The sequence below is a fragment of the Zalophus californianus genome, chromosome 6, assembly GCF_009762305.2.
Source record: "Zalophus californianus isolate mZalCal1 chromosome 6, mZalCal1.pri.v2, whole genome shotgun sequence".
In the NCBI taxonomy this organism is placed as follows: domain Eukaryota; kingdom Metazoa; phylum Chordata; class Mammalia; order Carnivora; family Otariidae; genus Zalophus; species Zalophus californianus.
The window spans coordinates 90513637-91090352 of NC_045600.1; the positions used below are offsets into that span (position 1 = coordinate 90513637).

Sequence of the window (576716 nt, forward strand, 5' to 3'; positions counted from 1 at the left end):
TTGGAGATGCCGCTGTGAAGAAATTAAATCATTCCTGCCTTTGTGGACATTAATGCAGACATTAAACCAACATGATTATGCGATCTTTCATTTATTTACCATTTAAGAAATGCTATGGAGCACAGAGTCTTCCCTGAGAAAGTACAACTTAAGGTGATAACCTGAAATTGGGGAGGAGTGAACGCAACCAAAAGGCTATTCAAAGGGCCTAAGGATCAAAATGAATAGCATGTTCCAGGACCATGAGGCAGAGAGTAGGTACAGGCAGGTCAGACCAGCTGGAGCATGGTGAGCTAAGGAGATGAGACTGAGGAGGTGAGTGGGGGGCAGACCATAGAGGGCTTAAAGCCATCACTAGGGTTGGGAGCTGTGTCCTAAGAGCAGTGGGAAGCCATCAAAAGACTTTAAATAGGAGAGTGATATGGTCAGATTGGAATTTAAGAAAAAAAAAATCTCTCTGGCTTCTTCGTAAGAGAATGGATCAGAAGAGATAATCTAAAAGTGACTGGACCAGAAAGGAAAGTACTGTCGTAGTCCAAGTGAGGATGACCCTATAGCAAATGTGACCCACTTAGTTCCTTGCAGTCATGCTCCGGGTGGCCGTGAGGGGCATGGATATTGGGGAAAGGCAGTGGAGAAGAGGAAAAGCATGTGGAAAAGAAGGAAATGTAAGCAGGGAGTTAACAGAATGACAAAGCTGAATACACTGACATAGATCATGAAATAGAATGCTTTTAAATAGTATTGCTTTCATATCAATGATAAGTGATAAGAGCATAATGACCTATAGCTGGTATTTATTGAGTAATTACTATGTGCCAGGCAACTGGTGCTTTACACACATATTAATTCATTTCATCTTCTTTCTAGTTATCTTTTGCTTAGTAAAAAATCAGCCTAAAACTTAGTGCTTGAAACAACTACCATATATATATTTTGCTTCCACACCTGCGGACTGGGCAGGGCTTGCAGGCTGGGGGAAGCCTCTCACTCCTCCACTGGGGCCGCAGAGTGCGAGAGCCAGAATCTCTGAAGCCTGCCCCCTCCCGCGCCTGTGGTGGCTCCCACCTGTGTGCTGCAATTCTATGTCTACTCTTCTGTTGTTGCACTCAGCCTGCTATCTTGCGGTGCATCTGCTCACACGTCCGATTCTCTGCTAGACTCGGAGCTCCTTCCAAACATAAAACATGTCTTATTTTTCTTTGTATCACCTCTTTTTGGGGTGCCATTCCCATGGTGCATGCTCCATAAAAGTTTATCGATAAAGGAACAATCGGGGCGCCAGGGTGGCTCAGTCGGTTAAGGGTCTGCCGTTGGCTCAGGTCATGATCCCGGGGTCCTGCGATCGAGCTCCGCATCGGGCTCCCTGCTCCGTGGGGAGTCTGCTTCTAACCTCTGCCCCTCCTCTCGCTCACACGCTCTCTCTTGCAAAAATAAGTAAATTTTTAAAATCTTTTAAAAAAAATGGAAAAGGAACGAATGAATGAATTCTGATCCTCACTAATGGAATATTTTCCTTTACCAAATCCTAGTAGGAAACTATCCATTCCCCCTTTGAAGACTCCTAGCGGCTGGATTTTTATAGCTTTGCATGGCTACAACTTTATTAGGAAGTTTTTCTGTATCTGCAGCCCACATCTACTTTTGTATGACTTTTACTCAGTATTTCCAGTTTGGACTTGTAGAACTCCACACAATGAGTCTAAGCTAACTTCCCCACGACTTCCATCCCCTCAGTGATAACTATCAAATCACATGTAAATCCTCTCTGAGCTCAATACCTCATTTCCTATCATTGTTCTTCACGGATATGGTTTCAGTGGTGACCTCACTCTTAGGTAGTTCCTGCGGTCCATAGAGATCCAGGACAAAATGCCTGGACAAATAATAATGGTGAGCCTGTGGACACAAAGGAGTGAATGGGATAGAGAACCATTCGGAGACCATCATAAGCAAGTGGGCCGGCCACAAAAGAAAGTGCAGGATTGGACAGAGAGGTGAGGACACGGATGGGATGTGGGGACAACGTCCCTTCATGGTCCTTCCTCGGATACGCTGATCCTGGTGAAAAGCAGATGGAGAATGTCTGGGAAGGTAATCTGAGATACTGATTGAAAACGGGGAAGGAAAAACAGGAAGAGTGGGGAGCTTTGAAACCCAGTTGCCCACTTCTCTCCTAAAATACTGTTTCTCGAAGCATACTTTATTGAACGTCTTCATAAGAATCCCATAACCTGTGGTGAATATGCTGTCCTCAAGCTCAGCCCTACACCTGCTGAATGTCCATCCTTCACAAACTCCAAGGTAATTCTTAAGTACACAGAGAACCTTGTTTTGTTTTTTTAAGATTTTATTTATTTATTTGACAGAGAGAGAGACACAGCGAGAGAGGGAACACAAGCAGGGGGAGCGGGAGAGGGAGAAGCAGGCTTCCCGTTGAGCAGAGCAGGGAGCCCGATGCAGGACTCGATCCCAGGACCCTGGGATCATGACCTGAGCCGAAGGTAGACGCTTAACGACTGAGCCGCCCAGGTGCCCCCAGAGAATCTTGTTTTAAGGGCTGGGGTAAGATGAGAACTGCTCATATTCAGATTTAGGAGTGTTTTTCAAACTGGTTCACCAATCTTCAGAAATTTCTTTGAAATATAAAAAGTCCCAGCTCATGTGTTTAGTCTGTGTACGTTCCATCCCTAAGGTCCTCCTCCCAAGCCATAAGGGCCTGAAAAACAATAAAAAAGAGCTGCTTTTGTCAAAAGATCCTATCACAGTAACTCTTAGAGAAAGGCCTCCCACCCCTCGGCCCCCCACCTCCAGGAAAAGAGCAGTTGAAGAATTCGACCCATGATACATTCTTTCTATTCTCTGTCCCCAGCTTCATTAAATTCTTCCCTTTTTTCTACCGATAGATTTTAAGATAGATTCTCCAATGAATTTTTAGTTAAATAATGAGTGAAAAGTGTCAAGTATAGTGTAGCAAGCATAGATTTTATGCTTAGAATAAGAGAGAAGCTAAATGGAATTTATCTAAAATATGTTTTTTGCTCTTTTAGGAAAATATTTTAAGAACACTTACTGAATGTCCTGAGGAAATATTAGTGCACATTTTTTCCCTCCCTCCCCCTGTCCATGCACATTTTTTATGAAATTGTAACAGGTGAAAATCTAACATTACTACACAAAAATATAAGGGCCAATTTTTCACATGTCAAAAAATTCTTACTCTAATACAATGATTTTACAATAGCCTTTCTTCAAATAGAAGCCTTTGCCTTTTAGACTATTTCCTGCAACTCTTAAAGCGTTTATTTATAGATGAGAATTCTTTTAATATTTTTTATTTTTTATTCTTTTTTTAAAAAAAGATTTTATTTATTTATTTGAGAGAGAGTGAGAGAGAGAGAGAGAGAGAGAGAGAGCATACGATGGGGGAGGGTCAGAGGGAGAAGCAGACTCCCCGCCGAGCAGGGAACCTGATGTGGGGCTCGATCCCAGGGCCCCGGGATCATGACCTGAGCCGAAGGGTAGTTGCTTAACCAACTGAACCACCCAGGCGCCCAAAAAACGGATTCTTTTAATGAGATAGTGCCAAGTGATGAGCAGTCTGAAATGGGGAGAAAGCATTAGTGATAATTTCATCATAGGTCTTCAGAAAAAGAAAAAAGTGGATTGAAAGTGGATTCACCAAAGCCTTTCAGAAGCACTGCTTTAAAAGTAACAGGCTGTCGGGGCTCCTGGGTGGCTCCGTCGGTTAAGCCTCTGCCTTCAGCTCAGGTCAGGTCGTGGTCTTTGCGTCCTGGGATGGAGCCCCCAGTAGACAGGGAGTCTGCTTTTCCCTCTCTTTCCCACTCATGCATGCGCGCACTCTCTCTCTCTCTCTCAACTAAATAAACAAAATCTTAAAAAAAAAATTTTTTTAAAAAGAAGGAACACAAACTATGATGCTCACTCATTGACTCCTGAAATATTTATTGAAATCACCTACAATGTGACCACTAGGGTAAAGAGGTAGCCAAGACAGACACAATTCCTCTCTTCAAGACTGAGCTCCAAAGCAACCAGGGCCCAAGGCATTTAATTACAATCGCAATGAATACTAGAAAGGAGAAAAGCAAAATGCTTTAAGAATAAATTTATCATCCTTTGAATGTTAAGTTGAGGTTAACCTTAAAGGAGGGGACAAATTTAAAACTTTTTTCCCAGCTTCAATTTGGACTTCAGTTCTTTGCTTCAAAATTTTGAGTTGTTTGGGAGAGTGACCTTCTAAAACACGCATTGTGTGCCAATATGTGTTTGTAGTTTCCTACGCGCTCCTTTCTGGAGAGCAAGGAAATTCACATTTATTGAGCACTGACTCTGTAGGAGGAATTGGACCCATTTTGCCCAACAACCCAAAATGTGTGTGTCACCGTGCTCTTTTTGCTAAGGAGAAAACTGAGACTCAAAGAGGTGAAATAATTTGTTTCAAGTCACCAGAACCGGTCTTTGCCATCATACTTCGCTAGAAAGTGGAGGAGGGGAGAGGGTGATAGATAAAAGGCTAATTTCACTGACAATCAGGCTATTGTTAGTGCAGCTAATGGGTTGAGCCAAAGCAATTAGAGCCTACAGAATGCGGCCTTTTTATCAAAAGTAAGCGGGCTGGGTCTGTAGATGAAAGAAGTACTGGAGGTTCTTGAGAAAGGAGTAGCAGTTGAGATTTTATGTGAAATACAGTTGGTAATAATAATAAAATTAGATTGTACTAAAATGCATGAAAGAGACTGAGCATTGCTTTTCAAGCACTTTGTTGAGATGTTTGTTTTACCTTTAGCAAATTTTGTAATAGATAACAAGGTAAGATAACAGAATTTATTTTGTGAAGTGGAAAAAAAATTGCACAACGTCAATTTACACAAGGATTTAGAGCTTTTGATTTTAAGCAAGAAGTGCAGGAAAGAGTAATTGGATCAGAGAAATCATAGAAAACCTGAGTCAAGATCTGTCAACGAACAGTAATGTGGGAAATCAAGATTTGCTTCCTTCAGAAGAATAATCGGTTATAATAACAGAAAACAACAAACACTGAGATTAGTAAAATTCTAGTCTGGGCTCTGCTACATCCGCCCAATAAAGTCCAGATGCCAAAGAGTTAGAAGATGTTAGTAAGTCCCAAAGCAGCTGGTGATAATCAACATTTAATTCATTCTAAATTCAAACCCATCAGGCCTCATCATCCTAGGTGGCCAGCAAGAAGGTGGAAGGTAGGAGCAGAGAGCTAGGGTCTGAGGTGGAAAGAGATTGAGATTCGCCTTGAGTTTCTATTCTCCACCTAACTGTCATCCTATTTATTTAATTTGCAGCTCACTTATCAATGTAAGTAAGGACTGGCTAAGGATACATTTGTGTGCAAGGCAATATTTATAGATTTTAAATAATATTATAGATGATATTCAATAATGCTATTCTGTTCATCTGGTTATAAAATATTCTCTTCAATGATATTTTTGTAGTAAATTATCTTTCAAAAACATTCCTTTTCTGTTATAAAAATGTCTGATTTTGATGAACTCTTCATCATCAAAACAGCAATGCCTGGTTTCTCTTCCCCTTTGTCCACTAAATTATCTCAGTCACCTCCTAACGCAAAGGAAATCTAAACTCTTAAACCACTCACCAAACAAAATAACATTCTAAAAGTCCAGACAATTAAAGGAGATCCAGACAATTAAAAGAGAAAATTACTTGAGATTACTTGGTATATAGGACATAGCCTACTTTCCTCTGTGCATTAAAGATATTTTAATACTTTTAATTTATTTACTAGATAGCGGGTCAAGTCTATTTAGCATCTAGTTCCTATCAACTTGAGTAAGAATTCTAGAAATTTACCCAGAATAATAGAATCCTAGTTTAATAAAATAACATGTATATTCTTTTAAATATACACAGCTTATATTTATAAATAAATTAAATGAATTTGAGTTTGTATGTCTACTGTTCTTTTTTCTTTTAATGCAGACTCTCTCTGCCTTTTCTATCGACAATCCAACTTCTACAAAAAAAACACAGAAGGGGTAGCAGGGGGAGATCATTCATGATGGATTTTCAAAGATTGTCAGCTCCCAGAAAGCAGCAGCGTATATATTTTTAAAATAAATGCCCATGAATAAGAATGCTTCTCTGAGATTAGTCAGAACTCTTACTATTTTGTATGTAATGACAAATCAATTTAAAATTATCTATTGACTTATACCTCCAGAAAGAATTTTAGGCAACTGACAAAAACATAAAATACCCATGATAGGGGGCCTGGGTGGCTCAGTCGGTTGGAGGATCTGCCTTCGGCTTGGGTCATGATCCCAGGGTCCTGGGATAGAGTCCTGTGTTGGGCTCCTTGCTTAGGCGGGGAGTCTGCTTCTCCCTCTCCCTCTGACTGCTGCTCCCCCTGCTTGTGGTCTCTCTCTCTCTCTCTCAGTCAAATAATTAAATAAAATCATAAAAAAAAAATACCCATGATAGAGTTGTAACAAAGACATAGAAAAAAAAAACCAAACCAAAAAAAAACCAAGCTACCCGTGAGGTTAATGCACATGTCTTCAAGTTCTACATACTTGCTAAAGGTGGGCCCCAAACATGCTTCTGATCTTTCTGGCAGTGAAGAGATATGGTCAGTAACATGATTCACTGAATCTGTGAGAAACTGGCTTTTCATTCAGGTGAAGCACAGCCACTCAGACCTGCCTGAGAGGTTGACACCTCACTTCAAGACACATGTGACAGGTTGACCAACGGGATCACACTCAGTCAGCCCTGGGACAAACTGACAGTCCAAGGCCTAACATTCTGTATCATGGCGGTGCAGTTGGACATGAGGTGGAATGTGAGGCCATGGTAGCACAACTGGGGAACGTATTTCAAGCATGTTTCACCAAAACTACAAAAACAAACACAAAAAACAACTTTCTGTAAACCCCCACACGAAGTCTAACTTGGAGCAATCCCTTCTGGATTAAGTTTTTTACCAAAGGTGTACCTGGGTGGGTATCTAAATGAAGTCATTTGATGAATGTAGCTACGTTTAAGCCAGTTATGTCTTGAGAGTTTGTTACCAACGTGGATGACTTTGGCTACAGAGTAGTTGGCAGTTACCGGCTCTACGGCCCTCTCATTTCTTCTCACAACAAAACCAGTTGGTATGGGATTAGAGAAGACTTAATCTTCTGCTTTCATAGTTGGGTGCTGAAGGAACAATGCTCCCATACTTTGAAATGGGTACCGGAAAATGTGTGGTTCCTGGGTATGTTAGTGTTAAACCCGCACTCAGAAGAGAGAACGTGTACAAACTGCAGGCCTGAAGAATGGGGAGAGACAAGAAACTGAGGAGAATTACAATCACAGGCATTGTGTTGGGCTCAATGCTCTGTGACTGTGTGGTGCTTGGTGTAACAGATTTTGTGGGGGTGCTGTGAAAAAGCTTTTCTTCCTCCAAAATAATTAAATAAAAAGGAGGATGCTCTGGAACGCTGCATAACTCTGGGGAATTTGTCTGCTCTGGGAAAAAAAAAAGGCTGAAAATAAGACATTGAATAGGATATGACTTATGAAATGTTGAAGATTTTCTTAAATTCCACTTTAAGGAATTTGCAAAATCCTGTCTGTGATTTTAAGCAATGCATTCAAGTAGGATGGACACATGCCTTTAAGGTTTTGTTGTTTAAAGTGGTGGCCCATGGGAATGAAGTCAGGAATGCCCTAATACCATAGGGTAAAGACCAAAAGGAACAGGAAAGAATTTTTCTTTTTACAAGATGTCAAAGGCCTAACCAGAATATAACATTATGTATGTATAAAAAATGATATATAATCATTATATATATATATCACATTAAGTAAAAAGAGAATAATTGAATATACAACAGAATTTCTATACTGTTTGCTTGTTTTGAGTACACAAATATGTGGTGATGACCTCTGATTGCTCTAGATGGAAGGATTCCAGAATTTCACTTCTTTATGTCTTTTATTTTAATTAACTTTTCCTTCATTTATGTATGTGTGTAGGTAAGTATGTACACAAGTATAGATGGATGGATGTATTAGGAAAACTGTATTACTTTTTCCTTCCTGTATGTTCAGGAGGGAAAGCATTGTTTTTAAAGAATTCAAACAGATAATGTACATGGTTATGTTTTTCCAGCAGTAAAAATACCATCCCTAGTACAAAGTATTTTAAACCGTGTCATGTGCTGTTCTGGGTTGATTGGTTTTTTACATGGGTTTCTTAGATTCAGAAAACTGAATATGGCTTTGCTGTGAAACAAATATTCTTTTGCAGTCCAGCAGGCATTCCCTGTATATAAGCTTTTACTTAATAATCCCACACAGCCTCAAGTTCAAAGCACTGTGGATAAATAGAAATCAGATTTTTTCAACATTAAAAGAAATGCTTAAAACCTTAAAAAGGATTATAAATGCTTGGCCAGGATTTTGGCCAAGACTTTTATCAGATTAACTATATAATTTGATTTTAGTTTGTTGTATTTTAGTGATATGTTAGCAATAAGCCTTAGACCATTTTCAGGAGTTTGCTGACTCAAAAATATTTTGAGGCAGCTATTACTTGGCTTTCAGTTATAATTGAAAGAAATTATTTTTCATCATAGCCCCCATGTCTACCTCCCACTGGTCTAGTTCTAACTTTTGGAACAAGGCCAATCCCTCTTTCTCTGAATAGGTGTTAAATTATTTGAAAACAGCTATTTCCTCCTCCCTAAGTCTTATCTTGTCTAAGCTAAGAATTCCAAGTGATACAATTTTTTTTAACTCAAATGTAAGATTTTATATCAATCCCTGTTAAATTTCACTGGATTACTCTCATCAATTAGTTCACTCTGTGAGGATATCCAAATATTTATTCTGGGATCCAGGACATTAGATGTCTCTCCCAAGTTTATGTCTTCCTGCCTTTCAAATACACTGGAAAACATTTAAGAATTATAAAAGCAGAAGTCATCTTTACTTTCCAGTTTACGAATAATCAAAAGAGGTTGGTAAAGATAAAATTACTGAATCTGTCTTTAAAATTTCTCATGTGGACCCATTAGAAGTGTTTAACTTTTATTTTTAATATCACATAAAATAGTCAAATATACTTGCATATACAGGTTTTCAAAATACCTGAAACATATTTTTTCATTCTAATAATATAATTTACACAGTGACAGATGTTATACTGTACAGAAATATTTTTGAATAATCAGATGAAGCTCATGAATTAGAAATGATTTCTTTTCTTGAAACTTTATAAACACTACTTTGGTTAGTCAAAATAATGAAAGAAATTCAGTTTTCCAGTGATACACATTTAATTCTAAATAGTCAGGCTGTATCATGACTTTAATATTAGACCTTCATCTTTCTTTAAGTTGTGAAGAGTATTTTTTAGGGTTTTACCAAACAATACTAATGTACTCTTTGCAGGAATGGTTTAGGCTAAATCTTCTTATTTTAAAAAAGCATTTTTTAAATAAGTGGGCTAGCATGCATGGCTGACTCAGTCGGAAGAGCCCTTGAGACCCTTGAGTTGTGAGTTCAAACTCCACGTTGAGTGTAGAGATTACTAAAAAATAAATATAATAAAATACGGGGGTTAGCTTAAGTAATTTCTAAGGTTACTTCTAGTTTTTTTTTTTTTTAATCCAGTAGAGAAATATTCTCTTATCCCCTGAACTATACCTTCGGTAGAGATTTCGTGTCCGCCCTTTAAAAAAATACTTTTCAATGATAACTCTTCAATTTTCAATGTCTGTTTAGACATGCATAATTCAACAGTTATCTATGAATAGTTAGTTACACCTTAGCAAAAGATTGGAAGAATCTGCAAAACTCTTCAGTGGAATAATACAACCTTTCTGATTCTTAGAACGAAAACATTTGTTTTTGTGTTGTGGCTGTGGTCAGAATTTGGTTTTGATTATGTTCTGTAAGACGTGCTTCAAATGTGCTGGAAAGCATACCGCTGGAGCTGTAGAACACTTAGCAGCTCTGAGCTTGATGAATACAGGAAGTAGAGCGAGGACACTCCTAATGCACTAGCCACCTTCTCTTTTGAAGGCTCTTCCGCTAGCGTACCCCTGGCCACACCTTCCAGCCTGGCTCTCAGAAGGCTTTCTGGTCTTCCTCAGGCACACCGCCACCCTACTTCCAGCTATCACATGGGCCGTCTTTGTCTTCCCTGGACTAATGCTTCCTTCTTTGGATCACACCCTGACACAAAGCTGTCAGAGAGTGGGCCAGGGTCTTCCCCATCCCCAACTTTGAAATAAACAGTCTGTGTATATTAATAAACCTGACAAGGATCCTTGGAACATCTAGTGTTATGCTTACCACCTAGCATTTTGTATTTGCTACTTTTGAGGAGAATTGGTGGTATTGTCTCCTGAAGACTAAAATGAAGAGTGAACCAGTGACTACTTAACTAGCCAGATCTGCCTGAGCACTGACTCCACCAGCACTTAGCATCCAACCCCAAGTGCTCAGATCTGGCCTGGCTCCAGAGGAGCAGGCCTGGAACTGTCTCTTCTCTGAATCCAGGCAGCCCTAGGAAGAGAAATCCAGATTAGGATCAGGTTTGTTTCAAAGGAATCATAAAGGGGAGATAAAGACAGGGTACTGTAAAGCCTTCTTTAGAGAGGCCTGGCACTGGGTCACAAGGTAGGAGATATGACATCTGATCCCAGATCTGCTACTGACCTGCCCTTGGATAGGTTATTGTTTCTCTGGGCATTAGTTTTCTTGTTTGAGAAATAACAGGTCAACTAGGTAATTTTCTAGACCCCTTCCATTGCATCACCTCTTCTTTTTAAGTAGACCTGAAACTACCTGTCAGCCTGAGAACCAAATAAACCACCTTGCACCATACCATACCTTTCCCAGTGTGGATCAAATGGCCGACAAGATGGAGCATAAGATGACGCTCCACGCCAGCACCCTGAGATCATGACCTGAACTGAAGTCAGATGCTTAACAGACTGGGCCACCCAGGCGCCCCTGTATTCCTTTTATAATCAGAAAAAGGGTACATAAACTTTTTTTTAAAAATAACTTTACTGAAGTGTAAAATTTATTCATTGCAAGTGTATGATTCAATGATTTTTAGTAACTTTACCAAGTGGCACAGTCATCACCACAAATCAGTTTTAGATCCAATAAGATCCTTCATGCCATGACAGTTAATAATCATTTCTACCCTCTGCCCCAAGCATCCACTAATCTTTTTCTCTCTATAAATTTGCCTTTCCTGGGCTTTTCATGTAAATAGGATTATACAAGATGCTGTTTCTCATGTCTGGCTTCTTTCATTAAGCAGAATGTTTTGGAGGCTCATTCATGTAGCATGCATCAGTTTGTTCCCTTTTATTACTCAGTATTTTATTATGTAAATATGTTATATTATGTTTACTTATTCATCAACTGATGGACATTTAGGTTGTTTCCAGTTTGAGGCTATTATAAATAATGCTGCTATGAGCATTCATGTGCAAGTCTTTATGTGGGCATATGTTTTCATTTCTCCAGATACCTTGGAGTGAAATGTTGGGTCACATGGTAGCTTTATGTTTAACTTTTTGAGAAACTGCTAAAGTGTTTTCCAAAGTGGCTACATTGACTCTTATAAACTCCACCCCAGGATTTAAAGTCCATCTCTCAGCATTTAGATGTGCCCCTAGATTTGGCTCTTCCATCCTCTCCTCAGCAGATCTAGCTGGTGACTTGAGGGGGTAGTATTATAAAAGTTATAACCATATTGCCCCATGATTTATTTTATTTTATTTTATTTTATTTTATTTTATTTTTTTAAAGATTTTATTTATTCATTTGAGACACAGAGATACAGAGAGAGAGAGAGAAAGAGAGAGAGAGAGCATGAGCAGGGAGAGAGGCAGAGGGAGAGGGAGAAGCAGGCTCTCTGCTGAGCCAGGAGCCAGATTTGGAGCTCGAACCCAGGACCCTGGGATCATGACCTGAGCCGAAGGCAGACGCTTAACCATCTGAGCCACCCAGGTGTCCCCCTCCCATGATACAGTGTAGAAATTACTGAAGATTCTCATGTAGCCTTCATATTTCCTTAAGCTCTCAATAAACAATGAACTTTCTACTTGGCTTTTCTGAACTGTGGAAATTTCGAGCATAAAGAATTTGTGTATTCAAGAAGGAAGTATAACTTTTTCCCAGTTGCATGGCCAATTTGCAAATTTTTTTATGGTTGTCCAATAGGCAGCCTCACCTTGAAAGACTCTGTTTCACTCTAGATAGAATCTAATCATCAAGAATGTGCAAATGTTGAGTACATGCCCAACACTCCGCTAGGTTCTGTGGATTATAAAAAAGAAATACTAGGTTGTCTTTCCCCTCAAAAAACAACTTGGCTGTGAAGATAAAACTAAACAGCTATTGGAGAAAGGGGAATCCTCTTGCACTGTTGGTGGGAATGAAACTGGTGCAGCCTTGCTGGAAAATAATACGGAGTTTCCTCAAAAAGTGAAAAATAGAGCTACTATATATATATATATACATATAGAGTATATAAATATACTACATATATATATAAAAGAATGAATAAAAAGAATGAAATCTTGCCATTTTCAATGACATGGATGGATCTAGAGGGTATAATGCTAAGTGAAATAAGTCAGAGAAAGACAAATACCATATGATCTCACTCATATGTGGAATTTAAACAAATGGGCAAAGGGAAAACAAAGAGAGAGAGAGAGAGACAAACCAAGAAACAGACTCTTACCTATAGAGAACACACTGATGGTTACTGGAGGGAAGGGGGGTGGGAGGATGGGTTAAGTAGATGATGGGGATTAAGGAGTGCACTTGTGATGAGCACACGGTGTTGTATGAAAGCGTTGAATCCCTATATTGTATGCCTGGAGCTAATATTATACTGTATGTTAACTACCTGGAATTTAAATAAAAACTTAAAAAACACTAAATACATATTAGAGAATAATTGAGGACTCAACAAATTGGGTTGGGATAATGAACTAGAAAGAGCAAACCATACAAGAAAAGGAAGGCAGAGGCTCTGGGATTTATTTTCCTGTTGAGGGCTTACTATGTGTCAGGCATTCTTCTAGTTCCTGGGTATGTAACAAGAAGAAAGTCGACAAAATTCCTACGCTCTAGAGCGCTTACATTCTGGGAGGACATGACAATAAATGGGATAGGGAGTTGGGTATATGTGTACAAATTAAAATAGGGTGGTCAGGGTGGTGCCTGGGTGGCTCAGCGGGTTAAGCGTCTGCCTTCAGCTCAGGTCATGATCCTGGGGTCCTGGGATTGAGCCCTGCATCAGGCTCCATGCTCAGTGGAGAGTCTTCTTCTCTCTCCCTCTGCTCCCCACCCTTGCTCATGCTCTGCTCTCTCTCTCTTTATATAAATAAATAAAATCTTTAAAAAAATAAAATGGGGTGGTCAGGGACCATACATCTTAGAAGGGAGTATACACAGGTACTCCCACTTTCCAAAAGTTTGCATCCTACCACTTTGCTTTTACAAAAAACCTACATTAGTGCCTGTTTTCACTAACCAAAAGAAATCCAAAGAGAATTTTTTAAAAAAGATTTTATTTATTCACTTAAGGGAGAGAGAGAGAGAGAGCATGAGCAGCGGGGAGAGGGAGAAGCAGGCTTACTGCTGAGCAGGAAGCCTGACGTGGGGCTCGATCCCAGGACCCTGGGATCATGACCTGAGCCAAAGGCAGATGCTTAACCACTGAGCCACCCAGGCGCCCCCCAAAGAGAAGTTTTGCTTTTACAAAGAAGAGCCATTACCTTACTAATTGTCTTTCTTGAAAACAAAGTGGCATAAAACGAAGTTTCGGGAAGTGGGGATACTCTTCACATTATGCCATTTCAGCTTGTGAAAAATTTCACGGGAACACTATTCTCAGATGGCAGGAGGAACCTGTATCTATGAGAAAAGAGCTGAGGAGATGAAGGCATCAGTCGTGTGGCTTTCCAGAGGGAAGAATGTTTCAGGTACAGGAAACAGCAGGCACAGTGACCTGAGGAGGAATGTGCCTGGCAAGTTGGAGAAACTGCAAAGAGACCAGTGTAGCTGGAGTGAAGTGAGCAAGGAAGTGAATACAGGTGATCAGGTCAGAAAGGTAATGGGGGGACAGTCTGGGCAGGGCCTGGCAGACCATTTTAAGAATGTGTCTTCTGCCCTGAGTGAGATGGGAATCCAATGAATGGCTTTGAGCAGAGGAGTAAGATAATGGACGTGCTTTCACAGAATCACTGTGGCAGTGTGCTAGGAGTAGACTGGGGATAAATTGAAAGCATGGAGATCAGTTAGGAGGCTGCTGAAATAATCTCTCAGGAGACAATGCGGATTTGAACCAGGATGGTTGCAGTGGAGGTGGTGAGCTGTGGTTGGTTGGCATGGTTGTATTTTTTTTTTTAATATATTTTATTGGATTGTAAATGGATACTCTCTGGTTTTATCTTATTTAAAAAAAATTTTTTTTTAAGTAAGCTCTATGCCTAGTGTGGGGCTTGACCTCGTGACCCTGAGACCAAGAGTTCTGTGTTCTACCAACTGAGCCAGCCAGGTGCCCCTGGTATTTTTTTTTTTTTAAGATTTTATTTATTTATTTGACAGAGAGACAGCAAGAGAGGAAGACAGAGGTGTTCAGGGAACACTGAAGAACCATATTTGACTAGTACAGAGAATGCTAAATGGGGAGAGGTTGGAGATGAGGCTGAGTAATTATGGTAGGATTGAATTTGGTAGGGTATGTAAAGGAGACTGGAGTCAGAAAAATAGGGACTGGGCGCCTGGGTGGCTCAGTTGTTAAGCGTCTGCCTTCAGCTCAGGTCATGATCCCAGGGTCCTGGGATCGAGTTCCGCGTCGCTTCTCTCTCTGCCACTCCCCCTGCTTGTGTTCCCGCTCTCACTGTCTCTCTCTCTGTCAAATAAATAAATAAAATCTTAAAAAAAAATAAAATAAAGAAAAATAGGGACTTGCCCTATGTATTAGTCAGCTTGGGCTGCCAATAACTAAATACCATAGACTAGGTGACTTAAACAACAGAAATTTATTTTCTCATATTTCTGGAGGAAAGAAGTGCCATATCAAAGTGCTGGCCAATTGGGTTCTTGGTGAGAAATCTCTTTCTGGCTTATAGGCAGCCATCTTCTTACTATGGCCTCACATGACCTTTCCTCTGTGCTGGCTGGAGAGAAAAAGCTCAGGTCTCTCTTCCTCTTCTAATAGGACACCAATACTATTGGATTAGGGCCCCACCTTTATAATCTCATTTTACTTTAATTACCTCCTTAAAGGTCCTGTCTCCAAATACAGTAACGTTAGGGATTAGGACTTCAGCTTGTGAATTTGCGAGGGACACCATCCAGTCCATAGTAATGTGGTTCTCGAGTAGAGAGTTTTAGGGAGACAAATCTGATATTGGCTATCAGGATGAACAGAAAGAGAAAAGTCTAGGGGACTAATATAGAAGCTATACTGTGAGAATCAAAACAAGGGATATTGCATGCCTTGACTAAGAGGTAGAGAGGTTAGCTGCCAGTAGGAGAGAGTCTGAGTGGAATTTCCTAGTTCTACTGCCACATTTTTTTTATAGAAAAGGAATTTTGCATCTTTATTCCCATTTATTTTATTATTGAACATATACCAGAGCACATACCAAAGAGTATACTGGGCATACAGATACTCCATTTACCCATCCATATACATACACCCAGACATTCAACTATATGTATTCTCACTCACCCACACCCACTTGTACATACCTGTATTCATCTACGAAACAGTAATTCAAGGATGCAAATGAAGAAGAAAAAGAATGAGTGCAAAATATGAGTTTGTGAGAGAAAAGACTGGTAGGTAGGAGGGAGAGTCAAGAGTGTGACAGTTAAAAGAGAGGGTAATGTCAAGATTGCTGAAGCCCAGGGGAAGATCCATGACTATATGCGATGAAATTCTCTTCATCCTGTTGTGGATACCAAGTTACATACATTTTCCACTACCTCCATGGATATGTATCATACTAAAAACCAGTGTTGCATAAACAGGCATATGTGGCATACAAAGTAGAGGTTATCATCTTTGTTCAGGTTTACATGAAGAGGTCATCCGGCCAAGGGGAACTCCTGGCCCTTACTTTGATGGACAATGTCTGCTGACCCCGTTCTATTAGAGTAGCCTGGGTTGAATGTGGATAGGACTTTTCCAGAAGGGAGACTTAAAGGAAACAAATAAAAAGTAAAACAGGCAATATGCTGTTTAAGCTAATACTGCGGATATGCTGACTGGGGTGTACCAATAGTTCAAGGGCAATGTGTGGAAAGAGAAGTGACAGGTGTTGCACAGGAGTAGAAGTCAGGTAGTATAAAGGTTAACTTCTGGCCTCTGGAGTCAGACTGACCTAGGTCTAAATCTAGGCGGTGTGACTTTGAACACATTATTTAGCCTTCATGTGCCTATGTTTCGCTAAGTGAAAGGAACCTGGAGGTTCACAGGTTGCTGTGAAGATTAAATGTAATAATGTACACAAAGCATTCAGCATAGCGTGGCACACAGTAAGCATTAAAATAATTAAGTGGTGGAAGTTTTCCCTTAATATCCAAAAAAGAAAACCTGCACAGTGCTAAAAATAATAAACATTAAGCTTTCTGTGGAGCTTTTTTTAAAAAAAAATCTAACCAGCTTATAGGTCTTTAGAATGGTGGGAGTATCTCTGTCAAAAAAATTTTCATCAAACATCCCACTGGTAGAATGAGTTTTCTCACAATCCCGTTCTTTGTGAAACTGAATATGGAATGCAGTAGAACTAGACAGGAATCCCACTCCGAGTTTGCTGACCACCAGATGCATGATGACATTTTCACAAGATATTTATTTGCTCGATTTTTTTTTCTTCAAATAATGAGTCATTATTGTGAGATATTGTTTATTGTAAAACTCCTGTGTTCCTGCCATACATACCAAAACAAAAGGTCACTTTACAGACACTTTATGTTACAGTCAAGAACAAAAGAAAATAATATAATGCTGTGAAATGTCATACCGTAGCATGGTGGACACTGTCTTGCTGTGCCTTTTATATAATCAGCTTGAAATTACATATTAGGAACAAAGCAAGTGGAACATTATTGGGACCCCACTTATGTAAAAATGATATGCCTTTGTATGCACAGATAATTTCTGGAAGGACAGAACATAATCTGTTGATAGCAATTATATCTAAGGTCAGGATCTTCTTGCTTTTCATCACATACCCCTATGTACTCCTGAGTTTAATTTTTAAATAAACATATAGTATTTGCTGAATAATTTCCCAAGCCATGTGAAAATGCATACAGAAAAAACTTTACACTGCCAGACTAAGAGTAGGCTTCAATGCTTTAGGTATAATTTAGGGAGAAGGGATAAAATATTGTCATCTGAAATTATTTGTCTTTCAAAATAAAAGACAAACATGAAGATAAATAAATAAATGTACATGTGTGCATGTGTACACGTAACCTTTCTATTATGGCAATTGCTTACAGCCTAATTCATACTGAGAACGAGGAGTTCCCATTAAGAATTAGCTTCAAGCACTCCCATGATTACTCTTTAAACATGGGAGGCTGAGCTGCAGCATTTTCAGTAAAATGAGGCAACCCAACGTAGTTCAGTCCAGAAGAAACTCTTCTGACACAGATTCCAGCCATACTTCTCAGTGATAGGGATCACCATCTGGTTGTCTCAACCTGGTTGTCCATCTGGTTATATCCTGGTTGCCTTGCTCAACATTCTTCCTTCATTGAGTCAGAATAATAATTCTAAGGGCTGTAGCTGTATCATAAGGGGAATGGATTCCCTGTCCCTACATTTCCTGGGTATTTTGCTTTTTATCCTGCACCCACACCCAATCTCTTAACTATCATGACAGAAAAGCCAAATGACTTCTATAACCTAATTTGTCTACATTTTTATATAAAGATGGATATTGAACTAATGAAAAATTTTAAATTTCTTGGTAAGAAATTGATATGGGAGGGTATATGGGGGGGCAAACCAGAGAATGAAATCACAAGCTCCCTCCTAAAAGTCCCCAAACTGAATGGCAAACAAAGTCCAAATTAGGATAAGAATAAGCTTTCTTAAAGCTTAGGGAAAAACCTTCCAAAAAGCAGGAGTCTTAGCTAAGACATGACAAAATGCCAGTTTTTTGGTAGAATCCTTCTCAGGTAAGCAGATAGCTATGATCTTCTCTGCAAATGTCTTCAGTAAGTATACAAAATAAAATGAAGCAGAAACTTGTAGCTGCTCTACCCACACAGTGATCATTTTTAACTGCTCTATGGATAGTGAGCCTATATATGGGTAGTGTGAGAAGAGTTTATGAGGAAAAAGCCTTGCTTTGTTCAGATTAATGGAAAGAGACCACATGGCCAACATGAACTCCCTGCTTTCACTTCACAGGACAGTCTGTTAAACCCTCTCCTATAAGGATGGTTTGGGATGAATGAGGACAAGACTTCCTGTAAAAGAGATTCAAAAGAAAATAGCAAAAAAATCTCTCTTCTTTCTGTCATTGTGAACCTGTAACTCTCATCTGACCCTTTCTGTATTTTATTTACAGAATCATCTTACAATCTATTCCTCTATGCCTGATTTCCCAGAATAGTGGCACTATAAACACCAAACCCTTAAATATATTAATTCAGAGTCAACAACACAGAGGAAACTGGCTGGATTTTGCTCATAGCACGAGTACAAAGTATACATTATCAATAAGTACCTGGAGAAAAAAACAAGAGAGAAGACTCACAGTAAATTGACTGAACTGTTTGGATTAGTTTCCATTTTTGACTATTCTGATAATAGGTGTTCCAACATTAGTTTAAGCCAGGTTATCTGCTCAGCTTTTTTCTTTTTTCCCCATATTATAAGCAGACAAGCAAAAATGGTGGTGGGGCTGGCAGGCTCCAAGTCTGTACCACTGGAGAGTCAGAACGCTAGGAACAGCTGGTGACCCTGCATAAAAAAAGGGGGAGGGAAGAGGTAAGGGAGTAACCTACCAGGGAAGGGAGAAAAACAAACAGAGGAAGAACGAGAGATGTCCTTTTACTTGGGTCTAGACGGCATAATGTGGAAGACACATTACAGTGGGAGCTTTAGGCAGCTGGTACCAGTTGGCTATGAGGAACCACAGAAAGTTCAGTCAGTTTGATGAGAATGTTAGACCATTATCTGCAATGACTAATATTCAAACCCTGTATAGTACTGTAGTTTCACGTTTGAAGTTATATGAAATCCCTCCTTACCTTGAGTTCCCTAATGGAAGGTTAAAGCATACATGGATTTAGTTCTAAAGTTGATTCTCATTGTTTGCAGAGTCCATCCATATTTGTGAATTCATCTGCTTGCTAAAATTTATCTGTAGCTTTCATGGTCATTCATAGACACGCACATGCACAGAGAGGTGAAAAATTTGAGTCATGAGATGCACATTTCCAACTGAGGTTAAACAAAGTGATATTCTGCATTCTTGTTTTTACTCTTACCCTGACAATGTGTCCTTTTTGAGATGTATTTAGTCCTGTGTTTTTTGTCTTTTGGTGCCTTTGGTCGGAGACTTCCCTATTTAAAATGATCCCGAAGCACAGTGCTGAAGTATTCTCTTGTGTTCCTAAGTGCAAGAAGGCTGTAATGTGCCTTGCAAGGAAATATGTATGTTAGGTAAGCATTGTTCAGGCATGAATTAGTGCTGTTGGCCATGAGTTCAATGCTAATGAACTAATATGAATTAAATAAGGTGTCTTTAAACAAAATACACATAAAACAAGATAATGCATTGATCAGTTAATTAATTGGCTCACAGGAACCTAGCCCTATATTTCTTCCAATTTCTTCTTAGAGAATAACTTAATGGACGGGTGTATTAATTTCCTAGAACAGCTATAACAAATTATCATAAAGTTGGCAGCTTACAACAGAAATTTATTCTCTCATAGTTCTGGAGCCAGAAGTCCAAAATCAAAGTATTAGCAAGGCCACACATTTTCTATAGGCTTTAGGGGAAAATTCTTCCTTGCCTTTCTCCTAGCCTTTGGTGGCTCTTGGCATTCTTTGGCATGTGGCAGCCTAATTCCAATGTCTGCCTCTGTCTTCATATTGCCTTCTTATTTGTGTGTCTGTTGTCCAGATGTCCTTCCCCATTCTCTTATAAAGACCCCAGTTATTAGGTTTAGGGCCTATCCTAAATCCAGGATATTTTCATGTTGAGATCATTAATTAATTACATCCTGCTTCCAAATAGGTCACATTCTGCAGTCTATGTGTACCTGAGTTTTAGAAGGATACTGTTCAACTCACTACATTAGTTTTAATAACAGATTACATACAGTTAAAGAGAGAATAAAAACCTTGGAGAATGGGCAAAAGAATATCCAAAATAAAGTGTAGGAAGGCAAAAAAAGGGGAACAAATAAAAATTAGGGTAAGAGATATAGATGAGAAGGTCTAACATAGTTTTTTTGTTTTGTTTTTTGTGGGTTTTTTTGAGTCTTGGAAGGAAAGGAGAGGGAAAACAGGGCACAAGAAATACTTGAAAAGACAATGGTTAATATTCTGCTAAAACTGGTGAAAGATGTCAATGCACAGATACAAGAGACCTGATAAAAGCTAATTGCAATAATTTTTTTTAGAAGTCTACATCTAGAAACATCATAGTAAAACTGTAGAAATTCAAAGACAAAGACAATAGTATAAAAGCAGCCAAAGGAAAAATGACTGATAATCTTCAAAGGCAAAACAATTAAATTGACAGTTGGCTCCTCTGTAGAAACACTAAACATGGATGAAGGTGGTCAAAAGATACAAATTTCCAGTGATATGATGATTAAGTTCTGGGAATTAACATACATAGTGACTATGTTAATATAGTGACTATAGTGACTATAGTTAATAATACTGTATTGTATATTTGAAAGTTGCTAAGAGAGTGGATCTTAAAATTCTCATCACAAAAAAAATTGTAACTAAGCAAGGTGACAGATGTTAACTAAAGTTATTGTGGTAATCATTTTGCAATATATATATGTATCAAATAATTATGTTGTACACCTTAAATTAATGTAATGGTATATGTCAATTTTATGTGATAAAACTTGGAAGAGAAGAAATAACAAAAAGCACAAAACAGTATGATCAATGCAATGAAAGGAAAATAAGAAAATAACAGCAAACTTAGATTTCTATACCCAGTGAAAATATCCTTCAAAAATGAAGATGAAATAAAGACATTTTCAGATAAACAAAAACCAAGAGAATTCATCATCAGCAGTTCTAGTTAGTATTAGACCTATTTCTTTAGTAAGAAAATACCAATTAGTGCTGTGCAGACAAGGAAAAATGATCCCAGATGGAAAGTCAGAAATGCAAGAAGGAATAAAGAGCAAGACTATTGGTAAATATGCAGGAAAATAAAAATACTGACTATATAAAGGACAACAAAGTTCTTTGCAATGTAGAGAGACATTAAAATTTGATAAATCAAGAATCCATGCTGTAATCTCTAGAATAACCACTAAAAGAATGATAAAAGCGTATATAACTTCCAAAGAGATAAAAGGAAAACAATACACTAAAGAGAAGTAATAAGTCCAAAACATTTAGTGAATGGGCTACATAATAGAATAAATATACCTGAAGAACAAATTAGTTAACTGAATATAGGTCATAAAGGCAGATAGATCAGAAAGGGGAAAAAGTTGGAAAGAATGGAAAGTAAGTTAAATGCATGAGGGTGCCTGGCTCAATGTGGCATACAAAGTAGAGGTCTGAGTCTTGGATTTGGCTCAGATCATGATCTCTGGGTTGTGAGACAGGACTCTGCACTCAGTGCAGTGTCTACTTGAGATTCTCTCTCTCCCTCTGCCCCTTCCTTCTGCTTGCATACACACGCGTGTGATCTCTCTCTCAAATAAATAATGAGTCTTAAAAAAAAAGTTAAATATATGAAAGACAAGAGTGTAAGTGTCAACACACATTTAATATGTTTCCAGGGATGAAAGAAAGGAGTAATGCTAGGGAAGAGATCTTTCAAGAAGCAATGACAATTTTCTAGAATTAAATACAGATATAATCTTTATATTGAAAGAATACCAAACAGAATGGATAATAAAAACACAACAGACAAAAACCTCTCAACTAAAAATATTGAAATGAAATAAAATAACATTAAAGAAACTTCAAGAAGGTATAACCAGATTACTTGTGAAGTAATAAAAGTCAGACCATATCAAATTTCTCTATTGGCAATACTAGATGCAAAAAGACAACAGGATAATGTGGTTAAAGTTTTGAGGGGGAAAAAAATTGAACCTCGTTTTAGCTAAATTATCATTTATATATAAAAATGAGTCAAGATATCCACAGGCATATCAGGGACTCGGAATAATTATCACACAAGATCCTCTCTGAATGTACTCAGCAAGAAATGAATGAAGGCTTTTTATTGTTGTTGTTGTTGTCTAAGCAATGATCAATGTGTTCAAATGTATTCTGAAACTAAAATTCTAAAGGATTCCAACATGATGGTTGGGCAGAAGGGGATAAACCAGAGGGACATGGGGAAAATGTGAAGGTACTTTATTTTGTTGATGAAAAGACATAAAAGAAATAGATATTGAGATAAGTTTTTAAAATTCATAAATGTACCATGATAATATAAGATGTTAATATTAGAGGAAGCTGGGTGAAGAGTACATAGGAATTCTCCATACTATATTTGCAACTCTTCTATAAATCTAAAATCATTTCAAAATAAAACTACTGAAGAAAAAATACAAAAAAATAGATGACAGAAACAAGTCTAAAATAACTGTAATTTAAAAATTTTTAAACATCAAAAGACAGAGACCCTCAATCCAATTTTAAGATATTAAAATCCAGTAATATGTTAATATGTTGTCTACAAGAACACCTGTCCAAAGGAAAAAAAAAAAAGAATATGAAAATGTTGAAGATGAAAGAGAGAAAAATATACCAGGCAAATATAGGCAACAACAGCAAAAGCCAAAGGAGTGATTGTAATACAGGACAAAACAGACCATAAGGAAAAAAATTGTAAGTGACAAAGAGAAAAATATTTACCGGTGAAAGCAACAAGATATCACTATATGAACATATATACAGCTAACAGTTATGCATTAAAATATATAAAGCAACAAGTGACAGAATTACAGGAAGAAATAATCAACAGTTATCATTGAAGATTTTAATAAATTCCTCTGTGAAATGGATACATCAAAGAAATAACAACACACTTGACCAAACAGTTTGAGAAGAATGTTACAGAATATACATTATTTATTTTTTTAAAGTAGCCTATACCCATGCCCAGCATGGACCCCAAGTTGGGGCTCAAACCCATGATTGTGAGATCAAGACCTGAGCCGAGATCGAGTCGGATGCTCAACTGAGACACGGAGGCGCCCCCAGAATATACATTATTTTAAAGCATAAATGGAAAAATCACAAAAGGTGTCTTTACCAAGCTACAAAGTAAATTTCAGTATTTCAGAAAAACAATATCACCAGATTATATTCTCTAAATAGAATGTATTAAAATGGTAGTTGGAAATATTCCATGTTTGGGAACTAAAAACAAAGCCTACACTGATGAATGGGGTGTGGCTTAAAATTTCTTGGCTTAAAAAAGGAAATGAATAGCAACTAAAACTTTATATGTTAACAGTTTTGAGCAAATTTTAACAAAGTTTAAAAATGATTCAACTCAAGAAGCTATAAAAGAGAATCATAATAGATATTTAAAGAAATGAAAATAAAGGAAGTAATACATACTGGGGCAGACATCAAAGAGAGAACAATAAAAACAGTAATAAAGATGAACCAAAAGCTGGTACTTTGGAAAGGCTAATAAGATAGACAAAAGAAACATATATTAGAATAAAAAGGAGAAAATAAGCTAAATATAATGGATATTTTAAAAAGAAAATTACAACCTACAGTTGACCCTTGAACCATATGGGAGTTAGGGGTGCCAAGCCTGACCCACCACAGTCAAAAATCTGCATATATCTTTTGACTCCCTAAAAACTTAACTACTAATACCCTACTCTTGACTGGAAGCCTTTTTGATAACATAAACAATCAATTAACACATATCATGTATGTTATATGTATTATATACTGTATTCTTACAGTATAGAAAGCTAAAGAAGGGAATGTTATTAAGAAAAGCATAAGGAAGAGAAGATATATTTACAATACTGTACTGGATTTATAAACAAAAAATCTGCACATAGGTGGGCCCATGTAGTTCAAACTCATGTTGTTCAAGGATCACTGTATATCCTAATAAATGTGAAGATATAGACAAAATAGATGTATTTCTGAAAACAAATGAAATGCTAAAATAGCATAAGATAAAACAGAACCCTTGATTAGATGAATCATCATATTTGAAAAGACGAATAATCATTAAAGAGATTGAAAAAGTAATTTAGAAATCTTACTATTTCTAAAAAGTCTCAGTCCAAACAGCATTGCAAGTGAGTTCTTCCAAAGAATAGATTATCCTATTATATATATTGTTTTAAAAAAACAGAAATAAAGTGAAATATGTCTATTCATTTTATGATATAAAATAACCTTGATAACTAAACTGATTAAAGATATCCTAAGAAGAGAAAATTATAGGCTAATTTCACTTCAGAACATAGATGGAAAACCTCTAAATAAAATATTGGCTAGGGGCACCTGGGTGGCTCAGTCGTTAAGCGTCTGCCTTTGGCTTGGGTCATGATCCCAGGGTTCTGGGATCGAGCCCTGCGTGGCGCTCCCAGCTTGGCAGGCAGCCTGCTTCTCCCTCTCCCACCCCCCTTGCTTGTGTTCCCTCTCTCCCCGTGTCTCTCTCTGTCAAATAAATAAATAAAATCTTAAAAAAAATGTTGGCTAGAAAATCCAACACTGTACTGAGAAAGAATATACAATTTACAGTTGGCATCTATCCTAGAATGTAGGGATGAGTTAATGTTAGAAAACCTATGAGTGTAATTCACTCCGTGAATGGACTAAAAGAGAAAAATTCTGGATTCAGGTACATCTTACTAGGTACAGAAACATTTAATAAAGCTCAAAATCTATTTATGATTTAAAAAAATACACATGCCTCTTAGGAGACTAGAAATAGAAGGAAACTTTAGTTAATGAAAGCTGACTCCCCAAAACTGAACCTAAACCTCATACCTAATGGAGAAACTCAAGATGCTTTTTCTTTGAGATGAGAAGGTTAGCTGTCATCCCTTCTGTTCCATATATTTTTGGAGAGCCTGAGCAATGCAGTAAGATAAGACAGAAATAAGAGGTATAGGGATAGGGGCGCCTGGGTGGCTCAGTTGGTTAAGCGGCTGCCTTCGGCTCAGGTCATGATCCTGGGGTCCTGGGATCGAGCCCCACGTCGGGCTCCCTGCTCAGCGGAGAGCCTGCTTCTCCCTCTCTGCCTGCCTCACCGCTTACTTGTGCTCTCTCTCTATCTCTCTGTCAAATAAATAAAATAAAATCTTTAAAAAAAAAAAAAGAGGTATAGGGATAGAAGGAAATGCACAAAAATATAATTATTTTCTTGATAATATAATTATCTACATTAAAAAACACAGGTGAATCAGCGGACCAACCATCGATAGAATAAGGCTGGCAGATTAAAAAAAATCAGTATGCAAATATTAATATCATTCTCCTACCCCAACAATAACCAACTAGAAAATATTTTAGTAAATAAAATAGCATTAAACTATAAAGATTCGGAAGTTGATATAGCAAAGAATGCTCAAGATCTTTATAGGGAAACTGAAGACATTCTTAAATGACATAAAAGGAGACTTATATTAATCTCCAAATCCAGGCAATTCCAATTAAAATTCTACAGGGCTTTAAGGGACTCAGCAAAGGTATTCCAAAATTGATATAGAAAAACGAAGGTCTACAAAGACTAATTTCAAAGTGAGCAGCAAATTGGTTGGGGATTCTCCTGTAATTAAGACATTTACTCAATTCAGTGATAAAAACACAAGGTGACGCTGTTGAAGAAACAAATAGAACAGTTGGCAGATTGGAGAATCCAGAAATATACCCTTGTGTATGTAAAAATTTGGTAGCTGAAAAAGGTGGCATCACAAATTAATACTGAATAATGATTTAGTAGATGGTACTGAGAAAATCAGCTCATTACATAGAAAAGATAAAGCTTGATTCCTATCTCAAATTATGCCCGAAAATAAGCTCCATAAAGAGGACTAAATATAAAGGAGGAAACTATAAAACTATAAAAGAATTTTTGTGATACTAGTGTAAGAAAGGACTTAAGATCCAAAAAATTATGGTTGATGGGGGGGGAATGAATAGATGTAACATCAGAATGAAAGATTTCTATTCAGTGAAGGAAACCAGAGACAGAGCTTCAGAATATATTTGCAAGTCTAAAATAAAACAAATAAAGAGTTAATATCTAGAATATACAGTGATGTCCAAAATCATTAAAAAATAGGAAGCCAATAACAGATTGTGAAGAGCAAATAGTCCTTAGAAAGGAAAACCTGAATGGCTAATAAGTGTATGAAGAGATGTTCAAGCTTATTCATAATTTAAAAAATGTAAGTTAAAATCAAGAGATTTTTAAAATGTCATTCTAGAAAGTCAGATATTATCAAGGGCTGTCAAGAAGAAAACCAGAACTCTCACGTACTACTGGTTAGAACATAAGTGGTACAGCCATTTTGATGAATAATCCAGCAGTACCTGGCAAAATTAAGTATTAAGCCCGAAGACCCAGTATTTCCAGAAATACACCCCAGAGTAATTTTTGCACAAGTCCATAATGAGATAGGTATAAAATATCCATCATAGAATTATCTATGTAGTAAGGATTTGGAAGGAATACAGATGTCTATCACTGGAGAAATGAGTAGGTAAATTGTGACATTTGAGATAGAAGAGACAAAACAGTAGCAATGAACTAGATTTGAAAACATAGATAAAAGAGAATGAAATTTATATCATTTATGGATATTAAAAATAGACATGCAAATTATTTTTAAGATACATGCATATCTAAATACATGGAAAATAGACCGAAAAGACATGATAGTGTACCATATACCAAGAATTATGATTTTCTCAATTCTGAAAACCCGAGGTTAAAAAGACTCGTTGAACTAAGTAAACTGGGAATTCAGAAAGGTTAAGTGAGAAGGTCTCAATTCAAGGCCAACTGAAGAATGCAGATCCCCTGTTCAAGATCTTTCAACTTGATCATACTCCTCTCTGCTAAGAAGCTGCAAAAGACATCTTTAAGATGGCAACCTCTGTCCTAGAGTTCAGGTATTTATCCTCAGAAGTAGAATCCTACGTGCCAATTGTTTCCTGGTTTTTATTTATTAAAAGTTTTTTTTTTTTTTAAATTGGCTCCATGCCCAGTGTGGGGCTTGAACTCATGACCCTGAGATCAAGAGTTGCATGCTCTACCAACTAAGCCAACCAGGTTTTTAATTGTGGAAGATGACTACCATAATTCTGAGATATGATAATCTGTAAATGTAATTATTCTACTTGCTTTATGGGCATTCAAGTATATAAGCAAATGTGAACTTTCAGATAAAATAATTTCTGGATAAGGTATATTGTTCCATTGACAATGGTTTGAGATTACTCAAATACCAACCCTTGTCACAGTGTTGTTTATATTTGAACAAGTTCTTTGGAGACAAATCCAAACATTTCAAGAATTCATGATTTTGGTGACATTAACATCCAGCTATACTCCTATCCCAAGATATAATGAAAATTGATACGCTGAAAGGGCTTTTTTTTTTTTTACATATATTACCAATACATTCTTCATAAACACTAGAAAGGTTTGACAGCTTTTGTAGGGACATAATTTGAGACAATTTCATAGATAATAGGTATCAAAGAGAAAATTTAAATTAAATGCTTATATAGTGATGGAAAGGGGAAAATGGGTTTTAAATATCTTATAAGGAAGAGACATTTTGTAAGAAGTCTGCTTGTTCTTTTCAAAATTTCCTAAGTTCTCCTGCTTAACATTCAGAAGATGTAAAAAATAGACTTTTTCTAAACCTTCAATTTATAAAAAATAAAGGACAGTGATTGTTTAAAGAAGTTCCTCACAGTTCCTCCAGAAGAGCTGGAACATGGCCATCACACATTAGCCTCTCCAAAGACCATCTTGCTAAATCCTAGGGCCTTCTCACCCCTTATATTTAACCTCTCAGCAACATTCACAGTTGATCAGTTTTAAAATAACCTAGCTTCTGTGATACTATTTATTTCCAAGTTTCTAGTCCACTCTAGTGTCTTTGGCTCACTCTGCCTCTTTTGCTAATTCAAAATTAGGCTTTCCTAGTTTTCCCATTTTATTTAATAATACACCTGTCTACCAGTTGCTCAGTAAGAAACTAGGAACCTTGTTCTCTTTCCTTTACAAATCTCAATTCCAATTCAGAAGCAAGTCTTGTTGGCCTGTCCTGATTCTGTGTACTTCTTTCCAAGTCCTAATCTAAAAGCCTCTAGTACCTATCATAGACTTCTGCAATGGGTTCTTACTTCTGCCTGGTCACACTATTATCTCATATTAATAATTTCTCCACACAATAGCCAGAATCATCTTTTAAAATACTTTATCAGAATTTAAATTTCCAATGGTTTCCAATTGTCTTTAGAAATCTCAACCTAGGGCGCCTGGGTGGCTCAGTTGGTTAAGCGACTGCCTTCGGCTCATGTCATGATCCCGGAGTCCTAGGATTGAGTCCCACATCAGGCTTCCGGCTCGGCGGGGAGCCTGCTTCTCCCTCTGACCCTCTCCCCTCTCGTGCTGTTTCTCTCTCTCTCTCAAATAAATAAAATCTTAAAAAAAAATCAAATAAAAAAATCTTAAAAAAAAAAAGAAATCTCAACCCATTATTGAAAAACATAAGGCTACCCATAATCTAGTCCCTGACCACCTTTCCCATCTGAACAGCATACTCTACCTTGCCTGAATTTGATATACCCATTCTACCTCAGATGGACTTAATGTCTGACTGGACTACTCTTTCTTTAGCTCCTTTTCCTCATTCATGTGTGAAGTCAACTGTCACATACTCAGAGGTGCCTCTCCCACCTTCATTTATTGTTTGACAGAATTTTTCTCTATCAAAAATTATCTTATCTACCTCTTCCCATAGCACTAAGCTCTTTTAGCACAGGGATAATTTGTGCCTTATGGTATTCTTCAATTTTAGGACATAGCACATAGTCCCTAGGACTTGGCAGGCATACAATACCTGTTAAATAAAGATAAAGGGGTTAGGGAAAGTCTTTTAGTATTCTAGCACTTTCAGATTTCTTTCCTAACTGCCTCTTGGTGAAGACAACAATAAGGGGGAAAGACCAGGTTTTAAATATCAATCCTACCCTATCCAATAAAGTACATCTGTCTGTATTTCTATGTTTGTTCAGAAGTCACTTTTGACAGGTCCAAGATAGGTAACCCTTCTTTGGTTGAAGGCCAGTAACCTACAGTGGATTAATTATACAAAAAAACTTAAAAGAGGTTTCTACAGGCACGCCTGGGTGGCTCAGTCAGTTAAGTGTCTACCTTCAGCTCAGAATCGAGCCTGGCATCAGGCTCCCCGTTCAGCAGGGAGTCTGCTCTCCCTCTGCCCCTCCCCCTGCTCATGCTCTCTCTCTCTCAAATAAATAAAATCTTCAAAAAAATAGGTTTCTAGAAAGAAAACTATAAGCCTCCATTCATTACTCTAAAAATTGAGCTGGAACCATAAAACCTTTTTTTTTTTTTTTTTTAAAGTAGGTTCCACTCTGGGTGGGGGTTTGAACTCATGACCCTGAGATCAAGACCTGAGCTGAGATCAAGAGTCAGACTCTTAACCAACTGAGCCACCCAGGCGCCCTGGACCATAAAACTATTAAGTAAACAAAAATACAACTCAGGATGTTTGATGTATATATTGCTTAGGTAGTTCCTTCCTGGGCTAATTCTATCAACATACCAACTACCACTGCTGTTGGAAATGTAGCCCAAAGAGAAGTACTTCATGGGCCTAACTCCTTTCCTCGACTCCCACAACTTAGAAGGCCAAAGGACATTGGTTTTATAAATTTACATTGGAACCTTGGCCACAAGTCTTAGCCTGGAAGTTCTTTTGACTTTCAAAAGCTGTCTGATTTCCTTATCATATTTTGAGATTAGGGTTGGCCCATTCCCCCAGGTTGAAGATTACACCCTGAGACCATTATTTTTTCGATACATAATAAATTCACAAGTTTTTTTTTTTTTTTTGAAGATTTTATTTATTTGACAGACTCAGCGAGAGAGGGAACACAGGCAGGGGGAGTGGTAGAGGGAGAAGCAGGCTTCCCGCCGAGCAGGGAGCCCAATGCGGGGCTACATCCCAGGACCCTGGGATCACGATCTGAGCTGAAGTCAGAGGCTTAACAACTGAGCCACCCAAGCGCCCCTCACAAGTGTATTCTTAGATGTTGCAGGCCTAAAGGGTTCATTTTAAAGCACCACAACAAGGATTTGGGAGAGTACATTTTTCCTCCACTTCCTTCCTGGCTTAATTTCCTGCTTCGAAATGTTTAATTTTATACTGAAGGAGTAATTCCTGAGACATTTGTTTGCAACATGAATTGTTCCAGGATAGATCATTAAACAGGGTTCAGGAGAGGTCAGCTCCTCCATGACTGCTTCAAAGAACAAGAAGGTAATCTTAAAAGTGGAAAATATTTAAACCCTGAATTTCAGACAAAGTGAGCAAGATTTTCAGTACTATTTTCGGAGAAATATTCTTAAAACACTTAGAGATTTCAGAGAAGTATACATTATTTACTCAAATATATATATTGTTTGAAGCCACTGTGTCTTGTGCTGAGACTGATATTTACACAGTAAATATTTAAGAGGTAGAATATGTAACTTTTATTACCAATAAAGAATGTGTATTTCCAGTCAAAAATCCTTGAGTACTTAGTCTTAAAGCATCTTGCGACCCATCCTGCACATAATAGTCGATTCTCAGTATTAACTTGTGGGACTTCTAATTACAGCTAGACATCCTCTGGCACACTTCTAGTAACTTGTTTTCTACCACCTAGTTAGTATGAGCTCAAGGAATTTGTCATTTATAATGCTAGTTAAGAACTAGTTAAAACACGGGCACCTGGATGGCTCAGTTAAGTGTCTGCCTTTGGCTCAGGTTATGATCCCAGGGTCCTGGGATGGAGCCCCACATTAGGCTCTCTGCTCAGCGGGAAGCCTGTTTCTCCCTCTCCACCCCCAACCCCAATCCCTGCTCATGCTCGCTTTCTCTCAAATAAAATCTTAAAAAAAAAGAACAGAGAAGACTTGTAATGCAACCAACTATGTAATGTGTCAAAACCAAACGATTTTGCATTTTCCATAACATGTAAGCATGTAAGAACTTTTGACAACCTTAATGGGATGATTAAAACTTCCAGATTACTTTTATAATGTCTAAATTCATGTTAAGGTAATGTCCAATAAAACCTTTATCAATTGATTTTAAAATGCCCTTTTTCAGAAATTAAAAAAAAAAAACCCAACTACCTAATTCTTCTAGATTATTTTGTAACCTTGGACACTGACTTCCATGAGAAACATTCATGACAAAGAAGTTATTGGTACAGTGGCAATTCTTTTCATGGTGTATGTTTGGGTAAGAAATGATAAAGTAATGGAAACTGGAAAAAAAATCATCGTGATGGATTGGGAGATTTTGTATTCCCACTTACATATACACTCACAAGTGTAAGCGTACACACACACACACACACATACTGGCCAGCCATTAATGTGGATATCATGACCAAGGTTTAAATTTAAAAACCTGACCAAGAGGGGGCGCCTGGGTGGCTGTTGGTTGAGCGACTGCCTTCGGCTCAGGTCATGATCCTGGAGTCCCGGGATTGAGTCCTGCATCGGGCTCCCTGCTCAGCGGGGAGTCTGCTTCTCCCTCTGACCCTTCCCCCTCTCATGTGCTCTCTTTCTCGCTCTCAAATAAATAAAATCTTAAAAAAAAACTGATGAATCAGACCTCTACCTCTGAAACTATAATACATTATACGTTAATTGAATTTAAATAAAAAATTAAAAAAAAAACCTGACCAAGAGGAAATAAAGTTGTCTCCAGTAGAAAGTATCTAAGAAATTATTCTTTTCTTGCCTATCACAGGGTTTTATTGTACAGCTGGCATCTACCTTTGATGCCATACGATTTGACAGCATTTTTAATTATTCCAGGTTTAAAAGAACATGACCCTAAAAGAAGCAAAACTTTAGAGGACCACACATTTGTTTCTTTTGAGACATTACCTAAATTAATCTTCTCAAGATTCAAAAGCAGATTGATACTGAATTTTAGCTTTTTGAGAAATACTCAGAATCAATGATTTAGAACCACTGACAGTTTTGTGGTGCTTAGCTTCAGAAACCTTAAATTCTCCAAATGACATTACTGTTCTAACTTACCTTGAAATTCCCAAAGTGAAACCTTTTCAAATCTCATTGAATGATTAAAAGAGAAGTAAACACAATTTTTAAATCATTGGTTAATCCATTCTATTAAGGGCACATGCTAGCTAGAAGATACAGTAAAATCTAATAATCTTGAATTAATAGAACCTGATATACTTGCATTCAAAAAGTTAAGAATCTCTGATGTCTACATTAAGGAAGTTCTTAGGATTCCTACTTGTAATTCTATCAAAATATAAGATGCTCTTGTTATATGTGTGCAGAGGAACCTAATGCAAACACAAGTAAAACCTCCAAAAAAATAAAGGTTTGGTTTTGGTCACACAAATGAAGACCAAAGTCCTTGAGCTTCAAGTTCTGAGACCTGACACCCAGTGTCTTATTCTAAGTACTTGGACAATATTCACTAACTCTTTGAAACCAAATAGCTAAAAGTCAATTCCTTCTGTATTTTGCTAAAGTATCTCAGTTTTTCAAAAGGGTATTTTGTAAATCCCATATAAAGAATGAAACTCCTAGCTTTACTAGTTTTTTAAGCACAAGTTTCAATTTAAAGACCTGAATCAAATGAAAACTTTTCAGATTTAATTAAATATAAATAATTAAAATATTTTAAAAACAAGTTATTTTTAAAAAGGTATCTTGGTAAGTAAATAAAAGTGGTTATCTCTGAGTCCCTTAAAAAAGGTTAAGACGGACTCCACTAGGCAAATATATTTTTATCTTATGACTAAACTTCATGTACTGATTAGATACCCTCACCCCCATCCCCACCCCAAAAGTTTACTTACCTGTATTTACTGAAGAATTATAAAGACTACTGATTAAAAAATTTAAAAAAATTAGATATTTTAAATATCAAGAAAAGTTGTTTTTTGTCTGTCACAAACCATTATCTTATAAGGTAATAAAAAAGTACTATGCCCCCCACAGTGTAGCCCATTTAAAACAAGCTTCACTAAAACTATTCCCCAATGGGAAATCAGATCCTCCATAGTCTTGAAGGACACATTATCAATCTTTAAAGGGACTCATGTAATGAAAACAATTCTTAGCACATACATACTCATCTCATCTTAAAAAAAAAAAAAAAAGTTATGTTAGGGGTGCCTGGCTGGTTCAGTTGGTAGAGCATGCAAATCTTGATCTCAAAGGTCATGATTTCTAGCCCCACAATGGGCCTAGAGATTACTTAAAAAAAAAATAAAATAAAATAAAAATAACGTTAAGAGCTAGAATGAGTAGTGGAAATCCAACTCTTATAGCAGACATTTATCTATTACCCTCAAATAGCAGCTGAGTTTGCTGTGGAGTGAGTTTTTCCAGGTTTGGGGTAAAAGAAAAAAGAGATAAAACACATCACAATATGATGTACACTATTTGGTACTATAGTTTTCACAGAAGGAAAGATTTAATCAGTAATTCAAAATGCTAAGAATTTGCCAATTATCTTTTTACTTCCCTTAAATTTAGTTATATTTTGATAAGCATTCTCAAAAAAGGATTTCAACTCTGTAAGATGCACAGGAACACAGAACATGTTTAATGGGAAAAAATAAAAATAGCTTTAAGTTAACCAGACTGTTAAGATGTATCAAAAACCTGTGTCCTAAAACAAATGTGGCAAATAACTTTAAAAAAAGAACTTATATTTAGGGAATAGTAAACAAAGCCTATATGATACATACAATTACATTAAATTAAAGATTATGGTATAACTTTGGATATTGTTATATGCTTAGCCCAGTTTCCTAAAGAATAGTAAGTGCACGCTTTCCCTCTAGAAACTGCAAGATGCACTACTTCCATGGGGCAAAGATATCACAGGTGAACTGGACATTGTGAAGGTTGGAATGTAAAGGTTAAATCACATCATCCAAATCCTTTAAATTCTAATTCCATCAACTCAGAGTTAAGCAGGGCCTTTTCCCACAGTTATCACATGCATACATATTTGAATACAGGCACAGAAACTTGTCATTTTTATTTGGGTAACAAAGGGTCTCCAATTTATACTGAAAAATAAGTCCTAATTATTATCACTCCTGTAAAAAAAATGTAGCACATTTTTCACAAATGATTTATGTAAAAGAGAAGAAAATACACATAATTATATAATATCTTAAACTTTTTTATTCCCTACCAGAGACATTTTGTCTTCCGTTTTCTTTCAGTTTTCTACAATTTCCAAGTTGCACCTGTATTTAATACTGCTTTAATCTGCTAAAGACATTAACTGATTGCTTTCCTAAATCTAAGGATTATATAGTTTTAGTATAAATATATATCACATATTTTTGTAAAATTTTGACAAAACCGAATAAGCATGCCTTGTTTTAAGTCCATGCTCCTTCCACTGTTTATAAAATCTGATTTAATGATCAAAAATTCTTGGTTGTCATTCTTCAGTTACAACAGTCTTCCTTCTGAACTGCCACTCACTTCTTTTTACATAATAACAAGCAATAGAAAAACCAAAGAAATTATCTTAATCTTAGTTCTTCCTTTTGACACTATAAAATAATGTGATTTTTTTTTTTTTAAAATGAAACAAATACATCCAAAACTCAATACATTCAAATGAGCTGTGTCTCCTTTAAGGTGGTCACCTTGGAAGGCCACAGTTCATTATCCTAACTATGCTACCACTGCTCAAAATACCTTTCAAACTCTTTTGGGATCGCCTTCAAAGCCAGCTGCATATTTTCTACTATTACCTCAAAGATAGATTAATTTTTGGAAACTGTCCAAAGTCATTTGGTGCCAAGTGATGGTAACCATAAAAAAAAAAAAAAATCAAGCTTGATATCATTTGGTGCCAAGTGATGGTAACCATAAAAAAAAATCAAGCTTGATAATACTTTCTTAAACAATGTGTGTCATAAACTTAATCGTGTGTATGACTTAAATTAGCTTTGGATGCAATTCTAAAAGAGCAAAACCCAAGAGGTTTTGAGCAATGGTAGATTGCTGGAATTAGGAAATAATTTTCCAGCATGATCACTATACAGGGTAACATTCATTTAGCTGTCTATGTTCTGGCATATTTGTTTAAAGTGAACATTCTGAGAGTTAGTATTTTTAAAAAGGAATTATCATTCTTAGAAAAAAAAACTTTATTCCTTTAAAGCATCACGTTAAAGTACGTACTATGCAAGTGTTTTGTTAGAAACTAGTTCTCCTTACTTTATCAATAAAGACTACTTTAAAAAACTTGAAAGCAAATAACCAACTTATTTGCTCCCATGCTTTTTAAAATCATTAACCGAAGATAAAATAATTTGAAATTTCTAAGGTACTAAAAAACAAAACGAAAACCCCAAATGTAATAAAAACACATCAAGAACCAAACTACAATTTCTGAGCTGCACTGTTTATTTTGCTGCTTGAAACCTAAGTGACAGTATGCCACTATAATTATGGGGTTTCATCTAAACCTTTACTACACTGCAGGTACAGAAATATACGGACACATTTTTGGAGAATTGACATTTTGCAAAATGCAGCAAACATTTCAATTTATACATGAGAAAAGGAAGTGTTCAAAAGGGTATGCATTTCAAGTTATTGCAGGTTATTTGTGAGAGAATTTCTGCAGGTAAAACATGTTTAAATTTAACCAACAGTAACATGTCAGTGTATTTAAAATCATGACAAAAATCTTCTCTCTGGTCATGTTGCCCATGACAAATTACTATGATGTTGTATGTTTAGGGCAAGATGTCAATACAGCATAAATCCCATGGCATTTTGGTTTTCTTCTGGAGATTAAAGCTGTTTTTCTTGGGATAAATGCAGCAGCAAAACACAAACCAGTTGATCAAAAAAAGCACTTCTGCCATAACTCCAATAATTTTCAGGACACATCAACCGACAGTAGTTTTGCCATTCCCAGTTCTTTTAAGGATTACATCTCTGCACTGTTGCATTAAGTACGTCTGTGAAAGCTTGTTCTCCGTTAAGCCAGTTTGCTGACTACAGCCTGGTTGAGAGAATTTAATTGGTTGGTCCATTTATCTAGTGCAGTATATCGGGCACCACCCCTCTTCTGATGATCCAATTCAAGGAGTTGGTTGACTTGATCAATTCGGCCATGAATAGTGCTAGAAATAAATAAATAAAAGACACGTCTACAAACCATTTTCACTGAGTGTAACTTTTAGACTAATGTTTCAAAAAATATTTACAGTATCAATAAATGCAAAAGAAGAAACTGCTGCCTCCACTAAGCGACCAAATTCAGGATTACTTATTTCATTCATTGCCTTATTAAAACTCTACACAGAAACTGGATTTCAGCTACCTTTTATCAGTTTCACTAAAAGAATCAACAGGCACAGACTTACCTGATTAATCAAGAGCAAATAAGCTTGTGAAGCTTTAAATACCATACTGCTTTTAAGAAAAATGTAATTTCAAAACTATTATATATCATGCCTTATACTTTAAAAACATAAAAAAATACTATTCATTAAATAATTCTCTAGCTGGATAGGTCACATACAGAATGAGAAATCTTTCTGAAAACCATTTACAACTTTTTCAGAAATCAAGGGCTTAATATGTTCACTCATTCACAAAAAGCCACCATGCATATATATATGTATCTCTTTTAATAGAAAATTATAGCCAGAGGATGCTTTTTGTGAAAAATCAAGAATTCCACTGCTACCTTTGTTCCCATTATTCAAACGTTATGGTCCTAAACATTTTGTGATGAACGGTCAAGTACTTACTTATCCAATATGCACTGCACCAGCAAGCTCTCCACATCAGCTACATCTATGTTTAACTCCTAAGACAAAAGACTCATTATAATTCTAGTAATTAACTTCTTTAAAGACTTTATGATAATGAGTAATTATTCTGATTTTAAATTCATTCCCACCACTTAAATTTAGTGAAAAGAAAATTTAATACAAACTTCATTATCACTTCAAAATATTTCTGAGAACATAGGTCTGACCAAATTTAACTTCGTAATTTTTAAAGTATATTCTTTTTTTCTTTTTAAGATTTTATTTATTTATTTGACACAGAGAGAGAGAGAGAGAGAGAGAGAGACAGTGAGAGCGGGAACACAAGCAGGGTGAGTGGGAGAGGGAGAAGTGGGCTTCCCGCTGAGCAGGGAGCCCGATGCGTGGCTCGATCCCAGGACCCTAGGACCATGACCTGAGCTGAAGGCAGACACACTTAACGACTGAGCCATCCAGGTGCCCCTTTAAAGTATATTCCTACCACAATTTTATTGTGGTTGGGTTAAAAACTACATCAATTATATATTTTAGCCACTACTCTGTCCTCTATAATGTTCTTTGAGGCTGAAGGAATCTTTAAAAAGAAATGTAACGAATCCTTATTTCTCTTTACTGTTAATTTATGCGAAGAAAACACAGAATAATTTGCATTAAAAGGAAAGCCCTAACGTATGCTGTATTTTGAAAAGGTAGTATAAAAATGTTACCAAAATAATTTTTAAATACACTGCATTTATAACTACAAATTATAAATACTAAGATCTATGAATATAAGTACCTTAGAAATAAAAGGAATATGTATTCTTGTGTAAGGCTTAATTAATTTTATGAGCACTTGTGTTCTGATGTTTCGCAAAAGCTCTGAAAGAAAAGATAAAAATGAAAATAAATTTAACAGTTTGTATATCTGCATGAAACGTTATGCACTTCTAAATCACATTAATTAACTATATCAATTATTTTCTCACAATCTTTCTGCCTGGCAAGGACATAACATATTTGGTTTTTTTGGTTTGTTTTTAAGTAAGCTCTATGCCCAACATGGGGCTCGAACTCATCACCCCAAGATCAAGAGTAACATGCTCTACTGACTGAGCTAGCCAGGTGCCCCAGACATGAGGTATCTGGATCTAAAAATGTTTGGGTCCAACAGACGCACAGTAAGATTAGAGGCTGCTGATCATAATTTTTTCTTGTTCCCACCTCCCTGATTTTGCTTATGTTGTGATGCTACCTAAAATATCCTCTTGCCTTCTCAATAATACTCCACACTGCTCACCATCTCCTCTATAGCTAACATCTTTCAAGAAGCTCTGAATCATGCCAGTCAAGTCCCTTATTTTATGCTCTCAAAATCTAGAGTATTATATTTTATACATTGATCTTGCAATTTTCTCCAATTTCTTCACAGACAAGCGTCTTATAAAAAACAACAACAAAAAAAACTAGACTGGAGTTCATGCATAAGGCTTCTAAATTTTTCTATATCCATCATTCTAGCTTCATACAAGAACTTTTAAAATGTCTGCTGAATGAAAGAGAAAGGAAGGCGGGGAAAGAAGAACATTACTTCCAAAGTATTCTTCAGATATTCCTGATGCATCTGGAATTTAAGTATTTGAATGAGTTGTTCCAAATGGTCATTTAAAAACCCTCAAATAGTTCCATAAACAGGTGGGAACACTGGAGGTACAAAAGAGGCCCCAGAAAAAGGAATGATTTTTGTCTTTGTTAATCCAACAGAACTTATTAAAAATCTCATACACTCACTGGTACAACATTAGCCACCCTTCAACGTAATGCATCTCTGCATCATCTAGAGCAGACTATTTTTAAAGTTTTTGTTACTTGTCCAAAATCCTAAAAATTAACTTTGAACCAAAGTATCAATAATAAACACACAATATCAAAATTAGAATAAAAAGGTAAAAGAGATAGACAGCCACCTTAAATGAAATGGACATCATATAAGAATTCATGATAATAAATAGCAGGAAACTGGTGAATGATTTCTTTAAAACAGCTTTATAGTCTCAAATAATATCCTACTCCATGAAAGCATTTAGAAACATTTCTATACTTGGCAATACACAGAGGAAAACTGATTTAATTCCACGCAGCTCCATTCAGAAGCACTGCTTGAGGTAGCACAGAAGGTAACTGAATTCAGTCAGCAGAAAGAGTATACCTTCAATGTGTTCCCTAATGAAAGGGTCATCCATGATGTTGCTGTGATTTGTTTTCAGAATCTTTTCAAATTCAGTGATGTCATTATTCTGATAGGCACTAAAAGAAAAAGTATAAATCTTGTCAAACATGAAGAAGTCATGTATTAACTCAGATAATCCAAAATGCCTGTTTCTCAATTTTTATATGCAATAATCTAAGTTACATTATAGTTTCTGTTGTAGAAATCAGAGTTAAACACACACATCCTTCTGCAAATAAAATTAATTTCTTTTTTAATGCTTGTGGTTTTACAAAGATTAAATAAATCTTCCATTGGGGTCATATACTTTATTTATATATATATAGTTCATTAAAATCTTCTCAAAATCTTAACATTGTTAAAAACTGACAAATATAAAAACTGTTTATTGCTTGCTACTTTCAAATTAAATTGGGCATTTATCATTTAATCCCTAAGAAATGAGGTTTCATGCATACTACTATATGGAGGAGTATGGCCTTGTCTTTGAAATAAGACACTACATTCTCTCTGATGATTATTCAGAAATGCAGCTTCCTAATTTTTATCTTCTAGAAAGCTACCAGCAACTGCTAAAACTCTGCAAAGGAACATCTGATTCTAAATTTTCTCTAGCCTTAAAATTCCACTGAGTTATATAGCAAAAATATCAGTGGCACGTAATTAGTGCCAAATGGGACACACACACAAAGGAGAGAGTGATGGACCCTGCTGCAGAAGGCCAAAGGCTGATTTATGTTCGTAATTCTCTGAGGTGTCTAGTATCTACTCTTAAAATAACTCTGTAGGGCACTATGGGGATTGCTAAAGGTGCTGAGAAGGAAGAAGCCAACCTTCTGGATATGGCACCACTGTCTGCTTTATATGTAAGACATATCATCAGCCATTCTGCACGCCCTCTGCTGTGCTTCCATCTGTTGGGTCGCAATGTAACTTCATGTTAGGGGCAGGTGATTCAAGTGCTTCAACAGGAATTATTTTCCTCTAGTCTGCTGGCAACTGACTAGGAAGATAAAATTAGGAAGCATTACTTTCTCACCTACCCCAAATACATCACTGCAAAATATACTACAGGAGGATATATTCAAGTAGTGAAACACATGCACATGTGTATATTTTAACCAAGAGACATTCTTCCACTATTTAAGTGACTTAAAAAAAATCTTATACAAAATGTGGGACAGCACAGGCCACTTGCCTGGATCAAAATTTATCATTAAAATAAACTGAGTTCCAATATACACTTGATCTTAGCCAAAAGGCCGAGAAGCGATAAAACTGAGTTCCAATATAGAGGTTTCACTGGACTAAATTGTATGAAATAGTAAATATATAAATATAGCTATTACCTTTTTACAGGTCTGATAAATCAGCCCTTTAATCCATTTTAATGTATTTAACCAATTTAATTTAGATGAAATATTAATGTCTAGGGCAAACTCTCCCTCAATTTTTAAGAGTTTTAAAAGTTTAAACTGTTGCTTAACAATTTAACTTTATAAACATTTTTCTAAAGTATTATGAAGTGAATCTCTAGCTAAATCATCTTTCAGTTAATGCGGCCAAATGCTGAGTAATAAACCATTTGAAATAAAGATGGAGAAATCTCCTTTCATAACTAAAATCAACTTAATTCAACAAATACATACTAGAATAAAGAAATAAATAAAAGAAAATGATATTGTTTTAAAAGTAGGTTCCATGCCTAGCATGGAGCCCAACACAAGGCCTGAACTTGACCCTGAGATCAAGACCTGAGCCAAAATCAGGAACTGGACCTTTAACCAACTGAGCCACCCAAGTGCACGAAAGAAATTGATTTTTTCATGTTGCAATTTAGAGTTCTTATCTCCTAACTAGTCCTAGTCCCTTTAAAATAAATTTATTTTTACAGCTAAAATTGAAGTTTCCTTAAACAAACCTAGTAATTTGTAAAACCTATAGCCAGATAAAAACAAAGTAAATGAGGACATTTTTCATAGGAACCCAAACAATATCATGTAATAAGCTATTTTCTCCAAGTACATAAAAGACTATTAAAAGAATGTCTTACCACTTCCATTATCTACATACATATGCAAAAAACCCCACCCTACTCTATGTCCCTAATATTCTTCCTGCCTTGGTAAACTCAGCTGCACAATCTAAAACAAAAGACTTTTAGAAACCTAGGCTCCAATAATTCCCAGCCCAGAGAAAAATTTTTCTTGCTCACTGATTTCTTTTGCAAAAGTAGGCCTCCTTTACTAGGCTTTTCGCTTTATCTTCTACATTTTATTTAATATTAATTGATCATAGCAGGTTTTTCAGTTGCTAACAATCATACTGTGGAAGTCATCAATATATCCTTGGGTTTCTTACCAGTATGACCCCTCTGCTCCTCACCCCAGAAAATTTATCTGAGGTAAACCTTTTTTAAATGATTTTTTAAATCTTGTCAATTGAGAAAATATGTGAGGACATTGTCTTGTTGAAAATTTTTGATTTATGTGGACCAATTCATAATTTCTTTTTGGATTAAGGCAGGTAGAAACAGCAAACACTGTGAAATTGTTTTAAAATATCTACAATCAGTTTTCTACTGAAAAATAACACAGACACAAACATGTAGATAGTAAGAAAAAAAAAAAGCCAATACTATACTATATAAAACAATACTATATAAAATCTTGTGATTAACAGAAACAGAATAAATGACTTCAAAAGATAAAAATTTCACAAACTTTGGAATATTTCAAAATGAAATGTAAGAGAGTAAATTTGGAATATTAACTAAATTCTCAAAATTTCTCTCTCTTTCCCCTCTAATTCACTGCTTTAAGGAAATTTACCTTAACTGAAATATAAAATCTTACCTTACTAAATTCGTCATTGCTAGAATTTCTGGATCATTTTTGTATGGTTTGGCCTAAGCACAGTAAGAAAAAAAGAAAGAAAGAAAGAAAAATTATGCTATATGTACAAATAAAGAATAACATTTACTTCCAGAAAAGATAGCTGACAGAAATGAACACACACATACCTCCTGTGAGTCAAATGGATTTATTCCCGATTTCATTAGCATATTTGCTAAAACCAAATATTTTAAGCAAGTGGTTCGTCTTGGACTTCCCGATTCATCATAATTCTTGAAGGCTTCAAAAAAATCAGTGTGTGCCTTTTCAAATTCACCTTCTCTCAAGTGCATTTTACCACCACATTCTATAAAGAATAAAACAGGATAAAAGGGCATTTGCAGTTCTGTAGTAAGATTGAGCACTTTGTAAAAATCAAATGAAAACTATGATAGTGGCTTTCCAGTCTTTTAATTCTACAGCCTGAATAGTACTAGCCCCAAGGTACTCGATTTAATTCTTTTTGGGGGGCGGCGGGGTGGAGAGGAGAAAGGGGGAGGGGAGAGGGAAAGGGAGAGAGAGAATCTCAAGCAGGCTCCACGCTCAGCATGGATCCAGATGCAGGGCTTAATCTCACAACCCTGAGATCATGACCTGAGCTGAAATCAAAGAGTCAGACGCTTAACCAACTAAGCCACACAGGTGCCTCAGTACTCACTTTAATTCTAAAAAGCAAGTTCTTCATTATAAACATCAAACAAGCATTTGCAAATCTTTATTCTCAGTTGAGGCAGGAAAGAATTTTATGTATATCATCATAATTCAAGAACAGAAGTTCTTTTTCCCCCCTCTCAACTCCCCCAGTCTTGAGAGTAGAACTTCTGATGGTAAATTTTCTATTGAAGTATAGTTCACTGATGTAAAATTTTACAAGACAAAAAATTCAATTTCTAATTCTAATTTCTTTCTAAGACTAGATCATTTCACTGATTTTACTACTTTACCATTTGTTTTCACTAAAACAGAAACAACCTTCAGAGTCATTCAATCATATACAATGACACCCTGGTATCTTCCCATGACACTGCCCACACTTCTCCTAACAAAACTTGCCTCTGATGACTCCCATGATCAGTGGATGAGGGATGGCAGACTTGATGTGAAGTGACTGTTCATAGAGTGCTTTAAGTTTTTTGTTATTCTTCTGTGCTGTGTACATTTGAATTTCCAAAGCGTATATTTCTAATAACTGTGTACCTTTTTTCAGGTCATCTTCTCCATCATCAGTCTAAGAAAGCAAAGAACTTTAGTTAAAATAGAATTCACAGTCAACCTACTAATTTTTATTTGAATTAGCCTGAGATCCTTATGTTTATAATACTAATTCTGTGTGAAAATGTACTACAAATTTTAATTAAGATCTAGAACATTAAGAACACTACCTTTAATAGCCAAAAAGGAATACACACATCCTTTGTACTTTCTAGTCATTCAATAAGGAAAAAGTGACTAGAAGTATTTTATAATGTATAAAATGTTATAATGTTTGTTTCTATCTAGGAGATTCTTTATGGGCTTCCCCAAATCTTCACAACCACTTTATATCCACTGATTTGATCAAAAAGCACTTCCAGGTGCCTTCCTAGTGCCAGGCACTGGGTCTACCTTGGAGAAATACACAGTTAAATAAGCTAATGTTCCTGGCCCCCAAAAGTTCACAGTTTAGAAGATTAATCTGTCAATAGATAAATTACAACATAAATAATGATTCTATTTGAAGCATGAACCAAGTGCCCAAAGAATGGAAGAGAGAGTGACTAACTTTGCTGATGGATGTAAAAGGAATAACAAAGGTGGTAAGGTTTGAGTTCAACTTTGAAAAATAACCAATAGCCTACAAAATACAGGTCGTGAAAAAGAGCATACGGGCAACAGTCAGATAATCATAAATATCAAGTCCTTACACAAAGCCAAAATTTATTACTTATTTGGTCTTCCAACAGAATTGTTTAGTCATTCACTAATCAATCACAACCACAGTAAAATATGATATGTAAGACACAATTTGTACACCTAGATTATCATATGTCTCTGCTATAAGGTTATTTGCAATCAGATAGAATTTTCTTATGTTCCAAAATAAACTGAGCAAAACCTTCACCAGAGGGCTTTTTCGTATTCCGTATATAAACGCTTAAAGACCCTCTTCCATTCAGAAATGGCTTCTCTATCATTTCCACTTCACATGGAACTGAGCTCACAGTTGTTTACACATCAGACTAAGCTCTTCTAAGAATGTTTAGATAAGAAACAAATCATAACTAATGTGCTTTATGAAGCAAAACTATTATGAGTTTTTTTTAAGATTTTATTTATTTATTTGAGACAGAGAGAGAACATGAGTGGGGGGGGGAGAGGAAGAGGGAGAAATAAGACTCCCCACTGAGCAGGAGTCTGATGCCGGGCTCGATCCCAGGACCCCAGGATCATGACCTGAGCCAAAGGCAGAAGCTTAACCAACTGAGTCACCCAGGTGCCCCGAAGCAAAACTATTATGAAATAAAAACATTTTCTTTCGTAAAAAACCTAAAAAAAAAAAAAAAAACCCTAAAAAAAAGTTAAATGTAAATACATGCAGGTAATTAATTTATTTTTTTACTTTTTAAAGATTTTTTTATTTATTCATTTGAGACACAGAGATAGAGAGAGAGAGAAGGAGAGAGAGAGAGCATGAGCAGGGGAGAGGCAGAGGCAGAGGGAGAAGCAAGCTCCCCAATGAGCCAGGAGCCCAATGTGGGGCTCGATCCCAGCACCCTGGGATCATGACCTGAGCTAAAGGCAGACGCTTAACCATCTGAGCCACCCAGGTGCCCCGAAGCAAAACTACTATGAAATAAAAACATTTTCTTTTGTAAAAAACCTAAAAAAACAAAACAAAACAAAAACACCTTAAAAAAAAGTTAAATGAAAATACATGCAGGTGATTAATTTAAAACTTTCCTGATCAACTTTTCTCCCATTCACAGAAATAACATATATAATTAAGATAATAGCACACAGCACAGGAAGAGGTTAAAAACATTTAAAATAGTATTTCCACATAAATTTTAAACTAATATGAAATAACTTATTCATCAAGACAAAAAAGCAAACACAAAATTATAACCACAGTTAAAAACTTATAGAGGTGCACTGTGTAAATCATGTGGCCATTCAAATTTAAATTAAGTAAAATTAAAAACTCAGGCACATTTCAACTGCCTGATGACATGTAGCTGGTGCTATGATATTAGTGCAGATACAGAATATTTCTAGTTTCTAGCATCATATGAAGTTCTAATGGACAGTACTGTTAACATAATGTATTATAAACTAGATATGAAATATCTTTATTTCATGTCTCTAATGTTCTTTCTGATTCTCACAGGGTTTATAACTAAATATGAAAGGCTTATTCTTAATAGGCATTAATGACTAGCCTATTTGTTTATGGATACCTGTGCCTCACTCCACAAAACTAATGATTTAAACAGGAAGAAATGTAATACTCAGAAAAAATGAGTATTGGTTATCTTACCGGTATCTTATTTACCAAATCTGATTTGGGAAATGATTCTTGAACAAAACATCCATAAGTAAGTTTCAAATATAATTTTTTCTTATGTTTTTATTATGAAGAAATATTAAGAAAAAATAAGAGAATGCTACCTGGCAGGATTGATGTAACTGACGTAAAATTTTTTGAAGCTTTCCATATTCTTCTCGTTCTAAATATAATTTCCCAAGCTGTAAAAGAACACACTTATTAAAATTAAAAGATTTCAACAGGAAAAGGCATGAATCTTTAGGAGAGTTTATTAAGGACACCCTCCCACTCTTCAAAAAAAAAAGTAATTGTAATTGTTACCTTTGTGTTTGTCTTAAACCACAGTCTATCATTCTTAGCATCTTTCAAAGCTTCCAGTGTTGTTTCATAGAATTCCTGCAGTAAATCCATCTGACATAAAAAATCAGAATTCTATAATTGTAAACAGCAAATTTGTACCTGTTAATAAAGTTAATTTGAACAAACTAAAAGTGCATCTTTGAACTTTAATACACATAAGATACACGATCTGTTTCTGAATGTGTCAGTCTGTAATTTAACAAAACCTTAGCAAAACAAGAGACCAAATTTACAAAAAGTGCCTAGCTCTGTTTTTATGTGAGTTTTTAAAAAGTAAAACCCAGAAAATACCTAATGCTCTAAAAGTATGATTTGTCCTTTCTAATCTAACGACTCACTTTATATTGATGGAAGTGAATGGCATACACATTGAACTAGTTGTACTGTTATTAATAGTGTGTATCCTATTCATTCAACTCTCATTTGGTACCTGCCACGTGACAAACACTAGGCAAGCAGCTAAAGAAACAAAGAATAAGCTTCCCTCAAAAATTCTTCCATAGATATAATTAATCAAGTAACCAAACTACACAGCTCTTAAGTTATTGGTAAACTGCTGGACTTAGGTAGAGGGTAAAGTCTAGCACAATTTTAGCTATGTCTAAACACCATCAATTCACCAATCTGAGTGTGACATTTTTTCATGGAAATCATTCTATTTTGCATTATGATAAGCTCCCCTACCTACCCTCCTCCCCCCATCGGGCTCTGCCTTTGAACACCTGATTCTCTAGGATCTCTACTCAACAGGATCAAGAGGAAAGAGGGCCATGACAACAGGAAAGTTAACTTTCAGAAAAGGCTGCCTATCTATTCATGACTGCTGATGGCATACTGAATAAGTTGAGTACCTCCCACCCAGTATCTGTTCTTACTTTCAAAGACAAAAAGTGTACATATAAGAGGACGAAGCAACACCCAATCTGAAAGTTTGAAATTAATTCCCCCCACCAACATCTGGTATATACCATTTATAAATAGTGTACCAAAAATGTTTTGATGACACTTGTTTGTAAAACTCAATATATTTCCCCACATAAGAAAAGCCCCCCCTATATGTAACAATTCTATAATTAGTGCCATTAAATACTAATGTTTTAACAAAACATACACAGTTGACCCTTGAATAACATGTCTGAACTGCGTGGGTTTACTTATACGTGGATTTTTTCTGATAAATACAGTACAGTACTATAAATATATTTTGTCTTCCTTATGATTTTCTCCATAACATTTTCTTTTCTTTAGTTTACTGTAAAGATACAGTATACACATAACATACAAAATATGTTGATCAACTGTTTATGTTATAGGTAAAGCTTCTGGTCAACAGCAGGCTATTAGTAGTTAAGTTTTTGAGGAGTCAATAATCATGCCACAGATTTTTAACTGCATCGCAGCGGGGCAAAGGGGAGGGGCTTGGCACCCTAACCCCCATGTTGTTCAAGGGTCAGTTTTAAGTTTATTTTTCACTATTTTCTTTACATATATTTTAGATATAAAGAGTAAAATAAACTACCTTAAGAAATAAGAAATGACATCTAGCAGAAAAGACAGAATGAGATTCTGAGATGAACATTTTTTATTATGAATATTTAAAGTATTAAACGTTTTAAGAAATCCTAAATGACATGGAGAATAAATGACATAGAGAATACTTCTTGTGATAAAATATGGTGTTTAAGTTATGTTGCTTAAAAGAATATGAACAGCAATCCAATTAAAAATTATCTTAGCAATACAATAAAATCATCATTGCTTTTCTTAATAACCAAAATCTAGAACAAAAGCTCTATCCTTCCCAAGGCCCACTGTAGTTTCTTCATCATTAGCCCTTTCTTTCATCATCCATCATCCACCCATGCTTTGTAAAAGCATTTACTAAACACCTATTAAGTAATGCCAAGTACTAATATGAGTATAGGGTCTCCTCTCAAGGATCTTTAATCAAATCTACACAAATCTAAAGGAAGTGGTGATGGAGTTTATTGGAAGGAACTATGTTAGTAACTACGTGGGAGTTTAAACCTGCAAAAGTTGTGTGCAGATTATGTACCTCAAGATATTATTTGAAGAGATTTAGCTAGTTACTGCCTTTTATTTTTGTATGATTAGTACTATAATTAAGAAAATAGTATATATTATTTCTAAAGCACATTAATGCCTGGTATAACTGCTTGACTAGAAATCTCCAGGCCTTAAAAAAAAAAAAAAAAAAAAAAGAAGAAAGCCTTTAGTATAAATAATTATAAAAAGTTGGAAGGGTTTACAGTATAATAATATAAATAATAACACATTGGTTAAGTACCAAGAGCAAAAACCAGAATCTAACCTGTTTAGAAGTGGAGATATAATCAAGAATAGAATTAATGGATTTTTCAGAATAATTTCTTGTGACTGCACTCCGAATATAGGTCAATAGTTGTTTATATCTGTTCATCATTTCTGGAAAGTTTGTCTGTCAGGGAAGAAAAATGTGTTATTAGATATGGATTTATGTGCTAAAATAGCTACATGATTAAGACTACAGCACATACTACTATGAAAAACAAAGTTTTATGATAAAGTATGTATGACAGATACACTATAAACATTTTAGCTTATATTTGGAATTTCTAGATTACTGAATGCATGACCCAAATTTATGAAGTTACCCTATGAAAAAGTACATTTTACAGATTCTCAAAATTTCAGGTATTGTTCTCATTGCACAACATACATTTACTGAAATCATAAGAACTACTAAAATATTCACAGACCAAAAAATACAAATAAATCCAACTTTTCAAATGCCTTGGGTACCAACTATGCAGGTATCAGCCATATCCTCTCCTGAAGATTTACCCCTTGATGAGAAAGCTCTCTAGCAATAGTGGTATGTTTCTTTTCTCCCTGTATTATTGGTTGGCTCAATGATACAATGTGAAGTGAAAGAATCTTTTCAAGCCCAGGTACTCATCCCACTATCAAGAAAAGTCCTCCCACGCAAGGCTCTACTCAATAGTAAATGTAGGTAATGTTGCTATTCCTTGCAGGACTATTTGCACTACTTTGGTTATTTGAGGAAACAGGAGAGATCTGAGGAAATAAAGAAACACCAGTCAAATTTCTAACACTTAAGTATTTTGGTGGATGGTCTACCCCCCCTCAAAGTAGATCATGTAAGTCAATTTATGAGTCTAACCTGATAATCTGCATCCACAGTCCCCACAATCTCCAACTGCTATTAATCCTTCTTTTCACTAGGTTCTACTCTACTTTTAATCAGGGAGGGGGAGCACTGGCAGATATAGTGTTTTTCTTGACTAACAGACCATGTGTGTTTATGAACATGAGAAGACTTCCTGAAATCTAAGCAAGAACTGAGTTACAAAAAAGGAAACACCAGTTGGCATACCTGGTGAAAAGGTAGTTGGATATATACCACTAAGGCTTTTCCCACTCTTCTGTCCACTTCTTCCCACCCATGCCAGTACCATGTATGGGTAAATAATAGGTAATATCCTATCAGTGAGCTGTCAAAATCCAAGGTACAGAACATATCTCATGGCAAAAGGCAAATCAGAAATAGGACTATCCTAACTTGGAGATTGTATCTGGATACTGAAATAGGATTTTAGCAAAAAGTTAGTTTTGAATTCATTTTCTTATGCTCTTGTAATTTTAAAGCATTTTTTCAATAATTATGTTACTGTATTTAAAGACTAAGGGAAAATTAGGTAAATTACAGTGGTAAACACAGAGCAGTTGATAACAAACCCTTCCAACTTTTTATTGCTCAAAACCTTCACACAGCATCATGAGTCCTATTCTGAATCCAACCAGAAAATGAGGGATGGAACCTGAAACTACTATTCACAGATGCTGTTTGAGCAAATACAAGGTAGAGAAGGAAGGTAGGTAAAGTAACACAAACTACAAATAATCCTTTCTCTTACTTCCCATCTTGGCTCAAGGTAAAACGGTAAAATAAGCCTTATGGGTAGCATATATTTAAATGGGCTCAAAAACTGAACCACTGCTAGTATGTTAAGATAGCAGTTTTCTAGTCTCTTGGTATTATTTCAAATCACAGAATCTTAAGAGTTAACATTGGGCTTCTAATGTCACTAAAATTGTTTAGTCAAAACCTCTGTCCCTGACACCTGATGCTTCTTCCACATATCCTTCTAAGCTATTAATTTAAATACAGTATGTGTGTTTAATATTTTCACAAATAATAAATGGAAAGAAAGCACGAGGGCTTTCTTTGTGCAACAGAGAGATATTTTTGAGAATATCAGAGCAGAACTAGAAAGGGTAAATTCAAGAGAGATATTTTCCCTTAACTATATTTAAATGCAACATGCAATATACTTATTAATGTTTAACATGTTTTGAATAGTCTTGATATTTTGGGAGGAAGAATGAGCTAAAATATTTTGTGGATAGTTTTTGTAGATGTCATGGAGGGCCCCTCCTTTGGAAGGTAGGTGAGGATGCCAGAGTGAGTATATCAAGAACAGGATGAAAGATTAGTGGAAGTTAACTGGACAAAGGTAATAGTCAATTCAGGGAGTTCAATTTCAAATAGATGGGATAGAGAGGTTAATAGGAAGAGGGAAGAAACATATGAGAAATATAGAGATAGGACGAAAAAAAGTGGTAATAGATTGCCAGCTATCCTTACATTTGACATAGAAGCAAGTGCTTACCTCTGCTATCTAAACTCCACTTTATCTTTTTCTCAAAAATTCCTCTATTCTTAGTGATTTTAAGGTTCATATCTGTCCCTAGTCCTCTCATCTAACCATTTATTTTCCCCTCCATCTCTACCTTGCACTCTTGAAGACTAGCAATTCTCTGAGAGTACAATGTTATGACAATCCCAACTTATCTATGACTTCATTCAACAACATATTTGAGCACCTACTGAATACCAGCCACTATTACAATGATAGGAATGTAATAGTGAATAAGACAAAGTTCTGCTCTCATGGAGCTTACAACCTATGAGGATGAGGGCAGCAGAAAGGCAGTAAGTAAGTAAACAGATCAAGTTGGTGATATAGTCAAAAGAAGAAAATCAACAGGGTAAGATGAATGTTAAGTGATGGTGGGAAGGATGCGATTTTATATAAGGTAGTCAGAGGAAGGCCATCCTGATATATGGTGACCCTTAACAGGGAAAAGAGCCATATGGCTATTTGAGAGGAGAGTTTGGGACAGAGGAAACAGCAAATACAAGGGTTTACAAGTAGGAGCATGCTTAGGATGACAAGAGGACAGCAAGGAACCCAGTAAAGGAGAGGACAGAAAATAGTATCAGAAAGGTTGCAAAGGGTAAGTTGACATAGGGCCTCCCAGGCCATGGTAAGGATCTGGATTTTATTAAGGAGAGTAGGAACCATTAGAAGATTCAGAGCAGGGGCGCCTGGGTGGCTCAGTTGGTTAAGCGACTGCTTTTGGCTCAGGTCATGATCCTGGAGTCCCGGGATCGAGTCCCACATTGGGCTCCCTGCTCGGCGGAGAGTCTGCTTCTCCCTCTGACCCTCTTCCCTCTCAGGGTCTCTGTCTCTCATTCTCTCTCTCTCTCTCTCTAATAAATAAATAAAATCTTTAAAAAAAAAAAGAAGATTCAGAGCAACTGTTAGAAAATTTAGAGCAAAAGAATGACATAATCTGACTTATATTTTAAAAGGATCACTCTAAAAACAAAAACAAAAGGATCACTCTGCTGCTTGTGGAGAAAAGACTATTGTAAGGCAAGGACAGAAGTAAGGATGTGAATTAAGAAGCTACTGAAATAATCCGGGTAAGAGATGAATGTTGGCTTGGATCAGAGTAGCAGACATAAAAATGGTTAAGTATTATCTGGTTAAGTATCTGACAAAAAGTTACTAGATATATTTTAAAAGATATAGATCTAGATATATTTTAAAACTAAAGACACGTGGATTTACTAACAGATTATTTGAGGGGAGAGAGACAAAGAGAGGAATCAAGAATGATGTTAGCTTTGGTTCTTATCAGTGCAAATGGAAATCCTTGTAATACAAAGTAGAATTTTTAAACTCCAAAATAAACACTAACAGTTTGTGGAAAAATTATTCTGTTAATAATGCAGCCAGATACTGTCTACGTATCTATAGGATAAGTTTTCTTAAACAGAAAAGTTTGACTCCTATGCAGAATTTTTTTTACTTAGTATTACTGAAGTCACAAATCAAAAGTAAGCTAAGTATAGAAATGCATCAACAGAATTATTTTATTTTTTTTATTTATTTTTTTTAAACATTTTATTTATTTATTTGACAGAGAGAGACACAGCGAGAGAGGGAACACAAGCAGGGGTAGAGGGAGAGGGAGAAGCAGACTTCCCGCGGAGCAGGGAGCCCGATATGGGGCTCGATCCCAGGACCCTGGGATCATGACCTGAGCCGAAGGCAGACGCTTAACGACTGAGCCACCCAGGCGCCCCAACAGAATTATTTTAAAGAGGTAGAAAAAAATGGCATTTTGTTGCCATGAGGTTTTTACCCACAGAATTTATTTCATTATTAGTTTAATTCCCCTCAAAACAAATCTTACCAACTTGAAGTTAATCTTAATCATTTGCTTCAGTGCTTTAAATCCCCATTCTCCTTTTTCACCTTCAAGTTCCAAAACCTAAAAAATAGAAGACATTTTTAGTCTAATTTAATGCTAATGCTATTTTCTAATGACACCAATGTCTGTTTTGAATTAATTTTACATCATATGCATGACGAACATTTCCCCAAGAATTCCACCATTTCTCAATGCCATTTTTAAAAGGCTTTAAAAAAGAAACACGTCTTAAAATGCTTAAGGATAAATGAGCTTATTTAATCAAGAGATTAAATAAGAACTGCTCAATTATTCTATAGTCCCAGAAGTCCTTTTTTCTCCTCTGAATAATTGGTAAGAATAACCCAAAAGTTTATCAGTTGTCAAAAAATCACATTAATAGAACCACACCTGTGTGATCTGTCCTCCAAAGAAGGAACAAAATTGCAGGGATAATACTTATTGATCATCATGTTGGTTTCCTTCCACCAGAACCATACTAGCTTTTCAGGACAATGGCCCTGCTTTATAGATAGCTAAAAAACAATAGGCTATTCCTTTTAAAATATCTGCTTGTACTGCAATGCAAATTTATTTACAGGATTATCACTCAGTATCCGAAACACATTTCTGAGATAAAATTTTGAGACATCATTTGAAAAAATAAACTTTTTTTTTTTTAAAGATTTTATTTATTTGACAGAGAGAGACACAGCAAGAGAGGGAACATAAGCAGGGGGAGTGGCAGAGGGAGAAGCAGGCTTCCCGCAGAGCAGGGAGCCCGATGTGGGGCTCGATTCCAGGACCCCGGGATCAAGACCTGAGCTGAAGGCAGACACTTAATGACTGAGCCACCCAGGCGCCCCTGAAAAAATAAACTTTAAGACATAAATCAATCAGAAAAAAATATGAACCTTTTGAAAACTGCTTAATGCTGCTTTGGGGTCATCTTCTTTTAGTGCTTTGGAATTATAGTACTGATTTTCCAAATCCACATTTGGCTCAGAGTTACTATCTTCAGAGTATTCCTGTGTGTTAGAAAGAGATACTAAAATGAAAAAGAATTCCACATGCTGCCTTGTAAAAAGTGAATACTGTTAAGATGGAAAAACCATACATTTATACAAAACAACCTTGCAAACATAGGTAAAATGCCACTGATACTTAATCATTATTTAAAAAACAAGTGAAAAAGCCAAAATCAAGTGGGGAGAATAGAATAATTTCTTTCTTTCAGATCAAAACCACAATTTCCATAGAATTAACAGAAAAGCAAAATGCAAAAAAATAATATGGGTTAATGACCCCCAATTCTGCAGTGGTTAACCTTTTGTTGGTCACAGAACCCAAGAAAAATCACCGTAAATGCTAATTACTACATAAATGCTAATTATTCATCTTAAGTTCTGTAATTTAAATTTCTCTACTCCTTAAGTCTAAATTTCCTTGTTCTAATATGGCCTGACTATCTAGGATGGTAATCTGTATATGGCAGAGTAGTTTATTGCTAAATATAATTATATGTTAATAAGAATATCTGCTTTATGTGCATTCCACATTACCCAATAGCTATTAACGCACTTTAACTAGCTTTATAACAAATCAAACTAAGAGCAACTGAATTTATATTTTATTTGACTTTTACCACATAAATTCAGTTCTTAGTACTGAAACAGTAAGTAGAAAGGAAAACTGGAATAAAACAACTATTTTGTGGAGCAGTATAAACAAGAGTTTAAAATAGTTCCAAGATATTCAATTTAATGATGAGGATTATAAAATATACATAGGTTAGTATAATGAAAATCATTATTTTAGGAAGACACAAAATTCTTTCCATCAGCTACCAGTCATTACAAAAGGCAAGCTTACGTCAAATCAAGAACAGTACCTGGAAGTACAAAAAGACAAGAACAGTATTACAGAGTTATTTCTAAATCCAAATACTTCGTAATTCTTTTGAGATACTCATGAAAAATCTGTAATATTTCATAAAGGCTGAAGGATGAAAGAAAGCATAGTGAGTGTAGTGCTAGAGAGCTCAAAAATACATGAATACAAGATGAATTTTTCCTGTGACCAGCAGATGGAGGGGGATGTTTATGTTAGTATAAAACCAGTTTTATCTGACCACAGAGGCTTTGTAATGTGCACCCTCTAGAGGACAATTACTTCCTTGTGTAAGGACAGGAAACATGGAGGCAGTCTTCCAGACCTGATTGGGAATTGTTATGTTTAACATGAAAATGCTTTACAACACTTCTCTTCAGGATGAGATCAAATTCTGGGTAATGAATAAATGTCATAATCAATCATTCACTTCTTGACCATGTAAAGCTAGGTTTGACTACAACTGATCAAACCAGAAAAGCAATTAATAAAGACTTAATAAACAAGCTAACTATATATCAAATAATACTGTGATAGTGAAGAATTCTGAGCTAGATTTTGAAAGATAAATGGGGGTTTACCTGCTAGGGAAAATAGGAGAGGGGAAAGAGAACAGTAGATACAAAACAGCATCATAGGAGGTAACTAAAGAACTAAAAGCAGTCACATTGTTGGAACATAAAGAGTACTTACTGATTCTAACTTCAACATAAATCTCAAATTCATGCACTTTCCTCTCTCTCCTTTGCCACCACCCTAGTCTACCAAGCCACTTCCATCTCTCCACAGACTTCCCTTTATCATTTTTAACCTTCAAATTCTAACTTTCTCGTGGTAAGCAGCCAAGATAATCTTCATAAAATGCAAATTAGCACATTCCTTTGCTCAAAAATGGTTTCATATTGCTCTTAAAATTAATTTCAAAAATAATCAAAACCTAATTCCTGACTATACATCCAACCGTATCTCTTAATAAAGCTCTCCCTGAGTCATTCTGCTGCACCTGGCCTTACCACACAAGTGGCCAAAACTCTTCCCCCTCTCTTCGTTTGGTTAAGGACTACATAGTGTCACCTCCTCAGAGAAGACTTGGGAGTAAAGCATCACAGCAATAAAAACTCTACACCTTTGGAAATCAGTTCTTCTCTAGCTAACCGTTCAGTACAATTTAGGACTAGCTAACTAAACCAGAAAATGATTTTCCTGCAACTCAAATCTTCAGAATACACTCCTGAACCTGGAAATAATTTTTTTAAATTTGTATCTATCACAAAGTCTAAGAATTTGGACTCTCACTCAAAGTCCACTTATTTTTGGTTTCTTAGCCTGTAACAGATTACAGTAAAACAAGTAGGCCAGGATATGAGTAGAGGGAAGTAAAGTAATATTTTAAAAATTAAAAATTTCAATTACCCAGAAATTACTGAACTCATTATAACGTTGAAGACAGGAACCTTTACATTTTCTACCATGTCTAACATGGTTCCTTATTATTCACAATCACTGAATGCTTCTTATAGTACAAGACTGGCTACCTACAACTTCTGATTGGCTCCAGACTAATATTTCTAAACTTTAGATGTTATAACTCCCCCAAATCACAATCAGCAAGATAAGACTTAATTGAGTACTCAACATTTTGTGAATATATTCTTTTGGTTTTTCATATTACAGCTGACCCTTGAGCAACATGAGTTTGAACTGCATGGGTCCACTTACATGTGGACTTTTTCCCTGATAAATACAGTACAGTACTGTAAATCTATTTTCTCATTATGATTTTCTTAATAACAATTTTTCTTTCCTTACTTTTTCTAAGAATACAGAATTTAATACAACGTATGAAATATGTGTTAATTGGCTGTTTTGTTATCAGTGAGACTTCTGGTCAACAGTAGGCTATTTTTTTTTTAAAGATTTTATTTATTTATTTGAGAGAGAGAGAATGAGAGACAGAGAGCACGAGAGGGAAGAGGGTCAGAGGGAGAAGCAGACTCCCTGCTGAGCAGGGAGCCCGATGTGGGACTCGATCCCGGGACTCCAGGATCATGACCCGAGCCGAAGGCAGTCGCTTAACCAACTGAGCCACCCAGGCGCCTGACAGTAGGCTATTAGTATAAATTTTGGGGAATAAATACAAATAAAGAATAGTTTAAATTTTGGGAATAAAAAGCTATACATGGATTTTCAACTGGGGGGTGGTGGTGCCCTTAACCTCTGTGTTGTTCAAAGGTCAACTGCATATGGATGAAGAAGTGGAATGTATAACATTTTTTGCATAACTGCAATTCAATTCTTAAAGAGTATTGCCAAAATGTATAAATACATAAGAACTGATGTTACTGACTGGCATTCTTATAATTAGGCAGTCCCTTGTTAGGATCTGCAACAGCATATTCAGAGGGTTTGAACCAGCCTCTGTGCCATCACTAACCTATCATATGCAGTTCAATGAATCACTACAAGCTGTGAACTACAGTAAACTATTCTTCAGTTATTACTCGGATATTTTGAGAAGTCTTTAGAATAATTCTGTTATTTAGATATCTACTGTTAGATACCTATTTAGATACTCAGTGATAATGATCTTTAGCATATTCCAGCAATGAAGTGTTGCTCACACAAATGCAAATTAAATCTTTCCCCTCAAGCTATTCATGGTCAGAGAAAAGAGAGAGAGAGAGAAAGAGAGAGAGAGAGAGATGCAAATGAAACAGGAATGCTCTAACAAAATAAAGACACATTATTAGGTACACTGGCAGCTTAAAAAAAGGAGTGAGTTAGAAGAAGTAAAAGTTACCTGAAGCAGGTCTAAAAATATGAATAGGAGTTGCCTGGGGATAAGGAAAGGCATCTGAAACAAAGCAGTTAACGTGTGCAAAGGCATGGAAGCTTGTAATGGTACTGCATAATTTAAAGAAGCATGAATAGTCAGACTGGGCTGAAGCACAGGATGTGTATAAAGAACTGATGAGAGATAAACTAGTACCAGACAGAGGAACAGGACAATAGAAGTCTAGCAAGGAGCTTAGATCAAGTGGAGCCACTAAATAATTTTACGGGGAATAATCAGAATGTTTTTCGGAAGACTACTCTGGTAGTAATGAAGCAGCCTGCTGGATAATCTTGTAACAAACAGTCTGGCTAAAAGATGATGGAAGTTTGATTACAAGTAGTAGAATAGGGAGAAAAGGAAGGAAACAGAATACGTATAGAAGATGTCAATACGTATAGAAGATGTCAAGTGATGTTCGGGATATAAAATAAAAAGGACCCACCACAGGGGCACAGGATAAAAGCAAAATAAAAGTTATCTCTAGTGACTGGGGTGCCTGGGTGGCTCGGTTGGTTGAGTGACTGGACTCTTGGTTTCGACTCAGGTCATGAGTCCTGCATCGGCTCCGCACTCAGTACCAAGTCGGCTTGAGAGTCTCTCTCTCCCTTCCCCTCTGCTCCTCCCCCTGCTCATGCTCCCTCTCCCTCTCTCAAATAAATAAATAAATAAAATCTTAAAAAAAAGTTATCTCTATGACTTTCGATGACTTGGTTACACACAGTGTTGTTAGTCAGAATATATTATACAAAAAGTATTAAATAGGGGTGTCTGGGTGGCTCAGTTGGTTGGGCAACCGCCTTCGGCTCAGGTCATGATCCTGGAGTCCCGGGATCGAGTCCCGTGTTGGGCTCCCTGCTCAGCGAGGAGCCTGCTTCTCCCTCTAACCCTCCCCCCTCTCATGTGCTCTCTCTCTCTCTCATTCTCGCTCTCTCAAATAAATAAATCTTAAGAAAAAAGTATTAAATAAATATTGTTGAACTCAATTCCCTTATGTCAGATGAGGACAGAACTATAATTTGTAAAAGTTTAAAGAAAATGCTTTTAAAAAGAGAAACTGATATTTCAATATATTAAGAATGCTTTAAAAAATAAAAACAATTAAGCAATATATGAAATGAAAGCACATGAACATTGTTAAAAGGATTAAAAAAACCTAAGTTTAGAAGTTCCACCTACTTATATAATAACTCATGTCCTAACACTCCCCAAAGCAATCTGTGATCCATGCACACACCCAAATCTATTCTTCCTTCCCCAAATGTTCCACACAATTCAAAATCTCTGTCTTGGCATTAACTGTTCTCTCTGCTAGGAATTCTAAATTACCTCCCCTCTTAACAAACTTCCCACTTTTCTCCTATGCTGCTTCCCAGCCCTAAAAGTCCTGGAAAACGTATTCATCACAGCTTACCCTCCTCCAACTAGCAAAAGAAATTTTCTCCTTAGTCATGTTTCTTTCTATGTGACATGCATCTCTCTAACATGGAGCCTTGTTGAGTGTTTTGTTCCCACCTCCCCTTACCTCAGTACTATGAGCTTCTCAAAAAGCAGAACTTTCTCTTCCTCATTTTGGCATCCCCAGAGTCTAGTATAATACAAACTGCTCAATAAATGTTTGCTTAATTGAAATGAAAAGTGGATGAACATTCCAAAATAACATACAACAGCCAGGGGCAATACTGACTCTATGTTGGAATGCACCTACTGCTAAACAGGGTCAGTTTCATAGTTCCTACTTATTCCCAAGTCCCTTGTCAACAGAGGTCTTTGAAATGTGCTCTAGAACACAGGACTCACTATTAACAATGCTTACCAAGCCTTGACCAGGTCTTGACAGCTGAACTAGATGTCGGGCACAGAGAGGCAAAGGGCAAGGTCTCACTATCCTTAAGGACTAGATACAATTCAAGTCCTAGGTAGTCATTTGTGGTTTGGCCATTCATAAAGTTGTCCTAAGTTTTTAAAATTTCACCTAAGTTAATGGGTCCTAATTCGTCTACAGTGTAAATCAGAACATTCTTTTATTTGTCCTAAACTTGCAGTCTTCAAATTAAATCTTCCAAAGAGAGAAATCATAAATGTCATTTGACCTGGGATATACTTTTGACTCTCCCACTAGTCTGTCCTGTAAATTTAAGTAAGACATTCAGACATGATGCTTCAGTTTCTCTCTTATCAAATGTGGGGGGTTAAATCCTAGGAACTTTCTTTTTCTTAAAGATTTTATTTATTTTTTGACAGAGTGAGAGAGGGAACACAAGCGGGGGAGTGGGAGAGGGAGAAAGCAGGCTTCCCGCCGAGCAGGGAGCCCGATGTGGGGTCCATCCCAGTACCCTGGGATCATGACCTGAGCCAAAGGCAAACGCTAATGACTGAGCCACCCAGGCGCGCTCAACACTTATTTTTGAAGCAGTAATTTCAAGAGGTAGTATAATGTTTCTGAAATTCTGAAGAAAAACTTCACTAGATGTTTCTAACCTAAAAGAAAGAGTATCACCCAGTTTGATGGTCCAACTTATTTATCAAACCCGGCTCAGAATATAGTTTTCGACATCTACAAAAAAAGACAAAACCTATCACTGAAGTTAAAAAAAAAAGGGGGGCACATTGTTTATAACAGCAAAGGGAAACAGGTCAAATGCTTATCAAGAGAGAACTGGTTATATAAAGTATGGCACATCTGTACAATCAATGCAGCTGTAAAAAGAAATGAGCTTTTTGCATACTTGCATGGAATAATCTCTAAGGCACATTAAATAACAAAGTATAGAACAATATATATAATAGGCTATATCCTGGATTAAAAACAAAGAGGGGGATAAAAACGTGTATTTGATTACATATGGGGAGGAATTGGAACTGGACAAATGGGGAACGAGAATGGAAAGAAAACTTTTTGTCTTGTCTTTGAACTATGTGCCTGTATCACCTATTTTATTTTTTTAAAGAATTTTTATTTATTTGACAGAGAGAGAGCACAAGCAAGTGGAGTAGTAGGTAGAGGGAGAGGGAGGAGGCTCCCTGCTGAGCAAGAAACCAGGTCTGGGATCATGACCTGAGCCAAAGGCAGTCGCTTAACCAACTGAGCCACCCAGGCACCCCGATGTATCACCTATTTTAAAGATTTTATTTATTTATTTGACAGAGAGAGACACAGCGAGAGAGGGAGCACAAGCAGGGGGAATGGGAGAGGGAGAAGCAGGCTTCCGGCAGAGCAGGGAGCCCGATGCGGGGCTCGATCCCAGGACCCCGGGATCATGACCTGAGCCAAAAGCAGACTCTTAACGACTGAGCCACCCAGGTGCCCCTGTATCACTTATTTTATTTTTATTATTATTATTTTTTAAAGATTTTATTTATTTATTCATGAAAGACAGAGAGAGAGAGAGAGAGAGGCAGAGGGAGAAGCAGGCTCCCAAGGAGCAGGGAGCCCGATGCGGGACTCGATCCCAGGACCTTGGGATCATGACCTGAGCCGAAGGGAGACGCTTAACCATCTGAGCCACCCAGGCGCCCTGTATCATTTATTTTAAAAAACTACATGCTTCAGGTTCTTTGAAGACCATTTGTAAGAAGAACTCTTAAAAAATTGTGAGCCATGACAAACTTTTTGGCCTCTCATGACCAAAGTAAGATTTTGTTCATTTGTACCCTAGAACCTGCCCCTTCTCACCTCAGCAATAAAACTAATACAGGTTCACTATGAAAGGTTTGCAAGAAATAAATTTTAATTTTCCTGACACACTTCAGATCTTCCATTTTTTCTATATTTTCCCACTTAACAAAATAAATTTTATTCCCACCCACTAAAATTGTAATAGATTACATATTTATAATGTATATGTGTTCACTGTGTGCATAGCATTGGTGATCAACCCTTCTCCCATGTGAGGGTTTTCAATTATAGTGCCCTACCCACAGAGGAAGGCAAGCAATCTATCTCCCTCTCTACAGCTGTTCACAGAAGGCTACACAAACCTTAGCTGGGTCAATAAAAGTCCTTCCTAGGGCTTTGCTGTTAGAGCTAGCAAAGAACACCCTTTTGCCTCTGGGTTATAATACCAGGAAGATGCTGCATTACATCTTGTGATGTACTGTGAAGGCAATTATGCCAATACAGTGAGGAAAGCAAACCAGGAAGAGAGAGAGAAACAAGAAAAATACCCACCACCATTATCTGAACCATGAATCCAGCCATACTGATACTTCCTGGTGATGTGTGCCAACACACGCTCTTCTTAGTTTAAGCTAGTTTGACAATATTTCTGTCTCTTATGCCCAAGAGTCCTGGCCAATACAATTTATCAAGTTTTTCATGTCACTGAATATTGTTGAGAGCATGGTTTGAATTGCTGACACAGCATTCCATCACATGGATATACCGTAATTTATCTGTCATTACCTTATTAGTACTCATAGTATTAGTATTCTCCTACTATGGATAATTTGGAGTTGTTTCCAATTATTTATGATTAAACATGTAAGTTTCTTTTCTTTCTTTTTTAATAATGGGAAATCACTTTGTTGGCTATAATTTTTTTTTTAAGATTTTATTTATTTATTTGACAGAGAGAGACACAGCAAGAGAGGGAACACAAGCAGAGAAAGTGGGAGAGGGAGAAGCAGGCCCCCGGCAAAGCAGGGAGCCCAATGCGGGGCTCGATTCCCAGACCCTGGGATCATGACCTGAGCCAAAGGCAGACGCTTAACGACTGAGCCACCCAGGCGCCCCTAAGTTTCTTTTAAAAGCCTCAGCTGTAGAATCAACTTTCATCTTCATGAAGAATACATGCAGAATTCCAAATTCAAATATACAATGCCATACCTATCACAGGATCTACTAAATAATTTTTGGAATGAAGTGAGTCTATCTTAAGTCCTTTCTAAAACGATTATTAGAAGTACTAAGCAACTTTATGCTAGAATGGCTGGACTGTGGAACTACAATACAGTTAACATAACAATAGCCTTATTAACTTAACGAATGGTAGTATAGTTATTACTTAGTATTATTAGACCAGCAAATAATCAAGACATTTACCAGTACCATCTCCTACCTCTCCATTTACTGCTACATAAACTCCTATACCTACAAAATGCCTGCTTCTGGGGCACCTGGGTGGCTCAGTCAGCTGGGCAGCCGACTCTTCATCTCAGCTCAGGTCTGGGTCTCAGAGTTGTGAGTTCAAGCCCCACGTGAGGCTCCATAGCATGGAGCCTACTTAAAAAAAAAATTAAGAAAAGAAAAGAAAAGAAAATGCCTGCTTCTGCTTCTAATAAAAAAATAAAATAGGTCTTAGAAATAAGAGCTCAAGCAAATTAAATTTCTTTCACATTTGTTTCTTCTCTTTTAAACCAAGTTGGGTCTCTTTTTCTTCTAGATCTTGGGCACAAACCATTAATTATCTTCTTATATAAAAACACTATAGTTTTAGAAACAGATTTTTACTTTTCCTGGTGGTATCCTAACTACCTACTTCCACTAGATTGGGGAAGTACAAAAAGTGATTTAGGGTATTAAAATTTATCAACAGACAACCTACAAAAGATATACTGAATATATCTGTGGTCAGAAATACTCATGGCTTGGGCGCCTGGGTGGCTCAGTTGGTTAAGCGACTGCCTTCGGCTCAGGTCATGATCCTGGAGTCCCGGGATCGAGTCCCGCATCGGGCTCCCTGCCCAGCAGGGAGTCTGCTTCTCCCTCTGACCCTCTTCCCTCTCATGCTCTCTATCTCTCATTCTCTCTCTCTCAAATAAATAAATAAAATCTAAAAAAAAAAAAAAAGAAATACTCATGGCTTTAGTTAATATTTTGACTAAAACGAAATTGCAAATTTTCCAGGAAACGTTTTTTTAATAAAAAAAATTTCCCTAGAACAGCAAGTCAATTCTTTTGACTCTTCAAATCCCAAGAAACAAGTCCCAGGCAAATAACTATAAAAAAACCCCAACTTTTCTTTTGACAACATGTAAGCAACCAGCTCTCTTAATCCTTTTTTTTAAGATTTTATTTACTTGATAGTAAATAAGATTTTTTTTACTTGATATCTGATTGGGAATCGGAATGGTGACTACATAGGACAGCTATGGGGGGGGTAGGGAGGACTTTTTAACAAAATGCTGGGGGGAAGATTTCATTTAATTATGTGGTAGTGTAAAATCTTACCTTTTCTGGTTAAGAAAAAAAAGTCAAAACGACCATATATTCAACTTTATTGTATTTATATCATATATGTAGTGTAGGCTCTTCGAAGGCTGGAAAAACCTAGCCAAGTTAAACAATGCATGTTTAATTAAAGTTCTTGTAAAAATTGAGTATTTTATGGGACAACAAAATTCTGCTATTCTTACATTATATTCTCAGTGATGATCTTCAAGTGTATCACAGTGCTAATAAGTCATGTACTCAATAAATTACTGCTTAGGAAAGATAAGCAGAAACATTTAAAAACAAAAATCAAAAATATGTAATTTTTAAAAGAGACACTTCCACAGTTATGAAAATACCTGTTAATATAAATAAACATGTGATAAATAAAAATGCACATGATATCGCAATACATTCTTAATGAACTGCCTACAACTGGTTTGATCTGCACAAACTAAATGTAAAGCAGAAATCATTACTACTAGCAGAACTCTACATTCAACTTTAAGAATTATCAAAACCTCTACTATGATTTTCAGGTAAGAGCAGGCATTTCCCTCTACCTTTTGCAAATGTGCCTTCATTTAAGATAGGTTAATTGTAAATGACTATACAAAGAAGTTTACACGAATTCAAGACAATATATTAATGTCTCGGGAATATCTAGCACTTAAAATATAAGATGAGCCAGATATCCCTAAGCATCTACCTCATAAGACGATAATGCAGCATCACTATAATATACAAGAAACACGCACAAAAACGCCCCCAAAATAAAAAACAAAGTTGACGCTAATTCCTGGCCCGGGTAATTTTTCTTAGTACGCACAGTTATTGTTTCTGAATAGCAACCTGAAATCGTAGTGAATTTTTTTTGAAAACCTGTAAATCCGTTTAAGTTAAACCTTGAATCTTTATATATTACCGTTCAGCTACATAAATTCGTTCATTTTTATATTGTTGATATTTTTTTAAAAGGTTTTATTTATTTTGAGAGAGAGAGAATGGTAGAGAGAGAGCATGAGAGGCGGGAGGGTCAGAGGGAGAAGCAGGCTCCCCGCCGAGCAGGGAGCCCGATGCGGGACTCGATCCCAGGACCCTGGGATCATGACCTGAGCCGAAGGCAGACGCTTAACCAACTGAGCCACCCAGGCGCCCCTATATTGTTGATATTTTTAACTTTGAATACTGGGAAATCTCTAAGTCAAAAAAGAAACCCACTGGGTCAATCCCCTTATCCTCACCCCCCCACACCAAAACAAACACAAAAGCAAAACCTCCTCCCCAGCTTTTCTCGAAACAAGTAGTTTTACTACTTTTTTTTTTTTAACAGCTATCCTTGCCCTGAATGCTCTGCTGCACCTTTATCTTAAACCAAAACGGACCCTGGACAAGACTTATTATTATTAAGCTCTGTTTCCAGGAGACCAACAAGCGACGTTTCGCGGTCAGGCCTGGGAGCAGTAAGGCCCCCTAGTTTTCAGACCCTTCTCTCAGCATTTCGCACTCGCTCAGTTCCAGGGTGAAGAAGAGGGGCCCGGAAAACTGGGCCCGAAAGGGCAGAGTCAGGGCCTAGACCGCTGCACGATCCCCGAGGCGGCTCGCGCGATGGTGAGGAGGTAGGAGGCACCGAAAACCGGACGCCGGAGGCCAGCGGTGTCTATGTAAACGGAGGAGGCGCTCAGACTTGGAGCAAAGCTCGGGACCCCCTTCGCTGCCTCCTTTACCCTCCCCTCCCCCATGCTGGAGAAGCAGGGCCCCGGCCCGGTGCGGGAAGGGGGAGGAGGTAAACCCGTCCTGTCACTGCACCGGGAGAGACTGGAAGAAGCACATGTTCTACGGGGAGAGACCGCGGCCGCCCCTACCCCAGCCCCTAAAGCCAGACACCACCCTTAACCCCAGAGTTCCGTCCCCTCCGTCTCACCAGGTCGTAGTCCTCCTCATCATCGCACATGAAATCATCCTCCATGTCAGACATCTTGGCCGGGAGGGGGGGAGAGGGAGGAGAAATTGGAGACAACCTCCTCCCACAATCCTCCACGGCTCAGAGGCGTCACTCCCAGCTTCTCCTCGCCTTCCCGTCGCTCTTAGAGGAGCTGAATGTTTCCTACCGGAACCAATGAGCTCGGTATCGAGAGGATTCGCTACGACGCCAAAAGGGAGTGCACTGCCACCTCTTCCTGCGAGACGGTTGGTGGCTTAGCAACTAAACCTAGCAACTGGGGAATCGTCTAGTGCGGAGGATCTCTGCTGAAGGGCCTTGGAAACCTTGCGCTCACACTGAGCAGTTTCCAGCCTCCTGGGCAAGGGAACAGTCTCTTCCCTTGCCTGGGACTCTGGAACCATTTCATTCTGGTGAAAGTAAGAGGCACCGTAGAATCAGAAGCCTTTCGCGGAGAAAAGGCTGACATGTCCGTCCTATTTGACAGGTAGTGGTATTTCTGCCTTGATTATCTCTGTGCATTTTGCCCACACATTGTGGTGGGTGTTCCTGTGATGTTTGGAGACCTTTTAAGCAAAACGGTTTACACATAATGTTTGTTATATCTGTAGTCGGCAAAACGATGCTGTGGCTATCCCAAACCAGTTAAGCATCAATCGAGGCGCCTAAAATCTTACTCAGTTTTTCAACCAATTATAAACTGACCTTTACTGCCCTTAAGCAAAATTAAGATAACAGATAACGACTGGTTTTTAAAATATGCATTATTGTTGCACAAAATCATTAGCAGAATTCAAAATGAAATGAAATACAGGGGGGAACTGCGTTTTAAACAGCATTTCCATATACACTTAGTTCTGTCCACTTGAATCAAATTTTATATAATTATAGCACAGATATAATTTCGGATTATTTTTGCACCTACTTAAGTAACAGCATAGGACAATATATGCAATATGTTCTTGACAATGATTATTTTAATGGTTGCATAATAATCCCTCCATTGAATGTACCAATGCACCATGATTTACCTAAGCATGCCATTAATATTATACATTTAGAATATTGCAAAAACAGTACTATTTTAAACAATTTTGCAGCGAGTATCTTTGCCACTTTATTTTTTCTTAGGAAAAAAACCCAAGAGGAGGAATTACAGGCTGGACTTTTTAGTAATCAATTGAATTGCTTACTAAAGACCTTACTTAAAAAGACCAATCTTTTTGGTCATAGTTCTTAAAAGTTATATTTATAACAACAACACTGCCTACCTATAAACAAGGCTTTTTCCTAATAGTCTTTTCCTGCCAACTTTTTATCATGAGAATTTCAAACATACAGAAAAATTGAAATAGTCCAGTGAACACTATCAGCTTCGTGTTTGTGTGTGTATTCCCTCAATCAATTGAAAGTAAAATGCAGATACTGTGATACATCACTCTTAGATGCAGCTATGTATATTTCTTAAGAACAAGGACATTTTCTTATGTTTTCAGATCATTATTACATCAAGAAGATTAAAAATTCCCTAATATCCTCTAATATGAAGCTCATGTTTAAAATTCCCCTATAAGGCATAGGATTTTAGAATTGGAAGAGCCTTTAATGATATCATTTTAGGGTCCAAGGCTTTCCAAGCATGGCAGTTCATTAGATTATAAACTTCCCAAATCCCACACCAGAGATTCTGACTTAATAGGTCTGGGGTAGAGCTCAGGAATCTATACTTGCAAACCTTAAAACAAACCAAAATCTCCCTATAACTGGGGTGACTATACATCCCAGTTTGCCTGGCATAGCCCTGATTTAGTACTGTTGTCCCAGAATAATAATTATCAGCATTAATTACTCTCAGAAGTTTGGACAATAAATCACATGGTTACTCTGCCTGAAATCCATAGTTCTTCAAAAGACAAAATAGAATTCCAAGGTGGTTAAGAGGTTTATTTGCTCAAAGTAACCAGAACTACATAGTTTTGCATTCTAATCAGTATAGCAATTTTGCAATTACCTATTAACCATGTGGATAGTGATCACATGAATAAACCTGCATGTTGATTTATATTGAATTTATTGATATAATTTTCTGCTTTTTAGTGTAATTCTTTACTCCTAAAAAGGGGAAAGAATTCAAGTAAGTTAGTGACTAGGAGCCCTAGAAAAACTGCAGCTGAATGTTGAGCATAATATTCTTAATCATTCCCAAATTTAATCAACCCAGTCTGGAAATTTGCTAAGACAGGCAAAGAGATCTTCACAGTGTTTAGCACACTGCTTGGGTACACAAGTGCTAATACATGTTTGTTGAATGAATAAACATGTTAATTTTTCTGTGCAAAGAATGCCCTTATAGCTATCACTATGCATCAAAATCTTTTCTGTCCTTAAAAATCCATTTAAATGTCACCTTACTCACATGACCTATCCTGAATACTTTGTGCAATTATGATATTCTCTTTTTCTGGACATCAGTTTTATTCAATGGTAAATAATAATTTTTTTTTATTCTAACAGGGAGCATTGATGTGATGTGGTATCCTTGTAGAAAGTGGATCCCATGTTTTAAAAAAATATGTAGAAAGCTTTATTGAGGTAAATTAAGCTGCACATCCTTAAAGTGTACAATTTGATGAATTTTGATATATCTATACACCTGTGAAACCATTACCACAACCAAGGTAATGAACATATTTATCACTACAGAAGCTTCCTCATTACCTCTTGGTAATCCTTCTTTTTCAGCCCCCTTCACTTTTCCCAGGTAACCACTAATCTACTTTTTGTCATATAGATTATTTTTTGTTTTCTGGAATTTTATATAAATGAATCATACAGTATGTACTCTCTTTTGCCTGGCTTCTTTCACTCAGTATAACTACTTTGAGATTTATCAATGTTGTTTCAATTGGTTTCAATTGATTGTTTCTTTTTATTGCTGAGTGTTCCCATTGTATGGATATCTCACAAGATATCTATTCACCTGTTGATGGATATTTGAGTTTTTTCAGTATTTGTCTAATACAAACAGAGCAGCTAGGAACATATGTGTACAAGTTTTTGTGTGGACATATGTTTCATTTCTCTTGAGTAATGTGGTGGACAGAGGTGGTCTCCTTATTAACCATGCTCTTGGATAATCCTTTCCCCCTTGAATGTGGGTGGGATCTGTGACTTGCTCCTTTTTTTGTTTGTTTCAGCTTTAGTGAGATGTAATTAACAAATAGATGTGACTTGCTTCCAACCAATAAGATACAGCAAAGGTGATATATGTGATTATGTGAACATAATTACCTTGCACAAGATTATATTACATTTATACTACATTTTACTGGGAGAGACACTATCTCCCTTGCTGTTTTGAGAAAGCGAGTGGCCATGTTATGAAGGATCATGTGGCAATGAGCTGAGGGTCACATCTGGCCAATAGCCAGCAAGAAACTGGCCTTCACTCTGACAACCCACGAAGAACTGAATACTGCTAACAGTCAGGTGATCTTAGGAATGAATCCTTCCCCAGTTGAACCTCAGATAAGACTTTGTGAGACCCTAAAACAGAGGATCCAGCTATACCCTGACTCCTGAATCATAGAAACTGAGGTAATCAATGTGTATTGTTTTATACTGCTATGTTTGTGGTAATATTGTTATGTAGTAATACAATTGAATATGGATAAATACCTAGCAATAGAATGGTTGGTAGGTGTATGCTTAACTTTTAAAGACACTTTCAAATTGTTTCTTTAAGTGGTTTTGCCATTTTGCATATCTTTCAGTAGTGTATAAGAGTTCTAGTTGCTCAACTCACAGTGTCAACACACAGTGTGTGGTGTTGTTTCAATTGTAACCACTCTAGCAGGAGTATAGTGGTATATCATTGTGTTTTCAATTTGCATTTCCTTAATGACTAATTTTGAACATCTTTTCATGTGCTTGCTTGTCATCCATGTATCTTTTTTGGTGAAGTATCTTTTCAATTCTTGTGCCCATTTTTAAATTGGGTTATTTGTCTTATTACCACTGAGTTGTAAGATTTTTGTGCTTTTTATGTTGTATTTAAGGAATATTTGCCAAAACCAAGGACACTAAGATTTTTTTATGTTTTCATCTAGAAGTTTTATATAGTTTTAACTCTTACATTTAAGAGTTTAATTTCAAGTTTAATTTTTGTATATAGCATGAGGTAAATGTGGAGGTTTATTCTTTTCTGCATATGGATATCAAATTGTCCTAGCTTTGTCTGTTGAAAAGATGATCCATTCTGTGTTGAATTGTCTTGGCACCTTTGTCAAAAATAATTGACCTATAATTCCCAACATAATTTGACCCTTTAAAGGTCTATTTTTGATAGCTTTGTTACTGTGTATTATGATTATTTTATTCTTTATTAAGCTGAAAGCTCCTTGAGGACACAACTATCTTACTTACCCCTGAATCCCCTGAAACTAAGCATGTGCTTTGCCTATAGAAAATGCTCAATAAAAATGTGTTGTGTTTCAGTAAACTCTAGAATTCATGATCCCTTACTTCTCTGGATTGAGACATACAGTTACCCCAAATAGGCTTATGATTTGACATCCCTTCAGATTGATCATCTTAAATTTTTTAAAACTACATTTATTTAGAGAGGCTGAACACCATATGTTAGAAAGCAAGAAAGGAGGACTCCTTTTATTAGTTAAAATCTGGACAGGAAACTCATGGTGTATTCAGGGGGGTTAATTAAAAATTTAATGAAGGGACTGGCATGCCTGGCTGGCTCAGTTGGTAGAGGATGAGACTCTTTAATTCTCAGGGTTGTGAGTTCAAGCCTCACATTAGGCATAATGTTTACTTAAAATACATCAACTGGATTTAGTAAAAGTTAAGATGGACTTCCCAACAGCAGCCGTGGTTGTAGAGAAACAAGAAATGCAGCTACTGCCACAACTGTAGCGAAGGTGTGGTGTGGGGATGGGGTGGGGGGGGTTGGTGATAAATACCTCAACTTTGGCTGTAGCCTAAATTATATACTTTACTCAGGGAAGGAATTTTCTCTCCTTCAAAGGCAAATTGATGACTATCTGTTGTTGGAGCATATCCCTTGATCTTACCAACCAACCTAAGTGGCCTATCAAAATGTTATTTCCACCAACATTTAATACCCACTCCTTCTTGAGAGGAGTTCTGATAAATATGGTTTGCATGATCTCATTACATTCCCACTTTATAGACTAATGGCCTCATCTAGTTACTGCTCCTTTTAATCTGCCTCAGTCTCTTCAGATTAAATAAAATGATGTATGTAAATGCATGGTGCTTACAAAATACTTAATAAACATATCATCTTTAACTCAATCAGCTACTCATATTAACCCTTCAGAATGGTCTATACTACAGTTACATCTTTTATCTCTAAAATTGCCATAGGAGGAATGTGCAAAAAAAAAAAAAAAAAGATGATTAGGTATGCTGGGAGTTTTCATTCCTTATACTGACATTGACCCTGTAAAAATGTCTCTTGTAAAAATGCAATTACGCACTTTTAGCAGTATTATTGTTTTTGGCATTTTGGTATCTCTAATGCTCATTTGTTTTTATTCCCATCCAAAATGGTGACCGTACATCCCTAGGTTTATGAAATGAAACACCTACTTTTCAGAATGATGTATGGTGTGGAGGCAAAGCAGGGAACAGACACAATTATATTGTAATTCCAAATTTGTCTTTGTTTCCTTTACTGAAATCTGTAAATTCTTTATGTTCTGCATTAGTCCTCCCATGATTCCCCTGTGAACTAAAGGAGCACTGAGTGCTCAATTGACAATTCAAGTTTTACTACTAATTAACGGTGTGACCTTAGGAAGTCACTTCATCTTTCATTTGTTCATTCAGTTCATCTTACCTATTAAGAATCTGCCAGATGCTGCCTAGATACACAGTTCCTACCCTCAACTTGCTTACTTTGTAGTGGTAGTGATTGTGGAGATGGTGAGACAGACAATATGAAAGAAAAGAAATGTGCAGAACTTATGAGAACTGTGAAGGAAAGACAACAAATATACTAGAATGATGTGCTTTTTTTTGTAATCCCAAATGGGATTTCTCTAGGTAGCTGTAAAATGAAGGGATTGAACTGGATGCGAAGAGTTCTTGCAGTTTGAAAGACATGTATTTTCTTCTTTTCACTATTGTGTTCTGGGAAGGCCCACTGATGCCTCCATTCTGGAAATAAGCAAATATGTTTAAATCATATGCATCAATTTTATACTGCCTTAAAGCAATAACTAAACAATTTAGGGTTATTGGGGGTGTAGCTCCCCGTCACGAAAGAAAACAAGAAACACCCTAACTAAAAAAAAAAAAAAAAGAAAGGAAAAAACCAACCTGAGGCGCCAGGTTATGATTGTTCTCAGACTTATGCCCCAGGGCGCAGAAAATAAACTTCTTTAGCTGCTTCGCTCGCGCTCAGCGCAGGGGCCCCAGCGAGTCCCAGGTCCCAGTGCTTCGCGCTCAGAGCAGCACGGTGGCTGTACCTGACAGCTGCTGGGAGGGCACCAGGCCCTGGAGCTCAGGGAGGAGGAGCCATAGGCGGGGCCGACTGGAAGCAGCCACCTCAGCAAAGCGGCAGGATATCCGCAGGGTGAGGGCCGCTACCGCCCGGAAGAAAAGGCTCCTGCGGCAGATGTCTCGTGATTACCTTGGGAACCCTGTTTCGCCGGTTGAAACTGCGGAGGAAAGAAGGATCTAGCGAAATATGGCTACGGAGGGCCCTGCAATGCGTCGAGTCCAAGTGGCAGAACATCCCAGGTGGGGGAGAGGAGATGCCGCGCTTTGGGATCGCCTGGGTAGGCTAGGTGCAGAGTGTCCTGGATTTCTGGCTCTTCGCTGGTTGTTTCTTTTGTTCCCGGGAGTGGACAGAATCCTTGGGATTTTATAAGGCCGAATGACTGGGCTTGCGAGAAAGACCACGCCACAAACACTTTACACCTTGATTCCCACCAAGGGTTGAGTATTTTTCTTTATCCGTGAAGATCCTTCTTTTCCCTTTGGTGGTTAAGGTGGTACACTGTTTCTGCTGGGCTTTAGCAGAAGTGCCCAAATTAACTTTGAACTCCTTTTTTCTTCGTCTTGCCTGCCGGCTGATAGTGCTTTTTAAAGTCCCCTTTCTAAAATACTCACTGAAAACGAACACGCGAAAACCCAAACAAAACCCCCTTGGTCTCTGCAACCCTTTAAACAAACCATAAAATCTATGCATTGTCACTTAGGGAATTAATCTGCTGCCAGTACCTAGCTATAGAATAACTTTAGTGATACCTAGTGGAGGATCTTTTCATTTGAGGGTATCTTGCAGATACTTTGTAGAAATACTTAGTTCTGACATAGGAGGGAAATCTCATAGAATGAAGTCTCTAACCTGCTACGTTTTAGCGGGGCAGCTTTTCTAAGGTTGATTTCTCTTCCCCTTTGTTGTTTCTTTTTCTTTTTCTTTTTTTTTTTTTTTTTTAAAGATTTTACTTATTTATTTGACAGAGAGACACAGCGAGAGAGGGAACACAAGCAGGGGGAATGGGAGAGGGAGAGGCAGGCTTCCCGCCGAGCAGGCAGCCCGATGTGGGGCTCCATCCCAGGACCCTGGGACTATGACCCCGTCCGAAGGCAGACGCCTAACGGCTGAGCCACCCAGGCGCCCCCCACTACCTTTGCTGTTTCTAATTTTTACTTTTTCCCTGTTAATTTTTTTCTCTAACATTAAGTCTTTAAGCTCTCCCTACTTCCTGGTTTTTCATAGTCATGTGACAGTTGATAATATTATAACTTACTAAAACTTGCAAATGCTTTTTTCACCGTTAAGAAATCAAACAATGGGTCTTTAGTTACCTGGAAGAAACATGATTTTTGGATATGGAGACAAGCAGGGTTTAGACTACTTGTGTATGTCTCTGGATATCAGTATACTCTCTGGAGGTCCTTGGGAGGTACTGTTGCCCTTACATACTTGAATGAATTAGGACACGTCGTGAAAGACATGCTTCAAATAAAATTCATGAGGAATTCGTTATGTGAAAATAATCTGGCCACTTGGAGTTTAGTTTTTTTACATAAAACATATCCATGTATAAATTTCTTCTGTGTTTCTATTTGTTATGATTTAATTATAATGCTTAATATTTCTATAATTACTGTGTGGGGGAAGGGGAATAGTAACAGGTACTAAAAGTGAAGAATTGTTTACTAGGTTTCCTTAGAGTTGTTTCTCGCCTTTTATGAATTTCCCAGTATTCATTCATGCAACAGGTATTTATTGTTATTATTTATCATTCTGTGCTAGCCGCAGAAGAGATCTTAATAGTAGTCAGATAATTGTGTTCTGCCATTTTCTTCTTCTTCTTTTTTTTTTTTAAAGGTTTTATTTATTTATTTGTCAGAGAGAGAGAAAGAGCACAAGCAGGGGGAATGGCAGGCAGAGGGAGAGGGAGAAGCAGGCTCCCCACTGAGCAGGGAGCCCGATGTGGGACTCCATCCCAGGACTCTGGGATTGTGACCTGAGCCAAAGGAAGGTTCTTAACTGACTAAGCCGCCCAGGCGCCCTGCCATTTTCTTGTTTTTCACTTGTACATGAAATACAGTAATAAGTTTCAAGCAATGTTTTAGCCACTTACTCATTTTAGCAGGGATGAGTTCAGTTAAATCTAAATAGTATATCTGTAAGCCCACCTAATTGGTCATATGTTGCAATATGTTGAAGGGAAAAATAATGCATAAGGGCCCCACGGCCAGACTGTCTTCTTTGGAATTCCTACTGTTTCTTTAGAATGCCTCTTCGACTTCACAGGGCACATGATCATCTGAGTAAAGGCAGTAGTCAATTGCATTAAACATTTCAGCAAAATTAATTTCTTTTTCCTTCTTTTTATATAAATGTCAAATAGAAATAGAAGCTCTATTTTTTTTTCTGCATTTCAATCTCCCTATACCGTTAAGACTACTTCAAATTCCACTGTTCTAGCTTTCTTTGCATTCTTAGGAGTGGTGTGTCTTCTCTTTGGAATGAACTTTTAAATTGTTGGATTATTGGTTTTTTGGTAACAGCTTTATTGATATATAATTCACATATCATACAGTTCACCTGTTTAAAGTTTACAATTAAGTGGTTTTTTAGTATATTCACAGGATTGTACAGCCATTGCCATAGTCAAAGTCAGAACATTTTCATCATCCCCCAAAGAACTCTGTATCCTTTAAACTATCACCACCACTCCCACCCCACCCTCCCGTACCCTGCCCTAAGCAACCACTAATGTACTTTCTGTCTCTATAGATTTCCTTATTCTGGACATTTCAAATAAGTGGTATCATATGTGTTTTTTTGTGACTGGCTTCTTTCACTTAATGTAATGTTTTCAAGGTTCTATGTTGTAACAAGTTAGCAGTATGTCGTTCCTTTTTATGCTTGAATAGTATTCCATTGTATGATATGCTGCATTTTGTTTATCTGTTCACTGGTTGATGGACATTTGGGTTGTTTCCACCTTTTGGGTCTATGAATAATGATGCTGCATGAATTGCATTCTTAATATGAAAGATTTGGATTACTTAAAAATATATTCATTAGAGCTTGAGAATTCCACAGTTCCGTTCCTCACTATAGTCTCTGATTGCTATCTTATGCTGCCAATTCTTACTCCCTTCTTAGAAGTTATCTATTTGGTTCACATTCTTGTACTATTATTTTATCTTTATAGTATCACTGTATCTTTATATCATTATTACCATTTTTTATAAAAATGGTGTTATAGTCATAAAAGTGAAATCATATTTATTTTTCTGTTAATTACTTTTTTTTGCTCAACAGTATTTCTCAGAGATCCTGGCATATCAGTCCATATAGATTTATATCATTGTTTTTTAGGGCTGAGAGTATTTCATAGTATGAATACCATTGTTTATTTAACCACTCAACTACACTGTACATTTAAGTTTCTAAATTTTTCACTCTCATAAACAGTGCTTCAGTAAACATCTTTGTACATGTATCTTTGAGCATTTTTGATGATATTTCTTTAAGCTCATTGATGGAAGTGGAATCAGGGTCAAAATTAATCAATATTTAAAATTTTGATAGTTCCTGCCAAATGGCTCTGCAAAAAAAAAAAAAAGATGTATTAGATTGTCTATTTCTTGCTGGTTTTTAGGAACTCTTTATGTATGTATGTATTTTTTGTATGAATGGATGTAGTTTTGGATATAAACCATTTGTTGTTTTGTATATATTATATATTGTTCCCAGTCTAACACTTTCCTTTTAACTTGATGATGTCTTTTGTTGTGTAGACATTTTGTACTTTATTCATTATAGCACAGTGTTGAATGATATCATCCTTGTCCTTATTCTGATTTCAGTGGGGAAGCTTCTAGTATTTTCTCATCATTTAAGATGTTTACTATTTCTGATAAATAGCCTTTATTAAATTTAGGACATTTCTTTTCTAGCATGTCCATGACTTTTTTTTATTATTTTAAATTTTATTTAAAAAATTAGTCATGGTTATTGAATCTTTTTTTTTGCATATTTTGAGAGGATCATGGAATTATAGTTTCCCCCTTTTATTCTGTTGGAATAATGCATTTAATGAAGAGATTCCTGGTACTATCTTTATATTCCTGGAATAAACTCTGTTTGATCACAAATATTAAATAATATGTGTTGGATTAAAATTACCAATATTTTATTTAGTTTTTCTCTTTTCACAAGTGATAATAGCCTGTATTTTGCTTTTGGGGGCTTTTGTTGTTTTAGCATCTGGGTTATTCTGGCCTCCTAAAATGAGATGGAAAGTGATATAGGAAAGATGTTACGGTTCAAAGCTGATGGCCAAGAAAGAATTCTTGAGGCATCTTTGGTGCAAAAAGGTGGTTTTATTAAAGCATGGGGACAGGACCCGTGGGCAGAAAGAGCTGCACTGGGGGCGTGAGGGGTGGCGATTATATACCTTCAGGTTGGGAGGGGGTTAGGGATAGTGTAAGTCTCTAAGGAATTGGAAGCAAGGTTTCCAGGACCTTGATGGGGCGTAGCTATTGTTGGGAAAAGTCATTTATTACTGTCCAATAAAACCTTAGTCATGAGACCCTTCAGATGTATATCAGTGGGTCATAAGCTTGGGAGATGATTGCTAACAAATATCTTGGGGGGTTTAGAGATAAAGGAAATTTCCAAAGGAATTTTTATATATTAAAGTGGCTTATAGGATCCTGGGGGGTCAGGCTAGGATTGCCTTTTGCCCTTAGCAAAGTGTCAACATCGAGGCAGCTGAGTCCCTAGAGGAATGTCACTCTGCCTGTTTCAAGGACTTGTCATTGGGCTGTAAGGAGTAAGGAAATTTAATTTTTCTTTTGCCTCTGTTTCCCACATCAGAAAGGCTTTCCACAGCTTGTACTGTTAGAACCATTTATAAAAGCAAAGGATCATCTTTCTTTAAGGTCTGTCAGAACTAACTCATAACATTTTCTGAGGCTTGTTAAGGAGATTATTTCTGATTACATTTTCTGTTTCTCTTCTGTCAATTTTTAGAAGTTTATATTTTTTTAGAAAAATCACCCCTTTGTCTATATTAAAATTTTTTTAAATCTTTATGAATCTGTAGTCGTCTCTTATTTCTCATACTGATTTTACATGACACTCAAAATTCTTTCTGTATTATTGTTTTTATCAAAGAACCAGTTTGTAATTTTTTTTGACTATGTCTGCTATTTTCCCCCAGTTCAGTAAATTCTACTTTTATCTTTTAATTCATTTCTTCTAATTTCTCTTTTTCTAGCTTCTTGTGCTATATGCATACTTCATTTATTTTCATTATTTTTGTTTTTTTTTATATCCATTGAAGGTTAGAAAATGTTTTCTGAGTATCATTATGGTTGTATCTTATAAGTTTTGATATATAAATCCCTCATTTTTGTTATATTCTAAATAATTGTAATCTTGGCCTTATCTACTTTCCCTCAGCTTTATCTTCCTCACTAATTTGTTCTTCAATTCTTCTACTATTCAGGCCATCTACTATTTTTATTGTCACCATCATGATTTTATTTTCCAAGATCTCTAATATAATTATTGTTTCACTTTTACATTTGAATTTCTGATTAGGAGAAATTTATTTTGATGGAAGGATCAAAGTAGGATTAAAATTTCCCCCCTCCCTCAATGACAAATTATCTATACTTTGAAATGCTATTTTTAACATTTATTAAATTTTCAAAATAACAGTTATAATAATGACTCATAATTATTGCATGCTTATAAAACCCTCAAAACAAATCTTTCCAGTGAGTTCCGTTATTATCCTCAATTTGTAGTTGAGGAAAGTGAGGCATAGAACTCACATAAATTACTGTTGTAAGGGAGAAAAGACTTTTTCTCTGCCCTCTTAGGTTTAGTAGCTTGGACCCTCAAGGTTAAACCGGCGAAAGATGGATTAACAGAAGAAAAAGTTTATTTCACATGCACAAGGGGGCTTTACAGAAAAACAGTAAAATCCTAAGAAGTGGTTTGGTCTGGGAACTTAATGCCTTCTTAACGAAGGATGATAGATTGTGAGAAATGACTAGACAAAGGAAAGTGGTTTGGGCTTCTCGGAGTGGTAAGTAGTGGGAACATGACTATACGGGGGAAACTAATGGAAGGTAAGGGTTATTTTAGTAAGTTTTGTTTATGCAGACTCCAATCAGTGAGGTCTCTAGTGATGAGTCATCTCTTGGTGTGGGAGAGGGGAGGAGAGACACCTTCACAAAGGGAAGGGAAAAATGTATGCCCTGCTTTTAGGCAGACGGAGGGAGGTTAGAGAGCTCCTGCTGTGTCTGCTGTTTCTTGATTGCCTTCACCTCAAAATAATCCTATGTCAAATGGCATATTTTGGAGTGACATTATTCTGATTCCCTTCACCATAAAAATACATATTAACCAATTATTAAATTAGTAGTAAAAATTAATATTTTCTGTAATGCCATGACTAGGTATCCTGATACTGAAGAGAAAACAAAGCACAGACAGGATAGGAGACTTGCCTAAGGTCACAATGGCAAACTAAAGATACATGTCTTGTCTGCTGAGATGTTAATTCCTTCATCTCTGCAGTTAGCCATATGGTCACCCTAGTATCCTCTGAGAATCAATCCTTAGACTAAAATCCACTTCATTTACTGCAGTCATAATTTTTTTTCAAGTTGTGTTACTAAAACTGCTATTAAAAAATATCTATGTATGTATGTATGTATCTATCTGTCTATCTATATATCTATCTTAAGTCAAAAGCATTCAGAGTACCAGATTCAGCAATTTGTGTGGTGATGTTTTGGCCAACTCTGCCTTTAACAGTATAATCTTTGTATGAGCTATTTTTTAAAATTCTTTTTATTGTGGTAAAATAAATATAACATAAAAATTGTTATTTTAACCATTTTAAGTGTAAAATTCAGTGACATTAATTACATTCACATTGTGGTACCATCACCACTGCTACGTATTTCTGACATTTTTCATTATCCCAAATAAGCTCTATACCTATTAAGCAATAACTCCCTATTTTCTCCACCCCTCAGCCCCTGGTAGCCTCTAATCTACTTTTTGTCTCTATGAATCTGCCTATTTTAGGTATTTTATATAAGTGAAATCATACAGTATTTGTCCTTTGGTGTCTGGTTTATTTCACTTAGCATAATGTTTTTAAGTTTCATCCATATAGAAGCATGTATCAGACCTTGATTCTTTTCTATGGATCAATAAAATATTCATACACACACACACACACACTACATTTTGTGTATTCATTCATCTGTTGTTGCATGCTTGGCTTGTTTCCACCTTTTGACTATTGTGAGTAATGCTGCTATGAACATTCTTGTGCAAGTATCTGTTTGAGTCCCTGATTTCAATTCTTTGGGGCATATACATAGAAGTGGAAATGTTGGGTCATGTAATGTTTAACCTTTTGAGGAAACACCAAACTATTTTCTATTTTGCTCTTTTTAATGCTATTGTAAATGGAATTGTTTCCTTAATTTCACTAGATCTTTTGTTTTGTATCCTGCTTTTTTTAAAATTAACATATAATGTATTATTTGTTTCAGGGGTACAGGTCTTTGATTAGGAGCTATTATTTTCATATTGAAAATGTTCATTTTCCTCTTGGGGGGGGACATAAATGACTACATTTTAAGAGATGGAGTCTTGCTGGTGACACCCAGAGCTGTGAAGTATAGCTACTCCCCCAATTACAGCCATACTGCTTCATTATTAGAGGATTAGGTATGAAGTTCAGAAAAACACTGTACACTTCAGTTCTTTCTATTCTTAGAAATACTTTTCTTGTTTCCTTTTATAGCCTCCATGCATTTGAATTTCAAAGGGAGGAATGTTGAATTGCAAGCCTCCGGTGCTGAGCACTTACAAAAAAGCATGGACAGACTGCCTTCCTGAGGTAGTCTGGGAAAATGGCACATTTGAGAACCCCCAAATCATTTCATTAACACACATTTTAGGAGGCTCATTCTAACTCTGCTGTTAGCACTTCACCTTATTTGTGTTTGCAATGCTTATAAAAGCAAATTAATAAGGATTCAAATTCAGCAGACCTCGAATCGTGTCTTCATATGATTTTCACAAGCAGAAACAACATGAACCTCTTTTGAGGCTATTGGAGTTATGGAAGCCAGAAAACTAGGAGTTATATGCTTCTCCCTCTTTCTCAATTTTTCTCACTTTTAATTGGTCACTAATTCCTATGGATTTGACTTTTTCAAATATCACCTTAATTTAATTTTCACCCTTTTCTATCCCCATCACTAATATACCCTTAGCGTTTCTCTATGGGTTGGCTACAAATGGCCATCTATTGGATTTCTTTGTTTTTGCTTTGTCTTCCTACAACCCATCTTTCATACACTTCTCAGTGAGCTTTTTCAAGTGTGAAATTGACTAATATCACTCCATCCATAAATGTGTGTTCACATCCATTGCCTATGGGTTAAAAGCCAGGTTCCTCAACATGGTACACCAGGCCCTTTAAGATCTGGGGCTTGATTACCACCAGCCTCCTCTTCTGCTGTATTTAAACCCTACTTACAATTTTCTGAATGCGGCTGGGCCTTTTCATTCCATTTGCCTGGAAGGCATCACCCCATCCCACTTGTCTGACATTATCCTTTAAAATTCATTTTAACTATTGTCTCTTGGGGGAGCCTTCTCTAACTTACCCTCCCCCTTCTGGATTTATCTTACCACCCACATTTTCCTACAGTAAGGATGAAATATCTTTTCTCTGTGCTCCCAAAGGACTGTATTTGTCTGGCTTATCACTCTATTGTCTCTCTGTATTGTACTTTTTAGCTTAACTATCTTTTTTTCTGCCAAATTTTTCCTAGAGGCCAAGGACTATTATTAATTTACTTTCTAAGTAGAGTACTAAGTAAAGCACCAATAAATGCTTCTTTAAAAACAAACAAACAAACAAACAAGCACGCTCTTTTTTTTTTTTTTTTTTTTTTTAAGTAGGCTCCATGCTGGGCATGGAGACCGGCAAGGGGCTTGAACTCAATGACCCTGAGATCAAGACCTGAGCTGATCAAGAGTCATATGCTTAACCAACTGAGTCACCCAGGCACCCCTTAAAATTTTTTGGTTATTTTGAAATAACTTCACACTTACATAAAAGTCAAATATAATAAAAAAAATTACTGTGTACTCTTATCCCAGATTCTTCAACTGGTAACATTTTAGCATATTTGCTTTATCACTTTCTCTATGTTTTATATATATATATAACTTTACAGATGTGTTCTTTATGATTTAATATATGATCAATATTTGTGACTATTCCATGCATTCTTAAGTTATATTTCCCATTAACAGAGTATAATGTTAAATATATGTACATACCCATAATCTACTTTATCAGTTTTGTTGTTTGAGTCTTTCTTTTCTTCCCTTTGTCTACCTGATCTGTTTTTATACTGAGAAAGGTATCTTATAGTCTCTTATTGTTAGTGTATTCCTATGTATTTCCTTACATTGCCTATAGTTTTTGCCTTATAAAAGTGGTGGTAGTTTCATTTGGGGGCATTTCTTAAACTATTACCTTCATTTTGTTTTTTGTTTTTTTTTTTTTTAAAGATTTTATTTATTTATTTGAGAGAGAGAATGAGAGATAGCACGAGAGGGAAGAGGGTCAGAGGGAGAAGCAGACTCCCTGCTGAGCAGGGAGCCCGATGCGGGACTCGATCCTGGGACTCCAGGATCATGACCTGAGCCGAAGGCAGTCGCTTAACCAACTGAGCCACCCAGGCGCCCTATTACCTTCATTTTGAATTGCAGCCCTCAGCATTAAGAATTTTCCTTGTATGCTCTTTGGCACACATTCTACGATTTCTGATATCAGGATTACTACCTCTGTTTTCTTATTGTTTCCTAAACTCTGCCACCCAGATTATCTTTTTTTGAGAATTTGCATTAATGGACACAGAGACTTATTCAGATAGTATGGGACATTGGAGCTGTTAAATCTTGTAGAGTTGAGGCCAGAGTGTCATGAAAACCAAAGGTATGGAGGAACAGAAACCAAGATGCTCACAGAGGCAACTGAAATGTGAACAGCATTGAGCAAAGAGAAGTAGAGATGGTGTCTTTGGGGGGAATGACAGAATGAGACATGAAAAGAGAACCAAAGATACTAATATACACAGTTTCTGATGACTGTCCAATTCTTAGGAGACCATCTTGAAAAACTTCCAAAGATATTCAATGTATCTTTCTATCGTAATAAATTTCCTTTTTTCCTTGAGCTATTTTTGGTGTGATTTTCTGTTTCTTACAATGAATTAATCTTTAAGATCAGTCAATTAATGAGTGTCTTGAATATAGTAGGCTTTAAAAGATATTTATTGTCCTGATGTTATTATTCAGATACACTATGATGTGGGACTATAAAGTGGGGGGTATTCATAGAAGTGCCTTGAGATGATTTAACAGTATGAAATTATTAAATCTATTTTAAGAATTTTGGATCCAGAAGGGTCCTATAAGGAGTATCTAGTCAAATTCTCTAATTTCACAGAAGAGAGGCTAAGGGAAAATGATTTGCCCCATTGAAATTAGAACTGTGGTCTCCTGATACCCACTCTAGTTTTCATTTGACTACTTGTACTGGGTTGAATAGTGCCTCCCCACCCACACCCCATTCATGTCCACCTGGAACCTCAGAATGTGACCTTATTTGGACCAGCATCTTTATGTACTTATGTAATCAAGTTAAGATGAGTCATAGTGAATGACGGTGGGCTCTAATCTGATAAGACTGGTGTCCTTATAAGAAAGAAAAACAGAGACACAGAGACACATGGGGAGAATTCTGTGTGGTAATAGAGGCAAAATTTGGATTGATGCAGTGGTAATCCAAGGAATGCCAAGGACTGATGGCTACGACCCAAAACTAAAAAGAGGCAGGGAGGGATTCTCCCCTCCAGGTCTCAGAGGTGCATGGCCCTACCAACACTCTGCTTTTGGACTTCTAGCCTCTAGAACGGTGAGAATTTCTATTATTTTAAGCCACCCAGTTTATAGTATTTTATTATGGTAGGCCTAGGAAACTGAAATACTACCACATACTATTTCTTTTGGTATAAAGAGATTCTTCTCTGAATATCATTGAGAATTATACAGAAAGTTGTATTCTTTACAATTGAAAGAGTTTTTCCTGTTGAGTACAGTGGTCTTTTTTACTCTTCTGTGTGCTTAGATATACTCTTATGTCACCTAGGAAGTTACTGTATTGTCATATCCTAGGATTTTCAAAGAAATATGTCAGTAAAAAATTTTTGCTTTTCTTTTTAGAGATAGTTAATGGTAGTAGGTATATGAAATATGTTTGTGTATGTGTATCTTATGGATTTTTCTGTTATACAGATATTCTTTTTCTTTTTTTTTAATTTTATTTGTTTATTTGACAGAGAGACAGTGAGAGAGGGAACACAAGCAGAGGGAGTGGGAGAGGGAGAAGCAGGCTTCCCGTGGAGCAGGGAGCCCAATGTGGGTCTCGATCCCAGGACCCTGGGATCATGACCTGAGCCAAAGGCAGATGCTTAACAACTGAGCCACCCAGGCACCCCTGTTATACAGATATTCTGAAGTATTCTACTCTTGCTTTCAGATTGCTGAAGCTAAAGGAGATGTTTAACTCTAAGTTTGGATCCATTCCCAAGTTTTATGTTCGAGCACCAGGAAGAGTCAACATAATAGGTATTGCAAAAGTTCCTTCTCTTAATTTTTTCCTCCTTTGGTAAGATCTAAATTTTTACTAATACACTTTTTTTCTTAACATTTACCAAGAGAACTGAAAAAGAGTATTTCACATGTATCTACTATAGCAAGTTAAGCTTTTGCATAAGGAACACGCTATATTTTCATTTTTCCCAATCCATGTGATTGTTAATTTTGTCCATTTATTTAAAAAATTTGTTGAAAACTCGTTGTTAATATTGTTTTCATGAGAGATGAGAAGATTTTTTTTTTGTGCAGCAGATTACATTTTTAGATTGTGGTGAATAATCTTGATGGTTTTACATTTACTCATTGGATTAGAAGAATACTGGGAAGCCCTTTTAAAAGTGTGGTGACCTGAAGAATGAGTAGGTTCTATCAAGAGGAAATGGTATGGGGAACTGAGGAAAAACTAGGAGTCAAGGGAGAATTAAAAAGAAAACTTTCTATAATGGAAAATGTAAACATACAAAAAAGTTGTTGGAATAATATAATGAAGTCCCATGTACCCAACATCTAGCTTCAGTTTTTATCGACTCAGGCAACTTATTTTATTTTGAAACAAATAATGGAGGATTTAAAAAAAAAAGAGATGTTTGAGCATGGTTAAATGACAGAAGGAGGGGGAATGGAGTAAAGATAGTGGAGAGAGAGATTATACATAACTGAGAAGAGAGGAACTGATGGAGCAGATTTCCTGAGAAGTCAAGAGAGGCTGGTATCTAGGGCATCAGAAGAGGGCCACTTTGACTCTTTTCAACAGCCGGCAAGGAAAAAAAAGTGATGCAGGTTCATGTAGATAAATGTATAACTTTCTACCTGTGAACCACTGTTTTACTTTTTTTATTGTTATGTTAATCACCATACATTACATCATTAATGAACCACTGTTTTATATTAGTGTCTTTTTTGAAAGAAGTTGGTGAGAAAGACAGCTTTGAAAACCATTTCTCCATCTGTCATTGTCAATCCATAAAACCCCTTATCATTTCATTTTAAAGGACACATCAGCATAGAAGAAAAGACTTACTACCTGTAATAATATGTAGAATAATAATCATTTAAAGACATAATCGTAATTATGCAGCTGAGTTGTCTCCCATTCATTTTGTGTTTCTTAGCTGGGCAGTGTTTGCCATAGGAACAATCAGGCATGAAAACCTGTCCTGGGGAAATATAAATGAGCTTGCTTATTGTGCTTATTTCTTTCTTGAATTGTTATTTTGTATTTAAATCTTATGAATAGCAACCTTGAGTTTAAATAGCAACTTGGAGAAAGTATTATGGTATAATAGGAAATAAAATTCCTGCTGATGATTCATAGAGGAATTAGAATGCATAGAAGGGAATAGTTTGCTTCCCATATTTGCTTATTACATATAAAATAGTGCAGATTAGAATTTTTTCTTTCTAGCTTCTTTTTCTTTATCCTAGCTATGTCTAGCACACTCAGCACAACTTATCAATGCCAGTCTAATTTGTTAGGCATTTAGTTAGGCCACAAATATAAATGAAGTCCTCAACTTCGTGGGCACATTGGCTTAATAAGGAAGAGAGTGAGGTTCACATAATGTTAATAGGCAGAGTGTGCTAAAGGCTTCAATTGTTCATATTTAAGAAGGTAATATGAAAGAGCAAGAGAGAAAGGAGATATTACTTTTTTGATACTTCATATAACTAGTCACAAAAAATATTTGAAGATCACTATGAATTAGAAAGTAGAAAAAAACTTGTGAAGATTTAAAGAAATCTAAAAATTAACAGAAACTAATTAATATACTTATTCTAGCAGAAGTTTCTGGCTCAGATGTCTGGGAGAATAAGAGAACTGAATCATTTCCTGTGCAGAGTATTTTTATTTTCTGCTAAAACCTGGCTTGTGGTCAAGTTCTTCCTGTATGTCAACCTACTTGAGTTTCTCTTGTTTCATATGCTAGCAATATTAAAAATTCTTTCTCTTTTTCTCTAGGAGAACATATAGATTATTGTGGATATTCTGTTCTTCCTATGGCTGTAGAACAAGATATGTTAATAGCTGTGGAACCTGTGAAAACACAAACTCTTCAACTAGCCAACACAAATCCCTTGTACCCGTGAGTATTTAGGATTGCTACTGTGTGTAATGGTGTGTATATGTGTATGGTGTGTGTGTGTGTGTATGTGTGTATGACTATTCTTATCCAAATGAACTCTTTAGAAGAAATCAAATTTGTAATAAATCACTGAATTTATTGAAAATCTATATCTGACTTCCAAAAGAGTCTAAGGCTACTTTTTAATATTTGTTCCTTTTTGTTCTTGCACTCATTCATTTAAGAAACATTTCCTGAAGACTTACCATGTGTCTGACATTATTTTAGATACTGGGCCATACAAAAATGAAGATAACTCTGTCCTTGTCCAGAAGGTATTTATCATCTGTTCAGGTAGCTGTCTTCAGCAAAGTCAGCGGTGGCGCCTTTCTTATCTTACTAGGGCACCCTCTAATTCTCTCGTCATAACATCTTATCACGCTGTGTTACAATTACTTGCTTACTTGCCTGTATTGCCCCAGTAGATTGTAAACTCTGTACCTTCAGGTACTGTAGCCTCTCCAATGCTGTGAGGCTCAGTGTCAAACTTCGAGTCTGGTGCATAATAGATACCAGTTTCTAGTAACGTATGCTTTATCAAGTCAAGGACATACTTTTTTGTTTCCTGTTGTTTTTGAATTCTTAGTTTGCTAAGATTAAAAGAAATTTATTAATCTGTTAATTAAATTTTATTTTATGTCTATTCAATTTTGAAGAACAGTTTAAAAAATATGAATTACACGGATGGATTTTCTAATGTTGAACTGTTTTTGCATTCCTGGGATGAGTCCTACTTGCTTATAGTATAGTATGATAGACTTCATTTGCTAATTACAAAAAGAGATTTGGGCATATGATTGGCACCTTTTATTTTTGGCTTATTGTTCATTGGCTAGTTTGCCTGCAGTAATGTTTGTTCATTCAGGATATATTTTTTGTGTGCCTTTAATAAGGTACAATACCAGGCTGTGCAAAATACAGAAATTTCTGACTTCTATATTGAATCCTTTAAAGAAAACTTTACATTGTCTCAAACACATTTTTTTGTTTGTGGTCAAAACATGTTTTTTTTTAAGTAAATTTTTAAAAAATTCACATATAGGGTGCCTGGGTGGCTCAGATGGTTGAGCGTCTGCCTTCGGCTCAGGTCATGATCCCGGGGTCCTGGGATCGAGTCCCACATTGGGCTCCCTGCTGGGTGGGGAGCCTGCTTCTCCCTCTGCCTCTGCCTCTCTCTCTGACTCTCATGAATAAATAAATAAAACATTTAAAAAAAAACATTAAAAAAAATTCACATATAATGTGTTATTTGTTTCAGGGGTACAAGTCTGTGATTCATCAGTCTTACACAATTCACAGCGCTCACCATACCACATACCCTCCCCAATGTCCATCCCCCAGCCATCCCATCCCTCCCACCCCCCTCCACTCCAGCAACCCTCAGTTTGTTTCCTGAGATTAAGAGTCTCTTATGGTTTGTCACCCTCTCTGGTTTCATCTTGTTTCATTTTTCCCTCCCTTCCCTATGATCCTCTGTCTTGTTTCTCAAATTCCTCATATCAGTGAGATCATATGATACTTGTCTTTCTTGGATTGATTTATTTCGCTTAGCATAATACCCTCTAGTTCATCCACATTGTTGCAAATGGCAAGATTTCATTTTTTTTGATGGGTGCATAATATTCCTGTGTGTGTGTGTGTGTGTGTGTGTGTGTGTGTGTGTGTGTGTGTGTATACCACATCTTCTTTATCCATTCATCTGTTGATGTACATCTAGGCTCTTTCCATAGTTTGGCTATTGTAGACATTGCTGCTATAAACATTGGGATCACTACATTTGTGTCTTTGGGGTAAATACCCAGTAGTGCAATTGCTGGGTCATAGGGTAGCTCTATTTTCAACTTTTTGAGGAACCTCCATAGTGTTTTCCAGAGTGGCTGCACCAGCTTGCATTCCCACCAGCAGTGTAGGAGGGTTCCCCTTTCTCCCCATCCTTGCCAACATCTGTCATCAAACACAATTTTGTGTCATTATTTGTAAAAATTTAAAATTGGCTACATAATAATTTGTCATATTGATTTATTCAAATTCACTTAACCACACCATCATGAATGTATGGTTTCAGTTTCATTTTTTCACAAAAGCAGAGACGGAGACAGACTTGAATGAAGGTAGAGTATTTAGGATATGATCCCCAGCTGTGGTACTGAAACAACATGGAGAATGATTTAGGGAAGCAGAGATGAATTACTAAGGTAGGTAGCGCCTGCTGTAGGTAAGGGGCTTCATTCTACCAGGACTCCTAGGAAGTATGCAGCATGAATTGTCCACATGTAGTGTAGCATTCATTGCATGAGATACTATAATTTATCTACTCACCATTGATGGGCATTTAGATCATTTCTAGCTTTTGGCTATTATGAATAATGGTGTCGTGGATATTTATAGACATATCTATGTATGGACATGTATTTCATTTTTCTTGGGTAAATATCTAGGACTATCTGGTTTACCTTTTTAAGAACTTTCCTGACTGTTTTCCAAAATGGTTGTACCATTTTTCATTCCTGCCACCAGTGTATGAGAGTTCCATTTGCTCTACATTTTTGCTAACATGTCTTTTTAAATTTTAGCCACTCTCATAAATGTGTACTAGTACCACATTGTGGTTTTTTATTTTAATTTCTCTAACTAATGATGTTGAACATCTTTTCATGTATTTGTCACCTAGATATCTTCTTTGTTGAAGGGCCTGTTCAAATCTTTTGCCCATTTTTAAGCAGGGTTTTCATCTATTATTGACCTATAAGATTTTCTTTTATTTTTTTTATTTTTAAGATTTTATTTATTTATTTGAGAGAAAGAGAGAGATAGAGAAACAGCGTGAGAGGGGAGAGGGTCAGAGGGAGAAGCAGGCTCCCCGCCGAGCTGGGACCCTGATGTGGGACTTGATCCCAGGACTCTGGGATCATGACCTGAGCCGAAGGCAGTCGCTTAACCAATTGAGCCACCCAGGCGCCCAAGATTTTCTTTTATGTTGTAGATACAAGTCCTTTGTTAGATTAATGTTTTGCAGATATTTTCATCCAGTCTGTGACTTGGATTTTCATTTTTTTTTACCATGTCTTTTGAAGAAGAATAATTTTTAATTTTGATCAAGTCCAATTTATTGATTTCTTTCATGGTTTTTAGTTTTTTAAAAAAGATTTAGTTAATTTATTTGATATAGAGAGAGTGAGAGAGAGAGCACAAGTAGAGGGGGAGGGGTAAAGGGAGAGGGAGAAGGCTCCCTGCTGAGCAGGGAGCCCCAGTGGAGCTTGATCCCAGGACTCTGGGATCGTGACCTGAGCTGAAGGCAGATGCTTAACCGATTGAGCCACCCAGGTACCCCTTATGGTTTATAGTTTTTGACTTTTTAAGAAACCTTTGCCAAACCCAAGGCACTAAAAGTTTTTCCAGTGTTTTCTTCTAGAAATTTTGTAATTTTAGCACTTATATTTAGGTCTATGATCCAGTTTGAATTAATTTTTATATGTGGCATGAAATAAGGGTTGAGGTTTATTTTTGTTTTTGCTCATAGCTATCCAGTTCTTTCCTACCATTTGTTGGAAAGATCTTTTCCCATTGAATTATCTTGACAAACTTTGTTGAAAAGCAGGTGGCAATAAATGTCTATTTTTGGACTCTGTTTATTGAGGTATTTTATTTGTCTGTCTTTTTAAATAAGATTTATTTCTTTATTAAAGAGAGAACGAGAGCACGTGCATGAGCAGCAGGAGGGTCAGAGGGAGAGGGAGAGAATCTCAAGCAGACTTCCTGCTGAGTGCTGAGCTCCACTCAGGGCTCAGTGTCATGACCCTGTGATCATAACCTGAGCTGAAATCAAGAGTCAGACACTTAACCGACTGAGCCACCCAGGCACCCCATGTATCTGTTTATCTTTATGCCAATATCACACTATCTGAAAACCATAGCTTTTTTAAAATTTTTAATTTTTTTATTTGAGTACAGTTGATATACAATGTTACATTAGTTTTAGGTGTACAACATAGTGATTCCATTTCTCTATACCTTATGTTATGCTCACAAATGTTGCTACTGTCTGTCACCATACAATGCTATTACAGTATCATTGACTATATACCCTATGCTGTGCCTTTTATTCCAGTGACTTATTCATTCCATAACTGGAAGCCTATATCTCCCACTCTCCTTCATCCATTTTGCCCATCCCCCCACTCCCTTCCTTCTGGCAACCATCAGTTTGTTCTCTGTATTTATAGATCTGATTCTGCTTTTTGTTTGTTTGTTTATTCCATTTGTTTTATTTTTTAGATCCCACATATGAGTGAAATCATATGGTCTTTGTCTTTCTCAGTCTGACTTATTTCATTTATCATAATACCTTCTGTGTCTACCCATGTTGCACACATGGCAAGATCTCATCTGTTTTATGGCTGAGTAATATTCTGTTGTAAAAATACTACATTTTCCTTATCCATTGATCTATCATTGGACACTTAGGTCGCTGTCATATCTTGACTATTGTAAATAGTGCTGCAATAAAACATAAGGGTGCATATATCTTTTTGAATTAGTGTTTTCATTTTCTTTGAGTAAATACCTAGTAGTGGAATTTCTGCATTGTATGATGTTTCTATGTTTAATTTTTTGATTTTTTAATTTACTCTTTTCCCCAGCTGTACCAATTTATTTTCCCACCAACAGTGCATGAGCTGTACCAATTTATTTTCCCACCAACAATGCATCCCCAACAGTGGATGGAGATACAAGCAAGGAACTCAGGGCCTAGTGCCTCCAGAGACCTTACTTCAGGGTCCCCCGTCTCCCCACCAGCCTCAGGGAATGGCTCTGTCTAGGCAAGGCCACCAGTGTGGGAGGAGCCAGCAGCCTCAAAGTCGTTCCAGGATTGAGAGATGAGGTTCACTCTATCTATAGGTCTTTTTGTGGCCCCTGGTGGGCTGACCCCAGGCCAGCAGATGTGGATGTGGTCGGGAAGGTGTAAGGAGAAGTGCTATCGTGGTGATATGACAGGGACATCGAGCTAAGCCAAGAAGGAGCAGCAGCAAGTAAGTGGGAAAAAGAGTGTCCTTGGCAGAGTGCACCTGCAAAAGCCCTGATGCAAGAGGGTTCCTTTTTCTCCACATCCCGACCTTTTGATTCTAGCCATTCTGATAGGTGTGAGGTGATACTCCGTTGTGGTTTTGATTTGCATTTCCCTGAGGATTAGTGATGTTGATCATCTTTTCATGTGTTCTGTTGGCCATCTATATGTCTATTCACATCCTCTCCCCATTTTTTAATTGGATTGTTTGGGTTTTTTTGGTGTTGAGTTGTATAATTTCTTTATATATTTTGGATATTAACCCTTTATCAGATACATCATTTGCAGATATCTTTCCCCATTCAGTAGGTTGCCTTTTTGTTTTGTTCATGGTTTCCTTTGCTGTGCAAAAGCTATTTATTTTGATATAGTCCCAATAGTTTATTTTTGTTTTTGTTTCTCTTGCCTGAGGAGACCTATCTAGAAAAATGTTGCTACCGCTGATGTAAAAAAAATTACTGCCTGTGTTCTCTTATGGATTTTGTGGTTTCAGATTTCACATTTAGGTTTTTAATCCATTTTGAATTTATTTTTGTGCATGGTGTTAGAAGTGGTCCAGTTTCATTCTTTTGCATGTAGTTATCCAGTTTCCCCAGCACCATTCATTGATGACACTGTCTTTTCCCCATGGTATATTCTTGCCTCCTTTGTCATAGATCAATTGACAGTATATGTATGGGTTTAATTCTGGGCTCTCTACTCCATTCCATTGATCTATGTGTCTGTCTTTGTGCCAGTACCATACTGTTTTGATTACTACAGATTTGTAGTATATCTTGAAATCTGGAATTGTGATACCTCCAGCTTTGTTTTTCTTTCTCAAGATTGCTTTTGAGTATTTGGGATCTTTTGTGGTTCCATACAAATTTTAGGATTATTTGTTCTAGTTCTGTGAAAAATGCTTTTGGTTTTTTGATAGAGTTTGCATTGAGTTTATAGATTGCTTTGGGTAGTATGGACATTTTATCAGTATTAATTCCTCCAATCCATGAGGATAGGATATCTTTCCATATGTTTGTATTGTCTTCAGTTTCTTTCATCAGTGGTTTATAGTTCAGAGTATAGGTCTTTCACCTCCCTGGTTAAGTTTATTCCTAGGTATTTTATTCTTTTCAGTGCAATTGTAAATGGAATTGTTTTCTTACTTTCTGCTACTTTATTATTAGTGTATAGAAGTGTTACCAATTTCTGTGTATTAATTTTGTATCCTGCAACTTTATTGAATTCATTTATTACTTCTAATAGTTTTTTGATGGAGTCTTTAGGGTTTTCTATATATAGCATCATGTCATCTGCAAATAGTGACAGTTTGACTTCTTCCTTACCAATATGGATGCCTCTTATTTCTTTTTTCTTGTCTGATTGCTGATAGGACTTTCAGTGCTATGTTGAATAAAAGTGGGGATAGTGGACATCCTTGTCTTGTTCCTGATCTTAAAGAGCTCTCAGTTTTTCACTATTGAGTATGGTGTTAGCTATGGGTTTTTCATTTATAGCCTTTATGATGTTGAGGTATGTTCCCTCAAACCCACTTTGTTGAGAGTTGTTATCACGAACAGATGTTGAATTTTGTCAGATGCTTTTTTCTACATCTATTGAGTTGATCATATGATTTTTATCCTTTGATTTGTTGATGTGGTGTATGATGTTGATTTGCAAGTATTGAACCATCCTCCATCCCCAGAATAAATCCTATTTGATTGTGGTGAATGATCCTTTTTTTTTAAATTTAAATTCAATTAGCCAACCTATAGTTCATCATTAGTTTCAGATGTAGAGTTCAACAATTCATCAGTTTCATGTAACACCCAGTGCATAATATCACGTGCCCTCCTTAATGCCCATCACCCAATTACCCCATCCCCCCCCCAAACTCCCCTCCAGCAATCCTTACTTTGTTTCCTATAGTTAAGAGTCTCATGGTTTGTCTCCCTCTGTGATTTCTTTCCATTCTGTTTTCCCTCCCTTCCGCTATGATCCTCTGTGGTGTTTCTTATATTCCACATATGAGTGAAACCATGATAATTGTCTTTCTCTGATTGACTTATTTTCCTCAGCATAATACCCTCCAGTTCCATCCATGTTGATGTAAATGGTAAATATTCATCCTTTCTGATGGCTGAGTAATATTCTATTGTGTACACACACACACACACACACCACATCTTCTTTATCCATCCATCAGTGGACATCTCAGCTCTTTCCATAGTTTGGCTATTGTGGATATCCTTTTAATGTATTGGTGAATGTGGTTTGCTATTGAAAACTGTAGCTTTATAAGAAGTCCTGGAATCAGGTTGTGTAAGTCCTCTAAGATTGTTTGTCTTTTTCAAATTCATTTTGGCTACTCTACTTTGCATTTCCTTATTAATTTTAGAATCAGCTATTCAACTTCTATGAAAGAGCATGCTGGGATTTTTATTGGGGTTGTACTGAGTGTAGGATCGATTTGGGAAGAACTGACATCTTAACAATATTTACTCCTCCAATCCATGAACAGGGTATATCTGTCCATTTATTTAGGTCTTCTTCAGTTTTTCTCAGAAATAGTTTGTTGTTGTAAGATATCTGTCTTGTACATTTTTTCTCCAACTTTTCTCTAAGTATTTATTTTTTAATGATATTGTTATTATAAATGATCTAGCCCAGTGCCTGGCACACACAGGGTTGACCCTGGGCAAATGTTTGTTGGAAGAACAGGTGAATCAATGAATAAAATATGTAGGTGGAAATTACCAATGTAAAAGTCATAATTGCTCATTTTCAGGACTTTTTTCCTAGCATTCTGCAACATGGATGCAAGAGTGGAGAAAGCAGATGGGTGATACAATGTAGGATTTGGTGGGAAAATGTGTGCCTGTTTTTGAATCTTAGAAAATGGTAGGAAGGAGAGGCAAGACAGGGATGCTAGAAAGAACAGACATGAATTAACTAATCAAAGGGAAGTTTTTTCTATGACATATTTAAGCTATGTTTCTAATTTGTAGGAAATAACACTTTTCAGCATTTTCTTTGATATTTCTCATGTAGCTTTCTGCATCTGTACAAATTTCCTCCTCTATTTTGTTCAATATACCACCACCCCTGACTGCTTCCTGGTTTTCTTTTCTTTGTGGTAACTTTCAAGATCTTTTCTTTAGCTAGGAAGAGAACCTGATCAGTTTTGCTAACATAATTTTATCTGCTTTCCAAATTCTGTGACCTCTTGTTGACTGTGAGCAATATATTTTATTTTCTGTAGATGACAGTAAAATGCTTGTGAGCTGGAGTCATACTGTGTGTGTTCTTGGAGAGTCACTAAACCACTCTGAGCCTCTGGGAAAACCTCCCCTCTTCACTCTAATATGCTGATTATAGAGATGATGCCCTCTTGGTCTCATATCCCGTTCCATATTATACACCATCATGTGACAGTAGTGTGTGATCATAATTTGTGTTCATGTTGTCTCAGCTAGCTTATGAAAAGAAAAGCCCTTTGCCTTTTACCTTTTTATTCCTATGAATACCTTGCATACTTAAATATTTTTCTTAGGACATACTGTGTCCATGTTAATTGAATTAAGATAATGCATGGAGGGCACCTACTACAGTGACTGGCATATAATAGGTATTTAGTAAACTATGTGAAGAGCATTCAGTCAATATGGGGAATGTTGCTTATTTCTTCACTTTTTAATTGACCCCCTCCTCCTCCATTTCTCATATTTTGCCCTTTGCCTGATTTAGAAACCTATTTATCTATTTTTCATTTTGAGATAATTTTTGACTTACAAAGAACTCACAAAAATAATACAAAGAATTCCCACACATCAACTGATATGTTCTCAGTTCATGATATCAAGGAGACACATGATGTCCTTTATTGTTAATTTTGATTATTTGGTTAAGGTGATGTCTGCCAGATTTCTTTGCCATAAAGTTACCATTTTTTTCCCTTTGAAATAAGTATCTGATAGGGAAATATTTTGAGTCTATGTAAATATTTTGTTTCTTATCAAAATTTTACTCTCTAACTTTAGTATCCATTGATGATTCTTTCCTGAAACAATTATCATGGAGTTTGCCACATAGTGATTTCCATCATTTCTACTTTTTTTTTTTTAAAGATTTTATTTATTTGACAGAGAGAGACACAGCAAGAGAGGGAACACAAGCAGAGAGAGTGGGAGAGGGAGAGGGAGAAGCAGGCTTCCCGCCGAGCAGGGAACCCAATGTGGGGCTCGATCCCAAGAAGCTGGGATCATGACCTGAGCCGAAGGCAGACGCCTAACCATCTGAGCCACCCAGGCGCCCTCTACTTCTTCTATTATTTGACATTTTACTCTAACTAAGGAAGAGGTTTTCCTTCTCCTTCATTTAGGTAGTTTTTTTGTTTGTTAATTTATATCAGTATAGATTCATGGTATCTTATTCAACGAGTTATGATCCATTAGAATCATCATTATTTGTTTTGTTTTTTCCATCTTCTTAAGCCATGCAGATGGTAAAATTGGATGGGTGGCAAAGAGTGTGGGGAGAGAAGGCTTTGAGTACTGTTACAGTTAGAGGTATGTCAAACAGCAAACCCCAAGGATAAGCATTTATGTGGTTTATATCAGCTTAACAAGGATCATCATGAAATAAAAAGTGGTGTAGATTATGCTGAAATATATTGGTTCCTTTCTATTTCAGGAAATAAAAAGGGTCATTCGGAAGTAGTTTAATTGTTAAGGTCACTACAACTTCCCTTATCTTTTAAGCATGTGGGCATGTTTGTTGTTTTTGGGTAAACTATGAAGTACATTGATGAAAATAAATGGAGAATGAAATTTCAGTATCACTCTCATGGCACAAGGTGGCAGCAGTCAGCCATTGATTTTGCAGCCATGGGTTTTTACAGCCTCTAGACTTAAATTAATAGTGTCTTGTTTTTGCAGGGACTTCAGTACTAGTGCTAATAATATTCAGATTGACAAAACCAAGCCTCTGTGGCACAACTATTTCCTATGTGGATTTAAAGGAATTCAGGTAAATCAGTTTATAAAGCAACTACTAGCTGGTGAACTTATAATGTGTATTATATATCAAGATTTATTTTATTTACAATGTATTTTTTGTCACATTTCAATGCTAACTCATGTTCCTATTCTGTATTGCTAATTTACATATTAGTGGTGTTCAGAGGGGGCAGTAGTGGCTGTTCATAAATCAGTTGCATCTGACGAAAATCTTTCTCTTTTTAAAATCTTTGTTCAAATTTTCTTTTCTTTTTTTTATTTAAAGATTTTATTTATTTATTTGACAGAGAAAGAGATAGCGAGAGAGGGAACACAAGCAGGGGGAGTGGGAGAGGGAGAAGCAGGCTTCCTGTGGAGCAGGGAGCCCGATGCGGGGCTCGATCCCAGGACCCTGGGATCATGACCTGAGCCGAAGGCAGTCGCTTATCTCAATGAGCCACCCAGGTGCCCCTGTTCAAATTTTCTTTTGAAGGATACAGTCTAGTAATATATTTGTTCTAATCATATGTAGGTATATACTGTAATAGGATTTGGTCTGAAGCCCTAGGTTTGAATTCGAGCTCTACTTAGCTGTTAATTCAACCTCTTTGTTAGGTTTGTTATCTGTATCATGATGTTTCCTATCCAGCAAAGAGTTGTTACAAGGATTACACAGTGCTTGACACATAGTAAGCATTCAATAAATAAACAACTAGTATTGTTATTACCACTTCAGATGGGGTTAAAAAAAAGATGTAGTGAAGTTTATTAGAATAAGTAGTTTCCTTAGAAACACTGAATAATTATCGGGAACATCTCTAATGTCATGGGCAAGAATAAGATAATGAAATATTTCTACTTTTTCTCCAGATTAAAAAAGTATAAGGACAAAAAGAAAATTTATTTGCTAAATCAGTTTGATTTGTTAAAATCCATGTTTTAGAGAACTTGTGTTCCTTACTGTCTGGTGATCCTATCTGAAGCTTTGTCACAAGTAGCCTAGGACTCAGTGACCTATCCATTCCAGGAAAGCATCACATTTATTTCTGATGTGTAGTCCTGTACCTCGAATTATGGTGGTTCTGGTCTTAGAGTTCCTGCATTAATTTCTTCTCTCCCTTCCTTCATCTTTTCTTTTCTTTCTTTTTCTTTTCTTTTCCTTTCTTTTCCTTCCTTCCTTCCTTCCTTCCTTCCTCCCTTTCTTTCTTTCTTTCTTTCTTTCTTTCTTTCTTTCTTTCTTTCTTTCTTTCTTTCTTTCTCTTTCTTTCTTTCCTTCCTTCCTTCCTTCCTTCCTTCCTTCCTTCCTTCCTCTCTCTCTCTCTCTTTCCTCCCTCCCTCCCTCCCTTCCTTCCTTCTTTTCCTTTTTCCTTCCTTCTTTCTTTTCTTTCTTTCCTTTTTTATTTTTCTTTCTTCTTCATCAAGACACATGGTAATAACATGGGAAGAGGTATTGGCCTCTTTTAAATCTTCAAGTTATTTGGCTTACCATATGCATTAGTGGGAATTACAGTATTTGGAAGGATTTGCCTGGCAAATGCAATTCGATCTTCCTTATAGCAACATGCCTTTTATAGCAAATGGGTAAAGTGACCTAAATACTGCTTGTTGCTTTGTGTTGTTTTTGAGAATTTGAGGTCTTAAAGCTTTCTTTTTTGGTTTGACAACTTAATGTGCAAAAGTAGATTTGTACAGCGAATTTTTGGCAGAGAAGTAATTTAAATGTTATCCTGTTTAGAAAACTTCAAATTCAAATACTAGAAAATATCATAGGATAATCTGTTTATATTAAATTGAACATGTTATCCTTTTGGGACAGAGCTATTACAGAATTTGGCAAAATCCATTTACGTTTTTGAATCTGTTGTACATTTTAATTTAAACATTGCATGATAAGTTTGTAAGTATGATTCACATTCAAGATACACTGTGGATCAGTTTATGATTAAATATATAGCATTCTCCAAGGATTTTTTTTTTTAAAACAAGCTGTCTGATGTTCTGTATGAAAGGGCATTGGCAGCAGCAGTGTTTCAATTTAAAATTTGTTTGTATTTCTGGAAAGGAAATTTTTAGATGACTTGAAATCAAGAAGAGAAGTACATCCAACAGAATCTCTTTTTTTGTGGTGTGTGAGTTTTGCCAACATAGGAAAAAAGGACAAAAAAATCAAGGAAAAAAAACCCATCCTTTAATTTGCAGAGTTTTGTTGTTACTTTAGTTATTCTAACTAGTTTATTGAAATTTCTCCCTAGAATAATATGTATGATGAAATGCATAATTATGTAATATAATAGTATTTTGTACTTTGGTCTTGAGCTGTTTGAGTAATTTGCAAACATGATGGTATTTTTTCTTGAGGAGGAGGTGGCCTTGAATATATTTTTAATCCTAAACCACAAAGGTTAATTATGATATAATATCATCATAAGTGTCATCCTAGATACTCATCTAAGTATCCTAGAGATTTCCATCTTTAGATCAGAGTCTCATTATTTCTTTGGGTTTTCCTAATTGTAGAAATAAGGGTTTCTCTACTTCTTTTAGAGTCTGTGTTCTCATTTGTGGCTGAATTCTAATTTGGCTGTCTTGAAAGCTACCATATGGCTTAACTGTATCTATAAACTCTAGTAAAAATCTGGATTTTCTCATATAGCTGACTTACATTAAATCATACTGACAGTATGCTGGCCCGTGTTTCTGACTGCAGTGGAGAAGTTCTCAACCAGAAATCAGAGACCTGGGTCCTATCCCCAGCTCCCTATATGTAATGTTGGAAAACATTTTTAATCTTTTGGTGTGTGGGTTTTTCCATAAGTAAAATGGAACTGAAGAGGTTGAGAACACTTTTTCTTCAGAGAAACTTCTGAAGAAATACTCAATAGAAACAAGCCACTGCTTGGTGTTAGACTTTTTTTTTTTTATTTAATTTAATTTTATTATGTTATGTTAGTCACCATACATCATTAGTTGTTTTTTTTTGTTTTTTTTCTAATTCTAACAATAACTTTAGTTTTTTTAAGTTTTTAGTATTCAAATATTTATATACAGAAAAGTAAAGATTACATTATAATGGATGTTTATACCTTGCTTTAACACTTCCTGACATTTTGCTGCATTTACTTTATCCTTTTTTTTAACATTTGCTTAGTATTTTAAAGAATTTTATATTTTAAAGCAAATTACAGACATCATTTACTCTCAAATATTTCAGAATGCAACTGTAAAAAGTGTTAGACTATTATCTTAGATAATAAGAATACAATTATCATACCCATCAAAATTAACAGTAATTTCCTAGTGGCATGTAAGGCCAGCCCAAATTCAAATATCTTCAATTATCTTTCTTTTTTTAAAAGATTAATTAATTATTTTTATTTTATTATGTTATGTTAATCACCATACATTACATCATTAGTTTTTGATGTAATGTTCAATGATTCATTGTTTGTGCATAACACCCAGTGTTCCACGCAGAATGTGCCCTCTTTAATACCCATCACCAGGCTAACCCATCCCCCCACCCCCTCCCCTCTAGAACCCTCAGTTTGTTTCTCAGAGTCCATCGTCTCTGATGGTTCGTTTCCTCCACTGATTCCCCCCATTCATTTCTCCTTTCCTACTATCTTCTTCTTCTTCTTTTTTTTTTTTAACATATAATGTATTATTTGTTTCAGAGGTACAGGTATGTGATTCAACAGTCTTACACAATTCACAGCGCTCACCATAGCACATACCCTCCCCGTTGTCTATCACCCAGCCACCCCCTCCCTCCCACCCCTACATCATTAGTTTTTGATGTAGTGTTCCATGATTCATTGTTTTCATATAACACCCAGTGCTCCATGCAGTACGTGCCCTCTTTAATACCCGTCACCAGGCTAACCCACCCCCCCACCCCCGTCCCCCCTAAAACCCTCAGTTAGTTTCTCGGAGTCCATAGTCTCTCATGGTTCATCTCTCCCTCCAACTCCCCCCCCATTGTTCCCTTCCTTCTCCTAATGTCCTCCATGCTATTCCTTATGTTCCACAAGTAAGTGAAACCATATGATTTTGACTTTCTCTGCTTGACTTATTTCACTGAGCATCATCTCCTCCAGTCCCATCCATGTTGATGTAAAAGTTGGGTATTCATCCTTTCTGATGGCTGAGTAATAGTCCATTGTATATATGGACCACATCTTCTTTATCCATTCGTCTGTTGAAGGGCATCTCAGCTCTTTCCACAGTTTGGTTATTGCGGACATGGCTGCTATGAACATTGGGGTGCATATGGCCCTGCTTTTCACTACATCTGTGTCTTTGGGGTAAATACCCAGTCATGTAATTGCTGGGTCATGGGGTAGCTCTATTTTTAATTTTTTGAGGCACCTCCACACTGTTTTCCAAAGTGGCTGTACCAACTTACATTTCCACCAACAGTGTAAGAGGGTTCCCCTTTCTCCACAACCTCTCCAACATTTGTTGTTTCTTGCCTTGTCAACTTTTGCCATTCTAACTGGTATAAGATGGTATCTCAATGTGGTTTTGGTTTGAATTTCCCTTATGGCTAATGATGATGAACATTTTTTCATGTGTCTGTTAGCCATTTGTATGTTTTCTTTGGAGAAAAGAAGCATTGATTTTGTATCCTTCCACATTACTGAATTGCTGTATGAGTTCTAGTAATTTGGGGGTGGAGTCTTTTGTATTTTCCACATAAAGTATCATGTCACCTGTGAAGAGAGAGAGTTTGACTTCTTTGCCAATTTGAATACCTTTTATTTCTTTTTGTTGTCTGATTGCTGTTGCTAGGACTTCTAGTACTATGTTGAACAATAGTGGCCAGAGTGGGCATCCTTGACGTGTTCCTGATCTTAAGGGAAAGGCTCTCATCTTTTCCCCATTGAGGATGATATTTGCCATGGGTTTTTCATAGATGGATTTTATGAACTTGAGGAATGTTCCCTCTATTCCTATCCTCTGAAGAGTTTTAATCAGGAAAGGATGCTGTATTTTGTCACATGCTTTTTCTGCATCAATTGAGAGGTTCTTCTCTCTCCTCTTATTAATGTGTCCTATCACATTGATTGATTTGTGATTGATTTGTGAATGTTGAACCACCCTTTCATCCTGGGGATAAATCCCACTTGGTTGTGGTGGATGATCCTTTTAATGTATTGTTGGATCCTATTAGCTAGGATTTTGGAATCCATATTCATCAGGGATATTAGTTTGAACTTCTCCTTTTTGATGGGGTCATTGCCTGCTTTGGGGATTAAGGTAATGCTGGCCTCATACAATGAGTCTGGAAGCTTTCCTTCTGTTTCTGTTTTTGGAAACATCTTCAGGAGAATAGGTATTATTTCTTCTTTGAACATTTGGTAGAATTCCCCAGGGAATCTGTCAGGCCCTGGACTCTTGTGTTTGGGAGGTTTTTGATCACTACTTCAATCTTGTTACTGGTTATTGGCCTATTCAGGTTGTCAGTTTCTTCCTGTTTCAGTCTTGGGAGTTTATAGGTTTCCAGGAAGGCATCCGTTTCATCCAGGTTGCTCAGTTTATTGGCATATAGTTGTTGATAATAATTTCTAATAATTGTTTCTATTTCCTTGGTGTTAGTCGTGATTTCTCCCCTTTCTTTCATAATTTTATTAATTTGGGTCCTTTCTCTTTTCTTTTGGATAAGTTTGGCCAGTGGTTTATCGATCTTATTAATTCTTTCAAAGAACCAGCTTCTAGGTTTGTTGATCTGATCTACTGTGTTTCTGGTTTCTAATTCATTGATGTCTGCTCTAATCTTAATTATTTCTCTTCTAATGCGTGGCATAGGCATCGTTTGTTGCTTTTTCTCTAGTTCTTTAAGGCATACAGTTAGTTGGTGAATTCGGGATTTTTCTATTTTTTTGAGTGAGGCTTGGATGGCTATGTATTTCCCCCTTAGGACCGCCTTTGCAGTATCCCATAGTTTTTGGACCGATGTGTTTTCATTCTCATTGGTTTCCATGAAATGTTTAAGTTCTTCTTTGATTTCCTGGTTGACCCAAACATTCTTGAGCAGGGTGGTCTTTAGCTTCCAAGTGTTTGAATTTCTTCCAAAATTTTCTAGTGATTGAGTTCCAGTTTTAAAGCATTAGGGTCTGAGAATATGCAGGGAATAATCTAAGTCTTTTGGTATCAGTTGAGACCTGATTTGTGACCCAGTATGTGGTCTATTCTGGAGAAAGTTCCATGTGTGCTCGAGAAGAAAGAATATTCTGTTGTTTTAGCGTGGAATGTTCTGTATATATTTATGAGGTCCATCTGGTCCAGTGTGTCATTCAAAGCTCTTGTTTCTTTGTTGATTTTCTGCTTAGATGATCTGTCTGTTGCTGAGAGTGGAGTATTGAGGTCTCCTCAATTAACGTATTATTACCAATATGACTCTTTATTATGGTTAACAGTTGGCTTATGTAGAGCAGCATAGGCTGCTCCCATGTTGGGGGCATAGATATTTACAGTTGTTAGATCTTCTTGTTGGATAGACCCTTTAAGAATGATGTAGTGTCCTTCTGTGTCTCTAACTATAGTTTTTAGCTTAAAATCTAATTTGTCTGATATAAGAATTGCTACCCCAGCTTTCTTTTGAGGTCCGTTGGCATGGAAGATGGATCTCATTCCCTTCATTTTCAGTCTGGATGTATCTTTAGGTTCAAAATGAATCTCTTGTAGACAGCATATGGATGGGTCCTGTCTTTTTATCCAATCTGCAATCCTGTGCCGTTTTATGGGAGCATTTAGGCCGTTCATGTTGAGAGTGATTATTGAAAGATATGAATTTTTTGTCATCATGTTGCCTGTGAAGTCCTTGTTTCTGTAGATTGCCCCTGTAAATTTCTGTTGTATATGACTCTTGGGGTCTTTCTTGTTTTATAGAATCCCCCTTAATATTTCTTGCAGGGCCGGCTTAGTGGTCACATATTCTTTCAGTTTCTGCCGGTCTTGGAAGCTCTTCATCTCTCCATCCATTCTAAATGACAGCCTTGCCGGATAAAGTATTCTTGGCTGCATGTTCTTCTCATTAGTACCCTGAATATGCCCTTTCTGGCCTGCCTGGCTTGCCAGGTCTCTGTGGATAGGTCTGACATTATTCTGATGTTCCTCCCTCTGTACGTAAGTAATCTCTTCCCCCTACTGCCCTTATGATGGTTTCCTTGGTTCTAAGATTTGCAAGTTTTACTATTACATGCCAGGGCATTGGCCTGTTTTCCTTGATCTTAGGAGAGTTCTTCTCTGCCTCTAGGACACGAATGTTTGTTTCATTCCCCAGATTAGGGAAGTTCTCAGCTATGATTTGCTCAAATATATCTTTTAGTCCTCTCTCTCTCTCTCTCCATCCCCTCAGGGATCCTTGGTGTTAAGACTTTTACAGTCATATTGTATTGGGCTGTGCTACATGGAGATTTAACTTGCCTCACTAATATTGTGTATTTCTTGTCCTGCTACTTGAGAAATTGAATTATAATTGTTTCATTTGTTCAAATCAATGAGTGTTCAAGAAAAAGATCATTCAAGGCAATTTTAGGAAATGGATCAATAGCTTTTTGTTGAACAAAGTAAAAAATAATCTTCAGATTACCGAACCCTGTGGCCAAGAACCATTAAATGAAATGTCATGTATAGACTCAACTAAATTGAATTGCACAAGTAGTTTCTATAAATAGCATAATAAGTCCATTGATAAATGTTTGCTCTCTGGGGAATGAAAGAATGTTTTGCTACTCCTCGAATCCAGCACCAAAGTTACTAGCACTATTTTTCCTTCTATTCTTAGGAACACTTTGGTCTTAGCAACCTGACTGGAATGAATTGCTTGGTAGATGGAAACATCCCACCGAGTTCTGGACTCTCCAGCTCCAGTGCTCTGGTCTGTTGTGCTGGCTTGGTGACACTCACAGTGCTGGGAATGAACCTATCCAAGGTAACCAAATTGAATGTGTTAGCCTCACAGAACTCTCTCTTTCTAAAGCCATTAGTATCCGAATCTCAAAATTATAACATCTTACTTTGATTAAAAACTTTGTCTTACCTGAAAGGACTCTATACATGGGCAGGCACAGTAACCTAACAAATTAATAAGTCCTGCTTGTGATAAACTGCTATAAAGTATCTGATACTTTGCAAGTAATGAGCAGATCTGTGAATAACTGTATTAAAATGCTCTTATATTCTTACATTAAGTGTGGAGTGTGAGTGCATGGATATCTTTTTGGATCACCTCACTAACAAGTTCAGTTTAGACAAAGAAATTGTAGGCCTCATAGTTGGACCTGCTTATTTTCAACCAAAACCTTAAATTAAACATTTGACAGGCACTGGGTAAAAAGGGTAAAGACCAGGCAATAAAGGAACTGAACAGCGTATCTGTTTATACCAGCAGGTTAGTCACTGAAATAAACTTTAAAAAAAATATTGCATTACAAAGAGGAAATGCTTATTTAAAGGAAACATAAAACCTACAAAAGGTCAGAAAGCCTCAACTTTACAAGTTCACATAAATCTCTGACTTTGCAGTTCAGAGCAGGTGTGCTCAGCTTTAATTAGTGCTTTGGAGTTCTGGTTCAAACAAAATGTTATCATAGGTTCTTTTTTATCCCATGCACATATACTACCACATTTATAGATGGTTTGGGGAGGGCATCAGGCAGATCAAGAGAAAGTCAGCCACATGCTTGGTCTGTCTTCAGCCTGTTTAAACTTTCAGTTTGAAAATTTTATGTGTAAGAGGAAAGAAATAAAGGAGAAAGCAAAGGCTCAGATAGAGTTCTCTTTGGCTGTCATGTGTAAGTATACATTGGTTAGCCCTTTGTAAGCTATGGCTTATTTGATGGGAAGGGCAACTTACTTGTTTTTCATTTATTGGGAGGAAAGAAAGCAAGGGAAAAAAAGTCCATATGTGTAATGTGCTTCCACTGGTACTAGGTTTAATCTAATGCTTTATTTGTTTATTCATTTGGTCATCATTTAGCCATTATTTATTTAGTGGCTACTTTGTACGAGGTAATGTTCAAAGCATTGGAGCTATAATAGATCCAGTTTTAACCCTCATAGTGCTTATGATCTGAAAGGGGAACAGAGATAAGTAACAGGCAACTATAATAGAGTGTGATAAGTGGATAAGTAGTGTGCTATGGGAGCACACTAAATGCAGATTTAGAGAGCATGGGACATCTAAGCTGAGACACAAGGATTTGTAGATGTTTGTCAAGAAATAGTGATAGCATGAAAACACTGGCAACATCAAGAGGCATGTATCAAGTGGAGGGAACCTTATGTGGGAATATCTAGAGTAAGAGTGATCATAGATTGTTGGAGGAACTAAAAGGGGCTTAATTTGGCTGGAGTAATTTGGATGGCAGGGTAGGACACCAGATGCTGGGGCTTGTAAGCCATGTTGAGGAATTTGAGCTTTATCTTGATAGCAGTGTAAAACCATTTCAGGCTTTTAGGAAGAGGGTATCATGATCATACCTATATTTTAGAAAGATCCCTCTGGCTCTATTATAAAATCTAGATATGAGGGTAGTAACAATATTGGTAATAGGGAAATGATTTGGTCTAGGGAAATGGTGGTGAGAATGGAGAGACCTCGATCATAGAATTAAAGTACATCTCAGACAGAATCAATAAGACTTGGTCATTGATTGGGTATGGGGATGAGGGACAGAGATGAGTCAAGGATTTACCCAGGTCTCTGCCTTGGTGTGATTTGTTGAATAAGGAATATAGATGAAACTGAATTGTGGGACTACATCAAAACAAAAAGCTTTTGCACAGAAAAAGAAACCATCAACAAAAGAAAACGGCAACCTACTGAATAGGAAAAAATATTTGCCAATTATTTATTTGCTATGGTGTTAATATCCAAAATATATAAAGAACTCATACAACTCAATAGCATAAAAACAAACAATATGATTAAAAATGGGCAGAGTGTCTGAATAGACATTTTTCCAGAGAAGACATACAGATGGCCAACAGACACATGAAAGGGTGCTCAACATCACTTATCATCAGGGAAATGCAAATCTAAACCACACTGAAATATTACTTCGCACCTGTCAGAATGGCTAGTATCAAAAAGATAAGAAATAAGTAGTTGTTGGTGAAGATGTGGAGAAAAGGGAATCCTTGTGCACTGTTGGTGGGAATGTAAATTGGTGCAGCTATTATGAAAAACAGTATGGATGTTCCTCAAAAAATTAAAAATAGAGCTACCATATGCTCCAGCAATTGCATTTTTGGGCATTTATCTGAAGAAATTGAGCACATTAACTTGAAAAGATATATGCACCCCTATGTACACTGAGTGTTATTTGCAATAGTAAAGGTACAGAAACAATGAAGTATCTGTTGATGGATGAATGGATAAAGAAAATGTGGTATATATGTACGATGGCATATTAGTTAGCCATAAAAAAGAATGAAATCTTGCCAATGGCAACAACATGGAGGGAACTTGAGAGCATTGTGCTAAGTGAAATACATCAGATGTGAAAAGACAAATATGTATGATTTCACTTGTGCAATCTAAAAAAATTTTTTTAATGTTTTATTTTATTGTTATCTCTTTTAGAGAGGGAGAGAGAGGTGGGGGGAGGGGCAGAGGGAGAGAGAGAGAGAGAGAATCTCAAGCAGACTCCATACCCAGTGTGGAGCCTGATGTGAGGTTTGATCTCACAACCCTGAGATCATGACCTGAGCTAAAATCAAGAGTTGGATGCTACCCGACTGAGCCACCCAGGTGCCCCTAAAATTTTTTTTTAAAACCCAAGCTAATACGTGAGAGAACAAATTATTTGTTGCCAGAGTGGTGGTTGGGGGATGGGTGAAATGGGTAGAGGGAGTCAAAAGGTACAAGCTTCCAGTTATAAAATAAATACATCATGGGATATAATGTACAGGATGGTAACTATAGTTAACAACACTGCGTTGCATATTTGAAAGTTGCTAAGAGAGTAAATCTTAAAGGTTCTCATCACAAGATAACTATGTATGGTGATGGATGCTAACTAGACTTATTGTGATGATCATTTCACAATATATACAGATATCAAATCATTATGTTGTATACCTGAAACTAATATAAGTATGTTAGTTATACCTCAATTAAAAAATTGAATAAAAAATAGCAAATATACTTTTATCAGAACTGACTCCACAGCAATTGTGCAAGACTGTTGAATCACAGATCTGTACCTCTGAAACAAATAATACATTATATGTTAAAAAAAAAGAAAAAGAAGATAGCAGGAGGGGAAGAATGAAGGGCAGGAAATCCGAGGGGGAGACGAACCATGAGAGACTATGGACTCTGAGAAACAAGCTGAGGGTTCTAGAGGGGAGGAAGGTGGGGGGATGGGTTGGCCTGGTGATGGGTATTAAAGAGGGCACGTTCTGCGTGGAGCACTGGGTGTTATATGCAAACAATGAATCACAGAACACTACATCAAAAACTAATGATGTAATGTATGGTGATTAACATAACATAAAAAAAAAAAAGAACCGACTCCATTGCCTAAAGGGAACAATATGTATATCCTAGCTTTCTCTGTTAGTCTAAGTTGCACTGACAATGCTTATATTTCCTAGGGGCTTAGCATCATTAATTAGGAGAGTTTCTTTGCTGTAGTGAGATAGAATCTTAATTGAAAGGAAGCCTGATTTGCTCAGAGTCTTTATAGTTAAGTGCCCATTGTTGACAAAGAATGCAACAAGTCAATGTACTTTAGAGAAGAGCTAGTTAAAAAATTTTTTAAAACTGATATATCAGTCAGTGTCCAATAAGAAACAAATGGCACACGGGGTATAAATGAAGACAGTTTAATAAAGAGACTATTTACGGAGATGTGAGTAGAGTCAGGGGAACCAACTAGGAAGAGTTCCCTTGTGAAAGCAGAAGCTATCATACTTTAGGAGCTATGATAGCTATAATGTTGCCAGAGATGCAATGAGGCAGTGAAAGAGGGAAGTGGGTAGGAATGGCAGTGAGAGGGAATGGACAAGGGGAGTTGTCCATAGAAGTCAGTCTTCTGGGGTACAGAAAAGTGTGAGAATTGGGGGCAGAAAGGCAAACAGAGAATAACCAGCCTATTTGATAAGAAAGATAAGTCCCACAAGAGATCGGTGACTAATCTCTCCCAATTGATGAATAATCCCCTTCCAGTTAATATGTACATCCAGTAGTCCCTGTTAAATTGCAGATATTAATTACTGCAAATGAGATATGGTAAGTAGATATGGAATTTGTTAACTTATGAATAAATGAAATGTTATATGTCTGAAACCACTAAAACAAGATGGCTAGTCACCCAGAAATTCTGGAAGACCGAAATTATGAATGAGAAGGAAACTGGCAGAAGAGACTATGGTGTAATAAAAAGACCTATGAAATAGAAAAGGCTAGAGACTTCTGGTTTCAAGATGCCAGAACAAAGAACATATCTACTCTTTCTTTCCCCAGCCTCATTTGTTTTTCTTTTCTCAAAAAAACCATCCCCAAACAATAGGGAAAGCAAGAAAATGGAGGCACAGGTTTCATCTTTGGTAAATCAAGGAGACATAAATAACTCTAAACCACAAGATACAAAGATGGAAGATAGGTGGAAGGATGGTGCTTGACTTAGCAGAGTAAAGAAAGGTCAGAGCCAAGTGCTGTGGAAGGAAGTACAGATGGAAGGCAAGTTGATTCACAGCTGTCTGGAAAGGCTTAGGAATTAGAGGCACCCAGTACCATAGAAAGTAGGGTGACATGGTAGGTGGGAATCTATTTGAAAGCTTTTATGAGGAGAAGATAGACCTTCAGAGCCTACTGTTAACCCCATAAGCAAGGACACCATTTCCCCCCACTTTTGCAGGAATCTCTGGAGAAACAATCAGAGATAGTCTGGCAACACTGAACACTGAGAAAGGCAGGATGAGAATAGAATTGAAAACTGGGGGATTAAAGGACATTCTACATCTGAACAGTGAAATTCCCAACTCCCTTCCTGTTCTCAGCTCTAGTATACTGGCAGCCTTACCATTCCACATCCCACTAGGAATACTGGAAGATCCTCTCAGAAGAAATGGAACCATCCTGGAGAAGAGACGTATAGATATTGACATTTGGTGACTTCCTCCCACAAAAATTCTCCAGCTACTCTATGACCCGATTAGAGGCCCACTTACAAATAACCTTTCTAGTGATTCACTCTTAAATACGATAGGGTATCAAAAGATAATCAGACTTTGGAAGAAAGCCTCCAACATGAAGCACACAAACAACCAAAGAAACAAAAATTAAAAAAGGTACTCAGAGAAAACAGAGACAATGCTGAGAGCAGAAGAATGCTTCAAAGAAGCCATGATATCCTCAGAGAGATAAAATAAAATGTTGAAGAAAGAACAGAGTTTCGTTTTTTGAAAAGGACCAAACAATAAGAGTTTTTGAATATTAAAAATATGATAGCTAAAACAGAAGTTTCAGTAAAAGATTGGAAGAACTCTCTGATAAAGTAGGGAAAAGAAGAGAGGGACAATAAGAGAGAGAAAGATAGGAACATTTGTAGATCAGTTCCAGAAATTCTGTATCCAACTAGTAAGGAGAAAAAAAGGAGTCATTATAAAACTATATTTTAAAAAAAAATATTTCTCTAAAGTGAAGAATGAATTTTCAAATTGAAAGGTGCTCATTGGGTGTTCAGCATAATAAATGAAAATAAACAATTTTTTGTTTTAATTTTTAAATTTTTACAAATTAAAAAAAAATTTTTTTAATTTTTAAAAAAGAAAAGAGAAAAAACAAATCAAAGTACATCATCCAGGAGGCTTGAAACTTGAATGTTAATAGAAAACACACTAACAGCTGATTGAGAAAAGAGGAGAGAAGAGAAAAGAAGGGAATGAAAATTTATCAAAAATAGTTTTAGAAGATAGAAGGCAACAGAGTAATATAATGAATTATAATCTTTTGAGTTATAATCTTCAAAATATAAATGAATTCTAGTTTAGAATAAATGAATTGATTAAGTATAAAGATAGAATAAAACATTCTCAGACATGCAGCATAAAAGTCTATAGAAGGTAAGCCACCAAAACTAGGGAATAAACCAAGAAAGATGACATGGGAACTAGGAAGTGGGAAATCCAATACAGGAGAGAGGAGTTGGGTATTTATAGAACATTGGTTAAGGGAAAACCCAATGTAACACCTATGACACCCAGAGGCTTAGGGCACAGTACAGATAAGAACCAGAAGAGGGAGGGAAAAAATGGAATTGATAAATATTATCAGGAAAACAATAACAACAACAACAAGTGGTAAATCTGACATGTTTGACCATATGGAAAAATGGATTGAGAATGATTTTACAGAGTTATTGTAGGGGATAGGAAGGCTTCGCTGGACATGCAAATACAACTAAGCAAATGAGGAAATTAGGCAATTATTAAATATAGGAAAAACACAAAAAAATGTTCCAGAAAGGAAATCAATAATTTTTCATGACTTGGCTCATAACACTAGTCTCAATAATAAGTACACTGAATATTGATTTAACCAAAAATTTTGGCATACATTTTTATGGAGGAGCCATTTTAACAGAGACTAAGGAGTGAACACAAAAGGGAGGTAGGGAAAGGAGAGTCTAAGAGAGCTAAAATCCTTACTGATCCTAATATGAAGGCTGTAGATAAAGTTTAAAATGGAATAATGAGGAGATAGCATTTTACTCAGCTTTTTTGATAATTTAAAGCAAGAGCTAAGAATGGAAAGTGTTTGACTCTGGGCATGCTGCATTGGGGATGGGGGTGCGAACAGGAGAATTATGGACTGCTTTTGTTTCAAGCCTTGTAGCTCCTTTGATCTTTTAGGTTATATGCATATATCCCTTCTCCAAAAGTAAAAATTAACTGAGAATAAAGAAAAAGATGGTGAGAAGGGGTGAATGGAATGAAAAGGTAAGGGGGAGGAACTGGAGGGTGGACATGAAGATGCAGGAAGGGATTCAAGGCATCATAGTTAGAGAGTAAGAACAGATGAGCTGTTGGGGCAAGACCAAATCACAACAGCTGAGGGAGAAGCTTGCTGATAGGTTTTGGGTGAAGGAATCCAAGAAAATACAGGCAACTTTCACTTAACATGAGGAGTCCATTCCAAAAATCAGTTGTTCTGCAAAAATTCATAGGCCTAATTCTTATTATTTTAAATAGGAGAAATTATAATGCATTACTCCTCAACTCAGAACCTCTACCTAATTTCCTACAATGTTACAAAAACACAGTAAAAATTCCTCTATGTAAGTAACACAGAAATACAATGAAAAATAGGTAAAACAATATTCTAGAACATGAAACAATTAATTTGGTTGTTAAGAAGCAGTTACTTTACACAAAATAAGTTCTTTGAATAATTAAAATAGACTACATTTTGAAAACAAAAAACAAAACAAAAAAAAGAAGCAGTTACTTTACATAGTAGTACATTGTATGTCTTCTCTGAGGACACCTGGTAACCCAGTATTCTGTACACTATTTTGTTAGCAATGTTGTTTTTAAGCTTCAGGGTGTAAATATATATATATATATTTTACATAAACACCTTTCAAAAAGTGTTGTATTGAGAGATATATATAGTCTATGAAGTTTGAGTATCAAAAGCCAAGTGTTCTATCAGGAAAATGTGAGGTGGTGATACATTCTGTAAAGTATGCCTGTACTTTTTTAGCTCAGGATTCAAGTTGCTCTAGACTTGTGTTCAGTTTCTGTCTTTCTTGAATTGTCCTTGGAGGCCAAGAATGGAAAGACCAAGTTCGTTCTAAGGATCTTAGATTAGAGATAGGGGGCTGGCTTGGGAAACAGGTTGCAATTCTGGAGGCTAGCCTTGGATAGTAAGGTGTGTTAGGTGGACTTCTACCCACAAATTCTTCCCTCTGCTGGGGTGGGATGGGGTGGGGTAGGGTGTAGACTCTGAATTCAGGAGATGCCGGACTGAGTAAGTGATGTTCAGAAGACCCACTCTGGAGGAGGGAGGGGTATAATAGGAAGAATATAGGGCTGAACTACATCCTCATGTTAAAATCTGAGGAGAAGAAATCCCCTATGACTGGTTGATGAGGGCTGAAATGATCAGCAGGGAGCTGTGGGGTTGGAGGGCATTCTATGCACAGTTATCTTTTGGCATTTGTCAAAAATACAATTCATGTGATGTAACCTGGAATATGGATTGGGCATAAAACTTTCCCTTGAGAGTTGCTGTCCACTGAGGAAACTGGAGAAGCTCATGGTTAGGCATCAAGAATCCTGTTTGTTATTGGGAAGCTTGGAATGTAAGAGGAATAACACTGGATTTATGAGGGTGTGCTTCCCAGAGAAGATAGGCTTTTCATCCACAGTATAAACTTCCTATCCGAAGTCGTGGAAATAGCATTTGGTGACATTTACTGAACACCTACCAAGTGCCAGGCATTATTCTAGACACCAGGGATACAGCTGTGAATAAAGTCGGTGAAGCCCCTACTTTCATGGAACTTACATGCTGGTGTATGTGGTGATAGTAGAAGATAATGAATAACTAAATAAATATAGAATATCAGCCAGGGCTATGAAGAAAAATAGGCTGTAGTGAGGGGAAGTTTCTATTTTAGGTGAGGAGTCAAAAGTCCTTTTTAAGGAGGAGCCATTTTAACAGAGACTAAGGAGTGAGCACAAAAGGGAAGCAGAAGGAACAGCACATCCAAAAGCCCAAAAGCTAAAGCATGTTTGTCATGTCCCAGGAATAGCAGAGGCCAGTGTGGGGTGGTGTGGTGAATGGGGAGAGGGCAGGGTGGTGGGAGGTAAGCTGAAGAGTGGTGCCCAGAGCCCACATTGCCACATTGTGTAGAGTCTTCTTTGGATTTCATTCCAAGTATAATAGAAGGCCTTTGGAGGGCTGTGAGCTGAGGTGTCGAGATGTGATTCATATTGCTTTGAGTTTCTTGCAGTTGGAAGTAGTATGCTGTACCTTATACTGACCAGGGAGAAAATAATCTAAAAGATAAACAAAAAGAAAAGAAAAGAAATGGTCAATGCCCTTATGGAACTTAAATGCACATAGTGGGGTACTCACAGAAGATTCATTAACTGAGCATTTAGCTCATACAAGGTATGAAGTATTTTATGTGTAAATGGAGAACAGGTTATAAGAATGGCTACTTGGTGTCCTTAAATGGGGAAGTTTTCAAATAAGTGGTAAGTTCTAAAAAAGCAAGGGTAGGCTGTGTCTTGACACAGAGTACTGGGAGGGGCCCAGGGCATTTCAGGCAGAGTGAACCCTTAAGTGTATTATAACAGTTCTCTGAGCCAGACTGACTAAAATGTGTCAGCCAAGGCCTAGAAATTCCTATGCTGCCTCATGACATTCCTTTTCAAAATTTTATGTGAGGACATACAACTCTTCTAGTTGTTTAAGTCCCTCAACAGGCTTAGGTAACTTAATTTCAGGGGCAAGTTAATTGTATAGACATGGATTGATCCTCTTTCAGAGGAGTGTTTTGGTGTTTGAAATCCATACTGTACAAGGGATCTTGGAGGTTCAGAAGCAGAGTCAGTGAAATGCTCAACCTTCTGTGCCAGATATGTCCAAATTTTTATTTCCTGAGTTTCCCTGAGAAAATTTAAGGGTATATTTTTCTCTGTATATAGCTACATTTGAGTTAAATATTTCTTGACCTTCAGAATGAGATCTTGTCCTTAAAAAGTAAAGATAAGGTCTACATGAAAATGAAAAGAATCTCACAATTACACAAAAGTTTAAACTCTGATGAGAATATTTTAGTAGCAGTTTGCTACATGATATAAGAACAATCAGAAAACAGTTGCACTGTCACTAAAATTATGTTTAGAAGTTCATTGAAGGACGTTGTTTCAGTTTGTATAGAATAACAAAAACCTTATCCATATAATGGTTAAGGAAAATAGTAGTTTAAAACATTCCAGCCAGATGTGGGCTGCTAATGAACTGCAGCAGCATGGCCTCTAAGAAGACGGTAAATCCAGAATATAATCTTTTGAAAAGAATCTTAATTAAGTGTTGGACATGGACTAAAGCCATGTGCTCACTAGTACAAAAACCAGGAGGGCTGAGCATTAGCACTGGGTGGCCTGTGTTTAAAAATGTTTGAAATTTTAAGTTAATATTGTTAATATGTAAATATAAAACCATTCACATAGTTTTATCAATAAAAAAGAACCAAGTTTCTTTCAATTAGGTGGCATTGTGTTTGTATCTCTCATTATATTCTTTTTTTAGGAGTAGGATTGGAGACTGAATCATTTATTTAATGATTTTGAGTAATTTGGATTCACTTGGATGCTGTGACTAAGCAATTTGCAGATTAGAAGCCTTGCTTTGCAAAGGTTGTTTAGGTCACCTCTGGTTTTTCTTTTTTTCCATTTCCTTTACTAAGCTAAATACATGTTTACCTTTAGCATAAACTAAGGCAAACAAGACAAATTAGGGAGTAACTGATTGGAGGAATATGGTTCACTGTTTCCAAGTGGCTTCAAATGAAACCACTGTTGCTGAAAATTCATGCATATGCCTTGGTTGTGTTGAACTTTTGCTGTGATCTGTAGATCCTTATCATTATTAGGTCACTATGTTTCAAGGCCTCCAAACTTTGACTTGCACCCGGGAATAAGTTAAATGTTATCTAGTATTTAAAGAATCAACTGGGACAATCCCCATGATATTAAGTATACCACTTATGTGTATAGTCCTTACCTACTACATTACTGTATGCAGAGAAAATAACTAAAAGATGAACATACAAGTTCATTTCTTTTTAACTCTGTATAATATTTCATTGTGTGGATATTACATAGTTTATCCATTTACCTACTGAAGGACATCTTGCTTGCTTTTCAAGTTTTGCCAATTATGAATAAAGCAGCTATAAACATCTGTGTGCAGGTTTTTGTGTGGACATAAGTTTCAACTCCTTTGGGTAAATTACAAGGAGTGTGATTGCTTAAATGTATGAAAAGAATATGTTAAAATTTTGAAAGAAACTGTCAAACTGTCTTTCAAAGTGGCTGTATCATTTTGCGTTCCCACTAGCAATGAATGAGAGTTCCTGTTGCTCCACATTCTTACCAGCATTTGGAGTTCTGGATTTTGGCCATTTTAATAGGTGTGTACTAATCTCATTGTTGTTTTAATTTGCATTTTCCCAATGACATTGATGTGGAGCATTGTTTCATATGCTTATTTGCCATTTGTATATCTTCTTTGGTGAAGTGTCTCTTGAGGTCTTTTGTCTCATTTTTTAAACAGGTTGTTTATTTCATATTGTTGAGTTTTAAGAGTTCTTTGTATATTTTGGTTAACAGTCCCTTATCAAATATGTCTTTTGCAAATATTTTCTTCCAGATGGTGGCTTCTCTTTTTATTCTCTTGATATCATCTTTTGCGGAGCAGAAATGTTTAATTTTTTTTTAAAATATTTTATTTATTTATTTGACAGAGAGAGAGATAGCGAGAGAGGGAACACAAGCAGGGGGAGTGGGAGAGGGAGAAGCAGGCTTCCTGCTGAGCAGGGAGCCCGATGCGGGGCTCGATCCCAGGACCCTGGGACCATGACCTGAGCCGAAGGCAGACAGCTTATGAGTTTAGCGACTGAGCCACCCAGGCACCCGGGAAATGTTTAATTTTAATGAAATCCAGATTATTAATTCTTTCTTTTATGGACTGTGCCTTATCTCAGAAGTCATTGCCAAACCCTAAGTCACCTAGGTTTTCTTCTATGTCATCTTCTAGGAGTTTTATAGTTTTGTTTTACATTTAGGTCTGTGATCCATTTTGGTTTAATTTTTGTAAAGGTGTAAGGTCTGTGTTTAGATTCATTTTTTTTTTTTTTTTGCATATGGATGCCCAGTTGTTCCAGTACTGTTTCTTGAAAAGACTGTCTTTGCTCCATTGTATTGCTTTTGCTCCTTTGTCAAAGATCAGGCTATATTTATATGGATTTCTGGACTCTCTGTTCTGTCCCGTTGACCTAATTGTCTGTTCTTTTCTGAATACCACACGGTCCTGATTACTGTAGCCATATAGTAAGTCTTGAAATTGGAAAGTATCAGTCCTCCAACTTTATTCTTTTTAAAAAATTTTTTTTAAATTAACGTATAATGTATTATTTGTTTCAGGGGTACAGGTCTGTGATTCAACAGTCTTACACAATTCACAGCGCTCACCGTAGCACATACCCTCCCCAATGTCCATCACCCAGCACCCCCATCCCTCCCACCCCCCTCCACTCCAGCAACCCTCAGTTTGTTTCCTGAGATTAAGAGTCTCTTATGGTTTGTCTCCCTCTCTGGTTTCGTCTTGTTTCATTTTTCCTTCCCTTCCCCTATGATCCTCTGTCTTGTTTCTCAAACTCCTCCTATCAGTGAGATCATATGATACTTGTCTTTCTCTGATTGACTTATTTCTTCTCCTTTCATATTGTGTTGCTATTCTGGGTGTTTTGCCATATAAACTTTAGAATCCAATGATAATCACAAGATAACTTGCTGGAATTTTGGTTGGGATTGCATTGAATCTATAGATCAAGTTGGGAAAAATTAACACCTTAACAATATTGAGTCTTCCTATCCATGAACATAGGATATCTCTCCATTTAGTTCTTTGATTTCATTTGAGTTTTATAGCTTTCCTTGTATAAATCTTGTACATATTTAATTTATACTTAAGTATTTCATTTTTTTAGGTGCTAATATAAATGATACTGTATTTTAAATTTCAAATTCCACTTGTTTATTGCTAGTATATAAGGAAGTGATTGATTTTGTATATTAATCTAGTATGTTACAACCTTGTTATAATTGCTTGCTAGTTCATTTTTGTTAATTCCTTTGGATTTTCTACATAGATAATTATGTCATCTGCAAACAAAGACAGTTTTATTTCTTCTTTTCCAATCTGTATGTCTTTTATCTCTTTCTCTTGTTTTATTGCACTAACTAGGACTTCCACAATGATGTTGAAAAGCAGTGGTGATGGGGGACATTCTTGCCTTGTTCCTGATCATTTTACCTTTTGAAATTCATTGTCAAATTGTCATCTAGAAAGATTTTATCAATTAATATACAACAACATTACATGAGAGTCCATTTCCCCACAGCCTTGCCAACACTTTATCAATCTTTAAAATAATTTCCAATCTGATAGATTCTTTCTTGGGCATATCTTTGATGATTAGACAGTTTAAACGTCTTTTCCATGTTTTTTATTGGTCATTTGCATTTTTTGGACTTTGTTATATATCTACTCAGTTTATATTACTCCATAAGAACTCTATATATTAAGTATTCATGTATTATATGTTGCAAACATCCACCCCTTTACTAACCAATTTTCTATTTGACTTTTTTTTTTTTAAGTAAGCTTGATGCCCAGTGTGGGGCTTGAACACATGACCCTAAGATCAAGAGTTGCATGCTCCACTGACTGAGCCAACCAGGTGTCCCAAACTAATAATTTTGTATTTGCTTTTTTAAAAAATGTTTTATTTATTAGAGAGAGAGAGAGAGAAAATGAGCAGGGGGGAGGGGCAGAGGGACAAGGACAACCAGACTCTCTCACTGAGCAGGGAGCCCAGGCAGGACTCGATCCCAGGACCCTTGGATCATGACCTGAGCCAAAGGCAGACACTCAACCGACTGAGCCACCCAGGCGCCCTAAACTAATAATTTTGAAGGAAAAGTCACATTGGTCATATTTAAGTAAACACATAGGATGGGATCATTGCATATACATTTACTTTTATCTTCCTTGAGGTGAAAATACTGTACACCCTTTCATTTCATTTTGAAGTGAAGTACTTGGACACAAGTAGCCTGACAGACTCAGGGATTTTTTTTTTTTTTTAAATTAGGATTTCTCAGGAATAAGCCACCTGCTTCATTAAATGGACCCCAGCGCTCTCAGATTTACCACATGTTTGACATAGTATCTTTAGAAACTTACTCAGAGGAACTTAAATTGAAATTGATTTGTATTGTAAGCAGGAGTATTTTCCGAATAGCATTTGTGCAGTGAGATATATACTTTTGAATTGTGCATAATGCAATTCACATCTGTTTAGCACTTGGAAAAAAGCAAAGAACTTTACACTCATCCTTTTGCCAGGCCACTTAACTCTGTAAAGTAAGGTGCAACTGCCAGCTTCATGAAACAGAGTCTTGCCTCTCAGACTTCTCAGAGCCTCGCTCCAGGATTATGTATTTGTACTTTATGTTATATCAAAGGGATATGGCCGGTTTTACTTTTAGATCATGTTAATGTTACTTCTGCTTCCCCTTAAGGTCTAAAAACACTCAACAACAACAACAACAACAACAATAGCAGCACCAACACAACAAAACTGTTTGGAGGGCACAGTCATTATGTGGATGGGCCCAGATTCATTCAGCCCTTTTAGGGCTTAGGCGAGGTACTGGTAATTGACAATGGAGAGTCCTTTTTTTTAAAGATTTTTTATTTATCTATTTGACAGATAGAGAGCACAAGTAGGCAGAGTGGCAGGCAGAGGGAGAGGGAGAAGCAGACTCTCTGCTGAGCAGGGAGCCGGACTTGGGGCTTGATCCCAGGACCCCAGGATCATGACCTGAGCCGAAGGCAGCTGTTTAACCAACTGAGCCACCCAGGCACCTCTGGAGATTCCTTTTTAATTTTAAAGGACATATAAATCCATTGAGAATAAAAGAAGGGCAGCCAGTCTGGCAAATGGTAACCTTAAAACCTTTTCTCTCTCTCTGGAGAAAGAGATGATTGTATCATTTTCTTATGAGCAACTTTATACTGCCTGGCATAAAGGAAACAATTAGTTGGATTGGATTAAATTAGTGAGTTATCACCTGCCATCATCTGCATAATAGCCATTTCCCCCTGTTTTTAGTATTGTATTTGGATGAGTTAAAGAAAACCATAAAATGAATGATTTGTTCCAAAGACAGCAGTATCTTCTTCTAGGAAAATACGTTTATTATTATTTTGAGAGTATGGGACTGAAAAACAGACCTGGGTCTGAATTCTGGTACTGCTACTCTCTAGCTTTATGGCTGAGGGGAAGTCTGTCTCTGGGTCTCAGTTTCCTCACTAGTAAAATAAGTGAATTTAGACCACTAAATCTTTGAGGCCTCTTCTAGCACTAAGATTATGTGATCTAAGAGGTAGAGCAATTCTTAAGACCATCAATTTTTGAGGAGTTGTTTAATAATAATTAAACTCTTGCTTATACTATATCTAAATCTTCTAATGTATTTTTCAAGATTCTAGATCCTAGTGACAAGAAAATCACTATTGGAAGTAAAACCGAAATCTTGGGAAAGCTATATCCAAACTGGTATACTGTTGTCTTAGGTACTTATTATAGTGTAATAATGTAATATGACTGTGGTTGTATTGCTGATTGACAGTTTCATCCCCCGGGATGGCGTGGGGCGGCTGGGGGGGGGGGGTGGGGACTGTTGCCTTTCTTTCTTACTTTTTTTTTTTAGTTATGTTTCTCATAATTACTTTGTTTAATAACTGGCAATCAGGAATTTATTGAATAAAATAAACTTTTGTAGTCTCAATGTCCACTAGATGGAGATACTGAGGTAACCAAGGTCTTGAACTGACCACATATATTCTTACTTTGGATAGTTTGCTCTTACTTTTAATTAAAATAAATGAAATAGTAAAAAAAGGAAAAGAAAGAGAAAAGAACAAAAAAGTGAGGGTGAGAACTGAGAGTGAAATTCAGCTTTCCATGGCTACAAGGAAGGATTCAGATACACCATAAATCATTGTGAAGCATTTCAAAGCTGTACTGCATATTTCCTGCCATTAAAACTAAGTGCATTGATCTAATTTGCAAATACCCACACCCCTTGAAATGATTGTGTTTAATTTACTATCTTTGAAAAATCTAATAAAAACTCATAAGAAGTTTCATTTATCAAGTTTTCCTGTTTCTCAAGTTTAATTTCTAGATTTAGTATTTATAGACATAATTTTTATTTTTCTCTTTTGAGTATTTTTTTCCCATTAAATTTTTAGTAGCTCACTCTTAAAAGCATATTGAGCAATTTATAAGTATTACTTTTTCAGAGTTGGGATGCATTTTGGTAAGTATACTGTCACTTTTTCTAACGCAATTGTACTAAGGCCTTTGATGATTATAAAAGCAAGAGGCTGGGCTCAAATCCTAGGTGAAAATGCTAGGAGTGAGGCTATAAAACTAATATATTTATGGAACATTTTAGTGAAGCCAGTAGGCAGTGAATAATACAGGCATATAAAAATAATTTAATGATACTTATCCAGGTGTGCCAGAAATTATCAAGACAAAGAGTATTTTACAAATTAAATTTTCCTTGGTTACTGAGTATACCAGATACTTTATTTTTTCTTCAAGATTTATTTATTCATTTTAGAGAAAGAGAGAAAGAGAGAGTGTGAGAGTGGGGAGAAGGACAGAGAGAGAAGGAAAAGGGAAGCAGATTCCCACTGAGCGCAGAGCCCAGTGCATGGCAGGGCTTAATTCCAAGACCCTAAGATCAGACCCCGAGATCATGATCTGAGCAGAAACCAAGAGTCAGACACCCAGCCAAATGAGCCACCCAGGCACTCCTACCAGACACTTAAGAAGTACTATTGGAGATTATTTAGAATTTGGATGAATGGATGTAATTCCTTATTTTAATAGTATCTGAATTGGTAAGGGAGCAGATGATAGAAAATTAATTTGGCTGATCATAAATACTGAAGGATGTAATTAAAAGATGATTTTAGCTCAGCCTCCTACAGGATGTTATGGTACGAAGAGCATGTCCTTTAGATTCAGCAAGACCTTGGACTCCTAGCTCATATCCTCAAGAGCTGTGTGATTTGGCACATTCTTAATCTCTCTGTTTCATTGCCTGTAAAATTAGGATCATAATATTTACCCAGTACAGTTGTTGTGAAGATTAGAGTAATTATATAAAGTACAACACCTAAGTCATAGTAAGTGGTAAAGATCATTACAGTCATCCTCACTTTATAATAATGATAATGATGATGATGATGATAGTAATCTATAATTCTCATTGAAATTAACAAAATGTAGATTTTCTCTACAGGGGAGAATCTCTGGAAAATGGTTAGGCTAGGGTTACTGGAAGTCTTTTTATTTTCCTTTTAACTCTGAGGTTCAGGGACACCATGAACGCCAAATGGGTTAGGGTAGTAAAAAGAACCTTACTTTTCATTCCTTTATTTAACAGTGTTTTGTTTTTTTTTTAAGATTTTATTTATTTATTCATGAGAGACAGAGAGAGAGAGAGAGAGGCAGAGGGAGAAGCAGGCTTCCAAGGAGCAGGGAGCCCAATGCGGGACCCGATCCCAGGACTCTGGGGTCATGACCTGAGCTGAAGGCAGACTCTTAACCATCTGAGCCACCCAGGCGCCCTATTTAACAGTGTTTATTCAACCAGGCACTCTTCTAGAATTGGGGCTGGAAAAGTAAAGTAGATAAGGAGCTTATATTCTAGAAGGTAGAGACAGATATAAGCACTAAGTAAATGGGCAAGATACTTTCACATAGGGTTAACTTCTATAAGGAGAATGAAGTCTGGCAAAGATGGAGAATGACTTGGAGAAGGGCTACTTTAGGTTATGTGATAGTACAAAGAATCAAAGTAAGAGAGGTGAGGAAGAGAAAAAATTACTAATTAAAACAATTACCAATTGTTGGTAAAATTGAGTATTGTGGGCAGCAATAACATGAGGATGTAGGGATTGACATTTAAGCTGAAGTGTACTATTAAACATTTAACTCTTAGCTATTCTGAACCTTTCTTTTCTGGATAAAGTTCACCTTGCTGGTTTACAAAATTTTCCTTTTAAGGGGATTGGTAATTCTCTTTGGATGCAGTCTTGCTGATTCTGTCATAAAGGAGCCATTTGTAGGTGCAGAGAGCCATGGTAGAGTGGGATACTCCAGGGCCCTGGCAGGTTGCGCCTCTTTCCTTTCTGTGGGATGGCTGAAGTTGGGTAAAAATAGAGTCAGTAGACACCCCTTAAAGGCAACCTTCTGTGTTTCTGGATTAGGGTCTTCTAGTGGATTTCCAGACTTTGCTTTGTATGTTTCCTTACCCATTTTTCATGGGAGTTCCAGTTGGAGCTGAACACGGTGAACAGTTGAGTACCATTTGTCTCACTTTGTCTAGGGAATCTTAGATGGTCAATATTAGACTTAATATTCAGGGAAAAAACAAAATTAGAGAGGAAAAACTGTCTATTGAGTTTTCTAATTAAGTTATTGCTTGGTATTTTAAAGATCCTACCTTTCTATAATACATTGGATTGTGAAGCTACTCTTCTGGAGCTGGCCTAAGAAAGTCTCAGACCTTTGACACTGGTTAGAGTTAGGTATTGCTAATACTGTCAGTTGCCTCAAGTTACCTAATTTTTATTATCAAATCCTATTCTGTTGTCTAAAGTGGTATAATTTATGCTTTTTAACCCTTATTTCACTATGTCATTGTATTCCTGTAGAAGAGAATCCCACAATAAATTACTAAAATGAATAATGTAAGCCAGAGTTCCTGTTGTTTTGCTTTTTACATTTCTTCAAAAATAAGTATTTTAAGGAATTAAAACTTTTCAAAGAAGGAAGGATTTTCTTTCTAGGTATCTCAACAACAAAGGTAACATTTGCTAAAGTTTCATTTCACATATGCAGACTATTCAACTGGGAGGTTGGCAATTTGACTTTTTCAAGTAACATCCCATAATTAAATTATTTCCCATGGAATATCATAACTTCTTTGGAGCAATAGTGGGAGCAGGAGTGGAGAATCCCATTTCATTTTGTTTCTTATAACGAACTGGGGAAGTTCTTTAAATTCATCTTCTAGAAACCCAGGTTGTATGCTGTTAACACTCGGCTGCCTGCTTTCTATTAACACCAATATGCTTTCACTAAGGACAGTATAAGAGGGGGTTGGTTTTTTTGGGTATCAAATGATGGATTTTAATGAGTGCCACCCAGGTTACTCTTTGACTAATATGTTGATTTAATTATTTTAAGCATGCAAATAAAATATAATTGTTTCAGAGATCTTGGGTAACATCCCACATAAGAAGACATGCTAGGCTATTAAACACTTATTAATTTTGACTGTGTTTATTTAAATCAAGTGGAAGCAGGGCTCTGGGGAACTTTATGTGTGGTCATCAAAGCTCATAATCTCCTATAATTTAAGTAAGCTCAGGGAAGGTAAAATTGGTCATGACTTCTGTGATTACAAGAGCATCTGGAGAATATGTGATTAATGTTTCTTCTTTTGATAAAATTTTGGGTGTTTTTATGAAATATATGCAAAAATTCAAGCAATCAGTAAATTTCAAAATTAAAAAAATTAAATATGAATTTATTTTACATGCTGTAAAGACCTCTACCCAGTGAAGAGGTGAAAATACTCCTTTTTATTGTTATAATTTAAGTTGTATTTATGTTTATTTTCATGACAAAATACTTTGTCAGATTTTATAAATTTTTTTTCTTGAAATTGGTGATAAATTTACTGAAAAAGCAAAAAAATTGTCAGCAAAAAGAAAAATGCATTATTCCTTTAGGAATAATTTCCAGAAGCTTGTTTTAACACCGGATGCCTTAATATTTAGAAGTTTTCATTGATTTGCTTCAGTGGTTTTGAATAACGTTGTAAAGTATGATACACTGTTACTTGTTGACAACAGTGTTAAATATCACATATTGAATTTGATCGTTAATGTAACACTTAAAGCTTTTTTCTCGAATTTTTATTATAGGGAAATTTCAAATGTATAGAAAAAGTGCAAGAATAGGCAATGAATATGCATGTGTTTTATCTAGATCCTTGTAAACATTTTGCCACATTTGCTCTTTTTCTCTGCTTTTTTCCTGAACCATTGAGAGTTAATTGCAGACATCACCCTTAAATATTTCAGCATTTGTCTCCTAAGAACAAAGCATTGTTCAATATAACCAAATAAATTATCACATTGATACAATATAATTATCTAATATGCAGCCCATATTCAAATTTCCCAATTGTCCCAATAATAATGTCCTTTTCAGCTTTTCTCTTTTTCTTTCTTTTAAATTTTTTACTGACCCAATCATTACATTTAATTGTCATGTTTCTTTAGTTTCTTTTATTCTAGAACTGTTCCCCAGCTTTTTTGTCTTTCATGACATAAACATTTTTGAAGAGTCCAGACTGATTTTTTGGGGGGGGGTCAAATTTCCTCAATTTGGGTTTGTCAAGATGGTTGTCTTATTATTAGATTGAGATGAACCTTTTTTCCCCAGCAATACTACATGGGTGATGTCCTTCTCAGTGAATCACATCATATGATTTCTGTCTATTCCATTATACTTAATTTTTTTTATTTATTTAGTTTTTTAAAAGATTTTATTTATTTATTTGACAGATAGAGACATAGCGAGAGAGGGAACACAAGCAGGGCGAGTGGGAGAGGGAGAAGCAGGCTTCCTCCCGAGCAGGGAGCCTGAGGTGGGGCTTGATTATACTTAATTTTTTAATACATAGATATAGGTAGAGCTCTGCTGCCTATCCAAAAGAAAGCCTTAGTTTAGGTTTGTAATATAAATTCCCTTTTTATAAAGGTGAGCTTTTTGTTAATAATAGTTTAAACATAGTTTAAAAAGTCCTTTAAGAGCGGAAAAATATACTGTAACATATCAAACTGTCTATTAGGTTTTAATAAACACAACACTCAATGCATATTTGTTGAATGAATGAACATACTGATACTGATGACTTAAAAATCACAAATCCTCAGCTTTGTCAAGGAACTAAGATCCTCTACTGTTCCACTGCTATTTTTATGTTTTCCTTCGTTGTTTTGTTTAGGAAACAAAATGTACTAAGCTTGGAATAAACGGTTTGAAATATCTAACATAAAAATAACCCAAGCAAATGTAATTTTAAACTGTCACGGTGTATATATAGGGTCACATTATTTCACTTGCAGTCACTCAGGGTTTGTATGTATCACATTTCAGTGTAATGACATGGGCTGGCTCCAAAGAAAATACCAGGCAACATGAATTTGGTTTGACTAACAAATATTTACATGTCTCTGTGTCTTTAATTATTGTAGTCTTTTAAAGGGTTTATGGTACACAGGCTTAATTCTTTAAAGCTTTCTGTTAGATTAAAAGAGGTTGGTCAGTAGTATATCTAACTGTAAAAATGATACTGCAGCCTGTCTAGATAAATGTTGGAGTTAAGCCAGAGCTTCTGCAGAGAACAGGTGGACTTAAGAGTGGCCTGACACAAGCAGACAACTGCCTGTCATGTGCATGCTTTCTTACGTGTATTAACTGTTTTTTTTCTTTCTTTTAAACTTACTTTATTTAAATTCAGATGTGGACTTCAGTGATTCATCAGTTGCATACAACACCCAGTGCTCATTATATCACATGCCCTCCTTAATGCCCATCACCCAGTTACCCCATCCCCCCACCCCCCACCCCTCCTGCAACCCTCAATTTGTTTCCTATATGTAAGAGTCTCTAGTGGTTTGTCTCCCTCTCTGATATCGTCTTACTTTATTTTTTCCTCCCTTCCCCTGTGATCCTCTGTTTTGTTTCTTAAATTCCACATATGAGTGAAATCATATGAGCAAGTTATTTGCTTAGCATAATACCCTCCAATTCCATCCACATCAATGTAATGGTAAGATTTCATCCTTTTTGATGCCTGAAATATTCCCTTGTGTATAAATACCACATCTTCTTTATCCATTCATCTGTTAACAGACATCTGTGCTCTTTCCACAGTTTGGCTATTGTGGACATTGCTGCTATAAACATTGGAGTGCAGATGCCCCTTCAGATCACATTTGTGTCCTTTGGGTAAATATCTAGTAGTGCAATTGCTGGGTCATAGGGTAGTTCTATTTTTAACTTCTTGAGGAACCTCCATACTGTTTTCCAGAGTGACTGTACCAGCTTGCATTCCTACCAATAGTGTAAGAGGGTTCCCCTTTCTCCATATCCTTGCCAACATTTGTTGTTTTCTGGCTTGTTAATTTTAGTCATTCTGACCAGTGTGAGGTGGTATCTTGTTGTGGTTTGGATTTGTATTTTCCTGATGATGAGTGATGAACATTTTTTCATGTGTCTGTTGGTAATTTGTATGTTTTCTTTGGAGAAATGTCTGTTCATGTCTTCTGCCCATTTCTTGACTGGATTACTTGTTTTTTGGGTGTTGAGTTTGATAAGTTCTTTATAGATCTTAGATACTAGCCCTTTATCTGATAAGACATTTGCAAATATCTTCTCCCATTCTATAGGTTGTTTTTTGGTTTTGTGGACTCTTTTCTTTGCTGTGCAAAAGCTTTTTACCTTGATGAAGCCCCACTAGTTCATTTTTGCTTTTGTTTCCCTTGCCTTTGGAGATGTGTCTAGTAAGAAGTTGCTGTGGCTGAGGTTGAAGAGGTTGCTACCTGTGTTCTCCTCTAGGATTTTGATGGACTCCTGTCTTACCTTTAGGTCTTTCATCCATTTTGAGTTTATCTTTGTGTATGGTGTAAGAAAGTGGTCCAGTTTCATCTTCTATATGGGGATGTCCAATTTTCCCAACACCATTTATTGAAGAGACTGTCTTTTTTCCATTGCACATTCTTTCCTGCTTTGTCGAAGATTAGTTGACCATAGACTTGAGGGTCCATTTCTGGGTTCTGTTTTTCTTCTTTCCAGGTGGGTAGCGTTGATAGAACTCAGGGTGGTCATTTAATCTTTTAGGGTTTTCTAGTCATCTTGTTGGTACATTATAGGAAAGAAAAGATAAACAGTGCTGTCCTTGGCTTGTGAGATTGGTAGTTGGATAGATGAGTAGTTGTATTGTTGTCTGCAGAACCATTCACATGTGTTTGCCCATTTAGTGCCATCCATGTCAGTGGCATGCTTTTGCTTTTGTGAGATGACCAACTGGAACTGTGGGTTAAATCTGCAAAACCATTTAATGGTTTCCCCTCTTGATTAAAGCTTCCTTGTCAATGTGACCATAATAGAACCTCTCACTTTGCTATAGTACTTCTCACTTTGTATTGCAAAGATGTTTCCATTAGACTGTCTTGAGGTCTTCAAGCGCAGAGACAGACTATTGCTTTTTTAAATCTCTGGATTCCCAGTGTATAGTCTGGTGCCTAACTGAATTAAGAAAAAAGAAATGCTCTCATTTGCAACATGATAATTTGCTGGTGATAATGTAAATAATTACTTAGGCTTTTATTTAGGATCAGCACTTGAGATTCCATTAATTTGACAATTAGGCTTAATCCAGAGGATTTATTCGTTTATCCAAGTTTATTTAAGAGTTATTATATCTAGGTAGGACTGATCCACCGTTTCTCTTTCCTCTCCTATAGCTAATGTCCATTTTGAGTAGTTGGGAGTCTGTGCCATACTGTTGCTAAAAATGTAACTATAATCCCTAGTTTTAGTCATTTGCACCAGGTGCTGGATTCCTCCTACTTGCCAATAGGTTTTGTCTGTCATATACATATATGAAAGCATGTCCCATAAATCCAAGCCTGCATGTTTGTAGAGTTGTCACAGTAATGGGACGTAAACACTGTCCCTCTTGGGCTCCAGTGTGGATTCTCTTACATTTTCAGGTGAAGGAGTTATTACATAGGGAGTTGTTCAAGGAGCAAAAGAGGCGATGAAACTGACATACTTCTATAATACATAATTGGCTACCCAAAATGGTGGTGTTTCTAAAGGTGCAAAGTTCCCTTGATGAATGTGAAAACATCTTTTTTATCTCTCATTGTATTCTTTGTACTTGTTTAAATCTCATGCTGTCTTTGTTTTTTTATTTTCTGCTTCCTAATTTTCTTTCCACTGGAGAAAGGAAGCTGTTGTAAAGTAGTAAAGTGAGAGTTTTTGCTCGTTGTCCAGGAATTTAAGATCAATGAAATATTTTTCTAATTGAAGTGTTATAGTTAAAATTTGTATGTATTGACTAAAGTAATGGCAGTAGGAATACAAATAGTTTTCAAATGTGAGTTTTGGTTTTGAGGCCTGTTTGTGAGCTGCAGATTCCTAGAGTCATGAATAGAAGTGGGAAACACAGCATACCATCTTAAATGGGTGCAAAGATACATAACTTCAGGTTTTTCCTGATTTCATCAGGAATGATTATAGATTCCTTGAAAGTTATTTTTCTTACTATAAAAGCAATGTATTCTCATTATAGAACAACAGGGAATTAAAAAAAATTAAGCAATATTTATTGTGCCTTAACTATGTACTAGGCTTTTAAAATCCTTACAACAACCCAACCAAGTGGGTAATTATTATAACTCCCATTTTGTGGATGAGGAAACTTATATGCTTTAGCCACTGTGTCATACTGATTAAGTGCTATGATAGAGCAGAGAGAGTATGTAACTCAATTCTAGGAGGCCATGAAAGTTTCCCAGAGGAGTTGCTGCTTGATTTTAGTCTCAGTGAAAGAGCAATTAGCCATAGTTATGAAGACAAGAAGACCATAGAATTCTGGTCTCATTTCTTCATCTGCTTTATTTCTAGAACCTATAACAGTGCCTTGCCCACAATTGGCCCTCAGTAAATATCTATTGAATGAATGCAGGTAGATTAGCATTTTCAAAGATATAGATGCATAGGGAGTATATTCAGGAAATTGAAATTAGTTTACTTGTACAGGAGTATGGACTATGTGATAAAAGTAGCAGGAGCTTATGGTAGAAGAAATAAGCAGGGGTCAGACCAGAATTTATTGTTATGAAAATACATTAGGGCACTTATTTTGGTAGTACATATATAATAAAAATTGGTAAGCTATAAAGGAGATGATTTGGAGCCTGGGAAAGGATAAAATGCAATTGTGTAGCTAGTTCCAGATATATATTTTTAACTCAATGGAACAAAATGTTTAAAACTGTTTGAATGTTTGAATATTCTTTGGGCTTCTGTGATGATAAAATATTTTCAAATGCAAATGTAGATATTAAAACTCTTGCTTGCAGGATAAAAAGCGCATTCAAGGGATGTGTGCTGAAATACAAAGGTGGGTTTATCAGTTAGCCTTTGCTGTGTAACCCTCCCCAAACTTAGTGGTTTAAAACAACAACCATTTGAGCTGGATTCAGCTTGACAGTGCTTATGCTTGTCTTGGCTGGGCTCATTCACACATCTGCTCTCAGCTGCTGGAGAGCTAGGAAGGCAGTGCTGCTTCTGGGTTGGCTGGTTGTCAGCTGGGATGATGGGGGCAACTGGGCCACATGTATCTCATCATCCACCAGGCTAGCCCAGGCTTGTTAAAATGGAGATCTCAGGCTTCCAAGGACAGCAAGAGGACAAGCTCCATGTATGAAAGCTTTTCAAAGCTGTTTGTGTCACATTTGCCACATATCCCATTGGTCAAAAGAAGTTACATCCTAGATTCAAAAAATGGAGAAATAGATTCTACCTTTTTATGGGAGGAGCTGCAAAGTCACATCGCAAGGGATTGAAACTAGGGAGGGGAAGGATTTATGGCCATTTTGTCATCTACAATAATGGATTATAGCTGGGTTTCAGGAATGGACAGAAACCTCAATGTTGTTAGATTTGCCTCCGTCACTGCTTTGCTTGTTGCCTGTCTGTCATTCTCTATCTTCAGACGAGCTTCCTCTACTTCTCTCGTCCCTATGGTTAAAAAAAAGAAAAACAAAAGACTGCTGACAGCCTCTAAGATCATATAGAACAGATCTCCGTATCCCTGAACTGACTCTCCCTTTCTCCATTGGGAAGATTCCCTTGGAGAAGGGAATCTAGAATCTAGAAGGGAACCTGGTTAGTTTTCCTTCAGTAAACTGGATCTCTGAACTGTGCTGGTGGTGGTGGGGTGTTTGGGTGTTTATATGGAGGTGGGAGATGGGGGATTACAGTGTGTGAATCTAGCATTCAAGAGTTTTATTACTATAACCTTGTGATAGTTGGGTTGGGGGAATGAGAGGGAGAAGAAAGGGGATGGTGCCCTCCGAAAACAGTAGATACTGGAAGTGGATGGCTAGACATCTCATAGGGGTCCACTACACTGAGTTTTATAATAATATAGAAAATTCAGGGGCCTGAGAATAGTGGCTAAGACCTTGGAGGAAGAGTGTGAGAACTATTTTTATTCACAACACTTCTGACACCAAATGTATGGGTTTTTTCTAACACTAGCCAATTCTCCCAACTCTCTAGACAACAATTGGGTCTCAATTCAATTCAATTCAGTTCAATCCAATCCAATCCAATCCAATCTACCTGGAGTTAGCATCAGATTCTATAAGTTAAGGACTCAGTTTTACAAGACTGCCCCCCCACCCCACTTCAAATGCCAATTGCAACTCCCAATTGTACCTGTACTTCTGACCAACCAGCTGTAAATTCAGGGATTCCACCAACCCTCTCCTCAGTTTCAATAATTTGCTAGAATGACTCACAGAACTCAGGAAAGCCCTTTACTTATTATTACTGGTTTATATAAGTCATATAAGTCAGAAACAGTCAAATGGAAGAAATGCATAGAAGAAACGTGGGATGAGGAGGTGGCACAGAGCATCTGCGCCTTCTTTGGATGTGTACGCGCCAGCACCTTGATGTGTTTACCAAGCTCTCTACACCTAGTCATTTAGGGTTTTTTATGGATGTTTCATTACATAGTACCGATTGATTAACTCATTGGTCATTGGTGATTAACTCAATCTTCAGAAGAATTTTCTAGGTCTTTTATTTCTTCCTTTTCATGTTGTTGACATTGTAGATATTTTGATAATCACTGGCACATTTTCCATGAAATAGATTAGAAAAATGGGAAGAAGTGAAATCCTTCTCTCTTTTATATTATTGTCGAATGTGGAAGGTGGAAATTATTGAAGATAATGAGTTTTCTGGGTTTTTTTTCCCTGTATCTCAGCACATGGAAGTATAAGGAAGAATAAACTCCAAAGGAAGCAAAAGAGAGAAAGTGGTATTCCACTCTACACAATGTGCCAGTGTCATGTGATGGCTGAGTAGTGAGTGGTTCCAGGGTTTTTATTTCATACATATTCATTTACTAGGGGCATATTTTTTTTGTTTATTATTATTATTATTATTATTATTATTATTATTTTTAGAGAGGGACAAAGGGAGGGGGAAGGGTAAGGGGAGGGGGAAGAGAATCTTAAGCAGGCTCCACACCCAGCACAGAGCCCAGCACAGAGGCCAGTGCAGACTTAAATCTCACGACCTTAAGATCTTGACTGGTGCCAAAATCAAGAGTCAGATGCTTAACTGACTGAGCCACCCAGGTGCCCCTGGGCATATTTTTGTTTCTAAATATGATAGATTAGTAGGGGGATGAGAAGTTGACATCGTATATTCATTTGTTAATATATTCATTCAATATTCATTTATCAACAAATAGGTTAGCTATTATAGATACAGGAGTGAACAGACACATGCTCCCTCACCTCATGGAGCTTAGACAAATGGGGGAGACCAGTATTATACAAACATACACAAATATGTCCACACAGGTTGCGATAAATACTATGACAGGAAGAGACTAAAAAAAAGAAAAACAGAAGGACCCAATTTACATGGGGAGTGAGTTTTAGGGAAGGCCTTGTGGAGTAAGTCGAGATGTGGAAGTGGAGTAGGAGAGGACAGGCAAAAATGACCTGATTTTTGTTTTGTTTTGTTTTGTTTTTGTTTTTATTGTTATGTTAATTACCATAACTACACCATTAGTTTTTATTGTTATGTTAATCACCGTACATTACATCATTCGTTTTTGATGTAGTGTTCCATGATTCATTGTTTGTGCATAACACCCAGTGCTCCACACAGAATGTGCCCTCCTTAATACCCATCACCAGGCTAACCCATCCCCCCACCCCCCTCCCCTCTAGAAGCCTCAGTTTGTTTCTCAGAGTCCATCGTCTCTCATGGTTCATCTCCCCCTCCGATTTACTCCCCTTCATTCTTCCCCTCCTGCTATCTTCTTCTTCTTCTTTTTTTTTTCTTAACATATATTGCATTATTTGTTTCAGAGGTACAGATCTGTGATTCAACAGTCTTGCATAAATCACAGTGCTCACCATAGTACATACCCTCCCCAATGTCTATCACCCAGCCACCCCATCCCTCCCACCCCCCACCACTCCAGCAACCCTCCGTTTGTTTCCTGAGATTAAGAATTCCTCATATCAGTGAGGTCATATGATACATGTCTTTCTCTGATTGACTTATTTCACTCAGCATAACACCCTCCAGTTCCATCCACGTCGTTGCAAATGGCAAGATCTCATTCCTTTTGATGGCTGCATAATATTCCATTGTGTATATATACCACATCTTCTTTATCCATTCATCTAAAAATGACCTGTGTTTTAAAGTATATGTCATATGTTGACATAAAGCACAGAACATTCTACCATGCTTTGAAGAGCTAAAAATTTAGTTATAGATCTCACCGATACAAGGAATTTGAGAAACGAGACAGAGTATCATAGGGGAAGGGAAGGAAAATGAAACAAGACAAAACCAGAGAGGGAGACAAACCATGAGACTCAATCTCAGGAAACAAACTGAGGGTTGCTGGAGTGGAGGCAGGTGGAAGGGATGGGGTGGCTGGGTGACGGACATTGGGGAGGGTATGTACTATGGTGAGCGCTGTGAATTGTGTAAGACTGATGAATCACAGACCTGTACCCCTGAAACAAATAATAAATTATATGTTAGTTAAAGAAAGACACATTAGTGGGGTGCCTGGGTGGCTCAGTCGTTAGGCGTCTGCCTTGGGCTCATGTCCTGATCCCAGGGTCCTGGGATCGAGCCCCGCATTGGGCTTTCTGCTCTGGGGGGGTGCCTGCTTCTCCCTCTCCCACTCCCCCCTGCTTGTGTTCCCTCTCTCGCTGTGTCTCTCTCTGTCAAATAAATAAATAAAATCTTAAAAAAAAATCACAAAAGACCACTGAACTTGACAAAGTCGTTTAAAAAGAAAAAGAAAGAAAGACACATTAGTAAACAAACAAAAAACTAGCTATAGAAATAAGTAATGTACATATCCTCCCAAGGAAGTGGAAGGGAAGACTCATGAGCTGAAGAGGGAAAGTGAGCAGAGCTGCCTTCCAAGGCACACGTGGTCAGGACTGTGGCTGATGTTGCAGGTTGCTGTTGGGTCCAGTGGCAGAGAGACTGTTACCCACTTTGCAAAGCAGCCAGGGCCCATCCTTACTGGTATCTCTTGGAAACCCATCTTTGTATTTTTCTCCCCTTCTTTCCTACCCTCCCCCCCTTAGACAACATTAGTATCTCTTGTTCCATGTGTTGGCAGGATGTAAAGTGGATGTATTTTGTAACAAATTACCTTACCAATTGGAAACATCTCCTGTTCTAGGTTAGTTCTTCCATTAGAAATTATTTGCCCTTTCTCTGAAACCTGCTGCCAAGAGTTTGCTAAACCATTATCTGGCATTTCTGTACTTACATTCAGGAGAGTGTTTATGCAGTATCATTTCCAATACTGTTTCTGTTTTCACCTTGGTCTTTTGTTGAACACACTATAACATTTATAATTTAGGGGAGTGTCAGGAATGACTACATATGGGTACCCAACAAGGAGTGAAAATCTAGAGAAAGAGATTGCAATCAGACATTTATTTTCCAAAAGACAAGTTTTTTCAGTCAGTTTTTCTGCCTTTCAGATTAGTCTGTCCTTGGGCTAGTGATTTGTAATAAGACTGTCCATTCATGCAAGCAGATATTGGATGGATTTTGGTACTTCTTTTGGTTTTCCTGCAGTACATGGTAAAGAGCTCTGGATATATGTTCAAAAATGCTGTATAAAAGATCACATCAATCTGTTCCTAGCTGCCCTTACATAGGGTATGATGTGCAGTGCAGAGAGGGGGCCTGGTAGATCACATGGTGGGTAAAGGTAAGCTGTTCTGCTGGCCCCAAGCCAGCATGTGCCTGAAAGGGCCTCATAGAGATAATGGATGACAGACTAGGTGTGTGCCTAAGAATCCACATTTTGGGATATAGGGCAAAATGGAAATACCCTACGGTTTTATGAAGTTTTGTCTTTACTTCCCTCTCCCACCCTACAAAGGGCAGGGAATCTTCTCTTCCCTTGGAAGTACTTTGTGAAGCAAGCAGAAGTTCCTTGACTCACAGCAGAGTCTCTAGGCCTTCTATTTTCATCTTCATCTTTTGTCAAACTAAATAGTTATAATATTTATAGTCTTGGGGAAGGTAAGGAAATATGTAGTTTCCCCAACAGTTGAAGTTAAGGGTTCCTGTGTCTGAACCCCAACTCTCAGGGACCCTCTCTTATGTGTGTAGTTATTCTAGTCACCTGCCAACTGGAGCAAAAATCTGCTTTTCAACATTCACAGGAGGCAATTTTCTAGCCTCTGATTGAATATCCCCAGTGATCTAATTGATTCACGAATTAGTCATTTTCATTTTGGACCACTTTAGTCATTGGAAAGATTTTTCTTATATTTAATCACAGCTTAATCCTTTCTATCTGAATCCCCAATTTTCTCCTTCTTTTTCTTTTTTCCTTCTTTTTTAATGGACTGGCAGAAGATAAGTATCTTCTTTTTTCTTTTTCTCTTTTTGAAATTGATGTATAGTTGACACACAATGTCACAGTAGTTTCGTGTGTACAGCATAGTGATCAACAACTCTATGTGTTATGCTGTGCTCATGACAAGTGTAGTTACCATCTGTCACCATACAACACTATTACGATACCATTGACTATATTCCCTGTGCTGTGCCTTTTATTCCCATGACTTAATCATCTCATAACTGGAAGCTTGTATCTCCCACTCTCCTTCACTCCCTTTTCCCTTCCCACCATCCCCTCCCCTCTGCCAACCACGGTTTGTTCTCTGTATTTATGGGTCTGTTTCTCCTTTTGCTATCAGAGTCTTTCACAGTTTGAAGGAAGTTCCTCTGCTTTCTCTTACTCTTTCTTTAGGTCGCATATCCACTATTTTTTCATGAAAACTGTTTCATTTTTTCATGAAAACTGTTGTTTTCAAACTGTTGTTTCTCTTAACATGACTATTCCACCTGATGCATGTTATGTCTCAATTTTTTCTTTTATTTGTTCCAAGTGCCTATTTATTTTGAAGAAAATCTTAAGAATTATATGACCAAGAATATATATTCAATAAGGTTAATAAATTAGATACAGAAAACTAGGGCAAAGGAAAGAAATGAAAACATACCTTTTAATGACTGCTAATTAATGTAATTGTAAAAACTGTTAGTTACTTAATGTAATTGGGTTTTGTTTAATAGTTTGCTGAGATTTCCAGAAGCCAAATTAACAAGGAAACATAGTAAGTGATGTAGGTCTTGTGACCAGAAGAGAGAAATCATTTCAGTTCTTCAGAAGAGGCTATGGTTTCCCTGGGGGTGTTAAATTCTAAAATGTGTTTCTTACATGGATTCTTTATAGCACACAAAACATAATGAGAGTGATCTCTCCACCAGTCTGAAAAATGCAACAGTGATGTTCACATGACTATTTCTTATACTGACCTTTAGTAGATGCTCTTGGCATAACATCTGAGCACAATTCAGTAAAATCAGTTTACTTCACTTGTAACAACGCTTTTAACGCTCTCCATTTCCTGACCCTAAAGATTCTTCCCACTTCATGTCACAGTCTTTGTGAATTGAATATTGTACACATAGAACCCTTTCTCCAAGGCAGATGTGTATACCGAGTTAGGGATTTGGTTGATTTTGATGATCCATGGCACTTATTTTTCTGTCTTTGGTTTGGGTCCATTTCTGTATAGTTGGAGTCATACTAGGAAAACTAACACGTTTTAATTTTAACAGTTATGATTATGTTGGGGAGTAGGAGGTGTAAATCATACTTAATGCCCCGGCTTCTTCTTTACCTTCTCCCAGAGAGTGCAGGTTGGTTTACAGTCAGAGTTACTGCAGTTAGGACCTTGAAGGTGGGACAGGCCTGTGCTGCTCAAAACTCTGTATGAAGAGCCCTCTCCTGGGGAATGGGAGTGTCCCTTTGACCGTGGGGAAGGGACGTGCAGTTCCAGGAAACACTTGCCAAACCACAGAGATTGCAGGCCTACTGCCCATCCGTTATTATCATCATTATTTAACATCATTCAAAGGTCAGAGCCAAAATAAATGGTCTGTCAGCCAAGTGAGTGACCAGCCTTTACCACAGGCATTGGAGGCCCTTTTGGTATTTAGTAGCAATGACTTGGATCGTATTCTTGTCTGATTCCATCAATCTGGCTGGGCTTCTGCTTTCTGCTGTCTTGCCACAACTTTTTTTTTTTTTTTTGGCAGTGCCCCCCTCCCGTCCCCCTGTAATAGTTACTTGGTATGTGTTTGCTGCTTTATTTTTTTAGAACTTAAACAATGAAAGGGGTTGAATTAATTGTGCTAGTGAGTGATGAAAGCACTCACGGAGGCTTTTTGGGGCTCCTGAATTTTGGGTTCTGGTCCACCTCTGAAATTCTGCTCCCCTTGGGGATAAAGAATAGTTTTGTGGTCAAAAGCATAGAGCTAAGACTCAAGAGTTCAAATCCTGACTCTGTCACTTAGTAGCTGAATAATCTTGGGCAATTTGCTTAGCCTCTCTGTGCTTCAGTTTCTTCATTATAAAATGAATTTAGTAATAAAAATCTCCTTCATGAATTTGAAATTTGATAGTACATGAAAAGTGCTTGGAACAGTGTCTGTCTCAATGTGTTGGCTGCTATTATTATTAGGCTGCAGAAATCATACCAAGATGTCAGCCTTATATTGAGATCACTTTGGGTTGAGGCTGTTTGGGAAGGAGGTGCTTGGGATTCTATTTGGAGATGGATAATGGGAAGTCCCCTTCTCCCCCCCCACCCCCACCCCAAGCCCAGACCATCCAGAGAGATGGAATCCCCCCCAACCCCGGGGATAAAATGGAGTGAAATTATGATCACTCAGAAGTGTCTGCATCCTAGGGCTCATGGCCAACTTCATTCTAACAGAAGGGATGTTCAGTTTGGGTATGCATAAATTTTGCTCCATCTGCTTACCAGCGCCCAGTATTCAGGCACAGCATCTGTTGCCTAGGCAGGGGAACAAGGTATCCTCGTGGACTTTGAACCAGACCTATCTATCTGGCTCTGAATCTTAGGTTAGCTTGTTGACTTCTTTGAGTCTCAATTTCTTTCTCTATAAAATAGCAATTATAATTCTGACATTTCAGGGATGTTTTGGAGACTAAATCATATGGCACATGTAAAATACCCCACATAGTGTTTGGCCTTAGAAGACATTTGCTTTGTTAGCTTCCTTCCCTTTCTTCTGATTCTTCCCTCTCTGCTAAATTTATTAAGAAAGCCTCAATGCAGGAAATAATTGAGAGGAGTGCTTTCAAATTTAATGTGGGGTGGGGGGATCTTGTTAAGTTACAGATTCTGATTCAGCGGGTCTGGGGTGGGGCCTGAGTCCGCCCTTCTCATCAGTCCCCAGGTGAAACTAATGCTGTGTCTGAGACCCTCACAGCAGCACAGCTCTGTATTTCCTCCCTTTGCCTCTCATCATCACCTTTTAGATTCATGTTAGTCTTTTAATGGTCTTACCACACACGTGCACTTCTAGGATCATCATTTGGAGAAATAGCAAGGGCTGTATGTTATCACACCCCTTAGAGCGCTCTCCCTCCAGCATAGGCAGCAATGGTGGAGGTCTAGGAGAAACCTATCTTGGGCATTTTGTCAGAATCCCCATGAGCCTGGAATCCCAAACTGTTTTCCATAAAATACTGTGCTCCTGTCTGTTGACGGCCTCCTTTCTGAATCTGGGTCCCTCCATGATGCAGATTGCAGGTCAGTTAGGTTGGGGAAGTTTTCTTTGTTTCTTTAGAGTTTGGAGGGAGTTGACTTGAAGACTGTGCTTCTGTCCTCACTAAGCACCTTAGATATTTTTAGAGCTATGTGTTCCAACTACTAGCCTTCTCCAGGTTCATTAGATTATGTTCTCTCCAGTGTACACAGATGGAGGAGTCTACTTTTGTTTTTTTTTTCTTTTTGTCATACACACTTGTGAGTGCTGTGGCATATTCTTTGATTGGTTCTGGATTTGATCAGGTTTTTCAGATTTACTTTTGAGAACCCTCCTCACTGTTGTTTCTCTGTAGCATTGGATCTTTTTTAAGATTTTATTTATTTATTTGAGAGAGAGAGAGAGATAGCGAGAGAGCTCAAGCAGTGGGGAGAGGGAGAAGCGGGCTCCCCGCTGAGCAGAGAGCCCGATGCGGGGCTCCATCCCAGGACCCTGGGATCATGACCTGAGCCGAAGGCAGACGCCTTAACAACTGAGCCACCTAGGCATCCCACATTGGATCTTTTAAATATTTTAACTTCTTCTTTTCTCTTCCTTGCATTACTTACTGGAACTTTTTTTAGTCTGAACCATCATCAGGGTCAGATGTATCTGCTGTGTGCATGTTGGGAATAGGCCCTTATTGTCCTCAGGCAACTTTTCTTGAAGTAAAAAATGCAAAGGTGACTAATCTCTTTGGGTTACATCCCTTTGAATTAGAGATATGGAGAAGAAATAATAGCCTCCTTCTTTTTGTTTTGTTTTTTTAAATTGAAGCAACCTTTTTTTTTTTTTTTAGAACACTCCAAAATGTCTACAAGCTAGGGCTTGGTTGCTCATCAGCCATGTTACAAAACAAAGCAAGTCTAATGAGTCTCTTTTAGGCTTTCCTTCATCCTGTTTCATGAAGAGTTTCTCCTATCTGGTGGGGCTCTACCTAATAGGTTTGCCAGTTTGGGGAATAATTTGAAAATAGTCCCAGGTAAGAACCCAGGTATTTTGAAAGTTAAGATGGACAAGTATTGTGGGGGGAGAAAAATAGGGAAAATATTTGATGTAAAGAAAAGTCAGAGGAGCCATTAATATTTTCACCTTATCTAGATATATCAATCAGGGTCATAATAGAAAACAGCACACTCAATAATAAAGGGCAATTTACAAAGGTAGGTGTACGGAAACCCAGGACTATTTGTAGCTGAGTTGTTAGCGCCCTTGGGCCTAAAAGTGACCTTGGCTGGGAGGGACCTGACCTCACTATTCTTCCCCCACACTTTCAATTTCTCATTTCCTGCCAGAGCTCTCTGTTGGAAGAACCCAACGGGAAGCAGAATGCATAGCAACCTCTTGATACAGTTCATGCTGGGCAGCCTCCTGCGGCACATAGCAGAATGAAGGCGGGTGGACCGAAGACCGAGAGGGGTAATCAGAAGCTGACTAGCACACTAGTTTTACACTTTCTTTTGAAGGACTTGTTCACCTGAAGACAATATCAATATTGAGAACTCCTTGAGGGAAGACACTGTCCTTCCCACTTATATGTGGGACACTGTGTAAAGGATTGTCGAGTGAATGAATGGGACTGTTCATTTCCTTCCTTTCTCTTGACTTGCACTTGGGGCGGCCAGTAATAGCTGGATGCTGCTGTCTTGGTTAAGGACTTGTGTTCTGAATTGAAAGGCATCTCATAGTCATGGCTAACTGACTCAAAGAGATTAACACTTCCTGATCATGTAATTATTCTATTTTTAACCATCTCATTAATAAAACTGTTAAACAAAGATAGAACTTACTATGTTAATATCTTGAGTCTTTTTGTTTTATTGTTGTTTTTATAAATATCCAGATTTAGCTAGGCAATACATTCATGAATCTTTAGCCCTTCTCAGTGACTTTTTAAAAAAAGATTTATTTATTCTAGAAAGAGGGAGAGAGAGAGAGAGAGAGAGAGAGAACGGGGCAGGGGAGGGGCAAAGGAAGGGGGAGACAAGCAGACTTCCTGCTGAGCAGGGACCCTGAGATCATGACCTGAACCAAAATCAAGAGTCACAGACGCTTAACTGATTGAGCCACCCAGGCATCCCCTTTCTCAGTGACTATTAAATCTAACCCTGTTATTTCTCCTCTTACCAGTGCCCCACTGGCGAGCAGATGGGTAAGCTGTTTAATTTGGGAACCCATGTGACTTTTGATTCTTTCCCAGGCTGCTTCAAGAGAAGAACACACAAAGGGCTAAATTAGCCTATCTTTGGTAGCTTTAAAAGAAGGTCTATGAATAATGCCAGATTTCTCTTAACTGTCCAGAGAGCAGGAGTTGAAAATAGAAATGAGTTATTAGGTGTAAATTTTGGAAAATTTCCTCATGCAATCAAATTGTCATCCCTAATGATTCTCAGACATTAGTATTTTATAGGAAGAGATAGAGCTAAATGCTACAAGTGACTACTTTGGAGGCACCTGGGGTTCTTGAAGTATTCAGGTGTAAGGGCAGAAGAAAATATATTGGTGGGGAGGGGAATGAGTCCGTTTTCACTTAGAGCTTTGCTATTCTTGCCTGAGGGTTCTCAGGGCGTGTGTGTGTGTGTGTGTGTGTGTGTGTGTGTGTGTGTGTGTGTGTGTGTGGAGATAGGAGAAATGGGGGAGCCTCAGAATCCTTTAAACATCCAGGAAAAAGATAACTTTATCCTTTGTTAAAATGAATTGGGTCCTCAAATTCTATTTGATCTTTGTTTGAAGTTCTGATAGGTTTCTTTGCATACACCATGTTAATGTGTTTTTGACATATCTTCTTACTCTCCTGAAGTCTATTGCTATTTTACATAACTTCAAATCTGAATGGAGTATTGATTTATTTCTTTGCAAGGATTATAACTCTTGGAGGACTTTTTTATAGTTCTATTTCCAGGGTCCGGTCCCCAAAGGCAGAATAGGCATGGCTGGCTCACGTGTATCCCTCACATTATCCAGAATGACAGGCATTCTCTGCTCCCATTTACACCCCCTGCTGTTAAGGTCCCTCTATAAGTGGGTTTCTGAGTTTGGGTCATGACGTCCCTGGCTAAGGCTATGGACCTACAGAAGAATGCAATTTTTTTTTGCTTAATCAGGATTTGAGATTTAAAAAAAACTTTGGTTTCTAGTTTCTTCACATGTCATAACCATTTTGGATTTGACTTTTTGCTTTTGGTATGGGGGTGAAGGGCTAGGGTCACTGGAAAAGCCACTTGCAGGCCTACAGTTGAAGTTTCTACTACAAGCATGTTTTGTTTGGCAGGCGGGGACCACCCCCCACCCATCCCTAGTAAGACTAAACTCCTTCAAATGGAGCACACACTCTCCTGTTTGTCTCAGGCTCTATTACTGCCTGTTGTTAAATTAGTTCTCCTGGGGGCATCCGGAATCTTTTATATTCTGTCTTTTCTGAAACACTTTTAAAAACGGTTCTGTTTTCCAGAATAATTATACCTGTCTGTCTTTACTTTTGGCTTGGAACTTAGCTACTGTGTAAATCAAATGATTCCTTATTCATTATGTACAAATAATAAAATTAACAATTGTATAGTTCTTTAGAATTTATGCGGTATTTTTATGTAATTCATTGGATTATCACAATAATCCCATAGCTAGGGAGGTGGGTATTTTTCTCTGTATTATGGGAGGTTATAATAGCATGGTGATTAAGAGTATAGGCTTTGGAGTTAGACAGTTTGTTGAATTTCACCTTTTGTAATTACTAGTTTAGTCTCAGCTAATAAGCCCGCTCAGTTTCCTCATCTGTAAAATGAGTATATACTACCTATCTTATAGAGTCATTATAAGAAGTAAATAATTAATTCATACAAAGTAATTAGAACAGTGCCTGGCATATAGTAAGTGCTCAATAAATCTTAACTGCTAAAACTATCATTATTATTGTTAACAGTATATGAAGACATGGAAATGGAAAAATTAAGAAATCTACAACAGCTAGTTGGCAGGAGCTTTGAGGCTTTAACCAAGGTTTGGAGGTGTCTGGTACTGGTTTTTTCCTCCCTGTTTACTACTGATTTTCTTATGCGCTTTGGGGGGACTGTAAGATGAATTATCCTTTCTTTTATTTTCTGGCTTCCATACCTTCATTTTCTTTTGTGTCCTCATATTTAGAACTCTTGGCTATTGTCTGTGCAGTCATGGGATCCATCTGTCAGAATTCAGCAAAGTATAGGCATGTCCCTATCCCTGCAGGTGGACTCTCCTTGACACAGAGCTGCTGGGGGCTTCTGGGGTCTCTCTGAAATTTGTCCAGATAGATAGTCTGGAAAAATTAACATCCTGTTTAAAGTAAAAGTATCCTATTGTTGCCACATGGAAGACATTTTTTTAAATAATCAATAAGCATATATTTCTCAGTGCTTTAGTTTCTTTTCTCATAAAAGGGAGGATACTTAACTTTTGGTGATCTCATTTATCATTTCACATCCCTTTGAGGTATTGAGAAAATAGGTTATATTATCCCCAGTGGGGTGGGGCCAGGAGAGGAGTAATGAAGTCCAGTGTGGAAAGAGCACAGGCTATGGAGTCAGGCAGATGAAGTTCAAGTGGCTTTTCCGTTTTCTGTTATATGTCTCCAAGTCCCATTTTCCTCCTCTGTGTAAGGAGGATAACTAGAGAGGATACTGCTCACAGAAGAGATCATGCCAGGTACTTAGCATGTAAATGTGGCTGTTATTAAAGTTGTTGGGGAGGTGACTTTTCACACTGGCTGAGGGTGACAGAGACTCAGGTCTCATCATTCTTAACCGAATGCTATGTGAACTTCTTCACCTGGGTATATTGTTTCTTTACATTTTAAAATCTAGGTGTTTTGACCTTTTATTTGCTACTTTATTTTTTTTTAAAAGATTTTATGTATTTGACAGGGAGAGACACAGCGAGAGAGGAAACACAAGCAGGGGGAGTGGGAGAGGGAGAAGCAGGCCTCCCGCCGAGCAGAGAGCCTGATGCGGAACTCCATCCTAGGACCCTGGGAGCATGACCTGAGCCGAAGGCAGATGCTTAACGACTGAGCCACCCTGGCGCCCTTCTACTTTATTTTTTTTAATTCATTTTTTTATTGTGTTATATGAGTCACCATACAGTACATCATTAGTTTTTGATGCATTTTTAATGTGCCTATTATGGGCAGGTCACTTGGCTGTGTGTTTAGCAAGGCCATGCGCGACACCCATTACATCATAGTCCCAAGTTTACCTCGTGTCACAAGGCGAAGTTAATGTTAGTGAAGCCACATGACCAACAAGGAATATGACACAGAATCTCTCAGATGGTATTGGGGCAGCTATTCTCAGAAAGAGAAAGCAGCAGGTATTTATTATTTACTACGTTGCTCAGCATTGTGTGAGGTTGGGGACACAATAGAAACACCAGAATTTGTCTGTGTCTTATAAGACTGACAATTTTCCAGGGAAAACAGATGTGATTGAAACCTGACACAATTAAAGAATGGTAATAAACACTATGTGATTCAGTCACATTAGTTAAGTGGGCCCTCGTAGACTGGTGGGTAAAAACACAAGTAAATCCACACTTAAAGCATGGCTTGATAAATGAGAATAGAATAATTAATATACAAGGATGTAGAGGAGGCGTTATGTGGTGTGTGTGCATTTAGGTTGGTGGTGTGGGTTCCAGGGAGAGGCAATGCTTGAGTTGAACCTGGTGACTAGTGGGGGATGCCGGAGAGAGGAGTATTGAGTGAGGAGGACCAAAAATCACACTTTGAAAGGCACTGAGAGATGAAAGAGCTTAAGGGTGATAAAGAAAAGTATTTGTTTAGTATTCCTGATGGTCTGAACTTAGGGTTTCCAGGGTTAGTGGTAGGAGAGGAGGCTGGAGAAGTGAGCGAGGGATGTCATTAAAGACATTGTGTCTTTATGGACTAAAGACATGTTGAGCAATATGAGCATCAAGGTGTTGGCAACCAAGCAGGCCAGAGACAATTATCAGATTCAGAATGATCATTCTAGGAGGATCTTCCAGTAAAAACAGGTAAGAAATAGTAAGGGCCTGAATCAAATCTTAGAAGAAAGAAAAAAATGAATGGATGGATGGATGAATAGTAGAGTGAGTAAATGGATGATTGTAGAAGTTCAGAGAAAGGGGATGCCATAGTAGGAACAATATTAGAGGAATACTTTATGATGGAAGAAGATTTGAGTGGTCAGCCCAGTGACTTGTCCATAGTAGGTAATTGGTAAGCTGGGTATTGACTGGCTATGGGATTTATATGAGAGAAGGTAGGGAGTAATACCAGGTTGCACAAATGCCGTGAGATGGTCAAGGAGACAAATCTAATTGGAAAAGAGTGGTAGATAATATGATTTCCTATGCAAATTGTTTGCACATTTTAGAAGGCTTTGAAATGCCAGATTGAGGAGCTTAAACTTATTTCATTAATCAGTAGGAAGCCATTGAAGATTCTTAAACACATATTTTGACATACTCAATTTGGGTTAGAACTGCATTTGTGTGTTGGGCCTCTTCATCATGGTTGGAGGAAGATGTGTCTGGGGAGATGATGCTAGTTCATGATCTTTCTTGGTGGAAGGGATGTGAAATGACAAGAATTTCATGATGATTCTTACATTTAATGGAAATCACACAGACAGCATTAACTTTTTGACTGGAGGATAAAGTTACATGACCCCACTTTGGCTGTGTGGATACTAGAAAAGTCCACTGTGGGGAAACAAAGGAAGACAAAGGAAGGGAGAAATGAGTGAGTACCCATATGAGATTTTTGGTGATACTAGTCTAGAGAGGGATGGAGCAAAGAGAAAGATGGAAGAAACTGCTTGCCCTATAAAGTCTTTTATGGAGAGCAAATACATGGCATGCGCAGCAAGTATCTCATTCCATCCCACTGCAAACGTTAATTCATCATGCTATGTTTTCCTATTGAGCTCAATGGTAGTCTTAGAGTCCTTGTTACACAGTGCTTCAGGCAACTTTTGTCAGCTGATCAGAGTTGGCACTGGAATTCAAACCTATCTGTCATGCCTGGAGTAAGAAATGAATGAGAAATAAATTATGACTGTACTCACAGTGCGAATAAATTTTACTTTTTCAGGTGGAACTTGCGGAAATCTGTGCCAAGAGCGAGCGTTATATTGGCACTGAAGGAGGAGGGATGGACCAGTCCATATCATTTCTTGCAGAAGAAGGAACTGTATGTAACATTGAGCTATTTGGAAATATCAACTGCAACTTCATATGGAGAGGTTCTGGGCAGTCAATTCTATTAGGTTCTATTATAAATGGTATTTATCATCTGCTTTGTAATTCAAGGCTGCTACCAGTTCACCTGTTCTGTTTCATGTTGGTCACCTCTTCCTTAGGCTCCCAGAATAATACCTCAGATCTGTTTTTCTCTTGTGCCTAGTCTTTTCCCCCTTCTATTTCTCTTCATTGTTAAGATGAGATTTCTCAACTCCCTAGTTATTGGGACCGCCTTTCCCGCTCTTGTCCCAAATCACTTCATCTCATGGCATTTTCATAATCTCTTGTTGGTTTTAAACCCAAATGTTAACTTCTCTTACCACATATATTCACAACCCCTCTTTTTATAATTTACTTTTCAGTATCATTTTTCTCTGTCAACATTTTTGGGGCTTCAGTGGTGGGAAAAGAATGTTGACAGTAAGCCAGGGATGAATTCTTTAGCTGGATACCACTTCCCCTTGGCTATCAACTCCCTTAGGCAGAGTAGAGGTTTCGGTTGTTGTCCATAAACTACCCATTTCCAAAATAGAAGTGGACATTTCTTTAAAATCTTTTCTTAGTTTTTCATCAGATTCCTACAAGCTTGGCTATTTTCTAAGAATACCTGGATTTCTTTTTATTAAGAATATTTATTGTTGATTCCTCTAAGCCAAAGACATGAACCATGAGGAAAGGTGGTTGAATGTTAGGAAAATAATCTGGGTGTTTTGGATGAGACCTGACAAGCAGACATGGTGGCAAGAGTGCCGATGTTAATGTCAGTTAGCTATAGAATCTGAACAAAGTCCACATTCTTTGCGCTTGCAAAGCGCTTACTTCACAATCTGGCTCCTGCTTTACCTCTTCATTCTACCCTCTCACCAACCCTCAACCCTCAAACTCTGAGCTCCGGGCAAATTTCAATACCCAAAGCTTTATTAACACCTCATTTTTTTTTTTTTTTTTTTGCCTCTGAACTTGCGTATGCTCTTCCCTCTTTTTGATTTCCTATTTGGGTCAAGAAATCCTCTGTCTGCCCTACTCTTGCTCATCCTTTAAGACTCAGTGTAGATTTCCCTTTTCTCAAAGGAGTCTATACTAGGTGATCAGGTGCTTCAACTCTGTGCCTATAAAGCACCGTGTGGTTTGCTACTGTTGTCACACAACCTAGAAATGTATTTGTCCACTTGATTGTCTTTCCTGCTGGATAGTACACTCTATGAGGGCAGGGTCAGTGTCTGTCTTGTTCACTGTTGTATCTCCAGTACCTAGCACAGTGCCTGGAAGTCAATAAATAATATTTGAATTGAAAGAGTGCATTTTTATGAAGAATTTTTGCTAAGGTAAATAAATAGATAAATGATTAAACATGTTCTGAGTTCTAATACATTATATCTCACCTGTCATTTTTCTTCCAATAGGCCAAGTTGATAGAATTTAGTCCTCTGAGGGCAACTGATGTGAAACTCCCAAGTGGAGCAGTATTTGTGATTGCCAACAGTTGTGTGGAAATGAATAAGGCAGCAACTTCTCACTTCAATATCAGGGTGATGGAGTGTCGGCTCGCCGCAAAGGTAAGAACCGGGCAAACTGGTGAAACCTGGGGTGGGCTTTCTCCTGTCCTCTGTCTCTTTTTTCTTTGCCCCTTTGTCTCTTTCCCTGAAGTTTAGGGCATCATTCTGACTGCAGCAGTATTCTAAATGAAGGTCTTTGGGTGGAGAGTAATTGGATTCCGAACTCTGGAGATAAATAGACCAATAGGTGTGCCCTGCAACGTCGAGGTGTTTGGAAGCTGTAGGGACTTCGCAGCTGAGTCTTCTAGGATGGCACCGGGGAGAAGAGGGTAGTTTATAACTAGGAAGCATAGGCCATGGGCTAGGTAAGGGTGCAGAAGGATAGCTGGAGGTGACTGATGGGAAGTGACCATAACTGATCTTGTTTCTTTGACAAATGTGATGGTAGCCTCCACAGCTGGTCCTCTGAGAAGCACCATTTTTGTAGTGGGCCATCACTGGTCACTTGAAAAATACAGGCTTTATGTAACGCTCCTGTGCCCAAAAGACTGTTACATGTGTGCAAAGGAAACAGAAACCAGGAGGGAGTCTTGGCAATTCTCTGTTGCACAGTTTAGAAGACCCTTGCCAGTCAAACCTTAAATCTACTTAGGAAGTATTCACTGAATACCTGTTATATGCCTAGGACCATGAAGATACACAAAAGGATATAAGACATAAGAATAGAGAGAGCAGAGTGGAGAGTTAAAATTAGAGGATGTGAAATAGGAAATGGTTAGTATGTGATCAGGTGGTATATAAGCAGGTGCTCCAAAAAGTGACACAGAAATGAAATGTTGTGGAGGATCCAGAAGGGTACATGGTATGACCCGAAAGAGAGAGAGCTAAGGCTGGGAGCCGGGGGGTTCTGGCTTAGGAGCTGCACTGTGCTTTCTCCTCGTTAGAATGATGTTTAGAAATTTAAATCTGATCAGATAATTCCCCTGCTTAACACCTTTTAAAACTTTTTGATTTCATTGGAATAAAGTAAAAAGTCCTGTCACTGCTTAGCCTTGCAAGATCTGATGCCTGTTCACCTCATCCTCTTCCTGTCTTAGCGTCGCCTACTCCCATTACACTCCAGCCATAATGCCCATTCCCACCCCAGGGACTTTGCACATGCCCAGAATGCTCTTCCCCTAGCCTTCTTTGAAGTCTCAGCCTAAATGTTCCCTAGGAAGCCTTCCTTGACCTCCTTACTCCCAGACTAAGGTAAGTCTCCCTTCATATTTCGTAGCTCTTGCACTTCTCAGTTACAGAACTTATCACAATTGTTTAATGCCTGTTTCCTCCTTTTGATTCAACTTTATCTGAATATTGTACACATAAGGGTTATCCCTTGTGACTGACTTGCCACTTCATCCTGCTCCCACCCCCCCGAAGTTGTCAAGTTAGGGAGAGTAGAGATAGGATGAGCCAGAAAAATAAAAAAGTTTTTTTTTTCCCCCTGGAAAATTCTGACATTAACATTTTTTAAAAAATCATGATTTAAATGTTTAAAATAGAATTTACTCATTCAAATAATTTCTAAAAATTATGTAAAAGAAATGTTTTAATATTAAGCTCTTCACAGTATATGATCAGTGCATATATGAGAAATAGTGCAGTAAACTTTTTTCAATATCAAGGCTTCAGTGAACTGTTTGTTCCTTTAGGACAAGCTTCCTCTTTCAGGAGATGGAAGAAATTAGTGTCTTATTTGTTTGAGGGCCTTATTCGTGCTGACTTTACTTTGAGATTGATGAGTAAGTGTTGCCTTCCTGAGGAGACTTCAAGCATACACAACATTGTTTTCAAAGTCTTATCATGAAATGAGATATCCTCTACAAGATCTACGGGTGAGCTCAAACAAGTATGAGATGTGAAATGGGTTCACCTTGTGACTACTGTCTTCCTGAAATGCAAGTAGAGAGAGGAATGCAGTTGTGGTGGTGAATCTCTAGTGAAATGTTAGGGTAGGGAAATGGTCTGAGAGTTAACTGGAAAAAAAAGGCATCTCTTTTGGGAGCAGTATCTGGAAACCTTAATCCACTATAGAACTTCCTCAAGAACAGGAGTTGATAGCTCCATATGAGTCTTAGAGGTACTCTGGTCAGCGAAATTGGCATCTGAATTTTGCTTTATGCTGCACACTCCTCTCAGTTGATGCATACTCTGAATTTGTCTTTTAAAATATGGAAGAAAGTAAAGTGAAAGACTTTATCAAGATGGAAAATGTTTTTTAATTCATGTTGCTGCAAACCACTAGTTTATAATAAGTAAAGATAAAACTAAAATAAAGTTAGAACTGCTAATATGATCTTGATGTTAAGAACACACTTTTGCCTAGGTGGGGCACCTGGGTGGCTCAGTCAGTTAAGCATCTGGCTCTTGGTCTCAGCTCAGCTCTTGATCTCAGGGTCGTGAGTTCAAGCCCCACATGGGCTCCATGCTGGGTATGGAGAAAGAAGGAAAGAGAAAGAAAGATTAAAAAAAAAAGAAAGAATATACTTTTGCCTAAGAGCGTAGGCTGGAATTCTGCTAAGCATATTTTCCTTCCAAAGTGGTTCCACTCTTTTCTCTATATATGAATGAATATAATATTTGTTTGGAATTGGTCTCATTAAATTGGGAAATAAACATCCCATGTAAAAAGGTAAGGAACACTGTCTTAATCTGGACAAACTGTCTGTTTTCAGACAGTAAAAATGAAGTATCGGGGCAGAAATGACTAATTAGGATAGTTTTGAAAATGACACTGATCAGATGGAGCTCTACACAGCAAAACTGTATTGAATGACACTAATTTTCCTATTCCTCCTATGAAAATGAGTACCTTTTGTATCTACTTAACACAGGGAAGTACACTAAACCAACGAAGATGGTTTTTCTTTGTTTTGCTTTTATGTTAATAGTTTCGTCTATATCCTCAAATCTCCTTTCTCTCCCTCTTTCTCTTTCTCCCTCCTCCTCTCTTTCTAGTAGCTTCCAAAACTAATTGATGCAGATTCATTGAAAGTCAGTCTTATAAAGCCATTTGAACTAAAATTAAGAACATTTCAAAGCAAACTCAGTAGAGATTTATAATTATTACTTACGTAAGTGATACTTTTAAGTGAAGCACATATTTATGTTCTTAAATTGACAAAGTGGCCAGAAATCTTTAATGAGCAAAAATTTTTCATACTTTACACACATTCAGTGGCTTAAACTTTTCCAGAAATGTTTTATGTCTGTGAAAGAGAGTATCCCTTAATTCTGTTGGGGGATAAAATATGTGATGCTGATAATGAGTATTATGGGAAGTCAAAAAGGGATGAGAAATTATTCCATTGCTTTTGCATACCCTGAGCTCCTTGTGGCAACAAGTGAAGCAATGAAGGAGAGTTTCATGTGGTCCTTTGGCACTTCAAGGAAATTTTATAATGTGATTCTTTACGGAGCCTGTCTACTCAGGGGCCATCATTCACCCAGTTTTTTTGGCTCCTGCCACTTAATGGTCAATATGGAACTTATTCTCTGCTAGTGATAGAACGTGAGAAGTGGGCATAATGTCAGGTCTTTGGCAGTTTCCTTGAATTTAAGTGGAGGAAAACCAAAAACCCAAGAATGTGGCCAGTTTCACTCAGCGCTTTTGATTCAGTAGAGCACATTGTGCCGAGACTGTAGTGCGGAGTATTCCCAGAATGGTGGGTCCAACCTGCAGGGTAGAGGAAGCGCATATTGGGGGATAGGGTCCATGTGTTTGGTAGAACCAGGTTGTGGCAGGGCCGTCAGTGCTGCACTAAGGATCAACCAGGCTTGGTTCCAGAAGCAGTGGGCAGCTGCTTGATGTTGTTAGCAAGGTATTAGACGTATTAACCTGGCAGCAGGAACTTTTGCCTTGGTGGAAGAGAACTGAGGATGTGATAAAAAGGGAGGGATACGAGAGAAGCTGTGACTGAGTCTAGTAAAGCGTCGGGTATAAAACTCTCCACGATTGGGTGTCTCTCTTCCTTTCGCCATGAAGCTTTCCCTGGCTACCCTCCCCGCTCCTGTTATGTTAAATGTCCTTTTATATGCTCTTACCACCTCCTGTATTTTTCCATGAGAGCAGTTGATCACAACTAGATTAAGTTGTTCACTGTGTAATTCTCATTGAACACCTGTCTCCTCTGGTAGGCTGTGAGCTCCCTGTGGTCAGGAGCCGTGTGTGCTTACTCACTGTTTTGTGCCCTGGGCGTGGAGAGTGGTGGGCACTCAGCAAACACTCACTGCACGCAGGCATGCGTCAATGAAGGAAAACCGTTGAGTTGGTAAGCTGCAGTTTCAAGCTGACATGATGGGGTGGAAAGCATAGTGCTGCCACTGGTAGGTTTAGAGAAGGCTGGATGGAAGGTGACTGGATAGTGAGAGGCAGTGATGTTTTCCCATGGAGTTTTCTCCTACCTGGTTAGGAATACATCAAAGGCTCTCCCCTTGACCTTCCCATGTAGCTCTGGGCTTGGGGGACGGCCCTCAGACGTATGTGTTTAGAGACAGTAGTCAAAACCAAAAGCTAAGTTCAGTTTGTTGAGGGAAAAAAATGTGGCAAGAAAAGACCAGAAGGCCAGGGGTTAGCCCTGGAAGGTGACTTCAGTTAGGAAGTAGGTAATGAAAGGGGAAAAATGAGTCATGGAAGGAAATGGTGTAAGGACCAGAGAGGTGAGAGAGAAACCAGGAAAAATCAAGGCTACAGAAGCAATGAAACAGGGAATTGGAAGAAGGTAGGCCCTGAAGAGTGCCAGAAGCCACCGACTTGTTAGGGGCTAAAAGGACTGAGAAAACTCCAGTGGCTTTGGAAGTGGTTTGGGAGGCAAGAAAAAACCTTTGGGAGGCCCCATTCAATAGTGAGAGTGGCTACAAAAAGGCCTAGACTATGGGCCACTGGTAGTTAGTGAAAGAGGGGGAGAAATGAAGAATAGCAGCTTTAGGATTAAGGATTTTAAGACAGCAGACATCTGTATATGTTTGAAAGCACGGAAAAAGGTGTCAGGTGGGTGAGAACTAGCTAGAGAGGCAGGAGAATGTGGAGAGGGAAGAAACTGGACCTTCACAGAAGTGCGTCTTCTAGGCCAGGCAAGGTGCTAGATATTTTTATTGTTATCTTATTGAATCTTCAAACAGTAGCTTGTAAAGTAGCCATTAAGTTTAAGTACGCCATTTTACATACTGGGAGTTTCAGGCCAGGGTAGGTGGTGACCTGTTTTAAGTAAGTGCAGGAGTCCAGGTATGCCTTCACCCCTGCTCTTTCCATTGTGCCCTGTGGGAGTTAGGCGTGGATGAGATCCAGAGCACCATGTTTGGGGATGCCAGGATGTGCTGAGGGTGCAGTGAGAACTATAGTCGATCCATTCTGCACAGTTGTGCAGGTTTCTTCAGATTTATCCTGTAGCCTGCACACTGAGCCCAGACAGTGGGGATTACTAACGTCGGGGAAGGGCAACGTCGTACTGTTTTCATGATGGTTATGGAGTAGAACATGCACATGGAAGTCAGCAGCCATTATGGAATACTGGAGAGCAGCTCTATGTAGTTGGGAGGGGGTATGGGGGTAAGCAAAAAATAAAAAGTCTTCATGATAAAAACAACTTTGTATGATCACATCTATATCAAACTATATGTGTGTAGGTATGCAGAAAGTTTGCATAAATATAGAATAGTATACTTATCAAAATAGTGGTTGGTGGTTATCTTGTCCATTGGAGTAATTACAGATGATTTATTTTACTTTGTATTTTTTTGTGCTCTGAGCTGGTTTGTGCTTTTTGAAATTTTAAAAAAATAAGCATAAGCATGTGTGACTTATATTAACCAGAAACAAAAACAACATAGCCGCTTTTGTTGTGTGGAAAACAGCTTGTTGAATGAATTGTTGTTTTTAGAGGTAACTCGGAGAAGGGATTAGAAATTTTAGCCTTTGCTGACCAGATGAAGAGTAGACTTGGTACTTTTCCCGTTGCTTTTTTAATACTGCTAACTGCAGTGTGGAAGTCAAAGAGAGGTGGATTTTGAGAGTCAGCCTCCTGAGTTAGGGTCTGTATCTTAGCACTCTCCTAGCACATCCCCTTACTGGGAGCTCCCAGACTGAGGGCTTTTTCCGGCAGCTCTGAGTTTGCACCTGAGACAACCTGGAAATGCTTGGGAGCTGATATCCTTGGAAGTAGCCCTCAACAGATGATGGATGAGAGTTAGTGGTAAATATTCCAGCTTGCTTGCCCGCAGGCAGGACACATCCAAGGTTTTTACACACAGGTTCCAGAGGGCCCAGCAGGCCCAACCTCACCTCTCCATGTCACTGCACCTTGCATTGGCTCCTGTTGCTGTCTTACTTTCCACTCCTCTGCCAGCATCTTGGAATCATCCTTCCCCCTAAATCCTTGCCTCAGAGCCTGCTTCTGAGAGACACCAACCTGAGACAGGATCCTAGCACTATTTATCTGCCTTTTTCCATGTCTGTGGACAAAACACTTGTTGCCTGCTTTCTTGCCCACAGGGTACGGAACAGGTTCAGGAACCTCCCAGAAGTGGTATCTGATATGAATACTTAATATTTGCAGTGGTGAATGTCTTTTTTTTTTTAAGATTTTATTTATTTATTTGAGAGAGAGAGAATGAGAGAGAGAGAGCACATGAGAGGGGGGAGGGTCAGAGGGAGAAGCAGACTCCCCGCCGAGCAGGGAGCCCGACGTGGGACTCGATCCCGGGACTCCAGGATCATGACCTGAGCCGAAGGCAGTCGCTTAACCAACTGAGCCACCCAGGCGCCCGAAAGTGGTGAATGTTGACAAAGAACTGCTTTCTCTTATTTCCCCACCCTGCTACAAGTGAGGAACTTGTGGTGAAATGACCCATAGCCCTGACTCATAGTCCTGCTTCGCAAATGTGAAGTAGGCCAGTCACCAAGGCCTCAAGTGGCAAATTCCTTCATGAAGTTCTGTCTTTGAGTGACAGTGATCTTACCCACCCACTTCCCTCATCTGCAAGTCATCCTTCTGTTTCCTGAGCCAGATTTCAAAGGGCTTAAGCAGCTTTCCTATTTTACTCCCACCATGTAGTGCACTCTTATTCAGTGGCTCATGGCCGTGCAGCTGTCGGTGACGGCATGTGGTAGATTTCATCCTCCACTGAAATATAGACCAGTTGGCTTTGTGGCCCCTCCAGCTGGGGGCTAAGCGGACCCGACACAAACTGGGATATTGCTGGAGTGAATGTGAGCTTTTGTATGTTAGTGCCTCTGTCTGTGGAAGGAAAGCACACAGGGAGGCTGCCTCTGAAAAACAACCTTGTAGGCAGCAGGCATCCCTCCCAGACTTTCTCCTCACACATCCCAGGCCCAGTTTCCTTGGATCAAGTGCCTGAGGCACTGTGACTTGTTCAAGTGAGCCACGGGATGGAAACTTGAAGATTGTTGTTGACTAAAAGGTTCTGAGGAAGAGCCCACTCTCATCACTTGGGGCCAGTTCTTTGATGTTTTTCCTTCTTCTTCTTCTTCTTTTTTTTTTAGAGGGAACCCATCTATCAAAGTTTGTTTTTAAATCACTAGAATGTTCATGTCTAACACAAATCTTAGTTTGTGCTTAGAAATCCATTGGTAGGACTTGAATGGCAGTTTGAACTACTGTGAGCAGCACCACATAGATATTAGCCATTACTCACTGAGATTGTGACCTTGAGGAAGCCAGAAAGAGTTAGAGGACCAGGGTTCAATTTCCAGCTCTGTTTCTTACTAGACTTTGGGCAAGTCATCTACTCTTACCTCTTAAATAGAGTAATAATACCCATCTCACAAGATTGGTGAAGTAAAAGAAATAAAAAGCATGTTTTAAATCATACAGCACTATACAGTTGTTAATTACTTCTGTTTGCTTCATTGCTTATTTCAGCTGGATTTGGATCTGTGTTTCAAGAAAGTATCATTCTAGGAGATTATCAACTTCAGCTCTTTTTCTGTATAAAATAAATATATTGCTTTATGTCTTTATAAGTTTTCTCAAATTATTTTTGGAATACATGAGAATATAGACCATGAATGAATGAATTAAATGAATGAGTGAATCTGTGGCGGTATCAGTCTAGCACTGCTTGTAAAAACTAAGTGTGCTAAGCAAAGTCAGAAGAAAGATCTTAGCTTTAGTCCTGGCTTTAAAAATGGTACCATGTTCTGTGAAATAATTGAACAGAAAAATATAATTCTTTTTCTCTTTTCCCAGTTCTGTCTTAAAATCATTAACTCCTTTCAAATGTATGAGCCAGAGTTTTAAAAAGAGGATTAATGAATATAAGAACTTCTGTTATTAAGATTCTTCAGAAATGAGTGGCCCTAATCAAAGTTCAATGGTCTTTTGGTAAGCCCTGCTTCCTGTCTAAAAGAAAGGAAAATCAAATCATCAGCATAATAGAAGAGTAAATCAGATGCACATTTCCTTGAAGACGAGTTTTCCCTTCTTTTGCTTGTTTCTTTTTGCTGTTTGTACTGTCTGCACCTGCCTCACACCCAGGGAATGCATTTTATACACCTCTGGATGAGAGCTATCTTCGGTCACCTGCTCTGAAAGGCTCAGTCAGTGGTTTGGGGAGAATGAGAGAAACATATTCCAGATTGAGGTACCCACAAGTGGACCTGGTTACAAAGGTTTCGTTTGTACTTAACCCTCTCCATCAAACTGAGGGATGCCTCAAGATGCAGTTGGAAGCCAAACTCTTTTCTTGAGGGTGGAGAAACATACAGCTCTAGTTCTACCAGCAACCTAATGAAGTGGTTTTTCATAAGGTCACCAATGAGGTTTTCATTTAAAATCTGGGACTTTACTCCAAATGTCCAGATACTTAAATTCATTAGCCATTTTCAAAGAGGCATGTGGTAAACAGGAAGTGCTCTAATGAAATCAGGCATACAATGTCCACCTCAGGACCCAGGTCACATGAGAATTGGGTAGTTTTCTGTAGACTTTATAGAGAGCGGTGTATTAGGGATGAACTGAAGAGGGATAAAAGAACAAAATCATTCAAAGCAATAGCCCTGAGGGAAAGTGGTGACAGGGAAAAAAAAAAATAGCAGGATATTAGGTTTTTTAAGGAAAAATGTTTAGCCTGTGAGTGTCACACAAGCATGTTTTAATTCCAAACATCTGAACCCAGTGTACATTTTCAAGCAATGATGGGAAATGTGGATAGGTTGAATGGAAAAAAGAAAACAGTTGAATTTGGCTAATTAAAATAGTACATATCAATTTCTGAAATGAAAGCTAACCATTATCTTGGTTTGAACTTGCAGCTCCTGGCTAAATACAGAGGCTTGCAGTGGGATGAAGTACTGCGACTAGAGGAGGTGCAGGCCAAACTTGGAGTCAGTCTGGAAGAAATGCTGTGGATCACAGAGGATGCCCTTCACCCTGAACCCTATAGCCCTGAGGAGGTCTGCAGGTGTCTGGGAATTAGCCTACAGGAGCTTCGAACCCAGATTTTGAGTCCAAACACTCAAGATGGTGAGTCTGCAGAAGAAAGTGAAGAACGTGGGTTGTTCCCCTACTCAGAGCTGGAAAGATTCCAGTTTCCCCATGAATTTTACTGATTTTGAAGCATACTTGAGGGTATTTGGAGAATGTGTATGTTTTGGCAAACTTAATTATCTAGATTCTGGGCTTCATTAAATTCACTGATTGATTCATCACGAAACACTTCCTGATCTGCTATATGTATTCTGGTGAGGCAAAGGTGGATAAAGCATGGCTCCTGCCCTCGAGAAGTTCCTATTTCAAGACGTTTCTCTTTTTTTCCTCTGTGCATTTTTCTGATTATTATATGACATACACAAAAAGGTCTAGGTTGGAGCAGTGCTTATAACTGCTGGGCCCCCTGCCCTGGAACACCAGATAGTTCACTGCTTAGCTTGAAACTTGTGTCTGTTTACCTCCTGCTTTCAAGCAATGTTGTTCTCACACTGGTAACATCAGGTCCCTGAGATGAAGGTAAAGGGCAGAGATGCGCAATGGGGCCCTGGGGTGACTTCTCTTCTTAGAAGGAAAGGTTGTCTGTCTGTGGACAGTCGGCACTGGGGAGCAGGGACATCTAGCTAAGATCCAGTTGCCTCTGGAGGTAGAGTTGGGTTGGGAGCTTGTGAAGGCCAGCTTCAGGGCCCCGTTTCAGTTCAGTGCATTGCCTAAGCTGCTTAAAGTGGGTGTTAACTTTCTGCTCAGTTTGGCCTAACTCTGTGCTGTCCTGGCTCCCTTTTGAGTCCATACATGCCCACTTGGGCAGTGTTGTCTGGGCTGAACCATTCCACTTACCAATTGCATCTTGGTCTTGCCTCTGGACCTTTAATCCTAAACATCACTGCCCTTTTCCTCTTTTCTGAAATGCAGTTCCTATCTATCTTAAAAGCTCAATATAATTCTTATCTTTTCCATATCCTTCTCAATCCACAGCTTGTTCTCTTTCTCTGTATCCATGTTTCTTTTTCTCTGCATCCGCCCGTCTTTCCAACCTCTCATTTTTTTTGTTTAGCATTTTAAAAAACAAGTTAACTTACCAGAAAACCTTGGAAAACACAAAAGATACTTTCCTTATCATAGTACATGCATTGCTGTTTATTTATATATTTAAGGTTTTTCCCCCAAAGAATATTGATTTCATTATTTTTATAAAAACGATGCATGCTTAATCTTACCCCTTCATCTAAAATAACTACCCTACTGGCCCACTTGCAATGCTTTCTATAATTTACTTATGTTTGTTTGTACTCAGTAAATCTGTGTTGAATGAATGAATCCATTTTGTAATTCTGCCATCCTCAAAGGGTTTCTTCCTCTTTTGCTATTGGAATTAGTAAGTTAAAAAAAAAAAAAACCACAACTATGAACATAAATCAGTCTGTGGGGTTCTAGAATCTCCTAGATTAGTGTCACTTGATTTACTTTCTGAATCTAGGCATCTAACTTCCGCCAAATTTCCAGCTGAATTCTCTTGGCACTCAGCTTTCACTTTAGGGATCGAGATCCTATTGTATCCTTATTAAAGGATTATTCACCACGACCAAGTGGGATTTATCCCTGGGCTGCAAGGCTGGTTCAACATCCGCAAATCAATCAACAGGATACAATACATTAACAAAAGAAAGAACAAGAATCATATGATCCTCTCAAAAGATGCAGAAAAAGCATTTGACAAAGTACAGCATCCTTTCTTGATCAAAACTCTTCAGAGTATAGGGATAGAGGGTACATACCTCAATATCATAAAAGCCATCTATGAAAAACCTACAGCGAATATCATTCTCAATGGGGAAAAGCTGAGAGCTTTTCCCCTAAGGTCAGGAAAAGCTGAGAGCTTTTCCCCTAAGGTCAGGAACGCGGCAGGGACGTCCACTCTCACCACTACTCTTCAACATAGTATTAGAAGTCCTAGCCACAGCAATCAGACAACAAAAAGAAATCAAAGGCATCCAAATTGGCAAAGAGGAAGTCAAACTCTCACTTTTTGCAGATGATATGATCCTGTATGTGGAAAACCCAAAAGACTCCACCCCAAAACTGCTAGAACTCATACAGGAATTCAGTCAAGTAGCAGGCTATAAAATCAATGCACAGAAATCAGTGGCATTCCTATACACCAACAACAAGACAGAAGAGAGACAAATGAAGGAGTCGATCCCATTTACAATTGCACCCAAAACCATAAGACACCTAGGAAAAAATCTAACCAAAGAGGCAAAGGATCTGTATTCAGAAAACTATAAAATACTCATGAAAGAAATTGAGGAAGACACAAAGAAATGGAAAAACGTTCCATGCTCATGGATTGGGAGAACCAACATTGTGAAGATGTCAATGCTACCTAGAGCAATCTACACATTCAATGCAATCCCCATCAAAATACCATCCACTTTGTTCAAAGAAATGGAACAAATCATCCTAAAATTTGTAGGGAACCAGAAGAGACCCCGAATAGCCAGAGGAATATTGAAAAAGAAAAGCAAAGCTGGCGGCATCCCAATTCCGGACTTCCAGCTCTATTACAAAGCTGTCATCATCAAGACAGTATGGTACTGGCACAAAAACAGACACATAGATCAATGGAACAGAATCGAGAGTCCAGAAATGGTCCCTCAACTCTATGGTCAACTTATCTTTGACAAAGCAGGAAAGAATGTCCCATGGCAAAAAGACAGTCTCTTCAACAAATGGTGTTGGGAAAATTGGACAGCCACATGCAGAAGAATGAAACTAGACCATTTCCTTACACCACACACAAAAATAGACTCCAAATGGTTGAAAGACCTAAACGTGAGACAGGAGTCCATCCAAATCCTAAAGGAGAACACAGGTAGCAACCTCTTCGACCTCAGCCACAGCAACTTCTTCCTAGAAACATCGCCAAAAGCAAGGGAAGCCAGGGCAAAAATGAACTATTGGGACTTCATCAAGATCAAAAGCTTTTGCACAGCAAAAGAAACAGTCCACAAAACCAAAAGACAACCGACAGAATGGGAGAAAATATTTGCAAATGACATATCAGAGGGCTAGTATCCAAAATCTATAAAGAACTTATCAAACTCAACACCCAAAGAACAAATAATCCAATCAAGAAATGGGCAGAAGACATGAACAGACTGTTTTCCAAAGAAGACATCCAAATGGCCAACAGGCATATGAAAAAGTGCTCAACATCACTCGGCATCAGGGAAATCCAAATCAAAACCTCGATGAGATACCATCTCACACCCGTCAGAATGGCTACAATTAACAAGTCAGGAAACGACAGATGTTGGTGGGGATGTGGAGAAAGGGGAACCCTCCTACACTGTTGGTGGGAATGCAAGCTGGTGCAACCACTCTGGAAAATAGTATGGAGGTTCCTCAAAAGGTTGAAATTAGAGCTACCATTCGATCCAGCAATTGCACTACTGGGTATTTACCACAAAGGTACAAATGTAGGGATCCGAGGGGTACGTGCACCCCAATGTTTATAGCAGCAATGTCCATAATAACCAAATTGTGGAAAGAGCCAAGATGTCCATCGACAGATGAATGGATAAAGCAGAGGTGGTATATATACACAATGGAATATTATGCAGCCATCAAAAGGAATGAGATCTTGCCATTTGCAACGACGTGGATGGAACTGGAGGATGTTATGCTGAGTGGAATAAGTCAATCAGAGAAAGACATGTATCATATGACCTCACTGATATGAGGAATTCTTAATCTCCGGAAACAAACTGAGTGTTGCTGGAGTGTTTGGGGGTGGGAGCCATGGGGTGGCTGAGTGATAGACATTGGGGAGGGTATGTGCTACGGTGAGCGCTGTGAATTGTGCAAGACTGTTGAATCACAGATCTGTACTTCTGAAACAAAGAATGCAACATATTTTAAGAAAAAAGAAAAAGAAGAAGATAGCAGGAGAGGAAGAATGAAGGGGAGTAAGTCAGAGGGGGAGACGAACCATGAGAGATGATGGACTCTGAAAAACAAACTGAGGGTTCTAGAGGGGAGGAGGGTAGGGGGATGGGTTAGCCTGGTGATGGGTTATTAAAGAGGGCACATTCTGCATGGAGCACTGGGTGTTATGAACAAACAATGAATCATGGAACACTACATCAAAAACTAATGATGTAATATATGGTGATTAACATAACAATAAAAAATTAAAAAAAAAGATCCTATTGTATCCTTTCCTTGTTCCTTCTGAGTTTATGCTTTGGTTGGTCCGAGAACTTAAGCAAACGTTTCTCTTAACCCTTTAGAAGATGAGATTCTTACTAAATGTGGTGCTGCACTTAGATTATATGAGGGGACGCAGAGATGTCATTTGCCCCCAGCAGAGGACTCTGGAGGGTGCCTCAGCCTTCAGTTCAGGTGCATACACTTTAACATACTTAGTGTTGACTACAACTAATTTTTCTCATCAGGGAGATCCATTCCTTTCTCAAAGTGGAATCCAGTGTTCTCTTTCAGCCAAAGTTGCTTTCTTTATCTGGTTATGAGTGTGAATTGGGAGATGTGTACCGTGAGGTGACAGTGCAAGGAGAGATGTTTTACAATCAAACTATGGCTCGCAGGCTTTGCTAAGCCAGCCAGACTTCCAAAGGCTCATGTACACGTACAATTGTTGTTTTTCTTTCCAAATTTCTAATAGTTATATTTGGACATGCTCAGAGGCCATTAAAATTAAACACACAAAGGAAAATCCTCAAATCCTTTAAACGTTGTTTAGAATGGCTACAGTCCATCACTAGGAACTGGCTAGGAGTAATTTAAGTATTATTTGTCAGGCCTTGCCCACAGGTAGGAAGAGTCTAAGGGTGTGATATGATGTGTGGGTTTCTAGAGGCTCAGGGACCAGGCTGATTTGAGGTGGGGGGGGTGTCTCCTAAGGGGTGAACCAAGAGGGAAAAGATGAAGCTATGGTCAGAACCAGGGGAGGTGGGCGCATACGGCTGGCACGGGGGTGGCCCTGCTGCTCAGATGCACTGTGCTGGGCTGGAAAACGAATCTCATTGCTTAGATTAGTAATCGCCTGGGACCATATGCTGACAAAGTGCTGGCCAGTTGCCGACTAATTTGTTTGGATCCTGTGATTTCCAAAGTCATGAGCAATAATCAGGCTTTTGAGCAAGCACAGGGCACTGACATGGACTGCTCTTTAGGAAGACATCTAGAGTAAAAAAAACAACAAAAAACTTGTTATTTGCTTTATGGTTTACGTATTACTCTTCACTCACATGATGTAGTTGGAATCTCACAACAACTCTGGGTCACATGGTTATCTTCATTTCATAGGTGAAGAAAGTGAGGTCAGAGAGTTACAGGATTACAGTTACAGTGATATGTGTTATGTACTGACCAGTGACTATGCCACTGATGGGTAGGCTAGAGCTCAGAACCTTCCCCTTATCCCACAAGGCTAATAATGGCTCCTGAGCCACCCTGGAGCCACAAGAGCAGGAGAATTCTGGAATTTTCATTCATCCAGTCTCTTGTGTGAGACTGTTAAAAGAGCTAAAATGAAACAAATCCTGAAGGTACATTTTCAGGAGGAGTTGACCCCTGCAGTAGTCTTAAATACATTTGGCCATCTTGAACTGAGACAGGCCCAGAATGAATCTATGAACTTGACCACCTCTTCATATTCTGTACCTTTAAACCCTTGAGTTCCCCAGGTTTCTCGAGTTACTGTGATTTGGGCACGGCTGGCAGGAGAGGATGTAGTGTGGTAGAGAGTTAGATCAGCGAGACTAAACATTGACCTCTGTCAGATGCTCCGGTCCTCTTTGTTGAAGACGAGTGTTTTCCTCTCTCTAGGAAGGTCATCCTTGCGTACCGAGCCCTTAGCTTCAGGGACACCATACCTGGTGTGGAAAAGGAGGCAGGGGACATCTACCTTCCTGACAACAGTGGACCCATGGACTCTGGTGACCTACAGCTATGAAAGCAAACTGGAAACAGGTTTTCCAGCCTCTGATGAGACTCGCATACAGTAGTTACGATAGTGGCATTTCCCAAAAATAAACCCTGACAGAGTCACAGCAACTAAATATGAGCCACAGGCACCATCTTCCCCCAGGATTTGTATCCTTGCAAAAGGGTCCCTGTTTTGTGCACCTCCGTATTCCTGCAATGGCTCGCACATGTTTACTGAATGAATAAATGAGTTAAATTAATTTTCTTCTATCCATATAGAGAAGTAATGGGTAGGAGGCCAATTCAAGAACGCACTCAAAGTCTAAGTAGAGGGTGGTGGTCAGGGCCGAGTATCTAGCTTTAAAAAAAATCTGTTCATCCTATATTAATAGTAATAATGTTATTAACATCTAACATTGAGTGCTTACTATGCTGTAAGCACTTACACTGTTCTAAGTGTTTTAAAACATTTGCTATACTTGTCCTCATGTTTAGAGTACCTGCATGAAATAGTCCTTTTCCAGGCTGTAAACTGGGGTAAACACCTTCGAACACACACATTCAAATATTGATGCATTCACCGTTCCTTTACGTTGTTCTCCCCACCCTCCTAACCTGTTCCTACTATTGAGATATGACAGTCAAGCTCCCCAAATTAGGCAGCGCCTGGGGAACAAAGAACTTTTTGATAGATGTTGTTTTTGTTTGTTTGAAAATCTGTTTAAAAGAGAGAGGCAAATGTATTTTCCATTACAATACTAATTAGGCTTGTGCTCACTGACACAACTGTTAATAATGCTGAATATTCCTTTTTCATTCTATAAACAAAGAGTGATACCAATGTTCTGCAGCCAACAGAACATTCTGTCTTGCATCTCAGTGTTTTTGACAGTGGTCTTGGAATTCACACACGGACTTTCCTTAAAACATTTGAAATCTCTGTAAGTGAAATAGAGCACAGGCTATGTAGATTTAGTTTAGAGAACAAAAGGGATAAAGACTGGCTTCAGATGATTTTGCTGCTAGGAACATCCATATGGTAGGTTCCAATATTTTGCTGTTTTACAGATGAGGAAATGGAGGCACAGAACAATTAAGTAACTTGCCCAAGGTCACACAGCTTGAAGTGGCAGAGTTGGGATTCAAACGCATGCAGTGACTCCAGAGCCCTCCCTCAAGGTATGCCCTCCCTCTTAACCACTGATGTGGGGCTGTGTTAGGCTTTTATCAGAGGAAGGCATTTATTATTTAGATTTGACCACGTGCAATTGTGTGAAGCTGCGTAAACAGTGCCTACGGCTCTGTCTTGGCCTCCGGTGCTGGAACCTGAAGTCGACGGGAAACAGTTAGGCAGTGATGATTGATGTGAAGTGGGGGGCAGCAAGGACAAGCAGGAACCCCTGAAGACGGCCAGGAACAGGACTCAAATGCCCACCACCTCCGGGCCTGCAGCTTTGATAATACCGGTTTCCTGCAGGGGAAGCTAAACATGTACCTGGCCCAAGAGGCAGAGAAGCTGAAAGAAGGGTCAGTGGGATCGGGGCGGGGGCACTGTGGACCAAGCTGCTCTTCCATGCTGGTGAAGTGAGCTGGCGGAGAAGTGGTAAGGTACCTGAGCTGCAGTGGCACCTGGTGTCCCTGCTTAGACCACTGAGGCATCAAAATAAATGCCTTTCATCTTTCCTAATATATTTTTTAATTTGCTTGTTTCTCCTGTAACTACCTGGTTTCCTGGCCCTGCCAGCTTCCTCCTTCACCCCAGCTGCCTCCTTGGCCTTGGCATTGCTGGTGCCCCTGGGCTGCTCAGCCCTGACCACCACCTTGGCCCCAGCCCTGCCAGCCTCCTTGGCCCTGACCTTCAAGTTCCTGGCTACTTCCTCAGCCCACATGCCTTTTTGACCTTGGTTTTGCTGGCCATGCCGTTCTTGGCTGCCTCAAGGGAAGGGAGAGGAAGGAGGGAGGAGAAAGGAAAAAGACAATTTCTAAACTTTTAAATGTCAGTTTTTTTTAAGTCTAGGATACGTGACTTGACATTACTCAGTATTCCTTTTGCTTGAATTCATCATGGATGTATCTCTACCTTCTGACAGGCGAAATCATCAGAGGGTCAGCCGTGACTTTACCAGACCCTCTGTTTTGAGTAGAATGAGGCTTCTGTGGATGGGAGGACAGCAACCTTCCCACTGTGGACCATGTTACTCCTCTGCCGGTTTGGATTCGGAAAACACCTTCTATAGCCTTCATCGACCTGAGAGGACAGGATCTGGCTGCTCCTCTTTTACTTTTTTGTTCTTTTTCTTTCATTTTCACGGTTTTAAGTTTCCATGAAAGTAAATATTTTCTTCGCATACAAAGCTGCTTTTCTTATAGTTAAATCTGTTTATTTTGGTCAGAGTGATTATCTCCTATATCAATGTGTTCAAGCTGATTATGCTTTAGTAAGAAGACCAAAGTCTCAGCGGCTTGACCCCCAACGAGTATGCCCACTCTGCATATTCAACACAAGGCAGCAGAGGAAGGAGTCTATTCATCTGTGACATACAGGGACCCAGGCTTGGCGGGGAGGGCTCTATCTCAATATATTTGTCCATAATTCCTGTGGCCAGAGGAGGGGAATATTGCTAAGCACTCACTGGCTTTTTAGCATCCTGTATGGAGTGACACCATCACTCCTACTCTCATTTCGTTGGCTCAAGCAAGTCATGTGGACGTGAAGAACTTTAGCGGGGATGGGGAAGTGCAGTCTGTTTTAACATGTGTAAGGAGCACAGGGAACATTTTGGGAACAGTCCTAATGACACCCACACTTCCCTGTGCTGTGTAGCTATGAGTTTCATCCTGTCGAATCTAAGTGATGAGAGCCAATTTACTTTCTCATGTAAAATTATGAAGCTGGCATTTCTTTCCAGACATCTGGAACAATGAATGTTGTTCTTGACCAAATTCCAAGTATTTTCACTTAAAAGTTAGACATACTGTGATCTCTCTTTATGTTGGACATTTCTCTCACACTGGCATTTTATCTGCACTTTGCTGAAATCCTTCCTAGTTCTTGGTTTGTCACTTTCTCCCTTGTCTTGTGGAGCTCACACAGACTCTTTTCAGGAGACTCTTTTTCTAGAGTCTTAGGGTATGGTCCAGGAAAACATCTCTTGTTTGCTATTAGTTGTTCACTTCCTATGCCTTTGTTATTTTTCAAAGCACCTAGCTTCAGGTGGAAGGAAATTTCCTAATAAGAACTTCTAAATTAGAAACTGTATACTTTTCCCTCTCCACATGAATTTGTGTCCAGTTTGTTTCCACACAAGTCAGGAGAAGTAACCAGGTATGATCTAGGGACTTTGAGCAGGTTATTGCCAAATTTTAATAGTAATGACAACAAAACAATGACCCATTGTATCTGACTAGACCTTCACAGTTTTAGCCTCAAGAGATCTCGATCAATCTTCATTCGTGCTGCAGGTTTCCTGATGAAAACATGACATGGCACCACTTTCTGTTCAAAGGCAGAGACATTGCATAGTTTTTTTTTTTTAGAAAACGCTTGAGGAAGATGGTTCTTCATATTGTCTTTAGGCAGGAATGGGGTGGGAGAGACCACAAGAATTAGCACCTGCAGTCCGTTAGCGCCACTGGGAAGTTTTAATTCTATCAAGGGTTACTGATGCAGCAAAAAAGACCAGAGACCAACTCTCTAGGAATAGCAGTAACATTTAGTCTTTTACCGAGAAACTTTAAAATGTTCTAAGAACAAGGAATATAAAATTCTACTCAATTAACACAAAATAGCAAGGTATATACTTCATTTCTGTGTTTTAGTCCAATAGGGGAAAGGGGGCAGAGTGGATGCAAATCAAAAGGGAAAAAGAATCTGATAATGGGAGAGAAACTGATGTGTACACAGAGCTGGTTTATGGACAAGCACATAAACACGAACACAGAGAGACCACAAACCAACTCATGCCTGTGTGCGTTCACAGTCCCCGGGGGGCTACATAAACACATGCGTAATCACGGGCTTCCGTGAAATAGCAGTGTCCTCATCGGTCTCTGCAGGATATGGCCGGTTATGTTGTCAGCACCGTGAGAATAGGAACATCTCATGAGATGTTCCTGACAGTGCGCCCTTTTTCTCTTCCCTAATATCACACTGCATTTTGGAAAGTCTAAATGTAGTGTGGGTCTGTCTACTGTCTTCAGTACTTGCCATGAGGAAATTAAGGGGAGGGTCCCATTTAGCCCGCATCAGAGCTCCCTCACTCTCCCCTCTTGTGCTGTGCCCAGGCCACCTTCCTGGTCTGCGCTAGTGCATCCCTTTCCAAAGCAAACTCTGGCCAGCAGCCCGGGCAAGTGAGGTGGGTCTTGCATGGCAGATGACATAGCTTCTCACTTGCTTAATCTATTGTCGTAATTTGGCAAACTCCTACCTTTTGATCATAATGGCAAATAAATGAGTAATATAAGTAAATAGGAGTCAATTTTTATTCCTTTATTCAATAAGTACTCAGTTGAAGGGCAACTATCCAAGCACTGTGCTAGGGACTGCGTATTAGTGATCAGTAAGGCCAGCACAATCCTTGTCTCCTTTATTCAGCGTTTTGTGGGAAGACAGCAATAAAATAAATACTGAAGTGTTCCAATGAAAATATACTACTTATTTCTCAGATCAGCACTGAGTTTCCCTTTGCCTCTCCTCGTCCTTTTTGCTCCTTTACATTCCCCACCCCACCCCACCCCCATAATTCAATTAATAGAAGAAAGCAAAGACAAGAGCTCATTCCTATTTATGCTAAAATATGAGGACAGGCCAACTCTAGGCAAGTGTGACCCTTGTTTTCCATAGTCCTTCGTTCAGCTCTGCATTGACCAAGACTCTTTCCCAACTCCCTAGGCTCCTTTTCAAATGACCTGAAATTGTCCAGCCCTTTCACTTTTTCTAAGAACAAAGTTTTAGGGAAGTTCTGGGAAGTTCATGGGAAAGTAGTTTCCTCAAGAAAGAGAGGGAAACAAAAATGCGGCTCATCCAGGAGTAGCTTTAGATTCTTCCTTTGCTGATGGGATGGGAGCAAGAAGTTGACATTTATTGAGAATTAGTTGAGAATTATTGAGAATTTATTGTTACATTCAAGGCTCTTTATTAGGTTCTGGGGTCTGGAGAGGAGAAAACGTCACTGCTAATAGAGTCATGGGATTTAAGTGCTGCTGGGGGTGGGTGCCATAGTTTTGGCTACCTAGCATCCAGGCCCGTTTTCTAAGGAAATCTGCTGTGTGCATGTTGATGAGAGAGTGGGCTTTGCTTCCTATGGTAGAAGCTGGAGGGTCAGATTTGCCTCTCCCAAGTCTCTTGTCACCTGGGTGTGAGCAAGGGCCTTAGGTTCCTCCTGGGGCCCTGGCATGTCTTATGTCTGGGGCTTTGAGTCTACTAGGCACAGGGTCTGTTGATAAGGTATCTTGAGTCTGATGTCATATCTAGACTTGTGAAGTAACTGTGACAGTGTTCTTCACTGCTATAAAGATGAAGACAGCACAGCCCTTGCCCTCCTAAAGCAGTGTGTGATAACTGTAATTAGAAGGGAACACAGTGATTAGGGAGTGATGGGCTCTGTCTTGTCATCTGAATGGCCCCAGAGTTAATAGGGGCTTTGTGTGTTGCCAGAGTATAAAGTGCAGGTGAGGGTGACAACAGCGAGTGATACAAAGGTTTCAAGACTAGAGGAGTAGAGTTTATTGTGACACAGACAATGCTGGCTCTCACTGCTCTTGGAAATCTGAGCAAGGGAGGCTATAAACATGTGGGATGCCCTTACTCTCCACAGACAAGATGGCATTATGCTGTGGATTTGAAAATATTCACAAATGACTCTTGGAATGTAGTTTTCCATGGATTAATGTGGTTTGTGTCAAAAGTGCATATATATATATATTTTTTTTTTCATCTGTGGTTTTGCTTTTAAGAGCAGGTAAAGATTTTTTTTCCCTCTTAAATGTAAAATGCTAATTTAATTTAGTGTTTGGGAATGGGATGCTAATGTGGCTGAAAACAGCAGTTCATTTTTTGTGGGTTTGACCATTTCAGAAACGTCACATTTCTGAAAAATATTATTAGGAAAATAAATTTGAAACCACAGTCCAACTTCAGTGAGGAATATATAGTGTTTTTCCATTCTACTGCTTAAACAGTCCCAAGATTCTATGCCTCAGAGCAGGGATTTATTATAACTTTGCTGCATAGGAAAACAGAGGACTCCAGAGTAGATTCTGAAGTGGTTTTCCCCATCTACCTCTGGGTTGCTGTTCTTGGAAAACAGCTCTTGGGTTAGCCCAGTGGAGCCTTTTGTTGTGAAGAGAAATTGGCCAATAGCATGCAGCTTCATGGGGGCAAAGGCCACTAAAGACTTGACTGCTTTTAACCCCTCACCCAAACACCGGGGAAGTATTTTGGGGTATGAGAGTCTCAGAAAGATTAATTATATACATACATGAGAAGGATTTCCAGTTCTCCCGGACCAGAATATTTATTTATTTTGTTTTGATTAATTAGGCTGAGGTGAAGTTTTTACCCAAGCCTGATTCCCCAAATATTTATCATTTTTGAGCTTGTTAGCTGAAGACCAGCGCTTTGTATTCTTCCATATCCACACAACCTTTATGCAGTTTGGTAGTATGAGGCTACACAAAGAAACTCTGTGTATTGAGGATGAGGAAGACAATGGTCTAACTGTACTCTGCACTCCTCAGACAGACTCCTAGGACACACTGGGGGAACCACCCTTGTAGAAGGTGAGGGAGACTTGAAATCCAGGCATGTGGGGAAAGCTGGGTGGTTGGTCTGGAGAGGAGAAAACGTCACTGCTAATAGAGTCACGGGATTTCACTGCTGCTGGGGGTGGGTGCCATAGTTTCGGCTACCTAGAATACAGGCCCCTTTCCTAGGGAAATCTGCTGTGTGCATGTTGATGAGAGGGTGGGCCTTGCTTCCTATGGTAGAAGCTGGAGGGTCAGATTTGCCTCTCCCAGGTTGCTTGTCACCTGGGTGTGAGCAAAGGGCCTTAGGTTCCTCCTGTGCTTATATCTGGGGGTTTGAATCTACTAGGCACAGGGTCTGTTGATAAGGTATCTCGAGTCCGATGTCATATCTAGACTTGTGAAGTGACCATGACAATGTTCTTCGCTGCCCGCTTCCCTTGGCTTCTGACTCATTTGTGCCTGGTCTTCTTGTATTCTAATAGAGAACAGGTATATGGAATTCTTGTAATTCTAATAGATTTTGTGAGCTCCCTAATATCTTTAAAATAAATTCCTTTTTTGATTAAGTTAGTCCATGTCGGTTTCTGTTGTTTACAAAAAAGAATCCTGACTGACATAGTTGCTAAAGCCTGTAATGGTTTCTTGTTTATAGCTAGAATTTTAAACCTGAATCCAAGGATAGCTTTACCGCCTCTTGTGTATATGTTGTACTATATGTAGAATTTTGGATATTTGTGCATTCAGATGGGGGGAGGGTCTCTAGCTTTTATTCGATTCTCAAAAGTTTCTCTAACTCTAAAAAGGCCAAGAACCACTTACCTGCAGGATACCTTTAAACTTAAATACCTTTAATTTAAATACCTTACTTAGGATAATGTACAAAACTTTGATGATCTGGCCTCTGTCTGCTGCTTCAGTTTTCTCTTTCATTGTGTTTCCTGTTGCTTCTGCTCTTTGTCCACGTTCTATGCAAGTCACATCTAAGAATTTAGAATTCTCTAAAAGCACCTCATGTTTTTTAATCTTCATGTCTTTGCTCATGATGTTCCTTCTGCCTTAAGTTCCCAGTGCTTTTCTTTGCTCTTTACCCCACCTTTTAGTTGGTTTTCTGGGCACCTAACTCATCTTTTAAATTCAGCTGGCTTCACCTCTTCTGTGAAGGTCATAACCTCTGTGCTCCATCCCCTTGGCTCACCTGATTCCAGCTTTGTCAGCAGCCCATGTCATGTTAGCAGCCAGTGTGAGCATGTCTTCATCAGCTTGGGGCATTCTCCAAAGTCACTGAAGGTAGCTGCGCTGCCCAGGCACATCTTTATGGAGAAGTTAACCCCATTTGGGGGCCACAGTGGACATGTCTGTGGATAAATGCCTCAGGCTTCCCATCTGCTGATGGGCCTATTCTGAGGCACCTTCATGGTTCTTCAGAGAGGCCTCTGAGCACCTGGGCCCCCAGTTGTCCACAGTGGTGGACACTGTTCTGCACCCTCTATTGGCCTTTCTTCTTTCCTGTCTCCCTTTCCTTACTCCTCTGTTCCTGCTTCCTAGATTTCTGTTACCTGCACCCAAGGCTTTGTGTCAGCCTCTGCTTTCAGGTCAACCCAGATCAGGACAATCTCTTGGTGTCGTGCTTCCATGTTAGCTCTGAGGAGCTGCCTTAGCATCTATTGCCTTTATGGTCTTTATTTAGTGATCTCTCTCTCTAGTAAATAATTATGTCTTTTTAATTTCCATTTTTAAAAAATTTATTTTCATTTATTTTTCACTGTGTTAAGAACAGTTAATGTGAGATTTAGCCTCAACACATTTTGAATGTATATTATTGTTGACCATGAGTACGTTGTTGTACATCTTACTTGATAATCATCTTATTTAGCTGAAACTTTATATCTGTTGATTAGTAAGTCCCCATTTCCCCTTCCCCTTGCCCCTGGTAACTACTGTTCCAGCCTTTGATTTTGTGAATTTAATGACGTTAGCTCTTCCTATAAGTGGAATCATGTAGTACTTGTCTTTCTTTTTTTGGCTTATTTCATTTAGCATAATATCCTCAAGGTGCATTCATGTTGTTGTATATTAGAGAATTTCCTTCATTTTTAAGGCTGAATAATATTCTTTTATATGTATATACTACATTTTTTTAACTACATTCATCCACTGGTGGACGTTTAGTTTGCTTCTACATCTTCGCTATTGTGAATAGGGCTGCAATGAACATAGCAGTGCTAGTATCTCTTTGAGATCCTGATTTCAGTTTTTTTGGACGTATACCCAGGAGTGGGATTGCTGGGTCATACAGTAGTTCTATTTTTAATTTTTTGAGGAACCTCTGTACTGTTTTCCATGGGGCCTGCAATTTTGCATTCCCACCAACAGTGTGCAAGGGCTCCAGTTTCTCCACATCCTCACCAACATTTGTCTTTTGTTAAACTATTACTTCTTGAGGGTAAAGAGCTCATCTTATTCATTAGTGTTCCCTCAGTTTTAACAGAGAAAACTGTATCCTCATCAATGTGTGAAAAAACATAAGACATGAGAGCTTTCTTCAGATCTCTCAAGGGTTGTCTGTGTTTACATATCTCTGGGGAGCAGAACTAACAGTAGAAGTTACTAGAACACAGAGTTTAGTTCAATATGGGGTTAGCAGTGCACATGGGGGGGTGGTATTTGTTAGTAACAGTGGCTCATTATGGCATGATGACCCACTTGGTTTGCCCACTCTTCCCTCTCTAGCCAAGAATTCCTATAATAGAGAGTTTTATGGAAAAAGAGTCCCACATGCAGATGCCTACAGGGACCAGGCAGCCATGCAAACTAGTGAGGTGGGCTGAGTGTCAGATAATTGGGAATGGAGGGAACTTTGTGGAAATAAAGTGTGTGTGTTCTAAAAGGGGTAGCTGCTCCTCAGTTCCAGTCAACAACCTTTGTGCAAGAATATAGGTTCAGTGCTGCCAGATTTCAATTTTTCAAGGGAAAACAGAAATCTGGATTCGTATATAAAAATTTCCAGTTCAGAGGACAATACGTGGGTCAAGAAGGCATCACTGTGGCTGAGTGTGGACCATGGGTTTTTAGTTTGTAACCTTTGTGTAGCATGTGTAGCAAAGGATGTTAAAACTTCAGGTGTGAGGACAGCCTCATCGAGAGACTGCCCCAGGTCCTGGTCAGTTTGCTCTCTTCAGGTCTGTAAACACACTCTGCCTATTCCCAACTCAGGCCTTTGGTCATCCTTTCTTTGCAGCAAGGAAGCTCTGTGGTTCGGGCTCTCCTTTGATCCTTCCCATTACCTGTCTTCTTAGTGCACCTTCAGCATTTCTAGCACTTGGAGGTCTGCTGCAGTTCATCACTTTCCAGTGGTCTGAGAGCTTGTTTTCTCTGTTTAACTGAGTTGTTGAGTTCCTCATATCCAGGGCTTCTATTTCACATGTCTTTCCTATCATTTGGAGCATGGTGTGGGACATGTAGCAGGTGCTCAATAAGAACTATTGGTTGACTGATGCTAGATGGCCATCTTATTCAGGGCTTTTGTCATCACTCTTAGTAGAAGCTGAGTTAATAAAAAGGCTCTTAAGTAAAAAAATAAAATTAGGGCACCTGGGTGGCTCAGTTGGTTAAGCGACTGCCTTCGGCTCAGGTCATGATCCTGGAGTCCCAGGATCAAGTCCTGCATCGGGCTCCCTGCTCAGCAGGGAGTCTGCTTCTCCCTCTGACCCTCCCTCCTCTCATGTGCTCTCTCTCTCTCATTCTCTCTCTCAAATAAATAAATAAAATCTTTAAAAAAAATTAAATTAAATTAAATTAAACCAGTGGGGCTCTTTCAGAAATCGAATAGGCATGTCCCCCATCTCCTATTGACCTGCTGTTGTTAGAACTTTTATGAGGAAAATGGTGCCCAGTGTGTTACTTCTGTCACAGGCATTCTCATCCTTTCTCACTAAAGACACAGCAAAAAACCCAATCATCTGTTACCCTTTTTAGATCCATTGATTAGAGATGGGTTCTGATCAGAAGCTATGTGGCCATCCTTTTAAGGTAAAAGTGAGCAGACACCTTTTTGTTACAAAGGTTGTCTAAAAAAAAGTATTTTAACTGATTATGATGATTTATTTCTCTTCCTTCCCTTTTATTTGAAACACATCTTGTTTGCTTTAGAAATCTCCTTTCTTCTATATCTGTGAAGCAAAACACAATATAAATAATTCTGTCATTGTATATATATATAATGACCTCTGTGATAATGGGTATTAGGTACACTTTGGACACGGGAGCTTACTAATTATCTTTTAAATTTCTTTTAGTCAAGTTTTTCCACTTTTTTGGTGAAGGTGCTAGTAAGCATAAATTGCCAAAATAGTAGGTCTTCTCTATTGCATTTGTCCCATAATTGTTTATTTTGCCAAGTTTCAGTGCAGTTTTGCTACAAAGACAAGGAACTGACCATTCCTTCAGTGGACATTTATTGAGCCTCTATGGTGTGCCAGACCCTATTTTAGCTGCTGAAGATACAGAAGTGAAATTCTGTAGACAAGGAAGGCCCTTTCTTTCCCAGGGCTGACCTTCTAGTGGTGAAAAACAACCACAAACCAATGAACAAATATATACACAAGACATTTGGGATGGTAGTAAGTGTTGGGAGAATAAAATAGGATGGAGAGAATATATATGTGAGGGAGTTACTCTAGATTGGAGTTGAGGAAAGGTCTCCTTGAAGCTGTGACAGCTGAGACTTGAATGACAAGTGGGGGCCAGCCATGTTAAGATCAGGGGGAGGAGCATTCCAGGCCAACAAAACAGCTCCTTTCACGGGGCCTACGGCAGGAACCCATGTGGTGAGTGTGCTGACCCAGGAAATCAGAGGGATGGGGAAGTTTAGAGCTAACAGAATTATTATACAAGTGAATTAATTCAATGGCTTTTGCAGTTTAAATGTTTATGGTTGTGATCATTTAGATCTTAGAATCTGTGTCATGGTTTCAGGATTAGACTCAGTCATTATCCAAGATTCAATCTTTCAAAGTCTATGTGGTATATCCTGCTTTGAAGCCTCAAATTTCCCATGATAGGACACTAATAGAGTCTGGTGTTATATTCTTAAATTAAATTTGCCTTGGAAGTAATCACGCATGTGATGAACATAGTAACAAACAACTTCCTTCATCTTTTACTGTAATAATTGCTCTCAAGGATTGTAAGAGCTTATAGACAGTTGGAGCATTCAGTTTTAAAGTTAACTGGACAGGGAAGAAAGCTATTGTGGATAAAGTTTCAGATTTTCTTGGATTTTTTGGTATCTGCATAACAAGAGACCCAGTGAGTTGCCACCACATAACAAGCCAGAATCCTGGATCCAGAGAGCATTTGTGATGTCCAGCCAACACAGAACTGCTTTTCCTCCCAAAGGGTGGTCTCCAAATCTGTTGTAGCCTTTGGCAAGATTTTTATATCACAATTGGAAACAGATGCCCTTTCTGCCCTCTCCCTTGTTGTCAGAATTACTACCGTTGGCGGGGGGGTGGTGTAAGCCATGGTGGTCCGTCATGCACCTTCAGAATGCCCGGCCAGAGTCCTCAGTAGACATTCCTATTCAGAAGCCTTGTATGAAACACTCTGCAATGGAGAATAGGTATGAGAAGGTGCCAGGTTTGTGAAGTTCTGATCATCTGCTCGGTGCATTCTGAATGTTTCTTGTCACAAAGCAAAACACGAGTCCTAAGGTTTAGTATAAAACATCTTTCTGGGGGCACCTGGGTGGCTCAGTTGGTTGAGCACCTGCTTTCGGCTCAGGTCACGATCCCAGAGTCTTGGGTTTGAGCCCCACATCGGGTTCCCTGCTCAGTGGAGAGTTTGCTTCTCCCTCTCCCTCTGCCCCTCTCCTGCTTGTGCTCTCTCTCTCTCAAATAAATAAATAAAATCTTAAAAAAAAATAGAACACCTTTCTGGATGGTTTCTATTTTAGAATATTTAATCCTAGTGGAAAATATTTCATCCTAAAGGACTATGTAATCCTAAAGAAAAACTAAAACATACTGTCCCTAATGGACTATATTGAGTTTTATCCCAGGATGTGGCCCTAAAATGTGCCTGTATTTTATATACATGACATTGGGAATCCAGACTATCAAAAATCACTGTAAATTCTTGACCAAAAGAGACTTACGAGCTATAACAATGAAATATAATGTGTGGGCTTTGTTTGGATCCTGGTGTAAATCAACTAAAATTTAAACGACAACTGGGAAAATTGAATATGCAAGAGTGGTATAGAGTCAAGAGAGTGTTTCCAGCTGGGGCCATCATGGCTTCTCAGAGCATAAAAAATTTAAACTGAAACAGGTGAAATTCTGAGAGGGAGAGAAACGACAGGAAATGATTTCTGTGTGGCTACCAGTATCCTGAGAAGCGGGGAGCCTTTGAGTAACTCTAAGTAGGGGAGTTTGGCTGGAGGCAAGACCTCCTGCTGGGACCGAGCCTGCTGAGGGCAGGAATCTGGATAATGGGAAACACTGGCGAGGCAGTAAAGGTTTGGGGCAGTAACCTGAGTAGGGCTGTGTTGTTAGGAGCTCAGTCTGGCAGTGTTGTCCTTAAGGGAGGCTGCAGGGAGGAGAGATTAAGACAGCAATATCAATTTAGAAACTACTGCGAAATAGTTCAAGTGGGAAAGGAAGAAAAGTGTAAATTTGGGTGATGACAGTGGCAATATAAGGGAGGGATGATTACAAGACACATTGCCAAAGAACTGACTAGATTTGATGACTGAATTTAGGTCCTCTTTGAAAGAGAACAGGAAAATTCAAATGAATTTTGCATCATTTCATTGATGTAAGTAGTTAACTGTAAGTTTAATATACCTAATGTGACTGAATTGAGACTGTTTTTAATTTTTTATTAATTTATAGAAAGGTAGCCCCACCCTTGTAATTACTGAACTTTACACAAATCCTAAGAATGGCTTCACTTCCTCTAGCCATGGCTGCCTTTTTACCCATCTCCAAGAGTTGGACAGTGCTGTGGAAGGGAAAAAAATGTGACCTGAAACTAATAAAATTTATTGGTTCATTAAGTGAAATGTGACAGCACCTCTGAAAAAATAGTAAAAGTCTAGGGAGAGGAACCTGGAGGCTGACACTGGAGGATCAAGTCATGTAGAAAAGGCTACCTCGAGAGGATGTTCATTGTCCAGTGGAGTGGCAGAACCAGCTGCAAGGAGGGAGCTGGGGAATAAATCCTCTGACCTACTGTCTTCCTTCCCATTTCTCAATGATCTCCCTTTCCCTAGTCTAGACGGCAAGGGAACCCAGGGGTGTCATCATATGGGTCAGCCTCCTGAGAGTAGAACTGGGGGTGCAGACAGAAGGTAATGGTCATAGCATCCTCTTTACAACATCTAACAACATAGGGGAAGGGGGAAGGCTTGGAAGGAGATCTTCATAGAATCATAAAATGTTAGACCTGGAAGTAATTCTCAACCTCGTTTTAGAGATGGGAAAATAGAACCGTGTAGAGGTAGCAGCTGGGTACAGCTAATTGTCACAGAGCTGAGAAGAAATGACAGACGTTGTGATTTACAGCCCTGGCTCTTTCCAGTAGGCTAGGTAGCTTCCATATAATCACAAATTCCCCAGGGCCACAGCACCAGCTCAGCCACTTCAGCAAGGTTGAAAACGGTAAGGAGGTCCCAGTTGTTATTCAAGGGAGTGTGTACGCATTATAGATAAAGCCATTGCAATAGGACATATTTCTGTAACTGAAGTTAGGGTCATTGTGGATAATCTAGAAAGTATAGAAATGTGTTAAGGAGAAAATAAAATCACCCATAATGTAACACAGAGATAATAATTGTTAATGTTTTGGGGCTTTCTTCGAAGTTTTAGAAATTAAAATTTACATAAATTGTGTATATGTGAATGCAAAATTAGTATCAGTTGTACATACAGTTTTGTATCTTGTTTTTTCACTTGATTGTGAATAATTTCCTAAGAGTAAATTGTCTTAGAATCTGAGTTTTAATAGCAGTAACATTTTCAATGGAGGTAGCTTAATTTTTAAAATGTTTTCTGTTATTAGACATTTGTTTCCTATTTTCTGCTAGATAATGCTGCTGTATGTGTGTGTGTGTGTACATGTATAAGTAATTGTGCTGATCTGCAGGATACATTTTTATAAATAGAATTGCCAGCGTAAGCATTTTCAGTGGTCCTTTCTGGTGGGTCACAGTGGAAAGAATGTAGCCCTGGGATCAGACATCCTGATCACTACTCCACTTCTCCAGTTTCTGGATGTGTGACCTTAGGCATGTGAGTTCAGTCTGCTATCTGTTAAACAGGGATCATGCTGCCACTCCCCCAGTGCCCTGAGGAGAACTCTATGAGACAGTGCCTCTAAAGAGCCTGACGCATAGCGAGCGCCCAACACACATTACCTCCCCTCCCTGTGGGATGAGTTAGTTTGCATGCACGTGTGTGCACACGTCTGAGTGTGCAGAATGAAGGGAAGAAAGTGTACTTCTGACACTGTGTCCTGTATCAAAAAAAAAGTAAAACTGACTTGAAAAGAGACAAATGTAGATAGACTATGAAGGTTTCTTTCGGTGAAAGAGAGACCTATTTAAAGTCTAAGGTGCTGATAAGGAAGATAGACACGGAAGTCCTCAGTGACTATTTTTCTTTGCACTGGGTTGTCCAGTAAATATTTCTAACCTTTTTGCCCGTCCCCTTTCTTCCTAAGTGCTCATCTTCAAACTCTACCAGCGGGCAAAGCACGTGTACAGCGAGGCTACGCGGGTGCTCCAGTTTAAGAAGATATGTGAGGAAGCACCTGACAACACGGTCCAGCTGCTGGGGGAGTTAATGAACCAGAGCCACGCGAGCTGCCGGGACCTGTACGAGTGCAGCTGCCCTGAGCTGGACCAGCTGGTGGACATCTGTCGGTGAGGCTGACAGAGCAGCATGGCAGCGGTGGGGCGACGCTGCCCAGGAAACTGTCTAAATGGATGAAAACAATTTTCATAACCCTCTAAGTGCCTCACTTCCTGAGGTGTTGTATACAGAGCTAAACTTATTCCCTCCTCAATATCTGAGGGAGAAAGATTGGAGATCTGACTCCAGAGCTTTATGAGGCTCCAGGTGTGGAATCAGTTCTTCCCATCTTTCCATCTTGGGATGACTCGGTATATTTCGGGGAGCTTTGCTTAGACAGGGACGCTGCTGTTACTTTCTCATCAGGTTTTCATCAGTGGTATCCGCTACAGCGGTGCCCTGCAGCATCTTCTATTTGGTATCCTACGTTTGGTAGCTTTATTCAAAAGAAAGGAGAAAACAGAAAGAGGGCCTCAAACCTGATCAGAGTGTATTCAGGCGCAGGGGAGGTTGATGAAGGAGTTACTCGGAAAGCCGGCATCCTCTGCCACCCAGATTTAGGTTAGGCAAGTTGGAGAAGTAAGGATTTGATGAAACCCTGTTTTATAACTGGTTGGTTGAGACAGAAATGTAAAGAGGAAAACTCTTTCACAAAGCCTGACAACAGCTTCCTTGTAATTGTTAGAGAATGGGGGTAATGGATAGAGTAGCATGGTCACTTTACCCAGAAGGGATTTCACTGACCTTGGGAAAACTGAAGGGGAAATGGGGAGAACTCTCAAATGGCTAGATGTTATTTCCACTGTGAGAAGATGATACAGAACTGCCTGCAATTAGTCATGAAAATATCATTAACCACTTGGCGCCTATGGCTTGCCTCATTCATTGCTACACTCCCAGCTTGAAAAGTATAAATCAACTAGCTCCAGTGATCACAAATGGCATGTATAACCCAACTTGTAGAGAGATTTGAACATAGCATTGATGAGAATCCTTCTGTTGACGTCAGAGTTTGCTCACTAATTGCCAAAAAGCCTTCCAGAGCTTGTTCCATTAGAACTGCTCTTTTCTGAAAGTATCAAGGGCCCAGTAAATGGAAGGAACAAATATTGTTCAGTTTTGGAAATCAGAGGAAGTGGGATGATTTGTGCAGAAATCAGGAAGAAGTGTCTTTGCCTGGAAGGTAGTGGGATTGTTTGAATTCCACATGAAAGGCAGTGAAGGGGCATTTGCCAGCCTCCTGGACTTCCCTAAAGAACTTTCTCTTCCTGGGATGGCCAGTCAGCTCTTGCTCTTTTGGAGTCTACATTCTCATGGGGAAAGAGGGAGGGGACAATTAAAAATAAATCGAGTGGTAGTAATAAGTGCTATGGGAAAAAAAAAAAAAAACAGAGAAGGGATAGAAGGCACCAAGGTTGGGTGGATAATCTTTCTAGGAATTGGTTGAAGAAGGCTTCTCTGAGGAGATGATGTTTGCGCAGAGACCTAAAGGAAGTGAAGAAAGGAGAACAGCAAGTGCATGGGCCCCGAGGTGGGGACATGGCCGCCATGTGTGAGGAACAGCTAGCAAAGCGGTAAGGTTGGAGGGCAGTCAAGGAGGAGAGAGTGGCAGGTGATGAAGGAAGAGAGGTTGTGGGGGACGCATACAACGTGGGCCTCATGGGCCATCGGAAGGACTCTGGCTTTGGGTGGAAAAAGGTGGTAGTGGAAGTGCAGCAGGATGTGGTGCCAGATGTGCCTCGAGGGAAGATGCAAAACATCACCCTGGTGAAAGACAGGAATCGAGAGGACTGCTGGGCTTTTCGCCTGAGAAATTTTCCTCGTTCCTCTAGAAGCCACATTTTGGGAAGCCCGATTTCACAGTTTGGGTTCGAGATTATCTCATAGTACTGTAAGGTGGGAGAGCAGGAAGGAACCTGTGAGATCCAAGAAGGCACTGAGAGGTGAAGTGATTTCAACCATGTGATGGGTCAGTGCGAAGCCGAGCTCCCGACCCAGTGTTTTTGCCACACCTCTTTTCTCTTCCCTTGGGATTACCAAGATATGGAATGTGGGTCATTTTTGTGTGTGTGTGTTTTTTTACCTATTTTTCTCTCCTGGCTTAAAAGCTTTAATAATGGAAACTTTCGTTGTTACAGGGTGCAGTGTTTGAACATTGAACAAAACCATGCTGAGCAGGGGAGGCGGTGTGTGTAGTAGGAGGCCAACTGCGTTGAAGTTAGGAAGGCTGAGTTCTAGTTCTGCCACTTTTCCTTTTGAGCCGTGTGTCTTTTTCTGTTCTAGCAGTCCACAGGGCTGTGTATGTGTATATATTTTAAAGATTTTATTTATTTGAGAGAGAGAGAAAGAAAGAGAGAGAGCACAAGCAGGGGGAGCAGCAGGCAGAGGGAGAGGGAGAAGCAGACTTCCCGCCGAGCAGGGAGCCTGACACAGGGCTTGATCCCAGGACCTTGGGATCATGACCTGAGCCAAAGGAAGACACTTAACGATTGAGCCACCCAGGCGCTCCAGGTCTATATATTTTTAAAAATATGGTTCCAGTGAAAGATTTAGTGGCTATGTCTTAAAAGGGTTTAGAAATGCACCTTTTATTTATTATTTCACTTATTTGTTTTTGGAAGTTCCTTTCTTAATAGCTTAATTAATACTTGAATTTAACACTTAAATACTTTATTTCTTAAAATATTTCTGTCTAGCCCATTTTCATCTGCTATATTTTCTGAGGACAATACAGTTGTGTCTAGTATAAGGAGCGCCCTCTCCTTTTTATGGTTGTTTTTGTTTGGGAAGTCAATTGCTAAGCATCAAAATAAGTTTCTACCTATTCCATAACCATATAGGGACCAGGTTTCCCATATTGAAAGGTTACCTTTGGGCATGTTGTAAATATTGGCCAGAATAGTTGTCGGGTCCTTAAACTTCTTATATAATTATTTTTTTCTTTGCTGTCACTGTGACCAGAAGATATCTTTAAATATGCCTGTTGGTTGCCAGTTACTAAAAGGTCCTAAGTGGCGACGAACCTCAGAGGACAGCCCTCCGGGAACTCTCACTAATGCCATTCCTCCCTTGAGCGAGCAAAAGCTTTTCAATTGGGTATTTGTGTCCTATGTGACACCAAAGTCTAAACCCCACTTTCAAGAGATCTGACACACACTTTTTTTTCACTTTAAATTTTTTTATTGTTATGTTAATCACCATACATTACATCATTAGTTTTTGATGTAGTGTTCCATGATTCATTGTTTGTGCATAACACCCAGTGCTCCACACAGAACGTGCCCTCTTTAATACCCATCACCAGGCTAACCCATCCCCCCACCCCCCTCCCCTCTAGAACCCTCAGTTTGTTTCTCAGAGTCCATCATCTCTCATGGCTCGTCTCCCCCTCCGATTTACTCCCCTTCATTCTTCCCCTCCTGCTATCTTCTTCTTCTTTTTTTTTTCTTAACATATAGAGGTACAGAACTGTGATTCAAGAGTCTTGCACAATTCACAGCGCTCACCATAGCACATACCCTCCCCAATGTCTGTCACCCAGCCACCCCATCCCTCCCACCCCACCACCACTCCAGAAACCCTCCGTTTGTTTCCTGAGATTAAGAATTCCTCATATCAGTGAGGTCACATGATACATGTCTTTCTCTGATTGACTTATTTCTCTCAGCTTAACACCCTCCAGTTCCATCCATGTCGTTGCAAATGGCAAGATCTCATTCCTTTTGATGGCTGCATAATATTCCATTGTGTATATATACCAGCTCTTCTTTATCCATTCATCTGTCGATGGACATCTTAGCTCTTTCCACAGTTTGGTTATTGTGGACATTGCTGCTATAAACATTGGGGTGCATGTACCCCTTCGGATCCCTACATTTGTATCTTTGTGGTAAATACCCAGTAGTGCAATTGCTGGATCGTATGGTAGCTCTATTTGCAACTGTTTGAGGAACCTCCATACTGTTTTCCAAAGTGGTTGCACCAGCTTGCATTCCCACCAACAGTGTAGGAGGGTTCCTCTTTCTCCGCATCCCCGCCAACATCTGTCGTTTCCTGACTTGTTAATTGTAGCCATTCTGACTGGTGTGAGATGGTATCTCATTGAGGTTTTGATTTGGATTTCCCTGATGCCGAGCGATGTTGAGCACTTTTTCATGTGTCTGTTGGCCGTTTGGATGTCTTCTTTGGAAAAATGTCTGTTCATGTCTTCTGCCCATTTCTTGATTGGATTATTTGTTCTTTGGGTGTTGAGTTTGATAAGTTCTTTATAGATTTTGGATACTAGCCCTTTATCTGATGTGTCATTTGCAAATATTTTCTCCCATTCTGTCGGTTGTCTTTTGGTTTTGTGGACTGTTTCTTTGGCTATGCAAAAGCTTTTTATCTTGATGACATCCAAATAGTTCATTTTTGCCCTTGCTTCCCTTGATTTTGGCGATGTTTCTAGGAAGAAGTTGCTGCGGCTGAGGTTGGAAAGGTTGCTGCCTGTATTATCCTTTAGGATTTTGATGGACTCCTGTCTCACATTTAGGTCTTTTAACCATTTGGAGTTTACTTTTGTGTGTGGTGTAAGGAAATGGTCCAGTTTCATTCTTCTGCATGTGGCTGTCCAATTTTCCCAACAGCATTTGTTGAAGAGACTGTCTTTTTTCCATTGGACTATGTTTCCTGCTTTGTCAAAGATTAGTTGACCATAGAGTTGAGGGTCCATTTCTGGGCTCTCGATTCTGTTCCATTGATCTATGTGTCTGTTTTTGTGCCAGTACCATACTGTCTTGATGATGACAGCTTTGTAATAGAGCTGGAAGTCCGGAATTGGGATGCCGCCAGCTTTGCTTTTCTTTTTCAATATTCCTCTGGCTATTCGGGGTCTCTTCTGGTTCCCTACAAATTTTAGGATTATTTGTTCCATTTCTTTGAAAAAAGTGGATGGTATTTTGATGGGGATTGCATTGAATGTGTAGATTGCTCTAGGTAGCATTGACATCTTCACAATGTTTGTTCTTCCAATCCATGAGCATGGAATGTTTTTCCATTTCTTTGTGTCTTCCTCAATATCTTTCATGAGTATTTTATAGTTTTCTGAATACAGATCCTTTGCCTCTTTGGTTAGATTTTTTCCTAGGTATCTTATGGTTTTGGGTGCAATTGTAAATGGGATCGACTCCTTGATTTGTCTCTCTTCTGTCTTGTTGTTGGTGTATAGGAATGCCACTGATTTCTGTGCATTGATTTTATAGCCTGCTACTTGACTGAATTCCTGTATGAGTTCTAGCAGTTTTGGGGTGGAGTCTTTTGGGTTTTCCACATACAGGATCATATCATCTGCAAAGAGTGAGAGTTTGACTTCCTCTTTGCCGATTTGGATGCCTTTGATTTCTTTTTGTTGTCTGATTGCTGTGGCTAGGACTTCTAATACTATGTTGAATAGCAGTGGTGAGAGTGGACGTCCCTGCCGCGTTCCTGACCTTAGGGGGAGAGCTCTCAGCTTTTCTCCATTGAGAATGATATTCGCTGTAGGTTTTTCATAGATGGCTTTTATGATATTGAGGTATGTACCCTCTATCCCTATACTCTGAAGAGTTTTGATCAAGAAAGGATGCTGTACTTTGTCAAATGCGTTTTCTGCATCTATTGAGAGGATCATATGACTCTTGTTCTTTCTTTTGTTAATATGTTGTATCACGTTGTTTGATTTGTGGATGTTGAACCAAACTTGCACCCAGGGATAAATCCCACTTGGTCATGGTGAATAATCCTTTTAATGTACTGTTAGATCCTATTGGCTAGTATTTTGGTGAGAATTTTTGCATCCATGTTCATCAAGGATATTGGTCTGTAATTCTCCTTTTTGATGGGGTCTTTGTCTGGGTTTGGGGTCAAGGTAATGGTGGCCTCATAAAATGAGTTTGGAAGTTTTCCTTCCATTTCTATTTTGTGGAACAGTTTCAGGAGAATAGGTTTTAATTCTTCTTGAAATGTTTGGTAGAATTCCCCTGGGAAGCCATCTGGCCCTGGGCTTTTGTTTGTTGGGAGATTTTTGATGACTGCTTCAATTTCCTTAGTGGTTATAGGTCTGTTCAGGTTTTCTATTTCTTCCTGGTTCAGTTTTGGTGGTTGATACATCTCTAGGAATGCACCCATTTCTTCCAGGTTATCTAATTTGCTGGCATAGAGTTGCTCATAATATGTTCTTATAATTGTTTGTATTTCTTTGGTGTTGGTTGTGATCTCTCCTCTTTCATTCATGATTTTGTTGATTTGGGTCATTTCTCTTTTCTTTTTGATAAGTCTGGCCAGGGGCTTATCAATCTTGTTAATTCTTTCAAAGAACCACCTCCTAGTTTTGTTGATCTCTTCTACTGTTCTTTTGGTTTCTATTTCATTGATTTCTGCTCTGATCTTCATTATTTCTCTTCTCCTGCTGGGTTTAGGCTTTATTTGCTGTTTTTTTCTCTAGCTCCTTTAGAGTAGGGTTAGGTTGTGTGTTTGAGACCTTTCTTGTTTCTTGAGAAAGGCTTGTATTGCTATATACTTTCCTCTTAGGACTGCCTTTGCTGTATCCCAAAGATTTTGAACAGTTGTGTTTTCATTTTCATTGGTTTCCATGAATTTTTTTAATTCTTCTTGAATTTCCTGGTTGACCCATTCTTTAGTAGGATGCTCTTTAGCCTCCATGTATTTGAGTTCTTTCCGACTTTCCTCTCTTGAGTGAGTTCTAGTTTCAAAGCACTGTGGTCTGAAAATATGCAAGGAATAATCCCAATCTTTTGGTACTGGTTGAGACCTGATTTGTGACCTAGGATGTGATCTATTCTAGAGAATGTTCCATGGGCACTAGAGAAGACTGTGTATTCTGTTGCTTTGGGGTGGAATGTTCTAAATATTTCTGTGAAGTCCATTTGGTCCAGTGTGTCATTTAAAGTCTTTATTTCCTTGTTGATCTTTTGCTTAGATGATCTGTCCATTTCAGTCAGGGGGGTGTTAAAGTCCCCCATTATTATTGTATTGTTGTCAATGTGTTTCTTTGCTTTTGTTATTAATTGCCTTATAAAAGTGGCTGCTCCCATGTTAGGGGCATAGATATTTACAATTGTTAGATCATCTCTTTGGATAGACCCTTTAAGTAGGATATAGTGTCCTTCCTCATCTCTTATTACAGTCTTTGTTTTAAAATCTAATTTGTCTGATATAAGGATTGCCACCCCAGCTTTCTTTTGGTGTACATTAGCATGGTAAATGATTTTCCACCCCCTTACTTTCAATCTGGGGGTGTCTTTGGGTCTAAAATGAGTCTCTTGCAGACAGCATATCGATGGGTCTTGTTTTTTAATCCAATCTGATAGCCTGTGACACACACATTTTTGTGTGTGGATGTAAGGAAGAAGAGAGAGGAATGCAGAAGAATGAAAAAAATAGTGGTGATATGGGGTGGTTAAAACTGGGAGAGGAAGACGGGTAATAGAGAGTAATAGATGGTAAATGTGTGGAAAGTTTCAATGAAAAATCAGACACTCTTAAGCTCTGGTTGCTCCTGAAGCTTCGTGACTGTTCACTGGGCCAGGCAATGGAGGCGTGGGTTGTGCTGGGAAGGACCCTGGCAAGGCCTGGGGTGCCGGTACATAAACCCAACTTCTGGGAGGTTAGTATTTTGTTTAAGAATCCTGATCATCTCCACACTTCCCTGTCCCTTTAAAAATGTTAACAACCATAATAATAATAATAATAAATGATAAATAAAATAAAATAAAAATGTTAACACCAATGGGGAAGGTGTGACTAAGAATGGGCAGCCTGAGAAGTTTGGTTGCCTTTTGGGAGACAGAATAGGACAGAGGAAAGCTGAAATGGGTACAAGGAGGAGCAAGGCTAGAGACAATCTTACTTCCTGGTCCACTTTAGAATTCCTTTATTTTTCCTGAAGGCCTGCTTGGAAACTATGTGCATGAAAAGACAACTAACTGATTGAGCTAATGAAGGATTTCAATGCCTAGATACCTAGGGCACTACATACAAGCTAAAATCTTTTTTTAAGTTTAATTTTTAAAAAGTTTATATTAAATTATTGAACATACAGTGTAATATTAGTTTCAGGTGTGCAATATAGTGATTCAACACTCGAATACATCACCCTGTGCTCATCACAGCAGGTGCCCTCCTTCATCCTTATCAACTGTTTAACCCATCTCCCTTGCCCCCCTCCCCTCTGGTAACCATCAGTTCTCTATAGTAAGAGTCTGTTTCTTGGCTTGCCTCTCTCTCTCTCTCTTCCTCTCTCCCTCTCACTTTTTTTCCCTTTGCTCATTTGTTTTGTTCCTTAAATTCCACATAGGAATGAAATCACATGGTATTTGTCTTTCTCTGACTGACTTATTTCACTTAGCATTATACACTCTAGCTCCATCTATGTCCCATTGCAAACGGCAGGATTTCATTCTTTTTTATGGCTGAGTAATAGTCCATTCTGTGTGTGTGTGTGTGTGTGTGTGTGTGTGTGTGTGTGTATACACATACATACTATATCTTCTTTATCCATTCATCAATCGATGGACATGTGGGCTATTTCCATAACTTGGCTATTGTAAATAATAACTATTGTAAATAATTAAAAAATAAATAAATAACTGTTATAAATATTGGGGTGCATGCATCCCTTTGAATTAGTGTTTTTGTATCCTTTGGGTGAATACCTAGTAGTGTGATTGCTGGATTGTAGTTCTATTTTTAACCTCTTGAGGAACCTCCATACTGTTTTCCAGAGTGGATGCACCAGTTTGCATTCCCACCAACAGTGTAGGAGGGTTCCGCTTTCTCCGCATCCTCTCCAACAGCTGTCATACAAGCTGAAATCTTAATGTGATCTGAGCTAGACTATATTCAAAAGGCATCTCTAGGTAGCTAGCCTATAAGGATACTGTGTAAGAAGGTACTAGATGACCCAAGTGGAGAGAAGAGGGGGAAAAAGAAAGGATATTTTTTTTTCAGTTGAGGCTTTTACTGTTCTTTAAGAGAAAATCAGTTTAGCATCCAAAGAAAGGACCAGGTAGGGAGAAGGAAACTACATTTATGCAGTTAGACTGTTTACTATTTTTATTAAATTAATGTTAGAAGACGTCAATTATGTGAAAGTATAATAATGAAAGGAAAAGATGAAGCTTGTCCAATTATAAAATAACTCTATTAAATGAACAAAATGTAAATTTTAAGATACAGCTAAATTGTGAAGTAGGATTCATTGAGAAACGCAGTACAGTTCTGAAACCAAGTCAGTTATATCATTCGTTATCGGTTTTCTTGGTTATACTTAAGAAAAAATAGCTAATGCCTTTTATTTCTGTTTTGACACTTGGTGAAATTAGAGACCTCATTGCTGCATCATTGTCCAAGCTATTAAAGAAGATGAATGACAAATGTTAATAGACTAGCAAAGAATCCAAAAGTTAATTTGCTGTCTTCCTCAGAAATCTTTTCAAGCTTTATTCCACCGCTCTGCTGCTCAGCCTCTTGCACCCATTCTCCTGACCATGTCAGGGAAGAATGAAGTGTAAACCTGTATTTGTATGTTCCCTTTCTCATGATCTTGAGGTTAATCTTCACACTCTGACATATAAAGGGAGAGGCCCATTTCAGCTGCACTTAGGGGCTCACTTCTCTTTGGGCCTGTCTTCTCCTTACTGTCCTCTCCATCACCCACCCCCACCCATATTATGTAGATGCCATCTGTAGGAACCAACTCAACTGGTCTTTCATTGCCTTTAGTGGCTTACATTTCTCAGATAGACTTACATAGTTATATTTTCTTGTACTTTCTCATTTGAACAGTATTTGAAGTTTGTGGTTTCTTGAATCTAAAACAATCTGCAAGTGTTTCCAACTTGGCTGCAAAAATCATAGAAATTGTTCTGGAAGGTCTGTTTCCCTGAGATTGTAGCCAGAAGATTCTAGGCTTTAAAGCACAAGCTAGAAGTCTTTCCACATATAGAATACATTACTAACAGCTTATATTTATATATATTATACATATGTGAGCTGTCTCACATGTAACTTAAAATTGTTTTCTGTGCCTCAGAAAATTCTATTTTAAAATTTAGCTATTTCTTAAAAAATATATTTTGTTCAGGGGTGCCTGGGTGGCTCAGTTGGTTGAGCATCTGCCTTCAGCTCGCATCATGATCCCAGAGTCCTGGGATCGAGTCCCACATTGGGCTCCCTGCTCAGTGGGGAGCCTGCTTCTCCCTCTCCCTCTGCCTGCCGCTCCACCCTGCTTGTGTTCTCTCTTCTCTCTCTTGCAAAAATAAATAAAATCTTTAAAAATATATATATTTTGTTCATTCAAAAGAGATATTTTATAATTGTTTGGACATGGTCTCTTTATTATTATACTTTGTTTCACATAACTGAAGTTTTCTAACCTTAATTTAATAACAAAATAAACGGCTTGAATTTATATTTTGATATTTTAAAACAAATGTAATAATAATCCAACAAGGATTTATTAGAAGCTACCAAATGTTTGGATTTGTGCTGGGCTGGGGTTACAGAGATACCTGTCTCTAAATTCAGAATATTTGGAAATAATTATATAAATATTTTGAAATAAATAAAATTGAATTGAAATACAATACAATACAATCCCTTGCTTCTTTCCTTCTTTGTAGTTTATAGCAGAGCTGGGTCTTACTGGATCTCCCTCCATCCCTGTACCTTTTTCTGTACCTTGTATCTTAGTAAGTGCTTCATGGTCCAATCAGTTCGTTTAGAGTAGAACATTTTCATCAGGCTATATTAGGTGCCTGGAAAATTAGTTATATGGATGTACTTTTCAGTGATAAAAGGATCAAAGGGAACATTCTTTATAATCTTATCTCTCATCTGCCCTAGCCGTTGTTTCGTTTCATAGATCACACTTATGATAAGGCAGAGGCTGCTTTTGTTGTTTTGACTAACCCTTCCACATTATTTCCCATTCAGTCACCACAAAGAAGTGGTTTTTGGGGGATTCTAAGGTTTTGGTTTTCATAAGTCTTGTATTGCTTCTCTGATGTGCAAACCTCAAGGATCTGTATTTTTTTTAATTTTTTTATTGTTATGTTAATCACCATACATCATTAGTTTTTGATGTAGTGTTCCATGATTCATTGTTTGTGCATAACACCCAGTGCTCCACGCAGAACATGCCCTCTTTAATACCCATCACCAGGCTAACCCATCCCCGCAACCCCCTCCCCTCTAGAAACCTCAGTTTGTTTTTCAGAGTCCATCGTCTCTCATGGTTCGTCTCCCCCTCCGATTTACTCCCCTTCATTTTCCCCTCCTGCTATCTTCTTCTTTTTTTTTTCTTAACATATATTGCATTATTTGTTTCAGAAGTACTGAACTGTGATTCAACAGTCTTGCACAATTCACAGCGCTCACCATAATACATACCCTCCCCAATATCTGTCACCCAGCCACCCCATCCCTCCTATCCCCCACCACTCCAGCAACACTCAGTTTGTTTCCTGAGGTTAAAAATTCCTCATATCAGCGAGGTCATATGATACATGTCTTTCTCTGATTGACTTATTTCACTCAGCATAACACCCTCCAGTTCCAACCACGTCGTTGCAAATGGCAAGATCTCATTCCTTTTGATGGCTGCATAATATTCCATTCTGTATATCTACAACATCTGCTTTATCCATTCATCTGTTTATGGACATCTTGGCTCTTTCCACAGTTTGGCTATTGTGGACATTGCTGCTATAAACATTGGGGTGCACGTACCCCTTCGGATCCCTACATTTGTATCTTTGTGGTAAATACCCAGTAGTGCAATTGCTGGATCATATGGTAGCTCTATTTTCAACTGTTTGAGGAACCTCCATACTGTTTTCCAGAGTAGTTGCACCAGCTTGCATTCCGACCAACAGTGTAGGAGGGTTCCCCTTTCTCCGCATCCCCGCCAACATCTGTCATTTCCTGACTTGTTAATTGTAGCCATTCTGACTGGTGTGAGGTGGTATCTCATTGAGGTTTTGATTTGGATTTCCCTGATGCCGAGCGATGTTGAGCACTTTTTCATGTGTCTGTTGGCCGTTTGGATGTCTTCTTTGGAAAAATGTCTGTTCATGTCTTCTGCCCATTTCTTGATTGGATTATTTGTTCTTTGGGTGTTGAGTTTGATAAGTTCTTTATAGATTTTGGATACTAGCCCTTTATCTGATATGTCATTTGCAAATATTTTCTCCCATTCTATCGGTTGTCTTTTGGTTTTGTGGACTGTTTTTTTGCTGTGCAAAAGCTTTTGATCTTGATGAAATGCCAATAGTTCATTTTTGCCCTGGCTTCCCTTGCCTTTGGCGATGTTTCTAGGAAGAAGTTGCTGCGGCTGAGGTCGAAGAGGTTGTGTTCTCCTTTAGGATTTTGATGGACTCCTGTCTCACGTTTAGGTCTTTCAACCATTTGGAGTCTATTTTTGTGTGTGGTGTAAGGAAATGGTCTAGTTTCATTCTTCTGCATGTGGCTGTCCAATTTTCCCAACACCATTTGTTGAAGAGACTGTCTTTTTTTCCATTGGACATTCTTTCCCGCTTTGTCAAAGATTAGTTGACCATAGAGTTGAGGGTCCATTTCTGGGCTCTCTCTTCTGTTCCACTGATCTATGTGTCTGTTTTTGTGCCAGTACCATACTGTCTTGATGATGACAGCTTTGTAATAGAGCTGGAAGTCCGGAATTGGGATGCCGCCAGCTTTGCTTTTCCTTTTCAATATTCCTCTGGCTATTCGGGGTCTCTTCTGGTTCCATACAAATTTTAGGATTATTTGTTCCATTTCTTTGAAAAAAGTGGATGGTATTTTAATGGGGATTGCATTGAATGTGTAGATTGCTCTAGGTAGCATTGACATCTTCACAATGTTTGTTCTTCCAATCCATGAGCATGGAACATTTTTCCATTTCTTTGTGTCTTCTTCAATTTCTTTCATGAGTATTTTATAGTTTTCTGAGTACAGATCCATTGCCTCTTTGGTTAGATTTTTTCCTAGGTATCTTATGGTTTTGGGTGCAATTGTAAATGGGATCGACTCCTTGATTTGTCTCTCTTCTGTCTTGTTGTTGGTGTATAGGATGCCACTGATTTCTGTGCATTGATTTTATAGCCTGCTACTTGACTGAATTCCTGTATGAGTTCTAGGAGTTTTGGGGTGGAGTCTTTTGGGTTTTCCACATACAGGATCATATCATCTGCAAAGACTGAGAGTTTGACTTCCTCTTTGCCGATTTGGATGCCTTTGATTTCTTTTTGTTGCCTGTTTGCTGTGGCTAGGACTTCTAATACTATGTTGAATAGCAGTGGTGAGAGAGGACATCCATGCCGCGTTCCTGACCTTAGGGGGAAAGCTCTCAGCTTTTCTCCATTGAGAATGATATTCACTGTAGGTTTTTCATAGATGGCTTTTATGATATTGAGGTATGTACCCTCTATCCCTATACTCTGAAGAGTTTTGATCAAGAAAGGATGCTGTACTTTGTCAAATGCGTTTTCTGCATCTATTGAGAGGATCATATGACTCTTGTTCTTTTTTTTGTTAATGTATTTAATCACGTTGATTGATTTGCGGATGTTGAACCAAACTTGCACCCAGGGATAAATCCCACTTGGTCATGGTGAATAATCCTTTTAATGTACTGTTGGATCCTATTGGCTTGTATTTTGGTGAGAATTTTTGCATCCATGTTCATCAAGGATATTGGTCTGTAATTCTCCTTTTTGATGGGGTCTTTGTCTGGGTTTGGGGTCAAGGTAATGGTGGCCTCATAAAATGAGTTTGGAAGTTTTCCTTCCATTTCTATTTTGTGGAACAGTTTCAGGAGAATAGGTATTAATTCTTCTTTAAATGTTTGGTAGAAATCCCCTGGGAAGCCATCTGGCCCTGGGCTTTTGTTTGTTGGGAGATTTTTGATGACTGCTTCAAGTTCCTTTGTGGTTATAGGTCTGTTCAGGTTTTCTATTTCTTCCTGGTTCAGTTTTGGTAGTTGATACATCTCTAGGAATGCACCCATTTCTTCCAGGTTATCTAATTTGCTGGCATATAGTTGCTCATAATATGTCTTATAATTGTTTGTATGTCTTTGGTGTTGGTTGTGATCTCTCCTCTTTCCTTCATGATTTTGTTGATTTGGGTCATTTCTCTTTTCTTTTTGATAAGTCTGGCCAGGGGTTTATCAATCTTGTTAATTCTTTCAAAGAACCTGCTCCTAGTTTTGTTGATCTCTTCTACTGTTCTTTTGGTTTCTATTTCATTGATTTCTGCTCTGATCTTCATTATTTCTCTTCTCCTGCTGGGTTTAGGCTTTATTTGCTGTTCTTTCTCTAGCTCCTTTAGGTGTAGGGTTAAATTGTGTATTTGAGACCTTTCTTGTTTGTTGAGAAAGGCTTGTATTGCTATATACTTTCCTCTTAGGACTGCCTTTGCTGTATCCCAAAGATTTTGAACAGTTGTGTTTTCATTTTCATTGGTTTCCATGAATTTTTTTAACTCTTCTTGAATTTCCTGGTTGACCCATTCATTCTTCAGTAGGATGCTCTTTAGCCTCCATGTATTTGAGTTCTTTCCAACTTTCCTCTTGTGATTGAGTTCTAGTTTCAAAGCACTGTGGTCTGAAAATATGCAAGGAATAATCCCAATCTTTTGGTACTGGTTGAGACCTGATTTGTGACCTAGGATGTGATCAATTCTGGAGAATGTTCCATGGGCACTAGAGAAGAATGTGTATTCCATTGCTTTGGGATGGAATGTTCTGAATATGTCTGTGAAGTCCATTTGGTCCAGTGTTTCATTTAAAGTCTTTATTTCCTTGTTGATCTTTTGCTTAGATGATGTGTCCATTTCAGTCAGGGGGGTGTTAAAGTCCCCCACTATTATTGTATTGTTGTCAATGTGTTTCTTTGCTTTTGTTATTAATTGCCTTATAAAAGTGGCTGCTCCCATGTTAGGGGCATAGGTATTTACAATTGTTAGATCATCTTGTTGGATAGACCCTTTAAGTAGAATATAGTGTCCTTCCTCATCTCTTATTACAGTCTTTGTTTTAAAATCTAATTTGTCTGATATAAGGATTGCCACCCCAGCTTTCTTTTGGTGTCCATTAGCATGGTAAATGGTTTTCCACCCCCTCACTTTCAATCTGGGGGTGTCTTTGGGTCTAAAATGAGTCTCTTGCAGACAGCATATCAATGGGTCTTGTTTTTTAATCCAATCTGATAGCCTGTGTCTTTTGATTGGGGCATTTAGCCCATTTACATTCAGGGTAACTATTGAAAGATACGAATTTTGTGCCATTGTATTGCCTGTAAGGTGACTGTTACTGTATATTGTCTGTATTCCTTTCTGGTCTATGCTGCTTTTAGGCTCTCTCTTTGCTTAGAGGACCCCTTTCAATATTTTTTGTAGGGCTCATTTCGTGTTTGCAAATTCCTTCAGTTTTTGTTTGTCCTGGAAGCTTTTTACCTCTCCTTCTATTTTCAGTGACAGCCTTGCTGGATATAGTATTCTTGGCTGCATATTTTTCTTGTTTAGTGCTCTGAAGATATCATGCCAGTCATTTCTGGCCAGCCAGGTCTCTGTGGATAGGTCTGTTGCCAGTCTAATGTTTCTACCATTGTAGGTTACATATCTCTTCTCCCGAGCTGCTTTCAGGATTTTCTTTTTGTCTCTGAGACTTGTAAGTTTTACTATTAGATATCGGGGTGTTGACCTATTTTTATTGATTTTGAAAGGGGTTCTCTGTGCCTCCTGGATTTTGATGCCTGTTTCCTTCCCCACATTAGGGAAGTTCTCTGCTATAATTTGCTCCAATATACCTTCTGCCCCTCTCTCCCTTTCTTCTTCTTCTGGGATCCCAATTATTCTAATGTTGTTTCATCTTATCGTATCGCTTATCTCTCGAATTCTGCCCTCGTGATCCTGTAGTTGTTTATCTCTCTTTTTCTCAGCCTGTTTATTTTCTATCATTTGGTCTTCTATATCGCTGATTCTCTCTTTTGCCTCATTTATCCTAGCAGTTAGTGCCCCCATTTTTTATTGCACCTCATTAATAACCTTTTTGATTTCGACTTGGTTAGATTTTAGTTCTTTTATTTCTCCAGAAAGCGTTTCTCTAATAACTTCCACGCTTTTTTCAAGCCCAGCTAGTATCTTTAAAGTCATGATTCTGAACTCTAGGTCTGACATTGTACTAATGTCAGTATTGAGTAGGTCCCTGGCAGACGGTACTACCTCTTGTTCTTTTTGCTGAGATGATTTTTTTCATCTTGTCATTTTGTCCAGAGGAGAACAGATAAATGAGAGAACAAAATGCTAACAGGTTAACAACGTCCCCAGCAAATATACTGTATACAATTCAGAAAAGACCTGAAACCAGGGGAAAAGAAAGGGAAAGAAAGAAAAAAGAAAAAGAAAAAGATAAAAACAAACAAAAACAGAACAAAACAAAACAAAAACAGAATATGATCAAATATGATCAGGCTAGTGCATAGATCAGTGCCACACACTAGATTTTTGGTGTATTTTGGTCAGTTAGAAGAAAGTGCCTCCTAAACGTTTAAAGGAAGAAAGACAGAATAAGGGTTGATACAATGAAGGGATGGAAGATGACTGTAAAGATGAAACTTATAAAAGGTTTTATATACGGAATTGATAAGAAGTTGTTTGAAAGAAGAAAGATTTAAAAAAAAGAAAAAAAAGAAAAAAAATGGGAGAGACTGTAATCAGGCAGGAGACTAGAACAAAGCCATACACTAGTGATTTAGGGTATATTTTGATCTATTAGAAGAAACTGTATCTCAAAATTTTAAAGAGAGAAGAACTTATATATATATATATATATATATATACATATATATATATATATATATATATATATATGCCAAAAATAAAGGTAACTACTATGAAGGGATAAAATATGACTCCAAAAATGAAAAATAAAAAATGTTTTTTTAAAAAAGGGATTGATAAAATATTGGTTGAAAAAGGGAAAAAGAAAAATTAAAAAAACCCCAAAAAACAGTTAAAAAATTAACTTTGAAAAACTAATGAATCATGGTAAAAAAGTCATGAATTCTATGTGCAGTATTCCCCTAGCGCTGGAGTTCTCCTGTTCTCCTTGATCGGTAAACTTGGTCTTGGCTTGCTGGCTGTTCGTGCTGATCTTCTGGGGGAGGGACCTGTTGGTGTGGGTCCCAAATGTCTTTGCTGGAGGCAGAATTGCCCCGCCCTTGTCGGTCCGGGCTAAGCAAGCTGCTTGGATTTGCTCTCAGGAGCTTTTGTTCCTGCAAGCTCTTGTCACAGCTCTGGAGGACCAGGGTGAAAATGGTGGCCTCCCACTCTCTGCCCGGAGGAGCTGAGAACTCGGGGCCCCGCTCCTCAGTGCGCCCCCAGAGAAAAGCAGTCACTCCCTTGTCCCCGGTCTCCGGCCGCACTCCGTGCTCACCCGGCCTGTGACCAAGCGTTTCTATCTCTGGCACCCGACCCCGTGTGGAGTCTCCAAACCCAGCAGATCCCTGTGGTGCGCTCCTGTGCCGCTTCTCCTGTGGGAGGGAGGGGAGTCTCCCCGGCTCTGTTTGCTGGGTCCCTGCTGGAGGCGCAGTGGCCCGAGTGGGCCGGGATCACAGTTTATGGCAACCCTGAGCTGAGACCCCGTGCCTCGGCTCCATCTCTGCAGCTGGCTTCCTTGCTCCGATACCTGGGAGCTCTGCTGCACTCAGGCACCCCCCGTCTTTCTGTGACCCCGAGGGTCCTGAGTACACACTGTACCGCGAGGTTTCCACCTCCCGCTTAGCCACTGGAGTGACGTTCCTCAGCGGAACGGACTTCTAAAAGTTCCAATTTTGTGCTCCGCAGCTCTATCACTTGCCAGAAGCGGCCGACGGAGGCCCCCTCCCCCGCCATCTATCCTCCCGAATATCGCCTCGGATTCACTTCTCCGCACGTCCTACCTTCCAGAAAGTGGTCGCTTTTCTGTTCAGAGAGTTGTTGCTACTCTCTTCTTCGATCTCCTGTTGAGTTCGTAGGTGTTCAGAATGGTTTGATCCCTATTCAGCTGAATTCCTGAGACCAGATGAAATCCAGGTCTCCTACTCCCCCGCCATCTTGCTCCGCCCTCCAAGGATCTGTATTTTTAATGTCTTAAGTGTTCTCACAGGAAAAACATGGCTCACCCACTCTTCTTTCTTAATATGAAGTTTATACTGGTCTCCTAACTTCTGAATTTCTCTCTGAATTTCTATGGCATATGCCAAAGGGCATACATATTAAGGACCAGTTTGGAACACTGCAGACAGGACCTTTCTGCCCTTTGTCAGTGTATATAGCCGGGCAGGCTGCTGAGCAGCTACTGGGGCAGCCCCCTGATTTGTGACCACAAGTGCCATTGACTCAGGGGCAGAAGGCTATTTATAATAGCATTTATCATTTTCTGTTTGGAAAATTGGAGCCCTGATGATTTCAGATCATGTGGCTGATGCAGCCTCATCCATTTCCATCTGCAGCAGGCAGGGTGGCGACAGAGCACTTCTGGAGACTCGGAAGTGAATATATTTACCCAGAAAGACTTCTAGCTTCTGCTTTCTGGAGACTGGCAGAATACTGAGGAAAATAAGCCCTTTGGCACAATTCCTATGGGTTTTGCAGCCAGTTAGAAACAACACTCAGTTTGCTTCAGGTTCAGTTTTGAAACCACAGCTTTCAGAAACTGTTCAAATGAGAAAGCATAAGAAAATATGTCTGGAAGTCCATTGAAGACCATAACGGCCCTGGTTGGTTTGAGTCCAGCACAATGGCAGAGCTTGGATCTTAGAGAATCACGTAGGACGGCACCCTGTTGTTTTCTAGACTATGCCCCGGATGGCTTTGATGCCCTGATGTTAGGATCTTCCAGAGATGCCTCAGCGACACCTCCTTTTTTATTTCAGCATCTTCCATGGGAAAGATAGTCTGATGTGACTGCATATCACAACTTACTTTTTTTTTTGTTTTTTCTTTCAAATCACTAAGTTGCAGAATGACCCTTTGCCAGCCTGGGAATTCAGGATTATCCTAGAATCTCCTAGAATCCCACAGTCAGAGAAACTTTTCAGCCTGGATGATAGGAGTCCAGACTCAGTTCAGCTACTGGGCTATAAGCTGAATGTCTGAGGGACAGCAGGAGATGAGTAATCTTTATTATTTGCAAGCATCTTGTTTTCTTCCTTAAACATCTATTTTCACTTGAAAAATAAACTTTAATTAATAAAACAGATGATGAAAAGGAATCAACTGAAAAAATCATTGAGGGGAAAATGAATTACTGGTGTGCCATAAATCTGATGTCCTAGAGGAGGGTTAATATTCTATTGATATTTTCCAGGAAGTAAAGTAGCTCATTTAGATGGAAAAAGGGGGACAAAATTGTGCTAAACTAATTATGGAGTTTTTAATCTGCTATAAATTTGGAGTAAATTTTATTAGGAAGAATTGGAAGTACATGTTAACTTTTATTATCAGGGTAAATTACATCTTTTAAAGATGGGGGACCCTTGTGCTTTGTGTAGGGCCTCTCACTTTGGTACAGATCTTAGGTTTGAAACTGTGCCTGGTTGATGGTTTGGGTTTCCATCCTGATCACACAGTTTGGCTAATGGTAAATTCTGAGTCCAGTCATTAGACCAGCTCCCAAAGGTGCAGGGAAGATGCATGTGGACCTGTAGAGGCCACTGCCCTTTTTGTGGAAAGGTCTGCATAACTTCCCATTAGAGATTAAACAGACAAACTGATCTAGAGTTTAATAACATGTTCTTTGTGGATAAATTTATTCAGCACAAATCTAGGCTGTCTGTTCTAGGGGACGGATTCTTTTATGTGGAATAGCCAAGCCTTAAGAACACACCTTAAACAGCCACTGGAGGAAGTCCTCACTTATATAAGATTTGCACTTTAAATTTGGATTTGACCTCATTTGGAGCCACCTTTTGACTCATAATGTTGATCATGCCTGTTGCCTCTTCTTGATCGCCTGCAAGCTTGCTGTATACAACTGCTTAATTGGTGACTTTATGGGATCAGGACTATATAGTGGGTTATTGTCAGCTCTCACCAAATAGTACTGCTAACTTTTACTGCTTGGAGCCAGAATCATGGCCTAGTTTTAGATACAATTAAATTCCCAGTCACCTTCTGAAACACTGTAAATTTCTTCATGTCCTAAAGTGTTTGGCCACACTGAACTACCTTCCCCCTCCCCCACAAAGAAACCCACACATATTCTCTTCTTAGAACTTGAGTAGGCTGTGTGTTCTCTCTACGCACCAGGCAAACCACTCTCATTTTCATTTACGGGTTCTAATGTGTGTTTTTTTTCTCATTGTTTTAGGAAGTTTGGGGCTCAAGGGTCACGACTCACCGGAGCAGGATGGGGAGGCTGCACAGTATCACTAGTACCTGCTGACAAGCTGACCAGCTTCCTAGCAAACGTGCTCGAAGCTTATTACCAGAGGAGCGACCGAAACGTAACATCTGAGAAGCAGAGTTTGTTTGCTACCAAACCTGGAGGCGGGGCTTTGGTTTTCCTTGAGGCCCAAACAATGTAGAAAATCTCAGAGAAACTATTTAGGGCATTTAGGAACTGGCAGAACTTCTTATGCCACAGTAAATTAATCCTCTTTCTGTTTTGTATTATGATGAACGGTTGCTATTATCAAGATGTATTTCCAAAGAAATGGTTGAAAGCTCTCTATGCTTCATAATGATTATTTTTCCATTTTAAAATATGTTTCTACCAATAAAAGCCAAAGTTATGCTTGGACAGTTCCCTTAAGAATGATTTACTGAGATTTACTGATTTCAGGATTTTTAAAGATGAATGATAAAAGACATTCAATACTGACCCCATGGATTGGCGTTGAATTAAACATACTGCTACAATTAAAAGGATACAATTGCATTGTATGCCATATTCTTAAACACAGTTCATTTCTGGTTTCTTTGGACTTTCCTCTTCTTCATAGCTGTCGTCTTCTGTTGATGATGATGATGAGAGTGATGCCAGAAACTCTTTCTTGGCTCGAGCTTCAGAATGCTATTAAAATAATACGTTATTAAAGATTCATAAATTTTCCCGGATACTTGAATGTGAGGTTACACCAATTATCAAGATGAGAAGAATCACTTTTTTTTTTTTAAAGCAAAGATGGATTTAGGCTCATTTACTTTTAAAAACTATGTGCTATCACATAAATAATCACTTTCAGTTCTTTTGGCCCTGAGCTTTCTCTATCACTTAATAGAGAAACTTAGATAAAAGACACTTTCCGTCTTTATCTCTATTCACACTGAAATGGAGAATTATCTGGATGATAATTCAGATAATTCAATTTGTTCATTGAATTTACTTTCTTCCCACTCTATGCCAACTTTTCTTAAAAGTTAAGATCTGATCTTAACTTATAACTTAACCGCTCTGATCCAGAAGGCATGTTTACCAGTCTAGGAAACCGCACCCGGGCCTGCAACCGCCTGTTGTGTGTCTAGCTGCTCTCGTATGTATATGTGGACCATGGTGTGCAGTGGAGGAGGGGTGTGCAGGCCTTTGGGTAAGAGTGGGTTCTGGGATTGGGCAGGGGTGTTGGTGAGTCCTGTATATGTTTATCAAAAGTGGTCAGGAAAAAAAAAAGTGGCCAGAAGTGTTTGTGGTGATGTGTAATGTGGTGATGGTAAGTGAATGGCTTTCTTGCAAGAGTGCCTTCCTGAATTATAGGAAGATTTAGACCAAAAAACATTTTGCTGATATTATCAGATAATTGAGGCAGCAGCAGTCTTATGGTATGAATTATCCAGAAAATTACCACAATTTTGTATTATTCTATGATTGTTTTGCTTGTTAATGTACAGCTTAAAGACTGGACATCATCATTTTGAATCTCAGTTTCAGAGAGGCTAAGGCAAAGCTGGTTCTAGTATTTCTCAAAGGACAGCAGTCATATAAAGTACTAGGAAACCCATTCTTCTAAAACAAACTCCTGGTGCATTTTCATTCTTTAAAGAAAGGTAAACACTTGAGAAAGCTTAAGTCAAATTTGTTGAAAGGATTTTGAGTTTTATAACATCCAATAATCCAAAATCTGAATTGATTTTAAATAATTCTTTGTTTTTGTTTTTTAAAATTTTTAAATTTATTTGTTTGAGAGAGAGCGAGAGACAGCGAGAGAGACAGCGAGCACAAGCTGGGGTGGGGGTGAGGACGGGCAGAAGGAGAGGGAGAAGTGAGGAATTCCGGGATCCCAGGATCATGACCGGAGTCAAAGGCTGACTCTTAACAGACTGAGCTATCCAGGCACCCCAGATTGCATTTCCTTGTTTTTAAATACCTTTCCATTTTCCACAGAAGATCTGTGGTTGGTACATAATTATTTAAAGATACCTGGATTACTGTAAAAAAAACCCAAACCCAAAAAACAAAAAATGTGGTACTTTCCATTGCTTTGCTATTCTATTTAAATTTTTCACCATGAGATTCCTTCTTGCAACAGGTGAGTAAAAATTTCCATTGTGCCCTCTGCTTTGGAGGACGCAGTTGTTCTGAGCCAGGGGTCTACTCTCTATTTGTCTCAATGTCTGGCTTGAAGAAAAGAACTGTTTTTCAATCAAATCATCACTGTTATTCTAGAAGTTGTGAGAGATCTCAAACTTTTCTGGGAAGGTTGGGGCTAGGACAACTGGAAAAAAGCTTCATGAAGAAGATGGAATTTGAGCAGGGCCCTAAAGGATGAGTAGAATTTGAAAGCTGGGGAGTAGGCGCTGCAGATGGGTGAGTATACGACTAGGAGCAAACGTGGGGTGTTCAGAAGGTTCAGGGGGGTGAGGAGTTTGCCCTGGGATACGGTGGAGAAGGTAGGTTATACTGGCTGGAGGTAGCTTTTGAAGAGCTCCAAGTCCAGCATTTAGAGGAGGGGTTACAAACCCAGCAGCCCACGGGCCACATCTGGTCTGCAGATACATTTAGTTTGGCCCCCAGAGTATTGACAAATGTGGGGTTCTAATCAGGAATTCTACAGAAGAACCTGGATTCCTGATGGTGGAAGATCTGCTTCTCCGCTGGCCTCCACTCCTGGGAGGTGGGGGGTGTGAACTAGAGCTGCGGTATAGCTTTGTTTGGATGAGGCGTGGGCCCTTCGGTGTGCTACAGGTTTCCACAACCTGTACCTTCCCTGACACTCAGGCCGTGTACCACGTACCTGCTGAGGTCACTTGCCTTCCACCAGCACACTGGCACAGTGGTTTTCTTATACCTCAGAAATAATTGTACCCATGTCTGTAGTAGTAGTGAAGGGAGACCAAGAAGAATGGGAGAAAGAATTTTTTTTGTGTAGAAGTGAAGAATAGTCCTATTTGTTTAATATTAAATACCCAAGTGTTTTACTCCCTTCTCTCACCTTTTGGCTCAGATGGGAATTTGATTAGATTATTTAACCTCGGCTTTTGACATCACAGCAGTAACCAATGAGGATCGTTCTAGAGACACGCTAAAAATAAAAAGCTCTCTCCTGTTTCTGACCTCACATTTCCCAACCCCCACACTTATTGCACCTTTTTCTCTACATGTTTTTGCCTGCTGGAAGGGACGAAGAAACTTCAGATTTAACAGAACTGCCCAGAAGTTAAGGAGGAGCATGAGGAGGGGACAGAGAAAACTGGAAAGACGGAGCAGGCTCCTTTCTTCTCTTCCTCTCTCTCATTTGAGTCCTGTTTAGAACCTTCTAATTTCTGCAGGGACCACTCAGCTAACACGGTCATTAGAATCCAATATGTTTTTTGCTGAAATAACAGAACATAAAATATGACTTCACACACTGATAATTTTCTATTAGTTTGAAATTTTGACCACATTTGGAGGTTTTCAGGTGCATAAACTGCCCATGGTCAGAAGCAAGGGATGAGGGTAAGTGGGCATGAGGTTGTCACTACTATGAAAAACAGATTATCTTAAATGTACACGTGGATGTAAATGACAATAGTGTATTCTACCTTGCCACTGTGACTTGGATGTGAAACCATATATTGCTTATTAAATGTCCAGTCCATATAAGAGAAGCTACAGAGAGAATTCTCAATTATCTAAAAAGGAAACATACCAGTTTATGGAGGAAATTCTCGAAGTCATTCTTAACTTCGTAAGGTTTTTTGGTAGCCTTTGCCTGGAGTCTAATCAAAAAATTAAAAAAAAAAAGTCAGTAGCCAAACCAATTGTTTTTATACTGACACCAACTAAGAGCTAACATTTACACAAAATTTAATATGTTGGGCATTTACCAGCAGTTTACATATATTCATTCAATTGTCCTTACAACAATCTTATCAAGTTGGTACTACTATTATCCAGTATTATAAATGAGGAAAAAGGCTCAGATAGGTTAATTAACCTGCCCAGAGTCCTATAGCTAGCAAGTAATACAGGATTTGAACCCAAGCAGTGTGACTCGAGCCTTCAATTCAACCACCGGAGTGAAGCATTCTCTTCAGTGAGGAGAGTGAGCACAGAATTTGCTGAACTGATTTCGCTTGCCCGGCTCTGGTGCAGACTTTAAGGAGTGTCCATGCGGACAGAAGAGTACAAGGGGCCGGCAGGGGAAAGATCTGGGGAGAAAGAGACGGACAAGGCTGGAAGCTCGGGGACGCAGGAATCCAGGAATCTATCCTGATTTTTGTCACCGAGTACTCATTCAAGAAATATTTAGGAAGGAGTTGGAGAGCTGAATTCAGGTGGCAGCAGAAAACTTTCCAGAGATCTGTGGATGAGGGGAGAGGCAGGGGTAGGCAAAAGCTAGGATGGGTAATAACTGGGGATGAGGGAGAAACATTAGCAAGAGAAACAAAAATGAAAAAAAAGGATGTATGGCTATTAATTTCACTGGCAATTTTCAAGTGAGACATTTTAAAATTATTTTTCCTCCATGGAATTTGTAGGAAGTAAACATTTCTGAAAATTCCAAATATACGTTGCTAAAGCATAAAGTTTAGATTAGCCACCCTGCAAGGCTGCCTCTCTCGGTTTCTTTAGCATTTAGTGTCGGGCACCCCTCAGGGTGCAATAGGCCTAGCTCTTAAGGGCCTCCTGCGTTAGTGCTCTGCCACCCACAAATGCCCCTCGCTCATTTTCTGCTTTATCTCTGCCCATTTCATCTCCTCCACTGGCTTTTCCCCTCACTTAGGATTACCCTCTGGGGCTCTCCTCTCTGGTTTTTCTCAAATCTGGCTCTCCCAGTCTGGGTCTCTTTCTCATAGTCCTATTTAAACACACTCCAAAATATTCCTGATGCCCTTTCTCGGTAACACCCTCTTAGAATCTCCTTGAGATGAACTCTGGTTCATCTCACTTTGTTAAAATAAAGCCATCTTCTGACTCACCCTTTTAATTTACAGTGCCCCTCTTGTCTTTTTTAAAATAACAGTGTTATTGACATATGTATCATACCATAAAATTCACCCTTTTAAAGTGTACAATTCAGTGGCTGTAACCACCACCACTACCTAACCCCCATCTTTCTGCTTACCTTTCCTTTCCTCTCCATGAGTATCTCTTTTTTGAAGATTACAGAGAGAAATGTGTATGCTGTGCCTATAGATTTAACAGGCACATGAGATTTATATATATGAATATTTTCCCTTTATTTTCTCTAACAATGTCCCATTGCATGAAACATATTTGAGTGCTTCTTGCAAATTGCTCTGACTGTCCTACATTCTTCTGTTACATCCTCAGTGATGAGAAATCCTGTCCCATATAGATTTAATTTGGGGGAACTTGTAAAAGTCACCTGGAACTAGATCTCTTTCTTTCTTTTCTTTCTTTCTTTCTTTCTTTCTTTCTTTCTTTCTTTCTTTCTTTCTTTCTTTCTTTCTTTCTTTCTTTCTTTCTTTCTTTCTTCTTTCTTTCTTTCTTTCTTTTTCTTTCTTTCTTTCTTTCTCTTTCTTTCTTTCTTTCTTTCTTTTCCTTTCTTTTTCTTTCTTTCTTTCTTTCATTCTTTCTTTTTCTTTCTTTTCTTTCTTTTTTCTTTCTTTTTCTTTTCTTTCTTTCTTTCTTTCTTTCTTTCTTTCTTTCTTTCTTTCTTTCTTTCTTTCTTTCTTTCTTTCTTTCTTTCTTTCTTTCTTTCTTTCTTTCTTTCTTTCTTTCTTTCTTTCGCTTTTTCTTTCTCTCTCTCTCTTCCTTCCTTCCTTCCTTCCTTTTTTTCTTTTTTGAGAGAGAGAGTGTGGGGGCAGGGGAAATGGAAAGGGGCAGAAGGAGGAGGAGAGAGAATCCCAAGTAGGCTCCATGTCCAGCATGGGGCCCGATGTGGAGCTTGATCTCAAGACCCTGAGATCATGATCTGAGCTGAAACCAAGAGTCGGGGACACTTAACTGACTGGAGCCATCCAGGCTCCCCTGGAATCAGATTTTATGTGGGCATTCTGAAGGGGAAATTTGGGTGATATTTGGTAAAAAGTGAGATAATATTCTAAAGTAATGGATTGGATTTTCTCATGTGACTGGGAAACTAACTTTTAAATTTTTATTTTATTTATTTTTAAAAATTTTATTTTTAAGTAATCTCTACACCCAATGTGGGGCTCAAACTCACAACCCCAAAATCAAAAGTTGCATGTTTCACTGACTGAGCCAGCTAGGAGCCCAGAAACTAGTTTTGTTTTTTTTTTTAAACTGAAGTATAGCATCTGTATAATGTTACATTAGATTCAGGTGTACAACATAGTGATTTGACAGCTCTATAGGAAACTAGCTTTTTAAGTTCCAAAATAGTAATTAGAAGATGAATGGCACACAGCTTGTTGTCTTGCAAGGCGCCCGTCTGAAGGGCTGTGCTCATCTGACACATTCTTGTGCATGTGGGCATGCTAGAAGTAGGTTAGTCTCAGTACTTTATAGTTTTCCTTTTTATACTCTAATTTGTAAAATAAACAAATTAAATGTGCCCAAAAAGTGTTTGTGTGTGTAGGGGCAGAAAGGGAACAAAGAACTAGCCCAAGGGAGACCAGCTAAATAGGTTGTTTTTCTAGTTTACATCTTCCCTAGGGCAGGGCAGGGTTACAGGTTTATTTATTTTTTATTTGTTATTTATTTATTATTTATTTATTTATTTATTTATTTATTTATTTATTTATTTATTTATAAAAAGCCTTCAGCTTAAGTCCTAAAGCTGAAGAGTTAAAGGAGATGATGATGATGTTTAGCAATTAATTAAATTAGCAGAGTAGGTGGTTCTGTGGACAAAGAAGGTCAAAATGTTATTCCAGGTGGACTGTTGAGTAGAAAATCTCTTTGCAGATATCTGAGTTTATGTATGTTTACATAATAAACCCATTGTAGTTTTATGTAACACATTTGTTCAATTAAAATGTTTTATGGTTTTTTAAAACAGATTTTTAATTTATTTTTTAAAAGATTTTATTTATTTATTTGACAGCACAGCAGGGGGAGCAGGAGAGGGAGAAGCAGACTCCCTGCTGAGCAGGGAGCCCGATGTGGGGCTCGATCCCAGGACCCCAGGATCATGACCCGAGCTGAAGGCAGCTGCTTAACTGACTGAGCCACCTGGGTGCCCCTAGATTATTTATTTATTTGAGAGAATGAGAGAATGAGTGGGAGGGAGAGGGAGAGAGAATCTGAAGCAAACTCTGCCCTGAGCTCAGAGCCCGACATGGGGCTCAATCCCACAACCGCGAGATCATGACCTGAGCCAAAACCAAGAGTCAGAAGCTTAACTGACTGAGCCACCCAGGCGCCCCTCAGTTAAAATGTTTTTAATCACTACAAAGTTGAATAAGGAACAAACCTGTCAAGCTCCTTGTCAATTCTTTCCTGCCGCTGTTTTAGGAGTTTTATTTCTTCATTAATTCTGTGCTTTTCTCTATAAAAATCAAAATTTCAAATTACATTTTAAAATAAAGCAGGATTTCTAATTGGGAAAGAATAAATTAACAATTCTCTGACTTCATGTCAGTGAAAGTCCTTTACAAACCCAATTCTTCAGCATCCCCTCCCTACACACTACTTGGTGTGAGGAATCCCCCAGAACATCCCCTCCTATAAATACATACCAAAGACATCACCCGTGATTCCTGGGTATGGTTTGGACTCCGCCTTGCTGCTTCCATAGGGGCCCTCTCACCAAGTGTCCATACCCGTTCTTCCAACCAGGCACAGGAAACCTAAGGGCTGTGTGTGCGTGGGCATGTGTGCTGGGGTTTGGGGGGGCTAGAGGAAGGTGGGAGGGGAATGGGCACCCTTGGAAAGCAGAGGCTCAAACTTTTGTCCTGCCTGCTGGATAAGACCTTCCTGGCTGTTCTTCCATTTCCCTCTCTTTGCTGTATTTGATTGTGCTTTCCTCAATGCCGCCCCAACTGCCACTCCAGCTCCGGGGAACTCATGCTGCAAACACACCTTTCTGTTCTTCCAGGGCTCTTTTTAAATAAACAGAACTCCAGTCTCTAGTCCCTGGAGCTCTCTTCTGGGCTTTCCATGCTGGGGCGCATCCCCCCAACCACAGCGCAGCAAGGCTTGCTTTCTTCCTTCAGTCCCTGACACCTGCCATGGCTCCACGGCTCCAACATGCATCCTTGACACTTACCAGAAAAGAATCTCCAAGTCTGTTAGACACTCAGAAGTGACTCTCCTCACTGGTAAAATAAGGAGCTCACTGTAGATGAATTCTATGATTACTTCCAGCTCAAAAAGAGTTTGTGATTTTCTATTTAACAAGAGTATGGCACCAACTTACATCCGAAATTCCTTTTGGTTCCTTGCAAATTGTCTTTTTGCCTCTTTTATAACATCACGGTAAGTTGGAGCAGGTGGTGTGATTGGCTTATGGTCAAGGAAAGATTTTTAATTAGGAACATTTGGGAGAGGAGGACAGTACCCATCGCAGGGGGACTGAGAGGGCCGTCTGGCCTGGGCTTCCCAGTCAGGAAGGGTCTCAATTGTGGACATGAATAGGACGTCCAGAGTTACACTGAGAGGACTGAAAGAAGACAGTACCCATTGGATCACGTTAAACTTGTGTCCCATTATCTGGACTACACCACCCACAGTGCACTAGTTTCATAAATTCTGTAACTCCCTTTTTTTGTGGTGGTGTGTGTGTGTAAGTGCTTTGTGTGTATGTGTGTGTGTACATTAAAAGCAGCAATTGGTTAAATGTAAATATTTAAAATGTACCAACATTTCTGTAACCCTATTTAGGCATTTTTTCATTTCTCCATATACTGAAAACCTCAAGGTCTCCTGACTTCTCTGAAAGGCTGTGGAGGTGACTGGCAGTATATGTTGGTTGCCTTGGGCTGGTGGCTGCTAAGAACTGCAGGGAAGAAAGATGATAAGTAGAAGGTGTCATTGTGCTGTGAATGAGCCCGGGGCTCTTGTCCCATCTGTTTCTGATACAGCCTGTGGTTGTGCTCCTAACCCTGGTCTTAAACCCACATTCGCGTCGGACAAAGCAGACACTTCCCTTCAGAGACAGCAATTGGCAAATGACTCCAGGAGGCAGCCCTCAGCTTGTGTTAAAAGAAGACCTGAGCCTCACTGGTAAACTGGGAGCTCTTAAACCTCTGTAATCACCGAGATCCAGGGGATGAGACTGTCCTTGTATGACCCCCGCTCCCCCTCCTGAAGCACATTTCAATATTACCTCTATCTTTCTTGGAATGCAAATTTAGAGTCTACTTTAAAGCTGTCCTTGATGCTCATTTTAATCTTATTTATCTGACATAAGAAAGTTAGGAGAAGCCACGGGACCACATAGGTACTTAACTTTATGACCTTAACTTCCTCAGTACTGTATCTCAGTTGAGGTAACCAGAGGAAAAACATGAACCACTCCACAACAAAGATGCTCCCAATAAGCTTGAATAAAATTTATGTCTTTCCTATGGAGCTCTAAACTATTCAGGATTTATCTTCAATCACGTATAACTTGAACATCAAGGCCTTAGAACCAAGGAAAATAACACCTGATTTTCTGTGCACTCCAGACCACTTTCTCAGCAATGCCAGAAGAGATACATTCTCTGGGCTGGTCCCAGAACCTTTTAAGCAGGTTTTTACCAACCATCATTGACTGTGGAGGAAAGCAATGTTGACAGCAGAACATACTCCATCCTACCAACCACGGAATTTGAGAGGGTCTGGGTGACTATATTACTCTAAAATGGATCAAAATTCTCTGAAATAAATTTTAGAGAAGACTATTTATTGATACATTCCAAATTTATTTTTCCCCTTAATCATATCTGGGTTTTAGAATAAAGTTTTCCTTAAAGAAAGAGATGAGCCTGACTTCACTGTTTAATGTCACAGTGGCATATGGTTCCTGAACTTATGATAAAATGAACAGTTGATTTGCACTATGTAGGTGAAAATCAAATCAGTGCCTTGATAGCACCTGGCACCCCCATGAGGCAGACCAATAGTGACAATTGCAGGTATTCAGGACAAATAATCATTATTAACTCCAAGGACTCATTCAAGATACAGCCTTCTTCCGGGCAGCATGAGGCAAAATTGGGAAGTCAAAGAAGTGTGCGTCTTCAGTGTCCTTTACTCATCTTCTCTCTTGGTGCTTTTCTTTCAGGACCCTCTAGCTCTTCCTCTCTCCTTGGCCATTTCCCAAAGATTATAGAGAGAGTGCCATCCTGGAGGTTGAGCTCTGGTTCTGGCACCGTGCTCAGCACTCTCCATCTAGTACCATGGTAGCCATGGTAGTTAACCAGGCTGGCCCTCCTTTTCCTTGTCTGTAAAGTGTGGGGGTTTGGTTAGATGGTCACATGGCTCCTGTCCTATTCTGATTTTCTATGAGATAGAATATGAGCCTATATAAGTTCAGAAGTTCAGACCCATCAGTAAGGTAATGGCAAAACACTTTGAGAGTGTGGGATGGAATCTGAGATTTTGCAAAGGAATGAGGGGGAGTTTGTTTACTAATAGGATATGGGGGCTGGATGAGAGGGAGGAGGAGAGATCAAATGTGGCTAGGATAATGGTGGAGTCATTTTACAGAGACGGGGAAGTCTCAATTTGAAGGATGTATTACAGAGGATGAGAGTGTATTTTAATAATGGGCATGTTCAATTAGAAACTCTCAGTAAATGCAGATAGAGATCAATGGGAACAGATGTGAAGACGGGGACTCCCTTCAAAGGTGATGGTTGAAACAATGAGAATGAATGAGACTCTGAGGGAGAATGCAGACAGAAAAGAAAGGAAAAGAAAGGACCTTGAGAAAGATGAGATATTAGGGATCAGTAGTAGAAGGAGGGCAGGAGCCAGGAACTGGTATAACACAGTGTCACATTCCAAAGAAGGAGCTATTTAAGAAGCATCATCAAGGAAGTCATAAAGGTCAATTTTGAAAACCAATAAAGGGCCACCTAATTGGGCAATACCATTACGCATTCAGAAATTACTTTCTGAGCACCTGTTATGTGCCAGGCACTCATAGGACCCTAGAGATTGAGCAGTGAACAAGATCCGCAAGGTTTCCACTCTCATATGGCTCATATTCTAGAGCTTATACACTTTCCAGAAGCCATTCACCACAGAGAAGTCAAGGCATACTCAAATAAATCCCCTGCCTAAAGGCATAAGAAGCAAAGCAATTGATTATTTTAAATAGAGGTAGCTACTGTAAAGGCAGTAAAATCGTGTATGAGCAGAGAGTAGCTGGGAATGTGTATGCAGGGTACAGCATTAGCCCGAGAAGGCCTGAATATCAGGTAGAAAAGGGAGCTGTCTATCACATTTGAGTAGGAGAAAGGGCAAGAGTGAGTGTGGGCAAAGTGGTAGGAGATGAAATCAGAGAGCTAGGTAGAGCTGGATCTTCTAAGGGGCTTTGTAACCCTTGAGACATGCAGAGGAAGCTGCTGGAAGCCTTTAAGCAAGGGACTTATTTGAATTATGCCTTGACTATGTGACAAATGGCTTGTGAAAAGTGGAGAAAAAGGGCAGCTCTTCGGAGGCTCTTTCCATAGCTGAGGCGAGAGGGGTTGTGCTGCTTGGACTAGGGTGGTCATGGTGGAAAGGGAGAGAAGTGGACAGTTTCAAGATATGCTTTAAAGGTGGAGTTGATAGAACTCACGGGGTTATTTTAAAATAGGTGTCCTGAAGATGGGAATCATATTATAAACACTGGAATTTCTAGCAAAACAATTTTGGGCGTCAAGCCTGGCAGTTGGCATTGACAGTTTGGGGCAGAGAGTCCTGCCTGGTGGCCAGCCCTTAAAGTATTTCGAGTCTAATCAATGCCTGCACAGAAGGCTGACAGTGCACTTCTCTCCTAACAGTTAAACACGTGGGCCCAGGAAAGCATTGTATCAGCTTGTCCAGTTAGCCTACTTCTTGATTAGTCTATCAAACACCGTGGTTAACTCAGAAACCTCAAAGATACTGTATTTGAGGCAGTGGTGGTGGGGGGGCAATAACTGGAAATGGAGTGGAGAAAAAAGAAGTTAACATTTGTTGGATATCCAACATAGGCCATGCACTGCAACGGGGTCTGTACAGTATCTCTAGAATTCTGCTTGAGGCTCTTGCGACTGGTGTCTTTGCTTCCGGGAAAGTAGTTCTGCCCCACAAAGTCCTATTTGTTGCCTGGCAGAGGACATCCCAGGAATCCTCCTCCTCATCGGAGCTTCATTTTGCACTGGATTTCTGTTTTCAGTGTGCTGCTTTTTTTATTTTTAAGGATTTGTTTATTTAAGAGAGAGAGAGCACGTGCACATGGGTGGGGGAGAGGGAAAGAGGGAGAGAATCTCAAGCAGACTCCCCGCTGAGCACGGAGCCTGATGTGGGGGGCTCAGTCTCGCCACCCTGAGATCATGACCTGAGCCAAAATCAAGAGTCGGACGCTTAACCAACTGAGCCACCCGGGCGCCCCAAGTTTTCAGTGTGTTTCTGAGGACAGTGTGTCTTACTCTGGGAAAGACATTTCATAGTAATGTAGGTTATATTCAAACAGTAGCTGTGATCGAATAGTCAATGTATCAACTGGAATTTCTTGTTTTCAACCGATTGTTCTGCAACTTATGGTCAGAAACACAGCATTGTCTTCAGGAATTATAGACATTCATGAATTCTGATCACACTGTACAAATTACCTTGTCTTCAGGGATCTTCTAAATGACATTACTGGAATTAAGTGTCTACATGAACTACAGTTTTCTCTTGATATGAATCAAGTCTGAATGGTAAAATTCCAAAATAAAACTTCCTTAAGCTGGGTCCAAGTTACTTTCAAACTTTGGCTTTCAGATTTCATTCTGCGTAAGTAACATTTTTGACTATTCAGAAAATGATAACTTTAGGGACAGATTAGTCCTCAAATCTAAAAGGGAAGTAGTGGAAGCCTCACTTTAAATAATTAAAGCAGAGAAAAACTAAACCTCACAAAATCTACTCATTTTGACAAATGTTTCAGCAAGACTCTAACAATGTTACTGTGGTAGTCGTTTCTCAAAGTCATTATGCTGTACACAATGCCATATGGCAATTATATCTCAATAAAATTAAAAAATATTACAAAGAATACTATAGCAGCATTAATGTAAGCAAAAGAAAAGAAAAAAATTCTCCCATAATTCCACTTTCCAAAAAATAAAACTATTTTCATTTTTCTATGTGCCTTTCCATCTGTCATATACAAATATATATTTTATGTTATTGTTATAATGGCATGGTTACTCTCTTTACCCAACTATCACAATTTTTCCATGCATCCAGGTTTTGTAGTCATTATTTTAATGTTTGCAAAAGATTTCAGAGTGTTTGTACCAGAGGGGCTCTACTGCCCTGATGCAAAAATTTCTCCTCTCTTCCCCAATTGTGTTTTCCAGGATGACATCCCCCTCCATGCCTCCCCACCTTCAGGTCTTGCAAGGGAGGCCTGTGTCTCTCCAAACTCAAATCTCTGAGTTCTGGGAAAAGATAACCTTGTTCTTGCTCAGCTTTGGATGGGTGTAATGCTCATGGTCAAAAAAAAGAGGTTGTGGTCCTGTTCATTACATAAGCAAGAAGCCTGCATTTTCAGTTATGCCAGATTTCCACCTTAGTTTTTTTTTGCCCTTTGCCTGTCCAGACTGTGATGAAGTCCAGCAGCTTTGGAGGAGAAGGCTTAGCAATCTTCCCGAAACAAAGAATACCTGAAGAGATCAGGCTACTTTTAACATCTGTCTTACTCTCCCCACTACATCTAGTGACTGAAACTCTAAGATCTTCTCCTGAGTAAAAATCACAGAAAGTTAATTATTTAAGCATTCTTCTTATAGAATGATTAGCACAACTAATGATATGCTTCTCCTGAAGTGTACCTGGTCTTGAGCTGCTGAAATTTAATTTGCATGCAGCTATTTCCTGGTAATATTTAATTTCTCTCTCAGAGGGCCCATTAGAATTGCAAAGATTTTATCCTTCTACAAAGTTATATTGTGCTCTTGAGTATGGTTCCCACGATGAAGCATTTATGAATGAGATGGTGCTTGTCACTCTGAACTAATTGGATTTTCTCCCTTGAACATTCATTAAATACTATTGGTATTAAGACAAAACTGTATTTTATTTCTTATAAATTATTAATTTTGAACATATGTCATTATTAAAATGAACTTGGGTATACATTCTTCATAAAGTCATTCTCATTGCCCACAAAAGTTGGTCACAGTATTTGTGTTGTGTAATGAGGTTCTGGGCTGTATGATGTTGCTACTAAGATCTTAGCATTTTCTTGCACTGTTCAGTCGTGATGGTTTTTAGCAGACTTCTGTTAATGTCTGTTAATGAATATCCTAAGTTTTATTCTCATCGGATACATAAAGTCATCAATTTTCCCCAACTGTAGAAAATTAGAGTACTTACAGCTTACAAATTATGAAGAATGGCTATATTTTATTCCTTGGGGATGACTGTGCAACATGTTTTCCAAATGCACTGTCTGAGCTGACCTCACACTGTTTTCTCATGCAATGCTACAGGGAGTTTACTTGGCAAGCCACTAAATGGAGAAGAAGCCATTTGGGTACAAATAAAATAGTCCTCTTCTGGGACTTCACAACAGTTGCGGTTGGCATAGGACACACAAAACCTGGAGACATCCTAGAGGGCTCAATTCAGACCCTGGGGGCCTTGATCTCCCTTTAGAAACCGAGTATTAGTGGAACAAGGGACCTTAGAAATTGCAGAGTCCAAATTGATTATAATATAGATGAAGAAACTAAGGCTTCTAGAAAGGAAGTACCTTGCCGTGGAGAAGTCGGGCATGTGTGAGACTCAGGAAAAGAATGTCCCGGGGCAAATTTTGCTTCTATCTGCCAAAGGTATTGTCCTAGGATGAAGCTGCAGGAGGCTTTGCTATCTACCCCATATCCCTTAGATATATTCCTCAGAGTATTTTTAGAATTGTTAATGAGATTACCAGGCTTAAGGCCAAATAAAAGGAATCTAGGCAGCAAACGGTGGCCACAATCTCCTCCTTTATACGCCAGAATTCATTTAATTCTTAATCCTAAAAGCTAAATTCTTAAAATAACTTAGCATGTGGCCCAAACTGATCATAGAACAGTTATCTTCTGCTTACCGTTTACCTTTGCTTACACTTCAAATATTTTAATGTCAGATTCGCAAGAGTGTCAAACATCTACAATACAGCCATATATCCAGAAATTTTTTTGAAAAAGTTATTACTGACCCCATATGCCTTATTCTATGGGAGACAGTGCCACTGTTAGATTCTATATGGCCTAGTATTAAGGGTAAAATAGGGGTTTTAGTAACTTTCATTATTTAATACATCATTAGAAGTTTTGCAGCATAGCTTAGAAAATTGAGGGAATAAGGCTACCAGAAATATTAACACAGATTTAACGAAAAGCCTTCAACAAACTTGCCGGGGCTTTTGCTAGGCTTGGAGACATAAAGATGAGTAAGACCTGGTGTTTGATTTACAGGAATAATGAGTAGGAAAGAGAACTAACACCAGGCAGTTTTTCAAGTAGAAGACAGAAGAGCTATAAAAAATAGGCATAAAGACTATAAAAATCTTGCATTCTGTTCTGCTTTAGGGCAGAGCTGTCTCCAATTGGATGAGGGTGCTCCCCCGTGCTGCTACAGCATCTTTGGCAGGATTCTGTGACTGATGACACGGTTTCCTGTCTTTGCTGTTGGACTGCTTAGCACCCTCGTATGAGTACCATCTGGTATGGAAGGGGTGTTAGGGAGGTGTTTATTGTTCTTGGCCTCCTGAGCAAGCATTCTTACTGATATTTCAGTGTAGCTGAATCATAGGCTTCATCTTGAGAAGCCTAGCCATCATCATCAAGTTAATTATTTTTTTGCTATATTGTTTAAGATATTGGGGAATTATATCTTCAAGGAAAATTTTCATTAAAATGCTTAACATAAATTTTGGTGCTTTAGATGGTCGGCTCCAGTTACCTGGAAAATTCAGTTATGGCAACAGTTCACACTCCCTGATAAGACTGAATAAAGAAGTTGTTGATTTATAGAGATTCCATTATTTTTATAATTTATGCCCTTGAACAGAGACAGCTCCAAGAGTTGTTTGGAGAGAATTTAGCCATCCCCATTATTTCCATCAACCCCTCCTCCATTCACAAAGCTCTTCCAAATAAGCATACAAACTGTGGATTTGCAAATACAGCACCTTATTTGTCACGGGATTGAATATCTAAGCCCCTCCTATAAAGATAGAAATTCTAGAGACCCTACTCCCCCGAGACGGGCCAAATTGGATTATTAGTAACAAAACAGACAAATACATGTGAGATAACCAGCAAAAGAGCCAATTTATTTGTTCTTAAATACACAGACTTCAGCTCTAAGCTAGGATAGGGTTTCTACTTTCGGAAATCCTGGAGCACCTCTCAGAGTCACTCAGAGCCATAAACTGGCAGTGATTTTTATGGGGTGAATACAAAGTAACAGTGTGGATTTTGTCTACTTTCTCCTTTGCCTGCCCACCTTCTAGGAGGAGAAATGGGTTAGGTGAACACAAAATTATAATCTAGTCAATTTTTATATTTAATTGAGATATGGCTTTTTAGTCTTAAATTCTAAGCACTCAAAAAGCTATGGCTTGGGGCGCCTGGGTGGCTCAGTCGTTAAGCGTCTGCCTTCAGCTCAGGTCATGATCCCAGGGTCCTGGGATGGAGCCCCGCATCAGGCTCCCTGCAGGGAGCCTGCTTCTCTCTCTCCCACTGCCCCGCTTGTGTTCCCTCTCTCACTGTGTCTCTCTTTGTCAAATAAATAAAATCTTAAAAAAAAAAAGCTATGGCTTTTCTACCTGATTTTTTTAATTGACCAGTAACATATATAGCAAGGATATCCATTTTTTTTCCCAAATGGTTGAAATCACTTAAACTGTTTGAAAATGAAATTTTCTTCTCTTACTTGGGCTTTACCACATTCATACTAAGTTATAAAAAGCCAAAATCTTAATTCATACTAACTCTCCAGGATGCAAATCCCTCCTGCTCCACAACCCCCGCCCCCCTTAATTTTCCACTGAACCATGTTTATAATCTAAAATCCCAATTGTGGCTAAAAAATGGATACAACCCATTTCCTGGAACCTGATTACCTAAGGCACTAAAGTGTTCTATTTATTTCATTAGTTAGTTTAATAACAAGTTTGCTGAATTGTGGTTTGTGTCGTGTGCATTTTATTAAAAAGAAGGAAAAGAAAAACCTTAAAGAGAAAGAACTTAAATGGAGTAAGAAAAAAGAGCTGGATCTTACAAGCAATTTTGTAATTGTCTTTGGTTCAAGGTGGCTGCAAAATGCTTACAATACACATACACGTACTTAACTCATGTAAAACAAAACCCCTTTGTTCTTCAAGTTCTTAAAAAAATAGTATGATGTTCATTTTCTACCCCACCCCACCCCCTTTTTTTTCACTTGGCCTACACTCTTAACTGGCAGGGTTTGCAGAAGGAGGAAACTTAGCAACCTACTCAACAAAGTTTAGAATAGCTTCAATTAAAAGTCATCTAAAAATAAAAATAAAACCTCCTTTTCTCTTCTGAGAGCAAAATTTAAATACTTGTATCATTTATCCTACTAAGTTCTATGATGTTTTTCTGCTTATAAAGTGCTCTCTTCAATAACTCAGATATATTTTTTAAAATATAAAATCTGGTCCTTTAAGGAGTCCTTGAGAGCCTAGCAGGAGAATTACTTACAAGTTTATTCTAGTAACTGATATAAACTAACATCAATGAGAATTAAGTAAAGGGAGTCCATGGATCAAATATCTGACCATCAAAAGGCAATCACAGAATTTTATACAGATCTAGGTTATTTATAAAGTTCTTGACCTGGGGGCTTGTACAGAGAGTGATAAGCTTTCTTCTACAGATCAAAGCCATGAGGAACGGTACAAAATACTGCATGATGCTAAAAGTAGTTATCTCTGAGCAAAACCAAAAATTAAACAAAGCTAGGATAAAAGGGAAAAAATCCAACCAAAAAAAGCAAAATATGAGAGGAAATTAACTTTGTTGGTAATTTTGTTGGATGGATGAATAATGAGTGGCTGAATAAATAATATGTAATCTTAAGCCACTGAACTTCTAAAATTAGAAGGTTGCAAGTGGCAAGGCAAAAGGAAGTTCTGTACGTGCCGGCTGTCTGATATCCCAAGGTGACATCTCAAGTTCTGTGAAGAGATTAAACTTTCCTTCTTACTCAAGACAGTGCTGTCCATAGAACATTTTTGTTATGATGGAAATGTTCAATATCTGCACTGTCCAACAGTCACAGATAGTCAATACTTGAAATGAGTCAGTGTACCTGAAGAACTGTATTTTTACTTATACTTAATTTAATTAATTAATTTTTTAAAAGATTCATTTATCCCAGAGAGGGGGGAAGGGCAGAGAGAGAGGGAGAGAGAATCTCGAGCAGACTCCCTGCTGAGCATGGAACCTGACGTGGGGCTCAATCTCACAGCCCTGAGATCATGACCTGAGTGGAAACCAACAGTTGGACACTTAAACAACTGAGCCACCCAGGTGCCCCATTAACTTTATTAATTCAAATATAGGTTTTTTGTTTTTTTTTTGAGTAAAGCAATAGAAGTTTATTAAGTGAAGATACAGAAAAAGCTCTCAAAGAGTGAGAGGGGTCCCGACAGGGTTGCCAATGAGAGCCTTTAGTGTTGGTCTTTTATAGAAAGCTAACCAGGGAACTTAAATCCTTTTTACATTTCTAATGATAACACCTTCAATGGCTTACTTCCTTTTTAGGGGCTGGTTATTCTTTGTAGTTAAGTTTAAATAGCCACACATGGTGAGTGGCTAACATACTGGACAGTGCAGTTCTAAAATTATGAAAAACATAATAAATATCTAACTCTATGTACATATGTCTGTTTTTTAAATCTTGCTCTAAATAGTATATATTATTACTTTATGTAATATTGTAAAATACTATTAAATAGATCACGTACTAATCTTGGTTTTCTAACTATATGTTTATCTAGTCAAAACTACTCAGTTTGTTAACTTTTACTTGGAGAAGTTATCAAGGTATAAGAACAGTGAACAAAAGAAAACCACCCTTTATGGGCTAGTTCCACAAAACTGAGTATATATAATAAGAACCAATGGTCCATCTTTTTGAGGACACTCACTCTGCTAAGTGAAATAAGTCAGAGAAAGACAAATACTGTGTCATATCACTTATACATATAATCTGACAAAGCTGAACTCAGAGAGTAGAATGGTGGTTACAAGGGGCAGGGAGGTGGGGGAAATGGGGAGATGTTGGTCAAAGATTACAAACTGCTGGTTAGAAGAAGAGTAAGATCTGGGGATCTAATGTAGAGCATGGTGATTATAGTTAATAATACTGTGTTATATACTTGAAAGTTGCTAAGAAAATAAACCTGAAATTTTGTCACAAAAAAAAAAAGAACCAATGGTCCATCTTTGAAAATAAATTATCTTCAGAATGCCCCTAAGGGCACTGTGACTTGCCTTTTTCAGAGTATATCTGATATACAGAGTCTCATCGTGATAATTCTTGCAACTTTTCCCTTACATAATTCCTTTTTTCTTTGTTTTTCTAAAAAGACTTTATTGATTTATTTGAGAGAGAGAAGAAGAGCATGAGCAGGGGGAGGGGCAGAGGGAGAGGGAGACAAGCAGACTCCCCGCTGAGCAGGGAGTCGGACACGACTCAATCCCAGGACCCTGAGATCATGACCTGAGCCAAAGGCAGATGCTCAACCGACTGAGCCACCCAGGTGCCCCTGCTTTATATAATTCCCAAGACTTCGACAACTTCTCTCTTATTTGCTTCAGGGTGAGTATGTCTTTTCCTTTCCTAACAATATTCTCTAGGATTTGGGAGCCAAAGACACAGTGAGCTGACTTGCCCCTTACTGTAACCCTTGATGGTTGTCAAATTGACATTGATAGGTGCCTCTTTTGTTTCAGCACATTTCTATGCTTCTGGCTCCATTCTTTGACTCCATTTTCCCCAATTCTACTCCCTCCTTTCTTTTTCACCCTTCTGGTGGGATTTCCCCAAGTCTTAATACTGGAGTATGCAGACAGATACATGGCATTGTAGAAAGGAAGCAGACTCACCTTTGGTACTCATTTCATGGAAGAGAACAACACGGGGAATCTTCTTTCCATTTTCTTCCAGCTAAGCCTCTGTTCAAGATACCCTTGTTCAATACTTAAGTACTTCATGTATACTTCAATTGTTGCTCTGATTGCTTCCAGAATAAGCAAAAAATTACCCATTTCTCTGAAGATTGCATACTTTTCCAGACAAAGGAAGTGTGCTTTCTTGGACATTTAAAGGTGTCATCTTTCTTAAAGGCCACTGTGCTGCAGCTTTTAGACATTGAGGATGGGGAAGAACAGAAATTGTTCAGGTAAGCATGGGAGGAATGCTAGAAAAAGGCTGTATCTTGGGTAAAGCCAACAAGCTTGTGGACAAGGTCATCCATTAGACAATAAGTTATCTGACAACAGAGATGGATAGTCAACTCTTCATCACATAGCATAGCACCTAGCACATATATTTTCTTGTTAAACAAGACATAAGAAAGAATCTGGAGTCTGGAACCGGGTAATGAAGGCATATTCAAGTAACTGGACAGAATCAGACACTTAAGCAAGATTTGAAGTATCTAGAAAATAATAATTAGAGTAGACAGCACATCTAGAATCCAAAACAAGGATTAGGGCAGGAGAGGAAAGCCAGGCAAGGGGAAAGAGTAGAGATAAATAGGTGAAAAGGAGAGATTGCTGATAGACACATCCTAATCTACTGCATGAAACAGGTCTGCCTACATGCATCACATTTCCCCTAAAAAGCATGTTGTCAAGGCCATTATGTACTAGTAGGCACTTATATGTTGCACAATTCTTACACAGATCACAAGATTTTGAGTTTTAAATGTCTTCTAAACAAAGCAAAAATGACTACCAAATATGGGATTGTTTGTCTAATTCAGCATTTAATCCCTCCTCCTTCTAGATCATGGTAAGGTCCTTCCTTAGGAAGAAATAACTCTAGAAGATGTGGGAAACCATCTGGCCAATTCTGCTCAAACTCTTGCAGCAGGAAGCTCCATTTCATGGTAGCAAACGAGACCCAAGGTACGATGCTGAATTTTTTAAAAATGTAATTCCCATACATTTCTTTTTCTTTGCTTCCATTTCATTGACTATTGGGGATCTGAAAGAAAAACAGTGAGCAATCAATGGATTGTTTTTTGCTTTAATGGTAAGAACTGAAACCAACATTGTTCCCCCTGTGTTAAGTAATACTGGGAAGAAACATACTACCCCAGGTGGGTCTTTTGGAAGCAGACTAAGAAACGGAGATCAGTGTGCAGAAGATTTATTAGGGAGTGCTCTTGAGATTAACATTTCTGGGTTGCAAAGGAAGAAAGTAAAATTGAGCAGAGAGAGAGCTTGAACTGTAATAATAGTCCCACTGGAAGTCTAAGTTGACCTATAGGGAGTTCTAAAGCTGGGATGACCCTTCAGAATTTTTCTGAGTTGAAGGGGCCCCAACCTCAGCGACTTTATATATCACATTAGTCAATGGATGAGGGGTACTTTTGAAAGGGGGCATGGTACAGTTATCTATTGCTGCATAACAAACAATCCCAAACTTAGTGGCATAAAACAACAATTGTCATTTGTTATTATTATCTCAATAGTTTTGAGTGTTGACTGGGCTCAGCTCCACGGCTTTTAGTTAGGGTCTCTCATGTCATTGTGGTCAGGTAGTGGATGGAGCTGGAGCCGTCTCAAAGGCTTCCTCACACGTCTGGTGTTTGATGATGGCTGTGGCTCAACTTCAGCTCTGGCTGCTAGCTAGAGCATGGCCTCTCCATGTGGTCTGACTTCTTCCTCACTGAGCAGATGTTTCTGAGAGCATTCCAAGAGTAACAGCAGAAGCATTACAGCAGAAGCTGTAAAGCCATTTATGACCTAGCTTCAGAAGTCACACTGCATTGGTTGAGGAAGATATAAATGTCTGCCCAAACTCAAGGGAAGTGGACATAGGTGCTACCTCTTGATGAGACAAATGGCAAGGTCATATTGTAACAAGAACATGTAGGAAGGAAGATACTGTTGTGGCCACCCTAAAAAATTATAATCTTAAAAAAATAATGACAATCAGCGAGGCCACTATCATTTAAATGAGGCAATCCTTTTAAGGTGTTAGCAACTGAGGGCTTTCGGCCATAGTAACCCTCCAGCAGCCAAAAAATAAGTCCCTTATTCTGGAAGCAAATCTGGGCATTCAGAGCATCCACCATATATATTTTCCTGTACCAGAACTTTTTTTCTTTTCCAGCTTTATTGAGATGTAGTTAACATATAACATTGTGTAAGTTTAAAGTGTACGAATATGTTGATTTGATATACTTATATGTTGGGAAATAATTACCATAGTACCATTAGTTAACAACTCCATCACCTCACATAATTACCAATTCTTTTTTGTGGTAAGGATGTTTAAGATTTATTCTCTTAGCAACTTTAAGTATATAGTACCGTATGTTAACTGTAATCACCACAGTATACATTAGATCTCCAGAACTTGTAACTGGAAGTTTGTACCCTTTGGCCAGCATCTCCCTATTTCCCCTATCCCTCAGCCCCTGGCAACCACTATTCTATTTTCTGTTTCTATGAGTTTGGGATTTTTAGGTTTCATATATAAGTCATATTTTACACTACTTGTCTTTCCCTGATTTCTTTCACTTAGCATGATGTCCTCAAGGTCCATCCATGTTGTTGCAGATGGTAAGATATGCTTCTTTCTTATGGCTGAATAATCCATTGTTATATACCCATCTTCTTCATCCATTCATCCATTGACAGACACCTAGATTGTTTCCCTATGTTGGCTATTGTGAATAAGGCTCCAATGAACATGGCATTGCAGATATCTCTTTGAGATCTTGTTTTCACCGCTTTTGGTTATATACCTAAAAGTAGGGTTGCTGGGTCATATGGTAGCTCTAAACTTAACTTTTTAAAAAAGTTTTTATTTAAATTCCAGCTAGTTAACATACAGTGTAATATTATTTTCAGGTGTAAGATACAGTGATTCAACACTTCCATACAACACTCAGTGCACATTACAAGTGCCTTCCTTAAACCCCACCACGTATTTCACCCCTCCCCCCCACCCACCTCCCCTCTGGTAACCATCAGTTTATTCTCACTAATTGAGTCTATGTCTTGATTTGCCCCCCCCCTTTTTCCCTTTGCTCATTTGTTTTGTTTCTTAAATTCCACATATGAGTGAAATTGTATGGTATTTGTCTATATTTAACTTTTTAAGGGACTTCCATACTGATATTCATAGTGGTTACATCAATTTATATTCCACCAACGATGCATGAGGGTTCCCTTTTCTCTACATCTGAGCCAGCACTTATTGTCATATTTTGAAATTTTGATAACAGCCATTCTAACAGGTGTGAGGTGATATCTCACTGTGGTTTTGATTTATATTTCCCTGATGATTAGTGATGCTGAGCACCTTTTCATGTACCTGTTGGCAATCTGTATGTCTTCTTTGGAAAACTGTCTATTCAGTTCCTATGCACACTTTTAATTGGATTTTTTTTTTTTTTTTACTATTGAGTTGTATGAGTTTCTTTTATATTTTTGATATTAACCCCTTACCATATATATGATTTGCAAATATTTTCTCCCATTCCATAGGTTGCCTTTTCATTTTGTTGATGGTTTCTTTTGCTGTGCAGAAGCTTTTCAGTTTAATATAGTCTCACCTATGAATTTATGCTTTTTAGCTTGTGCTTTTGGTGTCATATCCAAAAGATTGTTACCAAGACCAAAATCAAGGAGCATTTTCCCTATGTTTTCTTCCAGAAGTTTTACAAGTTCAAGTCTTAAGTTTAAGTCTTTAATCCATCTCGAGTTAATTTTTGTGAGTGGCATAAGATAAGGGTCCAATTTCATTCTTCTGCATATGATTATCCACTTTTCCCAACACCATTTACTGAAGTGAATGTCCTTTCCCCCACTGACTATATTCTTGGCGCCCTTGTTAAATATTAGTTGACCATATATGTAAGGGTTTGTTTCCGGGCTCTCTATTCTATTCCATTGACCTCTGTGTCTATTTTTATGCCATGAAAATACAGTATATAAAACAATATACATTCAATGTGTTGTATATTTTCATATGCTTTCATGTTACTAATTATCATTCTTTTATTTCAGCTTGAAGAACTCCTTTTAGCATTTCTTATAAGGCAAGACTAGTAGTGATGAACTCCCTCAGCTTTGTCTGGGAAAGTCTCTGTCTCTCATTTCTAAAGGACAACTTTGGTGAATATTCTTGGCTGGCTTTTTCTTTCTTTCAGTACCTTGGATATATCATCCCACTCTCTCCTGGCCTATAAAATTTCTGCTCAGAAATCCACTGACAACCTTATGGAGGTTCCCTTGTAAGTTACGAGATTACTTTCTCTTGCTGATTTAAGATTCTCTCAGTTTTTTGGGGCACCTGGGTGGCTCAGTCATTAAGCGTCTGCCTTCGGCTCAGGTCATGATCCCAGGGTCCTGGGATGGAGCCCCACATCAGGCTCCCTGCAAAGCGGGAAGCCTGCTTCTCCCTCTCCCACCCCTCCGGCTTGTGTTCCCTCTCTGGCTATGTCTCTCTCTGTCAAATAAATAAATAAAATATTTTTAAAAAAAGATTCTCTGATTTTTTGATTTTTGACAGTTTAAAATGACGTGTCTTGGAGAAGATCTCCCAATAACCTCTTGTCCATGAGCTTCATAAACTTGGATATCCAAATCTCTCCCCAGATTTGGGAAGTTCTCAGCCATTTTTTCTTTAATTAAACTCCCTTCTCTCTTCTCTCGCTCTTCTTCTGGAACTCTGTTAATTCTCAGATTATTTCTTTTGATGGTATCATACAGAACAAGCAGGCTTTCTTCACTGTTCTTTTTTCTTTGTTCTCCTCTGACTGGATAATTTTAAAATTCCTGTCTTCTCACAGATTCTTTCTTTGCCTAGTGCATTCTGTTATCGATGGTCTGTACTGCATTCTTCATTTCATTCCTTATATTCTTCAGCTCCAGAATTTCTATTCAGTTTTTTTTATTTCTATCTCTTTGTTAAACTTGCATTTACTCATGTATTATTTTCTTGATTTCATTGAATTATCTTTGTGTTTTCTTGTAGCTCATTGAGTTTCCTTAAAACAGCATTTTGAATTCTTTATCAGGTAAATCAAGATCTCCATGTCTTTGGGATTGGTTATTGGAGGATTATTGTGAGCTAGTGGCGATGTCATGTTTCCTTGATCCTTCATTTTCCTTGAAATTTTGTGTTGCTGTCTTCACATTTGAATTAGCAGTCACCTCCTCTAGTCTTTGCTAACTTCCTTCAGGAAAGAAATACCTTCCATCAGTCCTGCTAGGGATTCTGAGGCTTTCGCAGACCTTCTATGGATATACCTGCTCCATGTTTCTTGCTCCCCCTTGTGGCAGAATTCTTAAGCTTGTATGTCTTCTCTTGATCCTGGAGCATACCAGAGCAAGGGTTGACAGTCTTCCTTTTGTTTTCCCAAAGGTGGATTAAAGCTCAAGTTTGTGGTCTCTCCCTGAACCACAGATTTGGGCTGCCACAGGTTTTCTGTGTGTGCTCACCATCTGCCAAAGCTTGCTCTCACCATTGCCATTTGGAGGATGCACAGGGAGCTGTCCACAGGGTGTGAGTGTGTGTGGGTAAGGCACAAAAGCACTGGGGGTGGGGGTGGTCTACCCATGGGACGGTTGGGAAAATCTGTGGGTGAGGTGTCCCTAGTGATTTGTGCACAGGCTTCTTGATGGAGTCTATGACATAGTAGAATCTGCATCCCTTTAATGCCCTCTGAGAGTCCTATCTGTCAGTCTTCCAGTCTCTTCTTGCTCCCCAAGTCAAGCAGCTCATGATTCAGTGATAAATGATAAATGGGGTAAGAGAGAAATGGGCCTTTCTGGCAGCAACCCACAAAATTAGGAAAGTTGAGTGCTCACTCACACACTCTCACTTTTTCCCATGTGAGAAATCACAGCCAAGAGGATATCTCTTGGCCTTAGGCTGTGCCACTTTGGGGGACTCAAACTGTTCTTGCCCTCTCCAGTGTGTCCACACTCGTGTGTGTGTGTGTGTGTGTGTGTGTGTGTGTGTGTGTGTGTTTTCCTGTAATGCTGGAACTTCTCTACTGGAAACCTGAACTTCTACAAAGGCCCTCTTGTCCATAGGTGATTGTGAGGTGTTCTCCAGGGGTTCCCAGACTGTAGCCATAAGGCACCAGAGTTGTTTCACAGGCCACTATGGGGCCCAAAGCCAGAACTGAGGTCTGTATGCCTGTTCCCTGATGAACAGTTGGGTGAGACGCCCCTCAGTTTCCTTGGTGAATGGCGCTGCTCCCACAGTTCCCCACAAAGGTACTTTTGTCTGCAGATGGATGTCTAATTGCTGTTGTTAAGAGGAGGTAGAAATACAATTGACTAATGCCTTATTAAGCTGTCCGTGTGTTAAAAAGTTTGGGGACCATGCATATGTTTTTATCATCCCTATATTTAATAATGCTGAGAATAAGAATAAAAATACCTTAGCTACTTGCTCCAGGAAATGCTTTCTCCTGAAAGAAAAGACTTTGAACCAGTTACAGGTAGCTTGCTCATCAAAACTCCCTTCAAGACCCTTGCTTCACTGCGCCCACCAATCCAATTAAACACTGCCCAGTCCCAGATAATTCCCTGCCTTGCATAGCCTGACTCAAAATCATCCAATTTAGGCCCTAAATCCCTACAAATATCATCCCTGAATTTACCCATTATGAGAAACTACTAAAGTTCTTTTATTTATTTATTTATTTATTTAATCTTTTTTTAACTTTATTTATTTATTTGAGAGAATGAGAGAGAGAGAGAGAGCATGAGAGGGGGTTGGGTCAGAGGGAGAAGCAGACTCCCTGCTGAGCAGGGAGCCCGATGCGGGACTCGATCCTCGGACTCCAGGATCATGACCTTAGCCGAAGGCAGTCGCTTAACCAACTGAGCCACCCAGGTGCCCACTAAAGTTCTTTTAAAATGATATTCTTACTTAGCTTTACTTGGTCAACTGGTTATTCTGGTGGCCTTTTAGGGAAGCTGACAACTAAGAATGAGAAAGTGTATACTCTGAAGAACCTTGTTCTACAGTGAGTTGACAAAATGAGAATGTTGTCATTTCAGAAAAAGCTGAGCTATTAGTTTAGCCACCAACAGCATGGAAAGTCAAATTCCTCCAACAGAATCATAAATTTCAGGATTCAAAAGGACTCGAAATTTATCTAGTCCAATCCATCTGCTTGATACAGATGGAGAAGAAGCTCAAATCTGGGCTCAAATTCGAGTAAATTAATTTAGAGACTCCTTCAGTGCAACCAAGGGTTTTGGGATTCCTCTCTACTCCCTTATCTCCCCACTTCGTTCTCTTCCTTTCCCTAGCCTTGGCATACCTTGTCCCTGTTCTTCCTCTTTGCAGACAACTAGAGGAAGTATCAGTCCTCCATCATGTTTTGGTGGAGGGTGTCTGTGTTGCTACAGGGTTTCAGGGCTGGGTGTTTTCAACAAAAATATATTTTTAAAAAACCTCCCATTCCAGGAAGCTAACATGTGGTTTCTATTATCTGAAAGGTCTCATTAAAATATAATATTGTCATATCCACACCCCTAGTTTTGAAGCTGAAGGGAAATGAGGATTAAATTTTTGGGGTATAATCTCATAGATAATGGAAAAAACCTTCTAGCAGTGTAGGCCTTCCTATCCATTTCACCCTGATAATTCTAGAAGGACTGAGGGAAAAAAGTATTTTATTTTATCTTTACTAGAAAAATAACTAGGTGGGAAGGTTCTGGATTAGAGGTTTTTTCGAACATCTGTCTTTTAGCTAATTTGTCCTTTACAAAATGTGATTACCAGATCCTTAGTATATGCTAATTACTTGAAATGTCAGTGACTTGAAATGAAAAATATATTTGATAGTAATTTTAGTAACAACTGACAAGTTGTTATTCACATATTAGTGAGGAAAAAATCTATGTATGCACATGTGACAAAGATTATTGGAAATATTTTTATAAATAAGAGTGAAAAGAAGTTGCACATGACTCTGAAGAGTTTCCCACTGGACTCTTACTGTGTGAAGATCAAGTGTTACACAGAGTTGATGTGTAAAGAGCTGATGACCTTTCATGAGTCTCAGGCTTTCTTCCTTTTCTTTTTTTACCCCGCTGTTGACTACTTGCTTCTCCCACATCACAGATAATTAACAACAGATGATTTCTTGTATAGCTTTTATCTTTATGTTGGTTTAAGTATTGCTATATCCCATATTATTTTCAACTGTAGAGTTTAACAATCCACCCCTGGACAGTTTTTACATGTTAATAAGTCTGTATATGCATATGTGATGGTCGGAGCATGTCTTTGTAGTAACACAATGCACTCTTTATGATACTGCACTGAGTTCAGATTTTTTTTCTAAACTGCAACAAAATGTGAACCTTCTAAATTCATGTTAGAAATACAGATACAGTCCATAGACCTTTCTTTTTAACAGGACCCACACATAGTACAGCCTATGGACATTCCTTTTTAATGAACTGAGACACCAACTACACCAACTACACCACACAAACTACAAACTACACCAACACTGTGTTCCTGAGTTTTCTTTATCTTGTAAAAAAATAATTTGTGTTTCACGTGGAAAAAAATATCAGACTTTCAGGTATTTTTTTTGTTAGTCTAACTCTCAACACATTAAAGGATGAGATGATTTATAAAAACACAGATGATGTGAGAAGGGAAAGGTAAGAGCTCCAAATACATTTTGCACATGATTCTACACAGTTTAAAGACACATTACATATTCAGCTCTGAGGTCCTTGAAGTAAAAATTTTTGCCATTTTACTTATAACTCTACTACTAAGTGATCAATTTTAAGAAAATATTCAAAGACCATTCATAAAAAATATTCAAATTTTCTACTAATAAATTTTAAATATACATTAGCAAAAACGTTTATTATTTTCCTTATGGACATTCATTAAAAATCCTGTCAGAATCATGAGCACCCCTGTGAAGTACAATTACATTTGTTCCCTTCCTCCTCCTTTCCACAAACATCTCCAGTCTCTCAGTATTTATATATGAATTCTAAAACATTGACAATAAAGCAATCTTCCCTCTTATGACTTTGGCAAGTGACTCCAAATCAAAAGAAATATTACCAATAATGTTAAATTGATTTTTGAATGTATCTGTTCCACAAGACTCTGATTTAAAAAATGCATAGTGATCAAATATGTTATTGCTCTGTATTTGGGCTTAAGAAAGTATAGCAGAAAAATCAGTAAATAAAGAATTTTAAAATAGAATGTGCATGGTCATGCAATCTTACATGTTTGGAGAAAACCTTCTAAAGTAATTTAATGCAGAACCAACTGTAGAAATTTCAAATAACTATTCTCAAATATGAGGAACATTATCATGGCATCCTTTCTTTTTGTCCTCTGTTGACTTTTCTGCCTCTTACCACCCTTGCCCCAAACCATAATTGTGATTATCCTTAGAAGACCAGAATAGACTTTTATTTTCTTCAGGAGCTACACAGTTCTCCTGGGTACACAGGAGGATGTAAGTGTATTGGCTGTGAAACCAGACTACCAAGGATAGAATCCAAGTGCCATCACTTAGCAAGTTACCTTTCCTGTGCCTCAGTTTACTTACCTTAAAATAGAGACATAGATATATGTATATATACATATATATTTTTCTATCCAGAGTTGTGTCCACTTCTGTTTGGAGACCATGGTATTAGATCCCTTTGGGGTTCATCTGAGGCCCCAGTGAGGGCTGGGCCAGCATGGGTTATGCAGAGGGGGTAAGGGAGTAGAAGTATACAGAACTCTGGGCCCCTCACCCCTGCTGCAATGAAAGAGCTCCAATTTCATTTATATTACATTTTACATATTAACCTTTCTGACAAATTTTCTTTGGAACAAAGAATTACACAGCTAAAACATGTTTGAAACTTTCCTCTGGAGAAGGCTAGAAGCCCATGATCCACAGTCTGACAAATGCTTAAAACTGAACCCTGAACAGTAATAGTCTTTTACTAAGGAGCTACAGATGCCAGTTCCTGGGTTTTATGTTTTTTAAAATTTTCTTTCATGCAAAATCACAGCCTTAGACCTAAAAGAGAAAATACTTTAGCCAAACATGCTATGAAAGTTTTGAATATAATTAAATGCTAAGTAAAAAACATTGGTTAAAAAATGCACTAAACTTTTTTCTTGACTGTGACATTTAGTAAAAAGTTTTGAACATTTTAGAAAAAGATAACATTAAAGCAAAGCTTAAAAAAGGATATGGTTCTTGCGATATTTCAGTAAGTTTAATCTTGGTTTGTCTAGGGGCTTTGGAAATACCAGCTAACTCATGCATCTTAAGGTAATATAAAATCAGTGGACTCTGACCTCCAAAATTGAAGAGCACACGGTTAAACTCTGGACCAGTGCTAATATAATGGGACTGTAAAGGGAAGAAAAAAATCAAGTCAATTATTACTTTTATGTGTTTTTAAAGAACTGTAAATAAATATAATTTCATTGTAACTATAAATAGAGTTACTATTTGGCATATTAAAATAAAAAGAAACTCTGTAAAGCAACTTTTTAAAAAAAGATTATTATTTATTTTAGAGAAAGAGTGAGTGAGCACAAGCGGGAGGGGCAGAGAGAGAGAGGGAGAGAGAATCTCAAGCAGGCTCCCTGTTGAGTGGGGATCCCCATGCGGGGCTCCATCTCAGGACACTGAGATCATGACCTGAGCCGAAATCGAGAGTCAGATGCTTAACTGACTATGCCACCCAGGCACTCCAAGCATCTTCTTAATTAAAGAAATTTACTATAGTATGAATCTATGGGTTCATGCAGTAAGACCCTTCTAGCCTTCTTATTTATCAGCTTGATAAAGGTTAATAGAGATTATTCTGTCTGAAGAACAGAAATAAGAAAGAAGAAAATGAACAGAACTCCAGAAAAAGGGACAGGAAAAAATGTGAAGAAAAACATGAAAAAAGAAACCTCCAAACATTTGTGGAAAACATATCCAAGAAACTTAACTTTAAGTAGGAAAAATACTCACCTAGACACATCATATTCAAAACGTTGAAAGACCAAAACAAAAAGAAAAATCTCAAAAGCAGCAAGAGAAAAACAACATCTAACAGAACCCCAATAAGATTAAAAGATGAATTTTTATCAGAACAAAGGAAGCCAGAAGGCAGGTGGATAATGTAACCAAAGTGCTGATGGAAAAAACTGTTGACCATGAATTCTCTGTCAGGGAAAGTGACCATAAATATAATTGCTTATTACTGGCTTCTTGTGGGATACAAGGTCAGTATAGCAACTATGCATATTATGTCTTTCCTCCATTTTTGTAATGCGTAGATGAGAGATTTATTATTTCCACTTCCTGTGAGGAAGTAAGATTTTATTCTCTTTTGCTTTTACTAATACATGAAAGTTCTCTTGTGTTTCTTTTGCTTATGGTCACTTTTTCATGGCTTTCCTTCAGAGATGCTCCATAATTATTTTGAACAGTAGGACTAGCATAATCAAAAGCAATTCTTTGATGGTGAAAACTCAATGTCAAATCAGACATATTTCCTATTATGTAAATAATTTACTCCATCTCCATCTCCCATGAAAATTCACATTAGGTTATATCTAGCCTGATCTTCTTTTTTTTTTTTTTAAGATTTTATTTATTTATTTTTTTGAAATCTTTTTTTTTTAAGATTTTATTTATTTATTTGACAGAGAGAGAATGAGAGATAGAGAGCACGAGAGGGAAGAGGGTCAGAGGGAGAAGCAGACTCCCCGCCGAGCAGGGAGCCCGATGTGGGACTCCATCCCGGGACTCCAGGATCATGACCTGAGCTGAAAGCAGTCACTTAACCAACTGAGCCACCCAGGTGCCCTAGCCTGATCTTCTTAAAAAATTTTTTTATTTAAATTCAATTTAATTAACATATACTGTATTATTAGTTTCAGAGGTAGAATTTAGTGATTCATCAGTTGCATACAACACCCAGTGCTCATTATATCACATGCCCTCCTAATGCCCATCACCTAGTAACCCCATCACCCCACCCACTTCCCCTCCAGCAACCCTCAGTTTATTTCCTATAGTTAAGAGTCTTATGATTTGCCTTCCTCTCTGTTTTCCTCTTATTTTATTTTTCCTTCTCTTTCCCTATGTTCATATGTTTTGTTTCTTAAATTCCACATATGACATCAGATGATATTGTCTTTCTCTGATCGACTTATTTCACTTAGCATAATACACTCTAGCTCGATCCACGTCATTGCAAATGGCAAGATTTCATTCTTTTTGATGGCTGAGTAATCTTTAAATTGCATGCAAAATCAGACCAAGCTTTGTCTAGATTAAAAGGAAATGCTGGCTGTCTAGAAAGATGTTTTATGACCCTTTTTCTGGCTTCTGCCTTGGATATTGTAAGATAGAACCTAGATCTTACTGAAATTCTAGAAATAGACATTTCTGTTATTTTTCTGCAGTTATCCATTTTTAAAATAGGAAAACCACAGTTAATACCTGCTTCTTCCTCTCTAATGGCCCCTGATTTTTTTTAAAAATTTTTTTATTGTTATGTTAATCACCATATATTACATCATTAGTTTTTGGTGCAGTGTTCCATGATTCATTGTTTGTTCATAACACCCAGTGCTCCATGCAGAACGTGCCCTCCTCAATACCCATCACCAGGCTAACCCATCCCCCTACCCAATGGCCCCTGATTTTTTAAGGGTAGTTCAACCTGACAAGAGCAGACCTAGGTATTAAATGCATATCCAGTGTTTTGTGAAGCCTTAGCCATTTTCTTAGATACTTTAAAGTGGAAGGTTTGAAGTTGCCCAAAGAACTCTTGCTAGAGATACTCCAAATAGCCAAAACATTTAGCAGAAGCTCCATTGCTTCCATCTACCCCACAAAAGACAATGGCAGAAAATTATCAGAAAACTTTAAGATTCCATCAAACAAGACTTTTATAGTCAAGAGTCAACCTAGTACTAAATCGGAGAACCAAGCAATCCTATAAACTTTGGAAGTGTTACAAGAGATGAGTTAGAAAGTCCAAGGGATGATTTTGGTGTTTAATTTTTTTGGTTAATTTATTAAAGGATAATTGCTGACGATGACTAGTAAGCTAAACTTTCATTTTTGAGGTTTGCCTGTGCATCTTGCCAATGTTCATAATGGCATTGGGAAGCCACAGGCCCCGATTCAACATCTGGACAACCCTTATGCTTAGAAAATTCTTTATGATGAACTGAAAACTGTCTCCCTATAGCTTTCACTTATGGGTTAACAAAAACTTTTTGGTTTGTACTGGTAAAAAAAATTTTTGAGCCACACAGAAAAAGCCTAATCCTGCTTTCCTACAGTAGCTCTCTACATACTTGAAAACAGTTATTATGGCCACCAGAGTCTTTTTTTTTTTCTAGTGGAAATACCTTTAAATATTTTGGTGATTGCTGAAAAAATATGGTTTCAAAGCCCTTCATCATCCTGATTATTTTCTATTCAGATCACTTCTGTTTGTCTACACCCTTTCACAATGTGGAGCTCCAAAATGAACATAATACATAATTGTTTAATCAGCATAAAGTAGATCCCACATGTCTGTTTAAATAGCTCAAGAATGCAGTAGATTTGGGGGTCAACAACATTCTGTGTTGATACATACAGAGCTTACTATAAAAGACAATTTCCAAATCTTTTCAGATGCCTCTATACCATGGCTTTATTATCCTATACTTATGGAGCTATAATTTTGGACCTTTATGCTTTTTCCATAATAAAACTTTATCTCTAAGATACTTGATGCCCAATACTTGACTGTTGTAAACTTTTGGTCATCCAATGTATTTGTAGTTTTTCCAAGGTTTATGGCATCTACATATCTAATAAAAATGACAACCGTATTTTTATCCAAGTTGTTGATGAAATAATCTACATAGGACAGGGCCAATGATGCAGTGATGTGGTGCATTACCAAAGGTGTAGCTGCAATTTGCTTTCCATCTTTTAACAGTGTAATCTGAAAAAGGTTGTTCAGTCAGTGATAAATCCACCTGTCCATATTTCTTCAATTTGTAAACAAGGTACAAAGGGCCATTTTTAGTGAATGCTGAAGATCACATATACAATTTCTATTACATTTCCTGATTTCTAAATCCAGCAATATTGTACGTGTCCCCCACCCGCAATGGTGTGATAGCATCATTGATCCCAAATTGACTCCTAGAGATCACCAGTTTCTATTTTAAGTACTTACAAACCATTCTTGGCAGCACTGTAAATGTTGGAAAACATTCTCTATATCTGGATTATTAAAGATCAGGAAATATATGAAAACTGACTTCAGAAAGTGGTTTTTAAATAGGCATAACATAAAATTTATGGTCAGACTTGACTAGATAATTCAGACAAAATTTTAGCAACAAAGACTGCAACAAATTTAAAACCTAGTTGTCTAACAAAAGATTAAATTCAGAATACCAAGCCAGTAACCTCATCAAATCTTGGCTAAAGCAACACAAGATGGAAAAGTCCATAGGGATCTCTATTAGGGAGGCACAGTCAGAAACATGGAAAAACTAAGCAATCAAGACTTATCAGTAATAGTATCTACATATGGCCAATTATCCCAGGATCATGGCTTAAGAGGTAGGGACAGGTCAGCCATTGCTGAAAACTCTTATGAAGTTTTCCCTGCAATCTTGACTAGAACATATTGAGATCAGAGCCATGTTTGTATATCAACCCTAGGACAAGCAGTGCCAGAAGTTGAGAAAAGATGAATGCTATGGTTTTTCTTTTTAGTTTAGAGATGAGGATATTTTCAAAAAACAATAAGACTTTTTAACATTAAGATTATCCTCTCCAATAAATCACTTTTGATCATTAAATTTTTCTAAGATATATGTCAGGACTGTACTAATGAACATTTCCTATATGAAGATGTTCAACTAATTATAAAGCAAATTAAAGAAGTAAGAACATTTTTAATAATTACTATGTTCCAAACCTTTGTTGTTAGTCTTGATACAGTTGATTCTTCCTTGAATGTGGGCATTGTATATGCTCTTGGGTTCTTTAAAATTTTTGTCATATTGAAGTCTATAGCTAAAAGAGAAGACAAAATATTTTCTTAAATTCTGGCTTTTTTTTCATTTACAAAAAGGCATAATACTTTTTTCTTTTAGCAATGTACTCTAAACATGGGAAGAACCAAAAATGGATGAGATCGAGGTTAAGATATTGTTATAGCTTGCATCAGTTAGAGGAAATAAATATACCATCTCATTTTTACTTACCAAGGCTTTAGAATTGATAAAACTCATTTACTTATAGTATATCATATTACTGTCACAAACATTCTGTGAGCTAAGTAAGATTTTCCACAATTTACAGGTGATAGAACTAAGTGTAGGAAATTGTATGACTCTAAGCTATACCTCTAAGGTATCATTTAAGACACAGGCCTAGGTCTTTTGCTTCAGAGCCCAGAGCTTTGTCCACGACCCTCTAGTTTAATGCAATAGGAGGGTTGGGCCTCTGCATGTTAGGGTCCACCTTTTCCATATACTGGCAACAAACCCAAATAAGGAAAGACTTGGTAAATTTTCCCTGCAAGCAGCATGAATATACATGAAGGTAACAAGGGAAACTTGCCATGTCTAAAAGAAAAGGAGAACTGTATGGTTTAATTGGTATGTCAATCAGCCTAAAAGAACAAGCTAGTTATTAAGCATACTTAATACAGAGCAGAGAAAACAGGTAATCTGAGGTTTGTACTAGATTGTGGCACTGATTATTATTATCAAGTACCAGGTAGACTAATTGGATCTACAGGTTGTAATGTTGATGATAAAGCTCTGAAGAGTTAAGGAAAGTCACTCAGATTGATTTTTGACACTAGACATTCAAAGGTATTAGATACAAATCTGAAATGCTAGAGGCAAGTAGACATTTATCTCTGACAAAGGAAAGAATTGGTTAGGAACCTGAATTTTAAAATTTTGAGTGGAACCAAGGTTATATTAAGTTGAAGTTAGAATGCGCAAGAAAGGTAATAAACCATATGATTTATTTTTTTTAACACATGCTCAAAAACAAACAATCTCTTATAGAGGGGCATCTGGCAATATCTACAAAAATACAGACGTATTTTCTCTTTTACCCAGCAATACCTCTTCTGAGACTATATCCTATACAATCTCCTATGTAAGTATGAGAGAACACAAGTACAAGTGTATTGATTGTGGCATAACTTATAAAATTTAGGCATTATAAACAACCCATGTATTTAATAGTAGTCAAGTACTAGTTAAAAAAACTGAGGCACCCAATTTGATGGAAAACTATGCAGCTATAAGAAGAAATGAGGAAGATCCCTATACTGATTTGAAGAGATCTACAGGTCATATCATTAAGTGATGAAAGCAAGGTACAGGACAGAGTATATAATTTGATTGAATATATACAGTGTGCTAACTTTAGTATAAGAATATATTTCATTTGCCTTCATTTGTATAAAGAAACACTGGCAAGATAAGTAAAAAAAACCAACAAAAATATTCTCTGGGAGGAATAATTAAAAAAATAAAACTTGCTCATTTTGAATCATTCTTAAATACATATTTAGGTAATATTACTTAATTTCTGGTCTCTATGAACAGACATAATATTAAGAGGACTTCTACTTCATGTCCACTGTACCTACAAAAAACCCCTTACTTTTCAGAATATTTAACGCTGGTTGTAAAATCAGTCAATAGAAGGTCATATACATTAATATCAGGCAAAAATCCCCAGCTGGGAGTAATGGCAAAAGACAAAAAAGTAAGAGATACATAAAAAACACAAAGCAAGGAAATTTTTGGAGTAAAAGTTTCAAAGAAAAAATTTGCAAAAAAAATCCTACAAAAAAGAAAAACCCCACCCAGATATGATAAGAGTAATAGTAATCTTAAAAATGACTATATTTATTAGCTTTTTTCTCCTATAGTCCCCTAATCCATAATTTATTTTAGGTGAGAATATCAATTTTCCCCCAATTACAGTTTTCATATATCCTCTGTTCTCATATCCTTAAAAGCTTGAGAACAAGATCATCTGAAAAACCAAAAGTGATTCCATTTGATAAAACCATAAAAAAATATGTCTCAGGGCACCTCAGTGGCTCAGTTGGTTAAGTGTCTGACTCCTAATTTCAGCTCAGATCATGATCTCAGGGTTGTGAGATGGAGCGCCATGTTGGGCTCCATGCTGGGTGTGGAGCCTGCTTAAGATTCTCTCTCTCCCTCTCCCTCTGCAGCCCCTTACCCCCACTCTCTTTCTCTCTCTCTCAAAAAAAGTCTCAACTGTTCTTACTAGGCTTCAGAAATTTCACTAGTGACAAAATATTCTACTCTTACTCCACCTACATTGGAAAAAATTCATTTTCATAATTATAATTATCCCCTTTTTATTTTAGGGATTTTTTTAAAAAAGATTTATTTATTTATTTGAGAGAGGGAGAGAAAGAAAGAGAGGAGCACACACAAGTAGGGGGAGGGGAAGATGGAGAGAATCTCCAAACAGACTCCCTGCTGAGCATAGAGCCTGACACAGGGCTCTATCTCACAACCCATGAGATCACAACCCGAGCCAAAACAAAGAGTTGGACGGTTAACCAACTGAGTCTTCCAGGTGCCCGCTCCTATTTTAGGGATGTTTAAAAGGGAGACACTTATGCAAGTAAGTATGGTTATCTCTATCCACTTTTGTAGTTTTCACTAATAGTCTTTCTGAGATGCAAATAACATATATCTTGGCAAAATTAAACTTCATACAGGCCATACATATTAATACAATTATTAAATAAACTATAGAAACAGAAGAGGTGTTACTCAGAGACTCATTTCAGAATATATCTAACTTAAATTAGAATTACTCTTAGAAAGAGACTTTTTCTAGTACTGAAGTATAAGGGGAAACAAAGGAAAGAGAAAACACAGGTAGTCATTCTGCAAAATATATGTGATCTGAGCAAATAAGAAATAGAACAAACATAATTGTTTCAGTAATATAGGAAAATGATACAATTATTTTGAAAAAAGTATTGCATACCCATGAATATGTTCTTTTTTTTTTAAAGATTTTATTTATTCATTTCAGACACAGAGATACAGAGAGAGAGAGAGAGAGAGACCATGAGCAGGGGGAGAGGCAGAGGGAGAAGCGGGCTCCACGCTGAGCCAGGAGCCTGATGTGGGGCTTGATCCCAGGACCCTGGGATCATGATCTGAGCCACAGGCAGATGCTTAACCATCTGAGCCACCCAGGTCCCTGAATATGTTCTGTCTTATTGCATATATTTTCTTATCATGCTTCCCAGATTTTTTCAGATCCTTATACATATACTTCCCCAAGTCCCTTCAATCTTAGCATTTGCAGACCCAATGATAGGTTTGTTTACATATTAGACCTCAAACAAGTTACATCTGTCTACATAGCTATATGCAGAACCATTCTCCCATCTCTCTATACGCAATTTGTTTTAAATTAGCAAAATGAAGCATTAAGGACTTCTTCACAATGCTTTAAGGTACAATTAAATTTCTTCTCCTAGTAATGTTAACATAACATATATAATTGCGAATAATCTCACAGAGACGTTAGAGAGTTTAAGTGCTTACAAATGTACTTTGTTAACTATGAAGTGCTATATGTATGTAAGGTAGCACTAGCATCCTTGGGTTCACCAACTTTGAGCTAAATTTAATATGTTCAAGACACGAAGATTTTATGTGTAATAAGATAGTGATCCATATCACATTAGTTTCCCAAGGAAAATACAGTATTATTACTTTATTTTGGCTTGGGAGTTTACTTCTTTCTATTACTTTTTTTTTTTTAAGAGAGAAAGAGAGAGATAGCAGGAGAGAGAGGGAGAGAGAATCTGAAGCAGACTCTGCCCTAAGCATAGAGCCTGATGCAGGGCTTCCTCCCATGACTGCAAGATCATGACCTGACCCCACACCAAGAGTCAGATGCTCAATTGACTGAGCCACCCAGATGCCCCTCTATTACTTCTTACTATGAATTATATCTGTGTCTTTAAGGACAAAATCATTGCTTAGACAAGTTATAGGGGCAATGTGAACAGGTTTTAAATATTTCTATGGTTTTGTATAAAGAACTAAGTGACAAGTATCTGAAATAAGGAACTAGTATATTTATGAACTAAGGCTCTATGGAGCCAAACATTACAAATCTAAACCAAAATAGCTTTTAAGCTTGACTTGATCAAAGGTGTTTTGGAAGGAAACTAGACCCATTTTAACTCTTTTCTGTAGAATGGAAAACATTTAAAAAAACTAACCACTAAATGGGTTCTGAAGCAAAAATTAGAACATATTGTCTGGGAAACTCTTTTTTCCTGTATCATATGTAAATTTATCTACATAAGAACTTTTAAAAAGATATAAAAATTAAGACTAATTTCATTGTACATGGTAACACAAAATATAATTGCTAAAAATAGTAAAATTGAAAGGAATTGGGATTACCTTTATTTTATAACCAAGCCTTGACAGTCTTGCCTGGTGTCATAAAAATTCTTTACATTCTTCAGATTAGTGATTATATGAACTTATTATTGATGGGGTGTAAGTTGAAACTATGTTCCCACCATTCCACATCCTAAAATGTTCTATAAAAGAGAAGGCTAGGGCACAGACTTTTGTGGCCACTACTCTGAGGACCCATCTCTTGAAAACCTGGTTCTGGTAGCCAGCAAGGTTTGTGTTCATGGGTTCTATAGGACAGTAGCAAACAAAGAAACAGCTCTGAATTGGCTATCACCCCAGGGCTCAGTGCAGAGAAACAGACAGAAATGTCCATCTCCTAATCTTCTCCTGAAAGACATATATTTGCATATTTTCAAAGCTACTGCCTGAGGGTCTGGCTTCCACTCAGCCTGAATCTAAATATTGACTGAGATCCTTCCCTTTGGGATACTGACAGTTCTTGACACACCCTCAACTACTAGGAGCCACTAAGAACAAAGTAGGCTGCTTTAGCAAATCACAAAGATTTGAAAAAAACCAAGAGGTAGGGCAGGGTTGAATGATAAGATTCATCTCCTACAAAAGGCTACTCCTTCAAGACTGGGAGAGGTGGCTGTTTTACCTAATGCATGGAAACCAACAGAGAGAGTCTAGGAAAATGAAGAAACAAAGGAATATGCTACAAATGAAAACACAAGTTAAAACCTAAGAGGAAAAAAACTAACAAAACAGAGATAAGTGATGTACTTGATAAAGAATTCAAAGTAAATCATAAAGGTGCTCACTGAGGTCAGGAGAACAATGCATGAGCAAAGTGAGAATTCCAATGCAGAGATAGAAAATATAAGGAAGTACCAAACAGAAATCACAGAGCTAAAGAATACAATAACAGAACTGAAAAATACAATAGAGGGGGTTCAATAGAAGACTAGATGACATGGAATAAAGGATCACCAAACTTGAACACTAGGCAGTGAAATTATCCAGTAAGAACAGTAAAGAAGACAATGAGGAAGAAGGAGGAGGAGGAGGGGGAGAAGGAGGAGGGAGGAAAGGATGGGGAGGAAAAGAGGAAGAACCAAGAAGAGTAAAGAAAGATAGCTTAAAGGATTTATGAGGCAACCTCAAGCAGATCATATAATATTTGCATTATAGGGGTCTCAGAAGGAGAAAAGAGAGAGAAAAAGGTCAGAAAACTTATTTGAAGAAATAATAGCTAAAAACTTCCCTCACCTATGGAAGGAAATATACATCTAGATCAAGGAAGCCCAGAGTTCCAAATAAAATAACACCAAAGAAATCCACACCAAGACACATTATAATTAAATTCTCAAAAGCTAAAGGCAAGGAGAGAATCTTATATGCTGCCAGGGAAAAACAACTTGTTATGTACAAGGAAACTCCCATAAGATTATTAGATTTTTCAGCAAAACTTTGAAGGCCAGAAGACAGCGACATGATATATTCGAAGTGCTGAAAGAAAAAAAACCTGCCAAACAAGAACACTCTACCCAGCAAAGTTGTCCTTTAGAATTGAAGGAGAGATAAAGAGTTTTCCAGATGAACAAAAGCTAAAGGAATTCATCACTGCCTTACAAGAATGTTAAAGGGACTTCTTTAAGCTGAAACCAAAGGATGCTAATTAGTAATAGGAAAACACATGAAAGTATAAAATCTCACTAGTAAAGGTAAATACATAGCAAAATTCAGAATAATCTTATGTTGTAAAGGTGGTGACTTAATCACTTAAAATCTAGTATGTAGGTTAAAAGACAAAAGTATTAAAAATAACTATAACTCAATGATTTGTTAATGGATACATAAAGTAAAAAAAACTTGTAACATCAAAAACATAAACCATGGGGGAGGAATAATAATGTAAAATTTTAGAATGTGTTCAAACTTAAGTTTTTATCAACATAAATAGGTTGTTATAAATATAAGTTGTTTTAGAGACCCCTGGGTGGCTCATTCGGTTAAGCATCTGCCTTTGGCTCAGGTCATGATCCCAGGGTCCTGGGATTGAGTCCCACATTGGGCTCCTTGCTCAGTGGGGAGCCTGCTTCTCCCTCTGCCCCTACCCCCACTCCTGCTCTCTCTCTCTCTGACAAATAAGTAAATAAAATCTTAAAAAAATATGTTATTTTATGTAAGGCTCAGTGTAATCACAAAGCAAACATTTATTTTTTTAAGAGGTAGAAACTATTTATTTTTTTACATTTTATTTTATTATGTTATGTTAGTCACCATACAATACATCATTTGTTTTTGATGTAGTGATCCACGATTCATTGTTTTTGTATAACACACAGTGCTCCATGCAGTACATGCCCTCCTTAATACCAATCACTGGGCTAACACATCCCCCCAACCCCCTCTCCTCTAAAACCCTCATTTGTTTCTCAGAGTCCATAGTCTCTCACGGTTCATCTCTCCCTCCGATTCCCCCCCCTTCATTGTTCCCTTCCTTCTCCTAATGTCCTCCCTGCTATTCCTTATGTACCACAAATAAGTGAAACCATATGATAATTGACTTTCTTTGCTTGACTTATTTCACTGAGCATAATCTCCTCCAGTCCCATCCATGTTGATGTAAAAGTTGGGTATTCATCCTTTCTGATGGCTGAGTAATAGTCCATTGTATATATGCACCACCTCTTCTTTATCCATTCGTCTGTTGAAGGGCATCTCGGCTCTTTCCACAGTTTGGCTATTGTGGACATGGCTGCTATGAACATTGGGGTGCATATGCCCTTTCTTTTCACTACATCTGTGTCTTTGGGGTAAATACCCAGGGGTGCAATTCCTGGGTCATAGGGTAGCTCTATTTCTAATTTTTTGAGGCACCTCCACACTGTTTTCCAAAGTGGCTGTACCAACTTACATTTCCACCAACAGTGTAAGAGGGTTCCCCTTTCTTTTCTTTTTTTTTTTAAAGATTTTATTTATTTATTTGAGAGAGAGAATGAGATAGAGAGAGAGCATGAGAGGGGAAAGGGTCAGAGGGAGAAGCAGACTTCCCGCTGAGCGGGGAGCCCGACGCGGGACTCGATCCCGGGACTCCAGGATCATGACCCGAGCCGAAGGCAGTCGCTCAACCAACTGAGCCACCCAGGCGCCCAAGAGGGTTCCCCTTTCTCCACAACCTCTCCAACATTTGTTGTTTCTTGCCTTGTCAATTTTTGCCATTCTAACTGGTGTAAGGTGGTATCTCAGTGTGGTTCTGATTAGAATTTCCCTGATGGTTAATGATGATAAACATTTATTCATGTGTCTGTTAGCTATTTGTATGTCATCTTTGGAGAAGTGTCTGTTCATGTCTTTTGCCCATTTTTTGACTTGATTATTTGTTTTTTGGCTGTTGAGTTTGAGAAGTTCTTTATAGATCTTGGAAATCAGTGCTTTGTCTGTAGTGTCATTTGTAAATATCTTCTCCCATTCTGTGGGTTGCCTCCTTGTTTTGTTGAATGTTTCCTTTGCTGTGCAGAAGTTTTTATCTTGATGAAGTCCCAAAAATTCATTTTTGCTTTTGTTTCACTAGCCTTTGGAGATGTATCTTGAAAGAAGTTGCTGTGGCCGATGTCAAAGAGGTTACTGCCTATGTTCTCCTCTAGGATTTTGATGGATTCCTGTCTCACATTGAGATCTTTTATCCATTTTGAGTTTATCTTTGTGTATGGTGTTAGAGAATGGTTGAGTTTCATTCTTCTGCATGTGGCTGTCCAGTTTTCCCAGCACCATTTATTGAAGAGACTGTCTTTTTTCCATTGCATATTTTTTCCTGCTTTGTCAAAGATTATTTGACCATAGAGTTGAGGGTCCATATCTGGGCTCTCTATTCTGTTCCACTGGTCTATATGTCTGTTTTTGTGCCAGTACCATGCTGGCTTGGTGATCACAGCTTTGTAATATAGCTTGAAATTGGGCAATGTGATGCCCCCAGCTTTTTCTTTTTCAACATTTCCTTGGCGATTTGGGGTCTTTTCTGATTCCATACAAATTTTAGGATTGTTTGTTCCAGCACTTTGAAAAATGTCATTGGAATTTTGATCGCCATGGCATTGAAGGTATAGATTGCTCTGGGTAGCATAGACATTTTAACAATGTTTATTCTTCTGATCCATGAGCTTGGAATGTTTTTCCATAATAGGTGTTGATAATAATTTCTAATAATTGTTTCTATTTCCTTGGTGTTAGTTGTGACCTCTCCCCTTTCATTCATAATTTTATTAATTTGGGTCCTTTCTCTTTTCTTTTGGATAAGTCTGGCCAGTGGTTTATCGATCTTATTCTTTCAAAGAACCAGCTTCTAGGTTTGTTGATCTGATCTACTGTGTTTCTGGTTTCTAATTCATTGACGTCTGCTCTAATCTTAATTATTTCTCTTCTAATGCGTGGCATAGGCATCGTTTGTTGCTTTTTCTCTAGTTCGCTGAGGTATAAAGTTAGTTCATGCATTCAGGATTTTTCTATTTTTTTGAGTGAAGCTTGGATGGCTATGTATGTCCCCCTTAGGACCGCCTTTGCAGTATCCCATAGGTTTTGGACCAATGCGTTTTCATTCTCATTGGTTTCCATGAAATGTTTAAGTTCTTCTTTGATTTCCTGGTTGACCCAAACATTCTTGAACAGGGTGGTCTTTAGCTTCCAAGTGTTTGAATTTCTTCCAAATTTTTTCTTGCGATTGAGTTCCAGTTTTAAAGCATTATGGTCTGAGAATATGCAGGGGATAATCTCAGTCTTTTGGTATCAGTTGAGACTTGATTTGTGACCCAGTATGTTGTCTATTCTGGAGAAAGTTCCATGTGTGCTCGAGAAGAATGAGTATTCTGTTGTTTTAGGGTGGAATGTTCTGTATATATATATGAGGTCCATCTGGTCCAGTGTGTCATTCAAAGCTCTTGTTTCTTTGTTGATTTTCTGCTTAGATGATCTGTCTCTTGCTGAGAGTGGAGTATTGAGGTCTCCTACAATTAATGTATTGTTATAATATGACTCCTTATTTTGGTTAACAGTTGGCTTATGTAGATGGCTGCTCCCATGTTGGGGGTGTAGATATTTACAATTGTTAGATCTTCTTGTTGGATAGACCCTGTAAGAATGATATAGTGTCCTTCTGTGTCTCTAACTACAGTCTTTAGTTTAAAATCTAATTTGTCTGATAAAAGAATTGCTACCCCAGCTTTCTTTTGAGGTCCGTTGGCATGGAAGATGGATCTCCATCCCTTCACTTTCAGTCTGGATGTATCTTTAGGTTCAAAATGAGTCTCTTGTAGACAGCATATGGATGGGTCCTGTCTTTTTATCTAATCTGCAACCCTGTGCTGTTTTATGGGAGCATTTAGGCCATTCACGTTGCGAGTGATTATTAAAAGATGTGAATTTATTGTCATCATGTTGCCTGTGAAGACCTTGTTTTTATAGATTGTCCTTGTAGATTTCTTTTCTCTATCACTCTTGGGGTCTTTCTCATTTTATAGGACCCCCTTAATATTTCTTGCAGGACCAGCTTAGTGGTCACATATTCTTTCAGTTTCTGCTGATCTTGGAAGCTCTGCATCTCTCCATCCATTCTAAATGACAGCCTTGCCAGATAAAGTATTCTTGGCTGCATGTTCTTCTCATTTAGTGCCCTGAATATGTCTTGCCAGGCATTTTTGGCTTGCCAGGTCTCTGTGGATAGGTCTGACATTATTTTGATGTTCCTCCCTCTGTACGTAAGGAATCTCTTCCCCCTAACTGCCCTTAAGATTGTTTCCTTTGTTCTAAGTTTGCAAGCTTTACTATTATATGCCAGGGTATTGGCCTGTTTCCCTTGATCTTGGGAGGGGTCCTCTCTGCCTCTAAGACACGAATGTTTGTTTCATTCCCCAGATTGGGGAAGTTCTCAGCTACGATTTGCTCAAATATATCTTCTAGTCCTCTCTCTCTCTCCACCACCTCAGGGATTTCAGTAATTCTGACATTGGAACGTTTCATGGTGTCACTTATTTCTCTGATTCTATTTTCATGGATTCTGAGTTGTTTTTCCCTGGCCTCCTCTTTTCCCCTTTTGTCTATTAATTGGTCTTCTAAGTCACTAATTTGTTCTTCTGCCTTGTTTACCTTAGCTGTTAGATTATCTAGATTAGATTGGATCTCATTGATAGCATTTTTAAGTTCTGCCAATTCAGCTTTCACTTCTGCCCTTAGAGACTCTATGTTGCCATTAATTGATTTCTCCATTCTAGCTATTGTCTTCACAATTGCTAGCCTGAATTCCATCTCTGACATCTTGGTTGTATCTGTATCCATTTGTAAATCTCTGGCATAAGTCATAATTTCTGAGTCTTTTTATTTTGGGGGTTCCTCCTCCTAGTTATTCTTTTGAGGGGTGGTTGAGGGAATGTATAAAGTCCAAATTATTGACCACAACCCAAGCAAGATGCATCTGTTTTATAGGGACCTTAGGGTTGCTGGCCTCTTGTTTTCCCAGCCTGTCTTCTGGGGGAGGGGCCTGCCATGCTGTTACTCAGGCAACCTGCTTTGGGCAGAGTTGCCCTGCTCCCCGTGGTGATGGATGGGCTCAGTGAAAACGGGTTTTTTGGGGCTTTTGTTCTCTGGCGGCTTTCCCTGGTGGCTTTCTGTGTCTCTTCTGAGAGAGCAGAAGAGACCATTTCCAACCCTCTGCCTTAGAGCAGAGAGAATGCAGTCTGTTCTTCAGTGAGCTCTCCAGGCCACACTATCACTGTTTCTGTCTATGCTGCTATAAACTGCAGTGTCCTGCCCCTCAGTAGCACTCCCAATCTTTGACTCCATGTTGGGGCTCGTCTCTGCCCTTTGTGCTTCTAAAACCACCAGCTGCCCCCATTTCACACGTGCAGTCCTGCCAATCCGGGTTTCAGTCCAGGGGGCTACCCTAAAGTCCTTTCCCTTCCTACTGGTCTGCCCCATCCCCAGCATGGGAGGCTATTGCTTACCAGTGGTGTAGGATCCCTATGTCTCAGCTCCCTCCCCCTTTCATTTATCCTCCAAAATCTGCCTACAGAGGGCGCCTGGGTGGCTCAGTTGGTTAAAGCGACTGCCCTCGGCTCAGGTCATGATCCTGGAGTCCCCCGGATCGAGTCCCACATCGGGCTCCCTGCTCAGCAGGGAGTCTGCTTCTCCCTCTGACCCTCTTCCCTCTCGTGCTCTCTATCTCTCTCATTCTCTCTCTCTCAAATAAATAAATAAAATCTTTAAAAAAAAAAGAAATTCAAAATCTGCCTGCAGAATCACAGCTCCCCGCTTTGTACCTTAAAACCAACTGCCTGCGATATTCTGTTTGTAGAGATCCAGATCTATCTTCTTACATCTCAGGCTGATTTCGTGGGTGTTCAGAGTGGTCTGGTAGATACCTAGCTCCATTCCCGGGACCAGTTAGAATAGGGTCCCCTATGACTCCGCCATCTTTTCCCCCTTCCACAAAGCAAAAATTTATAGTAGATACATAATAGATAGAGAAAGGAATCTAGGCATACGACTACAAAAATATCATATCACAAGGGGAGAGAGTAAGAGAAGAAGAAAGGAACAAAGAAATTACAAAACAGCCAGAAAACAATTTTTGAAATGGCATGAAGCACATGTGTATCAATAATTACCTATAAATGTAAATGGACTAAAATTCTCCAATTAAAAGACAGAGTGGCAAATGGATAAACAGACAAATAGGACCCATCTATGTGCTGCCCACAAGAGACTCACTTCACATGTAAGGACACACACAGACTGAAGGTGAAGGATAGAAAAAGATATTCTATGCAAATAAAAACTGAAAGAAAGCTGGGGTAACTATACTTATATCAGACAACATAGACTTTGAGACAGACTGTAAAAAAGAGACAAAGGTCATTAAATAATGATAAAGGGGTCATTCCAACAAGAGGATATACATTTGTAAATATTTGTGCACTCAATATTTGAGCACCTAAATATGTAAAGCAAATAGTAACAGAGCTAAAGGGGAAAATTGACAGCAATACCATTATAGAGGGGACTTTAATACCAAACTTTTATCAATGGATAGATCATTCAGAGAGAAAAATCAATAAAAATCACTGGCTTTAAATGACACATTAGACCAGATGGATTCAACAGACATCTCTAGGATATGCCATCCAAAAACAAAAGGTTACACATTCTTCTTAAATGCATGGAGAACACTCTCTAGGATAGTTCATATGTTAGGTCACAAAATAAGTCTTAATCATATCAAGAAACTTTTATAATCACAATGGTATGAAACTGAAATCAATTACAAGAAGAGAACTAGAAATTTCACAAATATGTGGAGATTAAACAACATGCTACTGAATAACTGATGATCAAACAAGAAATCAAAAGAGAAATAAAAAAATATCTTGAGACAAAGAAAATGGAAATACAGCAGACTAAAATGTATGGGTTGCACCAAAAGCAGTTCTAAGAGGGAAGTTCATAATGAAAAATGCCTACATTAAGCAACAAGAAAGATCTCAAATAAACAACCTAATTTTACACCTCAGGGAACTAGAAAAAGAATAATAAAGTAAGCCTGAAGTTACTAGAAGGAAAGAAATAATAAACATCAGAGCAGAAATAAATGAAATAGAGATTATAAGTAGAAAAGATCAATGAAACTAAGAACTGGTTTTTTGAAAAGATAAATAAAATAGACAAACCTTTGGCCTCATCAAGAAAAGAGGACTCAAATAGAATCAGAAATAAAAGAGACATTACAACTGAAACCACAGAAATACAAAACATCATAAGAGACTACAGTGAATAATTATATGCTAATAATTTGAATACTCTAGAAGAAGTCAGTAAATTCTTGGAAACTTATAATCTAGCAAAACTGAATCAAGAAGAAATAGATAGCCTGAATGGGTCAATAACAAATAGGGAGACTGGAGTGGTAATAAAAGAATCTCCCAATAAAGGAAAGCACAGGACCAGATGGCATGAATGGCTGAATTCTAACAAACATTCAATGATGAATTAATACAAATCCTTTTAAAACTTCCAAAAAATAGAAGCATTTTATGAGGACAGTATCACCCTGACACCAAAGCCAGCCAAAGACACCAAAAGTAAGGAAAAGTATAAGCCAGTATCTCTGATGAACATAGATACAAAATTCCTCAATAAAACTCTAGCAAATCAAATTCAACAACATGTCAAAAAGATTATATACCATGGGCGCCTGGGTGGCTCAGTTGGTTAAGTGACTGCCTTCGGCTCAGGTCATGATCCTGGAGTCCCGGGATTGAGTCCCGCATCGGGCTCCCTGCTCAGCAGGGAGTCTGCTTCTCCCTTGGACCCTCCCCCCTCTCATGCTCTCTCTATCTCATTCTCTCTCTCAAATAAATAAATAAAATCTTAAAAAAAAAAAGATTATATACCATGACCAAGTAGGGTTTATCCCTGGGATACAAGGTTGGATTAACAAATGCAAATCAATCAATGAAATACATCACATCAGCAGAATGAAAGATAAAAACCACATGATCATCTCAACAGATGCAGAAAACATATTTGAATAAGTTCAACATTCATTCATGATAAAAACTCAATAAAATAGGTATAGAAGAAATTGTCTTCAACACAATAAAGTTTGTTTATGAAAAACCCATAGCTAATATCATAATCAATGGGGAAACACTTAGAACTTTTTCTCTAATATTCAGTACAAGGCAAGGATGCCTCCCTCGTGTTGCCACTTCTATTAATCCTAATACTAGGAGTACTAGCAAGGGTAATCAGATGAGAAAAAGGAATAAAAGGCATCAAAATTGTAAAGGAAGAAGTAAAGTTATTTCTGTTTGCAAGTGACATGATTTTATTTTATTTTATTTTTTATTTAAATTCAATTTAGTTAACTTTTAGTGCATTATTACTTTCAGGGGTAGAATTTAGTGATTCATCAGTTGTATATAACACCCAGTGCTCATTACATCAAGTGCCCTCCTTAATGCTCATCCCTCCACCCACCTCCCCTCTAGCGACCCTCAGTTTGTTTCCTATAGTTAAGAGTCTCTTATGGTTTGCCTCCCTCTTTGTTTTCATCTTATTTTATTTTTCCTTTCTTTCCCCTATGTTCGGAGGTAGTTCTATTTTTAACTTTCTGAGGAACATCCATACTGTTTTCCAGAGTGGCTGTACGAGTTTGCATTCCCACCAATGGTGTAAGAGGGTTCCCCTTTCTCTGCATCCTCACTAACATCTGTTGTTTCCTGAGTTTTTAATTTTAGCCATTCTGACCAGTGTGAGGTGGTAGCTCATTGTGGTTTTGATTTGTATTTCCCTGATGATGAGTGATGCTGAGCATTTTTGCATGTGTCTGTTAGCCATTTGTATGAAGTGACATGATTTTATATGTAGAAAACCCTAAAGACGCAATTAAAAAAACTGTTAGAAGTAATAAAGAAATTCAGTAAAGATGCAGGATACAAAATAAACATAAACAATCAATTACATTTTTCACACCAACAATAATCTACTTGAAAAAGAAGTGAAGAAAACAATCCTACTTATGATTGCACCAAAAAGAATAAAATACTTAGGAACAAATTTAACCAAAAATGTGGAAGATCTGTACACTGAAAACTATAAAATGATGGTGAAAATAATTGAAAAAGACACAAATAAATGGAAAAATATTTTCATGTTCATGGACTGAAAGAAATATTGTCAAAATGTCCATACTAAGCAAGCAATATACAGCATCAATGTGATCCCTATCAAAGTTCCAGTGGCATTTTTCACAGAAACAGAAAAAACAGTCTTAAAATTTGTATGGAGCCACAAAAGATCCCTAATAGCAAAAGCAATCTCAACAAAAATGAACAAAGTTGGAGGCACACACTTCCTGATTTCAAATTATATTACAAAGCTACAGTAATCCAAACAGTATGATACCAGCATAAAAAAAGACACATAGACTAATACAACAGAAAAAAGAGCCCAGAAATGAACCCAATCATATATTGTACATACATATATAATCAACTAACTTTTGACAAGCATGTCAAAAATACACAGTGGGGAAGAGATAGTTTCCTCAATAAATGGTGTTGGAAAAACTGGATATCCACAGGCAAAAGAAAGAAACTGGATCCCTATCTTACACCATTCAAAAAAGTCAGCTGAAAATGAAGTAAAGACTAAAATATAAAACCTGAAACTAAAATACCCCTAGAGAAAAATGTAGGGAAAAAGTTTCCTGAAACTGGCCTTGGCAATTATTTTTTTGGATATGACAATTAATACTCAGCAACAAAAGCAAAAATAAATAAGTGGGACTGCATCAAACACTTTATCAAACACTGTAACTACACAGCAAACAAGGAAACAACAGAATGAAAAGGCAACCTATGGATTGGCAGAAAATATTTGCAAGACACTTTTCCAAAGAAAACATACAAATGGGCAACAACAGTTACATGAAAAAATGCTCAATATCATTGATCATCAGGGAAATGCAAATCAAAACCACAATGAGATATCACCTCACACCTGTCAAAATAGCTAAAATCAAAAACAGAAGAAATAACAAGTGTTGGTGAGGATGTGGAGAGAAAAAGGAACCCTCATGCACTGTTGGTAGGAATGTAAAGCTGGTGCAGCCATTATAGAAAATAGTATGGAGGTTCCTCAAAAAATTAAAAATAGTATTAAGGAGGGCACTTATTGTGATGAGCACTGGGTGTTATATGTAAGTAATGAATCACTAAATTCTACTCCTGAAATCAATATTACCCTATATGTTAACTAACTAGAATTTAAATAAAAACTTAAAAAATAAAAAAATAAAATAAAAACCGTGTTTGCAAAACAACAAAACAAAACAAAACAAAATAAGATTACCATATAACCCAGCAATTCTATTACTGGGTATTTATCCAAAGAAAACAAAAACACTAATTCAAAAAGATATATGCACCCTATGTTTATTGCAGCATATTAATAAATAATAATAATACTAATATGGTAATAATAATAATATAATAATGGCCAAGAAATGGAAGCAACTCAAGAGTCCATTGATAGATGAATGGATAAAGAAGATGTAGTAAATATATATAATGTAGTATTACTCAGCTATGAAAAAGAATGAAATCTTGCCACTTGCCAACAGCATGGATGTATCTAGAGGGTATAATGCTATGTGAAATAAGTCAGTCAGGGGGGTTGATACCATATGATTTCACTCATATGTGGAATTTAAGAAACAAAACAAATGAGCAAAGAAAAAAAGAAACAGGGGCGCCTGGGGTGCTCAGTCGTTAAACGTCTGCCTTCGGCTCAGGTCATGATCACGGGGTCCTGGGATCGAGTCCTGCATTGGGCTCCCTATTCCATGGGAAGCCTGCTTCTCCCTCTCCCACTCTCCCTGCTTTTGTTCCCTTTCTTGCTGTCTCCCTCTCTGTGAAAAAATAAAAAAAAAATCTTAAAAAAAAAAAGAAAAAAGAAACAAAAAAACCCCACCGACTCAACTATAGAGAACAAACTGGTGATTACCAAAGGGGAGGTGGGTGGGGGGATGGGTGAAATAGGTGAAGGGGATTAAGAGTACACTTATCATGATGAGCACTGAGTAATGTATAGAATTGTTGAATCACTATATTGTACACCTGAAACTAATATGACACCATATGTGAATTATACTTAATAGAACTATCATATATATGATCCAGCAATACCTCTTCTGGGTATACACCCAAAGGAAATGAAATCATTATCCCAAAGAAATATCTGTACTCCCATGTTCACTACAGCATTATTTACAGTAACCAACATATACCTGTGTCCATCAATGAATGAATTGGATATAGAAATTGTGGTCTATATATACAGTGCATTATTATTCAGCCTTTAAAAGCCAACTTAAACAAGAACATGATAATCATCACACTCTTTAAAAATTCTGTGAGATTAAAAAAAAAAAGAATTTCTGTGGGGAGATTTCTACCTTTTCTTGGCACTAGGGTCAGATGGAGCTCTCTTTTTTGATGGAGGCCTTACAAAAAAAGCACTCTATGGAATAGCTGATAAAGGTTGTGAGAATGTCTTTACCAGAAGGATAGGGAGATCACAACCTTTAAAAACAATCCTAGATACATGTAGAACACAATAAACAGCAAAGCATAATTTAGCACAAGCACTTTGAATGATCCCATTATCATATAATCTAATCACATCAACAAAAAATAAATTTCTGATGGATTGAGGAGATGAATGTAGAACATAAAACAGAACCATAAATAAAGAAGAAAATATAGGGATAGGTGGTAGAGAAGGCTACAAAAGAAGACAGTATGGAATAAAATATTGATATATTTGGTTGTATAAAAATTCGAAGCTCCTGCTATCCAAAAAGTACTACAAAAGAAAACCTGGGAAAACCATTTCTAATAAAATGACAGATGAAACAAAAATCTTAGTCAAAAACTGCATGAAGGACATAAAAGTTATAAAATAGAATAAAATCGGCAGGTAATCTTGAAAAAAAGTTCAATTGCATCAGTAATCAAAGAAATTCCAACACCACTGATATACCCTTTTTTAATTGAAAAAGAAAAAGAATGATAATATGCAATGTTGTTGGACTCGTATGTAATCTCAAGTGCTAATGATGGGCCACAGTATTCCCTATCAGTTCTTATACTCCCCCAAGTATAGGAGACACTTGGGTTTGAATGAAATTGGCAGCAACTTCTGTTTCTTGATCTCAACTTCTGAAGCTCTTTCTCACCAGGCTGGAGGGAAGGAGAAATACTCTAATACTTTCCTCTTAAGGAATTCTCTTGATTCTTCAATATTCCATCCTCACCATCTTCTATAGGCTGAAGATAGGATAATATCCTGCAAGGAGGTCTTTAGGATGTATCTATTGATGTCACCAGTTTTTATGACCTCAGAAGAAATGAAAACAGAGACTGTCTCCATTTTAACATTTCATTACACAGTTTGAGTGGATTTCTGTTACAACCAAAAAAGCTTTGGCTAAGATGCTTGGATTAACTCCTCAGTTTCTCCAGGGTAGTTTACTCTGATTGGGTACTATTAACAAAAAACTGCTATCTATTAAAATTATCACTCATTTTACAAATATTCATTCATTTCACAAATGTCTACTGAGTTTCAACTACATGTTCAAGGCCTGGGATACAGAGATGAAGACAACAGGGCTCACTGTCTGTGTGGAGGAGCAGGGGATAAGTCCGAGACATTCTCATATGATTGCAATGCAATATGATAGAGCTATAGTACAAGAAAAGATGGAAGTGTCACAAGAACACAGAGATTCTTGCAGTTGCAGATCAATTGAGAATTACAAAGAATTGGGGAAAAAATTTGTTTTCCACCCTGCTGAATTACTCAAACCATCATATTATGCCAGATTGGCATTGTGTTCATTCCACCATTCAAAGTATAAGGAAACTGTAGTATAAGGGAACTGTGGTATAAAGATGCCTTTTAAAATCTTCTGCTATGATGACATGATACTCTATGTAGAAAACCTGAAGGACTCTGCCAAAAAATTGCTAGAACTAATACATGAATTCAGCAAAGTTCCAAGATATAAAATCAATGTAGAGAAATCTGTTGTATTTCTATATACCAATAACAAAGCAGCAGAAAAATCAAGGAATCAACCCCATTGGCAATTGCACCAAAAAGAATAAGATACCTAGGAATAAACCTAACTAAAGAGGTAAAAGATCTGTATTCTAAAAAAATTGTGGATCACTTATGAAAGAAATTGAAGAGGACAGAAAGAAATGGAAAACCATTCCATGCTCATGGATTGGAAGAACATTGTTAAAATGTCTGTACTATCCAAAGCAATCTATACATTTAACACAATCCCTATCAAAATAGCACCAGCATTTTTCACAGAACTAGAACAAACAATCCTAAAATTTATATGCAACCACAAAAGATCCTGAAGAGCCAAAGCAATTCTGAAAAACAAAAACAAAACTGGAGGCATCACGATTCTGGACTTCAAGCTCTATTACAAAGCTGTAGTCATAAGACAATATGCTATTGGCACAAAAACAGACCCTAGATCAGTGAAACAGAATAAAGAACCCAGAAATGGCCCACAACTATATGGTCAACTAATCTTCAACAAAGCAGAAAGAATATCCAATGGAAAAAAGACAGTTCTCTTCAACAAATGGTGTTGGGAAAACTGGACAGCAACATGCAGAAGAATGAAACTGGACTACTTTGTCTCACCATACACAAAAATAAATTCAAAATGGATGAAAGACCTAAATGTGAGACAGGAAACCATCAAAATCCTAGAGAAGAACAGTGGCAGAGGCACAGAGAACAGAGGCAAAGAACCTCTTTGACCTCAGCCCTAGCAACTTCTTACTAGACATATCACTGGAGGCAAGGGAAACAAAAGCAAAAAACTATTGGGACTTCATCAAGATAAAAAGTTTCTGCACAGCAAAGGAAACAATCAACAAAACTAAAAGGTGGCCTATGGAATGGCAGAAGATATTTGAAAATAACATATCTGATAAAGGGTTAGTATCCAAAATCTATGAAGAAATTATCAAACTCAACACCCAAGAAATGAATAATCTAGTTAACAAATGGGCAGAAGACACGAATAGACACTTTTAAAGAAGGCATCCAGATAGCTAATAGACACATGAAAAAATGCTCAACATCACTCGGCATCAGGAAATACAAATCAAAACCACAATGAGATACCACCTCACACAGGTCAGAATGGCTAAAATTAACAACAAATAACAGGTGTTGGCGAGGACGCAGACAAAGGGGAACCCCCTTGCACTGTTTGTGGGAATGCAAACTGGTGTAGCCATTCTGGAGAACAGTATGAAGCTTCCTCAAAAAGTTAAAAATAGAACTACTTTTACGATCCAGCAATTGCACTACTAGGTATTTACACAAAGGATACAAAAATACAGATTTGAAGGGGCACTTGCACCCTGAGTTTATAGCAGCATTATCAACAATAGCCAAACTATGGAGAGAGCCCAAATGTCCATCAACTGATGAATGGATAAAGATGTGATATATATATATATATATATATATATATATATACACACAATGGAATATTACCTGGCCATCAAACAATTGAAATCTTTCCATTTGCAACGATGTGGATGGAGCTAGAGTATATCCTGCTGAGTGAAATAAGTCAGTCAGAGAAAGACAAATACCATATGATCTCACTCATATGTGGAAGTTAAGAAAGGAAACAGATGAACATAGAGGAAGGGGGAAAAGAAAAAAAAGAGAGAAGGAAACAAACCATAAGAGACCCCTAATGATACAGAACAAACTGAGGGATGATGGAGGGACGTGGGTGGGCAATGGGCTAGATGGATGCTGGGTATCAAAGAAGGCCTTGTGATGAGCACTGGGTGTTGTACGTTAAGTGAATTCTACTCCAGAAACCAATATTGCACTGTATGTTCACTAACTAAAATTCAAATTAAAAAAAAGTAAAAAAAAAAAACTGTTCTGCTAGGTTTTGGATTTGAGACTTTAAAGAATAAGATAATAATATGTATTGAAATGTTAATATTTTTCTTAAATCCTTCTCATTTTCTTTTCTTGCTGTGTTTTATGTATCTTGTATGGGTTTTTTTTATTTATTGGAACACTCATTTGTTGGGTAATATTTTACATGTATTATTCTATAAGTATTTTTTTCAAACCATGGTTCCTTGTTTTCCTTTGAAAACTATCACAGCTCTCTGTGAACGTTTCACCAATGGCAGAGAATTTCGAAAACTTGATTTTCCTTGCCCTAAAAGTATGTAAGCCCTCTCTATAGGACACCCAAGACAATTTCACTCAGAGTTTGGGAGGCTGCTCATCCAGTCCAGGTCTTCTCTCCTAGGGGATAGGAGATCTAACTTGCACTTGACAAATACTTTAAAGCATGCACATGTGAACTTAACCTGCATTCCCAAAGGAGACTAGTGTGTTAGTTACACATGTAGGCCTTGGAGTCATATGGACCCAGATTTAAATGTCAGCTCTGTCATTTATAGACCAAGCTTCAGTTTCTTCAAATATAATTGGATGATAATAATAATTACTTTATAGACTATTAACTGAATAAAAATGAGATCATATATCCAGGTCACAGTACCTGTTATATACCACACAGTATATAACATTGTAAATGTTATATAAATGTTAGTAAATACTGTTATCAATATTATTTCTTAAGGAGTATAAATTCAAACTCGCTTTTACTTTGTACTTATAAAAGCTTTGTTGAGAGAAAATATTGAAAATATTGAGGTGTGATTGAGTTTTGTTTATTTCTGCATTGGAGAATGGAGACATTCTCCAATTAAGGTAGACCACAAAGAGCTATATATGAGAACTGAATATTCCTGGCCATCTACAGATCCATTTTTACCAGATTATGCATTGTTTTTATGTCCTTGGCCGACATAGTACAATGTTATGGACTCAACTCTGGCTGTATTCACTACGTCAATGTAGTTCATGAGATAATATACAGAGCTTGTCTAGGGAGTGTGTGGTAATCAATTGGGCCGTTCAGAATAAATATTCACCTTTTTATCCTTCCAAGGCACATGGTAACCTCTTCCCTCTTTCAAGTAATAAGCATGGCCATGTGGCTTGCTCTCGGCAATGAAGTAACGAAATTTGAGTCAAAATGATGTGTGGGGGTTTTTTTGAGAGAAAGATTTAAGAGCTAATGCACAGTTCGTTGAGTTCCCTTCTCCCTGCTTCAGTGATTATGGTGAATGGAGATAAAATCTTCTTTGGCTTGGATGTTTGAGTTACTAATAGAGACTCTAGCCTATATACAATGGATATATAATGTGAGTGAAAAATAAACTTTGTCAGGAGAAGCCACTAGATTTTGTTGATGTTGTTACGACATTATAATATAGCCTCTCCTGATTGATATAGGGATTCACAGGGGAAAAAAAAAAGTACTATTTAGTCTTAGTATAAGGAATAGATCTACTTTGTTTGCACAAATGGTTTGTTTTTATTTTATGGATATTGCCCAAGTATGTAAGTAACATTGTCATATCCTTTCCCTGGCAGATAGAAAGCTTTGAGCCAACCTTATTTGTGAGCCAAGTGTAGCAAAAATAAAAGATCTCTCAGTAGGATTTTACATTCTAATTTCATCTCAGACTTTTCTTGTTCTATCTCATTTTTCTTAAACCTTCTTTTTCTTATCTGCTGATTCAGCATGTTATTTCATGCTGTCATATTGAACACACTTATGTAAAATTACCTAAATCCTTACAGGAAAAAGATAGGGGCATATATATAATTAAATATATACATAAGTATATTGCCTAATGTTTTAGTAAAAAAGATTCAAACGTGATATGCAAGGTGCTTCACCTTATCTTTCATTTTTGCGTTTCCTGAAATGGCCTAACAGTGGCTCAGACGCCACTGTTATTCTGGTGTCTCTCCTGGGGCTCATTGATGACCCTTCAGAAGAACACAGAATTAAGATTCAGGAATCTAAATTCTAGTTTTATTTTGCCACAAACTACATATGTAATCTCCAGCAACCCACTTTCTGCTTGAGTCTCTACTTCCTCATTTGTAAAAGTGAGGGATTTAAAGAAGATTTTAAGTTTATGTTATTTATGTTCAAATTATGTTAATTTATATGAAAAAAGGCATGAGGGGGTAGATTAATCTATCTCTGTTATGTGGGAGAAAAAAACACAAATGTGATTTCCTGGGACTAAATTTGCTATTTTCCATTTAATCATGCATTCCTTCAAGAAATATTTCTTGTAGCCTATGTGAAAGAAAGATACTACAAGGTTACAGAGAAGCAAAGGATACAATTCCTGGCTGTTGCAGTCAATTACAATCAAATAGGCTGATAAAACATATGCAGGTAATACTTGTGAGAAATTCAACATCTATTGCAAAGCTCATATGAGATAAAGAGGCAAAGAGGTTGTATCAGAAATAAAACTTTTAGGAATGAGACAGAGACTGTTTATGGGATAAGGTTGTCAGAGAAGGCTCTCTTATAAACTGATTGGATTTGCAGGGCATGGACAAAGAACGAGGCCAATGTAGTGTCCACAGGGGTGAGGTCGGATAACAAGGCATTTAGATGGGACCTTGAGAAGACCACCCTTGCTGCAGCAAAGGGTTACCTTGGGGAATGTCCTGAGAATATGAAACAGAAAAAGACCAAAGGAGATTAAGATGGAGTGGTTATCCTAGTGTAAACAGATTTTTACTATGTGTCTGTCAGGAAATAATGCATTGAACTCAAATCTTTGAGGATGATTGAAATAATTGGTGGGTAATTATAAGTTCATTTAAATACTATAGTTGCTTAACAAATAATGTGAGTGATGTGGTTTTACCCTTTAAGTCATAAAGTTGCTAATGAGCCCAATTAGTTCAAATTATCATACATTTCATTTCCCCATGGACTGTTGGTAGAAGAGAAAGGTAACATGATAGCCTATGAAAGATGAAAGCAATTATGTCTCTTTTACCCATTGTCATAGAATAATTTTAAAATGTTTGTCAAGGGCTTCAAACCTTTTGTTAACTGACTGTAGTCCTTTGTAATCGAAATAAGAATGAACCAAGTCTACTGCTGTGAAAATGGTGGGGGAAAGAGGAGCCAAGGAGTGCATAGTTACCTGTTACCATAGAGGAATAAAGGGGAATAGTGTTAATGAAAAAAATTCAAAATCTTGAAGTGATGAAATCAAAGTGGTAAAGAATTCACATTTTGGTGAGGTCAGGGTTCTGTGCGATTTATAGGAGATACATATGTTTCTTTCAAAATGTGGGTGGAGGAATCAAATGTAGTGGGGCAAAAACTTTTGCAAGGGCTCATTCTGTTTTCCTCTTCGTGTTAATGTTAAACGGAGGGTGCTGTGGGTCACCCACATCATTTCCTCTTTGTTTGCAGTCATTGTGCCCTAATGGGAAAAATGCTCACAGAAGTCTTCGTGACGCAGTGTCAGTTCCCCGCCCTTTCCCCCAAATCTTTCCATCAGAACATTTACTATAAGTTAGACTTATGTACTGAACAAAGAAACTCACATTTTATGCCATTATTTAAAAAAATAAATTATAGGCTCTCAAACCTCTTCTATGGGTGGGTTCTCACTAACAATATGCCTTAAAATAAGTCCATATTAGATCAAATTTGCAAAATTTGGTTCTGTTTTTAATTAAACCAAACTCTTTCTAAGCGAGTGAGAAATTAATAGTTAAAATGAATGATTAGAATAAGAATTGTCTCTTATAAGGCTGGTAATGCCAAATTCTTTGAACTGGCTACCACGAAGCTCCTACCCTGACTGCTGGGACTAACTGAATCCAAACTTAATCAAATCAATCATACCAAGAAAAAGAACACTACCAAAAGTTTCATTTGCAAGACCACAGGACACTAATAGAATTTATGGAAGGTTTGAATTAGTATCTCAGTAAGACCTGTCCTTTTTAATGACACTTCCTCAGGGAGAAAGCCTGAGTGCTACTACAATGTGATCTAAGAACCAATTTTACTTTTAAAATAATTGGTACCACTGTATTATAGTGGAAAGTGCTTGGGAAAGAACAGAATGGTAAATACAGCAGTGTTCCTCAAACATTAAAGGCATAAGAAATACCTGGAAATCTTTTTCTTTTTTAATTAAAAAAAATTTTTTTATTAACATATAATGTATTATTTGTTTCAGGGGTACAGATCTGTAATTCATCAGTCTTACACGATTCATAGTGCTCACCATAGTACTTAGCCTCCCCAATGTCCATCACCCAGCCACCCCATCCCTCCCACCCCCCTCCACTCCAGCACCCCTCAGTTTATTTCCTGAGATTAAGAGTCTCTTATGGTTTATCTCCCTCTCTGGTTTCATCTTGTTTCATTTTTCCCTCCCTTTCCCTATGAAATACTCAAATTCCTCATATTAGTGAGATCATATGATACTTGTCTTTCTCTGATTGACTTATTTCACTTAGCATAATACCCTCTAGTTCCATCCACATCGTTGCAAATGGTAAGATTTCATTTTTTTTTTTGATGGCTGCACAATATTGCATTGTATATATACATATATACCACATCTTCTTTATCCATTCATCTGTTGATGGACATCTAGGCTCTTTCCATAGTTTGGCAATTGTGGACATTGCTGCTATAAACATTGGGGTGCATGTCCTCCTTCAGATCACTACATTTGTATCTTTGGGGTAAATACCCAGTAGTGCAATTGCTGTGTTGTAGGGTAGCTCTAGTTTCAACTTTTTGAGGAACCTCCATACTGTTTTCCAGAGTGGCTGTACCAGCTTGCGTTCCTACCAACAGTGTAGGAGGGTTCCCCTTTCTCTGCATCCTTGCCAACATCTGTCGTTTCCTAACTTGTTAACTTTAGCCATTCTGACTGGTGTGAGGTGGTATCTCATTGAGGTTTTGATTTGGATTCCCTGACACCAAGTGATGTTGAGCACTTTTTCATGTGTCTGTTGGCCATTTGGATGTCTTCTTTGCAGAAATGTCTGTTCATGTCTTCTGCCCATTTCTTGATAGGATTATTTTGTTCTTTGGGTGTTGAGTTTGATAAGTTCTTTATAGATTTTGGATACTAGCCCTTTATCTGATATGTCATTTGCAAATATCTTCTCCCATTCTGTCGGTTGTCTTTGGTTTTTGTGGACTGTTTCTTTTGCTGTGCAAAAGCTTTTTATCTTGATGAAATCCCAATATTTCATTTTTCCCCTTGCAAAGTGGCTAGTATTTTGGTGAGAATTTTTGCATCCATGTTCATCATGGATATTGGTCTGTAAATCTTTTTACATGGTCTTTGTCTGGTTTTGGGATCAAGGTAATGCTGGCCTCATAAAATGAGTTTGGAAGTTTTCCTTCCATTTCTATCTTTTGGAACAGCTTCAGAAGAAAAGGTATTAATTCTTCTTTAAATGTTTGGTAGAATTCCCCTGGGAAGCCATCTGGCCCTGGGCTCTTGTTGGGAGATTTTTGATGACTGCTTCAATTTCCTTAGTGGTTACACGTCTGTTCAGGTTTTCTATTTCTTCTTGGTTCAGTTTTGGTAGTTTATACTTCTCTAGGAATGCATCCATTTCTTCCAGATTGTCTAATTTGCTGGCATATAGTTGCTCATAATATGTTCTTATAATTGTTTGTATTTCTTTAGTATTGGTTGTGATCTCTCCTCTTTCATTCATATTTTATTTATTTGGGTCCTTTCTCTTTTCTTTTTGATAAGTCTGGCCAGGGGCTTATCTATGCTATTTATTCCTTCAAAGAAAAAGCTCCTAGTTTCGTTGATCAGTTCTACTGTTTTTTGGTTTCTATTTCATTGATTTCTGCTCTGATCTTTATTATTTCTCTTCTCCTGCTGGGTTTAGGCTTTATTTGCTGTTCTTTCTCCAGCTCCTTTAGGTTGGGTTGTGTATTTGAAAATTTTCTTCTTTCTTTTCTTTTTTTTAAGGTTTTATTTATTTATTTGACAGCAAGAGAGAAAGCGAGAAAAGGAACACAAGCACTGGAGTGGGAGAGGGAGAAGGAGGCTCCCTGCCGAGCAGGGAGCCCGGTGCAGGACTCGATCCCAAGGTCCTGGGATCATGACCTGAGCCGAAGGCAGATGCTCAATGACTGAAATGCACCTGAGACTTTTCTTGTTTCTTGAGAAAGGCTTGTATTGCTCTATGCTTTCCTCTTAGGACTGCCTTTGCTGAATCCCAAAGATTTTGAACAGTTGTGTTTTCATTTGCCTTTGTTTCCATGAATTTTTAAAATTCTTCTTTAAATCCTGGTTGACCCATTCATTCTTTAGTAGGATGTTCTTCAGCCTCCACGTATTTGAGTTCTTTCCAACTTTCCTCTAGTGATTGAATTCTAGTTTCAAAGCATTGTGGTCCAAAATATGCAGGGAGTGATCCTAATCTTTTGGTACTGGTTGCAACCTGATTTGTGACCCAGGATGTGATCTATTCTGGAGAATGTTCCATGGACACTAGAGAAGAATGTGTATTCTGTTGCTTTGGGATAGAATGTTCTGAATATATCTGTGAAGTCCATCTGGTTCAGTGTGTCATTTAAAGCCTTTATCTTCCTGTTGATCTGCTTAGATGATCTGTCCATTTCAGTGAGGGGGTGTTAAAGTCCCCTACTGTTATTGTATTATTATAGATGTGTTTGTTTGATTTTGTTATTAATTGGCTTATATAACTGGCTGCTCCCATGTTAGAGGCACAGATATTTAAAATTGTTAGATCTTCTTGTTGGATAGACCCTTTAAGTATGAGGTAGTGTTCGTCCTCATCTCTTATTATAGTCTTTGGTTTAAAATCTAATTTGTCTGATATAAGGATGGCCACCCCAGTTTTCTTTTGATGTCCATTAGCATGGTAAATGGTTTTCCAACCCTTCACTTTAAACCTGGTGGTGTCTTTGGGTCTAAAATGAGTCTCCTACAGACAGCACATTGATAGGTCTTGTTTTTTTATCCAATCTGATATCCTGTGTCTCTTGATTGGGGCACTTAGCCCATTTACATTCAGGGTGACTAATGAAAGATATGAATTTAGTGCCATTGTATTGCCTGCAAGGTGACTGTTACTGTATATCGTCTCTGTTCCTTTCTGGTCTGTGTTATTCTTAGGCTCTTTCTTTGCTTAGCGGACCCCTTTCAATATTCCTTGTAGGGCTGGTTTGGTGTTTGCAAATTCTTTTAGTTTTTGGTTTGTCCTGGAAACTTTTTATCTCTCCTTCTATTTTCAATGACAGACTAGCTGGATATAGTATTCTCGGCTGCATATTTTTCTCATTTAGTGCTCTGAATATATCATGCCAGTCTTTTCTGGCCTGCCAGATCTCTGTGGATAGGTCTGCTGCCAGTCTAATGTTTCTAGCATTGTAGGTTACAGACCTCTTGTCCCGAGCTGCTTTCAGGATTTTCTCTTTGTCTCTGAGATTCCTAAGTTTTACTATTAGATGTCGGGGTGTTGACCTATTTTTATTGATTTTGAGGGGATTCTCTGTGCCTCCTGGATTTTGATGCCTGTTTCCTTCCCCAAATTAGGGAAGTTCTCTGCTATAATTTGCTCCAATATGCCTTCTGCCCCTCTCTCTCTTTCTTCTTCTTCTTGGATCCCAATTATTCTAATGTTGTTTTGCTTTATGGTATCACTTATCTCTCGAATTTTCCCCTCATGATCCAGTAGTTGTTTATCTCTCTTTCTCTCAGCTTCTTTATTTTCCATCATATGGTCTTCTATATCGCTAATTCTCTCTTCTGCCTCTTTTATCCTAGCAGTTAGAGCCTCCATTTTTGATTGCACCTCATTAATAGCCTTTTTGATTTTGACTTGGTTAGATTTTAGTTCTTTTATTTCTCCAGAAAGGGATTCTCTAGTATTTTCTATGCTTTTTTCAAGCCCAGCTAGTATCTCTATAATCATCATTCTGAACTCTAGTTCTGACATCTTATTAATGTCTGTATTGAGTAGGTCCTTGGCAGTTGGTACAGCATCTTGTTCTTTTTGTTGAGGTGATTTTTTTCGTCTTGTCATTTTGTCCAGAGGAGAATAGATGAATGAGAGAACAAAATGCTAAAAAATGCTAAAAGGGTAACCACAACCCCAGAAAAATATACACTAAGCAAATCAGAAGAGACCCATAACCGGGGGGAAATGAAAGGGGGAAAAAAAAAGAATATGATCTGGCTGGTGAAAATAACAGAGCCACACACTAGATTTTGGGAGGCAAGAAACTGCCTACCAAAATTTTAAAGAAAGAAAAACATATATACAAAAATAAGGGTAAATGCGATGAAGGGATGGAATATGAGTGTAAAGATGAAAAGTAAAAAAGATTTTAAAAAAGGAATCGATAATATAAGAAGTTGGTTGAAAAAAAATTAAAAACAAAGAATGTGATCAGGCAGGGGACTAGGACAATGTCATACACTAGATTTAGGGTATATTTTGGTCTGTTAGAAGAGACTGTATCCCAAAATTTAAAGAAAGAAAAACTTATATATATACAAAAAATAAGGTTAAATACAAACCTGGGAATCTTTCTAAAATCCGGTTTTTACTTTATTAGGTCTGGGGCCTAACAATATCACAGGTATTGGTGATGCTACTAGTCTGTGGAATTGTCTTTTGAGTAACAAGGGGATAAATAACACAGACCTGCAACAGTTCCTTTCTAACAATGTGACTTTGAACCTGTGTCTTCAGCTGTAAAATGGACAGTGAACACCAATGTCATAAGGTCACTGGAGGGGTAAGTGAGATTGTGAAGTGCTCAGCAACACTGAACTTAGAAAGGAGGACAGAACAGAGAGCAGAGAACATGGGGAGTAATGCTGGTAAATCATACACAAATTGTGCTATCTTCTCAATCCCATGACATTTTATATGTGTCATTAACTGTGGACTCTTAAAAGTGAATTGCTAATGAGAAGAGTGGATCATTTTCTATGTTCAGTTTCTGAGATTTCTCTTCTGAAAAACTACATTTCCAAATATTAATTTGCTTTAAATGATTGCCCATACAAACCCTACCTCCATAAACTTTACCTGAAAAAAACAAAAAGCCTGCCAAGTAAGACTCGATGAATGGCTCCTTTAAAATTACTGGATAAAGGTTTAAGTCACCAGAGGTTGCATCATTATGGGTTATTATTTGAGAATTGTTTGACTTCCATAATATGAAGTTATTCTCAGAGGAGTATGATTAGAATAGAAACCAGATGTGTTTTTCAGGACTTTACTGAAAAAAAAAAAAAAGATAAACAAGTAGAATATTAATATTAGAATGAGCTAAGGAGGTTTCCAGAAACTTGAAGCATAAGTATCACAGAAAGAGTGTACATGTGTGCATTTATGAGTGAGAAAGAGAAAGAGCAAGAGACAGAAAGAGAGAGGAAAAGAGAATAAAAAATGTGGAGGAGAGGGGCGCCTGGGTGGCTCAGTCGGTTAAACATGTACCTCTGGCTCAGGTCATGGTCCCAGGGTCCTGGAATTCAGCCCCACAACGGGCTCCCAGCTCAGTGGGGAGTCTGCTTCTCTCTCCCCCCTCCACCCCGCTCCTGTGCTCTCTCACTCTCTCTCTCTCTCTCTCAAATAAATAAATAAATAAAATCTTTAAAAAAATATGGAGAAGAAAAATGCAGAGAGAAAGGGGAGGAGGACAAATAGGTTAAGAAACAGCTTCAGAATTTAAAACAGTACCAAAAATTTTGAAATCTCTGTAAGCATGTGGTATCTCCAAGGAAACAGCATAATTTAATTTCACCTGTAAACTAAGAAAGTAAAAAGCAGGACAAGATGTCTCTCAGTCTAAAGGGAATAAGTACTAATGAGATGAGGACCATTGTGGAAAGAAAAAAATATCCCCTTTTAAGCTTAAAATATGACATGATCTGGTTACAATAAAATAATCCAGAATTTTTTTTTATCCTTTATCTTCCTTTTTGAGGGGTAAAAAGAACAATAATGTTTCTGATGTTTTTGAGTTTGCTTCTTGGCTTTATATTTGATTATGTTAGAAATAAAGTATCCTTATTACCATAATATGTCAACATTCTGAGTGGAATAAAATGAAATGGAAGGCATGAAGGGAGGGAAGGGAGGAGTACATCATAAATAATTTCATTACCACTTATGAATTGTCTTTAATTAGCCCTTTAGTTGTACTACGAGCTAGAATTATCCTCTTTTAATTTTATTTATTGAAGGGAAAAATAATAAAATGAATGTTATCCTAATAAAGCATCCTATCTTAGAATAGCTTATTATTTTTTTAAGATTTTATTTCCAAATAATCTCTATCCCCAATGTGGGGCTCGAACCCACAACCCCTAGATCAAGAGTGACACACTCCACCAACTGAGCAAGCCAGGCACCCCAACATATTTTAAAATATAGTAAAACTTCATTCATTTGGAGTCCCTAAATTCAAAATTTGCTAGCATTCAAATTGAGTTTGGATTGAAATTTATCTTTTTGCTTTGCAGAAATTTCCCAGATAGTGCAAATTAGTAAGATAAATCAGTTATCATGGGAAATTTAAAAATATTTGAGAGAAAGCAATTTTCAAATATCTTTCAGTACTTCCATATCCACATTTGCAGAAGCTGATAAGCTATTTCCATATTTGTCTTATGGATAAATTAAACCAGGTAACAGTTTGATTTATTACAAATATAGTACTTGGCATTAATAAACAGTACTGCTTTTAAAATATGCTATAATTTGGATTTTCACTAATTTAGCACCTTTCTAAATTCATGATACAATGTTTCCAACTTTCAAGCTACTTAGGCTAGGAAACCAAAGCTATAGTCATGTGTAGTCAAAAAATTCTATTAGAAAGAAATCAGTCTTGTTTTATTGTTCTTTTGGCACTACCAAATGAATGATATAGTTGTTCTTTTGTCCCCCCAAATTAACCTATTTTCTTGCCATTAGGCAAAATTTTAGTTTTTAACATATTCTTTTTGTTGTGTAATCTACATGCTGATGTGAACTACTCTACTCCAACATTCCTCTATTAGCATTTTTTTCTACAGAAGGAAATATAGACTATAGAAGCAATTTTCTTTTAGGTAAAATAATCAGAGAGGTACTAAGTATTGATTTGTTTTTAAAATGCCAACATTGTTATTAAGAAACTTCTTTCTCAGTGTCACAAGAATTGAATGAACACTGTACCCTAACCTACATTTTGACAAACTTAAAACCCACTTATGGCTGAAATCAAAGAATAAAACTGCTTTTGGCTTTTACAATAACATAGCTTGGGTTCTGATCACTTCATGGGGCCTATGATATTTTGAGGGTCAGAGACATTCATAATTAGAAAAATGAGGGAGGATGGCCCTTAACATTTTCATCAAAATACTTAATACTGCCATGAGAAAAACTTTCCTTTTGCACCAGAGTTCCTTAAAAAGAGATTCTGTTTCTACTTCCACATTTTTGTGGTAATTGATTTGCAAGATGCTTACTGGTTCTCATTTCAAGGGAGTAAGAGGCCCAGACCGCTCCAATCCAGACCGAGTAGAGCTTTGGTTTATACCATTCCCCTTAGCTAGACTTTCCAACTGCCTGATTTTCCCATCCATTGCTCTCGCAGGCTTCCTTAGCTATGCAAAACGGTACTACTATTTATCCTGTTGCAAATGTCAGATATCTGGAATTGAATCTTGACTCCTCCTTGTCTCTCAGATTGAATCCATCATCAAGCTTTGTCTCCAACATTGATCTGCCCACTTCTCCCTTCCAAGTACTAAGCAGGCCCAACCCTGCCTAGCTTCCGAAATCAGAGGAGATCAGGCACTTTCAGAGTGGTATGGCCGAAGACGATCTGCCCACTTCTTTCACTCTCTCCATCCACAATCCTAGTCTAGGTCATCATCACCTCCAACATGGATTACAGCCATAGCCTCCTAACTGGTTTCCTTATTTCAGCTTTTGCCATTCTTTAAACCATTCTTCATGGTTTTAGAATGATCACATGACTCACTGATCATAACCCATTATACCTAGGATCAAATCCAAAAATTCCTGCTGTTGGTATCAAGACCCTACATACATTGGTTTCATAACACCTAATTTTCCCCTTGTTCACTATGCTCCAGTTATTCTGTCACCTTTTAATTTCTAGAACACACTAAACTAATTTTCACCTCAGAGCTTTTGTTTTCCCTGTTACCTTTACCTGGAATGGGCTGCCACTTCTTTCTTCTTCTTTTATTATTTTTTTAAGATTTTATTTATTTATTTATTTATTTGAGAGAAAGAGAGAGCAAGAGAGCACAAGCAGGGGGAGTGGCAGTGGGAGAGAGAGAAGCAGGCGCCTGCTGAGCAGGGAGCCCGATGTGGGGCTCGATCCCAGGACCCTGGGATCATGACCTCAACTGAAGGCAGACACTTAACCAACTGAGCCACACAGGCACCCCTAGGCTACCATTCTGATTTCTTCCTATCCTTCAGATCTCAGCTTAAATGTTACCTTGTCAGAAAAGCCTTCTGTGCCCAGATTCCAACAACCCCTTTCTTCCCTTTTCTATTGTGTTATGTACTACCATAGTAACCTATTTATTTCTTCCTGCAATGTCATCAGAATTCTTTTTATGTGTCCCCTCCTCCATAACTTAAGTTCCGTGAAGTCAGGGACTTTGCTTATCTTCTATTATATTTGCATATTATGTAAATACATAGTAAGTGATGATTTGAAGTAATTAGTTGAGTTAACAGAATAAATAGGATCAAGGATTTTATTGCATCACTGAAAACTCAATATGTAAAATTTCAAAGGAAATATCTGATAATATGATTCTTGGATCCCTCATGCAGACTGAAGATATAAGAAGTAAGGGAGAGAGAGTGGGGAGAGAAGGTAGAGAGAGAGGATTTGTGAGGAGGATTTCTTTTTTTTTTTTATTAACATATATTGCATTATTTGTTTCAGGGGTACAGGTCTGTGATTCATCAGTCTTACACAATTCACAGCGCTCACCATAGCACATACCCTCCCCAATGTCCATCACCCAGCCACCCCATCCCTCCCACCACCCTCCACTCCAGCAACCCTCAGTTTGTTTCCTGAGTTTAAGAGTCTCTTATGGTTTGTGTCCCTCTCTGGTTTCTTCTTGTTTCATTTTTTTCCCTGTCTTCCCCTATGATTGAGGAGGATTTCTTCTCTGTTAGTCCCTTTCCCTACCAAGAAGAGAAGGGGGGGAGGTATATCTCCCTTCATCCCAAATCTAGTGAGAGAGTATTGTTTGAGAAATATTGAGGACCACAGAGGATGTTGGGAACAGAAGATTTTATATGAGAAGAAGAAGACTACAGTTTTATTCAGGGAAAATGGGGGTGTTACTGAGGACTTTTGTGCAGAAAAATAATATGATTACAACTGTGCTTTAGAAAGATTAACCTGAGAGCAATGCATAAAATGGGTTAGAGGTCGGAAGGAGGAGATGCAAGGAGGTGACTTAGAAATAGAGTTGACATGAGAAAAAACAATTACTTGCCTTAGGATGTGAAGGTGATAATTGATAGGAAGAAACAGGTGTGGAAGAAGTTGTGGTGGTAGAATTGATAACTTTTGGAATTGATTAGATGAAGAAGGAGGACTAAGTATGACTAAATTAATATTAAATACCATCGAGAGGAAAATTTGAGTAATATTTAAAGATAGCAAGAATGTTTAGCTTGAAGAGAAGCCTAAGGAGAAGTATTAACCCCCTTTCTCTTATACATGAGTCATTTTGTTAGCTGCAGGTTTATAAGAACTTATAATTTAATGGATACTTGGCTTTTTATGGATGTATCTTCATACTAAAATTGTTGAACTCCATTAACAGTCTTCTCTTTCTTTGCTATCATAATTATCTTTATTCTGCCTCCTTCTGCTGTTTGATTGAAAATTTCCTCTGCTGTTGGGGTGTCTGGGTGGCAAAGTCAGTTGGGTAGCCGACTTTTGGTTTTAGTTCAGGTTGTGATCTCATGGTCAGGATATTGAGCACTCAGCTAGGAGTCTGCTTGAGTTTCTCTCTCCTTCTCCCTCTGTCTCTCCCCCTCCACTCTCGCCATGTGTGTGCACTCTCTCTCTCAAATAAATAAACAAATCTTAAAAAAAAGAAAAATTCATTTGCTGCTAAAAAGTCCTGGTTTTAAAGCTAATGAATTAAAAAATAAAACAATTTTGTTATTAACACATTGACATTTATGAAATATTTTAAAAAATTTTTGCTGCTAGTTTTACCTCATATTTTGCTGCCTTGCTATGTAGACAATGAATGTGGAGCCAAAGAATGACAACTTAAAGCAAAGAATGTAATAACCCTAATTGCACAGGGTCTTTGTTGTTTTTCATGATATTCTCCTAGGGGTGAAGCAAAATTCTCTCCCTACCCATTATAATGCTTTTCAACTGTTAGAGTGGCACTGTGCTGTCAAAACTAGGCACTAATGTATAGCACTGAATCAAGGAGATGGCTTCTTTGTAAAGTCAAGCATTAATTTAAGTGGAGTCAAGCCAATTAAGAGTGAACTGCATAATATAACTTCATTATATAGAAATTTCCAAACTGAAAAAAAAACTAATAACTCTAGAGGTCTTGCTCTAGGTCTAAACTTGCATAGTAATTCAGAAAAGTAAAAATATATTTTGAAGAACTTTAACTTTAGATTAGCATTTCAGAGAATTTTTTATAAATATTAAATAAAACAAACTTTTATAGACAGAGACACAAAAAGTCAAGTTATATTTGTAAACTGAGATATTTATATAGTTGAGTCATAGGCACACCACAGTTTTGAACATATGACTCAGATTCTGTACCTTATATACAATTAGTTTTAAAATGTTAGGGCATTATGCCAAGAATAACCACAAAGTTTACATGACAGGATTTATAGGGATCCAGCCTTGCTCATTTACTTTTGAGATTTTACTCCTGGGTTTGAACCACTGTCTTTGCCCAGGTCCATCAGGTTTGGAGCAGACACACCTATACTTCAACTTCCTATTACACTTAGAATAAACCAAAACTCCTATTACCATGACCTTCAAAGTTCTTTAGGATCTGGCCTCTGCCTACTTTTTCAGTTTCATTTACCTCTCACTATTCTCCCATTGCCCATGGACTTCATATACATTGACCTTCTTTCATTTCTTCGAAGTTCCAGGAAGCTTAAAATTTGCCTCCCCAGACAGGACATTTCTACTTGAAGTAGGTCCCTCTACTCATTTACCCCTATCTCCTTGAATATCTTCTTTGCATCCTAATATCCACCCCCAACTTACACCACAGATTTATGTGTTTATGTTTGTTCCCTCACTGGAATGCATACTCTGTAAGGTCAGAGTATTCTCCTGGAAAATTTCTTCCAGAGTATTCACCATTGTATCTCCAAAACTCTAGGACAACATCCGGTACCAAGTAGCTATTTGATAAATATTTGTTTAGTGAGTAGATCAAGGAAGTAAGTAATATTGGTTGTATGGCATAATCCAAAGTAGGGGCTAAATTTATGGAATGGAAAAAAAATTATGGAAAGGAACTGACAGGAGAAAAGATGAAGATAAATCCATAGTGTGATGCTAGCTGTGGGAACATAATAGAAGTAGGTCTTGGACCATAATCTCAAATATGCAAGAAATAACATATAAATTTATGTTTATAAATCAACCTTGTTTCAAATTTGAGAATGGTACCCCCCAGGACGGTAAAAAACTTAAGCTCCATTGGCCCTGGGTTACTCTCTTCTGCCTCAAGATGGGGTAGGATTTAGAGACAAGGCAAGGCCCTCTGGTTTTTGAGTCATTTGTCTACTCTTGTTTCTTCTGGGCGTTCCCTGACTCTTCTCACACAGTTCCTTCAGGTATGGGCTTCCTGCTGCTTTCAGATTTCTTTTCGAAACAAGGGAAATCTTTGAGGGGTGCTTAGGGCCCCATCTGTTTAGACATGAGGCAATCCTTACTCTCTGGAGCTTTGCTGCTTCTGCTGTGTGCTACAGTGTTTCCAGAAATGTGGGAGCTTGGCTCCCCAAGTAGACTTCTCCATGCTCCTTTCACAGTACTTAGCACAACCCCGTGAGGTGGATTCAGGCTTTATCCAACTCGGGAAGTGTATGTGACATTTTTCCTCCCCCATCTTTCCTTTCAAATTACAAAGTTTGGCTATCTTTTTGAAAATATGAAGAATAGAATAAACAAGATAAATGAACATAATTTAATATTACATAAACTTATTTCTGATGTCACCCTTTTGCTTAACATGCTCTAATGGCTTCTTATTGCTTTTAGGGTGAAGATCAGACTCCCTAACATAGCACAACAGGATCCTGCCTGCCTCTCCCGCCTCTCCATGCACCGCAGTCCTTTTCATTCCCTTTAATAAAACCATACTGGTGTTTCATCATTGAAAAAACATGTTCTCTTTAAATACAGGGTCTTTGTACATTTACAGGTACCTGTTCACCTGCTTAATTCCCACTCACCCTTTAAATTACAGCTTTACTGGCATTACTTCAGGGAAAGTTTCCCTACTGCCACCTGTTGTGGACACTCATAGCACCATGTAACTTTTCTATATAGTACTCTATGATGGTGACTTTCTCTCATAAGATGAAAAATGGGCAGAAGACATGAACAAACATTTTTCCAAAGAAGACATCCAAATGGCCAACAGACACATGAAAAAATGCTCAACATCACTCAGTATCAGGGAAATACAAATCAAAACCACAATGAGATACCACCTCACACCAGTCAGAATGGTTAAAATTAACCAGTCAGGAAATGACAGATATTGGCGAGGATGCAGAAAACAGGGAACCCTCTTATACTGCTGGTGGGAATGCAAGCTGGTACAGCCACTCTGGAAAACAGTATGGAGGTTCCTCCAAAAAACTACCCTATGACCCAGCAATTGCACTAGTAGGTATTTACCCAAAGGATACAAACATAGTGATCCAAAAGGGCACCTGTACCCCAATGTTTATAGCAGCAATGTCCACAATAGCCAAATTATGGAAAGAGCCCAGATGTCCATTGACAGACGAATGGATAAAGAAGATGTGGTACACACACACACACACACACACACACACACACACACACAATGGAATATTACTCAGCCTTCAAAAATGAAATCTTACCATATGCAACGATGTGGATGGAACTAGAGGGTATTATGCTAAGCGAAATAAGTCAATTAGAGAAAGACAATTATTATTTGATGTCACTCATATGTGGACTGTAAGAAGCAAAACAGAGGATCATAGGGGAAGGGAGGGAAAAATAAAATAAGATGAAATCAGAGAGGGAGAAAAATCACAAGAGACTCTTAGCTACAGGAAACAAACTGAGGGTTGCTGGAGTGGAGGTTGTGGGGGGATGGGGTAACAGGGTGATGGGCAGAAAGGAGGGCACATGATGTAATGAGTGCTGGGTGTTGTATGCAACTGATGAATCACTGAGCTCTGCCTCTGAAACTAATAATACATTATATGTTAATTAATTGAATTTAAATAAAATAAAATTAAAAAAAAACAGAGTGTTACCCCATCTAGAGATACCTAAAGTTACTCTTGGTTTCTGGAGAATACTTCTTGAAGTATAAGTATAATAAGGGCATAAGTGAAGTCTTCATTACAGCTGTGGTGCTAGTGAAACAGGTTGTGGGCCTATCTTGAATTAATTATTTTCCATTAGGAAAACGGATAATCAAAAATTAGTTTTACTTATTTATTTATTTATTTTTAATTTTTCTTTAGAAGAGATTTTTTTAATTTATTTGTCAGAGAGTGCGGGAGAGCATGAGCAGGGGGTGGGGCAGAGGGAGAAGCAGGCTCCCCGCTGAGCAAGGAGCAGGAAGTGGGAGTCAGAAGTGGGACTCCGTCCCAGGACTTGGGATCATGACCTGAGCCGAAGGCAGATGCTTAATCAACTGAGCCACTCAGGCGTCCTGATAATCAAAAGATTTAAATATAGTTTCCTTGTTGAAATTAAGCCACTTGTTAATATTATGGGGATTATATTTTCAAATCACAGAGTACAATAGCATCTAATGAACTTAAAGTGAATAGATCACAATTTTGTGCTTTGTTTCCAATTTTACAGTTAACCCTATAGAGCAGGATTTTAAGGAGGCTCTAGCAGTCTTTATCAACAAAGTATCCATTTCTTTTAAGTCTTGAGCATTTAATTATGGAATTTTGACTTTTAATCTATTGATTCCTTAGTTTAAAATCTGTATGGTCAGTGTGGAACAGATGGATTTAGTAGCTCTTGAATATCTTTACATGTGAACTGACTGTTAATAATTTTCACTTCTTTAGAGAGAATATCCAAGTTCTAGGAGTTCTGACACTGCTCCTTATGGTTGCCTGTAGGGCTGTGATTCAGAACACAGTAGCATCATACTTTCTTTCCCTTCTCCTCTTTCTCCTTTTGGAGAAATACATGGTAGAGTATTTTACAGTGACCTGTTCAACAGATGCAATTAGAGAAGGGCCCACCCTCCTCTGCTCTAGTAAACTTAAAAATTTCAAAATCTGGTGCCCAAAGAGTAACTGGGTACATTTAGACTATTCCATGCTCTTGAGTCTGTTCCCCAAAAGCATAGAAATCACATACACTATAATCTGATTGAAAGGACTTAATTTCTTTTTCCTATTTGGTCTACATGCACCACCTGGTGGTAAAATAGTGCATTTCAAGCTGTGTGTGTGTGTGTGTGTGTGTGTGTGTGTGTGTGTGTGTGTGTGTGTTGGGGGTATTAACATGGGAAAGCGAATTTCAAAAAACATTCCTAAATATTGATTTAGATTTATAATGCAATTATTTTGCAGCAAGTATCTAATAAAACACTAGAACATATAATGCCAGAATAGGAAGTAAAGGGGAGGATTAACTCATGTTGGAAACTACAATAGCTTTCTCTTATTTACGTTAACTATAGCTCTTATAATTCCATCCTTAGATAAACATTTATTTATTGTGCTAATATTCTTATTGAGGCAAGAGTCAAACACTGATAACCAGTGTAAAACCATTTTCTTTATTTTTAATTTTCAAGGATTATAATTTTTAAAAGTATACATCCTCTTCCTTATATTAGTAGTTAGTACAAGTCAAAGTCACAGAATTTTAAAACTACAAGGCAGCATAGAATCATTTAGACTAATGCACTAATTTTACAAATGTAGTAGCTGAGACTCAGAAATGCCCAGTGACTTGCCCAAAGTCATACTGGTAATTAGTGGCTCAGCTCAAATAAGAAACTAGGTCTTTTCACTTTCAGTCTAGGAATATAAAATCTAAAAATTATACTCATATACCATGGTGAAATACCTCTGTATGAAAAGATACGCACTTAACTTGGCCACATAGTGCTTTAGAACACTAAGAGGTGAGTTAATTAACACAGGCTAGTTTTGTTCTAAAGTTCTGAGTGCGAAGAAGTAACAGTAGAAATGCACATATCGTAAAGCTATGGAAAAGGTTTTCTAACTAGCAGAAGTCCCTTTTATATATGTTCAAAGGAATATTTTTCAGCTTATATACAACTCCGATGTTGTAAAGATGGTGTAAAAAATTCCCTTTCCCCTTTTGACTGCTTCAGAATCAGAGATCTATTTCTACAAAGTAGGTACCCACTGGTAGATTTAGGCATAAACCATGTTCATAGCTCCCTCTCATGACCATTGAATGAATACTATATGAGCCTCCTTTATTCTTGCCGTTGTATTCAACTAACAGCTCACTGGTTAAGTTTTAATTGCTTCCAATGAGGTCAGCAAAGGTATTTATCGAAAAGCCCTGAATAAAAAGGCTCCACACACACACACACACACACACACACAAGCATACACGCGCTCACACAGAGAGAAAATCCTCTTGCCTCTTGATTTATGGAAACAATTATGATTCTGCTGGAGAATTTCTCAGCTGAAAAATAGTTTGTAGCTACAGTAGAGAGGCTCAAGTTGCACAAGGCAGACAACAGACATGGAATGCTTGTGTATCCAGCTGTTATCAACAGAACAAGTAAGTTACTATTATTTGTCTTTAAAAATAATGCTGAATGGTAGTTTACTTCTTTCTCTGGTTTTAGTGCTGAGGGGAAAAGTACAGTTACCAGACTTTTGAGCCATGTAATTATCTGTAGTAATTATGCCTGTAGAACTTACATAAAGATAAGGTTGAAGTTTTCCAGACAATACTGGCATTTAACTTGAGAAATGTGGGTAGTTCAGGAGAAAATAACCGATTAACCACAAACATAAAAGCATACAATAAACAAATCTAGGGAAAGCATTTGTACTTTGTTAACAAGAGATTTCAGGACTTAATTTAAATCAATGGCTCTAAACTGCGAATGTTTCTTACCAAATAGCAACCGGAATAAATGGTTCAGTCATATTCTGGTTTGTCTCTGGTAATGCATAACGTCTATAAATCTACATAGAGGGAGATGAAGATGTTGACATCCTCGGTGAAGGCTGTTTTAAGTGTGCCTTCACAGTACAAACTGCACTGTTGTTATAATACTATTTACCCACTGAGATTTATACACACAATTTTTCATCTTCCCCTCCCCTCCCTTCCCTATTCTGAATCTCTCATTGCAAACAGAAGTCAAGTAGTAAACAGTGTCGCAGCAACTGAGCTTATTACAACCTGTTTTTATAAGGAAACACCAACAGCGAGTTATTTAAGGAGGAATCCTGTATTGTTATCAGGACCTAAAGAGATAAGGATAACAGTTTGGAAAAAGACAACTACTCTTTCTTAAATCAATCTACAATTCACAGATAGGAAGAGGTCAGTGACCTAGGAGCAACAATCAACTCAAGATTTAATTTTCATTATGTTATTCATGAACACCCGGAGCACTACACTATAATGCGCAAATGGATACTGACATGGATCCTGCCAACTTTGCTCTACAGATCATGCTTTCACATTATCTGTCTAGTGGGCACTATAGCTTTAGCTTGCAATGACATGACTCCAGAGCAAATGGCTACAAATGTGAACTGTTCCAGCCCTGAGCGACATACAAGAAGCTATGATTACATGGAAGGAGGGGATATAAGAGTGAGAAGACTCTTCTGCCGAACACAGTGGTATCTGAGGATTGATAAACGAGGCAAAGTCAAAGGAACCCAAGAGATGAAGAACAGTTACAGTAAGTAATGTCCTTCATTTATAGCACTGTGTATAAACCTTAATCTGTGAAAGAATCATTTTTCAAGTGACAGGCTTTCTTGGTTTCCTTTCTCTTTTTTTTGGAAAAAAAATTAACTATCATCTTTTAATTTCTCTAAATGGGGATCATTGAATTATGTTTCCAAAAACATCTACTGCAACACATCAAGTCTACTGATATTAATAGTTGGAACTGATAACCCAAGCCGATTTGAAAATATAATCCCAATGTCCTAAACTCAAAATGCTTATAAGCTAAGCAAAATGTAAATGATATTATTCACACTGAAATGTGACTCACTGTCTTCTAGCAAAATTCATTAGGAACTCTAAAATAGTACTCGGTAAATGCTCATCAAAAGCTACTTATTAGTTTGAGGCACAGAAAATTTATTTCAAAAAGTAATTTGATTTTCTTTAAAATAATATTTCTGTGGTGTGAAATACTCAATCTGTGCTCAAAAATGCATTCAGCAACTTGTGCAATTGTGTACAGTTATAAAATAGAAGGGAACCTGTGGTATCCTCATCTGTTCACATCATAATGAGTTTGTATTAGATTGTTTATTTACCTAACAAAAAAATAGGTTCTTCCTAACATTTTCTTTAAATCTTCTATGCCATAGTTTTATGTTACCTTAAGAGGAATGTAAATGTGAAGGAGGAAATAAAAGTGAGTCGGAAGAGATGTCCCTGATTCTGTTAGTGTACCTTACATTTTCTCCAAAACTCAGTTATTTTTTTTCATGTTAAAATATCAGCAGGGTTGGACTTATTATTTAGCAGTTATGATTAATAAACAATTCCAAGAGTTTTAAATTCAATGGGGTAAAATACTCAACATATGTAGTAAGACTTTAAAATCCCTGAATGAAAATAAATTTTGTTTATATTACTAGCACTTGAACAATATTATTATATCATCTTATAATATTAAGTATGTTAAAGTCAATTGAAAAAGAAGGCATGGGGTTGATGGTGTAAACATTTGCTTCAGTACTTGCAGTACATTTTGCTTGCAGTGAGTACTTGAAACTTCTGTTGCTTGTTTAATGAATGGTTTTTAGGCTTCTTAATTAATGAACCAATAAGTGGGAATTTGGGGGATTATGTTTCCAATATGTAAATAAGAGGATCTTCTTTGTAACTATAATTGATATAGAATGCTAAGGCCATCTTAATGGATTATTAACAACTATAGATTAATTATTACTGTTATTAATAAAATTATCATGTTAGTCTTAGAATATTGCTCTGATTATACTAAAGTTTAGGTAAAGAAATAACTCTTTGGAGGAAGGTTTTGTGGATAATCACTCCTATGTGAGCAACAGAATTTGGATTATAATCAATTTTTTAAAAATTATTGAGATTTATCATGGATAATGGAATCTGGTAGAGGAGACAGAGTCCAGGTGGAAGTTAAGACACATAGGTCTAATATCTGTCTGTGAATAATTCTGGAACAATTTTTAATTCTTTCCAATTCTCGGTTTTTTCATCTCCAAGATGTGGGATATGTACAGATGATCTCCAATATACCTTCTAGTTCTTACAGTCTATTCTATTCTAATCCATAGAATATATCACATAAGTGTGAACAAATCTAAGTACTCATTATATAATACCACATACTTTGAATGAGATAGGTGAATATTATCTCAAGGATAAATGAACTGTCAGAGCTAATTTGAAATTGTAGCCGTATGGTCATCAGACCTAAGCACTGTAGAATTCTTCTGTATGCCAACTAATTCCTTTTGAATGCTTTTGTCAAATAATAAAAAGTGAAAAATTAGATGTAAAATCCAGTGAAAATGAACAGTATGTATAATAATTTGGGATGGAAAATACAATTGGGACACATTCACGTATGTGTTTTATTTTGTGTTAAAATTTCTTGAAACCATGAAACTCAGGTGTTTGTAAGTGTACACAAGATGCCAAACTTATTTTATAGTTGAAACACAATTTAGCATTAACCTTGAGTAACCATAAAGCCAATTTGGTACACCATTCCTCCTCTACTGTAATTCTACAGTAAAAGTGAAAGGGAGAGAGAGAGAGAAAGAAAGAAATTCATTCTATATCATTAATCAGAATGTCACAATACCAATGTACTTCAAGACAGGATATATATTATATAAATAGTTTTCACTTCTATAAGGTTTTCATAGGCTGTATATATAAGTATACTTTCTTGATGTGGTGAATTCTCCTGGAAAGAGAAACTTTCAATGGGATGCTTTAAGTAAACCCTAAAACCCTTGTCAGGGTGTGTTGCTATCCTATTGAGGAAGGAGCCAGTCAAGCTTCATCATAGTTAAAAAGAAGCTAATTCACAGTTCTCTATTAGGAAATCCTAAAATAAAAAGGAAATGCTTCATTGAAAAATAAATGGAGAATAACTTCTTAGAAGAGAATTCTGGTAGTCATTTCCTATTATCTATGGGGCAGCCTTACTGATTTTAAGTGTGAATGCCCCATACATAAAATGTGCAAACTGACACATGTGAAGTTGAAGCTACTATATCCAGGTACAAAGAAAGTGCTCAACCAAATTTGTTTAAGAAGTCAAAGAAGAACAAAAAACTTGAAATTATAAATATGAAAACTATTTACATTCCTCAATCATTAATTGAATGAATGAACAAAAGATATTTCCTTCCTATTTTTAAAATGAGAGTAAAAGGTTATTGGACTGTCTACTAGAGTGAAATGCAGCAGAGTTCAGGAAGTCTGACAGATCAGAATCAAACTCTGCATTTCATTTTCAGTATTCTGATGCCTTAAATGTGTTCAGTGGTTGTTGAACACCTTTCTTTGGAGGTCTTTTAAGATGGTATAGATTTAAATATCTTAGATCATAAAATTTTGCATGAAAAGTTAGATGTTAGCTTGTGTGAAACATAGTTTTCTCTGCATTACCAGGAGAAGGTCCCCACTCCATTCTTACGGCTTTGCTTTGAATGAAGGGGAAAGTTACCTGATGAAATGAATAGGTTTTGAAGGACTGCTTACTTACTAACGGAAGGATAACTTCTTCATAAAAATGTGACTTATAAGACATTGCTAAGATAATGGACTGGAGTGAGTAGAAGAGGTAAAAAATCTGTATATATAATTCTGTTTCCAGAAACTTGGGCTGGGGTAGACAGATGGAGGGCCTAGAGGAAGAGAAGGGGAGTGGCAGGGAGGTGGATATGATAGCTCATGTCTCATATCATTAGGGAATTAAAAAATTACTTAAGCTATCCTGAGTTGTGAGGACCTCACTTCAGTCTTTTTTTTAATATTAATTCTAAATTAATTTTATTTTATTGTGTTAGTCACCATACATTACATCATTAGTTTTCACTTCAGTCTTAATTATGGTGAAATATTTTATATTGAGATTAGAATGAGTAAATTGCAGAAAAAGCACACCAAGGAACCCAACAAAAATAAGACTTGTACTAATAGACATGTAAGACCCGACTATGTAAATGTAGGAATTCACGAGAGGCCAGGAGATGCTGGACCACATTACTGACACTGAGGGAAGAGAAGCTGTTACTGAAGAACTGGTCCTCAGATTACATACTACTCTCACCCGGGAGGCAAGAAAGCCTGTCCTGTCTGGTGGCTCCACATTTGGCCTTATAGTAGGTTTGCAAGTGACAAAACCAGAACGTAACCTGAACTAATAATAAGGGCAATAAAATCCTAACATGCCCTTCTAAAGTGAAATAAGTATTCATGTTCTCTGCAGAAGGAGAGCATTAATAACATCTTAAAGGGATTGGTAATGGATGGTCAACACTTCCACTGTTGTTGTCAGAGCTCTGCCCTTGGGGAAGGGCGAGAGGGTTAATTTAGATAACTTTTGGACCAGGCACTCCATCAACAGACAGAGTCAATCACTCCACACCTGACAGAAATAACACTGCTGTTTAAGCTGGGAATTGAGGTGCCAAGTGAGAGATGGCAGCAGTGCACTGGGCAACTGACATCTGCCCTGAAAGACAGATGTGGAACAAAGAACTCAGTCCCTTGAGACGATTTTCTTGCTTTTGGGATCCAATTACTAAAAAATTTTGCTCTTCCCAACCATGGTTAATAGCACCCATTTCTTTTAAGAAGAAATCCTTAATTGTGATAAGCCACTGACTCAAGCAAAAGCATGCCTCACTTATTAGAATTAAGCATTGTAAGGTCCATAGCAAGAAAAGGGTTAGCCATTCTGAAAACTAGCCAATGATTTGGCAATATTCTTTTTTGGATTGTTAGACTGTGACGGGATATGGCCTAACAATTGGCAAAAAGCAAATAAACACAGTGTTGTGGGATTTGACTTTGGCCACAAAATCTTCAGCAACCCAAATGTCAACAATTCTTTGGATAAGATCCTACTCAGCAATAATCTCTGCTAGTAGCTAGTAAATATACATACCACCTCTAAATATGGAGATGGTAAACTTGCTTATGCTCCAAACAGTTCTGAGCAAGTTACATAAAAGAATAATAATTCACATTATCCAAACAAAAATAAGAAAATCAGGGCAACCCCACCTTAAAAAAAGAGACAATGAGAAACATATCTATGGAATTGAACCAAAATCCTAGCATTACTGACAAAATGCAATCCTGTAGAACTGGTGACCTACATTCCCTTAAGTAAGTTGTCAAGGCTTTAAATTATGGAAGATGGATAAATTGCTGGGGAGCAGATTTGGAAATATTACCTATTCTTTGAGAATTCTAATAATAAAGATTATTTTTCATTGTATAGTTTTCCTCTTTTTTTTTTTTTTTTTTGGCTAATACAAGTGTCTGGCACTTACAAAGTACACATAATTTATTGCCACAGGTGCATCTCTTATTTATTTTGTAAATCCTCATCTGAACTGACCATGACTTTCTTTTCTATACCAACCCAGAGCATCTGAACATGTATTTTCCCTTTTGACTCAGCTGTATTAGAACTCTTTAGCCTACAGTTTTAGAGCATTCAGAGACCCAAGTGAATTGGAGAGAATGCAAGAAGCCAGCTTTCAGTCAGCCAGGTTCCCTTTTCCAGGTTTTCCTATTACTCAGCCTTGGCTAAATATTGTATCAGCTAGGGAACTTTAAAAAAAATACTGATGCCTGGTCCCACCCACAAAGACTCTCATTAAATTGATATGAGGTGCAGCCTGGGCACCAGGAATTTAAAAATTTCCTCAGATAATTCTGAAATGCTGCCCAGACTGAGAACCACTGGATCACATTAGAGGATCACATTAGATTATTGGGAAACCACAGTCCAATTAAATCAGAATCCTGAGAAGGTGGGGAAGACTCAGGCATCAGTGTTCGTTAATGCTTTCTAGTGATTTTACTGTGCAGAAATGTTAAAAACCATTATTTAATGGGACCAAGGGCTCTATTTCAGCTTGGATCCCCTCATGTTCCAGGAATGTTTTCGAGCCCTTAGATGGCTCCATAGTTAACTTATACCCTGGAGGATTTCGAAATGGGTTTATCAGGAATGACTCTCTGAATTATGCATTGAGGAAGTTCTTCTGGGTCCAGTTGACCTCTCTTGACAAATCTCAGTGGCTCCAACATTTGGAGAACTGGCCTGGAAAGGCATGTGATGACAGCTCTGTAGCTACTATGTAAGGAGGCTTCTTTGGCAAATGAGTTCATTGCAAGGAAGAATAGGTCCTGTGCCACAGTCTCACAATGTCAGGCAGGTCTGAATCTCTTCTGACACTTTCAAGTGGTGCTACAGTAAGGGACTTGGAGTACAGACATCAATGCCAGCTTACTTCACATTTAAATGAGCCACTTATGACTATGAACCCAGATGCCCCCAAATTAGTGTCTCATCTCCTATGGCCACCCCCACAGAGTTCACAAGGCAGTGATTTAAAGAGACAACCTCAAGTCTGAAAACCCGGGGAGGCGGGAACCACAAGCCTAGAGGGTCTATCCAGATTACTGAAAAGGATATGAAGCTAGAGGTTGGTTTTCTTTGTAAATTTGGGATTAAAGCAAAGCTTTCTTTCTTTTCTAAGGATCCCTGCTTTCTTTCTCTGTATCAAAAACTTTTGGTAGTACAGTAACTTCTTTTGCATCACTACTGGATTACAATACTTTTCTGTATTTTAATTTCACATATGGCACACAGAAGAAAAGGCAAGAATTGTGCCTTCCTTTTCTGAACCATATCCAATCTTTCTTTAAAAAAAAAACACTTTATTGAGGTTTGTTGACATACAAAAATCTGTACTTAATGTATACAAATTGACCAATTTCTACATCTATGAAACTACCACCACAACCTACGCTATAAACATATCCATCAGTTCCAAAAGTTCCCTCCTGCCTTGTAATTTATTATTATTATTTTGTGATAAGAACACTTAACATAAGATCCATCCTTTCAGCAAATATTTAAATATACCATACAACAGTATAAACTATAGGCCCTACACTGCACAGTATATCTCTAGGACATATTCACCTTGCATAGTTGAAACTTAGTACCCTTTGACTAATACCTCCCTATTTCTCCCTCCCCCACCCAACCCCTGGTAACCACCATTCTAGTCTCTGCTTCTATGAGTTTGACTATTTTAGATTCCTCCTATAAGTGGCATCATGTAGTATTTGTCCATCTGTGTCTGGCTTATTTCACTTAGCATAACGCACTCCAGGTTCATATCCAGTCTTTCTACACATGAAATAGGTTGGAAAATGAAAATCCTCTGCCTTTCACATGGTTCAGAAATCCAAATTAAAAGAGTCGCTGAATACTTAACTGTTTCTTGACCAAGATTCATACCTACTACATTTGAGATTATATCTGCACCTTACTTAGGTAGAGAAGCCATACCTAATTTGCTAGCAAAGCAAATTTACCTATTTACCTTAGGTGCGCAAAAGGGTTCTTGTAGTATATATAAAGACAAAGGGATTAGGGTGCGGAAGCAGAGAAAAGAATGATCTAATATCCATGTCCAGGTAAAATTTGTCATTTAGGCAGATAATATCATTCTCAGAGGGAAAACATCTGATATATATTGGGGGAGAACTACCTCTAGAGATTCTCTGTTCCAGGCAATTTCCCTGCAGAAGAATGAAATCACTTCTACTAGAGTGAGCCTGAGTATTTGCTAGGGCATTAGCTAGTGTCCTTCTGAGAATAAATAGGATGGCAACATCTTTGTAAATAGGTGAAGAAATAGGCAAGAGAGGAAAGGAAAAAAAGGACTTTATATAAAAATAAATGGATTTTGCTTTATATTTGTTTTAAAGATTTTATTTTTAAGTCATCTCTACACCCAATTTGGGGCTCCAACTCACAACCCTGAGATCAAGAGTAGCACTCTCCACCCCAGATTTTGCATTTTAAGTTTAAGGTGGATGTATTTTTAAAATTTTTTTCTCTTTAAATTTTTTAATTGTTATGTTAATCAGCATACATTACATCATTAGTTTTTGATGTAGTGTTCCATGATTCATTGTTTGTCCATAACACCCAGTGTTCCATGCAGAACGTGCCCTCTTTAATACCCATCACCAGGCTAACCCATCCCCCCACCCCCTCCCCTCTAGAACCCTCAGTTTGTTTTTCAGAGTCCATCGTCTCTTATGGTTCATCTCCCACTCCGATTTACCCCCCTTCATTCTTCCCCTCCTGCTATCTTCTTTTTTTTTTTTTTTAACATATATTGCATTATTTGGTTCCAGAGGTACAGATCTGTGATTCAACAGTCTTGCACAATTCACAGCACTCACCATAGCAATACTCTCCCCAATGTCTATCACCCAGCCACCCCATCCCTCCCACCCCCCACCACTCCAGCAACCCTCAGTTTGTTTCCGGAGATGAAGAATTCCTCGTATCAGTGAGGTCATATGATACATGTCTTTCTCTGATTGACTTATTTCACTCAGCATAATACCCTCCAGTTCTATCCACGTCGTTGTAAATGGCAAGATCTCATTCCTTTTTTTTTTTAATTTTTTTATTATTATGTTAATCACCATATATTACATAATTTGTTTTGGTGTACTGTTCCATGATTCATTGTTTGTTCATAACACCCAGTGCTCCATGCAGAACGTGCCCTCCTCAATACCCATCACCAGGCTAACCCATCCCCCCACCCTCCTCCCCTCCAGAAACCTCAGTTTGTTTTTCAGAGTCCATCATCTCTCCTGGTTCGTCTCCCCCTCTGACTTACTCCCCTTCATTCTTCCTCTCCTGCTATCTTCTTCTTTTTCTTTTTTCTTAAAATATGTTGCGTTATTTGTTTCAGATCTGTGATTCAACAGTCTTACACAATTCACAGCGCTCACCGTAGCACATATCTTCCCCAATGTCTGTCACCCAGCCACCCCATCCCTCCCACCCCCGACCACTCCAGCAACCCTCAGTTTGTTCCTGAGATTAAGAATTCCTCATATCAGTGAGGTCATATGATACATGTCTTTCTCTGATTGACTTATTTCACTCAGCATAACACCCTCCAGTTCCATCCACGTCGTTGCAAATGGCAAGATCTCATTCCTTTTGATGGCTGCATAATATTCCATTGTGTATATATACCACCTCTGCTTTATCCATTCATCTGTCGATGGACATCTTGGCTCTTTCCACAGTTTGGCTATTGTGGACATTGCTGCTATAAACATTGGGGTGCACGTACCCCTTCGGGTCCCTACATTTGTATCTTTGGGGTAAATACCCAGTAGTGCAATTGCTGGATCGAATGGTAGCTCTAATTTCAACTGTTTGAGGAACCTCCATACTGTTTTCCAGAGTGGTTGCACCAGCTTGCATTCCCACCAGGACGGTTCCCCTTTCTCCACATCCCCGCCAACATCTGTCGTTCCCTGACTTGTTAATTTTAGCCATTCTGATGGGTGTGAGGTGGTATCTCATTGAGGTTTTGATTTGGATTTCCCTGATGCCGAGCGATGTTGAGCACTTATTCATGTGTCTGTTGGCCGTTTGGATGTCTTCTTTGGAAAAATGTCTGTTCATGTCTTCTGCCCATTTCATGATTGGATCATTTGTTCTTTGGGTGTTGAGTTTGAAAAGTTCTTTATAGATTTTGGATACTAGCCCTTTATCTGATAGGTCATTTGCAAATATCTTCTCCCATTCTGTCGGTTGTCTTTTGGTTTTGTGGACTGTTTCTTTTGCTGTGCAAAAGCTTTTTATCTTGATGAAGTCCCAATAGTTCATTTTTGCCCTTGCTTCCCTTGCCTTTGGCGATGTTTCTAGGCAGAAGTTGCTGCGGCTGTGGTTGAAGAGGTTGCTGCCTGTGTTCTTCTTTAGGATTTTGATGGACTCCTGTCTCACGCTTAGGTTTTTCAACCATTTGGAGTCTTTTTTTGTGTGTGGTGTAAGGAAACGGTCCAGTTTCATTCTTCTGCATGTGGCTGTCCAATTTTCCCAACACCATTTGTTGAAGAGACTGTCTTTTTCCATTGGACATTCTTTCCTGTTTTGTCACAGATGAGTTGACCATAGAGTTGAGGGTCCATTTCTGGGCTCTCGATTCTGTTCCATAGATCTATGTGTCTGTTTTTGTGGCAGTACCATACTGTCTTGATGATGACAGCTTTGTAATAGAGCTGGAAGTCCGGAATTGTGATGCTGCCAGCTTTGCTTTTCCTTTACAACATTCCTCTGGCTATTCGGGGTCTTTTCTGGTTCCATACAAATTTTAGGATTATTTGTTCCATTTCTTGGAAAAAAGTGGATGGTATTTTGATGGGAATTGCACTGAATGTGTAGATTGCTCTAGGTAGCATTGACATCTTCACAATATCTGTTCTTCCAATCCATGAGCATGGAAGGTTTTCCATTTCTTTGTGTCTTCCTCAATTTCTTTCATGAGTATTTTATAGTTTTCTGAGTATAGATCCTTTGCCTCTTTGGTTAGATTTATTCCTAGGTATCTTATGGTTTTGGGTGCAATTGTAAATGGGATCGACTCCTTAATTTCTCTCTCTTCTATCTTGTTGTTGGTGTATAGGAATGCCACTGATTTCTGTGCATTGATTTTATATCCTGCCACTTTACTGAATTCCTGTATGAATTCTAGCAGTTTTGGGGTGGAGTCTTTTGGGTTTTCCACATAAAGTATCATATCATCTGCAAAAAGTGAGAGTTTGACTTCTTCTTTGTGGTTTTGGATGCCTTTGATTTCTTTTTGTTGTCTGATTGCTGTGGCTAGGACTTCTAATACTATGTTGAATAGCAGTGGTGAGAGTGGACATCCCTGCCACGTTCCTGACCTTAGGGGGAAAGCTCTCAGTTTTTCCCCATTGAGGATGATATTCGCTGTAGGTTTTTCATAGAAGGCTTTTATGATATTGAGGTATGTACCCTCTATGCCTATACTCTGTAGAGTTTTGATCAAGAAAGGATGCTGTACTTTGTCAAATGCTTTTTCTGCATCTATTGAGAGGATCATATGATTCTTGTTCTTTCTTTTGTTAATGTATTGTATCACGTTGATTGATTGTTGTATGTTAAACCAACCTTGCAGCCCAGGGATAAATCCCACTTGGTCGTGGTGAATAATCCTTTTAACGTCCTGTTAGATCCTATTGGCTAGTATTTTGGTGAGAATTTTTGCATCCATGTTCATCAAGGATATTGGTCTGTTATCCTTCTTTTTGATGGGGTCTTTGTTTGGTTTGGGGATCAAGGTAATGGTGGCCTCATAAAACGAGTTTGGAAGTTTTCCTTCCATTTCTATTTTTTGGAACAGTTTCAGAAGAATAGGTATTAATTCTTCTTTAAATGTTTGGTAGAATTCCCCTGGGAAGCCATCTGGCCCTGGGCTTTTGTTTGTTGGGAGATTTTTGATGACTGCTTCAATTTCCTTAGTGGTTATAGGTCTGTTCAGGTTTTCTATTTCTTCCTGGTTCAGTTTTGGTAGTTGATACATCTCTAGGAATGCACCCATTTCTTCCAGGTTATCTAATTTGCTGGCATAGAGTTGCTCATAATATGTTCTTATAATTGTTTGTATTTCTTTGGTGTTGGTTGTTATCTCTCCTCTTCATGATTTTGTTGATTTGGGTCATTTCTCTTTTCTTTTTGATAAGTCTGGCCAGGGGTTTATCAATCTTGTTAATTCTTTCAAAGAACCACCTCCTAGTTTTGTTGATCTCTTCTACTGTTCTTTTGGTTTCTATTTCATTGATTTCTGCTCTGATCTTCATTATTTCTCTTCTCCTGCTGGGTTTAGGCTTTATTTGCTGTTTTTTTCTCTAGCTCCTTTAGAGTAGGGTTAGGTTGTGTATTTGAGACCTTTCTTGTTTTTGAGAAAGGCTTGTATTGCTATATATACTTTCCTCTTAGTACTGCCTTTGCTGCATCCCAAAGATTTTGGACAGTTGTGTTTTCATTTCATTGGTTTCCATGAATTTTTTTAATTCTTCCTTAATTTCCTGGTTGACCCATTCATTCTTTAGTAGGAGGCTCTTCAGCCTCCATGTATTTGGGTTCTTTATGACTTTCCTCTTGTGATTGAGTTCTAGTTTCAAAGCACCGTGGTCTGAAAATATGCAGGGAATAATCCCAATCTTTTGGTACCATTGAGACCTGATTTGTGACCTAGGAGGTGATCAATTCTGGAGAATGTTCCATGGGCACTAGAGAAGAATGTGTATTCCATTGCTTTGGGAGGGAATGTTCTGAATATGTCTGTGAAGTCCACTTGGTCCACTGTGTCATTTAAAGTCTTTATTTCCTTATTGATCTTTTGCTTAGATGATCTGTCCATTTCAGTCAGGGGGGTGTTAAAGTCCCCCACTGTTATTGTACTGTTGTCAACGTGTTTCTTTCCTTTTGTTATTGCCTTATATAATTGGCTGCTCCCATGTTAGGGGCATAGATATTTACAACTGTTAGATCATCTTGTTGGATAGACCCTTTAAGTAGGAGATAGTGTCCTTCCTCATCTCTTATTACAGTCTTTGTTTTAAAATCTAACTTGTCTGATATAAGGATTGCCACCCCAGTTTTCTTTTGGTGTCCATTAGCATGGTAAATGGTTTTCCACCCCCTCACTTTCAATCTGGGAGTGTCTTTGGGTCTAAAATGAGTCTCTTGCAGACAGCATATCGATGGGTCTTGTTTTTTAATCCAATCTGATAGCCTGTGTCTTTTGATTGGGGCATTTAGCCCGTTTACATTCAGGGTAATTATTGAAAGATAGGAATTTAGTGCCATTGTATTGCCTGGAAGGTGACTGTGACTGTATATTGTTTGTGTTCCTTTCTGGTCTATGCTGCTTTTAGGCTCTCTCTTTTATTAGAGGACCCCTTTCAATATTTCTTTTAGGGCTGGTTTTGTGTTTGCAAATTCCTTTAGTTTTTGTTTGTCCTGGAAGCTTTTTATCTCTCCTTCTATTTTCAATGACAGCCTAGCTGGGTATAGTATTCTTGGCTGCATATTTTTTCACTGAGTGCTCTGAAGATATCATACCAGTCCTTTCTGCCCGCCAGGTCTCTGTGGATAGGTCTGCTGCCAGTCTAATGTTTCTAGCATTGTAGGTTACAGACCTCTTGTCCCGTTTGTCTCTGAGACTCGTAAGTTTTACTATTAGATGTCAGGTTGTTGACCTATTTTTATTGATTTTGAGAGGGGGTTCTCCTTGCCTCCTGGATTTTGATGCCTGTTTCCTTCCCCACATTAGGGAAGTTCTCTGCTATAATTTGCTCCAATACACCTTCTGCCCCTCTCTCTCTTTCTTCTTCTTCTGGGATTCCAATTATTCTAATGTTGTTTCGTCTTATGGTATTGCTTATCTCTCGAATTCTGCCCTCGTGATCCAGTAGTTGTTTATCTCTCTTTTTCTCAGCTTCTTTATTTTCCATCATTTGGTCTTCTATATTGCTGATTCTCTCTTCTGCGTCATTTATCCTAGCAGTTAGCACCCCCATTTTTGAGCACCTCATTAATAGCCTTTTTGATTTTGATTTGGTTAGATTTTAGTTCTTTTATTTCTCCAGAAAGGCTAATAACTTCCATGCTTTTTTCAAGCCCAGCTAGTATCTTTAAAATCATGATTCTGAACTCTAGGTCCGACATCATACTAATGTCTGTATTGAGTAGGTCCCTGGCAGATAGTACTACCTCTTGTTCTTTTTGTTGAGGTGATTTTTTCCATCTTGTCATTTTGTCCAGAGGAGAATAGATGAATGAGAGAACAAAATGCTAACAGGGTAACAACGTCCCCAGAAAATATATTCTAAACAAATCAGAAAAGACCTGAAATCAGGGGAAAAGAAAGGGAAAGAAAGATAAAAGAAAGAGAAAAAAAAAAGAAAAAGAAAAAGATAAAAACAAACAAAAACACAACAACAACAAAAAAAAAACAGAATATGATCAAATATGATCAGGCTGGTCCATAGATCAGTGCCACACACAAGATTTTCAGTGTATTTTGGTCTGTTAGAAGAAAGTGCCTCCCAAAATTTTAAAGAAAGAAAGATATATATGTACAAAATAAGGGTTGATACGATGAAGGGATGGAATATGATTGTAAAGATGAAAATTATAAAAGATTTTATAAAAGGAATTGATAAGATAAGAAGCTGTTTGAAAAAAGAAAGAGGAGGATTTAAGGAAAAAAAAGGGGGGGAGAGAATGTGATCAGGCAGGAGACTAGAACAAAGCCATACACTAGTGATTTAGGGTATGTTTTGATCTGTTAGAAGAAACTGTATCTCAAAATTTTAAAGAGAGAACAACATATATATATATATATATGCCAAAAATAAGGGTAACTACTATGAAGGGATAGAATATGACTCTAAAAATGAAAAATAAAAATGTTTTTTTAAAAAAGGGATTGATAAGATGTTGGTTGAAAAAGGGAAAAAGAAAAATTAAAAAAAAATTAACTCTGAAAGACTTAAAGAATCATGGTAAAAAAGCCATGAATTCTATGTGCAGTACTCCCCTAGTGCTGGAGTTCTGCTGTTCTCATTGATCGGTAAACTTGGTCTTGGTTGGCTGTTCATGCTGATCTTCTGGGGGAGGGGCCTGTTGCCGTGGTTCCCTAATGTCTTTGCCGGAGGCGGAATTGCCCCGCCCTTGCCGATTCTGGCTAAGTAATCTGCTCAGTTTTGCTCTTGGGAGCTTTTGTTCCCTGCAAGCTTTTGGTACAGCTTTGGAGGATGAGTGTGAAAATGGCGGCCTCCCAATCTCCGTCCTGGAGGAGCCGCTCCTCAGTGCGCCCCCAGAGAAAAGCAGTCAGTCACTCCCGTCTCCCGGGTCTCCGGCCACACTCTGTGCTCACCCGGCCTGTGACTGAGCGTTTCTATCTCTGCCACCCGACCCCGTGTGGAGTCTCCAAACCCAGCAGATCCCTGCGGTGTGCTCCCGCGCTGCTCCTCCCAGGGGAGGAAGGGGAGTCTCCCTGGATCTGCCCCTTGTTGGGTCCCTGCTGGAGGAGCAGTGGCCCGACTGGGCCGTGGATCACAATTTATGGCAACCCCAAGCTGAGAGCCTGCACCTCGGCTCCGTCTCTGCAGCTGGCTTCCTTGCTCCGATACCTGGGAGCCCTGCTGCACTCAGACACCCCCGGTCTTTCTGTGACCCCGAGGGTCCTGAGACCACACGGTCCCGCAAGTGTTCCACCCCCAGCTTAGCCACTGGAGTGACATCCCTCAGCAGAGCCGACTTCTAAAAGTTCTGATTTTGTGCTCCGCGGCTCTATCACTTGCCAGAAGTGGCCGACGGAGGCCCCCTCCCCGCTGTCTATCCTCCTGAATATCGCCTTGGATTCGCTTCTCCGCACGTCCTACCTTCCAGAAAGTGGTCGCTTTTCTGTTCAGAGAGTTGTTGTTATTCTTTTCTTCGATCTCCTGTTGAGTTCGTAGGTGTTCAGAATGGTTTGATCCCTATCCAGCTGAATTCCTGAGACCAGACGAAATCCAGGTCTCCTACTCCTCTCCCATCTTGCTCCCATCAGTTAGGGTGGATTTAAACACAAAGGATCCTCATAAAAAAGGGCTCTATTAACTTTTTTGATGCACTTAAAGAATAAGGGCAATGGAATGTAATAGACTGATAATAGTGGGAGAACTTCTGAGATCAAAACAAAACCAAACTAAATAGTGTAGAGAGAGGTTGAAATAAAAATAGATTATTGCAGATGATACTGCAATAGGAGGTTTGAATCTATTAGTTAAATTTGTACCTAAAATTGCAATAATCTTTGTTTATTTATCAGGACTATATGCAAACTGAGTTTATTTTTTATGGTTTATATGAGACAGGGCAAATGAGGTATATTTCAATATGCTCAAATACCACACTTACGTTAAAATTATCATGTAATACTTTCCATTTATCTGCCTATTTGAACTTTAGATGTAGTTGTAGATAATATTGAGAAAATGCTTTTGGAACAAATTCAGAATCAACTCAGCATGTAGATTTTTCTTAAGGCAGCAATTCCAAACTTTTGTTTCTTAGGACACTAGTGTCCCTTGAGATATTAATGGTGTTTCCTGCGGCACAGTTCCTGTGGCTAATTGGGAAATACTAGGTTAAATAAAAGTGTACAAGTTTCACAATAGGCAATCTCTGAGCCAAATTATACTAATGTAAATTACAGAACTCCAGGAGGAGATTATATATGGTTTCCCAAACTTGACAACAGAGTACATTGCTCCCGCCCCCCCAACTCTCTCTCTGATTTGGATAAAACACTTAAATTTCATTAAACTGTAATTTGAGAGGGGTGACTGGGTGGCTCAGTCGGTCGAGCACCCAACTCTTGGTTTCAGCTCAGGTCATGATCTCAGGGTCGTGAGATCCAGCCCCATGCTTGAGATTCTCTCTCTTCCTCTCCTTCTGTCCCTCTCCCCTCTCTCTAAAATAAATAAATAAATCTTTTTTAAAAATTGCAATTTGAGAGCTATTGCCTAGGGATCTCTCTATGGTGCAGTGAAGAACTAAACCAAGCTTCCTTTCATTTTTTTGGTTCCAAATAAAAAGGCTATAAAATGGACCTGAAGCAATATTTAAAGAATGACCTTGAACCAAGAATCTCTGCCAAAGTCAGAAGCCTGAATATGATTTTGGACAATTAGGGTAGTATTTTGGGTTTAGATGCATGCTGGGCTGAAATCCAGCGATTTGCAATGAGATTTAAGCCTAGCTTGAAGTTCTTTTCTGAGTTTTGAGCAGCTTTATAGGACCATTCTCCTAATCTGAAATGATGTCCAATACCTATTATTTAGGCAACCTAGAAACTGACCAAAAGCATTTCCTATGCATTAACCTAAAAATGTTTTAGGATTAGAACATAATTGAAGAATTCTTACTTATGTGCCCAAAAACAATAAACGTTTACTTTTGAGCAAAAGTTTGAAGTTATTTCAATTATATCAATAAAGAACAAGTTTTATTTACTGGCCAAAAACTATTTAGAAATTTGAAACTTAGAGGCGCCTGGGTGGCTCATTTGTTAAGCGTTTGCCTACAGCTCAGGGATCGAGCTCCGCATCGGGCTCCCTGCTCAGTGGGAAGCCTGCTTCTCCCTCTCCCACTCCCCCTGCTTGTGTTCCCTCTCTCGCTGTGTCTCTCTCTGTCAAATAAATAAAATCTTTAAAAAATTTAAAAAAAAAATTTGAAACTTAGCATAAACTGAAAGGAGAACCGCAAATTTAATGAATTAATTTCAGTACACTTTGAAGAGGTCACTTATTGGAGATGTTAAATAGAATTGCCTTTTCCAGCCATACATAGCACATTTGCCTTGTCTTAGGATTCTTTCTGTTTTGCATTTGGCAATGCCACTAAAAAAAATGTAAGTTACAGAAATATAAGCATCATGTCTTATTCTTCCTTTTGTCTCCTAATGGTAGAGGAAGGAGCACTTAAGTCCAATGAAAGAGGTGGAAGAAGTGAGATGGATTGAGTCATTCAATATATTTCTCCCTTAAGTTTTTACACATCTAAAATTAGTCATGGATAGGAAATATATTACTAAATGATCATGAAAACTTAATTGCAGACAAGAATTAAAAGTTTGCTGAAATAAAAGAGAGGCACATCTCATTTTCCTCTTCTCTCTTATTCTCTAAAAGAAAGTATTGGCCTCTAGAACCTATTTGACTTAATGTTTTTCTGGGTAATTTCAAGAGGCCGGTGGAAAAGTTTTATTGTAGAGGCCAATGATCTAAGCAGGCACAGGGAGCACTGGTGATACTAGAAGGATGACTGACACACCATGGTGAGGACCAATCCTGGAAAAGTTATGGCCTCCTCAACACCCATTCTTGTTTTCATCTGACTGTCAACTAATTCCTGCATATCAAAAACTACATGCAGAAAAAAATGATAATTAGTTGATCTTGGTTTAAGGAATATCTGCATTAAAAGGAGATACAAAGAGGAAAAGTCTTTAAGAATTAAATGAGCAAGGAGACACAGAGAAGAAGTCTTTAAGAATTAAATGAGCTATACTATTAAAACCAAGCAGTGGGCTAATAATTTTTGGATAGGGAGTCTGCCTACTTATTAGTAGCACCTATGAGATTGATGCTGGACGTAGTGACTAGTGCAAAGGGTGGAGAGGACATATGTATGTATACAGAGAGAGATCCAGGGAGAAGTGGGGAGCTGGTGAATACACTCTCAGTCTGTTTTAGTGCCAGTAGTCCGATCCTTGGATAATCTTGGTGTTTTATAGTATTTCAAACTGTACTTCTGATAAAAGCTTGGTTGGTCTGATTCATATTGCAGCATCTCTCATGGGGAGATCACCTGCAGGCAGTAGACAATTTGCTCCCTTGTTTGCATGAATAATGAAGACATCATACAAAACTTTGAAAGACTGATGACTTCTTTTTTTTCACTCTTTTATTAATTCAACAAAATTCATTGATATCTTCCCTATCCCAGACTCGGACTACAATAATAAGCAATTCCACAGTCTACATTTTTATTTTTATTTATTTTTTCTTTAAATTTTTATTGTTATGTTAATCACATACATTACACATCATTAGTTTTTGATGTAGTGTTCCATGATTCATTGTTTGTGCATAACACCCAGTGCTCCATGCAGAACGTGCCCTCTTTAATACCCATCACCAGGCTAACCCATCCCCCCACCCCCCTCCCCTCTAGAACCCTCAGTTTGTTTTTCAGAGTCCATCGTCTTTCATGGTTCGTCTCCCCCTCCGATTTACTCCCCTTCATTCTTCCCCTCCTGCTATCTTCTTTTTTTTTTTTTCCTTAATGTATATTGCATTATTTGTTTCAGAGGTACAGATCTGTGATTCAACAGTCTTGGGCAATTCACAGCGCTCACCGTAGCACATACCCTTCCCAATGTCTATCACCCAGCCACCCCATCCCTCCCACCCGTCCACCACTCCAGTAACCCTCATTAGTTGGGGGTGGAGGGTGAACTATAAGTCAGAGGAGGCAAGTTCAGAGCAATTAGCGGGTTGCCTGACTCAGCTTGAGGAAATGGGCATGAAGTCTTTTCTGGGAGGAAATGATCTGAAGGATGCAGTATGAAAGAGAGAGGACAAATATATTACCCTCAGAGGAGACACTTTAGAGATGCTTGGTAGTAAGACAGTATTGAAAAGCTGGGAAATGGAAAGTGACTTAATACCTTGCCAGGTATCAATGTTAAGCTCACTAAGGTAACCTTTTTTCCTATTAAAAATATTAGAACATTTGCCCTTTATCAGTTGTCAGACTTTGATTGCTCTGTTTACTAAAAATGACTATTTCTTTTAAAGGGTAATTTTTAAGGGTAATTTTTTCTTCAAAGGGTGACTTTTCTGAAGGCATAATTTTTTTAAAATTTTTTATTGTTATGTTAATCACCATACATTACATCATTAGTTTTTGATGTAGTGTTCCATGATTCATTGTTTATGCATAACACCCAGTGCTCCATGCAGAACGTGCCCTCTTTATTACCCATCACCAGGCTAACCCATCCCCCCACCCCCCTCCCCTCTAGAACCCTCAGTTTGTTTTTCAGGGTCCATCGTCTCTCATGGTTCATCTCCCCCTCCAACTTACTCCTCTGAAGATATAATTAAAGTCCTGCTAATTGGAGTAATATTGTTTTTCTGGATAACTGCCTACTTTTTCTTTTTAGTGCTTTTTCAGTCTTTGATCATAATTGTAACCTGTTTAAGTCAGGTGGCCATAAATATTCACTGTAAAAGCTACATTATCATTATGGAGGATATTTTTCCCATAACAGTTTCTAAAAAGTGAGAGAAACAATAGTTTTAAGGCATATGTTTGGCTTTTAAGGACAAAATTATGGAGGTTACCTGCCACATTCTTTAAGATAAGCCAACTTTTATAACCATTAGAGCTGCATCCCCTGGTACAATTATGTAAGCAGTGCACTCAGTAGTCAAGTAGCTGTGCATAGCTTTATTTCCTCTAAATCATGAAGTAGGTAATGAAGGAAGGTGTTTTCCCACTTATATAAGCCTATCAAGGTGTCTCTGTTTCTGAGAAATTGTGCTCAACTCCCTGTACAAAATGCATTACAATACATACAATAATGTTGGATGTTTAATAGACATAAGGAGGTGCTGTCGACTTTGAAAAGATTCTGGCCAAATTTGGTCTGGAGATTTTCTCTTAACTGGCTTAAAGTTGATCAGATATTGAATAATAATTCATCGCTGAAGAAGATGAGCATAAATCTATATCATTGTGATTAAGTTGTACTCAGACCTAAAATTCATGATGTTTTAAAGTATTATTTAATATTGTATCAGGTATTGGGGCACCTGAGTGGCTCAGTTGGTTAAACGTCTGCCTTTGGCTCGGGTCATGATCCCAGAGTCCTGGGATTGAGCCCCACATTGAGTTCCCTGCCTAGCAGGGAGCCTGCTTCTCCCTCTCCCTCTGCCACTCCCCCTGCTTGTGCTCTCTCTCTCTCAAATAAATAAATAAATAAATAAAATAGTTTATCAGGTATTTACATTAATATTACTACTAAAATTACTGTACTATGTAGAAATAAATTTTGTTTATTATTGTCATGAATCTTCTAATTTAGTCTATATAAAATTACACAGTGTACAACCAGGAACATTTTCATTGAGTGACTAAACATAAGTAGATCGCTAAAATGATGTTAATTCTTTTAAAATAGGTATGTCAATATTGAAATTGGTGCAGAACACTTCATTCCATTCTAATTAATTCTCAGAATACCTCTTGCTGTAAGCTTGCAGTTATACTACTAGTCCATTTCACAGAAAGAAAGGAAAGACTTGCAGGAAACTGGTCAGCCTGATAAGCTTGCTAATGTACAACTTCTAGTTTTAAAACTATACATAGGACTATTTAGGTGTTGTTCATTTTAATTAAGAAAGATTGGTGTTAAAAAATTAGCTGATAATTGAAATGATCATAGCAAAATCCTCTATGTGCAATGACTGGAGTGTTTTCTGGAAATTCTTGGATAGTCAGTTAACTCATAGAGAACAGGCATTAAACAGTAAGCCTGGTGACTTCACTGTGTGACTAACATCATTAAATATTAAAGAGTTAAAAGTTCATGTTCAGAATACTGATTTAAACCTTCCAGTTTCCTTAGAGCCCACACAGGTTACTAAGAGACTTTAAAGGGGCAAAACTGAGGCATTTTTAAGTAACATTTTCTCTCCTACAACGAAAGAGGTAAACTTACTAAGATGTTAACATGTGCCTGGCACTGTGCTAAACACTTTATGTATATTACCTCATTTAATCTTCACAGAGCACTTATAAAATTGGTAGAGTTATGTTCATTTTGCAGATGGGGCAACTCCAAAGCATAGTTTTAGTTATCACCACATGATCACTATACTGTCACTGGTGTTATTAAAACATCACACATGAATTTGAACCCAGCAGTGGGATAATTTGCATATGAAGAACTATAAACAGCTGAAATTTTCTTCTCTGTAATATGACCTAATGAGTACTTGGCTTTATTTCCTTATTAAATAAAAACTCTACTCCAACGTTCCTTGACAAAACATCTCCATCTGTCTTCCCCTGAGTTGGCATAGAAACATTCAGTTTATTTTGTGTACAAATTGCTAAAGATGTTGCAAAATTTAATTTGGTTGTATTTTAAACACATTTGATATTTATTAAAATATTTATACTTCTGTTCACTAGTGCCTACATAATTATAGTATACATACATATATGCAATTTAATATCAGAAAATAAATCAGATAATTTTAGGAGTACAGCCAGATAATTTCCCTCTCTAAAGGCCACTCAATCCAAACAGAACAAACACAAAAATAAAAAAAAGAAACAGCACAGAGTTTGTTCCAACAAGCACCGCTGAAGGATAGGTTGAAAGAGAAATAGTTTACTGGCAAATTGGTTCTTTCTTTTGTCCATGATTACTATGTTCTCAATTTATTTCTAATCCTTTTAGGACCTTGCCCAATTAAAAAAAAAAGGAATAAAAGGGGGGGACAAAAATGAAGAGTTAGTGCAAAGATTCTACTTTTTTAAGATTTTTTTTGTGCTTCTGTGTAAATCATATTGTACCTTTGAAAACTAGACATACACATTATTTGTGACCTGACTGACCTTAGGTGTTTTCAATACTTTAAAAATATCTTGGAAGATTTTTATTCTCAAAGTTGCAAGGGCTCTTTTCAACAACTAGAAGACTATTTATTGCAATATTGATTGAGTATATTTTGTTATGCTATGTACTGTGGGTACATAGATGCATAGGTAGAGACCCACTATTTGAAAAAATTCAGCCTATTTGGGAAACCAATACCAAAAATTCAATTTTAATAGAATATGGTAATATGTGATAAAAATATGTTCAGGGAGGGAACCTAGTGGAGGGCAGGTAACATAACCTAAGAGAGGCTGAGCAAGACTCTGAAAGGACATGATGTTTGAACTATATCTTCAAGAGCTAGTGGGAGTGAACCAGGCTAGAGAAGTGGGTAGGGAATAGGGAAGGGAGTCAAGAAACGGCATCCCCTCTTGGAAAATAGCACATGAGAAAAGCTGAGTGATGTTTTAGGAGGTATGTATGGGAATTATGGGAATTAGTGTTTCTGGAGTATCAGCTTCAAGGTAGGAAGTAGGGAGAGATGAGACTGCAGTGAAGTCTCATTTCTTGCAAAGTTACTTTCCATTGTAGGGAACATGAACTTTATTCTATAGGTAATAAGGAGCTCTCGAAGAAGAATGTAGAAGCAGTAACTAATGAAAAATAGTTATTTTCATTATTCACAAAAATGACCTGGATGGTTAATATTTATTAATAATTGGAAGATTTATTCTAGTAGAAAATTTAGCCTCTTTTCATACCAAAGCTTCTTACCACAACCACCCACAAATGACAAAGTTAGCTCATGTTAATTAATATCCTTTACTTTTTGCTATAGGAGTTTATGAATGAACTAGATTGTCCATTGGAGAAGAGAAAAGGCAGAAAAAGTAGGCTTGAAAAATTTATCTATGATTTATCAGTCTTAGTTTATCATACCAGTAGTTCTCTTTTAGTATAAACATTAATACATATTATTTACCACCTAGGAGTAGATTGGATTGAATGGAAAGTGAGAGGCATGGAAATAATACTGTATTAGGTATTATGGGATCTGGGCTTTAATCCTTTTCTTCCAGGAATTAATTGAATGACCTTAGGCAAGTACTTAACTATTCTGGGCCTCAGCTGTGTTTTTTTTTTTTTTTTTTAAGGGGGTTAGAGCAGATTGTTTGAATAGGTTTCAACTGTAAATGTTACCCAAAGTACTAAGCAACGGAGAGAGAGAGAGAGTGTGAGAGAGCGATGTATTAGCTGTCTATTGCTATATAACAAATTACCCAAAATTCAGCAGCTTAAAACAATATTTGTTATATCACAGGATCAGAGGGTCCTGAATCTGAGAGCAGCTGAGCTGAGAGGTTCTAGCTTAGAGTCTCTCAGGAATTACGCTGTCTGTTGGGGTTGCAGTCTTCTCAAGACCTGACTAGGGCTGAAGGCTCTGTTTCCAAGCTCTCTCCCATGGTAGTTGGCAGGCCTCAGTTCATAGTAGCCTGTCAGCCAGAAACTTCCTCTTCACTATGAGGGCCCCCATAGGCTTCCTTAGTGTCCTCACAACGTGGTAACTGGCCTCCCTCAGACAGGGTGATGAGGGAGAGGGAGAGAAAGAGAGGAAGCGAGAGAGGGCACCTTCAAAATGGAAGGTGCAGTGTGATTTACCATCGCTTTTGCCTCATTTTATTTGTCATGCAGACCATACAGTAAAATGTGGGAAGAACTACACAAGGATATGAATACCAAGTGGTGGATATCGTTATAGGCCAAACCAAAGGCTGGCTACCAAACATGGTTTCTGCATCTAAAGATCTTTTAGTCAAGTTGGGAATCAACGTATAAAGAAAGAATAAGTTAAAGCAATAATAGAGCAACACATTTGTGAAATCAGCCTGAAAAGTAGATAGCTGTCCTTACAGAAGCTGCCAGTTTGGCTTAAGGTCTCATTAGGAGGCATTCTTACTGCAAACTTAGAAAGGAAACCATATAGTGCTAATATTTGAAAGCAAAAAATTTTCAATCTCAATCGACATTATGATTTTACATAAATTCCTGAATTTTTCACTTACTGGAATAAAGACATTATTTTCTATTTAAAGTTTTTATACACTAAAACTATGGTATATTTCTAAGTATCAATGTTTTATTAATTTACTTTATTATTTTAAAAATAAAGATGAAGTAATTGGTATGTTACAGGGGGGAGCAGGCTGACAACAATTTCACTAAAGAAGACTTCTGATAAAAATGGGAACACTTTTTTTTTTTACTTTTTTAATTTTATTATGTTAATCACCATACATTACATCATTAGTTTTTGATGTAGTGTTCCATGATTCATTGTTTGTGTATAACACCAAGTGCTCCATTCAGTACATGCCCTCTTTAATACCCATCACCAGGTTAACCCATTCCCCTAGCCCCCTTCCCTCTAGAACCCTCAGTTTGTTTCTCAGAGTCCATAGTCTCTCATGGTTTGTTTCCCCCTTCAATTTCCCCCCCTTCATTTTTCCCTCCCTGCTATCTTCTTCTTCTTCTTTCTTTTTTTTTTTTTTAACATATAATGTATTATTTGTTTCAGAGGTACAGGTGTGTGATTCAACAGTCTTACACAATTCACAGTGCTCACCATAGCAATACTCTCCCCAATGTCTATCACCCAGCCACCCCATCTCTCCCACCCCCCACCACTCCAGCAACCCTCAGTTTGTTTCCTGAGATTAAGAATTCCTCATATCAGTGAGATCATATGATACATGTCTTTCTCTGATTGACTTATTTCGCTCAGCATAATACCCTCCAGTTCCATCCACGTCATTGCAAATGGCAAGATTTCATTCCTTTTGATGGCTGCATAATATTCCATTGTGTATATATACCACAGCTTCTTTATCCATTCATCTGTTTATGGACATCTTGGCTCTTTCCATAGTTTGGCTATTGTGGACATTGCTGCTATAAACATTGGGGTGCACATACCCCTTCGGATCCCTACATTTGTATCTTTGGGGTAAATACCCAGTAGTGCAATTGCTGGGTCATATGGTAGCTCTATGTTCAACTATTTGAGGAACCTCCATACTGTTTTCCAGAGTGGTTGCACCAGCTTGCATTCCCACCAACACTGTAGGAGGGTTCCCCTTTCTCCGCATCCCCACCAACATCTGTCATTTCCTGACTTGTTAATTTTAGCCATTCTGACTGGTGTGAGGTGTATCTCATTGAGGTTTTGATTTGGATTTCCCTGATGCCGAGCAATGTTGAGCACTTTTTCGTGTGTCTGTTGGCCGTTTGGATGTCTTCTTAGGAAAAATGTCTGTTCATGTCTTCTGCCCATTTCTTGATTGGATCATTTGTTCTTTGGGTGTTGAGTTTGATAAGTTCTTCATAGATTTTGGATACTAGCCCTTTATCTGATATGTCATTTGTAAATATCTTCTCAAAATGGGAACACTTTTAAAGTTAGAAGCCACTAATCATGGAAAATTTGAACTGTCACATGGAGTTAAGAGGTAGTTTGATCTAGTTCCCCGGGATTTAAATTAAGAATGCAAGTCAATTCAATATTTATGAAGCACTTCTAATGCACAGAGTGACACTGAGTAATAAAGGCTATGAAGATAAATAATATAACTTTTGTCTTTAATATGATTCTATAGGAAATAATTTGCTAAGTTCTCAAAGTTACTAACAAGTTTTATAGGAGCAAGGGAGAGATTAGGATCATGAATGTGAATATATTTGGGTGCACCCAAAGAGGTGAAAAGGACAGAAGAGAAGAATCAGGAGAAGAAAGCTTCGTGGAAAAAGTGCATTTGAACAAAGTGGGGATTGGTTGGAGGATTTTGATAGAGGGTGAAGAATTTTCAAGCAGACAAAAAGTTTGCAAAAAGGCAGGGATGCAGTAGGGCAACTGTAAAGAACGGTGAGTCCTGGAGAACAGGGTGCAAGGAAGTGGTAACACAGAGCTACTAAACCAATGAAATGCTTGAAACCATATTTTAACTTCATATTATGCGAGAAGATAGGAGAGCACAAAGAGAGTGAAGGGGTGGAAGCAGAATGCAAGGAAGGAGGTGAGGAAGTAAACAAAGGAAGACAGGAGCAGGAGCTGCAGTAGGTAGAGTGAATACGAAAGAGAAGCAAAAGGTCTACACAGATACATCACGAAGCAGGAGAGAGAAAAGGCAGAGGGCTGCTCTGGACATCCTGCAGTCCACAGAGATTTTGGCAGATATAATCAGAGAGCCCGCCAGAGTTAGGGAGGATAGCGGATTTATCTTCTTGAATAAATTGTCTGTTCACCGACTGGTATTACCCTAGTCACTGAATGAAATCACACGAAAGGTCAGATATGCAAGCCTGTGGTTTCCCACTCTGATTCAAGGCTTTCACAAACTCATCCTTGTAATAATTTATGGAGACGGCTCATCAGGCCCATGGTAAATAATTATAATCTTGCATTGTATTGTTATTTCTTTTGACAAGTGTAAAATCTTGAGAATATTAACTGAGAAATTCCTTTTGTACACTGCTGGCAAAATATAGTCTCATCACTTTGAGCTTACTTAGGGGCTAAGTCTATTTTGAGCTTCCCTAAGAAGTAAGCCAAGGTCAAAAAACTAGTTAGTGGTAGAGAAAGAGAAATACAGAATCTCGGGTGGGTAGAGAGAAATGATCTTCCAGGGTATAATACTTTCAAACAATCACATACATTTTTAAAAAAGCTGATTTGGGTAAAACGGCAGTCCGTCCAGGGAAAATTGTTAGTGCATGAGAGAATTTTTACGTTGGAATGATTCTGTCCTCACTAATGACTCCAAACGAATTCAGCTAACTTACCACCAATATGATGAAGAAAACATAAAATCAAAGATTCACAGACCAGGAAAAAATTGAATAAACAGCTGGTTTGCCTTTTGCTTTTCATGCACATTAATATCTCTGGCAGAAGTAGAAGCCACAGGCTCTTGTTCTATAGGGATCTAGCTTTAGCTTTTGTAACCAGAGAAGACTGACCCACTCACAGGCTGCTTTAGTTATCCTATTGATTTGAGTATTTTAAACTATTTTAATGCTGAAGTGCAGATAAAGAACTGTAAAGTTCAAAGGGTGGAAATTTAACACAACACATTTTGCTCCTGTTTATAGCTACAGTGTTGGAAGGCAAGATGAATGGAGATTAGTTCAGGAACTCTCTCATAAATTACTAAAACTTTCTTTTCAACCTTCTCCCTGGCATCTCACCACTGATGCTCCCCCAACTCTTCTGTTTCCCCCCACTTCTCCTTCCTCCACTTCTCCTTTTTCCTCCCTCTTTGCTTAGCTTCCTCCTCTTTCTTTTTTCTCTCCTTTCTTTCTTATTCTTTGAGCTCTTTTTCTCCATTTCTTTGCTTTAACTAGATGCACTCTAGAACTGAAGTACATATTAAATATTCATTAAAGAGATTGAGTTAATTACCTGTACTTGAATTTTAAAAGGAGTTTAAAAAGAATAACATATTTATCACATTAAAAAACTACTTACAGTTATAATTTTGTCAAAATGCACAGGAAAAATGTTTGAAAATAAATATACTAGATTTTAACAGTGATGGTCAGGTAAATCTCTTTACTTTTTTTAAGTGGTTTCCAAATAGTCTTTGATGAGCATACACTCATTTTTTGATGGTCATGAACATATCTGTATATATTTATGGGTATACATTTAATTATAATAAACTATGTTGTTTTTGCCTCTTTTAGTCACACTCTGACTAGGTAAGAAAGGCTCCCCCAACCACCAGCAATCTAAGAAATTCAAGACATATAACTGTCAAACCTTTTTGTAAAGCTCTCCAAAAATGGAACCTCTTGCAATCCATTCCAGTATTATATTACCTGAACAGTTGGAACATTTTCTCATATTTAGAGAAATTATCCCTGCTTTAATTTAAGCCCTTTTCTTTCTTTTTTTAAAGATTTTATTTATTTGACAGAGAGAGACAGCCAAAGAGGGAACACAAGCAGGGGGAGTGGGAGAGGGGGAGGGAGAAGCAGGTTTTTGGCCAAGCAGGGAGCCCGATGTGGGGCTCAATCCCAGGACCCTGAGATCATGACCTGAGCCAAAGGCAGACGCTCAATGACTGAGCCACCCAGGAGCCCCTAATTTAAGCCCTTTTCATTATGTTCTTTTTCTGCATATAAATTGACATGACTAATAAAAGACTTTCATATACTTAGAGAAATGATACGTCTCTTTTCTGTCTACACTCACCTCTTGATGATTTCATCTAGTCTCTTGGCTAATCACCACCAAATTTATGTCTCTAGTCTAGACCTTTCCCCTAAACTCCAGACTCAAAAATGCATCTCTACCTCGATGGCTATTAGATATCCCAAACTTAACATGTCCAAACAGAACTCGTATTTTCCCCTCAATGCTTCATGAATGGTAATGACAATGCCACTCTTTCTGCCGATTGAACCCCGGGCTCTGAAATCATCCTTTCTTTCACATTTCTACAATTTCTTTCTTTCACATTCTACATTCAGTCTGTTAATAAATCTTATTGTCTTTCTCTCCCAAAGACACCCACACCTGACCACTTCTTGCCACCTCCACTGCTGCCACCTTAGTCTAAGCTATCAGGTGGTCTCCCTGTTCCCGCCCTTGCACTCCTAATACAGAATCAAGGGATTCTTTCAAAATATAAATCAGATCATGTCACTTTCTGCTCAGAAAACTCTCCAATATTCTCTCCAATGTTTTCCCAATTTACTCAGAGTAAAATCTAAGATTTTTACGATGACCCACAACGCCCTAGGAGATCTGCAGCCCTCACCATCAGCTCACAATACCACTATCTCCCTTGCTCATGCTGTCCGATTCGCACTGGCCTCCTTGCTGCTTTGTAGGACAAAGTCAGGCAAGATCCTGCACTGGTCTTTGCATCATCTCTTTCTCTTCCCCAAGTATTTCCTTCCCTAGATATTTGGGTAGCTCACTCTCTCACTTCTTTCTAGTCTTTACTGAACTGCTACCTTTTCAGTGAGACCTTTTCTATTCCCTCTACCCAACATGTATACTTCCTATCCTTTCTCCTCTTTTATTTTTCCCCTTAAGCATGTATCACTGTCTAACCTACTCTATATTATTTTTATTTATCTTCTGTGTAAATTGTTTCCCTGACTGGAAAAAAAAGGTGTTTCATTCACTGTTGTATATCCAGAAATTAGAATGATGGCTGAACACAGTAGGTGCTCAATTAATATTTGTTGAGGGGATGAATGGATGAATTTCACAAATATTTACTGACTACTTATTGTCAGGCACTGGGCCAAGCACTGGGGATAGCAAAGAGAACAACAACAACAAAAATGTTACCCTTCTTTGCTTAGGAGATGACAATAAATAAATACAGAAATACAGACATGTCAGGGAAAATGTAAACACAAGAAGGAGGGAATTATGACTAGATCAATTTAAAAACGGCTCAATATTAAGTTCACTTTTAAGCATTGTGGTTAGGTATGTGCATTTGCCTGATTAGGGATGTTAGATGACTTAGAATTATCAGTTGGTCTTTAAGATCTTAGCACATTCAAATCACTCCGATCTGTAACTAATATCAGAATCATTTTGGCTTATAAGAGTTCTTGAATAACCTATTTTTAATTATTCTGGAAAATTAAATTAAATTAAATTAAAATTAAAATGTTTGTAAAAATGTTTCCTTATTTTGCATTTTAGAAAAATCACTAGAACAAAAAGATGGTAATACAAAAGTGGTTTTCAAATATTAAAGTGGGGTTTGAGAGATTTAAGATCTGAAACTTCATATAACATCCTAATTTGTATTCTCACATAGACTGTCAGAATTGCAACAAATAAACTACAGTACTTTTTCTACAACTGCATGTTCTTGGGAGAACGACTTACAGATATTTATTAAATATTAGTTGAATAACTGAACATCTGGATGACTCATTGAATAAAAAAACACATTTATTTCCAATAACAGTAATAAAAATAGGAGATAATATGTAGAGATCTTTTGTTATGTGCCAAGAATTCTGCTAAGTGCTTCACAGGTACAGAATTAACTCTCAAAACCGCTATCACGAGGTTGGCATTATTATCTTCATATCACAGGTGAGGAAACAGAGACACAGAGTGGTTAACAGATGTGCCTGCAGTCATAGAGGCAGTAGCTGGCCAGGCCCTGATTCAAATTAAAGTTGCCTGATGCAAGAGATCAAACTAAACCAGTGCTGCTGACATGCAGAGGTGTGATGGGGGAGGTCACTGTGCCTCACTTAGAAGGTATACTATATGACTGATATTATGGTGTTGAGGGAAAGGCATGACTTCTATTTGTAATGAAACAGTAAGAATTCAAACAACTGAATAGTCTGAGTCAGACATAGAGGAAGATATGATAGTTCAGCTCAGATGCAGTAGATGGAATCCTGGGTCTTGCTCCAGGTCACTGGTGGCAGAGCCAAGACCAGAATCCATCCATTGCTCTGGCATGCCAAGGCAGTACTTGTTCCAGTTACAACCATGTAGAGAATACTTTCTGAAAAAGTAATATGGAGAAAAAGGCTTTTGGAAATAATCAAAAGACATGTTTGGAAGAGTACTTTAGAAAATATAAAACACAGCTATAACTTTGCAAAATATTATTGTTATATTTGCACAAGTTTTATGTTCTATGACTTAGCTTACTTAAACCATGACCAATATGTAATTCCCCTGTAATTTCACCATAGCAAGATTATAGCCTCAGTTGTGGTTAAATCAATAAAACATATAGCCTATGCATTATGTACAAATTTTGTTCCTGAGTTAATATATGGTATACTGCCATAGCAATATGAGGGCACAGAGTTTGTGTGAAGCATTTTTTGGGTTACAAATGTGTGTATGTATTTGAGGTGAAGGATAGTTGGTAAATATGCAAAAGCTACTCAGAAAACAAGTGATAGGGTGCTGTAAGGATTAGGGTAGACTCAGATCCTTTCTTCCCCTTCTTCTATGAGTAGATATTTATTTTGTTTAGGGTGAGTAGTGTTCAGGTTAGAAGTTACTTCCACTTCTGGCTTATGGGAGCAAGGATCACTGTCCACTGTTTGGATGGGTGATAGCTGGCCATAACCTAGTTATAGGCCCTTACTTGGTTCTGGACCTTTTAGGAAAGGTCCACTCCCATTCTCTTGTAGAAGCCAGGAGCATCATGTCACATCTCCAATACCTGGCTAGTGAATAGTAATAATGCTTGACATTTATGGGACTTTTCTTTGTATAAGGCACAAAGCTAAGCAATTCACATATGACACCTAATTTCATCTTCAAAATAATTGAAAGAAGCAGGCATTATTATTTTTCTTTTACAGATGAAGAAATAAAGGCTCAGAAGGATTAGGTAACTTAGAATAGACACAATATCTGAATAAATGACCTGAGTGACCTTCCAATATGCATACAGTTAATGAGTCTAGTGTGTTTAGTATGTAAGTCTTTAGGACTTCTATTTTTGTGCTATACAAGCCTTTATGCATACTTTCTGGTGATACTCCCTATAATTGAGGTGGTTTGTTAAGTGACTTCAAAATAAATGAAGAATTTCTGTAATTAATATTTTATATGGCCAAGAGAAAACAATGCCCCTAATATCATTTAAATAATTACTTTGCTAGTGTAATGAACCAAACTGATCACTGAACTAGGAAGCAGTAAGCCAGAATTTTGGTTCCTGATCTACCTGTAGTTTGTATTATGAACTACGCAAATCACTTAATTTTTCTCAGTCTCTATTCTTTATAAGAGGATTAAACCAGCTTATTGCTAGGATCTCTTTTAGTTTTAAAATCTTAGAGTTTCTGAGGCATCTGGTGGCTCAGTCAGTTAAACATCTGACTCTTGATTTTGATTCAGGTCATGATCTCAGGGTCATGAGATGGAGTTCCTCATTGGGCTCCATGCTAGAAAGATTCTCTTTCTCCCTCTTTCTCTGCCCTCCCCCACCTTTTTTTTTTTTTAAAGTAAAATCTTAGAGTTCCCATAAAAATCTTCAATGGTTTTTGTTTATTTAAAATGCTGGTTGGCTAACAGATAGGAAATTGAATAGATACTTGAACGATATTTCCAGTCTGCAGAGAATTGTTTATTACTCTTTCTAGCACTATCTCAGACTGTATTACCAAGTCCAACTTTTTCTTGCTAATAAAAGTAATTTCCTTCTACACAGGCTCATATTGAGCTTCTAATATTTATTGTTATTCATTTCTGCATAGAATAAAGCTATCATAAAGTCAATTTCCTCAATAATCCAAACTAAAACCATAGATTAGTAAATGTTTTTTACTCCTATATCTCTAAGTTATCCTCTATAGGACAGTAATTTTAGTATACAAAGACATCTATATTTCTGTTTAAGCTTATTTTTTTCTAGGCTAAACCATGTAAATACCCTCAACCATTACTCTTAAATATGATTTCCTAACCTCTCACCATCCACCAATCCTTTCTGGATACCACCTAAAATGAGATACCCAGAACACAATGCTCTAAACTGAGCAAGGTGAGGCCAAGAGCAGCAGGATTACTGATTCCACAGCAACACTATACTTCTATTAAGGCAGCCTAGTCTTGCCATTTTGGAGCAAATGTGCTATACTGTTGGCTCATCTTAAGCTTGTCTACTAAAGTTCCAGGTCACTTTCAAATGAATTGTCACCAAGTCAGGTTCTTGTGCAATTACTGTTTTGAACCTGTATTTATACCACCTTAACATTATCTTTCTTAAATTGTATCTTGCTACCTTCAACATTCTAGTCAATTATTTAAAAAATACAATGTTGTATGTGAAAGAGGTCAGATATTCCTAGAGATTATTTAACTTTAGAGATATTGTCATCCTGTGAATTTCTAGTGTAATTCTTGAGTTGGGAAACAAGCTTTTAGAAACATACGGAGAGAACACTCCAAAGACTTATGAAAAGAGGACAATGTCACACTCAATCACAAACTAGACTGTGACATTGCACATTCATACAAATGCAGTTGTATGGACTCATAAGGGATGGATCAGCAATGCATGTACCAGTTGTGTAAGTCCCTAGGACTCAGAAATAAATGAAAAACATAAAGTTGTAGGATAAACATGCTCTCTTCGAAGACAATTCACCATAATGAAATTAGAATGGCAGAAAGTGAATTTAGTATATATGTCAAGACTTAGAGCTGACAGAAGACATTAACTGAAAGTGTGTGTTCATTGTTCTCCTTGTCACCTTTCAGCAATTGTCTGTCATTATAGGCCATTCCTTTCCTCAAATCTTGGAAAGATTTGACTTTCCAAGGGCTCCTGACTGTCCAGAGCTCCTTGCTCTGGGCCTTTGTCTCAGATTATGTTGTTACAGATTTGTTTTTCTCTTACTCGAATCCTTCAACATTTTAATGAATGTTGTTTATTCAGGGTCCCTGTCTCAGCCAACCACACCGTTAGAAATCAATATTATAAACTTATATAATAATAGCTCAATGTGTAAACTTTCTCAGGAATATCTGCCCTTTACTTGTATGCCCCTGGAGATATGATCCTTAATGAAGAGCAATTCATTTCCAGGAGTGCAATTTCCGAGATGCAGCAGGGAAGAGTGTGGCAGCAGGCAACAGTGTGGCTAAAGGATGTATTTTGGAGAAGAAAAACTTTCTTTATGCCTCTTGGATCCCATACCATAAGTGTTCAATTACTTTCTTGATCGTTAAATCCAATTCAACCCAAACTTAATTAAATGGAACTTGTTATGATGATGCATTTAAAAATAAGGCCCATTTTATTTTTCTGTAAAATCTGTTATAGGTAATTGGATAACCTAGGTTCTTTTTTTTTTATGTAGTGTTCCATGATTCATTGTTTGCGTATAACACCCAGTCCTCCATGCAGTACGTGCCCTCTGAATAGCCTAGGTTCTTGAGAGCTGTCTAGATATTCCTTTTCACATGTGGGCTGAGTACGTTTGGAAAAAACAGCTAATCTAAAGATGTAGTTAGCATATTTACAGCTAGTCAACTCCTTTGAATACACCAAGAAAACGTATTGCTCTGGTCAGTGCCATCTGCATGTGGGGAAAAATATTCAATTTCTACAAAACTTCTTTAAGAGACAGTTTAATCAAGCCAAAATTTTAAGAGTCAGATATTAATCCCATGACTTTTAGAAAAAGTACATCAGAAAACAATTTTCCATAGAATTTACATGTATTTGCTTCCAAACTATCAACCAAGAGTGTGGCTACTTATATGTGAATTGAATAATACTGTCATGGAATTCTAACCAATTTAGATCTTGCCAATTTCTACAAAAAATTCAGTAACTGTCATAATTCTAACATTCAAGATAATAATTTCTTAATATAGCTATATATCATAGCACCTAACATTTTGTAAGAAGAGAAGTTATAAAAAATAGTTTTATTAGGCACAAAATTAGTACTAAAGGGATGAAGATTTTTTTTCTGTGAAGTGTTGAAACAAGTATAAAATAAATGTTTTTTACATAACATTCAAATTAGGAAGAAATCTATTCATTGCAGGAAATAGTTAAGTTTAATAAAATTTCCAAAGGCTGAACCATTACATAACTATAACCATCACCATCACCATAACTGTAACCATACCATAACTCAGCTATATATATCAGGTCATAATATCAATAATAAGATTAAATTCTGAAATCTTAATTGTATTGAAATTTTAGTCTTTATATTGTAATTTTTTTCCAAATCCTGTTATAGTTCTTCCACAATTCACCTTTATCTGTATTGCCTATCCAATAGATTCATTTACATTGATATTTTGAGTAAACTTAAAGTGAAACATAATCATAAGCCTAAACTGATCTTGTTTTTTTTAAAGAATAGGTTTTTTAAAATTTTTATTTATTTATTTGAGAGAGCAAGAATGAGAGAGAGAGAGCACATGAGAGGGGGGAGGGTCAGAGGGAGAAGCAGACTCCCTGCTGAGCAGGGAGCCGGATATGGGACTTGATCCTGGGACTCCAGGATCGTGACCTGAGCCGAAGGCAGTTGCTTAACCAACTGAGCCACCCAGGCGCCCTAAATTGATCTTAATTTTTAAGTATATATCAAATCAGGAAACATATATTCTAACTTTGAAGGCTTTCTTGGGGATTGATAATTTTAAAAAATCACTTTATTGAGGCATGATTGACATAGATGTACAGAGATGTACATATTTAATGTATACAAATTGATAAGTTTGGAGATAAGTATACATCTGTGAAACCATCCTCACAATTTATGCCATAAACATGTCTATTCACAATTTTTTGCTAAGTAACTTTTTCAAGCCATACTTATATATAGATCAACAGAAGTTAAGTAAACCTTTTACCTAGGAGAATAAACTAAGTAAGACGTATTTTGCAATCTCTTAGGTAATGACTTACTTTATATGTGGTTCTTCCAATTGCAACTCATTGTTCAGGAGTCCAGAATCCAGGATTCTTTCAGAATTTGAGAGACTGTGTTTAATCATTAGAGGAAAAAAGGTATTTGGGAAAACTTTCTGTCAATATGATAGCCTATTTCACTACTTGACATGGATCCAAAATTTGATTTTATTAGTCAGAATTTTGAACATGAGTTACCTTACTAATTTAGATATGTAAAAATTCAAATGAACCCCAGTTCACATTTGTTTTTATACTATCTGTGAAAAAAAGATGTTTTGTAAACAAACTAATAAGTAACATAAGCTACTAGAGAAAGTGAAATATTATATTCCGACACTTGAGGGTAAAGTCCACATAGAATTGTTGTACAGTTCCAAGTGTTAGTTTTCACTTAAGCAACCACCTTAAAGAGAGCTCTCTTGGATATGATATTTTAGGAAGTATAATAAAGACAGTATAGTTTGGGTTCAAATCCAAGAATAAACACAAATATTATTAGACTTGGACAAATTACTTAAGCTCTCTGAATCTTGGTTTCTTCACTAGAGCAACAGGAATAATAACATCTAACTTATAGGATTATGAGGTCATTAAAATGATGAATATATGTAAAGCACAGCACAGGGTATATATTATTTGTAAGCACCCAATAAATGTTGGCCATTATATGCCTTACTTACTGTGGTATGGATGAAGGGAGGACAAAACTAAATTTCTTTAAATATTTTAAATATTTCAAAGTTGGGATTTTTATCAGTTTAAACTGGGCTTTCCTTCTAGAGGGCCCAAATTTATAAAATGTTGCTCTAGTTAAAAAATTGTACAGCTAATATAATGACCTTTTTCCTTTCTCTAAAAACTGTGGAAATGTGGTTTTTATAAAAAATCATAATCATCCTAAAATATTGCATTGAGGTCAGTGAAAAGTTGTAGCATGTTTTGTCCCCATTTTATATTCTCTATTATGATAATTGCCTTTTTCTATTCATATAGTCCTGGATAATTGAATCTATACCCATGACTTCAATTATAACTCACATATTGATTATTCTGAAATCTGAAATTCCATTCCTCTTTCTCTTCCTGAGTTCTTGGTCTGTATATCTAATGGCTACTAGATAATTCTCCTGATAGCCTCTAAGCATTGCAAGTTCAGTAAGTTCCCAAATAAACTCAGTCTTCCCCCCCTTTTTTTTTCATAGTCTTCTTCCTTAAACCTGCTCACCTCATATTCCTTACATGTGAGTAAAGCCATCATCCACCCAGTTGACCCAGCTGGAAGCCCTGCCACACTTCTCTATATTTCCATTGGCTAATCTTTTGAGTTGAGTAAGAAGACAAAACATAAAAAGGGCACTTTTATGGAAAAAATTGAGTGCCATATTGAAGTAGAGTTAGCATGTTGTCATCAGAAATAAGGACTAAATACATTGCCTTGGAATCTGTGAAACGTATCATAGATCACTCAGAGATTCACAGAAGGAGGGGTCCTTGTCAGGTTTCTCCCATGTAGTAGTTTCTCCTCTTCCCCATTTCCAGTCTAATCTCAGAAAAGCAGTATATACAGACAGAATGGGAGAAGAAACACTAATATCACCCTATGTAAAAATCCTGGTAATGACAATGATAGCCAGTATTTATTGAGTCCTTGCTCTGTATATAGAATTACCTAATTGCATATCCTTAAGTAATTTTAGTTTTTCTGTGAAATTCCCTATTAATGAGAAGGTATTAGTTCCAAGCAACTTATCTTTACTTTTAATCTAGATGAGATCTCAAGATCTAGATATTCCTCATAACAACTGTACTCCTAAACTACTCTAGATAGGCCTTCAGTCTCACCACCCTCTATCAGCCAATTCCAGGGATTGAAAACAAGGACCCTGGCCCTATATAGAGTGGTATAATTTAAAGAGTAGTTTGGAGACCACCTGTACTAGGATCACTAATTTTACTTATTAAAAGCATCCTCCGTAAGTCTCAATCCTCACCCATTGAATCAAAATCTCTGTTGGTATTAGGCTTCCCAGGTGATTTGTATGCATGCTAAAGATTAGGTACCTGAAGTCTAGGTAACATTCCTGTTCATGTATATGTCATCACTGTGTCAGATGCTGAATACACAGGCTTAACAGGGGAACATGGCATCCCTAATGTATAGAGATTATTATAGTTGCGGTAAATTCATCTAGCATGAAAAGCAAGGTCAACCTGTATTTCTACATTGATTTCATCTTTTATTTTATTTTTTATTTTTTTAAAGATTTTATTTATTTATTTGAGAGAGAGAGAATGAGAGATAGAGAGCACGAGAGGGAAGAGGGTCAGAGGGAGAAGCAGACTCCCTGCTGAGCAGGGAGCCCGATGCGGGACTCGATCCCGGGACTCCAGGATCATGACCTGAGCCGAAGGCAGTCGCTTAACCAACTGAGCCACCCAGGCGCCCCTGATTTCATCTTTTAAATATTTTTTGATAAACACCATGTACTTTTTAAAAAAGTGTATCAAAAGCCAGTATTTTTCAAAATAATTTGTGTGTCCTCTTAAGTAATGCAAGTACAGTAAGGGCATGTTAAACTAGTAAAGGGCTGTACTGTATAGGTGCTTAAATGTAGCACTCTGAGAAGCAGAAGACAAATATTTTTTAAACCGAATTTGTGGCTTACAAAATATTTTTAACAATTTAAATCTTATCAAACATCTCCTACTTCTAAATACATGTATTTTTAAATGGTAGCGTTTAAAACAAATAAATGCTTTTGGTGTTTTAAGTTGATATGCATACTACTTTCTTGCTCAAAGTAGGAGAAATAAGAAAATAAACTTAGGAAAACTGTTCTACTTTTGGTACAGTCAGTAGGAGAAAATTTTCAGTTTGTCTCAAGTCTGCCATCCTTTCACCATTGGATATTATTGAACCATGAACTTACTTTTTTTTTTTTTTACTTTTTGTACCCAGACATATGCTCCTTCCAATTTTCACTGTACAACTTAAAATGTGTTGGAAACTGCTTCAGAATGGAAACTATATTGTGTAGGGGAATATCAGGAAAACTTTGGAAGAGATTTCCATTAACATAAGTAACAGCTCAACATGCTGTTATGTGCTTTTGTGTGTTTTTGCCTTTTATAACTACTCTTAAGAGACATTCTAAAATTTTATTTTTTTTAAATCTTTTAAAGATTTTTAAAATTTATTTGAGAGAGAGAGAGACAGAATGAGCAGTGGGGAGGGGCAGAAGGGGAGAGAGAGAGAGAGAGAGAGAGAGAGAGAGAAGCAGGCTTCCCGCTGAGCAGGGAGCCCAATGTGGGACTCGATCCCAGGACCCGGAGATCATGACCTGAGCTGAAGGCAGACCCTTAACTGACTGAGCCACTTAGGCACCCCATGAGACATTTTAAAATTTTAAATTGAATCTAGATTTTGTTACAGCATTCTATTTTTGTTAAGCACACTTTATGGAGATTATTAAAGTTATTATTCCAAATCCACTGTATTTTAGAGCTGAATACATTTTATTTTGAGTTTCATTTTTTATCCTATCTCACCCTGAGACCTGAATTATTATTCAGATCCCCATAATGTGTTTGATAATCATAACAGCACCTTTTGTGAAAGAAGCAAGACGTGGAGACTTATATTTAGAAGTTGAAAGAAATAATGGAAAGAGAAAGCAGCTGGAAAGTGTTTTGTATGCCAAGTTGTATCTGACAATTAAAATTACTTGACAGGGTTAAGAAAGGTTAATGTAAAATGCCATGCTATGAAGGTAACATATTTGAAGTAAAATTTCTCAAAATTATATTTCTATTCATTCAATAAATGTAGCATTTCTACCATGGGCAAGCATTTGGATATCTATCTATCTATCTATCTATCTATCTATCTATCTATCTATCTATCATCTCTCATCTATCATCTATCTCTATCAAACACTCAAAGATTATGTTTTTTGGCTTTTTCCTCCTCAAGAAGTTAAGGTTCTAAAAGGAAAGATGGCATAACTACACAAGCAGCTATCAAATAAGGCAGGACAAGGTGAGTGTTCTTTTTTAAAAGAGTAAGAGATATATTTTGGGAATTTCTGAAAAGGGCAAAATGGGGAGGATCAGGCACTTGAGCTTAGCTTTGCAAAATGAACAGGATGTTGACAGAAGAATGTAAGGTTGAAGGTCACTTTGCAGGCTGAGTGAACAAAAGGTTTAGAGTTGTGAGAATCAGTGACAGTCTAACTTTGTTAATGAGGGATAAGACTGGAGAAGGATAGGTAACCATTCCCACAATGTGTTTGGTCCTGTGTTAAGTGTATTACACATATAATCTAATCTACTTTAATTTCTTAAAAAATCAATAGGATTGTACCTATATTACAGAGAAGGAAACTCAGAAGTGGAAAAATTACTTACCTTGCCTAAGAATACAGGGTTGGGAAGTAGAGGAGTCTAGATTTAAAGCCATGTCTCAAAGTCAATATTGTTTTTACTACTATAACATGGTGCTAAAATATGAATACTCTATAATGGAAGGCAAGGACTTCGCATCTTGTTTCATGGACAGTGGGTAATTATTAAAAACCTATAGAACATGTTGTTTCTTTAGGAAAGCAGAAAGCCCTTTTTGGATGGATTGGAATGGAAGAGAGTCGGGTAAGAGAAGAGAGTTAATTAATACCATAAAATCCCAAAAGTGGTAACAATGGTGTTTGTAATAGAAATGGAGAACACTGGGCAAACCTTCCCATAGATGGAATTCATGGAGATTGGAAATTGGATGTGGGAGATGAGAAATAAGAATTTTTTTAAATATTTTATTTATTTGAAGAGAGAAACACAGTGAGAGAGGGAACACAAGCAGGGGGAGTGGGAGAGTGAGAAGCAGGCTTCCTGATGAGCAGGGAGCCCGATGCAGGGCTTGATCCCAGGACCCCGGGATCATGACCTGAGCCGAAGGCAGACGCTTAATGACTGAGCCACCCAGGCGTCCCAAGAAATAAGAATTTTTTTAAAAGGCATCTAAATTTAAAAGCTGAATGACTGGGAAAACTTTTTTGCCATTAACCAAAACAGGAAAATCAAGAGAACTAAACTCGAAATTTGATAAAATATAACTACTTATGTCAATTCTTAAAAATCTATAGCAATAGGTTTTTTTTTTTTTAAGATTTTATTTATTTCACAGAGAGAGACAGCGAGAGAGGGAACACAAACAGGGGGAGTGGGAGAGGGAGAAGCAGGCTTCCCACTGAGCAGGGAGCCCAATGTGGGGTCGATCCCAGGACCCTGGGATCATGACCTGAGCAGAAGGCAGACGCTTAACGACTGAGCCACCCAGGCGCTCCTATAGCAATAGGTTCTTAAAGAATGAATGCATTGTCCAATTCCTTAAACAACAGAAACTTTTCCCATTTCCATTTTTCAAGAGGAGAGAAACCACAGAGTACAGACCTGGAAAATGGGTTTATTAATTGAGTGTGATCTTCAGAGTATTTGAAGTGGTCCCAAGATACCAATGACAGATTTCCAATGAATTATTGATTCAGCATTTAGAAAATAGAAGGCAAACATTGAAGTTTTATTTACTATATTATTTAAAGCTGAGGGCGCCTGGGTAGCTCAGTTGTTAAGCGTCTGCCTTCGGCTCAGGTCATGATCCCGGGGTCCTGGGATCGAGTCCCACATCGGGCTCCCTACTTGGTGGGAAGCCTGCTTCTCCCTCTCTCACTCCCCCTGCTTATGTTCCTGCTCTCGCTATCTCTGTCTCTGTCAAATCAATAAATAAAAAAATAAAAAACTTTTAAAAAAATAAAATAAAACTGAGAGAGCTCATAAATGTATTATATTAAAGAAACCTAGGAGTTTCTGTAGTCCTCAATTAAATGATGCATTGTTTAAAAAGATTTTATTTATTTATTTGAGAGAAAGAATGAGAGAGAGGGAGAGAGAGAGAGCACAAGAGGGGGAAGTGGGAGAGGGAGAAGCAGACTCCCTGCTGAGCAGGGAGCCCAATGCAGGATTTGATCCCAGGACTCCAGGATCATGACCTGAGCCGAAGGCAGTCGCTTAACTGACTGAGACACCCAGGTGCTCAAATGATGCATTTTTGGAAAGGGTTTATAATAGTAAAAAAACAAAACAAAAACAAAAAAACACCGAACAATTAAAATAATCCAATTAATGTGTGCTAATGATAGCATCAAATGTATTAAACCTACTACTACTGATGTTATTTTTCTTTGGGTAGGTAATACTTTCTGAAGTGATTTTTTTTCAATCACAATATTCACTTCATAGCAAAAGTGTGTTGGGGAAATCAAATGAGATAAAATATGTAAAAATTCTCTGAAAACTTAGTGAAAGCTGCTGAGATATGGCTTCAGCTTGATAGGATGGATAAGTCAAAGTATTTATAGTTACTAACATAAACAATTGGTTTCCTGAGGAAAAAAGAACCAAAAAAACCAAAAAATAGTACATTTAAATAGTCATGATCCACAAATAAGCTATTACTTGGCTTTGAGTCATCTTTAAAGGTCATTTAAACTCATAAACATGCACTTCCAGCCTAGTTAACTTGTGTTTCTAATTAATTATCATTTAGAGGTTTCAATTTTATTTGGATTATTTTTCATCCAAGATTTTCTTGTTCCCTCTTTCTCAATTTAAGATTCAACACACTTCATGCATTTTAAGATAATATTCACTAGAAGAAACTGTTTAAGAATGCAATGACTAGAAATGGCTTTTTACCATTGCCAGGTTCTTGTCTTTATAGAAATCAGAATGAACTTTATGTTCCCATATTTTCTGACTTTCATACTAAGTGAAAATGTAATATATCAGACAACAAAACTCAAAATCAACTTTATGATAATGTTTCATAATAGCAATGGATCAGTTACAGTTGTGGATACTTTTGAAGTTCCTAAAATCTTGTCTTTTAGAAATTTATTCTATAAATTCAATTTATAGACAAAAAAATAACTTGCAGATAAATTCCAAGTTTTTTTCCTGCACAAGTATTTTGTCTATTTTCTGACTAGGCTACCCAACATCTTGTATTGTAAGTAATCGATTATCTTAATTATTTATAATTGTTAATTAGTTTAAATTATTATTTTTTTAAGATTTATTTTTATTTATTTATTTATTTGAGAGAGAGCTTGAACACAGGTAGGGGGAGGGGCAGAGGGAGAAGGAGAGAGAGAATTCACAAGCAGACTCCCTGGCTCCAGGCTTGATCCCAGTACCCTGAGATCATGACCTGAGCCAAAATCAAGAGTAGGCCGCTTAACCGACAGAGCCACCCAGGGGTCCCACACATTAAGTTTTTATGCTATTTCCAGCTCCTTAAAATATTCAATTACTTAATTCTACTCCCTAGAAAACTAGCTTTAAAAAAAATAGAATAACAGATATGTAATGACTTTCTTTACAGTCTCACATTATTTTGTGGCTATAAGCAAATTTCAATCTTTGTAGATCTCCATTGGTTATGCAAAATGAGATACTACTTCTCTTACTGAAAGAGTTTAAGTATTCTCTAAAAACCTTTAAAAACAATATAATTGACAATGTCAATAATTAGAAAGTTGTTGCTCTTTTAAAAAATATACTAAATAAAAGAGAATACTTTGGTTAAGTACTTTCAAAACATTTAAACTGAATTACAGTGTATGTTATGATATAAAGAATAATGAATGGAAGCTAAATGATTAGCTCACTAACCTTGGATGTTGCTAGCTAATTAGTTTAAATTATTAATTCATATTTTAACTAATTTTTATGGGGCTATTTAAGAAAAATTACCACTGATTGCAAAATATATTCACTGCTATCCAGATCAATAAGACAATTCCTGTGATTGTCCTTATTTTCTGTTTTATTTTTAAAAGGCTACTCTTAAATAATTAATACTGGACCATATTCTCTCCTTTGGTGATATGAATACAAACATTATAAAGTATCTTACGAGTTTCCTGGGAAGTTTCAAAGTGCTCTCAGGCTTTGTCCAGGAGAGACAACATGTGTGTGTGTGTGTGTGTGTGTGTGTGTGTGTGTGTGTCCAGGAGAGACAACATGTGTGTGTGTGTGTGTGTGTGTGTGTGTGTATATCTGCTTCTCCTACACCACAGGTGGCTTGCAGGTGTAAGCCGTCCAAGAGGACAGACCGACACATTGTACGTGTCTCTGTGTCAGTGCTCTCAACCACATTAGCCTGCTGAAAAGTCGAGAGTTCTCTTTGAATTATAACACCTATAATTAGTGAATCTATTCAGTGCATTTTCTGAACCTCCTCACCCACGTATTGAACCTTCTTAGAGTGCTATATTCTTTCCTTTTCTTTTTTTGAGACAGAGTGAAAAGTGATTTAAAAAATGAACCTGCATTTCAGCATCATGGTAAATGCTTATCCTTTCCTGAGAAAGGGGCTATAGTTTCCTTTATCTTTGTCTTAATTAATATATCTTAAAGTCCCCTTGTTTTCTTTTACATCTCTTCTATTATTTCACAAATTTTGATCTTAAATTCATAGAGTTTGGGGCATAATTATAACATATTTGTATAGCGTTGTACGTTATTATTTTATGCTTTTAAAAAATGATCTTACACATTTTCAGGGGCCAAGGCCAGGCTATGGCTCACAGTGCTTGAAGCTTATAGGTGGTGGTGTGCTGGGGCCGATTCGTCTTGGCTCCTGAGAGCTAACAGTATGCATCTTTTCCAGCTTCACATTTATCTCTTAAACCATGTTGGTAGCTTGATAAGGGTATAAAATTGGACATGTGGGAGTATTTACACCATGGAAATTGGCAAATACTACAAATCTTTTCTTCCAGAGAGTCAGTTGTTAAATATTTACCAGCACACCCACTGCACGTAGATGAAATTTCCCCAGCTATCACCCTCCTCCCTTGGCACCACACCTCACCCCTGCCTGCTTTGTCTCTACCAAGAACAGACTGCACGTCTTTTTAGTGCTGTGGCAACCTGTGCACAGAAAGTCAGACCAGAATATCATGTATCATGGAAGAGGCAGGCCTTGGGCTCTGAGGAGGGGAAGAAAAGTGATATATTTTCTCTGGTACCTACTCAAGTTATTTATGAAGCTTCCAGGAAGGAAAAAAAAAGTCTGAAAAACTCAATGCCCTAGAAACAAATAAACTGTATACTTAATTATATCATGCATAACCAGTGATCCACACACACATAACAATACGCTGAGACACACATACAGTCATGTTTATGGGAGGTGAAGTTTTTTTAGTGGAATGAAATACATTTTACTTGTTTCTATGTGTGTTTGGTGTTTAAATATAATCTCTGACTGTACTGCAAAGTCTGGAATACATGTACTCAAATTAGCTCAAATTCTAAATCTGTAATACCAGGATTCCTTTGTTTTCACTACTTACATTTTGACATTTCTTCACAGTCCAAGCAATCATTACCAAATATTCGAGGTGGGAGTATTAGTGAATTCCAAAAATGTTCTGGCAATAGCCGAGTCATAAAATAAGTATTTTAACCCACACACATTGTATTCATTATATTCTAAAAAAATAGAACTATTGATAGCAGTCATGCATATTAATGATTAAACAATTCTGAAATCCCTCTTGCACTTGTAAAAACTGTAGAGCTTCTCTGTCTTGGCATTATGACTTTTCTGCCCTGAGAAAAGATACTATAGGTCAAAGCTGTGTGGTCTTTGTATGTGAAGAAAATATCAAAGAAGAGAGTTGTTTGTTGTTGTTGTTTTTCATAATTTGTTTGGTTTTGTTCTTGTTTTTTTTTTCCTTTTTTAAGGGATGACTTCCCAAACCAAATTCTACTATGTCAAAATCCAGGGTTGATAGCTGGCATCCCCGTAGACCACAAAGGAGGGATGCTGTTTAATCCAGTGAGGTCAGCCTTCCCCTACACATATTGCTCTCCCCCCTACTTCTGCCATTTTTTTAAAGTCTATTTCCTTTAGTCTGTTTCTCCCAGACTCAAGTATTGCCATTCAGGGCCATCCAGTTTTTGGAGGTCCTCCCCGACTGGACTAGTGACACTGATCTTTTCTCTTCCTTAATACTTTGCCATTTAGAGCCTTCCTTGACATGTGGGCAGACTGTGGGTCTCTCTATTGCCCCCAAAACAATTCATTTCTCAAAGACAGAGACCTAGCACCTTGTTTTCTGTGTTCTTTACATACTGCACAACAGATCCACATACAATACTAGACACAGGGCATGTGCACAATCAAAACTTTAACTGATTCATTTTATTTAGATTTGAAAACAATAAAATAAGACATACTCCTTAGTCATTATTAAAGTTATAAAAAGAGCAGTGGCTTATTTGACATCATTTCTGTTTTTCAGTGCAGACTTATCTGGTCTGAAAAACTGCAAATATCATGCCCTGGCACTTCACACTTAAAAGCTAGATGTCTGGTCTACACTCCTGTTTAACTTGTTCATTTGAAGTTGATCCTTGCAGATACACTGACTAGAACAGTTTTTGTACTATGTATCCAGATGGTGTAGGTACAGTATGCACACTCGCAAGGCATTAAAAAAGTAAGGGCAGTCCTGATTTTTTTTTTTTTTTTTGAGAACCTGATTTATGTACTAGATACAGCTTTGGAAAATAGATTATTGCTTTTCTTGTACCTTAATCACATGTAAATCCACAAAAAAAAGGATCACATTATTTAAAATATCTTGTTGAAAATCCTTTCCAAAAAATGTATTTTGCAGGATGAATAGTAAACCCCTAATAGATGTCTACTAAACTTAGATGTTCTCAGATGAGGTTTCTTAATATTGGATTGTTCTGCAATCCTTTCTTTCCTCAGACTGGCTAGAGATAGAGCCTTTATCCAGAAATATTTTTAATCTTGCCCCACAATCCTCTTTTCTAGCATGGGTGAATATAGCTTACGACCTTCGCATCATTCTGTTTTAACTTTGTGTCTCTTGATTCCTTGTGGCACAGTAGAGGAAAGCGTAGGGAAGGAAGGTAAGAACAGGTCATGGTGACTTTTACCCAGGCTTTTAATTTGCTCACAGATTCTATGACTGCTCTTTTTATTTCCTTCTCTTGTTTAATTTATTTTGCTTTCAATTAAGTTAAAACACTTTAAACTAATACTTTGGAAGATGAACAACTAAAATATCAGAATAAAAGGAACTTAGACTAGTAAAAACTGAAATGAACAAAGGGGTTGACTATCTGGAAGATTATTAATAAATGATAAGCTTGATTTTACATTAAAAAAAATAAAAGTATTTTCTTCCCTAGTCCTTAAACTTAGGCATTTATACAATTTTGGCATACTGGAACTGTGCTATGGTAGATGTGGCATTATCAGATGCTCTAAGGATCAGCAATACTTTGAGGTCTTTTAAGAAGTTGTGTTTTAAATCACTCAAATTAACCATTTATGCCAATAGAGCTATAGCAAATATAGTCCATAAACTTATTTGAGGAAACAATATACTCACCTCATCACCCACAGCCCCATCACCCTTGCCTTGGAGCAGGTGTTCATCAGCTCTTCCTAGATAGTGTTATCACCTCTTTGTTCTTGTCTCTTGCCAAGCCATCCCCCAGACTGCTGGTAGAAGCACCTTTCTAAATATTTCAGTGGCTTCCCATCCTCTAACAGGATATATATCCAAACTCAACTAGCCACATATGTTCTTCAGGATCCAGTCCCTGCCTATATTTCTTGTTTTCTCTCTTGGCAGTCCCTCTTGTGTATGTCCCAATCATAGCCAACTAACCCCAAATGCCACAAGTGTCCTATACCTCTGTGCCTTTCTCATACAGTTTCTTCTGCCTACTTTTCTCTGTCTCACTAGTATGTTGCTACAAAATCGTCACAATGTTTATAGAATATTGTGGAAAGGCAAGAGTTTCTGTGAGAGGAAAATTAAACCTATTTATTAATGCTCTTTTAGGAAATAAGCATGCAGACATCATTTTTCATCTTCAAAACTGTTTGATGTGGTTCGAGAAACAAGAAACTTTAAAAAAAAAAGTCACTATATTATGATCCCAGGACAAAGCTGATCCTTTTCACTGGGGGAGTGAGATACTTATTAAAACCTGGCTTTGAAGAGCTTGTGAACTTTTTCCACCCCAAATACCCATTTTATAAAGAACACTTCTATTAGTATCATTGACTAATTACAGTGATAAGTCCAATGAGGAATGGGTTGGGCAGGTCATGACTTTCCAAGGATAGGTAGGAATTATCAGAAGTTCCATATATAGTTTTAAAAAGTTCCAGTGATTCTGAAATCTTTTTCCCTGAAAGATGTTCTTTACTCAACAATGCCTGCCCCCACCTCCAACCCAGCTTATTCCGAGAATCACTGGTTGAAGAAAAAGGAACAAATTCAAAATAAGGAATTAATTTGAATATTTTGAATGAAAACATGTAACAGTAATCTTCCTCAGGGATCAATAAAATGAGTCAACTTAGTCACCATTTCCTAACAGTGAGAATATACAGTGAAAATTCCAAGTTTGCAGATTATGCTAACATCTTTAAATTAGTGAAATAAGCTAATAATGATAAAATGCTGGTAGACAGAACGTATGTATATAGGTAAGCGGAAAACTGGCAGATGAGTTTGAGTGTAATATATTTTATAATAAAATTTAAACTATATTTATAAGATAAAGGGCTCTGAATAAAAACTGCCTCACAAAAAAGGCACTAAGAAATCACTTTGGATGTTCCCCTAAAGATACTATCTTAATGTGCAATTGTAGCCAAAATACAAAGTAATGGGCATCATCAGGAAGAAAGTAAGACAGAAAACAGAACATATTATAATAGTTCTGCGTAAACAAAATGATATATCTACATCTGGAATACAGATGTCGTCCTCTTTGCTTAGCATTAATAAAGACTACCCAGTACAATGGAAACATCCCAGAATTAGAATGAATGAATGATATAAGACATATATGACATAGACTAAAAAAATTGGGGATATGATCTAGAATAATAAATGTTTATTTAAGATGAACCATATTCAATGGTTATGAAATCATAATAATATGGATAAAAAGAACAGACTTGTTAGTCATCTCATGAAATATTAGGACTAGCATGCACTTCTTAAAGTCTTAATGTGCTAGAAGCAAGGCAGATAAATAGATGTGCTATATATAACACAGCAAACAGAAAACATGAAAAAGTTGTAAGGCATAGAGTTGTTGCATGCTAAAAATATAAATAGGTCGGAGCAAGGTTTAGCCAAAACTAGAAAGAAAAACCTACAACTGGTTAGAGAAGTAGAGATGTTTGGAGTTTGTCTTGTTCTGAGTTGGCATCATGAAATGTAATCTGAGATGAACTGTTGTTTGAATTAACCATGGAATTTTGTGTTTTTTAAAAAAGACTTTATTTTTTTTAAGTAATCTCTACACCCATGCTCCACCAACTGAGCCAACCAGGCACCCTAAGTGCTTTCTTATCTAATTAGATAAACTCCAAAAATGTAATGAAAATTAGAAGGAAATTTAACAAATACTTCTGGTTAATCTTTTTAGTTCTTCTGATGTTTAGTATGATTAGGAAACTCATTAATTCTTTAATCCTGGAATGATTATTTTCATTTACTGACTTATAATATGACACACTAGTTACTATGGGTTTATGTGTCATTCTATCTACTTCAGCATTTAGTGAAAGCCTTCCAGATACAAAACCCTATATACCAAGTACTAGGGATTTGCAGATGTATAAGACAGTATCCTCAAATGGCTTATAATTTAGATGGGAAAAAAAGGGCTAAATTTTTCAGTAACAGTGGAAGAATAGAGGTGAATGCTAACTCATAGTTTAGCAGTGTGTTGTCCTTAAAGAGATGACGACAGATGGAAAAACTCTGCAAAACATTATGGAGAAACTTGAATTTCAGTTTGGCTTCAAAAGAAAAGTATCACTCAAGTAAATGGAAGTTGTTAAGATACTCACTCCCAAGGCTTACCTCAGACCTACTGGATCAGACTTTCTGCCAAGTAGAAATGAGCACTTGAAATTTTTAAAAGAATTCATCCCATGAGTCCATTCAGCCAGTCCATGAAGAAATGTTTGGGAAATACTGAAATAGAGATTCTATGTAATTATGGGTACTGGTGGGCGGAAGCAGGAAAAGTGCCTGGCAATTTGGGAGAGGAAGACAAGTAAATCAGTGGCTTTTGGGGCCTGCGGGTAATACAAATTGTAGAGGAACAATGGAAGAAAACTGCAAAAGTAGACTGGATCAGATTTTGGAGGGTTCTGAATTCTAAATACAAGAGGTTTTAATTTGTTTTGCCTTTTAATAGAGTGTACCATTGAAAGTTTTGGAGCAGAACAGTAACTTATAACGTGTTCCCTGGAGGCAAGAGTCTAGGCAAGAAACTGAAATAATAGTTGAGGTACAAATAATAAGACCTCCTGGCCTAATGGGATGGCAATGGGAACAGAAGAGAAGTGCTAGATACATATTTGGTAATATAGAAAGGGCAACTGGCAGGTTCTAGTAAGAGTTTGGGATGTCCAGATCTTCTTTTTAACATTTTAAATATCTTCCTATGTAAACTCAAATGTTTTATTTCTTCCTCTTTTTCCTTTTACTTTAATTTCTGTGAAAAATGTTATTACTCTGCATTAGAACGCATTGTTTAGCCTGGTAGCAAAGAATGTGTGCCTAAAAATTCTTAAGAAAACCAATGGCCAAAATGACTTTAAATCATGCTTTAATTTTTCAGTGCTGATTACCAGCAAGATCTGAACCAAAGTGTTTAGAATTATCTTATTGTCTGGGTGGCAAAACATTTAAATACAAGTTAAAGAGGGAAAGAGGAAAGATTAAATATCTACCACACAGCAAAAATTCACAGGACATATTAATAGTTAGAATAGAGGGATGAAGTGGATGTGTGGTTAATCTTCTAAACTGGTGTCTCTGTAGATAAGATGAAGCCTAAATGTCTTGACTTCTAGAGCTAGGTGTAAGTAAAATGTTAATGAAAGTTTCCATATCTTCTTATCTTCTTCCTTTTATGACCATTTTCCCCTTTCAGTTTCATCCTTGGTACCCTTGTGCTCATTACCTTAAGCAAAATCAAATTCTGCTTTCAGAGAAGATATAGTCACTTATACCACAGTATGGATAGATTTATGTCTGTATGTTACCTCTCCCAGGTATATTTGTATTCTGAACTTTATCTCTAGTCTTATGTAATGAATATTCTGCTTTCCTATTGAAGATACTTTAGACTTGGGAAAAGCTAAAAAATGGGAGAGATTTTCTTGGTGCTAGGAAGAGATTTTTTTTCTCACATATTCTGGGATTATATCATCTGCACCTGTTGTGGTAATTTTGGAGACATTTTTAGAATGTAGTAAAGTCTTGTATTTAGTAGATGTAAATGTTCTACTTGATCAGATAAAAAACTCTTTCTGCATAACAATTTAGAACCTACAGGGATTACAGGGCAAACAAAGGATTTTTTCCTGTCTGATTCAGGGAGAAAATTGACCTCCTTGTGTTCCAGAAAGGCCATAAATGATAAGGAAAAGGTCAGGAAATTGGCATAGAAATATAATTCTGTTCAATAAAGTTCAACGATGTTCCCATGACATACTTTAGTAATATGCCACTGGAATCATTCTATTTGTTGCACAACTGAATAGTTTGTTTCTAATTCTGGCATGGCTCTAACCATGCTGAAATAAGCTGTTGCAACTTAAATTCTTTCAAAAGAAAACATTGCCATCACTGTACCACACACTAAGGTACTTTCTAAAGATTTTTAAATGCTTTGTTTTCGAATAAATCTCTAAATGAGTGAATGATTCTTTTTACTTAACCTGACAAAGCACTTAAGTGGTTTTTTACATCATTACAGAATAGATATAGGATTGATAAGAACTATAACTGATTTACCCCCTCCCCCCTATGATAATGATGGTGTGGAATCAGTTCTCTTATGCAGGACATTTCAGTTATATTTGATACCAGCAATTGTGCAATCATGTGTAACTGTTTTGAGTTTCATGTTGGCTTGATGGGAATTATACTTCCTGGGTTTCGGTAATAATTTATCTACTTGGGTTTCTTTCTTGCTGGCTTTGATTTCATTAGTCTTCTAATTTCTTTTAGTGTATTCCAAGGTTCTGTCTTAGATCTGTTATTTAACAGTTACAGGGCATGCTTTTTTAGGGTAGAGGGTAGAGTGATCCAAAGATAAGATTAGCATTATCAACCAAATATATTAATTGTGTTATCTTACAATAGTGGGTTCTAGAGTTCATGGGAAAAGTAAGAGAACCTGGACCTGCTGAGGTCTCTATCTCCACAAAGTCCTTTGTGTCATCTCCTCCAAGTAAAAGATAATAAATAAATGTGAGGCAAGTGAACTCACTTCTTTCCCAATTCAAACACTGAATTATTGCCTCCAGGCAGCAAAGTCAGCATGTGCACAACATATCCACCTAATGGTCCTAATCCAACACTAGCATGAAAAAAGAGATTTGTCTTCCATGTTAAGCAATCACTCTGCTTACTGCTTACGCGATGGAACAAATTTATTTCAATCTAAGATAATTTGGTGTTTGTTTCCCTATAACTTTTGAAGAAGTCAATTTTGAATTATATGCACATACTGCTAAAGGTTACCTCCTAATATGCTAGGTGGGCAACTTAAAATAAGATACTGGCAGTCACATGATCTTAAGTAAATATATCTTACATAACTTTGACATTTTGATAAAACTTAGTTCATGATAGAAGCTGTTTACAAGAAAACAAAGGACCCATAAACTATCTTAACAAGAAATTTAGGACTGAAACAAATTTAAAATAGTACCTGAGCATTCATTGTCTCATAAGCAATTTATCTACAATGGTCAATGTGAAACATGTATTATTCTGCTTTCAAACATATTTGCTTTAAAGAATCCTTTCTCAGTTAAAGGTAAATATGTCATTTATTTCACTGAGTACTGTATCTGTCTATACACAAAGCTGCTACTTCTTCTAGAAATACTCTTAAAATTAAATGGAAAATACAGGCCTGAAGAGCAGGCTAAGGGAAATTTTAACAGTTGCTTACAAGCATATGAAGGATGTGATGCTGATACATTGATGCAACATTCAACAAATCTCCACTATGAGCCAGTTCCTTGCTAGGCTCAATTTAGACAAGCCTTGTCCTCTTGGAGCACTGTAACTGGTAACTAACTCTTCCTCATGTTCATTAAAGGAAGATCTAAGGGAAATAATTTACCTTGCAACAGAATCCAATGAGGTTAAATCTGTACTAACACAATAAAGAATGATGAAGAAATTCATAAATTCAACATATTTGCAATACCTTTAAAATTGAGTAAATGTATCTATTTAAGGACTTATGGAGTAGTTGGTTTTCAAAGATCTTATAACTGTAACATTGTATAAAGTCAATGTTTTCCTTTCCTTCAAGTCCCTTTTACTCCTGCTATTCTTGCTTTTGTTCAACATTATATTTTCCATTACATGAAAAGGAGAATACTGATGCACAGGTTTAGGGTATCTCTCATGCTCAGTTGTAATTAGGGAATAAAATCTGGGCTTTTCTTTTATGGACCAACTATCCACAGAATGTAACTGTTGAATGATAGAAGTATTGTTCATTATATCTGGATATCCTCCCATTCAGGTCCAGTTATGACAGTATGTTCATACTTGTCCCACCTCCAAACCCTTTTCTCCTAGCCCCTGCTTGTCCACTGCCCACCAGATTTTTGTTGCATTCTGACACTAAGTAAGTGAAGAACATTGGAGGGTTTTTTTGTTTTATTTTATTTTAAGATTTATTTATTTATTTTAGAGAGAGAGGGAGAGAGCAAGAGCGCACGAGTGGGGGGGGCAGAAGAAGAGGGAGAGAATCCTCAAGCGGACTCCCCACTGAGCACAGAGCACAACCCAGGGCTCCATCTCAGGACTCCAATCAGGAGTTGGCTGCTCAACTGACTGAGCTGCCCAGGAGCCCCAAGTGAAGAACATTGTTAATCTTATCCCTCCACATATTGGGGTTAAGAATATAAAATTCAGGGCACCTGGGTGGCTCAGTCAGTTAAGCATCTACCTTTAGCTCAGGTCATGATCTCAGGGTCCTAGGATCGAGCCCCACATCAGGCTCCCTGCTCAGCAGGGAGTCTGCTTCTCCCCCTGCCCCTCACTCTGCTCTTGTTCTCTCTCTCTCAAATAAATAAATAAAATCTTAAAAAAAAGAATATTAAAAAAATCTTTCAATTTTTAACAACCCAGTTAAAAAGTGGGCAAAATATACATAACAGAAAAGTATTTGTACAGATGGCAAATAAGCATATGAAAAGATGCTCAATCTTTAAAGGTTCTGCCTCTAACTGGGATGAAGATAGACTTGAAAATGATAAGGTTCCTGAAAGAGTAATATTTTTAATTGTTTGATGTACCTTAAAAATATCTTTCACAAGAAAATTAACAGATTTAAAAGTAGATTGCTTGGGAATGCATTAAGTAATGTTGGCAGAATCGGTATCCTATCAACCCTGACTTTCTAATCTGTTTTGTCCTATGTGCTGTGCCCTCTCTTACTCCAGAAAACACAAGAATGACTTTTGTTCAAGTACAGAGTGGGAAGTGATGTTTTTATATATCCACAAAGATCTGTAGAAGAATGAACTATGTAAGCTTATGAAATCCTGCCCTTCATACTAAAAGCCAGGGAGTTGCTCAGATAATAGAATATGAAATATATAGCTTGCAGATATTAAGTTAGCTACCAAACTTACTGTACCTGATTTTTTTTTTTTTGGTCTACAATATATCTATTGCCTTATTTAAGACAAATATAAGAGTTTGTATTTTTTTTGTAGATCTGAATTTATGTTTAAGAGAAGCTTATGTGTATAAGTGACAGTAAATTTGCTCCCTAAGATGTAAGACCTATTACATGGGTACATTAAATTAACATAATGATTGTGGTAGCAGAATGATAGAATTAAAAAAAAATAAAAGAAAGGTCAGCTCACAAAATAGAACATTAGAAATGAAACAATATGTTAAGTAAATTGGCCATTTAGCCTTAATATTTTTGTCAATAATGTTGTCAACAATAGAATCAATTAATTACTTAGGATGTCACCCTTACAAACTAGGGAATATACACAAATTGACTTGCCTATTTTTTTCCTGTGGTTTAATCATTCATAAATTTATCTAAATATTTTTGCCTATTTATTATTTAAATCTGTATCACGCTTGCAATAAGTGAGGAACCTTGGTATAAATTGCTATTGCTTTTTAAAAAAATTCTCCAGCGTCTACTTTCAGAATTTTAGGTGTTCCCCTAATGTATTTTAAAGATTCATGTTGGGGCACCTGGGTGGCTCAGTCAGTTATCTGACTTCCGTTCAGATCATGATCTCAGGATCCTGGGATAGAGCCTTGCTTTGGACTCCATGCTCAGCAGGGAGTCTGCTTGTCTCCCTCCCTCTGCTCTTCCCCTCACTTGTGATCTCTCTCAAATAAATAAATAAAATCTTTAAAAATAATTAATGCTAATTCTTTGTTCCTATTACCAATAGCATTTACGGTTTTAAGGCATTTTAAGTTTACTGTTTAAAAAAAATTTTTTTTAAAGATTTAAAAAGAGAGAGGGAACATAAGCAGGGGGAGTAGGAGAGGGAGAAGCAGACTTCCCACGGAGCAGGGAGCCCAATGTGGGGCTCGATCCCAGGACCCTGAGATCATGACCCGAGCTGAAGGCAGATGTTTAACGACTGAGCCACCCAGGTGCCCCAGTGTTTAAAATTTTTTTTTTAATTTTTTTAATGTTATGTTAATCACCATATATTACATCATTAGTTTTTGGTGCAGTGTTCCATGATTCATTGTTTGTTCATAACACCCAGTGCTCCATGCAGAACGTGTCCTCCTCAATACCCATCACCAGGCTAACCCATCCCCCTACCCCCCTCCCCTCTAGAACCCTCAGTTTGTTTTTCAGAGTCCATCATCTCTCATGGTTCGTTTTTATTAAGAATTTATTTTTAGAGTAGCTTTAGGTTCATAGCAAAAATGAGGGGACAGTACAGAGTTTTTTTTATATACTCCTACCCCCACATATGCATAGCCCCCCCCCATTATCAACATCCCTTACCAGAGTGGTACATTTGCTACAATTAATAAACTTGCATTGACACATCATTATCACCCAAAGTCCGTAGTTTACATTAAGATTTACTTTTGATGTTGCACATTCTATGGGTTTGGACATGTATCCATTATGTTATCAAACAGAGTATTTTTTACTGCCCTAAAAATCCTCTGTTCTTTGCCTAGTTAGCCCTTTCTCTTACATCGAATCCCTGGCAACCACTAATCTTTTTACTCTCTCCATAGTTTTGCCTTTTCCAGAATGTCATATAGTTGGAATCATAGTGTGTAGCCTCTTCAGAGTGGCCTCTTTCACTTAGTGATATGCATTTTAGGTTTCCCCATGTCTTTTCATGAGTTGATAATGAAAAAATTTTAATTGTTTCATCACACAGAAATCCCCCATCCCAGTTCCTTGAATATTTCTTTTTCCTGAACATTTTGAGCTTTATATTTTAAAGTTTGAGAGGATATATATTAATATAGGTGAGTTAGCATGATAACTAAAAATTATTTTAAAGTTTTAAAATGAAAGGAGACAATGGTTTAATGGTTATTAGGCCGATCAGAACATTTAATTATGTCCTTGACCAAATATACTCTCTTGGGCACATTAAAACTAAGAATTGGTATAAGCAAATAATGATTTTTAAAAAAAAGTTAAATGATTCTTATGATTTTCTGTCAAGCCTTTATTGTTGAATGGGAAATCATATATATATATATATATATATATATATATATATATATATAATGGTGTGTGTGTATAACTTGTATAATACATATTGTACTATATTTATATATATATATATACACACCATCATGTAATATATATTACTTCCTAAAACTACCATATACAGATGAAACATTGAAATATATCCATATCCTTCATTAGAATCAATATTTAACAATTATTTTAAAATTTTATATACATTTTCTTTTGAAGTTATTTGGCCTAAAGTAACTCATTGAATTTACTATTAGCTATAAATTTTCTGCAACTATTGTACATTCTCAGGAAACTTCCCCCAGAAATCTCCCATAAGAGGCAGCCAGCAGAATCCCTTTGACCCACATTTTCTTCCTTTATTCCATCCTCCAGCTGGAATGTGTGTTCTACCTTGTCTTATGAGAACAAAGTGATGGTGGAACAGTGAGCTGAATAGAGCCTGGGAACTCCCAAATGCTTTTGTGGAGCAAAGCTGTCACTTCTCCCAATGTTTATCGGATGCAGAAACAAATGATTTTGTTTAAACCAAACCCAGTCTTAACTAAACTGATGCCTCAATTTCATTTTCCTGTCAGATGCATTCTTTATAAAATGCACACAAAAATCCAGGAGCCCATTTTTTCAGTTATTCTAAAGCATCAGCCAGAAAAGGCAAGTCCTGTTTTCAATACTATTGTTAATAGCCAGGTGTTTACTTTCATAGCTTTTTTTTTTTCCACTTCTAAAGTCATGAGATTAAAGTAGAAGAAGAAATGAAAACAACACCTGTGCTCTCATGTCTTTCATTTTCCTATTCAGAACTTCACTGTTGCTAGAGATCTGCCATCTCTTCTGGTGCAGCCATTCATTCCCACATGGGCCAGCATTCATTCAGCTTGATGAATCTGTCCCAACCCTTCTTTGTGTCCTGATATACATGTCAGGAATATCCAGCTCCTAGGAAGCTGTCTCAAACCCGTGTTTGACTAGCATTAACTATTCATTTCTAAAGAAAATTATTTATTGCCACTTAACTATGCTCAGCACTCTGCAGGTATGTTTTCTTCCTCTTCTACCCAATTTATTCCTTTTGCTATATTCTTAATGATAGCTTGGACTTTCTAGACTCTTGAGTTTTGTTTTTTTTTTAACCTTCCTGGTTTCCTTTCTGAATTAGTTTTTTTTTTTTTTTTTTTTTTTTTTTAATCCCCTCTAAAAACGCTTATCTTGGGCGCCTGGGTGGCTCAGTTGGTTAAGCGACTGCCTTCGGCTCAGGTCATGATCCTGGAGTCCCGGGATCGAGTCCCGCGTCTCGGCGGGGAGTCTGCTTCTCTCTCTGACCCTCTTCCCTCTTGTGTTCTCTGTCTCTCATTCTTTCTCTCTCAAATAAATAAATAAAATCTTTAAAAAAAATAAATCTATAAAAGAGACAAGTAGAATGTTGTAAAGAATAGTAGTTAAATACATGAATAAGCACAAAAGCCTTTTATTAAAAAGCTTTTCATCAAAACTAGATTAGTTGGTTGAGCAACTGCCTTCGGCTCAGGTCATGGCCCTGGAGTCCCAGGATCGAGTCCCGCGTCGAGCTCCCTGCTCGGCGGGGAGTCTGCTTCTCCCTCTGACCCTCCCCCCTCTCGTGCTCTCTATTTCTCATTCTCTCTCTCTCAAATAAAATAAAATCTTTTAAAAAAATAAATAAAAACGCTTATCTTCTCTAATAAGCTGTACCATAGGAAAGAGTATCTCAAGCTTTTTCACTTTCACATCTAGCCAAGAAAAACAATTTGTATTTATATTACACATGATCGGTGACCATTCAGACGGAAGGACAAACACAACAAATATGTCCCAAGTCACTCCAAATGGTTCCCTCGGTGTCCTTATATCCTGGAATTTTCCCCAGCAAGCTGTTGAGTTCCGGGAAGCATTTCTTTTAATTCCTTCTGGCTGATCCCCTTGTCTCTGCCTCTATATTTTGTTAATCTTTTAGGAAGTGGAGCATAATACTGTAATGAACCACCTTAATGTCAAACATAGCTTCTTTTAGCAAACATGACAGAACACAGATACTCAACATATACTTGACAGCAATGTTCAAAATGATTTCTATCCCATTTACTCATTCCTTTTGCTCTTCCCATTTCCTCAACTTCTAGGCCCAATGATGTTGAGGCTAAGGCATAAGGATAGGAGCTGGAAAAGACATGCATCATTTTAAATCAGGTCAATTTTGAGAATGAGTACAGAAGAAAAGTTAAGAAGATGCTATTTTTTACTGGGGTGGAACTAATAATGTGGTTGAGTTTTATGAAGATACTGAGTTTAAAGTGACGGCAGTTTACTATATCCTGTTCCTAAATTTGGCATTTACAGATCACTGAGTGATCTAAATCCACAATGAAATTCTCGCTGTACTAGATGTGTAAGATTAACAGAATTATTTATAAGAAATAATTTTGCATAGTATCACAATATTTCAGAATATATCAGACTTTTAAAAATATGGTGATAATGTGTTTTACCTTTTAAATACTTAATATTTACATAGAACACTCTGAACACTGGGAACACCCAGTGTTAAAGAGGAATATCTGTAGGTGACACTTGAAGTATCCTCACATGCGCTCCCCTGCCGCTGCTTCCCTCTTTAATCTACTGTCTACAACCACGTCCTAGAATTTCATCGTTATCAAGCTCTGATCACCATATTGAGAGGTCTTCAAAAGATGTAGAAAGTTAGAATGCTCTGGTTTGACTATGATTGTATGCAGGGCTTAAATTTTGCTAGTGGGAATGATATTAAGACATGTATTGAAGCATAATTATTATTTACACTTATTACCTTCCTCTATTGATAAAAGTAGAATCACTGAACTCTATGAATGTACTGTGGAAATGAGAATTCTTTGGTTTGATGTGGATAGATAGTTCCTCAGTTCTCTTTATCATTGTTTTTCATTTTGTATTTGCTTATTATTATGACTCCCTAGAGTCATAAAATATTGAAAGATAATAGCAATTTTTTTTAAAGATTTTATTTATTTGAGAGAGAGAGAATGAGAGATAGAGAGCATGAGAGGGAAGAGGGTCAGAGGGAGAAGCAGACACCCTGCCGAGCAGGGAGCCTGATGTGGGACTTGATCCCGGGACTCCAGGATCATGACCTTAGCCGAAGGCAGTCGCTTAACCAACTGAGCCACCCAGGCGCCCAATGGCAATATATTTCATCCAGTAGCTTCTCAATCATATCATTGCTATTACCAACTACTTATAAAGACATAGCTTAGTTGTGACCAAAATCTTGAGAATTAAGATTGTTTCATTTGCTGATGCCAGTAGTTGTTATAAATGAGGTCTTTGACTACTTTTCATCTGCCTTTTAGTAAAATCAGGGTATTTAGTGAAATAGATGATTGAATTTTTAATGACACCTAATAATTCAATCCATAAGTCACTGTTTACATATTGACTACAAAAAGAAAGCAATTTTTCCTATTGACTCTAAGAAAGGGAATAGAAAGTGTGCTATTTAAAACCAAATGATTTGTTGGTCTGAATTTTAGAATGAAATAATCTTATAAATCATACATAATTTATTAAAATTGAATACAAAATATTTTCATGATTAAAACTAATTTTAATGTTCCACATTCTTCAAATACAAATAGAATCAAAGGTTTTCTTTTCTTTTCTTTTAATTAAAATGTGTTTGCTATTTATATTCAAATTTAACTTCTGAAGTTCAGAAATCAGGGCTGTTTTCCTTAATTTATGTCCCCAAATTACATTAGAGTTCTATACATTCTGACAATATTTCAAAATATTAATATTCATTCCTTTACATTTCCTTCATAGACCCCAGTTTCTATGAGCAGCTCTAGAACTCTCAACTGGATGACCTATGGCTAGTGCTAAGCATTGTATACTGGGAAAATGGCCTCTATATGCAGCATATATGTGAAACAGATGACAAAAATCAGCTAGGCTGCATTAATCCTGATGAAATGGGTATCAATTTTATTCTCCAGATAGGAAAACTAAAGCTTTTTGAATGAATAAGAGGATGAAGCAAAGGCATGGAATGAAAAATCAGATTTTCTTTAATTCAGTTAATATTTTGGAAAACAGCTTTTGGAGACTTGATTTTACGCAGATAATTTTCACTTGGAATTTTCTTCGCATTATGTTCGGCACAGGAAAGAAAATGTCTCATGGCTGCACCTTCATGTTGCAAGTATAATTATTAGCAGTTATTTAAAAAGGTTCACTAAACTTTTAATTACTACATTGTTTTTAAAATTTTCTTGAGCTTTTACTGTATTTGTATGTCATTAAAATATAGCACTTAAGGAAAAGATATATAATAAAAGAAAATAATAGGTTAACATTCTTGTGGTAACTGTTTTGTAAAAACAATTTCAACAAAGATTAAAAATTAGAAACGTATAAAGTTATAAAATATCATATGAAAGGATTCATAATTTGGTTTTATTTAAAAATTTTTTTTAAAGATTTTATTTATTTGAGAGAGAGCATATGCATGAGTGTGAGTTGGGGGAGGGGTAGAGACAGAGAATCTAAAGCAGACTCCACACTGAGTGTGGAGCCTGACTAGGGTTTCCATCCCACGACTCATGAGACCATGACCTGAGCAGAAACCAAGAGTTGGATGCTTAACCGACTGAGCCACCCAGTTGCCCCCATAATTTGGTTTTAAATTGTCTTTTCATATATCAAAAAACTCACTATCAGTTTAAAATATTTAATCTTTTTTAAGGCAGTAGGTTCTGTTACCATCATTTAAAATTGCTTGAAATGAATTTTATTCAATTTCAGTAAATTTGAGAGATTTTCTGTTAGCAATAATTTTTAAGATTAAGTTTAAGAAAAAAGTAAAGATATTACCTTATTACATATTTTCATAGTATTATATAATAATTATGAGCCAGACTGTCTGGGTTCAAATTTCACTTCTGCCATTTACCAGCTGAGAGAGTTTGGGCAAAATAAACTTCTCTGTGTGGGGGCTTCTTGATCTATAAAATGGGAATAATTAGGGTACCTGCTTCATAGCCTTGGTGATAAGTAGATGAGTTAATACATAGGAGCCTTGGAATAATTCTTAGAATGTGGTATGAGATCAATAAACATTAGCTGCTATCATGATGATGATTATTATAGTAAATTAGAAATGTAATTCTAGGGAAGAAAAAGCTAAATTCAAATACCTATTTCTTTGAATCCAGATATCTTTTTCTATTAAAAAAATCAATAGTTTGCACTTTCCATATTTAGTAAGGTCTACTCTGGTGTTTGTATGTGTGTTATGGGTGGAGGTGGTCTTAGGCTGAGTAAATAATCACATTAATAAATTTTTAATAACTTCCAGTTAAAAAAAATAAGAACTAATGGTCATTCTTGGATAATCTGCAAAGCTAATTGGATAACTGACTTATCTTTCTGTGATTTCTTGCAGATATCATGGAAATCAGGACAGTGGCAGTTGGAATTGTGGCAATCAAAGGGGTCGAAAGTGAATACTATCTTGCAATGAATAAGGAAGGAAAACTCTATGCAAAGGTATTGATAATTTTTTGAACTTCTTTTTGTCAAAACATCTTGCCTTTTTTTTTTTGGAGGGGGACAGAAAGAGAAAAAGAGAGAGAGAGAGGGAGGAGGTAGGGGAGAGGCAGAGGGAGAGGGAGGGAGGGAGAGAGAGAGAGAGAGAGAGAGAATCCCAAGCATAGGCTCCTCACCCAGCACAGAGCCCAATGTGGGCCTGATCCCACAACCCTAAGATCATGACCATGACCCTGAGCCTAAACCAAGAGTCTGATACTTAACCAACCAAGCCACCCAGGCGCCCCAAAACATCTTGCCTTTCTGAAAAGTAAAGATGAAACTAATTTCTTTCCAATTATATAATTTAATGATTTCATTAAAACACTTTATATTCAAGCATTGAGAAAAATGTTTTCTGCAGGACCTCGGACAAATTGCTTAAGCTCTCTGGGCTTGGGTATTGTCACATACAAAATGAGTTGGATTAAATAACATTTGAGGATACTGCCAGCTCTGAAATTCCATATGCATTTTAGATACTTAAAATCTAAAATTTCCCTCTGAGAGTATTAAAGCTCTTTTTGTTAAATTTCACCCAATCTGTACATTGCTGACCTGAAAATTCTTGGGAAAAAAATTCAGATGTTTGTTTACCAACATCAATCTCACAATCATGGGCTTTAAACTCTAAGCATTCGTGTTGTTCCCACTTTATTACAATGTGAAATATGTAACAGTTCATCCCAACATAAAAAAATATAATCGACTTTCCTACAGCCCAGCACGATACCTGGCACAGGCTAATTACATAATAATAAAGGTTTAACTGAATGAATGACCGAATGAATGAATAGTTGGATGGATGAACAAATAAACTTAATTTTCTATCACAATTGCAGGCAATGTAGTAGTAAATGAAGAAAAGTTGTGAAATATGTCCTTCCACTGAGAGAGGTAGATGCTCTGCTAATCATATCAAATCTCAGCAGTTAGGGAATGAGTGACTTGGGCATGGTAATATGAGAGCTGCTACTTAGAGTGAAATAGCTCCTAATACTAAAGAATAGTAGCAACTGATGGCCAAAAAGTTAGACATTTGAAAATATGTTGCATAACTAAATATGTATCATTTTATCTTTTAAAAAATTTTTAAGATGGCTATTTTTTTTGCAAATATGCTAACATATCTAACAAACTGCATAAGGCCCACTCAAAAAAAGAAAAGGTCATATGTGTTTTAATTTTACTGAATATTACTGCTTACTCTTTGAGTCCCTCTAAAAATCATTTGGATAATATTGTTTGTTGTTTTAACAGAAAGAATGCAATGAAGATTGCAACTTCAAAGAATTAATTCTGGAAAACCATTACAACACATATGCATCAGCTAAATGGACACACAGCGGAGGAGAAATGTTTGTTGCTTTAAATCAAAAGGGGGTTCCTGTAAGGGGGAAAAAAACAAAGAAAGAACAAAAAACAGCCCACTTTCTTCCCATGGCAATAACATAATCATATATGGTATATAAGAAACCAGTTCCAGCAGGGAGATTTCTTTAAGTGGACTGTTTTCTTTCTTTTTCTCTTCTCTTCTCTTCTTTTTTTTTTTTTTAAGTAACCAAGAAAGGCTGGAAAACTACTGAAAAACTGATCAAGCTGGACTTGCGCATGTATGTTTATTTTAAGAGACTGCATTAAAGAAAGATTTGAAAAATATGCACAAAAATCAGATTTAGTAACTAAAAGTTGTAAAAAATTGTAAAACTGGTTGTACAATCATGATGTTAGTAATAGTAATGTTTTTTCTTAAATTAATTTACCCTTAAGAGTATGTTAGATTTGATTATCTGATAATGATTATTTAAATATTCCTATCTGCTTATAAAATGGCTGCTATAATAATAATAATGCAGATGATGTTATATAAGATATGTCAGACCTAAAGGCTGCTGGAATGATTTGTCAGATAATCAAGCCAATACTAACTATGGAAGATGAGCAGTATTTGAAAGGATTTTTAGTGAAAAATTAAAATCCACTTAAATTCTAATCAGAAAAGAAAGAATATTCTCAAAAATTCTATTGAATGGAATCAAATAGGTAGTTTTATAAAAGCATAATATTAGAAAATGCTTATACCTATTAACAAGAAGAAAATTCCTAATACTGCTCAAACTGAAAGGGTATTGCTAAAAGGATGTTTTCAAAAATCTTGTATATAAAATAGCAATAATGATGATAATACTATACTTCATCTCACTTGCCACAAAATAACATCTTATAATCCCTAAAAGTAAAATTGAGAAATCTTTAAGTTTTTTTCAAGTAACATAATCTATCTTTTGTATAATTCATATTTGGGAATATGACTTTTCATAATGTTCTTCCCGCAAATAATCATGCTTTTTTTCTGTGGTTACAGCATTAAACTCTATTTTAAGTTGTATTTGAACTTTATTGTTTTGTTATTTAAGTTTATGTTATTTATAAAAAAAACAACCTTAATAAGCTGTATCTGTTTCATATGCTTTTAATTCTAAAGCAATAACAAAACTGTCTGGCGCAACAGCAAGTTCCCCCTCCCCCTCATGACCAATACCAAGTCTAGTACACAGCACTTGGGCCAGCAAATTCTGGATGGCAGACAAAAAAGACAGCCTGCAGCAATTCTTACATTGGATGTCGCACAGGGAACAATACAAAAATGTAAAATATGTTTTGCCACATATTGTTGTCAGTTAAATTGGATCATATAAGTAAAATCACTACAGATACAAGAACTTTAAGGATTTTAAAGCTAGAATATACTTGAGTTCATGAGTAGAAAAGTGCCATACTTTTAAAATATGCATATTTAGAATAATTTTTCTAATGTCTAGAAATTTCTGCCATTCAAAATACTGCCACATGGAAAGTTGTTTTCCTGTTAGATGGCAAGAGCACAATGCCCAAAATAGAATATATAGTTACAGATTTGAGGACCTGAATGTCATGAAGGCTTGAGGTGAGGCTATAGACAATAGGCTTATCAGAAAGATAAATTCCACTTCATAATTCTTCGATTGGCAGATTTGGTAGAACTTTATGTGCTCATCAATCGGAGTCCAACATTTATCTAAATTAAACTATTGGAATGCTAATCATTGCAGTTTTAATTTCAAAATATTTGTTTTATGTAAGTATTATCCACTAATACATTTAGAGGCAAAAGTTACATAAAAAGGCTAAGTCAATATTTGATCTTCTTGTGGCTCACTTATATGTCCAAGTGGCAGGAAGCTAGAAAGAATTGCCCTTCCTCAGATATACTCTGGGATATGCTATGAATGAGATTCTGAACTGTTCTCTGATTCACGGGACTTGCTAGGCTAGGTTCCTAGATCAGGCTTCTATGGCTGGAGTCTTGTGAAAATATCAAGGGCAGAGGAGAAACTATGGTTCTCATATTTGTTTCCTTAGCGTTTAGCAGAGTGTCTATCCATAATCAATTTTTATATGAATTCATTCAATGTTTGAATATTAAAGAAAATTCAGACTGAGACTAATCTTACTTCATTTTTAATTCACTTCATACACAATAATTAGTCCATACTGTGATGATTTGACTCAAGAGAAGGAAAGAACTAATGTGATTTCTGATCCTGTTTCCTATTCTACTCTTACATGTATCTCTTTATTTACAAATGGGGAGCAGTAAGCAAAATGTCCATATAAATAGAGTAACCTTTTCTAAAATGTTCTTTGAGAGGGGAAATTGGTTAAATGCATAGGTTTCCAACAACAAGGAAGGAAAAAATTAAATGAAAGAATATGAACTGTTAAGAAAAGAAGAAATAAAAAAATATTTTCAATGCAATTAGTGAACTAAGACATTTTTATGTAAAAAAAGGCATAGTATAAATTATCAGCCTTTGAGTTGGCTATTAATCAACTTAATGATAAAAGAGAAGAGATGCTGGAGATAAATTCTTAGTTTCTATCTCTTAGAGTTTGCTCCTCTGGTTCTCTAGAGCTACAAAGAACATACAGATGGACTACAAGACCAACTGTAGTGAAAGTGATTCTGTAACCACAAATGCACTAAATCAGTGTCTCTCAAAATCGTCTACTGAAATAACAATAATGGTAGAGAAGTAGAGAATGAGAGTTAAAGGAATAATGCAAAGGTGGCACACAAAATTTCTTGAAAATCTTTTTTCTCTTAAAACTCATGTGAGTTTCGTATTTTATTCCATAATACATTTGTGTTTGCTCAAATATAAAATTCACACCAATAAGCAAAAGTGATACATCAGAAAGATGTACAAGGTTTATCATGCAGCTTTATTCACACCACTACCCTACTGCCATATATTTGGGCAGGAATAAGACATAGGAGATCCGTACCTTTCATTACCCAACTTTACACACAGATGACATATGGCTAAAGAAAACCAAAACTTTATCTAAAGTTCACTATGAATAGGAATGATATTAAAAATATTTAATGACTGGTATGAGTGGTAACTGGTCAATTAGAATGTCACTGATCTAGCAGAACGGACGCGGGCCACTGCAACTGACTTGTGGGTACCAGATGATTATTAGCTGTGACCATTTCTATGATCACTCTAAAACAGTTTTTAGAGAATATCTCTTAATTGGTCTCTATGAGTTCTTCATGTGTATCTTATTATGAGAAAGTTCATTAAAACATCCTGTTTCAGCATTGTTGTCAGGCTACTCTTTGTTCTACTTCTACATTTATTCAACAAAGCTGCTGCTTTCAATGAGATTGATGTTCCTTCAGGCCCACACATGCTCCCATTCATCCTCTAACTTTGGTTTGTTAAGAAAATTCACTTTCCACCTTAACAGTAAGTCTTCCAATCCATGAGCATGGTACATCTTTCCATTGATTGAGATATTCTTTAATTTCTTTTAACAATGTTTTGTAGTTTCAGAGTATGAGTGTCGTACTTCTTTTGTTAAATTTATTCCTAAGTATTTTATTCTTTTTGATGTTATTGTAAATAACGTTTTTTTTAAACTTCATTTTTGGTTTGTTCATCACTGCTGTATAGAAATACATTTGATTTTAGTTTATCAGTCTTATAGCTTTTTTTAATTATTTTATTATGTTATGTTAGTCACCATACAATACATCATTAGTTTTAGATGTAGTGGTCCATGATTCATTGTTTGCGTATAATGCAGTAGGAAGGGAAAAATGAAGGGGGGGGGAATCGGAGGGGGAGAGGAACCATGAGAGACTATGGACTCTGAGAAACAAACTGAGGGTTTTAGAGGGGACGGGGTGGGGGGATGGGTTAGCCCAGTGATGGGTATTAAGGAGGGCACATACTGCATGGAGCACTGGGTGTTATACACAAACAATGAATCATGGAACACTACATCAAAAACTAATGATGTAATGTATGGTGACTAACATAACATAATAAAATTAAAAAAAATAAAAGAAAACATGGCAGTTTATTTCCTACAGAGCAAGGAACCAGAGAGAATGCCCAAAATGAAAGCCACAGTATTTTTAGAACATAATCTTGAGAGTGATATCCCATTACTTCTGCCTATACAAGGTAAGGAAATTACACAAAGGCCTAAATACCAAAAAGCAGGGATCATCGATGCCATCTTAAAGGCTGCCTAACACAAATAATAAGTGGGATGTTTTTAAGGTCACTGCCACAAGACAGGATTCTTTAGGGCCTAATAAGAGTAATTTATGGCTTTCCTTGGTGAGCCCATTCAGCAGAGAAAAAATAGGTATATTCTCTGTGGCAACATTCTTGATACTTCCCTGAGGGATAACTCACAACGGTAATTGAGAAAAGGTTGGAACCACAGTCTAGACTGCCAATTAGCTTGAGTTGTGCCTCCTTAGAACTCCTAATATAGTTGGAAAACTAACAGTATCACTCTGCCTCTGTATGAAGGAAATGACCCAGCCTTCAGACCCAACCTGAAGATAATCCTCCCCTCCACTTCCCTACCTCAAGAGAATAAGACCATATATACCAGTTGAAATTTTCTTAAGCCATAGAGAATTTTATTCTAGATGGTAGAGGCAGTCAACTACAAGTTGCGCAAGACCATGTGAGGATAAGAAGACCTAAAAAGACTTGAAAAACAATTGATTTTAATACCAGATGCATACTGGAATCACCTGGGATTTTTTTTTTTTAGAAAATGAGGCTTAGGCCCCAGCCCAGGCCAATTGCATCAGTGTATCTGGGAAGGGGCACAGGCAATGATATTTTTAAAGCTCCCCGGGATATTCTAAGGTACCTATGCATTTGAGAACCAATTAGCTAAATGGGGGGTGGGGGTGGGTGTGGGAAAGGAAATCCCTTTAGGAACTATACCTGGTTCTTTGTCTTTGTTTCTTCCTTAAACACTCTGAAAAGCCTTAGGTTGCTTCCCATCTTAATTCCATATTTTCCAATATGATTTCAAAGTCTACAGTGCTTCTTGGATCCCTGGTTTTCCTAGATGCCTCTATAGTTTTGCTATTCATAGTTGAGGCTAAAAGGAAATGCAAACACTAGAAAGAGAGCTACAATTGTTTTTGCATTCAGACAATTATGGGGTATAAAGTGTGCAAAGGGTGCCCCCATGTACACCATAGTCCTTTCTCAAACAGAGCAGCCACAGTGATTCTGTTAAGTTGTATTTCAGATCATGCAATTCCTCTGTTCAAAGCTGTAATTGTTTCCCATATTACTCAGGACAGAAATCAAAGTTTTTAGAGTGGCCTATGGAGTGGTAATGGAAAAGGTGAGTGATTAAAAACTTAGACGTTAAATTAGGTATGGGCAAGACAATAGGGAAAAATAATAACAATCCAGAATTATGGACTTAGATTCCTTGGCAGATTATCATTGAATTCTCAATCCATTTTAAAGAAACTCGACCTGTACACTGTAGGCAATATTTAGTGAGCATGATAATTATTAGAATCATACTCAGAGTTCATAGCCCCACATAAAATCTGATAAATGAACGCACATCCTTATGTCTGAAGTAAAAAAAAATATCGAAGGCATGCATATATCAATTTAACAAAAATTTTCTATTAATCAACTGATTTATGGATCTGACAGGCTAGATAGATGAGAAGACCTCTATTTCACTCTTCCTTATTTAATTGATCTATTGTTTGTTATTTTGGTTGTTTCAAACTTTTCACTAACATAAATATGAATTTCTTGGTATATACTTTATATTTCTGATTATTCTCTTCTTTTAAAGACTTTATTTGAGAGAAATGGAGTGAGAGAGAGAGAGCAAGCACGAGCAGGGGTGGAGGAGGAGTGGAGGGAGAGGGAGAAGCAGACTCCCCGCGGAGCAGAGAGCCAGATGCGGGACTCAATCCCAGGACTCTGGGACCATGACCTGAGCAGAAGGCAGACACTTAACTGACTGAGCCACCCATGCACCCCTGATTATTTTCTTAAGATCATTACAGGAAATAAAATTATTAGACCAAAAAAAAAATCCTGTAAAAACGCAAATTGAAAAACTGATTTTCAGAAAACTTTTTCCAAATATATACTACAACCAACAGTGCACTGAAGTAGATAAAGATTCTAATATTTACACTCAAAATTTAGTCAGATTTTATTCTTGTCTCTACTTCACCAAAATCTAGGCAGCTTCTTTTTCAACATCTTTAGATGTATCCCTTTCTTGGTCCTTCTACAACCTCATGACCTCATGTCTAGAGTTTAGCAATAGTTCCTGAATCCTTCTTCTGTCTCAAGTTCTTCCCCATCTCAGATGCTATTTAATTCCTAATCTTCCTAAAATACTACTTTGATTGTGTCAGTTGCAAGCTGAAGAATCTATGTTGGTTCTTTATTGCCTACTAGATTTAAATCCTTTAAAATATCATTCAAAGCTGTTAAACAATTGGCTCCACCTCACCTATCCCATCTTCTCACTGCTCAACACAAACTTTATAGTTTCCTTAGTACACTGTGTTTGTCCCATTGTCTGCCTCTCCTCACCAACCCAGAAGTTTTATAAGGAAAGGGATCTTACCTGTTTTGTTCACTTAATGTATCCCAAGCACCTTCGAAAGTCTCTGGCATAGAGTAAGCACTCAGTAATTAGTCACTAAATAAATGGTTAAACCAATTCCAATTCAGTGACAGAATAATGAGCATACCTCACTACAAAGCATGATTCCAATATTTAAGCAAGATACAAATGTAATTGTTACAAATGCATAGAAACATACCACCTTATTTTGTTCAAACCGGTGACTAAATCTCTCAGAAGAATTCAAATCCTTGTTATTTACTTCACCTTTGCATGGCTTTTTCATGTCACTCAATAAAGAATGTTAATGCATTTCATAATACAATGAGAACCCACTTTTTTTTTCATGCTATCCAGCACCTCTGACCACAACCAGCAATCAACAAACCAAGTATATGCCAGTCACCTTGTGGCAGACCATGGAAGATTATCTTAAAAGCTAAATTAGTAATTAGAAAGTTGCTTGGTAAACATGGCATCAAAGCAAAGGGAGGTGAGATGGTTTTGAAAGATATATTATCCAAATTATTATAAAGATGTAATTGACAATCATCAAATCTGGATAGTTCTGTAAAAACACTGCGGGTTTCTGATTCTTCAGGCAACACCTATTTTGTGCCACATGTTATTTATCCCACTTTTGTTCATCTAGTCTTTCTCCACATAGTATAAAATACAACCAATGACAATACAATAATACAAGTTATTAAATTACTACCACATTGAGAGTTTATATCTCTGGCCATTTTAGTGCTTTGGGGTTTCCTCTCTCTTTAGCCATGCAAATTCCTTGGTTTTCTTTCAATATTGTATAATGAAAAGCACAATGTTAAGATTTTACTGGCTTAACTCTCAGAAAGCTACTTTATTTTCAAGTTTTAAGGGTTCTTTTTTATATTGTCCCTAAGCACTGCTGACAGTGAAGAGGTAGCAAATTGACAGAGGTACAAATTAAAATTCAAGTAACTACTGGGCTATTGTTCACTGGGCTATTACTATTTCTGGAACATGTACCATTTGCTAAATATCAACTAGTACTTGTGTATGGAGTAACTAGTTACTAGTACACTATGTTTCTTTTCTATTTCTTATCACGGCCAGCACTAAGTATAATGATATACACATAGGTACTTAAAAGTTACATGTTAACTGAATATAAGGATTTTTTACTGCATGTAGTTTAAACTACAGTTTATAAAAAATGATGAAGTACTTTAACTTTTTAACCTTCAAGTTCAGATAAAGAGAAAAAGGGTTTAAAAACTAGGAGAGGGGTATAAAAATAGTTTTTCAAAAATGATCTTCATCTGAGTTTAAAAGGTTATATGGTGTTGTACCACAATAAGAGAAATGAACATTAAACTTTAGTCTTGTAAATAATCTAACAATACACTGGTTAAGGGGAGCTGGCTTGTAAATCCTGAGTCATTCCAGATACTGAAATTCTATAACTGCTTACATTCCAGTCCTAAAAAGGGAGATATGCCATTTGGTTTGGAAGGCAAATTTTAACTATCTGCTGTCTATTTCATTAAAAACAAAAACAGAACATTTTTTTCAGTTTAAAACTTTGGAGAAAAGTTAAGCCCATATGACAATAAACATCTCAAATGTCAAGGAGAAATTATGGTTTAAATATGTTTTGGATTAGAAGAAGCAATTCTGAGACAGCATTATACATGAAGCATAGGTTATTTTATTTCTTGAAAGTCATATATATGCACACATGCATATATACATACACTCATGTTTTACCCCAGTTCTGCTCTTGACCTATCTTAGCATTCCTCTAGCACACAGATAAATATATATATATATATATATATACACACACAAGACATACACACAAGATACATGCACATGCACACACACACATGCACACAAATATAGACAGGGAAGAGTTCTAAAATAATAAATCTAATCCACCAGTCTCTATTGCTAATTCCACCTCAACAGTCAACAACCACTTGGAAAGATTATTCAGCATCTAAGAATAGAAGTAATAGCATAATAAAAAGTTAGAGAAGGGGAATATAGAAATAATCTAAACTAATTACATCAGTTTTTTTCAGGTGGCAACATAAGGCCCAGAAAGGTTATATAACATGATCAAGGAATTCAAGTCTTTAATGTGCAAGTTAAATACGTCAGTGCTGAAGAAACATTAGTAACTGCAGAAAAGTGTCCAAATCAAAACATACTTATGGCCTAGTAAATAAATTATCTGAGTCTTATGTTTAGGGGATTCTCCATAGTGATTACTGAGTCCCGCTTGGGGATAAGCAACACAGAAACTGTAAACCTACAAGCAAGATATGGTAGCTTTCAAATGCCATGGAGCAAGCACCTTCACAGTGATTTCCTGTAGGGCAGTAGCCCTCAAGCTTTTTGGTGTCAGGGCTCTTTTATACTCTTAAGAATAACTGAAGACACCAAAGGACTTTTGTTTATATGGATTTTGTATCTATTAGTATTTCCTATAATAGAAATTAAAACTGAGAAATCTTGAACATTAGTTCATTAAAAATAATAGTAATAAACTCATTTCATGTTAAATAGCATCTTTTTGGAAAACTATTTTCTTTTTTTAACTTTTTATTTAAATTCCAGTTAGTTAATGTAGTATTAGTGTCAGGTACACAAAAGAGTGATTCATCACTTCAATATATCAGCTGGTGCTCATCACAAGTGCCCTCCTTAATCCCCATCACCTATTTCACCCATCCCTCCACCCACCTCTCCTCTGGTAACCATCAGTTTGTTCTCTATACTTAAGAGTCTGTTTCTTGGTTTGCTTCTCTCCTTTCTTTCCCCCTTTGCTTGTTTGTCTTGTTTCTTAAATTCCACATATGAGTGAAATTATATGGTACTTGTGTTTCTCTAACTGACTTTTCCCTTAGCATTATATCTCTAACTCCATCCATGTCATTGCAAACGGCAAAATTTCATTCTTTTTTATAGCTTAGTAATATTCCATTGTGTATGTATGTGCATATACCACATCTTGTATTTTTCTTAGAAAAAGATAACTATTTTCAAGAAAAGTTTTGAGAAGAGTAACATTGTTTCACATTTTAAAAATCTCTTTAACATCTGCCGTAGTAGAAGACAGCATGATTCCAATATTTACTTCTGAATTTGTTCTTTGTAATACATTTTTTAAGATTATATTTGTATATTGATGTATAAGAAGAAAATCTGGTATCACGCATATAATTGGAAAAATGAGTATTTGAATCGCCTTTTCATATAATTGCGAATATTCTTTGATACTACACCAAAACTTGACAAGTTGTAACTTCTTAATGGTAGGTTGCAATGTGGGATCTAAAACCACATTTTTAAAATCCATGTATTATTTTTAAAAATACAATGTACTGATCATTTGAAAAATACTGGTTCAGTGAATTATGCAGATCTTCTAAATACTGACATGTTTCTTTATATGATACCAAAAAATCACACTTGTTAATATCACCACTGACTTATTAGGCAGTCTTTAAGTATTGAAAACCTGTCAAGATCATGGTGATAGAAGCAATTTCTCCAAAATTTTCTTTGATACTCAAATTTTATTATTGCCCACAGTATTATTAACTAAATCATTATGTTGTACATTACATTCCCATGAGGTATTCATTTTATAACTGGAAATTTATAACTTTAGCCAAGACTTTTAATACTTTTCTTATATTCTCCTGGAGCAGATTAATTCTAATGACTATGCAGTTCTATAGGCTGGTGACCCCAGAGGGCAGAAATAGCCTAGATCTCTGAAATACTATGTGGAGGAGAGGTACTCATTGACCACTAACTAATATAAAAACTCAACAAGACACCTTTAAAGGTAGGCTAGGGCCCTAGAAAAATATAAAAGAGCTTCAAAGTTCAAATAAACACATAGATTTCCTAATAGTCACAATCTAAGTAGAAATTTACAGAAAAAAACTACTTTGTAAAAAGCAAACAAACAAACAAAAAAACAACCCCAAACCCTCTTTAAGCATTTCTTGACTTTTTGAAATGGTACAACTGCCCTTTTAGTTCCCCTGCCAAAAACACTGGTGCATAGATCTGTGCTTTCCCAGTGGAGGCTCAGTTACTTTCAGAGGATTAGAAATTCCAACCTTTGCAGTCATTGTACTTCTGGACTACTTTGGCCCCAGAATGTGGGTTTCCAATTCCCCAAACCACTGCTATTTCTAGAGGAATCCATATATAAAATTTGGAAATAAGTGAATTTTATCCCTACTCTGCTCTTTTTCTGACCCTTCTACTAATATCTCTCCCTCTTTCCTTCTCATGTATTAAAATTTGATCCCAGGAAAGGATCTAAAAACTCATTCACATTAGTCATGAATGAAGGATTAAGGCTATGGCCACTCTTTATAAGTTACAACTCTTATCCTATGATGACAGTTTTAAGCCTTAATGGACTTACAAGCTTGTAAAATTAAGTGACTAAGAGGAAGCATGTGAGTAGGCTATGAGTTCAGACTCTAAGGCCAGAATTTTCTGGGTATGAATTCATATTCCACTACTTATCAGTTATGTGACCTTGGGTAAGTTATTACTTAATTTCTTATGCTTCAGTTTGCTTACTTTATAAGGGATAATAAAAGTGAACTACCACATAAGAATATTACTAATAAGGCTCTAAAAAGTTAACACATGTTATGAAGTACACACTTCAAATTAAAGACTTAAACAAGTTTAAGATAAATTATTAAATTTAAATTGAGAAGAATATGAAAGGAAACACTCATTAAACCCCTAATCTGCCCTCCCAGACTTAGAAGATCTCATCCAGAAACAGAAAAATCTAGTCATGGTTTAGAATCAAATATGAAAAGTATTTTTCAAATATTTAGGGGTAAATAAAATATATCATACATTTTATCAAGATTTTCTATTATTAAAATCAAGTGTTTTTGAATCAAATACATTTGTGTTTATTTCAAATGAAAATTATCATTAGAAATACAGTATAAAAGCTCTTTCAAGCATTGTAATTCACCACCTAGAATCTTCATATTAGATTGCAATAAATGGATACTGAAATAATAACTTCTGAAAAACTAAGGATTATCATGAAGCAACATATAAATAAGGGATGTTTGGAATAAACATTATTGAAATAAAAGCTCAATAAACAGTATTTCCTAGGAGAAGAGAAAAAACTTTCTTGACTGTCTATAGAGTAATTTGACTATGTTTTCTTGATGGTCAAAATATTGGTCAAAAAAATTGGCTAATACCTATTGATTATTTTAAATTATTGAATGTTGATTATTGTTGAATTTTGAGATGTAAAATGGTTTCATGTATTTTGTTTATGTAAAGAACATAAAAACAATATTACATATTATAGACAGAATGGATGACCACAAATTTCAGTATAGTCATTACCTTTGGAGAGGGGGAGACAGATTTACAAATGGTACCAAAAAAACCTGTAAATAAAAGGCTTGTAAGGCAAATATGGCAAAATACAAATATTTGTTACATGTGGGAAATGTTCTTTACTGTTCTGCATGCTTGCATAAAAAATAATAATAAAAATACATCTACGAGGAGACTTACCTAGGTGGTGGGATAAACACAGCTACTTTAGTCTATCTCCCAACCCTCAGTTAAATAACTATGAAACATAAATAGGAAAATATGCATCAGCACCAGAACACAGTTTTATAAACTGGTATTATATCTAAAGCCTATGAAATAAAACCAAATTTGTAAAAGTCTTTGATAATACTCTATCACATGAAGGGAAAGTACACAGGAGGAGGTCCTGAGAGATCCACATCCCCACTGGCAGAAGCTGAAGACGTTTTCCAGAGAAAACATTCAGATGGTTTACAAACACATGGAAAGATGCTCAACATCATTTATCATCAGGGAAATACAAATCAAAACCTCAATGAGATACCACCTCACACCTGTCAGAATGGCTAAAATTAACAAGTCAGGAAACAACAGGTGTTGGTGAGGATGAGGGTACTGTTAGAGGGAATGCAAACTGGTGCAGCCACTCTGGAGAACCTCACACGGTTAAATACAGAACTACCTGATGATCCAGCAGTTACATTACTAGGTATTTATCCAAAGAATACAAAAATATAAATTTGAAGGTTTGAAGGGGTACATGCACCCTGATGTTTATAGCAGCATTATCAACAATAACCAAACTATGGAGAGAGCCCAAATGTCTGTCAACTGATGAATGGGTAAAGAAGATGTGGATATAGGAATATTACTCAGCCATCAAAAAGAATGAAATCTTGCCATTTGCAATGATGTGGATGAAGGTAGAGTGTATTATGCTAAGTGAAATAAGTCAGAGAAAGACAAATACCATATGATCTCACTTATATGTAGAATTTAAGAAAGAAAATGGATTACACATGGGAAGGGAGGGAAAAAGAAAGGAGAGAGGAAAACAAACCTTAAGAGACTCTTAATGATAGAGAACAATCTAAAGATTGATGGAGAGAGGTGGGTGGGGGATGGCTAGATGGGTGATGGGTATTAAAGAGGGCACTTGTGATGAGCACTGGGTGTTTTATGTAAGTGATGAATCACTGAATTCTAGTCCAGAAAACAATATTGCTCTATATGTTAACTAAAATTTAAATAAATTTAAAAATGAGGAAATAAAGAAAAGCACAAGTTGCACTGAAATGAGATGTTCAGTTGGGAAACCAACGAGAAGCTTTACTTAATATTTCTACTTTATGTTTGAATTCCATCCACTTACATGCTATGATAACTAACTAGTACCATCAGCCAAAAAGTTGTAACTGCCTGAACACAAATTGCATCCACTAGAGGTTCCCTCTTATAAGGCTCAGCTCCCCTCCAATTTCTACCTGCTCTTGGTCATTCTCTGGTACCTCCAAATGGTTGTGTTTTTAAAAAATATTTTCAATAATTTATAACTTTTATAACAAATGTTGGAGAGGTTGTGGAGAAAGGGAAACCCTCTTACACTGTTGGTGGGAATGCAAGTTGGTACAGCCACTTTGCAAAACAGTGTGGAGGTGCCTCAAAAAATTAGAAATAGAGCTGTCCTATGACCCAGGAATTGCTCCCCTGGGTATTTACCCCAAAGACACAGATGTAGTGAAAAGAAAGGGCCATATGCTCCCCAATGTTCATAGCAGCAATGTCCACAATAGCCAAACTGTGGAAAGAGTCGAGATGCCCTTCCACAGATGAATGGATAAAGAAGATGTGGTCCATGTATACAATGGAATATTACTCAGCCAAAGGATGGATACCCAACTTTTACATCAACATGGATGGGACTGGAGGAAATTATGCTAAGTGAAATAAGTCAAGCAGAGAAAGTCAATTATATGGTTTCACTTATTTGTGGAACATAAAGAATAGCATGGAGGACATTAGGAGAAGGAAGGGAAAAATGAAGGGGGGGAAATCAGAGGGGGAGACAAACCATGAGAGATTATGGACTCTGAGAAACAAACTGAGGGTTTTAGAGGGGAGGGGGTGGGGGGATGGGTTAACCTGGTGATGGGTATTAAGGAGGGCACGTACTGCATGGAGCACTGGGTGTTATACGAAAACAATGAATCATGGATCAGTACATCAAAAACTAATGACTGTTGAATCACAGACCTGTACCTCTGAAACAAATAATACATTATATGTTAAAAAAAAAAAGAGGATAGTAGGAATGGAAAAATGAAGGGGGGGGCAATTGGAGGGGGAGATGAACCATGAGAGACTATGGACTCTGAGAAACAAACTGAGGGTTCTGGGGGGGGATGGGTTAGCCTGGTGATGGGTATTAAAGAGGGCACGTATTGAATGGAGCACTAGGTGTTATGCACAAACAGTGAATCATGGAACACTACATCCAAAACTAATGATGTAATGTATGGTGATTAACATAATAAAAAAATTTGGAGAACATGAGAAAAAAAAAAAGAAAGGGGCTACAGAGGGGGAACCCCAGAATCTGAATATTATAAGCTCTCTCCAAACCCTTAGCTGGTGTCTGAATTACTCATGCATAGGGTGGGAAGAGGGAGCTCTAGAGGGATGGGTGGAAAGGAATAGATGGATGGCTAAAAGTTCTAAGTGGAGATTTTAGTGGTTGACCATCACAGAACACATAACATTTGGACTTTGAAACAGCCAAAGTAACTTACTTGAACAAAAATTAACATCCTTTAGTGGAAGTTAACAGAATTCAGAATAACCTCAAAAGTTTCATTCAAAATCCCAAGATTACATAAAAACTTACTAGACATGAAAAGAGACAAGAAATTGTGATTCAGTCAAGAAAAAGATAGTCATAGAAATCAATCTCATAGTTATCCAAATGTTGGTATTACCAGACAAGAGCTTAAAAGCAACTATTTTAAATATGTTTAAGGACTTAAAAGATAATACAGCCATAATGAAGGAAGAGAATCTCAGAATAGAAATAGAAACTACTAAAAAACACTGAGTAATATACAACATTGTTGAATCACAACATTGTATGCCAACACTAATAGAACACTGTATATTAACTATACTGAAATTTAAAAAAAAAAATAAAATGAAATAAAGGAGTACGAATTGAAAGAGAGGAAAAAAAGGACCAAAAGGGAATTCTTAACCTGAAAGGTGCAATATATGAAATGAAATATTCATTTATTGAGATTAAGAGTAGATCATAGACCATAGAAGAGTCAGTGAACTTAAAATGAAATAAATGGAAACATGAAATCTATAAAACTTAGAGACAAAAAAAATTGAAAAAAAAACTGACAAAGTTCCAGTGAACTGTGGGCAACAAGTAATATAATACATGCTAAGTTGGAGTCCCAGAGAAGAGAAATAGAACAGAATTTATTTGAAATATAATGGCAAAAAATGGTGAAAAACATCAAATCAGAGGTTTAACAAAATTAATGAGGCCAAGTAGAATGAAGACAAAGAAAAGTATGTCAGCACATCATGGACAAATTTCTGAACACCAAGAACAAAGAGAAAAATCTTAACAGTAGCTAGAAGAAAAAAGGCACATTGAATAGAGTAGGAATCAACAAACTACAGCCTGCAGGTCCAATCCAGTCCATGGCCTATTTTTCATATCACTTGGAACCTAAGAAGGATTTTATATTTTTAAAGAGTTGTAAAGAATAATAGATGATATGTATCTAACAAAACCTAAAATATTGACTCTTTGGCCCTTCACAGGAGAAGTTTCTGACCCTAGACATGGTGAAATAATAATAATGTCTGACTTTTCATTGTAAATAATAGAAACCAGAACACAATGGACCAATATCTTGCTAAAAGGCAAAAGAAAAATGAACCCAGAATTCTATACCCAGGAAAAATATCCTTCAAAAATAGAGGCAAAATGAACACTATTTTAGATAAGTAAACAAGGAAATTCATTGCTAGAAAAACTGAACTATGAGAACTGCCAAAAGGCAGTTTCTCATGCTGAAGGGAAATAACACCACAAGGAACTCAAATTTATAGTACGGAAAGAAGTGCTAGGAAGGATAAATATAGGAGAATATTTTAAGTCTTCTCTTAATCTTTTAAAAATATATATAATTGCTTCCACTTCTAGCTATTACGGAGTAACAAGGACTGGATTTACTCTTATTTCTTGAACAACTAAAAATTTGGACAAAATATATGAAAAAATAGTTTTTATGTGTTAGACAATAGACAGCACAGGTCAGTAATCCCTAAGAAAAGACAAACAAATGTAGGAGCCCTTCAATTGTCTCCTCCCCGCAGTGCAAGGAATGGGAATCCAAACAATCCACTAGTCTCACTGAGTTGAGAAAGTAAAAGTTAGCATTCAGGAAGATGATGGCAAGCCACAGTTCATAGGTCAGCATAATGAGGAGACAGATGGACACAGAGAGCATTCTAAAGATCCTCAGAGCGTTATCCTTGACCCTATGCCTGAAGTTGGTAAAGAGCCACCCACAGGAAGGAGCAGGGAGAACACTGCTTGGGGCTCACACAAAGCTTATGTTCTAGACAGTCAGATGGGAAACCTTCGATACAGAGCAAGGGGTAGAATACTGAGAAGGATATTGCCTCATCAGGGGAAGCAAGTTAGACCTAGACAAAAGACTGCTGGTTCTACTTGATGAAGCTTGAAAGCAAGGCTCAAATGGGTCAAAATATTTCTAAGTAACTGGATTGTATCCCAGAAAAAAAAAAAAACTCAAAACTTTTAAAGGAATAAAATAAAAACTCACAGAAAACAACCAAGTTCATTTAAGAAGGAAGTGATAACTGAATAGCCCTACATCTATTAGAGAAACTGAATTTGTTAAGAACTTTCCCACAGAAAAAATTATAGGCCTTGATGGCTTCATTAATGAATTCTCCCATATATGGGAAGAAGAATAAATACCAATTTTATACTAACTCTTTTTAAAAAGAGAAGAGGAGGGAACATAATGCTTATTACTAAAATGAGACAGGATAGTACAGGAAAATAAAACAAAATTTTATCAAATTAAATCCAGTAGTACATGAATAAGTTAATACACAATGGCCAAATGGTATTTATCCCAGAGATGCAGGGTTGGGTTAACATTTGAATATCGATCCCTGTAATTCACTGTATTAAAAGACTAAAACAGTAAAAAAAAAAATAGGTTCATCTCAATAGATGCTAAAAAGCATTTGTTAAGATCCTACATCTATCCATGCATTAAAAAAAAAAAATTCTCAGCAAGCCAAGAAGAGAATGAAACTACCTCAACCTGACAAAAGGCGTCTATAAAAACTGGCAGTCCAAATCTATTTAAAGGCAAATAACATAACATTTCCCCTCTAAGGTCAGGAATGAGGCAAGGATGTCCACTCTCACTGCTTTTAGTTAACATTTTCTTAGAGGTCCTAGTCATAAGCATGTAAAAGAAACAAAAGTCATGTAGATTGGAAATGAAGAAGTAAAATGCTCTTTATTCTCATATGACATGATTTTCCATGCAGAAAATCCTAAGAAATCTATAAAAAGGCTACTAGAACTAATGAGATTGTAGGATAGAAGGCAAATATAAAAATACAACAGGCAAATGGGAGGACATAATTAAGCACATAACATTTTATAATGAAAAACTAAAATGTGAAGCAATATTCAAACTACTATAACACCAATCTTATTTTAAGACCCTCCAAAGAATTAATTATTAGAAAATTATGATAAATCCATAACTTAATATACTTGATTTTGGCTATTTCATCCTGCAGTTGACAATAAACTTACTTACCAGCCGTTATACGTGTCTGACTCCTTTCAATCCTGTCCTTTATAGATATTGAAGGTGTTTTTTTAGTACCATGTATGGTTGTTGTGGTGAGCTCTTTTAGTTTCCAGTGAGTCCAAAAGCCTTTTTGAGGTTTTAAACCTGTTGATATAAAATGTACATTTAGTCAAGGAAATTAGCACATTTTTATGAGTATTACATGTGTTCAGCCTCACAACAATCCTGTGGAAATTGTCAGTCTCAAGTTTTATACGAGGGAAATTCTACAAGAAATATTAATGTCCTATTACATAAAAGAGTGAATTAGAAAAGAGGTCAAACTTGATAGCATCTTCTGACTCATAGACATAAGCTAAGTTCATAGATGGACATAAGAGGAAGTTAATTATTGCAAAAACTTGGAAAGGACCTAATCCATCAAGAGTACATCCATACAATGGATTATGAAGTATCCACTAAGAGTTATCTTGTAAATATTTGTTAACATAGAAAGACATTCAGAATGTTTTTTTGTGAAGAACAATTTTTACTTCTTGTATATGTGTGGCTGTAGCTTAAATGTTAACATGATTGCTTCCAAGTATAGGTGACTATCATTATTATTCCTTATCTGTATCCCCTAATATTTTTAAGTAATATTTATGAATCAATTGTAGCAACCAAAAAGTAACAAAAATAAATTAAAAATTTTTTATTTAAGTTCAATTTAGTTAAAAAATACTGTATTAGGGGGCGGAGCAAGATGGCGGAGGAGTAGGAGACCTAGATTTTGTCTGGTCTCAGGAATTCAGCTGAATAGGGATCAAACCATTCTGAACACCTACGAACTCAACAGGAGATCGAACAGGAGAGTAGCAACAACTCTCTGAACAGAGAAGCGACCACTTACTGGAAGGTAGGGCGTGCGGAGAAGTGAATCCGAGGCGATATTCGGGAGGATAGACGGCGGGGGAGGGGCCTCCGCCGGCCGCTTCTGGCAAGTGCTAGAGCCGCGGAGCACAAAATCGGACCTTTTAAAAGTTGGCTCGGTGGAGGGACGTCGCTGCAGTGGCTAAGCGGGGGGTGGAATCCTCCCGGGACAGTGTGGTCTCAGGACCCTTGGGGTCACAGAGAGACCGGGGGTGCCTGAGTGTGGCAGAGCTCCCAGGTATCAGAGCAGGGAAGCCGGCTGCAGAGACGGAGCAGAGTCGCGGGCTCTCAGCTCTGGGTTGCCACAAACTGTGATCTGCGGCCCAGTCGGGGCACGGCTCCCCCAGCAGGGACCCAACAAGCAGCAGATCCGGGGAGACTCCCCTTCCTTCCCGGGGAGGAGAGGTGCGGGAACACACTGCAGGGATCTGCTGGGTTTGGAGACTCCGAGCGGGGTCGGGTGCCAGAGATAGCAACGCTCGGTCACAGGCCGGGTGAGCACGGAGTGCGGCCAGAGACCGGGGACACGGGAGTGACTGCTTTTCTCTGGGGGCGCACTGAGGAGTGGGGCCCCGAGTTCTCGGCTCCTCCGGGTGGAGACTGGGAGGCCGCCATTTTCGCCCTGGTCCTCCAAAGCTGTACCGAGAGCTTGCAGGGAACAAAAGCTCCTGAGAGCAAACTGGAGCAGCTTCCTTAGCCCGGACCGACAAGGGCGGGGCAATTCCGCCTCCGGCAAAGACATTTGGAAACCACAGCAACAGGCCCCTCCCCCAGAAGATCAGCACAAACAGCCAGCAAGCCAAGACCAAGTTGATCGATCAAGGAGAATAGGAGAACTCCAGCGCTAGGGGAATACTGCACATAGATTCATGGCTTCTTTTTTTTTTTTTTTTTTTTTTTTTACCATGATTCATTATTTCATCAAAGTTAATTTTTGTTGACTTTTTTTTATTTTTCTTTTTCCCTTTTTCAACCAACATCTTATAAATCCCTTTTTTTAAAAAAAAAAAACATTTTTTATTTTTTTTTCATTTTTAGAGTCATATTTTATCCCTTCATAGTAGTTATCCTTGTTTTTGGCATATATATATAAGTTGTTCTCTCTTTAAAATTTTGAGGTACAGTTTCTTCTAACAGATCAAAATATACCCTAAACCACTAGTGTATGGCTTTGTTCTAGTCTCCTGCCTGATCACATTCTCTCCCTTTTTCCTTTTTTTTTTTTTCTTTTCCTTAAATCTTCTTTCTTTTTTCAAACAACTTATCTTACCAAGTCCTTTTATTAAATCTTTTATAATTTTCATCTTTACAGTCATCTTCCATCCCTTCATTGTATCAACCCTTATTTTGTACATATATGTCTTTCTTCCTTTAAAATTTTAGGAGGCACTTTTTTCTAACAGACCAAAATACGCCCAAAATCTAGTGTGTGGCACTGATCTATGCACTAGCCTGATCATATTTGATCATATTCTGCCTTTTTTGAATTGTTTTGTTTTTGTTTTTATCTTTTTTTCTTTTTTTTTTCTTTTTCTCTTTCTTTTTTCTTTCTTTCCCTTTCCTTTCCCCTGGTTTCAGGTCTTTTCTGATTTGTATACAGTATATTTGCTGGGGACGTTGTAAACCTGTTAGCCTTTTGTTCTCTCATTCATCTATTCTCCTCTGGACAAAATGACAAGACGAAAGAAATCACCTCAGCAAAAAGAACAAGAGGTAGTACCGTCTGCCAGGGACCTACTCAATACGGACATTAGTACGATGTCAGACCTAGAGTTCAGAATCATGACTTTAAAGATACTAGCTGGGCTTGAAAAAAGCGTGGAAGTTATTAGAGAAACCCTTTCTGGAGAAATAAAAGAACTAAAATCTAACCAAATCGAAATCAAAAAGGCTATTGATGAGGTGCAATCAAAAATGGGGGCACTGAATGCTAGGATAAATGAGGCAGAAGAGAGAATCAGCGATATAGAAGACCAAATGATGGAAAATAAAGAGGCTGAGAAAAAGGGAGAGAAACAACTACAGGATCACGAGGGCAGAATTCGAGAGATAAGTGATACGATAAGACGAAACAACATTAGAATAATTGGGATCCCAGAAGAAGAAGAGAGAGAGAGAGGGGCAGAAGGTATATTGGAGCAAATTATAGCAGAGAACTTCCCTAATGTGAGGAAGGAAACAGGCATCAAAATCCAGGAGGCACAGAGAACCCCTCTCAAAATCAATAAAAATAGGTCAACACCCCGACATCTAATAGTAAAACTTACGAGTCTCAGAGACAAAGAGAAAATCCTGAAAGCAGCTCGGGAGAAGAGATATGTAACCTACAATGGTAGAAACATTAGATTGGCAACAGACCTATCCACAGAGACCTGGCAGGCCAGAAAGGACTGGCAAGATATCTTCAGAGCACTAAACGAGAAAAATATGCAGCCAAGAATACTATATCCAGCTAGGCTATCATTGAAAATAGAAGGAGAGATAAAAAGCTTCCAGAACAAACAAAAACTAAAGGAATTTGCAAACACGAAACCAGCCCTCCAAGAAATATTGAGAGGGGTCCTCTAAGCAAAGAGAGAACCTAAAAGCAGCAAAGAGCAGAAACGAACACAGACAACAGACAGTTAACAGTCACCTTACAGGTAATACAATGGCACTAAATTCATACCTTTCAATAGTTACCCTGAATGTAAATGGGCTCAATGCCCCAATCAAAAGACACAGGCTATCAGATTGGATTAAAAAACAAGACCCATCCATATGCTGTCTGCAAGAGACTCATTTTACACCCAAAGACACCCCCAGATTGAAAGTGAGGGGGTGGAAAACCATTTACCATGCTAATGGACACCAAAAGAAAGCTGGGGTGGCAATCCTTATATCAGACAAACTAGATTTTAAAACAAAGACTGTAATAAGAGATGAGGAAGGACACTATATCCTACTTAAAGGGTCTATCCAACAAGAAGATCTAACAATTGTAAATATCTATGCCCCTAACATGGGAGCAGCCAATTATATAAGGCAATTAATAACAAAAGCAAAGAAACACATTGACAACAATACAATAATAGTGGGGGACTTTAACACCCCCCTGACTGAAATGGACAGATCATCTAAGCAAAAGATCAACAAGGAAATAAAGACTTTAAATGACACACTGGACCAAATGGACTTCACAGACATATTCAGAACATTCCATCCCAAAGCAACGGAATACACATTCTTCTCTAGTGCCCATGGAACATTCTCCAGAATTGATCACATCCTAGGTCACAAATCAGGTCTCAACCGGTACCAAAAGATTGGGATCATTCCCTGCATATTTTCAGACCACAGTGCTTTGAAACTAGAACTCAACCACAAGAGGAAAGTTGGAAAGAACTCAAATACATGGAGGCTAAAGAGCATCCTACTAAAGAATGAATGGGTCAACCAAGAAATTAAAGAAGAATTAAAAAAATTCATGGAAACCAATGAAAATGAAAACACAACTGTTCAAAATCTTTGGGATACAGCAAAGGCAGTCCTGAGAGGAAAGTATATAGCAATACAAGCCTTTCTCAAGAAACAAGAAAGGTCTCAAATACACAACCTAACCCTACACCTAAAGGAGCTGGAGAAAGAACAACAAAGAAAGCCTAAACCCAGCAGGAGAAGAGAAATCATAAAGATCAGAGCAGAAATCAATGAACTAGAAACCAAAAGAACAGTAGAACAGATCAACGAAACTAGGAGCTGGTTCTTTGAAAGAATTAACAAGATTGATAAACCCCTGGCCAGACTGATCAAAAAGAAAAGAGAAATGACCCAAATCAACAAAATCATGAATGAAAGAGGAGAGATCACAAGCAACACCAAAGAAATACAAACAATTATAAGAACATATTATGAGCAACTCTATGCCAGCAAATTAGATAACCTGGAAGAAATGGGTGCATTCCTAGAGAAGTATCAACTACCAAAATTGAACCAGGAAGAAATAGAAAACCTGAACAGACCTATAACCACTAAGGAAATTGAAACAGTCATAAAAAATCTCCCAAGAAACAAAAGCCCAGGGCCAGATGGCTTCCCAGGGGAATTCTATCAGACATTTCAAGAAGAATTAATACCTATTCTCCTGAAACTGTTCCAAAAAATAGAAATGGAAGGGAAACTTCCAAACTCATTTTATGAGGCCAGCATTACCTTGATCCCAAAACCAGACAAAGACCCCATCAAAAAAGAGAATTACAGACCAATATCCTTGATGAACATGGATGCAAAAATTCTCACCAAAATACTAGCCAATAGGATCCAACAGTACATTAAAAGGATTATTCACCACGACCAAGTGGGATTTATCCCTGGGCTGCAAGGCTGGTTCAACATCCGCAAATCAATCAACGTGATACAATACATTAACAAAAGAAAGAACAAGAATCATATGATCCTCTCAATAGATGCAGAAAAAGCATTTGACAAAGTGCAACATCCTTTCTTGATCAAAACTCTTCAGAGTATAGGGATAGAGGGTACATACCTCAATATCATAAAAGCCATCTACGAAAAACCTACAGCGAATATCATTCTCAATGGGGAAAGGCTGAGAGCTTTTCCCCTAAGGTCAGGAACGCGGCAGGGATGTCCACTCTCACCACTGCTATTCAACATAGTATTAGAAGTCCTAGCCACAGCAATCAGACAACAAAAAGAAATCAAAGGCATCCAAATCGGCAAAGAGGAAGTCAAACTCTCACTCTTTGCAGATGATATGATACTGTATGTGGAAAACCCAAAAGACTCCACCCCAAAACTGCTAGAACTCATACAGGAATTCAGTAAAGTAGCAGGATATAAAATCAATGCACAGAAATCAGTGGCATTCCTATACACCAACAACAAGACAGAAGAGAGACAAATCAAGGAGTCGATCCCATTTACAATTGCACCCAAAACCATTAGATACCTAGGAATAAATCTAACCAAAGAGGCAAAGGATCTGTACTCAGAAAACTATAAAATACTCAGGAAAGAAATTGAAGAAGACACAAAGAAATGGAAAAACGTTCCATGCTCATGGATTGGGAGAATCAACATTGTGAAGATGTCAATGCTACCTAGAGCAATCTACACATTCAATGCAATCCCCATCAAAATACCATCCACTTTTTTCAAAGAAATGGAACAAATAATCCTAAAATTTGTATGGAACCAGAAGAGACCCAGAATAGCCAGAGGAATACTGAAAAAGAAAAGCAAAGCTGGCGGCATCACAATTCCGGACTTCCAGCTCTATTACAAAGCTGTCATCATCAAGACAGTATGGTACTGGCACAAAAACAGACACATAGATCAATGGAACAGAATTGAGAGCCCAGAAATGGACCCTCAACTCTATGGTCAACTTATTTTTGACAAAGCAGGAAAGAATGTCCAATGGCAAAAAGACAGTCTCTTCAACAAATGGTGTTGGGAAAATTGGACAGCCACATGCAGAAGAATGAAACTGGACCATTTCCTTACACCACACACAAAAATAGACTCCAAATGGTTGAAAGACCTAAACGTGAGACAGGAGTCCATCAAAATCCTAAAGGAGAACACAGGTAGCAACCTTTTCGACCTTAGCCGCAGCAACTTCTTCCTAGAAACATCGCCAAAGGCACGGGAAGCCAGGGCAAAAATGAACTATTGGGATTTCATCAAGATAAAAAGCTTCTGCACAGCAAAAGAAACAGTCCACAAAACCAAAAGACAACCGACAGAATGGGAGAAAATATTTGCAAATGACATATCAGATAAAGGGCTGGTATCCAAAATCTATAAAGAACTTATCAAACTCAACACCCAAAGAACAAATAATCCAATCAAGAAATGGGCAGAAGACATGAACAGACATTTCTCCAAAGAAGACATCCAAATGGCCAACAGGCACATGAAAAAGTGCTCAACATCGCTTGGCATCAGGGAAATCCAAATCAAAACCTCAATGAGATACCACCTCACACCCGTCAGAATGGCTAAAATTAACAAGTCAGGGAACGACAGATGTTGGCGGGGATGTGGAGAAAGGGGAACCCTCCTACACTGTTGGTGGGAATGCAAGCTGGTGCAACCCCTCTGGAAAACAGTATGGAGGTTCCTCAAACAGTTGAAATTAGAGCTACCGTTCGATCCAGCAATTGCACTACTGGGTATTTACCACAAAGATACAAATGTAGGGACCCGAAGGGGTACGTGTACCCCAATGTTTATAGCAGCAATGTCCACCATAGCCAAACTGTGGAAAGAGCCAAGATGCCCATCGACAGATGAATGGATAAAGCAGAGGTGGTATATATACACAATGGAATATTATGCAGCCATCAAAAGGAATGAGATCTTGCCATTTGCAACGACGTGGATGGAACTGGAGGGTGTTATGCTGAGTGAAATAAGTCAATCAGAGAAAGACATGTATCACATGACCTCACTGATATGAGGAATTCTTAATCTCAGGAAACAAACTGAGTGTTACTGGAGTGGTCGGGGGTGGGAGGGATGGGGTGGCTGGGTGATAGATATTGGGGAGGGTATGTGCTACGGTGAGCGCTGTGAATTGTGCAAGACTGTTGAATCACAGATCTGTACTTCTGAAACAAATAACGCAACATATTTTAAGAAAAAAGAAAAGAAGGTAATAGAAGAGGAAGAAAAGGGGAGTATGTCAGAGGGGAAGACGAACCATGAGAGATGATGGATTCTGAAAAACAAACTGAGGGTTCTAGAGGGGAGGGGGGTAGGGGGATGGGTTAGCCTGGTGATGGGTATTGAGGAGGGCACGTTCTGCATGGAGCACTGGGTGTTATGAACAAACAATGAATCATGGAACACTGCACCAAAAACTAATGATGTAATATATGGTGATTAACATAACAATAAAAAATGAAAAAAAAAAATAAAAAAAAAATACTGTATTATTAATTTCAGGGGTAGAATTTAGTGATTAATCAGTTGCATATAACACCCAGTTCTCATTACATCAAATGCCCTCCTTAATGGTCATCACTCAATTACCCCTTCACCCACCCACCTCCCCTCTAACAACCCCCAGTTTGTTTTCTAGAGTTAAGAGTCTCTTATGGTTTGCCTCCCTCTCTGATTTTATCTTATTTTATTTTTCCTTCCCTTCCCCTATGTTCATCTGTTTTGTTTCTTAAATCCATATATGAGTGAAATAATATGGTATTTGTCTTTCTCTGACATTTCGCTGAGCATAATACCCTTTAGTTCCATCCACATTGCTGCAAATGGCAAGATTTCATTCTTTTTGATGGCTGAGTAATATTCCACTATATATACCACATCTTTATCCATTCATCTATTGATGGACATCTGGGTTCTTTCCATATTTTGGCTATTGTGGACATTGCTGCTATAAACTTTGGGGTGCATGTGCCCCTTCAAATCACTTTGTATCCTTTGGATAAATACCTAATAGTACACTTGATGGGTCATAGGGTAGCTCTATTTTTAACTTTTTGAGGAACCTCCCTACTGTTTTCCAGAGTGGCTATACCAGTTTACATTCCCACCAGTAGTGTAAGAGGGTTCCCCTTCTCTGAATTTTCTAAGTGTTTTTAGATTAGGCTATCACTTATTTCACATTAGTTGCCACTAGATAAACTGTGCGGAAAACTTCAGTTTAATTCACTTGAATGCTTTTTGATTGTCTGTGTTTTAAAATATAGTGTATTAACAGAAAATTTGAGATATAGTAAGGTTAACAGATCTGGAAATGATTGGCATTGAAAAGACAGCTTATTACTCACTGTTCCCGAGAGGAGGGGACACACCATGCCATGGTGGGCCACACATGGAAACACTGGGGCTGGTCAGAGGGGAAGAAGGGGAAACTGAGCAAGAGGCTTTATTGTGGCTTCTGAGGAAGGAAGAGGTGAGGCAGGGTAAACTGGCTCAGAATTGATTAATCTGAATAATTTCAGCAGGCTCTGGGGCACAGGTACTGTCCGTAGTGGTTTGGTACCTGGTCCTGAAATTATTAGGATAAGGGGATAGAGGTCTACAGTGTGAGAACCCAATAAATGAGGTGTTGTCCTGTGGGCTCTGTATTGGTTGGTTCTTTTGAAAATCATGTTTTGAAAAGCATGTTTATGGGTGAGTTGTTTAATATCTCTAGCAATTGGCTAACTACAGCAGTTTAGTCCTTCCAGGGAAAGAAAGGCCCCAGATGTCAGGGTATCAGAACACAAAATAAAAGACATGGTTAATACAGTCTAATGTTGAATAATCATTCCATTTCTGGAATAAAACTTACTTGCTCCTGGTACATAAGGAGAAGTAACATTCAACAAACACTTTTGAAGGCTAACATCTACTAAACTATGTGTTGGACCCAAGAGACTCAAAATTCAATTCAACTTAATCGTTACCTAACATCAAGGCAGATGTGAAATAAACACAGTACCTGGTCCATAGTAAGCATGTAATACAAGTTAGTTTCTCTGTTTTTTTTTTCTTCAAATTAACCACTAGTTGAGCTGACTACCTCCCATCATTATTTACAAGTAAGAATTTCAAATCAGTCAGTAAACATTGACTGTTCCAAAAACTGGCATTAATATAGGACCATAACATCCAAGTGAAGGCGTTCTTTATCTTTAGCCTTGATGATTTTTTTACTTTCTTATTTTAATGTCAATTTTTACAGTTGTAAGTTTAAGGTATACAACTGTATTGATTTGATACACTTACATATATTGGAATGATCACTCCATAGAATTAGCTAATGGCTCCATCATGTCACATAATTGCCACTTCTTTGTTATGGTGGGAACATTCAAAATCTACTCTTAGTAACTTTCAAGTATACGATACAGTTTATCAACTATATTCAACATCCTATATATTAATTTTCCACAACTTATTCATCTTATAACCAGAAGTTTGTACACTTTGACAAATATCTACCCATTTCTCCCATACCCTTGTAACCACCACACTATTCTCTGTTTCTATGAGTTTGGCTTTTTTTAGATGCAATATGTAAGCAATATCATACAGTATTTGTCTTTTTCTGTCTGATTTATTTCACTTAGCATATTGCGTTCAAGGTCCATCCGTATGGTTGCAAATGGCAAAATTTCCTTCTTATGGCTAAACAATATTCCATTGTCTGTATATACCCATCTTCTCTATCCATTCATCCATTGACAGACACCTAGATTGTTTCCATATCCTGGCTGTTGTGAATAAGGCTGCAATGAACATGGGAGTACAGATATCTCTTTGATATGTTTTTCTTTCTTTTGGATATATACCCAGAAGTGGGATTGCTCGGTTACATGGTAGCTCTATTTAAATTTTTTAGGAACCTCCATATTGTTTTCCAAGTAACAGCACCAATTTACTTTCTCGCCAACAGTGCACAGGGTTCCCTATTCTTTATATCCTTGCCAAGACTTATTTCTTGTCTTTTTGGCACTAGCCATCCTGATTCGTGTGAGATGAGATCTCATTGTGGTTTTGATTTGCATTTCCCTGATGATTAGTGATGTTGAACATCTTTTCATGTGTCTGTTGGCCATCTGTATGTCTTCTTTGGAAAAGTGTCTGTTCAGTTCCTCTATCCATTTTTAAATTAGATTTTTGTTTGTTTTTGTTTTTGTTTGTTTTTTGCTAGTGAGTTGTATGAGTTCTTTATATATTTTGGATATCAACCCTTTATCAGAATATGATTTGAGAAATATTCCATGAGTTGCCTTTTAATTTTGTTGATGGTTTCCTTAACTATGCATAAGATTTTTAGTTTGATGCAATCCCACTTACTAATTTTTGCTTTTGTTGCTTGTGTTTTTGGTGTCATATCCAAAAAAATTGTTTCCAAGATCAATGTCAAGGATTTTCCCCCTATATTTTCTTATAGTTTTACCATTAAGTTCTTATTTTTACGTCTTTAATCCTCTTCGAGTTAATTTTTTGTGGAGTGATCTTAAGAAGTCCAATTTCATTCTTCTACATGTGGTTATCCAGTTTAACCATCACCATTTATGGAAGAGAGTATTGAGTATTAGTTGATTGTATTTGTGAGGGTTTATTTTTGGGCTCTGGATTCTATTCCATGGGTCTATCTCTATTTTTATGGCAGTACCACATCATTTTGATTACTGGAGCTTTGTAGTGTAATTTGAAATCAGGAAGTGTGATGCTTCCAGCTTTGATATTTCTCTGAATTGCTTTGGGTATCCAGGTTCTTTTGTGATTCCATACAAACTTTAAGGTTTTTTTTTCTATTTCTGTGAAAAATGCCATTGGAATTTTATAGGAACTATATTGAATATATAGATGGCTTTGCATAGTATGGACATTTTAACAAAATTAATTCTTTCAATCCATAAACACAGGATACCTTTCCATTTGTTTGTGTCTTCTTCAATTTCTTTCATCAAAATCTTGTAGTCTTCAGTATACAGATCTTTCATCTCCTTGACTGAATTTATTCCTAAGTACTTTGTTGTTATTAATGCTATTGTGAATGGGATTTTATTACTTTTTCAGGTATTTTGTCGTTAGTACAGAGAAATGCAACTGATTTTGTATAGTGATTTTGTACCCTGCAACACTGCTGAATTCACTGATTAGTTCTAACAGTTTTTTGGTCGAGTCTTGAGGGTTTTCTATACCCAGGCATAACTCAGAGATATTGAGTGTTCAGTTCCAGACCACTGCAATAAAGTGAATTTCACAATAAAGCAAGTTGAATAAATTTTTTGGTTTTCCAATGCCTATTAAAAGTTATGTTCACACTATGCTATAGTCTATTAAGTGTGTTTTACAGCATTATGTCTAATTTAATATATATACTTTAATTTAAAAACTTTATTGCTAAAAAATGCTATTACCTGAGCTTTCAGTGACTTGTAATCACTAATCACAGATCACCATGCCAAATATAATATGAGAAAGTTTGAAATATTGTGAGAATTACCAAATTCTCATGGAGACACGAGGTAAGCAAATACTGTTGGGAAAATGGCACTGATAGACTTGCTTGATGCAGGGTTACCACAAAACTTCAATTTGTAAAAAATGCCATATCTGTGAAGCACAATAAAATGATGTATGCCTGTAGAAGGTATCTACAAAAAAGGGCAATTTTACTTCTATCTTTTCCTTTTGGATGCATTTTACTTAGCTTCCCCCCCCCTCCCCTTTCCTGATTGCTCTGCCTAGGACTTCCAATACTCTGTTAAGTAGGAATGGTAAGAATGGGTACCTTTGTCTTGTTCCTCATCTTAGAGGAAAAGCTTTTCAGTCTTTCACCACTGAATATGTTAGCTATCGGCTTGTCATAGATAGACTTTATTATGTTGAGGTTCCTTCTATACCCAATGTGTTGAGTGTTTTTGATCAGGAAAGGATGTTGTAATTTCTCAAGTGTTTTTTCTGCATCTATTGAGATGATCATGGGGTTTTTCTCCTTCATGTTATTAATGTGATGTATAACATTTGTTGATGTGCATATGTTGAATCATCCTGCATCCTAGAGATAAATCCTGCTTGATCCTGGTTTATGATCATTTTAATGTGCTGTTGAAAATTTGGTTTCTAATATTTTATTGAGAATGTTTGCATCTATATTCATTAGGGATATTGGTCTGTAGTTTTCTTGTAGTGTCCTTATCTGCCTTTAGTATCAGGATAAATCTGGCCTCATTGAGTTTGGGAGTTGTTTTTTTGGAAGAGTTTGATAAGGATTGACATTAATTCTTATTTACATGTTTGGTAGAATTCACCAATGAGACCACACAGTGCTGGGCTATAATTTCTTGGGTGGTTTTTAAATACTGATTTAGTCCCCTTACTATTATTGGCCTGTTCATATTTTTCTATTTCTTCATGATTAAGTCTTGATAAATTTTATGTTTCCAGGAATTTATCCATTTCTTCTAGGTTGTCCAATTTTTTGGTATATAATTGTTCATAGTGGTCTCTTTTGATCCTTTGTATTTCTGTGGTATCAGTTGTAATGTCTCCTCTTTCATTGTTATTTATTTGAATCCTTTTTTTCTTCATCTAGCTAAAGATTTGTCAATTTTATATTAAAAAAAACACCTTTTCGTTTCATTGACTTTTTTCTATTGTCTTTCTTACTTATGCTCTGATCTTTGTTATTTCTTTCCTTCTGCTAACTTTGGGTTTAGTTTGTCCTTCTTTTTCTAGTTCCTTGAGGTGTAAAGTTAGGTTGCATGTTTGATATCTTTCTTTTTTCTTGATACAGGTAGTTATTACTATAAATTTCCTCCTTAAGATGGCTTTGACAGCATTCCATAGTTTTGGATATGTTTTATTTCCATTTTCATTTATTTCAAGACTTTTTTAAAATTTTTCTTTTGATTGATTCTTTGACCAACTGGTTATTCAGGAGTGTGTTAATTTGTGCATATTTGTGATTTTCTAACTTTCCTCCTTTTATTGATTTCTAGTTTTATAAAATTTGTGGTTCAAAAAGATATTTGGTATGATTTCAGTCTTCTTAAATTTATTAATACTTGCTTTGAGCTCAAACATATGATCTATCCTGGAAAATGTTCCATGTGTACTTGAGAAGAATGTATATTCTGCTGGTGATGGATGGTAGGTTCTATAAATGTCTGTTAGGTCCATTTGGTCTAACATATGGTTCAATTCCAATGTGTCTTTGTTCATTTTCTGCCTGAATGATTTATCCATTGCTGAAAGTGGAGTATTGAAGTCTCCTACTATTTTAAATTGTTGTCTCCTTCTCACTTCAGATATATCAATATTTGCTTAATATATTTAGGTGTTCTGAAGTCATTCTATTTACAATTGTTATATCTTCTTGATGAATTGCCTTAATTATATAATGATCTTCTTTGTCTCTTGTTACCATTTTTGGCTTACAGTATATTTTCTGTAATATAATTATAGCTATCCCTGCTCTCTTTTGGTTTCCACTTGCATGAAATATCTTTTCCATCGCTTCACTTGGAGTGTGTCCTTAAAGCTGAAGTAAGCTCTTGTAGGCAGCATAATGTTGGCTGTTGCTTTTTTTATCAATCCATCCATCCACTCTATGTATTTTGATTGGATTATATAATTAATTATAGTTAGGTAATGATTTACTGATGTCATCTCATTAATTGTTTTATGGAATCTTTGTGGCTCCTTTGTTCCTTTCTGCCTCTCTTGTTGCCTTCCTTTGTGAATTGATGATTTTCCATAATGGCTTGCTTTGATTCCCTTCTCTTTATCTCTTACGAATTTGCTTAGGTCTTGCTTTGTGTTTACCGTGAGGGTTACATAAAACATTATATAAAGTCTATTTTATGCTGATAATTTAACTTTGCATACCCAAAACTACTCTTTTACTCCCTCCCTCTTTTATGTTTTTGGTGTCACTGTTTACATCCTTTTATATTGCATCTCTATGAAGAAATTATTATAGCCATAACTATTTTTAATATTTTGTCTTTTAACTTTTATACTAGAATTAAGTGGTTAACACACTACCATTCTACAGTATTAGAATATTCTGAATCTAACTATATGCACACCTTTACCAGTGTGTTGTATATTTTTATATAATTTTTTGTTATTAATTAGTGTCCTTTCATTTCAGCTTGAAGAACTCCTTTCAGTATTTCTTGTAAGGCAGTTCTAGTGAACTTCCTTAGGTTTTGTTTGTTAGAGAAAATATCTCACCTTCACCTTTGATGGACACCTTTGTTTGTTAAAGTATTCTTGGTTGGCCTTTTTTTTTTTTTTTCCTTTTAGCTCTTATCTGGAACTGATGAGCCATTGCTAGCTTTGAAGATGGAAGAAGGCCATGAGGCAAAGAATGTACACAGTTTCTAAATGCTTAAAAAAAATTCTACCACAAAACCTGTAGAAGAAACACAGCTCTGCTAACATCTTGATTTTAGCCTGGTGAGACTCATTTTGGATTTCTGACTTGCAGGAGTGTAAGATAATACATTGTGTTGTTTTAAATTGCTAAGTGGTAATTTCGTTACAGTAGTAAGAGGAAAATAACAGAGTCTCTGGCACTCTGTTTTCTTACTGTGTGTAAGGAATTCTGGTAATAAAAATTTTGTTTGTAAAAAAGTGAAAAAAATGAAAGCCAACTGATAGTGTAAGCAATGGAATTGAATATATAATGTAAAGACAGAAAAATAAAGTGATTAATTACCTAAGAGATAATTACTTTATCATCTAATAGTGATTACTTCATCCTGAAAAAGAAATTTTTGATACATTAAGGAAGAGAATGCTGAATTTTGTATTTTAGATCTATGATATAAACCTTTCCTCAATAAAGAAATTAGAAAAACATGTCTTATAAAATTCTTTCTACAAGTGCTCTAGCCAAAGCAAAATAGTCACAAGTGAAAGATAAATTGTAGTAAAAGTTGAAAAGGTCATTTATGAGGATAGACTCAGGAAGCATGTGACTCTTGATGGATAGGCACTATGAGAAAAGCAATGGGATAGAAATATATAAAAACATATTCACGATTTAAAAAAAACCACAGAGACTCTCGTGCAGGCTTTGTTTTCAACTTAACTTTCTATCAATGCATATAAACATTTTAAAAAATGTACGGATCAGCTCAATGAATTTTGAATTTAATACATGGTGTCCATGTTGCCAGCACCCAGAAACAATACTCAGCACTCTAGGAGCTCTCTTTTCTAGTCACCCATTTCCGAGGACAATTATTATCTTCACTCCTAACACTACAGATTAGTTTTGCCAAATGCTGATTTTTTTTTATCAGTGGATTCATACAGGATCTACTCTTTTGTGTCTGGCTTTTTTCCCCTCTCAACTATGTTTGTATGATTTGATCATGCTGTTGAATATAATTGTAATTTGCTCATTCTCATTGCTGGCAGTATTTCATGATATGAATATTCCACAATTTATTTAAACTTCATATTATTGATGGGCATTGGGACAATTTGTTTTGATTATCAAATAAATAGTGCTGTTATAAACATTTTGTACTTTTGGTGTACAGAAACATGTACATTTCTGTAAGGGATGTACCTGGGAATCGTAGACATGCCAGGTTAAAAGTCTGTATATGTTCAGTTTTAGTAGATATTGGCAGCTATCCAAAAGGGTTGTACTAATTTAAACTCCCACCAGCATGTCAGCCTTTTATTCTAAGAAAATGTAGGTTTCAATTTTTTTTAAGTTTTTTGTTGTCTGTTTCAAGTTTTTATTTGAATTTCAGTTAGTTAACATACAGTGTAATATTAGCTTCAGGTGTACAATATAGTGATTCAACAATTCCATATATTACCCAGTGCTCATCACAAGTGCATTCCTTAATCCCCCTCACCTATTTCACCCATACCCCCCCCACCTCCCTTCTGGTAACTATCAGTTTGTTCTTTATAGTTGAGTCTGTTTCTTGGTTTGCCTCCTTTTCTTCCCCTTTGCTCATTTGTTTTGTTTCTTAAATTCCACATATGAATGGTATCATATGGTATTTGTCTTTCTCTGACTGAACTTACTTCACTTAGCATAAAACTCTCTAGCTCCATCCATATTGTTGCAAATGGCAGGATTTCATTCTTTTTTATGGCTAAGTAATATTCCTCTGTGTGTGTGTGTGTGTGTGTGTGTGTGTGTGTGTGTGTGTGTGTGTACACCACTTCTTTCTTATCCATTCATCAGTCAATGGACACTTGGGCTGTTTTCATAATTTGTCTATTGTAGATGCACATATCCCTTTGAATTAGTATTTCTGCATTCTTTGGGTAAATAACTAGTAGTGCAATTGCTAGATCATTGGGTAATTTTATGTTTAACTTTTTGAGGCACCTCCATGCTATTTTCCACGGTGGCTGCACCAGTTTGCATTCCCACCAACAGTACAAGAGGGTTCCATTTTCTCCACATCCTTGCCAACACCTGTTGTTTCTTGTGTTGTTGATTTTAGTCATTTTGATAGGTGTGAGGTACCTTTGGAATTGTCAATATTAATTACAGTATATGTGCTGCTGAAGCGAGCACTGTCAATATTAATTATGAAGTTGTATTCAGTATAATGCAAAAAAATGAAGTGAAATAACTGGAAACCGAAGAAATAGAAATTTTTTTGCAGAGGATAAGATTTTATATGCAGAAAACCCAAAAGTATGTACAGATAAACTACGGATCGAATTTTATCAATCACTGGATACAAATTAAAAGGTAAATTATAATTCATTAGCAATAGTTTGAAAATGAAATTTTAAGTATTTCTAATAACACTCTGAAAATGCCAAATGTCTAGGAAAAATAAAATATGTACAAGATTTATATGCTGAAATATAAAATATACTGAGATAAGTTACCAAAATCCTAAATAAGTAGGGAGATATGCTTTTTTCATGAGTTGGATGACTCAATAAAGTTAAGATGACAATGACCCTAAAACTTACCTATTGATCCTTGCCTGGTCATGGCAAGAGTAAAGGAATTCTTCCTATAATATTAAATTTTTTTAGATAACATTGAATAGAAGTCAAATCAATATGTTTGCCTCTATAATAACATATAACTATAATAACATAATAACTATAATTAAAGACTAGAAAAAAATCTAATTTTATGTCTCTATAAAATTGATTCAGTATTAGATTACTGGTAGCTATAATCCCTAAAAATTATTCATTGTAAATTTAAGAGTAAAAGATATATCTAAACTGTATCAGGTGAAGATTTGTTAGAGAAAAAGAATATTTCTCTTTTTTGTGAACTCATATATTTTTATAAGAGAAAGGGGATTTTTAATTGATTAAAGACACAGCACATATTAAAACCATTGGAAATACAAATAAAATCCTATGGAAACACACGTCTACTAGTCTATGCAACCACACAGAGAATATATAGAATCCTATTCCTGACAAACAGGAATATATCTTTGCTTTCAAGTCACTAGGTACCATTTATAATATTTTGCTGTGTATGATAGAAATAACTCAATAACTTCCAAACTCCAAATATGATCCAAGCCACAGTCTTTAACATAAAGCAAAAAAGTAGACATTAATAACTAAAATATAAACACAAAAGTCTTTGCCATTAAAAGGCACTACCTCAGAAGACTTTTGGGTAAAACAGAAACCAAAATTGCAACTACATTCTGGATATGTTCTATCTCTTGGTTAACATGGTGATTTCATGTATATGTGTATGTGTGTATAGCTGGGTTCTTCCCATAGGAAGTTCCATGGACTTCCTATGTTTCCAATTTGTATTCTCCCCTTACAACTATGATTGTTTCATTATTTCTTAGAAGTTTTTGTTAAAACGTTTGATTACAACATATCTGCTGTGTTCCATTTTTTAATTGCTGGGTTAAAAATTTCATGTTTTTGTTCACTTTTTTCTATTGAGTATTAAAAATCTGTATTAGTTTGCTAGGGCTGCCATAACAAAAATGCTATAGACCGTAGGACCTCAAGAACAGAAATTTATTTCATCATAGTTCTGGAGGCTGGAAGTCCAAGATCAAGGTACCATCAGGTTTGACTTCTCGTAAGGCCTCTCTCCTTGGCTTACAGATGGCTAACGTTTTGCTGTGTCCTCACATGGCCTTTTCTCTATGAATATACATCCCTGGTGTCTCCCTAGTTTAAGGACACCAGTCTTATTAGATTAGGGCTCATTCAAATGATCTCACTTAACCTAATTACCTCTTTAAAGTCCTATATTGAAATGTAGTCACATTCTGAGGTGTACTGGGGGTTAGAACATCAAAATATGAATTTTGGGGGACACAATACAGTCTAGAATAGGTCAGTAGGAAAGTTGTCCTGTTCTTCATCACATTTTTTCGTATAGTATCTTGGCATGAATGCTGTGTCCATTCCCTTTTTATTTCTTATATTAGAATTAGTTGGATTTTTCTCTATAATTAGGAGACTCTTGACTGTGTGTGTTGACTGAGTGGGGGTTGGTTTCTCAGGGCTATTTTCTAGTCTTTACCTCTCAAGGGCTCCCTTGTGAAAATATGAAACATGTTCTTTTAGAAATGGTTTGGTTTCTAAGAACTGGTATAAAACAGTTTAAAAAATCAGTCAAAATTTGTATCAAACGATTTACAAGAACTGTTTGAAAACAGCTTCTGGTAGTCCATAAGAGTAAAGGAGTCTTAAAAAAAAAAAAAAGTGTTGGGAAGGTCACTCCGGAATATGAAACTATGTTAGTTTTAAACTCAAGTACCTAAATCTCTAGCTAAATGCTCTAGGATAGGACTTTCCTTCCCTTCAGCCTTTCAGTCCTATCACTCCCACCCTACACATATACCATGACTCAAAAAACAACTTTTCCTTGATTAGTGATTGTATTTCTGCGAGGAACTCAGCTAGCTTTAGAATTTAACCAATATTGTTTGCCATAAAAATGTAAGTAGCATTCCAAAGAAACTTAAACTATTTACCTTCCAAATATAAATATATATAGTATAACTTTATTTTTATGGAAATTCACTTTTCTATAATAATTCCATTGTCTGTAAAATTATTTGGCTTCTAAAGGTTTTGTTATAGCAAAACTTTCAGAAGAAAATAATTATTTTTTAAAAACATAGGCATCAATATGGCATGTTTTTTTTTAAAGATTTTATTTATTTATTTGAGAGAAAGAGAGAATGAGAGAGAGAGAGCACGAGAGGGAAGAGGGTCAGAGGGAGAAGACGACTCACCGCCGAACAGGGAGCCCGATGCGGGACTCGATCCCGGGACTCCAGGATCATGACCTGAGCCGAAGGCAGTCGCTTAACCAACTGAGCCACCCAGGCGCCCAATATGGCATGTTTTGTAAGGCAAAGAATTACCAATTTTTTTAGCTGGAGTAAACAAGATACTGTATACGAATAGTTTTAGGTATCAAAATAATGATCAATATGTAAATGATATACTCATACCTGACAACCAAAGAAAAATATTATTCCCCAGATCCTCTTTAAATTCATCATTAAAAAGATTACTCGATTCTGGAAATGCTTCCTGGAATGTTGCATAGATGGCCTGTGCCAAACAATCAGGATACACCTACCAAAAATAGAGTCATATTAGAATAATTTTATATTTTATATAGTATATGTCAACCACCAAAGAAATTATTATTAAGTCTGTGAAATATACATGTCCCTTTTTTCTTAGAGCTTGCATTTGGCCACTTATAACTTCTTTGTACCCCTAATTGAGGGACATGAACAAAGAAGAGTTGCAAATAAAGCCAATTTGGCTATTTGTTCACATTTTAGAAAATTTAATTTGGATAAAAAGATGAAGTTATCAATTAAGATAAAGTTTGATGAGTCTATTTTAAGTTTTGATGATTATTTCACTTAGAAAATTTAATTTGGATAAAGGATGAAGTTAACAAGATTAGGTTTGATGATTATATATATTTTTTTAAATTTTTATTGTTATGTTAATCACCATATATTACATAATTTGTTTTGGTGTAGTGTTCCATGATTCATTGTTTGTTCATAACACCCAGTGCTCCATGCAGAATGTGCCCTCTTTAATACCCATCACCAGGCTAACACATCCCCCTACCCTCCTCCCCTCTAGAAACCTCAGTTTGTTTTTCAGAGTCCATCATCTCTCCTGGTTCGTCTCCCCCTCTGACTTACTCCCCTTCATTCTTCCTCTCCTGCTATCTTCTTCTTTTTCTTTTTTCTTAAAATATGTTGCGTTATTTGTTTCAGATCTGTGACTCAACAGTCTTACACAATTCACAGCGCTCACCGTAGCACATATCTTCCCCAATGTCTATCACCCAGCCACCCCATCCCTCCCAACCCCGACCACTCCAGCAACCCTCAGTTTGTTCCTGAGATTAAGAATTCCTCATATCAGTGAGGTCATATGATACATGTCTTTCACTGATTGACTTATTTCACTCAGCATAACACCCTCCAGTTCCATCCATGTCGTTGCAAATGGCAAGATCTCATTCCTTTTGATGGCTGCATAATATTCCATTGTGTATATATACCACCTCTGCTTTATCCATTCATCTGTCGATGGACATCTTGGCTCTTTCCACAGTTTGGCTATTGTGGACATTGCTGCTATAAACATTGGGGTGCACGTACCCCTTCGGGTCCCTACATTTGTATCTTTGGGGTAAATACCCAGTAGTGCAATTGCTGGATCGAATGGTAGCTCTAATTTCAACTGTTTGAGGAACCTCCATACTGTTTTCCAGAGTGGTTGCACCAGTTTGCATTCCCACCAACAGTGTAGGAGGGTTCCCCTTTCTCCACATCCCCGCCAACATCTGTCGTTCCCTGACTTGTTAATTTTAGCCATTCTGACGGGTGTGAGGTGGTATCTCATTGAGGTTTTGATTTGGATTTCCCTGAAGCCGAGCGATGTTGAGCACTTTCTCATGTGCCTGTTGGCCGTTTGGATGTCTTCTTTAGAAAAATGTCTGTTCATGTCTTCTGCCCATTTCTTGATTGGATTATTTGTTCTTTGGGTGTTGAGTTTGATAAGTTCTTTATAGATTTTGGATACTAGCCCTTTATCTGATATGTCATTTGCAAATATTTTCTCCCATTCTGTCGGTTGTCTTTTGGTTTTGTGGACTGTTTCTTTTGCTGTGCAAAAGCTTTTGATCTTGATGAAATCCCAATAGTTCATTTTTGCCCTGGCTTCCTGTGCCTTTGGTGATGTTTCTAGGAAGAAGTTGCTGCGGCTGAGGTCGAAGAGGTTGCTACCTGTGTTCTTCTTTAGGATTTGGATGGACTCCTGTCTCACGTTTAGGTCTTTCAACCATTTGGAGTCTATTTTTGTGTGTGGTGTAAGGAAATGGTCCAGTTTCATTCTTCTGCATGTGGCTGTCCAATTTTCCCAACACCATTTGTTGAAGAGACTGTCTTTTTTCCACTGGACATTCTTTCCTGCTTTGTCAAAGATAAGTTGACCATAGAGTTGAGGGTCCATTTCTGGGCTCTCGATTCTGTTCCATTTAGCTATGTGTCTGTTTTTGTGCCAGTACCCTACTGTCTTGATGATGACAGCTTTGTAATAGAGCTGGAAGACCGGAATTGGGATGCCGCCAGCTTTGCTTTTCTTTTTCAATATTCCTGTGGCTATTCCGGGGTCTCTTCTGGTTCCATACAAATTTTAGGATTATTTGTTCCATTTCTTTGAAAAAAGTGGATGGTATTTTGATGGGGATTGCATTGAATGTGTAGATTGCTCTAGGTAGCATTGACATCTTCACAATGTTGGTTCTCCCAATCCATGAGCATGGAATGTTTTTCCATTTCTTTGTGTCTTCTTCAATTTCTTTCCTGAGTATTTTATAGTTTTCTGAGTACAGATCCTTTGCCTCTTTGGTTAAATTTATTCCTAGGTATCTTATGGTTTTGGGTGCAATTGTGAATGGGATCGACTCCTTGATTTGTCTCTCTTCTGTCTTGTTTTTGGTGTATAGGAATGCCACTGATTTCTGTGCATTGATTTTATAGCCTGCCACTTGACTGAATTCCTGTATGAGTTGTAGCAGTTTTGGGGTGGAGTCTTTTGGGTTTTCCACATACAGGATCATATCATCTACAAAGAGTGAGAGTTTGACTTCCTCTTTGCCGATTTGGATGCCTTTGATTTCTTTTTGTTGTCTGATTGCTGTGGCTAGGACTTCTAATACTATGTTGAATAGCAGTGGTGAGAGTGGACATCCCTGCCGCGTTCCTGACCTTAGGGGAAAAGCTCTCAGCTTTTCCCCATTGAGAATGATATTCGCTGTAGGTTTTTCATAGATGGCTTTTATGGTATTGAGATATGTACCCTCTATCCCTATACTCTGAAGAGTTTTGATCAAGAAAGGATGCTGTACTTTGTCAAATGCTTTTTCTGCATCTATTGAGAGGATCATATGACTCTTGTTCTTTCTTTTGTTAATGTATTGTATCACGTGGATTGATTTGCGGATGTTGAACCAGCCTTGCAGCCCAGGGATAAATCCCACTTGGTCGTGGTGAATAATCCTTTTAATGTACTGTTGGATCCTATTGGCTAGTATTTTGGTGAGAATTTTTGCATCCATGTTCATCAAGGATATTGGTCTGTAATTCTCCTTTTTGATGGGATCTTTGTCTGGTTTTGGGATCAAGGTAATGGTGGCCTCATAAAATGAATTTGGAAGTTTTCCTTCCATTTCTATTTTTTGGAACAGTTTCAGGAGAATAGGTATTAGTTCTTCTTGAAATGTCTGATAGAATTCCCCTGGGAAGCCATCTGGCCCTGGGCTTTTGTTTCTTGGGAGATTTTTGATGACTGCTTCAAGTTCCTTAGTGGTTATAGGTCTGTTCAGGTTTTCTATTTCTTCCTGGTTCAGTTTTGGTAGTTGATACATCTCTAGGAATGCACCCATTTCTTCCAGGTTATCTAATTTGCTAGCATAGAGTTGCTCATAATATGTTCTTATAATTGTTTGTATGTCTTTGGTGTTGGTTGTGATCTCTCCTCTTTCATTCATGATTTTGTTGATTTGGGTCATTTCTCTTTTCTTTTTGATCAGTCTGGCCAGGGGTTTATCAATCTTGTTAATTCTTTCAAAGAACCAGCTCCTAGTTTCGTTGATCTGTTCTACTGTTCTTTTGGTTTCTATTTCATTGATTTCTGCTCTGATCTTTATTATTTCTCTTCTCCTGCTGGGTTTAGGCTTTATTTGCTGTTCTTTCTCCAGCTCCTTTAGGTGTAGGGTTAGATTGTGTATTTGAGACCTTTCTTGTTTCTTGAGAAAGGCTTGTAGTGCTATATACTTTCCTCTCAGGACTGCCTTTGCTGTATCCCAAAGAATTTGGACAGTTGTGTTTTCATTTTCATTGGTTTCCATGAATTTTTTTAATTCTTCTTTAATTTCCTGGTTGACCCATTCATTCTTTAGTAGGATGCTCTGTAGTCTCCATGTATTTGAGTTCCTTCCGACTTTCCTCTTATGATTGAGTTCTAGTTTCAAGGCATTGTGGTCTGAAAATATGCAGGGAATGATCCCAGTCTTTTGGTACCGGTTGAGACCTGATTTGTGACCTAGGATGTGATCAATTCTGGAGAATGTTCCATGGGCACTAGAGAAGAATGTGTATTCTGTTGCTTTGGGATGGAATGTTCTGAATATGTCTGTGAAGTCAATTTGGTCCAGTGTGTCATTTAAAGTCTTTATTTCCTTGTTGATCTTTTGCTTAGATGATGTGTCCATTTCAGTCAGGGGGGTGTTAAAGTCCCCCACTATTATTGTATTGTTGTCAATGTGTTTCTTCACTTTTGTTATTAATTGCCTTATATAATTGGCTGCTCCCATGTGAGGGGCATAGATATTTACAATTGTTAGATCTTCTTGTTGGATAGACCCTTTAAGTAGGATATAGTGTCCTTCCTCATCTCTTATTACAGTCTTTGTTTTAAAATCTAGTTTGTCTGATATAAGGATTGCCACTCCAGCTTTCTTTTGGTGTCCATTAGCATGGTAAATGGTTTTCCACCCCCTCACTTTCAATCTGGGAGTGTCTTTGGGTCTAAAATGAGTCTCCTGCAAACAGCATATGGATGGGTCTTGTTTTTTAATCCAATCTGATAGCCTGTGTCTTTTGATTGGGGCATTGAGCCCACTTACATTCAGGGTAACTATTGAAAGGTATGAATTTAGTGCCATTGTATTGCCTGTAAGGTGACTGTTAACTGTATGTTGTCTGTGTTCCTTTCTGATCTTTGCTGCTTTTATGCTCTGTCTTTACTTAGAGGACCCCTTTCAATATTTCTTGGAGGGCTGGTTTCGTGTTTGCAAATTCCTTTAGTTTTTGTTTGTTCTGGAAGCTTTTTATCTCTCCTTCTATTTTCAATGACAGCCTAGCTGGATATAGTATTCTTGGCTGCATATTTTTCTCGTTTAGTGCTCTGAAGATATCTTGCCAGTCCTTTCTGGCCTGCCAGGTCTCTGTGGATAGGTCTGTTGCCAATCTAATATTTTTACCATTGTAGGTTACATATCTCTTCTCCCGAGCTGCTTTCAGGATTTTCTCTTTGTCTCTGAGACTCGTAAGTTTTACTATTAGATGTCGGGGTGTTGACCTATTTTTATTGCTTTTGAGAGGGGTTCTCTGTGCCTCCTGGATTTTGATGCCTGTTTCCTTCCTCACATTAGGGAAGTTCTCTGCTATTATTTGCTCCAATATACCTTCTGCCCCCCTCTCTCTTTCTTCTTCTTCTGGGATCCCAATTATTCTAATGTTGTTTCGTCTTATCGAATCACTTATTTCTCGAATTCTGCCCTCGTGATCCTGTAGTTGTTTCTCCCTCTTTTTCTCAGCCTCCTTACTTTCCATCATTTGGTCTTCTATATCACTGATTCTCTCTTCTGCCTCATTTATCCTAGCAGTTAGTGCCCCCATTTTTGATTGCACCTCATCAATAGCCTTTTTGATTTCGACTTGGTTAGATTTTAGTTCTTTTATTTCTCCAGAAAGGGTTTCTCTAATAACTTCCACGCTTTTTTCAAGCTCAGCTAGTATCTTTAAAGTCATGATTCTGAACTCTAGGTCCGACATCGTACTAATGTCCGTATTGAGTAGGTCCCTGACTGACAGTACTACCTCTTGTTCTTTTTGCTGAGGTGATTTTTTTCGTCTTGTCATTTTGTCTTCCAGTAAGTGGTCGCTTCTCTGTTCAGATAGTTGTTGCTACTCTCCTCTTTGATCTCCTGTTGAGTTCGTAGGTGTTCAGAATGGTTTGATCCCTATTCAGCTGAATTCCTGAGACCAGACGAAATCTAGGTCTCCTACTCCTCCGCCATCTTGCTCCGCCCCCTGATGATTATATTTTAAGATAAGGTTTGATGATTATTTATTTCATTTAACCTTGGTATTGTTATCCTCTTTTAGAAAGTGACATATACAGATCATTATAAGAAAAAGTATATTTATGTATTTTTTAATTAAAATATAATTGACATATAACACTATAAGTTTAAGGTATACAACATGTTGATTTGATACACTTACATATTGCAATACGATTACCACTATAGCATTAACTAACACCTCTATCACCTCACATAATTATCATTCTGTGTGTGTGTGTGTGCGTGCGCGTGGGCGTGTGGTAAGAGTAGCAAGCATATTTTTAAATAACTGAAGTCTGTTTAGGTGAGTTAACATATTGCAGTTACTATTGTATTGTTTGCATATGAAAACCATGATCAGATATCAACAATTATATGGTTCTACCATTATTCTATTAGGCTTAAAATCCCTAAACTACTAAATTCCTCTTAGGAAGTAACTAAACATAAAGGTTACATTTTTCTTTAAATTTTTTAAAAAAAAATTTTATTTATTATACTCAGCAACCAAATAAATATCTAAAATCACATTTAGCCCTTAATATTAAACATAAAATTTTGTAATCTAAGTGTCTCTTAGAGGTCACTGTCCTAATCCTTGGAGTGTGTAAATGTTCATTTATACAGCAAAAGGGCTTTGCAGATTTCATTAAGTTAAAGATCTTAAAATGGGGAGATTATATTGGATTATCCAGTGGGTCTTAATTGCAATCACAAATGTCTTTATAAGAGGAAGGCTATGGAAATTTTTACTACATCAGAGAAGAAGGCAATGGGATGGCAGAAAAAAGAAATTAGAATAATATGACCAGAATCCAAGAAATGCTGGCAGCCACCAGAAGCTAGAAGAGGCAAGAAATGGATTCTCCTTTAGGGCCTCTTAAAGAAATTGGCCCTGTTGATACCTCAATTTTAGCCCTGGAAGACACATTTTTGGACTTCTGGCTTCTATAACTCTAAAACAATGAATTTTTATTGTCTTAAAGGTCACTAATTTGTGATAATTTGTTATAGCAACAGTAAAAACTAATACAGTCATCTACTCCAGGTGGTAAGTGATAATATTTGCTGGTAAGTGATAATATTCTTTGAAGTACTCCATGATTTTTTTTGGTGGTGGTGGTGGGGGGAATGCTTTAACATATCTGTGTATTTAGTCTTACTGAAATGAATCATGAACATTTTTACTACCAGGAACAATCATGTATTTTGGTATAAAAAAATCATACTATTAAGATTAAAAGGTTGACAAGGTGAATAAGGGGAAATTCTAAAAGTTTTCTGTGAATATCTCATCTTCATGATTAAGGATTATTCACCATGACCAAGTGGGATTTATCCCTGGGCTGCAAGGCTGGTTCAACATCCGCAAATCAATCCACGTGATACAATACATTAACAAAAGAAAGAACAAGAGTCATATGATCCTCTCAATAGATGCAGAAAAAGCATTTGACAAAGTACAGCATCCTTTCTTGATCAAAACTCTTCAGAGTATAGGGATAGAGGGTACATACCTCAATACCATAAAAGCCATCTATGAAAAACCTACAGCGAATATCATTCTCAATGGGGAAAAGCTGAGAGCTTTTCCGCTAAGGTCAGGAACGCGGCAAGGATGTCCACTCTCACCACTGCTATTCAACATAGTATTAGAAGTCCTAGCCACAACAATCAGACAACAAAAAGAAATCAAAGGCATCCAAATCGGCAAAGAGGGAGTCAAACTCTCACTCTTTGCAGATGATATGATCCTGTATGTGGAAAACCCAAAAGACTCCACCCCAAAACTGCTACAACTCATACAGGAATTCAGTCAAGTGGCAGGCTATAAAATCAATGCACAGAAATCAGTGGCACTCCTATACACCAAAAACAAGACAGAAGAGAGACAAATCAAGGAGTCGATTCCATTTACAATTGCACCCAAAACCATAAGATACCTAGGAATAAATTTAACCAAAGAGGCAAAGGATCTGTACTCAGAAAACTATAAAATACTCATGAAAAAAACTGAAGACACAAAGAAATGGAAAAATGTTCCATGCTCATGGATTGGAAGAACAAACATTGTGAAGATGTCAATGTTACCTAGATCAATCTACACATTCAATGCAATCCCCATCAAAATACCATCCACCTTTTACAAAGAAATGGAACAAATAATCCTAAAATTTGTATGGAACCAGAAGAGACCCCGAATACCCAGAAGAATATTGAAAAAGAAAAGCAAAGCTGGCGGCATCCCAATTCCGGACTTCCAGCTCTATTACAAAACTGTCATCATCAAGACAGTAGGGTACTGGCACAAAAATAGACACATAGATCAATGGAACAGAATCGAGAGCCCAGAAATGGACCCTCAACTCTATGGTCAACTCATCTTTGACAAAGCAGGAAAGAATGTCCAGTGGAAAAAAGACAGTCTCTTCAACAAATGGTGTTGGGAAAATTGGACAGCCACATGCAGAAGAATGAAACTGGACCATTTCCTTACACCACACACAAAAATAGACTCCAAATGGTTGAAAGACCTAAACGTGAGACAGGAGTCCATCAAAATCCTAAAGAAGAACACAGGCAGCAACCTCTTTGCCCTCAGCCACAGCAACTTCTTCCTAGAAACATTGCCAAAGGCAAGGGAAGCCAGGGCAAAAATGAACTATTGGGATTTCATCAAGATCAAAAGCTTTTGCACAGCAAAAGAAACAGTCAACAAAACCAAAAGACAACCGACAGAATAGGAGAAAATATTTGCAAATGACATATCAGATAAAGGGTTAGTATCCAAAATCTATAAAGAACTTATCAAACTCAACACCCAAAGAACAAATAATCCAATCAAGAGATGGGCAGAAGACATGAACAGACATTTTTCCAAAGAAGACATCCAAACGGCCAACAGGCACATGAAAAAGTGCTCAACATCGCTCGGCATCAGGGAAATCCAAATCAAAACCTCAATGAGATACCACCTCACACCAGTCAGAATGGCTAGAATTAACAAGTCAGGAAACGACAGATGTTGGCGGGGATGTGGAGAAAGGGGAACCCTCCTACACTGTTGGTGGGAATGCAAGCTGGTGCAACCACTCTGGAAAACAGTATGGAGGTTCCTCAAACAGTTGAAAATAGAGCTACCATACGATCCAGCAATTGCACTACTGGGTATTTACCCCAAAGATACAAATGTAGGGATCCGAAGGGGTACATGCACCCCGATGTTTAAAGCAGCACTGTCCACAATAACCAAACTGTGGAAAGAGCCAAGATGTCCATCGACAGATGAATGGATAAAGCAGAGGTGGTATATATACACAATGGAATCTTATGCAGCCTTCAAAAGGAGTGAGATCTTGCCATTTGCAACGACGTGGATAGAACTGGAGGGTGTTATGCTGAGTGAAATAAGTCAATCAGAGAAAGACATGTATCATATGACCTCACTGATATGAGGAATTCTTAATCTCCGGAAACAAACTGAATGTTGCTGGAGTGGTGGGGGGTGGGAGGGATGGGTGGCTGGGTGATAGACATTGGGGAGGGTATGTGCTATGGTGAGCGCTGTGAATTGTACAAGACTGATGAATCACGGATCTGTACTTCTGAAACAAATAATGCAACATATGTTAAGAAAAAAAAAAGAAGAAGATAGCAGGAGGGGAAGAATGAAGGGGAGTAAGTCGGAGGGGGAGACGAACCATTAGAGACGATGGACTCTGAAAAACAAACTGAGGGTTCTAGAGGGAAGGGGGGTCGGGGGATGGGTTAGCCTGGTGATGGGTATTAAAGAGGGCACGTTCTGCGTGGAGCACTGGGTGTTATGCACAAACAATGAATCATGGAACACTACATCAAAAACTAATGATGTAATGTATGGTGATTAACATAACAAGAAAAATTATTAAAAAAAAGGATCAAGTGTCAAATTGTGTTGGGAAAATTTCTGAAGGTCTATCATTGTATGACACTGGAAGAAAGTGAAGTAAAATTCACACTAAATATGTTTAGATTCAGCTAATTTGTACTGAATAGTGGGACATGATGACGACCTTAAAATTCTTAAAAATTAATAAACTTCTCTTTGTTAGGTAAGGTAAATCAGATGAGCAAGCAGTAACAAAACCCTGACTTGTTTGAATGAGTTAAAAATAATGGAAATTTGTCAATAAGAGATAAGACTTTATTTCTACTTAAACAGCTTTGGGGGAGATAGATGTATAGCAAGGTGTCCTCATTCTCAAGCATAGAAACTGGGAGTATTAAAAGAAGACTGAACCCAGGCCAAGGGGTCAAATCACCAAGATGTACATCTTATTCTCAAAGAGGCTTTGAATCTTGATTAAACAACTTATTTCTCCTCAGAAAAAGCCACAGAAAATAGGGACCCAGAAAAAAATCAAGTCGTGATTTGAGAAAGGTTATAAATATAACATCTATCGAAAGACATATCCAACCCAGGGGAGAACATTTGGACCAAAAGTGTAGGGCTATAAATTGGAGAATGGGGGATATGCAATGGTGCCAGTACTTCCTTTGTGCACTTTAAAAAGGCCTGTTATCCTTTTCTCAAGAGCATTATGTTAAAGCATGCTTAATTTCATCAAACCATACAGGTAGGCTAGGCTCACTCACCACAAAAGGACAGACTAAGTAAAAGATTATGGATAGGAGAAACAGCTATTTTTGTCATTTCTAGACAATTTGCCCAAAATCCTAACCATTAACTAACTTTTACATGGAAATAAGAAAAAATATTTCAAAATTGGCAGAGAAAAATCCTAGTCCATCTTTCAGAACACCACTATTCTACAAAATGACAATTTATGAATCACAGTTCTAATCAACCTCTTCCAGCTATGGAACTGAGAGACTAAATGTGTTGCTAAGATCAACCAGGTAATTAGTAGCAGATTCTGAACATGAGACCAAGTCGCCTTATTATCAGTCCACTACTGGTTTCCTTTTATAGACACTGCACATATATGGCTTTGAGTAAGAAAGGTAGGTTAAAACTGAACATATTGTCTGGCAATGTAAGTTTGTTTATATTTTCGTTATGAAGGATATTTTACTGTTTTTAAGTTTGTTTTACCCATGAAAACAGTTATCAACTCCAAAATATGAATGTGTATCTGATTTACAGATGTCAACACAACAAGGCATCTGAATGAGACTTCTGCTTTGAGGTGCTGGATGCTTAAATTTAAAAGTATGTAATGAAATTCCTACACATTTTATTTTTCTTTTATTTTTATTATTTTTTAAATAATGTAATGTATTATTTGTTTCGGGGTACAGGTCTGTGATTCAACAGTCTTACACAATTCTCAGCGCTCACCATAGCACATACCCTCCCCAGTGTCCATCACCCAGCCACACCATTCCTCCCACCCCTCTTCACTCCAACAATCCTCAGTTTGTTTCCTGAGATTAAGAGTCTCTTATGGTGGGGTACCTGGGTGGCTCAGTTGTTAAGGGTCTGCCTTCAGCTCAGGTCATGATCCCAGCATCCTGGGATCGAGCCCCGCATCGGGCTCCCTGCTCTGCGGGAAGCCTGCTTCTCCCTCTCCCACTCCTCCTGCTTGTGTTCCCGCTCTCCCTGTCTCTCTGTCTGCCAAATAAACAAATAAAATCTTAACACACACAAAAAAGAGTCTCTTATGGTTTCTCTCCCTCTCTGGTTTTATCTTGTTTCATTTTTCCCTCCCTTCCCCTATGATCCTCTGCCTTGTTTCTCAAATTCTTCATATAAGTGAGATCATATGAAAATTGTCTTTCTCTGATTGATTTATTTCACTAAGCATAATACCTTCTAGTTCCATCCATGTCATCGCAAAGGCAAGATTTTGGTTTTTTTGATGGCTACATAATATTCCAATAGTGTGTGTGTGTGTGTGTGTGTGTGTGTGTGTGTGTGTGTGTGTGTATTTATCAATATTCTTTATCCATTCATCTGTTGATGGACATCTAGGCTCTTTCCATAGTTTGGCTATTGTGGACATTGCTGCTATAAACATTGAGGTGCAGATGCCCCTTCAGATCACTACATTTGTATCTTTGGGGCAAATACCCCGTAGTGCAATTGCTGTGTTGTAGGGTAGCTCTATTTTCAACTTTTTGAGGAACTTCCATACTGCTTTCCAGAATGGCTGCACTAGCTTGCATTTCCACCAACAGTGTAGGAGGGTTCCCCTTTCTCCACAACCTCGCCAACATGTTGTTTCCTGACTTGTTAATTTTAGCCATTCTGACTAGTGTTAGGTGGTATCTCATTGAGGTTTTGATTTGGATTTCCCTGATGCTGAGTGATGTTGAGCACTTTTTCATGTGTCTGTTGGCCATTTAGATGTCTTTGCAGAAATGTCTGTTCATGTCTTCTGCCCATTTCTTGATTGGATCATTTGTTCTTTGGGTGTTGAGTTTCATAAGTTCTTTATAGATTTTGGATACTAGCCCTTTATCTGTCATTTGCCAATACCTTCTCCCATTCTGTCTGTCTGTCAACAAATCTTTTGGATTTGTTGACTGTTTCCTTTACTGCGCAAAAGCTTTTTATCTTGATGAAGTCCCAATAGTTCATTTTTGCCCTTGCTTCCCTTGCCTTTGGCAATGTTTCTAGGAAGAAGTTGCTGTGGCTGAGGGCAAAGAGGTTGCTGCCTGTGTTCTCCTCTAGGATTTTGATGGGTTTCTGTCTCACATTTAGGTCTTTCATCCATTGTGAGTCTATTTTTGTGTATGGTGTTATGTGTCTGTTTTGGTGCCAGTACCCTGCTGTATTGATGATTACAGCTTTGTAATAGAGCTTGGGGTGAAGTCTGGAATTACGATGCCACTGGCTTTTCTTTTCTTTCTTTCTTTTTTTTTTTTAAAGGATTTTATTTATTTATATGCCAGACAGAGAAGGAGAGTACAAGCAGGGGAAGTGGCAGGCAGAGGGAGAAGCAGGCTCCCCGCTAAGGAAGGAGCCCAGTGTGGGACTCAATCCCAGGACCTCGAAATCACAACCTGAGCCGAAGGCAGACAGATGCTCAACCATCTGAGCCACCCAGGCGCCCCGGCTTTGCTTTTCTTTTTCAACATTCCTCTGGCTATTCGGGGTCTTTTCTGGTTCCATACAAATTTTAGGATTATGTTCCATTTCTTTGAAAAAAGTAGATGATATTTTGATAGGGATTGCATTGAATGTGTAGATTGCTCTAGGTAGCATAGACATTTTCACAATATTTGTTCTTCCAATCCATGAGCATGGACCGTTCTTCCATTTCTTTGTGTCTTCCTCAATTTCTTTCATGAGTATTCTATAGTTTTCTGAGTACAGATCCTTTGCCTCTTTGGTTAGATTTATTCCTAGGTATCTTACAGTTTTGGGTGCAATTGTAAATGGGATTGACTCCTTGACTTCTCTTTCTTCTGTCTTGTTCTTGGTGTATAGAAATTCAACTGATTTCTGTGCACTGACTTTATATCCTGCCAATTTACTGAATTCCTGTATAAGTTCTAGCAGTTTTGGGGTGGAGTCTTTTGGGTTTTCCACAAAAAGTATCAGATCATCTGCAAAGAGTGAGACTTCAGCTTTCTTCTTTGCCAGTTCAATGCCTTTTATTTTGTTGTTGTTGTTGTTGTTGTCTGATTGCTGAGGCTAGGACTTCTAGTACTATGTTGAACAGCAGTGGTGATAGTGGACATCCCTGCTATGTTCTGACCTTAGGGGGAAAGCTCTCAGTTTTTCTCCACTGAAAATGATATTCGCTGTGGGTTTTTCATAGACAGCTTTTATGATATTGAGGTATGTACCTCTGTCCCTACACTGTGAAGAGTTTTAATCAAGAAAGGATGCTGTACTTTGTCAAATGCTTTTTCTGCATCTATTGAGAGAATCATAGGACTCTTGTTCTTTCTTTTATTAATGTATTGTATCACATTGATTGATTTGTAGATGTTGAACCAACCTTGCAGCCCAGGAATAAATCCCACTTGGTCATGGTGAATAATCCTTTTAATGTACTGTTGCATCCTATTGGCTAGTCTTTTGGTGAGAATTTTTGCATCCATGTTCATCAGGGATATTGGTCTGTAATTCTCCTTTTTGGTGGGGTCTTTTTCTGGTTTTGGTCAAGGTAATGCTGGCCTCAGAAAATCAGTCTGGAAGTTTTCCTTCCATTTCTATTTTTTTGAACAGTTTCAGAAGAATAGGTATTAATTCTTCTTTAAATGTTTGGTAGAATTCCCCTGGGAAGCCATCTGGCCCTGGGTTCTTTGCTGGGAGATTTTTTGATTATTGCCTCCATTTCCTTACTGGTTATGGGTCTGTTCAGGTTTTCTATTTCTTCCTGGTTCAGTTTTGGTAGTTTATACTTCTCTAGAAATGCATCCATTTCTTCCAGATTGTCTGATTTGCTGGCATATTCCTACACATTTTCATTTCTCGTTACTTAAGAACACAAATTCTTTTAATCAATCCTATTCACTGGTTATTATACTAACAAAAACATAAAACAAACATTTGATTATAAATATATCCATTGTCATTTACTGTAACAGGTACTTAGTCCTTATGTAAAACACAAACTTCTCAAGTCCTCTTAAACAGATCAAAAGATACATTATAAAGTAAAAGAAAAATGATAATTTTATAGGTAAACAAAAAACCAAGAATATACACAGAATAAGATAGTAGTTTTTAAATTATCAATATGCAAACAAAATACCTATAGCACACTAAGGAGATTCTGTAAGACTTTTAGACAAGGGAATACAATATAATGAGGGGGAAACATAACATAACTTTTAAAACATGACTATTACTTACTTTACTTCAGGAAATTTGCTTTCAAAGTAACAAAATATGTTCTAATAGGTTTAAGTAAACCTATTAGGTTCTAATTTATTTAAATAAAATAACTATTTTTTAAAATTTCATTTGTTCAAAAAAAATAAAATTTCATTTGTTCTAAAAATGCTTAGTGTAACCAGTTAATTTCTATGTTTACCTGAAGGAATGCATCTTTTTGACTTGTAGGGATGCTCATGAAAAGTATCGCATAACTTTCTGAAATTCTGTCAAACAAGGAATCTTGATTTTCTCTGTCAGGCTTAAAAAATAAAACATGTATGAGATTAAAAACATAAATATTACAATTTAAAATTGGAATTTGTACACATAATGTCAGTAATTTTTTTTATTCTTAAAAGGCAGATCAGTTGCTGCAGTGAGAATGAGCATGGGTTTGGTACCATGCAGAGCTGAATTTGAATACTGGCTTTGTCATTCATTAGTTGCCTTACCCTGGGCTAGTTAATCAGTCTTAGTTTCCTCATCTGCCAAATGTATGTAAAATATGCATATGTAGTAAAATAAGGACAAGAATCATGTTTAGTTTGGCTTTGTAATTCAAGCACTTAGCACAGTGCCTGGCACACAGAAAGCATGCAAACATTTGATGAGTTAATTGAAGGTGCCTGCATTAAAGCTGGCATGTAGAGGCAATCAATGATTATTACTTTCTCTTGTCCTATATCTGCTCCAACTCTATCATTATCCAGTAACTCAGTATGAAATTAAAGCACTTACTAGGATGAGACAAGCACAGCCAGAACTAGTAAAATTGTGACATGATGGCTAAACTAAGACATAGTAAATATGTTGTAAGAAGAAAGAATGTATAGACAATAATAATGTCAATATTATAGTAAAGTCCTGATAGGATGAGCTTGGGAAAATGACGTAGTAGGGAGTTCCTGAGCTCACCCCATCCACATTTACAATTAGATACCATCCATATCCAAGTTAGTAAACCAGAGCTCAATCTGAAGACTGGCAGAACGAACTCTGCAAATAAATTTAGAGACGAAATTGCCTCTGAAACATTAGGAAGGTCAGAAAGGTGGAGAGAGACTGCCCTCAGGAGGGAGGGATCTCCTTGCCTGAAGAGGGCAGAGAAATGGGCTCTCACAACAGGCAGTTCACACAGGGAAAACTAATCTCCATAACATTTGGCTTTAAAAACTGAAAGGGCTGAATTCCTCCTGTTTGTATAACCAGTGCTTTAAAAGTCACCTGCCTCAGCACTGGGTGAGCCAGGAGGTCAAGTGATAGCTGAGTCATCACCCTTAAAGGGACAGCAGCCTGTACAAAGAGGCAACATAAAAATGACAGTTTACACAAGGCTGGGGGCAAATGGGAAACAAATCTGTTCATACTGACTTCAGATGTGTTGGTGGACTTCTCCAAAAATGAGGGAGCTGGCAGGCGCCTTTTCCTTCCTCACTTCCCAGCATAAATACAAAACCACCTGCGGGAGGCAAGGCGATAAAGACACTTATAGCCTTGGCCCAGGGCCCAGGGCTCAGGGCAAATTTTGTTAAAGCTGCGTGTGTGCCTTGTCCAGCAGCACAGCTGCTGCTGTGTGCCACACCCAGCCACCACACCATGCCTAGCTGCATGCCCCTAGCCACTATCACATGCTGGGCCCAGCCTTATGCTCCCAGCAGCCCTGGCACACAGTTCTCAGGTAAAGCAGCACATTGGGGGATCCAGCATAGGCCTAGTGGCCCAATGCAAATCTTGCTAACACTGTTGCCCCACTTCCAAGTTCCCCTGCAGGCAAGTCCCCTCAGAACTGGCCTGCCTGAGTCCCACCTACACCACAGAGAGGAAGTACAGCCCACAACAGGCAGAGTCAGTACAAATGACTGCACAGAAAGGAAACGTGACTCAAACACAACAGCAGGTTATAAGCAAAACACATAGGATACTCTCCTTAAGTGCCAGGTTCTGGTGAACAGGGGACACTGCACTGTAGGGCACTCTAGGGTCTCCCCTTCATAAAGTCACTACTTTCAAGAGCAGAAGACATAGCTGACTCTCTTAACACAGAGAGGTAGACAAAATGAGAAGACAGAGAAATTTATCCCAAATGAAAGAACAGGACAAGGCCATAACCAGAGATCTAAGCAAAACAGATATAAGTAACACACCTGATGAAGCATTTAAAATAATGATCATAAGGATACTCACTGGAATTGAGAAGAGTGGAAGATATGAGTGAGAGCCTTAACACAGAGATAAGGAATAACATAGTGGAGATAAAGGGCTCAGTAAATGAAATGAGAAAGACACTTGATGGAATGAATAACAGGATGTCAGAAGCAGAAGAATGAATTAATGAGAGAGAAGACAGAGTAATGGAAAGTAATCAAGCTTAACAAAAGAGAGAAAAAAGTTATGCAAAACTAGAAAAGACTTGGGAACTCAATGACTCCATCAAATGCAATAATATTCGTATTATAGGAGTCCCAAAAAAAGAGAAAAAAGGGGCAGAAAATTTATTTGAAGAAATAACAGTTGAAAACTTCCCTACTCTGGGGAAGGAAACAAATGTCCAGATCCAGGAGACACTAAGACTCCTATCAAAATCAATAAAAGCAGACCCACACCAGACATATTATAATTAATTTTGCAAAATATAGTGATAAAGAAAAAAAAATCTTAAAAGCAGCAAGCCTAAAGAAGTCAGTAACTTACAAGGGAAAACCCATAGCGTTAGCAGGAAATTTTACAACAGAAACTTTTTAAGCCAGAAGAAGAGAGTGGCATGATATATTCAGAGTGCTGAAGGGGAACAATCTGCAGCCAGGAATACCCTATTCAACAAGACTATCATTCAGAGTATAAGGAGAGATAAAGAGTTTCCCAGACAAACCAAAACTAAAGGAGTTTGTGACCACTAAATCAGCCCCGCAAGAAATACTAAAGGGGACTCTTTGAGTGGAAAGGAGAGATCAAAAGTGACAGTATAACACAAAACAGGGAACACAAAAGTAATAAAAATGAATATTTCTATAAAAAATATTCAAGGATATAAAATATACAATATACCTAAAATGTGGGTAGAGGGAAGGAATAGGTTCAAATTTTAACAACCATCAATTTAATATGGACTGATATATGCAGAAGAGGTTGTATGCAAACCTAATGGTAACAATATGCCAAAACAACTAATAAATATACCAAAAACAAAGGGAAAAAAATCCAAATATATCACTAAAAAAATCACCAAAACATGAGAGAAAGACAAGAAAGGATCAGAGAAAATCTTCAAAGACAACCACAAAACAAGTAATGAAATGGCAACAAATGCATATCTATCAATAGTTACTCTAAATTTAAATGGACTAAATGTTCCAATCAAAATACATAGGGTGACAGAATGGATAAAAAAAAATAAGACCCACCTATATGCTGCCTACAAGAGACACATTTTAGACTTAAGGTATCTGCAGATTCAAAGTGAAGGGATGGAGAAACAGCTATTATGCAAAGGATGTGGATGTCAAAAGAAAGCCAGAGTAGCAATAGTTAAATATAGGACAAAACAGACTTTAAAACAAAGGTTGTAACAAGAGGCAAAGAAGGACATGATACAATAATAAAGGGGACAATCCAACAAGAAAATATAACAATTGTAAATATTGATGCACCCAACATAGGAGCATCCAGATACATAAAATAGTTAATAACAACCATAAAGGAACTAATCAGTAATATAATAGTAGTAGAAGACTTTAACACCCCACTTATATCAATGGACAGATCATATAGACAGAAAATCAACAAGGAAAAAATAGCTTTGAATGACGTACTGGACTAGATGGGTTTAACAGATATAGTCAGAACATCCCACCCTAAAACAGCAGAATACAGATTCTTTTTAAGTGCACATGGAACATTCTCCAGAATAGATAACGTATTAGCCCAGAAAACCAGCCTCAACAAATTTAAGATCGAAGTCATACCATGCATCTTTTCTGATCACAATGCTATGAGAATAGAAGTCAACCAAAGGAAAAAATCTAGAAAGACAACAAATAAATGGAGGTTAAATAGAATGCTACTAAACAATGAATGGATCAACCAGGAAATAAAATAAGAAATAAAAAAGTACAAGGAAACAAATGAAAATGAAAACACAGCGGTCCAAAAACCTTGGGATGCAACAAAAGTGTTTCTAAGAAGGAAGTTTATAGCAATACAGTCCTATCTCAAGAAAGAAGAAAAATCTCAAATAAACAACAAAACCTTACATCTAAAGGAGCTACAAAGAGAACAACAAATAAAATCTAAAACCAGCAGAAGGAAGGAAATATAAAGATTAGAGCAGAAATAAATGATACAGAAACTAAAAAAAAAAAAAAAAAAAAAAAAAATAGACCAGGTCAATGAAACCAGGAGCTGATTCTTTGAGAAAAAAAAAAAAATCAATAAAATTAATAAACTTCTTCTTTGCTGATTTGGATCCATTTTATTTCTTTTTGTTGTCTGATTGCTGAGGCTAGGATTTTTAGTACTATTTTGAATAGCAGTGGTAATAGTGGACATCCCCGCTGTGTTCCTGACCTCGGGGGAAAAGGTCTCGTTTGTTTTTCCCATTAAGAATGGTATCCGCTGTGGGTTTTTCATAGATGGCTTTTATGATATTGAAGTATGTACCTCTATCCCTAGCACTGTGAAGAGTTTTAATCAAGAAAGGATGCTGTACTTTGTCAAATGCTTTTTCTGCATCTATTGAGAGGATCATATGGCTCTTGTTCTTTCTCTTACTAATGTAGTATATCACATTGATTGATTTGCAGATGTTGAACCAAACTTGCAGCCCAGGAATAAATCCCACTTGGTCATGGTGAATAATCCTTTTAATGTACTATTGGACCCTATTGGCTATTTTGGTGAAAAATTTTTGCATCCATGTTCATCAGGGATATTGGTCTGTAATTCTCCTTTTTGATGGGGTCTTTGGTTTTGGTCAAGGTAATGCTGGCTTCATAAAACGAGTTTGGAAGATTTCCTTCCATTTCTATTTTTTTGGAACAGTTTCAGAAGAATAGGTATTAATTCTTCTTTAAATGTTTGGTAGAATTCCCCTGGGAAGCCATCTGGACCTGGGTTCTTGTTTTTTGGGAGATTTTTGATTACCACTTCAATTTCCTTACTGGTTATGGGTCTGTTCAGGTTTTCTATTTCTTCCTGGTTCAGTTTTAGTAGGTTATACTTCTCTAGGAATGCATCCATTTCTTCCAGATTGCCTAATTTGTTGGCATATAGTTGTTCATAATATGTTCTCATAATTGTTTGTATTTCTTTGGTGTTGGTTGTGATCTCTCCTCTTTCATTCATATTTTATTTATTTGGGTCCTTTCTCTTTTCTTTTTGATAAGTCTGGCCAGGGGTTTATCAATCTTGTTAATTCTTTCAAAGAACCAGCTCCTAGTTTCGTTGATCTGTTCTACTATTCTTTTGGTTTCTATTTCATTGATTTCTGCTCTGATCTTTATTATTTCTCTTCTCCTGCTGGGTTTAGGCTTTATTTGCTGTTCTTTCTCCAGTTCCTTTAGGTGTAGGGTTAGGTTGTGTATTTGAGACCTTTCTTGTTTTTTGAGAAAGGCTTGTAGTGCTATATACTTCCCTTTTAGGACCACATTTGCTGCATCCCAAAGATTTTGAACAGTTGTGTTTTCATTTGCATTTGTTTCCATGAATTTTTAAAATTCTTTAATTTCCTGGTTAATTCATTCTTTAGTAGGATGTTCTTTAGCTTCCATGTATTTGAGTTCTTTCCGATTTTCCTCTTGTGACTGAGTTCTAGTTTCAAAGCATTGTGGTCCAAAAATATGCAGAGAATTACCCTAATCTTCTGGTACCAGTTGAGAACTGATTTGTGACCCAGGATGTGATCTATTCTGGAGAATGTTCTATATGCAGTAGAGAAGAATGTGTGTTCTGTTGCTTTAGGATGGAATGTTCTGAATATATCTGTTAAGTCCATCTGGCCCAGTGTGTCATTCAAAGCCCTTATTTCCTTCTTGATCTTCTGCTTAGATGATCTGTCCATTGCAGTGAGGGGGGTGTTAAAGTCCCCTACTATCATTGTATTATTATCGATGTGTATCTTTGATTTTATTAATTGGCTTATGTAATTGACTGCTCCCATATTAGGAGCATAAATATTTACAATTGTTAGATCTTCTTGTTGGATACATCCTTTAAGTATGATATTGTGTCCCTCCACATCTCTTACTACAGTCTTTGATTTAAAATCCAATTTGTCTGATACAAGGAGTGCCACCCCAGGTTTCTTTTGATGTCCATTAGCATGATAAATGGTTTTCCACCCCCTCACATTAAATTTGGAGGTGTCTTTGGGTCTAAAATGAGTCTCTTGCAGACAGCATATCGATGGGCCTTGCTTTTTCATCCAATCTGATACCCTGTGCCTTTTGATTGGGGCATTTAGCCCATTTACACTCAGAGTAACTACTGAAAGACTCAACCTAAAATTCTGAGAACTCATACAGGAATTCAGTAAAGTGGCAGGATATAAAATCAATGCACAGAAATCTGTGGCATTCCTACACACCAAGACAGAAGAATGAGAAATTAAGGAGTTGATCCCATTTACATTTGCACCCAAAACAGTAAGACAGCTAGGAATAAATCTAACCAAAGAGGCAAAGGATCTGTACTCAGAAAACTATAGAATACTCATGAAAGAAATTGAGGAAGACACAAAGATGGAAGAACGGTCCATGCTCATGGATTGGAAGAACAAATATTGTGAAAATGTCTATGCTACCTAGAGCAATCTACACATTCAGTGCAATCCTTACCAAAATATCATCAACTTTTTTCAAAGAAATGGAACAAACAATCCTAAAATTTGTATGGAACCAGAAAAGACCCCGAATAGCCAGAGGAATGTTGAAAAAGAAAAGCAAAGCTGGTGGCATCACAATTCCAGACTTCAAGCTCTATTACAAAGCTGTAATCATCAAGACAGTAGGGTACTGGCACAAAAACAGACACATAGATCAATGGAACAGAATAGAGAGCACAGAAGTGGACCCTCAACTTTATGGTCCACTAATCTTTGACAAAGCAGGAAAGAATGTCCAATGGAAAAAAGACAGTCTCTTCAACAAATGGTGTTCGGAAAATTGGACAGCCACATGCAGAAGAATGAAACTGGACCATTTTCTAACACCATACAAAAAAATAGACTCAAATGAATGAAAGACCTAAATGGGAGACAGGAATCCATCAATATCCTAGAGGAGAACACGGGCAGCAACCTCTTCGACCTCGGCCACAGCAACTTCTTGCTAGACACATCTCCAAAGGCAAGGGAAACAAAGGCAAAAATGAACTACTGGGACTTTCATCTAGATAAAAAGCTTTTGCACAGCAAAGGAAATAGTTGACAAAATCAAAAGACAACTGACAGAACGGGAGAAGATATTTGCAAATGACATATCAGAAAAAGGGCTAGTATCCAAAACATATAGAGAACTTACCAAACTCAACACCCAAAGAACAAATAGTCCAATCAAGAAATGGGCAGAAGACATGAACAGACATTTCTGTAAAGAAGATAGGTCTCCTCAGGCAAGGGAAACAAAAACAAAAATAAATTATTGGTATTACATCAAAATAAAAAGCTTCTGCACAGCAATGGAAAAATCAACACAACTAAAAGGCAACCTACAGAAGGGGAGAAGATATTTGCAAATGACATATCTGATAAAAGGTTAGTATCCAAAATATATAAAGAAATTATAAAACTCAACACCCGAAAAACAAATAATCCAATTAAAAAATGGGCAGATGACATAAACAGACATTTCTCCAGAGAAGACATCCAGATGGCCAGCAGAGACAGGAAAATATGTCCCTTATCATTTACCATCAGGGAAATGCAAATCAAAACTATAAGGACTTATCACCTTACTTCTATCAGAATGGCTAAAATCAACAACACAAGAAACAAAAGGTGTTGGAGAGGATGTGGAGAAATGGTAACCCTCCTGCACTGTTGATGGAAATGCAAACTGGTGCAGCCACTCTGCAAAACAGCATGGAGGTTCCTCAAAAAGTTAATCCAACTTATGATCCAACAATCCCACGACTGGGTATTTATCCAAAGAATACAAAAACACAATTCAAAGTGATACATACACCCGCATGTTTATGGCAGCATTATTTACAATAGCACAAATATGGGAAGCAGCCCAAGTGTCCATCAATGAGTGGATAAGGAAGATGTGATATATTGCAACGCAATACTATTCATCCATAAAAAAATGAAATCTTGCCATTTACAATGACATGGATGGAGCTAGAGTGTATAATGCTAAGTGAAGTGAGTCAGTCAGAGAAAGTTAAATACCCTATGATTTCACTTATATGTAGAATTTAAGAAACAAAACAAACGAGCAAAGGAAAAATAAGAGACACAGAGAGAGAAACCAAGAAATAGTCTTTTAATTATAGAGCACTGATGGTTACCAGAGGGGTGGGGATGGGGGTGTTGTGTTAAATAGATGATGGAGATTAAGGAGTGCAGTTATTGTAGGAGCACCAGGTGATGTATGGAAGTGCTGAATCACTATATTGTATACCTGAAACTAATATAACATTTATGTTAACTGGAATTAAAATAAAAACTTTAAAATAAAGCACTAGCATCCTGAATTCTTGCTCTATTAAGCAATGCAAAAATGAATTAGAGTCTACATACATTAATTAACTAATAAAAATAAAGAGTCCAAATTTATCTATGATGTCACTTACAGAAGCACAAACTGGCATTAATCAATTTTGGTAATAAACACCAAAAATTATCAAATTTAGTCATAGTTTTCTACAAAATTGGCAAGCCAAATGAGCTGGGATTCATAAATGCATAGGATCTTAGACCTAAAATGGAAGTTGGTTACCACCTACCTTAAATCCCTCTATTTTAGTGATTGCATTAATGTTCAGAAAGATTAAGAGGTTTAAGATTATACAGTTAAGTAATTGAGAGCCAGACCAAAATCTAGATCTCCTAAGACCCAAAAGAGCTCCCATACTTGTGTAATAAGTTTATGGAAGGACAAAAATAGCAAAAATAATAAATATTAATAGTTAGCAATGTTTGTAATAGACAGTGGTTCTAAGATACAGGGTTGTGTTAGAATTAAATGAGATCCTATATATATATGTAATTTAGTAGTCAAGAAATTTAGCATGCTTCAACTATACAATCTATACTTAACATGTATGAAGAATAGAAATTATCTCAAACAGAAAGTTCCAGAATATATATTTAAATAATATAAGTCAACCTAGTGCCCATACCATAAATACCTCCACAGGAGACTAAACGCCAAGATGGTATGGTCATTTTTAATAAATATTTTGGTATGGGGGCGCCTGGGTGACTCAGTTAAACTTCTGCCTTCGGCTCAAGTCATAATCTCAGGGTCCTAGGATTGAGCCCCACATTGAGCTTCCTGCTCAGCAAGAAGTCAGCTTCTCTCCCTCCCTCTGCTCATCCTTCCCACTTTGTGCTTGCTCACTCTCTCTCTCAAAAATAAATAAATAAAATCTACTAAATAACTTAGTAGCTAAATATTTCGGTATGCTTGAAAAGAAATTGTGTCCTGCAGCTGTTGAGTATTCAGGTTACCAGCATATCCATTAGATCAAGCTATTTAACATATATTAAACCATACTTGCATTCTGGGAATAAATCCCATTGGTCAGAGTATATAATCCTTTAATATGCTGCTGAATTGAGCTTGCTGATGGTTTGTTGAGGATTTTTGCATCAATATTCATCAAAGAGGATATTGGTGTATAGATTTTTTTGTCTCTTATAGTATCTTTGGCTTTGGTATCAGGGAAATGCTGGCCTCATAGAATAAGTTAGGAAATGTTCCCTTGTCTTTGATTGTTTGGAAGAGTTTGAGAAGATTAGTATTAATTCTTTTATCTTGCTAGAATTCATCAGTGAAGCCACCTGGTAGAGGGCTTTTCTTTGTTGGGAGGTTTCTGTTAACTGATTCAATCTTCTTACTAGTTAGTTATAGGTCTACTCAGATTGTCTATTTCTTCACGATTTAGTTTTGGAAAATGGCATGTTTCTAGGAATTTGTCCATTTCCATATAGGTTACCCAATTTTGTTATCATACCTTTGTTCCTAGTATTCTTATAATCCTTTTTATTTCTTTGGTGATAGTAATGTTCCCACTTTCATTTCTGATCTTAGTAATTTGAGTCCTTTGTTTTTTTCTTAGTCAATCTAACTGAAGTTTTGTCAATTTTGTTGATCTTCTCAAAGAACTAACTTTTGGTTTTGTTGATTTTCTCTATTGTTTTTCTATTCTCTATTTTGTCTCCATTCTAATCTTTATTATATCATTCTTTCTGCTAGTTTAGGGTTTAATTTGTTCTTCTTTTTCTAGTTCCTTAATGTGTAAAGTTAGGCTGTTGATTTGAGATATTGTTTTAAAATGTGTTTACAGCTATAAATTTTTCTCTTAGCATTGCTTTTACGACATCTCATAAGTTTTGTTATGTTGTGTTTTTGTTTTCATTTGTCTCATGGTATTTTATAATTTCTCTTGTGATTTCTTCTTTGACCTTTGCTTATTTAGGAACTCTTATACATTGATGATGGGAGTACTAATTTGTACACCCAGTTTGGAAACAATCTGGCATTATCTTGTTAAGCGAACATTTTCATACCTAACAACTCATCAATTCTATTCCTTTTTCATGTATTTTGTAATTTCTGTTTGAGGCGTGGACATCTTCATAAGACAGTAAAAACTAAGGTATTTATGCTTGGAAATAGGTGTGCTTCTTCTTCTGTTAGCCTCTAGGGGTTTGATTCAATTAAGTCAAGTGTTAAGCAGTATCTGGGTTTTATTTCTGCTATGCTTACTGTCTGTGAAACATAGGTTTCCAATTCATCTGCAATCACCTTGTTTTTAGGATTCCTGAAGGACCGGCTTTTGGCGTCATTGATTTTCTCAAATTCCTTCTTTGTTTTTCAGTTTTTCCTGTTATTAGTTGCCTCTCTGATCTTTATTATTTCCTTTCTTCTGCTCATTTTGGGTTTATTTTATTCCTCTTTTTCTAGTTTTTTATGATAGAAGCTGAGGTCATAGTTTTTGAGAACTTTACTTATTTCTAATATAGTTATTTTAGTCCTCTAAATTTCTAAATACTGCTTGAGTTACATCCCACAAATTTTATTTCATATTTTTAAAAGATATTTATTTATTTGAAAGAGAGAGAGAGTGAATGCATGAGCAGTGGGGGAGGGCCAGAGGGAAAAGCAGACTCCCACTGACCAAGGAGCCTGATGCAGGGCCTGATCCCAAGACCCAGAGATCATGACCTGAGCCAAAGGCAGATTCTTAACCGGCTGAGCCACCCAGGCACCCCACATCCCACAAATTTTAATGTGTATTTTCATTAAATTCAAAATACTTTCCAATTTCTCTATTGATTTCTGGTTTGACCCACAGTTACTGAGAAATATGTTATTTAGTTTCCAAATATTTGAGGATTTTCTGGATAGCTTTCTGTTGATTCATTTATAATTCCATTTTGGTCTGAAAACATACTGTGTTCGACTTGAATTGTTTTAAATTTATTAGGATGTTTTCCTAGCCCAGAAAGTACTTGGTAAATATTTAATGTGTTCTGTTGTTGTTGGGAGGAATATTTAATAAATGTCAAATTAGATCAATTAAGCTAGTTGACAGTATTGCTCAAGTCTTCTATATCATTATTGGTTTTCTGTATAGTCTACCAATTATTGAGAATGAGGTATTGAAACACCTAAGTGTACTTATGAATTTTCCCATTTATCCTGAAGTTTTAAAAGTTTTTATTAAATGTGTTTCAAAGCATTTTTATTAGGTGCATATATATTTAGAATTGTTATGTTATATTGATGAATCAACCACTTTATCATCATACAATTACTCTCTTTTTCCCCTGGCAACATTCTTTGTTTTGAAATCTACTCTATATGATGAGTTCAAAAAAGTTGTTAATTTTATAGGTTATATCGCTTTTCTTTGTTGTTATATGGGTGGGAATGATGTGCTTTCCAGCTTTCTGAATCTTTTTGGAAGCCCAAGTCTCAAGGCAATTTTTAAAAACATTAAGCATATTGAAATATCATTACTTTTACATAAACATCATTACTATTACAACAATAAAATTCTTCTAGTCAAACATCATCAGGGAAACTTTTGTCATTAGTCTATACATTGGCCAGCAATTTTTGGAACACTGTGTTCTCAAAATATAATAATAATAGTAACAATAATAACAACAATGATGATGGTGATGATAGATACATCCACTTAACACTTACTATATATGTAGCTCCATATAAACAAACAACTTTACATGCACTTTCTCATTTAACCCAACAAACATGTAAAGTAGGTGATTTTTTTATTTTATGAAAGATTTAGAGAGGTAAATAGCTATTCTAGGTCACATCATTTACTAACTGGGTAAACTTGTTTTTGAAAGCCAGATCTCTTAACTCTATTATATTGAATCTCATATTACATTATATAGTATTTCATAGTTTACTAGGTGTCTTCTTATTCATGTCACTTTTAATACAACATTCCTAGGGGAAAAAAGCAGGGTATATGTTATCTTCTACCTGTTTTGTTTTTTAGAGATAAGTGAAGCTCAGAGTGATTTTTTGACTAGCCCAAAGTCTCAAAATAACTACTTGGGAAAACAAGATTTAAATTCTAGTTTTCTGGATCCAACTTCAGTATTTTTTCTACTAGACCAAGTTATCACTAAATCATGGGCAATAAACAAAGGAAATTTGGTTTTATATTAATCATATAGCAATTACTGAAATAACTTTTAGAGCTACCATACTGAAGCATGCTATATTCTGGAATATGATTATATATTTTTTCATATTATACTTTTGGTAACTGAATTGAACAAGTGGTTCATGGTTTTACTATATTCCAGGTATAAAACCAGTACTATTTATTCTTCCAAAGTAGACAGAACTTATGTATTTTGCATCCATTTTAACATATATATTTATATATATCATATATATATTTAACAATAAACCCTCTTAGAAATAAAATCATAGATAAAATGCAATGAACTAAACAGAGGAAAGAGGAAGAGTTCTAGTTAAATAATGGAAAATCTGCTTCAATTTGATCTGGACCCCCAAATTGCCCCTTTCAGTTCCCCAGAACACTAGCAGAACACTGATCCAGCTGAATATATTGCTTCTCAAAACATGTCAAAAATCATGACACTAGAAATCTTATTAAATTATAATGTTTTAAAATTATTACTAAATTATTACATTTTAATTTCAGAAAGCTAGTTTCTACAGAATAGTTTAATTAAAGATAAAAAATTCTAGGGGCACCTGGGTGGCTCAGTTGGTTAGGCATCCCACTTTTAATCTCAGCTCAGGTCTTGATCTCAAGGTTGTGAGTTCAAGCCCCAGACTGGGCTCCCTGCTGGGCATGGAGACTACTTAAAAAAAAAAAAAAAAAAGGAAATGATAAAAAATTCTAATTCCTTGTTATTCCAAAAATAAAGTTATAAATATAGTGAGTCATTAATATTTTTGTGTTAAGTCTGTGTTTGTTCAAAGCAATAAAATACTATTATTGCCTGACCAAAAAAATAAATAAATAGAACACTGCTAAATTATGTTTCCTTCAAAAACTTGTTATATATAATCTCAACAGATTTAAGTGGGAATGTAATGTTTCTCTGTTTTCATGGAAAAACATAAATTCAGGATCCAGATCTACAGAAAGAAATTTCAGGTAATGAAACTCTTGATTTCACAAATTTCCCTCAGCAATTATCTTTGTATTACTGATATATACCATTTCCTATGCTTCATCCAGAGCTCCTAACAGTATCAGAAATATAGGACAGATACTCTTAACCTAGAGTTAGTCTAACCTATAGTTTATTCTAACATAAAGCACCAACTGAATGGTTTGTACCAATTTCTTCATGGTGTAAAATTCCTGTGACAATCCATAAGCAGATTTGTGTGAGCAATTTGAGCTGGGGAAAGGTGGAGAGTGGAGTCTATTTTCAGGCTTCCTTGATGGGGTGGCACACCTTAAGGCTTAGACTGTGATCCCTGGGGCTGCTCTTATCTTCCACTCTCCAGATCCAGAAGCCACACAATACCACAATAAGTGTGGTATTCACCACTTTTTCCGGGCTCACATATTCTCTACCATAAGACTCATGTGCTGCTTATTTCCATTCTCTTATTGTTTTCCGGATACATTTCCCAAATAACCAGATGTCTTTTTTTTGTTAATCCTAATCAGAGTTTTTTACCTTTCCGAATCAAGTAAAGACCCTTTCTCCATCCGCTCTGCAGACTATTTTCCAAATGAAACTTCATTCAATGTCACTGATTTGCAGTGGGTTTTCTGTTTAGCTGTTTGTCAGCACATCATAGTACTAAGTTAAGCTACAACTATATTATTCATTACACTGCTTGATTTCACTGATCTTTTTCTGATTAATGAAGACTCAGGATCTTTGAAATATATTGAAGTTTTAACTCCTCTGAAAGAACTCTAGATTTTAAACAGGATTTCTAACATATATGGAATACTAAAAGTCCAAGTTCTGTGAAAGGATCTAGAAAAATATTTTTTGTACTAGTGCCACCTCTACTAAAAAATTAACTGTGCCACAAATCAACTTAAAAAAAGAAGTTTAAAAAATAACATTATACCTTAAATTTATGCAGAAACCACCACCAAAAGGAATCATGTAAAAGAGCAATAGAGGCTTCTGAGAGAAAATGGGTCTTCCAGATTTTGAAAACCTTTTCCTATGGAACAAAAGATGCATGGAGGTCAAATTAAAGTCCATTATAAAACATGTTAATGCAAATAGACTTTATAAAAAGTATTCAGTGGTTATAGACTAGCATTTTTCAAAAGAAATTTAATTGTGCCATATATATATAATATTAAATTTTCTAGTAGCCACTTTATAAAAAGTGAAATTAATTTTAAGGATAAAATTTATTAAATCAAATATATTTAAAATGTTATCATTTCAACATATGGGCATTAAACTCTTAATGAAATATTTTGCATTCTTTTGTGGGAATAGGTCTTTCAAATATTGTATATATTTTATACTTACAGCACATCTCAATTTGAACAATAAATTTTCATCATAAATATTAGATCAGTATTCAGACTTCATAAATACAGTTGTGATTTTGCTCCAACTATAATTGAAAGTTTTCAATAACTGAATCAACTATTAGTTTTAAAATTTATATATAAATTAAAAGAAATAAAATTCATCAGTCACACTAACCACATTTCATATACTCAACAATTACATGTGCCTAGTAACTATTGAAATGACAGTGTAGGCTAGACAAAGAACAGCAATCTCCAAGGTACATGCTATAATTTCTAAAGACATATCTTTGAATTCTATCCCAACAAACCCCACCATAAGTCTAGACTCCATCTAAACAGAGTGTACTCTTAAAGAAAGTGATTAAAAAATTGTCACATAAGGTAAATCTTGGTTTGAATAGCCACATTCAGTAGATCATTTTTATCTTATTTATTTACTAAAAGTTTTTAAATACCAGATTCAATAGAGTTCAAGACTTACTTTAATGAAATCCATAGGTATGAATTCGTGTTCCTCAACACATGTCTACAAAAAGGACATCATGCAGACTTTTATACCAAAAAGATTACTTACATATTCTGTGGGGGCACTTCTCTTCCACAGGCCACTAATTATAATATGGAGTACATTGGTAACAGCTTCAATTTAGTACTTAGTACTTAACAGCTTAGATTTAGTATTTTTTCATTACAAAGAACATTTGTGAAATACATAAAAAAAAGTAGAAAATTGAAATATGGGGGAAAATAATGGTTTAAATTATTTGCAAATAAGCAAAGATGCTTTTCATTATACACTAACTCCATAATTGTTTCTAAGTTTGGTTGTGTTTAGTATCACTAACTTCCTTTTTCAGTAAAATTTCAAATTCTTTAAAGTATATCAATATTTAGTCAAAACAACCAAAAAATTAAAATTGGCTAAAAAGCCCAAAATCCAGTTTAAAAAGTTAAATGGTTCTTTCCTCTCCCCTCCCGACTTTGTGATATTTTTTTGAGTCAAGTAAATGTAAACATACCTTAAAACTTAGATTATCTAACTTGGTTCTAACATTGAGTCTAGGTTGGATAAAATTACTTCTAATTTTCTCTTGAATTTCTATTCCTGTATATCAGTATGCCTGTGGCTTAGCTTGCTCCTCTTATTTGTAATATAGGTCATTTTTCGCTCATTTTAATTCAATAAAATTTTTACTGAGCATCACCTGTAGCCACAGTTCTGTTCTGGGTGATACAGAGGATAATGACTGTATGCACAGGAATATGTTTTGATGGGTTTAGGTGAATTCATCAATTCCATGGATTCCCATACCTTCATTCATGTAACAGTAAACCTATAACCTTCTCTTTCCAAGTTTCAGATCCATAAGTTCAATCTCTTGGTCTGTTACTATAAACATTTCTATGAAATAACCTTTCCTGATATTTTTATTTTCCTACACTTATATTCTCTTCACTCTAATTTCATTACCTACTTATTTCAATGCCATTGCATTGTACATGCTATAGTAAGCCAATTTAAATTCTTTTTTTGAAATCAGGTAGGGGTATTAACAAATAAACACTGGTATCTATGCCCAGATATACCCAGATGCTTGTCATACTCCACCCACCCCCTACCCATATCTACTTCCACTCACTTCCCTATTTCTTTCAATAATGCCAGTATCCTCTAAATTAACCATATTAATAATTCCTCACAGTGTACATCTATGCCTTATTTATGTGACTGCCTTATGATTTGTGTTAGATGTACATGCATCCATATTTAAAATACAGTACCATCTTAGAACATGGAATGTTAGAATATTATAGATTACCCAGAACATTTATAAACTTATTTTAACAACAATAATTTATCAATTTCTTTTTATAACAATAAAACCTTTTTCCCAAGGAAATTGTGAAAATATAGTCAGAGAAACAAATAAATAGGCTCATAATCCAGGCATAACTACAATTAGCATCTATAGTTTTTCTCTACAAAAATGGGATCAGGTGATCACATAAAGGGGGCAGACTAAGCCTTTACTCTCACCAAAATCCCACAAAATATAAAAGAGAATTGAAAAACATTTGTATCAGTTTGGAAAATAAGAGAGAGTATCATTACTGAATCATTCTAGTTATAATTGCCAATTGAGGTGCTCTGTACTTGCCTAACTGAGGGGTAAACAGTCAATCACACTCTACTACTTGGAACATTGCATCTTGAAGAGAGTGAAAAAAAGGGCTTTAATGGTGGATTATGCTCGTTCTGATGAACTATAGTAGGAGAGAAAACAACAAGGATTTTGTGTTGAGAAATGAAGAGACACAGGAAGGCTGGAGGTGAGGAATGGGGAAGGATGGAGAGGTGAGGGATGGGGAGGTGAGGGATGGACTTGGCCCCCTTCTAGGAGGGGTTTAGGTAATTCCAAGGCCAAGTCCATCCCAGAGAACTATCTGGAAGGAATCTGCCTGGGGTATAAGGAACACTGTTGAAGCCTGCAAGAAACAGAAACCCTGGTGGGTGACCACCTAATATTTAAGGGGGAAATCAATATCAGGTACCACCCAAATCTCATCCTACCCTTGGCAAAGCAATGGGCAATGATCTAGTTACTGTCCTATGCCTGCAGTTTTTCAATTTGCTATCTTATAGGGATACTACTCAAAAATTCCCCAGACACTTGGAAAAAGGTGGTGTTGTAGAGAAGGGCTCTCATAAATTATTCTGGGGTCAAAATAAGCAGACTAAAATCTCTTGAGCTGATAAAGCAGGCAGAGGGAGGGGGAAACACTCGTTACAGTCATATGCCAAGACAATGCACAGTAGCAACCTCAGACCCCTGAGGCAGTAACACAGAATCTAATACATTCTTTTCTGGTGATCAAAGCATTAAACATCACTGGTCTTTCCCTGCCAGACTTAAGGCCCTCAAAATTCAATCATGCTTATCACCTAATTTGTCATAGCTTTAAATAAAAGTCTGATTTATGAAATCATATTCTCAAAATGTATCATACAATAAAAATGTTTACGTACATCAAAGTTATGGGCTTTTAAAATAAAAAGATAAATTCGTTCAGCATCCAAATGTCTGGGTAGTTGAGTAAGCTCATTTGTTTTGAATCCTGAGAAGCTGCAACCCTAGAAAGAGGGAAATATCACACAACAGTCATTACTTTACCCTTTCCAGTAAAGTCGTCTCACAGGACTACAGAAGACATAAATATTTAACCATAACTCATTAACATAATTATTTTACTTCCATTTATTAAAATAAGTGAAAACTATTTATCCTACTTTAAAAAAATCTTCCTATTTTCTGATTCTCTCAAATTAAGAGCCCTGGCATATTCATATGCCAAATCCAAAAGCAAGACAAAATCATATTTCAGAACCAACTTTGACAACTCAAATTATCAAGAATTTTAGCCAGACTACCCATAAAGAAAGACTAGGCAGAAGGAGAAAGCTTCTATGCCTGTTCCCACCTCTCTCTCAGAGCCCCATCTATATTTATAGCTACATCTATATTATTGTAAACATTCTTTATTTCTATATAATACTTCTGATACATAATCTTATATAACAGAAATTTTAAATACCTCTACAGTCTTCTTTGTCTCCATTTCATCTGAAAGCTGGAAAACATTTAAATAAAATGTTTAAAATTCTAAAATTTTTATATTTTGTAAATTTGTTCAGTTAACTGTGTGTGTGTGTGTGTGTGTGTGTATCTCCTATTGAAGCCTAGAATGCTGTCACTGTGCTAGATGGTAGGAATACAAAGATGGTCCTTGCCCTCAGGCTAGTCATAGTTCAACAGGGGAATCAGATACATATACAAACAAAACAGAGAGATAAGGGCTATAATAGAAATATAAAACTACTTATTGTACTTTTGGTTCACTGAGAAATAGACTCTGAGGTGGAGTTTAGTATTCAGAATGTCTGCTGGGAGTGCCTTTGGGATCAACATCTACAGAAGGCAAGGGGAGAGGCATAATTGGGAAGTTGGAGAAATCAGCTATGATACAAGTCTAACAGCCTCAGTGGACTCTAAAAAGGGCTCTAGAGCTGAAAGGGCCTATCATAGTTGTCCTGCATTGGGTTGAAAGAGCCAGGCCTTTCTGCCACCAACTTGATCAGTCACTGGATGTAGGTGGTTCCTGGAAGGGTATGTCTTTGGAAGAAGAAGTTCTCTGTAGGTGAAGCAACCCCAAAGGGGCTGACAGCTGAAGGGTGCCCCACTAATAGCACTCTTAGCAGCTAGGTCAACAGATTCTTCCTTGATGGGGAATCTGGGTGGTGCATCTCTATGACCACCATACTACTTTGCACAGAGAATAAGTAGCCTTCTGTATACATTAGTTTTTGATCATCCAGACATGTTGATAAATTTATTAATTTCCACATCCCCACTTCTCCCAGAAATAACTAAGCTCACAGGCAAATCATACACATACACACACACATTATACAAAACACACGTTATAGAGGAATTGACATAGGAAACAAATTTGAAAGAATGATAACAGATTGCTAACAGAAAGAGAATGACATTATTGTCATTTAAAAAAAGTATGCAAAGGAATAAAAAAAGAAAGATTATTTAGGGAAAATGAAATTAATTGTGATAAGAAAGAAGGCTGTATGCTTGAGAGCTACAGATATCATCAATCAATGAGGACGGGGTCAGATTTAGAAAGATGTTAATATTAATCTCAAAGTCCTGGCTTTATTCTGCAGGAAGCAAGGAAACACTGGAAGTTTTCAAAGAGCACAGTAATAGTAACACAAAACTAGTTCTTGATCATACAACCTGGAAAAGATACCACAAAAATATAAATAATATGTGTTAAAGTTCAAATAAAAAAATCAATAAAACACACTTAGCAATATAAATAATTAAAACTTTTGTTAGTATAATTCATCTATAGGTCATTGCAATAGATCCTTGAAAGTTATCTGATAAAATTCAAAAGTCAGAATTTTTGAAATTCGCTTGAAAATTAAAAAAAAATTACCAGTGTTTTCATGTTCCCACAACCTAGAATGGATTACTGTTGACATTTTAGTATTTGCTTATGACTATGTTATAAAATAAAATGTGAAATTTATATAATAAAGTATAAAGTTCAGATTCCCTTTTTTTACCATAATCTCTATAGTTCTATTCATGTGTTCCCCTTCCTTGAAAGAGTCACTATTATTTGTTTGGTTTGCATCCCTTCCATTCCATTAACATACTTTGACATATATGTGTACATATATTTAAAGAATATAAACATTTCTTGTGTGCTATTAAAAATTTAAAGAAATGGGGGGGGTGCTTGGGTGGCTCAGTCGTTAAGCGTCTGCCTTCGGCTCAGGTCATGATCCCAGGGTCCTGGGATTGAGCCTTGCGTTGGGCTCCCTGCTCCACGGGAAGTCTGCTTCTACCTCTCCCACACCCCCTGCTTGTGTTCCCTCTCTCGCTGCCTGTCAAATAAATAAATAAAATTTTAAAAAATAAACAAATAAAATTTAAAGAAATGGTATCAACTGTACATATTATTTAGTAATTCACTTTTTTTCACTCAATATTACGTTTTGACAATCTACCCAAGTTGATATTTATGAAATCTGTCAACTTCCACACAGCTTTGTTACCAACCTACCTCTTCCCCTGTGGAAAATATAAATAATAATCAAATCAACTGAAGTGCATGGTTGACTTTTGCCAAACATCCAAAGAACAAATGTATATATACATATATATACACACACACCTATACACACACACACACACGCACACACGCATATGCACACATACATACACACACATACACACATACATACACACATATACACACACATACACACACACATATATACAAAGAAAGTCTTCTTAAATATGGCACTAAAGGCAGAAAACTTCAAAAGAAAATTATAGATCCATAAAAATGTAAAATTCTACATAACAAAAAAAACCCTTTTAAAAGGCAACAAAGAAATACATATTACTGAAAGGGTTAATATTTTTAAAGCATAAACAGCTCTTTGAAATAAAAAAAAGAACAGCCAAAAAAAAAGGCCAAATTTCATAAATAGGCAATTCACAGTAAAAGAAACACAAAGACTAAGAAAAACCTAAAGTATCAATTTCCTTATTAGTAAAACATATGCAACTGATAACATTTATGCTTATCAACCGTGCAAACCACAAAAAATAGAGTATTAAATGTTGACAAGGAAATGGATAAGAGATCAATCACAAATTGTTGTTATATTGTTATAAATTGGTACTGCCTTTCTAGAGAACAATTTGGCAATACGTATCAAAACACTTAGATTTTCACATTTCTTTTCCTATGTGGTTCCACTTCTGGAAATTTATGTTAAGAAAATAATCATGGACAAGCACAATCTTTAGTTCCAAATATGTTCACAACAGCTTTGTAAATAATAGTGAATAATGAAAACTACCTAAATGTCTAACTAAAGGGTTATTACATTAATTTACTTTTAAGATGGTGGAGAATATATATTAATGAAAATTTCATAATACATTTAATGAATTACAAATACATAATTTACTCTGAATTTTCTAAATTATTTTTTAAAATAAAATAAAAGAATGAAAGCAAAAACTAGATAGTGGCGTACATGCGATTTATCTATAAATGATAGAATTAGAGTGCTTATCCTTTCTACTGCTTATCTATTTCTTCTAATTTTCTAAAATGACTACTTTAGTCATAATCAGGAAAAAATAAAGTAATTTTGAAATTTGAAAAAGAACATTTAGTGAGGTGGATAGACTACTGGTGGCACTTAAAGTCTTTATAGCTTTAACATTATATAATTTTAGAATGTATTTTTGAAAAGGATTAAGTTTCTAAAAGTAATTCAAAGTCTTTTATAATTCTAATTAAAAAAAATCAGAGTTTTTTTTAAAAATTGACAAAGCAATTCTAAATAATCAAAAAGATTATTGTTAAAAAGAATTGTTGATTTTTTCTAAAGGAAGAGGACCGATATAGAACCTACACTACTAAGTACAGGTTATTATAAATTATTAAATAACTGGAGGTTGGAATGTATACATTAAGTCTTCAAGTAATTTATAGTAATGTGAAAATGCCAACATTCTAATATTGAGTGTGTAAAGAAGAATGTGAGTCTAGCTATTTTAAAAACACATAGATACACAAATAGACAATAAAAGACTAAAAAGAAAATTAAAAAAATTCTATCAGTGCTTATCTGTGAAATAATAATTTTCTGTGAAAATATAATTTTTCAAGGAAGATGAAAACAAATACCATACCATTATCTTCTTTTCCCTATGGTACTTCCTTAGAAATGCCTTGTATCTTTCCAAATTTCCTTTAGAACCTTTAAAAGAATGAGACATATATGTACACAGATATATATCTTTTAAAGTGAAAAAAATTTAAATGCTTTAAAGAAATTATATATAAAACTATTCAATGAGATCAACTAACTATTTTGATAAGCATAATGCTAGAACACGCATACCCTTAGTTGAAGGAATAAATATTGCATCTTCTGTTTCCTCTTTTTATAAATCTCATGTTCCAACTAATATATCTTTGGTACTTACTCATAAATCTAAAGTTTTACCTCAATACCTTCCTACTGAACAAGCCCATGTTTTTCAAATAGCTCAGCTACTTATGTCTGGTTGTTTCATGATCACCTTAAATTCAGCGAAGTACAGTACTTTGGAGCAAAGCCTAGTGAAAGTTTATGGGGGACGACTTTGAAGTCAGATAACCCAGACTGGAGTCCAAACTCAGATATTTACATATTGAGGACAATGAGTATAAAATTATTTTTTTGAAAGTGCAGACCTGTGTTTGCTCACTCTCTCTATGTCTCCCTCCATCTCTCTCTCTCTCTAATATATATAGCTTATATGATTTCAAAAATATTTTTTAAATTTAAAAAGTGATTAAAAATTCAATACAAAAATTTAAAATAAAACAGTAGTGAATTTATTAGTAGTATAATAAACAAATTCTCAGAATTTGAAAAACCAAGGTCAAATAAGGATATTAAATATTTAAGTAATATAACTAATTAAATGCATTTAATACATAGAAAATACTTTATAAGTACAACTAATATTATCATTTTTAAGACTTGTATTATAATAAGTTTGCCAATTACATAAAGAATGATACAAGAATCACCATTAGTATGTAAAACTATTCTGAAGTATTAACAAATACAACTAGATAAAAAATGTTAATATAAATACTGAAAAGAAGTAAAAAAGATCATTACTGGCAGATATGCTTTTTCCTATCTGCAGTTTTTCACCACTGAATTCTAAACACTTCCTACAAGCTAACCTAGTTCATGTAGCTCAACTTACTGTGGATTTTATGTGTTTCTGTTCTTATGTTCTGACCCTTGCTGACTTGCTTGTCTCAAGCACCAACATATAATTGATCCAACCCTGTTTCCCTGATACTCAGCCACCTCCGCTGCAGCTTAACAAAGTTCACAACTATTTTAGGCTTTGTTCTAACAACACTTTCATTAAATCCACATGTTCATGTTCAACTAAAAATCTTGACTGAACTCTGTGGAAATGAAGAAGTTTTAAAAATAAAATAAAATAATGTTTATGTTCGTAGATATTTTATACATTAGGATTTCATTCTTTATGAGAATGCACACAGACACACAAAGTTGACCATTACTTTACTCATCAAAAATAAGGTTTACTTGTATCAAAAATTATGCTCCTCCACTCAAATATTTTAGAGGCATGGCTTTTCAAAAGAACTGAACATTCCCCTAATCTTGACTCCATGGCCATGACTGCATCATGTATTCGAGGGACAGTTCCCCACAGATGTGTATAAATTGAAGTAAATGAACTATCTTCTTTTATTTTCTTCACAGTGTGTAACCATTCATCACTATCTCCAAAATGGATTTCCCTTGGCCAATAATCCTGCAAAAAATGTGAGAGAATATAACCTAAGTCATTTTTAAATTTAAATAATTTAAAAATTTTAAATATTTAATTTTAACTGAATTATTTAAATTTAATTATAATTATATAATTAATTAAATTTATATTAATAAATATATTTATATTAATTTAATTATATTTAAATTTAAATAATAGAGTTCTAAATCAATGAGCTAAAACTGAGATTTAATTCCACAGCATTACCTTCTTTTACATTATTAAAGTATAACTGACAATGTTATATTAGTTTCAGGTGCCCAACATATTGTACAACACACCATTACTTTTCATTAAATGCATTTCTAAAAAAATTGTGAAACAATCATAAACTTTAGAAGTTTCAGATTTTTTTTTAAAGATTTTATTTATTTATCTGACAGAAAGAGACACAGCGAGAGAGGGAACATAAGCTGGGGGGGTGGGAGAGGGAGAAGCAGGCTTCTCGCTGAGCAGGGAGCCCGATGCAGGGATCGATCCCAGGACCCTGAGATCATGATCTGAGCCAAAAGCAGACCCTTAACGACTGGGCCACCCAGGTACCCCAAAAGTTTCAGATGTTTTACAAAAAACCTTTCTGAATCATTTGAAAGTAAGTTGCTTACTTGACTGATGTCCCATAATCCTTGAATACATTAGTGTGTATTTCTCAAAAACAAAAACATTCTCCTACATAATCAAAACACAACCATCAGAATTAGGAATTGGCATTGATACATTGTTCCTATCTAAGTCTCTGACTCTGGTCAAGTCTTATCAACTGAAACAGTAATGCCCTTTAAAGCAAAAGGATCTAGTTCAGTATTATTTATTACGTTTGGGCTTCATATGTCTTTAGTCTCCTTCAGTCTAAAAATTCCCCAGTCTTTTCTTGACCTCCATGTATTTAAAACCATGAGTTCACACTGAAATATGAAATTCCAATTCCAAACATTCTAGTTTTCTCTTTTTCCATATCACAATTACCATCTCTAACAGTGAAAAATCTAGTTGCCATTATCTTTAATATACATATTTGATCAATCTTTTCAGGTAACCAATCTGTCCTATCCACTGGGATCCTCTTTTCTATGTAGATACCCTTTTCATCCTGCTTCAACTCTGACATCCAATCCCAGGCTGCCAATTCTGCAGGGACACCTCTGTTACCCCTACGTGGGCTCTGAATTCCCATACAAACCACAGCCTACCTCCACACCTCCCTGAAAAAACCTTCATCCCCAGCTGCAGGTGGCTACCATCTCATTCCCTTGAGCTCTGACACCTTTGGTGTCACATGAATATTCTCCTCATCATGGTTGAGTTCAGATAGCTTGCTCAGAGCCATCACAGCATATCCTCCTCCCCAGTGCAAATATGGACAACCTGCCTTGTTTGGGCCCCCAAATGGCTTTGGGACTAAATTGTTCAGGAAGGGAAAGAGGGGAAAGGGAAAAAAGAAAGGGAACGGAAGGGGAATCATAACCATATTAGTAAATCTAAGATTATCTTTTAATATAATCAACTAATAGCAAAACAAAGTTAGCCTACATAATTAAGGGTTTATGAGTAAAAGACTGTTTTTTGGAAGGGTAGAAAATCTACAGAGGATAAAACTCTTTCACGGAATTTGGGTGAGATACTCTGGAAATTCAGCTAAATGGGAATAAATCTAATGTCTGCAGATCAGGAATTATAAACATGTGCTGGTTTATTCTACCTGCCTTTTTCTTCCTTTAAAGGCTTCCTAAACCCGCCACACATGTTTTATGAATTTATGAATTCATTTATGAATTATGCTCTCTAATAATAACAGGTACCTGAATAATACAAAGCTTTTAATTCTGGAAAACTTTCCCACAGATATCTAGGTCCCTCTGTCATTTTAGAAAAAAGAATATACTTTGATACATAAGTGCCATCTCCCAAATCCTACAAATGTGTACCTTAAGACACAACCACCTGGAGAAGTTTCCCTCCATTAAAATTTGCGTATTATGTGCCAAAAAGTACAAAGGCCTTTTTGTACTTTTATGAATTATGCTCTCTAATAATAACAGGTACCTGAATAATACAAAGCTTTTAATTCTGGAAAACTTTCCCACAGATATCTAGGTCCCTCTGTCATTTTAGAAAAAAGAATATACTTTGATACATAAGTGCCATCTCCCAAATCCTACAAATGTGTACCTTAAGACACAACCACCTGGAGAAGTTTCCCTCCATTAAAATTTGCGTATTATGTGCCAAAAAGTACAAAGGCCTCAGAAGAATCAGATATGATCACAGGATACAATCCCTGAAGACAAACACTGTCAAATCAGAATGACAGCCACATTCGGAAACACAGTCCTTATGGGTCATGCGTTGCTATTGTTAGGGGTGTTGGGAGAGAGGAGAGAGGCTAAAATAGAAATGGCATTTGACAAGATTTTACAATATACACATACCTTTATGAAAATATACCCTTTATGCCAGACTTGAGATATCACAATCCTTATTCCTAAGATATTGAGGTATATTACAAGGTGAATAAAGTATCCTGAAATCCTATAAGCCTGATTGGACTCTGTCTTCTGTACTTTCTCAAGGTAATCAGCAGATTGACTGGTGTCCCAAAGCCATTAACATGAAGAAGGTGATGTGTAAATAAGTCCTGATTCTTTTACTGGCTTCTTTGTGGCTGCATGATTAAATGGATACCAGATGATGATCTTGTAGTAGCTCATACCTGCCTTTCCCCTCCATTTCTCTAATTACTTTCCTCTATTATTCCTTTCTATTTTGCCTTCAGCCAGTTGCTCCTTGAATAGAATATCATCTGAAAGTAACTTCTGTAGCCAGACCTAGGGAAGCTAAACAGGAGTAGCCAATAAACTGACAAGCTGCCAGGCTAAAGTGAAGTCATTACTGCCAGAGAGAAAATCAGCACTACTAGGGTTTAAACATCCAGAGTCCTGGGGCGCCTGGGTGGCTCAGTTGGTTAAGCGACTGCCTTCGGCTCAGGTCACGATCCTGGAGTCCCGGGATCGAGTCCCACATCGGGCTCCCTGCTCAGCAGGGAGTCTGCTTCTCCCTCTGACCCTCTTCCCTCTCATGCTCTCTATCTCTCGTTCTCTCTCTCTCAAATAGATAAATAAAATCTTTAAAAAAAAAATCCAGAGTCCACAGCAATTATATTCATTTATAAAACAAATGTATTCTAATTCCAAAGAGACAAAAGAATTGGATTGGAAATTTCTGTTCCCTGAAGAGTTAAATTCTCCATTATAGTACTCTAGTCTTCAGTGATAACTTCAGGAAAACATTTATCTTATTTAAAAGGTCAGTGAAGCAAGAACTGGCTCTGTACTTGTTATGTTTACTTTTATTATGGCAATTAAACTTTGGCAGTGGCAGAAGCACAAAATATTGCATGCTAGTACACAACTAGAGATTGAGCCTAGTAGGCACTAGAGAGACCTTGAAGTTTGAAAAGAGACTTTGTTTACTGAATATATGGTTAGGTCTTCACCCATGACCTAAGCCCTAAAAAACAGTGCCAAGGTATCCAAAAAAAGGGTAAGAAATATGAAGAATGACTAGGGTTAGAAGAAGTGACTTTTAGCTCTTCTTCCCCTAAGTTTTAATATAAGGAGGTATTTAAATGGATGGATGGATGGATGGGTAGATGAATGAACAGACAACAAACAAACAGGCTCTTCCCTAAATAAAGAAAATTGGATTAAAATAATTATTCTATCATAAAGTACCTTTGATTCTGTGAGAAAAATCACGTTAGGAATCTGAGTACTCTCTAGGTCTTGATTACAAATGCAGTAGACTTGTTAATGAAAATTGATACCAATGCACCGAGAGAAGATTAATTAAAGTATTTCTAGATAAAAGTCACATGAAAGCAGAAAAACAAGATACAGAATAAGAAATAAATAACAGGGAAGATCAAATGTGATGTATAAATAAGGAAAGAATTCAATTTTTCAGTACCTAAAGAACTGAAAAGGACTAAAAAAGTGTGCCACTAAAGAGAAATAGTGCAAAAGCAGGGTGATGCAAATTCCATGACGGCAAGGATTTTTCTCTGATATATTCATTGTTGTATCTCAAGTGTCCAGGACAATACTTGAGGCCTGGTAGGCAGTGAATAAAAATCATTAAATGAATGAATGAATAAGATAAGTAAGAGAATTCATAATAATGCAACACTGGTGGAACAAGAGGCTGTTTGCCAAGGAAATGTTGAAAAAGAAAAACAAAGCTGGGGGCATCACGTTGCCTGATTTCAAGCTCTATTACAAAGCACTGATCACTAAGCATGGTACTGGCACAAAAACAGACATATAGCCCAGATATGGACCCTCAACTCTATGGTCAAATAATCTTCGACAAAGCAGGAAAAAATATGCAATGGATAAAGGACAGTCTCTTCAATAAATGGTGCCGGGAAAATTTGACAGCTATATACAGAAGAATGAAACTCGACCATTGTCTAACACCATACACAAAGATAAACTCAAAATGGATGAAAGACCTCAATGTGAGACGGGAATCCATCAAAATCCTAGAGGAGAACATAGGCAGTAACCTCTTTGACATCGGCCACAACTTCTTTCAAGTAACATCTCCAAAAGCTAGTGAAACAAAAGCAAAAATGAACTTTTGAGATTTCATCAAGATAAAAAGCTTCTGCACAGCAAAGGAAACAGTCAACAAAACTAAGAGGCAACCCCCAGAATGGGAGAAGATGTTTGCAAATGACACTACAGACAAAGCGCTGATTTCCAAGATCTATAAAGAACTTCTCAAACTCAACAGCCAAAAAACAAATAATCAAGTCAAAAAATGGGCAGATGACATGAAAAGATATTTCTCCAAAGAAGACATACAAATGGCTAACAGACACATGAAAAAATGTTCATCATCATTAGCCATCAGGGAAATACAAATCAAAACCACATTGAGATACTACCTTACAAAAGTTAGAATGGCAAAAATTGACAAGGCAAGAAACAACAAATGTTGGAGAGGTTGTGGAGAAAGGGGGAACCCTCTTACACTGTTGGTGGGAATGCAAGTTGGTACAGCCACTTTGGGAAACAGTGTGGAGGTGCCTCAAAAAAGTAAAAATAGAGCTACCCTATGACCCAGCAATTGCACCTCCGGGTATTTACCCCAAAGACACAGATGTAGTGAAAAGAAGGGCCATATGCACCCCAATGTTCATAGCAGCCATGTCCACAATAGCCAAACTGTGGAAAGAGCCGAGATGCCCTTCAGCAGATGAATGGATAAAGAAGATGTGGTCCATATATACAATGGAATATTACTCAGCCGTCAGAAAGGATGAATATCCAACTTTTACATCAACATGGATGGGACTGGAGGAGATTATGACTAAGTGAAATAAGTCAAGCAGAGAAAGTCAATTATCATATGGTTTCCCTTATTTGTGGTACATAAGGAATAGCATGGAGGACATTAGGAGAAGGGAGGGAACAATGAAGGGGGGGAATCCGGAGGGGGAGACGAACCATGAGAGACTGTGGACTCTGAGAAACAAACTGAGGGTTCTAGAGGGGAGGGGGTGGGGGGATGGGTTAGCCCGGTGATGGGTATTAAAGAGGGCACGTACTGCATGGAGCACTGGGTGTTATATGAAAACAATGAATCGTGGATCACAACAAAAACAAATGATGTATTGTATGGTGACTAACATAATAAAATAAAATTAATTACAAAAATTACAATTAAATTAAATTAAAAAAATTAAATTACAAAAAAGGAACAAGAGGCTGTTATAAAAATATAAAAATTAAAAATTAGAATTTTTAATAAAAATTTTTAATAAAAATTAAAAATTAAATTACAAAAAAGGAACAAGAGGCTGTTATAAAAATATAAAAATATAAAATATTTTTATAAAAATAAAAATAGAAACAGAATGGTGTTGGAGTAAAGGGAAAAGAAGCAGGAAGAGAATATGGGAATTGATCAAATAGATAAATGTGAAATGACTGAAGGTAAAAAAAAGTACACAGAACTATAATAAAAGGAAGAGGGGAAAGATAGGAGTAGAAGTTATAAAATATTAAAATTACAAAAGAAAGATAAAAATGGTAGGAATCAGCCAAAATGGACAGTTTTAGATGATATGACAAAAGATAAATTATAAGATGTGAGAAACTAACAGCTAACATGTAGGTTCCAGGTACTGGTCTACTGCTCGCTAGTAGCAGAGTTGGGATCTGAGCATAGGCAATCTGACACCAGAGCCTCTGTTCTTAACCACTACACCACTATGCACATACATACCTTTGCTTTTATATTTTAGAGGGAAATTAAATAGCTAGGCTTTCCAGGAAGCCATAAGCAGTTCAGAATATATTTTAATTTCTGTTTTGTTTTACTCATTTGTTTATCATATGCCTCATTTCTAAAAAAATGACAGCTCCATGAAGGTGGGGATCTTTTCTATTTTTATTCACTGATATATTCTAATTATTCATGTGGTTGGCATGTAATAGGTACTCAAAAATATTTCTTGAATGAATTCGAGGAAGTTATTATTACCTTCTTACCAATGTCTCTAGACAAAAGTTTTGTCCAGCAAACAAAAAATTAGATATCCAGTCATTTTATTCCTGGATGTTTTCAAATATCCAATAGCTTGGCAATGCATAGACATAGTCATACCTTAAAAAAAGTAATTACAGAATACAAGTATTTGGGAAATCCAGACAATAAAAAATATTTTACAGTTAAACCTATAAATGATAAAATGGTGCAAATGGATATATGTTGTTTTATCAAATGCCATCTGATAAAAACTGAAGGCTATCAATATAAGTGCATACAAAGATGGTGCTGCTTACAGGCCATTAGACATATGCTTTGATTTTGATTTTATTGTCTTTGGTGAAGGGCTGGCATAAACCTATGATCTTGATTTGATTAGCATTATTCTTAAGCAGAGTGATTATGCATTTTCCAATTCAAATAATTAGAAATTTTCATCTGAAATCATAGATTCTTAAACATGTATGATGGTATAGTCCAAATGTCTCCATAATTATTTGCTGAGTTTGGCTTGATTTTAACTATAATCCTTTTCCCTTGGTATTAAAACCTCAAACGTTGTGATTAGGTTACAGCACATTTCCATCATTATTTAAATAAAAATAATCGCAAAAAGCTTGTCCTAAGAGTAGTTTAAAAAATTAGGCTCTGCCACAGTGATTGAAATAAACTCTTATAAACTAGGAATATTTTCATTTTCTATTTGCTCCTAAAGGGAACTCAGTGCTTTTCTAAAAAATTAAAAAAAAAATTATTTAAACAAAGAACAGAAAATAGGTGTTTAAAAATAGATATTTTTGAAATTCTATTCTCAACATTTTAGTTATAGCAAATTCTGTTTATATATAAGCATAAATAGGTACAAATTATTTAAAGTCCAATGTACACACCTCATTAAAAAAAGCCTCCTTTTCTCTCTGTTTTCCACACTAATATCTTTATCCTAGCTCTTGACATTCTTTTTTTTTTTTTAAAGATTTTATTTACTTATTTATTTGAGAGGAAGAGAGAGACAGAGCACAAGCAGGGGGAGTGGCAGGCAGAGGGAGAAGAAGGCTCCCCAATGAGCAGGGAGCCCCATGCAGGGCTCCTTCCCAGGATCCTGGGATCATGACCCAAGCCAAAGGCAGAGGCTTAACCGACTGAGCCACCCAGGTGTTCCTCTTGCCATTCTTCAATGCAAAAGAAACCTGACTTTCAGACTCACAAGTGTATAGACCCAAGGGAAAGCTTGTAGCAAGCCCAATAACCCCAGAAGTCAGTATTACTCATAATAATGGAAACTGGAGCTTTCAACATGAAAATACATTTTGAATATTTCACTCTGATTCAACAATCAAGGAAACTGAACACCTCTGCAAACTACCTGGTAGTCTAAGCTGTGGTACATGGATAAATGAGGTAAGTACTCATAATTATAAGATAGCCTTTTTTTTTTTAAGATTTTTTATTTATTTTTTGACAGAGAGACAGCAAGAGAGGGAACACAAGCAGAGGGGCGTGGGAGAGGGAGAAGCAGGCTTCCCACTGAGCAGGGAGCCCGATGCGGGGCTCGATCCCAAGACCCTGGCTGGGATCATGACCTGAGCTGAAGGCAGACGCTTAACAACTGAGCCACCAGGCGCCCCTATCGGATAGTCTTTAAGGTGTATTTAGACAAACACCTTACATCAGCAAAATTATTTAAAATGTTTGTATAATTCTTCTGATAGGATATAAAACTAGAATTTTCTCGGGGCACCTGGGTGGTTCAGTCGTTAAGCGTCTGCCTTCAGCTCAGGTCATGATCCCAGGGTCCTGGGATCGAGTCCCACATCGGGCTCCCTGCTCAGTGGGAAGCCTGCTTCTCCCTCTCCCACTCCCCCTGCTTGTGTTCCCTCTCTCGCTGTGTCTCTCTCTGTCAAATAAATAAATAAAATCTTTAAGAAAAAAAATAAAAAATAAAACTAGAATTTTCTCAAAGTCAAAAAGAGAACAGAATATTAAGAGGGAAAGGCTACAACATAGAGCCTACTGAAAAGAGATAAATATATTTCCCACACTGAAATGTGGTTTTTTGAATTTCTATTCCTAAAATCTTTTCCTAAAAGACTTTAAAGTCTTTTCCAGATATCCACAACTGATATTTTATTTTTTTATTTTTTATTTTTTTAGAGAGGGGGAGGGAGAGAGAGAGAAAGAGAGAGGCAGAGGGACAATCCCAAGCAGGGGCTCAATCGATCTCACAACCCTGAGATCATGACCTGAGCCGAAATCAAGAGTCAGACGCTTAACCGAATGAGCCACCCAGGCACCCCTCCACAAGTGATATTTTAAAAGATTTATTCGCACATAAAATAGATGTTCTACTCACCCAATTTTGAAACTTTAAGAATTCTTCAATGCTCCTTGGAGGTTTTTGCATTTTCTAATGAAGTAAAATCAATATTTCCAATTAACATAAAATCAGACTGTTTATGATGTTTACATATAATTTACTTAAGTAAATGATACTGGACTTAAGTTACAATTTTCAGAGCCATAAGACATTGTAAAATATTCACTTTGTAAAGTCCCTGTACTTTAGAAAGGTACAGAGATCAATGTTTAAATCCCAAGCCTCTAAACCAAATTCCATAAAAGGCTTCCCTCTTATATATTGCTCCTAGAAAAAAACTCCACATGAATCCTCTTGAATATCCTCATTTCAAATTCCTACAAGAGTTCTGAGATGTTTTGGACTATCTTGGATGGTGTCTACAATAAATTCAGAGCCAAAAATATAGTAACTTGCCCCTCTTGCTGATGACGTATTTAAAAGGCCACACTAGTGACATGGTGAAAATAATTTAAATATTTGAATGTTTCAGCGTAATAAATAATAATACCATTTTTATTAGTAGTTTTCTCATAAGTTGAAAACATATTCTTTCATTAGACAAATTAATTTTAATCAAGACCACATCTTGTTCTTCCTTGCCTTAGAGACTGTGTACACATTCTTTCTTCTGCTTGGAAGGTTCCCTATCCCAAACCTTCTCCCTCCAATCCCTTCTTGGCCTATTTAACTCTTATTTTAAATATCAAATTAAAAGTAACTTTTTCTAGGAAGCCTTCCTTGTTCCCTCAAAAGATTATCTATTGTAACACACGGCAGATTCATATCTATATGAGGATAGAAACTATGGTATAATCACTGCTGAACTGTCAAAATTTCATACAGTGACCAGCTCAGGGTTAGTGCATAATAAGTACTTGCAATATGTATAAATTAATGAAGAAATGAGTAGATAAATGTCAGAGAAATGTGTAGTTATTTAGAAGAATAGTAAGACCAATTCTAGAGAGTGAAAAACCAGTTAGAAGAAGGAAAAATAAGAGGAAATCAGGGGTGCCTGGGTGGCTCAGTCTTTAAGCATCCACCTTCGGCTCAGGTCATGATAATGGGGTCCTGGGATCGAGCCCCACTTCAGGCTCCCTGCTCCGCAGGAAGCCTGCTTCTCCCTCTCCCACTCCCCCTGCTTGTGTTCCTGCTCTCGCTATCTCTCTGTCAAATAAATAAAATCTTAAAAAAAAAGAGGAATTCAGCATATCCTAATGATCTGATATTGACATGTCTGAAAAGATTGTAGTATATTTTAATTTACTAAAATACATATTTCACAGCAATATATAAAATTATCAAGATTACAAAATCACCATATTTTTGTAAAAATATCTACACACTGGAGGTTGAAGAGCATATCTCATTCTCTAATACTGTTAAAATATACGATGAATATAAGCAAATATGTAACAGACAATAACAAGTAACAAAATAAAAGGTATATGTGGCAATCATTATAAAAATAAGTATTCAAAAGCAAAGCTGCATAGAGCTGTCAAAAAAATTTAATGGAAAACATGGGACTCTAGACTGAGAAGGTAATAAATAAGAGATGGTGTGCACAGAATGCTTAGAGACAAAAAAAAATGTTCAGGATACAATATCTTCAGAGAGAGTGAGTGTAGTAGTTTTGCTAGAAGGAAGCTATCAGTATATTTAGAAATACATGGACTATAAAGAGGCTAATTAAAACAATCTAAATGTTGCCTTTTTTTCTTATAATGGTTATCAAACCATTTCTAGTACAAAGCACTAAAAATAATACCCACATTTAAAAAAATTTTTTTTATTTGAGTACAGTTGACACACATCACATTAGTTTCAGGTGTACAACATAGTGATTCAACAACTCTATAGGTTATGCTCTGCTCACCGTAAGTGTAGCTACCATCTATCACCATACAGCACTATCACAATATCACTGTCTATATTCTCTATGCCGGACTTTTTACGCCTGTGGCTTATTTATTACACCACTAGAAGCCTGTATCTCCTATTCTTCTTCACCCATTTTGCACAACCCCCTAACTCTGGCAACTATCAGTTTGTTCTCTGTTTTTATAGTTCTGGTTCTGCTTTTGTTTGTTTTTTCATTTGTTTTGCTTTTTAGATTCTACATATAAGTGAAATGCTATGGTTTTTGTCTTTCTCTGTCTGATTTATTTCACTTAGTCTAACACCTTCTAGGTCCATCCATGTTGTTGCAAATGGCAATATCTCATCGTTTTCATGGCTGTGTAATATTCCAGGGTGTGTGTGTGTGTGTGTGTGTGTGTGTGTGTGTGTGATATCTTCTTTATCCATTAAAATAATACCCACATTTCAATTAAAGGAAATTAGAAAAATGTATTAAGGAAGTGAAACTTACATGAGAAAGCTCCAGCTAATTTCAATATAAAATCCCAAAGTTCTCTAAGGTAAATGTTAAAAGGCAGTAAGCATAAATTAAATGGACTTCTGCTCTCAGTATAATGTAGAAGGATTCAAAACACCTATGCTCCCCTAGCAACAACAAAAGAAACCCAGACAAAATAAACATCTAACTTTTCTATGAGGTTGGTGAAGAGTAGTGGGTGCTAGTAAGCAGGACTGGCTACATCATTTGTACCATTGCCAAGTCCCTTGTTCAAAAATTAAGAATTTTAAGATGGTAACATGAGACCATTAAACTAAGTGTGGGGTCCACTTAATCACGAAGCCCTGTGCAACTGCAAGCCTGTGAAGCCTCCCTACCTGGAAGCCTTAATGACCAGAAATCCAAAAAGAAATATTCTCTTTATAAGTGAGCATAAAGCTCTGGCAGCTTCCTTACCCGGCAGTGAGCTCTGACCCTCCACTGAGGAAAGTGTTGGCCTGCCACGGTGCAGTAACTTCTCAAAGATGAAGAGAAATCAGTTGGACCTTAGCCGTTGGCATGAGCTGGAGGAACAAACTGGAGTCTGAAAGACACCCAAATACAAAAACAAATGAGTCAGACAAACAAGCCCTTCCCAGACCCCTGTGCCTCACTTCCAAGTTTTGTCTAAAAAGCAGCAGTCGAGGAGGGGCTGGAAAGACAAGAGAACTTATTTGGGCCAACACATTCTTATGGTACTTGGGTTCCGGGGCCCTGACAGAGTTGACTCCAAAGGTGAAGCAAAAATGTAAGAAAAACTTCAGTCCCAACTTCTCCCTGCTCAATATTGATGAAATATGAGTTGGCTATGATGAGGGAAGTTGGAAGTTGGGTTAGTCACAGGTGAAAATCCAATTAAAGCTGAAGCCAACCCTAAATTTCAACTCAAACCTAGAAGGAATAAAAAGATCAACATCTCACTTTGAATGCCAAGGAGAGCAATAGGCTTGTGCTTTCTGAAGACTAAATAACACTAAATTACATGTCATCCTCTACAATTTTTCCACATAATGTCTAATTCACAATAAAACAATTACAAGAATACAAACAAGAAGTAAAATGGGACCCGTAATCAAGAGAAAGCACAGTTGATACAAACCAATTCACTAAGAACCCAGTTGTACCTTGCAGACAAGGACTTTACAGCATCTGTTATAAATATGTTAAAGATTTTACAATATAGGTTAGATTATGGTGCATGAAGAGATAGGTTATTTCAAGAGAAATAGAAATTCTAAAAAAAAAAATGGAAATTCTAGAACCATGCGCCTATTAATCATAAGAAACTATTATGTCAACATTAATATTGGATAAGATAGACTTCAAGACAAGAAGTATTACCAGGCATAAATAAGGTTATTTCATAGTGATAAGAGGTCAATTCATTAAGAAGAGCTACCAATGCTAAATGTGTTTGCATCTAATAAAAGAGCCTTGAAATACATGTAGCAGAAATTTATAAAACTAAAGGGAAATATAGGCAAAAACCACAATTACAGTTAGAGATCTTAACACCTAATTGATGTAATTGATAAATCAAGTATGTACACACACACACACATACACACACACACACACATCAGTAAGGAGATAAAAGATTTGAACAATACTTAAGTCAATCAATTTAACTTAACTGACATTTACAGAACAACTATACCTTACAAGTACAGAATCCATACTCTTTTAAACTAATGGAACATAGAACATTTACCAAGATGAACCTATGCTCTACCATAAGACAAATCTCAAAAGTTACAAATAATTGAAATCATTCAGAGTATGTTCTCCGACAAGAGCAATAAAAGAGAAAACAGCAACAAAAAGACATCTAGAAAAATCTTAAATATTAAATAATCCATTTCTTTTTTTTAAGATTTTATTTATTTATTTGACAGAGAGAGAGCACACGCAGGGGGAATGGTAGGCAGAGGGAGATGGAGACGCAGGCTCCCGGCTGAGCAAGGAGTCCGGAGCCCAACGTGGGACCCCATCCCAGGACTTTGAGATCATGACCTGAGCGAAGGCAGATGCTTAACCAACTGAGACATACAGGTGCCCTAAATAATCCATTTCTAAGTAAAATATGTCTCACAGAAAAAATAATAGAGAAAACTGGAAAAAATTTCTAATTGAATGATAAGGAAAGATAATGGAAACACAACATATCAGGGTTGAATAATATTTACAAATGTTGATTTAAACAAAAATTGGCATATCACTATATTGAGAGATGAGGGGATAAGAAGAACGTGTGGGGGTAGAGAGAGAAGGAATGTTCATACACCTGAGGGTGGTGTTGTAAAAGAGCTTAATCACTGACTTTCATAGGAGAAAGTCAATGGATAATATCTGAAATTGTCAATTAAAAATTGCAATGTAAGTATATTTCGACATATACCATAAAAAACAGAAAAGATATTGAAAAGACTTGAAAGAATTTTCCTTTTGAAAGAAGAACTGAGAATAGAATGGAGGAACTGGGGACTATGGGGTTTTGGTGAAAAATCTAAAATAGGGCAAACTGTTGGTGCTTACCAACATGTATATGTTTCTCTACATTTCCCAGGCTTGCTTGCAGCTAAAGCGGGAGCCTTTGGAATGTGGGCAAAGTGATATCTGTCACTTTTAGGGATGACCTCTGAAAGCTTTTGTATGATTTTCCATGCTTTCTTTTTTGTCAGATAAGCTGTTGGACCCAAGTCTTAGGAGACAGTAGAACCACTAAAACTGTAAAAAAGAACCCCAAATCCAAAAAACAATCTGCATCCTCGAATCTAATGTTTCATCTGACTAGTACATCCTCAATGGATTTCCTGTGAGAAATAAAAGTTTAAGGTTTTAAACCACTGAAATGTTGGCGTTGTCTGTGACAGTAGTAAATTCATTATGGTGGTTTTTAAAAAATGGCCACAAATTCTTTGGCAATCTTTTGAGAAGTGGCATCTATCTATGTCCCCTCTTCTATAATCTAAACAGGCCTTAAAATACACTTATAACCAAAAGAATGTGTGAGAACTGATACCGTGTTACTCCTTGAGACTAGGTCAGAAAATAACATGTAGTTTCTACCTTATTCATTGCAACACTTGGCTTTGGAGCACTGGGCCTAACCTAAGAAGTCGAATTACCCTCTGCCATCCTGTGAGGAAGTTCAGACCACATGAAGAAGCTACACATACGATCTCTGCTAGCATTCGTAGACTTCCAAGCTGAATTATCAGAGAAAAGCAGCCCCTCTGTGCCCTCCTGAACACACAATTCATGAACACAATAAAAAGGTGGTTGTAAGCCATATTTTGGAGTAACTTCTTACATAGCAATAGTAAGCCAGTACTCACCTCACTTCAATTAATAAGTAGCATCATTTGCTTTTGTAATTTGTGCACCTAAACTAAAGCTGTTAAAAAAAGAAAAGGGTGTAAATTATTTATTCTTGGCTTGGAGACTTTGCCATGGCTATTGTTCTTACCCAGAAAGCTCATCTTTCTTCCTAAAGCAGTGGCTTTCTAACTTTTTAAGGAGAAACACACAATAAGAAATACATTTTATAAACATGACACAAGGATGTGCGCGCGCGCGCGCACACACACACACACACACACACACACACACACACACACACACACACACACACACAGATCTTTCTTGACTTATGATGGGGTTATGTTTCCATATACCCATCCTCAATTGAAAATGCATATAATACACCTAACCTACTGAATTAGGTTAGCCTAATCTGCTTTAAATGTGCTCAGAATACTTATGTTAGCCTACCACTGGGCAAAATCATCTAACACAAAGCCTATTTCATAATCAAATGTTAAATATCTCATGTAATTGAATACTGTACTGAAAGTGGCAAACAGAATGATTGTATGGGTAGAGAATAGTTCTAAGTGTATTGGTTGTTTACTCTTGTGATGGCCTGGCTGATGTGGCTGCCCATTATCACAAGAGAGTTTCATACCATGTATCACTAGTTCAGGAAAATACCAAGTCAAAACTCAAAGCATGGTTTCTACTGAATGCATATTGATTTCACACCATTATAAAGCTGAAAAGTCTTAAATCAAACCAATGTTAAGTCATGGACCATCTGTAATTTAATACTCCATAAAGTGGGGCGCCTGGGTGGCTTAGTTGGTTAAGCGTCTGCCTTCAGCTCAGGTCATGATACCCAAGTCCTGGGATCAAGCCCCGCATCCAGCTCCCCACTCAGCAGAGAGTTTGCTTCTCCCTCTCCCTCTACTGCTCCCCCAGCTTGGACTCTCTCTCTCTGTCAAACAAACAAACAAACAAACAAATAAATAAATAAATAAAATCTAAAACAAAACAAAAAACTCCATGAAGTAATATTTAACCTTCCCAAGTGCCATGCACTGACATTTTCACACTAAACTAATTCATTTTTTAAAATGTGTAGTTTTGAGGGCAACTACTGGCTCAGTCTGTGGAGCTCGCAACTTTCGATCTCAGTTTGTGAGTTCAAGTCCCACACTGGGCCTAGAGCTTATTGTAAAAAAATTAACAAAATAAAAAAAATTAAATGTGTTTTGACTCAATATATTTCCTTGCTTACAAAAGGGACCTCCGCCAATGGGTCCCACACAATCCCCTTTAAAAGCACTGCTCTAAGCCATGATCATTCTCCAAAACCTTACTCAAATCCAACCAATAAGCCTTCATTGACCCCTCTATTCTGAGCTCTTGTGAAATTCTTACAATTTATTAGTCAGGTTGTGTTTTCTGTACTACCCATTTTACCTTGATGTCCTTAAGCTCCTCTAGGGCAAGCTTCTGTCCTCACAGGCTAAATTCAAATAAATACAATGCCATTGTGTTTCTGAATCTCACAGTTTTGAAGTGCACTCCTTAGGTTTGGATTTTCCTCGGGGTGGGGCAAGGAAAAGTGGTTTTACAATCTATCCACATACTATGCTTAATTCCAAAATGGAAAAGCGCACAAAGTAGTTCCAACTCGACGTGTGTGTAGTTTTCAAGCAAACCAAAGCATCAAGATACACACAATTTTTCTGATAGCTTTCATTACTACTAGTACTCATCTTAACATAGCCATAAAAAAAATAACAGAACCAAGTTCTCACGACTAAAATAATTCTGGAATAGGTAAAATGGAAAAGTGTTCTATAGGATCGGCATTTTTCACAACTCACTGCAACTACACCTTGAGAGTATACTTCCAGAGCCGCGTCCCATTTAAGGGGGCCTCCGCCAGGGTCAGCAGGGAACTCAGCCCAGGGTTGGCGGGCTGTGAGGCCTCGTCTCACCGATCGGGCCTCGCTCTCGGATCACGTCTCCCAGAACTAGGGCTACACCACCGGCCGCCAAAAGGCTGAGGCGGGACTTCCCCCTCTAACCACGCCCCGCGTCCCTCCCCGCCCGTTACTTTCGTCGCGGGACTTGCGCGGCGCCAGGCTCTAGCAACGGCCCTAGCAACGGCCGGGCTCCTCCCTTCTGTGTCTCCCGGAAAGCGCTCCGCCGTGCCCGAGCGCGACCTGGGCCGGGCGCGCGCCTCAGGCTCGGGCGGAGCTGAAGACGCGTGGAGCTGTGCGAGGACCCGCGGGCAGTGCAGGTCTGAGTCCCACTCGGATCCCTGGTGCAGGTCTCCGAGCCCCTCTGCGGACCAGTGGTCTGGCCGGAGACGTGCGACTGCAGGGAGAGGATGCTGCTTGGCCGGGCCCTAGTGGAGGTCGTGCAGGGTGTCGCCTGTGAGCGGGGCCCAGGTCCCTGTGCTCGAGCGCTTGCGGTTTTTAGGATCCTGCGTGCCCTTTGGGAAAAAGGCTTCCAAATTTTTCCTCAGAAAACTTTTTTTCTGCCCTAACAATCATTTTCAGTGGTTTCCGCTCTAAGGAAGGTCTGTTCTGGCAGGTAGTCCCCTAGAAACTATATTTTTTAGTGTTTGGAGTGGTTTGCGGGGAATTGGTGATCACAGAAGGAGCAGCTTAGTACCGCCATGCAGTGTATTTAACATATTAAGATAGTGGTTACATAATAAGCCAAGGAGTCTGTTCTTATGTCTAAATTGTTTCTTGGGAATGTAGGACAAGTAAAGAAGTATATTAATAGTTTAAGATGCCAATTCACGGAGTTGGATGATAAAATCTCTGCTTGAGTGAAAACCACAGCATTTAAGGATTATTTCTATCTAAACCCTAGTGTACCATGAAAAACTAAGGCAAGACAGTCCGCCTACCAAATGATGGGTGATGTGGGAGAGGCCATTGGTCCTGTTTGAAAAAGGTGGCACGTTGGATTTTAAAAAATGAATGTTGGACCTGTGTATATTATGTGACCTGACCAGGTTCTTAAAAATACTTGAAAAAAAATTTTGGAGTGGGTTTTATCTAGTACTGAATTGGTCTACAATACATGGTAGGGGAGTTGTATATAGTATTCCATCGGGAGGTGACTTATGCCTTCGAGTTTTTAAAACATCATTGTTTTGAAAAAAAAAAAAAAATCTGCCATGTTGCCACTTGTGCCAGGCTGCAGATGGCCCATCAAGGTGGTTTGTCAGGTCCTTCAGTAGGGAGATGCATACATATGCTTTCTTTTTCAGAATGGTTTTGATTTAATAAGTGGTTGTTGAATTCCTCCTGCTGCATAAGACACAGGGAGAGATATGTGAGATCAGTAAAGAATTCTGCTCTTGCAGAGTTGATTGCTAGGAGGGATAGCTTCACTAAAAGGCAACTCCAGACTAAAGCAGATTTTTCCATGCAAATATGTGGAACCAATAAGTGGGCAAACATAAAAAAATGTAAGAGATTGCCGTAGATCATGTAGAGTCCTGACTTTGAGACTAAAAATAGAGGATTATATGCAAGGTAGAATTTATGGAACTTGGTGAGTAATTGGTGTTTTGGGAAAAGAGGGTAGAGGGGGAGTAAAAAATTAGTTTTCAACCTAAGTTGCAGAGTGATGAATGTATCATCAAGGTAAAAATATTTGTTAGTTCTTTAGGAATACATTCTTTTTATGTTTTCTAAGTAACTCCCACAACTCCACTTGTATTCCCTGCACGAATTTGATGTTAAGTATGGTTTGAAGGTTGTGAACCATCGTTTGCAACAAACTATTTGTACACATTTGAGGCAGGCTATTGTCTAGGTCAGGACAGATGCCCTTGTCATATGGTTTCAGAGACCTTTGGGCAGAGCTGTCCATGACTTAACTATTTCTGGCCTCTTCTGTGTGTGGCCACCACATCCACTGGAGAATGTATAGGTGAGGCAGGGAAAGGAGCCATAAACATTTCCCTTTCACTGCCTTATAGGTGTTTACATTTGATTTTTGTAGAGGAAGAACATTTATATAAGGCTTCACTAATGTCCTTTTGGCTTTATGGATGGAAGGCCACGTAAAATATAGGGGAATACTTCAGAGGCAGAATGCACTTGGAGGGCCCTAGAAAAACTCATCAGTAGTTTTCCACTGAATGTCAGGAAACACATTGACTTTCACGACATCCCCAGGAACTGTGTCCTTCAGCCCCATTATTGCCTGAGGCCTTTGGTGGCATATGCAAACCCCCTAAATAACTATTAGAACACCCAGGAAAATGGAGTCAGGTTGAATTAGTCCAGTCCAGTTTCTTTTTTAGGATGAGTCCCATGATGGGATAACTCAAGACTATCACAACCTAAAAATGTTTCTCTGTAAGGACCTCAGGCAACACCAGAGCAAACCCAAACCAAGACTTGGTGCAAATTAACTACCTTCCTAAGTGCAGTAATGAGACCTCGATTGGCTTGTGACAGCTGACCTCTGCTTCCCCAACAGGGGGTTTGTAGCTCTGATTTCTGGAGACTAATAGGATCTCTTACCAGACTTTTAAAACTGCTCCTGTCCTTAGAATGACTGTTTGATGGTAGTTAGGATTTCTTTACTAGATCTGTAGATGAATGCTTACAGATCAGCAAACCATCTGAAATTGTGTACAAAATATTGTGTCTGTGTATGCATTTTCTGCCGATAAGGTCCAAGACTCACATGATCTTAAAAGGATCTGAGACTCAAGAAAAGGTGACAGCTTGGTAAATTTGAATAAATTTGGCCAGTATATTTTATTTTTTCCTTCAGTAACAAGCATCTTTTTTCTTTGCATCTTTTTATTTGGGTCTCAAGCTTACTGGGATTTACAATCTATAAAAAACTCTTGATGAGTAATTAAATTAGTATCATTTCCTGTTGGTAAATTATGTTGTATATTATGTTCCACTGGACTTTTTGTTCACTTTCTATTTGGGATACCACAAAAAAGTTTCCTGTTGCAGTCACAGCATTTCTCCTGTCAGTGTTTGTACTCAAAGTGCCCGGGGCCTCATAGTTAAACACCACAATGCCATAAGCTTTATAATGAGAGACTCATTTTACAGCTCTGGAATGCATATCAAATCAAAAGGGCCCCAGTCTCTTTTCTCCCTCAAAAGATACTGTGCTTACAGAGTATTTGAATAACAGTTTAGACAGACATCATTCTTCCTGGAAGAAAATATTTAAGTGGAAAAGTTATTTTACTATTTTATCTCTAGAACTGAAGACTCTAAATGAATTATATTCTTAAAAAGTGGTATGAAATCTTTGAGTGAGAGGACATTAACATTACTCTGTAAAATTTTTAAATTTATAAGAGCACACTTTATTTTTCTGGGCATATATTTCACCTTTTTGGGATATTTTACAAATTGTAATTGGTAGTAGTAGATGCCTGTCCTGTTTTAATGGATGTTTAGTTATATTTTTGTGCGTGTGATTTAAGTCAGAGAATATGTCTTTTAGAACATAACCAACTAGATTTTACTGATTTCACTAGAACCTTGTACTTTCGTTAGGATTCAGGTTGAGATTTGATATCATATAACATCAGTTTAAAGTCAGAGCCTACAGAGTTGAATACATTCCTGGCTGATACTAACATTAAAACATTGTATTCCTAATATAAAACAAAATAAGAGTCACTGAAAAATGGATTGTTGGTACCTAAATTTTATATCTGAAATAGTTTTTCTAAGAGAGTAACCTTTTTATTTTTATGGAAGGGATGACTCAGAAGGGTCATTTATTGTTTTGAGTTTATTGCTTCTTAATTTTGTATTTTAAATTGTGTTAATTTGGTGGTTAAAAAGCTTATTAATACTTGTTAATAAATACTAAAAACAGTATGCAGTTGTGAATTAAATTGAGTAATTTTCCTTGTGGAGACAAGGAATAAAATATTTCCTGTCTTTATTCCACCCCTCCCCCACTTTTTTTTTTTCTTTTGCAGTGCACCTATGATTTATGTTTTAGAAATGGATGTTAAACTTTGGTTTGAATGAAAAATGTCTCTCAACCCACCTGTACTTCTCAAAGAAAAGGAAGAAAATAATTCAAAATTTGTAGAAATACAACACTCACAAACTACTTCTATAGCTGCAGAAGATCCTCTTCAAAACTTATGCTTAGCATCTCAAGAAGTTCTTCAAAAAGCTCAACGAAGTGGAAGATCAAAATGTCTCAAATGTGGTGGTTCGAGAATGTTCTATTGCTATACATGTTATGTCCCAGTTGAAAATGTACCTATTCAACAGATGCCACTTGTGAAGGTTGGTAAGAAATTTAATTATCTGAAAGTAGGATTTAAAAAGACATCTCATATATACCTGCTCTAATAGAATTGATAAGCGTGATAAGTAGCATCATTATGGAAATGAATAATATTAATAGAAAATTTAATCTTACAGACTGGTAAACCTATTTGTTTTCCTTGTCTCTGGAAAAAGAGACACACACTACTAAAACACTTAGGTCTGAGATGAATGGTATTGTTTTGAAAGAAATCAATTACTTTTTCATTAATGATTATAATTCATCTAAAACATAGATGTGGCATAAACATGAATACTACAAGAGACAAGTGTATAGATTGCCTGAAGGAACTTCAAAAACTACCTCAGGACCTTGGACCTCTTTTTAAGAAAACATATCCTAAAGGAACTAGGATTGATTTTTGCTTGGGCTTTTGTAGAACAGGCTTAGTCCATTCCTGCATGGAGATGGAGCTCATGTCAGTGACCAAAACTAAACTAAAATTAAAAATACTAAGACTGGGGTGCCCGGTGGCTCAGTTGGTTGGGTGTCTGACTCTTGATTTCAGCTCAAGTTTCAATTTCAGGGTTGTGAGCTCAAGCCCCACATTGGGCTCCACACTGGGCATGGAGCCTATTTAAAAAAAAACAAAAATACTAAGACCTACTCATTGGGCTATGTTATAATTGTAGTGATTTAAGCCAGATTTTAAAAAATTGATATGCATTGATTGCTTACCTTATATGTTTTGTTGCTTACCAAGACTACTCTTGTGTAGGTAAAAGGTCTGTAAACCATGATGTCTATGTAATCAAAGAATTTATTACATATATGTCAACTTGTCTAACATTGACATGAACTTTAGGAGTAAATCAAATAATGTATAAAATTTGTTGCCTGTTAGGACTTTGGAGAGACTAAACTCTACACATGGACTCATTAGAACTTGCTAGTAAGAAAATAAGCCAAAACTATATTTAAAAATATTTAATGTGGTGATTTTAAGATTCATTTACATTTGAAGTAAAATACCTTAATACTTATATTTTGTTACTTGCATTTCAGTTTAGCTTATATGTCATCTTGGCAAGTCCAGGGTCTCCTCAGGGGTCTAAAATCACACTTAGAAGCTATTGGAAAGTTTACTGGACAAGAGAAATAAGTATGGACTCTAATCAGCTTCATAGTTACCTTAGAAAAACTGAGAGCTTGAGGAAAATAATCTTCTTTAAGTTTCCTGTTATCTTGAGAGAATGTTACATTTCAAAGTATAGTTTTTGAGGTATAAACAGAATTATTCAATGTTCTGTTCATATCATAGCCACATAAGAGAATATCCCTTTAAAAGTTTTATCTTAAGATGTATTGTGTTCAAAAGAATTGAAGATCAGAATAATAAAAGTAACATGTTGACTTTTCATAGAATTTATTTTCACAGAAATTTAATAATAGAGGATTATTTTCCAAATCAGTGATCTAATGTCCACTATTTAATAGAAGTGACTTAAAACACTATGCCAAGTGTTTGATCAACTCTAAATGGCCTACCGGAGCATGCAGAGTTTTTAAAAGTGTTTATATTTTAATGACCATATATAAAACTCAGTGTGTTAATATATATTAATAGTAATAAAAGCTCTATAAAGTTTTTTTCTAATTTTTACTTTATTTTTACAAATCATTCAGCATTTGCTTTTAGATAGCCTGCTTGGGAAGGGAAGACGACTACATAATGAGTAAGTGCCTCCCAAGCTTTAAATTTTAATCTACAGAATAAATTCATAAATACTGATTTTTTTCATGCAGAATATGATTTTTTTTCAATGTCATGAGAAATGCATGAGTAAAAGTAAAAGATGCTCTTGGTATTTTTAAAAGAGGAGCAAAAAAAATCATGAGGTCAAAGAAAGCTTCCTCTTTTTTAGAGTCCTAGAATTTAAAAGACTCTCTTTGGGAAGGTTGATGATCACATAGGAAAAGACTTAGGACTTCCTGCTAAAGGCATTTTGATAGATTTGGGCAGAAAGGTTTGGTAAATCTCCTATAGGAAATATAAGTGTTAGAGAACAGATTGATGTTCTTCATGTTTGAAAACAGAACATCTCTACTTTCTGGCGTTACTCTGTACCCTGTCATTATTTAGGAAATATCTTCCTTTAAAATGTGTGAACTAGAGCACAAACATATGTTTCCATGATTTGATCTGTGTCTGTGCTTTTGTTTCATAGTGTCAGAAATTTCAGGCTTGCTCAGGGAGAACTAAAGTAGGTAGACTGGGTCCCAAGAATACTTCTTGAGCACAAATTTTGCATAATTGTCTTATACCTATAGGATTTAGTCCGTAATAGGCAAGGTATGTGATGTTTAAATACATGAATAACACTCAGTCCTATGTCCTTGATATAAATGATACCCTTCAGTCATAGCCAGCTGATGAGAAATGTTGATGGTCACCTTGGGAATTTTCAGTTCTACTCATCAGCCCTGTAGGAAAGTCAGTTTTATTAGTAATAGAATACTTTATCATGATATGCTTTCTTTTTCTTCTTTCCTATCTTCCCTGGGCTAAGATAATGCTGATCTGGGACTGAGAGACCCTGGGGAAAGGGAATGTAGTGTCAACTGAGAATGAGCATCATGAGGCAATTCTGATGTAGAGTTCAGCCAGAAGTAGACTGATATAAAATCATTTGTGAACTGCCTACTTAAATGGTAAATTTTCTGTAACTAGAAGTTGGTTTGATGATTTAAAGCAGTTGGCCCTAATTGGTCACTAGGCCTAAGTGGGGAGGGAAGGAGATAAGGGGTTTGGAACCCTAAAATGAAAACTATTTGGGATACATTTTTATGGCCCTTCTGGGATATATACCATCCTTTTTCCACACAATCATCCAGAAAGATAAAGTATATGCAGCTGGGATCATTCAGTAGCATGCAACAACTACTCCTTTAAAAAAACAGCTCTAGAATTAATGATACAACAATATGGATGAATCTCAGGATAATTATTCCAAGTGAAAGTTGTCAGATGAAAAGAGTACATACCATATGATTTCATTTATGTAAAATCCTGGAAAATGCAAACTAACCTATAGTGATAACAGATCAATCATTACCTAAGGACTGCGGGTGGTAATTGATGGGGAAAGGGGAAGGATGGAGGCACAAGAAGGCTTTTGGAAGTGACAGATATGTTCATGATCTTGATTATGGTGATGAATTCAAGGGTGTTAAAATTCATTATATTGTACACTTTAAATATGTGGAGTTTATTATACTAATTTTACCTATTTAAGCTGTTTTAAAAAAAAAGAAAAATAGTTTTGTACTCCAGGATAAATTTAGCTTGCCCCGGGGTAAATACCTAGAATCCTGCCTGTTAATGGGTTGGGTGGGAGCTGAAAAAGTGTTTGTAATAATATGTAAGTCATTTATAATCTGTAGTGAAGAATCCATCTCAGAGTTTCTCATATATATTTTGGGGGAGATGTGACTCAGCTTTCATTTTCATAATCATGGCTAACTATAGCACTTGCGCAAGAGTTACACAGGAAACTAAATCAAACAAGTCAGTGAAATAGAAAAATCTAACTCAAAAAATGCAAGAGAATATTATTTTTGCAAAGAGGCAGGATGTAATTCATAACAATTAAATAATGAAACTTTAAGGAAAATAGACAAAGATTTTAAAGAGAGTTAATTTTTATATAAAGTGTGTACCTCCTAGACCTATTCTGTTACTTTTCCAATTGATAATTTCATTTGTGCTGTTAAAGGCCACTGATGAGAATCATGATGTTCACAACAAAGAGTGAACCCTTTGAAGGGTAATACCTTTGATCTCAAAGGATGTATAGGGAATAAAATTTTGACTTGAATTTTAGATGTGAAGCTTTTGCCCAAACTTGTATTTCCTTTTATTGTGTCATAAAATTAACAATCCTAAAGTTTATAGGAATTATAAAAAATGTTCTTGACACAGATACTGAAATGCAAAGACTTGGACTCAGTGCCTCTGTAGCTTAAATGAAAATGGCCTTGAAGCTTTGCTTTAAGAACAGATTTTATGTTAAATAAGTTGGAAATAATTGTTCATTACATGATCAACAATATTGAGGAAGAAATTTAGGTTTGCTTTATGACTCTTAGCATTCCTAATATTCTGGTTTAGAAAAGTATGCCTTTGAAATCATATTTATAGGAACTTAGTGTGAGCTTGTTATTTAAGCTTTGAAGGTCATTTTTCTTAACATAAAAGTTAGAATTTTTATATTGTGTTCATTTGTCTTTTTTTTAAATTTTAGCTTCCACTGAAGATTGATATCATTAAACATCCAAATGAAACAGATGGCAAAAGTACTGCTATACATGCAAAACTATTGGCACCTGAATTTGTAAATATTTACACGTATCCTTGTATTCCAGAATATGAAGAAAAGGACCATGAAGTAGGCTGCTTATTTTTTACAACTCTTGGCATTGAATCTAAAAAAGAATTTTAAATTCCATCGCCTTTCTGAATTTACTTGAACATAATTTAATATTTTTCTTAATGACCTAGGGTTATCTTTATGTAACACTAAACAATATACAATTTATTTACTTCATTGATATCTTCAAAGATCAAATGATCTTAGATTGTTAAGGCTTTTTTGAATTTTGACTTTCCACTTTTTATAGTTGTTCTGCATTATATCTTCAGGTTTTTACTCTTTGCCAGTATTACTGTGTCTGCTTTACTTTCTCTCCTCTCCATTTTCTTCCCGATACTACATATAGATGGTCTAATTTGATACAAACTAAGAAACCATATTACAAACATTGTTGGAATTTCTCTGAAAGAAGAAAAGACAGTCTGAATTAGAAGGATTTTCAAGAATTCTCTCTGAATTAAGAGCTTTAATACATGGCCTTTGTAACATCTTATGGCTGCTCAGAGGCCTTCCTCTGATCACTTCTAGATTCTAAATTGGTTTTCACATAGTTGAAATTGGTGAGATATTACTGCTCTTGTTGAAAAGTGATAGATCTCAAAAAAACTAGACCTTGGGTACTTGGGTACTTCTAAAAAATGTATATAAATAAACCCTTCTAGGTTTCTTGGAAACCATTTGTTGGTGTGGTTAATCTGGAAACATAATTAAAAATTAATGTGTTCATTTGTTCTAGGCAGAACTTAGTTTTTCCTTTCCCATCAATATATATGGGATAAATATAAATAAATATATATTTTTTGGTTGAGTTTATATAGAAAGTTGTTTGTAAATGATTTCTGAGTTTTGGATCTAGGAATATATTTGTGTTTCCCTCTCTGGTCAGCAAGGTATCATTTATGTCATTTGAATAGAATACAGTGCTAGGTTCTACAAAGAGATGTGATATGCTTACAGTCCAAGAAAATTACAAAGTCCTGAACTTTGCTGATTGGGCATAGGGGAAATATAGACACACATTGTAAATGTTTGAGAAACTTTTATAACTCTGAAGTTTTTAAATTCAAGATTTTTTCTTTTATTTTTATAATGCTTATTTTTTCATATTAAAAATGATATATGCTCATTAAAGAAAATTTGGGAAATACAGAAAAGTATGGGAGATAAAATACACATGATTTAACCAACATTTGTTCATTTAACAAATATTAATTGGGCAACTGCTTTGTGGCAGGAGCTGTTCAGACGTTGCAGGCTCTAACTGTGTAAGGTCTCAGTAAAAAACATGCTGAAAGAAAGGTAGCATAATTTACAGAATTTTTCCTTGAAAGTCAGATTTTTCAGTTTTAATTTTTAACTGTAATAAATATACTTTAACAGATAGTCTGGGTATTGTGAGTTGTATTTACAATAATTTTATTAAGATAAATTCCCAAAAGTGAAATAACCAAAGGGTCTGAATATTGCATGACTCTTGAGTTAAAGTGCCAAACTGCTTTCATGAAGAGTTATACTATTGAAACCTGACATCAGTAATGGCTATAAAGGCACTTAACACCATATCCTCACCAGCATTAACTGTATTTTTTCTTTTATCTCTGCTTATTATATAGGTGAAAATTGTATTTAATTATTGAGTGCTTTTCATTGGTTCTTTTACCTAGTATCATGTACTTTGTCTTTTATGCTGTGAAATATTACAGTATTTAGTTTTTTGATCCACGATACAACTAACTTGGCTTCTATCAAGAGGTGAATAACTTATTTTGAAGCAATACTTATAGCTAGTATATTATGATTTTTAAATCCTAGGGAAGAGCCAAAAGCTTTACCATACTTATTAAAGAAACATATGAACTTTCAAATGGCTCAAGTGGTTGTTATAGAACCTAATGCTTGTTTCTCAAGTATTCAACATGTTTGTTTCTCTTAAAGTTTTGAGTGTCAGAATTTATTCATTTTGAAGATCGTAACAGCACACTACTAACTTAAGCTTCTTTGCTTTAGGTTGCCCTTGTTTTCCCTGGACCTAAGTCTGTCTCAGTAAAAGATATTTCTTTTCATCTGCAAAAAAGGATTCAAAATAATGTTAAAGGCAAAAATGATGACCCTGAAAAGCCATTTATTAAACGCAAGAAAACTGAAGAACAGGATTTGAATGACAGCAACTGCCAAGACACAACACTGAAAAAAATTATATTTATAGATAGCACCTGGAACCAAACAAACAAAATACTCACTGATGAGAGACTTCAAGGTAAAAAAATAAAATTTTTGTGGATTGTTCCTTCCCCCAACTTTCATTTCAAATACTTCAAACATGCAGATATATTGGAAGAATTGCATCAAATACCCATACATTTTGCCACATTTGTTCTATTTCTCTGTTATATGTATACTTAGATATTATATACATTTTTGGTTGAAACACTTGAAAGTAAGTGGCAGGCTTTGCAATACTTCACCCTTAAATATCTAACTGTACATCTTTTAAGAATAATTGCATAATCGAATTGCCATTATCACTCTGGGAAAATTAACAGAAGTTCTAATATCTAATACAGTCCATATTTACATTTCCCTAATTGATCCAAAAATACTTTTGTAGCTTTTTTCTTCTGATTCAGCATGTAAACTCACATTCTATGTAGTTATTATACCCTTCAGTCTCTTAATGTAGAGCAGTCCCCTGTTTTTGTTTTCTGTGACTTAGACTTGTGGAAGAGGGCAGGTCAGTTGTCTGAATGCTTCATCATGATTTGATTCCATTTAGTGTTTCTGTAAGGATACTTAGAGATTAGGATCAATCTAGGGTTGTCCATGACAATTCCAGTTTACACCTATTGTTTTGGTATGATTTTTAATAGCATTCCCTTTCACTCTTAGAAATGTAGCTGTTTAGCTGATAAATTATATGATTACCCTATTCATAGGTAAAGTTGTATACTTACTGCATCAAATCAGGAGGCATATAGTGTAAGTTTCATTACTGATAATAACTTTAATTATTTGATTAAAGTGGTGATTGCCAGATCTCTCTATTATAAAAGTTCGTTTCTTCTTTGAAACTAGTAGTAATCTTTGGGGTGATGCTTTGAGACTATGAACTATCTGTTTCCCAGCTGCTTTTCACTGAGTGGTTTTAGTATTTATTGATGATTTGCCTAAATCAGCAAATACATTGAGGATTGCAAAATGATGACATTTTAATGTATTATTTCTTTTATATTTGTTAGCTGGCATTCTTATGTAAAGAGCTCTTCTCCCCTCTCCCCCGCCCTTTTTCTTTTCTCCTGCCCCTTTTTGAGGTCACTATGGGTTTATGGATTTCCTTTTAGTTCATCATATGTAATATGTTGTGATTGTATTCTTTTTGATGTCCAAATTGTCTCAAATTTTGCCAATGGGAGCCCTTCAAGTCCTCTGTGGCATGGCCTCATTAGTCTTTCTGGTACAACAGGATGTCCCAAGTTCACTTGTACTTTTTTCCTGCCCCAGACATAGAACCAACAATTATGCAAAGGAGCTGTGGTTCTTTTTAGTGGGGAGGGATATTAGAAACCAAGATCTGGTAAATTTATTACAACTTGGATGTCATTGCTTCAGTGGATAGAGCCAAGGAAAATAGATATATATATATCATGAGTTCACATGGATAGTTCCAATTCTAAGATTTAACATTACAGGGATTTTCTTTTGTTTTATCTTTGTACTCTCTTAGAGTGAAAAGTTCAGTTCCTAATAAAATGGTTTAAAAGAGTTGCTTTGCTTGCCCCAGTAGCACAACTAGTAATATGAAGAACAGAAACTCATGTTACCTCTCTTGTTTACTTGCACTTTACTCAGTTCTTCAGGCTTTTCCAGTAGTTTCTCTAAAAACATTAGATATATTTCTAGCTCTTGGTGGCCTTATATGTGTACTATGTTTGATTAGAAGGCAAGAGAACTACCTGGTTGGTTTTAGGCGGTTGCCAAAATAGAGCTTTTCTCAGGCTATTGTTAAAAATGCACTTCACCTAGAAAAAAAAGTTCATGACACTTTTTGGAGTTTAACTTGTGGTAAGTCATCCCAAACTAAAGTTAGTGACAATACTAGATTTAGTTTAATTTACGTAGTTCATACCTCTGAGGTCAACATACCTGTTAGTAAGATTGTCATTCTAGTCGTGTTTATGTTTGTGTGTTTGTATGTGAGAAAGATAGGCAGAAAGAGACAAAGTGTGTGTGTGTGTGTGTGTGTGTGTGTGTATGTGTATGTGTGTGAGAGAGAGACAAGTCGGGGAGGAGGAATGTGGGAGGGAGGGAGAGAAACTATAGAGCATAAAACCTGGAAGAACCTTTTGCTGATGTTTAATAGAGAGATGGAACCCTAAGGCCCTGCTCTTTGGAGTACTACCTGCCAATATTACCCTGGATGGTTACAGCACCAACTTATTCCTCAGTTTGAAGATTTTTTTGAGCCACTCTCTTTATAATTACCATATATGGTAATTGAAAGGATCAAATGAAAGAACATGAGTGAGAACAGTAGAAAAAACTATAAAAGGAATTATTGAGGCACAATTCAAAATCTGTTTTCAGAGTGTTCATATTTGAGCTTAAGGCTTAAAATCAGATTTGGAAAAATTTCTGTTATTCCTTCCCAGATCACATAGTAAGTATCATATATTTCAATTCTGTGCTACATGAAAATTTTTAAAAGGGATTTCTGAATTCCTTCAAAATCATGAAATAAACAAATTCAGTATTCTGTGCATGTCCTACTTCAACCCCTACCCCTTCTGGCTCCTTATTGCACCATAGGGAATATTTGGGGCTCTGCACATATTTATAGCCTCTGTATATGTGAAATACCAGTTTCCAGATAAACCAAGTTATTTCCTCAAGAAATAACCCATGTTTGCTATAAATTATTGCCTTTAGTTTTTAAAACATTTTATCATTTGATGGGATTAAGCTAAACAAACCAGCTCTAAACCTCAGATAAAACCCTCAAATGTAATGTATTGGAAACTGTGTTTCTGTTATCTTATGAATGCTGAGGTTAAGAATCCCCTTAACAATGTGAAAACATACTGTTTCGCCACATTTTACAGAGAAGTAGCTCTGAATGTTTTACTGCTGTTGAAATAAAACATTTGAAGATTGACTGTGTAATTAATCATAAAAAGTGAAGAGTGACATAACATTCTTAAAGATTGACTATAGGAAGCCTTGGGAGGACATGGTAGGGAAGGGTGGTCTCTTTTTGTTGGGGAGGCAGTCCAAATGATAAAAATGGCATTATATTGTAATTTATTTTAACAATTAGCCAGCTCTCTCCCTTCATTTTGACTACATTGATAAAATGTTTAAAGTGACTGCTTTTTTCAGATTAAAGGTATTGCCTAAACTGTACTCAGTGTATCTGTGAGTGCAGTATCATATACTGCCTCATTCAGTCCTCCCAGCAACAGTATGAGAATGGCTTAAGATTTTTATTCTCATTCGTCAGTTGAAGAAATTCAGGCAATAATTTTGAAGAGAAAACCATTTATAATTGTCTGCTTTAAAGTTCTGCTAAAAAAATTTGCTGAATTCATCATAAAGTTATTGATTGCCAGAAACGCTAGCAAAAGAATTTTTTTAATGTATGCGTTGAACTTTTAAAAATAAATCCTATGCCTGTGTATTTCCGGGTGTTTTAAAAGGTTCTGTACACTTGCAAGCAAATCTTTAAAGCAGGATGGATTAGTGGTAATAATCACTGAGTCTTGATTTTTATTTTTAACATTTTAGAACATATTAGGTGTTTTAGAAACTGGCACCATTTAACAGTTACTCTTTGTTTTGTTTTGTTTTGTTTTTAGAAATTGCATGTGCTGTCAAATCCTATGTTAAAATTTTAATTATACTAATTACTTAGAACATTTTCAAACGTCTCACTTTACGTCTTGGATATAATTAACATTAATACAAATAGTTCAAAAGGGTTTGGTTTGGGTTGTTACAACTTTTGTGTATCTTTGAATCAAAATTATTCAAATTGAAATATTTTCAAAATACATAGATAGAATACTTTAAAGCTTTTATGATTTGTCCATTTATTCAGAAATATTTGTGGAACACCCGTTCCTGGACAGGTGGTGTCCTAGACTAGGGGATATGAAGGAGAATAAAGCAATATCTCTACCATCCAGTTGATCACAATGGCTGTTACGGTTGTGTTTCACCATGTGAAATAAAAACCCAGATAGAATCTGAAAAGAAAGAGTGGGTTTACTTTTTACAGGTTCAGGTTCAGAAATGGGTAGTCCAAAGCTGTCGCAAAGACTTCACAATGCCTGTAAGAACTCAGACTCATTCTGTTTTCTTCCTCCATCACTTTCACCCTCATACTTGTAAGATAGCTGCTAGGTCCCGAGACATCCCATATATATTGCTGGCAAGACAAAGGACAAAGGGCAATATGTATATGCCCACTGAGTCTGGCTCTTTCATTAAAAAATAAGTATAATAATAATAGCTTTCTTGGAATTTCCACCTAGGAGATTGCAGTTTTCCTTTCTTTGGCCGGAATGGTTCCCCTGACCACTCTGGCTACAAATAAAGCTGGGAAGTTGTTTTTAGCTGGACACGTGCCACACTGAACAGTATTGAGATTGTTAGTATTGAGAAAAGGGGAAAATGAATATTGAGAAGACAGTGGACATTGTCTGCCATGTAATCTGTTGTGGGAGGCAGGCGGGTAAGCAGGTAAGAAAATTCAGTAAGTTTTGGATACAGTGGTAGCATTGAGGAGATACAACCCTGCTCTACCCAGAGTCCCTGGATATATTAACTGTTTCTGTTGAAGTCTTGTTGGATAAAGGGCTAAGGGCTGGGCATTTCAGACAAAGGGAATGATACATACACAAAAATACAAAAACATCATTTTGCATTCAAGAGACTGAAAAAATTGAATATGGTGTAGAATGCGTACATACATGAGAGTGGTAGAAGAAGCAACTGAAGAAATACAAATTATGAATGCCCTTGAATATTATGCCTGAGAATTTGGTCTTTTTTTCCACAGGTGCTGTGGCAGTATGAGAGAATTTAATGCCAGACATTGACATGATTAGATTTATGTTGTAAGCCTAATGGAAAGAATAGGGCCAGGACCTGACTTCTAGCTCCAGTTCTGCCATAAATAGGCAAAGGTGTTTTTCATATTACTTTTTAAACTAAATTATGATACATGTGAAAGAATATATATAATATAATGTTATAGCACATAGTGAGATAATAAATAAGAAGCCAAGCACCAGAATTGTGTTGGTAACTTTTATCTACCAATGTTCTCGCCTCTGCCACTCTACTTCTCCCCCCGCAACAGAGTTAACTGTTCTCCTGAATTACGTTTTTATCATTCCTTTGTGTTTTATTAAATACATCTATTTTCATAATCTTTTTATTACTTAGTTTTCTTGATTTTGACCTGCATGTTGTATTCCTGGGGACCTAAAATCTAAAGTCACCATTTTATTTCTAAGGTTTGTCCATGTTGTTATATGATTAGCTATAGTTTATTCATTTTCACTGCTGTATATTATCTGACTGTATGAATATACTACAATTTATCCAGTCTCCTGTTTATGAAACACTTGAGTTAACTAGTTTTTGCACTTAAAAATAGTGCACCTACGAACATTCTTATGCAGGTACAAGATTCCTTAAGGAAACATACCTAGACGTGGACTTGTTGGAGAATACTCACTTCTACAAGATAATGCCAATTGTCTTTCCAAAGTATGGGTATATAAACTTACACACCCGTCATTAATGTGTAAGAGTCCCCATTGATCCGTGATGTCCCCATTGACTCCTACCTTGGTATTGTCAAATGTTTGATTTTTGCCAATATAGTGGATATAAAGTGGGGTCTAATTGTGATCATAATTTGCCTTACCTTAATTAATAATTGGATTGAGCATCATTTTCTTCACTTATTTGGTCACATATGTCCTATTCTGTGAAATACCTATGTGCATTTTTCTAGTGTTTTTTTAATTGATTTTTGTAGGAATTCTTTATATCTACTAGAATATAGATGGTAATGTTTTGAAATATCTTCTTGCAGTTAATGACTCATCTTTTAAATTTCTTTATTGTATCTTTTGAGGAACAGAAGTTCTTCATGTGGAATTTATCATTCTTTCATGTTGAACACTTTTTGTGTCTTGTTTAAATCCTCCCTACCCTAAGATAATATGTTTTTAAAAATTTGTTTATAGATTTTAAAAGTATTTTAAAGTCAGTTGTGTTTCCTCCTTTTCAGTTATTATACATCTAATTAATTTATTGTTTTTATTACTATGTCAGCTAAGACCTCCAGTACATTGAGCAGAAGCCCTGTAGAGGTCATCCTTGTGTTTCAATCTGAGAATCTCTGTCTTTTTTACATGGCAGGTTTCATTTATTCACATTTGCTATGAGTATTGATATTTTTGGAAATATTTCTACCATCTAAAATTTTATTTCTGTTTGTCCTGTTTTTTTACTTTTTTTTCTTGACTTTTCTTTGATCGAGCTTTTATTTTTTCTTATTTCATTTTTTAATATTCCTATTTTGGTGCTGTTAGAAAACTGGACTGTGCACTTGGACTTAGAAGAATTGAAAGTCAGTATTTTTACCTCTCCTTTGAACACTCTTAAGTATTTACTATACTTAAGTTTGATTCAGCTCCCTCCTAGTTCAACAAGTTACTGTTGTTTTCTTCATTATTTTTGTTCTGTCCTTTATCTTCAGCCCACAAATTAGATATTGTTATTGTTTTTTGTTTCATTCAGGCAGCGTTTATTTGGATTTACATAGATGTTTATTGTTTTCTTTGCTCACTATTCTTTTAACCCAGACTGAAATATATTCCTTAGAAATTCCTTTTATTTGGTTTCCTGTTGGCATATGTTCAATTTTTGTTTCTCCACTATGTTTTCACTTCTGTTCTTAATATATGGTTCTGCTGGGTACACAATTTTAGGTTGTTAGTTTTTTTTTTTTTTTTAACACTTTGGAGTTGTTATTCCATAGTCTTCAATACTCTACTGTTGCTAATGAAAAGTCTCCTGTCATTCTGATTACCATTCTTTTATATGATCTGCCTCTTCTTAATGGCTATTTTTTTTTAAGATTTTATTTATTTATTTGAGAGAGAGAGAAAGCACAAGCTGGGTAAGGGGCAGAGGGTGAAGCAGACTCCCTGCCGAACAGGGAGCCCAATGTGGGCTTGATCCTGGGACTCCAGGATCATGACCTGAGCCAAAGGCAGATGCTTAATGGACTGAGCCACCCAGGTATCCCTTAATGGCTGCTTTAAAGATCTCTTTATTCCTGCTCTTTTGCAGTTTCACTATGGTGTGATGGATCTAGGCACTAATTTCTTTGTATTTATTCTGCTTGAGATACATTATTTCATGTATCTGTGACTTTGCATTTTTAAAAACAGTCTCTGGAAAAGTCATAGGCATTATCTCTTTATATGCTAACTCTTCTCCATTCTCTTTGTTCTCTTTCCTTGGAAGTCCTATTAGACATTGGATCCTCCTTAGATCTTAAAATCTTAATTTTTTATAGTATTTATTTCTTGTCCCTCTGCTACATTTCTGAAGTAGCTTTTAGGTTAAGGAGAGGTGTGATAGTAGGAGATCATTGATAACTCAGAGGTTCCGAATCTTAGTAAAGAGGCTAATTTTAATACTATCTTCTCCCTTTTATTTATTACTTTAAAATAAATATACTTTTTAAAAAAGTATACCAAAATAAATATAATGTGAGCCTAAGTACTGGCCTAAGGCGCTAAAAGCATTTTGGGTTTGTATGTTAACATCTGAGTTTTAAGAAATGAGAGTACTGTTCTGTGATTTCATGAATAATTTCCTCTTTAAATGCACAGGAGTAAGGCATTCTAGCCGACTGTGTCATTGAGGTCTCACTCAACAAATGTGGCAGAGCTAAGGAAACAACTCTAGGTACTCTGTTCATGAAGATATAGCCAAAAAGTGATAGTCCAGAAATAAACTTTTAACCATATTAAGAGCCATTAACCTGCCTATCTCTTTCCGTGAGTTTTACAATGATGTTTTAAATGTCAGGTCATCAAGGAAATGTAACCCTTCTGAATATTGGTGAATTTAGTCCTGTCCCTGGTTAAAATAAAGACACTGGTGAATAGAAGATAGAAGAGGTGAACATCTTAATTGTTAACTACTTTTAACTCATGGTTGCAAGTTCTAAGATTTATAGATAAGTAACTGTCATATTTAAGATTCTGTTCTGTGTTTTATATTGCTTCTGTATATACCTTAATGCATTTAAGAAAATACTCTATTTGGAATTGGGATTGAAGGAACTCATCTGTACTCCTAAAAGAATCCTTTTTTTTTAATTCTTAAAATAATTAAGAGAAATTATCATTGTGCCAGACTCTGTGGTTAAGAAGAAATATTGATACTTTTTTTTATTTGTTTTTGACAGGATTGTTACAAGTTGAGTTGAAAACAAGAAAAACTTGCTTTTGGCGCCATCAAAAAGGAAAGCCGGATACCTTCCTTTCCACAATTGAAGCCATTTACTATTTTCTGGTAGACTACCATACTGATATATTAAAAGAGAAATACCAAGGACAATATGACAATCTCTTATTTTTCTACTCTTTTATGTACCAGTTGATAAAGAATGCCAAATGCTCTGGAGACAAGGAAACAAGAAAACTTATCCATTAGTTTTTAAAGAAGCTACTTATGTCATTTTATTTTGCTAAAAATCAATAAACCTATAATTGTGCTTTGTTTATTCTTAGGAAATATTAATGTATAGTGTCTGTAAGACCACTTGAAAAAATAAGATTTCATTCATTTATCTCATTTTTTTAAAGGGAATTATTTCTAAAGGAATTTTCAGAGACAGCGTTGACTGAAAAACTCATTTCAGAAGCTATTTGCTTAAGTTTGGCATATCTAAATTTTATTACTGTATTTTAATATATTTATATCTATGTAATTAGATATAATTAGATATTTGTTTAGGGATCTTCATATTTTTGCTTCTGTACCCACTACCGCATTTGGAGGTAGGAGGGGTCAGAATCTCCTTGCTGAAAATGAAGTCATAAATAATTCGCTGGAGATTTGTGGCAAACACGGGCAGAACTGGAATTGTGGCTTCAGTCCCTAGGGCTATTTTAAGTCCATACTGCCTGTGATGGACATCTGTTGCTTTTTACATTTGCCTGACATCTTTTTTTAGGGAGAAATTGCTGGCAGTCATGTGGACATGTGACCGTTTAGCAAGCAAAATGCCCAGTGATTGATCCAAGGATGAGCACATGACCCAGCATCCTTTTTGTTAAGTAATATGAATGCTGTAGGAGATAAGGTTTACTTTACAAAAAGCAATATGATGCAGCAGTTAAAAGCACAGACTCTAGAGCTAACTACCTGAATGTAAATCTCAGCTTATCCTTTTCCATTTACCAGTCATGTGTCAGTTTCTTCATTTCTAGAGAGATGTTAGTACAGTAGCTCCCTTACAGAATTATTATGAGGATTAACTGAGTTAATGTATCTAAGGAACTTTCAACAGCACCTGGCATATACTAGGTGCTGTATATGTGTTTACTCTTTTGATGATTTTATCTGAAGTTGCAGACTAACCATGCTATAACCTGAGAGCTGCTGGTGGCATCTGTGCTGCAGATGGTAGGAACTTGCCTTAGAATGAAGCCAGTAAAGGAAAGCAGAGAGGAGAGCTAAGACTTGAGTCCTGAGGACATGATCTAATCACCTAATCTAGCTGCTTAAGAATGGAGCCATACTGTGCCGGATAGCTTCTGTTTGGATTCACCTTTTTCCATTCTGCTCTCTGCTCTATGAGGTGGGTCCCCTTCCCCTCTGGATTTTGGTTAGGTTCAACAGATGAAAGCATTTGTAAGAGATTGGAGGTTGAAGGAAAATTAAATTGTATTATTTATTTCCCGCGCTCCTTTCCTGCCAGGTCACCATGGATTGGCTGTGTACCTCTACTGGAGACCATTCTATCAGGCATTGCTTTCCAGGCAGTTATCCCGGTTACCCTCTCTCATTTCAGGTCCCTGCTCCATCCCTTTACAGGAGGGAAGAGCCCCCCAGGTGTAACTAGCCCCAGAGTAGTTCATTACTCCTTGTTGGCTTCCCTACACCCTGCCTATACCTTTGTGAATAGTCATTTTATTATATTCTTCTCCAATGTCCCTCTGTTTCTTTCTGGGACCCTGCTTGATAAATGCAATCTAGCAGTAATGATACATTTACCTAAGTATATTCAGGGTAACACATAACATGTTTTATGAAAAAATGAGTCACTGGTGAAATTTATTTGCTGCACATCATATTCGCCTCTTAGAGATTCAAACGGTACAGCTTAAAAGTGCTGGAAAGTCTTGAAATAAACATTTTGAACTTTAAGTTAGTATTTCTTAAACTTATTTGAGTAAGTAATGCCTACTCACATTTTGTGGATATAGGATAATTGGAACATTACAGTTTAGAGCAATCCCTGATTATATAGGCCCCTGAGATCTAAAGAGATTAAGTAACTTGCTCATGGGTCACACAACTAGTTAGTGGTAGGATCTGGTCTAGCATCTGTGACTTCTGATTTGGTTCAGTGAAGTGACCATTTTATTATGCTATTTCATAAACAGTAATGGGGATTATATAAGGTTTGAACATTATTAGTCCCATAGTCTTAGCCAAATCAACTGGCTTGCCTATTTAGCATTTATTTTACAAGAATGGAATTAAAATGGATTTCTTCATAAGGTTTAGAACTTGGCCTTGGGAACAGAGGAAGCCCCAAATTGATTTAAGCAGGGCCAAAGTTGGATTTCTCTGGGCTGAATTTGGACTTCCCTGAGCCAAAACCTATTGCCATTTAACTGGCTCTACAAACCAACTAAACATAACAGGTAAGAGGGAGGGGTTTGCCCCCATCTCACAGCTGGCATAAAAACGACCCACAGACTTCGTAAGAGCCTAATTTATAACTAAGGCCAGATAAAATCTCAAGTTTTTCCAAAGAAAATAATAATAATATCTTTTAGAACAATGAATTGTTTTTCTTTGGTATGATAGACTGTAAAAATGTCCCTAATTCTTTACTTTTCCCTATATTCATGGTCCTTTTTCATTCTCCTTTGAAGTACCTTTTCATTGATTCTGGACCATATTTATTTTCAAAGATCTAGTGAATTTTTACTTAATCTTGTGCTTCTGCTTTTGCCACAAGCACATACATGCTTGGGTTAGCCTGCTGGAGGGTTAGACATGCATGGAGCAGAGCCAAGTTATTGGTTACTCTAGCTGAATCCTGTCTAGATTAGCTGACAGCCAGTCAACCCCCAGATAATGTGAATGATCTCTTCTGGGATCAGCAGAACCACCCGACACCTTTCTGATTCCAGACATGTAAGCAAGGGATGTCCATTGTGCCACTGAAGTTTTATAGCTGTTTATTATACAGCGTTATTGTGCCAGTAGATAACCTCGTCTTTAGATTAAGTATCTGACACATCTTCCTCAAGTGCCTTCTCAGATTCTGGGCCTCACTGTTCCCCAGGCCGCTAACCACTCACTTTGCCATAGCTACCACCCTGCATAGATAGTGACAGTGATTCCTCTGCCTGAGGTCAACTAGCCACATGCTCAGAATCCCAGACCTATCCCAACACTTCTGCTCTCTAGGAAGCATCATGCCACAAAGTTTCCCCACTGACTGTCAGTAGGGCTAGGTGATGTATGTGAAGAGCAGTGAAGTTAACTGTTTGGAAAACTTGGATCAATCAACTAGAAGAAGCTGTCAGATCAATTTCTTTCTTTTTTTCTGATAGACTGCTTTGAGGCACAGTTTTTCACTCTCCTGCCCAGAAATATACCATGTAGCTAAGCAAGTGTACTTGCCAAGTGAGTGGCAGTCTCATCATGGCTTTTGATGAAACAGAAACCAAGTGCTATGCAGTAACTTATCAATTTGCATTTGCTTTTCATCCTTGCTAGCCTTTCTTTCTTCCTCACTTTCACCAGCATGGATTGCCCTTTCTGATAAAGTAATATATTCAATTTTTGCCTTAGGCTCTCTTTGTAGGGCAGCCATATGTGTTAGTCAGGATTTGGTGAGGAAAGCGGATTCATTACAAGTATTTATTACATGAATAAAGAGGTTTAATATGAGGCCTATGAGTAAAGATCTGGAAGACTGTAGCAGAAAAGGATTGGAGGAACTGTCACTAGTTCAGCCTGAGATGTTCCAAGTGTTCATGACTTAGTTTGTAGACCTGTATATCTCCAGCATATCATTCTTTTTACTTTTAATCAGTTAATCCCTTAATCTTTGAGGTAGCTCTTTAGTTCAAGGGAAAGGCATCCCTTTCATCCCTTCAGAGGCCGTAAAAGAAGGAGTATATTGTTATACTCTTTATTGGGTCTTTTTTTTGAGTCTATGGTAATGGCAATATTCTGGATTTTGTCTTTGTCCTAAAGCTACGTTTAACTATCACACATTTAATTTGGTGAAAGACATTTCATTTTCCAACCCTGCCCACCTAGGCTCTGTATTCCATTTCAATTCTATTTGCTTGCCTACCTCCTTATTTTTGAGCTTGTTTCTTTCTTAGAGTAAGTACTTTATCAATTACAGCTAATAGCAGCCAGCTTATTTTTTCAAAATTCTGCCTTAAAAGCTCACCCAATGCCATGCGTGCATTAGGTACATTTTCTGTCTTCCATGTTACTGCAGGCAATAATTTTACCAGAATTTTTTTCTTCAAATACTAACAATTAAAATACTCTCTTAAAGTTTGGCTAAAGCACTTAATGAGAGTTTAATGAAGACCACCAGCCAAAAAATCAACACCCATAAATGAAAGCCCGGTATCACTAAACACTTGGTAAAATGAAAGCCTCCAAATAAAAAAAGTGGGGGGAGCGATTAACAAGGAGGGGGAAAATCCAAAGGAACTAGACAAGCTGATAACAAAAAAAAAAAATCCACTAAATATCTTTATTTTTTTTATTTTATTATGTTATGTTAATCACCATACATTACATCATTAGTTTTTTTCCTTTAAATTTTTTATTGTTATGTTAATCACCACACATTACATCATTAGTTTTTGATGTAGTGTTCCATGATTTATTGTTCGCGTGTAACACCCAGTGCTCCATTCAGTACGCGCCCTCTTTAATACCCATCACCAGGTTAACCCATCCCCCCACCCCCTTCCCCTCTAGAACCCTCAGTTTGACGAACCATGAGAGACTATGGACTCTGAGAAACACTAAATATCTTTAAAAGAAAGAGATTATATTGTATAGCTGTGTGATAGTATAACAATAAACAAAAAAAGAGATCCTGTAAATTGAAAAATATGATTGCTGAAATAAAAATTCAGTATCAGAGCTGGAAGATAAAATATGGCATAAGAGTAGAAAATTGTAAGTCCCAATAAAGTTTAACCTTAGTTGAAAGTTGTACTTGAAACCATAAGCTACATGTTAACATTGTGTTTAAAAAAAGAAAAACCTTGAGGGGAAAGTTACTGACAATAGTGCTAATATTAGTCATTACTCTTTGTTGTAAAAAAGGGAATTACATGTAACTCCCACCGGTGAGCCTCCACTACTAAAGAGGCACTAACAATAAAGAAGACTGAACAATTTGCCCCATTGACTTCATCCTTCCTTCCTTAGCCATTAGCTACCCAGTGTTGGCACAACAAGCCCATGAATGCAGTGTCCACTGTGGAAAGGATGAAAACTGACCCTGGGTTCAACAGCATGAATTTCCTCTGATCAAGGCTGATTTAGGTCCTATTGCTGCTAAATAGCTGAACCTACCAGCAATGGAGAGCAAGACTGAGTTTCCAATGAGAAACCAGTTCCTCGTCACAACTAGACACGTATTACAGGTATGGGTTTGCTTTTTCAGCCCACAGCATCTCCGCCGGTACCACCATCTGAATGCTTATATAATGTTAAATTCACTAGCATGGGATTCCACATAATATCAGGGAAGTACAAGAGTGGACCCATATCCACAGGATCCGCTGATGATATCACATACCTCACTACCCAGAAACTGCGAGACTGACAGCATTGGAACAACCAGCTAAAGGTAGAGCTGAACACCAGTTCCAAAACAATACTCTGCAAGGATGCCATACTCAAAAATGTATTATAGGTATTGGATCAAAATTTTTATATGGCACTATGCCCCAATACAAAAAATATGGGTATAGGAACCAAGGGGTGGAAATAGAAGTGCCCCCCACCACATTACCTCTAATGAAGCTTGGGGTACTTTGTGCTCCCTATCTTCACAGTTCTGAAGTCTGCATAGTGAGAGGTCTTGGTCCCTAAAGGGACACACTTTTGTCAAGAAATATAGCAAAAATGATATTGAAATACAAGCTTCAGATGCTTCCTTGGTACTCTGGGCTCCTTGTATCCAGAGACCAGCAGGCAAGAAAAGGAGTCACCATCTTGCCAAGGATAATCGACTGATCATCAGGAGGAGGCAGAGATCCTGTTACACAATCAGGGCAGGAGGAATAAATGTGGGGTGCACATGATACACTTACCAAATTGTGACTCTAATGAATAGGTATAGCAACCCCACCCTGAAAATGCATGAGGACAGAAATTCAGGCCTCTCCGTGAATGGGGGTTGAGTTACAACACCAGTGAAGCCATTGAGGGCAGCATAAGTAATAGTGGACACTAAGGGAAATCTAGAATGAATAGTGGAGGGGGGAGATGAATACTGATTGAATTCTCCAGCCTGACCGCGGCAGGGGGAATTGTAGTTTGTACCACCAGCCTCCATCTTTCCCTCAGGAAAAGTGGCCCCTTCAATCCTGTCGGAGCAACTCCCTAAACATATATGGAGAAATAGACCTACGTGGAGCAAAGGGTGGATTGTGGTAAGCAAAGAGACATGCTGCCCAGATTCACCTTCAGGAAAGATTCAACAGTCACTTGTTGCCTAGCTGCAAGGAAGGAGGTCGACAACCTCCAGCTGTCGGCCTCTTCAGAGTCTGCCTCGACTGCAGAGAGCCAGTCATGCCCTTGCCACATCTGGTGACCGAATGAAGTCAGCTGAATACAGCTGCAGAAGTGATCCCAGCACACATGCAGAGCAAAAAACCTAAGCATTCAAACAGAATTGGGAGAAATAATGAATCATTTAAAAACACTACATGTTAGTGTGCTTTGTTATTTAGTAATAAATACAGAAATTGGTATCTGGAGTGGGGTATTCTAACAAAAAGCTGAAACATGCAGTGTTGGTGTCAGGACAAGGTGGCAGGTGGAGTTTGGAAGAAGGACAAGAATACTGTTAGTTGAGGCAGAAAAGGCAACGTGGCAGGCAGAATAATGCCCCTCCCCAGCAAAGCTAGCCACATCCTAATCCCCAGAACTTATGAATATATTGCCTCCTGTGGTAAGAAGGATTTTGCAGATGTGATTAAGGATCTTGAGATGGGGAGAGGATCCTAGATTATCCCGGTGGGCCCAATATAAGCACAAGGATCCTTAAAGTGGAAAAGGGATACAAAAGAGAAGGTAGTGTGATACAAAATGAGGACTCAGCCCACTGTTGCTGGCTTTGCAGATGGTTGAAGGGAACCACAAGCCAAAGAATGCAGATGGCCTCCAGAAGCTGGAAAAGGCAAGGGAACAGATTCCCTCCTAGAGCTTCCAGAAAGGAATACAGTTCAGCCAACATCTTGATTTTATTCCTGAGAGATCAGTGTTGGACTTCTAACCTACAGAGCTATATAATAATAAATTTGTTTTGCTTAAGCCTGCTAAGTTTGTGGTGATTTGCTACAGAAGCGAGAGAAAGATAAAACCGGTGGTTGGGGGTTATTAGCAAAGGCTTGAAGAAGAGCAAATAAACAGGAGAGGGTGGAAAGGCAGTAAAAAACATGAAATGCTAAAAAATGTAGGACCTGAATTATGCAATGAAGGAATGCTTAGCAATACTTTTGCCTGTCAGAAGATAGAAAATAAACCTTATGAGTTTACAGATCTCTTAAGGAGATTTCCAAGCAGAGTGGTAAAAGTATCAATTAACTTTTTTAAAAGATTTTATTTATTTCTTTTGAGACAGAGAGAGAACAAGAGGGAAAGAGAGCAAGTGGGGGGAGGGGCAGAGGCAAAGAGAGAGAGAAAAATCTCAACCAGACTCCATGCTGAGTGCAGAGCCCGACTTGGGTCTCGATCTCACAACCCTGAGATCATGACCTGAGCTGAAATCAAGAGTTGGTCGTTTAACTGGCTAAGCCACCCAGGTTCCCCATCAATTAACTTTTTATAACTATTGATGGTAATGTACAAGAAGAGAGAAATGAGCCAAAGAAGGAACTGTTCAATTTTAAAGAAGAATTTAGAGGAAACATTTCCAACCCAGCACTTGTCATTTCTTACGAAAAAGGAAGCATGTATAACTGAATGGTAGAGAAGACTGAAGGGAGGGTCTAAGAAGCAAGGCAAGTGATGGATTAGAAAATCACTACCAGAGGGATGAATTGAACTACAATCAAGGAGCATCCCTTGCCCTTAGTATGGGTGCTCTGACAATTTTAGCTCTTGTTTTCCTGCCCCTTGCCTTTTGACTGGGAGTGTCCGTGTGGTTTTTCTATCCTAGAAAACCTGGACTGAGAGGCCACTCCCAAACAGCTACACCTAAGGAACAATATCCTGAGAACTGTTATCCTGATTTAGACAATAAGATACTGAATTTAAACTTATGTCATAATGGGATGATATTTTTAGGGCCCACGGTGAGTATATTTTTGCATATGGGTTAGGCAAGAATTGTGGCCAGAGAGTGGACTGTAAAAGAGAGTCTTCAAGATGGCCCCCAAACAATTCCTCACTTCCTCTACAAGCATACCATTCCTTCCTACAAGGGGTGAAGTCCATTTTCCTTCCTCTTCAATCTGGGCCGGTCTTGTAACTTACTTTGACCAATAAAATGTGGTGAAAGTAAGGCCTGACTGTTTTTGCTTTCATGCTCTTGGTTTCCTGAGTCATCATGTTAGAATTCCAGGCTATCCTGATGGAGAGAGGGACCATTCGGAGAGTCCCTAGAGCTACCACAGGGAAAGAAAGGCCACATAGGGAAGAACTGAGATACCCATCAGTAGCATCAAGGTCCTAGACAAGGGAGAGGTCTTCTTGAACCTCCTAGCTCAGCTTAGCTACCATCTCAATGAACCCACATGAGTGATTCCAGCTGCCACCATTTTAGAGCAGAAGAGCCACGAGTCAATCCACAGAAACATAGGAAATTTAAAAATCATTGTCTCAGCCATTATGTTTGGGGATGGTTTGTTACATAGCAATAGATAATTGATGCAGCAATCTTTTTGTTTGTAGAGGAGGGGTTAGACAAAAAGACTTAGGAAGAAAAGACCTGTAGAGAGCTGGGGATTAGAGATCGCTTTTCATTTTCAACATGCCTCTGTCTTCTTTAGTTGGCTGGTGGTATCTTCATCAATACAATTTTCTTAAAAATTTTGTGAGCCTTCTATAGCAAATTAGTCTACTCCATTAGACAAAAGTCACTTCTGTAAATCTCTTTTAGACAGGCCCCTTCTACCATGGGCTGAGATTCAGGGTGCTATAGAAAATGCTCATAGTGTTCTGTAGCCCATAGGGCATATGAGGCATTGCTTGGCATCATTCTAAAATCTTAAAGGGTCTGATAGCCTCTGATTTATCATAACCCTGAGACCATGTTTTATTTTTTAATTTTGGCACCTTGGGCTTTTTATCTTTGCCCTGAGACTATTTATAACATTGAAAAGATTTTTGTGGCTGGTCAAGTTGGGAATAAAACTGGTAGAGAACACTTCAGAGACTGTTCTGGATGCGCTCTAAGTTTATAGGAGGATATGATGTCTACATTTTTTACTTTCCTCTCTAGACTCATCATAAAGAACTTTGGAAGTAGTACTTTTGAAAATGAATAGAAGTTAAACTTAGAGGTAATATCTATTTTGTTATTAAGTGCATTATAAACATTCATGATAATGAAATATGGTATACTCATACGCATCCATGAATGTTTAATAAACAACTGTTCATTTCTGAAGCAGAAAGGAACATGAGTGTAAGTTCTGGTGAAAATTTTAAAGTGAAAGTGAATCATTTATTAGCATAAGAAATATTTTATGTTTGATTGTCCTATATGGAAAGTGTTGATTGCATCTAGTTTTCTGCCAGGCAATTCAAATACCTACAAAACAAAATTTATCTTATTTATTCCCAAACATTAATAACTTAATGTTTACAACCTTATTATTGAGGGCAATGGTTTCTTTTAACAAATATATATCCTTGGCAATGCTGCAGATAGAATTAAATTACTGAATCAAATTTTCTAATTTGATGACTCCTTTTCTTTTTTAACTGATTATACATTTTAGAATTTTATAACTACCCTGAATCTGAGAAATAAATTGTTTTGTTACCTTCAGAGTTTTAAGAGTCTAAGTATAATGGATTGTAAGTATAATGGAATAGAAGCAATTCTAGATTTCTTCTATTCTCAGAGAAGATTACCTAATTTTCTTTTTATCACTTATTTTAGGCGATTTTTTTTGCCACAGTGATAGATTATTAAACATTTGCTATTGTAACCTTTTTTTCTCCTCCACTTTCTCAAGTAAATATTTCATGAACACTTTAGGAAACCTTAGAGAAACCTTAACACATAATAAGTTCTGATTTTAAAGCACTGTCCAGAAGAAAGGAAGAAAGGAGAAAAAATACACTGACTGAACCAAGTAGCCTAATATTTTATAATCTTAAGGGGGAAAAATCCTTTTTTTCTTTCCAAGACATATTTCCCTGAAAAACATGTTTTTTGTATTTAAAAAATAGAAGCCTTTGTTACTTTTGGAACATACTTTTGTAAAGTTAAAAATGTTTTCCAAATTTAAGTCTGGACACCTCAATTTATTTTAACAATGGGAGTTAAGATGTTATTCCAGAAGTAAATTGATTTTACTTCTCAGATGAAATCAATGTACAGAGATATTTAAAGCTGGAACATGGTATCTCTAGAAATCCAAGCTCTCCTGCTGGAGAGGTGGCAGATCCTTGGAGGCACTATGTGAAAGAAAGGCTACATAGGGAATAACTGAAGTACCCCCATCAATAGCACCAAAAGTCCAGACAAATTAGAGAGACCTTCTTGAACTTTCTAGCTCAACTTAGCCACCAGCTGAATACAGCCACAACAACAAACCCAGTTAGCATCCCTGGAAGCAGCTATAGAAAATATTTAAACTGGGTACCACATAATCTTTATAGTAAGCAACCAGGTAGTTGATTGAATAGTTTTCATTGTCTAGTCAGTGATTCTGTTGTAATATGAAAGTAGCCATACTTGACAGCTTCTACTATATATGAGAAAACTGGAGCAGTGCCTGGGTGGCTCTGTTGGTTGAACATCCGACTCTTGATCTCAGCTCAGGTCTTGGTCTCCGGGTGGTGAGTTCAAGCCCCGTGTTGGGCTCCACACTGGGTATGGAGCCTACATTAAAAAAAAAAAAAAAAGAAAGAAAGAAAAAAGAAAAGAAAAAGAAAACTGAAGGTTTACCAGTCATTGCTTTTTTCCCCAAGATTGCCAACATTAGGTCTTTAAATATAATGTGCACATTAAAAATCGTGAGTAGCATATTGCTCATTGAAGTTGGTATGCAAATTGCTGAAAATCACCTTTTTATATCCATCTATTAGTAATAATAAGAAATACTTGGTATTTCAAATTTCAGTTTTCTAGCAAGGCATATCATTATAGTATATATATCATTCTATATAAAAGATTTTGATTATGGGTTGGTGAACAATTGATTATAATTAAATAACAATTCAGAGTCTTTTAGGGCCAGTGAATTTTTTTAATTCCAATATAGTTAACATATAGTCCTATATTAGTTGTGTGTGTGTGTGTATATATATATATATCAGGTGTAAAATATAGTAATTCGACAGTTCTATACATCACTCAGTGCTCTTCATGATAATAGAGGCAGTGAATTTGAATCAAGAGCTGCTGTTTTTTCAATCTACCTGTATTAAGATCTTCTTTTCAAGGTGCAATGGATTGAATGTTTCTGCCCCCTTCCCCAAATTCATATGTTGAAATCCTAATTCCCCAGTGTGATGGTATTAGGAAGTGGGGCCTCCGGGAGGTGATTAGTTCATGAAAGTGGAATCCTCATGGATGGAACTAGTACCTTTATAAGAAAAGAAACCAGAGAGATAATCTCTCCTTATATTGGTCAGAACTACACCACACGCTCACTCAAGCTAATCATTGACAAGGGCAGCTCAATCAGTACTTGCCTTTAAACTAGACTGACTTCCTTGAGGTGGTACATATCTGAATGAAGTCACATTTTGTTATATAAACAGAGAGGGAAGGAGGAAGGTTGATTAATATTTTACAAACTTCAGGTTGCAACCTATTAGAAGAAATGAAATCAATTTAGTGAAGTATAATCAACATTTTACAAAATTAAATAAAATGAAATAAAACAAATGATAACTTCATCATACTTAATAGGTGTTAATATGGTTTGTGAAACTTATGTTTCAATTATGTGTGTGTATATTCAGTATAATGTAAGATGAATTTCTTAGCACAGGTCAAAGTAAAAGAGTTTGAAAGCCACTTGAATAGACAGCCAGCTGTGTCTGCTATAGAAAGTCCTCACTGGTCTTCTGAAAATTAGTTAAGGGAATATCTGATCTGATTCTTCCCTACAAGACATGAGGTTTACCAGGCAAAAGAGATCCAAGAGTAAAAATTTTCTACAATACATGGACTATCTAAAATACATAGGCTTATATAATTATTTAAAAACAAACTACACAACAATAATAATAAAAACTGCCATCTAATGAGAAATTATGCACCTGGGATTTTACATGCAATCTCTTAATTTTCTCAGCATCCCAAGATTATGTATTGTTCTCATCTTAAGATGACAAAAAGCAACCAAACAAAGCTCACAGGTTAGTAATTTGGTGAAAGTTACCTAAGCAAATAAGTAAGAGAACTTGGATTTAAATTTAGGTCTTTCTGATTTAAAAAAGCTCAAGTTTATTGACTACATTAATCTACCCCCACCCCCAGTGGTCAAATGCCTCCAAACAATTTATCACCATAACAGCAGTTTTGTTCTATGGAACAATGACAGTGTAAATTTAAAGCCATTCTGAAATTATGCAAACAGAAGCAACCACAGAAAATATTTCATGTTTAATAAAGAAAGGAAGAAAACTCCACAAATTTCTAAGTAATTAAGGCTTTTTTATTGGTTATTTCAATGTGAAGTCATTGATTATTTCCCTTATTTCTAGTTGAAATTTTCCAATCAGTGAAAAAAATGGCATACTATGTTTTATTCAAATCTAGGCATATGGTACAACCATTCTTCTATTGTAGACTGTTGGATGAGTATTTGTGTTGATATAATAAGAAATTTTGTTCCAACTATAATTTTTATACATAAAGTATACATCAGGAGATGAGCTGCTTATATATTTAGAATTTTTAAAGTTCTTATTTCATTTTTTCTGTTATAGATTTAAGGCCCATTTATCTGCTTGAAAAGTTGGATATAGTTTTATTACTAAGTGCTTTAAAGTGAAGCAAATAGTTTTATTACTAAGTGCATTAAAATGAACAATGTTGGGGCACCTGGGTGGCTCAGTTGGTTAAGCATCTGATTCTTGTTTTTGACTCAGGTCATGATCTCAGGATTGTGAGATTGAGCCCTGCACTGGACTCTGCGTTGGGCATGGAGCCTGCTTAAGATTCTATCTCTCCCTCTCCCTCTGCCCCTCCCTCTCTAAAAAATAAATAAATAAAAATAAAATAAAATAAAATAAGCAATGTTTCCCTTTTGGTGCCTCAAAGACCTTAAGACTGCCAAACCTTCCCTGTTTCACCCACTAAAAAAAACATGTACTACATGTACATGTACAAGAACTGTAGCACTATGAATATAATAATGCAAAAAAGTAAAATTAATAATAAGTGACCAATGAATATGTGTTCACTTTACCAAAGATGTAGTACTATCTGACTAGAACTGGGTTTCACATTCTAAAATGAGAGTTGGAATGGATGTATGCTGCTAACGTTTGGGGACCTGATCTTCTGCCGTTATCAGCAATGTTAATCTTGAGAATTCTTCCTCCTCATTTGTGTTGAAAGATTAATAAATTCAGTGTGATTAAGATCACTAAGATTATGCAAGTATAATTTTTAATTTTTCTGTTGCATGTTAATTGACCCAAATGTACAGAGCATATTGCTTATAACAGAGTTATAAGAAGCTAACATTCTACTAGAAGCTTACCTGCCAAGAATACAATGCCCATTTAAATACCACAGCTAAAGGGAATCTATCATTCTTTTTTCTATTTTTTATTGTTATGTTAATCACCATACATTACATCATTAGTTTTTAATGTAGTGTTCCGTGATTCATTGTTTGTGCATAAGACCCAGTGCTCCACGCAGAACGTGCCCTCTTTAATACCCTTCACCAGGCAAACCCATCCCCCAACCCACTCCCCTCTAGAACCCTCAGTTTGTTTTTCAGAGTCCATCATCTCTCATGGTTCATCTCCCCCTCCGATTTCCCCCCCTTCATCCTTCCCCTCCTGCTATCTTCTTTTTTTTTTCTTAACATATATTGCATTATTTGTTTAAGAGGTACGGATCTGTGATTCAACAGTCTTGCACAATTCACAGCGCTCACCATAGCACATACCCTCCCCAGTGTCCATCACCCAGCCACACCATCCCTCCCACCCCCCACCACTCCAACAACCCTCAGTTTGTTTCCTGAGATAAAGAATTCCTCATATCAGTGAGGTCATATGATACATGTCTTTCTCTGATTGACTTATTTGACTCAGCATAACACCCTCCAGTTCCATCCATGTCATTGCAAATGGCAAGATCTCATTCCTTTTGATGGCTGCATAATGGGAATCTTCATTCTTGGTGGCTTATTTAATATGCTTTAAGCCTGTCTGGCTGCTTCTAGTTATCTAACTTACTCTCAGATGCTACTGTCCATGAGTAATTGTTATACTTTTGAGGTATCAGGCCATGTTAACACCACCCAGAAGAACATATTTTGAAATGCAAATTTATTGAAAACCAAAAGTAGAATACATTTGAAATCCAAATTGCACATTTATTTATTCAACAAATATCTATTGAGCATCCTCTATTTGGCAAATATATCCATTCTGTTTGTGACTGTTCTTTAAAATTTTGATTTCCAAATGTTCATTATTAGTATTTAGAGATATGATTTATTTTGTGTATTGACCTTGTATACTGTGAATTTGCTAAACTCAAATATTATGTGAGTTTTATTTTGTTTTGTTTTAGGTTCCTTGGAATTTTCTGCATAGACAACCACATCAACTGTGAAGAGACAGTTTTGTTTCTTCTTTTCCAGTAAGTATGCTTTTTATTTATTTATTTTTTCTTGCACACTTGAGTTGGCCAGGACATCCAGTATAATGTTGGATAGAAGCATGAGAGCAGACATTCTTTCCTTGCTCCCAGTATTAGGGGAAAGCATTTAAACCTTCACCATTAAGCATGTTAGCCTTAAGTCATATGTGCATATGCATGTTTACACATGTTACCCATTATGAAGTTAGGGAAGTTCCCTTCTATTTGTACTTTGTTGAGTTTATATGTAGGTAATGAATGGAATTTGAACTTTGTCAAATGCCTTTTTTTTTAATCTGTGAGTTTTTTCTTCTTTAATCTGTTGAAATGGCAAAATACAATTTTCTAATTATATTTTCTAATGTTGGACTAGCCTTGCATTCCCAGGATAGACTCCACTTAGTTGTAGTGTATTATCCTATTTATCTATTGTTAGATTTGATATATATTTTGATCAACATCTCTGGTGTGTTGAATATATTTGATATATTGCCAGTATTTTGTTGAAGATTTTGCATCTCTATTTGTGGGGTATGTTGCTCCATAGTTTTTTAGTTATGTCTTTCTCTCGTTTTGGGTAACAGAGTAATAATAGCCTCCCAAAATGAACTGCAAAGTGTTCCCTCCTCTTGTGTTTTATGGAGGAGTTTGGGTAAGTTTGTATTTTTTCTTTTAAATGCTTGGTAGAAATGACCAATGGAACTATCTGGGCCTAGAATTTTCCATTTTGGGAAAGTTTATGAGTAAAATTCAATTCCTTTATAGATATAGGAAAATTTAGGTTAACCAGCCTACCTTCCTTCTTTCCTTCCTTCCTTCCTTCCTTCCTTCCTTCCTTCCTTCCTCCCTCTCTGTCTCTTTCTTTTTTTCTGTGAGGTTTGGCAGTTCATCTCTTTAAAGAGTCAGTTCTCCATCTTGTGTCCCTCTTGTGTACACCTAATCTCAGCTGGTCCCCCGAGACCCCCTGAGCACCAACCCTATTGCCCCCATGTGGTCCCATTTCTGCTCCAACAAGATGAAAGAAACTATCATGAACCAGGAGAAACTTGCCAAACTGCAAGCACAAGTGTGTATTGTTGGGAAAGGAACTGCTCACCAAAAGAAGGTGGTTCATAGAACAGCTACAGCAGATGATAAAAACTTCAATTCTCCTTAAAGAAGTTAGGGGTAAGCAATATCTCTGGCATTGAAGATGTGAATATGTTTACGAACTAAGATACAGTGATCCACTTTAACAACTCCAAAGTTCAAGCATCGCTGGCAGCGAACACTTCCACCATTACAGGCCATGCTGAGACAAAGCAGCTGACAGAAATGCTACTCAGTATCTTAAACCAACTTGGTGCAGACAGTCTGACTCGTTTAAGAAGACTGGCTGAAGCTCTGCCCAAACAATCTGTGGATGGAAAAGTACCACTTGCTACTGGAGAGGAGGATGATGATGAAGTTCCAGATCTTGTGGAGAATTTTGATGAAGCTTCCAAGAATGAAGCAAACTGAATTGAGGTAACTTAAGAAGATAAAATTTGAAGAAGTTACTAGGAGCTGCTCTTTTATATTATGACTGCTTTTAAAAATTTTGCTCATGAATCTGAAAAAATCTAGATCTCTAATATTTTTAAGCCCAAGCCCCTTGGACACTGCAGCTCTTTTCAGTTTTTGCTTATACACAATTCATTCTTTGCAGCTAATTAAGCTAAAGAAGCCTGGGAATAAAGTTTGAAACAACATTAATAAAGTTCTTTGCCTAGGGAAAAAAAAGAGTCCAACTCATCTGACTTGTGGAATTTATGGGCATTGAGGTGTTCATAGGATACTCTTATTATACTTTTAATGTCTACAAGGTCTATAGTCTTCTATTTTTTCTTGATTAATCTAGGTGGAGGCTTATCAATTTGTTTGATTTTTTTAAAGAATAAACTTTTTGTTACCTTGATTTCTTCTACTTTTCATTTCAATTTTACTGATTTATACTCATATTTATCATATTTATAACTTACTTCTTTGCTTGCTTTAAGTTTAATTTGCTTTTTTCTAGTATTTTAATATTGAAAATTAGATTATTGGTTTGAGATCCTTTTTATTTTCTAACATAAGCATTTAATGCTATAAATTTTCTTCTAAGCACTACTGTAGTTACATCCTATAAATTTTGATATTTTGTGTCTTCATTTTCAATCAGTTCAAAATAATTTTCAATTTCCTTTGAGATTTCCTCTTTGACCCATGGATTATTTAGAAGTATGCCATTTAATTTTCAAACAATCGGAATTTTCCAGAAAGTTATTTATTTCTAATTTAGTTCTTTTTGATCTGAGAACAAGTCATTTTGTTCAATTATTTTAAATTTGTTATGATTTGCATTATGACCCAGGATATGACATATCATTATGAATTTCCAGGAACACTTGAAAAAAATGTATGTTCTGTTGTTGATGGAGTTTCCTTAAATGTCCAATTGGTTGATGGTATTGTTTAAGTGGTCCATAATCACTGGGAGAAATAGATTGTAGTTGGCTTACTTCATCTTGGCAAGCAGTGGAAATTTAAGTTGGATTTTGAACCCAGATTTTTTTTTGTTAAATTAATATTTTCATTATGCTATAATGAAACATTTAAAACCTTTCTAAGAGCTCCCCAAATCCCTTATGTATTGTGCAACATAATTCTTGATTTTAAACTCATCTTTATACTGTAAGTTTTATTTTTGCTTAGAAGGGAAAAGTCAAAATCTACTTAGGAAATGTACAAGTTTTTCTTGTTTTTGTTTTTGCAAACAGACTTAAAACATTTTATTTCATTGATTGCTCATTGCAAACAGGTTTAACATGTTTCCTAGTATATGCAAATCTTAAAAGCATGCCCTTTTGAGTCTTTTATTTTTTTTAAGTTTTTATTTAAATTCCAGTTAGTTAACATACAGTGCAATATTAGTTTCAGGTATACAATATAGTGATTCAACACTTCCATACAACACCTGATGCTCATCACAAGTGCCCTTCTTAATCCCCATCACCTATTTCACCCATCCCTCTCACTCCCTCTCCCCTCTGGTAACTCTTAGTTTGTTCTCTATAGTTAAGAGTCTGTTTTTTGGATTTCTTCTCTCTCTCTCTTTTTTCCCTTTATTTGTTTTGTTTCTTAAATTCCACATATGAGTGAAACGATATGGTATTTGTCTTTCTCTGACTGACTTATTTCATTTAGCATAATACTCTAGCTCCAACCATGTTGTGCAAAGGGTAAGATTTCATTCTTTTTTGTGGCTGAGTAATATTCCTCATATAAACATACATACATACCCCACATCTTTATCCATTCATCAGTCGATGGACACATGGGCTATTTCCATAATTTGGCTATTGTAGATAATGCATTCACTTCCTTTTGGAAAGTTTACTTTCCCTTAGCTATAGAGGGAAAACTGAGGCATAGTGGAGGAAAGAAATCTATTAAGCTACTGCATCAGGTATTGAAATTGAGCTTTTATTCACTTCTGGCTGCCTACTCTTCCATGCTTTCTTCCATTCATTATGAGTTAGAGAGGCAGGTGAGAACAGTGTTTCTCAATCTTTAAAAAAAATATATAATTTTTTTCACAAATATAAATATCCTATACTCTTTATATTATATTTAAATTTTCTAAATAAAATGAACATTTTAACTTAAAGAAAATTTTCAGGAATTTAGGGTATTTTCCCCCAAATTCCTCATGTTCCCCTCTCCTAAGATTCAAATACATTCCAGGGTGAGACACCTTATGTTGGAAGTACAAATCATTTCTCCCTACCAGGTTCATCAGTACCTGTCCATCTGGGGATCCTTTGGCAGTCTTCTTTTCTTTAAAATCTTGTTCACCCTAAATGGTCATACTGTGGCTCATCTGTATATCCAGAAATAGAGCAGGTTCCACTACAGTTGATAGTCTCCTCCCTTTCCCCTGTAAACCCATGCCTTCCAGAAAAGAGGACACAAAGAAGCCAGCTAGTTTACACAAAAATGTGCAAAGGAATCACCTGTATCACAACCCATGAGGACAGCTAGTAACAGGTTAGAGATGGTTGGCCAAGGGCTGAAGTCCAGCAAACTTTTGAGGGCAGGGTAGGCATTACCAGCAGGTCACTAGTAATGAGAAATTTTCTTCTTTGTGGATTGTTATGGAAGTGAAACCATATTGGCTCTGCTACCAAGTCTGCCATCATTTAAACAGAGCCAACAGAGAGACTACCAGACAAATCTATTCTTTAACAGGTATCTTTCCCAACATACTTGAAATAATGGGAAAAATTAACATGACATATTATTTCAATTGGTCATACAAACCCCTTTCTTTTTTCTCTAAGTTGTTTTTGGATCTTGGGTATATTGGCTGTGGGATGATGCAGGATATTTCAAAGAGTTTTCCTAGAATCCCTATCATGTTATATAAAATATGAGTAAGGTTTATAGAGGTACGGAGAAAGAAAGGCATCAATAGAAATAGAAGCGAGGGAGTGAGCAAGGAAATGGGCCACGGTAAGAATGAGAGTGTGTGTGAGACTGAAGTCCTGGCATATTTTAAGCCTGAGATCAGCACTATTTCTTAATTGATCTCTTTGCTTCTATTTTCATCCTCCTCTGATTGAGCCCCTTCCATGGCAGAGTCAATCCTTGCACTGCAAATCTAACCATGCTGGTCCTTTCTTAAAATTCTTTGGAGGATGAAGTCCGTTCATGATCTGACCCCAGTCCTCTGCTTTAGTCTCACCAGCTGCCACCCTTTATCTTATGCTTAGGTGATTTACATTTCCTTTCAGTTCCTGAAAACACTGGGCTATGTCATTCCTCTTTGCTTTTGCATTTTTCTCCCTGGCATGTCTGGTCCTTGTCTTTGTTGGCCAGTTATGCTGATACTTCCTCTGTGACTTCTTCCCAGGCCGTGCATTCTATGACAGTTAACTTCTTCTGCAAAACATTGTACATAGTACTTTCATTATAACATTAATTGTTATATGCTAATTATTGGTTTTGTGTTTGTTGTGCCACTGATCTGTAAACTTTTTGTGGACAGGGGCAAAGTGGTGTCCTTTTGTCACCTGTATCTAACACTGTGCCTGGTACACCATAAACTCTTAGAGAATGTTGGTCGATCTAAGTCAAATAGAACTGTAATAAGAAGTCACCATGCAGTCTTTCATTTTGTAACTCTTAAGCTCAAATATGCAGCTGTGTTGTGCTATTATGATATATACTTTATCTGCTTTAGGAAAAAAAAAACGAACAATGTTATTTAAGGCGGATAGCTGGGTCAAGCAATCGTTTTCTCTTTTTCCATTGGGATAAGGATATTCCAAAGGGAAAATATGAATAGAAGCCTTTTACACCAATCTTTTATACTTAGGGGGGAAAAAAGGATTGCAAATTTTTCCAAAGCTGGTTAGAAAAATTGGGCCCCTCTGCAATGTGATACTTCTAAAAATAATGCCCAGAGGAACAGCGGTTCTAGAGAATACTAAATCCAAGTGTGGCTAGATTCCATCTTCATTTTGGAAACAGCCACAGCTGTGGCCAGCCCAGTCAGACAATGGAATGCAGTTGGGGATTTGATATGGGGGGAAAGGAGAGGGAACTTGATTTCCTGTCCTGAGGCAGTTGGCACATAATCCCAGGTCCCTCCCCTTCCCCCATCTCCAGTCCCCAACTCTCTCCTCATCACCTAGGAAATATACTGGTGATTGGGGTAAGATCTGGCATTTGGAGTTTGTTTATCCTCTTGGGAATATTGTGCTATAAGGGCCTTTAAAAAAATCTAAGATAATAATATACTGTACATCTCTAACTCTCTCCAAGTATGGACAAGTACCAAGTTAAGCCACAAAGAAATGTTTTTCCTCTTTTAAAAATTTTTCTATAAATGGTATTTTGTAATTTATCTGAGACAAAAGAAACACAGTAGTTCCAACATCATTAAGTTTCCTTTCTCCAAAATGTTGTAAGATCATATGCCTGCTGGAAATGACACACTGATCTTAACCAACAGTATTTTATAGAGAAGATAACCAACAGTATTTTATAGAGAAGATAATTTCCAGTCCTATCATCTGTGTCTGCTTGTACTCTTTCTGTCTCTCCCCCCTTTATTAAATCATCAAAAGCTCACATAGCAAAGATGAGAGCACTATTAGCAACTACATGGAAGTAGCATGTCTATTCTGTTAAAGAGCTACCAGAAAAAAAAAATATGGTTATGTTAGGGTGGTGGTTACTCTTGGGAGGAAAGGTTAGTAGTAACTGGAAGGAGGCATGAGGGAGACTTCTGGGGTGCTGCTTGTGCTCTCTTTCTTGATCTGGTACTGGTTACATGGATGTACTTAATTTTTGACAAATGACCTATACCCTTATAATTTATATACTTTTCTATATGTATGTTTTACTTCAGTAATAAGAAATAATGATAATCATGATATTAGGCCCATGTTGGATCAAAATGCCATTTAGCACAAAGAAAATAAAGATCAATAGATACATGTCTGTATGACAATAGACAATAAGTATATAATATAATAATATAATATACAATGAGTATACCTAGTGGGAGCAGTGGAATATACCTTTTAATAAGAGGTCATTTGTTTACTTTGGGAATAGGAGGCCCAGAAGCCTAGCCTTTTTTCAGTGAGTAATAGGCAGAAAGTTTCTCTCCAGCTCTTGTTGCCACACTGCCCAGCCATTCTTTAGTTGCCTTCATATTGTTACAGAACAACCCTTTGGGAAAGATATTTCTTTCCCAATAAGACAGATATTATCAACCCATCTTAAAAAGAGGAGTCTGAGATACATATTAATTTAATAATTTATTTAAGATAATAAAATCAGTGGTGATGCTAGGGTCTGGATCCAGGTCTGCTGGTTCCCAATGGAATTTCCCATTCATACAAGTGAATATGATACATTGAAGTCAACAGTCACTGAGTCCAGTTTCCTCTTTTTGATATGAAATCAAGAAAATACTATGACTATTGAGAGAAAGCCTCACTTGGACTCTGTTGACTTTGATCAAAGCCTTCTTCATTAAACTTTTTGACTAATCCTGCTCAAACTTCTATCTAAGGAAACAATACCCACCCTTCTCTGGAATCTCCTGCAGGCAGGAAGACTTGAGATTTCTCAGCTTTCCTCAAATAGCAGCCAAGGATGGCAAGTCTGTGAGAGGAATTTTTGGTGAAAGAGGATGGATGGTGGAGTTATATGGGATACCCCTATTATGAGTTTCTGAGATCCTTGAAAGAACCCAGCAGTGGCTTCCAAGGGGAGGGAGTGAGGGGCTATGGAAGCCATTTGCTCTGGGTGCAGGAAATAGGAGGGTGCATTTTCTGTAGAGAATTTTTAAAAATAGCAAAGCCAAATGAAAGTTGTTCGCCTGCTTTTTATTATCACTATGTGCCTGAAAATCCCTAGGAGCTCTTCTTGGAGATACTCACCAGACCAGAGCGCAGTGGCAAGGAGTGCAACTGACCCTTACCCCTTCTCCACCCCATGCCTCATTTTGACATTAAAATGTTAGTTCTAGTAGCTGTAAAACGCATCATAATTGTCAGTGCACCAGCCAGATGCTCTTTCTCTGGGGCCAAAGGGATGAGGGAATTGTTTGTAGGAGTTGTTGTAGGTAGATATTCTGGCTCACTCTGGGTCTGCACCTATCTTGTGGCCACATTCTGTCACCTCTTCACAGAACTAGAGCCCACAGTATTTGAGCAGATGATTGAGAACATGTACAGGATTTGGCTCAGAGACTACTGCAAAGGAGGCACTCTTGCTCCTCTGACTTCTTAAGACCACAGTCTTTCCAAGGTGTTGCTTATTATCTTGAACAGCTGAATAACTTCCCCTCCCTCCCACTCTCCACAAGGACATCTCTGTCTTCATCACCTACTCAGGCTAAGCCCACTCTTATCTCTCCTACTTTTCACCATCTCATTGTAGAAATGAGTTAAAAACTCCAAAACAAATGCTAACTTGTAACTATGGCTGATCAGTGACCGAGGAAGAGAAAGGGAGTAGAGGGAACTATATCTCCTTCCAGTCAGACTCTGGATGTCTATTACCATTGTGCCCTATGCCAAACTTATTATGCCTTAGTAACTGACTCCATATGTGTAGTTCCAAAAGTTTGAAAAATAAGGGATGAACCAAGTTGAACTAAGCAAATGATAACTTAAAGCAAAAATGATAATGTTAGGGGTGCCTGGGTGACTCAGTCAATTAAGTGTCCAAGTCTTGATTTCAGTTCAGGTCTTGATCTCAGGGTCATGAGTTCAAGTCCCACAGCCTATTTAAAAAAAAAATGATGATGTTAATATCAAACAAAGTAGAATTTTAAGAGATCATTAAATATAACAAAGAAGATACCACAAGTGTGTGTTTATGTATCAAACAATATAACCACACAATATATATTGAAAAAGAATAATTGGAAACACAAAGAAATGTATAGAAATTCAATCTTCATAGTAGCTTTTAATATATTCTTTTCAGAAACTGATGGATCAAGCACACAGAAAAAAATAAATTTATGGAAGGTGAAAATGAAAAAAATAAACAGTGATAGATGGGTACATAAAACAGAAAAATAGACTGTTCAAAACTCTTGGAACATTTTTAAAAAATTGATTATGTAGGTCATAAAGTGAATCAAATCTCTGAGTCTATATTCTTTGACCAAAATGCAATTAAATTAGAAATTAAACAAAAAAGATAGCCCAGAATGTTTATTCTCTTAGAAATTTCAATAACAAATAATCTCTGTGAGCAAAAGAAGAAACCAAATTGTTTATAAATCTATTTAGAAATACAATGAATGCTGGTGGCATCACAATTCCGGACTTCAAGCTCTATTACAAAGCTGTAATTATCAGGACAGTAGGGTACTGGCACAAAAACAGACACATAGATCAATGGAACAGAATAGAGAGCTCAGAAATGGACCCTCAGCTCTATGGCTAACTAATCTTCGACAAAGCAGGAAAGAATGTCCAATGGAAAAAAGACAGTCTCTTCAACAAATGGTGTTGGGAAAACTGGACAGCCACATGCAGAAGAATGAAACTGGACCATTTCCTTACACCACACACAAAAATAGACTCCAAATGAATGAAAGACCTAAATGTGAGACAGGAGTCCATCAGAATCCTAGAGGAGAACACAGGTAGCAACTTCTTCAACCTCAGCTGCAGCAACTTCTTCCTAGACATATCGCCAAAGGCAAGGGAAGCAAGGGCAAAAATGAACTATTGGGATTTCATCAAGATAAAAAGCTTTTGCACAGCAAAAGAAACAATCAACAAAACCAAAAGACAATGGACAGAATGGGAGAAGATATTTGCAAATGACATACTAGATAAAGGACTAGTATCCAAAATCTATAAAGAACTTATTAAACTCAACACCCAAAGAACAAATAATCCAATCAAGAAATGGGCAGAAGACATGAATAGACATTTTTCCAAAGAAGACATCCAAATGGCCAACAGACACATGAAAAAGTGCTCAACCTTGCTCGGCATCAGGGAAATCCAAATCAAAACCTCAATGAGATACCACCTCACACCAGTCAGAATGGCTAAAATTAACAAGTCAGGAAATGACAGGTGTTGGCGGGGATGTGGAAAAAGGTGAACCCTCCTACACTGTTGGTGGGAATGCAAGCTGGTACAGCCACTCTTGGAAAACAGTATGGAGGTTCCTCAAAAACTTGAAAATAGAGCTACCATATGACCCAGCAATTGCACTACTGGGTATTTACCACAAAGATACAAATGTAGAGATCTGAAGGGGTACGTGCGGCCCAATGTTTATGGCAGCAATGTCCACAAACTATGGAAAGAGGCAAGATGTTCATCGACAGATGAATGGATAAAGAAGCTGTGGTATATATACACAATGGTATATTATGCAGCCATCAAAAGGAATGAAATCTTGCCATTTGCAACGACCTGGATGGAACTGGAGGGTATTATGCTGAGTGAAATAAGTCAATCAGAGAAAGACATGTATCATATGATCTCACTGATATGAGGAATTCTTAATCTCAGGAAACAAACTGAGGGTTGCTGGAGTGGCAGGGGTGGGAGGGATGGGGTGGCTGGGTGATAGACATTGGGGAGGGTATGGGCTATGGTGAGTGCTGTGAATTGTGTAAGACTGTTGAATCACAGATCTGTACCTCTGAAACAAATAATACATTGTATGTTAAAAAAAAAAAAGATAGGAAGGGAAAATGAAGGGGGGGAGTCAGAGGGGGAGACGAACCATGAGAGACTATGGACTCTGAGAAACAAACTGAGGGTTCTAGAGGGGGGGGGGGGGGGGGAGGGGTTAGCCTGGTGATGGGTATTAAAAAGGGCACGTATTGAATGGAGCACTGGGTGTTATACGCAAACAATGAATCATGGAACACTACATCAAAAACTAATGATGTTATGTATGGTGATTAACATACATAATAAAATAAAATTTAAAAAATTAGAAAAAAAGGAAATACAATGAATGCATAATACATCAAAACTTATAGAATGCCACCAATACATATATTTATGGATGGAATGGTGGAAAATAAGTGGGCTAAGATTCAAACGAATCTGAAAAAGAAAACACAAAAGAAAACCAAAAAAAAAAGGAAGGAATTTATAAGGATAATATTGGAAATTAATGAATAGGAAGACAATTTAAAAATGGGTGATAAATAAAAGTTCCCTAAAAATACTAATGAACTACTGAGATGTGTGACCAAGAACAATGAGAATATAATGCAAATGTCCATTTATTGAGTGCCACAACAGTCCAGGTATTGTTCTTATACTGGGAAATTTGTTAAGTTTTTTGCTTGTTCAGCATCTTGTCTTTTTGGAATTGATACTCCTTCCATTGCCAAGGTTTCAATCACATAGCCCCGATTTTCCCACATCAAGAGTGAGTAGTTACCCAGATTGGCCAGTTCTTCTGGATACAGTGATTTTTCCAAGCTTGGGTATTTGACACAGATATGCCGCAAAGGGTCCTCTTTTTGGGGATTCAAATGGGCCCAGGAGAAACAGACTCTCTTTTTGTAAGATACTAAATTCTAAAGGACAAATAGGCTGAAGTTCCTGGGACCCTCTTTGCTGCCTGAGGTTGAAATCAATACCAAAGATTTTTGCCAAGAGACAAAGGAAGAGGAAGAAAAATAAAGTACATACACGCATGAGCATCTTGCCATGAGAGTGGCTTTGATTTTGGAGTTCCCAATGTTCCACCTTTGACATTAAAACAAATATGCTTTCTTAGTCTTGAAGATATGAGTCTGAGCACTCCAGATCCTTTATTTTCTAGATGCCATAACTTACTTTCATCACTGGGTAAGACACAATGAGAAAAGAGTATAAAAAGAGCTTTATCTAAGTGTTCAACAAGTACTTTACCATTATGATACCACTGAATCCTTGCTTCAATACTTACAAATGAGGAAAGACCCAGAAAAACATATATACATACTCAAACAGGCTAAAATCCATGTCCTCATGGAACTTATATTCTAGTGGAAAAGAGAGAAAATAAGTTGTGAACATAATAAATAAGTAAACAGTATGGCATATTAGAAGGGGACAAATGCTATAAGAAAAATAGAGCAAGTTTCAGGAATATGTGTTTGGGGGGTAGTGCAGTTTGCATATTAAGTAGGTCAGGGAAGACCCTTGTGAAGGTATCATTTGAACAGAGATATAAAAGAGGTAAAGGCATTTACCAAGTGTATAACTGGGGCGGGGGAGGAGGGTAGATTTCAAGATTGAGAAACAATTTTGCAAGACCCTAAAATGGAACCAGCCTTATTGCTTGTCCACATACCCTTCCTTTCCCAAAACCCTTCATTGCCACTTGACCTAAATGTGTGGTAGTAAACAGGTACATCTCTCTCTCTCTCTTTCTCTCTATTTTTTTAACAAAGCTAGCCCTGATTATCTTAACTATGTTTAACCAATCAAAACAAATTGTTGAGATGAGGTGATTATAATACACCATATAAACAACACAAGCATAAACATAGAGAAACATTTCTTCTCTATTCCTCTCCCATAACCAATTATCTATCTATCATTTATGTATTCATTAATCACCATCATCACCATAATGCTATATTAAATTTTAAAGAAAGTTACTGCTTACAAAGCATTTTAGACTATTATCACAATTGATATTCAATAATCAAGTAGTTATATTATCTGTATCACATTGGTGAACAAATTCCAAGAAGCCTCTATGCTCTCCTCTGTAAAGAATCAGACTTCCTATTTTTATATATAAAATGCTGATAAGTTGAATATTTGTTAACCGAATAGTGCCTATAGACCATATTAGACTTTTGGGGATACACAATGCCAACCAATTCATTTTCAAGCAAAAATTTTAATAGTTACCTTTTCAAGATCATTCATTGTGTATTTGAATCACAGCTTAACAACTTCTACCAGGTTTTAAAAACATCTGCTTTCCAAAATGAATTTTCTCTTACCCAAAAGTGACAGTTCTTTAGAAACAGTATCATGGAGGGGATACTGCTGGTACCTTACATAGATGCCCTTCACCATCCAGGATAGCCATCCCCTAGATGCTAATATATCACTGCTTCTTTTTCTTGTTTCCTTGGAGAATTTCCCTCAGCCAAACAAAAGCCATCTCACCCAGTAACCTATTCTTCCTTTACTTAGTTCCTCTGTACTATATGGCTTTTTTCACTCCCCTTCCCTTGAGGGCACTCCTCCAATAAATCAGTTGATCAAGAATTCCTATCTCAGGCTCTGCTTCTAGGGAACTTGACTAAACATACAACATTTGATCTTTAAATGCATACATGTCCCCAAACATACTCACTATAATTTAGTGAGAATTTGAGGTGCTGTGAGCATGTTAGAATGCGTAATGGGAAATCCAAAAACAATCATTAGAAGTGTTGTCACTTTTTATTGTGGGGCAGAGAGTGCTCTTACTTATTCTCTACTATGGTCACTGTCAATCAACTTGGCATTTGAACATTTCCTGAACCATACAGGGTCAGTTCTGGTAAGATCCTAAAAGCACCAACTGCTGTGGGTCAAGGTAGCTTCATGTTGGATCCATTCCTTAGGAACAAGATGGGTGGAATTCTGTTGGCAGAGGTTGAAATTATACTGCAACCTGGTACATAATCTATCTCTTTATAATGGAGACTTTATAAATGAAGACAAAGAGGACAGAGGATGAAGGTGATATGTCACTAAGAGAGAAAAGGGAAGGAACTATGGCTGGGAAAACCAAACCATCTGAATTTGTTCATTATATACAAGGTTTCTCTGCATGGAAAAGGAGTCTAAAGGAAAGCCTTGTTGCCAATTAATTTATTTCCTTGCATATCCACGAGTAAGTCAGATGGTATTACTCATGTATATTTTCATCTATGTACATAGACACGTATAGACATATATTACCAAGCACTAAGAAAATGAACACAAGATGGCTCAATCCTATCTTGCTTACGTTGTCTTTCACATGTCTTTATGTGTCATTTTAATAGTATTTATCACATAATATCTTCTGTTGTAGCTATTTGTGATCATTTTTCATTATGCTTTCTCTATCCCTGTCATATAATTTTGAGCCCCTTAAGGGTGCAAGACATGGTGTCCCTCATAGAATTGGGCACAAAACTCAACATACAGCAGGGAATCTATATTTACCAAAATGGAATGAAGATGGCCCTGACCAATCATCAGTAAGGCACATACAGTTGCATTTTCAAATTGTGGGGATGGCTTTATTCTTACTATTGTCCCCTCTCTGTTTGGAAGAGTTTCACTTTATGACATAGAACATGATTTTGTAGAACAGTTGTTAAGTGGAAGCTTATGATTATAAAACAGAATTGGGTTAATTATCCTGTTTTGGGATTAAAATGGGCAATGGAAAATGGTTTCATTGTCCAGGAAGCTAAGAAACAGTGTTAATCAACCCCTGCCAGACTGATTTCGTATTCCAGGTAAAATAATAATAATAATAATGATAATAATAATTAATATTTCTTCTTCATATCTAGGCCCAAATCAATTACTCTTGGAACATTTGTTTTGAAATGACTGTTTAAGAAAAACTAAAGTCTTGGGCGCCTGGGTGGCTCAGATGGTTAAGCGTCTGCCTTCGGCTCAGGTCATGATCCCAGGGTCCTGGGATCGAGTCCCGCATTGGGCTCCCTGCTAGGCGGGAAGCCTGCTTCTCCCTCTGCCTCTGCCTCTCTCTCCCTCTCTCTCTCTCTCTCTCTCTGACTCTAATGAATAAATAAATAAAACATTTAAAAAAAAAAAAGAAAAACTAAAGTCTTGGCATTTTCACCTGACAGCTACAAGGATTCAGGAGTGACAGTTTTCCCCTTCAGTGCTAACTGTGCAAGAACTTCTGTCTTCTCTTATTTCCTTTTTTATCTTTTTTCTCATTTATAAGGAAGATGGCTCCCTGTGTTTTTTGTGAATATAAGGATTATAAATTGGCTGTTGAAAGTGAATTCACTATAAAGTAATTAGTTTGGCCAATGTTTTCACCAAACAGACTTACTTGATCCAGATAGGCAAGCTGTGTGGCAAGATGTGGGTTTAGTAAGCTGAAACAAAATGGTTTGTTTTTGGATTTTTTAGCTCAGATGTATTCACTAGTCTTTCTAGACTTCTTATTTTGTTTTCCTTTCAGTTCCTATGTTACCTCTTAACATGAGAAACCAGGATAGTGTACTCTATTGCAAAAACAAAACCAAATAAATTAAAACTTTTCTGAAGAATCTAAACAAGAAACAGATCTTAACTTCACTCTCACATCACGAGTTACCACTTACCTACAGTACAATTTGTGTGTGGAAGGATGAGTGACTCATGCTCTCTACTCATTGCCTCCAGCAATCTTCTGGGCTAATGGACCTTAATTCTCATCTCTAGGGGCTGCCTATGTGGTCTCCCCTCTTCTACATACCTGGAATCCCCTCTCCTATGAAGAATCTCTCTCTTCTCACTTTCTTATTTAGATTTTCCAGTTTCTTCTACCTTATGAATCTTGTGTACTTTCCTCAGCCTTTCTCCTGGATTCTCTGTTATTTCCTTCCATCAGACTTTCCCTCTGGATGGGACTGAGTGAGTTAAAAGAGATAAGAATTGATTAGGCTGTGTTATATTCTTCCTCTTCCCCATAGATTCCATCATCAAGACCAAGCACCTTCAAAACAGTCTTCAAAACAGTTAGACTTTTCACATTGCCAAAAGTGACCCACATCAAGAACAGCATAACTATTAGGTGCCATTATGCTAATACTTCATTTTTCTACTTTGAATTACTTTTAAAAAGATCCATTTCTGTAATTGCAGTTTGGTGAATGTCTGGCCTCAAGAAGGAAGTTAGGAGTGGGGGTGCAGGGGGGCGGGGAGTTAGGTGGGAATGGATTAGCTTATATCATGCACCAGGAAAATACAGGAAATGGAAAAGCAAACAAAAAACAAAACCTCTGTCTTGTTACGCTCAGCTGTGGATAAAGGAAAATGGAGTCATTCTTTGGAATAAGGCATATTTATTCTAGGTTTTTGACTTTTGATAATGTTAAAAAGCCTTTAGGTTGGCTTTTGTGACTTGATCCTCTGTGACTTGAACCAGACTTTGGTTTCTCAAGTGCTCTCATTTAAAAGGAAGACAATATTTGATCAGCCTGTTATTCCTTACTTTCTTTCTACTCATAGCTTTCATACTTCCTTGATCTCAACCCAGAACAAGATGGCTGATTAGAAAGATATTTCCGGCAAGAGGGCTGATCTAGACATATCTACACCAAGTCAGAATGCTTGAGCACCATCCGAAAGAACAGAAAATATGTTCTGTGTTATTAAAAATGCTGGAATTGAGGTACAAAGTAGTACACAGTAAGTGAGAGTATGTTTTATATCTGTGACAGGGTTTTCTGAAATTAGAGGCTCAGACTAAAATCAAACAAAATGGTGCAGTAGTAGGTCCAGCCCTTGGCTTTGTGAAAATGCGAGGGTATTTATTTTTCAAGATGACACAGAAACCTAAGAAGATTTAGTTCACAAGAAGATTCCAGAAACCATATATCAACAACCCCCCAAAGAATATGTAATTATTATTCTTTCCTCAGTGGAAGTAGTGGAAATAAAAATGGAGGTGAGTGGCAACATTATTATGGATATTGAGGATCGCTGAAATATTGATAATGGTGATGAGATAAACTTCCTTGGGACTTTACTGGCTGCTAGGTGTTATGTCCACTCATATTAGAAGACAGTGAATTCTCAACGGCTGGCTTCTGAAGAAATAAAGTGATTCTACTTGAGCTTCTTGAGACTAAGGCTCTCTAGGAGAGACTGAGTGTTTAAAGGAAAAGTTATAGGAAAATTTGAACTTGGATTATCCTATAGTATTCCAGTTAATCACAGCAAATATATTCCAGAGTTGCATTTCACTTCTGAGGCCCTGAGGCACTGCCCCCAGGATAAATAACACAATTTCCTTGTGGCTACCAAGTCATCAGTGACCCTAAAAATTGATTCCATTCACTCTTTGCCATTCAACAAATCATACCCAGTTTACCTGTTGGTGTTAGGTTCTTGCCCACCTGTTGTTTCAACTTCTGCAAATGGCATCTGTTCTGGTTAAGACAAGCTTGTTGGTTTGGCTGAAGACCTCTAGCCAGCTTTTGTGCATGACTGACTTAATCTGATGGACCCAAGACAAGCACGGTCTTCCTGAGAAGCTTCACAGTATTGTTCTTCTCTTCCCTAACACCATACTGCTTCATTCCCCAAGGTCTTTGGTCTGCTTGTTCACTGGGGCTATGGTTGTCAGTGCTCCTTCACAGAGGGCAGAGGGGTTGAAACCTTACAGAGGAGTTAAAATATTCACCAGTAGACAGTCAAGGGCAGCTGAGAAGAAATCATAGGAAGGTTCAGGCCACCTAACATTCTTTTCTCTCCATCTCAATCTTGATCTCGATCTCTATCATTTCTTACCTCCCTTCCTTCCAGTCTACACGAAGAATGAAGATCCCAAGAAATGGTTAAAACAGGGTAAATAGAGAAGGCAGTTTTCCTAGTTTGAAAAAATATAGGCACAGACATTTTCTGACTTAATATATTTTACAATAAAATAAAGTGCAAAAGAAAAGCTATATTTATATGGAATCCCTTTAAAAAAAAGCATTATTTATCCTTTGACTTAAGTGATCACTGATAAAGCTACAAATAGAGTTCACTTGGAGGGAAAGCAATAATTTTCAACTATTAATGACAAATATTTATTTTCTTCAAAAAATATTTGTGAAACAGGAACTTCTCAGGAGTTTACAGGGTGAAAAGTTAGGAGCTCATTGTGAGAATGAATTACTTAGAGAGAAAAAGGGAAAATGCAGTTTGTGTAGAAAACAGGAAGACACACAAATGTGAGAGAAAACACTGCTTTCCTATAAACATGGGACTTAATACACTTCCCAGAAATCGTCAATGAAATAGCTGTTAACAAGAAATTCAGATTCAATTAACATGACATTACAATTTCAGAGGTCAGGAGTAAAAATCTGCCTTCATTTTCTCTTTACTTTTGAGCTTGTTCCCTCTCCAGAATTCTCCAGTGATGTAGCCAACAGATGGAGTTATTTCTTTTTAAGCTTAAAGAAAGGTCACAAATAGCTTTCAACAGATTACAAACAATTTGACACATGATTTCAGAAGCTGGGAAAATTCCATGGATGCAGGAAAACTTCGAGAATTGATGAAAAGATTTCATAACAGTGCAAGCCAAAATTAACATTGCTAAGGCAGGCTCTATTTTAATTAATTAGGTGCAAACTATAGCACTGCCCTCTGGATCAATTGTGACTGTTGTGCTAGACAACTTTGAGAATTCTTTGATATTTAAATTTGATGTTATTGCTTAACAGTGAAAGGCCTTTTGTTACATTAAGGTAAAAAAAAAAAAAAACAAAAAAAAACCCTCTGCTTTCATACCCAGGCCAGTCCATGGTGTAATTTGAAGGATTACAAAGGCAATGTCCTGTCCAAAATTATTTTCATTAGGCTCAACTGAGACAATATTCTTATTCTATGCTCCCTGCGTGGAATAGAGATCCTTTTCATTGCTGCAGATGGGGAAATCATTAAGGCTGTTTACCACTCATTTACTCCAGCAACTAAAGGAATTCTTAAAGATGAAGGAATTCTCAGAAATGCCTGGTCCCTGGTTTTACTAAGAGGTTCCTGATACTGGGAGAAATTCTAGGATACTGAGGTTTTTCTTTCAGATTGGTTAGGGGTAAAAACGGTTGTTTATTGCTTAAAGGAGAATAACTGTGAGATTCCTTTGAACTCTGGGATGTGAATCTTCAAAAGAATATAGTTTTTATTTTTATTTTTTATCTTTTCTAATTGATTTCAAAGAGATTGATAGAGCCACCATTGCTCTTAAGCTCTCTCTGTCTTTACTTATTAGTCGATGGAGGCCAGTCCAATAAGTAGTAAATATATTCATTTCAGTATCATTATTACTAAGGTAGAGCCATATAACAACAGGGGTTAGGAAGAGTTCTTTTAGTCTGGATACAACTAATGCTTGTACTCTTTCTCACCTTTGCCCGTATTTATCCTGGAATTTCAGAGTATCCCAAGCTTCCTCCCAAAGTTAAACAAAGAAGAGTTTTTCTTTATTCTTTATAGGAAGAGTATTATAGGTTTAATAACAGCATAACCTTAATGAGAGTTTCTTTACCTATTTCAGTTTCATTTTCCTCATTTGTAAAATGAAAGTAGTTTAAAATTTTCTTCTAGCTCTAAAAATGTTATGATCAATGTAGTTTTGTTTGTTTGTTTGTTTTGATGAATGGTGTGACTCTGTGGTACTTAGGAATCTGTATATACTACCCATGCACTCTTCCTCCCTAAGTCCTAAAAATGTGCTTTGCCAATATAAGGGATTAAATAAAGAAAGAGAAAGACCTAGAATCTAGGACCTAGAGAAGACAATAGAGGAGATGTGAAGGAAATCCCATGATGACAGTAAACGAAAATCCTAGGACAATATCTGAGTAGTAAGACTACACAGTAACTAGTTGAGATCAAAATAAGAGGACAGAAGGCTTCAGAAAGTCTACCTTTAAGGAAAAAATAATATGGAACTTACAATTTTTTTGATTGTGTTTGACATAAAATTGAAAAGGGTTTTAGAATTCTCTAGAAGAATTTGGGCTAAGTTTGAGTTTAGTGCATAAAAAAGTAAGCATTGACAAATTTAAACTATTATTAACTCCAAGGAAAACAAAAGCTGTACAAGAAAACAAATGTAATACACACTATGTGATTCTAATTATATTCTATTTATGTCTTGAATGTGATGTAAATGTTATTCTGTACAGCTAAAGACTGAGTTATAATTATATTGAGATAATAGGCATGAGGTCATAGAAGGAAAGTGTGTGTATGTATAGTGGGGGAGGTTGGGCTGTGTGAAAAAGCTATATCCTAATATTTTATAGCCAAAAATTATAGATGCCATCTAAAATATTGATAGCAGTTTATACATACAATTTAGAATTATGGACTAGGAGAAACATCAAAATGTGTTTAAAGTTGCCTCTGGGAAGTGGGACTCCATAGTGGGGATGGCTCTTAACCCTTATATCATTGTACTGCTATTTGATTTCTCAGACTTCAATAAAAATTAAAATATCTTAAAAAGAATCTTGGGTATGTTCAGAAGAAAGACACCATCATTTGGTTTTACTCAGATAGAATGATTCACTTTGTTTCAAAGTGTTGCTTTTATTTTTATCCTTCATTTACATTTGTGGAAATGAGATTGTCTACACTGATAAAATAACAGTCATATGACTACTCTCAACATAGATTGGAAATCAGTCACTTAAGCTCTGAATGCTAAAGATGACATGTGGGCTCATTTTTAGCATTGACCCCTGACACAGTCCTCTCTTTGTCACTTGCAGTGTGTCCTGCCTGCTACTTCCTAGGTGCCCCATTAAATTTGAATTTCAGATAAACAAATAAATTTTTAAAATAAGTATGTCTTAAATATTGCATGGGGTAATGAAATAAAAAATACTTATTGTTTATTTGAAATTCAAACTTAATAGGGCATCCCATGATTTTACTTGCTAAATCTGGCAACCCTACCATATCTAAGTGTTAGTGGGTTCCTTTAGTTGCTGGAGTAAATGAGTGGTAAACAGCCTTAATGATTTCCCCAAACTCTGAACTTTTCAGGTTTTTTTGAGGTAATTGTCTCCCAATTTCTGCCCTTGTGCTTGCCAAACTCACTGAAGATTCTATTTAGAAGATGGTAGTGTATAATAAAATAATAACAGCATACACCGTAAAAAATAAACAAATAAGGAAAAAACCCAGTGATGTAATCTTCTTGACCCTGGAAGTTTCTACATCATATATCCTGTACTCTCATATACTAATGGCCCAAAGCACTTTTATTCACTGAATGACAAATACAGGAGCAATTGCTTTATGTTAATGATTAGTTAGCTCTACATTTCATTGTCCAACTCACTACACTAGAATAAAGAAATATTTGAAGGATTTAAGAGATATTGATTGTTTTTAGATATGGTTTGCTAAATCAGTAATGTCAACTGATATTTATCTAGTTAGAGCGTATTTCCACATATTGCCTCTTTCAGGCATTTTACTTTAAAAAATAAAAAATAAAAAATACTTGAATCCTTAATGGATTTCAAATGCCTGATGAAGACATAGTGGGCTAAGCGACAGAAGAATCAGAATGAATGAGTACCGTGAGGGATTAAAAACAAGTAACCTGATGACTCAAACTTTTTGTGGCTAACTCCGTGTCCAAACAGGTAATGAAAAAATGACCTCTCATATAGCTTTTTGAATCCATACTTCAGTGGTACTCTTGCTTCTAATGAGAAGCAGAGGTTTTGCAATGTGTAGGGAATCTTTGTCAGAGCTATGTTGGTACCTGAAATGGGCACTAACTATTGATGGACTGCTTTAGATGGTCCAATAGAAATGTTTCTTAGTAAAATGGGCATGAGTGTTATTTAGGTAAGAGCAAGAAAATTCCCAAACCTGAACACCTTCCTAGACTAAAAATAAAGTATAGACCCAGAATTGCAAAAGCAAATAAACAAACCCAAACTCCACCTCAGGCAGAGTTCAAAACCATGGTCTTAACATGGATGACCTTTCTCATGGTAACCAACATTCTACAGCACTCTATGGTGCTGCACTTGGTTGGACAGTTTGTCTACCAAGGATCTCTGTCAATTTGTGCAGGAAAACTGTACACAAATTTTATCTGAACTGTAAAGTATTTGTTTTATGCAAATTCAAAAGAATCTTGAGACTGGATAAAAGGCAGGAGAGAATAAAACAAATATAGTTGTCTTAAATACTGACCACTAGATAGATTTCCTATTGACCTCTCACAACTTTTACTGCTGTATTTTTAAAATCTGGAGGAAAAAAAAGAAAGTAGTTGAGCATCTGAATATTATTAAAGCAGAAAGACCACACAAACATTAAATGATCCCTAAACGGCATTGTCTCCTTTTGTTCATCATTCTCTGTCATGTTTTTGACCCCTTTGTTTTTATTATTTGGGGGAAAAAAACAGGAGAAAAAAATCTTCCAAAAAAGGAAGAAAAATAGATTTTTTCCTATCAGGCTTATAATCACCTTCTACAATTACCCTGGCATCTTTGTTTAACCTTTTAAAATCCTGTACATTTGTAATGCTAAAACCATTAATTTCCTTATTTCCATGCTTTATTCCATGGAACTAGCTAAAGACAAAAGTCTTCGATATCCTGGAAAGAACTTGCTTCTTCCTATTTGCTTTCTGTAGACTTCTGGTGACCTTCCTATCTTCTTGCAACCCAAGAACTGGTTTGATTGAGTTTCTGTGTTGAGTTCAGAAAATAGTTTTCAGTTGAATAAACAAATCTGAATCATCTCATGGGTGAGGTTTAAACACCTCATGAGATGAGAAGTTTCAGTCAATTGTGAGCTTTATCTACATATATGATATTTGTGGGCCTAGAGAATGGTGGGAAAACTGACGACTCACCTCGCACCAGGGGGGGCAACAAAGGAGTTTCTCCTTTCGAGTACTTTTGTAGGATATTATTAGCTACCAAGGATTTCTCCTTCCAGTAGCTTTATAGGATAGAGAGTTTGACTGTTTTAGTGAGTACAGAGCCAAGGGAAATGTATTATTTTAAATTTTTATAAACCTGAACCCTCAAGATCCTTGTATTAGAAAATTTTGATCTATTAATTAGCATTGATTAAAGATCTTGGAACCTAAAATGCTATTACATAAGAATGGGATAGTAAACTCAGAATTCCTAACTGATAATGAAAATTGCTTGCAATAAATAAATAAATAAGTAAATATACTATTGCGAACTTAAGAGTACAACATTTTATACATTATTTCTTCTGATTTCCCATTTTCCCAGGTATATTTTCTTAAAAATATTTTTTACAGCTATTTCTTAGGTTGAATACTCTGGATAAGCCTAACCCTGTTGATGTAGAAATTTTGAAAAGTAAAGTAAAAATTATGAAAACAGGCAGACTCTGTCCCTACCCTCCAAGTGACTTGAGAAAAAACATATATACTTAAGATGCTTCTCTAACTTTTGTTCATAAATCAAATATCCAAATATCTCTACAACTGAAACATGGCCTCATTAGCTTAGAAAGGAGAATCCATTCTTTATTTTTTTAAGGTTTTGTTTATTTATTTATTTGACAGAGAGAGAGAGCACAAGCAGGGGGAGTCGCAGGCAAAGGGACAGGCAGAGGAAGAAGCAGGCTTCCCACTGAGCAGGGAGTCAGATGTGGGGCTCCATCCTAGGATGCTAGGATCATGACCTGAGCTGAAGGCAGACACTTAACTGACTGAAGCACCCAAGCACCCCAGGAGAATCCATTCTTGAGAGGGATACTACTATCAGCTTTGGACATAGAATATTGAGTTTAAAGTAATGATAGAAAATCTTTGTGGAAATATGTAACAGAGAAATTTCAAACTGGGCCTGAGAAATTGCTTTAGCATCATCCTTCCATTGGGAATCCATGGGGATTGGGAGGAGCAATTGGTTATATACTTTTAAGTTGTTGTGTAGAGATAAGAGTAGTTTCCAAAAGGATTTTCGTATGTTCAAGAAGACTTACAGGATCCTAGAGGCCTGGATATTGTCAAGCTAAGGTTTTTTTTTTCCTCTAGCAAGGCATTAACATTAAGACCCTTGGGAATTCCTGGAGGAATGTCATACTCTGCCAGCCTCAAGTATTTGTCAATGAGCTGCAACTTATAAGGTGATTTAATTTGTCTACATTTCCTTTTGTCTTTGTTCTCCACATCGTTCACCAAATGGAGGCAAGTCATAAGTTCTTTGAACAACTTCATTTTAAGCAGTCTGGTGTGTGAATAAATATATCTTCTACTCCTGATGATATACAAAGATAATCTGTGTGCACGGGCATTAACATTCTTTGTCTAATTTTGCTAAAGTTCTCTAAGGATATTTTGTGAAATTGAGGACCTAAGTATATCAATTCTCCCATGTTCAGAGCCATAAGTTCTTCAGAGCAGATTTTTTATTGTTATGTTAATCACCATACATTACATCATTAGTTCTTGATGTAGTGTTCCATGATTCATTGTTTGTGCATAACACCCAGTGCTCCACACAGAACGTGCCCTCTTTAATACCCATCACCTGGCTAACCCATCCCCCCACTCCCCTCCCCTCTAGAACCCTCAGTTTGTTTTTCAGAGTCCATTGTCTCTCATGGTTCGTCTCCCCCTCCTACTTACTCCCCTTCATTCTTCCCCTCCTGCTATCTTCTTCTTTTTCTTTTTTCTTAACATATGTTGCATTATTTGTTTCAGAAGTACAGACCTGTGATTCAACAGTCTTGCACAATTCACAGCGCTCACCATAGCACATACCCTCCTCAATGTCTATCACCCAGACACCCCATCCCTCCCACCCCCCACCACTCCAGCAACCCTCAGTTTGTTTCCTGAGATTAAGAATTCCTCATATCAGTGAGGTCATATGATACATGTCTTTCTCTGATTGACTTATTTCACTCAGCATAACACCCTCCAGTTCCATCCACGTCATTGCAAATGGCAAGATCTCATTCTTTTTGATGGCTGCATAATATTCCATGTGTTTATATACCACATCTTCTTTATCCATTCATCTGTTGATGGACATCTTGGCTCTTTCCACAGTTTGGTTATTGTGGACATTGCTGCTATAAACATTGGGGTGCACGTACCCTTTGGATCCCTACATTTGTATCTTTGTGGTAAATACCCAGTAGTGCAATTGCTGGATCATATGGTAGCTCTATTTTCAACTGTTTGAGGAACCTCCATACTGTTTTCCAGAGTAGAGCCATAAGTTTTTAAATGTACATAATAAGAACTTAAATTACAAAAGTGCTATACCTAATCCCTAAAATAGTCATGGCAGGGATGTATCTACATGCTTTATATGGCTTTCTATTCCTAGTTAGATGCATCCTTTCCACCAGTTCTTGGTACTTTTTGAGTATTATGTGTTGGCAGCCCCAAGAGTTAATTTATCCCATTTTTACAGACCAGTCATGGCAAACTTAAAAGATATTTTAAGTATCCCCTATCACACAATAGAGAGTGATAAATGCAATAGAAATATGGAACAGGTATAGGGCTGCAAATATACATTTGAGATGGGTTTTAAAAGACAATGAAAGGCATTTGTAATCAGTTGAGGAGAGAGAGGGTGTTGTTATACAAAGGCAGAGAATCATCCACCCTCCAGATGGACGCTTGTTGACATTTGGTATGAAGGACTTGAGGTAGGAGATAGGGATGGAGTTTCACTTGCCTGAGGGCTTTCCTGTTTAGAACCAGAGGGGAGAAAAACAGCTGAAAAAGCTAAGGAGAAGCTGAGTAAAAAAATAAACCACAGAGGGAAAATGTGAGTAAAACATGATGATAATCAAAGAACCTGGATAAGAGGCAAACTGGAGAATTCTCTGAGCTAAAGTAGTAGCTATGTGGGGTCTTTATAGAGGTTTTGGATGTTACCTAAATAGTAGCCGTTGAAGGAACTGACCCATTCTGGAACTGAAGGGATGGAGGTATGAAAAATCTTGGAGTGGTCCGAGACCTCTTCACTGGAGAATAAAGAAAGATAAGAACATGGTTTAGAGGAGCCAGACCATAAACATAAGCAAATAAAGCAATGGTTGTGGCAGTGGTGATGGAAAAGAGAGAATGTACTTGAGAGATTTTTAGAGCCTACATGAAGCCAGGGCTGTTGATCGGTGTGGAGAACTACGGAAATGGAAGAATTGAAAAGTCCTTTTGGATTTCTGGTTTGAGTACATAATGATGGAACTAACTGAAGTAGAAACTCTAATAGGAAGAATATGTCTTACAGAGATGTTGGGCATGTTAAGATCAAAGGATTTTGACATCCTGGTAAATATGTCTTATGTACAGTCCGATATATTGGAAAAGATGAAGTTGGATTTATAGGCGATTTTTTTCAACTCTATGGATTTTATTCTACTCATTACTTTCATAAGTAAGATCTAAAAGGAAAAGTCATTTCACTCTATCCAAGGATAATAATATAGTATTTTAATACAAACCCATGTGTTGGTGTTGGAAGGACTATTTGAGTAGCTTGGCATGCCTATCATTCTGTTATGGGTACAGCCTGTACTTGGAGAGAGATACCCCTAATTTAATCTACAAACTCAGCCAAAAATTTAGGAGTGTTTGTCTGCAGTGGTTTTCTGACTTCCTGACTTGTGGACTTCTGGGAGAAATTAAGGGAGAACTCACCAGGCTCTAGGACAATGGGTAAACTATTGAATGAGCCCTTACATCACGGAAATTTAATTAGAGAAAATTGTATGCATCTTGAAGAGTTAAGAGTTACAGAATGAATTCAGAGACATTCCCAGAGGACTGACTGCACATGAAAGAATGCTTATTCAAATATAAAACAACTTGTCTTTCTCTGCCCCATTTCCTAGTTGCATGACAGGACAGTATGTCAAGACTTACCTATTTGTTGAGAAATGTTTTATTTCCCTCTCCTCCTGAGGCAAGAATATTAAGTAATGGAATTCAACAACCACCAAAGATTTGAAATCTACTTCCAAAATTTGTTTTATCTTGTACCCATTTTTAAACCTTCACAAGTGGAAAAAAATAAAACTAACAATAAGCAACAGACAAAAAGCCCTGGCACAATGATGAATCATAGACCTGTCTTACCTCTTTTAAGTATTTCAGCATAATTCCAGCTGACAGCAATGGAAGTTGATGTGCAGGTTTTGGCTGAGTTTAGTTCTCTTAGGCAGACATTATTTTCATTGCCTTGTCTTAAATGAATTAAAGCAAAATCTTCTAGATGTTTATTCATTTGAAATTTTTGTTACAACACAATGACCCTAACTCAGTGAACTCTGGGCTCTAACTGTTGCACAAAATGTGCCCAATAAAATGTGAAAGATCTTTTATCCTTGTAATGGGATTTGAGGAGAGAGAAGAGGAAATAACTTTTATTACAAATATAATGTAGTAGAGTTCTCAGTGATTTGCCCCCTGTTGGGGTCTGATTTAAGGAGAGTAGGATAGTGGGTAGCAGGAGTGTGAGTACTCAAGTCCTACCAACTTCCATGGTGTGCCACTACGTTTATTTTACAGAAACTACCAGCTCCCCAAGAAGCTTTCAGACTAGCATTGACATTGATGCTTATTCCAGTTTCTAGGGCTCTAGAAATAATTAGCTAGAATCAACAATTAATCTGTTGTGGTTCAGACCTGAGGAAAGTGTTGGAGAGAAGTATCTCAAACTCAACATATATAAATCTGAATTCATTAGCTCTACACTTCGTCTTTGCAATGATGCTACCATCCACCTAGTTATCTATATCATGGAATAAACTCCTTCTCCAGGATATAAAAAAGGAACGTGATATCTTGGTTAAGAGTAAGGATGCTGGTGCCACTCTCCCAGGGTTCAAATCCTGGCTTTACCATTCATTAGCTGTGTCACCTTGAGCAAAATTCTTAACCTTTTAGTGTCTTGGTCTCCTCAGTCAAAAGAGCAGGATGATACAAAGAATACAAAAATACTAATTCAAAGGGATATATGTATTCTGATGTTTATAGCAGCATTACCTACAATAGCCAAGCTATAGAAAAGCCCAAGTGTCTATTGATTGATGAATGGATAAAGATGTGATATATATATATACACATATATATGATATATATGTGTATATATATATATATATATATATATATAATGGAATATATATAATGTAATATTACTCAGCCATAAAAAAGAATGAAATCTTGCCATTTGCAACAATATGGATGGAGCTAAAGAGCATTATGCTAAGCAAAAAAAAGTCAGTCAGAGAAAGACAAATAGCTCATGATTTCACTCATACACAGAATTTAAGAAACAAAACAAACAAGCAAAGGGAAAAATAGAGAGAGACAAACCAAGAAACAAAGTTAACTGTAGAGAACAAACTGATGGTTCCTGGAGAGAAGGTGGGTAGGGGGATAGGTGAAATGGGTGTTGGGGATTCAGGAGGGCATTGTGATGAGCAGCAGGTGTTGTATGGAAGAAATCTCTATAGTGTACACCTGAATCTAGTATTACACTGTGTTAACTAACTGGAATTTAAATAAAAACTTTAAAAATAAGTGGGATAATAATAACTGTACTTACCTCATAGGGATGTTGTATTATAGGGGATGAGTTAATATTTATAAAATGCTTTGACCAGGGCTTAACTCATAAGTACTATGTAAATATTTGTTAAGTAAATTCAAATATGTGTTATCCTTGGGACCTTATCAATCACTGGACTCTGCTTCTCACTAGTTCCTCTGTTTTCATTCTTCTTCCTCACAACTTGCCCTTCATATTGCAACATGAAACCTTTCAGTGTCTCTCCTTCAATGAGCTATAGGATGGAGTCCCAGCTTGGCCTCATCTCTTCTTACTCTTCACATTTCTCATGACCTGACATAATTTCACATAGCTTTTCCCTTTCCCTGGAGGGTGCTCCAGCCATTGTCTCCCTGCCCAATTTCTATTCAGTTTTCACTACTAAGTTCAAGCATTCCTCGACCACTAGACCAATCCCCTCATCTAACCCAGGCACAGTTAGATAATTTCATTTGTGCTCTCATGGCACTCAGCACACACACATTCTATCAGCAGTTGTGCTGCAAATATCCATCTGTGTTTATTTCCTTGACCAGCCTAGAGCCTCCATGGACATCTCCAGTACCAAGGTCAGTTTGTCACATATTTGGAGCTAAAACATAATGGATAAAGCACACAAAATTTTACCTGTTTCTCTTCAGGGAATCTAGAGTCTACTGTTTTACGTTTTGGAGATAGAGGCAGAAATGTATGGACAATATATGATGAAAACCTGCAAGAATGTATTTCAAATGTTAAGGCTAAAGTCAAAACTCTTTATGAAGTTGAGATGAGCTGGTTGTGTATAGACTTGACTAATAATCAACTAAGAACAAAATGAAATTGGTAGCAGTGTTATCACAAAATTGACCAACTTATTTTTTCTTCCTTTTGACAAATATTTAATTTTTCAATGATTAATGTTGTCACTTCCTGACTAGCAGTGAAAATCTTAATAGCTATTTTTATGAAATATGTAAACTATAGCTTGGTAAAGCTTATTCACTTCTTACACTGTACCTGTAATGTACTAAGTACTTCACATGAATTTATGTGAAGACTCTTGTAAATATTCCTATAAAATATAATAATTGGAACAATATTAGTTATTAAGAGTGAATCCACACCTAAAACTCCTCAAAGAAATACTCATATATATTATGAGACAGCAATGAAAATACTAATTTAAATAGAAAAAAATGCCACATATTTTTAAAACTACTCTGTTCTTTTCCGGTTGAAGACACTCAAGGATGTCAGAATGGCCTGTCCCTCTGCCTCAAAGAAGAGAGTTAGGTGTATAATACCTAAATAATCTATCAAACCTGCTTTCTTGCCACATGATATTAGTGAGAAAAAAGCCACACCTATAACACTAGTGCATATGTATTAAGTGATGATGTATATTTAGAAACATGCAAGATTCATTGAGTATGGTATAAGCTAAATTTGTAAATGTTTCATTAAACAAACTCCCTTCTCCTTATTACAACTCTAGGCTACTGTTATTTAATAATCAATTGCAATTTCATATTTTCTCCAGATAACCTGTCCTTTGGACAAAATCTCTCTGCCTTTTCTTGCAGAGTCCCTCAGATTAAACTAGACTTTTCAGCAAAGGTGGAAGGTACTCATGAGAAAATTTCTAGTTTTCTTATGCTGGTGAAAACATACAATTGCCAATATACCTACTTTTGAGTTTTTCTCAGTGTTCTGCCAGTTTATCCATACATTGGCACCTAAATTCATCTACTTTCCAATCACCATTCGGACTAGTTAGTAAAATCTTCAAAGTATCTCTTTTCCTGCATATAAATATGGTCGAAGTATATCTATTCCTCATGCACTTTAGTTTGGATGTTTTTATTTCACTGGAACTTCACCTCCAGCCGTTGCCCACTCCCTGGAATGAACAAACTATTTCAAAGATGCCAACTCACTCTTTCTCTTACTTCAACTCCTCAGAATTAGGACCTTTCTTTATCTGTTGATAATTTTTCTGAACTAATCCAGACTATTACTAATTGTACCCAAGTGGAACATTTGTTACTTGTGTACCAATTACAAACTGAAAGCAAAGTACATAGTCTGATCTTTACCAAATAGAGAGCCCCATTTTTTATCACCAGTTTATGTATTCATACTTTCACCAGTTTATGTATTTTTTATTTTTATCACCAGTTTATGTATTCATATTTTCTATAACTTTTAAAAATCCAATGAATAAGAAAGTAATATCTGTATATTTAAGTCAGAAATTGGATATTTGGATCAGTCAAATCTGAATAGTGAGGTATTCATGTTCTAACTGAGAAAACAAGCACAACCATCCTTTCATAATCAATTTCCATATCATTGTTTCTCTGATGATCGAATTAAATCTCTTAGTCCAAGTCATCCTTTGGCTCAAGGTGAAAATAATCTTTGCATGGAGAAATCATTTTTTTTCTTTTTTAATTTTTTTATTGTTATGTTAATCATCATACATTACATCATTAGTTTTTGATGTAATGTTCCAAGATTCATTGTGCATAACACCCAGTGCTCCACGCAGAATGTGCCCTCTTTAATACCCATCACCAGGCTAACCCACCCCCCTACTCCCCTACCCTCTAGAATCCTCAGTTTGTTTTTCAGAGTCCATCATCTCTCATGGTTCATCTCCCCCTCTGACTTACTCCCCTTTATTCTTCCCCTCCTGCTATCTTCTTCTTTTTTTTTTCTTAACATATATTTCATTATTTGTTTCAGAAGTACAGATCTGTGATTCAACAGTCTTGCACAATTCACAGCGCTCACCATAGCACATACCCTCCCCAATGTCTATCACCCAGCCACCCCATCCCTCCCACCCCCCACCACTCCAGCAACCCTCAGTTTGTTTCCTGAGGTTAAAAATTCCTCATATCAGCGAGGTCATATGATACATGTCTTTCTCTGATTGACTTATTTCACTCAGCATAACACCCTCCAGTTCCATCCATGCCGTTGCAAATGGCAAGATCTCATTCCTTTTGATGGCTGCATAATATTCCATTGTGTATATACACCACATCTGCTTTATTCATTCATCTGTCGATGGACATCTTGGCTCTTTCCACAGTTTGGCTATTGTGGACATTGGTGCTATAAACATTGGGGTGCACGTACCCCTTCGGATCCCTACATTTGTATCTTTGGAGTAAATACCCAGTAGTGCGATTGCTGGATCGTATGGTAGCTCTATTTTCAACTGTTTGAGGAACCTTCATACTGTTTTCCAGAGTGGTTGCACCAGCTTGCATTCCCACCAACAGTGTAGGAGGGTTCACCTTTTTCCACATCCCCGCCAACATCTGTCATTTCCTGAATTGTTAATTCTAGCCATTCTGACGGGTGTGAGGTGGTATCTCATTGAGGTTTTGATTTAGATTTCCCTGATGCCGAGCAAGGTTGAGCACTTTTTCATGTGTCTGTTGGCCATTTGGATGTCTTCTTTGGAAAAATGTCTGTTCATGTCTTCTGCCCATTTCTTGATTGGATCATTTGTTCTTTGGGTGTTGAGTTTGATAAGTTCTTTATAGATTTTGGATACTAGCCCTTTATCTGATATGTCATTTGCAAATATTTTCTCCCATTCTGTCGGTTGTCTTTTGGTTTTGTGGACTGTTTCTTTTGCTGTGCAAAAGCTTTTGATCTTGATGAAATCCCAATAGTTCATTTTTGCCCTTGCTTCCCTTGCCTTTGGCGATGTTTCTAGGCAGAAGTTGCTGTGGCTGAAGTCTAAGAGGTTGCTACCTGTGTTCTCCTTTAGGATTTTGATGGACTCCTGTCCCACGTTTAGGTCTTTCAACCATTTGGAGTCTATTTTTGTGTGTGGTGTAAGGAAATGGTCCAGTTTCATTCTTCTGCATGTGGCTGTCCAATTTTCCCAACACCATTTGTTGAAGAGACTGTCTTTTTTCCATTGGACATTCTTTCCTGCTTTGTCAAAGATGAGTTGACCATAGAGTTGAGGGTCCATTTCTGGGCTCTCGATTCTGTTCCATTGATCTATGTGTCTCTTTTTGTGCCAGTACCCTACTGTCTTGATGATGACAGCTTTGTAATAGAGCTGGAAGTCCGGAATTGTGATGCCGCCAGCTTTGCTTTTCTTTTTCAATATTCCTGTGGCTATTCCGGGGTCTCTTCTGGTTCCATACAAATTTTAGGATTATTTGTTCCATTTCTTTGAAAAAAGTGGATGGTATTTTGACGGGGATTGCCTTGAATGTGTAGATTGCTCTAGGTAGCATTGACATCTTCACAATGTATGTTCTCCCAGTCCCTGAGCATGGAATGTTTTTCCATTTCTTTGTCTTCTTCAATTTCTTTCATGAGTATTTTATAGTTTTCTGAGTACAGATCCTTTGCCTCTTTGGTTAAATTTATTCCTAGGTATCTTATGGTTTTGGGTGCAATTGTGAATGGGATTGACCCCTTGATTTGTCTCTCTTCTGTCTTGTTGTTGGTGTATAGGAATGCCACTGATTTCTGTGCATTGATTTTATATCCTGCCACTTTACTGAATTCCTGTATGAGTTCTAGCCGTTTTGGGGTGGAGTCTTTTGGGTTTTCCACATACAGGATCATATCATCTGCAAAGACTGAGAGTTTGACTTCTTCTTTGCCGATTTGGATGCCTTTGATTTCTTTTTGTTGCCTGATTGCTGTGGCTAGGACTTCTAATACTATGTTGAATAGCAGTGGTGAGAGTGGACGTCCCTGCTGCGTTCCTGACCTTAGGGGGAAAGCTCTCAGCTTTTCCCCATTGAGAATGATATTCGCTGTAGGTTTTTCATGGATGGCTTTTATGATATTGAGGTATGTACCCTCTATCCCTATAGTCTGAAGAATTTTGATCAAGAAAGGATGCTGTACTTTGTCAAATGCTTTTTCTGCATCTATTGAGAGGATCATATGACTCTTGTTCTTTCTTTTGTTAATGTATTGTATCACGTTGATTGATTTGCAGATGTTGAACCAACCTTGCAGCCCAGGGATAAATCCCACTGGGTCATGGTGAATAATCCTTTTAATGTACTGTTGGATCCTATTGGCTAGTATTTTGGTGAGAATTCTTGCATCCATGTTCATCAAGGATATTGGTCTGTAATTCTCCTTTTTGATGGGGTCTTTGTCTGGTTTTGGGATCAAGGTAATGGTGGCCTCATAAAATGAGTTTGGAAGTTTTCCTTCCATTTCTATTTTTTGGAACAGTTTCAGGAGAATAGGTATTAATTCTTCTTTAAATGTTTGATAGAATTCCCCTGGGAAGCCTTCTAGCCCTGGGCTCTTGTTTGTTGGGAGATTTTTGATGATGCTTCAATTTCCTTAGTGGTTATAGGTCTGTTCAGGTTTTCTATTTCTTCCTGGTTCAGTTTTGGTAGTTGATACATCTCTAGGAATGCACCCATTTCTTCCAGGTTATCTAATTTGCTGGCATAGAGTTGCTCATAATATGTTCTTATAATTGTTTGTATTTCTTTGATGTTGGTTTGATCTCTCTTTCATTCATGATTTTTTTGATTTGGGTCATTTCTCTTTTCTTTTTGATAAGTCTGGCCGGGGGTTTATCAATCTTGTTAATTCTTTCAAAGAACCAGCTCCAAGTTTCGTTGATCTGTTCGACTGTTCTTTTGGTTTCTATTTCATTGATTTCTGCTCTGATCTTTATGATTTCTCTTCTCCTGCTGGGTTTAGGCTTTATTTGCTGTTCTTTCTCTAGCTCCTTTCGGTGTAGGGTTAGGTTGTGTATTTGAGACCTTTCTTGTTTCTTGAGAAAGGCTTGTATTGCTATATACTTTCCTCTCAGGACTACCTTTGCTGGATCCCAAAGATTTTGAACAGTTGTGTTTTCCTTTTCATTGGTTTCCATGAATTGTTTAAATTCTTCTTTAATTTCCTGGTTGACCCATTCATTCTTTAGTAGGATGCTCTTTAGCCTCCATGTATTTGAGTTCTTTCCGACTTTCCTCTTGTGATTGAGTTCTAGTTTCAAGGCATTGTGGTCTGAAAATATGCAGGGAATGATCCCAATCTTTTGGTACCGGTTGAGACCTGATTTGTGACCTAGGATGTGATCAATTCTGGAGAATGTTCCATGGGCACTAGAGAAGAATGTGTATTCCGTTGCTCTGGGATGGAATGTTCTGAATACGTCTGTGAAGTCCATTTGGTCCAGTGTGTCATTTAAAGTCTTTATTTCCTTGTTGATCTTTGCTTAGATGATCTGTCCATTTCAGTCAGGGAGGTGTTAAAGTCCCCCACTATTATTGTATTGTTGTCAATGGTTTCTTTGCTTTTGTTATTAATTGCCTTATATAATTGGCTGCTCCCATGTTAGGGGCATAGATTTTACAATTGTTAGATCTTCTTGTTGGATAGACCCTTTAAGTAAGATATAGTGTCCTTTTTCATCTCTTATTACAGTCTTTGTTTTAAAATCTAATTGTCTGATATGAGGATTGCCACCCCAGCTTTCTTTTGGTGTCCATTAGCATGGTAAATGGTTTTCCACCCCCACACTTTCAATGTGGGGGTGTCTTTGGGTCTAAAATGAGTCTCTTGCAGACAGCATATTGATGGGTCTTGTTTTTTAATCCAATCTGATAGCCTGTGTCTTTTGATTGGGGCATTGAGCCCATTTACATTCAGGGTAACTATTGAAATATATGAATTTAGTGCCATTGTATTGCCTGTAAGGTGACTGTTACTGTATATTGTCTGTGTTCCTTTCTGATCTATGCTGTTTTTAGGCTCTCTCTTTGCTTAGAGGACCCCTTTCAATATTTCTTGTAGGGCTCGTTTTGTGTTTGCAAATTCCTTTAGTTTTTGTTTGTCCTGGAAGCTTTTTACCTCTCCTTCTATTTTCAATGACAGCCTAGCTGGATATAATATTCTTGGCTGCATATTTTTCTCGTTTAGTGCTCTGAAGATATCATGCCAGTCTTTCTGGCCTTCCAGGTCTCTGTGCATAGGTCTGTTGCCAATCTAATGTTTCTACCATTTTAGGTTACATATCTCTTCTCCCGAGTTGCTTTCAGGATTTTCTCTTTGTTTCTGAGACTCGTAAGTTTTACTATTAGATGTCGGGTTGTTGACCTATTTTTATTGATTTTGAGAGGGGTTCTCTGTGCCTCCTGGATTTTGATGTCTGTTTCCTTCCCCACGTGAGGGAAGTTCTCTGCTATAATTTGCTCCAATATACCTTCTGTCCCTCTCTCTCTTTCTTCTTCTTCTGGGATCCCAATTATTCTAATGTTGTTTTGTCTTATCGTATCGCTTATCTCTTGAATTCTGCCCTCGTGATCCTGTAGTTGTTTATCCCTCTTTTTCTCAGCCTCTTTATTTTCCATCATTTGGTCTTCTATATCGTTGATTCTCTCTTCTGCCTCATTTATCCTAGCAGTTAGTGTCCCCGTTTTTAATTGCACCTCATGAATAGCCTTTTTGATTTCAACTTGGTTAGATTTTAGTTCCTTTATTTCTCCAGAAAGGGTTTCTCTAATAACTTCCACGCTTTTTTCAAGCCCAGCTAGTATCTTTAAAGTCATGATTCTGAACTCTAGGTCCGACATTGTACTAATGTCCATATTGAGTAGGTCCCTGGTAGATGGTACTACCTCTTTTTCTTTTTGCTGAGGTGATTTTTTTCATCTTGTCATTTTGTCCAGAGGAGAATAGATGAATGAGAGAACAAAATGCTAACAGGTTAACAACATCTGCAGCAAATATACTCTATACAAATCAGAAAAGACCTGAAACCAGGGGAAAAGAAAGGGAAAGAAAGAAAAAAGAAAGAGAAAAAAAGATAAAGATAAAAACAAACAAAAACAGAACAAAGCAAAAAAAACCAGAATATGATCAAATATGATCTGGCTAGTGCATAGATCAGTGCCACACACCAGATTTTGGGTGTATTTTGGTCTGTTAGAAGAAAGTGCCTCCTAAAATTTTAAAGGAAGAAAGACTTATATACGTACAAAATAAAGGTTGATACAATGAAGGGATGGAAGATGACGGTATAGATGAAACTTATAAAAGGTTTTATAAACGGAATTGATAAGATAAGAAGTTGTTTGAAAGAAGAAAGAAGATTTAAAAAAAAAGAAAAGAAAAGAAAAAAATGGGAGAGACTGTGATCAGGCAGGAGACTAGAACAAAGCCATACACTAGTGATTTAGGGTATATTTTGATTTGTTAGAAGAAACTGTATCTCAAAATTTTAAAGAGAGAAGAACTTATATATATATATATGCCAAAAATAATGGTAACTACTATGAAGGGATAAAATATGACTCTAAAAATGAAAAATAAAAAATGTTTTTTTAAAAACGGGATTTATAAGATGTTGGTTGAAAAAGGGAAAAAGAAAAATAAAAAAAAACAAAAAACAGTTTAAAAAATTAACTTTGAAAAACTAATGAATCATGGTAAAAAAAAAAGCCATGAATTCTATGTGCAGTATTTCCCTAGTGCTGGAGTTCCTCCGTTCTCCTTGATCGGTAAACTTGGTCTTGGCTTGCTGGCTGTTCGTGCTGATCTTCTGGGGGAGGAGCCTGTTGCCGTGGTTCTCAAATGTCTTTGCCGTAGGCAGAATTGCCCCGCCCTTGTCGGTCGGGGCTAAGCAAGCTGCTCAGGTTTGCTCTCAGGAGCTTTTGTTCCCTGCAAGCTCTCGGTACAGCTTTGGAGGACCAGGGTGAAAATGGTGGCCTCCCACTCTCTGCCTGGAGGAGCTGAGAACTCGGGGCCCCACTCCTCAGTGCGCCCCCAGAGAAAAGCAGTCAATCACTCCCATCCCCCCGGTCTCCAGCGCACTCCGTTCGCACCCGGCCTGTGACCGAGCATTTCTATCTCTGGCACCCGACCCCGTGTGGAGTCTCCAAACCCAGCAGATCCCTGCGGTGCACTCCCACGCCGCTCCTCCTGGGGGAGGAAGGGGAGTCTCCCCAGCTCTGCTGCTTGTTGGGTCCCTGCTGGAGGCGCAGTGGCCCAGCTGGGCCGCAGATCACAGTTTATGGCCACCCCAAGCTGAGAGCCCACGCCTCAGCTCCGTCTCTGCAGCCGGTTTCCCTGCTCCAATACCTGGGAGCTCTGCTGCACTCAGGCACCCCTAGTTTTTCTGTGACCCCTAGGGTCCTGAGTCTACACTGTCCCGCGAGGTTTTCACCTTCCACTTAGCCACTGGAGTGACGTCCCTCAGTGGAGCCGACTTCTAAAAGTTCCGATTTTGTGCTCCGCGGCTGTATCACTTGCCAGAAGCGGCCGACAGAGGCCCCCTCCCCCGCCGTCTATCCTCCCGAATATCGCCTCGGATTCACTTCTCCGCACGTCCTACCTTCCAATAAGTGGTCGCTTCTCTGTTCAGAGAGTTGTTGCTACTCTCTTCTTTGATCTCCTGTTGAGTTCATAGGTGTTCAGAATGGTTTGATCCCTATCCAGCTGAATTCCTGAGACCAGACGAAATCCAGGTCTCCTACTCCTCCACCATCTTGCTCCGCCCAGTGGAGAAATCATTTTTAATCAATTCAAGATGCAGCTGGAATAAATGCTACTGGCTTGAGTAGCCATTGTTCTTGGCAAATTCCTCTAAGCAATAAACAATGAGCACCACACCCTCATGAAAAGAGGAGTGAAGGATGTGGGTATTGCTGAATATTATTTTGGTCTGACATGTAATATACTTGAGGGGACCGACATGTAATATACTTGATACAGAACAATACAAAATAATCAGGAATTGTGAGTTGCTAGATCCCAGTATTTCAAGTGCTTAGTTTAATAAGCTTGGTGTTCAGTCATGAAACTAATACTCATTGCAGAATATATTTAAAAACAGACCACTTAACAATAAGACAGTAGGAGGAAATTTTGGAAGGTAGTTAAGGATTGAATATATAGATTCCCATAGGGTTTATTTGGAAAAGGAACAAAGTATGTGCAAGCTTTGAAAACGTTCATTGCTTTTCCAATACCATTATACATAGAAATTAGTGTCTCATCAATTGTGTTTTCAATCATTAAATAAGATTTCAATAAGTGATGCCTTTTACAATAATGTATTTCTGTTATTTTGAGAACACAATTTTACATTCCCTATCATGTTAAAATTTATATTATGGCTCAGTGATGGTGGGAGATCCAATTCCTATGGATTTGAACTTTGGAGCCTATGCCTTAAATTCAGAAGATTTTCTTGTAGCATTGATCACCCTCCCTATTAAACAATTCAGACTTATGTATCTGAGCTGAACAACTATTCCTATGACAAGTGAGTATTTTAAGGCATGGAGGTTAAGTGAAAAGATAGTGTGATATAACTGACAGGGTAAATCAGCAATAGATTATACTCATCCTTTAAAGAAGTGACCATTTGGAAATATAGAACATGGCCTTCATTCACTGACCTCCACCCAGGCAAGAAACACATGGGAAGCTTCATATTTATGAGGAAAATTCGGTATAATGGCTAAGAACATGGGCTTTGCATTCAGAGACCCCAAGGTAGGAATCTTAGCTCCATTGCTTACAAATTGTGTGACTTTGAGAATTTAATCTCAATGTGTAGACTATTACATAGAATTTCTATGAGAATAAGATAGAGCAATACACAAAGTGATTGGCACAGAGTCTGAAACATACTTAATATACATACAGTTGACCCTCACCATTCATGGATTCTGTACCTGTGAATTTGCCTACTTGCTAAAATTTATTTGTAGCTACAAAATCAATACTCAGGGCACTTGCACAGTCATTCACAAACATACATATAACAGTGAAATTTTGGCACCCAATGGGCATATTCCCATGCTCTATTATCTATTAAGAGGGAACACTCCCTTTATTTTGGGAGCCCTTACCCAGGGCATTTTATTTTAATCTATTTGTTTTCTGTCACAGTCTTCAGGCACTCTATGGGAAGACTCCAGGAGCCACGTGTGCACCAGAGCTATAAATGGACTCAGTTCCTTGTGTCCATACATGTAACTGAGCCCACTCTCCCCATTTGATGATAAATCAAATCTGAATTAAGGCTGATTTTACCTTACTATGAAACAAAATTGCCTATATTCCAAATTTTTCCAGTTTATCATGTACTGTTAAAATTCCAAAACTTACTACCCTAGTAGCTTTATACCTTTTCCCTCTGCCTAGAATGCTTTTGTCTCTTCCCAAAGAGTGGCAAAGTCTTTTAATTTAGGACTCAGCATAAGGATCATCATCTTAAAGAGGCCTTTCCTAGCTATCCTATCCAAAGTAAGTGCCCCAAATGTTCTTGATCATGGCAACCTGCAGTTTTCTTCTCCACATTTACCACTTTCTATAATTTCTTTTCATCTGACAGTTGTTTCTTAGGTGACTTCTCCACCAGGATCTACTTTCCATAAGGGCAGAAACTTGAACTATTTTGTTCATTGGCTCTTTCCTCATTGCCTAGACCTTTGACTAGTACAGACACCCAGTGAATAGATGAATGAATGAATCTTATTATATTTTGTTGGTTTGAATCTTCATATATGTTATTTTTAAACCTAAACAAAATAGTTTATTATTTGAGATGGATTTTATTTCATTTTTTATTACCTTTTTTTTGCATCATCCAGCAAAAGATGGTTAAATCATACTTGCTTGGAGAACGAGAATAATAGACTTTTGCCAACTTTGCACATTGTGCTCAAGTGTTCATAATATTAAATGCAACATCTCAGATCCTAACCTTAATTCCCAAATTCATATCACGCATTAAACTGCAAATAAACTGTCATTTGTTGGTAGGGCAAGGAATACATGAGTTTCTGCACTGGGAAATCTACATGCTAGACGAATACAACTGAGATTTTTATCTAGGACCTAAAGTAATAATCTAATATGTGAAATGAACACTGTTTTAAGAAACAGAAAACATGGGTCATATCTGTTCTGCTACTAGCTTGCTGCATGATTTGGGGCAACGTTTTAAATCCCGTGGATCTCACTAATTCAATCTCTAAAAAAATATGGATTTGGACCACTAGACACCACAGTTCCTTTGGCGTCTCTATGGCCATAAACTCTCTATGGCCATAAAAGCTGAGTAGGAGAAGAGGTGGCAGAGGCTCAAGCACAAAGAGTTAAGACCTGCCAGGTCAAGTTTCTGACTGCAGGCAAGATGCTGCATGATGAGGACACCTACTGCAAGTGCCCAGTGAGGTCACAAAAAGGAAGACCAGATTTTTGAATCTGTATAGCTAGTGCTTTCTATTTAATAGGCAGACCTACACAGGAAGCCACATTGTAAAGAGGATTGCCTAGTGTGCATGGAATTACAATAATGGAGCAGGGGAAGAAAAGGAGGAGGAGTTGATGATAAAGTGTGTCTGCTGAAAGAATTTGAGGCACCTTTCCTAACGTGACTGGTAATGTTGTTAGTTATAATTCTAAGAGTCTGACTGCCAAAAATTGCTCTCTTTGGACAGTGCTTTGGTCATTATAACTAGTTTGCTTCTGTGATCCTTCACCCACTCCCAGTTTTATTGAGGTATGATCACTAAATGATACATTGTGAAAAGTATTTTGTTACACACATACACGTGTGTGTGTGTGTGTGTGTGTATACACACACATACATTGTGAAAAGATTATCACAATCAAGCTAATGAACACATCTATCACTTCACATAGCTCCCTTTATTTTTGTGGTGAGAATGCTTGAGATCTATTCTCTTAGCAAATTTAAGTATATAATACATTATTATTATCTGTTATCACCTTGCTGTACATTAGATCTCCAGAACTTATTCACCTTATAAGTGAAACTTTGTACCTTTTGATCAACCTCCCTATTTCCCTACCCCTCACCACTGCCTGAGCCCAGGGTAACCACCATACTATTCTGTTACTATCTGTTACTATGAGTTTTACTTTTTTTTTTTTAGATCAAACAATCTTTTTTTCTCTGTCTGGGTTATTTCACTGAGCCCAATGTCCTCTATGTTCATCCATGTTGTGGCAAATAGGATTTCCTTTCCACATTGAGTTTTTTTGGCTCCCTTGTCAAATATTAGTTGACATATATATGTATGGGTTTATTTCTGGGCTCTCTATTCTATTCCACTGTTCTATGGGACTGTTTTTATGCCAGTACCATACTATTTTGATTCTATAGCTTTGTAATATAATTTGAAATAGGAAGTATAATTCATCCTGTTTTGTTCTTCCAGCTCGATTGCTTTAGTTATTCAAAATCTTCTGTAGTGCTATACAAATTTTATTATTTATTTATTTTTATGAATATTTTATTTATTTATTTGGCAGAGTGAGAAAGAGCACAGCAGGGGGAGCAGCAGGCAGAGGGAGAAGTAGACTTCCCACTGAACAAGGAGCCCAATGTGGGGTTCGATTCCAGGACCCTGAGATCATGACCTGAGCCGAAAGCAGACGCTTAACTGACTGAGCCACCCAGGTGCCCCTCTATACAAATTTTAGTGTTTTTTTTTGACTCTTTTTTTCTCCCCTCTATGGCTGACCCTCTGATATTCCTTCTTCAGTATTGTTAATAAATCTGTTTTAGACAGGCTCTAAAAAACCCCAGAAACTTCTTCAAGAGGTTTTAATTCAGGTAATTAGTTATGCAAGTAATGTCGTAGCTAAAAAACAAAACAAGGAGTGATGGTGAAGCAACCCAAAAACTAACAGTAGCAGGAAATGACTCTCACCAGTAGGCTAAAACTGTGCTGTCCAATATGGTAGCCAGCCACATCTGGTTGTTGAGAACTTGAACTGAGATGTTCTTAGTATAAAATACATGCCATATTTGGAAGAATTAATATGGAAAAAAAGAAAAATAACTCATTAATAGTTTTTATATAGAATACACAGAGAAATGAAAGGTGAATATATTGGGTTGATTAAAATACAGTATTTAAGTTCATTTTGCCAGGGTGCCTGGGTGTCTCAGTCGGTTAACCAAAATTTAAGTAAAGGTTTAGTAAAATTATTGCTCTGAATTCCTGAACTTTGCTGTTCAGGTTCTTTGCTTGATTTGGTTTCAGATTCCCTTACTGCCTAGATTATGTTCTGGATACTTGTAAATTCCCTGGTCTTTGATCAAATGAATCATCCTGTCCTCTATTATGTTCTTAACATTTTCTTTTTTTTTTTTTAAGATTTTATTTATTTATTTGAGAGAGAGAGAGAGACAGAGAAAGTGAGAGAGAAAGAACGCGAGTGGGGTGAGGGGCAGGAGGAGAAGCAGACTCCCTGATGAGCAGGGAGCCTGATGTGGGGCTCAGTCCTGGGACTCCAAGCTCATGACCTGAGCTAAAGGCAGACGCTTAACCAACTGAGCCACCCAGGTGCCCCATTAACATTTTCTGAAAACAAACTGAGGGTTCTAGAGGGGAGGGGGGTGGGGGGATGGGTTAGCCTGGTGATGGGCATTGAGGAGGGCACGTTCTGCATGGAGCACTGGGTGTTATGAACAAACAATGAATCATGGAACACTGCACCAAAAACTAATGATGTAATATATGGTGATTAACATAACAATAAAAAATTAAAAAAAAAAAAACATTTTCTGATGATGAGTATTTTAACTCATTGTTTTGTTTGTTCTCCTAATTCCTAGTGACCTATCTGGGATTTTCACTCAATTCTTTATTCACAATAATTTATAGTGCCTATACAACACTTGGTATAAATAACCAGCTACTCCTACAGAGTATCAGCTACTGTAGCCATATTGCAAAACATAAACCTTCTGTCTTTCTTCTTTCTTTCTTCCTGCTTCCTCTCTGTAATATACCACCACACTTGGGAACAGTGAGGAGAAAGATGACCTCTTGACTCATGGCATGAAGAGATACTTAAAAGGAGATATGCAGATCTTCAGTCTAAAAGTGAATTTCCCTGGCCAAAAGCTCATTATCACAAAGTATTTTCTTTGAATACGTTTAGAGCTCAATAATCAAGTTCATAGAGAAATATGTGTTTTTATCATCAGTAAACATTTTCTGGGTAACTATGAAATGTTAGGCACTTTTCTAAACATCAGAATACAAAGATGAAGAGGTAAAAAAACACAAACTCCTAGAGGGTAGATATAAGAAAAGATAAATAATCTAAGGAGTCATGACAACAAGTGGCACAAATAATGAATGTCCTGAAAGTTTAGGTGAAGAATTCCCTGCGTCAGGGAGTGTTTCAGAGAAGAAGGGAAACTGAGCTAGGCTTTGAAGGAAGGCAAGGATTAGATAAACAAAGTGGAAAAGAAAAGTTTTCCAGGAAGACGAAACTGCATATGCAGCAGGAATATACAGAAACAGGAATAAATTTATTCTATATCGAATTATGGTCGGGAAACTCAAGTCTATCAAGAAGAGTCTTCATCTAACTGAGACCCCAGAGCAATCTCAACCTGAGTGAAGGACCCCATAGCATTTCTTATTAAGATTAAAAGTATGGCTGGAAAGTACAGCTCATTAGGAGATAGAATGGGACGCTTTCATGGTTAGTACCCTCTACATTACAGTGTGGTTCAGCTACCACTTTGTACCATAAGCTTCTCAAGGGACAGTGCCTATCCTGTTCACTGTTCAGTCCTAAGGCATGGCCCAGAGTAGATGCTTAGTGATTCTATGTTGAGTGAATGAATGCCAATAAATGGTGTGATAGTGCACGAGTCCCTGGGCTGAGAAGACCCAAGGCAAACATTCGTTCAATATTGATGTATTCCAGAATAGCATTTAGGGAATTAGAAATGGAGTTAGGCATTGTACTCCAATTATTAGGAAAAATCCCTTCAGAGACTTTGGGCAGTGTGTCCCCCAATTATGGGGGATTTAGGAATCCTAGTGGAGTATTTGGTTAACCTGTTGTGTTCCTAGGAAATGATAAAATTTATAATGTCACTATTCATGCCTTTGTAATAATTTCCTTTTTGTGTTACCAATTTAAGACTGACTTCATTAGGCACATCTGGATTGGATTAAAAGGAATATTAGATTTATTCCAGAGGTAATATTTTAGCGACCAGATCCTTGCAGGCTGAGGTAGCTTATTAAATTCTAAGATATCAAAACAGATACATTATCATCACAAAACCCAGAGAACCATAAGAATCACTGAAAGCCTCAGGGGAATGGTATTACATGAAGAAGGCTTTGGAAGAGGTAGCATTCTACTTACATACTGGGGAGTGTTGCTGTATGTCAAATACAGGCTGTATGTTAATCCAGCACTCAACCCAGTAGAGGCCATACAGCTGTGTAGAGTGGGCATTATTTCTAGAATCAGCTAGAGTTGGATTCAAAGCCTGTGTTCTACTCATATTACTCTATAAGCTTAAGCAAGTGATGAGGATAAACATGGTGTTTACACCATATGATAGTCACAAGAATTCAATAAAATAATGCAAGTAAAGCCCATAGCACAGTGCCTATCATAAAGAAAGTGCTTGGTAAATGTTAATGCTTTCTATAAGAACAGTAGAAATGTGCCTAATACCCAGTAGTCTTTAGTTTTCCAAAGAGGAACCCCCACCCCACACACATACAAGTCAGGTATTCATCTTAACCAACTGTATACATGTCCTATTTCCTATGCTTTGCCCAAAACATAATCTCTTCAATCCTTTACTCACTTTGATCTTGGATTTGCCTGTGAATCATTTTTGTGTATGCCCCTTCCCCAAATGAATGCCTCTTGCCCTGACTACAGTGCAGCCCCTGTCCTGGTTTTGTTTCATTGACAAGGTTTTGGCAAGTGAATCTTGCTGTCTTAGTATATGACCTAAGTTTGCTTCCATTTTCTACTTCCATCCTCCTGATGGCTCATGGTGACTTTCACATTACTGGAGAGAAAAACAAACAGAGAGGAAACAAAATAACCAATATCAGATTGCTTTCTGAGAGCACCTTTTGATGAGGGAAGGGGATGACAAGTGAAAAGAATAGAGCACAAAATCACTGCCTCTTGGTCACAGATGGGAAGTCAGAGTTGGAAAGAGAGTTTCAGGGTGGGGTGTGGATAGGGGGAAGATGTATACAGCACACTTTCCCTGCTTTAAGATGCTGTCTGGGGATATTGACAGTTAATACTAGCCAGTTAGGAGGGCTTAGTTAAGAAGCCACTTAATCAGAAAATCTTGTTACCCTTAAAAATACCCTCTATTTCTCTACTTTTGGAAATGGAAAGAAAAAGCTATTTCTGTGGTTTCTCAAATCCCTGAAATTGTAGTTTGGGTGCAAATTTTCAAAGAAGTGTCTGCCAGAGTGTTGCTTTTATAAGCCTAGAACCAGGCATTCAGCTTTAGGGAAGCCAGGGATTTGGAGGTAAGCCATGGTGGGCCCAGCACCAGCTCCCAGACTTCTGATGTCTTATGGCATTTACAACTCACCACTCTCCATCAAAACCATTACCTCAGATGAGGGGATAAGAAAAGAGTGTGGCCTTGCGAAGAGCCATCCCATTCAGGGTATTACCCTAGACCATTGGGATACCCGCTCTGTTGTGGAAAACCCTGCAGTTTGAGCATTGTTTTAATTCAACATGGTAAAGACTGGAAGAAACTGATGCTAACAATGATTGAAGTTTCTTTACACCTCAGACGTTGCTTATGCAAAAATATATAAGACTATAAATCTCTCCCCACCTTTCTACTAACCCCTTTCAGAGTCATTAAGGCAGTTTGGGAACCATGAGAGCTAGTTGTCTGGCAGCACTAGGTTTTGCCCACAGAGAGAAAGTTCTTTTCCTTTAAACACAGTCTTCCCCCAGTGCCTCTGCCTAGTCTTCTTTATTCCTGGCAATATTTTGCCTCCTCTTTGTTAATTATTCCAGGAGATTTTCTCTATGTCCAGTAAGGTAGTTCAGGGATTCCCTTCTAACACAAAATACAGTGCACTGGATTGTTTTAAAGTGCCTTAGAGGAAAATTAACCATGATTAATGAGATAGAAAATGAGGTGTTGCTATTTTTATATTAGTGTGATCAGGGAAGGTCTCTTTGGTAAGGTGAGCAGATAATTGAATAAAATAAGGGTTGGGAGAAAGATGATCTGAGGCAGAGGGAACAGCTCATGCAAAGGCTCTGAGGTGGCAGAGTGGTAAGCAGGTATTCAAGGAAAAGCAAGAAAGTCAGTATGGCTGGAGCACAACCAATGAGAAGAATGACAGAAGTGAGGTCACAGACTATTGGGGAACCAGATCACTTAAGGTTTAAAGACTTTTACTCTGAGAAAGACAGGAAACCATTGCAGAGTTTTGAGCAGAAGAAAGACATGATTTGACTTAAGTTTTAAAAGGATCACTGGCTGTGTGTTGAGAATAGACTATAGGGAAACAGAAAAGGAAAAAAGAAAACCAATTAAGGAAATTATCGCAATAATTCAGGTGAGAGATGATAATACCTTAACCAATGTTATAGCCTGTGGATATGGATGAGAAAACTGGAACAGAAAGAGATACTGAGAATTGGTAGGATTATGGATATATATTTAAGGTGGAGCCAACAAGATTTCCTAAAAATTACTGGCACATTATGAGGAAAGAAAGGAATAAAAAAAAAAAAGTACAAGGTTTTTGGCCCAAACATCCAACTGGATAGATCAATTGTTATTGGTAGAGATGAGCCTGCTGCAGGAAAATTAGAGTCAAGGGGAAAATCGGAAGTTCTGTTTTGAACACAATTGACTTTAAATTTTTATTAAACATCCTTGTAGAGATTTTGAATGGGCAGAAAGAATTTCAGGTGAGAGGTCTAGAATGAACTATAGCTTTGAGCATCAGTGGCATATAGCTATTTAAAGCCATGATGAAACCGTGGACCACATGAAATTGTAGATAGACAGGACAGTGTTTAAAGAGGTCAAGTAGATGTGGAGGAGTCACCAGAGGTAACTGAGAAGGAGCAGCCAGTGATGTAAGGGGAGAGCTCAGAAAGAGTGATGTGCCAAAGCCAAGTAAAGAATATATTCAAGAAGAAAGGAAGTGTTCAACTTTATTGAATACTGCTATGAGGTCAAGCAAGAGGAGGACTAAAAAATAACCGAAGTGGAAGGTTGAAAAGTAGAAGTTGACCTACAGTTGGACTTTTAATATATTTTCTCAAAAATTTAAAGGACCCGAGGATGTGGAGACAGGGGAACCATTTATTCAGGAGAAATAAAATTAAGAGTTTGGGCCAGTATAAAATGAGAAAACTTTGGTGTAGATGGGGGCCATACAAGAGAGATTGCAGAAAATGAAAGGAAAAAAACTGAATAATTACTATTAAAATGTTTGGGGGGCTTCCCTCTCTTTCATAACTATGCTTAATCAATATTACAACATTGCTTTTCTCATAAAATGCCATTTTTATTACATAATTATAAAACTAAATCATGAGAGAAAATAGTAACTGCAATCCATCATCACTGTTCACATCTCATCAAAGGAATATGCCAAGAAGTCTCTTTGACTCCCTGAGGCCTCCTGCCCCTTGCCCAACTATTTTGGATTCTGGTTGTTCCACTATTCTTTTAAAGCCTAGGGTATCTTCTTGGGGGACATTTCTGGATAGAGATATTCAGAACAGAGTAATCCTTCTCATAAAAACAACAGAGCATAAAGCTTTCAAGAGATGGAATGTGTCTAGATAACATTTCATTTGTTGTCTCATTTCTTCTGAACCATAATGTGCTTCATTTCCATTTGTAAGCATTGTAACAGAAGACATGAAATGGCTCTGAAAAAACTGCTACTTCTATTGTATGAGGTTTACTACTTTCTGCTTGATTTAAACATTGCTTGGACATAGTGACGCTATTTGGACTTTTTATGGTAAAGCCTTTTTTTTTTTTTAAGTCAGATTCTACAGAAATTTTAAATTCAACATGCTAACTACATCCTGCACTGGCATCTAATTCAAGTTCCTAATTATAAAACCATCTTTCCCTGCTTTCATTTCATTCTTTGTGATCAGGACTGGTGTCTTTTTGTGTGCGTGCATGGCATCTACAGCCCAGCATCCTGCACACCAGATGCATTTGCATAATGAAACTGACTGACCTGGAAAAACAATACTAAAAATTTTGTCTTAGTCTTGAATTATTAGAAAATATATTGGGTTGTTGAACATGAATTTAAACATGTCAAAGAACAGAATCATAGATGTATCTTGCCATTCAATTTCCTCTTAGCACTTTAAGACATTTTCTTATATTTTTCCCCAAGAAACTTACTTATAACTTTTAGTTTAATTGAAGCAGGGATTGTTTTTTGGCTAAGATGAAAATCATAAACAACATTTACAATATGAGTTTATATATGGAAGTATATTAAGAAAATGTATGTGCTTTTATTCGTGTACTGAGATAGCAGATGCTCAACAATTAGGAACCCAAATTACCAAACCGAGCACCATAAGTTACTTTGACAGGAAGCCATTCAGGCAAAACAAAAGTTGATAAAATGGTAGGAGTTAGACAGGAGAAGAATAAACAGGATAAATGGCATTCTATAGTTGCCTTGTAAAGGCAGCCATTTTGATGTGTGGACTTTTTCACACAATCCCAAAACAAACTATATTAAAATTTCTACTCCTTTTAATATTGAGAAATGTGTGACATCATCATTGTCACTCCATTCCTTGGCAAAGAAAGTAGTAAGGCATGAGCGGTAAGAGTTGGGGTAGAAGGGAGGGTAAGGATGGGGAGACACCCAGACACCATCTGGCAGACAAACTATAGATAATCGAGGCATGTGTTTACCAAATTCATTTCCAAAAAGGCCATCAATCATTTTTTTTCTATTTGTCAAATTTCATGTTTATTTGTTTTTTCTTTTTTTAATTAAATTAAATTAAATTAAATTTTATTATGTTATGTTAGTCACCATACAATACATCATTATTTTTTTTACTTTATCATGTTATGTTAATCACCATACGTTACATCATTAATTTTTGATGTAGTGTTCCATGATTCATTGTTTGCATATAACACCCAGTGCTCCATTCAGTACATGCCCTCTATTAATACCCATCACCAGGCTAACCCATCCCCCCACCCCCCTCCCCTCTAAAACCCTCAGTTTGTTTCTCAGAGTCCATAGTCTCTCAAGGTTCTTCTCCCCCTCCGATATCTACCCCCTTCATTTTTCCCTTCCTTCTCCTAACGTCCTCCATGCTATGCCATCAATCATTCTTAACTAAAGCAACTATCCATTGTCTAAGAATTTACATGAATGAATGGTCCAAGTGTCAAATTCTGGTTTCTCTTTTAAAGCTGTAATAGCCATAGTAATTTACTTTAAATCAATACAAGAACCTCTGCTTAATCATGATAGCTGGTTTTTAAAATTTGAAAATGAAGATAAGCATATATGCTTTTTGTGGACTTCCTGAAATACATAGAATTTTGGGAAAGGGAGGATACTTTGGCACTAATTTGATCCACTAATATTAGTTTTGATCTCCATAGGGAATCCTTCATTATATACTTAATGATTCTCTCAGTACTCAATAAAATACATATATAAATATCCTTAAAATGAAAGTCTCCTAAGATTTCCTGGAGTTAATGTGTTCTAACTATTTCTTGGTAATTAAAAAAGAGGGGGAAAGATGGTACATTAAATGCCATTTTAATGTATTTTGACTCAATTGTGCCAAATGGCGGCCTCGTTAAATTTTGTGTTAAAAAGCCTATCTGGTCAAAAGAGCCTTGAGAAAATTACTCCATAAAGTTTTCTTGTTTCAAATGAAATCTTACAGACAGGAATTAATTTGGATTTACAGAATGTAGAGAATTTTGTTCTTGTCATTATGAGAATGATGGATGGAAAGTTTTCTTTCCTTCATTGCTTTGAAGGATGTAGGATTGTGCCTTTAGGAGACTACCAGATCAATCTCTTATTTCTCTATTGCAGCAACATGTCAGATACCCAGAATACTTGAGAAATGGTGAAATCTGGTTAGCTCTCTATTTTATTTTTCTAATGTTTAAGAACTTTTTTCTGTGCATGGTTGTTTGAACAATCACTTTAGGAGAAGTGGGTATAAGGAAAACATTATAAAATATATTAGTCCTTTTTCCTGCATTAGTTGAATATTATTTAATAAATGTTTATTGATCATCTTTTTGCTAAGCAACATTGGATGAAGAATTACATGTTTCTGCCCTCAAAAACTCACTATTTAACAGGAAGAGACAGGGATGTGAATGCAAATATATGGTACATCATTCAAAATATACTGACTGCTATAACAATATTAATGTTCAATGGTTTAACACAACAAGGGTTTATTTCTTGATTATATGGCTGTCCACTGTGGTATGCAGAGAGGGTGAAGTGGGCTTTCTGCTCCATGCAGCCTATTCAGGGTTCATTCCATCTAGTGACTATGCCATCTTTTTTGTCCTCCGAGAGCTCCACTAGATTTTCTACATCTGTCTAACAGGCCAGGGAAAAAAAGAACATGGAATATTACAAGGGAGGTTTCATGGGCCAGGTTTGGGGAGCCATCTTTACACATTCCATTGGTCAGAACTCAGTCATATGGCGGTGTCAAACCTGAGTGTTTCATCCACTTCAAAGGGCTTTAAAGATATTTAAAATACATACATCCATCTATCTATCAATCATCTGTCTATTAGCTATCTATCTATTTATCATCTATCTATTATCTATCTCTTTGTCTATCTATAATCTATCTATCTATCATCTATCTATCTATCTATCTATCTATCTATCTATCTATCTATCTATCTATCTATCATCTATAGCTCCGTATATGTGTAAGTTTGTTTCTGGGCTTTCTGTTAAGATCCATTCATCTACCTATCTCTGTATTGTAAGTCCGGTATATGTTAAATGGAGACTCCTCCTTACTTGGTTCTCTTTTTGCAAAATAGCCCTGGCAATTATTTGCTATTTGTGCTTTTCCATCAAAATTTTAAATCACCATATGAAAGTTTCATGAAAGAGTTTGTTCCACAAAATGTTTTGATTTAAATTACATTTGATTATAATTTTACTAGAATTAAATTTGTATCTGATTCACCCCAGACTTTATTACATCGTAGTTGCTCAATAAACACTGTTTATTGACTAAATAAAAGAAAGATAATAACTCTAAGCTTGAGGACAATGTGCCCATTATAAGCTTTAACTATGTTCAGAATTGCAAACTAATTTTAAGATTGAGCAAAATAAAACTGAAAATTTAACTGTTGCAGACTCTCTACCATGCAATCCACTGATAATATTGCTTTTTCAGGACACTGGGCTTATTCAGATATTTAAATATGATAACAGATGTGAAGTGCCTAGCACATCAATCAGTCTTGTTATAAATGGTAATAACAGATGGTATGGTTGAATACATGGTAATTCCCTTTTGCTATTCTACTTTTTAGCAAACCTCATTAAATGCTCATGCATGAATTTTTATAAAAACAGCCTGGGGAAATAAAACACAAATGATGATATTTTATTTGTGACTTTTAGAAAATTATGTAATACTTTTAAATTTATTACTACATTTTAAAATCAATTAATTTGAGTGCTAATTGCACCTAAACAAGTTACAGCTACTATTCTTGTATGGCTGCTTGATTGCTTGCTGAAGTTTAATAGCAGAATACATAAATTTAAAAGTTACTCTTACAAAACATAAGATTATCTTCTAAATACCTAAAAAATTTAATATAGGTCTGTAGTGCTATGCTTCTTCTAAGAGGTAAATGACTACCGATGTAAGTTAATGAGTAAATCTTAGTATTATACGAAAACTAGTTGTGACACAAAGATTTTCCAAGGAAAGGAAACAGATACCAACTGGTCTGCTTACCTGTATAAACACACTCTAGTTGAATGACACAATCCCAGGGTTGCAAGTTGCCTTGATAAGATTCATTACTATTTCCTTCCTTTCTCCCATCTCCCCCAGAATGTCTCTGTTTCTAATCAGGAAGAATAAAGTTCACGGCTGAAAGCCAGTTTGGAAAGCAGCAGGAAACCACAGGTCTGATTTTCTGTTTACAGGCCCAAATAAAGAAGTTGACATGATCTATCAAATTGACAGGGTTGGTTATTAATGGTTTTTTCCTTCCTTGAACCTGTAGACAGAGGTGAAGGATAAGGAGACCCAGCATAGACCTACTATGGTACAGTAACATTACATGTGGTGAGACAGATGTGAGCAGGTCCCAAGCTCTTGTCAGGAAATGGTAAACAACACCTTTCAAGGTATCTATGAAAAAAAATTCCCAACTTCAACTTCTGACTTTACTTTACCACCAACCTACTATCAGACTATTTCAGGGGACTGAAAATGACATAGAGCTTGTGCTCATAAACACATTTGGGTCTTCTAGAATATAAAGCAGGCAATTTGGAGTTTTAGCAAATTGGCAGAGTATAGCTCTGAAGTAAGAGTCATTCATAAAACTGTCCTGAACACTAGAAACAAATACTAAAAACAAGAGAACTACTTACCAGATAGCATTTTGAGTTCTCTCTTGTGCTGAAGCTTGAAAATAATAGGAATGTGCCACAGCTGGAGAGCAGGCCCATTTTCCATCTCCTTATTACCCAGAAATTAATTGCACACCCTTGTGCTTCACCAGGGCATGGGGTGGAGGGAAGAGCTCGGACCCTGGTATCAGGCAGTTTGGGTTGGATCCGAATTGTTACTTACCAGCCATGTCTTCAACCCAGGATCTTGGAACCTCAGTCCTTCTGTCTGAAATATGGGAATAAAAACACTGATCAGATTGCTGTGAGGATAACATCAATGAAGTAGCTCCTGTTAGAAAAGGCCCCCATGCCTCACATCACTCACCATTAACTCTAAAGTACCTAAAATTCCTGCATTGCTCATGACTGTGAGATAAGGCAGGGGTGATAGACTAAAAATGGGAATGTATGGGGTGCTGGTGGTAGGGGTGAATGACATTTTCAAATTAGCATCTTGGTCTTCAGTTACTTTTGCAAACTAGTTGATCAGTGACTGTTGCAGGGAATTCATAGACAAGGACACCATGTAGAAAAGTTTGGAATATAAAAGGGCATTTAGAAGTAGAGTATGAGGACCATCAGAGAGGGCAGGCCTGGGGTGGGAGACAGAGGTCACACTGCAGCACTTGGGTAAGTCAATGTGAGAGTCCTTAGGGTTAGAAAAGGGTAGTAAAGCAAAGTGGAGGTGGGGGAGTGGAAAGGGGGTGCATTTGGAGCTGGAGCCATCCTTGATTCCCCTCTCACACCTATAGCCAAATTATCAGCCAGTTCTACTTCCAAGGTTTTTCCAGGATACAACCAGTTCTTACCACCTCCACAGATACCTGATCTCCACCATCTTATCACATCCTATTTACCACATCCTAGCTTCCCACTTGTGCTCTGCCTACCCTTCCCTCCTACTGTCTGTTTTCTGAATGTGCCTTTTAAAACATAGTATCAGGTCATATCACTCCTTGCTCAGAACTCTCCAATATTAGATTTCCCATGTCACAAAATAGTAATAATCCCAAATCCTTTCCGTGGTCTTCTTTCCTGGCCCCATGCGATCTAGCTCCCACCAACCCTCTGACTCTCCTCCTGTACCCACTGTGCCCCAGATGCACTGACCTTACTGTAACTTGAACATTCTCCAGCCTCAGGACATTGCACATTTTCTTCCCTTTCTCTGGAACTTTCTACTTTCAAGAATCTACATGACTCACTCCTTCGTTTATTCAGGTCTAAGCTCAAATATCACTTTCTTCATCCCAGAGGCCCTTCTGAACCACCCTATCGAATGTAGCACCATGTACCCCATCATCCCCTATCCCCCGATGTTGGTCCTGTACTTGACCAACACTGCCCAATGACAGCATGCCATTGGATTTGCACAGAGACATACATGAGCTGCCACACACAGAGGAATCTGAAGCCCTCCCTTGGAGTTGCTCTAATCTGCCCTTGGAGTGCCAGGAACTAGATTTTGTGGACTTCAAATATCTCTGCTATGAAACCCATCCAGCAAAGCAAGGCCCAGGAGCATAGCCTGTTGTGAGAAATCCTAGATAGCAAATAAGCAACCAGAAACACATATCTTTTGCAATGCATTTATTTCACCCTTATAGAAGCTATTTGCCTAGAGGCCTACCTACCAGAACACCTTAAAATATAGAAACACTTCTAAGTAATCTCAGAAAACCTTTAAAATAAAATTTTCCCATAGAAAATAGCAAAATGGTCTCCTTTCAAGAGGCATGATCTGAGCTGCAGAGAAATCTCTGTGGGACTTAAGTCTCAATAATGGCTGGTTGCTCTTGGGTCAGCAAGAACCTCTCTGAGGGTTGTGAATGCTATGGTGTGCCAACCAGTGCCTGCTGCATACTCATTCTCCCAGTGCTGGGAGTGTTGCCTGTGAGGGCTCACAGCCAAGTCCCTCTCCGGACCTTGGCCTTAGTGGAAAGGAGCTGTGTCACCCAAAGACATTCCCTACCTAGGGACACAGCCCATATCCGATGACAAGTCAACATGGGGATAAAAGGCCTAGTGTCTGTACTTCAGTTTGAAATAACTCTGAAAGGTTTTCCCAGCTTCAGAGCACTTTGTGGGAGTGGCTGTAGCCCTTCTTGCAACAGATTCACTAATCCTCGCTTGCTTCACTCCCTCACAGGGAGAGTGTACCTAAGTGTGCCTTCCACTTAACTTCCTGCATTCAGATCTCCATCTCAGAGTCTGTTTCCCACAGGGCCCAACCTAAGACACTGACACAATTCAATCTAATCATTGCCATGGTCAGAAGAACCAGCCTGCACGGGCTGGGGTCAGGTTATCGCTGCTGTGGCTGATTCAGGAACTTGAGAAAATGTACTGACTCTTACAGACTGCTAATGAGTAGGAGTCACAGAGCCAGGGCTCAACCCATATCTTCCCACGCCAGCCAAGTTTTTCAGAAGAGAGCTGGACCCATTGGAAAGGCATGCCACCCTCCCAGCCTTCCCCCCATTGCAGCCAGACTGGCCTTTCCATTCTTTGAGCAGGCTGAGCCCTCTTCTGATTCAGGTCCTTTGATTTTGCTATCACTTCTTTCTTAGAAATGTTTCTCTGCATTCATGGCTTGACTAGCTTCTTCTTAGCCTCAAGGTTTCAGCTTAGTGCTGCATCCTCAGGGAAGTCTTTCTGGAATGCCCCTACCAAAGGCATTTCTCCCACCTAATTCAATTCCAATTTATTCCATCTCCTTGCTTCTTTCTTTCAGTGGCCTTACTCTAAATTATCCTGTTTATGTCTACTACACACAACTATTTTTCATTTCTTCTCTTCCTCTACAGAATGCAAGCTCCATGACGGTAGAAATGATGTCTCTCTAGTTCACTGCTGTACCCACAGTGTCTAGAACAGCACCAGACACATGGTAGGTGTGCAGTAAATGCACTGGATGAAAAAAAATGAACATACTTTCTGTTTAATAGTGTTGTCTCTACACCCTACAAGAAGCCATCTGAGACAACTTATAGACACACAAGTACAAAAGCTCTTATGTAAGGAATTGGCCAGGGCCCAAACTACAAGTTCTGGAGAGAGGTGTTTTTTTTTTTTTTTTCTACTTTCTGTGTTTATACTCCTGGCTTCGAGAGTTGGGGGTTGGGGTGAGGATATTTGTAGCATCTGGACAAATTATGAAACCAAGTATTGGGGATGGGAGTGTGGGTGGGGTGGGAGTTTCTGTTTGATGCATTGTGAAGTCGAAATACACTGCCTCCAAAGTGACAAACTGACCTTTCTGGAACTGTTCATGAAATGAGAATGAGACTCCCATAGTTCAATCTTTCTAGCTGGAATTTAGAACAGAGCAGTCTTTGGAGCATCAGAAAAAGTTCTAGCTGACCAGCTCTAAGTGGAAGAATGGCTAGAAGTGAGACACGTGTGTCTGTTCTCCATGCGTGCCTCAGAGGCCTTGCAGGTGTAGAAGGCTCATGCCCTCTCCCCACCAATTCTTTCATGCTTGTGAGGTCCCTATTAAAGTGGCAAGGTGCTTAAACCTGCGTGCATCCTCCTGATCCATACCCCTTCAAGCCTCTGCCAGAGAACTGTAGCGCTATAAGATATCTGAGGCAGAAGTCACTCACCCCTGCAGTGGATTTTTGTATGCTGGCTCCTCTGCTTTAACCACAACAGCTCTCCTTTTCATGTGTTTTCTGTATTTCACTGAAGAAAGGCAGTATACTTCTGAAGAAATTAGAAACTACTGCCCCTCATGTTAGAGTCGAGGAACTAGCATCCAAAGAGGTGCTGTGAAGGCCTATAGTACTGAAACAATTCGTGGCAGAATCAACCTATGACTGCGGGTGTTGTGTCTTCAAATCCAGCTCCTTTTCTCTGCACCATGTAATTACTGCCTGTACCAATCCCTTGATATGGCATTCTTTGTTCCTTAACTTTCCCCGTATGTTAACAGTCTTCCCCACCAGTGTCATAGGCCTTAAAGGGCAAGATAGAGCACAGCATGGCACTTCGTGTCTCTAAGCCCCACAGAGCCCAGCCCAGAGTGCTCTACCTACTAGGCCCTCAGGAGCCCTGAGTCCTTGAATGATTGCTGCTGCCCTCTCCCAGCTGCCCAGGGCCTGGGAAGCAGAGCTAGCTCTGCCCTCTTTACTTGGCACAGTTCTTCCCTTCTGGAGTTCTAGAGAAATGCAGAATTATGGGAAAAATAGAAGAGCAAGAATGTCCTCTAGTCCAGTCTCATACTCCTCTGCCCTCTAGTTAGCTACACCCCTTCAGGGTACCTTATCCTGTTTCTCAAAGCAGCACTGATGAGAGCCATTCTGCCTACCTAAGATTAGGGATGGGTAAAGATGTGGTTGCTCCTAAACCAACTTCACCTTGTCTATAGAGTTTGCTCTTTGGTCCTTGTACCCTACCTCCCCTCTTTTTTTTTTTTAAGATTTTTTATTTATTTGTCAGAGAGAGAGAGAACAAGCAGGGAGAGCAGCAGAGGGAGAGGGAGAAACAGACTCCCCGCTGAGCAGGGAGCCCGAGGTGGGGCTCAATCCCAGGACCCCAAGATCATGACCTGAGCCGAAGGCAGACGCTTAACCGACAAAGCTACCCAGGTGCTACTCCACTTTTTTAATAAGGTGAGTTGGTGGTGAAATTACAGATAAAAGGGGATATATTAATTACTGCTCTATAACAAATTAATGCAAATTTAGCACAGCTTGAAACAACATGCATTTATTATCTCACAGTTTGCATGGGTCAGAAGCTTAGCTGGCTTCTCTGCTTAGGATCTCACAAGACAGCGTTCAAGGGGGCTGCAGTCTCATCTGAGACTTAGAGGTCCTCTTGCAAATTCATGTGGATGTTGGAAGAATTTATTTCCTTATATCTGTGGAGCTTATGACAACTTGCTTCTTCAGGGCCAGCAAGAAAAGAGAATCTCTACTGTCTGGAGACTGTAAGCGTAGGAAAAGAATAAGCCCTCTTTTAAAGGACGACCTGATTATGGTAAACCGATCTAGGATAATATCCTCTTGATTAACTCAAAGTCAAACTGATTGGGAACCTTACTTTCACCTGCAAAATCCTTTTATAACACAACACGATCAACGGAGAGATATCACGTGACCGTTGCCATATCCTATTAGTTAGAAGCCAGGTGCAGGTCCTACCCACAGTCGGGGGAAGAAGGTTTGGTGAAGGCATGGATACCATGAGGCAGTGATCACAAGGGTCCTCTTAGAATGCTGCTATCCAGAGGGAGATTCTAGGAGGAAGAATAAAAGCCAACTAAGTTTAATTCAAAATAAGAAAATGAAGGCTAAAAAGGGTAAGAAACTTACTCATGGTTATCTCATGGCAGAACCAGGTTTCTAATTAGGAGTGCCTGAAGTTAGGGCTTGTTCATTTAACTTCTTTGGCCTAAATCATATATTTGAAAAACAAACGAAGACTGTTGTGAGGTTCACTCATAAGAAACCTTGACAGAGACCTGTTTTCTCTTCCAAATTTGTTGTCTAACTAGCCGGGTATAACCTTTGGTAGCTACTTTGTGTCTCTTTCTTCCCACCTGCTTTGTGTGAGGATTAGTGAAAAGAACAAAGCATTGCAAACAGTAGGTACCCATACATGCTCATGAAACTAAAACGAAAGGTAGCAGTTTTAAGTAGAAGGAGCTTGACTCATTTAGGCTCTTCCTTATTCTTCCAATTTTGGTCTAGAATGTTACGAGTGTTGGTGTGATGGAAGGAAGGAAGGGGATGATAGAAAGGGACAATGAATGTTCCTGAGACATCAGTGCCCCTCTGACAGTCTCCTGCAAGTCAGAGGCACACTGGAGCAATTCTGAGCAGCACAGTTTTAGGATCAGATTTGTTTCAGAAAATTTTCTCTCGGTGGAGTGAAAGAGGAGACCAAATAGGAAGTCGCTACAGAATTCTGGGTGAGAGATAATGTTAACCTGAATCAAGGAGGCAAGAAAGGGGCTGGAGAGGAAGGGGAAAGCCTCTGTAGATTCAGAACCTATAGGATTTTGTGGTCATTTATGGGTGAGGATAAGTAAGGATCCTAAAACAAAGTCTAAAATAATTGCTGAAGAGTTAGGAATAAAAGCAAGGTTCCTGTGAGATGGCAATGCCCATTATGGTCACATCTCTCTCTCTCTTTCTCAGGGCAAAAAGGGCTTTATCAAAGCTATAATAGCAGGTGAGGTGAGTAAAAGCACATCTAAGCCTGGGTCCCATTGCTCCCATTAGTCTGAAACCCTGGGATTGGCAGAAGCATCACCTGGGAAGTTGCTAGAACTTGTTTCACCCCAGACCTATTGAATTAGAAACTAGGCATAGAGCCTAGCAATCTGTATTATCAAGTCCTCCTGGTGATGTCTATGCACATTAAAGTTTGTGCACTTTTCTAGAATTATGGTTCTGAAAATACATCCATTCATAAAACCTCTGTGCAGTCAGGCAAAATGGCTGTATAACCAGGGGCATCTGAAATGGGCCAGGACTCAAGCTAAAGAATAGTTGGCTAGACATGTGAGAATGTAGTGAGGAAAATGCTGACCTTTCACCTCCACCTGAGAATGCTAAGTGAAACCTTCCAAATTCTCAAGAGAAAGATGCCTCTGACTCCTATCATGTTTGCCTTTAAGTCTTGCTCAAAAGAAGACATTTTCTTTTTTTAAAAAAGATTTATTAGGGAGAGGGAGAGAGGGAAGTGGGAAGAGGGAGGGAGGGGGAGAGAGGGAGAGAAAGGGGGGAGAGCGAGAGAGGGAGAGAAAGAGGGGAGAGAGGGAGAGAGAGAGAAGGGCGGGGGAGAAAGAACTCTCAAGCGCACGGGTGGGGTGGGGAAGTGCACTGAGGGAGAGAGAATCTCCAGCAGACTCCCTGCAGAGTTCAAAGCCCGCCATGGGGCTTGATCTCAGAACTCTGAGATCATGACCTGAGCCAAAGTCAAGAGTCAGATGCTTAAATGACTGAGCCACCCAGGTGCTCCAAAAGAAAACATTTTCAAAAGCAAAGAAAAAATGAAGGAAGTTGGGGGGGCTGTGCAAATGCCATACCACTTAGTGTTGCCTTTGGGAGTGCCAGGCCTTGATGCCTCACCTTGCCTTTTTAGTTACCATTTGCTCGAAGGCCTTACCCAGAATCCCCTGTTATTTTAGGATCTATAGGGCAGAGAGGTGTGGATGGAAGAGGGTGGACATAAGGACCGCCAACCCCCGCCCAACTCTTCTTCTCAGACTCAGTCAACCGGGCAAGGGTTCTAGTGATACCTACAGAGAGAGGCATTCACAGTTCCCTCATCATTGCAGCAAGAGGATGGGCAAGACCTGGAGTGAGACGTGGGTGTGAGGCTGTTCTCTACTACCTGCAGAAGGGACCTCAGGATAAGTTTCAGTGTGCACTTGCACCTCTGAGCCTTGGCTACCTCGTCTTGAAAATTAAAGAGTTGAGATAAATGGTATACCCGGTATTTTAATTTTTATGTTTTTTCATGCCCCAGAATTCTTGGTCTTAGATGAGTTAGTTGTTGTGGCAAGAGAGAATTCTACTCACCTGAACCAATTATTGAGGGAAGATTTTCAGGATTGTGTTGATCCTAAAGCAAGGCAAAACCAGCCAAACTCATACACTCTGAAAGGTTTCTGTGAACGTTTTTATCTTCTATATTGAGAGCTAACACTTTGGGGGGGGTATTAAATTTCCATTGACAGATTTGAAGTATTCAAAGGGGCATTTTCTCCAACATTCAAAGTGGCTCTAGGGGAAGGTTTTACAATCTTTCAAATGTCTTCGAGACAGAGAGAAAAAGCCATCTCTCTGAAGGAGCACCTCAGTCTCACCATTCTTTAACACCCTAACTTCATCTTCAAATTAAGGCATTAAATAAATAAGGGTGTTTTTTTTCTTTTAATTTTTATACAGTTGTAGCCAGGAGATTCCACAGCTGTGTGTTCCTTCCACATAAAATTAGTTCTTTGAGTTTTAATGTTTCTTTCTTTTTCCACTTGAAAAAAATGAGCAAGACTTAAAAGCAAATGGAATATGAGTCAGAGGCCTCTTCTTTCTCTTGAGAATTCGGAAGGTTTTACTTGGCAACTTCAGGTAAAGAAGAAAGGTGAGCCATTTCCTCATTTTAAATGTTTAGGCAACTGTACTTCAACTTGAGTCCTGGCCCATTTCAGAGGATTGTAAATCTGTTTTGTCCAATTGCCCAGAGGTTTTGTGAATGGGTGCATTTTCAGAACCAAACAAAGTAACAAAAGTAAAACACACAACTTCCAGGGGGAAGAAAAGGCTCTGAACTGTTTTCTTGATTTCAGCAGCTATGGTACCCTTTCATTACAATTTGAACCAAAGTATTAATTCTTAAACTGAAACACACTTCCTTGCTTATTCCCTCATACAAATGCTTGTGTAATTTTGTCTTGCATGTAATCTTTCCCTGCAATTTTTATGGTAACTGAAAGCAATTTCCAGAATTATTTTGAAAGTCAAATGATTCCTCACAATATTTCTATGATAAGTATTTGGAGAGGGGTTAGAATAATTGTTTTCAAATAAAAGTCAAGGCAAAGAAGGATTAGGCAATAGATTAAAACTACCCAGTGAATTATTGTTTGTACTAGATTAGAATTTAGTTCATTCCATAAATACTCAGTGATATTCCCATTATCAATCTAGTTCTTCATATAGTAGGATATATTTCTTATGTTTTGTCTTATATACCATGTGCCACCTTTTTTTTAAACAAAATAATTTTATTGTCTCACAGTAGAAGTCTGAGATAAAGAGGTTGGTAGAGTTGGTTCCTTCTGAGAGTTGTAGGACTGTTCCAGGTTTCTCTCCTGGTTTCTGGTGGTTTGCTGTTAATTTTTGGCATCACTCGACTTGTAGAAGCATCACCCCGATCTCTGCTTTGTTATTCATATGGCATTCTCCCTATATGAGTATCTGTCTCCAAATTTCCCCACACCAGTCATACTGGATTAGGGTCCACCCTAATGACTTCATTTTAACTTGGTTTCCTCTGTAAAAACTCTGTCTCCAAATAAGGTCATATTCTGAGGTACCAGGGTTAGGACTTCAAGATACAAATTTTGGAGGGGTGTAAGAAGAAAAGCCCAACCTAAATACCATGTAGTATAATAGCAAAAACATGTGTTTATTATTAACTTAAAAGTATTGAGCATCCATTACATGCAAAAAACTATGCTAATGTGTCTTTTATAGGGATAATTTTACCCTAATATTTTCCCATTCTTCCCAACATACATTCTGAACTCACACAATCACATTATCAGGCAGGAATCTTTGCTACTCTGAATCCAAAAAGAAGAGAGAAGAGCTAAAGAAAGTAGACAAATTAACAGAAGTCCAAGAAGGCACACTAGAATGATTTTTTTTAAATTTTTTTATTATGTTAATCACCATACATTACATCATTAGTTTTTGATGTAGTGTTCCATGATTCATTATTTGCGTATAACACCCAGTGCTCCATGCAGAACGTACCCTCTTTAATACCCATCACAAGGCTAACCCATCCCCCCACCACCCTCCCCTCCAGAACCCTCAGTTTTTCAGAGTCCATCGTCTCTCATGGTTCGTCTCCCCCTCTGACTTACTCTCCTTCATTCTTCCCCTCCTGCTATCTTCTTCTTTTTCTTTTTTCTTAACATATGTTGCATTATTTGTTTCAGAAGTACAGACCTGTGATTCAACAGTCTTGCACAATTCACAGCGCTCACCATAGCACATACCCTCCCCAATGTCTATCACCCAGCCACCCCATCCCTCCCACCCCCCACCACTCCAGCAACCCTCAGTTTGTTTCCTGAGATTAAGAATTCCTCATATCAGTGAGGTCATATGATACATGTCTTTCTCTGATTGACTTATTTCACTCAGCATAACACCCTCCAGTTCCATGCACGTCGTTGCAAATGGCAAGATCTCATTCCTTCTGATGGCTGCATAATATTCCATTGTGTATATATACCACATCTTCTTTATCCATTCATCTGTCGATGGACATCTTGGCTCTTTCCACAGTTTGGCTATTGTGGACATTGCGGCTATAAACATCGGGGTGCACGTACCCCTTCGGATCCCTACATTTGTATCTTTGTGGTAAATACCCAGTACACTAGAATGATTTTTATCCTTTGGCTGTAATAGAGAAAAATGAAAGATTTCCCAAAACAGGACCAGGATTTTCCACTGCCACCATTTAGCAATGACCTTTACACAAAACCTTCTGTGAACTTTCTCATGGTGTAACTCCTGATTCAGAAAATACTTGGTGTTAAAGACTAGGTAACTTCAGAAGATTAAGACCATATTATAACTAAAATATCTATTTTAGAAATAGTACAATACTCTCCTGTGTAAAGTAAGAGTATGAAAAATTGCTAAGCTATAAAGGACTCCAGAGATCATCTGCTTCAGGCAGGTAGGTTCCATCCTATGTTGTTTTGAAATAGGTTGTATTGTTATTTAGATATGATAGGGCCAACAGATCAGGAGAGAGCTGCCACTAAAAAAGGCAATTTTTAATATTCCTAGATCCCAAGAGCAGGGGTATGTGATGCCATTGGGGACAGGCATGTGGAGGAAGCACTGAGGTTGGGCAGGAGGGGAGGGAAGAACTGTGGGTAAGAGCTGTAGGAAGAAGCAGGTAAGGCAGGATAAGAAGGTTTAGGATTGACTAGTTTGAATAATTTCAGCAGAGTCTAGGGATTTAGGCACTATTCCTAGTTGTCTGGTACCTGGCCCTGGGGTGATTAGGACAGGTGGATGGTGGCTCAGTGTGGCAGCCTGATGAAAGAGGTGATTTTGGTGTAGGCTCTATATTGGTCAATTTGCATTGGAAAAGTGTGCTCTAGACAAGTTGTTTCTTTTCTTTTTTTTTTAAGTTTATTTATTTATTTGACAGAGAGAGAGAGCTAGCGAGAGAGGGAACACAAGTGGGGGGAGTGGGAGAAGGAGAAGCAGGCCTCCTGCGGAGCAGGGAGCCCGATGCGGCGCTAGATCCCAGGACCCTGGAATCATGACCTGAGCCGAAGGCAGCCGCTTAATGACTGAGCCACCCAGGCGCCCCCCAGACAAGTTGTTTCTTATTTCTAGGAATTGACTAACCTTGGGAGGGCAGTCCCTCCAGGGCCAGCAAGGCCCAAATATCAAGGAATCAGAACACAGAAAATAAAAGATGTAATTAACATACATGTGTCACTTCTAGTTGAGTGATAGGGATGTCCTAGAAGGGGTGTTGATAAGGATCCTAAGATCATAGGGGATCAGAAAAAGAGTTATGTTTGATTTTCAATGTCTGCCACGGACACTGGGGGTGGGGTGTGACCATGTATTGATCATCACACATTTAATCCAACTCTTCCTTATAAAGATGATGCAAATGGGGCCAGTGAGGTAGATTGACTTGTCCAAAGTCACATTGCTTAGTTATTCATGGGCATGGAAATACAACACAGATCTTTTGACTCCTAAAGTAATATTCTCTGCTAGGCATGCTGTCTATAAATTACCCACAAAACAGAGGTACTAGGTGTAGACTGTAGCATGATTCCAGCACAACCCCCCACAACGTCCCCACATCACCTATAATTTTTGAAGGAAGACCTCTTGTTCTGGGTTCTATCATTGTTGAATTATTCCCATGCAGTTTGCTGCAAGTTCTTCCGTAAGCTGTGATGACATCCTTATGGATCTCTTGTTTTTCATGATGCTCATGCATACCCTCCTCAGTTGATGAAACTCCAAGCCTAGTCAGAGACTCTCCAGAGTAGTTGCTTTTCTTCCAGGGAACCTGGACAGCATAAGCAGAGTACTAGAGAGTCTACCCTCCTGTTCTAATTAGTTAACTGGTTCTTTTATCAGACTTTCTTCTGATGTTCAGCTCTTGACATCAGTTTCTCCTCTTGAGATGCCTTGTCCTGCCTGCCTTATTAGTCTCCTCCACAAAGTGATACTGAGATATATTGTGACTTCTTGAAGGAAAGCATTTCTCAGTCCTCTAGAACAACACCCAATGTTTTGAGCTACATGTAGGAAGGGCAGATTGTGACTATTCAGCACCATTTATTCATTTGTTGTCTGTTAGGCAAGCATGCAGTAGTGAGCATGTACTATGTATAAGGCACTTCTATGAATATTCTGGGAGTTGTAAAAATGGGTGACATAATATTAAAATTAATCAAAAGGGGGAGATCAAATAAATAGTGGCAGAACTAAGATTATGGCGAGGACTAACTAGCTGATCGCCCAACCTATTTACTTTTCTTCCTTGATACAGTGTTTGATTAAATTTCTTAGGCTCCCGTATAGTTAGCTGTAGCCAGATTATTGAGTTCTAGTCAAAGGAATGGTGAGCCAAACTTCTATGCACCCCTTTCATGTCTGGCCCATAAAAACTCACTTTAAAAAGCAAAAAAAAAAAAAAAAAAAAAATATGGGGTCCCTGTGTGGCTCAGTCAGTTAAGTGGCCAACTCTTGATTTCAGCTCAGGTCATGATCTCAGGGTGTGAGATCAAGCCCTGTATCAGTCTCTGCGCTCTGCAGGGAGTCTGCCTGAGATTCTCCCTCTCCTCTCTGCCCCTCTCCCCAGTGCCTGCTCATACTCTCTCTCATTCTCTCTCTCTCTAAATAAATCTTTAAAAAATTAAATAAGAAATAAAAAATCATTTTTTGCTCTTTCCTTTTCTTTCAGCTTGATACTGATGAACATAGTATTTTAAAGATGGGAGAACCACAGGATACCAGGATCCTGGGTCCTTGTATCACCACTTGGAAGAGAGCAGCACACCAATCAAGAATACACATTTGGATTTTCCTGAATGAAAAGTAAGGTTGTATTGTATTTAAGCCTTTATAGATTTAGGAATTGTTATGGCAGATAGCAATATCTCAATTAATATAGACTAGAATCCAAGTCTCCTGACTCCTAGTTCAGTTCTAGTCTCTCCAGACCACAAATCCACGTGAAATAATTTGGTAATGCCCAAATTTTAACCCTAATAAATATAAAAGTCACATTCTAAGTCATTTAAGAGAATATATGAAGAGTTAAAATAACTGGTATTAAGAAGGGACACCTGCAAAGCATGAGGGTTTGTGTGAAAAAAATGGATAAACAAACCCAGAGTCCAGTCTATTACACAAACTTAGTACTTGAGGCATTGATCTGCCATTGCTAGATTCCAAGATTGAGCAGAGTATTCTGAGGGTTATAATAGGAGGTTTCCCTTGGTTGATCCATGTATGGAATGCTGCAAACTCACATCTTCCAAGGCTCATCATTTCTACCTCTTGAAATCCCGTATTAAATCACCAAATGATAGTGATTCCCATGGTATAACACAAACTATTTAGACACATAGCTGACTCTAACTGCCTCCTCAAGTACAACTAATGGACACTAAAAAGGATCACATAAATCGTGGGCCAGAAGCAAAGGCAAATCTATTAAGTAGACATAATTTTTCTTTAATATATTAAAATTTTACTTTTAGAAACCTTCTCCACCCTTCTCATACTTACTTTCAGGAACCTCAGTACATGCATTCTGTTAACTAGATGCCCAGAGTCCCCAAATTTAGCACTTTTCACTAGCCCTCCCTTTTTGAGTGTTACTGCCTAGCTCATCTTTTATTCAGCTGTTCAAAACACCTACCGAAATTATGAACTAAAAAAACAAAAACAAAAAACAATGAAGGTGAGCATGGGAGTGTCTACTAGGTTATGCATGTTACATTACCTAGAAGAGAACCTAGTCCATTAGGTTGTATCTGTCTACAATTCACTGGATGACCCCAATTAGCTGGGTCTAAAAGGAGGTGATACAGCTGAGAGAATTGTCAATGGAATAGGAATAGGAGAGTAGAGACCTCTAGGTAACAATGTCCCTGGCTGTTTGGGGTAGGGTTGTAGGGAAAAGGCCTGTGATAGCTTCTCCCGGAGAATATCTTGCAAAAGAGAAATGAGAAAGTATTAGAGAAAATATTGCCTGTTCTGCTTAAGAAGAGTCCTGACTTTATGACCTCTTTTCCCTAAGAAAACACGTGTAGGCAAAAATAGTACTGTACACACCCAAGAGAATTGAACAGATAATCTACTTTGCACAATGCAAGTTGCAAAATGCCAAAGTTCATTCTTATGCTGTAACACTTAGCATCAATAGTTAAGAATGCCCTTGGAAAGTTATTTGCCTGACTGAAGAAACAGCATCCTGTTTTTTATAAATATTTTGAGGGGATGGAAATAATGGCTTTTGTATTTTGTCTTATTTTTATAGGATACTTGATTCTGTTTGAGACTAGTTTATGAATTTGGGCTTGTTCTGATTTATAAGTGACCTTTGGATGAGTCTGCAGTTGTTCCTGGAATTTATACCGCAGGGATTCCCTTTCTGTCCTCCTTAGTTAATTATTCAACATATCACACATAAATGAAATGAGAAGGCAGACAAACATTTAAATTACTTTCAAAAGGAAGCTTATGTTGGAAAATACTTGAGCTAATCCATCTTGTGGGTTTCTTTTGTTTAATTCAAGCATTCTTTCATAATTTAGTCTTCCTGATAAATTATTACTCAAAAGCATTTAAGCTTATTGTTCTTTCTTCAGAGTACTGGTGGTAACCCAACACTCATTCAGACGTTGTCTCTGACTTCAAGGTTTGGTAACTTCATCACGCTATTTAATGAAATGCTTCATGTAAAAGGTCACCCCTAAGATTCCAATTCCTGAGAGGGGAAAAATTGCCCACTCTGCTGACAAGTTAGTTTCTAAGATCCAGAATGGCAACTTGAATCCTTTCTTTGCATGGAAAACTTCAGAGATAAGAAATGCAGAGAAAATGCTGCTTCTAGAAGCCATTGCAATTTGTCCCTTTGGTGACCTTAATGACAAATCTGGGAAGGACAGGCAGTGGGAAAGTGATCTGCCTGCCAGAATATCAGCAGATGTCCTCCTGGATGCCTCATCTGTATTGTACTAAAAACACATGGAAGTTGTTTTCTACAGAGGCAGAGCTCTGCCCCAAACTTGGCACTAGATCAGTTCCATACTGGGTAATTACTGGGAAAGTTTTTTCCTTCAATACCACTGTCATTATACCACTTCCTTGCTTAAAAATATCCCATAGTGTGGTGGTATAATTTCCCATAGTGTGGTGGTGTCATTCACATAAATTTGGGGGGTACAAAAATATTCACCTCCCCCCAAATATTTTTGTACCCCCCCAAATTTATGTGAATCCTAACCCACAATGCAATGGTATTAGGAGGTGGGGCTTTTGTGAAGAGATCAGGGAAGAATCTTCGTGGATAGGATTAGTGCCCTTATTGAAGAGGCCTGAGAGAACACCCTTGCCCCTACCAGGTGAGAACAGAATGAGAAAGCACCAGCCAAGAACCAGGCATTGGGCCCTCACTGGAACACGATTGTGCCAGCACCCTGATCTTGGACCTCCCAGCCTCCAGAACTGTAAGAAATGAATTTCTATTGTTTGTAAATCACTCATCTATGGTATTTTGTGACACCAGCCCCAAAAGAACAAGACAGATAGGCAGAATGGTCCCTAAAAGATGTTAATGTTCTAATCCCCAGAACCTATGAAGATGTTGCCCTACATGGCAGAAGGGCCTTTGTAGATGTGATTGAGATGAAGAAACTTGAGATGGGAGATAAGTGTGGATATCCAGGTGGACCCAATATAATTACATGAGTCCTTAAAAGCAGATAACATTTTCTAGCTATGATCAGAGAGAAAGCAAGACAGAGAAGGAATGTAGTAACAGAAGAAGGGTCAGAGAGGTGAGGTGGAAGGAAAGATTTGAAGCATGAGAGGGACTCTTATTGCTTTACTCACATTCTGCCAAACCAACCCTGACTGTTCCTACTACCATTGTATTTTCTCACACTGTTCCTCCTCTGCTTCTCATTTGAGTTTTAGCAATCTGTGGTCTACGTGCCATTCTGGAACAAAGCCAAGTCCAACCTATACTGTTTCTCAATTTTGCGCTTCTGCACCACTTACTGCTTTACTTCATTGTATACCTAACACAGGAATTATCAAACTTATTGGTCTAAGGATTTCTTTACATTCTTAAGAATTAAGGACTTCAAAGATCTTTCATTTATGTGAGTTATATTTATTGTATTAGGAATTAAAACAAAAAATTTTAAAACCATGATTAACTTATTTAAACATAAGAATAACTCCATTTCATGCTAACATAAGTAACATATTTTAATAAACATAGTTGTGTTTTCCCAGATAAGAGAATTTAATGAGAAGTGTGGCACTGTTTCCATTTTACAAATCTCTTTGATGTCTGGCTTAATAGAAGAGAAGTGGATACTCCATCTATTGCTATATATCATTTTGGTTAAAATATTTGAGGAAAATCTGGCCTCAAACCAATTGCAGTTGTAAAAGGGAAATTATTTTAAAAGCATTTCCAGATAATTCTAGATATTCTTCTTTGATATTACACCAAAACTCAATAAGGAGTAGTTTCTTAAAGATAATTACAATGTAGAATGTGAAACTATATCAATGAACCAATTAATACTCTGTTACTTTAAAATCCATTGATTTCCCTTGCACTTTGAATGGCGTTCTTCCCCCATGCATGATTTTGTAGCATGCATGATTGGTCATTTGGAAAATATTGGTTTATTCAGTTATGCAAATCTTACAAGTGTTGACACAACTCATTATGCAATATCAAAAAATTGCATTTGTTACAATCACCACCAGTCTCATCAGAAAAGTATTTATGTATTGAGAAGCTGTCAAATTCATACTGGGAGATACAAGATTTCAAAAGTTCTAATTTTCTCTTGAAAGCTTAAATTTTATTGTTGTCAACAAATATTGTCAGTTATTTTGCTTGATGTGACAGCTCATTTCATTCATTTTGAGGGGAAAAAATGCTGCCAAATATCCAAGTCTGAAAACCCAAACTGACCTAATTTGTCAGTCCTTATTTCATGAAAAAAGTGGCAAGTCCAGCTTACAAGTCAAACTCCAATGAGGGAAGTCATTGACATCCAATGAAATCCATGAAATGCTTAGATCTAGAACAGATTTCCCTACAAGTTTCAAAGAGTCTGATCAACGTTCCTTCACTTAGTCAGGACCACATAGGCATGTGCCAGCCCCGAGAGAAGTGGGTAATGTTCCCATAGCGATCCTGCTTGGCACAAGATAGTAGGGAGGCAGAGTTGAAGGCAGAGTCATGCTGATCTAACCACTTTTTTTCTACATCCTCTACATCTGAGTGATAGAGATCAGGAGGTAAGGGCAAGCATACAAGGAGGTGGTGGGAGGCTTTCTCATGAGCCAGTTCAACCTCTTGATGGTTAAGACTGAGTAAAAGGAAAATGAGATCTGGAGAGGAGTTCTGGTAGAACCATCTGAACTGAAACTGTGGGCTTCCCAAATTCATCCCCATCTCTTCCCATTCTGTTCTTTAAAGACACTTGGCCCCAACCAGAGAGATGTAATCATCAGAAAAGAACCAACATAAAACAGGCCAGAGAGAAAGCAGAAAGTGGGTGGGGAGAAAGGAAGGGAAGATAAAGATAAATTTAAAGAAAAAGAAATAATTCAAACACAGTTACACTTTAAAGAAATTTAAAACTTAAACAGGTTCAACAAAAGATAAGAGATTATAAGACAACAGAAATTGATAAGCAAATTCATAGAGCAAGTTGGAAAAGAAAATATTACATACAGGGACATCATAATGAAATAAAAATAGAATAAGTACAATTTGAAATGAAAATATAAGACAGACCATAGAAAGATATACAGAGAAAATGAAAAATCACAAAAGTATCTATAATTTATAGAGCAGACAATTATGTGTAAAATATATAGAATATTTCATGTTCCTAAAGAACCTGGGGGGATAAAGTAGCAAAAGTATTAAAAAATCTACCAGAAGGATTTCCTTCAAATAAAGATTTGAATCTGTAGGCAGAAAAAGTATGCCTAGTGCCAAGGATAATTAATACAAAAAATTACTGCAACACATCCTGGTGAAATTCCTTAATTTTAAGGATAAAGAAATAATACAGGCATCCAAGCAGGAAAAAAAAGTGTAGTGTTAAAGGGGGAAAATGGGTATTCCTCATACTTGTCCATAGCAACTCTTACTACCAGAAAATAATGGAACAGTCTTTACAAAACTGAAGGAAAGTATGACCAAAGAATTTTATGCCCAGATAAGTTGTTTTTCAAATATAAATGCAACAGACATTCTCAAGAATGCAAAAACCCACAGACTACAGCACCCATAATTTGATCTTCAGAAAAAGAACAGCTTTTTTTTTTTTTTTAAATATTTCCTCTTTAAGATGTAGTTACATTTTATTTCATTTTTTTAATTTTTTTAAAGATTTTTTTTTTATTTATTTATTGAGAGCGAGAATGGTAGAGAGAGAACATGAGAGGGAAGAAGGTCAGAGGGAGAAGCAGACTCCCCGCTGAGCAGGGAGCCCGATGCGGGACTCGATCCCGGGACTCCAGGATCATAACCTGAGCCGAAGGCAGTCACTTAACCGACTGAGCCACCCAGGCGCCCTGGAAAAAGAACAGCTTCTTGAAAATGAAATCAGGCTAACTAAGATATGAATTAAAATTTAAAACTTGGGAATAAATCTGTGGTTAAAAAAACCAACTGTGCTATGTAGTAAACAAATTTAAATCTAGAATTAACACTAAATAATTTTAAAACTATGGTTTGGGTAAAAATAAAGTGTTACAAATCTTTATATTATAAAAATAATAAAAGTCAGAAACTAGAGAGAAGGCAAGTTGGAATAAGACTGAAGTGTGCTTATTTTCTCTTCTCTCATAGCAAGGGATCAAAAGATGAAGCCTGCCTCTGTATGGCATATTTCCTTCACAGGACAGTGCATTTGATTGCTTTCTGAGGATATTATCAACAAATCTATTGACCAGTAGTAGTGTCTTTGGGGGCAGGAGAAAAACGAGTTACCTTTGCATCTCTATCTCCAAAGTTAAGAACAAAAAAGTTTGAAGGGTAGAGACCTAATTGGGCTTCATCCCAAGAAATGGATCTGTTTGGAGGCAAATCTATGGTTAATAGGATTTTAATATTTTCTTCACCTAAGAAAGGATATGTGTAGATTAAGAAAATGTTTCATATTCTTCTTTGATTACTAGGTTATACAAGAGCTGTCAGCAAAATGCTTGAAAAATTTTTCTTCCTGATTTTGTTTATGGTTTTACAAAGAGTAACCATATTGTCTAGGCTAACTTTACCATCGGTGGTCATTTTTTCCTATTTCACAGTGTTATAATTGGATACATGAGCGTGATTCATATGACCACACTTACATGATGGCAAAAGCAGAAAAAGAGTACATGAGTACATGTGGTATAACTTGGCTAGAGAAATGTAAAAATATAAAATTACAAAGGGAGATGAAATTTCCAGTGAATAAACAATTCTGCATAACATGTCCCTGACATATAGATAACTCAGAGGAAGCACAAACAGAAGGTGGACTTGCACATTTGGTTAGATTTCACTTCAGAAATGTAACAGAGCTGAAAGTGCATGGGCATTGGCATCATAGAAGCCAGATTCTAAAACCTAGCACTGCTCTTGTTTATTAAATATCTTTAGACAAATTAGGCAGTAGTTTCCTCATTTATAAAATCATAACATCACCTACCACAAGGTTGTTGTAAAAACCGGTGAAATCATAGATGTGGTAAATTCAGTACAGTGTGTAGAGGATGGGTTCTCAATAAATGGCAGGCAGATATGGTCAATTAGGAAAGAAAACAAAATGAAAAGCAGTTCTAGAAATATTTTTAACTAGTTGGAAAAGACCATCATTTGTCTTTCACTTCACATTGCACAAATTGTCAACCAGATAGGAGTCAACTTCTAACCCTAGATCCTCTACTGATGTTCTGTGTGGCCTTGAACAGATCATTTATCTTCTTTCATCCTTAGTTTCTTTGGCTGTATGATAGGGAATCACTACCTCCTGATACATTGTTAGAGCCAAAAGAAATTTAGAAGGCATAAGAACTCTGAGAAATATGGCATTGTATACAAAGGTGAGAAGACAGAAACAATTATGTTGTAATTTCAACACTTTCTCTTCATTTCACTTTACTATTCTTTCTCTTAAACTAAGGAACTAAGAAGCTCTGTGCTCTAGAAAGGGGGCATTTTCATGTCTCTGTGCCCCTCCCCCACAGTGATCCGTTTAAATGGAATAGCCTTCCCTTTGTTGCACAAAAGTCCCCCTTTATCCCTCTCAAGGTTCAGCTTAAACGTCACTGCTCTTTGAACTCTTCCTTAACTATCCCCTTATCTGTGTTTTCGTAGTATGCTATCTCTTTTGCCGCTCTTATTACATTGTCTGGTGGTTATTCCCTTATAGCTCTCTCTCCCAGTAGCATATAGCAAGTAGAGACCTTTTCTATCACTATCCTCTAGCAGAGTGAGTGGCTTAGAGAAGGAGCTCAATGAATATTTGTGGGGAGAGACAAAAGCTAGAAGTAGACAGGAAATGACCAGTTACTGACTATCTAGTAAGTAATAGGCACGTACCAAACGCTTAATATACAGTATCTCATTTAATTCTTCTATCACTGACATCATTTTTGTATTCGTTCATTTAACAAATATTTATTGAGCCCTATACTATGTCCCAGGCACTGTTCTAGATGTTGGGAATACAGCTACTCTTACATGCTTAATTCCAAGTGAGGGGAGACAGACAACAAACAAATTAGCAAAAAATATATGTAAATGTTAAATGGTGATATATTCTGTGAAGAAAAGTAAAGCTGGATAAGCAAACAGTTTTATGGGGGTTGGGGGTTCTGTTTCAAATTAAGGACCAAGGAGGCAGTTTGTGGTAAGGTGACTTTTAAAGAAGTGAATGAAGTAAGCTGATGAGCTACAGACACCTGCAAAGTGAGTGTTCCCTAAAGAGGACTAGCCAGTACAAAGGCCCTGAGGCAGGAGCACATGTAGTATGTTTGATGGCCAACATGAAAGCTCTGGAAAGGAGTGATCACAGAGCTGAAAGATCTATGAGGTCAGAGAGATAATAGATGAGAAGCATGTCATATAAACCCTTATGGGGAGACCATGAGAAGACTTCATAATTTTATTCTCCATGACAGGGGAAAAGGTGGGAAGATTTTGACCAGAGAAATGATCTCTTGGGTGCTGTGAGGAATAGACTATGGGAGAGCAAGGTGGCTGGGGCAGGGCAGGGCATTTACTCCTTTATTTCAATCGCCAAGGAGAGAGGTGATAGCAGATAAGGGTAGGGTGACAGCCATGATGGCCAGGTACTGGATACAGTTTAAGGTAGGGCCAAGAGATTGGCTGATGGATTGGAAGTATGCAGTGAGAAAAAGAGGCTTTAGGCCAGAAAAACTGGACAAGTGAAGAGGCTACATACTGAGGTTGGGAAGGTTGTGGAAAGATTAAGTTTGAGGAAGAAAATGAATTTGGTTTGTCCGTATTAAGTTTGGGATGTCTATTATATATCTAAGCAGAGTTGTTAAGTTAGAAATTTGATTCCAGAGTTTAGGATTCAGGGGAAAGGTTATGGCTGGAGATACAACCTTTTGCGAGTCATCAGCATAAAAGTGATACAGTCAATCAACTGGATGAAGTTACCTAGGAAATCAGAGTAAAGAGGTGAGAAAAGGAGTCTGAGGACTAAGTCCTGGACACTCCAATAACTCAAAGTTGGGAAGGTAAAAAGAATTCGGAAAATGAGGCTGGGAAAGCATGGCCAGAGAGGAAAAAAGGAGTGAAGAGGGAAGAGTGTCTCAGAAACTAAGCAGAGGCTATGGCTCAAGAGGATGGAAGTGGTCACAAGGGTCACACACTGCTCACAGGTCAAATGAAGTTTCAGAAATGATTTGATAGATTTATTGTATTGAATTGGTCATTTTAGTAAGTAGCCATCTTTATGCCTCTTTGATATATAATCAAACTGAGGTTCAAAAAGATTTAAGGGGCACCTGGCTGGCTCAGTCGGTAGAGTGTGTGACTCTTGATATTAGGGTTCTCTTTGAGTCCCACATTGGGTGCAGAGATTACTTAAAATCTTTAAAATAAATAAATAAATCTTAAAAAAAAAGATTTAAGCAACTTACCCAAGTTTAGACAGGTAGAAAGTGAGAGTTATGGCTGAAACACAAATCTGCCCTGTTGGAAGCCAATATTCTCTTTCCTTCTCTGGTCACAGTTATGCAAATTGTGCCCTACACAAGGCACCTAGCCATGGGGGCAATTAGGGACTGAAATCTAGCCTGTGCTCTGCTTGCCAAACCAAGTGCCCTGGAGCGGGGGAGGAATCCGTCTTGGGGAAATCTCTTTCAACAAGGGCAGGAGAGACTTGGGCAGCGGCAAGGAGAGTGATAAGAAATTGGTCACGTCAAAAGAAAAGAAAAAGATTAACTTAATAAATTAAATCTGAGAACTGGCCATGTATCAAGATGACCTGTGGATATTTAAAAATGTACAGATGCCTAGGCACCACTCCAGACCTATGAAATCAGGATCTCCAAAAATGATCACTGTGCACCCTAGCACTTGCACGTAGATTGTACGTGTAATCTAATATCAAAAGACTTTAAGAGCTTTTCACACTGAAATGGTGTCCAGAAATTGTGGCTCTTTAAATTTGAGTGGGATTTCCAGCCCATGCAACAGCACTGAGTGGTGGAGAGTCTGGAATGGATTTTCTCACTCTATTCTGGATATCCCTACTACTGTCCGCTCCAGTATATTCAGGGTATCCACTCTGGTTGTCCCCATATGCCAGCCCCTGTGATCAGCAGAAAACTTCTTTCCTTTGGGCCTCCTTTTTCCTTTTCCCTCTCCCAAGTCTCTTCAGATTATACAGTCTGCCCACCCTCTTTCACCTCCCATCAAAATCCAATCATTTATGTCTGGTTGAGCTGCGAGGGCTCTGGATTCTGTGAGGAAAGGAGACAAAAAAGTATGCTCTGAAGCATTCATTCTCTAGTCTAACGTCACGGCGATTATTTAAAAAGCTATAAGACCTTTCACATTGTCAAGGTTAACCACCTGCAAGAATGGCTCCCATATATTATGCTGAAGGAATGAATGTATCTCTCCTTTTGTCATCCTAGCTTAGAATATGCCAAGCCCCAGAAAGGTTATGGGATGATGGGGACTGGAGGAGGATGCAGAGAAATAAATCTGAACCATCATATTCAAATTTTTCCAAAAACTTCAAAAGTGAAGATGTTGGGGAATTAGATTTGATAATAACTGATAGGATCCAATCCCCTCCCTGACTCCCACCTCTTTACAGATAAGGAAGTTGAAGCCTGCGAGATTTAAGTGACTTAGGCAAGGTAATGTAGTGAGTTTAGTGGCAAATCAAGGCTTACTAGTAGGACATCCAAGTCTCAGTCTGGAACAGGAGAAAGATGAATGCAATCTAGTGGAAGTGTAGTACTAGAGGTAACTTGTCATCACCTAGGACGCTGCCCTAATACCTGGCCCCACCACAGAGATTTTGGTATAATAGCGTGGAATGGGGCCTAGGAATCACAAAACATCTCTGATGCTCAGCCAGGTCCAGGGAACTAAGACCTAAAGGGATCAGTTGCAGTCAATCTTGGGAGCTTAGATGCCTCTAGCTGGCATTTCCTAGGGGGGAAAAAATCCTCATACGCTGAAAAGAAAATCAATGTAAATAGAGATTGAGTGGTATGAAGGGACAAGGAGTGGGGTATAGGTAGGGGAAGAGAATACCAGATTTGACCCAACCTTTTCAAGCTCAGTATCCTCTTGAGCTTGACTGAAGACTTTGTGTTCTATGGGCTATCTCTGTTTGGGAATCATCACGTGAAACTGCACAGCAGAAACAAGTTGACTCCAGAGAACAGTGAAAGGACATGGAACCTTTGGCTTCAGGAATCTCTGGCATGCATCTAGCTCAGGCTGGCAGGCACCACAAGTCATTAGCATGAATTGAATTTCCTGTGGTCATAGTGAGCTCAGCTCTGGACTATCTCCAGTTCCTGGGAGACCAGCATCTCGACTAGCACTAAGGGCCTTGGAAGGCTTAAATGAAAGGGCAAATCAAGAAGGGACAGTACTGGACTTTCTGCTCCTGATTTGGAAGACAAGTATCCCTGGAAGCAATGAAGATTGACAACCCCTCAACACAGGGCTTCTGTTTTGCCTATCACTTTCCGTAGATTATGCAGCTGCCTTTTCAATTTTGTTCCAAATAGCGAGAAGGGATTTAATGTGGCTATTAACATAAATACACCCTGTTCTTAGGATCACTCTATTTTCTTTTTATTTAAGTGAATTATTAGGCCCCCCAGGTCCTGACATAGTGCCTAAAAAAGGTTTGCGGAACCTTTTTGTGTGGAGGTAACTGAAACTTGAAACCTACACAAGCCAGTGGGACCCCCAAGCCAAACTTTAGAGTGCAGTCAGGGGCAGCTAGCAAGCAAAGCAAGAAAGATAAGCCTGTCCTTTAGGATGCCACCCCAGCAGTGGGACCATCTCAGGTGGATATGCCACAGTCACTGGCCAAAGCACTAGTTGGTAGCCTTAGCAGATGAAATTCTCTCCCAGTGCTATCTAGAGCTAATTAGAAGCAACAGCAGAGCTGTCTCTGTATTTTCCATGTTGCTATAGTGAGCCAATTCTGGCTTTCCTGAATGTGATTGATTGGGGCCCACCTTGTCCATTTGGGAGGTAAGAATCAGTCCTATCTAAGAGAGGATAAGTATTTGCTACACAGTTAGGAATAGGTCCTAAAGAAGGCTGCCCTCACCAGTATTATCTCCCCCCATGGTCCTCCCTAAACTTTGTATCTTCTTTCAAAATGCAATTACTCCTGGAAGATTTAGCACATTAAGTTTATTGAGAATTCAATTGTAATTTAATATAATTTCATTGGTTTATACTCAACTATTAGATAGGGCTAAGAATACTGAGTCTGTGTTTGTGTATGAGGTGCTGGGAAGGTGATAAGGAGAACTTTCAAGGCTATGATTCCAATCTGGGGAGTCTACAGAACCACAGACAGCAATGGGGACCTGGTAGTAGGTGGTGAAGAAGCATTAGGGGAGAAAGCTAAGGAAAAAGGAGAGAATGTGCCTTACATTAGCATTTCCCAAATGTTCATAGGACTACCTCAGAATCATTTGTGGAACTTGTTAAAAAAAATGCAAATGGCAGGACTCCATCCAGAGATCCTGTGGCTCAGTGAGCCTGGCGTCAGGCCAACCAAGTTGAAGAACCACCACCCTTAGGCGCCCTTCATCTACCTCACAATTTTTTATAGGGTCAGCTGTCTGAATGGCTTTTCCTTACAAACACTTTTCACTTGGAGGGATAGTCTGGTCTCCTTCACTGGTCTTCTAAGCCAAGAATGGAATAAAGCAGTAATAGCAGATTCAAATGAGAAAGACCTTCCAAATCTGAGGTAAATTAGGCAATCCTTCTCCCAGGCCTGAACTTAAAAGGAGAGCGGGGTTTCTTGAAGTGGTTCAATTACCAGTGGTTGAAACGCTGACATTTCTTGATCCCTACACTCCTTTAAGCCTTGGAATTCTGTCAATCTCTGAAAATATGTAAATAAGTATCCAAGGAAAGACAGATTTGAAGCTGGTACTTTCCAGTAAGAGATACTTGTGAAAATGACCTCACTGATATGAGGAATTCTTAATCTCAGGAAAGAAACTGAGTGTTACTGGAGTGGTTGGGGGTGGGAGGGATGGGGTGGCTGGGTGATAGACATTGGGGAGGGTATGTGCTATGGTGAGCGCTGTGAATTGTGCAAGACTGTTGAATCACAGATCTGTACTTCTGAAACAAATAATGCAACATATTTTGAGAAAAAAGAAAAAGAAGAAGATAACAGGAGAGGAAGAAAAGGGGAGTATGTCAGAGGGGGAGAGGAACCATGAGAGATGATGGACTCTGAAAAACAAACTGAGGGTTCTAGAGGGGAGGGGGGTAGGGGGATGGGTTAGCCTGGTGATGGGCATTGAGGAGGGCACGTTCTGCATGGAGCACTGGGTGTTATGAACAAACAATGAATCATGGAACACTGCACCAAAAACTAATGATGTAATATATGGTGATTAACATAACAATAAAAAAAATCAAGTAGAAAAAAAAAAAAAAAAGAGATACTTGTGAAAGTTAATGAATGATGTGAACTCTTTGTGCCATTAATGGCAGAATGTGGAATGTGGCTGGTATCCTGGGAGTGGGTCAGATCAATCAAAAAACCCAGCTACAGAGTATCTTTGAGACAACACAACCATGCTGAATGCCTATCAGAGGTAGGAATAGGAAGGAGGTTAACAGGGAAGATGTGTAAGGGATATCTATTATTATTCCCCAAACACTTTGATGATACTTAATATTTTTACTGACTTGAATTAGCTCAGTGTCTGAAAGGATTCAAATCTGAAAACATTTCAGCATGTAGTTTGTATCAGACTATAATTGGTCCAATATTTGAACCAGTTTGAATTTTCATTTAACGAATTCCTTATCCAGATCCAAATGACTCTGGAATCCTTTCCAAGCTTGAATTGATTCAAACTGTGACTATTTCTGAATGATGTCAGGTTGGGTGGTTGTTTCACGGAGTCCTGTGGAGCTGTGTGGGAGGGCCGGGACAGGAGCAGTCATGGGGATCCTTACACATTGAGCTCTCAGCAGCTAAAGGTTCTGTAGCTGGACGATACAATGCCCCTAAGCCAGAGAGCACAGAACTATCGCTTTCCCCCTTGTGGGGCCTGCCCCTGTTTGTGACTCATAGTAAAATATCCTGACTCCTCCATCCCCCCACTTCCTCTCCCCCTACCCAATCCCCCCAACCCCCAAAAGGAGAAAATAAGGTCAGTTTGTCTCCAGAGATCTCCTTATATTTTTCTTTTTCTTTTCTTTTTTTTTTTAAGATTTTATTTATTTGACACAGAGATAGAGACAGCGAGAGAGGGAACACAAGCAGGGGGAGTGGGAGAGGGAGAAGCAGGCCTCCCGCGGAGCAGGGAGCCCGATGCAAGGCTCAATCCCAGGACTCTGGGATCATGACCTGAGCTGAAGGCAGACACTTAACGACTGAGCCACCCAGGCACCCCTATATTTTTCATTTGTAGGGGGAAAACAAATCCAGGCCTGGGGTTATGTTTGCATGAAAGAGAATCATGTAAAAGCTAGATTCTATATTCAGAAGAAAGAGCTCAGAACAAAATGACAATAGAAACAACTCTGGAGAAGATACGTGATTTTTTGGAATCCTGAGATTATAGACAACTTGAACATATACCAGATATTTAGATATAACTTTTTTCTGAAGACTAGTTTCCATAACAGAAGATGAAGCTCCCATTCTCATGGCTAGAATGTGAGCCATTTAATTACTCAATAAGACATCAAAAATGTAAAATAGTTGCCATCTTAGGGCTTATGAGCAATATCAAAGTGAATTATGTGAACTTCTTAAGCCAAGAGAACCAAATGGGTGTCATGTGTTGCTCTATACTTCTATGCCCTTAGAAGAATATCTGAAAAGAGAGTTATAGTACATGATTGGTAGGATTATAATGAGAACTGTGGGATCATGATCAAATAATTTTGTTTTTCCTCAAAATTGTGGCCCTGGGTGAAGGTCAAAAGTGAACGAGCAATGCTGTCTTAATGTATTTAGCTAACACATAACAATATTTAGTTCTTCCTGTTCAGTTCACTTTCAATAAAAAACAAGAAAAGTGTGTAGCTTTGACAATTTGTGTAGAAAACATTTTCTCTGATGAGTATACTATTTTGTTTAAATTTCTTTAAAATTTTCTTGGCACTATTTGAAATTTTCTAGGAGTATTGATCAAATTAAATGACAAACTCATAATATTTTCCTTTAGTTAATAAGCTATTGGAATTAAGGGAGAAGCTATCATGATTTGTTTATTTTCTTCAGATGGTAGGCCTCAAATCTAGTAGGTTTTATTGCTGGTCTCTAAATATGTTATAGGTATCTTCACAAAAATTGAAGGCCAGTTGCTGGCATCTTTTCTTTATTCCTTAAAAAATATTAATCTAAATCTCAGGTCACAGGGAAGTCCTACCCAGCATTTAAGTCTGACTTTATAAAGCATAAAGGTAAGAGAATTTTGATATCTCTTCATTGTGTTCTAATTCATTATGAAGATTTTAGAGAAGGACTTTGCTGGGAGTTTTTGTGTTCTATACTACAATTGTTAGCATTCATCCTAAACAGGTTTCAGTACTTGTGGTAACACCTAGTACTTTTAAATTCCTTTTTTTCTCACTAGAGTCCTGAGAGAGACTTGACATTTACTTAATTTGGCTGGCAGTATTCAAATAAGAACCACAGTGGATAAAATACATTGTTTTTTCAAAAGTCACTTTTCTGCCCACCACCTACAGCAACAAGTTTATTTATTTGGAGGAACACTAAAATTTGAATTCCTACTAGTATGAACTATAGCAAATCTTAAGTAGTACTTGTGTGAAAACTTTAGAGAACCCACATAGACAGGATGCTTGTCTCATCTGTTCCTTTCTATTTTGCTGAATTTATTTGTAAAAATGAGATTGGTCCCAACTCTTCCATGCCTCTGTATCAACATCTGGAAATATGGCTTATTTATCCCCTAAGGTTACTGGTGTGTATATGGCATTAAAAAATAAATACAAAAAAAGTAGGGAATTGTTCACTTATGAACAGCATGAGGAATCTTCACTACAAACCAGTCCAGCTTTACACTTCATTTATTTAGCACAGTTTGGACTATACACAAACTTAAGATACGATGATAGTAATTTATTCCATGGATTTTTATCCAGGTCTCCTGGTCTTATCTCTTTGACTAGAATAAAAATAAATCCATAGAGAAGCAGATGTGGGAATGTCAGCATCTCTTTTTAAAGTATTTGTTAGTATCTATAAGAAATTTCTAAAATGATCAAGAATATGGACTTAATTGAAGTAGATCTAGGTGATGACTAAAAAAACCAACCAAACAAAAAGAATAGTTTACTCAATAAGAAGGTAGCAGTATTTTTAAATACTAGACATTCAGTAATGAATGTTTGAGTCAAATCTGACAAAGCATCTCCATATGGGCATCCATCTTTTCTCTCAAAATTTGGAGTGGGGAAAAAAATTGGAGTGCGGTTCAAAGCTCAAAATAAGACTGCCTATCTAGCTATGTGAATATTAAACCTGATAAAGGAAGAACAAAGAGACTGTGAAATAAATATTAAGTATCTAATAAAGAGGGAGATAATCTATGTGAACTCTTAATGTGACTATGAAAATTCTATAGATAGCAGTCCATTAGGTTCTTGATTGCATCGATGAATTAAATGCAATAGACTGTTTACTTGATGCCTTTATAGCTATTGAAAAGCAAAGCAATTAGTCAATTAAAAGAAAAACTCCAAAGCAATAATTTTTGTTTAACTAGATTGAATACATTTTTTTGGTTAGACACAGGTGCTAAGAGAAGATTAGAGAGGAGAAAGAAGAATAAAGAATGCATTAATTAATACAATGAAATAACAAGAACCAAAAGTATTTTCAAGGATCCCAGAATAGAGAATTTTAATGATTTTAAATGCATGCAAGTGTTAAAATAATTAAAGCGTCCATTAGACTGAGGGGGTTTAAATGCATTGGCAGTCTGAGTAAGCAAACTGAAACTTAAGCCAGAATCAATTCCTGTAAATAATTCAAGGTTAAGAAATCAAAACTTAAGAACAACCAATCACAGCCAACTAAACTTTCCCAAATAAGGCAACAGCTTATGCTATAGCTAATCAAATAATTTCCTTGCTTTGCTTCTGCATCTGTTCTATAAAAACCTTTCCTTAGTCCCTGTTGCTAAAAAGCTCCTATGCATTTTTGGTTTGGCACTGCCCAATTTAAAGCAATGTTTGCTCAAACAAGCTCTTCAAAATTGTAATGCACTACAGTTTATCTTTTATGAAGAGGATTATTTTTCCCCCATGGGAACCAATCTCTAGAATTAGAATATATTTTAGTGGGTAAATATAATCTGATGTACAAATATTTGCTTTAAAAACAACATATTTAAATGTACTCATGCAGTTGGTTGTATGATAGTGGCCAGAAATACCATATCTCCAAAAGACTAGTCACATAATCTTTTGTGGGATAGACCAGAGAACTTAAGCATTTAGAGGTTTTACATCTTGCTAAGGAAGTGTCTTCGCAGGGTGCATTAGTAACAAAGGAATCACTAGAAGCAAGTATGAGCCTTGAATTCAGACTCTGTGAAGCCCTTGCCTCATTAATTATTTTTTATATTCACTAAGTTTTTCCAGTGCAGGTATCTTAAAGAATTTTTAAGTTGAATCACCACTTTAGTCTTCCTGATCCTTCTTGACCATCAGCCTTTGGGTATATTTATCTGATCTCTTGCCTGACTACCACTCTGTATTTTTGCCTTGGAGAGGATGCTAAACCTCATACTTGCTTCTAGTGATTCCTTTGTTATAGTAGAACAAGGTCTTCTGCTCCCTCATCAGTGACCATTTCACAATATATACAAATACCAAATCATTATGTTGTACACCTGAAACTAATATAATGTTATATATAATATATAGTTATATATTATATAACATATAATGTTATATGTTAATTATACCTCAATTACAAAAACAAAAACAAAAATCTGAGACCCACTAGGATAGCTATAATAAATAAGACAGATAATAACAAGTCCTGGAGAGGATTGTGAGAAACTGGAACCCTTATACACTGTAGGTAGGAATGTAAAATGGTGCAGCAACTACAGAAAACAGTTTTGCTGTTCGTTAAAAAGTTAAAATTACCAGAGATTATACTCCTATATATCCAAAAGAGTTGAAAACATGCACCCATACAAAAGCTTTTACATGAATGTTCACACAGATATTATTCATAATAGCCCTAAAGTGGAAATAACCCTAATGTCCATCAACTGATAACTGGATAAACAAAATAGGCTATATCCATACAATGGAATATTATTCACTCATAAAAGCAATGGAGTACTTATTCAATGTACAACATGAAAGAACCTTAAAAGTTTTATGATAAGTGAAAGAAACCAGACACAAAAGGCCACCTATTGTACGATTCCATTTATTTAAAATATACAAAGTAGGCAAGCTCATAGGAATAGAAAATGGATCAGTGGCTTCCAAGGACTAGAGGGTAAAATAGGGAGTGACTGCTATTGAATGTGGGGTTTCTTTTTCAGGGTGAAGAAATTATGTGATTATATAGTAGTAATCGTTGTACAGCTTTGTGAATAATGAAGAAATCACTAAAAGGGTGAATTTGATATTGTGTGAATTTTATCTTTAAAAAAATCTACTGAGGATCTAACAAGTTGCTATTTGGGGCACTGAAGTTAGCAAGAGGACTAATGTACACCCTGTGCCATTATAGGAATCTAGTGAGGAAGAAAGACACATAAATAACGTACAATGACAAGCACTACTGTAGAGTACCAGGAAACAAATGGAAACCAGAAGAGGAAGCATATGATATTGCTGGGATATTAGGAGCTTCACAAAAGAGGTAACATTTCTGAGCACTGAAGCAGTTCACCAGAAAGGCAAAAAGGAGAAAGACATTCAAGACATAGGGAAAAAAAAAATATTCAAAGGTCTAGAAACTTGACATAGCAAGCCCTGACAGAAATTCAGTACACAACACAGTGACTTTCTATTTCTAAGTTTACTCTAAGAGAGACACTTTTAAAAATGAGACCAAGCAATGAACAATGTAGCTGTCTCATCAGCTATGTCATGTCCCCAAATAGAAATTCATGTTACAGGAATTGTTTATACCAGTCAAGATTAGCTACATGTATACAGTGAGCTTTTTGTCAAAAATCACTTCTGGGTGACCACCTACATGACAGGCAAAAAAATGATTCAGAGTAAATAAATGAAGTTGCTGGCATACCTTTATAGGGACTAAAAAATGTGTGAAATTCAGTCCCTTCGATCTCACTAAATATAGACTCAGAGTAGTCTCAAGTTTTTGTATGCTTTAGATGATTTTTTTAATTCAAATAAGGAGTGGGCTAACAGTGAAGAGAAAGAATCAAAGAATTAACTATTTTTCATATAATGAAGCAATTTCACTTATTCATCCTTTCATCAACATTTATTTTATGTTTATTTTGTGCCAGATGTTGCGCTAGTTGTTTTTCAGTTATCTAAAGCTAGATAAAAAGGAGTAAGAATGAGAAGAAGAGTGAGGGTCAAACCCTTCTTTATATGTAGAAAATCTACAAGCATCTTTAAAGGCACAATAGGATTGTGGTAGAAAGGATTACATATATATTTCTTTGATATATTTAGTACAAAAACCTTTATCAAAGCTTCAAAGATGAAAAGATAAAAGATCTATTTGGAAGGTTTGAATAAAGAATAATTCTAGGTATCATTTATGTTGCCATCCAGGTAGAGATCAGACCAGATACCAGGATGAGGTTTTATGTAGAAATCACTGGACTTTCTTTCTAAACAAAATACAAATATTCCAAATCAGTGCTCCCAGAAAGAATATGCATTTCCACTTCTAACTATGACAGAGAAATTGGAAACAGTTATAAAAGCTGAACAAAATACTAAGACAGTAATTTTTAAGGATAAGAGAGCAACTAAGGCAGCCAGAGCTTGAGGGTCCAAGATCCCAGAAAGTAGGTGCAAGCATTGAAAAATTCCCATATTTGCCACTGCTTTTTCCCCTAGGGCATTTTCCAATTTAAGTCATGGGGCACAAAAAGAAAGTAGTGACCTAGAGCTCTGGTAATCTCATTGAGCTGGAGAGACAAAACATCCAGGACTTGAGGGGCCAAATTCTCAGAGGAAAGGGAACCAAAGAAAAGTGAGTCTGATTTTCTGCATAAGATTTTGTTTTGGTGAGTTTTGTGTCTCTAAGCTGGATGTGTTTAAGGTAAAAAAAACAAGAATCAAAGCAGAAAGCCACTACCAAGAGGCTAAAATACTAACAGATTTTAGTAGTCTGTAATGCTGAGTACATAAAAGCTGGAGTTCAGAACCCTTCAAGTAGAAAATACCAAAGAAATACCCCAGGTTTTCAACTAACATTTCTAAAAGTCTGTACCCTAAAAATAAGGGCATACTAAAATAGACCAACCTTGAATAAATCAAGATGATCTGCCCATACATTATCTTCCCACCAGAAGAAAATTAAATTCTCCATGGAAGATGATAAATCATTCAGAACCCTTACAATATTCAGATATTAGATCTAAAATACAATTAAACTTTACTAGGCATATAAAAAATAGATAATAGAAACAAACCAACAGATGACTTAAATATTGGAATTACCAAGTATAGACCTTGAAATAATTATGATTCATATGTTCAATAAAGCAAATTAAAAGATGGAGAATTTCACGAAACTGGAATATGTGCAAAAGGAAGGGAAATTATAGCACAAAAAATAGAATAAATTTAGAATTTAAAGAATGTATTTAATAGCATATTAGACAAAGCAGAAAAAGAGGATTAGAGTGCTGTGAATTGTGCAAGATTGTTGAATCACAGATCTGTACCTCTGAAACAAATAATGCAATATATATTAAGAAAAAAAAATAGCAGGAGGGGAAGAATGAAGGGGGGAAATCGGAGGGGGAGACAAGCCATGAGAGACTATGGGCTCTGAAAAACAAACTGAGGGTTCTTGAGGGGAGGAGGGTGGGAGGATGGGTTAGCCTGGTGATGGGTATTAAGGAGGGCACGTTCTGCATGGAGCACTGGGTGTTATAAGCAAACAATGAATCATGGAACACTACATCAAAAACTAATGATGTACTGTATGGTGATTAACATAAGAATAAAAAAATTAAAAAAAAGGATTAGTGAATTGAAAGATAAGTCAGTAGAAAGTGTCCAGAATAAAGTCCTGGCAGAGGAAAAAATATAAAGAATATTTTTAAAAGAGATCATAAGCGATATAAGGAACACCATAAAGATATAATATATGTGTAATCAGAGAGACTGCAAAAGAAACAGTACTTGAGTTACTGCCTGAGAATTTTCTAAAACTGACAAGAGACTTAAACTCATAAATTCAAGATCTGCAAACCTCAAACAGGATAAACTCAAACCATACCTAGGCACGTTATAGTAAAACTGCTGAAAATCAAAGAAAAAGAGAAAAATCTTAAAAGAAACAAGGAAAACCACAAATTACCTTGAAAGAGGCAGCAAGACTGACAATGGACTTCTCAGTAGAAGCAGCAGAAACTATGAAACAATGGAATCACATCTTTGAAATAATGAAAGACAATAAATGTGAATTGAGAATTACATACTTACCATATACTTCAAAAATGAAGGCATAATAAATACTTTTTCAGACAAAAACTTAGAATTCATTGCTCTTAGATTGACATTAGAAGAAATAATGAAAGCAGTTCTTCTGGCAGAAGGAAAGTGATCTTAGAAGCATAATCAAAAAGGAACAACAGAAATAACAATAGTAAGAGATATAAAGAAATAGTGTTTAAAGCAATAATATAACATCTTTGGGTTTTTAAATATGTGTAGAATTTAAATATACAATAACAAAAGCACAAAGAGTAGATAGGTGGAGTCCTTGAGGGCATTGTGCTATGTGGAGTAAGTCAAACAGAGAAAGGCAAATTCTGTATGATCTCACTTATATGTGGAATCTAAAAAAGCCAAACTCCTAAAACAGAACAGAATGATAATTGTCAAAGGTGAAAGGTGATCATAAGGTACAAACTTCTAGTTATAAATAAATTCTAGTGATATAATGTACAGCATGGGAACTATAGTTAACAATATATTATATATTTGAAAGTTGCTAAGAGAGTAGATCTTAAAAGTTCTCATCACAAAAAAAATTTATAGCTATGTGAAGTAATGGATGTTAAACATATTGTGGTTATCATTTCACAATATATACATATATCAAAATCATTATGTTAGACATCTTTAATACAATGTTATATTTCATTTATATCTCAATAAAACTGGAAAAATATTTTTAAAAAGTTTTACAAGATTCTTTCATTGTCTGGAAAGTTGATAAAATATTAATTTAAGGTAAGTTCTAATCAAAGATGCATGTTGTAATAATCAGGATGCAAAATAAAAGAGTATTAAAAAATTAATGGACAAATTGAATAATTAAAAATATTATGCAGTATTACTAGAGATAAAGTAAAACTTTTGTATGCAAGAATTCTAGAGAGAGTTAATTTTGACAAATTCAAAAGGAAGTTTTAATATTTCTAAATGTTTTAATATTTAATGTTATAAAGATAACACTTTTATTATTTTATATTAATAGCAATAAAGAGGGACATTTTGTAGTGATAAAATGGTCAATTCAAAAGGAAGATTTAATAACATAAATATATGTATACCTATTATAGCCTTAACAATTCTAAGACACATTGTAACAGAATTAAATGGAGAAATAAACAAATTCACAGTCACACATTCAATAACTACAGAATAGACAATATTTTCAAATGCATATGGAAGATTTACCAAAATTGAACATATGCTGAATAAGAAAGCAATTTTCAATAAATGATAAATAATTGAAATCATATTTTTCCTGACTGCAGTGGAAATAAACTAGTAACATATAAATAGATTATTCCTAAAATAACTTGAAAATAATGTTTAAGAAGGGTGTTTAGCAATAGACTAGAACATGTTTTTCAGTAACATTGGGAGAATGTAAAAAACCTTGGCTCAGTCACCATCTTTTCATTTGAAATTTTTTTGACTTGTCTGTATGCTTCAACTACTGCATTTGTCAAGCTTGATTCTCCCCTCTCAAATACTAAGTGCTCTCTTGCACTGCAGAGAGAAAAGTCTCTTTTGACTTTTACTGTGTCTCCCCATTTTTATGAATTTCTACCTAGAGAAAGTTTTGTAAGTTTTTAGTGTACATTTGCACATAAGTGCAAAGAAAAAAGTCAACTGGGCATTGGAAACAAAATTAAACCAGGCTATGTTCAGTAGTTATAAAGGACAAATCAGCCCCTGGCTTTCTGGAGAATAAGTCTGACCATACAACAAATTGAGAGGGCTGATAGGACAAAATGTTCTGTGAACAAATGAACTAGATAATGAACAAATTCAAGAAAACTATGACCAGGAAATCTCTTTTCTTGGCCTGTGCCCCATCTGACTTAGTGAATGACAATACATAATTAGGATGCAGCATTCTTGAATGAGGAGTTAATGAGTCAAAAATCAAATTTGACTCTATTTTGACTGATTTAACCACCATAACCAGCAAACAGGTTGGGTGGGTAACCATTGTCTCTTCTTCCATAGTGTGGAAGAACTTCCTGGCCAGTTCATCTTCTGCAATAGATTGGTCATCAGGCTAAAGAAAAATGTATGACCCGACTCTACTAGATTATTCAACAGACCTCTTAGGAATTAACAGGGGTTAATTCTTCACGAAGTTCAGAAAGTCTACCATCCCTTCTTGTGGACTGGGTTCTAAGGTCCATATGGCTACCGCTTCTCCTGCTTCATGGCTCTCTGCCTCTTCTCTTGCTGTTTCCTTTGCCTAAAACCCTCTTCATTTCTCAGCCAAGTGAGATCAAATTGTACCTGACCCTTTCTGACAAAATGAATGGCAACTTCATCCTGTGCTTTACTGTATTTTTTTTGTGTATGTTGATTATTGCACTTGTGTCTTGATATAATTATCTGTTTAAATGATCCCCTTTTCCTTTATACTATGAACTCCATAAAATTAGGGACCATGTTTTATTTTTTAACAATAACACTGGGCTGGGCCCTTATTACGTGCCTGAAACATAATATAAGCCTCATAACAAACCTAGTTATAGATATTGGTGTTGTGCTTATTTTATAGATGAGGAAAAAGTTTAGAGAAATGAGGTAACTTCCCCCAAATCCACAGCTATTTAAGTGATGGAAAAAAGAGTGAACCCCAGTTGGTCTGACTTCAGATTCTAGTTCTTATCCATCTAACCAATTTCCCCTCAGAGAAAGCCCTTTGGTGCAAGTGCCCAATAGTATGCAGGTAGAACTGATGAGCATAGAAACCATGCATCTAATAAAAAGATCTTTCTACTTTTGAGCCAATAAGTTAACAAGCAAATCCACTGAGTTCCAAGGATGTATCTTACTAATGAAAGCAGAGGGAGAAGGTTACTGAAACCTTGAAGGAATGTTTGATTAAAGAGATTCAGGAGGAAGTGGCAATGTCAAGCCCATAAGCAGAAAGAAGGGTCACAAAACTTCTTTACTGAGCAGCAGACCATGATTGGGAAGTCCAATTCATTTTAAAAAAGTGCAGACCGTTCTCCACAGGAAAACACTGGGTAGGGCCCAACCCTATACTGCCATAGAAAGTCACCACCCTTCTCATTCCAAATGCCATTTATTCTGTCTAAAGTGGGTCCATGAATTCTTCAGAAATGTAAAGAGTCAGAGGTGCCTCAGCAGCCCAGAAATATATGCCCCTCTTTAGTCCAATCACTGCCTAATCACTGGGAGGTCTGTGTTGTCACTGAGGGGAAATGCTATTATTCTGAGTCAGTTCTGGTTTTGGCTGATAGTCCCATTTTATGAGGTTTTATACCCCTCTTGTGTCATTAGTTGTTTTGTTTTCTATTCTTAGAGGCCTTGCCAATAACAGCATTGCACTGAGATAGAGGTACAGGGCAGCTTTTCTGTCTGTGAAAAGGAGGAACCAGAGCAAGTCCCAACAGTGTCCGACAGTGCTTTCTCCTGTAGACAAAGAGATCAGAGTAACTGAGAGAGCTGTCTCAGATCTACTACTCAGTCCCACTGCTGTGGGCCCATTTGGGAAGAGTGGGAATAATGAGAACAGCCTTTTATAATATTTGGATGGCTATGGAAACTCACTTTAAGCCTGCCCATGGAGTATAAGGACAGGGCTGTCTTCCTGGACAAAGGTTCCTCTTAGAGCCTGGGAAAACGAATGCAAAGCAGTTTCAGAGACACTACTGTCCAATTATTTTCCCCCTTGCTTTGTCATTTTTTCCCCTTTCAGTTAAAAATTGGTGCATTGGCTTTCTTTCCCAGAAAATAATTCTTCTCCTTGAAATACCCACCCCTTGGTAGGAGAGAGAATTGATGCAGACACATGAAGATGAAGCAACATTTTTTTTGACTACACTTAATTTCCATTCCTTGATCTAGGTTAAAGAGTAGGAAAATTAGGAGCTTGTTCCCTTCACTTTTTATGTTACTCTTTTTTTTTCTGTGCATATTTCATTCTACATTAATAGTAAAGGTCTCAGATACATGCTTGGAGTTTTTTTTTTCCACTCACTAATTCACTATACCCTGACCTCATGGAGTGTGTTCTATGTCATTACGGAAAAGAGTGTTCTCTTGCTAATAAATACTCATCATATGTATGCAATATTATGAAGCCCCAGGCCTTTGATAGAACCTAGAATAGTAATGAAATTCAAAAACAGTGTTTGTTGGGACCCATTCCAACAATCGAATGGGAAGGGTATTGTGGTGGAATTCTGGTTTAAAGTCAAAGGAGTGGCTGGGTCCCAGCAACAGGTGCATTAGCTTTTATCTCTCCTTTGGCCCACTCCAATCAACATGTCATCTTAACTTCCAAAGCCCCCAGTGATGATTGATTCTCAGCCTCCAATGGATAGGAGTTGAAGGAAAATTAGCTTGAGGATCTCTTCCTCTCCATCTGTTATAGAGTTACTAGAGTTTGTTAAGTGCTCAGAGTCTGTTGCTCTCAGTTTTTTGACTAAAGTGTCTCTACACTCTGCCCCACCTCCATCTCCTATCATATTTTGAAAGGTTAGTCCTTAGCCCTAGTCACTGGCACTCCACTTTCCTACTGAGTGTGGTTCTCATTTCCTTATTTTTATAAGCTGGTAACCATACAAATTTCCTCCTAGGGCTACAACATGCAATGCAAAAATAAGCCATTTATTTAAATAAGTCGTAGCATTATGGACCATTTCTAAGCACCAACTAAGTGGAACCAGGAGTTGGCAACAGGCACCCAATCCAAACTTGACAGGCCTAGTGAGAGAAACTAAAGAAAAAGATGTCTTTATGAAAGATAAGAGTCATCTGATTGGCTGTACCAATGTCTGACAGATTCTGTATCATATATGTTTCTCAACTGGTCTCAAACATTGGCACATTATACTGGTTACCAAAAGGAAATAAGAAGTTCATGTGCTGGAGAATGGTAGGGGATAGAGGAAGAGTATGCACTCTGGGGTCTGTAAGACCTTATTTGGAAGCATGGACATCTCCATCATTAGTACCTCTATGATCTCAGCAAGCTCCTCAACCTCTCTAAACCTGTTTCTTTATCAATGAAGTGGGAATTATAATAGAAAACCCCTTCCTAATCCTCATCTTTCTCTGTATAAAATGGGAATTATAATAGTTCCTACACTGAAAATCATACAGGATGTCCCCTTTAGTAAATACTAGCTATCAGCTTTATTTTTGTTTTGATTTTTTAAAAGAAAGAAAGCTATCACAAACCCAATCTAGAACAAAGATTATTTTGATCAAAGACAGTCATATTTCATTAAGGGGTTCATTTCAAAATATCTGTCAGATATTAGCAAAAGTAAAATCCAAATCTCAGAGACTGAAAAAAAATATCCACTGACTTTTTCTTAGTGATGGGCTTATGGGAAATCTTTTTTTCTTTAAACATTCGAAAAATTCCAAGTTTTCTACAGTGAGCACATAATACTTTCATATAGTCAGGAAAAAATCATTACCTTTTATAAATATAGATATACAAAATTATCAGATGACAGTGCATGGACCTTAGCCTCTCTCCTCAGTGTCTTAGACTTACTTGGATATCACCAAGCTGGTCTTTGCTGGGTTCTTTGGTTAAATATGGTGCCTAAGACTGGAGGGTTAATAAAGTGTGAATGTGTGTGTATGTGTAGTGTGTGTATGCATGAATGGGTGTCTGTATATTAGTTTGACCTCAATTTTTTCGCTCTATTTCATTTTTGAAATATTAAAACACAAAACATAAAAATAGCCCACTCTTAATAATGATCAGACATTATTATTTAGTCCTTTTTGCTTCAGATTTTTTTATATAAATAGAATATTACAAAAAAATTCAAATTCCCTTTGTTTCTCCAAGTTCCATCTCTAGGGGTGGCCAATACTATGAGGTTGGAGGATATCACTTCAGTTCATAGTTTTGTATTTTAATTGCATGTATATGATCTATGAACTGTAGATAGTATTGCTTTACATGTTTTATAGTGTTTACAGATTCTTTTATATTGTATCTATCATTTTGTAGCTTGTTTATTCTAACGCAGATTATATTTTCTAGATCAGTGCTCTCCAATAAAAACATAATATGAACTATAAATGTTTAAATTTTTCTAATAATATATCAATAAAAAAGAAAAAAGAAACATAAAATTAACTTTAGTATAAATTTATTTAACCCAATATATCTAAAATATTATTATTCTAAAATAAGTCTTTAGCCACATTTCAAGTGCTCAGTAGCTTTTTGTGGTTAGTGATTGTCACATTGGAGAACACAATTCTAGATCTACTTATGTTGATACACGTTCACTTAATTGTAGTAGAGTATTTCACTGTATATATGTAGTATATACATAGTACATACCACATAGTATATACCATACTAAATATGTAGTCTGTGTGTGTGTGTGTGTGTGTGTGTGTGTGTGTGTGTGTGTGTGTACCACAATTGATTTACCCATTCACTTATCCACGGACTGTTAGGTTTTTCCCTATAATGTTCACTGAACATTTTTGTATGTGTATCCTGTTGCATATGTATGAGTTTCTCTTAGTGAATACCATGGGTGGAATTTCCAGAAGTGAGCATCTAATTATAGGGCTATTGCCAATAGTGATTGTACCAGTTTCCATTCTTACAACAGGGGCTGAGAATACTTTATTCCTACATCTTCACTACAGACTACCAGAGTGGACATTATGAACTATACAGAGTAGGGTTCTGGATTCTGTTCTTTGAAGAGTAATTTTTGTTTTAAGAAGGTAGTTAAGTTGGATACACTCAAACTCCTAGGTCTGTCTTCCTCGTGGTGAACAGCAAATGAACTCTCCCTACAGTTCATTCACCTCCCAGTTACTGTTATTTTTCAAGAACCCCTGGGCCTTCCCTAGACCATGTATAGCAGTCATCCAAGGTTTTACACATATTTTATATATGTTTGGGACTCTCCCCTTGTGTAGTTGTCTCCTTTCCAGGATTATCCCTCTAACTTTCTGCTCTGCTTGCCCCAGACTGTGTCTGATATCTCAAATCAGTAATATGGTAGCTTTCTGCTGTTGCAGTTGTATAGGCAAGAGCCTGCAACCCTTCAAATCTCATTCATGGAAATTCTTCTTTCAAGGATAGACTTTCTTCTAGTTTTGAATTTGGTCTCCTTCCAATTTAATAATTAAAAAATATATATTGTCCAGATTTTATAAATGCCATCTGAGGGAAAGTTAGTCCAACCAAGATTCTCTACTATTTCTGAAGGTATAAACACCCTGTTAAGTGTCTATTAACCTAAAATAGTTCCAACTTCCCCCATGCTATTTACTCACTGAAGAAATTAGACATGAGTTAAAGGTGGATGAAAGCATTTGTAGTGTTCTGTCTTCTGAAAATATTTTAATTTTACCTTAATAGAAAATTGAAAATGAAAAGATTACTTCATGAGTGGTATTGTATATTTCCCATTATTTGGCAAAAGGAGCATAATATTTTGTTCTACTTTTAATATTAAGACTACTAGTCGGAGGTTTTCAAGCAGTCTAAGCAGAAATCAAAACCTCAAGGGAGTGTTGAAAGCAGAACATCTCTCAATTAGATGAATCATTGCATGAACAAGTGTAGAGCTATTATGATCTCCAGTTTTAAAATGATGAAATTAAGACAAAGAAAATTAAGGAGTCTGTCAGATATGCCTGCAAAGCATATCTTGAATTCTTTTATTTTTCTCAGCAGCACTATCACTATCATAGTCCAAACCAAACCCAGCTCTCACCTAGATTCCTGTAATCAAACTGCTCTACTTGTCCTACCCTCCAGTCTATGCTCTCTCAGCAGCCAAAGTAATCTTTCAAAAATGTAAGATTTTTACACTTCTGCTCAAACTCTCCAATGGTTTCTTACTGCACTTAGAATAAAATGTAGACTCCTTACCCTGGCCTTTGAAACCCTACGGAACCAGATTTTTATCTGTCCTTCTGATCTTCCCTCCTGCCACGCTGTCCTAGAGGATGCTACCAAGATTCCTGCCTTTATATTCCCCAAACATCCTGCTCTTGGGCCCCAGCCCTTCACATTGCCCAACCTCCTCCTCCCCAGCATATGTACATCTCATTATTTGACTTTCAGCTGGAATATAACATCCTCAGAGACATCCTCCCTGCCCATGTAAGCTAAAGAACAAAGTGGCTTCTCCCCACCCCTATCCCTGGCAATCAGTCTATCCCACTCTGCCATTTTGTTATCTTAATCATCACTATCTGAAATAACCTATTATTTATGTGTTTACTTTCTTGTCTTCTCCACTAGAATGTATACTCCATAAGTTAGTCTAGGTTCCCTAAGAAGCAAACACCAAGATGGGATTAAGTGTGCAAGGATTTTTAGTATGAGAAATGCCTGAGAGAGAAAATGGGGAGGGGACACCAAGTTTGCAAGAACCATCAGAACTTGATGCAAGTCTAACCCTGAGTGAAAGAAAGAAGACAGCGTGGGAAGGGACTAGGCCACTGTGCGGTCTAAGGAATGTTCAGCAAGACCATCACTGAGTTCTCAAACCATAATCAACCATTTTATGAGTACCAGGTCTCCCAGAAATGGACTTGCCTTAGCATCTCTGTCACAGTCAGTCACTGGTGGAAAGCAGCCCGTGGGAAGTGTGGTCTTGTACAAATGGTACAGTGGATTTCAGAGCACAGAATCTGAGGCCATTGTGCCACATAGTTGGAGATCTTTGAGGCATAGTCTCATGTCTGCCACACTCTATAAGAGCAAGGACTGTGTTCTCCCCCTGTATTACCAGAGCTTTCCATAATGTCTGACACAGATGATGCGAAAGACATACTTGGGCAATGAATGAATTGAATAAAAAAAGAATGAACAACCTTGCCCAAGATCACATAGGTGGAAGAACAGAGTTTGGAAACCAGTTTTCCCAGTTCTAGATAACTAGTGCTACTACTGCTTTTATCTATGCCCACTATATTCTACTGTCTCTAAGACCGTCAACCAGAAATAATAAAATCAATTATGTACACTTGACTGGACCTTTGAGGTATATTTACATTCCTTCTGCAACATATTGTCCAAATATTCTACCTTTAACACAAGTTTTCCCTTGGACCTGACAAAAATAAAAGTTTACCACCACCATGCAGAAGAAGTAATGTTAACTGCCCTCCCTCCCTCCAAATATATTAGATATACAAATTATAATCTTTTTTTCTTCAAGAAAAGTTACAAAGGGCAGAGAAAAAACAGAAGCCAGTGCTCTTCCAGAAAGATTAAGAGTGAGCATCAATGCTGTACTCTCAGCAAATGTCATGTAAGGAAGAGCAATGCATTTGTATTACCACAGTTTAATACAATAATCAATTAAGTCTGGGATATGTCTATAAAGGAGTTGTTGAGTTTTATCACAAAGGACAAACATCTATCTTTTTTGGGGGGGTACCAAATTACTTTATTTGAAGAATGGTACAAATGAAAGAAGTTAAGTAGATGTTTTGGTACAACTTATAGAAAAAGTAAAGTTAACCCCAACATGCATGCACTGCCTTGGTGACCAGGGAAGTCACCCTTGCGGCTATGGGAAGACAGCCTAAGGCTTAGCTTTCACTATCACTACAAACATCTATCTTGACCATCTTACAAAAATGTTCAAAAACAGAAGAGACATCTTAAAACAAGCTTCAATGCATGCAAGGCAGGCAAAATAATAGAAACCACATAAAATTATTTTTAAATGTTATACTTTGAAGCTGATAGCTTGAGATCAAAGACAATGGTGAATTGCTTATCTAAATTATCTTCTCAGAAATTCGGATGGCAAAAATAAACAACTTTGCTCTGGGCTTTAATAATTTTCCCTAAAACCAAAACAGGATAATACTTGTCCAAAGACAGAGACCAATGTAGTGAGCAAGTAAAGAAACACTGGTGCCACATAAGAAAACTTGCTACAGTGACTTGTGTGGTGCAAAAGAGCTAATTTTCTGTAAATCTTTGTTTTGAAACCCTGAGGACTTAATCCTATGTAGTGATTTGGATTCCAGAGAAAGGAATACCTTTGTATTAGCCTGGGATCTTTGAGTTGTTTTGACTCAAACAAAAGAGGTTGGAGACAGGGAGAAGAAATGAAGCAGAAAGAAATGGTTAGTCACAAAAGAAGAGGTGGAATTTGCCATTGTGGATCACCATGTTTGGCATAGATGGAAATTAGGCAAGTGGGACAGGATTTAATACGGTGTAAAAGGGAGAGAGGACAGCAGCCTGATGATGGTGGAAAGTTCTAGTGGAAGCAAGGGTGAAAATGTTAATTTTGCCTAAAGCTATTGTTTCTAATCTTGGTTTATATGCAATTTCCCTGTGCTCCACCTCAGATTTACTAAATCAGAATCTCTAGGAATGGGGCTACGAACTACCACCCCTCTCTCTCTCTCTCTCTCTCTCTTTTTTTTTAAGATCAAAAAGTAATTTACATGGTCACTCAAGTCTGGCTGGCTGGCTCAATTTGAATTCCAGGCCTCCAGTTATTAGGCAATTAATGTCAGCAAATGTCACTGCCAGTATAGATACAGGCAATATACACTTCTGTTTATACAGCTGAAACCAGTAAGAATACCCTTGAGCATACTGCTTCCATTACTTTAAGATGTCTTTCTGCGATTTGACAGTGTTACATTCCTATCTCCCTTACGTGGTGGAAAGGAAAGAGGCTGGAGTCAGACTGGAGATACCACACAGGTATTTCAAAGGCAGATAAAGATGAATAGAGATGATTGCCAAGCCAAAGAAAATGAAACTGATCCACATTTTTAAGTTTCATTGAGATATAACTGACTTACAACAAGGGCATAAATGGAAAGTATACACTTCTTTGAGTTTTGATATATTTAAATATCTATAAAATCATCACCACAATCAATATAATGAATATATCTATTACTCTCCAAATTTTACTTGAAATCCTCCCTTCCATCTTTTCCTGTTGCCCTTTCTTGTCTCCAGACAACAATTAATCTGCTTTCTATCAGTTTAGTTTTAATTTTCTAGAATTTTATGTAGTTGGAATCACTGAATGTTCTCTCTGTCTGGTGTCTTTCACTAAGCATAAATAATTTTAGATTAATTTATATTCTTATTGTATCGATAGGTTATTTCTTTTGTTTGCTAAGTCATATTCCATTGTACGGACACACCAGTTTATTTATTCACCATATGATAAACATTTGGGTTTCTGGTTTTTAACTATAACAAAGCTGCTATACACATACATGATAGGTCTTTACTATGGACATGTTTTCATTTTCGTACGGTTAATACCTAGAACTAAAATAGCTGGATTTTATAGTAGGTTGTATGCATTACTTTTCAAGAAATTGTTAAACTATGTTCCAAAGTGGCTATACCACTTTATATTCTTGCCAGCAAAGTATGAGAGTTCCAGTCCCTCCACAAGCCAAATAAGACTTGGTCATAATATATTATCAATTTTTATAAATAGCTGGATTTCATTTGTTAAAACTTTGTTCAGGATTATTGCATCTATGCTCAGGAAAGATATTGATTTATAGTTTTATGTTTGTCTGGTTTTGGTGTGAGGATAATGCTGGCCTTATAGAATGAAATGGGAAACTTTTTCTCCTATTCAATTTTCTGTAAGAGTTTGTGTAGATTTTGTATTATTTCTCCATGAAATGTTTAGAATATTCATCAGTGAAGTCATCTGGGTCTGGTGTTTTCTTTGTCAGAAAGTTTTATTTAACTACAAATTAAATTTCTTTAATATATAAAACTATTTAGGTTACTTATTTCTTCTTGAGTAAACTTTGATAATTTGTGTCTTCCAAGGAATTTGTCAACATAACTTTGAAAGTCAGAAAACAGTGAAGCAATGCATTAGAAATTCTGATAGAAATTTATTTTCTATTCTTGGTTAAACAATTAAGCTTGAGTTAGAATAAAGATATTTTGGCCAAGGAAGCTCTCATTCTCCAGAAGATACTGAAGGATATCCTCCCCCAAAATAAGAGGTTGAATCAAGAGGAAAATGTGAGAACCAGGAAAGAGGAAAATGTGAGAACCAGGAAACAGGCGGTTCAGCATAAGAAATGCTAGAGTGATAGCTATACCTACAGAAAACCAGTCCAAACTAGAGCAAAAGAACTTCACAATGGAGACCTCCAAAAATTAATTAGTTTATTAATTATAAATAAATAAACTGATGCTTTTGATTATGCACAAAGTAGAATTGAAAAAAATTTTGACATCTAATATTTTTGGGAAAAAATAATAGGTACGTAGAAAACTAAGCAAATGAAAGAGTGAGGCAGTAATGAAAAAAATGTATATAAAAAGAAAGTATAATATATGCCTAATGTTGAACAATATTTATATAGATTATAATAATATAAACACTATGTTCATTTAACCAAAAAAGCGATATTAAATTGATAATGTCAATTATTAAATTGACAGATTGGAATAAAGGGATATGGGGTAGATAAGAGAAGCAGGGAGACAGAAAAATTCTTATCTGTCATAACATGAAGTCAACAGATAATTTTTATTTTTTTTTATTTATTTTTTTTTTTTAAGATTTGATTTATTTATTCATGAGAGACAGACAGACAGAGAGAGAGGCAGAGGGAGAAGCAGGCTCCCAAGGAGCAGGGAGCCCGATGCGGGACCCGATCCCAGGACCCTGGGATCATGACCTGAGCCGAAGGCAGACGCTTAACCATCTGAGCCACCCAGGCTCCCACAACAGATAATTTTTAAAAGGAGGTAAACATAAAGAATATAAACACAGTATTCATAAATATGAAGATATTTTCAGAAGAGAAAGCTAAGAAACGGTACTTAGGCATAGGTAGGTGCATAGCCTGGGACTACATTTTTTCTTTATAAGCCTTATAGTACTATTTCACTTCTTAAACTATGTGTATTTATTATTTTGATAAAAAAATTAGTTTTAAGTAGACTAAAGTTATCACTACATTCCACTACTATAATGTTAACAGGAAACTTACTAATGAACCTTCTTTACTGTATTACAATATTTACTAATAGTCTTTATTTATAGAACAAAGATCCTAAGCTTCTTAGCTATTGCTATTGCTGGGTAACAAACCACCCCTAAATATAGTGGTTTAAAATAAGAAGCATTTCTCACAAATATATAGGTCAGCTGGGTGTTTATCTTATTAGGGCCCACTCATATGGATCAAGTAGGCAGCCTGCTAATACAGACAGCATTCTCTCACATGTTTGGAGATTGCTAGTTCTTGGCTAGTCTCAGATGGCTTTGGCTGGGACAGCTGGGCTCTCTTCCACATGGTCTCTCATCCCTGCCTGTTAGCTAGGCTTGTTTATGTGACAGGTGCCCAGGGTTCCAAGAGAGTGAAAAGGGTGCAAGGTTTCTTAAGCACTAGGCTCAAAATTGCCACACAATTACTTCTGCTATTTCATTAGTCAGGGCAATTATGAGGCCAACCCAGATTTAAGAGTTGGGAAATAGATTTTGTCTCTTGATGAGAAGGGCCACAAAGTCACATTGCAAATGGTATGAATATGGGAAGGAGCAGGAAACTGTGACCATTTTTTGCACTCAGTCTCCCTCAATACTCAAACTCCCACTTTCCTTCTTATGTGAGTTTCCCAAATTCATATACATTATCTTAGTTCAGGCTGCTTTAACAAAAATTACCATAGATTGGGTGCCTTAAGTAACAAACATTTATTTCTTACATTCTAGAGGCAGGTAAGTCCAAAATCAGAGGTCTGGCAAGTCTGATGTGTGGTGAAGGCCTACTTTCTGACAGTAGACAGTCGTCTTCTCATTGTATCCTCACATGGCCAAGAGAGATCATCTCTCTCATGCCTCTTCTCATAAGGGCAGTAATCCCACACATGAAGTTCCACCTCCATGAATTAATTACCTTCCAAAGGCCCCACATCCAAACACCATCATTTTGGGGATTAGGGCTTCAGCATAGGAATTTTGGAGGAACACAAACATTCATTCCATAGCACACATGAGAGGGCTTTTCCATACCTTTTATAAGATATTAAGAATCTTTCCATCCACTTGAAATCTAGATCAAGTCTCTTTTCCCCTTTTAAGCCTTTCCTGGCCTTTCTAAGCCTTTTGTGATCCTTCTATATTATCAGTATCACTCATTTGTCACTTAATTAAATTTATCATAGAAATATCTTAGCCCTGAACTGGACCATGCTTTCCTTGAAACAGGAATTGTATTTTGTGACATCTAAAAATACTGCATTTTACCTGGATGACTGCCCATAAAGGTTTACTGGATGGAGAGATGGATGGATGGTCAATTACTGACTTGGGACAGACTAGTGCCTATATTATCTTAGATGGGAAGAAAATTGGATGAGCCTCATACTATATAAAACTATGATTCTAGGGTGTGTAAGTTGAGCAATTTCTTAGAATACGGGGAAAAAGGAAGGGAAGGAAGGAGAGAGGAAGGAAGGAAAGAAGGAAGGAAGGATAGATACTCCCTCTTTTACCCCCACAAACATACAAAGCACACTAATGTAGGGTCACTGAATCTGCTTCTGGACTATAATTACAAATGCTGCTCCAACCTCTCTTGCTGAGAGTGTCCTACCTATCTCTATTATGTTGGAAAGTGCCCTTCCTCTGCCTGGGCTCCACACTGGGCCATGTGGAAAGGGGGTTGAATGGAGGCATAGTGAGAAGCTTTCTTGCCTTTCTCATGCTCCTTCCTGATGCATTAGGATCTTGGCCCAAGGCACTTTGGACAATCTCACAAGAACTAGAGACTAGGCATCCAACATTTTTTTATTGATTATTATGAGAAGTTGAGTGCCAGTCTGCAGAGAAATTGGCCCTCCTGCCGACTGCTGGCTTCCCTTCAGGACGGAGAGAACCTATTACTGTGTCTCCCAAGATCTTCTGCCAATCTGCTGTTTTTGAAACCTCCTCTCTTGTCCATCTGTATTTGATCTGCAATATATTTTGTTGCTCATTTTCTGGTAAAATATTTTAAAGCTTAGATATTTGTTTTTTAGTGGCTCTTATATGCATTCCATTAGTTGCTCTAAAGGTACCATCTTTTCTACTTAACTCATGGAATTTGCTGCTGGATTGTGCTGTCACCACTAGAGGTTCTGACAATCTTTCTTTTCCAATTTAAACACAGGCTGTCAGCTGCTGAATGGGTTTAAGATTCTTTTGACTAGTAATAAGACCATCCAAATCAACTCCACTCCGTAAAATTAAAATTCTCCACAGTGCTGGTCAGTCTGCAGAGCTGACACCGTCTCGGGCCTTTTTTTTTTTTCTTCTATTGCCCCAGAGTTTAAAAGAGACACTGCAGTTTAGTTTAACCCTACATTTTGAGGTGTCTAAAACTAGTTGTAAAAAATCTGATGAAGATTAAAATGTTTTCAAAGTTTAAAATGTTCTACATGTCTTATGAATGTTTCTTAATTCACAGGTTGAGACATCTCATTATTTTGATAGTTAAGCATCAGTTGATAAAGTAGAAAATAAAAAAAGAAGGGCGCCTAGGTGGCTCAGTCATTAAGCATCTGCCTTTGGTTCAGGTCATGATCCCAGGGTCCTGGGATTGAGCCCCGCTTTGGGATCTCTGCTCAGCAAGGAGCCTGCTTCTCCCTCTCCCACTCCCACTGCTTGTGTTCCCTCTCTAACGGTTTCTCTGTCAAATAAATAAATAAAATCTTAAAAAAAAAAAAGAAAGAGAGGTGGGTAGTGGTTGAATTGTGCTGGCTGTTTGTATTGCCCATGGTGAAGATGCATATAAAACAAAATATAATTAGTAGAAACCAGAAGGGAGAATGAAAAGTAACTTTAGTCTGGATGTTTTTGATCCTTATCTTTCAAATTCTGGGTAAGAAAACCACATAGGTAGTCCATGTGGCCCTGGGCACCTCTGGGCATTCTTTTCTTAAAGAGTATCCTGGTGTTTGAGACCATGTATACATATGACCTTCTCTCTGAATATTGCACAATACCACCTAGTAAACTCCCTGTAATTCCCCTGTGTTTTATTGGCCTCTTCATATCCCCTTCGCATCTCTCTCTCACTAACCCTTTAGTTGCTCAGCATAGAATCTCTCAGAGTGATACGTCTGTTTTCTAGTTAGATGGGAAAAAAATTTTAAACTAAACCAGGGAAGGATTTTCTATAAAGCTAATGAAGCTTCATCTCAAGATTTCTCACTCGCATGAGCTTTTCCAAGGCTCTATACCTAATTTCATATTCATATTATTTTTCTTTAAAAGTGTTAAATCATTTAAGATTCAGGTCCCACAAAGCTCAGATATGCCCCTGGTCCCTTCTTACCCCTGGACTTCCTCTTAACTACTAATCCATTTAAAATCAAAATGCAATCAAAGAAGCACCAAACTTACTTTCTCTTTGAATTTCTCCATCAGACAATTCATCAAAACTTTTTTTTAAAGGCATCTTCTCTTTCTTCTTGAGTTCTTCCAATACTTATATGTGTCACCCTGTTTTATTGACTGAAAAAATTCTAGATTTAAACTGAAAAGTTTTAGTTTATCCTGTCAATTCATTATCTTCAAGGTAGAGAATTAAGTCAAGTTGGGGGACAGCTCTTAACTTTCCATCATGACTCAGGACACCTCCAGTCTCCAAATGGAAGAATGCAGGGAGGTGCCATTTAAGATGTATGCCTTTTTTTTTTTTTAAGATGTATGCCTTGTAAAATGATAAAAATTAAAAAAAAATTTAAAGATGTGTGGGGCACCTGGATTTCTCAGTCAGTTCAGCATCCACTCTTGATTTTGGTTCAGGTTATGATCTCAAGGTTGTGAGATGGAGCCCAGCATTGGGCTCCCTGCTGGGCATGGAGCCTGCTTAAGATCCTCTCTCTCTCTCTCCCTCTGCCCTCCCTCCCTCCACCCACCACCAATCCCCCACCCCAACTCACACATGTGCATTCTCTCTCAAAAAAAAAAAAAAAAAAAATAGACATGTATGCCTTTGTAGCTCCCAAATGACTGGACACTTTCTGCAGTGTATCATTTCCTTTCCCTTAGAACTGGGGTTTCAAAGTCTTTGGGAATGAAAATGAAGCCATGATCCTAGGGTCAGTCTTTCTGCCCAGTAGAAAAGGACCTAAATCCATAATTTTGTGATGACTTTTGCCAATGTTTATTCACAAGCGAGTCTTCACACAGCTGAATAAATCATACCAGGCAACGAAATAAGAATAATGGGGGACAGGGAATCATTACCTGTAACTATTAACTGCCTATACTGAGTTTGGTAATCAGATAGGCCTGAGCCCAGGTTGAGCCTGAAGCCCCCTGAATAAGGCACTCTGGGGATGGGGAAGCAAGGCAAGTGAAAGAGGCAGATCCTTAGAGCTGTATGTGGCCTCCTTCCTCGGAGCAGCCCATGTCCTCTCTTCAGCTAGCACAACTTGTGCAATGCAGTTCCCATCTGAGCTTTTATTTGACCTTCTGCTTTTCACCTATAGTTTTATTTTAGGAGCCTTGGATATAACCACACAAGAATCAGAGTTAGGAGCATAGATCAGGCAGTCCTGGGATTACTTCTGTCACTCATTTTGGCCTTGGGTAAAACTCATTAAGCTTCAGTTTCTTTCTGGGTAGAATGGGGCTAGAATTAATGTGGTTTTTAGGAATTAAATGAGTCTGTAAAATCCTTAGCAAATAATAAGCATTCAGTAAATATTAGCTATTGTTGTCATGATTATTTTTCAAGAGTCTCCTAAACAAAATGAAACATTAGGTATTTGATAGGTAAGAGTCAAGTGATACAAAACCAAAGAGGATGGGAAGACATGCCTATTGCTCACTCACCCTGTCCTTTTCCTAGACCATGAGGATCTCTGAGATGGGGCAGACTGGGGGAGGGGGGCTGGCCAGAAACAGAAGGAAAGAGAAGGAAACACAGAGAACATCAAGTGTGTTGAAAGAATACAAATCCTCAAGGCCTAGAAGTGCTGATGACCTTTGGAGGAGGATTCTTAATGTATACTGAGAACCTTCCTCCAACTCCAGAGAGGTTTCTTCCTCCAGATGACTTTGATGAATAGCAAAATCTAGGAAGGGCACCAGAGAAAATTGTAGTCTAAAGAATAAGTTCTTCTTTCTATTGGCAGAAGAGTTCTGGTTAAGTCTAGTCAGATAAAATACATCTACTTATTCAAGCTAGCAGATTTATGACATTTTAAAAGTAGAAATTATCAGTCTATTTCATTAAAAAATTATGAATCTGCTTATTAAATTCAATATAGGTGTCACAAACTCTTATGGCTAGAAGGCAATTTCAAGACCATTTGGTTCAATTCTGTTGTTTGTCAGATGATGTAACTCAGGTTCAGAAAGGCCAAATGACTTGCTCATGGTCATGTTACAATTTTGACCAGATAGCCAAAATAAAAATCATCTAGGATAGACAAACAATTGACTTGGCTTTTAACTTTTTATTAACTCAGACTTGATCAGTCAAATTGGTTTTGAAATGTAGATACAGATTAAGAAGTACCCATAAGTAAATGGAAAGAAAATAAAAAGACTTGGATTGTATTTATACTGCTTTTTCTTTTCTAAAGGATGTTTATAAAGATTTGTTAATTCTCAAACCATAAACTGTGAGAGGGTAGTTTTACTTTTTCTTTCTCAATTTTTTTTCTTTAAACATGGGAAAACAACGTGATAGAACACAGATTATTAGTGTCCTGCTATTCCTACACCTCCCCTCCTCTCCTGTCCATCAAAGAGTAGCCCACCCCTCCCCACACTATGTCCAATCAGCTCCCCAAAAGGACTCTTTCCTCCAGTAGAGTAGTCAATCTAGAAAAAAAAATTGAGTGTAGGTAGAGATGGAAGAAGAAAAGGGAGAAAAAGTCTTTGTGGTGTTAAAAACAAAATTCAACTGAATGTGAAGATCTAACTGGCTTTATTCAATGATTCATGAATCAGGGAGCATCCCATCTAGAGTAGAAAGGAGCTCCAAAGGGCTAAGAAAGGGACAGGTTTTTAAAGGCAGGACAAGGAAGTCATAAACAAACAAACAAACAAAAAAGATCATTTCAGGCAAGGTCACTTTCCTTTAGGGGACTAAAGAGTCTTATTAGGTGTATCACCTTACCTGTGCTGATCAGGAAATCACAGACTGACTGGTTAAGATTACATTCCTGGGACTCTGAAAAACAAACTGAGGGTTCTAGAGGGGAGGGGGGTGGGGGGATGGGTTAGCCTGGTGATGGGTATTAAAGAGGGCACATACTGCATGGAGCACTGGGTGTTATATGCAAACAATGAATCATGGAACACTACATCAAAAACTAATGATGTGATGTATGGTGATTAACATACATACATACATACATACATACATACATACATACACAAGTAAATAAAAAGATTACATTCCTGGGGAAGGTTGAAACTGCAATTAGGTAGGATATTGAGCCCCAGTCTTGGGCCTAGCACAAGAGACTCAATTTTGGGCCTGTGGTTTTCTTTTTAACAGTGGTTTGAGGCAGAGGAGGACAAATTTTATCAGGGAGTTTGAGTAATATGTTTGAAACTATATATCTCAGTCTCCTTCAATATCCTCTAATAGAATTTCTTTCTGATTACTCTTTTCTCTTAAAAAATCTGCTTGTTCCAAAGGGTGCTACTATAAAACTGAACCTCCCTAGGAACCCTTCTGCAGGTTTATGAGAGTTATAAACTGTGGTTTACTGAAGCCAACTTGTATTTGCTCACAAAAATAAATTCTGTGCATTTCTTCCCAATTGCATTTAGTGGCCTCACATTGGTAGCTTGAAATTGGCCATAGTGGAAATATTTACACCACAGAAATTGGCAAACAATACAAATTAGGATTTGTTTTTCTCCCCCTAGAGAGCCAGTTTACCAGCATACCAACTGGACAAAAAAGCACAATGAGAAAGGAATTCTCCCAATTTTCACGTTCAGATTTTGGGTTGTTTTTGCTTTGTTTTTTAATCAAGATAGCTGTGTTCTCCTTTGGACTCTCTCCATTTAAAACAAAGCCTTCTAAAAATATAGCATTGGGAAGATAAGCAATGGAAAGCTAACTTCTCTGTTCTTTCAAGTAGTAACTCTAGTGCCATTTGTTTTAATTAACTCAGTGTGTTAGAATGTGTCATAATAAAACAGAAAAGTCACCGTATCCAATCCTGACAGTCCAGTTTTCTTCATTCCAAGAGAAAAACTAGCCTATCTTCCCAGGTCACACTCCATACACCAGAACACTAGCAGTTGTTTGTTTCAGGAACACTGAACAAGTGAGGTCAAGGAGGAGAGGTTGAGGGAATGTCTATAGTTCCATTCAAACCCATCCGCCACCATTAAAATAACAATGTTGCTATAACAATTGATGAATAGCATCTCTTAGCATATGAAAGCACTTTTTTATTCCTTAAATGTAACTTTATAGCATTCTTCTAGGAGCCTTGGTATCTAGAAAATACATATTTTTTTAATTATATTTTTTATTTATTTGAGAGAGAGCACTAGAGAGTGAGCGGGAGGGGGGAGGAAAAGCAGAGGGAGAGGGAGAAGCAGGCTCCCACTGAGCAGGGAGTCCGACAACGTGGGACTCAATCCCAGCGCCCCAGTATCATGACCTGAGCCAAGTACAGACTCTTAACCAACTGAGCCACCCAGGCACCCCACCTTTAAAGTATTTTTTAAAAGGATTCTTTTCCCCTTTCTGTCATAAATACCTTTGAAAACAATAAAGTAACAGCCCCTCAAACTGGAAAAACATATAAGGCAAAAGTGTGCACCCAAATTCAGTTAATTCCAGGTTAAGAACCCTACCTGTTGATAAGGCCCCTGTTCTCTAGGCATTTGCAATCTCCTTAGGAGATCATTTTTTGGAGAACTTCTGTTCTGAAATTCCCTTAAAAATCTATTAACACTTTTTGTGCATGATCTTAGTAGTTGCATCTTTCTCCTCTTGGGTTAAATTCAACTTACAAGAAAAAAAAGCCAAAGGTCATTTGGCACCAAAGTTGATAAATAAAGTGGGCAAGGAAATTGGATATTACCTTTTTTTGATAAAAAGAAGCAGAGAAAGAGTTAATAGTGCCCTTTCTCTCTCTGACTCACAAACTTGCTCTGTCACGCAGCGCACAAACTCCGAAAGAACAAGATCTGGGCAATGTAACATCAGAATAAGTATCATCTACTCGTTCATATAACAAATAGTTATGGGGCAGTTGATAAGGGAAATTGCTCATTTGGATGCTTAAGTTCTTAATTCCCACTACTTCAGTTGAAAGAAATCAGTCTTATTACCATATATCCTATTTCTAATAGTTAACATGTATCAAACTTTCATCATAGAGTAGGTACTGTGTTAAATACTTTCCATGCATTCAGCTAAACTCTGTGAGATTATATGTATATCACTGTTATCTTTAATTAATAAATGAGAAAACTCAGGCTTTGAGTGGTTAAGTAAGCAGCAGCCTGGAATTTGAAACATGAGTCTTCCTCTCAATCCTGTGCTCTTAAAAACCATTAAGGGTGCTTCCTCTGGTCCACACAGGAAAATCATACACCACCTTCCATCACTAAATAAACAGCTAAGAAAATGAAGCGGGTGAGAATTGAAATAGGAGTTCAGAAAGAAGTAGCCACCTGTGTGGGCTGTGATGTAAGAGATCTGAGTGGAAGAGGCAAAACTTCAGCTCAACAGAATTAGGACAGAGGAGAGGGGAGTGGTTGTGGGCAGCAGCAGCGAGGGCAAAGGTTTGAACGTAAGAAGGGCAAGGTGGTTCTGTGAAGGCAGAGAACAAAGGGACAGAATAGAACAGGCAAAGTGGCAGCAGGGCACACAAGTGAATGTGAGTGGTGGTGGTAGCTAAGGGAGAGAGGGTAGCGATTACCAAACAAAAAGCCATGTTGCCACCTAAACTCAGGAGGGGAACCAAAAATAGCATCTAAGACAGAGGTTTTTACTCTAAAGTTTTAGGGGAACTTAAAAAACAATTCTCAGTTCCAGGCCCAGACTATAACCCAGATCAGTGAATATGGATTTCTAGAGATGGAGTCCAAGCCTCAGTTTGTTTGGTTCATTTTGGTTTAAGTTCCCCAAGGATGAAAGTCACTGGTCTAGTACTTTGGTTAAAGTAGATGAAATAAAGAAGGAATGGAGTTTGAATATGTGAAACACAATCTGGCAATCTGAGAAGAAGACCAAGAAGAGGGATACAGACAGAGAAGTAGGAAGGACACAAACATGGGCTGGTGCCAAGAGACCAGATGGAGTAGGGGAGCCATGGCAGAAGTGGTCCTTATGTGTATGCAACAGGTACTTGGATTCAAACCAACTCTGCTCACTCCAAATGGATGGAGAACCACATCTAGATGCAGAGAGTACAGAGACTTGATTACAAGTAGAGACTATACCACATGTTAACTATGGGAACCTAGGTAAGTTACTTGATTTTTGTGAGCTTCAGTACTCTCATCTATAAAATGGGAATGTTAATTGTATCTCTTCTTCAGGAATATACATGCACACTAGGCATGGGAGGAAGAGTATAAACTGATGGTCCTCCAGGAGGTGTCAATTCTAAGACAGGTTGAAGACTGAAGTGAAAATTTGACATTCCTGAGAATGAGGAGTTTGTAATAGAAAAGTAGATTGGTGCCAGGTGGTAGGAGAGCTCACTCACTTTTTTGTAGTAATGATGGGGAAAGAGAAGCACACCATTTTTGGAAAACAATGTGGAAAAATATATCACAAGCCAGAAAGATGTTTATACCATTTTATCCACAATCCCATTCTTGGAATTTATCCCAGAGAAATAAATCAAAAAGAAAAAGGAGCTGCAGTGTATAAAGATCTATAATGTAAAAGAATGGAAACAATCTAAACTGCCAAATATAGGTCAGTGGCTAAATAAATTGTTATACCTCAACTCAATGGAATAGTAACTTTAGGATTCAGGAAACTTATCTGATTCATCTTCTAATTTTTAAAAGTTCATCCTTAATTATACAAATAGTACTTAAAAACATTTAAAAATAGAAAAAATGCTAAAGTCCCCTTGACCAATATTAGTTTCATATCTAAAGATGGCCATTGTTGGTATGGACTCTCCCAATTTTCAACATATTTACACACAAACACACCTACAAGGTGTACATATATGTTGACATATGCATATACACATATATACTTACATATTTATGTATCCAGCTATATATTTTGTTCAGAGTGTGTGTTAAGAAAATGCTGTCTTGCTGTATGTGTTTTTCTGCAAATTTTTGTTTGCTTGTTTACTTAGCAACAAGCCTTGGAAGTTTTCCATGTCAGTACTGATGATAGGTAGAACACATTCTTTCTAAGAATAAATATATCACAATTTATATGAAAATTCCAAATAGTGATGAGCAGTATGTGGTCTTCAATTTACATGATTACAAATGTTATAGTGAACATCC

At 37.3% G+C, this 576716-nt stretch overlaps 5 protein-coding genes, 1 long non-coding RNA gene and 2 pseudogenes across 16 annotated transcripts; 5 read left to right on the top strand and 3 right to left on the bottom strand.

Moving 5' to 3' along the window:
* Window positions 1–34045: 34045 nt before the first annotated feature.
* COPS2 (COP9 signalosome subunit 2) lies at window positions 34046–65871 on the bottom strand. Of its 2 annotated transcripts, none has more exons than XM_027571450.2 (13): window positions 65724–65871; window positions 53837–53950; window positions 52926–53003; window positions 48688–48813; window positions 46317–46406; window positions 46118–46195; window positions 43523–43697; window positions 42598–42776; window positions 42431–42483; window positions 39555–39652; window positions 38145–38227; window positions 37346–37404; window positions 34046–36712 (listed from the first exon to the last, which is right to left on the bottom strand). In XM_027571450.2, the coding sequence occupies exons 1-13, from the start codon at window positions 65775–65777 to the stop codon at window positions 36568–36570; spliced, it is 1332 nt and encodes a 443-aa protein (XP_027427251.1). In that variant the 5' UTR covers window positions 65778–65871; the 3' UTR covers window positions 34046–36567. The 2 variants fall into 2 exon arrangements, with proteins under 2 accessions (XP_027427251.1, XP_027427250.1); XM_027571449.2 differs by having other exon boundaries at window positions 46317–46427.
* On the bottom strand, window positions 40702–40849 carry LOC113910823 (annotated as a pseudogene).
* A 120-nt stretch (window positions 65872–65991) lies between the features above and the next one.
* GALK2 (galactokinase 2) lies at window positions 65992–198880 on the top strand. Of its 5 annotated transcripts, none has more exons than XM_027569735.2 (10): window positions 65992–66228; window positions 83918–84006; window positions 85997–86120; window positions 96141–96231; window positions 103990–104136; window positions 145236–145334; window positions 146788–146940; window positions 156194–156404; window positions 177786–177987; window positions 198306–198880. In XM_027569735.2, exons 1-10 carry the CDS (start codon window positions 66209–66211, stop codon window positions 198520–198522), a joined length of 1353 nt encoding a protein of 450 aa, XP_027425536.2. In that variant the 5' UTR covers window positions 65992–66208; the 3' UTR covers window positions 198523–198880. The 5 variants fall into 5 exon arrangements, with proteins under 5 accessions (XP_027425536.2, XP_027425535.2, XP_027425537.2 ...); XM_027569734.2 differs by lacking the exon at window positions 65992–66228 and adding an exon at window positions 72348–72527 and having other exon boundaries at window positions 198306–198865; XM_027569736.2 differs by lacking the exon at window positions 65992–66228 and adding an exon at window positions 72375–72565 and having other exon boundaries at window positions 198306–198865.
* On the bottom strand, window positions 198868–432295 carry FAM227B (family with sequence similarity 227 member B). The gene is made up of 17 exons (XM_027569742.2): window positions 432078–432295; window positions 427321–427447; window positions 424497–424550; window positions 415339–415570; window positions 413909–413976; window positions 410202–410237; window positions 409636–409740; window positions 406181–406279; window positions 391555–391656; window positions 376623–376749; window positions 356782–356919; window positions 233678–233775; window positions 228924–229086; window positions 206704–206779; window positions 205759–205833; window positions 202063–202132; window positions 198868–199010 (listed from the first exon to the last, which is right to left on the bottom strand). The coding sequence occupies exons 3-17, from the start codon at window positions 424545–424547 to the stop codon at window positions 198891–198893; spliced, it is 1560 nt and encodes a 519-aa protein (XP_027425543.2). The 5' UTR covers window positions 424548–424550; window positions 427321–427447; window positions 432078–432295; the 3' UTR covers window positions 198868–198890.
* LOC113908966 lies at window positions 219441–271153 on the top strand. Its single transcript, XR_003515656.2, has 3 exons — window positions 219441–219610; window positions 221238–221275; window positions 271063–271153. It is a non-coding gene; the product is annotated as an uncharacterized LOC113908966 (long non-coding RNA).
* On the top strand, window positions 274461–339085 carry FGF7 (fibroblast growth factor 7). 4 transcript variants are annotated; one of them, XM_027569745.2, is made up of 4 exons: window positions 274461–274809; window positions 275577–275953; window positions 337386–337489; window positions 338789–339085. In XM_027569745.2, exons 2-4 carry the CDS (start codon window positions 275668–275670, stop codon window positions 338981–338983), a joined length of 585 nt encoding a protein of 194 aa, XP_027425546.1. In that variant the 5' UTR covers window positions 274461–274809; window positions 275577–275667; the 3' UTR covers window positions 338984–339085. The 4 variants fall into 4 exon arrangements, with proteins under 4 accessions (XP_027425546.1, XP_027425547.1, XP_027425544.1 ...); XM_027569746.2 differs by having other exon boundaries at window positions 274592–274809; window positions 275741–275953; XM_027569743.2 differs by having other exon boundaries at window positions 274593–274809; window positions 275398–275953.
* A 62-nt stretch (window positions 432296–432357) lies between the features above and the next one.
* DTWD1 (DTW domain containing 1) lies at window positions 432358–451746 on the top strand. 3 transcript variants are annotated; one of them, XM_027571814.1, is made up of 5 exons: window positions 432358–432496; window positions 436193–436511; window positions 440799–440942; window positions 442935–443184; window positions 451423–451746. In XM_027571814.1, exons 2-5 carry the CDS (start codon window positions 436248–436250, stop codon window positions 451668–451670), a joined length of 906 nt encoding a protein of 301 aa, XP_027427615.1. In that variant the 5' UTR covers window positions 432358–432496; window positions 436193–436247; the 3' UTR covers window positions 451671–451746. The 3 variants fall into 3 exon arrangements, with proteins under 3 accessions (XP_027427615.1, XP_027427617.1, XP_027427616.1); XM_027571816.1 differs by having other exon boundaries at window positions 432411–432792; XM_027571815.1 differs by having other exon boundaries at window positions 432411–432778.
* Window positions 451747–467503: 15757 nt separating this feature from the next.
* LOC113910555 lies at window positions 467504–467988 on the top strand (annotated as a pseudogene).
* The last annotated feature ends 108728 nt before the right edge of the window (window positions 467989–576716 follow it).

Excerpts from the sequence above, each read along its gene's own strand:
- COPS2 (XM_027571449.2), bottom strand. The coding sequence starts at position 65,777 with ATGTCTGACATGGAGGATGATTTCATGTGCGATGATGAGGAGGACTAC. Across the intron at positions 53,951-65,723 it reads ATGAGGAGGACTACGACCTG|GAATACTCTGAAGATAGTAA; the intron begins GTGAGACGGAGG and ends TCTAACACACAG. Across the intron at positions 37,405-38,144 it reads ATATTCCTTTTATTTCTAAG|GAGTTAAACATAGATGTAGC; the intron begins GTACTTATATTC and ends CTTTTGTCTTAG.
- GALK2 (XM_027569734.2), top strand. The coding sequence starts at position 72,475 with ATGGCTACGGAGGGCCCTGCAATGCGTCGAGTCCAAGTGGCAGAACAT. Across the intron at positions 146,941-156,193 it reads AGTGTCGGCTCGCCGCAAAG|CTCCTGGCTAAATACAGAGG; the intron begins GTAAGAACCGGG and ends TTGAACTTGCAG. Across the intron at positions 156,405-177,785 it reads GAGTCCAAACACTCAAGATG|TGCTCATCTTCAAACTCTAC; the intron begins GTGAGTCTGCAG and ends TTTCTTCCTAAG.
- FGF7 (XM_027569745.2), top strand. The coding sequence starts at position 275,668 with ATGCGCAAATGGATACTGACATGGATCCTGCCAACTTTGCTCTACAGA. Across the intron at positions 275,954-337,385 it reads AGAGATGAAGAACAGTTACA|ATATCATGGAAATCAGGACA; the intron begins GTAAGTAATGTC and ends GATTTCTTGCAG. Across the intron at positions 337,490-338,788 it reads AAGGAAAACTCTATGCAAAG|AAAGAATGCAATGAAGATTG; the intron begins GTATTGATAATT and ends TTGTTTTAACAG.
- FAM227B (XM_027569742.2), bottom strand. The coding sequence starts at position 424,547 with ATGCAAAAACCTCCAAGGAGCATTGAAGAATTCTTAAAGTTTCAAAAT. Across the intron at positions 229,087-233,677 it reads TATCAAGACTAACAACAAAG|TCCCATTATATTAGCACTGG; the intron begins GTTTGGAACATA and ends TTCCCTTTACAG. Across the intron at positions 199,011-202,062 it reads AGAATTTCCTCCATAAACTG|CATTCTGAAGCTCGAGCCAA; the intron begins GTATGTTTCCTT and ends TTATTTTAATAG.
- DTWD1 (XM_027571814.1), top strand. The coding sequence starts at position 436,248 with ATGTCTCTCAACCCACCTGTACTTCTCAAAGAAAAGGAAGAAAATAAT. Across the intron at positions 436,512-440,798 it reads AACAGATGCCACTTGTGAAG|CTTCCACTGAAGATTGATAT; the intron begins GTTGGTAAGAAA and ends TTTAAATTTTAG. Across the intron at positions 440,943-442,934 it reads ATGAAGAAAAGGACCATGAA|GTTGCCCTTGTTTTCCCTGG; the intron begins GTAGGCTGCTTA and ends TCTTTGCTTTAG.